Source organism: Hemicordylus capensis, chromosome 4 (assembly GCF_027244095.1).
Source record: "Hemicordylus capensis ecotype Gifberg chromosome 4, rHemCap1.1.pri, whole genome shotgun sequence".
Taxonomy (NCBI): domain Eukaryota; kingdom Metazoa; phylum Chordata; class Lepidosauria; order Squamata; family Cordylidae; genus Hemicordylus; species Hemicordylus capensis.
The window spans coordinates 258,813,220-259,288,405 of NC_069660.1; the positions used below are offsets into that span (position 1 = coordinate 258,813,220).

Here is a 475,186-nt window from a genome sequence, read left to right on the forward strand (position 1 = left end):
AGTCATAGTATTTGTCGAGGAAGGCATTCTGAATCCCCCGCCCCGCCCCGCCCACTGCAGTCAATCACCTGGCAAAAGCAGCAAGCTGTTTTTCTTCTGAAACTGGCTTGCCTCTTCAGTAAAATCTTTTTAGTCTAGCTATATGTGCATTTCTCCCCAGCAGATAATATGGCACATTGGGGGCAAAATGCATGTTGCATTAGATCCGACTTACTTAATTTTTAAATAGTCCTTATGGAGGACCTCACCTCCATCTGGATCAGAACTGCTGGGTGGGGTGAGATGTTAATCCTTTGCTTCTGTCACAGTTCTAGTACAGCTGGTGGGGAGATGGCTGTTCATCCCAGGAGAAAAGCTTCAATGGAGTGTGAGATTTTCCACAGACATCTCATTTTCAAAATATTCCCCACATTTTTCAAAGTTGAGCTGTATTTAGAAATCATGTGAACTGATTTAGGACAGAGACTGGGGAAAAAATTATTTTTGAGTAGGCTGAATATGAGGTTTAGTCGATTGATTGATTGATTAACCTTGTATATTTTTACATATGAATCAAAATAGTATTTCTGAAGAAAAATGTATATTTTCCAGCGATCCACTAGAAGCTTTTCTGTGTCAAGGGGAAGGGTGGGAGGGCTAAGATTATGCCTGCACCTTTTTACGTATTTGTGGGTGTGTGTTTTTTCTCTTTTAAAAACCTTTTTTTTTAAAGTCTGCCTGATTAATTGCTTCAATTTTTTATACATTCAAAATGTTTCTAATTAACTAATCTTATTGACTAAATGTTGCAACTTTTGGAGGGCAAAAATAAAAACTGTAGACTTTGAAAAAGGAATCTGTCCAGGGCTGGATTCTGACATGCAGAGACTCTAAACTATGTCAAGCTTAAAAGACACCATGGGATTAAATAAATAAATAAATAAAATTACTCTAACAAGAAGGACAATGAAAATAGAAATAACGCATTATTTTTGGTTAGCAAAGATGCAACAGAAAACTAATAATCGATTCTCTTTCTTGCATTAGATTTGCATTAGAAATACCTTTAAATGAAAATACATTATGTAAAACTTGATATTTAGTCATTGCTCGTATTCAGAGGCCCCTCATGATGTGAGGCCCTAAACTGTATCTTACTTAGCTTGTGCCTAAATCTGACACTGGATCTGTGGAGAACACTGCAGAGCTAGTGTAGCAACTGTGCTGTGAATTCTTACTACTTTTTCCTTTCCCATTCTGCTTCCTCCGCCCCAGGCAAGCACTATCAGCCATTGATCTGAATGGAAGATCAAGGGGAATACGAAACAGAGGTGGCATTGCTTTGACACACAAAATGTAAAACCAGAGAGCAGGCTTTGCAAATGAATGAAGAGCTCCTCAAGGAGACTGACTACTTAAAAGGGAAAAGCTAATCGAACAGAAAGTGGGAAGCTTCAGAGTGAATGTCGGTATGCAATGCATTGGAGTCCTTGCCCCTCCCCCGGGTGGTTTTCCTGCCAAGTTCCCTGACACAGTCCCAGCCTTCACAATGCAGATTGAACAGTGATAAAGAGTGTAGGTCACGGTCATGAGTAACTGTATGCACCCTGTCACATGAATGCTTATGTCCTCCCTTAACAGCTATTGTTTGTTTTTCAGTGTTGACACAGAGAGCCGAGATGTTGTGTCTTGTTACCAGCTCCCTGCAGAAATTGCCCTTTCCTTACCCTGTGCAGGCAAATATTTGTAGGGACAACCAGGTGGATCAGTGCAAAGGAGATAATCAGTGGTTATGGCAAGGTCACAGCATGGATGGCTACTAAGACCCTCAACCACTTTGGGCATAGTAGCCCCAGGGAAATGGATCTGTCCAGAGGCTCATCATGTGTGCCTGCCATTATGTATGGGATTCAGCTTTTGGCACACATGCAGGTCCCAGTAATGACCAGCGGAGCACATATAGAGAGCTGGTGCAAGGAGCATTTCTAAGCACTATAGAAGCCAGTAGTTGTGGGGATCAGTGTTCCCTCTAACAGAGATTCCCAGATGTTGTTGACTACAACTCCCAGAATCCCCAGCTGCAATGGCTTTTGCATGGGGATTGTGGGAGGTGTAGTCAACAACATCTGGGAATCCCTATTAGAGGAAACACTGATGGGGATCTGCCCTTTAACCAAGGTTTATTTTCATCATCACATTAAAGCATTTGGCATCGCTGATGTTCGCCATGACACTTTATCAACTTAATCTTCACTTGAAAACAATTTCTATAGTAGGAAAAGAGATATCTGAAATGACTCAAATGATTGGGAAATAAATATTTGGACTGTTTTCCTTGAAACACCATGGGGATTCTGGGGGAAAATATATTACCCAAGCTGAAAATCAGTTTCAACTGAGAACAAAAACTGTGGAAGCACCATATACTAGCTTTGTGCTGACCTTGAAGCTAGCACATTCCATTAGTTTTAGTGGTGCTCATTGTCATGTAAATAAGAATCATGACTCTTGGGATGGTGTTGCGGTAGCAAGCATGAAACCCTTTGCTAAGCAGGGTTTGCCTTGGGATGGGTAACTACATGTGAGCACTGTCTGCTGTAGGATAGATAAATTCCGAGAGGGGACTGGAAACATCCCTGAGGGACCAGGCCTTCACAGGCCTGCCACTCTAGGACAAAATCTACATGCATGTTTATGCATCTACAAATCTACATGCATTTTTTTTGCATGTTTATGCAGTTTTAGTTGAAAAACTAAAAATTAACAAATCACCAGGGCCAGATGGCATCCATCCAAGAGTTTGAAGGAACTCAAATGTGAAATTGCTGATCTCCTAACAAACAAATGTAACTTGTCCGTACAATCAGGCTCTGTACCAGAGGATTGGAAAGTAGCTAATGTAACTCCAATTTTCAAAAAGGGATCTGGGGGGATCTTAAGCTAACAGGCTGGTTAGCTTAACTGCTGTGCCGGGTAAATGGGGTCTTAGCTGTTAGTGACTGACCAGGAGAGAGATTTTGGGGTTGTGGGGGATAGCCCCCAAAGTGAAAGTGTCAACTCAATGCACTCCAGCTGTGAAAAAGGCAAACTCTATGCTAGGGATAATTAGGAAGCAAATTAATAATTGAATTGCTAATATTATAATGCCCTTTTACAAATCTATGGTGTGGCCAATTTGGAGCACTGCAGTTCTGGTTACCATATCTTAAGATGGACATAACAGAACTAGAAAAAGTGCAGAAGAGGGAAACCAAGATGATCAGGGGCCTGAAGAACCTTCCTTTTGAGGCATCTGGGGCTCTTTAGTTTAGAAAAGAGGTAACTATGTGGAGACATGATAGAGCTGTATAAAATTATGATGGAGTACAGAGAATCGACAGAGAAATTTTTATCCCTCTCTCACTAGAAACAGGGGTCATCCCATGAAACTGAAGGCTAGGAAATGTATTATTGACGAAAGGAAGTTCTTTTTCACATAGCACATAATTAATCCATGGAATTCTCTGCCACGGGTGATGGCCACTAGCTTGAATGGCTTTAAAAGGGGTTTGGGCAAATTCATGGAGGACAGGCCTATCAATGGCTTCTAATTAACTTGGCAAAGAAGCACCTTTTAATGTGATGATTCTCTTTATTTAGCAGGGGGAGAGTAACTGGCCCTATCCACCTCCAGCACAGTATCTCTAGTGACTCTTGCTGGTGTCTATCTTATGTTTCTTTTTAGAATGTGAGTCCTTTGGGGATAGGGAGCCATCTTATTTGTTTGTTATTTCTCTGTGTAAACCGCCCTGAGCCATTTTTGGAAGGACGGTATAGAAATTGAGTTGTTGTTGTTGTTGTTAATAGTTGGTGGCTAGATGCAGGCGAGCAACAGCAGGAGAGAGGGCATGCCCTCAGTTCTTGCCTGTGGGCTTCTCAGAGACATCTGGTGGGCCACTGTGTGAAACAGGATGCTGGACTAGATGGGCCTGATCCACCAGGGCTGTTCTTATGTTATCCTTCTTTAATGAGCCAAATTCTTTCACCTTAAAGCAGCACAGATTGCATTCTTGACTGCCATTGGTCTAATTGCTTTTAACATCATGATTAATTAGGTTCAATCCACATCTCATTCTTGTCAGTGGCAAAATATTCATTGGTTTTAATGGCATGGTACACAAGATCCTAAACATACTACGTGGTGTCACTGCTTTCAGTATAATTTATATCTGTAAAAGTTGACTCATACATGAATGTTCTATGGCTGTAACATCAAGATATAAATCCCATCTGTTAACTGGCTATCAGATCCAACATGACAGAGAAAACCTTTGTATCACCTCGAACGCAATGTTTTTCAACAGAGTTATACTATCAGCTGCAGCATCATCACGTTTGCAGTAACCAAGTGAAAAGAAATAATGTTTAACCCACCCCAAGTGTAACTGAGGGGTTACCAAACATCCAAGATTTGCCTAGCATCTCCAGGAATGAGCATCAATGAGAACGATAGGAAATAATGCTGGATATGGGATGTCACAACTGTCATTTGGGATGCACTTTAAACCATTGTGTCGTAGCTGCTGCCATGTGGTGAGTTGTTTCATATGCAGAATGTGAGTCAGATGAATGTCATCCTGCCAATTTAAACTTTTCTTTATGGCTGTTTACAACTGCATGGCGAAAATCACCCAGTTAGTATAGCAGTGCTGCACATCAATGGCTCACTGCATAATAGTAGCTGCTGCCACAAAGAATGATCTAAAGCATCTCTACACCATGCATGCTTATAATGTGGATTAGCAGGGTTCACCTTTGCCATCATAATGGGGAATATTTATATATTTATATGACATGGTTATATTTAAGTGTTGAAATGTTTTAATCTTTTTATTGGTTGTTTTTATTTTCTTGTAAACCACCCAGAGAACTTGCATTTTGGGTGGTATAAAAATATGTTAGATAGATAGATAGATAGAATTCGCTTTCGTAATGGGGAAGGTACCAAATTCAATAGAAGAGCACATGGATGCATGCATGAGGTCTCAGTACAGTTCCTGGCATCTCCGGGTAGAGCTAGGAAAGACCCTGGATAATTACTGCCAGTCTGTGTTGACAGCACTAGATAAAAGGAGATAACCAATGGTCTCCATTTAGGGCAGTTTCATTTGTTGTTTTTCAGTGTGCTATACCATGTTTCCCCGAAAGTAAGACCTACCCCGAAAGTAAGACCTAGCAGTAATTTCTGATGTGCCGCTAATATAAGCCCTCCCCCGAAAATAAGACCTAGGTGGGAGGCGGGGGTTCGCAGCCGCGCACTGGCCGCAGGGATCGAGAACGGCAGGAGACGGGGTTGAAACTTGGGGCACTACCTCAGAGTAAGTTGTTCTGTGCTTGCCTGCCGTGGCGGGGGAGGTGTGTGCAAAATAAGACCTACCTGAAAATAAGCCCTAGTGCATTTTTTGGGCCTAAAATTAATATAAGACACTGTCTTATTTTCGGGGAAACACGGGTATACAGATGTTGCTGTATTGGTCCCATAACATAGGTAACAGGAGAGATGTAAGACTGACATCTTAAGGTTGGTGTCAACTTATGTTGGTATAGGAGAATATCGATGCTTTTTTCAAATTACAAAGAGCTTTAACTTAAACTTGTAAATGTTTTAGTATCATGGGATTCATGCTCACCGTCCTCATCTATATTTATATATATATATATATATATATATATATATATATATATATATATATATTAAAATGACACTAAAATAACATCCAAGTATAAAATTAAAAATCTGCCCAGCAGGACTTTGAATGTTGTTCAAAAGCAGTCTCTCTCACACACATATACTCTTCATGGCAAACTGCATTTAAAACTCAGGGGAGCTTCCCAGGCAGTTTGTGAGAAGGCATTAGAGTCTGTTGCTGAGGAAAAATGAAATCCCACAGGACAAGCCCAGATGTTAAGGTGTACTTAAAGGCACTCTCTGTGCTGTAGTCTATATCAGACATTTTAATCCTGTACGTATCTTCAAAGAGAAAGAACACGCAGGGGTGCACCATATTTGAATTTCTTCCATAGGTTATGCCTGTGGAAGGAAACGATGTAAATTGTTTATAGAACTGTAAATTGACTGCATAGCCTATTAAATTTGGGAGAACTGACTTTCTGACACGGGTATTTTCTGTCAGACCCCAAGCAGCGTGCTTGTAGTGATGCATTCTTATTACTAAAGCCTGACAGGGAAATAAATGGCACTGTACGATAACATAGCAGAAGTTTCTCCATAATCCTGTCATCTGATCTTTTTCTCCGTTGTGACTTTAAATAGCCCCCTTATATTCCAATGTGAATACCACAAAGCCCTGCAAAGGCGGGAAGGTGGGGGGTGGGGTGGGGAAAGGGAGCAGCCCTCATAAAGAAGAAGTCATGAAGTCTGGAGCTGTAGCCAGATTTCCTTTGCAAGGTGAGGTGTGGCCAGCTCTTTGTGGGGAATTGCCTGGGAGGGATCCACACTCCCTCCCCACAGACTGGAGAACCTAATACTGGCCATAGGCCAAGCAGCCAGACGCCAGGCTCTGGGCTCTCAGCACTGGGAGAGGTCGCTCAGCCTGGTTATACAATGGTATTATCTCAGACTAACCACCGCTGCAGAAACTCTCAATGTTTCCTGTCCTTCTGGTAGCAGCACAAACTGTCCGCTTTCCAGCCACTTTCTTACACACTCACCAGCACTCGGTCGCCAGACAAGCTGAACAAATGTCTAAAGCGGCTTTTTCTCTCGGGTTCTGCAGTCTCAGCGAGCTGTAACTTATTGTATTTTATCCCCCCTCTGTCATGACGGACACAGCTATGAGTCACATGAGAAAAAGGAGTCGCTAGTCTTAGTTCAGCTTCTGCCATGCCAGGCAAATCTCTTGTTACAGTCCAATGCCTTCAGTTTCTCTAAGGACACTTTCTTAGCATTCAAGAACAGTATCCGTGATGGCCACTGCACACAAGTCATCAGAACTCCCCCTCCACTAACCTTTGGTTGGCACTGACCTTCTGGATCAGGTCTACACACATATAAATAGGATTTTTTAAACTCTTCCAGCACTTTGACACCCACTATAGAGGGCTTGACCCTCTCTGAGATATTCCAATCTCAACCTGGCATTTTCAGTTTCCATTAAAAGTGTTTGTTCCTTTACTTGTGAAATAGAAGGGGAAGTGTCCAGGGGTGTTCTGCCCCATTTTTACTAAGAAGAAAACTTGTTCCCACCTTCAGATTCTGGTGAGTGACTGCAAAGGCACTAGGATAACTGACATAAGCATAGGATCTTTGGCAGACATACAGAGCCAGGATGCACTGGTGCAGCAAGAGAGCAGTCCAACAGAACCTCCCCACCTAACTGCACCAGTGCTACAAGGAAGTGGCACGTTTTTTGACACCTTTCCTTTCCCCAAGAAGCTCCCTAAGCCAACTGAAAATATGTCCCTGAGGGTTGCTCAGTCCTCAGACATATTTCTGCAAGCAAAAGGGATGTTTGCAGAGAGGGGAGAGAAGTGAAAACTGCTTCCCCATCTCTCTCTGCCTGTACTCAGCTGCAGAATAAGCCTTCACCGCAGATACACAGCAGTTTTTATGCAAGGGCATAGCCCTTCTTCCACTCTCCAACAGCTGCAAATAATAACAATTATTATTATTATTATTATTATTATTATTATTAATTATTATTATTAATAATAATTAGCAGGTATGAAGCCAGAATTACACAACACAGGCAGAATCTCCAATTACAGTCGAATCAGAGATGTTTCTACAAAAGCATAGAAGGAGAAACTGCAAGAAACCTAGAAACACCAAATAAAGAAGAAACAGTGCAATTCTGGGGGAAATTATGGGACAATCCAATAGATTATAATAAAAAAGCAGGCTGGATGAAAGAGGTTGAAAAATGTAACCAACAAATGCAAGATCTAATAATAACACCAGAATTAATAAGTGAAAGAGCAAAGAAAATTAAAAATTGGACTGCTCCAGGCGACGATGAACTGCATGGCTTTTGGCTTAAACACCTAACAAGCCTTCATAAACAACTATCAAAACAGTTCAATCACATTTTGCAAGGAGGTGATATTGAACAATGGCTAACAACTGGGAAAACTCATCTCATCATGAAAGACCCAGCAAAAGGTGCAGTTCCAAGTAATTATAGACCGATAACCTGTCTGCCAACCATGTTCAAATTATTAACTGGAATAATAGCAGATGAAGTCATGCAACACTTATTAACTAACAAACAGCTTCCAGTTGAACAGAAAGGAAATTGCCCGAACACCAGAGGCACAAAAGACCAGCTGCTGATTGACAAAATGATTTTAGAAAATTGCAAGAGAAGAAAAACAAATCTAAGTGTCGCATGGATTGACTACAAGAAAGCCTTCGATTCATTTCCTCACACATGGATACTAAAATGTTTAGAAACAACTGGTGTCAGCAAAAACATTCAGATATTTATAAAAAAAGCAATGTGCATGTGGAGTACACAGTTAACAATCAATGGTCAGACACTTGGACAGGTTAGCATTAGAAGAGGCATTTTCCAAGAGGACTCACTATCCCCTCTGTTGTTTGTAATCGCCATGACCCCACTTTCACAAATACTAAACAAAACAGAACTTGGATACCAAACATCTAAAATATCAAGCAAAATAAACCATCTGATGTACATGGACGATCTGAAGGTGTATGGAAAGTCCCAATCAGAAATCGAATCACTGCTAAGCACTGTCCGTATATTCAGTAGCGATATAGCAATGGAGTTTGGACTAGACAAGTGTGCTGCATTAATAATGAAAAGAGGAAAAATAAGAAAAACAGAAGGAATAGAACTGCCCAATGGAAGCAAGATCAAGAACCTGGAAGAGAAAGAACCTTACAAATACTTGGGCATTCTCCAGGCTGATAACATTGCACACACTGAAGTTAAAAGAAAAATTGGAAGTGAATACATCAGGAGACTTAGAAAAATCCTCAAGTCCAAACTCAATGGTGGGAACACCATACAAGCCATAAACACCTGGGCTATACCTGTTATCAGATACACTGCAGGAATAATAGACTGGACCCAGGCAGAGCTAGAGACACTAGATCGTAAGACCAGGAAAATCATGACCATCAATCATGCTCTGCACCCCCGCAGTGATGTGGATAGGCTATACCTCCCTCGCAGCTCAGGTGGAAGAGGAATGCTGCAAGTCCATCAAACAGTAGAGGAGGAGAAAAGAGGCCTTGAAGAATATATCAAGGACAGTGAAGAAGATGCACTTCAAATGGTCAATAAAAAGAAACTATTAAATACCAATGAATACCAATAAATACCAATGCAGGCCTGCAAGAAAGAACAAGTCAAGAACTGAGCAGAAAAATGGAAAAATAAGCCACTGCATGGTCAATATTTGCGCAATATAACTGGAAAACCAAACATCACCAAGATCTGGCAATGGCTTAAGAATGGCAACTTGAAGAAAGAAACAGAGGGTTAAATACTGGCTGCACAAAAACAGGTACTAAGAACAAATGCAATAAGAGCAAAAGTCAAAAAATCAACAACAAACAGCAAGTGCTGCCTTTGTAAAGAAGCAGATGAAACCGTGGACCACCTGATCAGCTGTTGTAAAAAGATCGCACAGACTGCCTACAAACAAAGGCATAACAAGGTAGCAGGGATGATACACTGGAACATCTGCCAAAAATACAAGCTGCCTGTAGCCAAAAATTGGTGGGACCATAAAATTGAAAAAGTGGTAGAAAATGAAGATGCCAAAATATTATGGGACTTCTGACTTCAAACAGACAAACATCTGCCACACAATACACTGTAGTCGAGAAGAAAGAAGAAGTAGTTAAAATAATCGACATAGCAATACCAGGGGATAGCAGAATAGAAGAAAAAGAAATAGAAAAAATAAAATACAAAGAGCTACAAATTGAAATTGAAAGGCTGTGGCAGAAGAAGACAAAAATAATCCCAGTAGAAATTGGCACCCTAGGTGTATGGGTTATAACTTTCAAGATTAAGGCTAACAATTACATTTTGCTAGGCAAGAGGGGGGAATTTTTAATTAATTTGGCTTTTAAGTCATTGCAGTTTTTTTATCTTTAAAAAAAATCCCGACCTTTTCATTTTGTAACAGTCCAATAAAAGAGATCCTTTCACCTAATATATGGCATGTTTGGGGGAATAGGAGCCAAGAGAAATTATTCTAAACACATCAACTACAAATGTTTTTTAAAAAACCTTGTGGGTGAATCCATGTGGTGAAAGAGCTAGTAAGAACATATGAACAGGCCTGCTGGATCAGGTCCAAGATCCATCTAGTCCAGTGGTCCACCAGATGCCCTTGGGAAGCCCACAGGCAAACGGCGAGGGTATGCCCTCTCTCTTGCTGTTGCTCCCTGCAACTGGTATTTAGAAGCATCTTGCCTCGGGAGCTGGAGGTGGCCTATAGCATCAGACTAGTAGCCATTGGTAGACCTGTCCTCCATGAATTTGTCAAAGCCCCCTTTAAAGCCACCCAGGCTAGTAGCTATCACCACATCCCATCGCATAAAATTCATAGATTAACAGTTCAGTGTGTTAAAAAGTACTTCCTTTTGTCAATCATACATTTCCCGGCCTTCAGTTTCATGGGATGACCCCTAGTTCTAGTGTTGTGAGAGAGTGAGAAAAATTTCTGTGTCTACTCTCTCTACTCCATGCATAATTTTATACACCTCTATCATGTCTCCCCATAGTCGCCTCTTTTCCAAAACGAAAGCCCCAGATGCTGTAGCCTTGCCTCACAAGGAAGGTTCTCCTGGCCCCTAATCATCTTGGTTGCCCTCTTCTGCAACATTTCCAGCTCTACAATGTCCCTTTTGAGATATGGGGACTGGAACTGCACACAGTACTCCAAATGTGGCCACACCACTGATGTACTCTACCACCTCAGAAATGACAGTATGAAGCTGACTTTGTGCTTGATGGTCAACGTGATGCATAGAAATCAGAAATCATTTGGTGAAACTGCAGCAGCATGGCTTGCACAACTGCACATTCTCTAGCACTGGAGCTGTTTATGGGTCTGCAGCAGCCCCAATGTGGTTTGCAATGGCTGCTTACTGCTGTGTGTCATGTCAGCCAATATCTTTTATATTTGCACTCACCAGTTTTGTTTGGTTTCTGGTCAAGTTTCATTATCATAGAATCACAGAATGTCAGACGGAATCTTCACCTTGGAGATCTTTTAGTCCAAGGCCTCCAGCTCACTGCAGGAAACTGCTGCCTCCCTGAAAGAATGCTGTCCAGCCTCTGTTTGTAAATCTTTACTGCATGAGGCAGATTGTTCCACTGTCAAACTGCTCTTACTCTTTAGAAATTCTTCCTCATGTCTAGCCTAAATCTGCTTCCTTGTAATGTCAAGCCATTGTTTCTAAGTCCTGCCCTCTGGAGCAACAGAGAACAGGTCCACTTCTCCTGTGCGACAGCCTTTCAGATATTTGAAGACGGCAATCATATTCCTCCCTTCTCTAGGCTCCAGAGCCCCTGGTGGCGCAGTGGTAAAACTGCCGCCCTGTAACCAGAAGGTTACAAGTTTGATCCTGACCAGGGGCTCAAGGTTGACTCAGCCTTCCATCCTTCCGAGGTCGGTAAAATGAGTACCCAGAATGTTGGGGGCAATATGCTAAATCATTGTAAACCGCTTAGAGAGCTTCGGCTATAGAGCGGTATATAAATGTAAGTGCTATATTGCTATTGCTAAACATACCCAATTCCTTCCCGCATTCCTCATAGGACATGGGACCATATAGCCACTACTCTGGTGGCTATAGGCTACCTCCAACCTCAGAGGCTAGATGCCTCTAAATAACAGTTGCAGGGGAGCAACAGCAGAAGAGAGGGCATACTCTTGCCTTACCTGTGGGCTTCTCAGAGGCATCTGGTGGGCCACTGTGTGAAACAGGATGCTGGACTAGATAGGCTTTGGGCCTGATCCAACAGGGATGTTCTTATGTTCTTAAGACTTGGTTTCCAGACCCCTCACCATGTTTGCTGGCCTCCATTGAACCTGTTCCAGATTACCAATGTCATCCTTAAAATGCAAGACCTACAACTGGTCAGCATATTCCATGTGATGTCTGGCCAGTGCAGAACAGGATGGACCAATTACTTCTCATGATCTGGATTCTATGCTTTCGTTCATGCTGCCTAGGATTGCATTTGCTTTTGTAGTAGCAAGGTCACACTGCAATTCCTAGTCCTATGCACTATGATTCTGTCTGGGAATCATGACAAGCAACCACTAGAATAGGAAAATTTGCTGCTGGTTTTTATTTTAAGTGGGGGAAAACTTGTTTGTATAACCCCTATATTATGGAGCAAAGTCTGACCATGTGTTTTGTCCTTTAAAGGGGTAAGAAAACTATAATGCAATGCTTTAACCTATTCTTTTTTTTCCCTTTTATGGGTGAACAAGAGGTTTCAAGACGTCAGTGTAAACAGAGCTTCCTGTTTCAGGGAAGCTTCAGCTACTGCAGGAGCCCAGAGGTCCTTGGGGGGAAACGTGATAGGAACTTTGAGAGATGTGATCTGAGCCTAAGGAATCAGAGAGAGCCAGAACCAAGGGAAACACCTTGCAAAGTCCTTTTGTGCCTTTTTTATTCCATTGGTAATTGGGAAGAAAAATGAACTCTTTGCCTTGTGTATAAACACATCATCATCAAGACCTCTTGCTGGTGACTGGTTGTTGTAACCAGAAAACTGAGCTTATGGTAAAACACAGGGACAGTTCCACCATGAAGCAGGGAGAAGCAAGCCACTTTGAGCAACGTTTCTCAGGGCAGCATGGAAGCCCATGCAATCTCCCCCCATCTCCCCATGGATGGCCTTCAGAAGAAAGAAGGCAAAATGGCACCAATCGATTTTCCTTTTCTTTTTCCTACAGAAAAGGAAAGGAGAGGGATTTGAAAGAAGAAGGAAGAAGGAAGGAGGGAAAAGGAAGAAGAGGGAAGGAACTGGAGATGCTATTTCAATAGAAACAAAGAAATGTGATGGTCTGGAAATCATCCAATTGCCTCTTGAAATGTGAACTGATTTGTTGGGCTCCTGCAATGCCCATGCCGAAAGTTCATCAAGACTACCATTATAAGAAATGCTGAGCTTAATTTCCTTCAAGATTTGGATGAATTCCTTATTATGTTGTGAACATACATAGATAATGTGATTTGCATCGGCTGTCATGTTCCTGTGATTAGATGCAATCGTCCTTTAGACCAGGGGCTGGCAACCTATGGTATGGGTGCTAAGAGTGGCACTTGAAGTTATGTTGAGTGCTAAGCTGCACCACTGAACTGAGCAGGAGCCAGTTCTTCTGAACTAGATTATCTCTTCCCCTATGTCCAGAAAGGGACACTGGAATTCCTCCATGTCTGTATTCAGGGATAGACATTATTGGTGGGAAATTCTGCTTGTCCAGAAAGAAAGTTTAAACTGGGCATAGGTGTATTTTAAAATTGTAAACTGAGGCATCTATTTTATTTTGAATTTGTAAACTGACACTAGATAGAAGACAGATAAACAATGGAAACATACCAGTATACTAGATCACACTAAACTTTTTATCACGTCTTTTAAAGAAGTTGTTGTACACCACCCAGAGCCTCTGGATGGGGTGGTTTACAAATGTAACAAACAAACAAACAAACAAACAAAAACTGGTAAGATTTTGCATTTTAAATTTATTTTAAATTAAGCTTATTAAGCATTTTAAAAACATGATTTACTTTACATATAGCACTAATTTAATTATATATATATATAGAGAGAGAGACCTTCTATGTTAAAATGTTTTATTGGCACATGGAATCTTAAATTAAAGTGAACAGGAGGCTTGGCACACCACTTCTGAAAGGTTGCTGAGCCCTGCTTTAGACAGTCCATGTATAGCTGGCTGCAAACACTCTGCAATGTGAGGGCTACTTCATATACAGAATTAGCAAGATCTCCATATACAGATTAGCAAGTAAGGCCATGACATGTGTTATGGCATTACCTGCACAGTGTGGTGTAGTGGATAGAGTTCTGGACTAGGACCGGGGAGACCTGAGTTCAAATCCCCATTCAGCCATGATACTAGCTGGGTGACTCTGGGCCCAGTCACTTCTCTCTCAGCCTAACCTACTTCAGCGGGTTGTTGTGAGGAGAAACTTAAGTATGTAGTACTTAAGTATGAGAAACTCTGGGCTCCTTGGAGGAAGAGCGGGATATAAATGTAATAATAATAATAATAATAATAATTTTATAATCCCACAAGGCCATAGGATTTCCAACATAATAGGCAACTAAGACTTGCAAATAATTCACTTTTTTAAATGTCTTGAACATTATTGGACTGCACCTACAGAAGTTTTCCAAGCACCACTTGTTTGGATTTGGAGAAATTTCTACAGATAACCTGTTGCCTAGTGTTCTTCCCATTCAAGGGTTCTTCACAAAACACACAGAAAGAAACTAATGAGGAACTAATTTGACTACTTCATACTCATGATTAGTTCATCAGTAACATTATTATCAGTCTCTTTTGCAGCACTTAATAGATTGTGTGGCTCTTGTACATGCTTTAGGTGTGCCCCCGGACCCCCAAATGAAGACAGCACACACCTGTATGGGACAAATAGGACCACATTAATAGGTAATTAATAAAGGATATGCAACAAACGTAGCAACAATTAACTAGAGTGCGGGCTACTCCAACCCCTCTCAGGGGCATTCAGCCTCCTAGCAAGAACTGTCTACCCCCATCACTGTTGGGAGAATCAACTGGGCCTGAAAGATGCCAGCAGCAACCACTGACTAGCTTCTTCCATCCAAATAGATTACTGTGCTGAGGAAGCAACTGCCCAGATCATGCCCCCCTGAAGTCCCAGAGCTCTGAATGGGTGATCCAAGCAGCCACCTAAAAATGGTCCATTCCCAGACTGCCCGGGCCCCAGAAACTCTGAGGGGCTGTTCCATGAAGCCACGCTTCATCTAACAAAGGTGCCTCTAGTTGAACACCAATGAATCCCCTATCTTAGCTTGCGTGCACTCACCCTCTTGTGTGAACAAGCTCCTTATCAAATGACTACCACCCCTAAATTCCCTTAACATGCCTCAGTGAAGAGTAGGCAAAATATTCTACACCCCAAGCCAATTTGGGTGAAGACAAAAAATTCCTACTCGGCCCAGAAATGACCAGCTAGTCTCTCACTGACTAATCGGGTGGGTGAGAGCTGGCAACCTGGTTAAAAGTGGGGGCGAGGAGTGTGCGCCGTGTATACAAATGCGGATCTTGCTCCCCACTTGGGGCAGCACAACCATGTGGCCTCACCTCCTCACACGAGGAAGGCAGACGCACTGGTGCGTCCTATCCTCTGGAGGCGCCTGGGCAAACCTCGCCCCGCCTGACAGCCATTAGGCACCAGGCAGAATGGCATAGCACCGACAACATTGAATTTACAGTGGAGGGGGTGCACTTTCTCTGGCATATCAACAGCTTGGTTTTGCGTACAAAAAGTTTCAGAATTTGTGTCTAAATCTAGGTGTTTCCATTCTTGATCTTTTTGTGCAAATGTATTCTATGTACTTGGGGAAGTTGCTGTAAAGGGTCCTTTTCTGAAGTGGAGGAGTCTTCACATATGCTGCATATATCAGCACTGAATGGTTTAGATATTTTCTTGATTGATTCTGATGGTGCTGCAGTTAAAAAGTGCCAGAATCTTGTTTTGTTGGGAATTTCCAGTCTTATTCTATCATTGATTGTTTGTAACTATTTGCCTTCTCTTCATTAGCTAAAGAAGAAGAAAGATAATAAGAAAGCATTAAAGAGTAACAAGAAAATGACTGGATTATCAAAACATTAAGAGAAGATAACATTATGTGCTGTATGTTATACCTTAAAAACAGTTGGTGATACATCTATCTATCTATCTATCTATCTATCTATCTATCTATCTATCTATCTATCTATTTAATATCCCACTCTTCTTCCAAGGATCACAGGCAGTGTACATGCTTATATTTATGCTCACAACAACCCTGTGAAGTGGATTAGGCTGAGAGATAAGTGACTGATCCAGACTTACCTAGTGAGTTACATGGCTGAATGGGGATTTGAACTCAGGCCTCCCCGGTTGCAAGTCCAACTACTACACTACTGTTCAGGAATAAGTCGGCCTAGTAATGTTGTGTTTAGGCAAGTTGTGTTGTGCAAGAGTAAGCTTGTTGGAAACAATGGGCTTATTCTTGTGTAACATAACTTACACAAATTGTGCAAATGGAACATTACTAGCCTAGCATACTCTTATACAGTATGATGCAAGTGTATTACTCCTTTTAAAATGGGATATAATATTTATTTATTATTTTATTTATTTATTAATCACATTTGTACACCGCCCCAAACTTTAGTCTCTGGGCGATTAACAATAGCATAAAACAAGTTAAAATATATACAAAAACTTAAAACAATTTAACAATTTAAAAATCATCCACAAATTAAAACATTAAAATTTTAAAGAACTGAAAAAGCTTGGGTGAAGAGGTGGGTTTTCAAATGCTTTCTAAATTGTCAGAGATGGGGAGGATCGTATCTCAGTAGGGAGCACATTCCACAGCAAATATAGCAAATCAATAACTTTATTTTGATCATAAACCACCAATAAAAGCACAAATCACAGCAAATCCTTTAGATTATTTTAATAACTGTTTCAAGCCATTTAGAAATTCAAAATTAACCTCAGTATTTAAATCTGGCATTCAACTTGTTAGTCATGGCCACAATTTTTAAAATGGCAGTCACATGCCAAAATTAGAAAAGTCATCCCCTAGACTAAATGTAGTTCAGAGCACCTTAGTTATGAATTTGAAAACTAAAAATTTCCCTTCCAAAAATGCACGGGCTTTATGACAGGAGTAAGGGAAAAGCAAAGTGAACCTGTAAGCACAAAATGTTCTCTAAGTAGGCCCAGAGAAAGTCAGAATGTGAAATTTAAAATTGAGAAGGGCAATTTGATTGCTTTTTTTGTAAAAGGAAAAAAAAGATTTATTAGACAGCTTGATAACATTATTCACTTGAAACAAAACTTTGGGTGTGTGTGCTTGGTGAGAGACCATAGAAATCAACAGTGCTATATATAGCTCAGTCTGATTTAGTTACCAGCTGATGTTTCTCCACAGATACTTCAGCTGAAGAGAGGAAATTCTGAAAAATTCTATTTTTCCAGCATGCTAGGCTTGCTTGTTAATGAAGGCTTTTCAAGCAAACTAGCTTTGTACCCACACCAAACGAAAACACGAGGCATACTTTTTGAAACTCAAGGACCACAACTTTATATAGATTAACGGCCAATTAAACAATATGATTATTGGCTCTCCACCCCACTACAGTGTGGGAACTAAACTTTGCACCCTGACAATGGCTTTCATACAGTGCAGGGCCCTGCCAGTTCAAGAGCAAGTAGACACACACATTCCATGCCTCTGCAAATCATGACCATGCAGCTAATGGGCTCATTCCATCACTACTATGGATTGCATCATCACTGCAGCCATGTTCCTCCCATGATTCCCAATGGAAGGCTTGTTGCTGCAGTGGTGATGCAATCATTAGCAGTGACAGAGCCTTTGTGAGCCCACTAGCAGCATGGGTTGCAATTTGCATAGACCCAGAACGAGTGTGTGTGCCCTGCTTTTGGGTCTTGGTGGGGTGCTGCACTGTATGTAAGCCAGTGAGTCCCTAACCTACATTGCATTGGCTGATTACACCCTCAGAGGCATCTCCTCCCTGAGGCTGCTCCTCTTGATGCCTTGATCAAAGGTCAAGGCATGTGCAGAAAGTATCGCCCCTTGCAAGCCATGCAGTCTTTAAGGCTGGCGATGCCCCCCACAGAATAGAGGGAAGAGCCCAGTCAGAATTCCCTGAGTCATAAAGCCTCTAGTGTGCCAAAGGAAAACTTTTGAACTCTAGCTATTGCTGAACTACAACTCCCATCACCTCCAATCAATATATATAGTTCTCTAAGGTGTACCCATGGCTAATCCCATGTGTGTCTGCTCTTGTGAGAGTTCATGAACAGAAGCACCGTGATGACTGGGCAGTGGAGATTCCATATGCAGATAGGGAGGAGGAGCCTGTGGCACCATGGTGATTGGGCAGTGGGGATTCCATATGCAGATAGGGAGGAGAAGTCTATGATGTTTAAGGACAGTTGGAATGCAACTGTTACTGTTCAGAAGATGTTCTTGATTGTAGAGGAGTGGAATCTATCTATCTATCTATCTATCTATCTATCTATCTATCTAAAAGGATAGTGGGCAGGGGTCTGCAAAGAGAGGGGTCATGAGGGAGGAAAAAGCTCCTTCAGGAGAAGGAAGCTGCCACTGTGTGAATTAAATGAGGAAACGAGATGAACAAAACCTGTTAACTCAGGGAGCTAGGGAGGGATGGATGGGCAGAAAGACAGGGGGAAGAGCGAGTGGAGTAGAGAGACAGAGAGAACAAGAAGGGAGAGGAAGAGAGAAAGAAGGAAAGGCGAGGGATGGGCCCAAGCCTGTCAGCAACCTGAGGGGAATGAGCAGCCATGGTGATACTTATTGGCAGCAAGGAAGGGCCCAGTCAACCACTGCTGCTGTTTGGGGCTATTGGCGGAGGGAGGCAGGCAGACATGGCGGTGGCAGCAACGAGAATGCGCCCAGTGAACCGCTGCTGCTGCTGCTCCTGTGGGGAGGAGCAGGAGTGGGGCTCAGGTGAGGGTGAGGAGGTCTCTGGGGATAGGGGGGCTGCAGCTTGGCCAATAGTCACTAGCAAAATTGCAGCTGTGACCAGGAGAGGTGAGGGGGGCAGAGTAAAGGGATGGAGGAGTGACCAAGAGGGGTGAGGGGGGTGGAAGTAACCAGATGGAGGAGGAGGAGGAGGATTGTGGCTCAGGTGAGGGTGGAGAGATCTCTGAGGTGAGGCTGTGGCTGGGGGTGAAGGGAGCCATCAAATACTAGTGCTCAGATGCTCTATGCGGGTTAAGCTAGTTTCAATTTATTTTGTCTGGGGATAATGAAGGTTGTAATTCAATAAAGCTGGTTGCCTACCTCTACCTCTACAGACTGCCTAGGCCTCCTCTTTACACAAACATCCACCAATATGCTATCTTAGGCCGCCTCATACCTGCACTGTACCTACCATCATGACTGGGAAGGAACCTATGTAAATAGGGATTATATGAGGTATCCAGGTTGGGGTATATATGCTGCCCCCAGGACACATCTGGGTGGACAGTGGCAATCTTATTTTCCCCTTTTAAAGTGGCATGCAATTCAGGAGGGAACACAGAAAATGGTACAGATAAATATATGCATGTCTTTTTGCCATGAGTATTTGAAGCATTGTCACACATTATGTTGCATAGCCACAGTATGTGCTCTTTTTATACACAAAAGTTATTGCCATGCAGGAAAATCAGTGTTTATCAATCTAAGGAATTCTACTACTGCTGCAGATAGATGGACAAGATCCACAACTAGTATTTTCCAGCTTTCTGTTTCCTGAAAATAATGTTTTGAATTTCTATGGCGACAAGGTTGGAATTTAGGAATGACAGAAGACAGATGCCAGTGGAAGCTGGGTTCCCCCCTCTTTTGCTAGTAACCTGAAGATTATGTTCTATTTATTTTTATTACTTAAAAACAGAAGTCAAAAATCCAGATCAACATCCTAGAATTGTTAGTGAAATAAAACTAATTCTATAGCTGATGGTAAATGAACCAAAGGAATTTTACTTTGCACTTGGAACTAAACTTGGCAATTTTATTTTCATTTCCTTTGGCTAATTTGTTCTCCAGCTTAGAAACAAAACATTCCTTTTTACTTGTGTAAGGCAGGTGAGCCACAAGCACTTCCCTAACGTGTTTTGCTGTTATTGATAGAGATGCTCCAAAATCAACAGCTAATTTTCTGGTGTCAGAAGCCTTTCAGGATTCTTTTTGATACATTCCACTGCTGGATCAAAGCATGTTTGCCTAGACAACTAATCTTTTACTCGGCACTGGCTGGCTGGATCTGCCTGTAGTTTTGGTGCCAGGAATTGTGCACACAAGGGCAGATATATCAAGTTGTTCTGCTGAGCTTAAACTCCACAGAAGTTCCTTTAGAAGTGTCTGATGCTGCTGTTGTTTGGGAAGGAATGCATGGCTATGGCTTCTCCTAAAATGTTATGCTCCATACAAATGCTGTGCTAGCATACTAGACTCCATAGCCACCATGCTTGTAAATGTTGCTGTGTCCACTGGGACAATTGCTGCAGAGTCCATCTCCCCATCGTAACCTTGCAGGTAACCTTCTTATATATTGGCAATCTGGGCTGATATTGCTGAAGTGTCACCACCTGGCATCTCCTGGTCATCTGAACAAATGCTCTAGGGCAGGGTTTCTTAACCTTGGCCCAGAAGTTGTTGGACTACAACTCCCAGTAGCCTTTGTGGCTGGGGATGCTGGGGGTTGTAGTCCAACATCTGGGGACCCAAGGTTAAGAAACCCTGCTCTGGAGAATCCATATGTTTGGACACTAAAAGTTCAAGAGTCTCTCCATCTTAGAAAAGTAGTAACCTTCCATTCTACATCTGGTAGAGGCTGAAGCCCAGTACCCCCTCCATTGTGCCTGGACCTAGATCCAGCAGAGAACCCTGAAGCTGTCAGCTGCATTGCTCAGGTGACTGAAGGAAGGGGAGGCTAATCCCAGGTAAGCCTCCATAGTTTCTGAATCCAGCTCTTGCAGAGGACCCCTATCCCACTCCTAAGTAGCTTTTAGAATTCCATTTTGCAATTTGAATTGGGTTTGAATTGCTTTGCTATCTACTTTTGGGGCAACAAGTGATAAAAATATTATATCTATCTATCTATCTATCTATCTATCTATCTATCTATCTATCTATCTATCTATCTATCTATCTAAAATTTCTATACAACCCAAAACTAACATCTCTGGGTGGTTTACAATAAAAATATAATAAAAACAAAATTAAAAAGTTAAAAAAATTTAAAATGTAAGACATGTTAAAAGCTATTAAAATTATAAATTGAATTAAATGCCAGGGTGAACAGATGTGTCTTGACTGACCTTTTGAAAGTTGTCAGAGATGGGGAGCCTCTTATTTCAACAGGGAATGCATTCTAAAGCCTTGGGGCAGCAACGGAGAAGGCCCGTCCCTAAGTAGCCATGATCTTAATGGGTGGTAGGGATTATGGCGAAGAAGTTATCTCAAACAAACATGCTAGCAAGCAAGAAAACACTGATTTTTCAATACTAGGAGGCTATTTATACAGCCAAAGACTGGGTAGGACAAGTGTGGGAGACAGGAGCTGGGTAGGACAGCTTTTCCTTCTACCTTGGCCAAATGCTGGCTATGAAAGCTGGGTAGGATGGTGTAGGATGGAGACAAGACCCAGCTCCTTTCTCCCACACAATCTCTTCTCCCTCCTCCTACCTAGTTGTTTTCTCCCACGCAACTGAAAACTGAGCATACTCACAGCCCCCAAACCTGGGTAGGACACTGGTTCTACCTAGTTTTCAGTTGTGTGAACAGCCTCAGGGAGTTGAACATTACACCTAGCCCATCCTCAAACTAGCCGCTTTCACCATACTTCATTCTCTGCTCTGGAACTGATACAAATACCCACAACGATCCAAATTTTTTACTCCAATTTTGCAGTTTTGCCATGCAAATTTGTAATCCAAAATTCAAATGTTGCATTGTCAATATGATTTCTTTTTACCTTAGCATGTGCATGATTTGGACTTGCCTGCATTTTAAATTCACTTTGAGTTTGTCAAATGTGACGTTATATTTGACCATATAATAGTTCTTATAAACTCTCATAGCTATTTGTCAGGGACGAGCAGTGGGCAGCTTCCTCAAAAGGGTGCAGGGCCCAAGATCAGGACTGGGAAGGTCGGGCAGTAAGGACTTGTCAGTAAGGACTGCTTATGAATCATCTCCAAGAGCTTCAGATGAAGTTGAAAATACTCATACCTCATCACATGTAGGAGGATGGACATTTCCAGGCTCTAGGAGACTAGATTCCTCTGTGATAAGCAATTTCATCTACATAGTGGATATTGTATAATAATGTTTATATGACTTGTATATGACCTTTGGCACATTTTTGGGTTTTAAGCATTTGGATATATGAATCATAATTTATTATATTTGAAAAATACATCGTTATATATTTAGTTTACTATGCTCTGAGGTTTCATGTATGTGTGTGTGTGTGTGTATATATATATATTTCTTTTGCATTCACACGGTTTTTTGGTTGTTTTTGATTCTTTATCACACGTGTGGCCCTTTTTTCATCTGTATTTGTCAGGGCTGAGCAGTGGGCAGCTTTCTCAAAAGGGTGCAGGGCCCAAGGTCAGGACTGGGAAGGTCGGGCAGGCAATCAGTAATCGACGAGCAGGTGAGAAGGCAAGAGGCAAGGCCTGAGGTTGGTAATTAGGTGAACCGACCAGCATCACAAATCAGGTCAAGAGGTAAGCTAGAGGTCAGGAAGAGAGTGCAGGGTCAGGCCAATTAGACAAACCAGAAGCCAGGGATGAAGCAGTAATCCAGAGGTCAGGAAGAGAGAAACCAATGAGTCAAACAGACAATGCACCAGGTTCAAGATGACTCTGAAACTGAAGCAAAGCTTGCTTCAGACAAGAAGCTACGTATACCCTCCTATTTTAAGGGATGCCAGTGGTTGATCACATCTGGCAGGGCTTACTCTGGTCCCTGCAGCTCAAAAACCTGCTGTGATACATTAGACTGCCACAAGGGGCAGTGATGTGCAGAGCCTCAGCCCAGACCAAGTGGAACCCAACTATCGCATATTATTTTTCCCCAAATGCTGTCAAGGTATTAAAACCATTACATGCCAGCTACAAAATACTATGAGATATTGAACACTATTCCATGTCAGCTATCAAATGCTGATAGGTATTATATAAACCAAGTCTTAAAGCTGCGAATTAATGCTTTTTATATCCACAGAGCCTTTGATTATAGGCAAGAGTCACCATTCTTTTCAATCATTCATTTCAATGGAAGGAATCAATTCACCTGTGCAAACAACCTGTTTGTGGGGTGGTAGTGACTCTGTTAAGTATTCATGTATCACATCTGGCATATTGTACATATTATATTGTAGGAATCACTTTCATCCCCTCTCTGGTAGTGTGCGCACAGGCGTGCCGGCAACTTCCAGTCATATCCAGAAGACGAGGGCAACGGGGCGGCAAGGAGGTATGCTGCCGCTCCATTGGGCTTTTAAAAAAACTGACGCCAGTGGGGGGAAGCAGCGGGAGGGGTACGTGCACCCTCCCCCCATTCTTAAAGGGAGACCCCTGCCACATTTTAACTGCCCTGCCGTGGTTCTGTGTACTCCCTACTCTCTGGAAATGCTACTCCTTCTGCCTTAGTCATCTTCTGCTCATGATGACATCTGAAAGAAAGGAACATGATTGTTAATAAAATTTAATATATTGCTTTTCAACAAAAATATATATATGTTCAAATCAGTTTATATAACACAAGGGATATCAACACAGCCACGGGAGGGAACATTGTGCTGGGTTGAATCAGGGCAACTGGTCTCCCTCTTCTGAATATAAGGAAGCAAATACTGAAGACATGCTTCTCTGCCCAGTTAACAGGGAAGGCAAAATATATTAAAATGTGACTTACGGTTATGAAACTACATTCTGCATTCTGCAATAAATATCCAATATATTCTGTAGAAATCAATAGTTTCCATGTGCCATGAAGAAAGATATACATATAAAAATAGGAAAAGATGCATGCTAATGTATGTAATTGTACTGGTAATGTATACAGCACTAGAGTCGTCCCTATCTGCTGAATGATTAAGAGTTCAAATTGACCAGTCCACCGAAGTTTTTTGTCAAACCTGATACCTTTCTTTCAAGACCCTGAAAAGTTTTTCTCAGGACACAGAAGTGCACCCAGGAAAGTACCCATTTATAATACTTAGAAAAGGGTAGTTCTGAATGTACTTTGAGGGCACTCACTTTTGACACCCTCAGTCCTCTGCATCCCCAGTCCTCCTTTTTTACCTTTGTAGTCATAATATTTGCTTCTTCATTCTAAAGGCATTAAACTGATAGAAGCAATGCTTTCCTTGTGACATTTTAACCTAGGTTCAAAGCATCTGTGACAGAGCAACTCCCTAGGTGAAGCTTTAATGTTCCTGCTTTGATCCACTCCTAATTTGTTATTGTCCTTGATGTTTACTTGGATGAGTTTTGTTTGTTAGAGTGTGAAAACACAGCAGACTAAATTAAGCACAATCCTCTTTGCTTAAGATGCTTGCAAAGGTTTACCACCTGGGAACAGGCATATACCTGAGATAAACTTCAAGGCCAAAATCTGCATGAATACATTTCATCTTTCTGATGTGCGTACTGAAAATATGATCACAATGGTTTATTTTCAAATAAAAATACAAGTCATTGTGGGAACTGGGATGTACTAATCCATGCTGTTTTCCAGTTAGGGAGATGGGATATGCTGCATTATTTTCTGATCCCCACCCAGGTAAGCAATAGGTAATGAGCCTCTTCTCACGATTAGTGAGAAGGGCTCTCCAGAGTGGGCTGCAGGGAAGGCAGGTTATACTTACCTTCCCCACAGATGATCCATGCAGCATGGCTGGGCATGCTCCCTGCATGCCCAGACTATGCCCCACACACCCAGGCAATGGGGGAGGGTTGGGGGCCGGGATGTGTTGTCCCGCCCACCCACCCTCCCGGAAGTACCATGATGTACCGCACAAGTGTGCAGGGCATCATGGGAATCCCCACTCCCCTCCTCAGGCTCTGATTTTAAAAGATGAGGTTAAGGAAGCGCTCACTCCCTTAACCTCTTTTTAATGGGTGGCTATTTAGGCGGGTTTGCTGCTGTGTTACCACTGGGATTGGCCTAATTGCGGCGGTTCACACACGTGTGCAAAACCAGGCTGGGCTCCTTAGCCCGGTTTTGCACATGCGTGTGAATAGCCTCAATGTATTTTAAAAATAATTATAGTAGTCCTACTGGTATTGGTGGTCGGCGGAGGGCGGGGCAGGGAAGCTCAAATAATGCTTGGAAGACAGGGCTGCCAACTCTGAATGAAGCAGTTCCTTGAGATGTTATTTTCCAATATTGTTTACAATATCAAGCCATTAAAAGCTTCAGCAGTGCTTTCAACAGTCACCTGGAGATGGATGCCAATTCCTGGAGACATAACGCCAGCTCTGGAGGCTTGGCAACCCTATTGGTAGCCATGACCCCAAGTCCCAAAATTCTGGAGGCTGCCAGCACGTCTTCAGTGGTGAGAGAAGGGCACTCTGTACAACACCACAACCAATCTCTCTCTCTCTCTCTCTCATCGTTTACTTGTTACAGGGGCCTGAGACCTGGTTCAGAGGAAGCCCTCAAGCTAAACCAAAGTACATGATTTTCAAATGACTAACCTCACTGAATTCAATGCCCCTAAATTGGTTTAAAGGCAAACACTCCATTTAACTGTATTTAGTAAGAAAATAAAACAGGAACATAATTTCAAAACTTCTTTTGGTCTGCAGGACCAGTTAGGCTGTTTAGTATTCTCCTTTGAAGCAGAGAACACAGATAATAAAAGGGAGACTAGATATCAAATTAGCAGAACCAGAGATAAATGTTGAAAGGATTATGTCTGAAGAAACCCTTCAGGTCAAATTCAGGGCATTCTTACTATAGGGGTTATACAATTTGATGTTTATCCTATCTCAGAACAAGGTCCTGGGTCCAAAAGGTCTGCAGGCCTGAGAAACTCCCATCAACTCTTCCGCTTTCTTCTGCTGAAGAACTCTTCCTTTCCAAGAGAACCCAACAGCAATCAGTGGACTTATTTCACATAATATTTGCAATTTTCATGCACAATCAGCAGTCTCACGGTCACCTTCCCTTCTGTAAGAGGGCAGTGCTTTCTATGCAGAAACACTTCTTGTACATTAAACTTTCCCTGTTACAGGATAGCATTTAAAGCTGCAGTCCAAAGTCATTATGTCTGGCAAATATTTTTGGGATTGGGATATTAGTATTAGACTTTCTTTTGCCACCTCACAACAATACCACTCAAGTGTTGCTAAATGATGACGCAGCATTCTTTGCCCATCTTTACATTACCCATTGCAAAACTTGATTTTTATTTTGCCTTCCTCTGATTCTAAATTTGCCTCTCTGTCCTTCCAGGCAATAGATGATCTGCAAAGCACTGAGGTCATTCACACAATCCAAAAACGTCTTCCACCCATGTTTGGGAGCTGTGTGTGCTCCCTATTTTAAGTTGTGTGGGAGCGAGGTAAGAGGAAAACCTGGGTAGAAGTGATTGTGTGGAAGCAAGAGAGGAGGAATTCCTTCTACCTTGCTTCCACACAGAGAGGCTCTTCTCACGATCGGTGAGAAGAGCCTGGATGAGGTTTGTGAGGAGAGTGGGCTAAGCCCGCTCTCCCTGCAGACGAGCAGTCAGTCTGCACTGGGTGGCCGAACCAGCCAACCACATGACTGTTGGCTCCGTTACAGAGCCGGCAGGGGCTGGGGGGGATCAGGGGCTGTGCGGCCCCCGGAAGCTCCAGCATGCCCTGCTCGAGTGCACAGGGCATGCTGGAGAGACCCCTGAGCTGGGAGGCTGCTTTTTAGCCTCCCGGTTGGAGGTCTACTTGTGAGTTGCCGCACCGTGGAGTTGCGCTGCAGCAACTCATGATCAGAAAGCCCAGGTTAGCAAAGCGCTCTTAGAAGAAGGTTGCTTAAGTGGGTGACCCGGTTTCATGAGACCGGGCTTGGCTGCGAGCCCAGTGGTTCTCACGGTCCTGCAAAATTGGGCTAGGCTCCCTTAGCCCGATTTTGCATGACCGTGAGAATAGCCTCAATCACTTCTATCCAGGTTTTCCTCCTACCTTGCTTCCACACAACTGAAAATTGGGAGCACACACAGCTCCCAAACCTGGGTAGAACACAGTTTTTGATTGTGTGAATGACCTCATTATGTCCACAGATCTAATTTGCTCATTTGTGCATCTGAACCCCACTGAGCTTAGTTTGTGCCTTAAAGGAAGAACCTTAGATCAGTGGTAAAGAACATACTTTGCATGCCAAAAGTTCTAGGCTATATCCTTGACACCTCCAGGTACTATTATTATTCTCACTTTAGTATTTATACACAACCTGAAGACTCATTACAGCCAAAACCATCTCAAGCTGAGATTTTTTGCAGGGCTGTTCAGAGGCATTCTTATCCCTGGACTTCCAGGCCAAAGATCAGGGCCTCCACACCCTCTGGGCCACCCCCAAATCCTCTTTAGTCTGTCCTGGATGGTGTGCATGAGCTTTGCTTTAGAGACATAGCAGGGAGTGGGGAAAGAAATATGTGGGATGGGAATATATTAAGTTGCATGTTGAAATGTTTCTGCTAATGTATATTTGCATAAATATATATATTTGCATAAATGTACCTATTTAGCCTACTTTCCAGTAGGCTTATGCGATCCCCCGGCATTCTGTATGTGTGTGTTCCCCCCACCCAACTTTGCAACACCTGGACCAATATGAACCAAATCAGGTACAATTGTAGGGACACATAGGGACCCCTCAACTGTGTAGTTTGTGATTATATCCCCAATCCAAGATGGCGGATGCATAAACATTTGAGACACAAGTAGGCTAACTTATGAACTACCTAACCAATTTGAACCAAATATTCCACAGCTATAGGGACACATAGGGACAACTCAATGGTGTAGTTTGTGATGATGTCATCTACCCCAATCTAAGATGGCAGACACGTGAATGTTTGAGGTGCAAGTGGGCTAATTTGTGGACTGTCTAACTTATTTCAACCAAATTAGGTACAGTTGTAGTGAGAGACACACAGGGACACCTCAGTGGTGCAGTTTGCAATTATGTCATCCACCCTGATGCAAGATGGCAGAGCCATAAACTTTTGAGATGCAAGTGAGCTAACTTGTGAACCGCTTATGCGATTTGAACCAAATTTGCTACAGCTGTAGGGACACATAGGGACACCTCAATGGCATAGATTGTGATGATGCCATCCACTGCAATTCAAGAAATTCAAGATGGCAGACATGTAAATTTTTGAGGCACAAGTGGACAGTCTAACCAATTTGAACCAAATTTGCTACAGCTGTATGGACACATCGGGATGCCCCAGTGATGTAGTTTGTGGTGATGTCATCCACCTCGATCCAAGATGGTGGACATGTGAACTTTTGAGGCACAAGTGTGTTGGAGATGAACTTCCAGTGCATCGACCTTTTGCACCAACTGTCCTAATGACCACTAGGGGCATTGGGAGTAGAGATAGTGAGTCAGGGTCTCCCTGTCTGTCCCTACTCTGTGACCCCTGAACTGACTCTGCAGCACTTCCTGTGCTGAGTCACAATCCTTCCTTTCCTCCTAGAGAGCAGATGGAAACATATCTCTCTCTCCTTACCTATCCACTATGTAGTCCTTTAGATTAGAGATAGGTCTTTCCTATCTAAGTGTATTTAACCAATAAATATTTAGTGTTTAGTCATACAAGGATCTCCATGTGTTTTCTCTAAATAGCTGCAATATCCGAACCATCCTCTGCTACCTACTCTGTAACTGGAGTGCTCATTCATTGTGCTCATTCCTTAGTGCTCTGCTGTTTACCTATTGTAGGTAAAAATCAACAACCTCTAACAAAGTGCACTAACCTGAGGACCCTCTAACTGATTTGAACCAAATTTGGTAGAGTTGTAGTGAATGACACACAGGGACACCTCAATGGTGTAGATTCTAATAATGTCATCCACCCTGATACAAGAGGGCAGATGCATGAATATTTGAGGTACATGAGATCTAGCTTGTGGACCTCGATTTGAACCAAATATAGTCCAGTTGTAGAGACAGTGAAAGGAAAGTAGGCTGATTAGTTCTTACTAGAAAAACTTGTTTATATTCTTACATTCTTGTGATCTCAGTTGCTGTTTGTGCCCTCAAGAACCCATGTGTTAAAAATACTGCATGTCATGTGTTATGGGGTGTGTGTGTGTGTAGGGTGATGATACCTAACTTGCGGTGGGGGCCCCCTCAAAAGGCCTTTAGGTCCAGGCTCCAAAATTACCTAGGTGCACATCTGAGGCTGTTTCTAAAAGCAACTTCCCTCAGATGGAAACATTAAAAAGAGCTCTTTGGCATGCAAGGACATTTCTGTGAAATCTACCCACAGAATGTATTTGTGTTACAGATGAATGTTATCTGGCTCTTTCACATTAGAACTGTAAAATCTTAGAGACCTTCATAATGGGACAGTCATCTATTGACACAATCAAGTTGCAATTTATAAATCTACCAAGACTACCATGACAAGTGCTCTATTCATGGGCAGTGCTGGGAGGCAGGAGCACATCAGCAAAACATGTCAGCATAGGGACCGGGATTTGCCAGCACACTTCTGGGAGTGTTGTAATGCTGTGTAGTATGTGCAGCTACACAGCCATGTCACATCTAGAGAGCGTTGAGGTTTCTGAACAGCTCGGAGCAAACATTCCTCTCCACCCCAGTCAGATCCTGGCTTAGTACCGCTTCTCTCTGAAATGAATTGGGCAGCCTGACTGGTGCTCCCCTTTTGGATTTAATGGTAGTAGCCTCCATTTACTGGCCAGGTAGCTGAGCTCTCTCTAGGCCCAAACAGTCCTCATTATTAAAAAAAAGCAGATCGTTCAGGAGCAAGGTGCCAAGGATAAAAGTGTGGGGGCAGACAGCACAACAACTCATTTGCCTGATATCCCAAACCTGATCTTGGAAGGGGATGTGGAACACAGGAATCTAGGAATGAATATAGGAAATGGTTATCTGCTGAGTCAGACCATTGGTCCATCTAGCCAATTATTGTTGTCTGTTCTGCCTGACAGTGGCTGTCCAAGGCTTCAGGAAGGAGTTCTTCATAGTTCTGCCTGCAGATGCCAGAAACTGAATCTGGGACCTTCTCATGGTAAGCAGAAGCTCTGCCGCTGAGCTGCAGCCCCTTCCCCATCTGATGGAATGGAACCGGTGTATTCCATCTGGCCTCTGTTTTGCTTACACTCATTATATGTAAATCAGTGAGATCAGAATTTGTATATCATGGGCTCATGTATTAGCCACACTATATCACCTCCCTCCCTGCACAAATCACACTTAGATCTTAGAATTCCTTCTTCCTTATTGTTTCCAAAACCTTTCTCCCAAAAAAGATCTCTCACTATGTTCATGGGTGGTCACCATTTGTACATTGCTCATTTAGATAACCTATAATATTAATTTTTTAAAAAATAAACTGCTTAATACATAATCTAACTTCTTTTTTCATCTTACTTAATATATCTAGTATATTCTTGCTTCATCGCATGTACTGATTTCTCCCAAAAATGCCCCATGCCAATTTAGTAAAAGGTAAGGAGGATAGTTGCAATTGCTAAGTTCTCTGAGAAACTGTTCCTCATTAGGCAACCTATTGTTTGTATCAATACTATTAAGTCTCTACAATGGTCTTGCTAAGTATCTGCCTTTCCCTTCTGATTACAATTGCCCACTATCTTTTTTCTGCTGCTCTTGGTGGCCTCTTGGTATCCTGATCCTGTCTGTTATAATGAAGCAGATGCAACTGGGACAGAGGTACCAACAACTATTGAGGAAAGCAGATGGGACAGATGATAAGGCCAGAAGAGGAGGTCAGGACATCACACCTGGCATTTCAGCTGAGCACCTTTGATCAGTCTAGATCAACCTAGATCAACCTCAGTCTAGATCATGCAGGGAGAGGAGAGCTGGTCTTGTGGTAGCAAGCATGACTTGTCCTCATAGCTAAGCAGGGTCTGCCCTGGTTGCATATGAATGGGAGACTTGATGTGTGAGCACTGCAAGATATTCCCCTCAGGGGATGAAGCCGCTCTGGGAAGAGCAGAAGGTTTCAAGTTCCCTCCCTGGCTTCTCCAAGATAGGGCTGAGAGAGATTCCTGCCTGCAACCTTGGAGAAGCCGCTGCCAGTCTGTGAAGACAATACTGAGCTAGATAGACCAGTGGTCTGACTCAGTATATGGCAGTTTCCTATGTTCCTATGTTCCTGCGAGTTAACCTAGGGCAGTGGTTTCTAACCAGGGTTCCTCCAGATGCTGCTGAACTACAACTCCCAGCATCCCCAGCTACAATTTACATCACGTTGCAACATCTGGAAGAACCCTGGTTGAGAACCACTGACCTAGGATCATGAGCCTCGGATTGAGATGATGACCTTCTTTTGAATACCCATGGCAAAATATGTCATTGTATAAGAACCACATGAAAGTTATGGCATAAGCAGTGTTCACATACTGTATCTCTATATCTCCTCCATATCTCCTGTTTCAAGGCACAGCATATTCCACTGGCAATTTTCAATAGTTCAGTGCCTGCAAATTTGTTCTTACAAGAAACATTCTCTACTATATCATTGTGTTCACATGGTTAGCAAGTACAAGTCATGCAGTAAAGAAACTGGTAGATGTTTATTGATTCTGACTTCAAACATAACCTTGAACACTTTGTGATATTCCTTAGGAGACTGCTGAATTTGCTGCAGGTATCAATGTCCTGTATTGAATTTCTTATACTCATCCCCATAGTTGAGAGGGAGGAAATCCCTTTTATCCCTAAGAATATGTTTATCATTTTGCTAGTTGAATAAGTTCTACAAATGTTTGCTTGAAATGTTATTAATTTATAAAATTCATTGACTTCTGCTTAAACCCCCACAAAGCAGTTTACAAAGTGCTTGAAACCTATAAAACACAACCCAATGAAATAGCATAAAAACACAGCACAAAATTAATATATGTTTTTCTGGTGCTGTTACTGTTAGCAATGGAAATGGCATAAGGATAGTGCATAGTGGAGAGGGGATATCACTGAGAAGGTCCTGCTCCATCAAGCAACCATAGATTTTACTTAACCAAGGAAAGGTATTTGGAGCAAAGTTTCACCAACCAGTCTCAGGCTTTGGAAAGACACATATGTATTTTCATTAGTAAGATCCCACCTCCTGATTACATAGTTTCTGAGGCAGTTAACAAATGTAAAAATACAAAACCACAAGAAAAACCATAAAATCTCACAGTAAAATAATAAATAAATCATAGTTCAGAATTCAGAAGAGCACCACTGTCAGACTGTGTTAAAAGATGGACAGAAAATAGTATCTTTGTTGTTTTTCTAAAGGTCAGTAGCATCAAAGCTTGGTGAATATCCAGGAGGAGGCCCTTCCAAAGATATCATGATTTAAAAAAGGGCCTTTCCTTTGCTGTTACTCACCTCAGTCCAGAAGATGGGAAGATTTACTCCAGAAGGTATGCTGAGCCCAGCAGGGGTGTAGCAAGGTTGGCGTGCGTCCAGAGACAAGGTTTTAAAATGCCCCCCCTCACTGAAGCTCAGCTCATGAAGTAAAGAAATCTTAAATGAGGCTGAATAGTGGTAACAAAAAGCATAGTTATATATATATATCCCCTATAGAACATCATCCTAATTTTTTTTTAAAGGTTTTGTAAATTGTGGTCGATGCAAGTCATTTAATGGTACTAGAGAAAAACATGTTGTTCTGGTAGCTCCAGGTCTTAACACTCACATCAATTTCGGAGGATGAATACAACTGAAGGAAGTCCGGGTGGGTGCACAGCTGGGGGAGTCAGTCATGTGGGTGGACCCCAAAGCAGTGGGGCCCCAGACAACTATCTCCCCTTGCCCTATTATAGTTATGCCCCTGGAGCCCAGGTGACCACCAGCATAGAATACTGTAATATTAGAGTTGGAAGGGACCATGGAGGTCTCAGGTCTTCTAGTCCAACATTCTGCTCACTGCAGAAATCTGTTCCAGCATGCATTTATTTTATTTACTACCTTTATAACCCCTCTTCCTCCAAGGACCCCAAATCAATATGCATGGTTCTATTTATCCTCACAACCGCTACCTTATCCTCACTATCCTGTGAGGTAGGTTAGTCTGAGAGATAAGTGACTGGCCCAGAATTAACCACTGATTGGTAATGATCATTACCAATCATTACCTGATCAGTAATTCTCTCTCTCTCTCTCTCTCTCTCTCTCTCTCTCTCTCTCTCTCTCTCTCTCTCTCTCTCTCTCTCTCTCATATTTTATACCACCTGATATGTAAATCTCTAGGTAGTGAACAAATTTTAATATTAAAAACCACAACTTAAAACAATATAAAAACAATATAAAACAAATTATTAAATTTTAATTAAAAGCTTGCGAGAACAGGAAAGTCTTCAGGGTCTTCCTGAAAACAAACAGAGAAGGAGATGCTCTTATTTCAGCAGGGAGCATATTCCAAAGCCCTGGGGCAGCCACAGAGAAAGCCCGTTCCTGAGTCGCCACCAGATGAGCTAGTGGAAACTGTAATCGGACCTCTCTAGAAGATTGTAAGAGATGGGAGGGTTCATGATATACAAGGCGCTCTCTTAAATAGCCTGGACCCAAGCCGTTAAGGGTTTTATAGGTAATAAACCAGCACTTTGTATTTCACCCAGAAACATATCAGCAACCAATGTAGTTCTTTCAAAACTGGTGTTATATGGTCCCTTTGTGTTATCCCAGAGGCCAATCTGGCTGCCACATTCTGTACCAATTGTAGTTTCTAGACTATGTACAAAGGCAGCCCCACAGTAATGAGTTTCATTACTGAGAAGGGATTTGAACCTGGGTCTCCCTGGTTCAAATGGCTAGTCCAACACTCTAGCCACTACACCACACTGGCTCCATGATGGATGGCATCCAGCTTCCATTTGAAAACCTCCAGTGTAGGAGAGCCCACCACTAAGGATGTGCAAAGAACCGGGCAGGGGTGGCTCGAAGGGGTGGGGGTGGGGGGTAGGACTTTAAGGGCAGAGGAGAGTACACTTACCCCTACCCCTACATTTCCCCTGGAGTTTTATAAAATCCCTTGGGGCGGCAGCATACCTCCCTGCCACCCCTTCCCCTTTTGGGCCAGAAATGGCTGGAAGTAGCGGGCGCATGTGCAACGTGCATTAGTGTACGCCTGGAATTGTAGTTCTAGAAACTACAATTCCAGCCACTTCCGGCTGAAGAGAGGAAGGGGCCGCGGGGAGGTACGCTGCCGCCCCGAGGGATTTTACAGAACTCCAGCACCGGTGGGGGGGAGCAGGGGGAGGGGTAAGTGCACCCACCCCCACCCTTAAAGTCCTATCCCCTACCCCGCCGAATGTTCAAACCAGCCAGTGTTCGAACCTGTTCAGAGGCCCGTAAAAGGGCCTCATTATCTCTTTTTGCCTCATTATCTCTTTTTGCCTCGTTTCTGTCAGGAGGTGCATTCCATAGCAGCTACTGCCCTTTAAATAAGCAGATTTTTAAATACTCTACTTATTCTTTGGGCAGCAAGCTTCAGAATGGCCTTAGGATTTATGGTGCAAAGGGAAAGTAAAGTTTTAATTGACTGACTTGAGCTTTTGGTGGTCTGGTGCTCATCCCCCTGTCCATTAGGTGAGAGAGGCAGAAAAAGGAGCAATAGGCTGGAAAATAGTTGCCTTCTTGCTAGAATGTGCTGGATAGAGGCTGTGTGGCTTGAAGGCATGAGTCTGGTGCTGAGGCTATCTGGGATGCATTGAAAGGTCAGGGCTTATTTGGCCTGGGATTATCTGGAGAATCTAGTTGTGTGGGAAGGGCTTCTTGAAGCAGAGTAATCAGTGTGGGGAAAAGTAGGGGATGTGGAAAGGCACACACAGAAGTTGAAGCCATTCAGGGGCTGTCCTTGGATGGTCACTTGCTCTGTATGGCAGTAGCCACAAATGGAAGCAGCAGTCAGCAGAATGTCTGAGCACTGTAAGATATTCCCCTTAGAGGATGGAGCCGCTCTGGGAAGAGCAGAAGGTTCCAAGTTCCCTCCCTGGCATCTCCAAGACAGGGCCGAGATAGATTCCTACCTGCAACCTTGGAGAAGCTGCTGCCAGTCTGGGTAGACAATAGTGAGCTAGATGGACCTATGGTCTGACTCAGTATATGGCATGGCAGCTTCCTATGTTGTTCCTATGTTCAGGGGGATCCACTACTGCTACTACGGCTACTACTACGATGATGACTACTACTACTATTTATATACCACTTTTCAACAAAAGTTTCCAAAGTGGTTTACATAAAGAAAGTAAAAGTAAAAGGAAGTAGATAGATAGATAGATAGATAGATAGATAGATAGATAGATAGATAGATAGATAGGATGAATCCCTGTCCCCAATGGGCTCACAGTCTAAAAAGAAACATAAGGTAGACACCAGCAATAGCCATGGGAGGGATGCTGTGCTGGAGTTGGATATAGCTGAAGGTCACCACATTACCTAGTATCAAAACATCTCCGTAAAGCTATGTGGCACAAACCTGAAAGCATAGCTGTGTTCAGCTTCAGACATGATACTGAAATGGGAACAATCAATTCCTGAATGACTCACACATCCACCTGTCATACCTCTAGTACAGGGCCACACAACTTTGCCCCTCCAGTTGTTTTTGGTCTTCAGCTCCCATAATCCCCAGCCACAGTGGCCAGTAGACAGGGATGATGGGAGCCGTAGTCCAACATCTGCAGGAGGGTTGGAGTTGTGCAGCCCTACTCTAGTAGAAATGTGTAAATGGGTGCTCACCTCTCCTGCAGGGAGATGTGCAAGCTCCAGAGGCAGGAGCAGCTCCTGCATTTCACCCATTTTGTATGCTTGTTATTGGCTGCACAGGGGCAACTTGTGAATTTGATCACTTGGCCCAAATGACTGCGGCTTGCTAAGTGCTCACCCCTGGCCCAGTTTTTGGCCATCTTGTCCAGCCTCACAAGAACACTAGAGGTAGATCATCATCATTTCCCTCATTTTGCAATTGGAAATTCTGACACTGGGGACTTGTCCAAGACTGCACAGCAAGCCAACAGGAGAGGTGAACCTCCCAGAGACAAGTCAATTGGATTCCACAAGAATATGTTGCCTTTGTATGTTAGAATTGCTATTATATTACTGATGCCTTTAACTTGGGGCATATGTCACCGTGGGTCTCTCTCTCTCTTTGCAACAGTCTCTCTGTGTTATTGGAGGCATAGCTTGTTCACTAGAACTAGAGAACTACAGATGATAGGTGTGCACAGCTGCATTGGGGGAACAGAGTTTAGAGTAAAGTTAAGTAAAAGGTAAAGTGTACTGTCAAGTCGGTGTCGACTCCTGGTGACCACAGAGCCCTGTGGTTGTCTTTGGTAGACTACAGGAGGGGCTTACTATTGCCATCTCCTGCAGCTTCTTCCTGTATCACTGCTGTCCAATATAGGTGTTTCCCATAGTCTGGGAAACATACCAGTGGGGATTTGGACCAGCAACCTCTGGCTAGTCAAGTTATATCCCCGATGCACCATTAGGTGGCTCTAGGGTGTAGAGTAGACCTTGCAAATTGCCTGAAGGGGGCTTGCCTTCTCCCCTCCCTACTCCCCACCCCACCTCCATCTCATGGGTTTCTTTGTATTTCTCTTCTCTGTATTGTGGATCCAAGAATGAACTACTGCCTGACTCCCATCCTTTCAGCAAACAAAGGGAATTAAAGAGAGCACCTTCTTCTTCATGAACCCCACCGCCTATTAAGATTATTGGAAGAGATCCAGTTGTGGTTGCCACCAGCTCCTTTGGACCCCAAGCCATCCTTTCTCTAGGGGTGCCCCAGGGCTCTGGAACACACTCCCAAATGAAATCAGAACCTCCCCATCTCTGGTAGTTTTAAAATAACTTTTGAAAACTCACCTGTTTTATCAGGCTTTTCATTTGTGATGTTTTAAGGTTTTAAAGTTTTACTTATGGTGATTTTTATTTGTTAATATGATGTTTAGGTTGATTAGATATGATTAGATTGTAGATATATTAGAATATGATTACTACTACTGATTGATTGATTAAGTGCCATCAAGTCAGTGTCAACTTTTAGCAACCATATAGATAGATTATCTCCATGATGATCTGTCTTCAACTTGGCCTTTAAGGTCTCTCAGTGATGCATTCATTGCTGTCATAATCGAGTCCATCCACCTTGCTGCTGGTCATCCTCTTCTTCTCTTTCCTTCAACTTTTCCAAGCATGATGGACTTCTCAAGGGAGCTGAGTCTTCGCATAATGTGTCCAAAGTATGATAGTTTGAGCCTGGTCATTTGTGCTTCGAGTGAAAATTCTGGATTGATTACTACTACTGCTACTACAAATATGTATATACCTCTCTTCAACCAAAGTTCTCAAAGCAATTTACATAGGAAAATACATAAATGAGATAGTTACCTGTCTCCAAAAGGCTTACAATCTAAAAAAGAAGCAGCATAAAAGACACCAGCACCAGCCACTGGAAGGATGCTGTGCTGGAGTTGAATAGGACCAGTTGCTCTCCCCCTGATAATAGGAGAGAAGCACCACTTTAAAAGGTGTGTCTCTCTCTGCTCAATTAGAAGGGGAAAGATTGTAAACCATCCTGAGATTTTATATAGGGTGGTATATAAATACAACAAACAAACAAACAAAATAAAATTTAAAGGGAATCCTGTGTACATCTGAAAGACAATGATAATGCCAGGATCATTTCCAGATGGGGCTTTTTGCTCACTTCTCCTCTGAAATAGAGAGTGTACATGTATATATTGGCCAGATTTACTCCGAAGTCCCTGTGAGCTATCAGGGAGAATTTCACACGATTTGGGTTTTTCATTGCACATTAGGACATAGTGCGATTTATGTCCAGGTTTTTAAAAAATTCACTATTTGCATCAGGTTTGGGGCAGGCAACTCACAGTAAAGTCTGCTGACTGAAATGTCCTGGAGGCAGAATGAAAATTTTCCAATCCCAATCAATCAGACCAGAGAATCCCAACTTCAACAGATTTAAACTTCAACAACTTAGTACTTGGATCCATATAATCATTTTGTGCTGGCCTGATTTGAGGCAGAAATCAAGAGGGCTGAATCTGGAGAACTATATTCATTGCCAGGGCTCAACCCTAGAATATGCAAAGGACCAACCCTCTGGCCTTATGCAGAGTAGTTTTCTTCAGCACTGCGTAACCACATCTTATCTCACTTTTAAGATTAGAAAGTAAGCTCACAAGCTTCACTAGCTGTGTTTGTAGGCAGATTTTAGTCCTGACCCTGATCTTTTTATAGATTATCTACTGCTATGATTTTGTTAATTTGGGCAGCATTTATGATGTCATACTTCTTACTGAAGTTGTTGATTAGTCTTTGGCATGATCCAATTCACCACTGTTGCTTTTAAAAACAAGGATACTAAGAAACATGTAATTGGAGTGGGGTAAGAACATAAGAACAGCCCTGCTGGATCAGGCCCAAGGCCCATCTAGTCCAGCATCCTCATTTCACACAGTGGCCCACCAGATGCCGCTGGAAGCCTACAGGCAGGAGTTGAGGGCATGCCCTCTCTCCTGCTGTTACTCCCCTGCAACTGGTACTCAGAGGCATCCTGCCTTTGAGGCTGGAGGTGGCCCTCCAATCACTCTTTGTTAAGTTTCTCACACACTTAAAAAGTGAGGCTTCCTTCCATACCCCTGAAATTAATGGGACTCAGTTTAGTAACCAGGAATTTGTCGCATTGATTTCTATTGTGCTTAGTCATGACTAACTTTCTTAGCATATTGCCCAAAGTGAAGTTTATGGTGCTTTACATTCCCTATTACTAGCAACAGACATGATGAGGAAAACTACTCAAAGGAGTCCCATAGAAATTAAAAGGACCTAACTTGACCTTTTAATTTCAATGGAACACTTGTGAGTAATGTTCCTCATCATGTCAGCCAGTAATGTAAATAAGAGCTATTAAAATAGCTTTGCCCTTAAAATTAGAATCTCTGTTCCACTAATCAGAGGTTCAGGAAGCTAATTGGAAGAGCTAACATTAACTCAGGGATGCTGAAGAGAGCAGAGATGAGTGGAGCAGATGCTACTGATAAGGGATTTACAGTCAGGTAGGTTTGCTGTTGAGAGGAAATCAACAACTGTTGAGACAGGAGAATGAATGCTATTCTCAGATTCACAGAGGGTTGTTCCTGTACCTGTTTCCATCTGCTATCTTAGATACCTCCAAACTCGTGCCTACTCCGACCTTAGTTCTATCAAAATCTGTATCAAATTGTATCAAAGACACAAATGAAAAGGTTGCATAGTACTGTCTACACATCAAATCACTGGCTCTCAAAAAGTAGCACAGTCAATGGTTGACATGATGAGAAAAATCTCAAAGTAGTCTCATACTACGAGGAACACAGGAAGTTGCCCTATACTGAGTCAGACCACTGGTCCATCTAGCTCAGTATTGTCTACACAGACTGGCAGCAGCTTCTCCAAGGTTACAGACAGGAATCTCTCTCAGCCCTATCTGGAGATGCCAGGGGAGGAACTTGGAACCTTCTGCATACAGGCATGCAGATGCTCTTTCCCAGAGCAGCCCCATTCCCTGTAGGGAATACCTTGCAGTTCTCATGTGTAGTCTCCCATTCAGATGCAAGCCAGGGTGGACCCTGCTTAGCAAAGGGGACAATCTACAAGACCTCCTACTGAAATTAAAAGGATAATGTAGGCATTGCCTTTTGATTTCAGTGAGACTACTCTGAGTAATTTTCCTCATCCTGCTAACTACATCCAGGGCTGTAATCCTCAACTTACTTATCTGAGAGTAAAACTCCCATTGAAATCAGTCAAACTTACTTTAGAGTAAACATGGAGAAGATGGAGGAACTTGTCTCATGAACCAAGGGAACAAGACTGAAAAGTGCTTGTCTTTTGTGGGCCCAATCCACATTCAAAGTCAAACAAATAATTAAACAGATTAGGCTGTCACCCTAAGCACATTGACTTGGAAATCTCATTGAATTTACCCCCAAGGAAGTATAAGCGAAAGACTACAACCCAAAATGAGTTTAAATCCCCTTTTTGAAACTGTGGAATTGAAACAAGGCATAGTAGAAAAGTCTGTAAGTGTAAATAAAGTACTTTGATCTAAAGAGATAAGGAAAGTACACAGGTGGTGAATAATCAGTAGTCTCAATTTGCACTAGACTAAAGTAAAAATTCCCTGTCCCTGAAAGGAAGAGCTGTGGGAAGAAAAGGCAGACCTTTCACCCTGATTCTTAACATCACCTGTCCCTGCCAGGTAGCTAAAGCATCTAATAGAATAATAATTTACACAGAATTCTTATTCCGATGGAGATTCTGTGCAACTCAAAAGCTTTCTTTCTTCCAGGCCAACAGAAGACGACTCCTTCCCCCTTCCCTCTTTTCATTCTGAAACCATGTTGTGGGGCTTTCGAACATTAAATTCTGCCCGAATGCTATGGCTTCATTAGGACTTTTTTGTGACAGCGATCAACAAAGGTGGCGGGAAGGTGGGGAAGAACGCTCTGGGTCTGGATTCCACATACCAATAGCCAAAGAGATCAAAGGGGCATCAACTCTTTTCTTGAATTGTTTATCCTGGATTATTTATGCAGCACTTCTCATTTGCTAAACTGTGGGCACTATCTTTATGGTAGTTTGACGTCACAACAGCCTTGTGAGGTAGACCCCTAATATCTGTTTTACAGCCGGATAATTCAGGATGAGAGCAATTGTGTGACTTCCACGCTGGCATCCCAGTTCCGAGACTTGCCTTTCCAGTAGTGGGAAACAAGTTCTTGGGGAAATTCAGTGGCTCAGAAACCCCAGGCAGGCATTCATACTTGGGACTACATATGAACATCCTAGATAAGATCCAGCCTTGCTGGATTGGGCCCAAGGCCCATCTAGTTGAGCATCCTGTTTCACACAGTGGCCCACCAGATGCTGCTGGAAGCCTACAGGCAGGAGTTGAGGGCATGCCCTCTCTCCTGCTGTTACTCCCCTGCAACTGGTACTCAGAGGCATCCTGCCTTTGAGGCTGGAGGTGGCCATCCGACTAGTAGCGGTTGATAGACCTCTGCGATAGATCTCATCAGATCTCATCGAACTCAGCGGAACCAACTTTCTCAGTAAATGTGTACAGCCTAGAGGAAAAATATAATTAATTAATTAACTAACAACAATGAATTAATTAATTATTTAAACAAACATACTATAATTGCAGGTGGCTGACATTGGTTGAAGAACACCCTTGAAAACCTATCTATCTATCTATCTATCTATCTATCTATGCCGACTGGTTTATTATAGGTAGAAAGTCGGGAAGAGGAAGTGAAAGTGCGAGCATCATTTTGGAGATTCGAACGCATATATATATTGCCAGACAATATATTCGACGCAGTAAGCTGCAATACTGGGCGTGCATACGCAACACATTGCGTAGAAATCACGGTATCTCAGAATACTGTGTTTATATATATACAGAGACACACACGCATGTCGCTCCCCCGCCCCACAGCCATTCTTTCCTCTGGCTTGTCTTGAGAACCAGCGCTGCTTGCCGGAAGCCCTCCGGATGTTTGCCGCGTTTCATGTGGCATTTGTGGCTGGCTCTGATAACGCTGTAGCGAGAGCCACATCTATACAACAGCAGGCTTGGAAAAGAGATGGAAATAGAAAGAAAGGCGTCTCCTGCTGCTGTTGAAGGATCGCCGCCCCTCCCCCCACCACGAGTTGAAAAGGTCACGGGGTCCGAAACCTGAGCCCACTCTCGAGGCCGCCTCAACCCAGGGGAGGAGGGCAGCGAGGGCGGGGTGGTGGTGGGAAGAGACCCTAACCCATTTAAGCGAGATGAGGGGGTGGAGTTTTAAATCCACATCCTTTAGGTCTTCTTCCTTCTTCGGATGGACACTTTCATAAACCCTTTGATTGTAATCAGTGAGCTGGTCTTGGGGTAGCAAGCATGACTTGTCCCCTTTGCTAAGCAGGGTCCACCCTGGTTTGCATCTGAATGGGAGATTACATGCGAACATTGTAAGACATTCCCCTCTGGAGATGGGGCTACTCTGGGGAGAGCAGAAGGTTCCCAGTTCCCTCCCTGGCATGTCCAATATAGGGTTGAGAGAGACTCCTGCCCTCAACCTTGGATAAGCCACAGCCAGTCTGTGTAGAGACAATTCTGAGCTAGATGGACCTAGGGTCTGACTCGGTATAAGGCGGCTTCCTATGTTTTATGTTCCTATGTAATGAGAGACGCCTAACTTTATGAACGGTTACTTTAAGGCAAACCCCACTGAACGTAAGACCCATTTCCTACGAAGGATCGGGCTGTAGCTGCACGTCTCCCACTGAACGCCGTCAAGCTTATAGTTGCCTCAAAACGACATAAATGTTCAGGTAACTTGAACGGCTTGTAAGGGTCTCATCCTATATCCTGCTCCCAACCTTCTTTGCCGGGGGTCCGAAGCTCTGCGATCTCAACAGAACTTATTTTCCCATGGCCACGTTGTGTCCAAGAGCAGGGCATCACTCGCGCTTAGGACCTGAGGCGCCCTCTCGACAAGTTCAGTGGGAGTAAACCGGTTTAAGTGATCGGCTGATCTCGAAGTGCAGCGCCCACTTATGTACCTCATCCTGCCCCCTCCCCCCCCCCCCCAGCCCCATAACATCTGATCTTGGATCTCCAACTGTAAGGCTGGCTCACGGCGAGCCAGCAAATTTCGCTAGATAGCAGCCAGACCTTTTTCTTTTTCCTGGGCTGACGTTAAACAACACACACCTTCCCTTCCTTTCCTTTCCTTTCATCCCAAACCAGAGCAAAGCAATTTATCGAAATCCTACCTCGAGCACCGACGGACGGGCCTTTGCTTGATTGCATTACCTGTCTCGCTCCTTTTTGATGTGCAAACTGAAGCTGTCACCTGCCCGCCGCCCCCACCCGCTTTCGTAAAGCAGACTGCTTGGATACCTAGTCCTCCTGGGGAGTCGCTGCCCGTCAAATTTCCTGGCTCTCACTCCTCTCCCTCAGAATTGATTACATCAATGGAGATCCACTCTTCCAGGAGACAGTGGGGTGTGTGTGTGTGTGTGTACAATTGAATTTAGGGGCATTTCAAACGAGCAGCCCGATCGGCAAGGCGGTTAAGGGAAAGTCGTTTATCAAGCCCTGCTCCGTCCACTTCAATGGGCTTCCAGTTACATAATTCGTGTTGGTGGATCTCAGGGCTGGGAGTGGAAGGGTCGCTGACTGTGTAAATGTGCCACAGAGAAGCAATCTGTTTCCTCTGGAGCTGTTTCTGGAACGTGGTCTGCCCGAGGGTCAGGAATACTTCCCAAGATAGCAGCACTCCCTCGCTCTGCACTTTCCTGAGGTTGGGCACGGCTTCCCATTATCCAGTGGAATAAATATTTTGACGGGGAATCCCAAAAGAGGTTTTCTAGGAGTTGCCAAAAGCGCAGAGACGGGAAACGGAGTGTGTGTTAGGGCGGGGGCGAAGAGGGCTTCATTTTGAGCTCTTTCTTTCTTTCTTTCTTTCTTTCTTTCTTTCTCCGACATTAGGAAAAAATACTCTTTTTAAGGGGGGGGGGACATTGAACATGTCACTTGTCTCAGCACACTATCTCAAACAACCTATATACCGCACTGGAGTTCTGCAATAAAGGGGAAAACATCTCCTCTCCAAACCCTCTAGCTTAAATCCTTTAAGATCCACCTTTCCTGCCACTCATATTTTCCCTATTTATATATGTGCGGAAGGGATATCTTTGTTTCAAAACTGCTACAAGGAGACTGTCTTGTTATAGGGAGGGGTAGGAAAGGAACAACAGTTTTGGAATTTATGTCTGAGTGATACTCTGAACGTGTAACTATTTAATGCTGAAAACCAATACAATCGTATAAACTAGTTTAAGGATCGTAGCCAGATGGGAATCTTGTTTTAAATATTTTTTTCTTAGAAGTAAATGAAGCTGTGAATGTAATTAGGAACAGGTTGAGATCTAGATTAGGTCTTCCAAGAAGAAAGGAAATAGTAGTATTTTGCAGGAACCACAACTTGTACAATTGATCAGAATGAATTAAGGCAAAGGTGCCAATGGGTCCATTCATCTGAAGCTCCTTTTTTGACTGAAGCTGTCTGTCCAAAGATTTCCAACTGACACCATGACCTTAAATATACTACAAGCGAGTTAAATCCCATTATTTCAGAGAAATTTACTGCCAACCACATGTAGTTCAAAATCCAAGATAAAAGTCCAAGGGGACGGTGTGTTTACACCTACACAGCCGTATTATTTAAAGCACCGCCTAGCAATGTAAGTATCAACCTGCAGCACCTGAAGCTGGCATCCTAAATATATTGGAAGCCAATTTTCACTGAAATCCATATTGCCCGATTTCTGTTATTTAAAACCTGCGCTATATGTATTAGATTTTTTCTCTCACCCATTTTAATACCCTCACAGTGCTGAATTAACCGTAGTAACAGCAACAATGGTTTGATATGAACACATTAAAGCCCTTAGCTTATCTAAAACGGTTTGCTTTGTGAACTAATATGTATGGTTCGAAAATATTGCAATTTTAATCGTAAAATATTAGAAACCACTTAAACCGACGTACCTCTACCTGAAAAGAGATACCCTGTTCAAATAATCTCAATTAAATTAGTTAAAAGTCCAAGTACACTCTGATAAGAGGTTTATAACGCATAGCATTATGATTTGCTTGAGAAACAAAGCACCCATAAAGTCCTTACCATCATAATTATAAATATACATTAATAAAATCCACATATAAAAATCTATATATAATCCAGGAGTTATTTAGTATGTATATGTATGTGCACTAAATTGTACAAACTAAACGAATTCTACATTATGAAAGAGTATATTTATCTTTCTCGTTCTGCCACATTTGAAATAGCGTTAGATGTGCTCCATGAGTCAACTTTGAAATGACTTTTATAACAGATAAATTCGCATTTCTTACATCGGATTTACTATAACGTGTCCAGTCTAGGAAACATTCCAGCAGACAGGAAACAGACAAAATAGGTGCTATGGGTCTCTCCCCTCCGTCCCAAGCCCAGTGCTTATAGAAACAATCTGCCTAAACAGAGCCATCCCAGACATAAACACTGTTTTCCTCTCTTCCTTCTCTCTCTTATAACGAGCCTTCTCTGAGGGTCTCTCTCCCGGAGTCCAAGCACACTTACTTGAAAGTAGATCCCATTGATCTCAATGGAATTTACTTCCACGTAGCCTCAAGTCATGGAAAAATCCACTCAGGGCTGGAAAGGTTATTCCTGGCTGGCTCCTGCACAGGTGAATTGCAGATGGAACTGGTCCTCTCCTCACCCGCCGCGAGGATGTCAGGCCCCGCCCACGCAGCCCGATTGGCCACGGCTCGGTTTAAACGAAGCCGCGCGGTGACAGCTGCCAGCAGCTATTCCGGAGCCAGCTCCGACTGCCTGAGTCCCCGGCCCGTCCTCGCCGGCAGCTCTCCAGCACTTGATTCGCGGCAAGTGAGAGAGGCAGGAATCTCAGCAAGCTCCAGACCGCGACTTGCCCTCTGAGGGCGCCAGAAGCGGCGGGCGACAAGAAGCGGCCCGGTGGAGCGTGGTGGCAATGAGCAGCCCCGATGCTGGATACGCCAGCAGCGACGACCAGGCGCAAGGACGGTGCTCGACGTTCCCTCCTCCCCTCATGATGCAGTGCCAGTGGGCAGAGTCGCTGAGCCCCCTGGCAGATGGCAAGGGCAAGGGCGAGGCGGCGGCCGACCCAACGCAACAGGGCGGGTCGGGCCGGGGGGCCAAAGGCGAAGCCCGCATCCGCCGCCCCATGAACGCCTTCATGGTTTGGGCCAAGGACGAGCGCAAGCGGCTGGCGCAGCAGAACCCGGACCTGCACAACGCCGAGCTCAGCAAGATGCTCGGTAAGTCCCACTGCAGAAAGGGGTGTGTGTGTGTGTGTGTCCTGTGTGTGGAGAAAGGTCTTCCTTTACCCAGAGGATCATGGCCCTTCTGGCAAAATCCCCCGGTGTAGCCCCGTGATACAGAGGGCATCACGGACAGCATCGTATTTCTGGGGAAAGGGTGGCAGCATCGCTGGCCTGGCGCGTTATATGCATCTTAAGACGGAGGCTTCCCCCACTGCAGCATTGTTTGTCTTTAGGATGCCCCCACAGACCTCTGCTGTTGCTTACTCCAGCAGACGGGAAAAACAAGCCGTTCCTTAGAATTAAATGGGGCTCATTCCCAAGTAAGCAGCCTAAAGTGGCTACTCTTCTGGCCTCTCTCCAGAGTGGCCCTTCTAGTGGAAACTGCTTGCGGGGCTCACGTTCCGTATTCAGGTAGCTCTGCTTGCATGCCAGGACCAAGTAGTTGAGCCCTACCTGCCCCCCATTTCTGTTTCAAAAATCTATGTGGGACACAGCTTGCCCACCCATAAAAGCACTTTATCCCTTCTGTGTCCCATCTCCTTCCGGTGCTGCCACAGCTTGCAAGCGAGTTCTCCCAGAAGCCATTGCTGGCGGGGTGGGCGGAGGTGTCCGGCGTCGTTGTGGAAGTCAGGCATCAAGGGACAGGGTTACGACAAATGACGTTAGGATTAGTTAGAATAAGGGGTTTATATTTTATTTGTTATAAACGCTTTATATCCCGCCCCTCCAGTACAATACTCCGCGAGGGCGGCTCACAACAACAAAACACAGTTTAAAGTGAAAATCAAAACAATAAAACGGATAACAACTCGGTATAAAATTAATAGCCAGGAGGTTCTAAAAGTGACATACAGAATAGCAAATACGAAAGATGATCGCCATTTCAGGCTTTAATAAATAAATAAATTTCTGGCGTTTCACATTGAGAGAACTGCTGTCTGTGCATGGCCAGGCAGCACTACCCCGTTCTTCAGGTAGCGTTGCGAAGCCGCCCGCCGCAGCTACTGTCTCTAGGGGGTGTGTCGGTGTAGCAGGATGGCCACATGTTGCTCACGGCAAGAAAATGCCCCATGTCGCCGTTGCCCGAGGGCTGTGTTGTTTCTAACTAAGTTATATCTGCGGATATACCTCTGTTTATAATTCCCAATTTTAGCTTTTAAAATAGCTTTTAATTTGAAACTTATAAAACAGCAGCGGTAATTCTGATTGTAGTTTTAACTTGTTTAATTTGGTTGATTTTATTCGTTTTATATAGTATCTCTTTTATTGTTGTAAACGGCTCCCAGCAGTAGTCTACTGGAGAAGTGGGGTATAAATATTTTAAATGAAAATTTCACAAACGCAGTCAGATTAAGCGGCAGCCTCAAAGCCTCTTGTAAATCCAATCCTGAACCCCTTTATAAGGGCATAAATTTCAAGGGGTTGGAGGAAGGGGGACAGTAGGCTCTCTGATCCTGTTAGTAACTGGCGGGCAGGATCCAGATTAAATCATGACTAAGCACTATCGAAATGAACAAGGCAAGTGAAGTCCTAACTCCAGTCCAATTACCTTCAATGGGACCTGGTCTCTGGATCCTCCTCCTGCCCCTCATTACTTTGTGTTCTAAATAAAAATCCTAGAAAAGTTGGGTTTTGAAATGCTGAAGCAGCTCTTCCCGCCTCTTCTGCATGCTGCATACCGGAAAAGTGGGAGGCTAGTTTCCCCAGCTTTGCAGGAGCGGCACATGTCAGTTTCTAGGAGGGTGGCGGGGGGGGGGGGCAGGGAGCCAGATCGTGTGCAGCCTGGGAGGCAAGAAGGGCCCAAGCCAGGGAAGCTCGGACGGTGCTCAGCTAGCTGCTCCTGGCATGCCTACCAACACTCTCTTCTCGCCCTGGCAGGTCAGTCGTGGCGCGCGCTGTCGGTGGCGGAAAAGCGCCCCTTCGTGGACGAGGCGGAGCGGCTGAGGCTACAGCATATGCGGGACCACCCCAACTACAAGTACCGGCCGCGGCGCAGGAAGCAGGTGAAGCGCCTCAAACGCGGCGACGGCAGCGTGGCGGACGGAGGCGGCGGCTTTCTCCAGCCCCAGCCTCACCAGCTGGGTCTGCCTATGGAGACGGGAAGCGGAGGGGGCTGCGAGGGCCTGGGACTCCCCTACTCGGAGCAGCCGGGCTATGCAGTCGGGAGCTTCCACTACCGGGACTGCGCGCCTCTGCCGCTGCCCTCTCTAGGCGCTCACTTCGGGAGCTACAACCTGCCCACCCCTGAGCCCGACTCCCAGAGTGGCGCCTGCATAGAGTCCACCTTTTTCCCACCGCCTCAGCCAGAGGAAGGCGGCTGCCTGCTGGGCCCCTACGGTTACCCCACGCCTCCCGGGCCCGAGTATCCTTGCAACAGCGCCCCCGCCGGCGGCCACAGGAATAGCAGCAGCAACGCTAGCCTTGGCATGGGGCACTTCCGCAGCCGCTTCCCGGCGCCCTTGGCCGCCTACTCCTCGCCTGTCCAGGATCCCGGGCACCCGCAGCCCCAGCAACCACCTTGTCGACGCGGGGAGGTCAGCAGCCTGGAGCACCTGCCTCCGCACGACGTGGAGCTGCTGGCCGACGTAGACCGTGCTGAGTTCGAGCAATACCTGCCTTTCAGCTGCCGGCCCGCAGAGCTTGGACTGCCCTACCCGGGCCACGAGGGGGGCTCTGAGGCAAGCCCAGCCACTGCCTACTACTGCGCAACCGCCGGCGGAGGCGGGGCCTATCCCGAGCTGTGAGACTGTGCTGCAGGCTATTGCGGGGGCGGGGGGGGGGGAGCAGGGACCTCTTTGGTTCTATTTATTGTAATTTATTGACTGAACGTTTTTAGAGACCAGTCTTAAACTTTGAGCAGGGAAAAACGTTTCTGCGACCCGCCGGAAGGTTGCCTCTTGCTGAACTCTTTGCATTCTCAGGGTCTGGGAAGGTATCCCTGTCGACGGCCTCGCAGCTTGAAGGCGAACGTGGCAGATGACCTGACTGATTTGAACGGGACCTCCGACTTCTGGTTGTATGCAGATCCCCTTTGTACAGAATGGCTCTGGACTCTCGTTGTCTGTACACTAGTAAAATTTGACTTGGAAACAACTCGGCAATTAAATAAGGCGGTTGTGAGAATGTCTGTGTAGTAATTCAGTGTCGATCTTAGGGTGTCTTGCATGTAGAAAACAGTGCCGCCTTGTAGTGGCACCTTCTAAAGTCCTAACGAGAAAAACTGAACTGATGCTCAAACAGGTCTTTAACAAAGCTCGAAAGCAAATTTTCGCGCGCGCTCTCACACACACACACACACAGTTTACAGAAACTTTAGCTTACACACAGAAACTTTTAAGAGTTTCCTGCTTTGAGCAGGGAGTCGGACTAGAAGACCTCCAGAGTACCTTCCAACTGTAAAATTGAAAAACACAGGTTCAGGGCTTATTTGGGATTTTTAAAAAATGCACAGCAGGCTTACTCTGAAGAGCTTAAGAGTACAGTGATACTTGTTGGTTGGACAAGTCCACTTAGTCCAAAACATCCTCGTTAAATTATTCGCCCTGCTGTTTTAAGGGAAACGAGTCGGGGCACTGGTCTGCCTTCATTTTCAAATCAGCTTCCACCTACTACGTTTCTCAGCCGCAGAAGTACCTTATTTTTGCATTCATGTCATTCGGTTCAAAGTTGCCCTTAGGGTATTGTAGTGAAGCTGATTTGAAAATGAAGGCACACCAGTGTCCCAACTCTTTCCCCTTAAAATAGCAGGACGAATAATTTAACGAGGCTGTTCTGGACTAAGTGGACTTGTCCAACCAGTAAGTATCGCTGTACTCTTAAAACTGCAGTTCCAGACATACTTAATTTTGCGTAAATGCCGCCGAACACAGCGGGGCTTTCCCCCGCATGAACCAAGTGGATTGTGGGGCATTTTGTAGAGGAGGGAAATCCGAAACCTCTGAGAAGGGAAGACTGTTCCCACAACTGGATCAGGGGAACGTCAAGGAGGGGGAGAGGAGGAGAGACTTCTCTGATCGCTTTGTTATATCGATGGAACGACAAATTAGATTAACCGTGTCAAATTAAATCAGGTTGATTAGAATGTCTTTAGCTTCTCAGAGTAAGCCTGTGACTCGAGATTAGATACATGCATCTTACCCTGTTCACATCGGGAATGTCGTTTTTTAAAAAGCCGTTCCTATAGAGAATTTCTAGTCCCATCCAAGAGAAATCTTTCTTTTGAACTACGATCCAGTGCTAATGGCTTCTGTGTTCAAGGCACCATTGGTGCGCTCGTTAGTGGCAGCCAACAGCGGGGAGTGATATATACCATCAAATCCGTGTTCCTGCTGAAAAATAACCTATGTATACTGCAACTCTTTGACAGAAGTAATTCGGTGAGAGGGAGGTAGGATTGCTGTCTAAATCAGTTACGTATGAAACAAACGAATTTATTTCATTTCCAAAAGAAATTGACTGACAGGATGACGAAAATTATTCAAAGCAATCCCCTTGACGTTTAGGAAATGTCTAACTTGTCATTTAATTTGCAATGGGACTACTTTGGGCAATTTTCCTCATGTCAGCCACTGTTATTTCTTTTTAATTTAAAAAGACAGTTTATAAAACCTCGGGTTTGTAAATATCCACAACGATTTAGTTCCGAATCCGATATCCACAACGATTTCACGATCTTTCTGTCAGAGACTTTGTCATTTAATTCACACAGGCTCACATCTTTTTATTCTAAAGACCTCAGGTCTCAGAGAGATAATTATTACAGAAATCCTGGATTACTAGGATCATTCAAAGAACAAAATAAAAGCCCACTCCTTTGAATACCGTCGCTTAATGGGGCGCATCAAGATCAACTAAAACTATCAGTTCTATAAATGCCTGTTTCCACTGGTTTATAACAGAAATAGGGTAGCATGTCGTTCAAATATTCCATTGCCTCGCAAATACCCAGGAAGAATGGACTTTTCGTGTTGCGTTTGCAAAAGTTAGAGGAACAAATGGGGTTTGGGGTTTGGGGGGTTGGCTGTTCTTTAGGAATAAACGAGTGCTTCGGAAAATAATCAAGATCTGGCAGACGCAGAATGCCTTTTCAAGCCCCTTAAACTTAAGTAATCTCATTAATGTCGATATGCCCGTTCTAATAAGAAGTTCGGTTTCTTGCCGGGATACTTGAGTTTGTTTAATAAACTCCTCTGGGCGGTTTACATACTTGCAGAGGCTGAATAGAAAAAAATACTATTTTAGGACATACCATCTCTTACAGAACTCTCGATTAAGCGCCTGTACTCCAAACAGTTGGAGTTTCAACTCCGTGGAACACAAAATCTTGGATGTTATTCCCATTTCGCTCAACATCTGCATCTCGGGAAGGTGAAGATTGCTTACATTGATATGGCTGTGCTTGGTGGCCCCGTTTGAATTCCATGGGAACTATCTGACCCACTTAGCCTTCTTTGCTATTGCATGGAGGTAGGTCACATGGCGCCGAAGCCTAACCCTGTTCTTTCCCCCTCTCAGTAAAAAGCAATTGTAGGGACGTTTGGAATTTGAATGACACTGACTTATTCCCGCAGCGGGGTGGGGCAGAGATAATACTTCCAGGATAAGACAACGACTAAATCGTTAATTGTAGCACCCGTTTCGCGATTTCAAAGTCTTTCGTTTGAGGACCCTTAGACTTTCTCCTTTCACATATGTATTCTGTCTGGCTGCCAGGCTTGGAGGTTCAGGCTGGGACACGAGAATCCAACCCGCCACCTCTTGCTTAAAGCTACGGCAATCCTGAGCACACTTACTTCCTTGGGAGTAAGCCCCACAATCGGTGGGACTTAATCTTTTGAGTAAGCATACTTAGAATTGGGCTAAAAAGGAAGTAGTTTCATTTTCTATATCTACCTCCCCCCGCCCCCTTTCTATTTAAGACTAAATGTCAAGGACTCAGGGTGATGACAGTGACGTTTCTGGCAGTGAACATGATCGTATGTTCCCCATAATCCGCCTCCAGCCTAGATGTGTGGGTTAACCGAAGCTGACAAGGCATGTACTGCATAAAAGATCCTAGATTCAGTGCCTGGCATCTCCCAAGTAAGGCCGGGAAAGACCTGTCAGAAACCCTAGAGAGCCGTTGCCAGTCTGTGTAGACAATACTGAGCTAGATGGACCAATGGTCTGACTCTGTAAGGCAGCTTCCTGTGTGAAAGGAGGAATGACTATGTCAGCTATTGCTCTGAGGCACGTTGTCAAAAAATTACTTATTTACACCCCATTCTGCTTCAGAATGTGATCCTATGTGGATAGCAGTATTTGGGGAAACTCTTAAAAAGACATGTCTGGACTTGGAAGCCCGAAAGAGACTGATAATCCTGCCATGTTGCATGCAGTCGCGGCAAGCAGGTAATAATGGGGACAAACTCGGCCATCCTACTTAATGGGAAGAAAGAGATCGCGGTGTTCAGCAGGGCTTTACTACCGAGTAAACACTCATAGCCTTGAAGTATCATGGCAGCGTATCCTCCATATCAGGAAGAAAAAAGAAGGGAAAGTATGCGTGGAAACATGGAGAGTTTGGGAAGATGTTCAGATTCAAAGACCGAACTTACCAAGATAGTCGTATCTCCTAATCCAACAGATTTATTTACGCGAGATAATCACTGCCTCAGCTTCAAAACCTCATTAGCTTGTTTAAATTCCAGAGTTCTTAAATACGCCCCGACCTTTTCCACCATCACTGAATCAATTAGTGACTCATTTCTGCCACCAAATGTACCTTTGGGGGAATTTGCTTTCAGGAGAGGATTTTCACTTTCCCCTGACCCCTTTACAGCTTCCTGACAGGCAGTAGTTCAGCAGGTGAAGCCTATTTCATCATTATATTATCTATGATGGGGGAAAGCCTGAGCTCTTCCATCTCTGACATTCAACTGTGAAAGGCACAAGAGCCCACACGGGGAATGAAAGTAGCACTTATACTTCAAAGGAAACTAAAGAGAACCACCCACTCACCCACCCAAACCAGGCACAGTAAAAGCGCAAGAGGTAATCCGACTCCTTACCCATCAGGTAATGCAGGCAACACATTTTGAATTAAATGGAGCCAGTTCCTGCTCTGGGCAGCGGGTTGGACTAGAAGACCTTCAAGGTCCTTTCCGGCTCTAAATTTCATTGATTTTGTAATCCAAAATGTTGTGAATCCAATTGACATGGATTTATTTGCAAATCATACTCTCTAACTTTAAGTCTCAAAATAAGTGTGTTTGCCCATGATAAGAACTAGCCGATTATAATCTGAACCACTTCACAGGTAAGGTAAGCCACACAGCTCATACTGAAATGTAGTTTTCCAATTCATACAAATGAAAATAATGTCAGTTAAGTGATATTTTCAGACATAATTCTACGATCGGTTTTGACCAAATCTTGATCGGGAAAGAGAGCAATGCTGAGTTTCACTAAACTCTTTTTCAGCAAATCTGCCTTCCCCAGTCTACTAAATTCATTAAAAGGGTTCACTGCTCTCATCTGCTGTTTATCTTTTGGACCAGTCACAGGGCAAATGTGCACCACACTGAAATCGGCTGAATAGTCCCTCTCCCCAAGAAACCCTGCCAACCATAGTTAGGGGCAAGGACAGCTAAGGGAAATGAAATTAGGACTCCCAGGATTCTTTGCAAGAAATCCTGACTGGCAAAGTGGCATTCATTTGTGGTGGAGAGATGTCCTCTCAATAGACAAGGGAATTCTCATAGTTTGGTCCACATTGCAAGATGTCTGAACCTCTTCTGAAAGCACTAGAAGATGGTCAGTACCTGAGATCATGTTACTGTGTTAAACTCCATTAAATTCTGGTTTGTCTAAATTTAATGATATATTTAAATTTGGGGAAAATCCCTATGGAGCAAGCAATAATGAAGGAAACTTTCAATTATGAAGTGAAAATGAATTTTTAAAATGTGTCTTTATTTCTACTGCTTTAGGACTAGCTATTTGTTGAGATTACAAAACAATGTATTTACCCTGTCAGCAGAGGTGATTTTGAAGCCTGGACCTAAAGGCCTTTTGGACCACCACCCCTCCACTTGCTGCAAGTTAAGCATCATTCCCCTACACACACACACACACACACACACACACACACACACACACACACACAGTATTTTTAACAACTGAAAAGAATGTGAGAATATAAAGCAGGCATATTTAGGCAAATATGCATTAGCAGAAACATTTCAACATGCAACTTAACATATTCCCATCCCATATATTTCTTTCTCCACTCCCCCCTCTCTCTCTAAAGAAGAGGCCACTTTCAGCCACCTGCTGCAGCTCAGGCTGACGACACAACAACCACACCACCCTGGACAGACTAAAGAAGATTTTTGGAGCCCCCAGGGGGTGTGGAGGCCCTGGACCTCAGCCTGGAAGTCGAGGAGTAAGAGTGCCCCTGCCTGTCAGGGACTATATTTTAAATTATGGACTGGTTCAGATCATACCTCACCAGTCCACACAATTAGAATGTAGACATGCCAAAAGTATGCCCATTCATGATGTCCTCTCGAACATCCCAACATGTCCTTTTATCATATGGAGGGGAGGGCTGAACACCACTCTACATACACACTCCAGGATACTAGTATTTGGACAAACAACCCCCCTGTGTGATAGGGACATGCTGGGAGGATGTTGAGATGACCACAAAAGATGTCACAACAGCTCCCTCTCAGTGAGTATCGCTTTTCTAGTCAAATGGACTGGTAACGCATTGTCTGTGCCAGCCCACAGCTTACAGCAAAGTAGAAGCCTTATGTTCACTTACAAGGGAATATATCAGGAAGATAGATAGCAATAGCAATAGCACTTACATTTATATGCCGCTTTATAGCCGGAGCTCTCTAAGCAGTTTACAATGATTTAGCATATTGCCCCCAACATTCTGGATAGACAGATAGATAGATAGATAGATAAGAAAGAAAGAAACAGCAAAGAATGTTGTGGCACTTTAAAGACTAACAAATGTATTGTCACATAATCTTTCAGTTCACTTCATCAGAGGCATCAGAATACCCCTGCTAACTTGGCAAAGAGGCACCTTTTAACGTGGTGATTCTCTTTATTTAGCAGGGGGAGAGTAACTGGCTCAATCCACCCCCAGCACAGTACCTCCAGTGACTGTTGCTGGTGTCTAGCTTATGTTTCTTTTTAGATTGTGAGCCCTTTGCGGACAGGTATCCATCTTATTTATTTACTATTTCTCTGTGTAAACCACCCTGAGCCATTTTTGGAAGGGTGGTATAGAAATCAGATAAATAAATAAATAAATAAATAAATAAATAAATAAATAAATGCACGAAGCATTCTCCTCGGCTGGCAAGCATATTATGAGGTCATTCACACAAGTGAAAACTGTGTTCTACCCAGGTTTCAGAGCTGTGTGTGGTTCCAATTTTTGGTTGTGTGGGTTCAAACAACTAGGTAGGAGGAAGGAGAAGTGACTGTGTGGAAGCAAGATAGGAGGAAAGGCTACCTAGGTTCCCCACACACAGCTCCCAAACCTGGGAAGAACACAGTTTTCACTTGTGTGAATGACCCTTGTGTGAATGAAGATTGTGTGAATGGAGATTTAAAATACAAGCATAGAATAACCATATAAAATACAATATACAAAGAAGCAACAGTAGAGACAATCATATAAAAGCCTGGGTAAAAAGCCAAGTTTTAACATGCTTTCTAAAAACTGTGATGGAGACTGAGGAGCGAATTGCCACTGGGAGAGCCATTGAACAACATATACAAACAGGCACCAGCCTTCAACAACTGAACAATTCCAACTAACTCTAACTGACCATGACCAAGACAGACCTATTAACATCTCTTCATGCCTCTAGTGGCCAGAAGAGGTTACTGCAGTGCTAAGAGCAATGTGCTTTAGAATTGCTAACAGTTGCCTGCTGCGGTTAGAGTTTTGGACTAGAACTGGGGAGACCGAAGTTCAAATCCTCATTTGGCCATGAAACTCTAACACACATCCTATACATTAACACAGATTCTGCTCAACCTATGAGATGTTAAATGCCATTGATAAAGTAATTGTCTCCAATGTTGTTTAATTGGCTCCATAATGTGTCCAATGTTTTACAATAAACTGCTGGGAAAGGTCATCCAGAGATTTGGTGCAGGATGTTATCAGTATGCTGATGACACCCAAATCTATTTCTCCATGTCAACATCATCAGGAGAAGGCATAACCTCCCTAAATGCCTGCCTTGAGGCAGTGATGGACTGGATGAGGGAGACAAACTAAGATTGAATCCAGATAAGATTGAGGTGCTTATTGTGCGGGGTAAGAACCCAGGAGATACTTTTGATCTGCCTGTTCTGGATGTGGTGACACTTCCCCAGAAGGAACAGCTACACAGTCTGGGGGTGCGTCTGGATCCAAACCTCTCCGTGGTGTCCCAGGTTGAGGAAGTGGCCAGAGGTGCTCTCTATCAGCTTTGGCTGATACACCAGATGCATCCATTTCTTGAGATAAACAACCTCAGAACAGTGGTACATATGCTGGTAACCTCCAGATTTGACTACTGCAATGTGCTCTATGTGGGGCTGCTGCTGTACATAGTCCAGAAACTGCAGTTGGGAAACATCTATCTCGGGCAGCAGCGATATAGGAAGAGGCTGAAAGCCAATGGCAAACCCCTCCTATATTCTACCAAAAGACAACCACAGGGCTCTGTGGTCGCCAGGAGTCAACACTGACTCAATGGCACACTTTACCTTTAAAGAAATGCTGTGACCAGGATGGTCTCTGGGTCATCTTGGAGAGACCATATTACTCCTGTATTGAAAGAGCTACACTGGTTGCCAATAAGTTTCCAGGCAAAATACAAGGTGCTTATTATAACCTGTAAAGCTCTAAACAGTGCAGGCCCTGGGTCTTTAAGAGAACACCTTCTTTGCCATGAACCCCACCAGCCATTGAGTTCACCTGGAGATGTTCATCTGCAGTTGCTACCGGTCCGTCTGGTGGCGACTCAGGGACAGGCCTTCTCCGTTGCTGCCCTGAGGCTTTGGAATGTGCTCCCTGCTGAAATAAGTGCCTCATCTCTGACAACTTTTAAAAAAGCAGTTAAGACAAATTTGTTCACACAGGCTTTTAATTAGATGTATAGTTTTTAATAGCTTTTGACATTATGTCAAAATTTAAATTATTTTAATGTGTTAACATTTTAATTTTGTTTTAAGTCGTATTCTTTTATTGTAAACCACCCAGAGATGTAAGTTTCTGGCGGTAAACATCTGTGTTAAATAAATACATAAAATAAAATATCAATCTTACTTATCATTAGGCTCATGCACTGTTTTTAATATCTGTTGAAAAAGTTAAATATTTCCATTCCTTAGCTTATCTGAAACCATTTTCATTGTGTATCCTCTAGCATTATGTAGAAATGTATTTGCTCACCAAAAGTGTGTTAGCTCCACTTATCCCATGGGAATATATTTAGGAACCAAATAGTCTTGGGTTCTTTCCAAGGTATTGTAGAATTGCTTTACTATGTCTGGGTTACTCTAAAACTTCTTGTTGTTGCAATTTAGAAGCAAAATTTATTCTGCATCCATCCTGTTTAAAACAATTATTTTCCTGTGTTAAACAAAGATGAAAAATACTGGAATATGTTTGGGCAGTCAAAGGTTCATCCTGAATAGCTAAAAAAGTAAGCCAATATGGTCATATCTGCAAATGTGGATTAATAGTGTGAACATGAACAAGAGGTTTATTTATATTTGACTCCTTAAGAAGCTCCCACTCTGAATAGAACATCTTCCTATTGCTACTTATTGGCCCTTGTTGACAAAGCAATACATAGATGCTCAATCCATATCATCATGACCAATAAAGGCTGCTAAGTCATAGCTGTTACTCTACACTCAATAGAAGTGCTATCTGCAGAGAGGGTGGGAATTGCATTTTCCAAGCAATAACATATTAAGTACTGTTTGAGAGCTGGCAAAATGCAATTTTCCTGAAACTGGAATGAGAAAAGCTGAGAAAAGACTTTAGATTTCTGCCACAACTGCACATTTATCATTATATAATAAAACAAATATCTCAAAAGGTTCTGTGAGTATTCCTTCAGATAGAGGGAACTTGATTATATTTTCCCAAAACAAAGGTTTTACTTTAGATATTGCTGTATCTAAACAAATAGTGATCAGCTTGAGAGCATCAATGAATACCCATTTTGGATCACAGTTTAGAATGTTGGAAAAGGACAATAAAAACAAGTATGGAAATAAAACTGCTGAGCTGACAAGAATGTCAGAAGTGAAAATCATGAATAATTGGCAGAGGTTTCATGTATCCATCAACCCAATATAAGTTTATTCATAAAATTCTGCTTGATTTTTAATGTAATCCATGGAAAGTTACTCAATAAAATTATTATGAATGAATAAATAATTGGTAAGTTCAGAACCCCAGTTAAAACAGATATATTTTGGAAACTTGAAGAAGTGTGTTCCTTTTGCAGGGCAGTGGTGGGAGAGAGGATCTAATGTTGAAAACTTGGCTTTTAAACTCTCAGTCCATCCGGAAGGATGCAGTGCCATGGAACATGGTTAATCCTATGGGTACACACATACACCTGATAACCTGCTTGCTCCTCAGGCTACAGAAAGGATTTCTACCTAATTGGTGAGAAAATAGAAGAAAACACTTTTAGTCCTCAAGATTTACATCCTGTTTTCACAACTCAGAGCTCTATAATTATTGACTTTAATTTTTCAGCTCACTAGGCTATCATGTTGTTTTTCCAGTGTTGTTTTTAATAAGTCCAAACACTGCAACAATGAGCAAATCCTAACAACCAATACAGTTGATTTATGTTTTTTAAAAATATATAGCATAATATCTGATGAATTTAGCTGGGGGGGTGCAGAATCATCACTGAATGCAATGATATTTACTTCCAAGCAAACCTGTATAGAATTGTGCTGAAAGTAATGTGACTTGGAAGCAACATTTTGCATGTTTCTTTGAAACTGAGATAATATTCTGGTTTTTCAAAAATGTTTAGAGTCTGCAAACATTGGCTAACATCCAGACTAAGTTATTCAACAGTACTTCTCAGGAGTTACTCTAAAGAGCTACTTAATTTCAACAGGACATTTATCAAGTAATTTAGTCAGAATGTCAGCTGTTTTTCCTGCTGTGGATACAGGCCTGTAGACAGTCTCAAATTTTTTTTATGGGGGGTGGGGTGGGGCGGATTGCAGAAGTCAGGGGAGGCAGGTTATAAAATGTTCATTGAAAACAGTCAGTGAGGCTGGGGAAGAAAGAGAATGTTGTGTTGTGGCAGGTACACACCACGCCACCACCTGCCTACGGGCCTGTGTGGATATATTGAACCACTTTTTCCGTATAAGATACAAAACAGAATGAATGATTATAAAACTCTCAGCTGAGATTCACAAAAACAAGGCACATGTTTTGATTCATGTTCCTTGTTGTTATGAAAGATAAAAGAATGGTCTAAAGGTTTTTACATTGCATGCTTACATAATTCTATCATAATGCATAACCAATCAATATAATCTAGGTCTTTTAAAGCTCATGCTAGGTGGCTGGTTAAAACACTAAAAGCAGATGAACCAAGGTGCTTAACCATGGCAGATTTGTGACCATCTTCCCCCCGCCCCCCATTTATTTATTTTTTAAAAATCACATGTCCCTGAAAATCAGATCTCTGTAATGTATGTGCCAGTTTGGTACTCTGCACCTTACACCCTCATCCAATACGCAATAGACAAAAGTCCTGTTGACTTTACAGAGACTTAAATATCTCTCAGTCATCAAGAGTCTTCTAACTGGACTGTCCTGTTTTCCATTAATATAGTGTAAGTTGATGGCGTGGAAGTTCTTCAATTGGGACCTTCTCCAGCCTGTTCCAGCACCTTATCTTCTGCTCCACCTGTTCCCTGGCCCATCAGCAGGCCATGCAGCTTGAAACCTCAAATAAAGGGTGATCCCTAGGCTGCACCACTGGATTGAGCACTACCAATTGACTATTAGCCTGCATGTGGTCAGGTAGACTCTAAATCTAATGAGGACAAATCGGGCCTTATAAAACTCCTACCTCTGAGCCAGTTCGGCCATCAGAGCAACTTATTGCAGCAAGTAGCCATACACAATTGCCCTGCTCTTCCTCATCTTATCTGTTCTGGTATCCACCCACCAGCCTGTCCTCAATCATAGTTCCTGCCACTGGCCCTCTTCCCCTTGTATGCTTGTATGCTTTATCTGGTACCTCGCCTTGCCCTGCCCTTGACTACATCGGTGACCCCTGGTCCACTGCCCCTCATCTGTTCATGTGACGAAACCCATAGCAAGCATGGAAAGAGGAAACCTCAAGTTCTCTTCCCCTGGTAGGACTGATGAGTTACTCTATGATAGTGAGGAAGATATCTTCTGAAAAAGCCAAACCAGTTGTCCCTAAAGATGTATCCATTGACTCAAAACATGTTGGGCCAATTAACCATACTTGAGTTTTCTTCTTCATCCCCTCACCACCACAGTTTTGGACACAACTTATCTTTATTATGGAAAGTGTCTTTCATACAGGGAGATAAAATACCACTAAAATATTTGTGGCAAGCCTTGCAATGACTGTCACTCGAATAAGATTTTATTTAAGTAGTGAAGACCCCAGAACTAATTTTATTTGTATTTTTTGATGGGTGTGTGCTAAATTATGGATTCGTTTTTATGGAATCTTCTTAATCTGCCTTGACTTTGACAGGAACACAACAATAACCTAAACTTTAAATCAATAAACAAATACAATATTCTGGATATAATCCATGGCAAAGTTGGTCACCTGTAGAATGAAAAGAAGCTATGCAAAAGTGCAGAAGTGTTCTTATGCACCTCCCATGCTTTGCAACAGGATTTCCGCAAGGAAATATCTCAGTAAATCAAATCCTTTATTTTTTGCAATTTGTCATTCTGCATTATAGCTTTGATTGTTTCCCATTTATCTTATGCTTTTATTTCTTTATAGCTTAGAACACATAACAATTTTCTTATATTGTGACCCTGGAAAATACTTCCTTTGTACCAGTCCATGCCCTTGGACCTACATGGGGTTCCTGTTGGAAGAAAGAGAATGTCAAGACTGCAGATTCTTTCACATGGCCAGCCTGGACCTTTTCCTAATAGGTTAAAATGTCTTAGAGGCAATGCATCAGCTGCTATGTCATTAGAGCTGGTTTTCTTAAAATGTCATAGAAGTAACAGCTTTTTAAAAAGTCTATTAGAGGGACTGAAGAAATCCCTAAACACCACACCTGTTACTGAGGCCACCCACTGTGGCCATTTATCTGGGACATGCAAGCAGTCTTAGATTTCCTGGCAAGATCTGTGTTTGTCCAAACTAATATTGGTTGATCCTGACTCAGCAGGTGTAAATTGAGCAGCCAGTGGAGCGGTTGATAGCTCAAGGGGTTGGAGCTAAAATACTCAGAAGCTTATTGTTAGGGGTCCCTGATGGGCAGAGGATAGGCTGTCCGACCTCAGGGCATAATTATTGATAAATTATAATCAGTTTAAAACTTAGTAATAGGAAGACCCCCTTGGACAAACCTAATGTATAAAAGATGCCAAACATACACACAGAGAGAATTTAAAGTTAATTAAAAACAGCAGCAGCAGCAGCAACAACAACAACACTGAAACTATGTATTTACAGAAATGATCATTTCTGCTTGGGAGTGGAGTTGATTTAACTTCCTGAAATCTGAAACAGAGAGAGCTTTGACTCCAGATCAATATCCTGTTTAGTTCTGCAGGTCAAATAAGTACTCTTAGCATCATAAAAATCTTCTCCCATCTGAGAAAGACTGAAGTGTCATTTTTCTTGTCTTGGGTATATTCCTACTTTACTGAAGATGAAGAGCCAGCGTGGTATAGTGGTTAGAGTGCTGGACTAGGACCGGGGAGACCCGAGTTCAAATCCCCATTCAGCCATGAAACTAGCTGGGTGACTCTGGGCCAGTCACTTCTCTCTCAGCCTAACCTACTTCACAGGGTTGTTGTGAAAGAGAAACTCAGGTGTGTAGTACACCGCTCTGGGCTCCTTGGAGGAAGAGTGGGATATAAATGTAAAATAATAATAATAATAATAATAATAATAGTCTCATTAGCTCTCCAGTCCAACACACACTTGTGAACACATCAAGAAATAAACAGATGTTAGCCTTGGGGTGCCACAGGCCACAACTTTATTAACAATTTCAAATGGATCTGCAACAACACAATACTTCCTACCTAACCTAAACTTACAGATGTGGGTATGTTCTGAAGAAGGGATAGCAGGTAGCTCCCCACCCCACCCCACCCCACCGCCATATCCATCCAAGCTCCACACTGGCTTTGACCCAGAAGCAGTTGAGTTACTGCTCTTGCTTCATTGCCTCACACCAAAGTAGTATGAGGAGGGAGGCATGTCTGATTTTCTCCTCAAACCCAACCACTCTGGATGTCATGGCTCAGCCTGCCACACACCCCTCATAATAATGACTCTGAATGATGCTGAGGAGACAGGACCAATGCTAGTCCCAGCCCTGGATCATGACACCAGACTGGAACCTGACAGACCCCCAGGGCTAGAGTCCTCCGAGGAAGCTCCTTCAGGACCTGGGCTCCCTGGGGCAGCATCCCCAGAACCCAAGCCAACCACTGGCTTTCCCACATCATCACATCCCTTAATATCTGCACACCAGCAAGCTCAGCATGAACAGACACAGTGGAGGGGCAGTGCCACACTCCAGACAAAGGGTCCCACACCTTTAAGGCTTTCACTCTCTTCAGGCAGAGTAGCCTGGGCCCAGAGATACTGAAGGTCTTCCGTTAATGTTTTTGAGTCAATTTGTTCCCTTGGACCTCTCTAAGGTTGATATGGCCTCATATCATGGGTAACCAGGATGCTTTTCAGACTGCAGGAGGAAGTGGTGTAAAATCCCACAGCTTTTACCCTAATGTTTTGAAGCCACAGTAGGATTTAACACCACTTCCTCCCAGAGAGAGAGAGAGAGAGAGAGAGAGAGAGAAGAGGAGGAGGGGCAGGTGACTGATGGTTTCCCCTTGCCTCCTTTCCCTTGGTGAATTTGCGCATGGCCAACATTCGTGCCACTCTCTTCCCTTGACTATGGGGTTCACTATCTACCATGCCTCCCCGCTGCAGTCAGGCATGGCAGGGAGGTGCCCCATCACCTTGGCAGTGGCTTCCCGCAGCTGTATGACTGGGTGGACTCCTGCTTGTGCAGGACACAGCACAATTTGCATAAGAGCACTGGGTTAGGGTAAAAAAAATGGCAAAAAATAGTCTGCCTCTGTGCAATCCACACTTCTACAGCTCCTACCTATGTATTCTGACTTGGGAGGAAGCCCATTGAACTGAATCATTTACATCTGAGTAAACCCAGCAAGCCTGCAAACTCCTCTTAAAACTGAATAAGGTCCTTTTTTGTAATGCACATACAATACTTTAAGCCTGAAATGTCAAGATAACATCTGAAAACAGGCTCTGGCTGTGCGAATGGCACCTTGCTGTTTCCGTATGCAAGACAGTATAAGTTATGATCTGGAAAGCATCCAGGACTGGACACTGGGTGGGTGAGCCAGGCATGCCCCAAGAGTGTCCTCTTTTCCCAGTTTGTAGGTCTGACACCACAGAGAGTCTTGTCTAATGACCTCTTACTCTTCCATTGATGCCTCAGGTCTTCAATCTTCCCCTAAAATTCTCTCTTTGCTGGTACTTTTCTGCCAGTTGTAACCTAAAGGGAATCTATTAAACAGCACCTGTCTCTACCCGTACCTCTCCCAGGTGAACAGTGCAGAGTAAATGGGGGAAATTGAATCTCCTCTAAGGCTAAAGTGGGTCATAAAGAAAAACAATCTTGCCAAAGCTGAATACTTGGCTCAGTCCTCCTGGCACCATGTGAAGGCAACGTTTCATAACATCCAGTTCTGTACTTTGCCCGGTGCCAGTGGGGCTCCTTTAAGTGAAATGGAGCCCTCTTAAGCTCCGGCACCATCTTGGAAGGGGTGCACAGAGTGTGTGAAGCCCTTCCCAGAGCTTTCCTCCTAGAGTTCATAAGAGAAGACTCCAACGAGCCAGTGTGGTGTAGTGGCTAGGGTGCCGAACTAGGACCAGGGAGATCCAAGTTCAAATCCCCATTCAGCCATGATACTAGCTGAGTGACTCTGGGCCAGTCACTTCTCTCTCAGCCTAACCTACTTCACAGGGTAGTTGTGAGGAGAAACCAGGGGCGTAGCAAGGTTGGAGGGGGCCCAGAGACAAGATTTTAAAATGGGTGCCTCGCGGATATACACACACAAACACACTTCACAATAGATTGTGCACTCACACTCACATCCCCATTATGAATATGGTGAATATCTAGTTCACACTGAATCTAGTTTTTTTACTCTCTGCTCCTGCCGATCTCCAAGAGACTCAACATAATTCATAGGGGGTGCAACATGGGCGGGTGGGGAGTCATGTGATGTGCCTCTGGGGGGGGCCCTCGAGGCAGTGGGGCCCCAAGACAACTGCCTCCCCTTGCCTAATGGTAGTTACGCCCCTTTGAGAAACCTAAGTATGTAGTAAACTGCTCTGGGCTCCTTGGAGGAAGAGCGGGATATAAAATGTAACAACAACAACAATTATTATTATTATTATTAATGTTGCTTAACCAAAAAATATATATGAAAAATGCCAACAAGGAAATAATGCTCTGCTATTAAAAGTCTAGTCCAACTAGAAGGGGTTATTTAAAAAGAATGTACCAAATTTGGAAAGAGAAGCATCCAGAGACAGAAATCACAGAACAAAGGCTAGCAGACCAGAGAAGATTCATAATAAGAAATCAAGTATTCACAGGAGTTGAGCCGGAAGAACTGCAAAGAGCAACACAAGCTCAAGATATGGAAGAAGAATTACCACCAACTGAAGCAGTTGCTCAGGCACAGGTGGAGGAGGAGGTGTTGGAAATAGAGGATGCCACTGTTGCTGAACTGTTCCAAAATCAAAATCAGGCAACCTCCCCTTTGCCTTCACCTCAAAAACCCAAATGCCGTTTAACAGAAAAGAAACAAGAACTAAAGCAAAAAATAACTGTGCCCATGAACCAAACAACCACCAGAGTTTGACGTCCAGCACTAAAAACAGTTGCCAAAAAACAACTGGCTCAGGCATTAATAGATGTCAATGCTGCACTTGCAGAAATAACAACCAATAATTTGCAAGAAACAAACCAACCAATGTACAGTGCAGCAACAATAACAACAGAAGAGCTTGGATATAAGATCAGTGGATCTGTCAAAAAAGAAAGTAGTACATCATCTAAATGGAAGATTAGATTAGAAAATAAAGTCTCCAGGCTTAGATCAGATGCTAGTAAATTGAAAGATATGAAAGACAAAAAGCTGAAGAATGAAAACACCAAACAGTATCTGATCCAAAAATACCACCTAGATTCAAGGAAAATTAGAGAAGTCCTGGAAATAATAAAACAGCAAATAACAGCAGTGTCAAAGAAGATTAGCAGATACAAAGCCAGAATTACACAACACAGGCAGAATTTCCAATTCCAATCGAATCAGAGACGTTTCTACCAAAATATAGAAGGAGAAACTACAAGAAACATAGAAAGACCAAATAAAGAAGAAACAGTGCGATTCTGGGGGAAATTTTGGGACAATCAAATAGACCATAATAAAAAAGCAGGCTGGGTGAGAGAGGTCGAAAAATGTAACCAACAAATGCAAGATCTAATGATAACACCAGAATTAATAAATGAAAGAGCAAAGAAAATTAAAAATTGGACTGCACCAGGCGACGATGAACTGCATGGCTTTTGGCTTAAACACCTAACAAGCCTTCATAAACAACTATCAAAACAGTTCAATCACATTTTGCAAGGAGGTGATATTGAACAATGGCTAACAACTGGGAAAACTCATCTCATCATGAAAGACCCAGCAAAAGGTGCACTTCCAAGTAATTATAGACTGATAACCTGCCTGCCAACCATGTTCAAATTATTAACTGGAATAAGTGCAGATGAAGTGATGCAACACTTATTAACTAACAAACAGCTTCCAGTCAAAGAGAAAGGAAATTGTCCAAAAACCAGAGGGACAAAAGACCAGCTGCTGATTGACAAAATGATTTTAGAAAACTGCAAGAGAAAAACACACAAATCTAAGTGTTGCATGGATTCACTACAAGAAAGCCTTTGACTCATACATGGATACTAAATTTTTTAGAAACAACTGGTGTCAGCAAAAACATTCAGATATTTATTTAAAAAGCAATGAGCATGTGGAGTACACAGTTAACAATCAATGGTGAGACACTTGGACAGGTTAGCATTAGAAGAGGTATTTTCCAAGGGGGCTCATTATCCCCTCTGTTGTTTGTAATCACCACGACCCACTGTCACAAATACTAAACAAAACGGGCCTAGGATACCAAACATCTAAAGCAGGGCTGCTCAACTTTGGCCCTCCTGCAGATGTGGGCCTACAATTCCCATAATCCCTGACTATTGACCACTATGGCTGGGGATTATGGGAGTTGTAGTCCAAAAACAGCTGGGGGGCCTAAGTTGAGCAGGCCTGATCTAAAGCATCAAGTAAAATAAACCATCTGCTGTACATGGACGATCTGAAGTTGTATGGAAAGTCCCAATCAGAAATCGAATCACTGCTAAACACTGTCCGTATATTCAGTAGCAATATAGCAATGGAGTTTGGACTAGACAGGTGTGCTGCATTAATAATGAACAGAGGGAAAATAACAAAAACAGAAGGAATAGAACTGCCCAATGGAAGCAACATCAAGAACCTGGAAGAGAAAGAATATTACAAATACTTGGGCATTCTCCAGGCTGATAACATTGCACACACTGAAGTTAAAAGAAAAATAGGAAGTGAATACATCAGGAGAGTTAGAAAAATCCTCAAGTCCAAACTCAATGGCGGAAACACCATACAAGCCATAAACACCTGGGCTATACCTGTTATCAGATACACTGCAGGAATAATAGACTGGACCCAGGCAGAGCTAGAGACGCTAGATCGTAAGACCAGGAGAATCATGACCATCAATCATGCTCTGCACCCCCGCAGTGATGTAGATAGGCTATACCTCCCTGGCAGCTCAGGTGGAAGAGGAATGCTGCAAGTCCATCAAACAGTAGAGGTGGAGAAAAGAGGCCTTGAAGAATATATCAAGGACAATGAAGAAGATGCGCTTAAAATGGTCAATAACGAGAAACTATTCAACACCAATGAAAGAAAGCAGGCCTACAAGAAAGAACACGTCAAGAACCAAGCAGAAAAATGGAAAAATAAGCCACTGACTCACTGGTCAATATTTGTACAATATAACTGGAAAATCAGACATCACCAAGACCTGGCAATGGCTTAAGAATGGCAACTTGAAGAAAGAAACAGAGGGTTTAATATTGGCTGTACAAGAACAGGCACTAAGAACAAATGCAATAAGAGCAAAAGTCGAAAAATCCACAACAAACAGCAAGTGCCACTTTTGTAAAGAAGTAGATGAAACAGTGGTCCACCTAATCAGCTGTTGTAAAAAGATTGCACAGACTGACTACAAACAAAGGCATGACAAGGTAGCAGGGATGATACACTGGAACATCTGCAAAAAATATAAGCTACCTGTAGCCAAACATTGGTGGGACCATAAAATTGAAAAAGTTGAAGAAAATGAAGATGTAAAAATATTATGGGACTTCTGACTACAAACAGACAAACATCTGCCACACAATAAACCAGATATAACTGTAGCCGAGAAGAAAGAAAACAGGTTAAAATAATCGACATAGCAATACCAGGGGATAGCAGAATAGAAGTAAAAGAAATAGAAAAAATCACTAAATACAAAGATCTACAAATTGAAAATGAAAGGCTGTGGCAGAAGAAGACCAAAATAATCCCCGTGGTAATTGGTGCCCTGGGTGCAATTCCAAAACAACTTGAAGAGCACGTCAACACCATAGGGGCCACAGAAATCACCATCAGCCAATTACAAAAAGCAACTTTACTGGGAACAGCCTATATTCTGCAACAATATAATAACAGCAACAACATTGATAATAAAATTCAGTCATCCCATGTCCTTGGGAAGGACTTGATGTCTGGATTAAAAAACCAATCAATAACACCTGTCTGACTGTGTAAATAAATAGTAATAATAATATTATAATAATACCTTCCACCCAGCGTATTCTGGTGTAGAAAGTAGTGCGTTCAGCTCATTTAAGTGGCAGGATTATTTATGCATGATTTGTTATCTCTAGGTAATCCCAAAGTATGACTTTAATTTTGCACAAACAAATCCACAAATAAACATACTTTTCAAAATATATAGTAGATTACAATTCCATGAAGTATTTAAATTTCATGAAGTACTTAAAAAGCACAGATACTATTGCAACATCAGAAGCTGCAAACATGATAAAATGCACGCAATAGCCTGAAAGTTTTCATTTTAATAATGAATAAAGTATTTTATTCATCAACAACCTGAAAGATATTTAGGAAATATTTTGTACATTATGACAAGGAAAACGGTAATGATGGTTAAGACTTAGATGCTATACACCTGTTTTGTCATCCATTATAATTTTGATTTAATCCCCCTCCCCAATGAATTTTGATTTGCTATGTAAATATGTAAAACCACTGCTATGTAAAACCAAACTTCATGTTTAGTCAGCTGTCCTGTCTTGGTTTCCTAGCCTTATGACCACTGTCTGCCCTTTAGCTGACAGATAAGCTGTGTGTGAACATCCTTTATAAAAGGAAATAGTGTTCTATAAAATTCACACCATGGTTTCTAATTTAGCATCTGATCCAGGACATCCTAAAATAAAATGTTTGACAAAAATAGATCTCTGTGCATGCTGGGGGTAAACTGTCAGGGTTGAAGGCAAACAATGAATCTCCTTCAGGGTAGCTCAATCCATGAGAAAACATGGATACAAAGAAGACTTGGTAGTTTTTTTAGATGCTGTGTGTTTTGATGATAGGGAGTGCAGCAAAACAACAGTATGTTAGGTGAATCCAGTGCAATGACCCCAGACCCACTCTATAACAAAACAGGAAATTTTCCAGAGTTCCAAGAAGATTGATTGATCTTCAGAGTGGAAATATATTCAGATTATGAGGTTGAGCAATTGAAGTTTCCATATGTGGTTTCTCACCAGTGATGATTTGTGTTTGAAAAGTGTCATCTGATAGAACTTTTACACAGAATGATAATCTTTGGAAGCCTGAACAAAATGCGTGTACACTCTGTTTGACTTTTCTAATAGCATCTCAATGCCTACAATAATGGAGAGATCTATAATGCACACTTTACTTCTGTTGTTCAAGAACTGGAAAATGCTATAATTTTAAGCAATCAGGATAGCAGAATATGGACTCTTAAGAATCTCTTAGAACAATTGCTTAATATGACAAAAATTGCCAGCTGAAAATTGCTTACTTTTATGACATTCTGCTTAATGAATTGTTTGATGATGCCTCAACAGGGTGGTGCCAGGGCTGAGAACGGGGCTGTGACAGCTGCTGCAGAGTTTCATTTCCCCTGTCAGAAGTTGGTGGAATCAGTGAAAGGGAACCGCTCCTCACCCTGCTGAACCAGTTTGGCTGCATATGCCTGAGCCAGTTCGGCGCTTCTCAAATGAGTCGTTGAACTGGTTCATGCACATCCCTATTTCTGCTCCAGAAGTATAGGAGGAAATGATGAGAACGTGTTTGTAGTGACCAGGCTCAGAAGTGAACCCTTGTCTTGACTGACAGGCTGGTGACTTACAGAGATCCCCCAATTAGTCCACTGGGATGAGTGGGACCTAGAGAATGCTGGGAATTCTGGGAACAAGAAAGAAAGAATCTAGGCTGGAAGTGCACAGGAGGACATGTGGCCATGGAAGTTGTCTGCAGGAGAATAGCTCTGCAGATCCCTTGAAAGATAGGAGGGCAGGAAGCCTGAATTATAATCAGGAGTTTGGTGAGTTCAAGGCAAGGAGGCAGGGCTTATGGCTTCGGAAAGTTTAGCATAGGGAACAGTTTGGTTAGGCGTTAGGGATGTTATATTGCTTTGTGTGTATGTTTTGCATATTCTGGATACTGTTCTATTATAGTTTACCTGCAATGTAATTGAAATAAGAAACACTAGCCTATGCTCAATGCACCTAGGGCATTGCAAAAGCCTCTACAAACATTTAAGCATGCATTAAAACAATCTATTTTTGTAATCCTACTAAGTATTCTTAACTGTATCTAAAAGCTGATAAAGTCTCAGATGGAAGCAGTCTGTAATAATTGAATAAAACTGTGTTTTGAGTTCTTTTCTTTTTACAAGCCTCTCTGAGTTTTAAACTCAAGAAAAAGGAGGGGCTGAAGGGGGATTTCTCTGGTGCAAACAGGTCCTCAAACATTCAGCAGCTGTCAGTTTTCTCACCACATGTAGGCTTGCATGTGGGAAGATTTTTTTACTTGTCCAAGAGCCAAATTAAGAGTATTTTTCTGGGTTATCCCATCCCAAGCACAGAGAGTTTCTGTAGACAAAAGAGGTGCCGGCGGCAGCATTTTGAACCTACCAATAATACAGAATAGTTTTAGGAGAAGCCTAGCCAGGCAGCTCAGAAAGGATGATTCAGCATTTCTTTCCCTCATGTGAGCTTGCTCTGAGACAAAGGCAGGCACAGAGGGAGGCTGGTGGTGGCACGTGTTTGGTCACCGCCACAGACCCCTGTCCCTGTCCCCCATGCCTGATGGCAGATGCAGAGTGTTGGCTAGCCATGCCCCGCATCTGACATCAGGTATGAGAGTGTGGTCTCTCTTGCAAATGGGGCTGCACAGCCCTGTTTGGAAGGGAGATCGGTACATGTTGTATTCAGCAGCATGGGTCAGAGCAACTCTCCCTGCCTTTAAAGGCAGGGAGAACCGTTCCAGCCACACTGCCAATGCACCGCAGGCCAATCTCCCTCCCAAATGGGGCCCATTTAGGAGGAGATTGGCTGCACTGTTTTGGCAGCAAGGTCAGGAGTGGCTCTCCCTGCCTTTAAAAGGCAGGAAGAGTCTTTCTTGCCACGCCAATTTCAGTGCCAAATGGGGCTGTGCAACCCCATTTGGAAGTGAAACAATGCCCACCACATCTGATATCAGATGTGGGGGGCATGTCTGGGGCCACGAGGCATGCCCCCTGGGGACGGCAGCCCGGGTTCTTTGAACCTGTTCACTCAATGGTGGCTCTGTCCCTGGACAAAGGCTTTAATCCACTACAGTGTTCCATTCTTTCCTCTTCCTTTCCACTATGGCATGTGCAGACTTGGAAAGAGAAGATGGGGTTATGGGCTATCTTGGGGCAGATAGCATCCATAATGCCATAGGGCCACCAGGACCAGTTCTGGTCCTGGTAAGTCTGTGGCACTGTGCGGGCTATCTCTTGGGGCACTGGCAACTTCAGCACCTTTAAAAAAATTGGTGCTTCTTCATAATCAATTGGGGAGCACATAGGAAATGTAAGTATGTCACTTAATTGTGCAGCTAGTCAGATTTGCCTACATGATGATAATCATTATGATGATAATGATGATGTCATGAAGTCAAATCAGGGTGAGGGCAGGAAAAATTGCTTTTTCTCTGAATTGGCTACATGGCACTGTCAGGAAGTCTATCAATATGTGTTATAATGTGATGGCCTAGTAAAGCCAAGTCAGAATGAGGGCAATTCTTTCTGATCTTGCTTTGAATGATCGAATCATTTTATTCTATTTCATTGATCTTATTGAATAAAAATCAACATTGGGGCAGTGCACAACAGAGGATGAAGTTTTCTTGAAACAATATATGTCATGACCCAGCATCTGCTTTAGTGTAGAGGCAGAGGGAGTAGAAAATCATCATTGGTTTTTGAGCGGATGTTTACCACAGATACCATATATTGTAGATACCTTACCATATGTAAGGCTGGTGAGTGAACATAAAGTCCCACATATATTTACCTCAGGAATAGGACATGTTGCCTGTTTAGGGGATGGGGTGTGTAACCAAGTCCTTGCACTCACTGAGTGTACCTGAACACAAACTGAAGGGACTTCTGGTCCATAGGAACCAGAGCTCTGGTTCCTATATAGGTTTTGCAGCCCCTTCAGTATGCGTTCATTAAGCAAGTTGCAAACAAAACCTTAGCTGCCTCGCACAGCTTTGCAATGATTGGCTGAGCCCTACTCAGGAATGCCTGTACTATTCCAGGAAAATCTAACTGAAAAAGGGGGAGGATTCAATCTGTCTGGAGGGAAATGTAGGTTCAACAAGCAGAACTGGAAGTGCAGGCTATCTATCTATCTATCTATCTATCTATCTATCTATCTATCTATCTATGTGTGTGTACATGCACAATATTTTTTGGTTTATGTCTGCTGTTAATTTCTCTCCTCCTAAACCCAGGCCCTTATTTCTTTGTTCAAATAAACCACCCCTTTCTCTGGTAATTGCTGATCTTTGTCTGGTTTGTCTATTCTAAAACTCCCCCTGGCCTAGATGACACCACAGGTCACGGGGCTGTCAAGAAGGGGGTAGCTCTAGGACTAGCTGGTCATCCTGTCAGAAGGGCCTACAGGGTGGTGCAGCTGATTAACACCCCCTCCCCGCTCCTAGGTCTCATCTCTCTTTCTCAGAGAGGTGAAGCTGTCACAGAGCAGTAGGGCACCAATACTTTAGCCGGGGAATAGTGTAAATGTGCTCTAATACAAGGTAACTAGTACCAGACAAATATATACTAAAGAGGACTTAACAGTAGAGAGTGGCTTCTCTCCACTTTGGGTGACACCCTGACCTTAGGTTCAGTGCTGCATCACTGGCAGAAAATCCTTCCATGAACAGAAGGGGTGTTATGCTCATGCAAGGGCAGGGGCATATCTAGCATAGGGCAGGCAAGGCACGTGCCCCGGGCGCCACTTGAAGGGGGGCGCCATTTTTAAATTTTTTAAAAAAATTAAAAATGGCCACCAAAAACAAAATGGCCACTGTGCATGCTCAAATGGCCTCTGTGAGACCCTAGGCCAGGCCAGGCCTCGCAGAGGCCATTTGAGTATGCAAGGCAGCTATTTTGTTTTCAGCGGCCATTTTGGAAAAAAAAATTTTTTTAAATGGCCACTGCACATGCTCAAATGGTCCCTGCAAAGCCCTAGAGGCCAGCGAGGGGAGGGGGAACCTTTGCAGACCCACCCCACAGCCTTTAGGAAGCACCCGGAGGGGCTACAGGTGTTTTTTTTTTTTTTTTAATTAATATAATATAAGTCACTGTACACATATTCAGTTTGGCACTATGTATAGAGAATCAGGGTTTGTGAATAATGAGCTGAAACTTATGAGCTAAGATTGTATTCATTTGCTCTTACTTTGCTTCTTCTGATAAGTGAGTTAAATGTAATGTCTTAATAATATGGCTATTTAATGGTGAGTTTGTCTTTTAATCAGTGTGAAATCCTTAGTATAAAGGCCCACTGGGAGTTTCTTGCTCTCTTTCTCTCATTTTAACTATCTTTCTGAAATACTAGAATATATTCCAAGCAGTGACACAGTTTACTCTGCATATCCTTTAATTATTTTCAGAGTATCTGGGAAAAGTCAAATTCTCCATTTATTTTTAAAACTTATGTAATAGTGATGCTACAATGCATAGTAGAGAATTAGACATTAGTTTTCTAAGTACACCTCCACATAGTATTTGGGTATTTCATGAGCCCCAGGATACTGAAATTTGTAGGTTTCCAGCATTTTTTGGTCTGGCTACGTCCACTGCTAAATAGTTTTTGAAAGATTAAAAGATTAACAAGTTTTACTTGTATTTTTCAGCTGATATAATGGTAAAGTTATCTGAAAAATGGGTATCAGATATTTGGGCAGGGGGCGCAATTTCAGTGCTTGCTCTAGGCGCTATTTTCCCTAGATACGCCTCTGTGCAAGGGGCTCTTTTATGAGTGTACCAAATCCTTGGGCAAAGAGAATCTTCCTCTATTCAGAGAATAAGGTCACCAGTGGTGCACCTCTGCATGCTACCCACTGAACTGCCACTCAACAAATAGCAGCTTTCATTTGGGCATCAGAAGTTCTGGGTTTTGCTCAACTCTAGTTTTGTCTTGCCTCTCTCCATTGAGTGCCTATCTTAGGATAAGTCTTGTCTTTCATTACTGCATGAGTATAGATGATAAGAACCAGGATCTAGGTTTTTTCATTTTTATTTGCTTTGCAATTCTTAAGAGTATATGCTGCAAATAATATCTTGATTTTTGTTCAATATTTTTTTAAATTTTTTTTTAAAAAAGTACCACTGGATAATCATTTGTTAACATTTCTAACGAAATGAAAACCTTTGTGATAAATGTATGACCTTCTTATATTCTTTTAATCAGAAGGATACATATCCCACTTTATTTATTTACTTAGCATATCAAGACAGGGAAACACTGATTTCTTTTTTCTTTTTTGTCATTGTGTAGATCATAAATATTGGCTACATCTGTTTCCTGTGAAGGAAGCTTACTGCTGTCTTTGACCAGCAGGTGGAATACTTGTTGCAGTTTTGTGTAAGCTAAAAATCCTATTGCAGTGTTGTTGTTGCTGTTGTGTTTTAAAAAGTAAACATTTTAGGCAGTTTTTTAGGCAAAAAAGGCATGTATGTTTTTTAAAAAAGTTTTTCTAAGCATGTTGGTTGGAGGAGCCTATGCGAATATAGAAAAATTAATGAATAGAATATAATTTATTTATGGTCTTTGACCAGCAAAGTAAAGTACAGAGAAGGCCTGGTCCAAGTCGCCACCAAACAAGTCAGTGGCAACCATAACCAGAATTCTTCAGATGATATTAATAGATGACAGAGTTCATGACAAAGAAGGCACTAGGGCTATGCACAAACCACGGTTCAAACCACAGTTCGAGCACTTTTAGGGAAATTAGACCGGGAACTTTACAAAAAAGGAGAGTAGGTCCTTACCTCCTCTTCACTGCCCCATGCAGCTTCACCATGCTGTCCATGCAAATGGTGCTTGCTCATGTGTGGATGGCATGTGCATGCTGGCACCGCACTGGAGGTTATTGGGACGCATGCTGCCCAGCAGGAAGCTGCATGGGGTGATGGAGAGCAGGTAATGTACCTGCTCTCCTTTTCTTAATGTTCCCAGTTCCATTTTCCTAAAAGTGCTTGAATCACAGTTCAAACCATGGTTCATGCACATCCCTAGAAGGCATGCTCTTAATTTATTTAATGCTTATCAGTAAAAGTTCTCAAAGCAGTTTACACAGGGAAAAAATCAGATGGTTCCTTGTTCCCAAAGGGCTCACAGTCTAAAACAAAAACAAATAAAGGTAGACACCACACAGTGTTCTCTCCAGTTTTTAGCCTACTTTCCAGTAGGCTTATGAGATCACCTGACATTTCATGTGTCTCTGTGTGTGCGCAGTGCCTGGACCAATATGAACCAAATTGGGTACAGTTGTAGGGGCACATAGAGACACCTCAGTGATGTAGTGATGCCACCCACCCCAATTCAAGGTAGCAGACGCAAAATGTTTGAGGCACAAGTGGGCTAACCTGTGAACCACCTAACCAATTTGAACCAAATTTGCTACAGCTGAAGGGACACATAGGGATGCCCCACTGGCATAGTTTGTGATGATGTAACCCACCCCAATTCAATATGGTGGACGTGTGAATTTTTGAGGCACAAGTGGGCTAACTTGTGGGACATCTAACTGATTTGAACCAAATTAGGTCCAGTTGTAGTGAGTCACACACAGGGACACTTCAATGGAGTAGTTTGAATCCACCTCAATTCAAGATGGCAGACACGTAAAATTTTGAGGCACATGGCCTAACTTGTGAACTGACTAAATGATTTGAACCAATTTGCTACAGCTGTACATAGGGACACTTCAATGGCGTAATTTGTGATGATGTAATCTACCCCAACTAAAGATGATGGTCACATAAACATTTGAGGTGCAAGTGGGATAACTTGTGGAGTATCTAACTGATTTGAACCAAATTAGGTACAGTTGTAGTGAGTGACACACTGGGACACCTCAACGGCATAATTTGTGATGATGTCATCCACTCCAATTCAAGATGGTGAATGGGTCTCCCTGGTCCGAGTCCAACACTCTAACCACTATACCATGCTGGCTCTCACCAGATATGATTACTAGATATTATTTCAATATTAGCCCTATCCACACATTATATTCAATGCACATACAGGCTGCGTGCAATGTATGCACATACAGTTATCCGCATGTGATGCTGAACAGATGCACAACAGTACACTTCCTCTCTGTACCCTGCATTGGAGGGGCCTGTACCCAGGTTCACTTTTGAAATGAGCACAGGTACAGTAGTTCACTCAAACACATGTGTGTGGTACAGAGCAGACACCTGCATGCACATACAATATCATGTCTGAATAAGGCAAGAGCCAGCAGCAGTTTTGGCAATTAGATCAGCACTTTTCCCAGCTGCCACTGTCACTGGAGTTTCAGTCGGAGCCATGAGCAGCCTAGTTCATGCTCATGCATCCCCATGGCTGCAGGAATGTGCATGACTGAGGAAGGGCTGTAGCTGTCCATGTGTCATGGGAAATGCAGCCCTTGTTTATGCAGTGCAAATAGCCCATATTCATAACTGTGATTATGCAAGGGGCAGAGGCCATCTTAACAGCCTCTCTGAAAGGTCCTCCACACTTTCTGTGTGAAAGGTCCTCCACACTTTCTCCACACCAGGGCCTCCACACTTTCTGCTGAACTATGGATGAGGGTCTGGGAAGCAGATAGGTCATGCCAGCAGCTCTATCTATCTATCTATTCAAATTTGTAGACCATCACAAACTTCCATCTCTGGGCGGTTTACAACAGCATAAAACAGGTTAAAATGAACACCACTTTAAAACAATTCAATACAATTTAAAACCACAGTACAATAAAAAAGCTTGGGTGGGGAAAAAAAACCCTCTTTAGATACTTTAAAAAAGTTGTCAGATGGGGATGCTCTTATTTAATCAAGGAGTGCATTCCAGAGTCTAGGGGCAGCAACAGAGAAGGCCTGTCCCCAAGTAGCCACCAGATGAGCTGGTGGAAACTGAAGACTACAGGGGAATAGCAAGGTTGGAGTGTGCCCAGAGACAAGATTTTAAAATGCCCCCCACCCACTGAAGCTCAGCTCATGAAGTAAAGAAATCTTAAATGAGGCTGAATAGTGTGGACGATGCAAGTCATTTAATGGTACTAGACAAAGACATGCTGTTCTGGTAGCGCCAGGTCTTAACACTCACATCAGTTTCGGAGGATGAATACAACTGAAGGAAGCCCAGGTGGGTGTGCGGCTGGGGGAGTCAGTCATGTGACTGGCCTCTGCCCCCCCCCCAAGGCAGTGGGCCCCCAGACAACTGCCTCCCCCTGCCCTATTATAGTTATGCCCCTGGAAGACTAACCTCTCCAAATTATCTCAATGGTTGGTGGGGCTCATTCACCCATTCTTCAAATCAGGGGCATAACTACTATTAGGCAAGGGGAGGTGGCTGCCTGGGGGCCCCCATGCCTTGAGGGGGCCCCCAGAGGAAAGTCACATGACTATATATTGTGAAGTGTGTGTGTTTATATCAGTGAGGAGCCCATTTTAAAATTTTGTCTCTGGGCCCACTCCAGCCTTGTTACGCCCCTGCTTCAAATAATAAAGAAAACTTTTTAAAAAAATACCCTGGGCCTCAGCTGTTTAGGGCTTTATAGGTTATAAGAATATAAGAACAGCCCTGCTGGATCAGGCTCAAGGCCCATCCAGTCCAGTACCCTGTTTCACACAGTGGCCCACCAGATGCCTCTGGGGAGCCCACAGGCAAGAGGTATGTGCATGCTCTCTCTCCTGCTGTTGCTGCCCTGCCACTGGTATTGAGAGGCATCATGCCTTTGAGGCTGGAGTTGGCCTACAGCCATCAGACTAGTAGCCATTGATAGACCTGTCCACCATGAATCTGTCTAAGCCCCTTTTAAAGCCATCCAAGGTGGTGGTAATCACCACATCCCATGACAAAGAATTCCATAGTTATAATTTTGCCCATAAAGTTAGACCAACCTGGCTGCCACATTCTATACCAATTGCAGTTTCTGGAGTCTGGACTACATACAAAGGCAACCCCACATAGAGCACATAGCAGTAAAAGAATGTTCCATATGAACTGGGGTACATTGCATTAATCGGCCCAAAGTATTTATTTGTATATTTATTCTATTTATTTGCTTACATCCATATTCCACTCCTCCTCCAAGATGCCCAGAATGGCGAACATGGTTTTGTTTATCCTCACAACCATCTGGTGAGGTAGGCAAGGCTGAGAAAAAAGCAACTGGCCCAAAGTCACCCAGTTAGTTTCATGGCTGAATGGAGATTTGAACCCAGCTTTCCTTGTTCCTAGTTCAACACTCCAACCACTATACCATGCTGGCTCTCTGTGTCTGTGAAATCACTCAAATTGGTTGATAGTAATATTCAAGGATGAAAAGGCAATATAACTTAGTTGTTAATTAAGCACAGCTGAACAGAAGTGAAGTTATACCTAATTCTGAGGCCTTTCTTGACAGAGCCTACAGAAAGCATGATACCCAAATTAGAAGCATTTATTATGCATCAAGTGCAGGTGGAGAATTAGAGATGGATGAAACAGATGGCTGCTAAAAGATGGAAGTACTAGCAATTATTTCTATTTTAAATCTGTCTTAATTGGACACATCCTTAGGAAGCCAGTATGCATTCCTTCTAACGGTGTTTTAAAGATATTGTTTAAACAAAGTGTTGTGCGTGTGTCTAAAGATCAGCATATATTTCATCATGATTACGTGACACACCAAGAGAGTTAAAGGAATGTTTAACATGCATACTGCTATTACTATATGCTTGAAATCACTCAATCCTTAGGAGGTCTGTTAAACAAAACTTAACAAGTTAATGACAAAGTGTGCATCAGTACATTGTGTGTGTGAGTTTAGTTTCTCTGGATGAGAGAGGAAGAGAGCATTGGAGGCTTATGGTCTTTTTGTAATACAGTATTTGTTTATTAACAAATATACAGCTAGAGCAGGGTTTTTCCTTCGGGGTACTTGAATCCCTGAGGTACTTTGAAGCCTTGGATGGGTACATGGGGTCCACAGATCCCTCCTCACTCTTTGACTCACATGTATTCTACATGGTTGGCTCCCTCTGCAGGAGCATTTCAAGGTGGAGCTTTTAGCTCACTTCTCCACCAGAATTGAGGATGTGCATCCACACATTGGTTGGATTCACACCATAGTCCGTGCGAGATATTGAGGAGCACTTCACAAACAATTCAGGTTTTTCCTTGCTTATTGGAGCAGAGCCTGGGGTAAAAAAAAAAAAAAAGTCAGATTTATATCCGGGGTTAAAAAAAAACTGCCTTGGGTTTTTTGGGCAAATCCGAACTCACAGTAAAGCCTCACAGTAAACCTACAGTAAAGCCTGCTGTTTGGAAAAGGGAAAGCTCCAGGAATGAAGGGGAAGGAGTGTCAGGCAGTGGCATATCTAGGGTGGGGCAGGCAGGGCACATGCCCCGGGCGCCACTTGAAGGGGGGGTGCCATTTTTTAAAATTAATTTTTTTTAAAAAAGGCCGCTGAAAACAAAATGGCCACCCTGCATGCTCAAATGGCCTCTGTGAGGGCCTAGGCCATGCCAGGCCTCGCAGAGGCCATTTGAGCATGTGCAGTGGCCATTTTGTCTTTAGCAGCCATTTTTAAAAAATTTTTTTTAAAAAAATGGCCACCGTACATGCTTAAATGGTCCCTGCAAGGCCCTAGAGGCCAGTGGGGGTGGGGTAGGGGAATCTTAGCAGACCCCCCAATGGCCTTTAGGAAGCTTCCCAAAGGGGCTACAGGTATTTAAAAAAATTTTTAATATGAGTCACTGTACACATATTCAGTTTGGCACTATGTACAGAGAATCAGGGCTTGTGAATACCGAGCTGAAGCTTATGAGCTAGGATTGTATTCATTTGCTCTTACTTTGCTTCTTGTGATAAGTTAGTTAAATGTGATGTCTTAATAATATGGCTATTAATGGTGAATTTGTCTTTGAATCAGTGTGAAATCCTTAGTATTAAGGCCCACTGGGAGTTTCTTGCTCTCTTTCTCTCATTTTAACTATCTTTCTGAAAGACTAGAATATATTCCAAGCAGTGACACAGTTTACTCTGCATATCCTTTAATTATTTTCAGAGTATCTGGGAAAGGTCAAATTCTCCATTTATTTTTAAAACTTATGTAATGATGATGCTACAATGCATAGTAGAGAATTAGACAGGCACTTCTGTTTAGTTTTCTAATTACACCTCCAGATAGTATTTGGGTATTTCATGAGCCCCAGTATATGGAAATTTGTAGTTTTCCAGCATTTTTTGGTCTGGCTACGTCTACTGCTAAATAGTTTTTGAAATATTAAAAGATTAACAAGCTTGACTTGTATTTTTCAGCTGATATTATGGTAAAGTTATCTGAAAGATGGATGTCAGATGTTTAGACAGGGGGCACAATTTCAGTGCTTGCCCTAGGTGGTATTTCCCCTAGATACATGTCAGGCACCATTCTTCCTTCCTTTTCTCCACATGACTAGCTGTCAGTCTGACTGGCAGCAAGGAAAATGATACTCAGCATCAGCATTGCTACATGGAGTGCTGGGAAATATAACCCTTCCCTGCACTTTCCCCATAGACCTCTTAAGAGAGGGCTCTCTCTCTCTTTTAAAAATTTTTATTGGCATTATATGCAGGAGCGTAGTGAGGCTGGCGGCAGCCTGTGTGCAGCAACCACTGTGGCCCCCTGGCCCTCCCCTACATCTGACCTCAGACGTAGGGGTCCAGCTAGCCACGCTCCCATGACTGATGTCAAATGCAGGGTGTGTGGTTTCCCTCCTAAACAGGGCCACATGCTGCATCGGGCAGCATGGGCCGGAGTGACTCTTCCTGCCTTAAAGGCAGGGAGAGCTGTTCTGGCCGCACTGCCAAAGCAGTGTGGGCCGATCTCTCTCCTAAATGGGTCCATGCAGCAGGGAGAGTCACTCTGGCCCACGCTTCCCAACGCAGCGCAGGCCGATCAAGCTCACTCCCAAATGGGGCCATGCGGGCGTGTCTCACAGCCCCTGATTTGTGGCGGCCCAGGTTCTTTGAACCCATTCACCCAATGGTGGCTTCACCCCTGATTATATGGTTTGTCAACATTTTCCCCCAGAATCTCTCCTCCCCATCCCCACCTTGAGCCAGCCATCCCCACCTTAAATCTGCCTTCTTCCCCCACATCAGTTGCGGGGGGGCGGGGCGGTTGAGAAAGAGATAGAGGGAAAGCGAAAGAGAGAGAAGGATGACAGGAGAAAGGAAAAGATGATAAGGAACACAACCTTTGAATTTATAGATACAGGTAAGTAAAGATGGTTCTTATTGTATGTCTGATTCAAGAAAATTGCCCCAAAGGACTGGGTGCAGTTAGCATGGTTGAGTTAGCATGGAACCTTATCAGGGCTCTTTTTTAAAAAGCCCCCTTCCCCCCCACCCCAGGAGGTTGTACCATGAAAAATGGCACCCACACGGAAGGATGTTTGCTAAAGTATCCCCTCACTTGAAAAATAGTGACATTCACTGCATTCATTGACCTCTTCCCTTAGCTTCTTGAAGCTCTGATTATTTCCCCCCATTCCAAATACCCCAGAGATCTCTCAATATCTCCCAAAGAGATAAACTCCAAGAAAATGTCACATCACCCAGATATCTGGGGTTATTTACCAGTCATTTCTTGTGGGGGACCCAACTCACCCCCCCCCGGTGACCTGATATGGGCAAGAGCATCCTTCATAATTAGAGGTGGTGGCAGGGAACAAGCTGGGGGCAAAGGCAACCACTCCTACCAGGAATTTGAGCTTGTTATAGTTCTTTTTCCTCATCCTTCTGGGCTGGTTAGCAGCTGCAAAGAACTCTAATGGAATCTGGCTTGAGGTTCTGGGATTGTAATTGCTGTCATTAAGAAGTGGTGAGTTTTTAAAAGCTGGTTTCTTTCCAAGTCACATGTTTTATTGATTTGTTTTGTTGCTCCTTATCTGTAGTTTTAATGAGTTTCATTTATCCTTCCTACTAGTTTTCCACAACCAATATGGTTCCTTCCTACACCTTTCTCTCTGCACCAGAAAACCATGATCTAGCACAGGGTGTTTTGTAGACTACGAGATTTGCAATGGATGCATTGCAAACTGTGATGGAATAGTGTAATGGTTTCAAAATAAGAGTACAGGGTTGTTTAATGCTTCATTGTAAGCTGGTGGCCATTCATATTTTCCATCCCCTGAAATGTATTTTCCAGGCAAGAGTGTCCATATCCTCCTTGAAATGTATGTATCTGCCCCTCCTCCTGCTCCATTGGGGCCAATGGAGTCGTGGTGTATGTGTGATGTGATATATATATATATATATTTAATAATTTTGAATGCCGGAGTGAAAGAAAAACCGGTGGGGAGCCTGGAAGGGGGAAGAGAAGAACTGGTGTGCCTGGGTGAGTGTTCACTTCCATGTTGGAAGCGGCGGCCAGCAGCCCCTCAGCTCCTGGGTGTGTGGGCAGCCTCGCTGGATGGTTGCTGGCTGCCACCGCTGCTCCCACCCAGAGCCGAGGTGGGCACACAGGCAGTCTTGCAGAGAGAAGGCTGCTTGCTGCTTGCTAGCCGCTGCTCCCCCACAGAGCTGATGCGGGTGTGTGGTCAGCCTCACCAAGTGGAGCAGGCTGCTCTCTGCTCACTGGCCAGCACCACCACTCCCCCTGCCAGAGCCAAGGTGGGTGCACAGGCAGCCACGCTGAGTGGAGCAGGCTGCTCGCCACTCACTGGCTGCCACCGCTGCTCCCACCCAGAGCTGAGGTAGGCACATGGGCAGCCTCACCGAGTGGAGAAGGCTGCTTGCCACTCGCTAGCTGCCATTCCCTTCCAGAGCTGAGGCAGGCACACGGGCAGCCTCACTAAGTGGAGCAGGCTGCTTGCCGCTCAGTGGCCATCACCGCTGCCCCCCCCCACCGCCGCCGCCCCAATTTTATTATCAATGTTGTTGCTGTTGTTATAGATATCGTCGCAGAATATAGGCTGTTCCCAGTAAAGTTGCTTTTTGTAATTGACTGATGGTGATTTCTGTGGGCCCTATGGTGTTGATGTGGTGCTCTTCAAGGTCTTTTGGAACTGCACCCAGGGCGCCAGTTACCACTGGGATTATTTTGGTCTTTTTCTGCCAGAGCCTTTCAATTTCAATGTGTAGATCTTTGTATTTGGTGATTTTTTTCTATTTCTTTTCCTTCTATTCTGCTACCCCCTGGTATTGCTATGTCCATTATTTTGACTTGTTTTTCTTTCTCCTCGACTACAGTTATATCTGATGTATTGTGTGGCAGATGTTTGTCTGTCTGTAGTTGGAAGTTCCATAATATTTTGGCATCTTCATTTTCTTCAACTTTTTCAATTTGATGGTCCCACCAGTTTTTGGCTACAGGTAGCTTGTATTTTTTGCAGATGTTCCAGTGTATCATCCCTGCTACCTTGTCATGCCTTTGTTTGTAGGCAGTCTGTGCGATCTTCTTACAACAGCTGATTAGGTGGTCCACGGTTTCATCTGCTTCTTTACAAAAGCGGCACTTGCTGTTTGTGGTTGATTTTTCGACTTTTGCTCTTATTGCATTTGTTCTTAGTACCTGTTCTTGTGCAGCCAGTATTAAACCCTCTGTTTCTTTCTTCAGGTTGCCATTCTTAAGCCATTGCCAGGTCTTGGTGATGTCTGATTTTCCACTTATATTGTGCAAATATTGACCATGCAGGGGCTTATTTTTCCATTTTTCTGCTTGGTTCTTGACTTGTTCTTTTCGGTTAGGCCTGCTTTGATTCATTGGTGTTGAATAGTTTGTTGTTATTGACCATTTGAAGTGCATCTTCTTCACTGTCCTTGATATATTCTTCAAGGCCTCTTTTCTCCTTCTCTACTGTTTGATGGACTTGCAGCATTCCTCTTCCACCTGAGCTGCCAGGGAGGTATAGCCTAACTACATCACTGCGGGGGTGCAGAGCATAATTGATGGTCATGATTTTCCTGGTCTTACGATCTAGCGTCTTTAGCTCTGTCTGGGTCCAGTCTATTATTCCTGCAGTGTATCTGATAACAGGTATAGCCCAGGTGTTTATGGCTTGTATGGTGTTCCCGCCATTGAGTTTGGACTTTAGTAGGATTTTTCTAAGTTTCCTGATGTATTCACTTCCAATTTTTCTTTTAACTTCAGTGCGTGCAATGCTATCAGCCTGGAGAATGCCCAAGTATTTGTAAGGTTCTTTCTCTTCCAGGTTCTTGATGTTGCTTCCATTGGGCAGTTCTATTCCTTCTGTTTTTCTTATTTTCCCTCTGTTCATTATTAATGCAGCACACTTGTCTAGTCCAAACTCCATTGCTATATCGCTACTGAATATACGGACAGTGTTTAGCAGTGATTCGATTTCTGACTGGGACTTTCCATACAACTTCAGATCGTCCATGTACAGCAGATGGTTGATTTGACTTGATGTTTTAGATGTTTGGTATCCAAGGCCTGTTTTGTTTAGTATTTGTGAAAGTGGGGTCATGGGGATTACAAACAACAGAGGGGATAGTGAGCCCCCTTGGAAAATACCTCTTCTAATGCTAACCTGTCCAAGTGTCTCACCATTTATTGTTAACTGTGTACTCCACATGCTCATTGCCTTTTTAATGAATATCTGAATGTTTTTGCTGACACCAGTTGTTTCTAAACGTTTTATAATCCATGTATGAGTCAAAGGCTTTCTTGTAGTGAATCTATGTAACACTTAGATTTGTTTTTTTCCTCTTGCACCGTTTCTTCTTTATTTGGTGTTTCTGTGTTTCTTGCAGTTTCTCCTTCTATGCTTTGGTAGAAATGTCTCTGATTCAACTGGAATTTGAGATTCTGCCTGTGTTGTGTAATTCTGGCTTCGTATCTGCTAATCTTCTTTGACACTGCTGTTATTTGCTGTTTTATTATTTCCAGGACTTCTCTAATTTTCCTTGAATCTAGGTGATATTTTTGGATCAGATACTGTTTGGTGTTTTCATTCTTCAGCTTTTTGTCTTTCATATCTTTCAATTTACTAGCATCTGATCTAAACCTGGAGATTTTATTTTCTAATCTAATCTTCCATTTAGATGATGTACTACTTTCTTTTTTGACAGGTCCACTGATCTTATATCCGAGCTCTTGTGTTGTTATTGTTGCTGCACTGTACATTGGTTGGTTTGTTATTGCAAATTATTGGTTGTTATTTCTGCAAGTGCAGCATTGACATCTTTTAATACCTGAGCCAGTTGTTTTTTGGCAACTGTTTTTAGTGCTGGAAGTCGAACCCTGGTGGTTGTTTGGTTCATGTGCTCAGTTATTTTTTTTGCTTTAGTTCTTGTTTCTTTTCCGTTAAACGGCATTTGGGTTTTTGAGGTGAAGGCAAAGGGGAGGTTGCCTGGTTTTGATTTTGGAACAGTTCAGCAACAGTGGCATCCTCAATTTCCAACACCTCCTCCTCCACCTGCACCTGAGCAACTGCTTCAGTTGGTGGTAATTCTTCTTCCATATCTTGAGCTTGTGTTGCTCTTTGCAGTTCTTCCGGCTCAACTCCTGTGAATACTTGATTTCTTATTATGAATCTTCTCTGGTCTGCTAGCCTTTGTTCTGTGATTTCTGTCTCTGGATGCTTCTCTTTCCAAATTTGGTACATTCTTTTTAAATAACCTCTTCTAGTTGGACTAGACTTGTAATAGCAGAGCATTATTTCCTTGTTGGCATTTTTCGTATATTTTTTTCAATTAAGCGATGTTTCCTCCAGTAACTTTGCAGTCTCCAGCCCTGGTTGCTCAACTGAAGATCCTGAGTCCTGTAGCCCACTTGCCACCAGATATCCAGGGACTCCAGCACCTGGAGCAGTCCTTGTTGACCCGGGCGACGACCGATCCAGTATAGATTGATTAAAGTTACATCTCACCATATTGTTGATGGGAGAAGCACTCTTTGTCTGGCTCCTCTGGTGAGACCTGTCTAGTATGGTTGGACCTCTGGCATAGCTCTCACCTTCCTCAGAGCACGCAAGCCCCACAACCACGCCAAGGTAGTGCCTCACTGGGGGATTATTATTATTATTATTATTATTATTATTATTATTAATAAATTTACAACTTATTATTTCTTGTTTACACAGTCAGACAGGTGCTATTGACTGGCTTGTTTTATCCAGACATCGAGTCCTTCCCAAGGACCTGGGATGCCAGAATTTTATTGTCAGTGTTGTTGCTGTTGTTGTAGATATCGTCGCAGAATATAGGCTGTTCCCAGTAAAGCTGCTTTTTGTAATTGGCTGATGGTAATTTCTGTGTCCCCTATGGTGTTGAGGTGCTCTTCAAGGTCTTTTGGAACTGCACCCAGGGTGCCAATTACAACTGGGATTATTTTGGTCTTTTTCTGCCACAGCCTTTCAATTTCAATGTGTAGATCTTTGTATTTGGTGATTTTTTCTATTTCTTTTTCTTCTATTCTGCTATCCCCTGGTATTGCTATGTCGATTATTTTAACTTGTTTTTCTTTCTTCTCGATTACAGTTATATCTGGTGTATTGTGTGGCAGATGTCTGTCTGTTTGTTGTCGGAAGTCCCATAATATTTTTACATCTTCATTTTCTTCAACTTTTTCAGTTTGATCGTCCCACCAGTTTTTGGCTACAGGTAGCTTGTATTTTTTGCAGATGTTCCAATGTATCATCCCTGCTACCTTGTCACGCCTTTGTTTGTAGTCAGTCTGTGCGATCTTTTTACAACAGCTGATTAGGTGGTCCACGGTTTCATCTGCTTCTTTACAAAAGTGGCACTTGCTGTTTGTGGTTGATTTTTCGACTTTTGCTCTTATTGCATTTGTTCTTAGTGCCTGTTCTTGTGCAGCCAGTATTAAACCCTCTGTTTCTTTCTTCAAGTTGCCATTCTTAAGCCATTGCCAGGTCTTGGTGATGTCTGATTTTCCACTTATATTGTGCAAATATTGACCATGCAGTAGCTTATGTTTCCATTTTTCTGCTCGGTTCTTGACTTGTTCTTTCCTATTAGGCCTGCTTTGTTTCATTGGTGTTGAATAGTTTCGTGTTCTTGACCATTTGAAGTGCATCTTCTTCACTGTCCTTGATATATTCTTCAAGGCTTTCCTCAGAGCACGCAAGCCTCACAACCATGCCAAGGTAGGATGATGGGGGATGATGATGATGATGATGATATTAAAAAACTCTCTGATCTCCTCCCTCCCCTCTCCTTCTGTGTTGGGAGCAAGCGGAGGAGGATGGAAGAGTGGGGTGCCAAGATTTTCCCTTCCTGTTTCTCTCCCCAAGGCGAGGGGACGGAGGAAGCAAGGGGTGGGTACAAAGAACTGTCCACACTGCAAAATGCTACAATGAATAAAATGCAGGTCAAGGCTCCCTACAAAGGAAAAATAAGCTACTTTCTTGCAGCGCATGTACAACATTGTAGGGCAAAAACACATCATTACAATTCAAATTGAGGCATGGGAAATGTGAACACACTTTGCTTACAACGCAGCAACCCCAATGTGGAAACACAAGCAATATGGAGGGGTAGTTAGAGGATACAGTGTGAGTACATTCCATTGTGTAATCTGGAAAACCACAGGCTGATTCAACCTTCACGATCCTATTTTATCTTTCTCCTAAACTCTAAGCCTTCAGGTAACTGTGGGTGGGAGGCATATCCCTTAATTTTTGATGATTAATGGTGCCTGCCTAGGATAGAGACAGGCCCTAAAAAGTCATAAAGAGCCAGCATAGCACAGTGGTTAGAGTGTTGGACTAGGACCAGGAAGACCCGTGTTCAAATCCTCATTCAACCATGAAACTCACTGGGTGACTCTGAGCCAGTCACACATCTCTCAGCCTAACCTACCTCCCAGGATTGTTGTGAGGATAAAAACAACCATGTATACTGCTCCGAGCTCCTTGGAGGAAGAGCAGGATATAAGTGTAAAAATTATATTTTACACTATATATAGTGCAAAAATAAAATAAATATATTAAATAAATGACGAAGAGTGGCAGCTTTGCTTCCAGAGAAAAGGGCATACTCTTGTCACAGTTGAACTCCAGAACCATTGTTTTTTAAATAAGATTTTTTAAAGCAGTTTGTTCATTTTAGAAGAATGAATAAAAGGGTAGCTCAGAGAATGTGCAGAGTGCCTTTATTTTACCCTTAAGGAACCACATTCCAATTCCTTTCTCACAATCACCAGTACATTACCCTGAACTGTGAAATAATAAAAATCATTGTACATAGTGCCTAGAATACATTATGGGAAATGCAGGCTTCTATTGCAGAGAATGGAACCTGAATGAGATTTGAGTGCCAGCATCTGTCTATCCACAATGCAGTCTTTGGTGGACAGGGCAGCTAATAGAGAAGGGGAAAGTTACTTACCTGGCAGGTAATTTTCTGTTTCTCATAAAGAATGCTGCTGCTACTGCTGCTGCAGGGGTTGGCTGGAGGAAACTCCAGCCCCAGTCTGTACTTTCCCCAAGCCAATAATTTGACACAGAAGTAGGACAGGCAGAAATCTTAGGCACAGATACCATATATGAATATTCATAATGCATATGCAGCAGGCAGGCTGACATTTGTGATGTTCCTGGGATCATAAATAGCTTCTGATTATCAATAGACAATAGTGGTAATAGATACTGAAGAATAGATGTACAGCTCCCAGTTCTCTTGTATCTACAGGGGAGATGTCTAGATTACACTGTAGGCTGGTTCACACGATCTTTAATAGGACCCTTGTCCTACCCAAATTTGGGAGCTGTGTGTGCTCGCATTTTGTGATCATGTCCTTTTAAAGAAACAAGACAGGGTGACAGGTAGGGATGTGCATGAACCAGTTTTAGGCTCCTTTTCTGAGGCGCCGAACCGGTTCAAACATCCAGAGTTAGAGCTGGTTCAGAGAGGGGGGGTCCATTAAGGGGCAGGGAGGGTGCCCTTCCCTTCACCACTGCTTTTCTCCCGATGGCACTTTTTTCTCCCAAAAGCATTGGTGCGGGGCTGCAGTGCACCTTCTTGCAGCTCTGGTTAATGTCACCACGCAAATGGCTGATGCATGCATGCATGCCACACATGCATATGTGTGTCAGCCGTTTGCGTGGTGATGTTAACTGGGGCTGTAAGGAGGTACACTGGCGCCCCGCACCAACGCTTTGGGGGAGAGTGCCAGTGGGGGGGGGGACGACAGCAGGGCAGCTAGGGGCACCCTTCCTGCCCCTTAAAGGACTCCCCTGCCTCCCAGGAGTGCACAGATTAGTTTGTGCACATCCCTAGTGGTGGTTGTGTGGGGGAGAGATTGTCTGTGAAGCTCATGTTGGGTAGGAGGGCTCTGTCTTACCCAGGAGCTGTACTCCACTTCCCCCTTTCCTACAGCAAGGTCTTGCTTTGCTCTTGACTCACTCAGTCTTACTATGGTGTCACAGACTGGCATGGGTGTTCAAGATGGAACAGAAGAGTTGACACTGACAGTCCATGCATTTAAACAAGTTAATTTCAGTTACAGCCTCTTGCATTCATTGAAATGCACAGCATATACTTGTGTCTGGGTATGTGTGTTGATCTGTCTATATATCAGTGATTACATCCTTCTCAGTTAGACTAGGACTGAGGAGACACACGCTTGAATCCTTGCTCTGCCATGGAGCTCATGAGTGACCTTCAACCAGGGCAACACAACTTCAGTCCTCCAGCAGTGGTTTGATTACAATTCCCATAATCCCTATTGACCATTGTGGCTGGGGATGATGGGAATTGTTGTCCAAAAATAGCGGGAGGGCCAAAGTTGTTCAGGGCCAATCATTTTGTCTCAGCCTAACCTACCTCACAGAATTGTGAGAATAAAATGGCATGGGGGAAGCTTTGTGTTCTCTCCCCACCGTCCTGTCAAACTCCATGTAGGTAGGACATGATTAAAATAAATAAATAAATAAATAAATAAATAAATAAATAAAACACACTCAGCCTCTTGATGTGCAGTGTTATGGCTATGTAACACTATATCCCAGGGCTACTGTGGAGTCAGAATGCAGCTCTGACACTGGTAAGAATGGTCATTAGCACTAGCAGTGCTTCCACAGTTTCCTCCATTTTTGTCCTGAGGTGTAGTGTTATGGAGCTATAATACTGCACGTCATGTTGGCAACCATTAATAAGGAACCAGCTAAGATCAGCATAAAAGAAGACCAGCAGGCTCAACAAAATCAATAGCTAGCCAAGGAAAGCTTTTGTATATATAACTGTCTTAGGGGAAGAATCATAAATTGTAGGCAATTTATGGGTTATTAAGGGCTTTCTATCAGCTTGTTATATCAGTTGTGTCATGTGAATACCATGAAATGACATGTAGCGAACATGTTATTGTTTCGTTTAAACTGAACATTGGCCTCTAGGTGGCATCTGGGTGGCATTGTAAACCTCTACTAGGTTTCTCTCTTTAAGCTTTTCTGTCTATGAACTCTGATTATATCCATGTGGAAATAACAATTCTGTTGGAATCATTTGTTCAATATGTTTCTCATAAAACAAGACAGCAAAGATCTATCAAGAAAATTTTGCCACTGTGAATCCAAGATAGTTATAAAAATAACAAAAGGCTTGCAGCTTGAATGCTAGCCACAGAGATTCCCTCATTTTTTGGGGGGGGGGGGATATGTTTTTGATGCCTCCCTAAGGCATCAAATGTAGGAAGTTGTGACCTTAGTGAGTTGGGAGAACAGAGCAGAAAATGTGGTGGGGAATGTTTTACAAAACAAGGCTGAAAGATCAAGCAATACAAGAGTCTATGATACAGAGCAGGGATTCTCAACCTTGGGTCCCCAGATGTTGTTGGACTTCAACTCCCATCATTCCCAACCAAAGGCCATTGGGGCTGGGGATTATGGGAGCTGAAGTCCAATAACATCTGGGGACCCAAGGTTGAGAATCCCTGATACAGAGAATAAATACAAATGGGATCCAATCAAAAGTGGCCCACTCCCAACTGGTGATGAAGTAAAATAGTGTGCATACAACACCTTGAGGGACAATGATCTTTGTGTAGCAAGTTCACCACCCCCGTTGCCTACTGAGCCAAAGTCTGATTGCGTCACATTTGCAATGCATTCCTTTCTTTTCATTGGTTATTTATTTTAATCATTTTAGCTTATAGACCACCTAGAGCCATTCAAGTTGGGTGGATTATAATAATGATTAATAATTCTAAATATAATGTTGCAGCTTCACACTGTTGTCTCCCACTGAAATTTTTTTGTTGAAGTATGAAGACTTACAAGTCTGTTACAAAATGTTCAAAAAGACTGAAATGCTTCCCAACTGATTTCTTAGTGTTACCGTGCTACTGCGACCGCTGATATGCATCCACAGATTCTTTTGGGGTGAGACAGGTGTGGCCTACATAAATTGCTGGCATGTGAAGGCGCACTAATTATGTTAGAAGAGGTGCGGGTGAATGAACCCTTGGTAGTCTGACTGATGTTGTTGGGTCCTGTTGTACTGTCACCCAAGTAGCTCTGGGGACAGAACTGGCACTGGTTCCGTCTAGTTTCTGATTCTTTGTTGAGAGGGGCATTTTTGCTGGTGAATAGCTGCTTCAAGTGGCTGTCTACCGTGGTGCACCAAGGTGATTTTGGTGTCTGGACCACCCCGACCATGAGGCCCCCCCACAGCCACAAGCCTCCCTGCCACCACGAACCACCCCTGTTGCTGCCACAAGCCGCCCCACTGCTGCCACAAGCCCCGCCGCCACTGTGAGGCTTCTTTTGTCACTGCTGCAAGGCCCCACCATACCAAACAGTGGCTTTTCTGTAGTTTCAGCCACGTGTGCGGCTGGTGGGTGAGCTGAGCAGGCCTCGGTTTTGCCCCCCAAAACCGAAGCAAAAAGTGGATTTTTTTTTAACCCTGGATCTGAATCGGGCTACACTCTAACAAGCAATGACAAACATGAATCGTGTGTGAAGTGCTCCCCAATAGCTCACAGGGACTTTGGGGTAAATCTGGCCGATATGTGAATGCATACCCTCCATTTCAGAGGAGATGTGAGCTAAAAACCTCATGTGAAAAATGCCCTGGTAATCAGAACTGAGCTTCCTCTGAACACTGAGTTTTCATTTAAATTAAACAAATTGTGAGGGAAACAGTAGTTAGGCTAGAAAGAGGCTAAGACAGCAAGACTACACATAGTTACCCTGGAGTATGCTCCACTGAATGCAGTGTGACTTACTTCCACGTAAGCATTCATGTGATTGGTTTGCAATGCATGGCTAAAATGGTAAGCACAGCTGCTTCAAAGCACATTCTAGTCATGGCATCAGTAAAATCTGCTAACATGCATTAGGATCAGGGTGTAAGAAAGACTGTAGGTGCAGCATTTGTACACTATTGATTCTTCTTCTGGTGTTTAATTCATAGAGTGCGGTGAGAATAATGACTGCAGCAGTGATCAGGAAATAATACACAGCTCCTCTGTTGTTAGAAGCTTGTTTGTTGTTGCTATAGGTAATGCTGACATTCATGTTAAATCAACATCAACATACTTGCTCAGGGTGATAAGTGTCTACAATGCATCATAGCAGCACAGGTGAGCTGTAAGCAGCAGTTCGAAGTGTCTCTGGACCTTTGGGGCTTTCTCCCATAAAAATTCCTCCCTATAGTTTCTATATTGCTTCAAAGAACTTCTAACCAATAGGTGGTTCATAATTCAAGTGCATCCTGGGAATGTCAGGTAAATGCTTTACTTCTTATCTCGGTGAATTTACTGTGGCCAGTTTTTGATACTAGGGGAGCAAATTGCCCTGTGATTTATGTGCATTGTGATATTATTTTTACAGAAGTTTGCTAGTTGTTTATCCTTTGCCCTGCCCTTGATAAACATCTCTCTGCCAATCTTAGAAAGCACTGAGATATAAGCAGGCTGAAATTGGAAAGCTTAAAACAAGGCACTCCATCAGGGGCATAGCTAGGTTGGCGTGGGCTCTGGGACAAAAAGTGAAGATGGGTCTCTGCCCCACTTGCCCCCGCTTCTTCAGAGAGGCATGAGGAAAAGGAGAGCAAAGAGCAAGCTGTCACTCCAGCTGGTGGGTCCCTTTCTTAAGGGCCCAGGGACATTTGTTTCCGCCCCCGCCCCCCGCTCAGTGCACCCAATCTTGAACATGATTCTGATCTAGTAGCATGTGCAGTTGGGTCACACTGTGGATTATGAGCAGCAAGGATTCTCAAATACTCAAAGTAATTCTACACCATGTACTCAGAATTAACACTGAACCCCCCATGGTGTTCAGTGGGGCTTGCTCCACTTTAAGCATGCATGGGATTGCAGCCTAAGGCTTTCAGTAGCCCACAGTGATAAAGCTCTGTTTGTGCCTGCAATAAGAGCCTTGGCTCAAAGCCATTGGATGGTAATGCCATCCATTGATGTTCAGCACATGGTGACAGATCAAATTTTTATTTGGGTGACAATCTAGCTGGTCTGAGTTTCTGATGTGCCAAGATCTTTCAGTGTCTGTTTACATTAATAGTGGTCCTTGTGTGACCAAAAATATCTATAATCAAGATACTGGAATATCTATAGTTTCTATATCTATAATTTCAAGATTCTGGACTTTAATTTGGACAGCGATGCTGATCTACAAAATATTGCATGTACATAAGTACAGGAGGTCTTTTATTGACTGGTTATACTGCACTAGAATTGCAGTCTGACATATTAACTGCAATCTGTTTCAAAGATGTTTCAGCTGTTCCCCAAATTAACAGCAGCATTACTGTTGCTTTTTAAAAAACTTTACAGCTATGACCAGGACTAGATATTAAAACAGGCCAAGGTTATTTACAGGAAAAATAAATGTTTTAGAAATAGTTCAGTCAAACTCGGATTTGTTTCTTGATAGCTTTTATTAAATCTTATACAAATAAAACTATTTATATTCATTTTAAATAATTAAAAATATTACTTCTATAGAATTTCTTGCTGACGTGACTGCAAGATTTAATATGTGAAAAATGTTTGACAGGGAAAGGAGATACAAGCTTCATCCTTCAAATTTATTTTTTTAAAAGATTATAGTCAGATTACGTTGAGACACAAACCCTCAAAGATCCACTTGCTACTTGATGAATTAGTTCAGACCTGCTGTCTATCTGTTTTTCATTTTTCAGACACCACGTTATGTTTTCTTGCGTTCTTTCTAAGGAGTGGATCTTGAGCAAATCTGTGCACAATGGGTCTGAATTCAAGGGCAATTTGCATGTGGAAGGAAGTTTCAGTGCACACATTGCCTTGCTGGATGTTACCATCTGTGGAAGCATGCTCTATATGCAATATGAAAAAAACAAACCCTGCATCCAGCATCTAGGATTCCACAAAGAGCACTCCTCCTTGTGGTATCAGGATCATGTGTTTACCATCCAGACACGTACAGTTTAGCTCTGTGCAGACATTTATTTTGTTTGCAGATGAATGCTTGACAGGGATATCAGGATTAAACTGGCTACCACCTCTGCTCTAATAGTTGCAGGGTCCAGATCATGCAATCAGATTATGTGCTAGGATTGATATATCTCCCATGAGGCATACGAACTCCATGGGACATACATACTAGGCAAATGGAAACTTGAATTTACAGAGGCTGAAGTGAACCAGCAGGTGTGATCCTGGATACCTCATTCATTCTTCTGTACAGATATTAGGAACATAGGAAGCTGCCGTATACTGAGCCAGGCCATTGGTCTATCTAGCTCAGCATTGTCTACTCAAACTGGCAGCAGCATCTCCAAGGCTGCAGTCAGAAATCTCTCTCAGCACTATCTTGGAGAAGCCAGAGAGGGATATTGAAACCTTCTGCTCTTCCCAGAGCAGCTCCATCCCCTAAGGGGAATATCTTACAGTGCTCACATGTGGCCTCCTATTCAAATGCAACCAGGGCGGACCCTGCTTAGCTAGGGGGGCAAGTCACGCTTGCTACCACAAGATCAGCTCTCCTCTCTCTATTCAATGCCCGCGCAGGGCATTTGACAACAATCACCTGTTTGAATGGTGGTGGTGCAGGGACTCAATCCAGACATCCCATTCTATACAGGTGATCAACAATCTCAAAGTTGACAGAGCCGACTATACTTTCAGTAGGGATATCTTGTAGGCAGCAGCTTGCAAGGATTTATGGCCTCCAGAAATCATAAAAGTAATAAGAAATAAGCAACATGTGATTTGTTGCAGATGTTATGCACATCATAAACAAAATAGAATGAAAGGTGCCTGCCTTTTCTCAGGAAACTTTCATGATCTCAGTGGGATGCTACAGCAGTGTCCTGTGAGTGTGGTAAGCTGCCATCATAGTATTTCTTAAGTCATTTAGAACGTTAAAAACAGAATCTCTGTATAAATCATCTTGAGAAGGCGAGAAGTCACTCAGTATGTAATGGTGTAATTGATGGCTGTAAAATTCCTATTGGTTCTTTAGGATTCTATGCATTTTTTATAACCTAGGCAGAGGATAATGAATATCAAACATGCCATCCAGTAGTTTCCTGAGAACAATGTGCAATGCTAGTAGGACATTATGAGAAAGAAGTAGTTCTACTGTAGGATTCTGGCTATAAAGTAGAATCATTGCTAATGCGCTGAAAACAGTTGGACTGAGCTATCACTGCATCAGCAAAGCAAAGATGTTGGTGTTTGGGGGCCATACTTGGTGAGTGTACATATTAAGTGATCAATGCTATGAAAATTAAATCATTCCTATTAATATTTGTAGGAGTTGGAGTTTGCCTTTGGTCTTTCACATATCATTTTAGATATGCTTGAAACAAAGCACTATATAATCTACTGAAATTAATCTAAATTGACTATAGCCAGCAAAAGATAATATGGCACTACCGTTTTATCAATGCAATGCAAAAGTTATTAAAGTCAACATACTTGCATTTATGATTGGTCATTAAAGCTGGTTTAATGGCCAGTCCTAAAACCTGCTGAGCCTATAAACTAATGCATAGGATAAGGCATAGCACCACCTACACCAGCAACATCCCGAAGCTGTGATGAGATATAAAACAAGGCATTTCAGCAACTGCTGATATGGAAGCTATACTAGTGCAATTGTTTAGGATTGACTTTTTAGTCCCACTATAATTAGTGAAATGATTACCTTTGCATGTATGTTTGCCTTTGCTTCGATGAGTTGCTTGAAAAACAAATAGTTTGCTTAGTTTGATTTATTGATGCAGTTTGTTCATTTATGTTAGGAATACACCGCACTTCAGATTAATTCAGATTATACCCAAATGGGTATAACACACACACACACACACACATGTTTGCTTATCCAGTGAAACATTTGTGATTATTTGTTTTCCTTTACACATGGGCTTAGTTGAAATTCCTGTAGAACTTGTGTATCAATTACACCATGGCAATATCTCTTTAGATTTTGTTTATATGCCGCCTACTGCCTTGGTATCGTATCTCTTATAGAAATAACACTTAAAAATAAACAGTGTCCTTAGAAACTGTAAACTGAACATGGAATCATGGTAAGTGCTCCATTGTTTTTGATTGACTTTAGCATATTAATACACTGCAAAGGTTACTTGAACATGACTCGTTTAGTCAAGAGTTGCCAAAATTTATGATTCAGCTCAGCTTAGATAGACATTAGATTAGATATAAATGCACAGAGAGCTGATAGGAGAGATCCATTCCTTGCTATGAATGTTCAAGCAACATTCACATTGATGTTATGTTTCTTAATAAGCTAAGCAAAATAGGGCAATAGTAGATGAGTATAACATTCTGAATAGGGTGCAAGATAAATGCTGTACAAATTCGGACATAATGCAAAACCAGAGTTACATGGGGCAGAAGTTGGAACTTTGTTATGTCCGAATGTGTGCAACCACAGTTTTTCAGCAAAAGTGACCTGTAGTTTGCTTTGCCAAACTCCAATTTGAACCTTCTGTTTTCAGTAAGGTTCACTGATGAGATCAGAGGTTTGGCTGCCGAAGTGTTATGTCTGAACGCGGATGGTGCCATAACTGCAGTTCTGTTCTGTTTTTGAAACCGTAATAATGGAGATGACAGCACAGATGGGATCGTGCCTGCTCTGTGCCTGAGGCACTTCTCGCTGGCCACCTCTCCAAGCACCAGCACCACCCCTCTTGTCTCCAAAGCAACAATGCAGTTGCCTGGCAACAGGGATGCCGCCATGTCACCTCCCAAGCTTGTCAGCCTGTCAAGCAGCAAAGTCACCCAGGGCATTCCATCTTCCTACTCTGTCCCTTCCTCCCCACTCCTTGCTAGCAGGAGGGAAAGGGGGTAGGATGACAGGATGGGCACTAAGGACTTTGCTCCCCAAGAATGAAGTGACAATGATGTAAGTTCACAAGCACAAATACTCTAGGTGGCAACATAAGCAAGGCACCCCATCACATAGCTGTGATGGGCTCATATGTTAGACAGTGCCATCCAGGGATTCTTGAACAGCCAATTTCTAATTTCTGCTCAGAGATGTTGGGGAAGGGGGGCCCAGGCAATACCTGTGCCACCGCTAGGTTTTGGAGATACCTGTGCCACCCCTAGACTTACTCATGAGAAGGTCCAGGCAGCAGGATTTGCCCCAGTGAAAGGGGCGATTTAACTTATGTGATGATGGCAGATGCTGATCCCAAGTGGAACACTCATGAGAGTGTAAGGCCATGGGGACACCCCCTCACAACTCATGAGATGAACCTTCTGTGGGGACAGGGTTATTGGGCAGAATTGCTAATAATGCATGACAACAAAACAACCCCTTCTCCCATGGATCGCTCTCACATGATGGAGGTTCTGCATTGAACCAGGTTGCTCTATATCGGAAAGCCCCGGGGACAGGTATCACAGCAACTGCGCTCCCTGTCTTGGTGACTGCTGCCAGATAGCTGTCAAAGCATGCCCCCTGCCAGCCCATCCATCCATGCAGGGGAACAACAGCAGGAGAGAGGGCATGCACCTACATCTTGCTTGTGGGCTCCCCAGATGCATCTGGCAGGCCTCTGTGTGAAACGATGCTGGACTAGATGGACCTTGTGCCTGATCCAGCAGGGCTGTTCTTATGTTCATGTGGATATGCACCCTGAAATGGTGACTTCACTTTTCTGGGGTTGCTGAAAATTGGGGCTCCCCTCTCCTGCGATTCCCTGCAGTGGTCAATCTACATATGGTGCAATGCCAACCCAAACTCAGGAATCTTGAATGGGAGCAAAGATTCGTCCCTGCATCTGGTGTTCCCCTTTTCCACACACGTGGCTTGGCTCTGACACATGGAACACCACAATCTCCTTTGGGTCCATGCAAGGCTTCCAAGGGGAGGTGGGGGTTGCAGTGCAAAAGTGCTATCATTAATCAGAGAGAGTGGGGGGCCCATGCAAGTAGGGCCCCCTTTGTTGGGTTAGCTCAATTAATGGGTGTGTAGCCCGATGGAAGACTGAAGGGGTTTTACCCAGTGGATAGTACAAGTCCAACAGTAGCAAGCTGCCAGGAGAGCAGAAGTGTGGTTAGGTCTGCATTGACTGCTTTGTTGGAGTGAGCCCCCACAAGAGCATCCTAGGTCATGGTGTGACAGACACCCCAGGATCTTTTCCCTGAGTACAGGAAAATAGTGGTCCTTCCCCCAAGAACCCCCTCCCCAATCCTGCTTGTGCGGGACAGTTTTGTTGCAGGGCTCTTAGTAGGCGGGCAGTGCAATCGCGGTAAGATGAAGTGCTGGTGTAGCATTTAAAGGGTTTTAAATGCCCTTCCCCTGCCAAGGGTGCATGGACTGTTCTGAAAAGCTATGGTCATGCTCGGCATCAGGGGCATAGCTAGGGGAAAGGGGGCCCGTGTTCATCCCTCTCTCTGGCAGCCCCCCCAGAGTGAGGGACATAATGAAGATAATAGGGAGGTGTGGAGCTGGAGGGCCCTCAGGAGCTGGGAGCCCGTGTTCTTTGAACCCTTTTGCTCAATTATAGCTACACCCCTGCTCGGCATGGCCCCTTCAAGATCATGCAGCTGCTCTGGTGATGTGCTGCCGCTTTGCCCACAGTCTGGTGATGCAAGCGCAGTGGTGTTTTCTGGGACTGACCTTGGTGGACCAGGAAGAGGGAGGGGCTCCCCTCTCCTGAAACCGGAGGTTGCTGGACCACGGATGGATGAACATTTACAGTTTAAAATTGAAATCGCGGGTTTGTCAACCTCTGGTTTCACATTACCATGTTCACGGGCCAATCTCTCTCCCCCTCAGTCCTAAGACTCATCCAGTGAAGTTGGTTTGTAGTATGCTTGGCACATGTATATTTTGTGGTCTCAGTATCTTACATAAGTTTCTGTTCTTCTTCCTCAAGAAGCAGAAAATATTATACAAAATAAAACAAAATTATGCATACAGCTTTCAGAATCCAGTTTTTCTTGGATCCAAATATGGCTTTTGTTGGTACAGTTTTTTCTCTGTCTCAGCATAGACTTGTATGCATGCTTAAAGTTAATGTATGCTGATTAGCTACCCTTCAATAACCATAAGCCATCCTTCTGTACTATAATTATTAGACTTTTGACCTGCCCTTCTTTGACAGAGCTCAGAGCAGTGTATTTGGTTCATCCCATTTTTTACAACAACCTTATGAGACATGATGACCCATGAATTTGATGACTGAACAGGGACTTGAACTTATTAGTTTAAGTCCCGTATTAGTTATTATTAGTTATTAATATTAGTTAGTTATTAATAACTTATTAGTTACTAATAACTTTATTAGTTATTAGTCTTATTAGTTTTAAGGGACAAGCTAGATGTGACAATAATGCTGTTTAGTCCTGTGTGCTTGTGGTTTTTTATTCATTTATTTAAATACAGAAATAGTAGCCAAAGGGCCCCCAAACTAGATTGGAAAAATGTGTGGAAGTTTTTTTGTTTTTTGTTTTTGTTTTTTTTAAGAAATTTGTTGCCTTCCACATTCCCAATCTGCATCAAGTCCCCAGTGGTCTTTGTCTTGGGAGGAAAGGTGGTTACAATAGGAAATTCCCTCTCCAAGCAAAGGGCAGCCATGTGTAGGGGAACTGGGATTGCAGCAGGGGTGAAGCGAGCCTCCTTCCCCCATGCCATGGTCTCTGTCCAGATCAGGGTTCCCTTTAGTTGCTGTTTCCATTTTAAAAAATCAAATCAAATATCTTGATCCAAACAATGGCTAACATCCAGACTAACTTACTGAATAGTACTACACAGGAGTTCTTCGAAAGGACCTTAATTTCAGTAGGACTGCATAGCAGTAATTTAGTCTGGATGGCAGCCAACATGATCAGTGTCTCATATGGCCCAAAGTCCACCACTGTCACTACTGCATCACACTTGCAATCAGGGTGTATATAATGGATTCCTCTCTACCTCTTTTCAAGGTGTTATTTATGAATGAAGTGGAGATTCAAATACATTAATGATAATGAGCAGAGAACCAGGGGGCTACTATTATTTTGGATTAATTAGCACAGCATACAAGAGTGTGATTATGCGTGTGTGCATGTATGTGTGGTGCATTAGCTCTCAGCTTATCACAGCAGGGGCTTTCTATCCTGTCAAGTGGCAATAAAGCCTGATAAATGTCTACTATTCTTAGGGCATCCTGTTATAAAGTGTCATAGAAAGGACTAACACAACAGCATATGAAAACCAGCTCTCAGAAGCCCTCTCTTTCTCTATTACTTACAGATGGGTAATCTGTGAGATGGACTTTGGTGCGGGTTGTGTTAGATTTGTCAAAGCCACTGAAATCTTGAACTTTATTGAAATCTTGAACTAGCTGTTTGAATATGCCAGCTCACACAGCTTAAAAATAGTTTGGCTCTGAACTGGATCTCTCTCTCTTTCTTTTGGCTCCTTTGGCAGCTTTCTGTTACATAATGCTATTCTTCTTCCCATGAGAATGCTTTCAGTTCAAATCTAAATGAGCATCTACTGGTTTTTTTCTTCCTTACTCTCTTTTCAATCAGTAAATTGTTTCTAGGTGATCAAAGCATACAAGTTTCACATGGAACATTTTACCAAAATTCTGTAGAGAACACACACTTCCAAGCTGTTATGGAAGAGCCAATTTACTGCAGGCAACAATATATCTATGACTCACTTTCCAACTTATCTTGAACTCAAAATCTCCTCTTTGGGAATGTGCAAAGCTCATCCTTCAAGTAGTATAATTTAGTGCTTAAAACCAAGTCACCTGTGTCTCTTTTATTAAAACCTCCACACTTTTTTTCCCCAGGGAGGAAAGATTGAGGAAGAAACTAAGCTTGTTTCTTTCCATTCTGAAATATGAGAAATATGTTTTTGTTTTTCATTCTGTCTGGCTTAGAAAGTAATTATTTTCAAAGGAATAATTTTTTTTATCAGTCTTTCAAATCCTCTAAGCTTTAGGGAATGCTCAGTTGCACAGCAGACTTCCTGATAAACACATTTTGCAATGTGTATATATTTTATGGTATTAAACATCTAAAATAGTTTCTATTATTTGTGCAACTGGGAGATTTTTTTGTGTGTGCTTTCAGTTTTCTTGCTTATAGGCCTGCTTCTCATAGGCTTTCAAAACTGTTGCCTTTTAATATGATTATAGATATCCAAACAAATTCAGCTGCTTTTAACTGAATTTAGCAGAAATTTGAGGAAGGTTTGCATTGTAACTGGCAAAGGTTTAAGAACAAACAGAATAATTTAAAAGAATCCCACTTTGCAGGCTTGATTTTTCTTAGGCTTCTTGTCAAGCATTGCTTCCATATTCTTATGTGCTGTTTAAATGCTTTTAGAAATGGAAATGCTATTGATTAATTTTTGTTAGGCACACATTAGTAAATAAAAGAGAAATGTTGGTAGAAAGTGTTGAAGAACAGCAGAGGACCTAGGAGGGAGGGGAATGAGGGCTATACAAGTTTGAGTTCCTTCCATAAATGCTGTTTAGGAGTCTGATTCAGGTCTTGAATGTCCAGAGACACATCTTTCCATTCCTTACACAGTCATTCCTTTTCCAGGACAGTAAGCAAATGGTGAGATGCTTAGGAGAAGGTTTATTGGTTGCTTTATTTCTGGACTGTAAATAATAGCACTGGGATTTCCTTATAGCTCATGTGCGGGCCATAGGCTAAGCTCTGCGATTATTTGCATGCAGAAGATTACAGGTTGAATCCCCAGTATCTCTAGTTGAAAGGGTCTCAGCCAAATAGCTGTGCTGGGAAGGTCCTCTGACACTGTCTGAGACCTTGGAGTGCTGCTGCCTGCCAATCAAACCAGACAACACTGGGCTAAGACGACCAATCAACTGACAGCAGCTTCATAGGATCACTTCATATGCACATTTACATGATATAACCAAGAGTTTCTCTTTTGAAATTAAAAGTACTGTTAGTATTTCACTAGGTGTGAAGGATTCCAGGCAAAGAAGGCATTAATGTACCATTCAGAAAAAGCAAAGATCCACTCCACTGTAAAGTTTCTTCAGCATATGGGTTGAAGGCTTCTTCCTTCTTTCAATGGGCCAATACATGCACTTGTCTTTGTGAAGATTGTGCCTTGATTTCATCTATGGCTCCAAAGCGAAAGAAGGGAAGCCATATAAGTGTCAGAAAGGAAATTGTGCAGAGTTCATTCAAAGGTGGAACAGATCTCCTAGGAAAAGGTAGAGGAGAGAGCAAAGGTGCACTTAGGTAATTTTGGAACCTGTACCTAAAGTCCTTTGGAGCTCCCCCCACCCCGCTTGAGGCCCCTCTCCCACTGCACATTAAGCATCATCTCCCTACACACACACACACACACACACACACACACACACACACACACACACACACACACACTGACAAATACAGTATTTTTTAACAAGTGGGGTATATTTATGCAAATTTGCAGTAGCAGAAACATTTCAACACACAACTTAACATATTCCCATCTTACATATTTCTTTCCCCACGCGCCTCTGTCTCTCAAGCACCCGGCACAGGTCATAATTACACTCGACCACCTGGCACAGTGCAGGCCAGCAGCTACCATACCACATGGGACGGACTAAGGAAGATTTGGGAGCCCCCAGGGGGTGTAGAGGCCATGGGCTTCAGCCCCAAAGTCCAGGGAGAAGAGCACCACTGACTGAGGGTGGCTGTGTGTGAGTAGTTGGGAAGGAGTCACTTCAGAGCGAAGAGATGCAGAAAGGCTTAGTTAAATCAGTGTGTATGTACAGGACAGGAACTGGGGGCTAAAGTGAGGGTGTCAGGCATGGGCTGTGGTAGAACAGAAAAGCAATGCTGTCTGACTGAACAGATGGATATAGGATAGATTTAGGGCTTAGAGAAGCAGCATCATTACTGGAATATCTGTCACCTCCTTGCAGCTAACTTTAGTTTCTATGAACAAATAAATCTAGGAGCGGGTTTAGCCCGCTCTCCCCGCGGATGACCCATCAGTCAGCTGCGGGCAGCCAAAGTGTCCACTCACACGACTGCCAGCTCCATTACGGAGCCTGCGGGGGCTGGGGAGTTCGGGGGCTACGTGACCCCTGGAAGCTCCAGCATGCCCTGTGTGAGTCGGGGGTCTACTCATGAGTTGCTGTGGTGCAGAGCCACGCTGTGGCAACTCACGATCAGAAAGCCCAGGTTAGCGGAGAGCTCGCTCCGCTAACCTGGAGAGGTAGTTAAGTGGGCGACCCGCTTCCGTGAGACCGGGCTTGGCTGCGAACCCGGTGGTTCTCATGGTCTGCCAAAATCGGGCTAGGCTCCCTTAGCCTGATTTTGGCAGACCCTGAGAATAGCCTCTATATATGGACCTATCTATAGGCTGGGGGATGCTTTGGGACAAATGACAGTTTCAAACAAGTGAGATTGCCTATGAAATTAGTTTTATGCAGCTAAGAATATGTTGTTTGTGGAACAGGACTCTTCTGAAATAAAGTACATTTCCTGACATTTTAAGATAGCCTGAGGTGTGCAGACTCTGCTAAGTAAGGAAAGCGGGGGCCGTTTTAAAGGATGAGCTGTAGTACTGGAGGACAGATGGTCACTTGCACTAGAAGGAAGGAAAAAGATTGAAGGCAGAGCCTTCCTGTTGCCTCCACTAAGCTGCTGTTATTTTGTCTCCCTATCCTGTCCCCCCCTCCCCCATTGGATCAGTGTGAAGAAAACAGCTGAGATCTCTTTCTTGTTAAGATCAGGTAACATAAATCTGGCTTTTCAATCTGTCTTCTGCCCTGGGTTTGTGACTAAAACTGCCTTGGTCGTCCTGGTAGATGACCATTGCTGGGAACTAGACGGGGAATATATCCCTATTAGTTCTGCTGGACCTCTCAGCAGTGTTCTATCATCGACCATGGTATCCTTCTGGATGGCCTTTTGGGTATGGGGATCGGGGGTATTGCGTTAGAGTGGTTCTGGCCCTTTCTTGGGGGGAGGTTTCAGAAGGTGATGCTGGGGGACTTCTGCTCAACTTCTTGGCCTTTGGTGTATGGTGTCCTGCAAGGTTCAGTTTTGTGCCCCATGCTGTTTAACATCTTCATGAAACTGCTGGGAGAGATCATCAGGAAGTTGGGACTGTAGTGCCTCAATATGCAGAAGACAAACAGCTCTACCTCTCTTTGTCATCAGATCCTAGGGAGGCGGTGAATGTACTGAACCAGGGGGCTGGAAGCAGTGATGGGCTGGGTGTAGGCTAGCAAACTGAGGCGAAATTTAGACGAAATGGAGGTACTGTTAGTAAGTTGGGATGGGGGGATTCAACTGGCTCTGGATGGGGTTATACTCCCTTTGGAATAGCAAGTGTGCAGCTTGGGGATGTTGCTGGATTCAGCTCTGCTTTTGGATCCTCAGTTGGAGATGGTGGCCAGGGGTGCCTTTGCACAGCTTCAGCTAGTGCACCAGCTGTCCCCCTTTCTTGAGAAGTCTGATCTGGCCACAGTTAACCATGCCTTAGTCACGGCACAGTTGGATTACTGCAATGCACTTTATGTGGGGCTGCCCTTGAAGACTATTCAGAAACTTACATTGGTGCAGAATGCAGCGGCTAGGGTTCTATCTGGAGCTCCTGGTTTGGAACATATTACACCTATTTTGAAAGAGCTGCTTTGGCTGCCAATTTGTTTCCAGATCCAATTCAAGATGCTGTTCATTAGCTTTCAAGTTCTTAATGGTTTGGGCCCTGGATATCTGAAGGACCATCTGCTCCCCAGGGTTTCTGACCACCCAACAAGGTCATCGGAGGGGGCTCTGCTCTGTGTCCCAACAGTGAGGGAGGCTTGAGTGCCATGCATGTGGGACAGGACCTTCTGTCCCCAGAGGCTGTGGTTGACCCCAGGCTCTGGAATGCCCTCCTGGTTGTTGTCCATTTTCTAGCATCTGTAGCTGCTTTGAAGAAAGAAAGAAAAAGACTGAAAATGCTTTTATTTGTTCAGGCTTTTACCCCTTAGGAGATGCCTCTCTCCTTCTGGATGCTCTGTTTTGTTATTATTGCTGCAGGTTTTTTTGTTTTAGTTTTAGTGTTTTTATATTTTTAGGGTTTAATTGATTTTAATATTTTAATGTGATTTTATAGCATTTTATTGTATGTATTTTTGTAAACTGTCTTGGGTTTATTTTTATGAAAGGCAGTATATAAATCAAACAATGAAATAATAAGATAAAACAAGGGTTTTCCAGAGGCTGACAGACATCCCTCTGGAAAACTCTATGGGATTTTTACTCTGGAGTAAGAGTCTTTGTTATGGAGTAAGGACTCCTTGTTCTGGAGTAAGACCTTGTTCCAGAGTAAGGAAAACTATATGTCACCATTAATTCTGATAAATCAGGAACACAAGTTGAGCATCAGACAACTAAGGGGAAAGCTAGTTAAACTTTGCAACTAAAGGAAAGCTAATTAAAATCAGGGTGAAAATATCAGAGTCTCTTGAGATGTTTAGTTCTGGATTTGATTTGTTTTGTTTTTTGGAGGGGATGAAGTTTGTGGATGAAGCTAGTATGGTTAGTAGGCTCCATGGACAGTTACTGAGGAATCATGTGAGTACTTCTGAAGAAATATACACAGACTGGGCTGTAAGGGTGCCAGCTACAGAGTGATAAATGTGTTTTATATCTGTAGCTTTTGTCTTTAATGACAGATGCATTCATATTTCTGATTCCTGGCAGACAAAATCATGCTAAAATTAGAGCTGGAGTTATTAATAGAAAAAGCTAAAATTGACCAAAACTGTACTATGTTCATGTTGTACTTTGCACAGTTCAGCTGCATGTCTCTTTCTTGGCTTCCGTTTGCCAGATGGCTGTGGCCATAGATTACAAGGGAGTTTGCTCAAAGAGCCAGATTACTTCATCAGGGTCAGAGAATTCATTAGTCACCTTCCTTTTTCCAGGCAGTGAGACACACAACAGCTTGGATGATGCACAATCCTTGCCCTTTCATGCATCTTTTCCTGAAGCTGGCTAGTTTCCAAGAGCATTAGCTCTGGTCAGGCATTAGGTCTTTGAGACTGTGAGAATTAGTTTATTGCAAATGTGATATGAGCTGAATGTGCAGGAGAGTTGGGTCTGTACACCAGGAACACAGGAAGCTGCCATATACCGAGTCAAACTATTGATCCATCTAGCTCAGTATAGTCTGCAGAGAATGGCAGCGGCTTCTGCAAGGTTGCAGGCAGGAGATGCCAGGAGATCTTGGAGATGCCAGGTAGGGGTGTACACAAAACCACTTGGCCCAGTTTGGTTCGAGTTCAAACTGGACCCAAACTGGACCAAGTCAGTTTTGTCCCCCTTCTAAACCCCCCACCTGTTTGGTTTGGTTCAGGAGGGTTCATCAAACATTGTCAAAATTTTTAAAAAACTTACCCTCTCCAGGGGCGTCTCTGAGGTGGCAGGGTGTGTGTGTCCGTGGAGGTTCCCCATCCCCTGCCGGCCTTCCTTTTCATAAAATCACCCTGTTTGGGCCTTTTCTGGGCCTATTCCAAGCATGGTGGCCATTTTGGAGGCTGCTGCAACTGCACAGTGGGACTCTGTGTGGCCTGGGTCATGACCCAACCATGCAGGGTGAGGGTCTCACTGCACAGGTGCGGCAGCCTCCAAAATATCCACTGCACCAGGGAGTTGGTCCAGAAGTCTGGTCCAGACACTTCTTGTTTCAGTGAGTCTGCACAGTTTCAGTTGCTCCTGTCTGACTGCCTTTAGAAAAGCCCTTGCATATCTGCCAACATGTCCCTATTTTCCCATTTACCTGAATGGGAAATTAGGGACATGTTGGCAGGTATGCTCTTGTAGGCAGCTACCCATAGGACACTTGTCAGTTATGATGGGAGTTTTCCTAGCTGGTTTGGACAATGAGCATATTCAGAGGAGCTCTTGAAGCACTGGTAGATGGTCAGAAACTACCTTCTCCCACACACAGAGCACTGACAGTTTAATGGGTCCTTCATGAATCTGTTCAAACCTTCCTATAGCCCAAAGTCACCACCTGTATTGTTGAGGTGTGGGGAGACCTCCTCAACCACTGCTTAGCTTGGCTTAAATTTATTATTATCATTTATTCGATTTCTATACCGCCCTTCCAAAAATGGCTCAGGGCAGTTTACACAGAGAAATAACAAGCAAATAAGATGGAACCCTGTCCCCAAAGGGTTCACAATCTAAAAAGAAACACAAGATAGACATCAGCAACCATCACTGGAGGTACTGTGCTGGGGGTGGATAGGGCCAGTTACTCTCCCCCTGCTAAATCAAGAGAATCACCACATTAAAAGGTGCCTCTTTGCCAAGTTAGCAGGTGTTAAATAGCAGCTGGTAATCTCAATGACTGCTCCACCCCTTGCCTCTTTCCGGTGCGACATCAGGGGCTTGTTACCTATGGACTATGTCCCCATAGCTGTGCCATCAGAGTCATGCCAGTGTGGTGTAGTGGTGAGAGTGTTGGACTAGGACTGAGGAAACCTGAGTTTAAATCCCTGTTCAGCCATGAAATTCACTGTGTGACTCTAGGCCACTCACTTATCTCTAAACTTAACCTACCTCAACGGGTTGTTGTGAGGATAAACAGGATGAGTGGGAAATAAATGTAGTTAACAAATCCTCCCAGAGGATTCTGAGTTCTGCTCCCTGCTACCCAGTGTGTTGCCAAGGCGACCATTGCACTGTCACTGCCCTCTATCTGATGACACTCTGTGGCATCCCTCTGGTTAGCTGGGCCTGTTCTCCAAGTCTGAGTGGTATTTCAGAGAACACTTAATGTCATTAATGTTATTAATGTTAATGAGTTGGAATTAATAGAACAATACATAGAAGCTATTCTCATGAACAGCCTAACCCAGGCTAGGGAAGTCCAGCCTGGGTTAGGCTGCTCGTGTGGCACTCAAGGATTGCTCCCAGCACTTCTGCCTTACCTAACCCAACTTTTTACTCCAGGATTTGACCAAGGCTAAGATCACAAGCGTGACCTTAACATCAGTGCCAGGGTTGTGTGTATGCTCAGGCTGCTCACAGATTTAGGCGCCTAGAGCAACCGACTCAATGGGGAATCCTTAAATGTATCATGCGAGCAGCGCAGTGTATTTAGGAATTCCTGGAGGCCAGGACATATTTTCGCAGCCTCCAAGGATCCATGCTTTCAGGAACAGCATGGATTGTATGGGTGCATGAGTAGCACATCCCGCACGTAGGGCGGAATCATCTGGGGGGAAGGTAAGCTCGATCTTGCCTTCCCCTATGCCCTCCCCACCCGCAGAAAATGGTTATGTGGATGACCTTATCTATATTATTAATTCTCCAAGATGGGCCATGCGTGGGGACGTGGTAGAAAGGAGGCGATTGGCTGACAGAGTTTGCAAGCAGAAGCACCTGATTGGGCAGTGGGGATTCCATATGCAGACAGGGAGAAGCAGCCTGTGAGAGCAGAAGCACCATGGTGACTGGGCAGTGGGGATTCCCTATGCAGATAAGGAGGAGGAGCCTGTGATGGTTAAGGTCTGTTGGAATGCAACTGTTACTGGTTGGATGATGTTCTTGATTGTAGAGGAGAGGAATCTATATATCTATATCTATATTTATATCTATATATAAAAGGATAGCAGGCAGGGGTCTGCAGAAAGACAGGTTGTGAGGGAGGAAGGAGCCGCTTCAGGAAAAGGAGGATGCCATTGTGTGAATTAACCGAGGAAACAAGATGAACAAAATCTGTTTACTCAGGGAGGGAGAGAGAGAGAAAAACATGAAGGAAGGGGGAAGAAAGAGTGGGGAAGAGCGAGTAGAGGAGAGAGAAAGAGAAAAAAGAAGGGAGGGGGAAGAGAGACAGAAGAAAGGGCAAGGGATGGGCCTGAGCCTGTCAACAGCCGAGGGGAATGAGTGGCCATGGCCGCACTAGCAGCAAGGAAGGGCCCATTCAACCACTGCTGCTGTTTGGGGCTTCCAAGGCCATTGCCAGAGGGAGGCAGGCAGGCAAGGCATGGGCCTGGGCCTGTCAGCGGCCTGAGGGGAACAAGCGGCCATGGTGGTGGCAGCAGCAAGGAACGGCCCAATCAACCACTGCTGCTGCTCCTAGAGGGAAGAGCAGGAGTGGGGCTCGGGTGAGGGTGGGGAGGTCTCTGGGGATAGGGGGCTGCAGCTTGGCCAATAGGCGGCAGCAATGCTGAAGCCACGACCAAGAGGGGTGAGGGGGATGGAAGCAACAGGATGGAGGAGGAGGAGCTGGAGTGCAGCTCAGGTGAGGGTGGGAAGATCTCTGAGGTGAGGGGACCAATCAAGTACTAACGTGCAGATGCTCTAGAGCGTGCAAGTGTTCCAGCATTGAAGCAGAGAGAAATAATGGTGGCAGTCAAGATGCAGAGGTGGAGGACTGGCAGGCGAAGTCCCTCCAGTCAGAAGAGGTGGGTGGACAGCGGGCGAAGCCCTGCCAGACAGGAAGAAGAGGCGGTGGTGGGGAGGAATAATGGCAGCGGCGAGGAGGTAGGCAGTCAGTGAGTAAAGCCCTACCAGTCAGGAGGAGGAAGTGGGCGGTGGCGACGGGATGGCCTGGCCCTGGCCAGTCCAAAGGGGAGAGCTGCGGGGGGAGAGAGTGAGTGAGCTTTGGGGGGGGGGAGTGAGCGAGCGAGCTGTGGGGGGAGAGCGAGCTGTGGGGGGAGAGTGAGCGAGCTGCAGGGGAGAGAGAGAGCGAGCGAGCTGTGGGGGGGAGAGTGAGCGAGTGAGCTGCGGGGGAGAAAGTGAGCGAGTGAGCTGCGGGGGGATGGCATAGGCTCAGTGCACAACTGCACAGATGCTCTGTGTGGGGTCAACTAGTTATGTTTAAACGTAGCTACACTATATAAATTTGGATGTTTTTCTCCCTTCAGTTCAGTTCTGCACTAGCTGGGCTATCTTGTAGTATATGAATATAATTACATATTACAATGTTTTTGTTGAAGCATTAGCTGTAACTACAAAGACTTGTTTGCTGGACAACATTGTTCAGTTTGACTGTTAATGTCCATCACCAAACAGTAGAGTCCAGTCTAAGCAACTTCAAAAGTTTCCATATTCTTTACTTCAACCATGCATTTGTATTCTTTACCCAAATGTAACAATTGTATGTTTTTGTTCTTCTCCAGTAATATTTGTACCCTTTTACCCTTGTGGTGTTGTGTTTTCTTTTACACAATTTCATAAACCTGAAGGGATTGATGTGATTAAAAGTTCATGTAGCTGAAACTGCTTTGCTAACTGAATGCTCAGGAATCTTATCAGACAAAGAATGTTAATAATAGCACATTTTTAGAAACCTTTATTGGAAAGGATGTAAGTAGGTTGGGTGCATTCAGAGAAACTGAACCTAGGCCTCTGTCTCTAATGCGATAATTTCCTTTTCAAGTCTATAACCATTTCCTAGTTTTCATACCTTGGTGAATGCTCCAATTAAAAAAACAGAACAAAAAACTTCCCATGGTTTAAGAGGTTGAAAGGCCTTAGAGATGTAAAGCATACTATCTGCTTTCCCTAGGTCACAAGGCTAATCACAATAGTTTAACTGTTGTAGCAACTTAATATTTTAATAGAGTGATTCACAGATGAATGATAAAAATATTCTACTTACAATTTTCTCCTGTGGCAAATCTGAACAAAGAGTGTCATCCAGAGGGCACTGGATGGGGAAACCAGAGAATTTTGGTGCAAAAGCTCCACACATTGCTGCTTGGCTCCATCTCCACCTTGAATAATTCATCCAAAATAGATATGCAGGAAATTATTCATTGAGCCCATAACAGTGGAAGCAGAGGAAGAATCCAGAAAAGGCGAAGTGTATTTAAATCCCATTGAAAACAAAGATTTGGGTGCATAGCCTCATTTAACTTCTATATTTAAGTGGGATTACGTGAAAACTACGTGTTATGTGCTAAAATGTATATTCAATCCCAATGTCATTTTTTTTTCGTAGAAAAGGAGCTTTGGCAGGGGAAAGTTGACTGATGAAGTGGGCGGGGGGAGATGGGTGGTTACGCCTTTTGTCCTTACACATCTTCTTTGTTCCAAATTGCCTTTCAGAAACAGCATTTCTTATCCACAGGATTCAAAATATTTAAAAGCTTCATCATGGGTTCCAAACCTTTCTTAATAAGCGTACCCCCTTGGTTGCAAACCTTTAGCTCAGGTAGCCCCCTCCCCCCACCAATTTAAATGTTACAGTTATGACACAGGCTACTCTAGTCACTGGCTAAGATTCAGAATAAAATAGTAATGAGTATTTCCATGGAAATTAATGGGAGATGTTTACTTGTTCTATTAATTTCAACTAGCTAGGCCAGCTGCAGAGGTTCTGTGCCTCTAGTTCTCCCCCTGCCCTCACTGCTGCCATAACTGCTTCCTCCCCTGCTGGCCCACCAGCCTGCCACTGGCAACTTCTCCCTCCCTCTTGCTGCCAATTTCTCCCTGCCCATCCCCGTCTGGCACCACCACTTTCCTCTTCCCCTGCCAGCAGCTCTAGTGAGATCTGTCACACATGGGATTAGCAACGGTTATGCCTAAGATGTATATATATATATATATATATAGAGAGAGAGAGAGAGAGAGAGAGAGAGAGAGAGAGAGATGTGAGTACTCTGTGCTAATCTTCTGAAGTCTGTCACACAGGGTGATTGGAAAGATATGCTGAGCTTCAGCACATAACCAGCCAATCAGGAGCAGAGAGGAAGGTCTTCACTATCCTCCCTCCCCTTCTGAAACTTCACTGAGGATGCATTGATTTTCCTTAGATGGAGAACAAATGGCACAGCTGCAGCATGGGAAGGTAGGAGTACCCCCTGGGAGCCCTTCAGCTACCCTTAGGGGTACTAGTACCCCCCTGTCGGGAACTCTTGAGCTACATATTAGTTCCTGAGACACCTCCTAATTTTCTGTGGATTGTGCTCCTATCTGCAGTGCAGACAGATGTGGGTCATGGGATGGATACTGTGCAGGTTAATGTAAATCAAATTTGGGCATCTGTTGCTGACCCCAGCCCATAGTTTGGGTGCTACATATACTAGTTTAAGGTGGTTCTGATTGAAGCTTGTTTTCTCCTCATTTGACCCTCTGTCCCAGAACATTCCCAGTTGTGGGCATTTTTGTTGTTTTACCAGTACAGAAGTATGGGATTTGACAGGCTGATAATTAACATTAAACGTATCAAGCACTATTTCCCCCTCAAATTTACCTTCACATCCCAATTTGTTCACAGTGTCAGAATTGCACCCCACTCTTTGCAACACATCATTTAGGTTGTGCTCTGCATCACTGGCATGCCTGAAAATATTGCTGCTCCAAGCAACCATAGTTTGGGCCATACTTAGGAGAAATCCAAGAGAGAACACAGTGATTATGGTGGTGGCACTGACGCATGGTGAGCGTGAGGGGCATAACCAGGACCTTGATAAGGGAATCACAGGCCCAGAGGGAGGAAGAGCTTCTCTTTATGCAAGGAGTCTCATTGGCTGGAAACTTCACTTCTAGCAGTCAGTGGATTATTTACTAGGAGGTTATTCACACATGGCTTTATGACTTGGGGTATCTGAAGAGTGAAGGTGCTTTGCAGCAGATTCTCAAGGTGTTTAATTCTGGGCATTAAACGGACAATTCACACAGTGTCAGCGCCTCTCTGCAATCCCTGGAAGATCTTTTTCCTGTGTGTTCACACCTGTTCTGGGCTTTTCCTCCAACCAATCCTCACAGAGGAGGAGGCGAGAGACCTTTTGTTTTGTTTTTTAAGTTTGACAGCCTTGCGGAAGTAGAGCATGATGGGTTGCCAAGGGATCAAACAGCAGAACGCTTAACCCGAGCCTGCTGAATCTGACCCAAATCTTTGCTGATTTTTAGAATGAACGTGACTTTGTGAGTGAATGCCTTCACCTCATGTCCCCCACTCCACATCCCAGAGCAGGCAAGTTTAAAGTAGAAATCATTGCATTCTCTGTCATGCAGGAGAATCAGCTCAAAAAAAGTGGGGGGCCCCCTCAGGTTACGCAGGCTGTAGTCTCCATTTTGCATATCTAAAGTCTATGTTAAGACCCACATTTTGCAGATTGTGCTTGCATTTAACTCAGGAATTTATCCCCCCTCTTCCCCTGGACTCCCTCCACAGAATTTCACCAATCTGCTAAACACCCCCCACCCCATGCTTGCAATTGCAAATACTCAGAGCAGACCATATAGCTGTCAAACTCCCCTTCATTGAGTTTTGAAAAATGCTGAGTTTCAAAAAACACCACTCCATACATCAAGGGAAAGCAGTGGGGAATAATAGGCTTTTTTAAAAAAGCCACTGGAAATAGAGAATTATTTTAAGCTGGACATAAATCGGGCTAAGCCAGAATGTGCAGCCTCAATTTGGGGGAAAACAGAGTTCTGTCTGTACTGGTCCTTGATAGCCCAAAGGGACTTTGAAGTAAAGGCAGCTGATATGTGGACTCACATTTTCCATCCCATCCCAAAGGAGATTTGAACCAAAAGCCATGTGAGTAAAGCCTCCAGCAGGTTTTACCATGGGGTTACTGTGAGGCTTTACTGTAAGTTTGAATTTACCCCAAATAACTGATGCAAAAAGTGGATTGTTTTTTAACCTGGGACATAAAAGGGCTAGGCACATGCAATGAAAAACCTGCATTGTGTGTGAAGTGCTCCCCAATATCTTGCATGGACTTCAGCACAAATCTGGCTGATGTGCAAATGCACACCCTCCATTCTGGTAGAGAAGTGAGCTAAAAGCCCCATCTGGGAATGCACCCAGAGACTTGGTACAGGCAGTACTTGCATTTATGGTTTGATTCCAAACAGGGGGACATGTCCCACCCAAAATTCAAAGAGTTAAGCCAGCAGGCATAATGCTAAAAGGGATTATTTGTACTATATTTAAGCAACAGTGCTCAGTAGCAGAAAGAACTTTTGAACAGAGCAGACCATAAACTAAGTATATTGAACAGTACTGCCTTGGCTGTAAGCAGTACAGCTATGCTAGCGGATATGTCTTTTGGACTCTAAATTATTGCTTTAATAAACTGAGATGCAGTTTAAATGATGTAGACGTTGTAGTGAACACGATATAGGTCATATTATCATATCAGTCTTGTGTGTAGGGTGCCCAAACAGCCTGGAGCGAGGCATAGTTTTGCCATAAATACTCAGCATAAAGAATATATAATAAGCAAATTGCAGGGGATGGGGAGCCAATTAAATGTTGTAATATCTGCTGAGGAGACGCATAATGATCCTGCTCTCCAGCTAGCATGGCAGGCTTGCTGTAATCCCGATTAAGGGGAGAAGCTTAAAATCCGATTATATCTTTAATAGTAATTAGATGGAGCAGTTGCCATCTGGAGACACAGCATTTCCTTAAGAAGGAGGTCTTCATTCCACATACATAAAACATTATAACCCTTCAGTGTCTGCATGAATACTATATCAAAGTTACTGGCTTGGTTGTCAGCAGTACTGGATCAAGACTTTTATTCCTTGGATCTATAGTGGACTGGATAGTGCCTGCTAGGTACAAGAGTTGCAGGGCAAGAAGCTCTGGAATTATTTGCTATGCAGTGGTGGAGCACAGGAAATGATCTATACTGTTGACCCAGTTTACAGAAGAAGAATTTCGGATAGCACATAATTAACGGCAGAGTTGACTATTAAGAGGAAAATGTTTCTGACTTTGTTATCTAGAAGCCTGAACAATGGTCCCAAACCAAGAGTTGGAGGCTCCATTCCTGGGTATAATTCATAAGCAGAGGAAAGTAGATAATAGGATACTGAGGGCAAAAATATAGTAGTGGTGGATAGATGACCAGAATAAGAATTTATTCTTCCCACCAATGGGTCTGTGCTTCCATAGACTCCAACAACAGATTCCAACAATTTGAAGAAGGATCTTGCTGCTGTTAAGAAAATGTTGAACGCAAAAAAATAGATTTTCTTGCATCCCAAGAGGAAATGAATGAAATCTATGGAAAAACTCATGAAAATGCAAAGTACTAGCTGCTTGGCTTGCAAACAAGCCCAGTTTAGTCATTCTTAGGGCATTTAGCAGCTTGCTTCACCTGACTTTCAAGCTTCCTCAGAACAAGACCAAGAATATTAATTTCAAATAAACTATGACTTTGGGTGAGTATAAAAACCACTTACCACAGTCTAATCCATTCGAATTAGGTAGTGAACCACCTCTAGTATTGGGCAAATCTTTTATTTTATATCTAGTTCTAAAACGTTTATATATCATTTAAAAGAAGGATGTTGATTTCAAATGCTCCCCTCCCCGCAATCCTCGCAAACAGGTGTTCTGGAGTTTTTTGATTTTGTAGAAACAATGGATTATATTTTTGATTTTGTAGAAACAATGGATTGTGAACAAAGTTTTTTTTTTTTTTTTTTGAGTGGGGCGGAGATTGCTGTATGTTGGACTTTGGTATAAGCGAAGAAATCCCCATGATACATCTGGGGTCAGAAGTGATGCCTTAGTCAAAGGAATTTATTTGAATTAATTGTTAGACAAGTGCCAATGAATCAATCAGCTACTATATAATAGCCAAGAAGGTAGAAAAATCTTCCACATGTGATATATTTGTTCATAAGATGATTTAATAGTAGTCTGTATGGAACCTTGGATCATATGCTGCTGTTCTTAGAAACCATTTCTACGGGATTTATAGAGCTTTTAAATGGGTTTGCCTGAAAGCCATGCTGTGTGTTCTAGAAACCTAATCTTAAATATCTGGGTTGTACTTTCAGCAATGTCCTGTATATGCTAATAGGGATGTTCTTCATAGACTGAATTCTAGCACTAACAACACATTCTTGATGCTTTTTGACTCAAATTCAGCCTGGCTTTTAATACATAAAGTACATTCCAATTAAGATAAAAAAGTAATAAAGTTGTCCGAATATGTTGTATGCTTTGGTGTCCTACATTTTATATGTAAAGCATGTAATTTATATATGGATCACAATCCTACCAAATCTATGCAGCAAATCTATGCCGTTCTATTGAATTCAATAGAAGAGAAGCATGTTCATAAACTTCCCCCACTGAAATCAAGAAGATGAAAAATATTTAACTTTGGCCAGGAGCCCAGCAATGTTGGAATGGGCCTTGGGACAAGAAGTGAAGATGGGCCCCTTTTCCCATCTTTGACCTTCAACCTTCTTCCCCCACTTCATGTCTTTGTTGCAGAAGAACAGTAATGACATGGTGAAAAAAATCCCATTCTTGACACATCCTTTCTTTTACTTCTGTGCAAATAATATAACACACTCCCCACGCAGGAGAGAAAGGACAAGCTGTCTCCCAGTCAGTGAGCTCCACTCTCTCATCCAATTTATATAAAGCCTGAAAAAGGTGATCACTGTAGTGGAGTGCAGCAGAGGGGGCCCGAAAGATAAAATCCATGTTATGTCCATGGCAAAGCTTGCCTCTTTCTTGTGCTGGAAAGAGGTACTTCAGTCCCTCTGCACTGGGTGTTTGGACCACTGGAACCTAATAGGGGTCACTTCAAAGAATCATGCTAATAGGATAGTGTACATTTGTTCCAAAGCCTCGATGAGATGTCATGGAGGTCTCTAGCAACATTAATTTCCTCAAGATGATCCAATGTAAGAACTTGTTCGGTAAACAAGCTGGTCTTAATTGCAGGGTACATTTGCAAGTTACCTTTTAATGTCCAGAATTTTAATTAATTAATTAATTATTTTTCTAGATAAATTATGTAACTAATGAAACAGTTGCTTTCAGAATGCATCTAGCACTGTATGCTACCCCCATTTTAGATTTATTTATTCAATTTATATACTGCCCTTCTTAAAGTGGCTCAGGGCAGTTTACATTAAAATAAAAAGCACATAATAAAACAATTAAAATTAAAAAAACCCCATTTACACCAGATTAAAATTAAAACGTGTGCTGTTGAGTCAGTTTTGACTCCTGGTGACCATAGAGCCCTGCGGTTGTCTTTGGTAGAGTAGAAGAGGGGTTTACCATTGCCTTCTCCCACGCAGTATGAGATTATGCCTCTCAGCATCTTCCTATATTGCTGCTGCCCGATATAGGTGTTTCCCATAGTCTGGGAAACATACCAGCGGAGATCTGAACCAGCAACCTCTGGCTTGATAATCAAGTCATTTACCCGCTGCACCATTACTGTATATCATTAAAACCCATAAGATGGGTAGGCTCTCCTGAAGGCCTCCAAGGAAGATGTTCCTATAATTAAGTATAGACCCAACTGAGTAGAATTTGCACATGTAAGGTTGAGGAGGGGACAACTTCTGGCCAAATAATGGTGTGAATGTATAATATAGGAAAGCCAGCACATGTGAGGCATTCCTGTTCTATGGGTACATGTGTTTTCCGATACGCAGAGGAACTGGAACTGTGAACTGGAATGTGCAGGAAAATTAAAATGTAAGAAGGGGCCCTAAATTATTTCACTTCTATGAATAGTTATTGGCAAAGTTATTAATCCCCATTGCTCTTCCGTTCTCCTCTAAACGATGTGGATATCTCATATCCCTGAGTGTTACTGTAGGGAAAAATAAAGCTTAGGGGATGTTCCCTTCCCACTGATGTCGTTCAGGGAACAAAAGTGCACCCAACTTCATGCTCCATCCTACACAGAAGTCACCCCACAGAACTAGCATGTGCTGCATACACTGAACATGATCTGCAGGCCTCACCCCTAGAAGGCAGGAATCAATAGAGACCAAAGGAATTTCTATATTGGCTGTTTGAATGCGGTATGGCTTTCCAATCTGTCACAGCACTGAATCTGGTTTGGAAATATTAACTAGTACTAAATCTTCCTTCCAGAACTCCTTTTCAGTACTTACAGCTCTTATTTAGGCTTTATTATAAAATTGGGCTAATTTCAATTTGTGTAATTACAGCACTGAAAACTAACTAGATGCTCCATGCAAAAGTAATTCCAGATCCTCAGCTGATAATCTTACAATGGGACTATCTGAATTAACTTCCTAGTGTAGAAGCACTCTGTAGATTAGTAATTCACTATAGATCTTGAGAGCAACAAGGGTAAATTCATACATAGGGTACGTGCTCAGTGACAGCAACTTCAAGTGATGACCTCCATGTGGCAGTGGAGATAAAACACCATAGACCGGAATTGCTATTAATATCAACAGATGCCATCTCAACTACAGTCCTTTAAGATGAAGGCATTTTGTGTTGAGTGACTGAGTGATGTACAATTAAGCCTTGTTTGGAATCTTTCTGCTCTTATTTGGAACTGAACGAGTGTGAACTCTGAAAAACCAGGACAATTTTCATTTTTAAAGCAGGTCAGAAACTGTATAATTGCACTCTCAAAACTCAGTCCATAAAACATTTCCCAAATGTTTTTTGCAAGGCTGAGGGATGCATATCAATAATGACTAGCCTTTCCACTTTGGGTTTAGCATCTGTATCTTGAGATGTTTGCATGGTGTGGAAGCATATTTTCAGTACTCAGGACAGCAGTTTATTTACATAGCTATGCAGTCACGTTTTTCGAAAACTGTCCTTTGAAATTTAAGTCTCTGTTCTCTACATTCATATTAGGCACCTAGCTATATGACCTGCATTTCAGAACAGCTGATAATCTGCAACATCTACGCGAATTAATGAGAGCTGTGGTGCTCTGTGTCCACAAGGCCACTTACAATTGGTGCCTGCTATTGGAAATGGACATTTAAGCTGGCAAATGTGAAGAACCATGGTCTATATGATGCAAGAGGAGTATGTGCATTTCCCTCCTAGTGATAAATTTACATGGGCTATATTGTATAAGGAGCTCACTTGCTCCACCTATTTAACAAAAAATGGGAAGGGGGAGTTTCAATTACTTTCCAAGTTTCATCTTCAGTGGTATGTCTTTTCAGATGTTGGCTTTAGCCCATTAAATACACAAATGTTTCCTATGTATAAATGATATCTAGGCATTTTCCTTCCAGGTCATTGTTCTGTTTTGTCCAGTATTATTTTGTACCTGAGCAAAATGTAGTGTTCCTCCTAGTTTTCCTAGATGTGATTGTGATAGTTTTTCTGTTGTGATTGTTATATGGAATTTGATTACAGAAGTCCCATGGGCACTGAATTTCTGTTTATCGAGCCATTAGTGATGCTGACAAAACTTTCAACCCATGTTCTAATCACTCTGTGAACTGGTGTATTTTCCTTCTCGATCTTCTTAGGTTCTTGCCATCTGTGCATTCCCCTGCCATGCTAGAACACAGTAAATGTAGTGAGAGTTTACTGAGAACATTTCAAAAGTAGTATTAAAACCCTGCCCCTACTTGTCTTGCATTACCTTACAATTTTGATTACAAAAAATATTGATTTGAGGAGGTTTTTTAAAAAAATTTCATGTTGACTGTGCACATGTTAACAGTGGTATGCCTGCTCATCTTTGTCTTCCGCTTTTTATTATGTGGGAGGAGAATTTCCTGCTTAAGCATTGGGTCTAAGAATAAGTAAGTGTGTGTGTGGTGGGGGGGGGGGGGGCAAAGCCCTTAGGTGGCATATATTGTGCTTCTATGATACTAAGTTGTTAAAAAACCAACAACCCACTAATTAGATTTCTCTATTTTTGCTGATGCTGTGAAGTGAAGACATTGACCTACAGAGGAAACTTAGAGGGCAATCCCTAAATAATACTGTAGCATCCTCAAATCATCTCAATGAGGCTTATAAGAGTATCCTACATTAAGTCCCATTGATATGAATGATGACTGCAGAGCAATCATGCTTATTATTAGTAGGAGAAGGAGAAGGAGAAGGAGAAGGAGGAGAAGAATTGGCTGACATCCAGGCCAGTGTTGTCCCAAAGCACCAGGATTTTCCAATGTGTAAGGGAAGGGTGTGATTTTCAGTCATCCTCCCTTTCCACTACAGTGCCTTTGCTTCCCCAAAATATATCCCTGAAGGTCTCTCAAACCTCAGGGACATGTTTTTGGGAGGCACAGGGGTCTGTAGGGGGAAGGGGAATTGTTGGAAATCACATCCCCCACTTGCCCAAGGAAAGCCCTGGCATGTCAGTGTCTGGATGCTAGGGATGTGCCCAAACCAGTTCTGCGCCTACTTAGGGAAGCACTGAACTGGCTCAGGCACCTGCATTCAAACCAGTCTGGAGGGGTGGTTACTGGATTCTTTAAAAAGCAGATGAGCAGGTCCTTATGTGCTCCTCTACTACCCCAGCGCTTTTCCGGGAGCAGCACCTGCTTTCCAAAATGCCACATTGCTCCCAGAAACCTGCATGTGGAATCAGCATGCACATGGCTGCCATGCATGTGTGGCAGCCACATACATGCCAACACCACACACAGGCTTCTGGTATCAGCACTGCAGCCACGTGCGGCCTTTTGGGAAGTGGGCACTGCACCCCGAGAAGCGGTGGGGCAGCAGCGGAGCAGGTAAGGACCTGAATCAAGAGTATAGTAAGGGGCCGAGGTGGATTTTTATGTCACGAATTGTATTTTTGTTATTGTATTAGTTGGTTATTGTATTATGTAGATTAATAAATGCATATTGATTGAGAGGTAAGGACCTGCTTACTGCATTTTAAAAGAACCAATCCTTGACCCACCCATGGCTGCCCAAGCCGGTTCAGGCAGATCCCTACTGGATGTTATTATTATTACAAATATTTAAATACCACTTTTCAACAAAAATGGTGTGTGTGTGTGTGTGTGTGTGTGTGTGTGTGAGAGAGAGAGAGAGAGAGAGAGAGAGAGAGAGAGAGAGAGAATTGTTGCCTGTCCCACAAGAGATCATAATTTAAACACACACACGGGACTCACACAAAAGCCACTGAAGAGGAGCTGTGCTAAGATGAACAGGGAGCATTAGTCTTCATCTGCTAAAATATAAGAGAAAGGTGCCTGTTTGTCCTTGTGGTAGCAAACATGAATTATCCCCTTTGCTAAAGTAGGGCCACCCTGGGAAGTGCACCTGCCTGCTTGCATGCAGAAGGTTCCAAGTTCCCTTCCTAGCATCTCCAAGACAGGGCTTGGAGAGACTCAAGCCTGCAACTCTGGAGAAGCCGCTGAGCTAGATGGACCAGTGGTCTGACTTGGTATATAGCAGCTTCCTGTGTTCCTATGTTCAGTTAAAAACGTTGGGTTGCTGGGGGTGGGGTTTGTTCAGTTATGATAGCTTTTCCAGTATTAAGGAACTGTAACTTTTAAAAAAGGTAACATATCATACTCTCTTGTTAACATCTCACTCTGACACATACATTGACAGTTCAAAGCTTCCAACACCACATTTACTTAGAAAGTGCATGGAGATCATTATGATTGATTTATATGTATTAAATGTATTTAATTTCAGGGGGAAATTCTGCAAATGAAAAATAGCATGTCTTTTACCATTTTTAAAGTTAAAAAAACCTACAAATAGTTATATGAAAGCACACAAACTTTAGGCTGTAATGAGAATGGCTTGGGCATGCTTAACATAAGAGAAATGCAGTCATCTTTCTCAAGAGGACAGGTATCAGGAAGTGCTCATGTATTCATGTTTTATGCAAGCCTACCACAACAAACACCAAAGCCACATAACAGACTTACTACTGGCAAATAGTCTTACAGGGAAGATAGCAGAAGCAGACGTTTTCATATTGACAGAGATATGTGCAAAACTGCTGGAAGAAAAGGGTGCACAACCTGTAAGAACCGAAGTGTTATAAGGGGGGACATTCAAAGTTCCATTAGTATACAGAGGGCTGGATATAGCATACCTTGATGGTTGTCACAGGCCCATGTCCACAATTCCTAGAATAAAACAGGCACAATGTTTTAGATTGCTGTTTTCCAATCACTGCATTTAGCAGTTTTGAGTTCTAGGAAACAACAATATCCCTCCACACAAACAGTAGCACTTTTCAGGAGGGAAATGTATTCTAGTGGTTTAGTGATGAATTCCCACAACCATAGTAAAGTTCACAGAGCCTACCAGCACTCAGAGAGACCACTCCCTCCTTTTGCCACAGTATGATCTGTAAGACCATTTATGTGCAAGGTTCTCTTGACCATTTATGTGCAAGGTTCAAAGGGCAAGGGCATATAGAGAGGCATGGTTAATATTTGCCTCACAAATGTGAAACTTAATCTGAAGTTTCATCAGAGTCAACCCCTGAGCCTTTTTTGGAAGCATCATAAAACCATTTTGTTCTTGCTGTCTTTAAACTGCTGAATCTATGAACTTATGTGGCTATTTAAATCTATTTTTGCAACAATAATCAATTGGTAAAATGGAGTGTGTAAAAGCATAAGCTATAAACTCCATGTCCAGTCCTTAGGTCAGCCGCAATATCTCATCCTCAGCCCCTACATCTACAATATGGAGGTAAATGAAGTGGTTGGAACATATCAGAAAAGTGCTGCACAAATATTAAGTATGATTATCTAGTGTATTCTGTTTTAACTAGATATATCTTGCCAATTCCATGCAGAATTTTTAATATCTTGTTATCCATCTTGAGTCCAAGAGGTAGGGTGGGCTGTAAATGAAATACTATAAATAAACTATTTTAAACTATATATTCCAGCTTTCATTTAAATGAAGATACTGCATATTATGTGGTTCCACAAAGAAATCTTATAATACATTTGGTCTTCATACTGTTGTCTGGATTTACTGAGGAGAAACCCTACTAGAATCAACAGAACCACACTGATATAAAATGGATGTACATGAGACCATGGACATAGTCCAGATAAAATTTATCCTGCACAAGTCCTATTAAAATGAAAGGGCACTATGCAGTTGCATGGGAGAGGACAACTTCCATCTGGATTTTTCTGCATTTTAATCTTGGACTAGTTGACTGGGTCACACTTGGACTTATTCCTCTATATGAATGTATCTGTGATAAAGAAAAAAGCAGTGTTGCCATTACATTCACTATTAAAACAAAACCCCATCTAATTACCATTCTGATGTGACAAAGTACCACCTGCTAAGTAAAAATGTTCTGTTGTACCAAAATGATAAGATATGTGAAAATACATTGGAGAATTGGGCACATATTTGTAAGTGAAGCTTTGTTAGCTTAATCCTGCCAGTCTTTTGTGGAATATAGAGATAACAGCTTGGACCTATTTCAGTCATTGATTTTTGGCAAGATTTACTGCCGCTGCTTTTGTTAGCATCTCCTTTGTGACTTTACAGAAATGAGGACTGCATTATTGCTATGATCACAAGAGAACATTTACTTCTGCTTCCTTATTTCCAGATTGTTGTCAAAATGAGTGAAACACCTTCAACCAACTATTCAATGATTCAGCCCCACATGTCAGAGAGTGAAGAGTCTCTGTCTGCGCGCCCCTTCAATGTCACTGAACCTGTTGTGGCCAAACGTATCTGCTTTTACAAAAGTGGAGACCCACAGTTTAATGGGGTCAAAATGGTTGTTAACAGCCGATCTTTCAAATCGTTTGATGCCTTGCTTGACAACCTGTCAAAAAGAGTACCACTGCCTTTTGGGGTGAGGAATATAACAACACCTCGAGGAATACACAGTGTCACTAATCTGGAAGACCTAGAAGATGGAAAGTCATACATTTGCTCCCAACAGAGGAGAATCAAGCCCATTAACCTGGAGACGGCCAGTAAAAAGCCATTGCCATGGCAGATCAGCAGGCCTATCAGTGCTCGTCGTAGGGCTATACAATTAGCTCGAGAGGGTGAAGGCGGAGTGTTCCAGCGAGGTGGACCTGTCAGAATAAGTACCCCTAAGAAGCTGCTTGTTTTTAAAAATGGCGATGTAAGAATCCGACGCACGATTGTCTTGGGGAAAAAGAACACACAAAACTTTGAGGCCCTTCTGGACCACATCAGTGAGTTAATGCAGTATCCAGTTGTGAAATTATATGCTACTGACGGCAGAAAGGTAAGAATACAAGAATGCTATATACTATGTCTGTCTGTCTGTCTCTATATATCTACACACACACACACACACACTTCTTGGGGCTGATTCACACACGACTGCAACATCATGTAATGATATCAAATGGGCCCTCACAAATGTAATAGCACTGATGGAATGTTCAGATCACCCCAAGCTTAATGCTTTTCCGTGGAATCACTTCACACTTTTAGCTGTCGGTCATCAGATGTACAATTGGCAGTAGTCTTGTGCAAAAGTGCAAGTGTGCAAATACTTGAGGTTGTGTGCTGGCACTTACATTGTTTCCAAAATAAGTTGCACTCCCAAAGTGTGGGTGCGCAACTTTAAATATCTGTGCACTTGCATAAGATTGCCAATGCTTCCTTAAAGACCCACACAGCAGTGCGGGCTGATCAAAAACCTCATGTGTCACACTGCACAATCCTGCATTGTCCCCCAAGCTGATATGAGGCCATTGGCTTCTTTTTCCAGGCCTAATTGTAGCTTGGCTATTAGCAGCCACTTTGTCTGCTTTGGGACAGAAATTTTCATTTGTGCTTCCCTGGGCAAACAGAACTCTGTTTGGATTAGGACCATGTAAGGGAGAAAGAGTTCTAGCACCCCTGATCCCACACCAGGGCCCCAAATCTGAATTCTCTCCCCCTCCTGCAGCTGCTGTTTACCAAATTAGAAACAAACGTGCCAGGGCAAACACACTATTAATGTAAGTTGTTTGGCCCTAGAGACATGGAGGCAGAATTGGTCTATAATGAAGAAGTAGATTTCTCTTTAATCATATCTTCCTGTTTCAGTTTGTACTCTTGCTTACTAAGAAGCTTTTCTAGGTCATCCACAGGAGTGGCCTCAATCTTGTCACCCATGTAGCCATATTCTAATCCCTTGAAGTACCATGCTATGTTTAGGTTGCTCATGAGTCACAGGTCTCACTCTCTCTGCCAAGAGCTTATTATGGTCCCCAAAGGAAGAATCACAATATCTCCTCTCCACCATATTGTTTCTTTAGTGCAGCAGCAGAGCACAAAAGCAGGTCTCTTGATGGACTGGTAACTGCTGGAGTCATCTCATAATAGTGTACAGCAAGGATTCACATTATAGTTACATTCGTGTTTGTGTGTAAAATGAAACACCAACATTTTTTTCAAGGAATAGTAGCGAATTGCTCAAAATTGCCCTTTCTCAAGGCTGCTTTTCATTTAAAAATAAATGTTGGGACTCCATTACATGCACACACATACATTCACTTGAATGTAACTGTAGTTTGTGTCTACTATGAGAAAGATAGGATGGGTGGTTTAACATGGAGAAAATCAAGCAGGAGAAAAGTTAAATCCCCCCCTGCTCTTCCATTTAAAATAACCTTTTAAAAATAGATAAAGGGAAAACATTACTTGCTCAGGCGTTCAGAGAGAATGCTACTGAACATGTTTACAGGCCTGGAAGACGGTAGGAAGTCCCATTCCCAACTCACCACTCACTCCATTTAAAGCGTGAATGCCCCTATTTCCATGATCAGTAGGCTGAGGCACCCCAGTCTCTCGATCATGTGAACAGGCACAATCACGCTTACAGAACGCTGTGCTAAGCATGATGAGCAGATCAGGAGAATGAGTGACTGGCTGGGGGTGGTACTTCTGCTTCCAGCCCTTTAAGTGGGTTTGGTAACATTCTCTCTCAGTGCTTAAATAGCTTACTTCATTATTCATAAATGCATGCACTTGCCCCATATTATTTTTTAATAGTTGAGATCCCACAGTTTTTGAAACATTCTACATAGCCAACATTCCACAGGTTTTGAAATTCAAAGAGTGATATACTTTGTCAATATCTGACGAAGGAAAAAGGCTTCGGAGAAAGATATATTAGGAAGCTATGCTCTGATCAAAGCCACATTGTTGCATACCTTGAGCTGCTCCTGACACATAGACTCCCCCCATTTACTTCAATGGAGTGGGCACAGAGGTTTTTTGTCAAGTGAACTGAGTGAGGAAATCCTTGTGGGTGTGGAAGATCCATGTATACTTAAGCGTTTCAATATCACAAAGAGTTTGTGTACAGTTTGCAACATATACATTCTCAGCTAAGGATGGCTCAGGTGTCTTTTTATTTTCTATCTGAATGGCCTGTAGTAATGTTGTAGTAAATAATGTTCTGAGAATCAAAATGAATATTTTACAGTTCACTCTCAAATTGAAATGGTCACAAAACTTTGATAATCTAGCCATGAAAAAGATAAATCATTTGTTTTTTGTTTATGACAGTAAATCTTCACATAAAATAACCTTGATAGCAAAATATCTTTCTTTACTATGTCAAATATTCTCCAAAGGTATCAGTTGCTCATAGAATCACTGGCTGGTTGCCCTAGTGCAAGGCTGTTGGGTGGGCTAGCTACTTGCACTATATCTGAAGCTTGTGTTCATGTTTGCACTAGCACAAAAAGATGTGTAATTTGTTTTGCAAGGAATGTTCGTATCACAGTACAAGAGCACAATTTTGAAAATCCCCGTAATTTATTCTAGCTATGTGGACATCCAGTGCTACTGCAAGTTTGTTCACTGCGCATGTGCCGTTTCGGTCAGGATGTTGGCCACGGCTTTTAATCCAACTCCTGTGTCATAAAATTCTGATTGATTTTCCTTTATCATTGTGAAGAGCCTGGTCTGTTTTTTATTTCACAGGTCCCCAGCCTTCAGGCTCTGATACTATGCTCTGGAGCTGTTGTGGCAGCAGGAAGAGAACCTTTCAAAGCAGGGAATTACGATCCGCATAGGTATTCATTGCCTGGTAAACTCCCAGGGGTCTCTAATCGTGTATACCCCAGAACAAATGCAGAAAAGTCAGAGGGCAGAAAAAGTAAGTTCCTTTAAGATTCTCAGTTTTTAAAAAACAACTTCCCTGTTTTTGTTGATTTACAAAAAGAAAAGGGAAAGTGACATTAACAGCTCTAAAAATAATATACAGAACTTCTAGCCAGACACTCACAAGAGAGAAAAGGGAGAGAACCTGCAAGGATGTAGTAAAGATGTAGAAGAATGTATAAAAGAAATTAGAGAGAACTTTAAGCACTAGGGACTTAGTCCTTGCCACTATTCTTTTGATGGACTTCATGCATTTTTTATTATATTTTCATTTGAGATCATAAGAAGAATTCAAAAACCATATTATTGATTAATAACTCTTCATTTTAAGTTCAGATGGTATATGCTTCCTCTCAAGCTTGAGTACTTTTAGATATATAGAAGCAATAAAGTTACAGTTAGAGTGTATTTACAGTGCTCAGTACATGTCATCCTTTGTCACTATAACATTGTGATGAAAATTTACCCATGACTTGAATCTAGACAACAAATGTAATATTCCCTGCTTGTAAAACTGTATCTGTGCAAAAGTACCATCCTTACCTTATTTCAACTCTTATCTCAGCAAATGACTGCCCTGATCTTGACATAACTTTCATTAGATACATGTTTTTTTGGGTTTCTCTTTTATCCAAGACACACACAATTGAAAACTGCAGGGGTTAGGAGGAAATTTCTAGATTACACTGAATCAAAACTATCTTTGGTCTCTCAGGTTGAGGCAATGCGTTTTTTATCAGCTTCGGTTGATATGTCATTTGTGCCCATTTCTGGAGGAAATGGCTTAAAACAGTGGTACATATGCTGGTAACCTCCAGGCTTGACTACTGTAATGCTCAATACTTCTCTCCAGACCTTTTTATTGCATAAATTAAAAGGAAAAAACTGCAACAAAGAACATATGTTTCAACGTACATAAGTCAGCTTCAGTGTTCTAGAATGCTCTCTATGAGGGGCTGCCTCTGTATGTTGTCCAGAAACTACAGTTGGTGCAGAATGGTACACATTCTGCACCAACTGCAGAATGTTGGTGCAGAATGGTACTACAGTTGGTACAGTTGGTGCAGAAACTACAGTTGGTGCAGAAAGCCCTCACTGGTCTCTGGGATAACCCGAAGATACCATACAGCACCTATCTTAAAGGAACTGCACTGGCTGCCGATAAGTTTCCAAGAGAAATACAAAGTGCTGGCTATATAAAGCCCTCACTGGCTGGTACTTAAGTGAGTACCTGCTCCATCATGAACCTTCCCACCTATTAAGATCTTCTGGAGAGGTCCGTTTACAGTTGCCGCTGGCTCGTTTGGTGGTGACTCAGGACCGGGCCTTCTCTGTGGCTGCCCTGGGGCTCTGGAATGCACTCCCTGTTAAAATCAGCATTTTGTCCATCTCTGATAGTTGTTTTTTTGAAAAAGACCCCTAAGATGCACCTGTTTTATCCGGCTTTTAGTTAATTTTAATTGATTTTATATCATAATGGTTTCAATCAATCTATCCTGTTTTTATATTGTGTTTTAACTTATCCACCTGGGGATGCACGTGTCAGGTGGTATAGAATTGTGATAGATAAACCAACAAACAAATTGTAATAAGCAAATAAATAAGCCATCCAGGTTTCCACTAGCCTTCATAGGACATATTTTCTCCCTTTTCAATGTGTGATATGTCTGTATCCTGCGACTTACAACTGATCAACATATATCTGCATTCTAACCTTGAACATCCTAGCTGTAGGATTAAATAAACAACATTTATTAGTGTATGTCCAGTGCTTTGCTTCTATAGATATTACACTTAGGCATTCTGATAGGAAAGATTCCAGAGGATCAGAAGGGAATTGAGTTGTTCTGAGCAGCCATCTTCCCACTTGCTTTGGATCATATTTGCAGGCTCTGTATTCCCCTACTGAGGTGCACGGATGGTTATGAAACACAGGGCTTTCTCAGTAGTGTCACCTAGATTTTTGAAATTCCTCCAGTGGGAGACTTGTCTGAGTTTCACTAATGGGTTGCAGATGGCAAGTTAAAACTGTGCCATTTTGGAGAGTATTTGGGAGAGCAGGCAATTAATTGTAGGATTTCTATGCTTATTCAATGTCATGGTTCTATTGCTGTGGGACTGTGATTCTGCCTGTATATGTGTTATTTTTATATTGATATTAAGCTGCCTGGCAAATACTTTTGGATGGAAAGGCTAGATCTATAGATATTTTAAATATATAAAAAATTCATTAGAATGTATGGAACATACTAGCAGTGGTTTATTTATTTATTTATTTATTATTAAAATATCTTTATACCACCCAAAACTTACATCTCTGGGCGGTTTACAACAGGATAAAAACAAAGTAAAACATTCGTTAAGACAAAAATGGGGAGGGGGGAAACACACACATTACAACAATTTAAAAATTTTAAAATAATATTTTAAAACAGCATTAAAACCATTAAAACAACATTAATTAAAAGCCTGGGTGAAGAGATGTGTTTTTAAAGACTTTTTAAAAGCTGTCAGAGATGGGGAGGCTCTTATTTCATTAGGGAGCGCATTCCAAAGCCTCAGGGCAGCAGCGGAGAAGGCCCGTCCCTGAGTGGCCACCAGATGAGCCGGTGGCAGCTGCAGACGGACCTCTCTAGCAGATCTCAGTGGGCGGCGGGGTTCATACCGAAGAAGGTGTTCCCTTAAATACCCAGGGCCCAAACTGTTTAGGGCTTTATAGGTTATAACCAGCACCTTGTATTTTGCCCAGAAACACATCGGCAGCCAGTGTAGCTCCTTCAATACAGGAGTTATATGGTCTCTCTGAGATGACCCAGAGACCAGCCTGGCTGCCGCATTCTGGACCAGCTGTAGTTTCCGGACTACGTACAAGGGCAGCCCCACATAGAGCACATTACAGTAATCCAGTCTGGAGGTTACCAGCAGATGTACCACTGTTTTGAGGTTGTTCACCTCAAGAAACAGACGCAGCTGGCATATCAGCTGAAGCTGATAGAAGGCACTTCTGGCCACCGCCTCAACCTGGGGCACCAGGGAGAGGCTCGGATCCAGAAGCACCCCTAGACTGCGTACCTGTTCCTTCTGGGGAAGTGTGACCCCAACCAGAACAGGCAGATCAAAATCATCTCTCGAGTTCTGACCCCGCACAATGAGTACCTCCGTCTTAGCCGGATTCAGTCTCAGTTTGTTATCCCTCATCCAGCCCATCACCGACTCCAGGCAGGCATTTGGGGAGGTTATGCACTCTCCCGTTGATGCTGAAATGGAGAAACAGATTTGGGTGTCAGCATACTGATAGCACCCTGCACCAAATCTCCTGATGATCTCTCCCAGCGGCTTCATGTAGATATTAAACAACATTGGAGACAATATGGAGCCCTGGGGAACACCATACCAAATTTCAGATTCTGAAGAACAGCAGTCTCCAAGGGACACCATCTGGAACCTGCCCAAGAAGTAGTAGCGCAACCACTGCAAAGCAGTGCCTCCAACTCCCAACCCCCTCAGACGCTCCAGAAGGATACTATGGTCGATAGTATCAAAAGCCGCCTAGAGGTCCAGAAGGACCAACAGAGTCACACTTCCTCTGTCACTTGACAATTGGAGATCATCCATCAGGCTGACCAAGGCAGTCTCCACCCCATAGCTAGCCCGAAATCTAGTTTGAAATGGGTCAAGATAATCAGTTTCATCCAAGACTGTCTGGAGCTGGGAGGCTGCCACTTGCCCAGCCACGGAAGGTTAGAGACAGGCCTGTAGTTCAAGTCTGAGGAATCCAGGGTAGGCTTCTTCAGAAATGGTCTAATAATTTCCTCCTTAAGACAAGGAGGCATCCTACCTTCCCTCAGAGATGCATTTATAATCTCTACCAGGCCTTCTACAACAACCCCCCTGCCATATAATATAAGCCATGTCGGACAAGGGTCAAGAGAACAGGTGGTAGGCCGCACCATTCCAATCAGCTTGTCCACATCCTCAGGAGTCACAAACTGGAACTGATCTAACCTAATCACACAAGGGGAGTCATTGGACACCTCCACATCAGACACCGAGGTAATTGTAGAGACGGAGTCTAAGTCGGAGTCTAAGTTGGTTGACATCCTAACAAAGTGGGCACACTTCGAGGGACTGCAGGGACACGTTGGGAGCCTTTGTGCCTTGGTGCAGTTTCCCTCTGCATGCCCATTGTTGTGCCAGAGCCCTTAGAATCCAGAGTGCTCCACAAGATCAGAAACACATCTTGTCAGTGGCTATAACCTAGTATGAGTGGAGTTCCATTAAAAAGCAAAGTATTAACATAATTCCAAACTTTGAAAGGATACAGATGCCACCCCCACCCCCCACCAGAAGTGTTAAAAAGAAATGTCAACATAAATGAGAGTCTGATCACTTACTGGTAATGTTATATGTATTTTTCAAATCTTGATCCTACCCCCCAAATGCAATTTTGTTTGTCTATTTCTATACTGACAATTCTCTCTGTTTGTGTTTCTTTCTCTTTTCTCTTTGCTGCCTGTCTGCTGCTTGTGACTCTGGATGGTTATATATCATTATTGTCTTCTGCACTTTTCACCTCATCATATCATATGGGATATTTTCAATAAATTGCTTGAAAGCGAGTGTACAGGTAGACTCAAGCTCCAGATCACAGATTTTCTCTGCTTCTGCTTCTTCTAAAGGCTACAGTAACGATAACAACTCAGATTTTTCTTATGTACCCGAGAATGACATGGGCGTAACGGAAAATCATTCACACGTTGGTGAAGATTTATTTGTGGTGCCTCCTGAGGATGACGTTGAGAAGTCTGTTCATCTTAATCAAGATGGCAGTATGACAGTTGAAATGCGAGTCCGATTCAAGATAAAAGAAGAGGAAACCATCAAATGGACAACTACTGTTAGCCGAGCAGGACTTTCTGGTGATAGCAATGCTAATATTGGCACCTCTGCAACAGTTGAAGAAGATGAGTCATCAGAATTAAATGCTTTGACATGTACAAACAACGGAGAGGACTTCAACGGTGCTGAAGGTGATGTCGCATTGCAGCAGATCTGCACTGAAGTGACTGATCAAAACTCTGCTAGTGGAATGGAATCTAGCAATTATGACATCTGGCAGAGTCCTATGAACATAGATTTAAGCCAGGCAGATAATGATAATGTCAAGCCTTGTTTTTATAGACCTCCTACTCCTGGGCCTAGAAGAGTCAGAAAAAAGAAAGCATTGGTTCAAAGTGTAACTGTGGTCTCAGACACAGCAGTAAAAAAAAAGATGGTGGGGCAATTTTCTTACAGTGAAGAAATGGACAATGGTGAAACCAAATCTGAATATTGTGTGGTCACTCATGCTAGTAGCAAAACAACAAGTGTTACCAGTCCCAAATGTAGTGAAATATGTAACAATAATGCACTGAAACAATCTTTGGAAGACCAAACAGAGGAAGAAATGTTGAGCAGAGTAGATCACAAAGCCAGAATGGATGGCAATTCATTAGAACTGTCTAATGGGGATGGCTTATTCCAGAATGTATTTGAAAAATCAGTTGTAAAGGAAGGTTTACATGACAGTTTAACATCCAGTTCTCATATCAGTCATGCAGAATCCTCTCCAAGGAAGTGCCATCTGGGACAGGTTTTGGCTAATCAAAGTGCTACAACAGCAAGCTCCTTCAACAGCCATTCAAAATGGTCTCAGTCAAAAAGTGAGGAGATTATATGCAACCATTGTAAAGTATTACATTCTTCTCAGGCTTTCATACACCCACCTCCTGCTGAAAGTAACAATACGGCACTTCAGTGTGCTCAAATGACTCCTACTAACAATACGGCACTTCAGTGTGCTCAAATGACTCCTACAGTATCAAATTCCAATTTTATCACTGCCAAGAATGGTCGTGCTGAATGTGTTACACCAACACATCTCTCTGATGCAAGCCAAGCTGCATCTTCTAAAAGCAAGAAGAAAAAGAAGAAAAAGAAAAGAAAATCTTCTTCAGATAACAATGAGCAAGATCTGAGTTCTCAGCAGAACCTGAATGAAATATCAGTGGAAGGAACTGTTGAGAATGAAATAAAGACTTGCAAAATGCATACCACAAGGGACAGTACACAGCATTCTTCCACCCAAATCACAATTCATAAAGAAGTATTGGAATTTCCTGTTGGCAACTCAGATGGCTCAAATAAAAATGTAGGCACCAAAGAAGATGTATCTAGGCAGGTTTCAATGACTCCCCAGCAAAAATTTGGACCCAATCTAAAACAAAATCTAAATAGACAGTTGCCCAAGATAAAATCCAAACCAGACAAAAAACTTAATTTGCTGCCATCTGCCAAACTGGAAGGTCAGCTATTGATTGAAGGTTCTTCAAAAAATGAAATTGAAAGGATGAAAAAAGATGCATGTGACCCCACCAGTTTAACAGTGGAAACATCAGCTCATCTAGCTTCACTGAAGTCATTGACTGAAACAGAAAGTGGTAATAAGGCAGAAGCAGAAAAGGGAAAGAAGTCGCACAAGTCTTCAACAAAACAGAAAAAGACAAAAAAGAATAAAAAAATGGAAAGTGCTCAAATTACTAAAGTCAATGTGTCAGATGAGACCAAAACACTGAATGATTTCAGTCACGCAGACTTTACAAACGAGCTTACAGAACATTATCTTGAAAACTACGTCCAAAGCTGGTTGCAGAACGTATTTCCAAATGCTGAAACACGAGCAAAGCGTTTAGCTCCTTTACATTCAAATGACAGAAAAATGAATCAGTTATCTGTTAAGTCCTTTTCAGATAAAGAAAGACTAGGGAAGAATGTACACCTAACAGGGAACAATAAAATTAGTGAAGGTAAACTATCCAATAGAACACTAAATCATTTTGCTGAAATAGAAGCTGTTGAAGCATCAGTTAAAGAGCTGTCTGAAAGACACAGCTGCTTGACAGATGCTGAAGAAAGCTTTATAGAGGAAGCCAAGTACTTATTACAATCGGATATGCAGAACAATACAAAACTATCTATGTGTAATATAATACATGAAAATGACAGAAATAAAATTCAGTCAGAAATTGATAATCCAAACTTAAGTGATTATCAAAAGTGCAGTTCTGAGGTTGCGACCCAAGTAGATCCCAAAGCCATCACTAATATTTTTGGAACTGATGCACAGATGGATTGTGTGAGTAGTCTACTGCTGCATCAACTGAAATCAGCAAGGCTCAAAGTTGAAAATAATCCTACCGAGTGCACAGAAAAATCAAGTTGCCTGACAGACATTTCTTCTCCTGCACTTATTGGATCTTCTAAGCTCCTCCTAGCCTGGCTCCTTCTACTCAACCTCAAAGAAAGTTTGTCCAGTATGTGTAAAGATGACATGGTACAGACAACCTGTAATTCTGAAATATATTTGCTATTGCAGTATTTGAAACAAGTTGCGGTCAAAGAAGAAGCTGAAGACTTGAAGGCTGCAGTCTCAAATCTGCAGAAGTGCACAGGAAACAATTTAGTATTTTCCGTGATGCCAATAGAAAAACAGGAGCTTGCATACTGCCAAGAAAATGCTTCTCGGGTTGAAATTAAAAATACCCCAGACTTTGAAGAACAGGAAAAACCAAACAAGATTCCTAACAATAGCTTGAATTCGAAAGAAATTACAGATGCAAACAAGTTGCCTGATGCGTTAGAGAGCTCTAGTGAGGAACAGAACTGCAGTATGCCCACAGAGAAATCAAACCTAATTGATTTAAATAGTCACAGTGCACTGCAGAATCCAAGTTGTGCTCATGATAAATCAAATAACTGTGGCTTGGATTCAGTGGAGGAGCTACCCAAAGAAAATGAAGACCTTTCATTGCAAGAATCTCAGGAAAGAAATACAGATACATCATTTAATAATGAAGAATCGGGAATTTCAGAAGAACCTAACTCAACCATTCACAGCGTAACCTCTAATGATAAAGACCATACTTTTGATCTGGAAACTTCTGAATTGGATGATAAGGAATTAAAGAGCACAGAAAAGGAAAGATGTGCAGAGTCACTGTGGGGAAAAGAAAACTCAAGTGGACATTTTACTTCAGCTTCTGAGATTGCTACAAATTGTGATAGGGAAGAAAATTCTGTTCAGGAAGACCTGGAGGAAGACGGTACTTGTGAAGAAACTTCAGGGCAATTATCACCATCACCATTATCTTTTTGTTATGAATCTAAGCAAATTCCTGTGGACACATGTGAAAAAGAACCAATATCCAGAGTAAAACTGATAGTTAAGGAACTTGAATATGGCTCATATTCAAATTCTTCTGAATTAAAAAAATGCTTAAAGAGCCCTGTCACTTCTGATTTGTCAGATTATCGGCCAGAGACAGATGACAGTGATTACAACTGTAGGTCTTCCAGTGACTTGACTAATGAAAGTGCAGAGGAAGCAAGGTATGAGAGAGAATACAATACAGGGTATGTGAAAAGAACTATTGAGCGACTTTATGGTAAAGCAGAAGCTTCGCTTTGGCCCACTTCTAAGCCTGGCCCTCCATACATGGCTCAATTGTTACAAAAAGATGCAGAAGAATCCTTTCATACAGTAATGGAAGAAGCTCCTTCCTTGTGTCAAGCATATAACATCTGGTCTAATGAAAAAGTGTCTTCCCTAGCTCCACATGCAATCCCAGAAGATATAAGCAGCAATGCAGAGGGAAACGAAAAATCTACATTGCCAGCACCACAATTCAGTCTTAATGGTGAAGAAGCTTATTATATTGATGAATACACAAACCAACATTGTCAGCCTAGGACAAACATTGATGAAGTGGGGGGAGTATTGATTGATAAAGGGAAATGGCTTCTTAAGGAAAACCATTTAATAAGAAGGTCACCTCCTGAGAACTCTGGAATGTATGGGAACATAGACACAACGTCAGCCGACACAGTGTTTGACAATCATAGTGATGACATTCCATATTCGCATTTTGGGAATTTGGATCCGCAGCCTCCACTCAAAGAAATATCATCTTCCGAACTTGAAGACATGGTGAAACCTTGTGATAATCAATGCAACTACTTCAACATGCCCCATAACAGTGATTCGGAGCCCTTCCCTGATGCGTTGAGTTTAAAAAGCAAAAACAGCCAGTATGGTAGTAGTTTGCATTTTGAAGCAACGAGGAAAATATGCACCACTTCAACACCACAGAGTACAGAGGTTAACTCAAATTTCCCAGCATTTGCATCTGTAGAATTTAGATTACCTGACAATAAGGTGCATCCAGAACAGCCTTCTCATGACGAGCCTGTTCAGAGCCAGCCAACTAGCAATGCTAATTCAAACAGGAATAATCTTGAGGATCAAGATTCTTTGGATAAACTTCATGCTATTTGTGGACAACATTGTCCTATACTTACAGCCATAATACAACCAACTAATGAGGAGATCAGAGGATGTGTTTACCGAAAAGCCTCTGATATTGAGAACCAAGTGGGGCTACATTTATTGATGAATACCCCACATTTGTTGTGGCAAGGCAAAAATGTAATTAGACTTGACAAAAGCCATGCAGGCCTTAAAAAAAGCTGTTGCATTAATAAGATTGCAAATAATATTTTTAACAGACTTTATGCTGACAATACCTTAGACTTCATGTATGGCGATAATTCTAGGTTACTCATGTCAGCGGCACTGAAAGAATATCAAGGTTTAAAGAAATTACATGCCAGAGAAGATATGGATGTAAATGCACGGGAGATCAACAATCATGATAATAATACAACAAAGGGAGCAGTGAATGAGATAGCTGCAGGACAGAATAATAACTTATCTGTATTCCAGAGCTCAAGAGGCAATGTAAATCAAATTGTGGGAGAGAGAAATTCTGCTTCATTTACAGAAATAACAGAAGGTTGTAGAAGTGAAGATTTTTACCATCATGGGACTTCTTTAAATAACATTGACTGGAAAGTAACAGTGATAAATTTGGAAGATAACAATGCCCTTGGTATCAAAGAAGAAACGCTATCATATGTAATAGAAGATAAAAGTGGCAATGACCACTTAGACTCCTAAAAGTTACTTGGAATCCTACAGCATTATATATACATTTTAAAATGCAAAACTGAGGGTAATGAGGCTGACTTACTCCCCACCTTCAAGAATATATACACTCAGTCACTGCACCTCTTTTTAATTAATATTGCTTAAACTTAATACATATTTCTATAAACATTTTTGATCATTTTTCTTTCTTATTGCTTCGTATTTTTCTTATCAAATTCTGAATAAAAATACACCTAATTTTTATTCAGGGAAGTCAGCCTATATTAGTTAGAAGGAAGATTTATTACTGACTGTGTGTAAAATAAACCTTATTTCAAGAGAAGGTGAAATTAAGGTGGCAGTATTACATAACTACATGGAGATGAAGTGGAGAGAAAGAATTGTGATGGGAGGCAAAAACTGCTGTTCAGGTGTTGATTGAAAATAAAAGAGCACCAACAATAGTTGTGTTGAATTATGTATAGATTTTAGAATGAAGCAACAACCATTTGTATTCACAAAAGACCAAACTGAGAGGAAAAGAAGATAAAAGAGGAAAAACATACACATAAAGCCGTCTTCTGGAACATGATTCTCCATTAACATCTCCATTAATGTCTTCCATTATTGCTGAATAATGGTAACAACTTAAAAACCTGACCTTTAAAAAAAAATTTAAATGCATGCTCTGTGTTTTATCAACACAAAGGACTTTGTAACTTCATAACTTCCATGACTACCTCAGTTCCTTAAGTATTGGTTGCTCATTTCCTATGGCCTCCATGCCAGACTAGGTGAAGATACAGCCACTTTGTCATGCTACAGACAAGATCCGTGCTCATTCTCTGATAACTAAATGCCCGATCCATGTTTATTATTAGTAAACCTGGTCAAGTACCTGCTATGGAGATCATCCTAGCTTTATTTTCCTAGGTATGGATTATATTAATACCATTCAATATATTGTATCAGTTATCTAAATTGCAAATGCAATTACTTTAGATACAAATACTATTGAACAATTATGAATATTTAAAAATGTAAAATAATCATATTTTATAATTATGTGTACAGTATAATGTTTTTGAAAGCTTCTAGAGCATTTTTAATTTATCATTTATTTTGTATATATACTTTAACAAGATAGAACTGGAAAAAGAATAGAGTGGTCGGCATTCGGACTAACAATGTGCTTTGCAACCAACAAAGTTACGCTAGTACAAGACAGTCATGTAGCTGTGTGAAGTCACTGCGATGTTCGAAGTTGTGCATTCACTAGTGCACAAAAGTGCCCTGCAAAATATATGAGGAAGACATTTCACAGCAGGAGGTGTACCACCTTGTTGTGGAAGTGCAAACATGCTTGCACTAATGCAAGACTAGCTGGAATAGTAGCTCCTGATGTAGCACATCTAATGCAACATCTTTGTGCCAGAGCAGGGGGTCCCAACCTGTGGTACTCCAGACATTGCTGAACTTTGACTCCCATCATCCCTAGCCACAACAAATTGTACGTGGGGATGATGGGAGTTGTAGTTTATTTATTTATTATTTATTTTTACATTTATATCAGTTCAGCAACATCTGGAGTACCAGAGGTTGGAAACCTCTGTGCTAGGGCAACATCTTTATGCAAATAGAGCTTTAGTCTGGAGGTTGGCCACTGTGTACTGAAAATGACAATACTGAATATTGTAGTTATGCCAGATTCCTAAATATCATCTCAATACTTTACAGTTGTATTCTTGTATGCTGCGTACCTTAGAAAACAACACAGAGACATGTTGATAGGAAAGGCTAACACTAGTTGGAGCGTTCAGTGTCTCTGGTTCCATTTATGCATAAAGCCAAAGCGCACCCCTAGATTTCCTATCTTAAGTGCCCTCTGTCTTAATGATTCAGTTTAAAGTCTGAGATGGGCTAGTTTGCTTAGGCTGCTCTAGAATACGGGCTAGAATAAAGGAATATGATCCACTGTAAATGTTGCATATATGTAGTTTTAGACGAGACATTCTTTATAGATGTAGCTAACTTAAAAGATGTTTTCAGAAGGTCAATGGCAGCTATGTTTTTTTCATAAATACTTCACAGTTTTAAATTGTCTTAAAGCAATATTATCACTACGCATATCTATGTTCTATATATCTATGTTATGAACAATAAAATACCATGCTAAAATAACATTATTGCATTATTGGAGAATCAAACTGAGACAAAACTTGAAGATAACTTATTCTTAATTGAAGATTGAATAATCAAACTGGAGAAAAACTAAAGAATGGATAATAAAACTGAAGATCACTGTGTTCCCCAACTATGATTTAAATCAGCATAATGGATGAGAACACCAGCCTTGGCGGCATTGCAGATATATTAGGGAGCTTCATGAGCATCAGCCAAATATTAAGAGACGCTAGTCTGTAAAACATTTTTAATAACTTTTCCTCATTGGTTCTCACAACCATCCTAGAATTAGGGCATATATATTAACATTTTATGGATGGACAACTGAGTCTGAGAGAGTGTCCTGTCCAGGAGGCCTCCTAGAGGGTTCAGGACATGTATTTTGACCTCATATCTTCCCAGTCCAGGTCCAACATAATGTCCACTAGGCTTCACTGGCAATTTATCAGTAGAATAATGCTGTGTCAATGTGAATAATCATCACTGTGAATAAATTTATTGGTATGTAGTTGTTTGTGAAATCTTTATTGTGTTGGTGATCTAGGTGAGGTGGTGCTATCTAGTTGGGGCAGTGCGAAAACAAACCCACACAATTATTTTCATGACTAGCTCCACTGAAAAATAAAGGGATTAAAACATTATTAAAATGGAGTAAACATTATTACAATGAATGCAATTTCATACATCAGCCACTCCACCTGTTTGCATCACAGATTATGGTGACTTCTCTGAGGTGGTTGTATAGTTGTTGAAACTCAGCAATGGCAAGAGCTAAACATCAACACTTCTGCATAGAACTTCATTTGGGACTATTAAGGCACAACAGACAAGAACAAAAAAATCTCGATCTTGTTGTCAAGTTGAGATCCTGTTCGCAGCAGAGGTTCCTAGAGCAATTATTGCAGCAATGTATGAATAGGAAGCAAGTCAACATAATCCTATTGGGGCCATATTAGGAGAATTGCTTCAGCATGGTGCTTACAAAGATTGCCAGATGCAAATAATCCTTGTCAATGGCTCAGTTAAAAATCGTTAAAGGAAAAACTATAATATTGTTCTATCACAGCATATAATCTTTTGATGTTGTGCTCAGTCAGGAGAATCCTAATTAAGTAATTATATTCCTGAACAAGAGGAAAGGCACATCAGACAGGCTGTGGAGACACTCAGGACAAACATTAAGATAGAATGCATATGGATGAACTATTGCTGTATAATGACTGACATACCTGATTACATCATCACCATGAGGTTATACTCAGGGAAGAGAACTGGAGTCTCTAGCTCACATCCTGACTAATGAAGTGCACAACTTTTAAAGTGGTGATTCTTTTATATTTAGCAAGGGGAGAGCAACTAGCACTATCCAGCCCCAACACAGCATCCCTCCAGTGGCTGTTGCTGGTGTCTACCTTATGTTTCTTTTTAGATTGTGAGTGCTTTGGGGACAGAAGACCATCTTGTTTATGTATTATTTATTTTTCTGTGTAAACCATTTTGAGAACTTTGGATGAAGAGCAGTATAGAAATATCCCTAATAGTAGTAGTAGTAGTAGTAGTAGTAGCAATAGCACTTACTTACATTTATATACCGCTCTATAGCCAGAGCTCTCTAAGCGGTTTACAATGATTTAGCATATTGCCCCCAACATTCTGGGTACTCATTTTACCGACCTCTGAAGGATGGAAGGCTGAGTCAACCTTGAGCCCCTGGTCAGGATCGAACTTGCAACCTTCTGGTTACAGGGCAGCAGTTTTACCACTGCGCCACCAGGGGCTCTAGTAGTAGTAGTAGTAGTAGTAGTTTGGAGCACTGCCCATACTCTGTATGACTGGAAACATGTCGCTGACCTTCAGCCACATGTTTCTGACCTTACAGAGTACTTCTGGAGTGGAGACACCACTTTATTATTGATTTTACATTTATATCCTGTTCTTCCTCCAAGGAGCCCAGAGCAGTGTACGTGGTTATGTTTATCCTCATGACAACCCTGTGAGGTAGGTTAGGCTGAGAGATAAGCAGCAGGCCCAGTCACCAAGTGAGTTTTATGGCTGAGTGGGGATTTGAACTTAGGTCTCCCCAGTCCTAGTCTGTAACTTTAACCGCTACACCTCACTGGTTCACTTTGAACTCTTAAGGGCTCTTGCGCAAGAGTGTGCATGCAGGTGGACTGGAGGAGTTATGCAAGGGCTTCCAGTGTGTTCCTGCAGTCCCTCGAAGCGGGTGTGATTTGTTTCTCAGGAGGTCAGACTGAATGATTCCTTCAGAGATAGTGGATAGTGGAGAAAAACAAGGGACTGTGGTACCATTGTGAAGTCTCGAATTCTGCAGAGAAACATTGACATGGGTTAATTCAATTATTCTGAGGTCCAGATAGTCAACACTTAGGTTCCAGAGACATCAGTGAGGTACCTTCCTGTGCATGGAGCAAAGCAGCATGCTTTAACCATAGATCGATGGATGCCCAACCAGCACTCATATATCTGTGACCAATTCCCCTCCCCAGAGAGATGATTGAATGGTGTGTAAGTACACTTTCTCTCGAGTTACAGATACCATGACTCCCTTGTTATTGCCTTATTTATATTATCCCATGATGACACAGCTTAGGGTCCCAAACAAGTAATTATTTTCAAGTGCTAAGACCCAAGGGTGGGCAAGTATCTTGGGTGATGTGCAACATCAGGTAGGCTGAATGCTGAAGTGACAGTGTGGTGGCTTCCCTCAGTGACATTACCAGGGGCAGATCTAATCTGTGGTCAAAGTGGACAGCGCTCACCTTAAATTTCTCAGTCAGCCATGTTGTCTCTGTCTCCATTTTGTGTGCCTTCTGCCCCGCGATGTGGTTCCCTGCTGCTCTTGCCTGCTACTGCTTTAAGAGTTATGAGGGTGGGCGATGGTAACACAGAACAAATAAAAATCCCCAGATCTTTAAAAATTAATATTAATAAGGCAGGAGCCAATAAACATGCTCACTGGTTTTTGCAAAGTGGGTGGTCCTAGGGCTGCCCTCCATCCCAATCAGAGTGGGACTAGTCTGATCGACTCCTTAGGCTGCCAATCAGCATGAGGAAGTCTTTTTCTTTTAGCTATTCAGGATAATCCAATCACCATTTTGGTTAGAAAGCTGGCAGGCAGACTGTTGGTAAGTCTGATCTTTTGCTGGCTTCTTTGTGTTTTTTTGGAGGGGAGGAATGAAACCTCTGCTTTCTCTCTCTTGCTCTCCGATATAATCTGTATTCAAAGCATTATGGCCCATTCCAAAATGGCATTCTATACAAAACTTTAGAAGGAACAGCAAACTGTAAGACTGGACTAATTAGATTAGAAACTGGCATAAGAAGCCAGAAAGTTATTTTATTGCATATGCATGGATTTCTGAGTCCAATCTGCTTTTCAAATAATTGCAAAATTACACCACTTCCATGTGGGTGTGGTATATGTAGAGAATGAATGGATTCTGTTGGAAGGACAACAAATTTTAAAATCCATTTGCTATGCAGAGAGCTAACTAGGTTTTTCCTCTGGGTTGTAGACAGTATATGTAACATTAGTAAGTCCACTGGGGGTTATGGTTCATTGGGCAAGAATTAAAGAAGTTATATCTTTTTTTTTTTAAATGTTGCTTGCTAGAATGGAGAACACCCAGGCTAGAACACCCAGACTAAGTGGTGGGCACCCAAGGCAGGCAGAGAATAACATCCATCTGTTCAGCAGGCATGGGGTAGGGAGAGGGTGTGCTCATTCATCCTTGCTTCCCATGGTGTCCTCTCAGTTACAGGAGATGGTTCATAGCTTCAGCAAGCATCATTGAAAAATCTGTGATTTTTCTTTTATTTATATATGCATTTTTGAAACAGGCAGGCAGAGCTGCCCTTGTAACTTAGGAATGCATTTGTTCTCCACTTTTGTAACTGGTCTCTGCTTTATCTGTGGCTTATATAGATTTATTTACTTTTGCATGCATAGCCTGTGCTTCAAGAAGCCCAGCGTGGTGCACATGGTTACATTTATCTTACCAATAGTAGGGATGTGTGAACCGGTTCAAATTTGAACCAGTTAAAATTTGAGCAAGGGTGTTTCGAAGGTTCAAATTCGAACTGAACCAGCCATCAGGTTTGAGCTGCAGGTTCAAATTTGAACCAAACCAGGGGGTGGTTCGATTTGAACTGGTTCAAACTGGTTTGGACATCCAAAAATTGGTAGGATGGTAGGTGGCACCCAGGGGTACCTGCCACCCCAACCCCAAAGCAATCGGACACTCGTATGATTTTTTTATGAATTTTTGAAAATTATTTTTATTTTTCTCATAGGGTATAATGGGACTCAAACCAGCCCATTATTCCTTATTGTGGAGCACCCATGGGTTCCAAAAACAATGCAAACCCCGAAGCAATCAGAAACCCCTACGATTTTTTATGAATATTTGAAATATTTTTAATTATTTTTCTCATAGAGTATAATGGGACCCGAACCAGTCCATATCCCCTATTGTGGAGCACCTAGGGGCACAAAAGCGGGGTGGGTGGTAGACAGACAGGGGTGCTTACCACCCCCAAATCCCCAAGGCAATTGGACACTCCTCTGATTATTGGTGAATTGTTAAAGTATTTTTGAATTCCTCATAGAGAATAATTAGGATTGCAGCAAATGTATAGCTTCACTTCGGGGGGAAAGGGGTGTCATAGAGTGGAGTGTGGTGGGTGGTAGTTCCTAGGGTGGGCAAGGAAGCTATCAGAATTATTTGAAAGGAATTGGGCAAAGGGCTGATTTTTAAGTGATTTTTGAATTTTATGCGTCTTTAAGGTTTTTCTCCATAAAGAAGCATGGAGGTGTCAGCAAATGTATAGCTTCATGACAGGGGCAAAGGGGTGGCCTAGAGCAGAGTGTGGTGGGTGGTAGTGCCCAAGGGTGGCCAGGAAGCTATCAGAATTATTTGAAAGGAATTTGGCAAAGGGCTGATTTTTAAGTGACTTATGAAGTTTATGTGTCTTTAAGGTTATCAGATGAGAGTGGATTCATGGTTTGTCATTGAAAATCTTATATGCTACCAAAGAATCTACACTCAGAACACTTCAGAAACAACAAAACCCAGTACCCCATGGGTTAGCAATCCATGGGGGTGGTTGGCACCCTCGCTCTGGGCCACCCCAGCACCCCCTTATCACTTTATCACTTAAAAATCAGCCCTTTGCCCAATTCCTTTCAAATAATTCTGATAGCTTCCTGGCCACCCTTGGGCACTACCACCCACCACACTCTGCTCTAGGCCACCCCTTTCCCCCCAACGCGAAGCTAAACATTTGCTGATACCTCCATGCTTCTTTATGGAGAAAAACCTTACAGTCACATAAACTTCAAAAATCATTTAAAAATCAGCCTTTTGCCCAATTCCTTTCAAATAATTCTGATAGCTTCCTTGCCCACCTTGGGAACTACCACCCACCACACTCCACTCTAGGACACCCCTTTCTCCCTGAAGTGAAGCTATACATTTGCTGCAATCTTCATTATTATCTATGAGGAATTCCAAAATAATTTTAAAATTCACCAATAATCAGAGGAGTGTCCAATTGCCTTGGAACTTTGTGGATAGTAGGCACCCATGGTTGTATACTACCAACCCCACCTTTGTGCCCCTAGGTGCTCCACAATAGGGGATATGGGCTGTTTCGGATCCCATTATACCGTATGAGAAAAATAATTAAAATATTTCAAATATTCTTAAAAAATCATAGGGGTGTCCAATTGCTTCGGGGTTTGCATGGTTGTTGGCACCCATGGGTGCTCCACAATAAGGAATAATGGGCTGGTTCGAGTCCCATTATACCCTATGAGAAAAAATGAAAATAATTTTCAAAAATTCATTAAAAAAATCATACGAGTGTCCGATTGCTTTGTGGTTTGGGTTGCAGGTACCCCTGGGTGCCAGCTACCATCCTACCAATTTTTGGATGTCTGAACCAGTTTGAACTGGTTCGAATTTGAACTGAACCAGGGGGAGGTGCGAGCAAAACCAAAACCGAACCACCCCCTCCTGGTTCGAACCTGGTTCGAATTGGAACCGAACCGGGCAAATCAGTTTTGTGCACATCCCTATCCAACAGCCCTATGAGGAAGGTTAGGCTGAGGTTGACTGTCCCACGGTCACCCAATGAGTTTCATGGCTGAATAGGATTTGAACTTGATATCCCCAGTCTAGTCCAGCACAGTAACCACTGTACCACTATGGCTCAGCATTCTTTCTTCTTGTTGTTATTTATTATTAGTAGTATTCATTTTTAAAATAATCAGACAGACAGAGCTGCCTTGGTGACTTCAGAATTTATTTATTCTCCAAAGAAGCAGCCTTTTGTAGCTGGTCTGTGTTTAACTTGTGGCTACACTTCTTTTCCTCTCTGTGTGTGTGCTTGTGTTTTGATCCTGCTGTGTTAGATACAAATCTACACACTACTGATGTCCTGTTAAGTACTATAAAGCAACCGATGTTATCCATATTTCTGTATCTCTGCTGATGAGCAATTGGTGTGTGTGTGTGTGTGTGTGTGTGTGTGTGTGTGTGTGTGTGTGTGTTTTGATCCCACTTATTAGCTACAAATCTAATCCCTTATCCGGACATCCCAAATCCAGAACGCTCCAAAATCTGGATACCACACCATAACAACAACAACAACAACAAATGCCTCAGTTCACTCACTTGCAGATTCCCAGTTTTGCTGCTCTTAAACACGGAGTCAAGACTTACTTATTTCAGAAGGCTGCACACATCTCATCCCCCTCTTTGCCCACCCAGGATATTTCTCCCGTGGTCCTGTTGTCCCAAGCCCACTCCTGCTTTCCTCCCTTGCAATGCCTCCCCCCACCGCGGCTCTGGGGTTCCCACATACCCCACCTACATTGGCAACTGCTGAGTTATCTTCTTCGGTGGGGGGGGGGTGGCTGCAGATCCCATGGGCAGGAAAAGACACAAAGGCTCCTTTCTCGGGGGAGGGGCCAGAAGGGAAGGCACCCTTGCCAAATGTTTCTTCCCAGTAGCCTCTCTAGGAACCTGGACTCCCTCAGGTTAACCCTTAAACTGGCCTTCCCCTGGCAGGAGGCAGCAAAGGGGGCTCCTCCATCCCTGACCTGCAAGAGAGAGCAAAGAGTGCATGCTCAGTTTGGCACCTGCTCTGTTGGCGTCTGTTTTAGTGCTCTGTTGTGTCTGCTCTGTTTTTATAAAATACAGTAAACTTTCATGTTTAGACTTGGATCTCATGCCCAAGATATCTATAAATATTCCAAAATCCAGAAAAATCCAAAATCCAGAACTCTTCTGGTCCCACGCAGGGGGGTAAGGGGTACTCAAGGGGTACTCAACCTGTAGTATTATATTTTATTTTATTAAAACTATTAATGGCTGACATGTGCAGTGAAACACAGGTTGTTCTGAACTGCCTGTACTGCTATGAATGCCCACCCAACACAAAGCCAGCTGTCTTGTGCGAGAGCACTCTTCCACAAATACTTAAACTGGTGCCATCACAATTCTGTGTTACATTATTTCCAATGTAAGTAAGGCAAAGTGTGCCATTAAGTCGATTTCGACTCCTGGCACCCACAGAGCCCTGTGGTTTTCTTTGGTAGAATACAGGAGGGGTTTACCACTGCCTCCTCCCATGCAGAATGAGAGGATGCCTTTCAGCATCTTCCTATATCACTGCTGCCCAATATAGTACCAGTGGAGATTCGAACCAGCAACCTTCTGCTTGTTAGTCAAGAATTTCCCTGATGCGCCACTTAAGGCGACCTCTACTGTAAGTAATGTCACGGAAATGCAATTGCAGTTCAAGTACACATGTGTGACATCTTTTTTTTTAAAAGGTGCTCACAGTGGCCTGCTGCCTGGGAAGTCCAGAACCGCCCATGTTGTACTCTGCAACATGCTGGTCATTATTTATATACTGCTTTCCAAAACAATTATCACAGCAGTTTACCCAGAAAAAGAATAATATAATGAGATGGTTCCCAGTCCCCAAAGGGCTCAAAATCTAAAAAGAAACAAAAGGAAGACACCAGCAACAGCTACTAGAGGGACACTGTGCTGAGGATGAACAGAGACACTTGTTTTCCCCTTGCTGAATAATATAATCACCATTTTGAAAGTGTACGTATTTGACCAGTTAGCAGAGGAAAGCTATGTGAAGCTTTTCTTCTTTGTGCCTACAGTGTTGCTATGGCAGCATTACATTTACCGTGAAGCCTGGAGAATGTGGTTCTTCTGGGCACCTGAGTTCATTTATGGATATTAGGCACCCTGGAAGCTACACGTACCAGGGCTCCTTGAGGGTGAGATACACCGAACATTCCGTTTCCAAGGCATCTGATGTCCATAGCATCACCACAGACATCCTGCCAAACTGCATTTCCCAGACTTCCTGGGAGGAGACATAGAAATTGGTTATCAGTATGGAAACCTTCAAAATCCCTAAATACAATAATAGATGTGGAACTATCTGTAGTAAAATGGGTTTGCTGTGCTTAGTCTCCATGGCTGAGAAGATCATTGATCACTGAGAAATAATGGAATGAACAGTTTAACCAATAGTGATTAAAACTGGAAAACCTTATGATCCATAGGAGTTTGCAGAGAAAGACTTTGGCATGATAGAATTGCAGGATATTATGCATCACTGTTCAGTTCTCTTTCACAAGTGCATATCGCCCCATTGCTCAATGGCACAAGTTATAACAAATAAAATAATCCATTGTCATTTATCTTTTAACCTACAATTCTTAAAAAATGGTTTCTTTGCCTTTAACTCATGGATACTGCTAAATTGGATTAAACTAATGAGCATAATACTCCATTATAACTAGTGAAGAGAATGATTTAATAAAAGCAAAGCTGTGCAGGTCTTATTGGTGCTATATCATTACCATTATGTCTCATTATTGAAGCACAAATGCAGGGACTGAATAGGAAAACCTAACATGGCTACCTGTCAAGTGTTCCTGCTCATGTCATGAATAATTCATACAACTATAAGAAAGACATTCCTGGAGAAAATCAGTGCTTAAATTAAAACTAAAAGGAAGGTCGTCTCCTAGTCTGGTTTTAATAATTCCAAAAGACATCTGGGAAAGGAAGCCATGGTTGGTAGCTGTGTTAGAATAGAATGAGGAAATGAGCTTCTTCATAATCAGGACCTAAAAAGCAGACTGTCAACATATGCAGGCAGCATTCAGTTCTGAAGAAAGGCCTTGCTGGGGAGAAAGGATGGTAAGTGGACCAGAGAAGTGTGTTTGAGGTTCAAGGAAGTTGAAAGGAACAAGCTAAGAGATGCAGCCAAGATAGTGGAGAAATGGCAGGCATGGCTGGCCCCACAACTCTTTGGCACCTGAAGCAGGATGCCAAATGTTTCCCTTCATCCTTGCCACTTGCCTCCTACTTCTTTACCTGGCTGTTTCTGCTGCACCACCTCTGCTCTTTTCCACTGGGTTGGATTGAGTGAAAGGACAGAGAAGAAATGGAAGAGGAGGCAAGGAGAGGAGGACTGATTTTCACCCACAGAGCAGAGCTAGAATGGTGTTGTCCATAGAGTTGGGCTGGCTAGAGTGGCGCCAGGCGCCAGCAGTTGTGGTGCTATCGGCAGCAGAGGTAAGTGAGGTGGAGGTAGCTCCAAATCCGCCACAGTTCCAAATTCACCAACTGAAGTGATTTGCATCACCATGTTTCATGGTAGGGACAGTCCTATAGACAGGCATTGAAGATAAGAAAAAGACATGCCCGGTGGCTTCAGAAGCTGGGGCACATGTTAAAAGAAGAGCAAGATGTCAGGAAAGGCAAAGTGTGGGAAATTCATGGGGACTATTTGATGCAATCCTGTTATACAAGGAGGCTATTCTCACGATGGGGGAACACCTGGCTAAAGAAGCCCAGCCTGGTTTTCCCCATCGTAAGAACCAGCAGGCTCATGGACGAGCCTGGTGGTTCTCTGGTGGCTAGCCCACCAAAGTAGCCCCCCTCCACCACTAGCCCAGGTTAGCAGAGTGAGCACTCTGCTAACCTGGGTTTTCTGATTGTGTGCCGCCACGGTGTGACTCCATGCCATGGTGACACATGAGGAGACCCCCGCCCGGAGGCTGAAAGCAGCTTCCCAGGTTCGAAGGTCTTTCCAGGATGCCCTGTGTGCTCATGCGGGGCATCCTGGAACTTCCAGAGGGGGCGTGCGGCCCCCAATCCCCGCCACCCCTGTCAGCTCTGTGACGGAGCTGGCATTTGTGTGGGTGGCCGATAAAGCCACCCAGTTGCGAGCAGCTGCTCATCTGCAGAGAGAGCGGGCTAAGCCCGCTCTCCCCACAGAACCCCCCCCAGGTGCTCCACACAGATCATGTGAAGTGCCTCAATGAGTCCCTGTAGAAGATGACTAAGAAGATGACAGTTCATTTGCACTAAACCTAAATGCGGCACCCCCTGACTGTGCAGGTAAGCAACAAGACACAGGAAAGCCAGTTTATTGTCCCTGAGGGTGGTTTGATAAGGTCCCAAGCTAAGCTGTAGATTCTGTTTGAGACTTGGTGGGCTGGTTCACACAAAAATGCCCCCCTACATGTGATGAAGGGGCCGATGTGCCAAGAACATGCCCACCCTGACATCATTAAAGGATGTGGCAACCCATTCTCAGCATGTCCTTTAATCACGTGTGAGAGGTGATCATCCAAATTGCCCCTCAATATAACATGCACTACAAAATGCTGTTTTAACTGCAGAGGTGATCAGGGGTGCACTTAGATACTTTTGCTCTTACCCCCAGACCTGAAGGGCTTTGGAGGTCCCCCCACTGCGGCCTCCCCCGCCATGAGTTAAGAAAAAAGCATGCCTCTGCTGCCCTGCTGTGCTGAACTGCAGCAATGAAAACTTCAATAGTTCTAGCTACCATGTGCGCAGCTGGAAGGTATGGGGTGTGGGGTGTGAGCTGAGCCCATCTCCCCCATCCCATTGGTGGTGGCAGCGGTGGCAGGCAAAGCGGGAGCAGCCACTGGGCCTGACTACCGTGTTTCCCTGAAAATAAGACAGTGTCTTATATTAATTTTAGCCCCCAAAAATGCACTAGGGCAATTAGTGGTACATCAGAAATTACTGCTAGGTCTTACTTTCGGGGTAGGTCTTATTTTCGGGGAAACAGGGTATTTGGTCCAGCAGCCCTTGAGAACTGCGAGGCACGCCAACGTGCCTGCACAGTTGGAATAGAGTGTCACAAGCCCCGATGTCACGGATTTGCTACACTCTACAGGTATTCTAACTGCACAGGCTCACTGGAGAGCCTCACAGTTCTCACAGGCCACTGGGCCAAATGGTCAGGCCCCGTGGCCGCTCCCACTCCTCCTGCTGCCACCACCACAAGGGCGAGAGAGGCCTGCTTGGCTCACCCCCCACCCCCCCAGCAGCGCACATGGTGGCTAGAATTATTGAAGTTTTTGGTGCCATAGTAAAGTGCTGTGGGGCAGAAGCAGGGTGCGGTGGTGACAAGAGGCCCCCCTGGGCCACTGGAGGACCCCCTGGGCCATTGGAGGCCACAGACCTTATCCTCAAAGTCCAGGAGTAAGAGCGCCTCTGGAGGTGCTGAACATGGGGGGAGGGGACAGAGAAAACAGCTTGACAGAAAGCGTCGTAAATGTCCAGTGCTTCAGCAAAGCAAGGGTAGGGATGGGAGAGAGTGGGGTGCAGTTGGATGGAGGACGAGCAATGCCTTACCTGTCTTTAGTGAAAAGCCCTCCTACTTTCCTACACCATAACCCAACTGTCCTCACGAGCAGCCAAGACTGGGCTAGGGCAGCCAAGCCTGGGTTTGGCTGCCGGTGGGAACCTGCTGGAGCTGACTGGTTCCTGGCAGCGCCTCAGTAGCAAACATGCTGAGGGAGCTTTCCTCTCAAATTGGTACATGGTCGTGTGTCAGTGCTAGCTGCTTGTAACTGGCACTGAAGCACTGAAAGGCACCCTGATAGGCACTGATAGGCATGGCTGCGGCCTCACAGAGGGCATTTCTGCATGCGCAGCAGCCGCCAAAATGGCGGTCGCTCGCTCTTACCAAGGCCCGGAAGGGCAAAAAAGGCTTCAGTTACCCGGCTGCAGCAATGAGGAGGAGGGCCGGCGGATGGAGAGGGAACCCGTGCGGACACACACACACACCCCGCGGCTTCAGCAAGCCCCCCAAAGGGGCTAATGATACTTCCTTAACTTTTAAATTAAAAAAAAAAGTTCTCAGACCTGCCGGACTAGACCCGGCGGTCCGGTTCCGGTCCGACGGAACCAGGGGTGGTGGTGGTTTGGTTCGACCCCGAAACCCCAGACTGGACTGCTGGACCACCAGACATCCCTAACTATTGATAAGGCCCTGATTTCTACAGAACTTCATTTGGCAGAGAAACCTGGAACAATGCCTTCATGAGCTTTGAGCAAAGCTCATGAAGAGGCACACACAGGAGAAGATGCTCCTTAAGCCATACATAGCAAATACATTATAATACAAAACTTTATTTAAAATAGAATGCATAAACTGCTTTCTCTCATGAATATGAGTACAAGAGCATGTAACACTTCTGAATATTCCTTTTTGTTCAAAAGAGAAGCTCTTCTCATAACACTAATCTCAGTCCCAAGCCATTTAGGTCTTAAACAGCCAGCCATTTTAAATACATGCAGAAATATACTGACAACAGTGCAGATCAAATCATACTAATGCTCTGATCAGCTGGTTCCAACCTAACGGCATCCTTTTGCACCGCTGACGTTTTCAGACACTTTACAAGGGCAATCCCACATCACATGAATTGCTGTAGTCTGACTTTATCTAGAGAGCTATAATAGCGCCTGGCGCAGCCCTACAGATTTTTATTTTTTGTGATTTATTTTAGTTAGAAAATCAATTACATCTCTTTAATATTGTTTCTCCTGGTTTATTAGTCACTTTTGGTGGGTTTCGCATTTGTATAATTTATAAACGATTTTATAATTTTAAATATTATTTTCAAGTTGAGTTATTCAAACCAATTTGGAAAACAAATAATAAGATCAATATTTTATTACAAAAATAAAATACAAATTATATTTGTATAACAAATAATAAGACTAAAATAAAAATATATAGGGTGTGGGTGGGATAAATAGGGCCTGGCCTTCCTTTGTTCACTTTCCTCTGTGTGTGCCTGTGTGTAGGTTTCTTCATGAGGACAAGCTGAAACCAGTGTGTGGATAAAGGGTAATCAAGACACAGACCCCAATTACTTTGGATCAGCTTGTGATCCCTTGTGACTAGAACTACATCTGAAAGGAAGCTAATATCCATTAATCATATTTCTTTTGTGTCTGCAGCTGAGAAATGGAAGGTAATAGTCCTTACTAGTGACCGACCATCTGCAGGTACCAGCTCACAAGTTTATATTACATTATATGGAGACCAAAGTAATTCAGAAGCTATTTTTCTCTATGGAGAGGAGAAAAGGGTGTTTGAAAGAGGAAGCACTGACGCCTTCACTGTAAGTAATAAATATTTAAAAATATTTTTTACAACAACAGCTCACCATCCACAACACACCATACCTACAGTGAAGCATGGAGGTGGCAGCATCCTGTTGTGGGGGTGTTTCTCTGCCTCAGGGACTGGGGCTCTCGTTAGGGTAGAAGGAAAAATGGATGGGGCAAAATACCGTCAGATTCTGGAAGAAAACCTGCTACCCTCTGCCAGACAGTTGAGGATGGGCAGAAGATTCACCTTTCAACATGACAACGATCCGAAGCACACAGCAAAATTGACCACACAGTGGCTGAAGGAGAAAAAAGTGAGCGTCCTCATGTGGCCCAGTCAGAGCCCAGACCTAAATCCCATAGGAAATCTGTGGAGAGATTTGAAGATAGCAGTCCACCAACACCTACCATCCAATGTGACCGAACTTGAACAGTTCTGTATGGAGGAGTGGGCAAATATTGCTCTGTCTAGATGTGCAAGGTTGATAGAGAAGTATCCCAACAGACTCAAGGCTGTTATTAAAGCAAAAGGTGGTTCAACAAAATATTGACATTGGGGGGGGAGGGTTGATCCTTTTTCAATCTCAGTAATTCTTGTTTTTTTTTATTTCTGGCACTTTTTCTGGACTGTAATTGTGATGTTTTTCAGTTGGATGTTATAGGTTGCATTGGATAAGTACAGCTGGTGAAGGGAATTTTCTTTGTGTTTTCATTTCAGGATGTAAGGGAACCAGAATTTAAGGTCTATCAAAGGGGGTGATTCTTTCCTATACCCACTCTATCTATCTATCTATCTATCTATCTATCTATCTATCTATCTATCTATCTATCTATCTATCTATCTAATTTATATACCACCCAAACTTTCATCTCTGGGCGGTTAACATAAAACAATTAAAACAGTTCAACAATTTAAAATCAACTACAAAATTAAAATTGACAACTAGAACATGTCCTTCACTGGCCCCCTTCCCAGGATAGCAGAGGTTGTTGGTTTCATCACATTCAGCTTTCTTGATCACCATAGGGTCTCGCAAGGAGTGATGGTGGCCCTACTACCCTGTACCTATTAGGCAGTAAGTGATGGCTTGCTGGAGCAAGTAGCCGGTATTCTCATCTCTCTAGGCCAGGCTCCTCAATTACTCCTTTCACTTCCATAGTAGATAGCTGGGCACCATAGCTGGGCACCACCCACTGGGTATGGAGACATGTGGAGGTTAATGCCTCAGTCAGGTGTATCGTCTCGTGTGAGCTATTTGTTAGTGTAGAGCAGGGTTTCTTAACTTTGGGCCCCCAGGTGTTGTTGGACTACAACTCCCAGAATCTCCAGCCACAAAGGCCATGTCTGGGGATTCTGGGAGTTGTAGTCCAACAACATCTGGGGGCCCAAGGTTAAGAAACCCTGGTGTAGAGAGTGGTGTCCCTCAAATACTGGTGGATGAGTTCCCCTTTCATCTCCTCTTCTTCCTGGGGAAGACCCCAACTCCAGTCTTTTGAGGTTCACAGGTAAGACATGTTCTGTTACAGTCTCCCACCTCCAATACAATACAATACAATACAATACAATACTGTATTGTATCATTTATTGGACTTTTCCCCATCATATCATATCTGATGAAAAATTGTTTGATAAAGCTTGCATCATTTTTATTTCAGTTCTTGGCCCGATGCAATGCATGGCTCAGCTCTAGTTGATTCCAACAAATATATTTATCAAAAGTTATCAATTGCAACAGTCACATGACAATTCGAATGTGTGAAACAGCTATAACTGATAGTGTATTTTAGACATAATTTTAATGCAATTCCCATAAATGAATCCATCACTTAATAATTAAGGGGGAGAAAAAGACAGATGGTTCTCTTGGCAGTTCATACTTAGAGCCCATTCACTTGATTGTTTCAGTCATTTAAGTATAAAGAAAATAACAAAAAAACACAGAGTCTTTGTATGAGTCTTTTATCATGTAATGATAATTAAAATCTTTGTGTGGCAACTTGCCCTGACATTAATAAGCTGTCTAGTGCCCCAAGAATGAACCCTCTGTTGATCACAGCATTCTAGCCTATGATCTTCTGTTCCAGTGGGTTGTATGCTGTCACTATCTCCTAAGGTTGCAAAACCGAACTCACATATACAGCAATCCTAAGCACACTTACCTGGAAAGTCTCACTGAATTTTCTTCCAAGTAACTTAGCTTTAGTTAGAACCAGTTATCCAGTACTTCCCAAACTGAGTACTTCTCAAACATTAGAAAGCATTCTGAAATAAATGTTTATAATACTCTTAGATACCAAACTGAAGCTTTTGTTTTCATGAAGCTAGATATGTGTGCTGTGTTGTTTTAATAGATTCACACAGAAGACATAGGAGATCTCTACAAAATACGGATAGGACACAATAACTCTGGAGAAACCCCTGCCTGGCATATCAAGGAGGTGAGATAATTCACAAGTTAATAGTTACATTCCGATGTTATGTGGTATGAGTGTATAGATGTCTGTTCACTCATACATGTTTTTGTGTGAATGACTTTACCTGCATTAATGTTAAAAGTGAACCTGGATACAAGTAGGAAGTGCACTGCTGCACCTGTGTTCAACACAATGTATGAATAACAATACCTGTGTACAGATCTGTACCCTATACCCTCATTGTGTGAATGTGTGAATAGGGCTAGTGACCCTGGTTACTGTGGTGCTGGTTTTTCTTTCTGCTGCCAGTAGGCTGCCACACCCAGTTGGTGCCTCCTATTTGTGGATAGAAAATACCTTCAGGATCTAAGTTACTCTGGAACTTAAAGTTCTTGAGAGAGAGAGAGAGAGAGAGAGAGAGAGAGAGAGCAGGTCACAAGGTATCAGTTCAGACAATATTCCAGACTGATCCAATTCAATGCATAGAGGGAAACTGTAGGCAGGCACGTCTCCCTCCACCTTTTATGCAGTCACCTGGGGGCGGTTTGCCTGAATTGTGCCTCAGAACATAGTCCAAGCACTACTGCCAAACACACACGCATGCTTATATGACAATATGTTGGCATTGCAGGTTGTGGGGAGATGTTCACATAGGAACATAGGAAACTGCCATATACTGAGTCAGACCATTGGTCTATCTAGCTCAGTATTGTCTTCACAGACTGGCAGCAGCTTCTTCAAGGTTGCAGGCAGGAATCTCTCTCAGCCCAATCTTGGAGATGCCAGAGAGGAAACTCGAAACCTTCTGCTCTTCCCAGAGCGGCTCCATCCCCTGAAGGGATTATTTTACAGTGCTCACACTTCTAGTCTCCCATTCATATGCAACCAGGGTGGACCCTGCTTAGCTAAGGTGACAAGTCATGCTTGCTACCACAAGACCAGCTCTCCTCTCAATGTACCTTCTCCACAAATTGGTTGACATGATAAGGAAATTAAAAGGACAAGTTAGATACAGTATTGCCTAATTTGTCCTTTTAATTTCAATGGGACTACTTTTGAGTTATTTTTTGCATCATGTCAGCCATTGAATTGGGCTGGTTGGAATATTGTCCAAACCAGCCCATAGGGAGGCACACATTTCGCTTTTAACTACAAGTTCTAGAGTTTCTTATACAAGTTCTCTCTCTTCTTCCCTTGCCCTCCTGAAGGAAGCCCCGTGCAAGCACTGTTCAGAACGTTGCTTCTAGCAGTGTTCTAACCAGTGGTGTATGGAGGGTGGTGAGCTCTGTACAGCCTGCTGGCGGCAGCCCCCACCACCTTGGCCATTCCCCCTGCATCTGACGTCAGATGCAGGGAGCATGGCCACACTAGCAAATGGGGCCACGCACCATGTTTGGAAGGAAATTGATATGCATGGCTCCATTTTAAAGAGGTGTCAGGCAGCGCTGGGCTTCTGGCCTGGCTGGGAATGCCTCTCCCTGCTTTTACAAGCAGGGCGAAGCCATCCCAGCCATGCTGTGAAAGCAGTGCTGGCAGGAATTTCCTTCCGAACAGGCCCTGTGGCCCTGCTTGCTAGTGTGGCAACGCTCCGTGCATCTGCTGTCAGACACAGGGGGCATGACGGGGGTGCGAGTTGTTGGGAATTCTCTCTGGTAAGAGAAACCCTTTTTCATTATAGCAGAGTGCACAGAGGCACAACACAGTGGAACTTAGTTAGGCAGGCGTGTATGCTGAGGGTAAAGTAACTTGGAGCCAGTTCATAGTTTCAAATCAATATAAATGATATTTACTGGAGAACTCCATTCTAGATAGGAAAGTGAGGAGTTAGGATCTCTAATCTATCTATCTAGCTGGATGCAAGATGGATTCTGCATCTCTGCACACATGGTGCAGGGGAGAGGAGCTTGCATGTGGCAAGGTAGAAGGAACAGGAAGAGAAGAGAGGAAGGAAGTGGCTGGAAGGAAGGAAGTCCCCTGAGAGTAGCAATCTACATTCCAAAGGGATAGTGTCAGAGCAGTAGAGAAGGGATGACCAATGTGTTGACCCTCTAGCCCTCTGACTCACTAGTCTGTCCTCCACTGTCTTTGAGACAAGAGACAGCGCAAAGTCCTTCACTTCCAACACGAGACACGGTCTCTGAGTGCAGTGGCCCAGGTTCTTTCAACCTCCTCATGCAATGGTGGCTCCGTGCCTGGTTCTAGCCCTTCTTCTGATTGATTCCAGCATTACTCACAAGGAGGTTGTTCTCATGACCAAGAGGGTGGGGAGGCAAGTGGGTGGGCAGTGGGGAAGGCTGCTCAAACTTTCCTTCCATGCAGACAATTCCTGGATCCTTGCTGGGCACACTGAGTGCATGCCTAGAGAGTCACCGGCTGCCCCAGGCAGTGCAAAGGTTTGGGGGCCAGGACAACATGCTGTGGCCCCCAGAAATCCCACAATGCATGGTGCATTATAGGGATCCCCACCATGACGGGCAGGCAGCCGGTGCTGCACACAGTCAGGGAAATGTGGTGAAGGTCATGCTTGCTCCCTTAATGCCATTTAAGAGGTGTTTAGAATGTTGTCCAAACCTTAATGCCACTTAAGAGGTGGGCTCCCTAGCTGGGTCTGCTGCCAAGGTGCCACTGGGAGTTCCCACGGGCAGCCAAGCCTGGGTGTAGTTGCCCTAGCCTGGTCTTGGCTGCTCGTGAGAACAGCCTCAAGATCTTACAAAATCTGGACACTCAATATAGATACAGGGAAATAAGTTTGCATAAACGTTTTCAAGCATGCTCTATTATGTAGCCTCCTATTTTCTCATGGTAACAGGCTTGCAACCTAGACTGAGCCCCCTTGGAACTAGTAAAATGTACCCCATCACCACTCCTGTATTTCTATTTTACCTCCTATATATATCCTGCAAACTCAGGCCAAGACTGAGAAGCTATCCCATGGGCCAATAATCTATTATTTGAACTTCTACTCAGGAATCTGTTCCAGTAGCACTGACTGTAATTCTATTGGGACCTAGTTCTTTGTTATAAAGATGCCACAATAATCTGCTTGTATTTCAGTTGCAACTGCAGAACCTTGTGACTGGGGAGCAATTCACTTTCCCTGTTGACAGATGGCTGGCACAAGACCAAGATGACGGTGAAATCTGCCAGGAGCTTCCCGTTCTGCACCAGGGTCAGCCACTTCTCCCAGGTACAAAATATGAAATGACAGAGAACATATTTCACAGGATAGTTGTATTCATTAGAAAATAACCAAGAACCAATTTGGGCACAAGAAGTATAAAATATCTCTTGATCTTAGAGAGAGAGGTAGAGAGAGAGAGAGGAGGAACAGAGCGTGCATGTGCACCCGTGCGTACACACACACACACACACACACAGAGAACTTTAGAGGTAAATAATATTTTAGATAGCCAGGTGCTTGCTTGACTGTGCTCTTCATTTTAAAAATCAAAATAAATGGTTTTCTTTAGCTAAAAACCATAAACATAGCTTTATGTGTTTAGTGACATACAATATAAATGGAGGCTGTAGCTGCTCATTTTATTATTATTATTATTATTAATAATAATAATATCGCACACACTGAAGTTAAAAGAAAATTTGGAAGTGAATACATCAGGAGAGTTAGAAAAATCCTCAGGTCCAAACTCAATGGCGGAAACACCATACAAGCCGTAAACACCTGGGCTATACCTGTTATCAGATACACTGCAGGAATAATAGACTGGACCCAGGCAGAGCTAGAGACACCAGATCGTAAGACCAGGAAAATAATGACCATTAATCATGCTCTGCACCCCTGCAGTGATGTCAATAGGCTATACCTCCCTCTCAGCCCAGGTGGAAGAGGAATGCTGCTAGTCCATCAAACAGTAGAGGAGGAGAAAAGAGGCCTTGAAGAATATATCAAGGACAGTGAAGAAGATGCACTTCATATGGTCATTAACAAGAAACTATTCAACACCAATGAAAGAAAGCAGGCCTACAAGAAAGAACAAGTCAAGAACCGAGCAGAAAAATGGAAAAATAAGCCCCTGTATGGTCAATATTTGCACAATATAAGTGGAAAATCAGACATCACCAAGACCTGGCAATGGCTTAAGAATGGCAACTTGAAGAAAGAAACAGAGGGTTTAATACTGGCTGTGCAAGAACAGGCACTAAGAACAAATGCAATAAGAGCAAAAGTTGAAAAATCCACAATAAACAGCAAGTGCCGCCTTTGTAAAGAAGCAGATGAAACAGTGGACCACCTGATCAGCTGTTGTAAAAAGATTGCACAGACTGACTACAAACAAAGGCATGACAAGGTAGCAGGGATGATACACTGGAACATCTGCAAAAAATACAAGCTACCTGTAGCCAAGAATTGGTGGAACCATAAAATTGAAAAAGTTGAAGAAAATGAAGATGTAGAAATATTATGGGACTTCCGACTACAAACAGACAAACATCTGCCACACAATACACCAGATATAACTGTAGTCAAGAAGAAAGAAAAACAAATTAAAATAATCGACATAGCAATACCAGGGGATAGCAGAATAGAAGAAAAAGAAATAGAAAATACAACAAAATACAAAGATCTACAAATTGAAATTGAAAGGCTGTGGCAGAAAAAGACCAAAATAATCCCAGTGGTAATTGGCGCCCTGGGTGCAGTTCCAAAAAACCTTGAAGAGCACCTCAACACCACAGGGGTCACAGAAATCACCATCAGTCAATTACAAAAAGCAGCTTTACTGGGAACAGCCTATATTCTGTGATGATATCTATAACAATTGACAATAAAATTCAGCCATCCCAGGTCCTTGGGAAGGACTTGATGTCTGGATAAAACAAACCAGTCAATAACACCTGCCTCACTGTGTAAACAAAATAATAATAATAATAGCAGAATAGAAGAAAAAGAAATAGAAATAATCACAAAATGCAAAGATCTACAAACTGAAATTGAAAGGCTGTGGCAGAAAAAGACTAAATTATCCCCGTGGTAATTGGTGCCCTGGGTGCAGTTCCAAAAGACCTTGAAGAGCACCTCAACACCACAGGGGCCACAGAAATCACCATCAGTCAATTACAAAAAGCAACTTTACTGGGAACAGCCTATATTCTGCGACAATATCTATAACAACAGCAACAACATTATCAATAAAATTCAGCCATCCCAGGTCCTTGGGAAGGACTCGATCTCTGGATAAAACAAATCAGTCAATAACACCTGTCTGACTGTGCAAATAAATAATAATAATTTGATTTCTATACTGCCCTTCCAAAAATGGCTCAGGGTGGTTTACACAGAGAAATAATAAATAAATAAGATGGATCCCTGTCCCCAAAGGGATCACAATCTTAAAAAAAAACATGTAAGATAGACATCAGCAACAGTCACTGGAGGTACTGTGCTGGGGGTGGATTGAGCCAGTTACTCTCCCCCTGCTAAATCAAGAGAATCACCACAGTAAAAGGTGCCTCTTTGCCCAGTTAGCAGGGGTAGCAGGGGTATATGGTGCCCCTTTATTTTCCCACATACCCAAGGCCACTATTACATTTATTTGTTGTTCTCTTTCCTTCTCTCATACACTCACAATCTCCAATAAGAGGTTTAAGAGCTCAGAATAGAGCTTATCGCACAGGAGATGCTTTCCCCTGATTATACTGTTTGTGCTATTACAAAGGTTCAGGAAAGGCAAAGGCATAGATATATAGCAGGGACTCTTGCTTGCCCACAGGGAAGAATATCCTGCAGCAACTTCACTCTAGTGAGGCAGAGGGTCACTCTTTGGATCAGTTCCCTCTTCTTCAAGGGGATCATCTTCTGTCCTCTCTGAAAGTGCCTTACAGAACCATCCTGTGCATGGTTACTTGGAAATAATCCCACAGTGTTCCCAGTGAGGCTTACTTCTAAGTAAGCAGGCTAGGATTACAACCTGAAAACGATGTGATCTAGGGAGAGGAGAGGACTTGACATTTGTTTGGGGGCTCATCTGCATTCCAGGTGCCCCAGTGACTGAACAGAGGAGGGGCATAGCTAGGAGAGGGGGGGCCCGTGTTAACCCTCTCTCCGGTGGCCCTTCAGAGTGAGGGAGATAATGAAGAAAATAGGGAGGGGTGGAGCTGGAGGCCCTCTGGAGCTTGGGGGCCCAGGTTCTTTGAACCCAACTGCTCAATTGTAGCTACAGTATGCCCCTGGGGACAGGACCTATTTTCTGGCTGCTATGCTTAGTTAAAATTGAGGGTCCCTCAATGAGTAGAAGCAATCTACCAGTAACTAATAATTGCTTTCAATATTATTTTTAATGTAATAATGTACTGAATTTTAACACCACATCGTGGTTAGTTTCAGCCCACTGAGACATTTGAGTTGTGCACCCCTGATATATAGGAAGCTGCCTAGACTCAGACCTTTGGTTCCTCTACTGAATATAATCTGTTCTGACTGGCACTGACTTTACAAGGTTGCAGGCAGGAATCTTCACCAGCCCCTCCTTGAATCACCAGGGACTGGACCTGGGACTTTCTATCTACATAGTCTTCCACTGAACCACAGCCCCATCCTCCGGCAGTTTTGTTACTTCATATTTTCCATGTTTAAGTGGAGGCATTAACAAAGGTATTAACCAAGGAATGAAGCATGGTGCAAGAGTTTATTTTACCATAACTTCACAGGGAAGAAGCCAAAGTTAAATATGAAACAATTTGGTAATTGATGATATAGAATGATATATTTAAAGCCAGCTGCAGAAGATGCTGTTGTACATCAAAAGTATGTGTCTAAGAGGCTGTATTCTCTTATTTTCAGTGGTAGTGTATGAAGTGCATGTAGTAACCGGTGATCTATGGAATGCTGGGACAGATGCTGATGTCTACATGTCTGTCTATGGAGAAAAAGGTGACACAGCATCCCGACAGTTGCATAGGTCAAAGAAACCTAGGAAATATGTAAAAGGACAAGTGAGTACGTTAGCTACAGTATGTCTCTCTATAATTTCTCAACTATCTCTCTCAAATTATTGTTAATATTTTTATTGGTTTGTTAATAGTCCCAAAGAGCATGGATTAGAATGGATTTGTGATTGAATCAGATTTCCTCTAAGGAGCCTTAGTAGCTGAGTTTTACATGTTCATATGAAATTCACCCTGAGTCAGATTGTTCAATGTCTTCAAAGGGTCTCCTCAGAGATGAAGGGAAGGGGGATCCATGAAAATGGTTGCAAAACATCTATTGTTTTGTATCTACTAACAAAACATCCTTATGTGAGGGCGGTGTTGGTCTGGATACTGCCCAATAATTATATTTATTTTAAATTGGAAGTGCCTGAGTCTTGGTTCTACTATTCCTAAAATCTTTAATCACTTATTAAGGGGGAAAGTGACAATGTTATTTAATTTAAGAGGACATCTGCTGGCAGGGGACATATTGGAGGTGGGTAAAGCTATAAAATAAGGATTATCCAGAGCTGGGAAGCGTGAGGTAAAGATTTTCAGAGAGTCTAGTCCTCTATAGAGCAATAGGTTGATAATGCTTGACAGGGAAAGACCCAAATTTTTAAACACTGAATGATATGAATCCGTATTGCAAATATCTATCACAGATGTCTCTGAAATCTGATCATACTTTAATTGCTTTATTCCAGACTGATATCTTCTCACTTGAAGCTGTGCACCTTGGATGTTTGCATAAGATTGTTGTAGGACACAATGGACTTGGTTCAGGTGAGAAACCTCAGTATCTTCACAGATTCTGCAGACATGATGATGTGAACCATTAATATGACTATTGGACCAATAGAAGCTTTCTGGAAGAAATGAAATATGATCTATTCATGTCAAGCAGGTTATGTGAGGGGGGAACATGTTGAGGTTGAAAACATGTTGAGGTTGTGCACACAACATCTTTTCTCAGAGCCAGGGAGGGATGGAGGGAAGCAGGATTGCTCCTGCTCTTCCCCCACATGATCTGGGCTGAAGCCCTGTTCTCCACACTACATTCACAGATAAGCGCTGCTGTGGTGCTCCCAGTGTGACAGCACAAAGGCTCAGGGAAGGACATCTGGGCTCCGGATATCCCACAGTGCACCACACAATGAACATGGTGCATTGGAGATTCCCCCCTGTGTTCAGTGCTCTAGGTGCCCGACTCTGTGTGTGCTTGGGCTGTGTGCAGTGGCGGCCATTTGTGTGGATATCAACCATGCGCAGGGAGCATCGCATTGATAGCTGGGGGGCGTCGCAATTAAGGAAGTGGTGGTGATCAATGGAGAAGCAGATATGGACCTGCTGTCCTCCATGTTAAAGAGGATATGTAAGCCCTTTGTATTAAAGGGATGTTCTGCGATTTGGTGTCTGAATAATGTTTTGTGCACATCTCTACAGCTAACAAACAAAGAACCAGATACAAAGTACTGGATTAAAACATTGCCAGAACAACAACATTAGCATCCAATGCAATGCAATGCAATACAAGATTCATGTAGGGGTCAGGGTGGCATGTCCAATCTAACTGTAAACCCAGTAGGCTGAGATTCTCCAGCCTCAACTGTACCTGCACACCCTAAAAAGTCAAAGAGTTGTACTAGCAAACACAGAGGCATCCTGTTTGAGATTAGCAGGTCAAGGGAGTGGCACAGGACCAACCAGCAGTCACTCAACAGGCTGGTTGATCCCCAACTACTTCCCAAGGACTGATGCTCCACTCACAGGTCACCTAGGCTAATGAATCCTTCATCACACCTGCCAACCTCAGGATTCCTGCTCCTCTCCCCAAAACCTCTTGATCTCCATAAAAGATATGCCACCCTGCTTCCTGCATCAAGTTGTGACAAATAAGAGCATAACAAAGAGAAATAAAGAACAACAAACACATGACCAATTTGACCAAGGCAGAAAAATTCCTCCTTGCCCCCCATAAAAGACAAACAACGAATACCTGGGGTGCTTTCAACTAAAGGAGGGGTGGGTGGGACATGTGCCTTGCCCAGCCCTCTACAAAGTCTGCAAAGCAAGGCTGTACCTTAAGGTTCGAATATGACTACTTCTTACTGACCAGTTATATGAAATTGCAGCAACTTGTTTGTCCACTCTCATTGCCGTCTGCTTCCCCCTCCCTGAAGCTGAACATGCTGGGAGAGGGTGCCTATGTATGCGTCTATGATATGAATATGTAGTACAAATGAACAGTTTACACAGGCATATTCACCATTTGATTATTCAACATCTGATGACTAATAAATGAATCTGTGAACTGATCCTATTGAAAAGTATGGTGTTTGAGGCACCACTGGGCAATATGTAAGATCTGTTTGTCATGCTAGCTGTGTGCTGGCTCATTCACCCCTGACACTCATCCAATAATGTTGTGGAATCACCAGTTAATGTATGTACATGCACACCAAAGTTAGGAGCCAGCTATTATATGGGGTGCAACTTGGTCCTTTTCCTTCATACAAGTCTATGGATGTGGTTCAAAATGACTTCCTTAGGGCTCTACTTAGAGTACCTAGACGCATCTCCAATGTATTGTTAAGGTTTGAGTTGGGTGTTCTGAAGATCGAGGTCTGGGGCTAGTTGTCTATTTTGACCTATTGGCTTAAAGTCAGATTTTTTTCCTCGAGGATGGATCTCTCTTATCTTGGCTGATGTATTCTAGCCCACTTGGGCCCAGGCTATTCAGGACAAAATTGTGTCCTTGGGTCTGTCTATGGACTACTGGTCTTGTTAAGTTATGACCAGGCTAGGCAGATCTTGAAGCAAGACTCTTGGACTCTGAAATTCAACGAGAACTCTCCCAAATCCCTAATTCCACTAAAGGGAGGTTAGGTTTGAGCAGTTCTAGCTGGGGCCCTGCTGCCCTTTTGAATGCTCTGAGCATGATGTGCTACCAGAGGGCCTTTTTTAAGGCAAGACATGACATGCTACCTTCAGTGGTGCTCTCGAGGAGGTTTCTGGGGATCCCCAGGGAGGATAGATTATGCCGATGTGGTATGGGGGAAGTCGAATCCATCCAACATGTTCTGCTGCGCTGTCCATTATATAGAGATTTAAGATGCTCCTTATTAACTCCTCTTCTGACACCCTTCCCAGGCTGTTCAGGAGACTTTTACGTTTCTTATCTTCTTGCAGATAGAATTTTAGATGTCACCTTTAAGGTGGCAAATTTTGTTCTATTGCAGTATTGTTACAGCAGCGAGTTTTTCTTTATTAATTTTATAATTTTTTATTGATTATTATCCGTGGATACTTATGCACATATTTCCTTCTTCCAACTGTATTTTTGTATGTTATGAGATGTTTTGTTTATGTCATGTTATGCTGATCTTGGGTAATAAATAAAGAATTCTATTCTATGCATGATTAGTTATAGTTATAGGTTGATCAAAGGATGTAAAATAAGTTCATAATGAAATATTCATCATTTTTCCTAGGTAATGGTTGGTTTCTGGAGAAAATTGTGGTCAAAGATCCAGTCACAAATTCAGATTATAACTTTGTGTGCCACAGGTTTGTTGAGTTTATAATTCTGAAGGACAGTTATAACCTGTGTTTGACTTCTCATCTGTGTTTATGCAGCTGATTATCAGCCTTCCTATCCCTGTTCTCCCAATAGCTGATCATTAATGACAGGAGTTCCATTGTGCCAATCATGAGAACTTTATATATGAGATTACAGGCTGAGGTTGCTTAGTAAATGAGCCCTTTCTCACGATCATGGAGAAAGAACTCCACACGGCAGGGGAGGAAGCCTTAAAATGCTTTTCTCCCCTGAAGACTATCCTGGTTTTCTTGCTGGGCAGCAGCTCGTTCACCCAGACGTTCACTGGGTGCTCTCAGCAGCCATGGGCAGCAACCCAGAACTCCCATAATGCACTGCATGAGTGCAAGGTGCATTATGGGGAGCCTCCCAATGCCAGCTGGGAGCCCCGCAGTCTCCAGCCCCAGTGCAAGGAAAGCACTCTCTCTCTCTCAACACCGTTTAAGAGGGTAGCTGGCTTGGTGGGTTTGCTGCTGAGGTGCTGTCAGGATCAGCCATGATCCTGGTGGTTCTCACATGTGGGCAAGACTGGGCTTGGCTTTGTTCATCCAGTTTTGCCTGCACGTGAGAACAGCCTCAGTAAATGCACTCTCAGATTGTTCACTGGTACACTCATTTATTGTTGCTTCATGTGATCTACCATTGAGCCTCAGCACTGAAAGCAGATTGTCCTAAGATATATAGGGATGTAGAGATCTTCCAATACAGTTTTAATTTTAGGAGTTGCTTAGATAGTGGTCACATATTCTTGTACAGAAAGTTATATTTATCAGTAAGCATGGGCCCTTTGTTCTTCATACAGATACTGCATTCATCACTTTTATGTGGTTCAGAGTCCTTAATAGCAAATTGTTCTTTTTTACTTGAATTTTAAAAAGAGAAGCAAATAAAGTGTTGGATTCTTTTAAAACCTGGGGAAGATCTTCATTTGATGAAGCAATACGTGTCTCATATGTGATCTAAAATTGGTCAAAGTAAGAGTTGCCTGAGATAACCTTTTGACACTGAACGTTTAATTTTATTATGAGTATACTGTGGTGATTGTATTCTCATTACATACTATTTCCCCCACAAAGGTGGCTAGATCAAGGAGAAGATGATGGCAAAATTGTCAGAGAACTATATATTGTTGATGACAACACCTTTCCAGGGCGTAAGTATCCTACAGAAAAGGAAACGTTGTGATCATTCATGAGAATACATGGTGGTCCACATATGCAAAAGGTCCAGATCTAGACTCCCATAATGTCAGTTGTACCTTTACTATACAGGGCAACAGACATTACGGAAATTTCCTTTGCAATGAAGGGTTTGCAAACAAGAGTCCATGTGGTCCAATCCAGAAAAAGTAAAACATATTTAAGTTTCATTGGAACTGTATGCACAGATAAGTACTTATGTCCCATTTATTCTAACAAGGTACTTTCATGTTCCTGCATTATACCCATACCATTGTTTTCCCCCCCTACAGAACAAGAGCTGGAAATTAAGAAAGCAGAAATGGTGAACATTTATTCTTTTAAAATCTTTAATCAAATTGATTTCACTAATCTGAATCCTGTCACTGAACATTAATAAATGGGGAAAAAAATTGCATGACTATTTTATGGATGCAGCATTTATTTAATCTGGTAGGGGACATGGTTTACATGCTTGCATGCACAAATTACAATTCAGTTCTTGGCATCACCAGTAAATGGATCTCAGATTATAAAGCTGGGAAAATCCTTTGCCTAAAATTTTGGAGAGCTGCTGCCAGGCAGTTTAGGCAATATTGGTCTAACTCTGTATTAGTTAGCTTCATGGTTTGCAGTGTGTCATGATAGTCTGTCTTTATTTTTAACTAAACATCTGTTTAACCAGTGGGCTGCAGAAAAGTGGAAATTTCAGAAAGGCAACACACTTCAGTTTTACAACAAAGTGACCCGCGGCTTTATTCGCCTCAGTCCAGATGGGATGGTTGATACCCTTGGTGACAGGAAGGACAAATATGGTAATTTTGTCTTTTGTGTGTGTGTGAGTGTAAGAGTGTACCTACAATTCAATTTTGTAGATAGACTATATGGAGATAATGCTAAAAAGACAGTAAATGATTTCAATGGAATCTTTTCATATATTTGCAGCATTACTGGTTTTAGGAAGAAAAGGAAACACTGAGCCCTTTCTAATGTTCAGTGAGAAGGGCTTGAGGGCGTGTGGGGAGGAAGGCTGCTGAAGCTGACTCCTCCACCGATGACTGTTGGGTCTGTGCTGAGTGTCATCCCAGCCCCTGGAAATCCCATAATGCACTGCATGAGTGCACAGTGCATTGCGGGGATCCTCGCAGTGACGGGTGGGCATGCATCTCTGCTGCAGCACTGTCTAAAAGCAGCCAGCAATTAAAAAAAGAGGCTAAGGGAGTGCTCGCTCCCTTAGCTTTGTTTAAGAGGCTGGCTCCACAGGCGGGTTTGCTGCTGAAGAACCACCAGGATCTCACGTGCAGGAAGCCAAGGCTTGGCTGCCTTAGCCCGGTCTTGGCTGCACATGAGAACAGTCTCATTAGGTCTGTCTAACATGATGTGTTACATAACATGAGCTATAGAACCACACAGATTCCTGCATCAACTTTGTTTAGTTTCCAAAATGAGAAGTGCCAGAGCTCAAACCCATCTGGAATTTTCCCCCTTTTGATCCAAAAAGCAGCATTTAACTGGGATAGATAACCAGGTTTCAATCCTGGTTATCTATCTTGGTTAAATGCTGATTAACTTCAGTGATTTAACTACGTTAGCCCAGAAATTCCAGGTTCTCATGACATTCTTTAACCGAGATTGTGTTCCTCATGAGAATGCAGCCTTGTTTAGTTGTTCTGCAATAAGAACCACTAAGCGAATTTCAATGTCTAATCTGTTTGCTCATTCACTGGGTGAATTAAGAACATAAGAACAGCCCTGCTGGGTCAGGCCTAAGACCCATCCAGCATCTTGTTTCACATAGTGGCTCACCAGATGCCTCTGAGAAGCCTACAGTCAAGCGGTGAGGGCATGCCCTCTCTCCTGCTGTTGCTCCCCTGCACTTGTTATTTAGAGACATCTTGTCTCTGAAGCCGGAGGTGGCCTATAGCCAGTAGAATAGCAGCCATTGATAGACTGTTGATAGATCTAATTAGATTGTTGAGGGCCGATATAGAGGGATCCCCTACGGGGAGAGGCTCTGCCCATGCGGTGAGGGTCAAGTTGAAACAGTTACCCATGTGCTGTTGGAATGTCTGCTCTATAGAGACCTGCGCCGGGATCTCATACACCCTTTGACAGTCAAATGCCCAGGTCTCGATTTACCTCAGATGACTGCCAGGCTGCTGGAAGGAAGTAATTCCTGTGCCATTAGACGGGTAGCCAAATTTTGCAGTGCAGCCCTTCGCTTTCGGAAGAGCTTAAAAATGGGCAAATAAATGATGGACTTAATGCCAGAGCAATTTGTAGCCACACCTTGGCTTGTTGCAGGTGGGCATGTGGGGACAGGTATCACCTTTTTTGAGCTCAAAAGGAGCTAATTTAATGATAATATTTTATAGAGCTCCTGAATTGTATATCCCCTCCCAGTTTTGGGAGTTGAGCTGAGCTTTGAGTTGTAATAGTCCTATAAGCAGGAATATGCTGCCCCTTTTATCTTAAATTATTTTAGTAGTATTTTAGTAGTATTTCCAGTGACTTTGTGCCGAGGAGGATTTTTTGGATTTTATTGGGTGCTACTGATCCCATGGAATGCTGATTATCTTCTCTTTTATATTTGTCTTGACATCACACTGGTCTTCGACCGAAACAAAGTGTCAGATTGTGTCCTTTTTAGCTTATATGTATTTTAGCTACTCTGTTTGTGCTCTATAGCATATTTTAAACATTTTGTATTTTTTAGATTCCTCCCATCTCAGCCTTATCTGCTATATCAATCTTAATCTCCGTAATACTGTAACATTTCCCCCCCTTTTATGTAGCATTTATTGTACAGTATTACTGCTTTATAACCAGTGCTGGTCTATGACCGTAATAAAGATTGAATTAGATTGTTGAGTTACTTGCCTTTCATTCCTAGACAAGTGATCAGAGAAACAGTAGTGAGTTTGTTGCCTCTGGTGGGTCATATTTACAGTTCCATAAAGAAATATACAAAGTGACTTTGTATGCGGAAATATACAGCAGAAGCAGAGGCGTATCTAGGGAAAATAGTGCCTAGGGCAAGCACTGAAATGGCGCCCCCATCCAAACATCTGACACCCATCTTTAAGATAACTTTACCATAATATCAGCTCAAAAATACAAGTCAAGCTCCTTAATCTTTTAATATTTCAAAAACTATTTACCAGTGGACGTAGCCAGACCAAAAAATGCTGGAAAACTACCAATTTCAGTATGCTGGGGATCATGAAATACCCAAATACTATGTGGAGGTGTACTTGGAAAACTAAACAGAAGTTCCTGCCTAATTCTCTACTATGCATTGTAGCATCACTATTACATAAGTTTTAAAAATAAATGGAGAATTTGACTTTTCCCAGATACTCTGAAAATAACTAAAGGATATGCAGAGTAAACTGTGTCACTGCTTGGAATATATTCTAGTCTTTCAGAAAGATAGTTAAAATGAGAGAAAGAGAGCAAGAAACTCCCAGTGGGTCTTAATACTAAGGATTTCACACTGATTCAAAGACAAACTCACCATTAATAGTCATATTATTAAGACATCACATTTAACTCACTTATCACAAGAAGCAAAGTAGAGCAAATCAATACAATCCTAGCTCATACGCTTCAGCTCAGTATTCACAAACCCTGATTCTCTGTACATCGTGCCAAACTAAATATGTGTACAGTGACTTATATTATATTAATTTAATTTTTTTTAAATCTGTAGCCCCTTCAGGGGGCTTCCTAAAGGCTGGGGGGGTGTCTGCAAAAGATCCCCCTCCCCCGCTGGCCTCTAGAGCCTCGCAGGGACCATTTGAGCATGTGCAGTGGCCATTTTTAAAAATAATTTTCTTAAATGGCCGCTGAAAACAAAATGGCCACTGTGCATGCTCAAATGGCCTCTGTGAGGCCTGGCATGGCCTAAGGCCTCACAGAGGCCATTTTAGCATGCGTGGTGGCCATTTTGTTCTGGTGGCCATTTTTTGTTATTTTTTTAATTTTTATAAATGGCGCCCCCCCTTCAAGTGGTGCCTGGGGCACGTGTCCTGCCTGCCCCACCCCTAGATACGCCCCTGAGCAGAAGGGCAGTTACGCCACTAAAGTTGTGGTTCTGTTTACTGCTGCTAGCTGTCAGCTCTTAGAAGAGAACTTCAGTGTATTTCTTCCATGCGGTAATGCATGCTCTGTGCATATATGTAAATGAGGCAGCTCCCCAAAAGGAAGACAAATAGGTTGCCTCTTCGCAAATATGCCAACATGCAGTGGGCAGAAGAAGCATAAGTGCACCTATGCATTTCTTCCCCTCACCATATGCTGTCACATATGCCAGTTTGTCTGGCAGCAATTTGGGGGTTGAGTCTTCTCAGTAGCTTCCCCTAGTTTGTGTAACCTGCTCCCTATGGGAAGAAGAGGTTTATCATCTCAAGATAGGCCATTAAGACCTGTTTTTAAGCATTTAAATAGTATTTAAATGTGTTTAAAGGTTTTGAGTATTATGTTCCTATTTTAAATGGCTTTATTTATAATTGTGAACCACCCTAAGCTTTTTTTTGAAACACACACACATACATACATACTACTCAGTGAATGACCCAAAAGAGTTAGCAATGGACAGGAAGGAAAACCCCACAGTTCCCTGTTTTGGGAGATAAAGGTTGGTATCAGAATAAAATAACTGAGATAACATCCTTTATGTAATAATCTCTGAATACTGACTGTGGAAGCAAACAAGCAAACAAAATGGAAGCCATTTCTTGTTATATAATTGATTTACTATTTCATGCTTGACATTTTAAATCAATGAGGAGGAAAAGCTTCCCCAAATCTTTTAGTAGGCATAAACTTCATGCAGTCTTGGGTTAAGAGACGACAAAGCATCCAAAACATGTTTATTGTTTTCTCAAGTGTGTGTGCGTGTCTTTGTTTACTTCTTAAAACCAGTTGTTTCATAGCATTTGCACTAATCCATTTCTTTTCCTGATATCACTAGGTCTGTTTGATGTGACTACCAAGAAGGGAAACACGTATGTCTTTAAATGTCATCCAATGCCACATCTTGCCCTTGCTCTCGCACACGGCTCTGTCACTGGAATGGTATGAAACTGCCAAAATGTTTTTAATCTGCCTGGTTAGGTCACAATTATAATGAGTCTTAAAACAATGTCAAAGATCTGCAGTTATCGGCCTAATCCCAGGATTGATTCAGGCCATTCTTGCATCAAGCACACACACTGTTGGTCTAGAATCGTATTGAACTGATAATCAGTATCAGCTCCATGCATTGGGATGGTGAGTGGGGATAGGGGTGGGGCTTACCTTTTAATGAAGAGCTGGCTTCTCTGAAGAAATCAGCTGCTTTCTGGCCAGAGGCAGTGACAGCATTTCAAAATGCCACCTGTCCTTTCCTGGTCATGCCCTAAAATGCACCAGGAAAGGAAACAACATCAGATCTTGCATCCTTTTCCTCGTGTATTAGTGAGGAAAATTGCCATGCTTCAAGGTTACACTAATGTGGCAGGAAAAGGATGCAATGGCATAAAGTTGCTTCCTTTCCTGGCTCATTCTAGGACAAGAGCAAGTAAGGAAAGGCAGCATTGCATCACAATGGCTGCCCAGAAGGCAGCCGATTTCTTTAGAGTAGCTGCCAAGGTAAGCCCCCCACTATCCAATAATTTTCCATATCATCCCAATTTGACCCAGCATTGTATTGAATCATTTGCTGATATCGGATAAATTTTCATCAGAAGTGTTTCATTGCCTTGTATCACCTTGGATCCAATTATGGGTTCAATGTGATGCACAGCTCTAGTGGATAGCATTTTGAAGCTTTTTCTGTATTGTGAATAGTTGTGTTTAAAGCTTTAAAATAATAAAGGCCAAGCTAAATATTAAGTTGTTAACACATCATCAGTCAATTCCTTTTCTCCAGTGATGTAATTGCAAACTCAGAAGTGCAGGTGCTCTTCATGTGCAGGGGCTCCCTGCACCAAGTGTAGGCACCCCCGTGGCCATGCCCACCCCAACAGCCAGAGAAGCCAAGAAGTACTGGCACTCTATCAATCAGTGTCCCCTCCACTACACCCCTGCTTTTCTCTCTCTGTACATCGGTACGGAAGCTGGTATAGGTGGCCCTCATTATTTGCAGGGGTTCTGTTCTTGCCTATAGGTGCAAATGCGGAAACCACAAATAACAAAACCTTACTCCTATAGGAATCTAAAGGTTAAGTTCCTAAAGACACAGAAAGGCAAAAAATGGAGTAGGAGGGGCATAAATAAGAGAAATAAAGTAGTCTACCTTGCTCTTCAGGTTTATAGCAATACCCCCCAGAACCCTAATTCCTCCAATTTTCACAAACAATCACTGCAGATAAAGAAATACCCTCAGTATAATCAAAATATTATAGAAATATTAATCTATGGAATTCCCTGCCATGGGATGTGGTGATGGCCACTAACTTGGATGGCTTTAAAAGAGGCTTAGACAAATTCATGGAGGACAGGTCTATCAGTGGATACTAGTCTGGTGGCTATAGGTCACCTCCAGTCTCGGAGGCAAGATGCCTCTAAATACCAGTTGAAGCGGGGCAACAGCAAGAGAGAAGGCATGCCCGCACCTCTTGCCTGTGGGCTTCTCAAAGGCATCTGGTGGACCACTGTGTGAAACAGGATAGGCCTTGGGCCTGATCCAGCATGGCTGTTTTTAAGTTCTTATTATTGGCCCTCATATGCCCTTACATGCTTGATTTTTCTTTCTAAACAGTAGTAGCAAAAATCAAGACTGGATCAAGACCAGAAGGCAAGAGGACTTTAATCCTCTCTCCACAGTTCCAGTAGATCTCCCCCATCCCTCAGCTGCCATTTGCCCCAGGAAGGAAGTTCTTCCATTGCAGGATAAATAGCAGTTGCAGGGTGGGTAGGTGGAAATCCGAATTGGAACAGTGGAAGAGTCTAGGAGTTAAAATCTTCCTCTCCCAGATGGTGCCAGGCTGGATCTTCCCCATAATGATAAATACGTAATGAGGACATGGAGAGGGAAAATTACATGCTGGGATGGATATGACAATCCTAGGGTTTCCCTAGAAAGCCTTTTTTACTATAGACAGGTTTTCTTTGTCCTGAAGGTTATACAGACGCTTCAAAGCTCTGGACTGTAGTGCTGCATTTGAAAAATATTAGATATCAGTGCCATTACAATTTAGTTAATATTATGCTCATGCTTTTTAGCTATCAGGACTATTCATAAAATTACAGTGGTGCCTGTAATACTGTAGGATTATTCCACAGATCATATTTGCTAGTTTCCTTGTAGTAATATGTGTTTCATCTTCATAAACACAATATAAAGGGGTTTTAAATCTCACAATCGGGTACAGGTAATTTCAAGCAGAGATAGAGAACTTACAAATCTTAAATCTGAATTGAACTGCCAGCTGATTTTAGTTGCAGGGCTTGGCCTTGTAATTTTCAGCCTCCAGTGTAAACCTTTTTTTTCCTTATTAGTATTCCTATTTAGATTATTTTTCATAATAAGTGGAGAGGAGTCTAGTTTTTGAATACCAGATGTACTGAAGTATATCCTCATAGTTTATAGACACTTTTAAAATATTGATTCCATATCCTGTAGTGTGTTCATTTCCCCCTCATGTCCATATAATGACTAAGGACTTACAAATCATCGTAACCATAATTTAATATGGTATCAAAAGCTTTGGTGGAATAAAATAAGATCCCTGCTTTACAAAATATACACCATTGAACAGAGGCATATGCACTCTCTCTCTCTCTCTCTCTCTCTCTCTCTCTCTCACACACACACACACACACTGCATATGTTTATTTCTGTTATATCTGCATGAAATGTTTATCTGTTTATAGAAAGTATCCTACCTTTCAAGCAGAGCTTCCCAAGGCAGTTAACAGTGTCAAAATAAACAAAAAAATAAACAAAACTTTATAAAACAATTGCAATAAAACAAGTCACAGTGAAAACAGACTGAGCAGCATCAAACATGATCCAATAGAACACAACACATTTTTTAAAACCCTTGAAATAATATAAATGTGTTTTACCTGGCGCCAAAATGAATTCAAGCCCAACACCAGGTGTACTCCTCTAGGGTAGGCATTCTGCAATTAGGGCACCAAATAGATAATACACACCTAATTCACACATAGCCTGTCCTCCTTTCATCTGAAACATAGTTGGGGATAATTGCATGGCCATACAGAAGCCAGTAAGAGATGTCTGTGGACTGGTATCCACTGTAGGATGCAACCTTGGACAGGGGGCACAGATGTTCATGCTCCATCCTTAGATCTTCCATGTGATTGCTGATTGAATGGAGGTCATATTGCGTTATTAAGGCCTATATGCAATTATCATACATGTGAATTTATATATCTGTGATCACAGCCTCATAGACACAGTGTCAAAAACAAAACTGAGCATTGGGGCGAATTAGTGACAAAACGGTAATGCCATTAGTAGATGCCTAGAAGTAAGAAACCTGAAGATGGGCCAACTGTTGATTGTACCTTATATCTGTGATTGCTAGAAGCTGTGAGAATCAGCCGTGTGTGCCATTTTCTAGCCAAAGTGTACATACTTCAATGTCTTCTACTGATTTGTATTGTTTGATGATAAAGTACCAAAAGGTCTACCCTACAGGGATGTATTAGGAAAGAATACAGTGAAGTAGTTTTAATGCCTTAGGAGATTTATGAATAAAACTAAATATCCTTTTTTTTTTTAGTATTTATTCATTGAAAATCAAAATTGTTTTTATTTGTATGAGTTTGGGGAAATCCTGTGCCCTCGATCATCCCACCCCAAATATTCATCTCCATGTTATAGGTTTGTTATTATATTTATTATAATTATTGTTAGTTTATTCTTCAGCACATGACTTATTATTTTAAATGTATCAGTTCAGAATGATTTCCTGCAGCAATATTCAGAGTTCTACTGAAGGTTAACAAGTGTTAAAAGTGCTAAGAATAATCCACTTTAAAAAAATTAATGCAAAAGAAATTGTGCAGATGCTTAATATTCTCAAACACCACAGTCTCATCTTGCAATTCTGCAGCCAAAGAAAGAAATTTCCATAGTAGGCTGATCTTCACTGTTAATAGCAATATGCTGCTGGCACTGCAGGGTGTAAATAATAATGCAAAAGCATAAAGCCATGACCTGACATCTGTCTCGTTTTTCACCATGTCCAAGTAGTTTAAATGGCTGATTAGTCCAATCTTGCCCTTATTAGGACAGTGGTGACATCCGCTGTGAGCTGCAGGTTCATCTTCAACCAAATCGCTCTGCAATTCTGGAATCTGCCCGGAATCCAGGGCAAACTGTAACTTTCAATCTCCAAGGCAACTCCAAGGTAGTTGATGATGCCACAGGTTATGCAGGACTAACAAAGGAGTTTGTCATTCACGTTAAGGTAAGATTAGAGGAGAGAGACAATCAGGTGGCGGTGTGCCCTTAAGTTCCTGCAAAAACTGAACATGTCCCAAGCGTTGAAAGAGAGATCTCCACCCACTAGGTGGAGCTAAAGACTGCAATTGCACAAACATGGGAAATCACGTTATGTGAAAAATTGCCTTTGTTGTTCATTGCAGTCCTATATCATTCTGTCGAAGCACACAAAAGCAGTGTGCAAACACTTAGAAACAATTAGATGTCATACTTAGGACTGCTTCAGTCACATAAGGCAGGTAAGGAAATGTGCGAACACTTAGAAATTCCTAGATGTCATACTTAGGACTGCTTCAAACTTTGTGTTTTCCCCTCTGGTAAAGAGAGCAGCTTGAGTGGGAAAGAGCCACTGCTGAGACCCTGAAAGGTGAGAGAATGGCAGTGTGTGTGGGCTGAGCCTCAGGTTCGCGGGAGGTGGGAGAGATGCGGAACGTTGGGTGCAAAGAGGCGCGGGATCCTACCTGACCTCTTTCAGTCAGAACAGGTGTCTTGTTGTATAACATAGGAATTGGGAATCAGGCAGAGCTATTCTAAATTTGTAGCTAGTTGGTTGCCATGGGGAGCAAATGTATCATGGAGCTGTGAAATGGAAGGACTCAGTGCTCTGGCAAACAAATTAATACCCTGGCCCAATCCTAAATATGCTTACTCAGAAGTCCAAATGATTTCCAACGGAACTTGCATTACAATTTAGTTCTTTGAAAACGTATATCCCACTTTGTACGCTCAAGAGGCTCTTGAAGCGACTTACAAAAGCTCCTCACGACAGTAATAATGACATTAAGAACATAGGAAACTGCCTTATACCGAGTCAGACCCTTGGTCCATCTAGCTCGGTATTGTCACAGACTGGCAGCAGCTTCTCCAGGGTTGCAGGCAGGAATCTCAAAGTTGCAGGAACCAACCGGGGTGAGAGCTGAAGCTTCCCTGCTTGAATCCCCCAAATAAGCTTAGAGAACCACCTCCACTTCACATTGGGAGATTGCCCCCTTTTGATGTGCACAAGTGTTCACAATGCAGTTTAAGGGTAGGATGAGAAAGCAGCACAGAGGAGAAGAAAGAGTGCAAGCAAGAAACACACGGTTAAATGGAGCATGTGGAGGGGAGGGGAGCTATGCACATGCACTGATGGAGGGGTTTCCACCTTGCTAAACAAAGGAGCTCTCACAAGATCAGACTATTGGTCCCTCTAGCTCAGTATTGTCTGCACAGACTGGCAGTGGCTTCTCCAGTGTTACAGGCAGGAATCTCTCTCAGCCCTATCTTGGAGATGCAAGGGAGGGAACTTGGAACCGTCTGTTCTTCCCAGAGCGGCTCCATCCCCTGAGGGGAATATCTTGCAGTGCTCACACATGTAGTCACCCATTCATATGCAACCAAGGCGGACCAGCTCTCCTCTTACTCAATAATGCTCACTCCATAAACTGAGTAAACAATAAACTTGGTTCGAATTCAAAAACTAAGCATAAGCACCCCACACATTTTAAACAGTGCCCCCCACCCACCTCTTAAGCTTCAGGCTGCCATTCAAAAGGGCCCATTTAAATAAGAAAGATCCACTTTTAATTTAAGAAAAAAGGGAAAATCTGAGCAGAGATCTCATGCCATTTTTACTCTCTCCCTCCCCTAGATCCTGTCTCGGACCCCAGATCCTCCTTTCACTGGTCCTTCATGGTTTCAGAGACAGGAGGAGGAGTGGGTAAATAAATTTGTGGTGATTATCTTTATTTAGCAGGGAGAGAGCACCTGGACATATCCATCCCCAGAACAGCACTCCTGTAGTGGCTGTTGCCACTGTTGGGAAGCCGTATATAAATATACCACGAAGGGCCCATTTAGAAATTTTATCTCTGGGCCTGCTACAACCATGGTATGCCCCTGCTCAGTGGGACTCTTATCCTACTCCTAGTTCCCACCCAGTACCCCATAGCGTAGGTGCTGCTATGCCAGTGCTGAACTCCAGTGCCAGAAGCCAAATGCTCACTTGGTTGCTCAGGGCCACCATTTCAGTTTACTTGTGAGGAGTGGGAGGCCAGCCTTTGTATAGGGGTATCATGCCACCTCTGTATTGGGGCCGGCCTGCTATCCAGGAAGGTGTGGATCTCCTGGCCACTATAGAGCACCTCCATTTTGAGATAGACTTTGCTGGATCAACAGCTCCTCAATTTTGCTGCTGCCGGACCTAGGCATAGACACCTATGCACATATGAGTCAATGTACGTAGGCTCAAATTGCTCCATCTAGAGTTAGATCTTACTTACTTATGTACTTACTACAATTTTTAAAATATCACTTTTCAAATAATTCTCAAAGCTGTTTACATAGAAAAAGAATAATAAGAATCAAATAGTTCCTTGTCCTTCAAAGGGCTCACAGCCACAGCCTCTGCAGGTATGCTGTTGAATGGGGTCACTTTCTCTCCCCCTGCTAGCTATGAAGAGAATGACCACTGTGAAAGGTTCCTCTTTCTCTAGTTAGCAGGGAATTAGCAGGTCTCTGTGTGAATGGCTAGCAGCGGAGGCAAGGCAGGCAAGCTGGATGGGATTAGGTAAGGTGTGCTCTTGCTCTCAGTCCTTTCCATGTGTAGCGAGCAATCTTAGAACATGTTATCAGTACCTCAACTGGACCTCCTTTCCTTCCTCCATGCTGCCCCCACCCTCACATATGCACTCTCTCAGACGTCAGGGACAGCTTTCTTCTCTTCTCCTACCTAGTGGTTGTCCCTGGAGAAGCATAAGACACACACTCCAACTCTCTCTTGCACCATCAACAGCATTTTATCTCAGAAACAGTACAGTTTGAATACAATATTCTTTTAAAATGAGTGCTGGCAATGTATTCTTCATTTATTAAATACAGATAGAACCCCTTCAATGTACAAAGTACTTTAGCATCCTTTTCTCATTTGGTCTGTCAAGGGAGTCACTATGGTCGTCATTTCATTTTACAGGTGAGAAACTGAGGCTGAGGAGTGTGAATCTGTGGCTGAGGTTGGATTTCCCCTGCCCTAGTTTTATTTCCTGGCTTATATTGATGCTGTGGACCACTGTACTTTCTTTGTGCCATACATACAGTGTATATACGTTTTCAAAATACAGAATGACCTATATTAATGTCAAAGAACATTTGGAGATGTTTGTGAGCTTCAAGACTCACATTGGAATGACTCCTCATACCCCTGTGTGTATATCGTTAGAAAATATCAATTCATCTAGCTGAAGCAAGAGAATGTCTTCCATTTCTAGAATATTTGAATGACTTGCCAGCTTAAAAATAAGGAATTGCTGTTTTATGATTTGTTGTGGATTAGAGGGATTGCAAGGTCCAGGACCACACTGAGGCAAAAAAGAAAGAAAAATGAAATCATATTATTATTTCTTGTTTATACAATCAGACAGGTGTTATTGACTGGTTTGTTTTATCCAGACATCGAGTCCTTCCCAAGGACCTGGGATGGCTGAATTTTATTATCAATGTTGTTGCTGTTATTATAGATATTGTTGCACAATATAGGCTGTTCCCAGTAAAGTTGCTTTTTGTAATTGGCTGATGGTGATTTCTGTGGCCCCTATGGTGTTGAGGTGCTCTTCAAGGTGTTTTGGAATTCACCTAGGGCACCAATTACTACTGGGATTATTTTGGTCTTCTTCTGCCACAGCCTTTCAATTTCAATTTGTAGATCTTTGTATTTTGTTGTATTTTCCATTTCTTTTTCTTCTGTTCTGCTATCCCCTGGTATTGCTATGTCGATTATTTTGACTTGTTTTTCTTTCTTCTCGACTACAGTTATATCTGATGTGTTGTTGTTGTTATTGCTTCTCTTTGCTGATTTCCAGGGAGTGTTCCACAACAGTGCCATAATTTTGCTCACTACCAGCTACTGCCAGTCTCTCTGCCTGAGGCCTGATGGGAGCTGCAGTGGAGCAGGAAATCAATCTGACGACTCTTACTGGAGAATACATAAAGTCAGCTCTGGGGTTTGCATGTTTGAAAGTGTAAAAAACTCAAGAATGTTTCTGAGGATCAAGGATGGCCAGTGCAATGGAACAGTAAGCAATGCTTGTACATACTTTCTCTGCAATTGTGAAAGTAACTTGACATTGGAAGAAAGCAATTTAAAGCATGTACTGTAAACATAAAAGAATCTGACTGAAACTTGATGGTACATGGATTTTAATTCCCCAGTGACCTGGTCAAGTCTGTGTGATCTAGGGATGAAACAAAGTGTTTCTGATATGGAGGCTGCTGTCTGTTGTATAATACGTTCTGTGCCTATCTCATGAACCCTCCCCCGATGAAATTATATTAAAATAGTTTAATTCATAATAATTTTAAATCTCATCTTGAGGTCAGTGCTAATTGCTGATGGAAACTGGCCTGTTTTCCTATAATATGTCCAATGTATTGTATCTAAATATCAGTACATTTGTTGTAATGAGAATGCTGAAATAAATAAAAATGCTCATTATACTGCTGTAAAGTAAAGTTGTGCCATCGAGTCGGTGTCGACTGCTGGCGACCACAGAGCCATGTGGTTTCCTTTGGTAGAATACAGGAGGGGTTTTCCACTTCTAACTCCTGTGCAGAATGAGATGATGCCTTTCAGCATCTTCTTATATTGCTGCTGCCTGATATAGGTGTTTCCCATAGTCTTGGAAACATACCAGTGGGATTCGAACCAGCAATCTGTTGCTCCCTAAGCAAGTTAGTTCCCGGCTGTGCCATTAGTATTACACTGTGAATAAGATGGCAAAGTTCTCAGATTCTTAATCATGGCTTCTCCAAAACAAGACAGTGTAGAGCTCTGAATAGCCTTAATACATTCTTGCAACTGATACAATGCTTCTTAAAGGTCCGGTTCAGACAAAGAGCAGCCCATACACATGAGCATGTTAGGGCTGTTGCGAGAATACGCCTACTATGACAGTATTAAAGGATGTGCCAATATTTCCTTTAATCACGTGTAAGGGGTGGCAATCCGAATCATCCCACATGAACTGTAAAACTCTGTTTTGCAGCATAATAGAGAGGCAATCTGGATAATCACACCTTGCATCAGTATGTCCTTTAATTAAGTTGGGGCTGCTGTTTGTTTTAACTGGCCCATTGGGAGGTTGAAATAGGTTTTATGTGAAATGTGTGTTTTAAAGGTCCACTCCAAACCACTTGGAGAACCTTTGGGGCAGTTACATATTGACACATATGTTCCACAGTTTAACATTATTTCCAATATAAGTACCACTCCAAAAGTGTGGGGTGTGCTGGTTTAAGTATGTGTGCTATTGTGCAGGACCACAGAAGCCCTCAGAAGCACTGGCAACTGTAATTTAATATTTATTATTATTTATTTAAAATATTTATACCCTGCCCATCCAGTACACTACTGCTTGGGGCGCCTCACAACATTTATAAAAATAGATTCAATGTAAAATAAGACTAATATAATTAACCAAATGAAGTTAAACAAGTTAAAAATCCAAGCTAAAACCACAATCAGAATTACAGAACAGTTGTTTTTAAAGTTTCAAATTAAAAGTTATTTTAAAAGCTAACAACTGAGAATTATAAAACCTAAGTAACATACCAGCTATAAACAAAAGGTGAAACATTAAAAAGTCTCTTTTAAAAAGATGTGTTTTTAGTTGTTTTTTTAAAACACTGAGGGAGGGAGCATGGCAAAGCTCTTCAGGGAGAGTGTTCCAAAGCCAAGGGGCAACAACCGAAAAGGCCCTGTCTCTACTTCCTGCCAACTGGATCTCTGTCCGTCGTGGATCTCTGTCCATGAGCAGGGCCTGAGATATTGAGCAGAGAGCCCTGGCAGGTTCATATGAGTGAATGCGGTCCGACAGGTAGCCCAGCCCCAAACCATATAAACTGCCTGCATTAAACTGAGGACATACTGTATAAGCCAACACTTTATAATAGTTCAAGAATGCCAAATCTGGAGCATCTCCAGTCTAGGCTTCACATCTGGCTCAGTCTCTCTCTATAAGCTGGACCTGGATCAGATGGCCATGAAACATCTGGTGGGCCTCAAACTACATTTTTCCTTTTGTGCAGAGTTGTTTTAATAATCTCAGGCTTCATTTGCCTTGAACAAATGAATGTACTTCTCTGCATCTTCCTGTGTCCATGTAGAATCTTACAGGAAACAGTTGGCATGTTGTGTAGTTTTGTTCACACTTGTAACTCTTTGAAAGCCAGAAAGTTTCAGTACAGCTCTCCCAAAGTGTGGATTCCCTCATAATGTGAGTTCAACAGGTTATGTACTGAGAGACATTTCTCTTTGCACTGGAGACCTTTTTGAAAATATGGTTCTTGTTCAGATGAAATGCTCTTGTAATTCTGAGTAAAACCTTCAACACATCCATGAAATACAAGGTAATGAATAGTTTTTAAAAGACTAATAGAGGTGTCACTTTTCTCAAAACGGCACCAGTATATCTTTTTTCAATTAGAGACCAGATATGTTCACAGTTCCTGCCCTTCATGAAAAGCGAGATTTGGCTGTGAAGTAGGTTAAATGTTTCCTAACTGTTAAGTGAATCAGAATTCCTCTGACTCATGCAATATGATTCATTTACTCAGAACACTTATGATCTGTGTTAGAGATATGTTCCTCCACCGGTGAGATAAAAGCACTGCCCTAGATTGCCCTGGTGCCAGAGCAGTGAGGATAGCCTCAGAGACTGAGGCAAATCTGCCATGCCTACAAACCATGCTACCTAGGGTTGTGCATTGTGTCAGATCTGACAAACTGGCCTTCTGTCAGGAGTTTTTGGATAGCTGGAATGGTCTGGAGAGTCCCTCCTGTCATTATGAAACTCTTTGGGAGATAGGACATGTCTGTTGGCTGCCCCCAATTGCTGCAGCTGCCTCCTCCTCCTCCTCCTCCTCTATCTTTGACTGGGTGGCAGCAGGCAAAAAGCTACACATTGCTTGACCTTCACTTTGGAAGGAGCGTGTGTGCGTGCGTGCACACACACACACCCTTCTCTTAGTGTTCCCCTATTTGCTTTTATAACCCCTTTGCTTCTCTCTTCCAAGTGATTGTTCCCTAGTAACCCCAGGAGCTGGCTTGCAGTCAGACTCCTGCCAACTCTTCCAGGGTCCTGCAGCCCAATCATTTTAAATGGGATGTTCTAAGGACCGTGGCATTCCGGGCAGTTCCCCCTTCCAGTGGTTGCTAGAGGTGCCATTTGCCATATCTGACTGGTCAGCAAAATACAAATAAAGTGAGATAGATATTCTACTTTAGTCTCCTGCAATTAGCTCAGCATAGCAACATCCAGCTAATTCGATGGCGCCTAGATGAGCATCATAATGGAGATAAGGATGCACCATCTGCATCCGCACCAGCTAAATATGTGTTTAGCTGGTGCAGATGCAGATGGTGCATCCATGCAAATGGTGCATCCTTACTTTCACATCTGGATCTCCATGGCTCGACTGTGGAATAGGTGTATACAAATGAAAAGTATCTTTAATTTTTTAACATCTGAAAATATTCTTTGAGGTGTGATACACTCATGTTAATATGCTACTTCTTCACAGGGCACAGGAGACATGGACTGCCATTTTAAAGTGGAGAAGAATTTGGAAAGTGGGTCTGTAAGCCTAGAATCCATACAAAACAGAGGGATATATGTTGGCCTTCTGCCTAATGGTCAGACAAAACCAGTTGTTCATACTGGAGAAAGAAACATTTTGTTTTATCCACAGGTTATCAAATGTAGGTAAAATTCAAATTGATCATTATTTATATTTTGTAATATTTGTAGTTTCCTTATTAAAGTAAGATAAAAATAGTAGTAAAAGCACAACATTTAAGGCATAGAAACCAATTTTGAAGTATTTATTGTGTTACATTGTTGCAACATCATAATCATGACAAGTGTGTGCTTCATTAGTCTCTTGAATATTTACAGACAACTTTCATACTCCACTATACCAGATAAGAAGTTGATTGTTGCCATGTCAGTGAAGCATCTTGATAAAAATTACCAATGTGGCATATCAGTGATTCCCAAACTCTACAGGTGATCCTAGGCACATATTGGATGCTTGGTATTTCATAAATCAAATACCAAGGACAAGAATATCTTGTCCACTTCTACATGTTGTTCCCCAGTTGGCTATACAGGACATTTTTCACATGGGGCTTTTAAAGTAACTCACATCTCCTTTAACTCACATCTCCTTTAACTCACATCTCCTCCAGAATGGAGGGGTTTACACATATCGGATTTACTCTGAAGTTCACACTTCAGATTTACTCTGAAGTCCCTGTGAGTTATCAGGATGCACCTCACACACAATTCAGGGTTTTCACAGTGCATTAGAGTGTAGCCTGATTGAACTATAGGGTAAAAAAAAATAAATCCACTATTTGCGTTGGTTCTTTGGAACAACTTTGAGTTTGCAGTAAAGCCTCCCAGTAAACTTACGGTAAAGCCTGCTGTGTGTAAAAGTCCCAGGAAGTATTAAATAGCTACTAATTGCATAGCTGTAATCTGAATATAATGAAGCCTAGGCTGATTTTATCCTTGATGCAGCTGGTTGTGGATATTTGATAGGTTCATCATGAACTTAGGGCAACCCATTAAGTTGCAGACATTGGGGCTTTTCTGTTGTGTTCAGGGCATTTTCCAGACTATGAGATTTGCAATGGGTAAAGCATTGCAAAGTGTGATGGAATAGTGCAACGTTTTAAAACCAAGAGTAAAACGTAATTCAATGCTTCATTGTAGGCTGGTACCCATTCATATTTTCTGTCCATTACAACATGTTTTCAAGACAGGACTGTCCATATTCTCTTTGAAATGTGTTTATCTGCTCCTCCTCCTGCTCCATTTGGACCAATGGAGTTGCGGGGAGGAATGATGTGAATTTTTTTTTGTAACTTCTTGGCTGCCTTGCATAAATCCTCCAGCAGGGGGAAGTGCCATTCAAAAACAAAAATCTAATTTTGTCTTGCTTCATTCCAGTTTTGGGCAAGCAATAACAGGGGTGGAGGTGGGGATTAAAAAAGAAAAGAAAAGAGGAAGAGTGGGGCGCATGAGGAGATCCTTTGGAGTGACAAAACAAGGGAACTGCTTATTCGGGGGGTAGGGGGTGGGTGGGAAGGAATCCTGTGGGAATCCATGAAAGGGGAAAGGTAGGAACTGGCATGCCTCTGGAGAAATAAATACATAAATAGGGGGGAGGAGGCAGAGGGGAGGGGAGTGCTCCTCCAGTGAGGGTTGTGGGATTGCACAGAAGTAAATGAATCATGATTCAGTTCAATAGGATTTCTTTTAAGTAAGTGACTGTTCTCTCTCCCTGCTCTTTGCCTTGCAATAAGCATGTGGGATTGCATAGAAGTAAATTATTTAGTTCAATGGGTTTCCTCTTCAGTAAAAAGTGCATGTGAAGATTCAGAAATCTGTTCAGCTGCACTCCCCTCCCCTTCTGTGTTCCTCCCATATTTCCAATCAAGGCATTGGAAATATGGACGGCACCCTGCTGACAGTGCAGTAAGCGTGATGTCAAAACACTGACAATATGGAGGGGCACTTATGGGACATGTGGCAACGTGTAATCTGGAAAATACCCAGGTTTATCTATTCCCTCCCTCCACTCCTGCTTTGTTTTGTTTAATATCCAGCATGAAAAAGCATTCCAGAAAATTAGAAAATTTGTGCACTACTTTGTGATGTTCCAGTTAACTATTAAAGGATCATACACAGATGATTGTGAGCAAATTTATCATTGCGCAGCAGGGATTTCCTGCCCCCCCTGCTGCCCCCCTGCCCCCTGAACATTTGCTTTAGAAGTCTTAGAGATACCCTGATGAGCCATAGGCCGCTGTGAGGGATCGGGCTGGCACTCAGGACCCTACCCTCCTGGTTTGGCTGGTGTCAGTCCCTCCTGGCCATGCAGCCCTGGAGGCAGCTGCTTGCCCCAGCCAGGACGCATCCACCTGGTCCCCACAGGATAGCAGCGCACCATTGCTTGAAAATGGCAAGTCATCACAGGATCAGGGGCAACTCACATGAGATATCGGCCTGAGTTTGTTTGTTTATTTGTTTGTTTATTTATTATTAATTTGTTTGCTTTCTATACCGCCCTTCCAAAAATGGCTCAGGGCGGTTTACACAGAGAAATAATAAATAAATAAGATGGATCCCTGTCCCCAAAGGGCTCACAATCTAAAAGTTCTCACGAGACTTGCCCCACCTGCCAAGGATTATATAAACCAGAGCTGGCCAGTGATGAAAGGCCAGTCCAGGAGGAGAGCTGCCAAGAGAAGAAGCTCTGTGACTCTCTTGGAGACTCAGAGGCAGCAGTTCCCTGGGGCAGCCTGTGAAATGAACAGAAAGGATGGTGGAATAATGCTCCCCCAGTGGCCATAATTCTGAAGTCATCTGGAGCCCTCTTTACAGGAGGAGGTGGAACCTTACATGGAGGTTGTGGGGGTGGGGACTAAGATGGATTTGGGGGGGAAAATTGATGAAAATGAGAGGGGTGCCTTGCACAAATGGAAGTGCATTTCCCTGCTCATTCAAGGCAGTTTTGAAATGGATACAGTCCAAAGGTATGACTCTACTTTAGATGACACAGTTTTGTGTTTATCACTACAGAAACCAGTTATGCCACTGTTAACAAAGAATGAACAAAACATCTCTTGGCACCCAACAATATAAGGCACAAAATGATATACAAAGACTGCTGTATGTGTGATGATATGAAATTATTTAATAAGAGCTGCAAAATCACATAACGTGTTATAAAATAACTGGAAACACTACAAAGTTGTATGCACACAGTATTTATGAAAATCTCATGATTACAACAAAATAGCAGAAAAACCTGCAGCAACTTTCAAACCCATACACAGTAGCAATGCAAAAAACATGTGGAGGAAATACACGGCAATGCTAACATGCACACTGGCAAGCTACAGAAAAATGCACTGAAGAAGCTCACAGACATATTTTGAAATAGCTATTGGTATCTGGGAGAGTTCCTGTTCCATCCCTTCATCTTCGGGTTCTAGAAAAACAGCCAATCGCTCCTTGGATGGCTTCAAAAGCCATCCAGTTGGCTGATTGTTTCTCACAGATATAACATTACCTTTTCTCATCCAGGCAGGCAGAAATAAAGGTGTAGTGATCAGCCACCTCTCCCCTAAAGAATTAACCAGAAGTGAACCCTGTCCTGACTGACAGGCTGATGAACTCCAGAGTTCAGCCAATCAGTACATCAGGTGGGTGGGACCTAGAGAGCTGTTGCGAGAAAGAGAAGAGTTCTTTGTTAGAAGAAGCAGGCTGGGAGTGCAGGGAATAGGAGATGTGGTCATGAGAACTGGCTGCAGGAGAATGTCCTTTCTGAAGGTCCTAGGAAGCCAGGAGAAAAGGCAGCATGAATTCTCATCTAGGATTTGGTGAGTTCAAGACAAAGAAAGCCAGGACTTTGGCTTCAGGAAGTTTAGTTTAGGGAAAGTTGTTTAGTCAGATTTTGCATTAGACTTTCTGTTTCTTTTGTGTGCACTTTGTATATCCTGATGCTGGTCTATTATTGTTTATCTGCAATGTAATTAAGCTAAGAAACACGAAGCTATGCCTATCCAGCCAGGGCATTGCAAAAGATTGTAAGTTTTAATTGTGCTTTTGTATTTTCCTACATACCTGTTCCTTACATCTGGGTAACCACATTTTTTTAAAGCCCCATCTTCATCTGGGATGCTTTTTGAAGTATATTTGTAACTTACTGAATATTTTTACCTGTAACTATAAGCTGAGAAAGCCACAGATGGAAGCAGCCTGTAGCATTTAAATAAACTTGTTTTTCTTTTTGTTCTTTTCTTTTACAAGCCTGTCCGAGTGAATTTTTAACTTAGGAGGAAGGTGGACTGAAAGGGGGCTTTTCCCCACCTCTCGTGCAAACACGCCTCAGGAGTGTAGCAGCTATCAGTTTTCTCACCAAGCATGGGCTTGCACGTGGAAGATTTTTGTACATTTCCAAGAGCAAAAGAAAGAGAGTTTTCCCTGGGAATTCCACCTCAAGCCCAGGAAGCTTCAAGCTCTGTAATAGAGAGGAGTGGTGGTGGTGGCAGCCATTTTTTATTCCACCAGAAATACAGAAGAGTTTTAGGAGTAGCTTTTGCCATAAAGCTTGGCAGGGATGATTCAGCATGTCTTTCCCTCATGTAAGCTTGCTCTGAGACAAAGGCTATAATCTGCTACAAAAGGTTTGAAGGGATAACTTGTTTTAGCTGCAGATCTTTACTCCTGCCTGGTGTCATGAAGTAAAGAGAATGTTATCTATTTGCTTAGGTTTTGCAGGGAAGGCATGAGAGAAGGTTATATCCATGAGAGATAATTACATTTGGAAGCCATCCAAGGCTTCCAAGCCTGATTGTTTATCCCTACATTTCCTCTGTGTGAGTGTTTTTGCACTGCTGCTGTGTGTGGGCTGAATGTTGCAATAGGCTGTCCTGGTATTTTGCTGTAATAACAAATTGGCCAGTAGTTATCCAATATGGTGGTATCAAGTGATGATTTTGTGAGCAATCATCACCTTTGGACTACCTGGACCTTTATCACTTTAGTACACAAGCTGAGAAATAATAATAGGAAAAGGACAAGCAACTACAATAAGGACAAGCAGGTATCTGAGGTAGATTGGCTGATATTTGGTTGAATTCTAAGTAGTGAGAACACAGTGGATCTCGGGCAAGCAACCTTCTCTTCCCTCCGCTGCCTATTTCAGCTCCCTACAAAAGCTACTCCATCTCTTGGTAATGGTAGAATGTAATGGGATGTAATGCAAGGATCGGGGGAGAGGATTTTCCAAACCTGGGCGCAACACAAGGACCTTCAGATTTGTCAGGTCTTGATATGACGGGGACAGGCTGCAGTCGGGTAATCATGTGGAAGAGGACCAAAACATTTATTTAGCATGTATATGATGAATAGTTAGATTAGATTTAGATTAAAGGCAGACGAGGCCAAATACAAGTAAATCAGAAATAGAGAAACAGAAAATAAAAAAAATAAATACAGAAATAGAAGTTGTTGTCAAGATCAGTCAAGGGAAATCAGGCCAAAAGCAGATATATGATATGATATGATATGATATGATATGATATGATATGATATGATATGAACAAGACAAGGTGAAATACAGTGAGGAAATCTGTATTTCCACTTGGATGAGTTGGTTAGGCTGCTGGACTGGCTTGGATGTGAGGTTCTTGTAAGGGATAGAGGTCAGCTGGCTGTATTCAGACTGGGTCCGCTAACTGCATCCAGTCTGGCACTGCACCCTAGAGGGTGTCCTTATGACATGGCCATTTACTTGGCCTGGCTTGCTGCAGAGCCAGGATGTAGATGTCAAGTTGGTAAGGCTGCAGATAGGCACACTTTCACACACACACACACACACACACACACACACACACACACACACACACACACCTGCCAGCAGTGCCCAGTTTCCAACTATGCCACCTCCCATGCTGCATCTCATGCCCTTCCTGAGGTTCTGCCCCACAGGAACAGTTTTTCAGGAGACTAAGGGAACTGCAGTATGGTGGAAGGTGAGGGGGAATTTACATATGTGAGAACCTTTGTGCTTGTGCTACACAGGATCATCTAAACTATTGTCTTCAATGCTGAGTCAAAGACAATAAATAGAAGCAACTGCAAAAAGTCACTAGTCAAGGAATTTGAAAGATTAAAATAAATATTCTCTTCTAATTAATAATGGTATTTCTGTTATTGTAATACATATTATAATTATGTTGGTGCTCTTAAGCATCAGATGAACTTACAGGCTGCTATTTCTGGGGACACCGTGACCCCAACATTAAACCCAGAGGTACCAACCCAGAATTATATGGAATTCAGACCTGTGTCTGAATTCCATTTTATTAAGGAATCAATTAATGCCTGAACTCAAGGTGAACTGACCAGTACATGACCTGAGACCGATGGTAATTGCTCTGTGAAAGAAGAGGCAAACCAGCATTGTATTCTCAGTGCTTGTGAAATGAGTATTCAAAAGAAATACAATGGCCAGGCTTGGTCTATCCAAATGCTAAAATTCAACTTACTATCAGATAATGTCTGTGGAAGAAGCTAGAAGCTGAGCTCACATTTCCTCCTGCAAAAGGTCTATGTTAATCCTTGTTAATGATTGCTCTGCTCTGCCCAAAGGGAATACCCAATTTCTATCTATATAAATTCCACTCTAGGTAGATGCACACAAAGAAAACATCTATAGCTTTGATTCTTCTTTTATTAACACTTTTAAACACCTTCTGGGACCAGGTACCAGAAATCTGGGGACAAGAAAAGACGCCCATTTGCAGTTCAGAGATGCAGATTTGCTTTGGGCAAAATAGAACAATCTCCTCCCCAAAACAGCAGCTAACAGAAGATGGGATTCAGATCTCCCTGGACTGAGCTAATATCCAGAACTAATATCAATCATTGAAAGACAATATCAGAGGGTAACAGCAAATTGTCACCTTTTTGAGATCCAGGAAGAATAATGATATTTTGAATAGACTCTGTGGAGATCAAGGGAAGAAACAACTATGAAGAATGGAGCTCATTTAACAGAGAGCTAGCAGGCTTTGCCGACCAGCAGATCTGTGCTCAGGAGCCATCCCAGAGTTTGCTGCTAAAACTGCGGGGCTAAAAGCAGGAACTCTTTCCATGGACAGGAACTGTCTTGACTTCTGCTGCGCAGTAAGCAGTCAAAGACTACCCAGCCATGGTGCTCTCTCTCTCTGCTTTGCTCTGAGCAGCTGCCCCAGCCTGCTTGACTGCTTGAAGCTTGCACCCCAGGCTCCTGTTCTCCATTACTCCCATTTCTCCTCCATCTGAAGCCTGCATCATTTCCAAGCTCCAGTAATGAACAAATCCTTTGAAACCTTTTTCGTGAGCCTGGTGAGATGCCTATTCAATGCACAGTGCAGCCTGCTCCCTTCCCTCCTCCCTACTAATCACTGCCATCCCTCTCCTAAGCCTTCCTTTCTTCCTTCTTTCTCTGCTTCTCTCTAAACATTTTATTAGGATTTGTTAGATAGCTGTAATTACTGAGCTCACACAAATATGTTAGTTAGGCACATTACAATACACCTTGAATCGGAAACATGTTTTTAATTTGGATAACTTGTTTGAATTTTATCTGATGAGCAACTTCCTATAATAAAACCCATTGAACTTTCTGAGTATGTCTCCCTCAGAGGCGTATCTAGGGTAAATAATGCCTAGGGCAAGCACTGAAATTGTGCCCCCTGTCCAAACATCTGACACCCATCTTTCAGATAACCTTACCATAATATCAGCTCAAAAATACAAGTCAAGCTCGTTAACCTTTTAATATTTCAAAAACTATTTAACACTGGACGTAGCCAGACCAAAAAATGCTGGAAAACTACAAATTTCAGTATGCTGGGGATCATGAAATACCCAAATAATATGCGGAGGTGTACTTGGAAAACTAAACAGAAGTGCCTGTCTAATTCTCTACTATGCATTGTAGCATCACTATTACATAAGTTTTAAAAATAAATGGAGAACTTGGCTTTTCCTAGATAACTGTGAAAATAATTAAAGGATATGCAGAGTAAACTGTGTCACTACTTGGAATATATTCTAGTCTTTCAGAAAGATGGTTAAAATGAGAGAAAGAGAGCAAGAAACTCCCAGTGGGCCTTAATACTAAGGATTTCACACTGATTCAAAGCCAAACTCACCATTAATAGCCATATTATTAAGACATCACATTTAACTCACTTATCACAAGAAGCAAAGTAAGAACAAATGAATATAATCCTAGCTCATAAGCTTCAGCTCAGTATTTACAAACCCTGATTTTCTGTACTTAGTGCCAATCTGAATGTGTGTACAATAACTTATATTAATTTTTTAATTTTTTTTTAACCTGTAGCCCCTTCGGCGGGCTTCCTAAAGGCCATGGGTTTTTTTTTTTTTTTGCAAAGGTTCCCCCTCCCACCGCTGGCCTCTAGGGCCTCGCGGGGACCGTTTGAGCATGTGTGGTGGTGATTTAAAAAAAATTTTTTTTTAAATGTCCACTGAAAAAAGTGGCCACCACGCATGCTCAAATGGCCTCTGCAAAGCCTGGCATGGCCTAGGGCATCACAGAGGCCATTTGAGCATGCAGAGTGGCCATTCTGTTTTTGGCTGCCATTTTTTAATTTTAAAAAATGGCACCCCCTTCAAGTGGCACCCAGAGCACGTGCCCTGCCTGCCCCACCCTAGATACGCCCTTGGTCTCCCTCTGTCTCTGTTTGTGCGCCCAGATCCTACATGGCCACCATCTCCAAGAACCAATTCAGTTTGTGTATGATGTGACTTTGCCTCTTTCCCTCTGAGCATTTACAGAGTGCAAAACCAGGTGTACTTCACAACACTATCCTTCAGCAAGTTAATAGAATATACACAGAAGCAGTGCTTGGTGAACTCTACCCACCTTCATTTTTGTTTGAAGTAGGCTCAGCACAACATTTCTTTTTAAAGAGCAGAAAATATAGCAGGGTAAAGGGACATGGTGGAGGAATGAGCCTCAGGGACAAGATGCTTGAAGTGTCCATAAATGATAACCGGTGACTTGAATTTTCAAAGCATTAATTGGAATTTATTACCATGTCATTTTGTGTGGTGAGCTGAGTGGATGTTAAGGAGTGATGCGCCTCAGTCGGGGGGGGGGGGGAATCAAGCAAGTATACCTGTACAATTCATAAGGAGAAAAAAATGCACTCCTGCAATATTGTATTTATTGATGTTTGTTTGTTTAAAAGAAAACTGTAAGGCCTTTCTGTTGAAACCTGGAAGGTCTTTTAGCCTCTTGAATGTATTAAGGAGTTCCAGAGAAACAGAACATAATGATCTTTCATATTTCTTTTAATTGAAAATCAGTTGGCAGAGAAAAGCCTACAGGAACATCTGCAACTCCTGCTCAGCAGAAAGAAGTGATCAGAGACTCCAAACAGCAACAAGTTGGAACTCAGAGTCTGTTGTTCCACATACGACCAGATTCTCCTATTGCAAGTGAGAATTAGTGTGTTTACATGTAATCTACAATGCAATACTGATTTTTGTCTTGCTTTATTTTGGCATCTTGCTGGCACCTATCAGGCCTGCTGCTACCAACTTTACCATCACATGGGCTTCATAGTGAATTGCAGATTGAGGTCCCATGCTGTCTTAAACCCTATGCCATCTGCAAATGTAATCTACTATCTGAATTCTCTTCTTTGCAGTGCAAGGCAGTATATATTAAGCAGTTGTCAATGAGTAATTCCCAATGTGAATTCAAGTGGCAGGAGATCTCTGAGAATTTTGGGGAGCTTTTTTGTAGATAGATGCTTTCCCCACCATTCTTTTCTGTATATTAAACATTCTTTGAGGCTATTCACACTGCCCACCAAAATCAGGCCAGGTGAGCTTAGCCCAATTTCGGTGGACTGTGAGAACCACTGGGCTTGCAGGTGAGCCTGGTGTCCTCCAGGAGGTTAATTCGCCAAACTACCCCTCCCCTTAAACTGGGTTTGTGGAGTGAGCGCTCCACAAACCTGGGTTTTTTTATTGTGAGTTGCCGTGGCACGGCTCCATGCCACAGCAACTCACAAGAAGACCCCTGACTGGGAGGCTGAAAAGGCGCAGGGCATGCTGGAGCTTCCAGGGGCCACACGGCCCCCGATCTCCCCAGCCCCTGCCGGCTCCATAATGGAACCGGCAGTTTTGTGAGCTGCCAATTCGGCCGCCCAGAGCAGACAGACTGCTCGTCTGCAGGGAGAGCAAGCTTAGCCTGCTGTCCCCGCAAAACCCATCCAGGCTCTTCTCACTAATCGTGAGAAGAGCCTCTTCATGTTTTTTCTGCATATTGCTACATGTAAATTATTGTAGTCGTTTTCTTTTACCTTCCCCCCACCACCCTTGAGTGATGATGTGTTCACTTGGCCACTTTTTTGCTGACTCATCCAAGTTGATTTAAAAAGGGGGGGACCTTTTGAATTCAGGCTGATCTGGAACTAAATCGTTTATTGAACTACTCATATGTTTAGATAATATGCAGTGGATTTGAACAAATGACAGTTATATTGAATCAGACCATTGGTCCAGCCTGCCCAGAACTGATTACTCTGATTGGCACCACCTTCCCAGGTCCAGAGCTCTTTCCATCCCTGTTACCCAAGATCTTTTAACTTGGAGATGCCAGGATTGAATTGGAGACCTTCTGCATTACATTCAAAGCTTGTGATCTACTATTGATCACAATAGTCCATCTCCCAACATGTGTGCATCCAAACAGATAGAAGAAAACAATGAACAATTCCTGATGAATAATCATGTGATTGAGCCCTGAATAAAGCATTTGTGTATCATTATCCCAGATCCAGGAACAACCTCCGCCCTCCAATTAGGAGCTAAGGAGGACAGTTCAGGTAATGAGACAGGGTGTGAGGACCCCATGACCCAGACTTTGGACAACCCTGCATAACTGGGTCCCTTGAGGACCTGCTAGTCCAAGTTCTCAAGGACCTCCTTGAGGTCCTGCCAGGTGCATCAGCACCACTGGAGCCAACTCTTACAAAATTGGACAAGGCCTCTTTAAACTGCAGAGCCTTCCCCAAGGAAGTGACGGCAGTAATACATGCTACCTGGGCAGAAGCCATATAAAAACTGTCAATAACTCCAAACAAGCATCCGCTGGAGCAACATCCCTCTTTCTTTATTATGCCCAGCAATTTTGTTCTTATGCTTATAGCTATCTGAGGCCCTCACACCTTTTAGTGCTGTGCTCCCCTTGGAGCTGTCTGGTCTGTGTTGCGCCTGAAACATCTACCAATATCCCAATCCCTGGTTTGTTAGAAGACGCAGCTCCACTTTTCACCCCTGCTTGGAACAGAATGAGGCTATTCAGATGATCTCTGCATAGGACAGTTGGGGGCGGGGAGAGATAGGGTTCCACCTGCCTTCCAGGCTGAACATGCCCGGTAGCTTTAACGGCTGCATTCACAGATAATGCAGAATTACAGTTGAATAGGCCTGCAGTTCCATGGACACTACATCAGAATGCGGAGAAATGGAGTCAGGCCTGGTGATGAAACTGAGGGTTCACGATTGGGACTCCGATCAGAACCTTCAGGATGTTAAAGTTTCATTGCCACAACATGAGATTCTTGTTTCCTTGTTTCCCCTATATAAAAAGAGGAACATTCCAAACACTCTATCATATACATCACTCCCTTTAAACTACACCAACCCTCTCTCCTTTCACAAATAACACAATCATTAAGCTCACACTTCCTATCATACAATTGAGAGTCATCCAATTGTTGTTTTGACATTATTGGTGCACTGCATACTACATTAGCTTTAACTCCATCTCTCTCCAGAAGCTTCTGAGTTTGCCAGATACATTTATTAGTAAGAAATTGAATTTTCGATACTGGCAATCTTTTTGTGAATGTCACCTTCCTACTCTTCAATATAGGCAGCGTATATCCATTAGCTCTTATTAACCTTTGTGCTTTTTCTTTTGATTCTTCTCTGTATCCTACTGTATAAACCCCCACTGCCTTCTGTATCATATTCTTCACTGTTTGTTCCTTAATTATTGCTGAATGAGCCAAATTACTCTCTAATAAAATGCCATTTTTTGTCTGTTTTCTATACCATCTTGTTTCCAATTGACCCTCCTTCACCCTTATTTCAGCATCCAGAAATGGTAACCAAAAAAAGTGAAAGATTATACACATACAGGATGATGATGATGTGAATCTGATAAAGCTGAATGTTCTTGAAAACAAAGGAGCACAAGAGTTTAAGTAGGGTCTTATTAATTAGATAGCAAACCATCTGGCCCCAAGAAACAAGGCAGTGAATTTTTTTAGCAAGAAATAGCAAGCCATTTCAGCCCGGAAATGTAAAGCAACAAGCTTGGAAGGCTTCTCCTGGAATAAGATTTCATTCATTTATTTTGATCTAGGTTCATTATAACAGAGACAAAAGGAAGGAAGGTTTTGTGAAACAGCCTAACTGCTCATCTATTTAGCCTTTAGAATTTTTTTTCTTGGTCATGGTAGATTTGCCTCTTGATCCCCTCAAGTGTGACTAATCCAGGGTAACAATCAAATCCAGTTTTCAGAGTGGAACATTTTTAGCCTGTAGGAAATAAATGCCATTGGTTTACATGTCTACAAAGAGCTATTTATAGCACACAACTCGCAGGGCATTATTTGCTTATGGATTTTCAGAGGGAAGTTCATCATTGTGGCAGGGCCTGGGCATTATCTAGTTTGGTCACATTACCCATTGCCTCAGTGCTTCAAATGGAGAAGAGCACAAACTGCTTTTCCTTCCTCTTTCCCCAAGCTCTGGGTTTGTAGCCTAAATACACACATCCTTGATGGTACTCAGTTTCAATCTGGAATGTCTCACCCTTCGTTTAAGATGAATGCTCTGCATCTGTTTCTCTACGGGTTACTATGCAGTATAAGCCCAGATTGCTTAATGAGCCCAGTTCCAGAAGCAGGGTCATAGCTTTAATTGAACAAGAGGGGACAAATGCCCCTGGGCTCACAAGGCCCCCACAATCCTAGCTGGGAAACAGCAGACTCTTCTCTCCCCACTCCCACACCCCAGACTTGATGGCAAGCTACTGGTGTATGGGGAATGTACAATATTATTTGCATAGGATGGAGTGAGAAAAAGGAATGCCAATAATAACTTACTAGGTGATCTGGTGCTGAGCATCTGTGCCCCTAGTTCTCCCGGTCTGTGCTCCACATCTTCATTTCCTCCTCCCTTCAGCCCCAGTCCATTCTCCATTTGCCCCCCTCCCAGTCCGCTTTTCCTCTCCGGCCACCTGGCCAGTGCTTTCCTTCCCTGCCCGTCGGCAGGCGGGTGCTTTCCCTCTCCGGCTGTCCCACTGCTGCCATTTTCTCTCCTCATCCCCATCCCAAACTCTCGTGAGAGGTGCCATGCTTGGATTTAGTGACAGGTACATTTAAGATAATTAAATATATAGATTTTTCACTATGTCCATATATTGTTTTCTGCAACAAAGACATTATTATTTCTTGTTTACACAGTCAGACAGGTGTTATTGACTGGTTTGTTTTATCCAGACATCGAGTCCTTCCCAAGGACCTGGGATGGCTGAATTTTATTGTCAATTGTTATAGATATCATCGCAGAATATAGGCTGTTCCCAGTAAAGCTGCTTTTAAAAATATTATTATTATTATTATTATTATTACATTTATATCTCACTCTTCCTTCAAGGAGCCCAGAGCAGTGTACTACATACTTGAGTTTCTGTTTCACAACAACCCTGTGAAGTAGGTTAGGCTGAGAGAGAAGTGACTGGCCCAGAGTCACCCAGCTAGTTTCATGGCTGAATGGGGATTTGAACTCAGGTCTCCCCGGTCCTAGTCCAGCACTCTAACCACTACAGCACGCTGGCTCTGGCATGTGGGCAGTTGGGTGGGTAGAAGAAGGTGGCAAGGGGCCCATCTTCACTTCTTATCCCAGGGCCCTCTTCAGCTTTGCCACACCTTCTCCAGAAGGAAAATGGAGAATGAGGAGTTCTGTTTAACATTTTCCTTGACTTCTTACATCTGGTTAACTAGTGAGTTTTAGTCTAACTCCCCTCGCTCCTTTGTGTAGGATTCCACTGCATAGGGATACCTAATATTACAACACATTTAACACACCAGTGAAAAGCGTCTTTTTCACTGGTGTTGTGCACAAAACTGTATTACTAAAAATGGACACAAAGTTTCATTCTTGCCATCCTATGAGGTGGTGCTCTACATGGGATTTCCTGCTTGGTTTAAGAACCTAACATTAACCTTCAGTGGACTTCTGGATAAATCTGGCCGACATGTCAATGCACACCCTGTGTTCAGGAGGAGAGCGAGCTAAAAGCCCAGTCTGGAAATGTTCTGGGTGATAGTTGCAGAGCGTGGGTTTTTTCTTCCTTTGGGCTACATTTGGGCGGAATTTCCAGTGTGTGGGGCCACTGTGGTGAGGGCCCTCTCCCGAGTGACTCCACTTCCAATGGTGTTGGAATATGCAGGAGAGCCTCTCAAAAATCTGATAAGGCTGGCAGATTCATGTAAATCATCTTATGTTGCATTTATCACATGGAAGAGCAACATAATACCAGTGCATTTTAGACTGAATTTTTAATATTTCTCTGTTATACCCCCAGTTCAAGAAAATATGTTGAAAGTTCTCATAATAACTATGATGTAAATTAAGCACATTACTAAGGGGTGTTTTTTGTTTGTTCGTTTTTGCCAGTATCAAAATTTATACTGAAAGGACTGAAATCTTTTGCAGAGCAGTCAGTTTTAGACAACACAAAACTAGGGCTTCCACATCATAAATGTTAAACGGTACTTGCACATTCCCACCTTTTTTGTAGAAATAGGAAAGTGTTGATTCTAACGGTGGAAATGATATCACACATTAGGTGGAATAACACTTAAGGAGCTTTGGGCTCTCTATTTCCCCCACCCACTTTGCAATAGCACTTTTCACAAGATCACTGTCAGTTTTATTTGCTACTCTTGACACTAACAGAGTCTGAATTGGGAATTTCACACACACCCTCCTTCTTTGAGAAATAAATGATTCAAGTAATCCATAATTAGCTTGCACAGACTTTATAACAAAGAACAGTTATTTCAGTTTTACTCTCTTGCTCTGTCCTTTGTCTACTGTTCAGTTTTTCAGATGTCAAGGTTCAGATATCAGGTTTCTTCATGCACATCATGAGTCAAGTGACTGCATGCTGAACTTGAGCCTAACTGTTTCAGATCTCCATTTACGATGTCTAGAGCTATGGTTTTATTAGGGATGTGCGACCTGGCTTGAAATCAAAGGCTCACCCTCGAGCTGAAACAAAGGGTGGAGTGGGGGGGGGGCTCAGTCTGGTGGTGAGCCAAGCCTCCCTGCTTGTGAGCTGGCATGAGGGCCATACATGTAAAGGGGAATCTGCAAGGGGAATCCAGAAATCAGTCTTTTACCTTGGAAAAAGTGCCGCTGCACGGTGGGATGAGTGCGGCAGCCACAGCGGCCATGGGGAGGGCAGGTTCGTTATCAAAAAGCCCCATTATATCCAGATCAAGTTTTTGCAAGGGACCACTGGGATACTCTACTGGGGTTAAGGGGGCGGTAAAGGTATTATGCGATTTTTCAAATACAGCACAAGCCATATAGGGTGTGATTACATTTTCAATGTGCTTGTCCATACCTGGCCACCAAAACCTTTCTCTGATTCGCTTTTTGATCAAGCTCATGCTCAGTGGACCTTTGTGGGCAATTTTGATAACTTTTGCTTGTAATGAGGTTGGCATCCCCAAACAATCAGTCCTCAGCACCAGCTCATTGAGAAGATACAGCTCACTTTTTATGTCCATGCATGGTTGAAGATGTTCAGGTACCTTATTTTTCTGTGGCCATCCATTAGTTATGTAAGGTTTAAGTTCAATAAGCCCTTGATCAGCACTGAAGGCCACTTCCCATTCAGTGTTCCCTGTAAGGATTCCCAGATGTTGTTGACTACAACTCCCAGAATCCCCAGCCAAAGGCCATTGCAGCTGGGGATTCTGGGGGTTGTAGTCAACAACATCTGGGACTCCCTCTTACAAGGAACACTGTTCCCATTCAGAAGAGATGATAACTCCATTAGTGGATAAAGCTATTTGCACAATTACTACTCCTTCATCCTTGTCTTCTGGGATCTCCTCTTGGCCTCGTAGTGGAAGTCAAGATAAACAATCTGCAATTGTATTCCGAAAACCTGGCAGATATTCCACCTGGAAATCAAAACCCATAAGTCTGGTGATCTTTTTGGTTATTCTTGGGATCACTCAACTTGATCCCTGAGTAGTAATTAAAGCAGATGGAGGTTTATGGTCTTTCCGTAAAGTGAATTTTCTGCCTCATAAGTAAGTCCTGAAGTGACTCGCCACTCAGAGACATGCTAGAGCTTCTTTTTCAATGACAGAATTCATCTTCTCTGTAACTATCTTGTCCCCTTTTTGCTGGGTCAAGACAGCAGCCAGACCATATTCAGAAGCATCAGTGGTTACAATAATGTGCCTGTTGGGTTAAAAAAAAAGCGGGGGGGGGGGAGCAGGCTTTCGGCAATGGCTGATTTTATAGTCTGAAAACTAGCCTTGTGTTAGAGATCTCAGGAGGGCAGATAGTGGGGAAATGCTTGACTAACAAGCAGAAGGTTGCTGGTAGGGTTGTGCTTTTTTTTTCTGTTTTGTTTTTGGCCCAAATCCGAAACACCCTCGTTTTGTTCTTTGTTCAAAATCAGCCAATCTGAAACACCCCAAGTTTGTTCTTTGTTTGAAATTGCAAAATCCAAATCCGAAATGTTTTGGATTTGAAAAAATGGCCCCAGGGCAAAAATAGTGGGTGGGGGTGGTATTTCCCAATGGGTGGAAGCTACCACCCAAATTTCAGAGGAATTGGACAAAGGGCAGATTTTTGGTGAATTTTTGAAGTTTAAGATTTTTCCCATAGGGAATAATGGAGGTTTTAGCAAAAGTATAGCTTCACATCAGGGGGAAAGCGGTGGCCCAGAGCAGAGTAGGGTGGGTGGTAGTGCCCAGTGGGGCAAGAAAGCTGCCAGAATTATTTCAAAGGAATTGAGCAGCGGGCTGATTTTTAAAGATTTAATGGAATTTACGCGCCTTTAAGGTTCTTCCCCTTAGGGAATGATGGAGGTTTCAGCAGCCCCATAACTGCACTCGGGGGGCACTGGGGTAGCCCAGAGTGAGTGGTGGTGTAGAGCACATAGGATGTCAACCACTCTATAAGTTGCTAACTAAGATGTTTTGAGTGTAGATTCTCTGGTAGCATATGAAAGTGGATTCATGGTTTGTCATTGAAAATTTCATATGCTACCAGAGAATCTATGCTCAACACCTCAGAAACAACAGAACCCAGTACCCCATGGGCATTTTCCACCCTCCTCCATTGCTTTAACTTTATCCACGGTAAGTTTCCACTCCAGTTGCAGTCTTCCACACAGTTTGAATCAGTTCACTGATCCCTGATCCCTGATCATCAGTAAAACTGGCAAACTCAAAGGTTACACTTAATGCGCACAGTACTGCATTATACTAATCGATAGATTCACCAGGCAGTTGGGACCTAGAATAGAACTTGTAACATTCAACAATCATATTCAAAGTAGGGTTGAAATGATAAACTAAGACTTGAAGAACAGCTTCATAAGAATAGGCACCCCCTTGCAAGTTGGTAGGAAAGGGCAAATGATTATATACTCTCTGGCCTTCAGGATTCAGGCAGTGAAGCAATATAGCCTTCTGCTTTGCTGGAGTAAAACCACCTGTCTGTATGGTGAGGAGGTAATTGCAGAAATAGAACCTCCATAGTTTCTAGGGGAAAGGTTCATCTGCGGGTGCTGACCAGGGGCGGAGCCACCACTGGGCCAATGGGTTCAAAGAACCCGGGCTGCTGACCAATCAGGGGCCACGAGAGCGGCCCCGACATGCCCCCTGCGCCTGACGTCAGATGCAGGGAGGCTACTTTAGCTCCTGAGTGGGGGCCGTGCGGCCCCTTCGGGAGCTAAACAAAGGCTGGCGCTGTGTTCACAGTGCCAACCAGGAGTGGCTCTTCCCTGCAAAGGCAGGGAAGAGCCGCTCCTGGTTGAGCACTGCGAATGCAGCACCAGCCTAAGTAACTCCTGAAGGGGCTGTGTGGCCCTTTCAGGAGCTAAAAGCCTGGCGCTGCCTTTGCAACGCAGCCCAGGAGCGGCTCTTCCCTGCAGGGAAGAGCCGCTCCTGGGCTGTGCTGCGAAAGCAGTGCCAGCCTTCGTTTAACTGCCGAAAGGGCTGTGCGGCCCCTTCGGCAGTTAAAGAGCAACTGAGTCTCTCTCAGCCGAACGTAGCCTCCAGGCTCCGTTCGGCCAGACCACGCCCCTGCTTCTGATGTCAGACGCGGGGGCATGGCTAGCCCCTGCATCTGATGTCAGATGCGGGGGGCGGGGCTATCAGGGGCACCCACTGTGGCCGCACATGGGCCGCCGGCGGGCTGGCTACGCCCCTGGTGCTGACAACTCATCTGGCTGCTACTCGGGAACGGTCCTTCTCCGTTGCTTCCCTTGGACTTTGGAATGTGCTCCCTATTGAAATAAGAGCCTCCGCATCTCTGGCAACTTTTAAAAAGGCACTGAAGACACATTTATTCACCCAGGCTTTTAATAAGATTCATAGTTTAAAATTTTTTAATATTGGGTTTTAAATGTTTTAAATGTTCTTTTAAAATATATTTTACATGATTTCCATTGTAAACTGCCCAGAGTTTGGGGTGGTATAGAAATACTTTAAATAAATAAATAAATACATACATACATACATACAAGCAGGTTCTCCTGGGGTGGACAAGAAAGAAGGTGGTGGTGGGTTTTGAGCCATGTTGCAGTGGGCATCCAGTGAACAACAAAGTCCAGGACTGATAAGGAAAAAGGACCTTCAGGGGTTGTCCAGGTCAGAAAGCTAAAGTAACAATCATCATCAGCAGTGATAGTAGAAAGCCATTCAGGAATGTTGGCTCAGTAATGCAGTGAAATGAGGTTGCAGGAACATTCACAAGTTTTGCAGGATCACACGCTTAGCTGGTTCAAAATCTTTTCACCAAATGTCTTATAGCTGCTTCTCTCATACACACAAAGATGCAGATTTAACTGAAGGTTTATTTAAAGGCTTATTTATTTATGGAGAAACAGCTTTTTCATTTTCTCCATTTTCTCCTTCTCCTTTCCCTTCCTTTTCTATTCTATCTTCACACACACACACACACACACCCCACTCTCTACAGTAACAGGATCCCCACTGGGACAAACATCTTAACAACAATACATAAAAGATGACTAGACAGAATACAACAACATCCTATTATGTAACACTGCTGTCGTTATGACAGCACGGACATGAAATGGCACGGACATATAATGGCACGGACATGAAAAATGGATTCAACAAGTACACACAGGGGAGGTCTGTCACTGACTGTGATTATGTCTATGACTCACAGCCAGTGATAGACCTCTTCTGTATAGAATCTCCATCTTCACAGGCAACCACTGGGTGATTTAGGGGTCAACAGAAGGGAAGGGAATTGTCATCATGCCCTGCTTATGGGCTACACAGAGGCATCTGGCTGGCAACTGTGGGAAGAGAATGTTGCATCTGAGCCAGCTCTTCTGCTCTTTTGCAGGGAGAGAATCACCTATAATAACCACCTGGACGTGAAAAGTGGTTCCCCAGATTCTGACAATTGCCATGTGGATTATCACATGAAACCATGTGGTTTCTACTGTGAACTTATCAAATCTGTAGCTGATTGTTTCTGTAGTCAGGGAGCTATTATGTTTGCCCTACCATACACAGAAGAGCCTATCCAGTTGCATAACACTGCAGTGCTAACATGCCACAGAAAAGCAACTTTCTATCTGTGTTATGCCTCTGTGTAGCCCATAAGCAGGGCATGATGACAATTCCCTTCCCTTCTGTTGACCCCTAAATCACCCAGTGGTTGCCTGTGAAGATGGAGATTCTATACAGAAGAGGTCTATCACTGGCTGTGAGTCATAGACATAATCACAGTCAGTGACAGACCTCCCCTGTGTGTACTTGTTGAATCCATTTTTCATGTCCGTGCCATTATGTCAGAATTCAGCTCATGGCATATGCAATAGCAGGCAAGCTGGTAAAGTCCTAGCAGGTGGGTGACATGGGGCAGGGAGCAAAAAAAGTTCAACAAAATCTGCAGAAGGGACTGCAGTGCAGAGTTGGGATAGCACAGCCTGGTAGGATTGTTGCACCAGCCGTGGAAACCTGCAACTGTGGTGATTTAAGTGAGTTAAGTCGGCTCCAAAAAGGTCCCAACCTCCTCCTGGCCCTTCTCCATCTCCTTGCTTACATCTGTACTCCTCCTCCTAAGGTGCCCCTTTTGCCTTTCTGAGTCACTCTGTGAACAGCCAGGCAAGTGCTCTGCCAATGCTGCCACATGCAGAAGTGCTCTTACCCCTGAACTTCCAGGCCGAAGTACAGGGCCCCCACAACCCTTGGGGCCCCCCAAATGCTCTTTAGTCTGTCCCAGGTGGTGTGGTCACCCAGCCAAACATGATGATGCATTTGCGGGGGGGGGGGGGGCAGAGAACCTCCAAAGGCCTTTAGGTCCAGGCTCCAAAATTACTTAGGTGCACCTCTGGCCACATGGGGCCTGATTTTAGTGGGGACTGAGTTCCTGGGGTTCTGGTGCAGATGCTGGGGGTTTCTTTTTAGGGACAAGGCCAAGGGTTACAAGGGCACAGTTTCCCCAGATGCTTCTTAGAGCCTTGAATAGTCTCTAGCTCTGATTGAGGTGGGAGATGGGGGTCTGCTGATCATGGGTTCTTTCTCCAAGAGTTATTTGGGTCACAGTCAAGGGAGCCCTTGACACATTACTCACATCCTATGGCAGTGAATTCCATATATTAATTATATATTGTGTATATACACCACAGACTATTTTTTCAGCAATTTGAAGATGCTGACCAACTGGTGAACTGCTTCACATGAATGTCTCATCACATGTGACAACTGCCACATGGAGCAATGTCAAGCAACTTCCACATAGCAGCTGTAAAGTCTGCACTGGGCTTTTTCTTTTCTGAGTTCTGTTCATTCATTATGTCAGGTAGCCAGAGCACTGTGATGTGGACCAAAGACATATTGCATTTTTAATGTTTTATTTCACTTATTATCCTTATGTTCTCTGAAAGCGACCTTCAGATTCCTGATTATTCTGATCTACTATTGACATTCTGTACTTCACAGAGGAAATGAGAAATATCCAAGATGGTGAATCTCCTTTTCCTTCAGATGATAAATGGAAAGTGTCAGTCCTGACAGGAAATTCAGGAACCCAAGCAAATGTCACTCTCTGGATATATGGAGACAAAGAGATTGCTGGACCAATAAGTCTTGGCAAGGACAACAGAGAACAGCTGTTTCTACCAAGGATGGAGGACACATTTCAGGTAACTAACGAAAGCTGGGAATATTATTTTGCTGCATTCTTTTTTCAAAAGATCATTCTCTCCTGTGGTAGGGGGAAATGCCTCCCTCTATGTTTACTGCCTCAGATAAATCTGTCTAATGTCTTTAGATTCAGCATTAAATCATCTAAGTGTATATAGAAAATGGCAGAGGGAATACTCTTTTCTGGCATATCTGCGAGAACAGGGACCAACTGCAGAAGCAAATTGTTTTCTTTAAGACAATTAGTTACAGGCGATTGGTTAGAAACTAGTCTTTAAAACAATATGCCTCCGTACAAATCATAGGTAATGAAAGGAAAGTACATACCTTGTCTAATGAAAGGTATGTATCTCTTATGCAGGATTTTCGGTGTGGAAATAACATCTTGCATATACTTTTGTGAGCATTGCCATAATTTATGGATGGGTCTGTGAAGAATGATAACATGGCTGTTTTCCAGCAGGGGCTATGATAAAAGGCTTAGTTCTGTGAAGTTTATATTTTACACAAGGTATTTCTAATAGAATGTGGTGCTTTGCATATTGCATTTATAGGGTCTACTTCACTTTGAAACAGAGCAGGCCCATACAGGCGGGGCAGTAAATGAGATTCCCACTCTCTTCTCCCCACCTAGGCTGCCTCACTCTGCCTTTTTCCACCTGCCACCACTTTAACCCCGAGTGTGTGGGCTAATTATTCGTCTGCTTCCCCCACCTGCCAAAATTCAAATTGGCAACCAGATGTTTCATAGAAATCTGCTACTCAAGTTTAGAACAATAGAACTGTGAAGTGGAATTACTCCAACAGATTGTATCTGTGCCTAGTAAAGATGCACTCATCCATGGAAGATGCAGGGAGGGAGAAATAGCAAAAGCCCTTCACTGCATTGGTGCAAATGTATACACTGGTGCTATTAAATGCAAATGTATACACTGTGCCCTTGCGAACTGGGCAAAGAGGCATCTTTTTAATGTGGTGGTTCACTTTATTTAGCAGGGGGAGAGCAACTGGCCCTATCCATCCCCAGCACAGCACCCCTCCAGTGGCTGTTGCTAGTGTCTATCTTGTATTTCTTTTTTTGTGAGCCCTTTGGGGACAGGGAGACATCTTATTTATTTATTATTTCTCTATGTAAACTGCTTTGGAAACTTTTGTTGAAAAGTGGTATATAAATATTTGTTGTTGTTATAAATAATGCTATAAGTGGCAGCACAACTATTATGTTGACATCAAAGAATGAACATTACCTTCATATAAATGGGGGTAAGAATTTTTTTTGAATCTGAAGGTGTGGAATGTATTGTGTAGTTTATTCTTGGCTTCTCATAAAGAGACTTTTAATGTCATTTGTATAGCATAAGCAAACACAGTCCCAGTTGTTGGCTTTTGAGACCTGTCTAAGATCTCTGGGAGTTCCTCTCTCTTGGTTAGTGAAAAATTCAGAGCCAATGTCGGTAATAGTATATCTGCAGTACTGCCTTTCCTCAGTAGACACAGATTCCGTAAGATATGAGCCTATTGACCTGCCAAAAATCAGATACTATCTAGTATAGCTGTGTGCTGAGGATATTGATCTTATGAAAAAAGTACCTGTGCACTAGTAAACTGGACATACAAGTTCTTCACACAGATACAGTTTGGTTTGAGATCCAGTATAATAACCAGTGCCTCTATAAAATATCCCCATAAAAGAGCCATAAAAGAAAGAATTAGGATTTGCTGGCATTTCTTAAATGCATTATCTTCTGATACCTATGATTAGTATGAACATAGAAAGTGACAGAATGCTGCACTTTCTACTTATATAAACTTTGTCTGACCTTTTTTTCCTTTGAAAAGCAATATATTCTATGAATATTCTACACAAATAACTAATAGTTAGAATTTACTGCTTCCTGAATTCCTCATTCTGTGCCACCCACAATGAGCTAAAATAGGGTGAGTAGAGATTTGATATAGGCTTTTAAAATGATTGGCAGCATCATGAATAAGAACAGGGTAGCTGCCAGGGAGAAAAGTAATCAGAAGAATCAGAACCTTATAGCAGCAGCTGCTTTCCGCACACATCAACAAGTTGGTGTCCTAAATTTCCTTCACACTTGCTAAACAGCTGTCAGGATGTGAGTCTCTCTCTCTCCCCCCCCCCTCTCTCTCTCACCCAAGGGATGTTTTCTGTTACTGATGCCACTCGTTTTCTGTTACTGATGACTTCGTAAGGGTGAATAGGTATTTGAGGGCAGGCAATGGATCCTGGAGTTTGGCCCACTGTGACAAAGGATGCTCTTGGATGCACAGACTCAAGCCAAGCATTTCAGGAAACCCCAAAACAATCTTACCCCTGAGCTGGTTTGCTGCCCAGGGATTACCCCCCTCATGAGAGGGCCAGCACGCCAGAGAAAAGCAGAGGCACCATGTGCTTCAGCTCTCCATTGGACTGCACTTTCATGAGGTAGGCCATCCAACTATAGGGGGCACCACTGATGTATGGTTCCCGGTATCTCTGGTTAATAATAGAACGTATGCTCCATACCTTCCTCTCTCCACTCAAGCCTTCCAGACTTCCAAGGAGTCTGGTCTACTTCATGTGTCCAAGTGGTTTTGGGTGTACAGAGTTGGGAAAGACTGGGGAAGGCTCCTACAGTATGACTACAGCAAAACAAGCCAGTCTGCGACTGATGTTACGGAGTGTGTAGACAGAGGCGTATCTAGGGAAAATAGCGCCTAGGGCAAGCACTGAAATTGTGCCCCCTGTCCAAACTGATGTTTGTTTAAAAGCACTGAAATTGTGCCCCCTGTCCAAACCAAATATCAGCTGAAAAATATAAGTCAAGCTCATTAATCTTTTAAAATTTCAAAAACTATTTAGCAGTGGATGTAGCCAGACCAAAAAATGCTGGAAAACTACAAATATCAGTCTGCTGGGGCTCATAAAATACCCAAATACTATGTGGAGGTGTACTTGGAAAACTAAACAGAAGTGCCTATCTAATTCTTTACTATGCATTGTAGCATCACCATTACATACGTTTTAAAAATAAATGGAGAATTTGACTTTTCCCAGATACTCTGAAAATAATTAAAGGATATGCAGAGTAAACTGTGTCACTGCTTGGAATATATTCTAGTATTTCAGAAAGATAGTTAAAATGAGAGAAAGAGAGCAATAAACTCCCAGTGGGCCTTAATACTAAGGATTTCACACTGATTCAAAGACAAATTCACCATTAATAGCCATATTATTAAGACACCACATTTAACTCACTTATCATAAGAAACAAAGTAAGAGCAAATGAATACAATCTTAGCTCATAAGCTTCAGCTCTGTATTCACAAGCCCTGATTCTCTGAACATAGTGCCAATCTGAATATGCGTACAATGACTTATATTATATTAAATTATTTTTTTTTAACCTGTAGCCCCTTTGGGGCGCTTCCTATAGGCCGTGGGAGGGGGTCGTCTGCAAAGGTTACCCCTCCCATCCCTGGCCTCTAGGGCCTGGCAGAGACCATTTGAGCATGTGCAGTGGCCATTTTTTAAAATAATTTTTTTAATGGCCGCTGAAAACAAAATGGCCACCGTGCATGCTCAAATGGCATCTGTGAGGCCTGGCATGGCCTAGGGCCTCACAGAGGCCATTTGAGCATGTGCAGTGGCCATTTTGTTTTTGGTAGACTTTTTTTTTTTTTTTTAAATAATTTTAGGAATTTGCGCCCCCCTTCAAGTGGCGCCCAGGGCATGTGCCCTGCCTGCCATACACTAGATATGCCCCTGTGTGTAGATCAGATGCCGCAGGGCATCCCTGAGTAGGGCGCACATGGATTAGAGTGGTTCCTGACAAGCCAGGTGGCTGTGCAGGTCAAAAAGCCCCATTGATATGTGTCGTGGGGAGACTAGACTGTCAGAGCGAGCACTTGGACACTTGGTTCATGGCAGTCACCGGGACCGGGAAAGGTGTTGCTGGGGTACCCTTCCCCAGGGCTTGCATGGATCTAGCAAACACGCTGGGCGGCAATAGCCTTCTAGTCCACATATATGTCTCCATGACCAGGCACTCTCATGAAAGAGCAGTCCTTGGGAGAAGGGGAGAAGCAGCTATTGGACGTCTGATTTTCACATTAGGTTCTCAAGCTCATTTCCTTTGTCACATTGGATGGTTCTGCTGGTTAGGTATGGCTGAGATGGCATGCTAGCACTCCAGGGGAAGAGGCTAGGGTTCCTTCCCCTATAGACTGGTAAAAAAATTAGAACATGAGCACTGGAAAAACCAGAGGTTTTCTTTTAATCCAAATTTAAAAGAAAAATAGTCATTCATGGTAGATTTTCCTTTGATACCATGCCAGTGTGGAGTACACATGACACCCACCAGCACGGGGTACCTCTAAGCTGGGGTGGGTGGGGCAGGGCTGAGTGTGTGTGTGTGTGAATACATACAGTTGGAGGGGGGAGCACAATTCATGGGGATCTTAAAAATTCAGTCACTGTCCCAGCTTCCAGGGAAATCAATGCCCTGCTGCCCAACCGGACAGCACCTGCAACAATTTTGAAAGGATGCCTTTCTGGGCAGCCATGCTTGATCAGGTGTGTTATTAATGAAAAGGTTACTTGCACATGTGCCCCTTCTCCTTCCAGGGATGGAAGCTGTCAAAACATTATGTATGGTAATTCTAAGTAATGAATTTGCAATGTGCCCAGCTGTGCATTGCAGGTTGCTCAAGAAATCCAATCAAATGGAGAGAGACAGACACCACCAGATTGGTGGGTCTAGGTGTTCTCTCTTTATATGACTGGACCACAGGAAAGTTGCCACAGCCATAGTTTCTGTGGGTATATTTCAGATGTAGTATTGATGGGAGCCCTGCTGTGCATTGGGTTGGTACATTGGTAGTTCTTTGAAATGCCGTGGTATCACTTCCCCTATGGCCTGGCATGCGTGCCCTTTGTAGGGGGAAAACGTAGTTGTGCAATCTCTGGTGTTAATGGGGCTTCATGTGTTGGTGCACATATCTCTGTTGGAGACCTTGCAGCAAAGAGACTTTGCAGCAACAGGGCTTGCTTGCTTGGATACTAAAACACTGGATTGGTTCACATATGAACCCAAATCATGGTTTGGCATTACATGAACAAGCCTTGTGCAATTGTGTTGCCCTCTGCCTCCTGCAGAAACCAGAACTCACTGTTACATCCAAACCAGCACATTGTTCTTCTTGCAATTGTGGTTTACCCTCTTAGTTTGGAGGAATTGTACAGACCACAGCATACTCTGATTTCTACAAAAGCAGAATAACTGACTAAAACACAGCAGGTGAGGGGAGCAAGGAGAAAGCAGCAAGAGAAAGCACAAGGCCTTATATGGTTTGGTGTCACAAATGAACTAAGCGACTTTCTTAGAGTTATTCGTCTTTTATTAAGCCAGGGAGAAGGTTTTATGTGTGTATGGTAAATTAAAATATAGGATAAGTGGATGGTGTAACCATGGCCCTTCCCAGATGGTGATTTTACTTTGCTTCACCACAGGAAAGGTGGGCATACATTCAGACATCGGGCGGGGGTTGGGAATTTGTTTGTTTATTTATTTAGCATATTTTTATACTGCCCAAAACCTACGGCTCTGGGCGGTTTACAACAGTTTACATTGAAATCCATACAAGACATCAAGATGCCCTCCATACATGATTTGGATCTTTCCCTGCACATTGGAGCTTAGCCTGCATTATCTCCATTCTAAAAAGTCCCACTTTTGACGGTGCCTTTTTGGGATACTTCGATACATCCTGACAGTTCTTCTGAGATGCATGGAGGGGTCATACTGATAGAGCTCCTTTTCTTAAAGACTTGCTTTTCTTTTATTTTTTTTGTATAGATTTACTTGGTGATCTTGCGGATGATTGACTGCCTGAAGGAGGAGCAATTTACCCACTTATCTTGTCGATATTCCGCAAGATTGACTGTTTGAAGGGGGAGCAAAAAAAGACAGAAACCCAGATAAATCTATCCAAACAGAAAACCCAGCAGAAGACTGCAGTGGCGTAGGGAGGGCATAGGTGGCCTGTGTTCAGGCTGCTGGCCCCCCACCTGGCAGTGCCCCTGTGGTGCCTCTCCCCTTGTGGCAGCCCCCTGTGGTGGTTTCCAGCACGTGGGGGGCAGAGTGGTGGCGGTGGCGGCAGCAGCCTCCCTGAGGGAGCAGCCTGGGATAGACTGCCCTGCCCCACCACTCTGCCAACACCACTGCTGCTCCAGCACATGCAGTGGGAAGAGAAAGGGCACCCTGTGCACAAGGCAGAAAAAGAAGGTATATGTGTACATATGTACCAAGGAGAAGCAGTTTATGCAAGCACACCCAAGAGTCAGCAAGGGAAGAGTGTGTGCAATGGGGGCCTAGATGTGCCACTGCCCTGCCCCCAAGTGTAAGACTACATCTGAGTGGAACCTACATGTGTGAAGAGGTGGTGGTGGTGGTGGCTGCAATGGCAGCTGAGTGACAAAGGCAAGGCAACCTACCCTGGGCTACTCCCTACTCCCAGAAGGGAGGCTGCTGCTGTTGCTGCCCTTGCTGCTGCAGGGCTGGGAAGTTTGATTGCCTCTCTCTTTGCTCGAATGAGGAGGGAAGTGATGGAACTCGTTAGCACTATGCATGTTGGATACTGAGCAGGGAGGGGTGAGGGGGAGCAGCTGAAAGGGAGTGCAGGTGTGTGGTTGGAACTGGAGAGATCGCCCTGCTCACACCACCCAATAGATGGGTCTGGCCAGATTACAGCTCTGCCCCTGGAAAAGTGTCAATAGGCAGAATTTTTATCACAAGCTTTACAGCTTTACAGCAGGGGTGGAGTGGGGGGAGTGTCAGTGTGGTTGGTTTGGCAAGTCGTTGGTCTTGCGGCAGTCTCTCCAAACATAAATTTTAAAAAAGGAAATTAAATTTCCGTGGCCCCAACTGAATTTTTTTCAAGGCACACACCATGCATGGGCAGGTAGGAAAGAGTAGGAGGAGCTGCGTTCTGCCTCATCTAGGAAGCCATTGGCCCAAAGGGACCAGGGTAAGACAGTATGAATGGTGCATTGGAATAAACCAGCAAGGAACCCTATTAAAATAACACCAATGTGAAACCCCCCCCGGTTGTTCTGAATTATCTTTACTGTGCTTGTATGTGGCTAATATATGCCCTCAAAATTTACTCGACTTTACACCATTTAATCCCATGGTAAAGCCCGCCATCTGGGAAAGACCCAAGGGGATATTTAAGAGGGAGACTAAAAGGGAAGCTGTTTAAATTAGCACTTTGAGATAGAAAGTAGTAATGAGTGATTGAACTGTAATAGGAAAAGAAAGAAAACATGACAGAGGAGCCTGCCACCAGCATTTTATTCAGGAGAGCAATCATTTGAGAAATAATCTGACAGGAGATCTGCTTTTAAGTGTCTGAGAACCTCTTCTAGTAGTGCAATATACAATACATGAAATGATTTATTTTCAGTTTAAATAATGGTAGTAGTTTAGCTTCAAACACATCTGAGATAAATGGAATACAGTTGGATTAGAAAGAGTGACTTTCATACTTAAGGTATCGCAGAATGCTTTGCAGAGTAAATTCAAACTGTCTGCAATCAAAATGTTAAAGCTTCATCAGGACTATTTTTCCCTGAAGGTTTACAAAGATATCTGTGCTTAGATTGATCTTCCTTTTGTTTTTGTTTTTAAACTAATAAGATCATTTTCTAAGATTGAAGAATGCTACTTTGCTGAGCACACTTAGTGTAGCTGAGTGAAATTAAAAACGTATTACAAAATGGCTTATAATAATTTTCAGAGAACTGCTATAAGCCGGGAACTTTGCTGTTTTTCAATTTAAGCACTCACGTCATTCCTTCTGTTGTTATGGGGCTTCCAACATTGCTTTGAAAATTTAGAAATATTCAAATTTCCTGAGAGCCAAACTGTATACTACATTAAGCTTTTCTATACTAAAATTTTCTGTACTAAGTAGGAACCATGGGGAAGACCCTAACCTAGATCAGGACTGCAGCATGAGGGAAAGAAGCCTTGAGCTACTGTGATGTGGGGACATCATGCACTCTTGACCCATGCCCAGCTTTGCTAATAAAAGCTACCAGATGAGGGATGGGTGGGTGACTGGATGATGGCTAATACTTAATTGAGGGAGAGTAGGGAAGAAGAGGAAGCATCTGAATTGGGCAAGCTCTGAATCGTGACAACAACCTACCAAACTATGATTTGTTGTGTTATCTGAACCAGCCCATAGGAAAAGAGATTGTGATTGAGAAATTAGAAGGAACAGTAAAAAGGAGTTAGGGTTGCGTGATCAGAAAATGGAAAAGCGGGACTGGTAAACAATTTTTAAAAGCAATTAAGGAGCTGGTTTGATATTTGTATCCTGTCAGAAATCCAATGGAGTTACATAAGAACATCCCTGCTGGATCAAGCCCAAGGCCCATCTAGTCCAACATCCTGTTTCACACAGTGGCCTACCAGATGCCGTTGGAAGCCTACAGGCAGGAGTTTCGGGCATGCCCTCTCTCCTGCTGTTACTCTCCTGCAACTGGTGCTCAGAGGCATCCTGCCTCTGAGGCTGGAGGTGGCCTATAGCCCTCCAACTAGTAGCCGATGATAGACTTCTCCTCCATGAAGTTATCCAAACCCTTCTTAAAGCCATCCAGGTTGTTGGCTTTCACCACATCTCGTGGCAGAGAATTTCACAAGTTGATTATGCATTGTGTGAAGAAGTACTTCCATTTGTTGGTCCTAGATTTCCTGGCAATTAATTTTATGGGATGACCCCTTGTTCTAGTGTTGTGAGAGGGAGAAAAATTTCTCTCTGTCCACTTTCTCCACAACATGCATGATTTTAGAGACCTCTATCATGTCTCCCCGTAGTCATCTTTTTTCTAAACTAAAAAGCCTCTTGTGTTTTCGCCTTGCCTCATAAGGAAGGTGCTCTAGCTCCCTGATCATCTTGGTTGCCTCTTTTGCACCTTTTCCAGTTCTACAATGTCCTTTTTTAGACGTGGTGACCAGAATTGTACACAGTACTCCAGGTGTGGCCGCACCATAGTTTTGTATAAGAGCATTATAATATTAGCAGTTTTATTTTAAATCCCCTTCCTGATGATCCCTAACATGGATGGAATTGGCCTTTTTCACAGCTGCCGCACACTGAGTTGACACTTTCAACAAGCTGTCCACCATGACCCCAAGATCCCTCTCCTGGTCAGTCACTACAGCTCAGATTCCATCAGCATATATACATGTTTTAAAATTTTTAAAGTTTTAAATGATTTTAATTGTTAAGTGATTTGTTGTTTTAAATTATTCCGATTGTAAACCGCCCAGAGACACAAGCTTTGGGCAGTATAGAAATGTCATAAATAAATAAATAAATGTGAAGTTGGGGTTTTTCATCCCAATGTGCATCACTTTACACTTGCCAACATTGAACCACATTTGCCATTTTGTTGCTCACTCACCCAGTTTGGAGAGATCCTTTTGGAGCTCCTCACAATCTGTTTACGATTTCACGGCCCTAAATAGTTTGGTGTCATCTGCAAATTTGGCCACCTTGCTGCTTACCCCAACTTCTAGATCATTTATGAATAAATTAAAAATCACTGGTCCGAGTACAGATCCCTGGGGGAGTTCTACATGAAACTTCAAAGCTTTTCCAAGAGTTTATTGGGCTGAGCCCTATAATTATAGATAGTGTTAAGCTTTGCCTTGGGCAGCCTCCTGTGCCTCTAAATGACTGCATAAGATGCAGAGATTCAGTGGATGGAACTTTCCTTACTGCTCGACTTCATGCTAGGGGACGGCTGAACCCACTGAATGTCTGCATTTCACACAGCTCCCTTCACCTTATGTAACTTGTTTTCTCCTTTTCCATGTATAGGCCATGATCTTTAAAGGCACTGCAACGGAAGGGAGCCTGTTAGCTACACTCCTGTGTCCTGTGCATCTGAAAACCTAGATAACAGGTAGAAATTCAGCAGTCTTTTTCATCACTGTATCTCCATCTGTTGAATTTCTATCTGTTATGAGGCCTATAAAAAGCAATGGCAGTAAATCAAAATCAAAATCTAGCTTCCTTTGTACAGATGTGATTTCTCTGTCTGTCACCCAGGCAACAAAGCCTGGCTCCCTCCTACCTCCTCTTGTCCTACTTAGTTAATTGTTGCCCAATCTGCCCTAAGTACCATAAATACTCGGAGGGGTCAGACTGATGAGGTGATAATTGTTATCCTTCCTTCAGATATTAATTTGAATTAGCTTTCCTACTTGGCTTTTCACAGCCCTTGAAGTCTTTCTGACTTGTAAGATATTGATTGGCTTAGGTTACAAGGGGTGGGTGGAATCCTTTACCCCAAACTCAAAGTATTTTTAAAGGAGTCCATAGCAGTCTCTTCCTTCACTCATTCTGCCTGAAGACAGTTTAAGCACACATTAGCTGTCTGCATTTGAAGTAGCCTAGAAGCAGGCCATTGGAGTCATCTTGGACCTTTGAAAGGACCCGAATGAGGGGATTTGGGAACGTGCAAGTCTGTGAGGGCCTTGCTTAGTAAATCAATTTCAACCAAGCACTGAAGAAACATATTTGCCAATGTAACCCTTTCATATCTTTATACTATTATTATTATATGCTTCTTTTCTATAATATATATAAAGTGTGCCGTCAAGCTGATTTTGACTCCTGGCACCCACAGAGCCCTATGGTTTTCTTTGGTAGAATACAGGAGGGGTTTACCATTGCCTCCTCCCTCGCAGTGTGAGATGATGCCTTTCAGCATCTTCCTATTTCGCTGCTACCCAATATATTACCAGCGGGGATTCGAACCGGCAACCTTCTGCTTGTTAGTCAAGCATTTCCCCCCTGCACCATTAGGGGTGTGTGTGTGTGTAGATAGATAGATAGATAGATAGATAGATAGATAGAGTATATGTTTATGTTTATATATAGCTTATTATAAATAAGAGTTCTATCTATTACATTCACATTTTTTGAAAGAGCCTGCCTAGAGCTTTACACCATAAGGACATGAAACCTGATGTCCAGTGTTGCCTCTAACAGCGATTCTCAGATGTTCTTGACTACAATTCCCATAATCCTCAAACAAAGGCTATTGCAGCTGGGGATGCTGGGAATTGTAGTCAACAACATCTGGGAATCCCTGTTAAAGGGAACCCTGTTGATGTCCAATCTGAGATCCTGTACAGGCCTACAAAATCGTAACCATGGAAGCATAATTTGGCCAGGTCTTCCATGCTCCAGTCCACTACCTACATAGGCTAGTGGTAATGGCAAAAGCTGGGGGTTAGTGTTAGAGCAATGTTTAAGAAGAATTTGGTACTGTGTGTCTCAGAGCATGTAGTGAGTGCTGTTACCTCAGCATGCAATTGTGCTGATTTTACTAATCAGCACAATTAGTAAAAGAGAATTAATGGAGGACCTAGCCAAATCCCGCACCTTTCAAGTGCTTCTGGAATCTCAGAGGAGGTTGTGTGGTGCCCAGCGGATCTCCTTCCCTAGCCCAGCCGTTTGGTGGGAGGAACCGCTCGGCCATAAGTGAGGGAGCCACTGTGGGGACATTGTCCTCAGACTCAGCATGGAGAAAGAGAAGAAGCGAGGGTAGGCGGGAGGCAGTCCCACCCATGCTCCTGCCATGTTTGCACCCCCTTGTTCCTTTGTAGCTTTATGCCTGGTCCTGACCATGATTTGGGGCAAAGGATTAACACTCCACTCCTTCCCATGCCATGGTCCCAATCTGGATTGTGCTCCCCAATGTACGTTAAATATTTGGCAAAGGAAAACTAAGCACATTTGAGCCCTGCAATTGTTTGGTTTGGTCATCATTACCTGCAATGTACAGAGAGGGAGATTCTGGGGAGGGCATCTTTGCAGTGGGCAAAGATGATGACCAGAAGAGGGCTTTTGCCTTCAGAAAGCTGGTCAGGGGGCTTGTGGATTCCTGCCAATATCCTCTGCATTATCCTCTGCAAACCTTCACGTTCTTTGTTGTCTTGCTTTTCAGTCCCTTTTTGGAGCTGTGTTAAAATTGAAGCAAATTTTCCTAAACTGTTTGTCCACATACGCAATACATTTCTTAGTGACTAATCTTCAGTGTAATGAAACTGATCTACCTCATTGACTCTAGTCATCAATTATGTGTGTCAAATTATCAGTAATTAACAATTATTCCAATTCATCCCAACTAGTTATGTATCAATAGACAGTTGTATCAGTTGATTAACATAAAATTATCTACCCAAGATTTTTGTAAATAATCAAATTGTCTCAGATCATTAGTAATCCCTCCGTTCATTAACAATCAGTCATTTCAGTTTGGTGGTAGATGTCTCAGGTTGATAATCAATTGCTTTCACTTGATAATAAATTAATAACTTGTGAATTGGGTGTTTCAATTCATTTTAAATCAGTTGCCTCTTTTCACTCATAATCAGGATCATAATCAGCATCATTTCCATGCAGCTCACCCCAATATAGTTATAGTAGAAATCACCACTTTCCCATTTCTTCTCCTTGATATTCAAACATTCAATGTTTTCTCTGATCTCTCCCCCTTGTCCTGACTAAGTCAGCTGGTACATATATTGAAGAGAGGCAGTCTCCAACTGCGCCTTCTGAAGTGTGATGCCAAAAGGGTACCTTTTGACATCACATTTCAGCACCCGTGCAGCATGTGCCAGGTGGCATACTGGTCCCAACAGACTTGCCACATTGTTGTAGGGCTGGAACTGAATGTCCAGGCAGAGACAATGGAGCTCTTCTCACAATCAGAGAGGAGAAGAAGAAGAAGAAGAAGAAGAAGAAGAAGAAGAAGAAGAAGAAGAAGAAGATTTTGCATTTATATCCCGCTCTTCCTCCAAGGAGCCCAAAGCGGTGTACTACATACTTAAGCTTCTCCTCACAACTACTCTGTGAAGTTGGTTAGGCTGAGAGAGAAGTGACTGGCCCAGAGTCACCCAGCTAGTATCATGGCTGAATGGGGATTTGAACTCGGGTCTCCCCCAGTCCTAGTCGGGGAAGTTTGTGGAGAGAGCAGCTTACACTCACTTTCCGCACAGATGGTCATCCTTGCTGCCTTGGGTGGGCAGATAGTCTGCCCGGACAACCTGCAGCTGCCCCCATCAGATCCAAGGTCTGGGGTGCAGGGATGTGTGAACCACGCATCGCCCACCCGTGCAAGTGCACGGTGCATTACTGGGATCCCCCGAGTGTGACAGCCGTGGCTTGAAGCAGTAAATAAATGAGGTTAAGGGAGCACTCACCCTCTTAACCTCATTTTAAAGGGAGACTACTTAGGCGGGTTTGCCACTGTGTAGCTGCCGGGATCGGGCCTGATCCTGGTGGTTCACATGCATGTGCAAAACTGGGCTGGGCTCCCTTAGCCCAGTTTTGCACGCATGTGTGAATAGCCTCATTGAGTGGTGGGCTGCAACCACAACTCACTCCTGTTCCAGGAGTTCGGATGTATTATAGTGGGTGAATAGGTGGGGAGATGGTGGAACCAGCAGGCATTGTGGCATTGGAGCAGAGAGATGCACCGATTCTAGCACAGAGATCTTCCTTCAAACATTACATCTCAACAACTCCGTCCTCTGGGTTAGTGTAGTAGCTATCACTGGCACTTTGCCAGCATTCTGTCCACATGTTATCACATTTGCTCAGGTGTGTGGTTGCGATCATGCCCTGTGACTATGTGGGGGAATTAGCTTGAATCAGGTGCAAGTGTGCATACAGCAGTCGTACATTCTGAGATAGCTGGCATGAGTAAAGGCCGTTCAGACTTAGGCCCCATTCGGACATAATGCCAAACCAGAGGTAAACATGCCAGCGGTTTGAGTTTGTGATCATCCAAAAGCGTGACGCTGCAGTTTCGTCACCTAACCGTGGCTCCGTTGTTGCTCCCAAACCTAAATTTGAACCCTGGTTTGTGGTGAGTTTTGCTGCTGAAACCTGTGGTCAGAATGAAGCAGTGTCATCTGAATTCTGCCACCGCTATAACCTGGGCTTAATGTACAAGCTTCTCTGTCACCATAGAGACGCCGGCTCAGAGAAGCCCATAAATCTGTCAGTCGCTGGCTGCCTCTCAACGCTGACGCCCTGCCCTCTGCTGTCTCCTTGCTGCTCCTCCTGCTGCTTGGCAACAGGGATGCCACAAGAGGAGAGCTGGTTTTGTGGTAGCAAGCATGACTTGTCCCCTTAGCTAAGCAGGGTCCATCTTGGTTGCTTATGAATGGAAGACTTGATGTGTGAGCACGGTAAGATATTCCCCTCATTGGATGGAGCCACTCTGGGAAAAGCAGGAGGTTTCAAGTTCCTTCCCTGGCTTCTCCAAGATAGGGCTGAGAGAGATTCCTGTCTGCAACCTTGGAGAAGCTGCTGCCAGTCTGTGAAGTCAATACTGAGCTAGATAGACCAATGGTCTGACTCAGTATATGGCAGCTTCCTATGTCCCTTTGTCCCTGGAGTTCCTGCAATTAGAGGGATGGAATGGCCCTGGGAAAAGCATGCTTTAAATAAAAGGAGAAGAGACACACATGCAAGGAGCCATTTCATTGACCTAACACATGATCTAGCCCCATTCCTGGGCTCTCATATGTTAATGGTGTAGTTTCTTTCGTCTTAATGTGCACAAAGGTATGTATGTGGGGGGGAACAGACTGAGAGACATGTGTGAGAATCCTGGGGGAATACACCAGTTGCCAGACCACAGAAGGGCCAGGGCTGGTAGTCTGGTACTCCAGGAACAGATCTTATTGACTTCCTAGGAGGGAAGCTCAGAGTGATGTACATGCTTATTTTTATCTTTACAACAACCCTGTGAGGAAGGTTAGGCTCAGAGATGCACGATTGGCTCAGAGTCACCCAGTGAGTTTCATGGTTGAATGGGGATTCGAACTTGGGTCTTCCTAGTCCTAGCCCAACACTCTAATGACAGACAAAGCAAGAAAGAGAGAGCATTATCATCAATATACCTTTTCTATATTCTGGGTAGCTGGTTGGTTTCAAGATAGCTGGTCATCTTTCTCTGAGTGGAAGGAGAATAGCTTACGAGGAAGTGAAAAGTAAACTATATGTTTTGAGGAGGGCTTGAGGATTCTGGGAGTTTAGAATGCAAGTTCAGGAACGCATGCTGACCTTCATCAGGGAGATGTTGGTCTTCATGGAAGTTGTGTGTAAGGGCAAGGGGCAAAATCAGCAAGAACTATGGAAGGCAGCTTGGGACCACCAATCCTCCAGCAGAAATGGATTCAAGGGGGGAAATGCAGGAACCCTCCAAATCAAGTCTATAGCTGGACTTGGGGTGTGTGGAGGTGCCCACGAGATCAGAAAGCCCATACTTCATGCAGACTGACATGCAACCCCCTCCCAATACATTGAGGGGGAAAGGGGAATCTTTTCATAGGGATTCTTCACCTTTGGGGAAGGGCCAGCCATGTTGCCCATGTTGGAAATGACCCTCAATGACTGGAAGCAAAAGGCTTGCTTGAATTAGAGCTGGTGATACACCTTTATTCCATTCAGCTGCTTAAACAGAGAAAAGCTGGGTACTTCTTGCTCTCCTTCATTAGCTAACAAGGAGAGAGTCTCAGGCAATCATTTTGGGCCATGCTTTAGCTTCTGTCAAAGGCAAGGAGTTATGCTGACCTTAAATACTCCCCAGAAACCTATCAGCAGCAATCATTGTTGCCATATCTGGATACTCGTTAAAGCAGGGATGCTGATTCAGCATTAACACTGTTACCAGTCCAGAGTGGCTCTTGGGCTTTGTTATGGCTGTTCCTAGCCCTTTACTGTTCTCACTCTTTCTTTTTTTCTGGGGCATCAGAAATGCCAAATCACACTGATCACACCCCCTTGCTTAAAGCCAAATTATGAACTGAGTGGGAAAAGGGTAATGAGGGTTCAGGCTGGCTGCCCTTACCAACAATCCTGTGCCACAGAACCGCGACACCCAGGGGGCTTCAGGGGCAATAGAGTGGATTTAGAAGGGGGAAATGGTTCTAGTGGTCTTATGTGAGTATTCAAAAACCCATCAAAGTGGCCCTGTGTTCCCAGCATCACCACAACTTTGCAGAAGCAAATTGTACACGAAAGGGTATGTTGTGAGAGCAGGACCTGGTGGAAAAACAATTGTATCCAATGTTGTGTATCCCATGATACTTTTTACGCATGGTAGTGGTGGTTTCATTTCCCAAATCACATTCTGGACTGTAGGTTTCACCATGGCATGAAATGACTCTTAGTTATTTGTCTTTACATGTTACAATTCAGGTTGAAATTAAGAATATTGGAAAGATCTATAAAATCAGAATAGGACACGATGGAACAAGCAAACAGCCAGAATGGATGTTGGAAAAGGTAAGATTTCTGATTTGTCTGCTTTTATACTTAGTTAATGCTTAATTTCATTGGCTATTGCTTACTTTTATGCAGCTAGTGTTTGACAAAACCTTTCTTAAAGCAGTAGTACCTGTATAACACTTACCTTAAAAGAAAAAAGTAGAGATGGCTTCTTTGATGCAATAGCTGAACAGCAGCTCTTTTAAAATGGAATAGCATTAGAGGCCATATGACAAAAGATTTCCTAATTCTTGAGTGAATATAAGGTGTGCCTCATCTAGATATATCTACACTGATTTGTAGGGCTGATTTGAGGCTTTGACTGGGAGATACTGGGGAAATATTAAGGGCTGTGTCACATCAAACATTAATATCTTTGTTCATTTCAGTGCTGCTTGTACTGAGTTTAGGTAGCGTTTGAGAGGTTGGGAATTTCTTAGCCTTATTCTCTCACCTGCAATATGGAGAATCATAAAGCTCACAAGGGTATTGTAAGGATTGCAGGAATGTAATGTATGTGAAGTGCTCTGAGATTTGGAGATGAGCCATATAAAGTTTCCTTCCTCCTTGGGAAGGAGCTTCCTCTGGACCTAGGAATGCATCTCTGCCAACATGTCCCTATTTTCCCATTCACTTGAATGGGAAAAGAGGGATATGTTGGCAGGTATGGGAATGGTGGACATGACGTATGTCAGGGCTTCTCAACTTTGGGTACCCAGATGTTGTTAGACTATAAGGGTCATTGTGGCAGGGGTGTTGCGAGTTGTAGCCCATAACACCTGGGAACCCCTAGTTTACATAGTGATACCAATCCATGCTTGCCCTGATCTATGGAATACAAGCTTTTGTGTGTACTGTTTGCAGAACAGGAACAATGAGCACAAACTGAAGGTGTATCTAAATTCACATTCCAATGCAGAAGTCATCTATCTGCATCACACACATCTGGAGGCAAATCCCATTCAAAGTAATGTGGTGAGGTAGAAGGCATTTGAGTATACATGTGAATTACGGATGCACATGGACAGTTTGTGCACTGCCTGGATTGGTGCAGGGAGTGCCTTTAAGCAAGCGGGCAAGGCACTCCTTACCTGTTCACCCCTCCCTGCCACTTTACCCCCTGCCAGCATTTGATTTTGAAAGAGACGTGTGGGACTGCAGCGTTCCTTCTTGCAGCCCCAATTGGCATCAGCACATACATGGCTGGGGTGCATGTGCACCAGGCACTTGCTGACCATCCAAATGGCCAGTGTGCTAAGCACGCAAATGGCCACCGTGTGTGCACCCCAGCCATGTGCGTGCCGAGGCTGATCGGGGTTGCAGGAAGGAATGCTGCAGATCCACACATCTCTTCCAAAACCGAGCACTGGCGGGGGGGGGGGAAGCGGCAGGGAGGGGGCAAACAGTTAAGGAGTGCCTTATCTGTTTTTTAAAGGCACCCACCCACACTGCTTGTCAGGCTGGCTCAAACGCCAGCTTGTCAGGCTGGCTCAAACACCAGAAAGGGAGTGCCAAACCTGTTTGTGCACATCCCTTATGTGAATTGCTCCTGCAGTTCCCAGAGGTGCACCTAGATAATGTCGAGCCTGGACCTAAAGGCCTTCGGAGCCAGCTGCCCCCCCCGCACAAGTTAAGCATCATCCCCCTACGCGTGCACACCCACTGTGACACATACAGTATTTGTAACAAGTGGGTTCTTGAGGGCACAAGCAGCAACTGGACTCGCAAGAATGTAAGGATATAAAACAGGTATATTTATGCAAATATGCCTTATCAGAAACATTTCAACACGCAACTTTGCATATTCCCATCCTACATATTTCTTTCCCCCCTCCCCACTCTGTCTCTAAGGCTCCTGGCACAAGTCACAATCACACTCGGGTGCCAGGCGCAGTTCAGGCCAGCAGTGACCACACCACCCAGGACAGATTTGGGGGTCCCCAGGGCTGTGGAGGCCCTAGACCTTGGCCCCAAAGTCCAGGGCTAAGGGCGCCACTGGCAGTTCCTGATCTAGCAACATGTGCAGATGCTTCCTTCTGCATGTAAAACTTCTTCTCTGGATTGGTGCATCCTATGATAATGCACGGTTCCCACCTCAAAGGTCATGAAAATGCTCCCATAAGCTCCCATGAAAATGCTCCCATCTGATCTTTAAACATTATTTCCTTGTGCTTTGCTCACAGGATTAGGCAATATTACATTGTGCGATGCAGAAGAATACATTAATGTTACAATGTATTACATGATGCTCTTTTGGAGCTAGAGAAACATCTGTATTTTTTCTGATAGCCTGCTTCTGTTTTTGCGCTTTATTCTGACATTTTAGCTTACAAAGCTGAAAGTTTGAATCCTAGTATCCCATCGTAATAATAGCTTTTAATATAAGCTCAAGGATCTTAACCTGAGGAGCAGAAAACCCAGATGACAGTGGAAACATTCCAGTTCGGCTTCAGTTATTTCAGGGATTCTATTTTTCTATTTTGTTTGCCTCACTTTTCTTGAACTTTGAGTCCAAGGCTCATGAGGAGAGCTTTTGGATGTCAAAGGATGACCTTCACTCAAGGAAACAAGCAGCAAGCTGGAAAGCGGCATTTTCTGGCATTGCAGTGAATATTTATCCTTGCTGGAAATCAGCCGGGGGAGTTGTGTCAATGAACATGCAAAGTTCTTGATATTAAACCAGTGGATCAAAACTATTCTTGCAAAACAATCTCAATTAAAATATTCATTTTAAGATCCAACTAAAAAAAAAAATTATACTGAGCACTACTACCCTGCTAACTGAGCAAAGAGACACCTTACATTTTGCTGGGAGAGATCAACTGGCCCTATCCAGCCCCAGGGTAGCATCACTTCAGTGGCTCTTGCTGGTATCTGCTTTATGTTTCTTTTTAGATTGTGAGCCCTTTGGGGACAGGGGACCATTTTATTTATGTGTTATTTATTTTTCTATTGAAACCACTTTGTGAACTTTGGTTGAAGAGCAGTATATAAATATTCTTCATAGCAGTAGTACTTACTGAGTGAAAGGTTTTTTTTACAACTTGGCCACACATTATTCAGGCTATTTCCAGCAAAAAAAATTTTTTTTAAAAAGCTATGATGGTGAGTGGTTACTATGGTAATTATTGGCAATTTTGAAGTTTTTATTGATTGTACTCCAGCCCATTATGGAATTACCACACACTAACAGAAACTACAAGTACATAACATGGTTTACTATTGCTTCTTTCATAGGTGACACTACAACACATTAAGAGTGGAAAAATTCTGAATTTCCCTGCAAACAAATGGTTGTCAAGGACTCGAGGGAACGGAGATACCTTATGTGAACTTCCAGTAGTAGAAAAAGGAAGAAGCCTTTACTCAAGTAATAATATATCGTTCTTTGACCAATGCAGCATGAAGTTGGACATGGAGATGATACTATTACCCAAATTGTATATTCTATTAGAAGTTGCATTCGCAAAAATACTGGGCACAATCCAGTCAACACTAAGCACTTTTTAGCCCAACTAAATTCAATGGGACTTAACTATGGGTGGTTTATGCCCATTATGTTTCACAAGAAAATTCCTTTAAATATATTGTAAACAAAATTCATGTTGTACTTAATCATGTGCATAGAGGTTAAAAACATGAAATTGAGTTCTCTTTATATGATTTCAGATTATTTGCTTCTGTTAAAATATTGGTTGCTTTCTTCAGTTGTGAATTACCAGGTTTATGTGTACACGGGTCACTTGGAGCAAGCTGAAACAGATGCTTCAATTTATTTGTGCATCTATGGAGAAAGAGGAGATTCAGGTCTCAGACTTCTTCACAAATCTGACACATCCATGAAATTTCAGAGAGGAATGGTAAGCTTGCTGAAGGAAATGGCATATATGATTCACAGACAAATGAGAAGTAGTTTTAGTGCATGCCTTACCCTAGATCGGTTTTGTGGGGAAATGAGCTAAATATTGGACAAAAGTCTCATCATTTTATATACCACCACTTGAGTAAAGATTTTCACAGATACTCTTCAGTACGACAAGTGCTTACCTGTCTGAGAAAGAATGTCACTAAGAGGAAAGGCAGGAGGGTCCTATAAAACCTTAAAATAAAACAGATTAAAAAATATGGAGAAAAATAAAATAGAAAAACATTGGGGATGGCTGTAAAAAAGCATGTAAACAAAAGTCCGTTCATTTCTCAGAAACACTGTCCCCTCTAATTGCTTGTGTTCAGTACTTCAAAGTGTTGTTTTGCACCTTCAAGTCATTCTTGTCCTCAAGGATTTACTCATTTCTCCTGCTCTGCCAACAAACTATTTGCTTCTCTAGTCCCCACCCAGGTCTGTCTCACTCCCTCCACTCACTCTTTTTTCATACTACCATGTATGAAAAAAGGAGGGGGGAAACTGGTGGGGGGGAGAGAATTGACCCATTTTGTCCATATAAATGTATCTTCTTGTCCTTCTCTGCCATCTTCCTTACTAATAATTTCAGCTGGGTGTAGAAACGATGGTGGCAGGGGCATGGCTGAGGCAGTGCCATGGGTTTCCAGGGGCCAGCTGTTTTCTCCCCTGCACCTGGCTCTGACCCTGTCTCCACACCAGAGAACATTGCTGAGCTGCTGCAGTGACTCAAAGCAGAATGGTGACTGTAACCAAGTCCCGCAGCATGGTCCCTTTAGGGCAGGGATGTTTCAGAGCGGCCTGCCCAGAAAATGTTGCTGAGCCACCACAGAAGCTCAAAGCAGAAAGTCAGTCACAACCGAGTCCAGAGATGCAGTCCCTTTAAGGCAGGGGCAGGGCGTTCCCCTGCCCTATGCCCAGAGCAGCAGCAGTGGGGCTTCACCATCTGAGAGAGTGAGTCCTACTCTACTGGAGCACAGCCATTCCATGGGAGTGATGGAGAACTAGGCATCTAAGGCATCTGGCAATGAGGGTGGTGGCGGCAGTAGGGGGCATATTTAAACCTTGTCCCAGGTCCATCTCCAACCTTGCTATGTCCCTGATTTCAGCTGTAACAATTTGAATCATTGTTGAAAGCAGCGATGCTTTTGAAAAGTTCAACCAACACAGCTGCACAGCTGGCTCAGCAGAATGGGCAAAATGTGACAAACTCCCCTTCCAATGTAAACCTTCTGTGCCACCCTAAAATATGTCCCTGACAGTCACAAAGCCCTCAGGGACATATTTTCAGATGACACTGAGGGCTTCCATGGGAAGGGGACATTGTTGAAATTTGCCCCACCTCACACACTCATAGTAGCAGTGCAACATTAGTCTAAAACTCTTCAGAAGCACTGGTGAACCAGTGCTTCTCCCATTGCACCAGCACTTCGTTAGTCAGGATGTCAGCACTGTCTCTCAGCCTAACTATCTCACAGAGTGGTTGTGAGTATAGAAAGTGTTGGGTGGGGTGGGGGATGGGGAGAACTGCCCTGAGCTCTCTGGAGGAAAGGAAGAACAGAAATAAGGAAGAGGAAGGGAATGAGTGGCGCAGTGGTAAAAACTGCCGCCCTGTAACCAGAAGGTTACAAGTTCGATCCTGACCAGGGGCTCAAGGTTGACTCAGCCTTCCATCCTTCCAAGGTCAGTAAAATGAGTACCCAGAATGTTGGGGGGCAATATGCTAAATCATTGTAAACCGCTTAGAGAGCTCCGGCTATAGAGCGGTATATAAATGTAAGTGCTATTGCTATTGCTATTGCTAATGATAGTTAATATCACTGCATAATAACAAATTTGAAGCAGTTTTTGTTTAGAAGGTATATCAAGAGATTTTTTTAAAAAACCCTTAGCATTACTAGCAAAACGTTACTATTTGTTTGAAAGCCAATGGAAATAATTCATTTAGTTTAAGGATGGGGTTAATCAAACTATCTCAACACTGTCTACAGTAGAGGTATTTTAACACAGAGTCGGTTATTCATCACTAAGTGATCTTTGGTTATTACTATCTGCATTCAGTAACTTTTGGTTATTATTGCCACATGAGTGTGTGTATAACGTACATCTCCTCTTCTAGGTTGACATGTTTGAAATACAAGCCGTGTCTCTTGGAAATCTAAAAAAGGTGCTGTTGTGCTGCAAGGCTGATAACAAGTCACAGTATTGGTACTGTGAGAAAGTAATCATCAGAGAAGCTGAGAAAAATGTGGAATATATTTTCAGTTGTGAAAGGTTGTATTTAAATTAAAAGTCCTCTTCTAAAAGTAACTTTTCAAACAACACTTTTCTTCCTCCCTGAGTTTACAATAATATCTGCTTTAAAGGTTAGATGCTAAATATTATGAAAAAGAATAAGAATTAGAATTCTGGAATACTATTTGTTCACATTGCATACCTCTTCAATATCAATCTGTATTTTATCAGTCTCTATATATAATGGTATGCGACAGTATTTCACCTCCAAGTGTAACAATCTGATACATTAAAGAAACCAAAATGCATTATTTGCATTTATTAAAAATGCATTAAATGCAATACCTTCAGAGAAAAAAATACATTATTTCCTAATCCAAATAAGCTACTAATAAGGCATTAGATTAAATTCCTCATATTATACCCTACCCATTATAAATTTATCTAGCCTTATCTTAATTATTTCTTATCTTATTTCTCTTATTTATTGTTATAGCAAATCAATCTTTTAAACATTTTATTTTATATTCTGCATTATTGCTACGTTTTGTTTGTGAAACCGCTTTGTTGGTTTCTTTAAAAAGATATGTAAAACTGATTAATAAAAATTAAAATTAAAAAATAATGTAAGCACACGTATGCTCAAGGGTAGATCATTAAGTAACTGAACAAGAATAAAAAACCCCGTAAACCTCCTTAACCACGCCCCCCCCCAAGGATTATTTCCCTTGGCCATAGAAACAATTAAAACATGTCACCTTGATGTACATATCTACCTATATAAACATAAACTGAAGAATATCCACTAGTCCTTGAAACATTATAGTAATCTTGGTATACTCCAAGCAGGGGTGTAGCTAGGGGAAAGGGGACCTGTGTTTGCCCATCTCCTCAGTGAGTGAGGGAGATAATGAAGAAAATAGGGACCGGTTGAGCTGGGGGGTGGGTTTGGCTGAGGAGCTGTGGGCCTGGGTTCTCTGAACCCCTCTACTCATTTATAGCTACAACCCTGATTCCAAGAAAGGCAACCAAACCAGTAGGAAGTGAGCAACTGAGGGTTTTTGTTTTGTTTGCCACCACTGCTGCTATACAGAAGCTGCTCCTCCAATATCTGCAAACCTACCTATGATGTCCTACTACCCAAATTTACTTCACACTTACTCTATCAGTTGTTTTTTTTTTAATGCTGTGTGATGAACTGGGTGCTGACTAATCCTCATATCAGCAATTAAAGGATTCCAAGTACCAGGGCTTCAGTGTACCTGATTTTATTACTCACTGCCAGCCAGTACTAGCCTAGATAGACCCATGGTCTGATTCTGTATTAGGCTGCTCCATATGTACACCATGCATTCATAGGGTGAACCGTGACATATTTGTGGACTGTTTTTTGAATATTTGAACCCAACCCAGTCAGTCCCTTTGGTCCCCAGTCTTTAAAATGAAAATTATAATGACTAATCTTCTTTTTAAAGAGCTTTGGAATGAACTAAGCTCAATAGTTATTAATGATCTTTGTTGCAGTTCAGTAAAGATTTATCATGGAGTGCATTGATGGTTATTTTTTGTGTGTTTCCAAAATGATATAAATTGCTTTCTGATATCATTCTGAGAGAAGACCCTGTAGTGACAGAAAGGTAGCCACCTGCCACCAGGTAAAGAGTAAGGTCTAGAAACTAGCCTAGAAACATGGCCTAGAAACTAGCATCATGGGGTATGCCAGATAAGTCTTTTTTTTGTTTGTTTTTTTAATTGGCAGTCAGCAAAAAAATAAGAATAAAAGCAAGTCTGTACAGGTGCACTTGAAATAATAGTTGCTTTATTTTTACTCCTCTAAACAGTTAGATAGAACACTTGTAATGAAAAGGGGTTATCATAGGGCAACCCAACCACAAGGGTGTCTTTCACTGGAAGAAATGTATTGTAGAAATGCAGTGCCCTTTCATCACAGGACTTCTCCCCTACCTAACAAATGCATTCCTGTTTCCTCTCCATAGCCACCCAAATTTCTCAGAAAGCTTGACCTTTCCTAGCAGACTTGACACTATGCATTTCTCCCTTAACTAGAAGAGTGCCAATATCTTTTTCACTTCAGAAGTGCTTGTCTTATAATAACTTCTAAGCATTTAAGTTAGACATTTATTTGTTCTCTTTTATTTTTAGAAGCCAGATAAGGGTTTTTTTTTTAGTTCTGTTGTGAAAAATATGTGCATATATAATGATCTGCCCTTCACAACATCTAGTGCACAAGTAATCAGCAACTTCATATATTTGATTAGCTAGGGCCCTTTCCTGTTTGAAGCTAAGCATCTCTATCAAGATGCTGAGTCCCCTCATTTACCTGCCTAATGGTGCTCTTCCAGGCAAGATGCTTGAGTATATTAGCATTATTGAAGAAAATAAAATAAAAGTCCTACAAAGTCCTATAAAGAACAGTTAAATGAGCTGAAACATTTTATTGAGATCAATGAAGAGCTGGCACACAAACATTTGGGTAAAAGGGGGCAGAGACAAATGTCTAGCCCCAACATATTACCCAAGCTGATAACAGAGGCATCAAGTGGGGCCAAGGCAGCTGGAAGGCAGCAATAGAGGTTGTGTCTAGTTGACCTTGCCCATGGTAGCCCATCCATTCCAAGTGTGGATGATCCAACCCGGGCCTAGAATCAACCAAACTCCAGAATATGAGCTCACTAGGCCTTGGGGCATGTTTGAAATTATAAATTTATGTTAACACAATTCCAAAACTTAACTTCAACTAACAAGTGAACTGGGTTTTATTTTACTCAGACCTTCATAACTTGATTAACAAAGTTCTCCTGTACTATTCATATGATCCTGCATTCCAGCTACATACACCCCCCACAAATCAGCAAAGGAGGCCTAGTCCACATTAAGCTGATTGGCCCGCAAGGCCAATCAGAGCAAAGGGGGGAAATTCCCTCAGCCCCCCTCCCTTCAAAATGGGTACCTGGCTAAAGCCCAGGTCTAACTGCGAGGGAGGGAGGGAGGGTTGGTTGCACCCAAACTTGCTTTGAAAAGGAATGGTCCCAAATGCATGGCCGTGAGGTCATTCACACAATCAAAAACTGGGTTCTACCCAGGTTTGGGAGCTGTGTGTGCACCCAATTTCCAGTTGTGTGGAAGCAAGATAGGAGGAAAACCTGGGTAGAAGTGATTTATTTATTTTATTGTATTTATTGTTAAATTTCTATACTGCTTTTCATTAAAACAATCTCAAGGCGGTTCACACAAAAGTTAAAACAAGACTATAAAAATTACACAATTAAAATATTAAGCTAGGATATAAAAATATAGATCTGATTTAAAAGATTAAAAAACAAGCACAATATAACCATTAAAAACACTGAACAGCAGCAATAGAAACAATCATATAAAAGCCTGGGTTAAAAGCCAAGATTTCACACACTTTCTAAAAACTGTGATGGAGACTGAGGAGCAGATGGCCTGATTGTGTGTAAGCAAGGAAGGGGGGAAAGCTTCCCAGGTTTTCCTCCTATCTTGCTTCCACACAGTCTCTTCTACCAAGGTTTTCCTCCTACCTTGCTCCCAAACCCAGGTAGAACACAGTTTTTGCTTATGTGAATGACCTCCAAGACTTCTCTACCCCTCCTTCCCACCTCTCACAAAGTCTCTGGAACTAAACACCCAATACTGCCCATTCATTGGCCCAATGCAAATTATGCCCCCCACCCTCCATCCGCATCTGCAGCAGGAAGGAGTAGTTAGCCCAGAGAAGAGAAGTCAAAGCAGAGATATAAAAGCAGCTTTCAAATATCAGAAGGGCTGTCTCATAGAAAGAGGGAACTTGTTCTCTATTGCTCCTGAGGGCAGGATTAGAACCAATGGGTTAAAATTACAAGGAAGCAGATATAGGCTAGATGTTAGGAGGAATTTTCTAACTGTAAGAGCTGCAACAGTGGACCAGTCTGCCTTGTGCAGTAGTGGGCTCTCCTTCACTAGAGATTTCTGACAGAAGCTAAGGGGCAAAATCCTTTGGTATTCTCCTGGAAGTTTTTCACACAGGGCTTTTAAAGCCCTTTGGCGTGCATCTCCTCCAAAATGGAGGGTGTGCATTCACATATTGGGCAGATAACATTGGTTTTGGGGATAACTTTGAGTTCTCAGTAAAGCCTCAGAGAAAACACGTGGTAAACCCTGCTTTGTGGAGAACTCCCTGGACCTTCCTTTCAATGTATTTGACTGTTTTTGTCATCAGTTTCTCCCTTCTATATGGAAAGAGATGTATTTTGTTTCATTTTGGTCCTTGTTGGCTATGTGGGCCAGCATGAAACATCTCTGGACTGGGGATATGCTTAAACAGGGTTCCAAATCTAAAAGTCATTGCCATCTGAATAAGCCATTGGTTCCCCTATAAAACAGCTCTCTCAGACTTAAATTCTTCTTCATAGTGGGTTGCAACTTATATGACTAATCTAGCTGTCATTATGTTTAGGTTAGCTTTTTAGTTAAAATTTAGCAAATCCACTGTATTTATGTGGGTAGCAATTATAAGTAATTTGAGCAACAGATAGAGGATACTGCAGTTCAAACATGTAACATGCTCTGTTTGAGAAATTGTCTCCATTGCAGTAATGTTGTTAGCTGTTGGAAAATGTGCTTATATGCGGCTTTCTTTCTTTCTTTCTTTCTTTCTTTCTTTCTTTCTTTCTTTCTCAGGTGGTTGCCATTTGTGTCTCAAGGAAAAATTCATTCAGAAATAGAGCTCTTCCTTCAAGGTAAAGGCTATAGTTAGACTATGCAGATAAAATCAATATTTTGTGTTATTTGCAGAGAGAGAAACTACAGATATACTATCTAGCCGTGTTTTCTGAAATACTGCAATGGTGTGCACAGAATGTGGGAGACACATTCAAATGTGAAACTGCTGCTGATCATAAATATGTACGTTGTCCCTAATATTGGCCTCTGTACCAGAAGGCTGGAAGGTAGTCAATGTAAAAACTTTTTTTTTAAAGAGAGAGAATCCAAGGGGATTCTGGGAAATTACAGGCTGGTTAGCAATGTCTCTGCTAGGTAAATTCATGGAAAGCATAATTAAAGATAAATTTATTAAATATATAGAAGAAAAAGCTTGGCTGAAAGAGAATCAGTAAGGCTTCTGCAAAGGCAAGCCCTGTAAGTCCTTTGAGACTGTCAGCAAGTGTGTGAGTATAGGTGGTTAACACTGAAAATATGGAGCAGAATTCAGACTTAGTCAGTAGGGCTGTGCATGTTGGAAAAATCACTTCAGAATTCCCCCACCCTCCACCATGAGGATGCTCCCATTCATGGGGAAATTGTCCTAGGTAGGATGGTGGTGGTTTCTTTAAAAACCGCTACAGCACTGATGCAGGGAAAGCTGGGCAGCAGATGTGAATCTTGGGAGCATCCAAGGGGTGAGCGGAGAGTAATGCAAGGGAGGCTGGGCATGTGCACAGGGCACCTGGGAAGTGCAGGGATGCTGAGGGCTGTAGTTCCTCCCAGACTTTCTCCCTCGAAGCATAGGAGCCTTGTGGTGGTAGGGAATTCCACAGTGGAATTCTGATTTTTCCAGCGGTCATGCACAGCTCTATTAGTAGTCATGTCTAATTGAAATTAATCATGACTAACTTCATCTGGATCCAGTACCTGGGCTTTCAAGAAGGTTTTCAGAAGTCTGTCCCCATTGGTAAATTTAACAGTAATCAATTTTTTTAAAAAGTTCTTTTCTGGATTGACAATTGCTTAAAGAAGAGGAAGTATTGTGTAGGAATAAACAGACATATTTCACAATGGAGAGAAGTAAGAAAGGAGACCACACAACCATTTGAACTGGGACCAGTGCTTCATATGTTATTTGTATATGATCTAGTCTAGAATTAGGGGTAAAGAGCGGAGTAACCAGGTTTGCAGATGACATCTAACTATTCATAGTAGTGAAAGCCAAAGTGAATTGCAAAGAGCTTTCAAAGGATCTTTCTAAATTGGATTACTAGGCAACAAAATGGCAAATGTAAAGTGTTAAATCAAAAAATACCAGCCTCATATGCACATGGACATAGTCTCAGCCATCAGTTACTAACTGGGAAAGAGTTATTGAGATTGTGGTGGATAGCTCAATGAAAATATTGACCCAATGTATTGCCTCTGAAAAAGGAAAATGCAAATTCCATGATTTTCTTCACACAGTGCATATTGAATTGTGGAAGTTGCTGCCACACGCTCTGGTGATGAGCACTTAGATGGCTCTAAAAAGGCACTTGTCGCATTCATGGATACGTCTATCAGTGACTCTAGTCTTGATGGTTAGATGCTGTCTTCATTTTCATAGGCAGCATGCCTCTGAATACTAGTTGCAGGGAAGCAACAGCAGGAGTTTCATCTCTTGCTGATGGGCTTCCCAGAGATGTTAGGTTGGCCACTGTGGGAGACAGATGCTGGACTAGATAGATTTTGCTTAAATCCATCCAGACTTTTCTTACATTTTTGTGGATTTGGTACCAGGTATAGTGATTGACTTTTATTCTGTGTATAATCTAAAGGGCTAATAGTTTTGGTGCTTATATCCCCAGTTCTTCAACAGTACAATGCTGGTATATAAAAATATGTTTTTTCTTCAGGAGTAGAAGAGTTAATCTCACACGAGCACCTCTCCTTTCCTTCCACTTCTCATTGTAACCTGACAACTCTATTATTAACTGCTCTGCTGTTTTATTTTTGGCAGAAATGCAAATAAATCGTCAGTCAAAAATGCAAGAGGAAAAAAATGGTAAATCCTTCTGCTGCTTTTTATCTTCTAATCAAGATTTACAACTGAGCTGAAATGGGGGGTGCTTTTTTTGTGAACATCTTTGAAGCCTGTGAAGTGTTCCTTCTTTCAGTGATTTGTTTGGGAGTGGGACTGCAAACAGGGGTGGAAGTGTTCACTTGTAGTTTCCTTAAGGGGTACTACACAGTCAAATCACATTCGGAATTAGAGCAATGCTGCCTGTCATCATTTTGGATTGGTTTCATAATGTCATCATACAGCCAAATCAGATTCGTATGTGGGTGATCATAAAACCAATTCAAAGTGAAGACAGCAAGTATTTTCCTCGCTTTAAATAAGATATTTTCCTCACTTTAAATTAGGTTTTGTGTGCACAAAACTGGCTGGCCCAGTTTGGTTCGAGTCTGAGTTCTGTGCCAGTTTAGTTTTGTCCTGCATTGACCCCTCGGTTTCGTTTGCGGGGAGGGTCGTGAGTGTTTTTTGTTTACATTTTTTAAAATACTTACCCCATCTGGGGGGCTTCTCTGAGGCCACAGGCGAGTCCGCGGAGGTTCCCCCTTACCTGCTGGCCTCCATTTTGCCAAAAACAGCCCAATTTGGGTGTTCTTCAGCCCATTCCGGGCCTTTCCCCCTCATGGTGGCCATTTTGGAGGCCACCGTGCATGAGCAACGGGCCTCTGCATGGCCTGGGCCATGACCCTGCCACCCAAGGGCCCATTGCACATGTGTGGTGGCCTCCAAAATGGCCACCATGACAGGGGAAAGGCCCGGAATGGGCAGAAGAATGTCTAAACTGGGCGGGTTTTGGCAAAATGGGGGCTGGTGGTGGGAGGGGAAACCTTCACAGACCCCCTCCCATGGCCTCGGAGAAGCCCCCTGGAGGGTCTAAGTACTAATTATTAACTACAAATATAAATATTTGTATGTGTGTATACACACACACACACACACACACACACACACACACATATATATATATAACAAAAAAAGCTCATGAACCCTCCAGACGGCTGGGTATGTGTGTGTGTTTTGGTCCGGCTCAACCCCAAACTGAACTGAACCCAGCTTGACACTGAACTGGTATTAGACTTGGAACTGGTATTGAACTGGCACATCCCTAATGATATAAAGCCAATTCAGATTGTGTACAATGCTTCTGGTCATTACTCTAGCACTACATCATCATTGCATTCATGACATGATCTCTGATTGGCTGGGATCTCATTCCAAATTGCCAAAAGAATAGTTGGGGGGATCAAGCAGCCCCAAACAAGTGGTGAGTAAGGTACAGTGAGGGAAATAAGTATTTGATCCCCTGCTGATTTTGTCCGTTTGCCCTCTGACACAGAAATGACCAGGCTATAATTGGAATGGTAGGTTTATTGTAGCTGTGAGAGACAGAATAACAACAAACAAACCCTCAAAAGCCCAGTGCCCAAAAGTCAGCGATGGATTTGCATTGTAGTGAGGGAAATAAGTATTCGATCCCTTCACAAAAGATGTCTTAGTACTTGGTGACAAAACCCTTGTTGGCAATCACAGAGGTCAGACGTTTCTTGTAGTTGGCCACCAGGTTTGCACACAACCCAGGAGGGATGTTGTCCCACTCCTCTTTGCAGATCCTCTCCAAGTCAGAAAGGTTTCGAGGCTGATGTTTGGCAACCCAAACCTTCAGCAACCTCCACAGATTTTCTATGGGATTAAGGTCTGGAGACTGGCTGGGCCACTCCAGGACCTTCATGTGCTTCTTCTAGAGCCACTCCTTTGTTGCCTTGGCTGTGTGTTTTGGGTCACTGTCATGCTGGAATACCCATCCACGACCCATTCTCAATGCCCTGGCTGAGGGAAGGAGGTGCTCACCCAAGATCTGACGGTACATGGTCCCGTCCATCGTCCCTTTGATGCGGTGAAGGTGTCCTGTCCCCTTAGCAGAAAAACACCCCCAAAGCATAATGTGTCCACCTCCATGTTTGACAGTGGGGATGGTGTTCTTGGGCTCATAGGCAGCATTCCTCCTCCTCCACACACGGCGAGTTGAGTTGATGCCAAAGAACTCGATTTTGGTCTCATCTGACCACAACACTTTCGCCCAGTTCTCCTCTGGATCATTCAGATGTGCATTGGCAAACTGCAGACGGGCCTGTACATGTGCTGCCTTGAGCAGGGGGACCTTGCGGGCACTGCAAGATTTCAGTCCTTCATGGCGTAGTGTGTTACCAATAGTTTTCTTGGTGACTATGGTTCCAGCTGCCCTGAGATCATTGACAAGTTCCCCCCGTGTAGTTCTGGGCTGCTTTGTCACCGTTCTCATGATCATTGCAACTCCACGAGGTGAGATCTTGCATGGAGCCCCAGACCGAGGGAGATTGACAGTTATTTTGTGTTTCTTCCATTTGCGAGTTATCGTGCCAACTGTAGTCACCTTCTCACCAAGCTGCTTGGCGATAGTCTTGTAGCCCAGTCCAGCCTTGTGCAGGTCCCAACCTTGTCCCTGACATCCTTCGACAGCTCTTTGGTCTTGGGCATGGTGGTGAGTTTGGAAGCTGAGTGATTGCTTGCTTCTATGGACAGGTGTCTTTTATACAGGTACTGTAACAAGCTGGGATTAGGAGCACTCCCTTACAGAGGGTGTTCCTCATCTCAGCTCGTTACCTGCATATAGTGAAAAGACACCTGGGAGCCTGAAATCTTGCTGGTTGATAGGGGATCGAATACTTATTTCCCTTACTACAATGCAAATCCATCGCTGACTTTTGGGCACTGGGCTTTTGAGGGTTTGTTTGTTGTTATTCTGTCTCTCACAGCTACAATAAACCTACCATTCCAATTATAGCCTGGTCATTTCTGTGTCAGAGGGCAAACGGACAAAATCAGCAGGGGATCAAATACTTATTTCCCTCACTGTAAGTAAAAGGCAGTTTTGTAAAACATAGTTCCAAATGGCTCCCTTTTGTGCAGGAAATATTCACCTGAAAGCATTCAATGCAGCCCTAATAAATTCTCAACATCCTTTTTTGCAATTTTATTTGCTTTTGCATATTAATTACAAAACACAGTATGCATAAATGCTGTAATCCACAACTTTGCACTTAAGACTAATCAGGAAGGCACATAAAAGATGCATTTGCATAGTTTACATGATTCGTTTATCCAATTTTGTTCTTGTTAGCAGAGAATTAATAGCTTTCTGAACTATTGATCTATCTTAATATTATTTTCACCAGTTTCACTACTTACAGATTTGTTGTTTTAGAGCTTTTAATCCAAGGTTAGAGTTACTTAGAATTCTGTATTTCCCAATATTTCTGGTGATTGTTTGTTCAACTTATTTTTTCTGACTGCAGTGTATGCAATTAAGTAATAAATAATAATAAAATGCTTCTCACCACTTCGAAAGAATGCTTGCACATTGGGAGTTGGTTTAAGTGTAATGCTCCCTATCCCTTATCTATCTTAGGTTGTGAGATTGCCCTGATTAGCATTAAGCATGGTTAAAATCAATGCAGACCCCTATGGTTAAGAGTAGTAGAGGGAATTTGCATGTGAGAGAGGATGGAATGTGCAATTTAGTCTGTTCCAATCCCTTTACTGTGGTTAATGAAGTGTTATAACTGCAATAGCCCCAAACTGAACAAATATTTTAGACTGTCAAGATAAAATCCTGAAGAATTCTATTTCTAAGGTACTATTACATTCAGGATAGCCACTGAGAACCAAAGATCTTTGATTCAAGTGGAGTATCAATGATAAATTGCTAATTATAACATTTGAACCTGAATATTATGCAAAAATATATTTTAAAAGACAGCTTACTTACATAAGCTCTTGCATGTTGCTTATATAAGCGTCTACATATTACTTATATAAGCTCTACATACATTTGTAAACATTATTTTGAACAACTAGTTTTATCCATGGTACTTTTATGGCTTACTCAGAAGAGCTGGTTTTATGTCTCGGAATGAGGAGCTCCTCTTTTTGTGAACAACATCACATCTTTTAAACTAGACAGTTGGCTCACCCAAGTACACATGTGTATCCTCACTCTAGGGTTATTCACATATTATATTGTATGTATGATCAACCTGTACTCAGTATACACTGATTGTTGATCCATGCTCAGGTACAGTTATTCAAACATTATGTTCAATATACATAGAGCAATACAGACAATCTGGAGCCTACATTTGAAGGATCCAGGGACACTTTAAAAAATGCACATATGTACAGACATCTGTACAACCAAATATGACCCTCTGTGCCTCTCCCTATGTTGTCCTTTACACAGAAAGATCTGCATACTCAATGTTTTTCTCTTAGGTTCATGAATACACACATGGAGGCTTGCAGAAGCACTATCTGTGTTCCTCACATGAAGATCTAATCCATAATAATTTACAGCTGACCTGAGAACTGCTTCATTTGAAAATTATTGGGCTGTCAGATGATCTAAACATTGTATGAGGCAATTCTCATGATAGCCGGGGGTAGGCTGGGAGGGCACAGTGGGGAGGTTGCTCTTAACCTACCTTCCCCCCGCCCCCAGATGACAAAACCTTTTGTCTTCGGCGCACCTTCTGTGTGCCCACATGGGCAACCTGCTCTGTGCAGTTCCATAAGACATGGAACAGGGCAGAGGGATCCAGGGCCAGAACTTGTTCTGGCCTCCAGATATCCTGCAATGCATTGTGAAATTCGTTTGTTGCTTTGGGGATTCCCTCGTCAGATGGGCACTCTGTGTGCCCGTCTTTGTGTCTCTTCAGGCTGAACTCAGCCTGATGAGACACACGATACCCGGTAGCTAAGAGCTGTCTAACCACCAGGTTTCTTAAGAGGATTAGGCAAGCAGGGAGGCAGGTAGGAACCACCCCAGCAACAAATATAATGGTCATGTGCACAACTTTATTTTGTTCTAATTTTTTTGATACTTGAATAGCCCTTTCCCCCATGAGCTCTTAAACTTTAGCAGTGGTGGTTACATAAGAACTTAAGAACAGCCTTGCTGGATCAGGCCCAAGGTCTACCTAATCCAGCATCCTGTTTCACACAGTGGCCACCAGATGCCTCTGGGAAGCCCACAGGCAAGAGATGAGGGCATGCCCTCTCTCCTGCTCCCTTGCAACTGGTATTCAGAAGTATCCTTCCTCTGGGCCTTGAAGTAATCTATAGCCATCAAGACTAGTAGCAATTGATAGACCTGTCTTCCTTGAATTTGTCTAAGCCCCTTTTAGGCCAGTATTCTGCAGGGAGGCTGCCCCATCTCCACTACTCCACTGGCCTCCATGCATGCATGGAGGCCAGCTGAGTCATCAGCATGGTTGTGCTGATCACAGAGGCCAATTGAATGGTGGCAGGGATGTACTCAAAATGCGATTCAGTGCCCACATCGCAACACAATCCATTTAAAATTGAAAGCTTCCAACAAAGGCCCCTTTAACATGTAGGAGAGCACCATCTTCATGATGCTCCCACAAGCTATGATCTATGATACTGGTGGGGCATCTCCCAGTTGCTCCTACATGATGCTGGCACGCACATGGTCTCTGCCCATGTGCAGCGACCATTTGCTTGGTTAGCATGGTTGCATGAGCATGGAATGTACTCCAAAGCTTTGCAACATTTCTGGTCTTCAAAAGAGCTCTTAAAATTTACTGCTTTGGTTTTACCTTCCAGCATTTAAAAAACTCTTTTTAATTGTTTGAAACTGTTTTTGGCTTGTTTTAAATGGTTTTATATTGTTTGAGGTTCTGATTTTTTTGTTGATTTTAATTGACTATGTCTTTGTTTTGTTGTTGTGAACTGCCCTAAGCTGATAGATGGGGCAGTACAGAATCTTAATAATGATAGTAATAATACAAAATTTATATCAAATATTTCTGTGCTGCTTTCCCATGTCTTACAACAAAAAAGTAAACAGTTAAAATGCCACTTTTAATGAAGATAACACAATGTCCCTCAAAAAGACATAAATATGTAGTTTGGCCTTTTGTAGATGTACTGTTATGCTTAAACAGACCCATGGCACATGTATCTATGAGTGATCAGGGTAGGGACCATGGCACATGGAAAGGGGTTTGTTGTTGTGTTTCAGCCATCCATTTCTACTTCAATAGTCTCAAAGAATGCCAAAGATGCTACTATTAATTCCAGAAGAGAAGCTTCCATTTGCACCTGGAAGGCTTGGATCTTGGGGCTAATGGCAGCTGTGAGGCATGATTATGGTTGGGATCACAGTGCAGCTGGCAGTGCCAGATTTAGGCACAAGCTAAGTAAGCTACCGCTTCAGGCCTCACATTATGAGGGGCCTCTGAATACAAAAAATGATTACATTTCGAGTTTTATGTAATTGATTGAAAAATAAACGAGAAAAGAAAAAAAGACCCTAAACCAGACATTATTATTCTGATTAGAGAAAAATATACTTATATGGCCACACAATTATTTAGCATATTAAGTTTATAAATCTAAGCAAAAATAACTATGAATTATATAATAATTGTATTAGAGGGGGGCTTGGTCTAGACCAACGTGCACCATCACAGTTACAGGTAGTGTTCACCTCCTCGGATGAATGCTGCTGTAATGCAATGCAGCAAGGAGCAATTCAGTGAGGAGAGGGGGTGAATGATGCACCAGGTCTGGACTTCCATCCCATTTTGTAATGCTATTGGGCCTCTTAAGCATGACATAGCTTAGGGCCTCCACGTGTCTTAATCCGGCCCTGGCAGTGGGAAAGGCTTAAATGTGTCATCCTGTGCACTGTGCTTCCAGTCCTGATTGGAGGACTCCTATGACTGTTATTTAACTTTTAAAACAACAACTGCATGTTTAGTACAATGTGCAGTTTGTCATAGGGGCTGACATGAGGAAAATTACTCAAATTAGTCCCACTGAAATTAAAAGGGCAAGCTAGGACTATTTCAGTAATCTTCTTCACTGACGACCAATATAAAATGCTCACCAGTTTTATTTATTTTATTTAGTTTATTTATTTTATAGGCTGGCAGGTTGTCAGTCTTTGTGGTCATGGACTGGGAGATCAAATCCTGCCCTGCTCTCCCAATAAAGAAGAAAAGCACATTCAAGGGAGAGCAGAACTAGGTGAAAAGAAAAACTGCGATTCCAGACTCCATCTTCATTCACCAATTAACAAGCACAAGGACTCCCCCCTTCCTTAATATAACTGCAGTACACACTGTGACATTTATTCCTAACAAGTCTGTGGGTTGGTATTTTATTAATTGTGTTTGCTCTCTGCAGACTGAATTGTAATTGCTAAATGGAGACTTCTGCACATAAAGGCAGAAAATAGCCGAGCTGAAGTGGTAGAAGTGAATGTGATTCCTGCTTTTCAGACATAGGAATGCAGTACAAGACAGGAGTGAATTTATTTAGTTAATTATATTTTTATAACACTGCTAAAGTGTACATAATGTAAATTAAGAGAGCATATATGTGAGCATATACTGAGACACATACAGAAATGCTGGTCTTGATTAGGGGCACCTAGTCCTTTATAACATAGCAAGCAGTGATCCCAGATGTGCAGAGAGCCAGCGTGGTGTAGTGGTTAGAGTGCTGGACTAGGACCGGGGAGACCCGAGTTCAAATCCCCATTCAGCCATGATACTAGCTGGGTGACTCTGGGCGAGTCACTTCTCTCTCAGCCCAGCCTACTTCATAGGGTTGTTATGAGGAGAAACCTATGTAGTATACTGCTCTGGGCTCTTTGGAGGAAGAGAGGGATATAAATGTATAATAATAATAATAATAATAATTCCTGTCCACATCAAAAGACATACCCAGCTAATTCAACAGGGCATGGATGGACATGGAGATGCAAATCCATGCCTGCAACATGCAGGGAAGATTGCTTATGTATCCATTTCTCTCTTATTGTATTGCAAGTCCATGATATTGCATAGATGAGATGAAAAGATAAAATTGATATGAGTATGCTGCAAGCCATGCCAGATGCTTTCACCCAGAAAGTGTGAAACATTTGGGAAACATACCAGCAGGGATTCAAACCAGCAACCTTCTGCTTGTTAGTCAAGCATTTCTCTGCTGCACCACTTGAGGTGACTATCCAAAGAGTAGACTGAACTAAAACATACATGTCAAATATGGCAAGGATGTCTTCTAATTCTGCCCTTGCCTCAAAGCCCCTTACTGCAGAACCCTGTGTCAGGAGGCAGTCTATAGAATGTCATGTCACTGGGCCATTGTGTATCCTAATGTGAGCACTAGGACCTGCCTAATTTCATAGCCCTACTCAAGCATTACATTGCACATGCATTCAGGTATCTATACACATGCACATGTTTTTTGTGTGAATGACTGTACCTGCATTCATCTTAAAAGTGGATCTGGGTATAGGCTCCGTGAAATGCAGGATATAGATAGGAAGTGTGTGTTGCATAATGTGTGAATAACTGTATGTCTGTACAGATCTGAATGTGTGTTCAGTGTACACAGATTATCTGTGTGTGGAGCATAATGTGTGAACAGGGCCATTGAGTTACTATCTTTGGCTCCGTTTATATAATAAATGGAATTAATAATGCTGCCTTTTCCCGGTACCACTTCAGGTTGCCAGTGTGCGTGTGGTGGTAGGTGGTGGTGCATGTCTGGATGGAAAACACGCCCTGCTTGTAATAAAATAGCACATCAGAGAGAAGGCTAAATGAAACCATTCTCCCTGCATCATCTTTGTTCAGAGAGGGGTTTTGCCCATATGAGTGGGAGACCATTCAAACATCCAGCCTCATGTGGTTTATATAGAGACAGCTTCTCAGTTCAGCAGCTTCCAAAACTGGGCTTTAAACATGTTTATTCTCTAAGCAAGGAGTGGCTAGGAATAGGCAGAGGGTTATTTGTCACATATTTATCTTTTAACATGACTTATTTTTAAAACTTGGCTTATCTGTTTATGACTGCTTTTACCTTTTCTCTTTGCAGACTTTGCCAAGGGGTTAAAGGTTTTAATAAATAAGTATGATATAATTGAGAGAGTTAAGATATTGATATTTACCATCATGCTATTATCCATTCTGGTTTGCATTCAGAGATATAGGAAGGGTAGGATTCATGTGAAAACATACTGGGTGACATCCAGACTAACTCTGTTCTGGTGCAGCAGTGCCTGGCATCCATACTGTGCCATTACATGAGGGGAAATATTTTTACAATCTCCCCTTCCTTCTGAAGCTCACTACACATAGTGTAGTGGTTAGAGTGTTGGACTAGGACCGGGAATACCTGAGTTCCAATCCCCATTTAACCATGCAACTCACTGGGTGACTCTGGGCCAGTCATGTAGCTCTCAGCCTAACCTTCCTCACAGGGTTGTTGTGAGGATAAAAATAACCATGTACTCTGAGCTCCTCGGAGGAAGAGTGGGATATAAGTGTAAAAATAAATAAATAAATAAATAAATAAGGATTGTGCAGCCCTCAGGGATACATATTTGGGAGGCACAGTAGACTTGAGAGGAAAGGAGGGATTTCTGAAAATGCGACAGCATAGTTCAGTCCGAATCTCAGGCACTGCTGCACCAGTCTGGATGTCAGCCACCATAAATTGCTGGAAACATCTAAAAAGAATGATGTCCTTATGAGATTTACAGTGCAGATCTGAAATATTTGGAAGAACTCAAATAAGCAACATCCAACATTTTCTAAAACGTATGTGAGTGCCTAACTTTTTTTAAAAAACCCAAATCTTATGTTCCCTTTACAGATGTATTCCTGGAATATAGAAACATATGGACAAACCAATACTGCATCTCATTTGTCCAGTGGGGTTTGTTCTCAAGACAGTGTGCAGAGAATTACACCCAGGGATGATTTTAAGATGCTCATATCTCACACTAGACTTATGTCATCTAGCCCCCTTTTGTCCTCAAGCTGTAATTCCTATCTAAATAGAACCTCAATACTGTATTCCAGACTTTCCTGTTCATCCATCACAGCTCTGAGCACCACTCCCCATTTAAGTGTGCCATCGTTACTGTTCCCTAGGCTCAGTGATGCATTATTTGCAATAAAGCCAGTTCCACACAACTCTCCAGGCACATAGTAGTTACTGAGATAAAACTGCTCTGTCAGTGGCACTCATTTTCATTTTGTTTTTACCTGCAGGAGGAGATTGGAAAATCACTGTAGTCACTGGAGGTTTTGAAACAGCTGGCACAACAGCAACTGTGTCCCTTTATGTTTACGGAGAAAACAAGGCTTCTGGTCCACTTATTCTGGGATCGGGGAAACACCAGCTGTTCAACCGCAACAATATAGATACATTCAAGGTATGATACAACCTCATATAGGGTTTACTGATGCACGTTATTCAAAGGTGAATAAGTGACATACGATGATGATTTCATTGTAATGATTACAGTTCCACATTTCATTTTCTGAATTGTTCATTGGTGTGGCATGTAACATCCCTGAGAGAATGGGATAATTTTATATTTATGGCTGTAATCAAGTTAACAGTACATTGCTAAGATGATTATTAAGTTGATGATTCAGTAGGAAGATGATAAGCCATTATGGGATATCCACTTCCCCCTTCCTTTCTACAAATATATCAATTCTGCTGTGATGTATGCGTTATAAGGCAGAGATTAAAATCCTGCACACAGTTAGGCTGCTTAAATCCACTGATTTAGGACTTTAAGACTGCAGCCTGTCATAAAATATTCTTTCTGATCTCAGGGCTGACAGGTCCAACTCAGAGTATAAAGGGCAGCCAAGGGTCTTAAAGCCTAGAAAGCTGTGAAGGCAACAACTCCATGAAAATTATCCAGAGGACGTGTGTGTGTGTGTGTGTGTGTGTGTGTGTGTGTGTGTGTGTGTGTGTGTGTGTGAATTAATCAATTAACTGAAATATGTCTATAGCACTCTTCTACCTATATTGGCAATAAGGTGCTTTTCAACAAGATCTACATTACAAAGAAAGAGCAATAAATAGCACAGTCAAAATAAAACCAAAATCAAAGCAAACTGAGACAGAGCAACAAGTTCAGTGTTGCAGAACATCCCTGCTGGATCAGGCCCAAGGCCATATAGTCCAGCATCCTGTTTCAGACAGTGGCCCACCAAATGCCTCTGGGGAGCCCATAGGCAAGAGGTATGTCAATGCCCTCTCTCCTACTGTTGCTCCCCTGCAACTGGTATTGAGAGGCATCATGCCTCTGTGGCTGGAGGTGGCCCACAGCCACCAGACTAGTAGCCATTGATAGACCTGTCCTCCATAAATGTGTCTAAGCCCCTTTTAAGGTCGCCCAAGCTGGTGGCTATCACCTCATCCCATGGCAAGGAATTCCATACATAAATTAAGCACCCTGTGAAGAAATACTTCCTCTTGTTGGTCCTAAATTTCCCAACCTTCAGTTTCATGGGATGACCCCTGGTTCTGTTGTTGTGAGAGAGGGAGAAAAATTTCTCTCTGTCCATTCTCTACACTCCATGCATAATTTTGTATACCTCGATCATGTCTCCCCTTAGTAATCTCTTTTGCAAAATAAATAGCCCCAGATGCTGTAGCCTTGCTTCATAAGGAAGGTGCTCCAACCCCCTGATCATTTTGGTTGCCACCTTCTGCACCCTTTCCAGTTCTACAATATCCTTCTTAGGATACAGTGATTAAAGCTGTATGCAGTACTCCAGATGTGGCCACACCATAGAGTTGTACAAAGGCATGATAACACTAGCATTTTTATTTTTAATCCCCTTCCTAATGACTCTTAGCAAGGAATTAGCCTTTTTCACAGCTGCTGTGCACTGAGTCAACACATTCAATGAGCTGTCCACCATGACCCCAAGATCTCTCTCCTAGTCAGTCACTGGCAGCCCAGATCTCATCAGTGTATATGTGAAGTTGGGGTTTTTTGCCCCAATGTGCATCACTTTACACTTGCTTACATTGAACTGCATTTGCCATGTTTCACCCACTCCCCCAGTTTGGAGAGATCTTTTTGGAGCTCCTCACAATCTGTTGTGGATTTCACTACCCTAAACAGTATAGTGTCATCTGCAAATTTGGCCACTTCACTTCTAATCCCAACTTCTAGATCATTTATGACAAATTAAAGAGCACTGGTCCCAGTACCGATCCTTGGAAGACCCCACTTCCTACTACCTTCCACTGTCCATTTATTCCTACCCTCTGTTTGCTGTTCTTCAACCAGTTGCCGCACATGAACCTGTCCCCTTATCCCATGACTGCTACATTTACTTAAAAGCCTTTGGTGGAGAACTTTGTCAAAAGCTTTTTGGAAGTCCAAGTATACCGTGTCAACCAGATCACCTTTATCCACATGCCTGTTGACACTCTCAAAGAATTCCAAAAGGTTGGTGAGGCTTTTTGTTATACAGTGAGATCTACAAGAAATCTCTTGAACAGACTATGTTTGTTGATAGAGTTGGCGTAACAATGCCAGAAGGCTTTGATAGAGGAAGTCAGGTGGGCCCGCAGGAGAAAGTTCTACTACCTGGGCAAGGCTCTGTTCTGAGACCAACCACAGCTCACTTAGTGGAGGAACCCAGAGTAGAGCCTCCCCAGATGACCTCAGAGGGCAGGCTATCCCCTTTGGGGGGTGGAACTCAGAGGCAAGTGCTCCTTCAGATACCCTGGACTCTTTCGTGTCCAGGTTTTAAAAGTCAAATTCATGGCTTTAACGGTCAACTTTAGCGCCTTGAATTGCTCAGAAGCAAATAGAGAACAGTGCAGATTGCACAGGATTTGAATAATATACTCTGCAAAATATGCAGGCTGGCAGCTGCACTCTGCACAAGCTGCAGCATCCAAACACCTTTCAAGGGCAGAATCACGTAGAGTGTGTTGTGATAATCACGTCTGGATGTCACCAAGGAATGTGTTGCCAGAGCTGCTTTCTCCAGGAAGAGTCACAGCTGCCACACAAGCCAGTTATGAAAATGCACCCCTCTGAACACAGCCACTACTGGAGCCTGCATAAGTGAAACCAAATCTAAGTTTCCACCCAGACTGTGCACCTGGTCCTTCAAGGGTAGTGGAAACCTGTCTACAGACTTGCATCCCTCTCCCAACACTCTGTCTGGGAGGGCAGGGTGAATTTGGACTTGCATTATTAACTGTGAACCAGGGTGTGTTGTTTATTCCACTAAATATGAAGAAAAACAGTGTGCTTGTGAATGTGTTGTCATCTTTATATATTCCCTTCTTCCCCTTTCAATGTTGTAAAAAAAAAATGTAACACACACACACACACACACACACACACACACACACACACACACACACACACACTTATAAATACAATTAGTTTATTCTGACAATGAAATTTGGATTTTCCGGTTTTGAAATCAGAGTGAAAATGGTAGCAGGGAATGCTACATCCCTCTGTATGTTGATATGTTAAAAATACTTTGTTAGATGTAAGAAATGGTGACAGTGATGGATAGGTAAGTACACTTATTGCTTGCAATAGTGAAGTAAAATATAAGAAGACAGAAGGGATGCCTCTCATCACAGTACTGTGCTGACAGTAATGTTCTTAAGGTTAGTAAGTACTGACAGAATGTCTTGCATAAGCAGTGGCTGCATGGGTTTAAGCTGTCTGCCCCTTCAGAACACATCACATAACTTGGCATATATCAGCACAGTTGGCAATCTGTGCTTAAGATAGTTTGGAAGCTGAAATAGCAGGTACATTGTAGATAAAGAATGGAGTGCCTTACAAAGCTCTGCTGGAGGATGCTCAAATGTTACTGACTGCATGGAAACACCTTTGGGAAGCTGGATAGGTTAAAGATTCAGAACAGATGGTCAATGTAGATACAAGACTATAGGGGACTTGAGGGTTTGTGGCTTATTTTATTTTATTTTTAAAACTCTTCTGTACAGACAGATGGAAGCATAATATAAATACTCCTACTGGTAGTTTATGAGCAGAATAAACAGCCTTGAGTGTAAAGAAGAATGTTTCTCATTACCCAGGGAAGAAGAAATCTTTCCCATGTTTCAGAAGTAAGCTCCTTTTGAATGAAATCTGCAGTCAGCTTTGTGACATGTAGACTACTAGGGTCTCCAAACAAGACAAGGAGGTTCACCAAAACATTATAAAGGGCAATAAAAATTGCTTGTATGTACTATTTCTCCCCCGCATCCCAGCAAGATTATCGGCACTTTGGAGGGAAAAGGCATTTTGATTGGAGAACTGATGTGGGTATAATGAATTAATCACTTAATCTGCCCTCATTGTTACTCTGAGCGAATCTGGATTTCTCCCATCAGCTTAAAAAAAATGGGGCGGTGTGTGTCTGATCATTGATCTTTCATGTCACATGTTCTTTGGCCCCATGTAACTAACAAAAATCCTTACTTTCTTATTCGGCTTCTCAGATGATCTGTACTTTGATTACTCTGCCATTGATTCAGTCTGCTGCCTTTGCGGGAGAAGCTCTTTCTTCCCAGAATAGCATTGCAATGACCACTGGTTCCTTTGTTCTTGTGGCAGAGAAATTACTTACACTCCATAAGTAATTGAACAAGAAGCCAACTTTAACTGAGAAACAAGAGTTTGATATTTGTTACTAACTAAACTTAGGTTAAGAAAACAATAAACAGACTATGAGGCGCTTCACACGATTGGTGTGAAGCACCAGACAGGGTTTGTGCGGGTAGAGTGGGCTTACCCGCACACAAGCAGTTGTTCATTGCCGAGTGGCCAGATTGACCACCCAGATGAGCAGTCTGGAGCTCCATGAGGAGCTCCGGGGGTCAGGGGAATGGAAGCACCACCACACTGCACCCTGGGCCCCCGAACCCCAGGAAGGCATCACGTGAGTGCACAGTGCCTTCCTGGGGTCCCCCACCCCAGTGTGTCAGCTGCAGCTACAAGCAGCCATGGCTGACACACAATCAAATAAACAAGACTGATTTGACACACGATCAAATAAACAAGGTTAACAGAGTGCTGGCTGTCTCCCTTCCAGAGCACTGGCTGGACCCTCATTTAGGGTGAGGGGTAGTTAGGGGGGCTAGCCCCAGAGAACCACCGGATTTTCCTGTGAACCCAGTGGTTCTCACGATTGCTCGAAACTGGACTAAGGGAGGCCCAGCCCAGTTTTGCGCAATCGTGTGAATAACTTCTATGTGTCTCTTATGCAGAGAGAGGGTGTGGTCTCTCAGTGTGAATTGAAGGCAACAAATAGGGAGCAGACAAACAAAATGTGACTTCCCCCCCCCCCAGCCAGTACATAGAGAGATTCTATAGAGAGAAGCATACCCCATACAATGAACTGAGACAATGAGCCCTTTCTCATGATCAGTGAGAAAGGGCTTGGGGCAGACAGGGAGGAAGGCTGTAAAAACATATCTCCCTTGCAGACAATTGCCCTGTCTGTGCTGGGCGTGCTGACCGCATGCCCCCATGGACACTGGCTTTCCCCAGCAGCATGGAGAGTCAAGGGTCGGGATGCATAGCCCCGGCCATTCCATAAGGCACCTTGTGAGTGTGTGGTGCTTTGTGGGGATCCCCCCCGCCCCCGCCAGCACTGGCCAGGAGTCCCGCAGTCTCCCAGCCCCAGCTGCAGGCAGCCGATGCTAGCAGATAATTTTTAAAAATGTGCTTGCTCCCTTAACCCCATTTAAGAGTCTGGCCTCTTTGATGGATTTACTGCCACACTGCCAGCAGGAGCTGTGCAGCTCCTGGTGGTTCTGACGAGCAGCCAAGACCAGGCTTGGCTTTCTTTCAGGTTTGGGCTGATTTTCTTTCAGGTTTGGAACAGCCTCAATGTCTATGGCAAAATCCTGTCATCAGAAATACACAATGTATGAGCACAGAGTAGACTTCAGCCTTAATTAGGGATATTATTACAGTTTTTCTTGTCTATAATATTCCACTGACCCTCCTTTGTCATCTTTAGAGATCTCAGTGTTCAAAGCAGATTTCACTCAGGAGAAACTTACATTTGAAATGAAGGAAATATTTCTGCTTCCCTGAGTAAGGGGAAATATTCTTCTTTACACTCAAGGCTGTTTATTCTGCTCATAGAAACTACAAATATTTACATTACACTTCCATCTGTCATTACAGAAGAGGCTGTGTGTGAAAATAAACCCAATCCCAATCTATGTTGACCAGTCTGTTTTGAATCTTTGAGGCAGGTCTCACGATCAGTGAGACCCGCTTTTGCCAGGTTAGCGGGGAGAGCGGGCTAAGCCTGCTCTCTCCACTAACTAGCAGGGTGGGACCCCTGGGTGGCTGGATCAGCCACCCACACAACTGCCGGCTCCGTGACAGAGCCGGCAGGGGCTGGGAAGTTTGGGGGCCGCGTGGCCCCCAGAAGCTCCAGTATGCCCTGCGCGAGCACGCAGGGCATACTGGAGAGACCCCCAGAGCCGGAAGGCTGCTTTTCACTTCCCCTCTGGGGTCTACTCATGAGTAGCCACGGCGCGGAGCCGCACCATGGCTACTCATGATTTTGAGGGTTGTTTGGTGGCTTAACCGCCGGGAGGCAACTGGGCTCACCTGTGAGTCCGGTGGCTCCCACGATCAGCCGAAATTGGGCTAGGCTCCCCTAGCCCAATTTCGGCTGATCGTGGGAATAGCCTCTTTAACTTATTAAAAAAAATTCAGTTTGGGGCCCTAGACTATTATTCCCTTTTTCCTTGCTAAATCCATGTTACTTAGTCACTTACAGCTTCCTTCAAACAAGTTTAATCCACATCTCCATGTAAGGAAAAAACCATCTGCCCTCCAATCAGGATCAGGCCTTCCTGTCCCATACAGATCTGTAGTCGGCCCTAAATCCAGCAGCAGCAAGCTAGAATTGCCTGTTTACTTTTGGGATTTTGTCAGATGCTCTTGAAATAAATATCCCCAACCTTCTTTTTTATGACCTTTAAATGTTTCTTAAGAAAAAAGTCTTACGGATTGCATCTTAAAGAGGAATGTAAATAGAAGCCCTTAGGCTTGTGCTAGCCCCACCCACTTCCCCCTTGTTTTAAATCCAATCCAGTTGTTCAATTATATTATATATTAATTTATTATAAATGATAATTACCTTTCTTTTCAAATTCAAGGAAGCTTACAGAAAAAACATTAAGAATTGCAGTACAAATGCCACAGTACAAAAGTAGAGGCCAGATCAGTAACAGTAACATTAATCATGGGCCATAAACCACCTGTTTATGTTGGGCCATAAACCTGTTGGGCCATAAACCAGTGGCATTAGTAGAGAGACTTCAAGCTGTGGAGAAGAGAAAATGTCAGCCAAAACAAAGAAGTCTTAACAGAATGATAGAATAAGAGTCAAAGAGAGAGCTAGCTAAGCCTCCTGTCATGGAGCAGGAAGCTCCACAAGGCAGAGGATGTCTCTGAGCAGGCTCTCTCTTGTGACCATCTGCTGAGCAACTGAGGGAGCAAGCAAACATAGAAGTGCTTCTCTAAAAGTTCCATAGGGTAGGCAAGTTTATGTGGAAGAAGGTAGTCTTCCTGGGGCTATTTAGTTCAGAAAAAAACAACTGCGGGGAGACATGATAGAGGTCTATAAAATCATGCATGGTGTGGAGAAAGTGGGTGGAGAGAAATTCTTCTCCCTCTCTTGTAACACTAGAAATTCTTCTCCCTCTCTTGTAACACTAAACCAGGGATCATCCCATGAAATTGATTGCCAGGAAATCTTGGACCAACAAACAGAAGTACTTTTTCACACAACGCATCATCAACTTGTGGAATTCCTTGCCACAAGATGTGGTGACAGCCAACAACCTGGATGGCTTTAAGAGGGGTTTGGATAACTTCATGGAGGAGAGGTCTATCAATGGCTACTAGTTGGAGAGTTATAGGTCTCCTCCAGCCTCAGAGGATTCCTCTGAGCATAATTTGCAAGGGAGTAACAGCAGGAGGGAGGGCATGCCTTCATGCCCTGTAGGCCTCCAGTGGCATCTGGTGGGCCACTGTGTGAAAGAGGATGCTGGACTAGATGGGCCTTGGGCCTGATCCAGCAGGGCTGTTCTTATGTTCTTATAGTCTTTCAGGCACTCTAGCCCCAACTTATAGGTTAAAAGGTCAAAACCAGCAGCTTGAATCACACTCAGAAATGCACTGGTAACCAGTGCAGATGGAGCAGAGCAGGTGTTACATGCTCAAAGAGTCTTCTGTTGATCGAGACCCTGGGTGCTATATTCTGAACCAGCTGATATTTGCAGAGGGTCTTCAAGGCCAGCCCCACATAGAGCACATTACAGTGATCAAATCAAAATGTAACAAGGTTGTAGATAACTGTGGCCAGGTCTGAATGAGAAAGAAATGGGTGCCGCTTTCTCTAGCTATGCTATAGCTATGCTATATAAAGACCTCCTGGGTCCACAACAGATAAATGGGTATCCAGGTGTAATACTGGGTCAAGGAGAACTCCTAAGCTGTGAACGTGACACTTCAAGGGGAGCGCAATCCTGTCACAAACTGGTTGATAAGGCCAATGCCAAATCAGTAATTTTCCTGCTCAGGAAAACCTTGTTCTTGCTTGGATTTAATTTCAGCTAACAAGTCCATATGCAGCCCTTAACCCCTCCAGGCACTATTCTCAAAACATCAGATTTTTTAACCTGGAGATTTCACAGATAGATAAAGTTTCATACAGTGGTCTGGTTCACACAGTTGTTCGAATCTAGGTTTAATACTGATTACCAACATTAGAGCCACCTAATGGCACAGCAGGGAAATGACTTGCTTAGTGAGCAAGAGGTTGCTGATTCGAATTCCCAGAATATGGGAAACACCTATATCGGGCAGCAGTGATATAGGAAGATGCTGAAAAGCATCATCTCATATTGAGCAGGAGGAGGCAATGATACACTCCTCCTGTATTCTACCAAAGAAAACCACATGGCTCTGTGGCTACCAGGAGTCGACACTGACTCGAGGGCACAACTCTACTTTACCGACATTAGCCTGATAGTGTGAATCCATACCAAGGTGGTTTATGGCCCAAGAGTAATCTGAAATTTTTGCCTTGATGTGGGTTTGCTTAATTATGCTAATATTGGTAACCCTTATCAAATCAAGATTCAAACAATTGTGTGAACCAGGCCATTGTAACAGTATTATGTGAAGGAAATATTTGTAGATGTTAGTTTGCTAAAACATTTACCAAGTACAAAATCATAGTTTGTTGGATGAGCTACAAGGTGTGTGTGCACACGTGTGTGCGTGCACGCATGTGCACACACGCATTCTGTCTTTTCCTCCTCTACCCTCTCTTTTGTCCTCACCTTGTGCATCCAACTGAATTCAAAACTTCTGGTGAATAAAACCAGTTTCCTGTGATGTCTAACCAGAAAATTGTGGTTAGACATTGAAGCTATTCACACGTGCACCGAAAACCAGTCTAAGGAAGCCCAGCCCTGTTTTGGTGCATATATGTATTGCTGTGGCTCCCAGCAGTGGCAGCATGGCAGCAAGCCTGCCCCTTAGCCTGGGTTTGGGGTGTGAAGGCACCCCAAAGTGGGCTAAATGCTCATATGTCAGTGCCATGTAGCTTTGTGTGCTGCATGATGGAAGCTCTGGGGGCCTCCCAGCCCCCAAACCTCCCTGCTCCTTCCTGGCTACCACAGAAGCTGGCTACTGCAGAAGCTGACAGAAGCCCAGCAACATGGACAGAATCGTCTGCAGAGGAGGTAAGCTTTTTGTAGCTTCCTCCCCTCGCCCTGTCCGAACCCATTCTCCAATCATGAGAATAGGCTCAGTCTCTGACAAGATTGTAAACCAGTATCAAACTGTTGTTTGCAATCCTGGTTGAAGGAATCACTTAAACTACTGTTTCCTTTTTTCAGATGTGATGGGAAACAGTGATTTAGCAAACCAGAAAGCTTTTAATTCAGCCAGGTGCACAAGGTGAGGATTTAACTCACAGGACACAGAGGAATACAGCTCTGCTTTGTTGGATCAATTGAACCAGATTAGTATGATTAATAGTGTAAATGAAGACAAGAATTTCAGGTAGCAGTACTGGTCCATTACAAAACACTCAAAAGCAACAATTGCATAATACATTCAAAATAACATTCCTAACATGGCGAAAGCAAAATGATTAGTGATGCAGGCATTGTGATTGGGAGAGCTTTTTCATTTGAATCACATGCAAACTGACACATGTGTGACAGCATTCCAGTTGGCAAACAATAGCGTTTCATGAAATCCCTACTGCCGAGGTGTTAGTGTGATAGCTGATTGTCAGTAAAATACCCAGTTCCACCCCTGATTACAGCATTATATGGTCTGAATGTTAACAGTTTTTTAATGTCCTTTTAGAACTCTACTTGTTTCATGCCATTAAAATATCTGGCTGTTTCCATTTGAGAATACACAAGGATTTCTTGGCAAAGGACTGTGTTGCAATTATTTATAAATTTGGAACAAATATTAAGTCTGTTTTTAATTTGAGAACAAAATGAACTTTTCCCCGCAAATGTTTCTCCCCCCACCCACCCACCCACTTTAACAAGCTCAAGAAATATAAAGCTGCATTGGGAGCATTAGTGATTGCTGGAAGCTCTATTCTATTACTTCCAATCTGGTGGTCACATTTGATCAGACTTCTGTCTGTAGTACACAGTTTTTTAAATGTGGCCAGTGGAAACTTGTGATGGAGCCACAAATGTACAGAGGTGGAAACAGGAACAGATAAGGAGGGAAATGGTGGAGCAAAGATGCAGGACATTATAATGTAGGAATAACATGGGCAGCAGGAAGCAGCAGCAAGAAAGTGGAGCCTGAACATGCGGGAAACTATCAATGAGGGACTCACGACCAACATCCTAATGCACAAATGCTGGTGCTCCATGAGATGTGCCAGCTCTGTGGATAGGATTGATTAATTTTGCTCTAACATTCATACAGAGTGTGTGTGTGTGGGGGGGATTTTGATGGCCTCCCTTTGCTCCAGAAGCCCTCTGTGTACCCAGCAGTTTGAACCTGAGGATTGCACAGTCCTCCAGGATATATTTTCAGGTGATGCAGTGGATTTCCAGGGGAAGGGGCAGCTGTTGAAATCCCCCATCCCCTCAAATGCCACAGCTGCATTAATCTGGAATTTATCTGTAGCACCGGCCCATCTCACAGATCACTAGTGCTTCCTTAGGATGCTGACTAGTGTCTGTAGGATCAGATAGAAAATGGGCCCCTCCTACACTGATTGGTTTCTGTGATTGAAGAATTGTTCCCCTTTCTCTGTTCAGTGCAACTGAATCCAGCAGTCTCTTGGAATGAATGGTTGCTGTCAGCTGCTGACTCTAGCAGCTGTGAACATTCCCCCCTATTTCTCTCCATAATCATTCTCTCATCAAGCTCTTGATGAAAGCTTCTCTCATCAAGCTTTAATTAATGTCTACAGCAGGGCTGCACAAATACAGCCCTTCTGCAGATACTGAACTACAACTCTCATCATATCTCATACTGTGTTAGTCAATTGGACACTGTGGCTGGGGATGATGGGAGTTGTAGTCCAGAAACAGCTGGACCATCAAAATTGTGCAGCTCTGATCTACAGGGAGTAGACAGGGGTTATATATTACAGTTCCCAGGGCTGACAGCTATAGGCTGCCATGCTGTTCTTGACTCTCATATGCCAGTGCAAAACTGCAATTGGGAAACTTGCGTTTGGCAAGGAATGACTGTATTTTCATTTGAGCTGAGTGACTGTTGTTTTTCCTGCTTATGCAACAAATGCCAGAAACTGTTTATATATTACTGGACCTCTTGTTTACTCCCTGACCCTAAGTACTGTGTTTGTGCTGTGGTTGTACTAGAAGGAGAGGTAGGGAGACAAGCATGTATGTTTGGGATCATTGACAGAACAATGCCATGTTTTGCCAACACATAGGGTCCTTCCAGATGGCAATTAGAGTTACTAAAAAAAAATAATTACTATGTGAGAAACTTTTGCACAAAATCCAGACATCAGCCTATTCGCCCTCCACATATTAGTGCTGCCTTCCAGCTTCCTCCCTTGTGTGAACTCACACTCTGTTCACACACAGAGAAGGGTAGCACCACCTGCTGGCCAGCTCTTGATGTCTGGGGAGAACTGGCCCTTCATTTGTGTGTTTGTTGTTCAGTTTTTATATTGCCTTTCATAAAACCCATCTCAAGGCAGTTTACAAAAGTTAAAATACAATAAAATTCCATTAAAATTGGAACAAGCAGTTCCAGAAACAAGCAGTTCCAGAAAGAACCCTAGCCACTGCATTCTGCATCAGCTGGAGTTCATGAATATTCTTCAAGGCCAGCCTGCAACATAAAGCATGTTGCAGTAATCCAGCTGTGACATGGCTAAGGCATGGGTAGTGAGGGCCAGATCTAGCTTCTTGAGAAAGGTTCACAGCTGGAGCATTAGCTGAAGCTGTGCAAAGGCAGCCTAGGATCCCACCTCCACCTGAGCATCCTGAAGCAGTGCTGGGCCCAGCAATACCCCCAAGCTGTGCACTTGCTCTTTCAAGGGGAGCACAACCCCAACCAGAACCAGTCTAATTCCCCCAGCCTGGTTGGCTTTCCTGTTGACCAAGAACCCCTCTGTCTTGTCTGCATTTAACCAGAGTTTGCTAGGCCATATCCAGCCCATCACCACCTCCAGTCCCCAGTTGAATACACCCACTGCTCCCCTAGGCTCTGATGACAAAGAGAGGTAGAGCTGAGAATATTCATATGCATATTGATGACACTTCAGTCCAAACCTTCTGATGACCTCTTCCAGCTGTTTCATGGAGATGCAAGGACAATACTGAGCCTTGCAGGATCCCTTAGGCCAATGAACTAGAAGTCCCCTAGCACCACCTTTTGGAATCTTCCCTTAAGAAAGGACCAGAACAACTCTAATGCAGTACCCCCATTCTCGATACCCAAAAGAAGGTCCAGAAGGATACCATGGTTGGTAGTACTGAATGTCAGATACCTTTCCCCCATTCAGCAGAAGAGTACTACAGGCAGCTCTCATTACCCATGGTCTGGGCACCTGTGGTTTTGTGTATCTATGGTTAGGGACCCAGTTTCTTTATCTGTGGGGCAAAAATGGGGCTATTTGTGCCTATCCACGGTGCTTGAATCATGTGAAATTACTCCTGATGCCATTTCCTGCAACCATTTTGTAGTGCTGAGCCATTTTGTGGCTCTTTTCTACAAACAAAGAAAAAACACCCTAAAAAAGGAACAAAAATGGGAGGATTTGGATGTTTGCTGGAGGGGGGCATTGCTAGCGAGCTGAAGAGCAAGGTATTGTGCTTGTTTCTTCTCCCCTCTGCTTTTTCTTGTGATTTTCAGCACACTTCAGTGTGCTTAGGAACCTAACCCTCCCAATCCCCATAGATTTAAGGTTTCTTTATCCACAGTTTCATTATCTGAGGAAATTGGTGGGAACTGATCCGTTGCAAATTATGAGGGCTACCTGTAATCACTCTGTTCTTCTTGGAAAGCAAGAGCTGTCAGTAAGTGGTGCTAAAAATGTTGTTCTTTGTCTGAACATAGCATGATTTATGCCCTGAAGGATGGAAGCCACTGTTTGTGGGTGGAGAGTGACTAAACTCATGTTTGAATCTTGCATGAGAGCTTCTTATATAGCATTTTTATTGCCTTCTGGAATAACTCTTTGCACCCACACCCCAAGAATACATGAGACAAAAGTATATGGTGAAAAGGGCCACAATTTTATTGAATTAACTTCAAACTCAACTGCAAACAGAAACTGGGATTTGGAAGCTAAAGTCATGCCATCTAGGTGGCAGCCTTACTTAATACCCGCAAGTGATGCACCTTGGCTTCAGATAACCCCCTTGCTCTAAAGCAGAAGCTGCCCATCTTAGCCAACCTAAGGACAAATCTCTGCCTTTCCAGGAGGTGTCACCTGACAGAGTAGAGCAGGCCAGATCAGAGTTCCCTGATCTGCCATGCCTCTAGGGAGTTGACCTGCCGTTCTATCACCAAACGCTTACCCGAAAGTGCTCACCAAAACTCAGTTGTTACTCCCCACTGCACTGTACCTGCCACAGCAGGGGTTAGCCTAGCTTAACACCCCACACTGCCCACCAACCAAATAACACGGCAGCCAATCCCTTCCGTAAGTCCTCCAAAAGGATCTTGGTGCCCTGAGGTGAAAGATGGACCCCATCACCTCTGTACAATTCAAGCGAGGAAACAATATCAGCGTGTGCTAGACTCCCATCACCTAGGGACTACATGAAATGGGTCAGGTCTGTGTTGATCTTGTTGATCTTTCCCTATCAGTCCTACTTGGTTTGCTGGCCCCCCTCCACACCCTGTGCTGAAGCAGGTCAGACCGAATCACCATAAAGCTTGGGAGCCAGCATTGGAACAATCCAATGTCAGCCCAGGCCTTGCAAATAAGGGATATCCCTGCCTGTCTAACTAGATCATTCTGCCCCAAGTGCACCAAAAGAATATCCGGAGGTGGATTATCCTCCAAGCACTCCAGCAGGACTGGCAAAAATTGGGCAAGTAACATACCCCACCGACCAATCCATGAGATTGATGCCTACTCCCTCAGTTCTAGTTGTGTTCCAGGTTTAGCCCCACACACCTTCTTGTGGGCCCAGAACACAATCCAGTGCCCAAGGATGAAGACCCTAGCCTGCTCTGTCAGCAGCAATGGGAGAAGAATGCAACTAGGGACTGCACTCAAGAACTCTATTGCACCTAGCACTGGTAGACTTTTGAACACCATTGGCCAAGCTGCTGAATGGCCACTCCAGGATAACCCAAATGGGAAGCTGCGAGGCAGCACCAATCCAAAATGAGTGCAATGATAGGTGAGCTGTAGGCATCCCTGGAGCCAACAGGGCTTTATGCACAACTGCCCAAAACTGGAATTGTGAGAGTAACTGTCTATCCTCATTTACCAACAGGCACCCCCTGGCAGACCCACTCAGGGCTGCATATAACTCCAAGGCCCCCGCAAGGCACAGAACAGAGTTATTGGACCTGTTGAAACTGATAACATGCCCAATAACATTCCATTCTGTTTTGGAAAACCTTAAATGTAACTCAGTATGCCCAGATTTAAAAACTAGAACCGCTTCCCACAACTGGACCACTTCTGCCCTTGGGAAACAATTCGCCTGCGCTGAAGGCCCCGAAATAAGTAACTACTGTGGCTGCCTGGAATAGTGCTGCAGCCACTCATCTGTCTTGGCCTTCCATCATGCACCAAATCCTAAAATCCGCCATGTGATCCTGAAGACCTGTGATTTCTCAAGAAAGGCAAATGCCTCCAGATGGCCCGCCAAAGTCCCAGGAGTTAATCCCCGGGACCAAAGATGCACTAGACAGTGCATAAAATGTTCTGGGGGCATGAGCCATAACTGGTTTTTCTCTACCTGATCTCTAAACTCCTGGAATGCTCTGTACTTTTTATCATAAGCAGCCCATGTGGTCGGAATTAAAGAGATCAGGCCGAAGTGCTGCTCCCAGTACAATGCTATTCTGGGTCCCAACAGATGAGTGCATTGATTGGTACCCCTATGCCTGAGAAAATGAAGTCATAAAGAAAGTGGATGGAGGATTCAAGTCGTGCCCTGCGTGAACCACCCATTCCAACATGGAACTAAACAATTTGAATGCAGCACATTGATTGATTGATTGATTGAATGAATGAATGAATGAATGAATTTTTATACTGCCCTACTCAATTCAGCTCACATGACACCAAGCAGCCCATAGCAGTGCCTGGTCGATGTAATGTTGTCCCTGGAATGTAAATCCAGGGAGGTCAAAATCCTCAGGATGCACTGGGAGGAAGTAAAAAGTGGATTCAATATCACACTTGGTTAACAACGCCCCTTGCCCACAGGAATGGGCCATTTGGATAGCCTCATCGAATGAGGTGCTCCATACCAATTAAAGCTCAGCCGGAATCCCTTTGTTTACCAAAGCCCACTGGGGAAAAGACAGATGGTGAATTAGGCAGTATTCCCCGGGTGCCTTCTTAGACACAACTCCCAAAGGAGAGCTCCATAGTGTTGGAAGGGGGAGATAATAAAATGGGCCAAGGACCCTACCAAGTGCTAACTCCTTTTGGATCCTCCTTACCTTGCACTGACTTCAAATTCGGGATCGACTTATGTTCCCTAGGGAAAGCACAATGAATCCTAAAACCAAAACTAAAGCCAGCAAACAATTACGCAGCCTGTTCCCGATTTGGGTAGTCCCGTAGTAAGGGGGCCAACACATGGAGGTTAATTGGGTTGGGACCCTTTTCCATTACCACCACATTGTGGCACGCCATGCCCTTTCCTGCTCGCTGAGGAATGGTCCTGGAAACCACCCTTAAACCCCTTGGTATGTGGCAGTTGTTCCCAGAGTGACGCCCTCCACAGAAACTGCAGTCGTGCCTAAACTTACAAGGTGACTGCTATTGAACTCCCAACATAGCAGGGAGCTTTGAACACCCTATGCAGCTGCCTGGGAAGTTGCAGGAGCTGCAGAAGCCTTTGAAATTGTGTGTCCACCATCAGACCGGTTGCCCTGCATAGGCCTAGATGCATTCATTATCTGCAACCACAATTCCTGGTGTTGTTTATTCCAGAGAATTGTGAGATCTAAGGCTGCTCACATACGAAATGAGCGGTTGTAGCACTCTCAGTTGTTGTCCATAAAGTCCATGTACCCCATATGGATTATATCAAAGTACTTAAATAGGGTAGGGCCCTTTGCAGGCTGGACCTGCAGGACAACACCCATATAGACCGTGAAGGCCAAAAGCCAATTCATCCAGTTGTGCTCAATGGGTTTTCTCTGTTTTCTCCTGGTCCCTATTCTGATCTCCCTCCTTGGTACAGGCTCCAGCTCACGAAAAAGAAGCTGGAACACAATAACAAATTCACCCTTCCAAATGAGCTCCTTTACTGCAGGCATGAGGTGATCCCGCAAAGGCAGGGAAGTGTTGCCAGGAGGAGGATGCTCCAGAGAAGGAGCAGGCAACACCTGGGTTGTGGCCATTGCAGCAGGCCAACAAGCGTTGCTGGATGGGTTCAAACCCTGCCACACCTGGTCGCATGTTCCATATGGGGCTGGTTGGCTGAAGGAGCCCGGATACCACCCAAAGGGCCCAGTGAATGCATGCCCCATGGCCAAAAACCCCTGAGCTAACTCACCTGTGCCAGCATCCCTGGGTTCTCTGCCATCTCCTCCAGATGTATCAGGCTTAGGCATGGCTCTGTCCTTGTCATGCGTGACATCCACAGGCATTGGTCCATGCTTATCTGCCTCCAAGGCCGCCAATCTATCAGACAATGCCTGCATGAGTTTTTTGCTTTTTTGGCACCTCTGGTAAGCCTTTTGGACTCCACGGGAATGCCCGAGGGGCCCCTATGTCTTTTCCATCAGAAGGTGCACGATTCTCCCTTTCCAAGGCCTCCAAATGTGCAACGAGGGCCCTTATGGTGCCCATAGCATCATCGTCATTAGATGAGGAAGAAGATGAAGTGGTAGTTCTCCTGGGAGGCCTTATGTGTCCCCCCCCCCCGGCTTTCTTTGGTGCCATAGCTTAGACGTTTAGGTTCAATAGCGCAATATCCAGGCCCCAACCCCAATGCCAATAAATATCTCCAAGGGATAACATACGTTGCACTCATGCATGACTATCACCAATCCACAGTTGCCCCCCCCCAAGCAACCCACAGCCAGTGAGTCAGGCCAAAGGGGTAGGCCCACAGGCCTATATGCTGCCCCCCACACACACACAGAGCCCCAGAACCCCCTGAACGCTCCAAACCAGTGGGGCAGCCCCCACTGCTCCCATCCTCTTGTCGCTCCTGGGAGGCCCCAAACCGTGTCTGCCCTGCCTGATCCCTGTCACTGCTGCACATGCCCCCCCCCAAACGCCACCCCATGCTGCCACTTCGTCAATGGCTCCCCTCGGTGCGGAACAGCCTTCACCCACCTCTTGCTGAGAACAGATTGAGGGAGGAGGATGCCAATGCCATCTGTGGGCCAGAAAATCTGCCCCCTCCCACCCAGGAGCCAATGGGCTCAAACCCCAGCCTTGTGCAGGGAGCTGGGGCAAAAAGCCACACCACCCATTTGGGCAACAAGCAGCTGGATAGCCAATCATATGAGGATTTCATACATAAACTCTGCAGAGAAAAAGGGGAAATGTTGATGTGTTGGTTTCTTTCTATGTTCTGAATCTTAAGAACTGGACTTACACCAGCTCTGTTAAAGGGCTCTGCTGTGCTGTTCTAAATTGAAGGCATTTATGTCTTTTTGACGCTCTTACTGAGTATTCCTTGCCTGCAGGCACATAAAGTATGGCAAAGCTTTTTTGCTCTTTTCTTTCTGCTTGTGGCACAGTGTAATCTGCCATGATTTATTCTGTAGAGGGCTGATGTTTCAAAGATTGCCTTGAGGCAGTGGGTGGGAGTAGATGAGCTCCAGGTTCCTCGCCTTGGTGCTTTTTGCAGTGTTTCCAACACTCCCATTTTGCAATGATTAAATCCAAGTGTGATTATGTTGCCACCCTGGTCCTGCCTTCAGAAGACAAAATGCAGCTTCCATAAGGGGTATTATTTCTCCCATCTAGCTATCCAAACATGCTTTAGAATGAAATATCTCCTTCCGCAAGCATATCAGATCTTTTTTCTGGGTGTGTGTTCACTGCAATTTCTTCTCCTGTCAAGTGTTGTCATACTCCTCACTGGATATGTGAGACGTGTTTAACCCTGCTTATATATTTGGGTTACTCCTTCAACATTGCTTAGCAAACTTCTTCCACAGTTTAAGAAAAAAGTGGTTCTTATATCTGTTTGCTGTGTTCTGCAGGGTGTAAGTGTGTTTTTCTATTTAAATGTGCTGCTTTGAAATGTCAGCATTTGTAGAAACAGCTAACCCCCGGCACAACTGCTTGTTAAAATGGATGAGGCTTAAAATGAATCATGCAAAAACATATATGTTAAGATGTAGCATATATCTTACCTTTCCAATAAGAGCTGGAGGCAGGTCTCATGATCAGTGAGACCCGCTTTTTTAGAAACTGCAGGGAGAGCGGGCTAAGCCGCTCTCCCCACAGACAAGCGGGCAGGGAGCCCTGGGCGGCCAGACTGGCTGCCCACACAGTTGCCGGCTCCGTGATGGAGCAGACGGAGGGTGGGGGAGCGGGGGCTGTGTGGCCCCCGCAAGCCCCTGGCGTGCTGAGGCTTTTCGCCTCCTGGCCGGGGGTCTACTCATGAGTAGGCATGGCACGAAGGCGCACCGCGGCTACTCATGATTGTAAAAAGCAGGTTTGCGGAGCGCTCTCTCCGCAAACCTGCTTTCTACCAAGGGTTCCAGAGCAGGTTAGCCACTCCAGAACCACCAGGCTCGGCTGCGAGCCCGGTGGTTCTGACGATCAGCAAAAATCGGGCTAGCGGAGGCTAGCCCGATTTTTGCTGATTGTCAGAATAGCCCCCTGGTCTTGTGGTAGCAAGCATGACCTGTCCCCTTTGCTAAGCAGGTTCTACCCTGGTTGCATATGGATGGGAGACTAGATGTGTGAGCACTGTATGATATTCCCCTTTGGTGATGGAGCCTGAGGGAAGAGCAGAAGGTTCCAAGTTCCCTCCCTGGCTTCTCCAAAACAGGGCTGAGAGAGATTCCTGCCTGCAACCTTGGAGAAGCCGCTGACAGTCTGTGTAAACAATACTGAACTAGATGGACCTATGGTCTGACTCAGTATATGGCAGCTTCCTAAGTTCCTATCTCCCATGAATAACAAGGTTCTTGTTTGTACTTAAAGATGTTAAGGATTAAGTGAAATTTTTTGCTGCTTGATTTTCATGTTGAAATTTGCTTGCTTGATAGGACCAATGAGATGTCTTGGGTATCCCCCCACCCCCAGGATTGGGAATCTTGGAGGTGGGACCAATGAGACATCTTGGATATCCCGCCCCCATCTTGGGGAGCTTGGCTAGATTATAATGGAGAGCTTTCACACTTGGGGAGCCATTGGGACTCCAGATCTGGATCAGGGGTATGGCAGAGGCAAATGGTTAAAGCTGCCCCCCCCCCAAGATTTCCAATCTGGATCAGGCCCATCAGAGCTGCAACTTATTTTTATTTATTTTTATTTATTAATTAAATACATTTAATATACCGCCCATTCCGAAAATTCCGGGCGGTGTACAATAAGATGCAAACAGGCAACATTAAAAATTACAGTAAAATCAAACTTATAGTAAAATAAAAACAAAATGTGGAAGTGCTCTAAGCAGGTGTTTCTTATCACATAGTTTCCTGCCCATACTCTGGGGTCTTCTGAACTTTGATATATAAAATGGGGTTCCGTGACAGGAGGGAATGTGTCCACTGCAGCTAATAATGAACTAAACACTTGAAGCTGATTGAGTTCTAAAATCATCAAAATACCACCCAACTCCATATCTGTGAACCATGTGGTGAAATTGGCTGGAAGTTTTTCACACCCGTCTTTTAGATTGCATCTCCTCCAGAATGGAGGGGTTGCATTCACATTTTGGCCAAATTTACCCCAAAGTCCCTGCGAGCTATCAGGGAGCACTTAACACACAATTTGGGCTTTTAACTCCATGTTAGACTGTAGCCTGGTTTATAAAAATCAACTTTTTGTGTCAGTTTTTTTTGGGGGGGCAACTTTGAACTTGTAGTAAAGCCTCGCAGAAACCCCATGGTAAAGCCTGCTGTCTGGGAAAGCTCCTAGGGACAATTTGATTCAGCTTTAGTGAGGATATTGCTGAAGGATTACCTAATCAGTTATTGAAAATTAAATAACTTTTGTTTTAGGCTACGTCTAAAGTGAGCCAAACAGCTGGCTCAGCCCTGGCCAAGTGGTGGGAGTCTGACAAGTGAAGAGAAAGTTCTCCAAGCTTTGTTTTGTGGATCTGAGATAGAGGCCTGATAGGTGGAGATGCAGAGCTTTGGCAGAAAGGATTGGCACATTTCTTTGGCAATTCCTACAGATCCGGAAATTATTTTGATGGACTAATCAACTATAATAAGAATTCTTTCTTTGTTTTGCAGATCAATCTAAGAGACATTGGAGAAATGTATAAAATACGGATTGGCCATGACAACAGTGGACCTGATCCTAGTTGGTACATAAATCAGATTAGACTTCAAAGAATAAACTCACCATCAGAGCAAGAAATATGTTTTCCTCTAAACTGCTGGCTAGCAGAAGACCAAGGTGATGGAGACACATGGAGAGAAATACCAATCAGGAGTTCTGAAAAAGGACTTCTGCCATGTAAGCCTGGGGTATATAACTGGGTTTATTCATCTAAGATATAAAGGCAGAGGAGCCATTAAGCCTGAACCTTGGGGCACAGATCCTTGGCCTGGCAGCCTCTCTTTCCTGGAGGACCCAAGCGCTCTGCCTCCCTGTGCTGGCACCATAGGGCTGGCTATGATTGGGAGGCTTGCCTGGCATTGGAAGTCTCCCCCCATACTGGGGCAGGCTGCCGGCTATAGCTCCCCCTACCTGATTATTAGCTGTTAGGTGGGTGGACAGCGCTTCTGGTGGCCTTTCTGCCAGCCTCCCTAAAGCTCTCCAGTGTGGCCTGGCAGGCTGCCTGCAGGCAGCAGTGAAGAAAGGAGGCAGAGTGGCCAGTGCTGCCTGACCACCAGAGCACTGTGCACACTGTCTGCCCTGCCCTATCCTGCAGCCGCCACCTCCTGGTGTGCTGAGCCTGTGCCTGCCTCCTCCTCAGAGCCAGCAATGGAAGGTATGGGATTTCCCTTTTGTGGTTATTCCAATTTCCCACCCCTCTTGTATATTTATGGAATGGCTTACTATAGAGGTTTGATATTGGGCACAGATATAGGGCAGGCTGGGAATGCTCAATATATTTAATTTGAAGCAGACTGGTAAATTTGTGGATTTTTAATATTTCTAAATTTTTTCCTAAAACTATCAAAATGTCCTAGACGTGGCTTGTTTCAAGACAGAAAATTACAAAAACTTCTAAAACTGAAGCATCCCTTAATTCCACCCCATGTGGAGGAATCTGCCCTGTGCCTTCATAAAAAAGGGTAAAGCACCCCCTGGAATGGCTTGGCTTTGGTAATGAGCACAGACGTAGGGCATGGTGGGAGAGCTCTGTGTATTTGAAGCAGATTGGTCAATGCATTGATTTTTAATAATTTTTTCCCTACTACAGTAGAGCTCCTAGAAAGAGTTATTTCTATTCATAGAGAACTTCATACATAGTGAAAGTGGAGCTAACTGTAAACATCTGAATAAACAAACTTAAAAATAAATAAATAAATGTGCTATGCTCAACTTGGTTTGCAATCCAGAAGGTTTCAGTTAGAACTGTGAAGCAAGGGACTTGTGTTGTGGTTGCAACTTTCCCCCCTTACAAATGCATGATATGTCCAGGCTGGTTTGTGATCCAGGTGTATGTTTAAACTGTGGAGCAAGGGACACATGTTGTGTCCCAGATGGTTTGTGAATGGTCAATAATCAATAGGGGGTTGTGTAGTCTTTTAAACAACAACAACAACAACAACAAATACACTTTGGCCCAGACTTGTGGATTCATGGTGAATGATCAAGAACATGTGTGGATTCTTTGGGGGCTTGCATAGTCCCCCCCCCCCGTAGTCTAGCCACATCCATGGGTTTGTGATGAATGATCAAGAAGGTGTGTGTATCCTTTAGCTGTTCGGCAGGTGGAAGGAGCTGGCTGAGGCTCTGTGCGCTGCTGCTTTAGCCTATGCCTGCCTTCAGTCTGTGCCTGCCTTCCTGTTCCTGCCTGCCCACACCAATGGGAAGTTGTGTGAAACCATGGGTCGTGTGTAAGTAAAAATAAAGTTGTGCTGTCAAGTCAGTGTCAACTTCATGACCACAGAGCCATGTGGTTTTCTTTAGTAGAATACAGGAGGGGTTTACCATTGCTGTCTCCCACACAGTATGAGATGATGTCTTTCAGCATCTTTCTATATTGCTGCTGCCCGATATAGGTGTTTCCCATAGTCTGGGAAACATACCAGCAGGAATTTGAATCAGCAAACTCTTGCTCCCTAGGCAAGTTACTTCTACGCTGCGCCATTAGGTGGCATGTGTTTGTGTGTGTGTGTAGAGGATAATTATTTTGCAAGGGGGGCCCAGTGACCCACTTGGTCCAGGTTCCAAAATTACCTAGCTGCACCTACAACTTAAGCTCAGCTGCATTAGGCATCTTTATGATTCATTTTTGTGAAGGTGGTGTGAAGCCCGTGTAATGGAGATAGATCTTAAGGTGTTAGCCATTTCCATTCTCTTTTACAAAACATTCCTTGAAGGCATGGGAAGGATCCAGATTCAGTTATTTATTTTGGCAGCTTCTGCCTGGGGTTACATTTGAACAACAGTTAAAGCAGGTGAAATTGGTTCCGTTTTAGGGGAGGGTCAAAAATATTATGAATCCTTTGATGCTATATTATCCTCCTTCCAGGTTAGAGCTCACTCGTCTTGTAATTAATACTCTGCCTTTGAACAACATTATTTCATTCTAGATAGAAGCAATATTTGGAACATGTTGTGGGGGAGCAGATTAATCCATATCCTCATGAGCTTAAATTTCAGCTGAGGGGTCTGGATGTGTAATAATAGCATTATGTATGGTTTGAGAATAAAGAAGGTGCTTCCTGTCCAGATTTCTTATACTATTGGTTAGGAAAATGTTATTCAAACTAAAGTAGTATATCTGAAGGTACTGGGGTATAATAAGGTTGGAGTGGGCCCTGGGACAAAAAGTAAAGATGGGCCCGTGGGGCTCCTGGGCCCCCCTGCCAATGATATCTCACCCCAGTCCCCACCCACCCTATATCTTTGCTGCAGAAGAACAGTAAAGACATGGATGTTGTTCACACCTGGCTTTTAGTTCACATCTCCTCTGGAATGGAGGGTGTGTGTTCATATATTGGCCAAATTTACCCTGTAGTTCCTGTGAGCTATTGGGGAGTACTTCACACATACATATTGGGGTGGGGGGGCAACTTTGAACTTATAGTAAAGCCTCACACTAAACCCGGGGTAAAGCATGCTGTCTAGGAAAACTCTTGGTGAAAAGCAAAATATTTTTGGAACACTCTTTCTCTCACTCCTATGCAGATAATATCACACACTCCCCACCTGAGCAGACATTTTCACACGTGCACTTGTGTGCACATTTCCCTGCTCAGAAATATATACATCAGCTTGAAGCCAAGATTAGTCTTCCAATGAGGAGGCCAGTGCATGCCAGTGGATCAGGGAGGTAGGAAGGGGAAAACAAAGAGCAAACTGTTGCACAAGCAGTGGGATTCTCCTCCCTCAGGGGCACAGGGACATTCCCAACTAGGGATGTGCACAAAACCAGATTTGCTGAACCGGATTCGAGCCGACCTGGCCTGGCTCAGTTTTGGCCCGGTCGAACCAGACCCAGTTTGGGTTCGAACCAAGCCAGTTTAACCAGCTTGTAGCTATACTGCTAAAGCAGAATACGGTGAAGATTACCCTTTACCAGTACAGGGGCAGAGGCTGTGGCTGTGGCAGCAGCTGCAGGTGCGGCAGCAGGTCCCCCACCTCCCACCATCCTCCCCCTGAGTAGCCCAGGCCAACTGCAGTCCAGTTTGGGCCTTCTTTGGTCCAGTTCAGGCCTCTGTGTACATGTGGGGGCAATTGTAGTGACCTCTGCACATGCAAAAAGGTAACTAAAATGGTTCTTGCATGTACATAGAGGCCCGAACCGGGCTAGAGAAGGCCTGAACTGGACTACTGCTAGCCCAGGATATTCAAGGGGAGAACAGCAGGGGTGGGGGGAGCCACTTCTGCCCTGCTGCCCCTCCCCCAGTGGCTGCCGCAGCCATGGCTTCTACTTGTAAATACTGATTTACTCCTCCCCCACCCCGGCTATACTTTTGGCAGCCCCCATGGCCCTGCCTATACTAGTAAAAGGGAGTCTTCACGGCATTCCCCTTAACTAGTATAGCTCCGAACCAGCTTAGTTTGACCCTGAACCCATGAGGCTGAGCCAACTTGACATTCAGCCCAGCTTGAACTGAGCTAGCTTGCACACTGCTATTCTCAGCCCCCCAGTTAAATTATAACTAGGCCCCGGGAAGGTGTTCAGAAATTCAGAATACAGAAACTTTATGCTGGGCTTTCTGATATGCTGAACTATTTAGCATTAAATATAGACTGTAGATCTGGAAGGGAAATTAAGGCTACTCAGGGCAAAGTATTAGACCAGGGGGCTATTCCCACGATCTGCAAAAATCAGGCTAGGCTCTCCTAGCCCGATTTTTGCAGATCATAAGAACCACCGGGCTCAGCTGCGAACCTGGTGGTTCTAGAGCGGGTAACCTGCTCAAGAGCCCCTACCGCAAAACCAGGTTTGTGGAGCGAGCGCTCCACAAACCTGGTTTTCCAGATCATGAGTAGCCACGGCACAGCTTTGTGCTGTGCCTACTCATGAGGAGACCCCCAGAGGGGAGGCGAAAAGCTGCCTCCAAGCTCTGGGGGTCTCGCCAGCATGCCCTGCACGCTCATTCAGGGCATGCTGGAATTTGCAGGGACCAATCGGCCCCTGCTCTCCCCAGCCCCCGCCGGCTCCATCTTGGAGCCGGCAATTGTGTGGGCGGCCGATCCAGCCACCCAGGGCTCCCTCCCTTCCCGCTCACTGCCACAAACTGGGTCTCCCAGATCGTGAGACCCAGTCCCAGGTCATACATATTATATACTGTGCTGCAAGGAGAGAGAGTAAACCAAATACAGAAAAGATCTGCAAGGCAGGAATAAGTACAGTAAAATACATCCAGTTTTCAGTGGGGTCACTATTTCACATTGGGTGTATAATTTTTGAAAGCAGAGAGTTCAGCTTTATTAACAATAATTTTAGAATCTATCTTTACCTTTTCTGGCACATTATGTACTTTGAAATAGTTTTGATAAATAAATGGAAATGGAAACAAAATATAGATGTTGAGACACATTCTAATTTAGTAAGTTCAGGATTTCAAATTACCTATTGATTTTTGGCTCCTTTGAATTGAATTTCAGTACACCTCCTGTGCAACTAAGAACTTTTGCTTTTATTTCTTTCAATCTGAGAATGAATTTTTTTGCTGCCTACATTTCCTATCTAAATGGATAATTGCTTAAAAGATCTAAATATGCCGTAGGTTGTCATATCTTGGGAAACATATGGTATGTTATAAGCCCAAGGTGCCAGATCATTGTGCCTACAAATTTAATTACATTGTCTAGAGTCAGAGCAGTCTCTATGGAGGGCTGGGGACAACTACCCACTGCCTTGTGGGTATCAGGGAGGGAGTTGCAATGTAACCTCAGCCCTGCAACTAGTGATGACTCTTCCTCCTCCCCCTCCTCTCAGTAGCTCAATACTTTTCTCTTTCTTGCATACCCCTGGCTTCTGGGAGCAAGAAGGAGCAATAGTAGTGTTGTTTCTGTTTGTGAGGAGGTGCCTTCTGGAAAGGCGTGGTGGGGAGTAGGAGGAGCCAGCCACAGAGCCATTGCTGAGTAGATGGCTCTTCTGCCTCCTCTCCCTGGCAAACCAGCCCCCCTCCCAAGCATCCCTCATCTCAGTCACCAGCCCAAGTTCCTGCTGGCTGCCTCATCTGTGTGCATTCCTCAGGAAGCAGGGGTGGTGCAGCCTCCCACTGCCTGGATATTGAGGTCAATGACATAGGAACATAGGAAGCTGCCATATACTGAGTCAGACCATTGGTCTATCTAGCTCAGTATTGTCTTCAAAAACTGACAGGTTGCAGGCAGGAATCTCTCTCAGCCCTATCTTGGAGATCTTGGAGATGCCAGGGAGGGAACTTGGAACCTTCTGCTCCATCCCCTGACGGGAATATCTTACAGTGATATACTTCTAGTCTTCTGTTGATATGCAGCTGGGGCAGACCCTGCTTAGCTAAGGGGATGTCATGCTTGCTACTACAAGACCAGTTCTCCTCTCCTAGACATCTCCTCTCCTCGTGTCAGTAGACGCAGAGACAGAAACAGAGAAGGACAGAAACAGAGAAGGCTGAGCCTTCCTACTGCGAGTGCTGCCTTCTCCCAGGAAGCAGCAGCTGTTGCCTATTGGTCCTTTAGTGTAAGATTCTGTTTGTGAAGTAAATTCCAGTCATTCATAAATCATAGGGAAGACAATGACATCTGAAACAGTCAAGGCTGAAATATGGCTCCTAAATTTTTGGGCTGGCTCCTTATGTCCAAAGAAAATATGTCAAGGCCTGATGTATTACATGATACTTAATTGCAATCCATTAGACATTCACTTGATTTAGAAAGCTTTGATGTTGTCAACAAAAACAACTAGTATGTTTTATCAAATAAATCCAGGAGTGAATAGGTCTTTTACTAAGGCTCCAAGCTGCTGCTGAACCATATTGCTCATTTGGGTAAGATCTTGTATCTTTCTTTATCTTGCAAGTAGTTTGACATTGGCTTTATCTGTCTCTGCTGCTGTGTGATCTTTCTATCTAGCTATCTCCAGATACTGGTCATGGTTCTTTTAACATAATGTTTGGAATCCTTCCTTCATACTTTCCCACATCTCACCCTGACTGCTTCACTCTTCTTGCTTGTCTTTTTTCATGATACTAATGGGTGTAAAATGCTGACACCAAAATATTCCTTCTCTTGATACTTTGGCCCTGAATGCTACCTTTATTCAAATCTGTCACCGTTGCACTCTGTATACTTCAAGGCTTAATACTACTCTATATGCCATGGCTTCTTTTTCTTTTTTTCTCTTTTTGGGCTACCCTGTCATGCTTCATGACTGCCTGACCTCCTGTCTCCTCTTTCCACTTTCATATTCACAGACCCTTTTCTTTGTCTTTACATTCATTCATAAAACCTCTTCTAGTCATTCACATGACTGGGTTTGACTCCATACCTGCCAACATATCTCTATTTTCCCATTCACCTGAATGGGGAAATAGGGACCCTTTGGCAGATATGTGATTCTGTTTTGAGTTTGTGTGGGTTTAGACATTACAAAGAACCATGGAACCCTTTCTCATGATCCGTGAGAAGTGCTTGAAGGAGCAAGGGGAGGAAACCTTGAAAAGCTTACCTCCCCTGCAGACCACCCTCTTCTTTTTGCTGGGCAGCCAGATCACCCACCCCAGAAGATTGCTGGCTTCTGCCAGTAGCTTGGAGGGTTGGGGTGCCAGAACATGTTGCCCCACATTGGGGCAACACTCAGCCTGATCTACCTCATAGGATTGTTGTGAAGAAGCAATATGCACTGCTTTGGGCTCCTTGGAGGAAGAGAGAAATATAAATGTAAACATAACTAAATAAAGCAAGCAAGCAGGTAGGGCAGAGAAGGAATTTCTATCTCACTCGATGTTAAATATAGAGGAAATTTCTTTAATGACAGCTTCCAGTCAGAGTGCAATTGAAGAAATGCTAGCAGCCTTTAGGGTGGGATACCAATTGCCTCCTCTCACCCTGGTGACTGCTTTCCCTATCCAAAGAAAATTTAAAAAGAGAAAGTTATAGTCCAAATAAAGTAGTATTCTCATGATCAAGTGTTAGGGTGGGCAGGTGGGGAGGAAGCCTTGGAAAGCTTACCTCCCCTGCAGCTGATCATCCTGTTGGTGCTGGGTGTGCGGATCACATGCCCAGATGCTCTTCCTCTGCCCTTGGCAGCACATAGGTATGGGGCAGGGAATCCCACAATGTACCACACCAGTGTATGGCTCATTGTGGAGATCCCCCAGTGATGGGTGGGCGCCTGTCAGTGTTTCAGCTCTGGCTGAAAGCAGCCAGTGTTGACACATGACCATGGGGTCATGGGGTTAAGGGAGCACTCACTCTCTTAACCTCATATAAGAGGCGGACTCTCTGGGCAGGTTTGCCACTGAGGCACCGCTGGGAGTGGGTCAGCTCCTGGTGGTTCCCATGGGCAGCCAAGCTCAGGCTTAGCTGCCCTGGCCTGATCTTGGCTGCTTGTGAGACCAGCCTTATGCAGTCTGCGTGGTCATCTATTGTGACATTTGTTTTATTTTTTGTGTGAGGGAGGCCTTTCTTTCTGGCCTAACCTTTTCAGTTCAAGGTTTCATATTGGATGCTTCTTTTTAAAATAAAGCATGTGTTTTATTATATTCTTCACCATGTCAGCTGTTGTTTATTGAATCATGTCAGTGTGTACAGAACTGAGAGTAAAAGATTTTGAATCCTGTTCTTCTCCAAAAACTAGTGTCTAAATTATCTCAGATGATAAGTATTACAGTATATGTTCAAGATTCTAGACTGCTTTAGCCCCAAGTCTTGGGTCAGTATGGACTGAAGCAGTCTTTGGGAAGATCATGAGTTGGGTGGAAATAAATGCACATGCTTGCATGTGTGCGTGCAAACACACCCACCCAGTTCATACATTATGTTCAACAGTCGGTGTATAGCTCTATGCATGTACAGTTATTCATACATTATGTCCAATGGATGTACAGTCGTACTCTTTCCATCTATACTCCACATATGAGAAGCACCTATAACCTGTTCACTTTTAAAAGGAACACATATATAGTAACTAATACAAAAACATCTGTGCAGATACCTGCACATATGTACAGATTAATGCCTGAATAAGGCTAAACACATTACTGTTTGTTTGTTTTTTGTCAATTTCAGTAATGTCCTATCAGATCCATGTATATACTGGATCCAACTCTGGGGCAGAAACTAATTCCAGTGTTTACATCACCATCTTTGGAAGCAGAGGAGATTCTGGAAAACGAAAACTTCATAAGGCAATTAATAATAAAGTCAGTTTTCAGCGTGGTCAGGTAAAGAAAACTGTTCAGCAGCTTTGACTGCAGTTAGCAAGTAATTGACAATGCCATTTCTAAATAAATCCTTATAAGTTTCCTAAACTAATGTAATAATTGTGCATTATATTGTTAAGAGATGTTTTTGCTCAGAATTATTCACAGTGGCTAACATCTATACTAACATTACATGTACCAAATAATAACATGCAACAGGGAAGGATGGGCATGCAACAGGGAAGGATGATTTTCACCAGTTCTTCTGTAGCCCTCAGTACCACCCAAAAATATGTCCTTGAGGGTTGCACAGCTCTCAAAGATGCATTTTCAGGATACACAGAGACGTGTAGAGGGAAAGAGGAACTGGCAAAAATGGTCCCTCTCCTGTTCCATGTCTACAAAGTTATTTGGTCTATATGTTAATCTGGATCCCAGCCATGATTTATATCCCAATGTACTATATGTTAATAATCTTTGGCTCCAGACTACAAAATTATTTGTGTGGTTGGCTGTTTATTGTTCAGTTAACTACTCCAAGTATTTATTTTGATTATATGGTTTGAATTTAATACTAAGCATTTTTATTCCATGACTGGAATGGAATTGACGTATCTTATTTGCAGTACTTAATATTCAATCGTCACCCTTCCTACCTTCATGAAGTTTTCAGTAGCACTTGCATGCACAGTGCATAATTGTATAGGCCATGAATGGAACTAAACAAACCTTATAGTTAGTCTTGCATGCCCAGCTGAGCTTTGGACTTGTGTTTCTCAAATATCAGTCCTACAACCATGAAGTGTTTGAAAGGCAAACACTTTTTCATTTTCCTAAGCAGCTATTAAATGGTTGTCTGTTCTTCAGAGAAAAGCAAGTGTCATTGGGAGTTTGGTAGAAGAGCTATTGAGCTGTTGCTTTCTAGTGCACATGGGCGATTCCCCCCACCTTCCCTGGAGCTTCCTTCTGAAATAGATTTCATACCAGATCCCCAACTGCTTTCTTAGCCCACTTTCCAGTAGGCTCATGATATCACCCAGCATTCCATGTGTCTATGTGTCCCCGCCCCCCATCAACTTTGCAACACCTGGACCTATATGAACCAAATTTGCTACAGCTGTAGAGACACATAAGGATGCCCCAATGGTGAAGTCTGTAATGACGTCATCCACCCTGATCCGAGATGGTGGATGCATGAACATTGATGCTCAAGTGCACTAACTTGTGGACAGTCTAAATGATCTGAACCAAATTTCATACAGTGAGTGACACACAAGGACACCTCAATAGCATAGTTTGTGATGATGTCATCCATCCCAGTTCAAGATGGCGGACACATAAACATTTGAGGCGCAAGTGGGCTAACTTGTGGACTTTGATTTGAACCAAATTTAGTCCAATTGTAGGGATAGTGAAAGGAAAGTAGGCAAATCTATATATTTAATTCTCCTGGGTGTGCCTTGGAATGAGCGTCCCAGAGCCCAGCTGATTGGCTGGGCAGCGGAGGCACCTGATTGGCTTAGGTGCACCCAGGAGGATTGGTCGCCACCATGGCAGCGGGCCCAGCCACGGAGGCCAGAGATGGCGATGGCCAGGCCGTGGAGGCAGGCGGAGGTGGGCCCGGCCATGGAGGCAAGTGGCAGCAGGCCCGGCCGCGGAGGCAAGCGGCGGGTCTGGCCTGGCTGTGGAGGCAAGCGGCGGTGGTGGGCCCAGCCTGGCTGTGGAGGCAAAACCCAGGAGGGGCAAAGAAAGTGGGGGGGAGGGCAGAACTGGCGGTAGGGAGGAGATGCAGCTGGGCCCGGCACAGTCCGGCCATGGTCAGGAAGCAGAGACTGGGGCAGAAGGTGGGGGGAAGAGGTAACTGCTGGCCCCAAAGAGCACTCAGATGCTCTGTGTGGGGTCGGCTAGTTAGTTCTTACTAGAACAACTTGTAATCATTTTGTGGGTTTGGGGTATTAGATTTTGGGTATGATAACTAACCAGATAACCAACCTGATAACTAACCCTATAACTACCCGATTTTTTGATATCAGTATTTTGTGTATTAATGTGAATCCCATGCAGATTTAGGTATTCTAATAGAAGGGGTATGGAAGGGTATGTTTGGGAGCCATTCTTGGAAAGTATAGAAATCGATTTGATGATGATGATGATGATGTATCTCTGGGATGCTGGTCTGGGCCTTTTGCCCATTGCCTATACTATACCATACCACCTTATCTCTTTTGTTCAGAGGGGTAAAGCCTTTAAACTTCTAGCCAGTGCTGCATCCCTGTTTTGTGATATGGAGCAGGAATTTCAAATGGAAAATAAATGGGATCTCTTGGTAGAAAAGGTCCCTGTTTGCTTTATAATAACAAAATATTCCAGAAAAATGGCAAATAAATTACATGCTATTTTGAAGAAGTGTACAAAACCTCTGAATTGTCCTAAAGTTATCATGTATTGTTACAACACCCTTAAAATGTAAAATATCTGTTAAATGTGGTCATTTAATGCATTTACTCATGTGACATTTTAACAGTACTGTGGTATATTGTAATGGTTAATAAACCTGCTTTACACAATATTGTACCCTAACTCCAGTAAATAGGTACTTCATAATAAAATTCAGATTTCATGGGTCCATGTTCAGCTTTTTATCCTTTGGACTGCATTGTTTCCTTCTGAAATTCTATTTTTTGTATGTTTCTTGCAGACTGATGTGTTCTGTATAACAGCTGTATCACTTGGAGTTCTGAATAAAATTCTCATTAGCCATGATGGAAATGGTCCAGGTAGAGCTAACTTCCTACTGACAGATTGGTTTTACAATCTGTTTTAAAATGTACATCCATTTTCTTGTCTTAAAGATCTTGTCTTAAAGATCAGGTAAGAGATTTTGCTGCACAGAACATGGAGGTTATCCTTCTCAGATAACAGCACATATTTTAGAAAGATATTAAAATTCTATAGAAGATTTCCAACCAATATTGAGCCTACTCATTAGTTTTCTTTTATCTCCTGTGACATGTCCACTGTTTACCTTTTCTAATTTATTTATTTATTTATTATTTATTTATTAGATTTATATACCGCCCTTCCAAAATGGCTCAGGGTGGTTCACAGCATGATAAAAACAATTAAAACAAATTAACAATTAAAATCAAACTCTTAAAACACAATAAAATCAATAAAACGGCAAAAAGCCCTGAACATCAGGGCAACAATTTAAAACAGTTAATCATTTAAAACCCTGGAAGGCCAGGCCAAATAGGTAGATGTAAGGGCTCTCCTGAAGGATGGGAATGATCTCAAATAACGAATTTCTGCTGGGAGTGCATTCCACAGCCCAGGAGCAGCTACAGAGAAGGCCTGCCTCTGCGTCGCCACCAGATGAACCAGTGGCAACTGGAGACAGACCTCCTCAAATGATCTTAACGTGTGGTGGGGATCATGTAAAACTAATGATCATGTAATGATCATCAAGTAAGATCATGTAATGACTGACTCATAATTTATGCAAAGGCAAATTTGCTGTTTGCCATTCCCAGCGAGCATGGGAGTGTTAGAAGGTGAAGTGAACTTCTGTACAAACATGGGAATTGTTGTAGACACGCATCAAAGACCCATGATTGGCTGTGGCTTCTGACATATATGCACTATATGCTTACAGCCTGTTGAAGAAAACACCAGAAAAATTATATAGCCTTCACAAAGAGTGGAATGTACCCAGTTTATCGAGTACTGGTTCACAAGTCTCATGCGATAGAGTAATTCGTGCTTAAAATTTAAGGGAGTGATAGAAAGCTGAATTTGTGAGCAGCCAGAACTTGTATTTTTAAGATTCGATTAAAGAACCTAACATTTTTTAAAGTGAGAAAATTATTTGGTCATCGCATTATATGCATGGAATAGTATAAGTTTAGTTGAGGTTTTCTCTTTCATTCATTCTTTCTCTTCAGTGCCAAGGGCCTTTCAATGACAGCTTCTATGCAACAAATGAGAAGTTATTATTAATTTGTTGTGGAAGCAAAAGAGTTAATGGGATGGTGGGGCATTGCTGACTGAAAACCCAGGGCTATTGCTGGCCACTCCTCCTCCTCCTCTTCCTTCTTTTTACAGGGCTAGATGGCCATTTCTATTACAGTGGTGAAATCCTCAGCCCCTAAATGCAAGGGGCTAGGGCTATATGATCTTGAACCAGGACCTTCAGCAGCCATGCTGTCTCCCTGTGCCATCAGAGCTGCGCTTGGGCACAGGAAGTTAGTGGCCTTATCTTTGCTTTACTTCAGTGTCACCCAGATGATAACCACAGAAGGTACAGCCGCTCAGTTCTCAACCATACCAGATGGTGTTAGCCAGCAGGGACTGGCTGGCTCTGTATAACTGTTGTTTCAGACTTTGTTCCTCAGTCTGAGTAGCTCACCTCTAAACGTAGCTGCACAGACACCTTGTCTTGCCTCACCTCACCTCTCTCGCACCCCCAAATCTGGACTGTCAGCTATGGGAACCCAACCATGTGAATAACCTTGACGATGCCCTTTCCTATCCTCACTCCCCTCCCCAAGTCTCTGTTAACTGAACTGGACCTCAGCTTCTGCCTGACTTTACTCTCATCTGTCTCTGGAATATCAGTTAGTAGCATAGCATAGGAAGCTGCCTTATACCAAGTCAGAGCTCAGTGTTGTCTACACTGTGGCTGTGACTTTCCAAGGTTACAGGCAGGAGACTTTCCCAGCCCTACTTGGAGAAATCAGGGAGCGAACTGGGACCTTCTGCATAAAGACATTCTGATGCTCTTCCACTGAACTATGACCCCACCCCCCAAGGGAAATATCTTACAGCACTCATGTGTAATCTCCCATCCAAATGCAAGCCAAGGCAGACCCTGCTTAACAAAGGAGACAATTCATCCTTGCTACCACAAGACCAGCGATCCTCCCCTGTCTGCCCATTCTGGGACCTGACCTAAACCCTGCTCCATGTCACCAACCCTGGCTAAGGCATGACACTGAACTAGGATTTTAAAAACTTCTTAAAACTTCTTAAACGGTCAAGGTGGCACTGGGTGTTCATCAGTAGTGATGTATTTAAAGAGCTTGGAAGGGATATTTCTTTACCCCAGCTGTAGCAGAAGTGCACAGGTAAGAAGAGCACTCCTAATTAATATAATCTGGAGACATGGAGTAAAAGTTCTAAATAAAATAGTTTATTTAGGAAATCCATCAGGGAGGTAGATAAGGCCGACAGGCCTTGGTGCTAGCTACATACAGGAAATGGGAAAGGGAGAAGAAGGAAGTATCTCACTCCAGGTGAGAGAATGAAACCTGAGACTATCAGTCTAACAAAGGGGAAGTAGATAAGAGAAAGCATCATCAGAGAGGGGTTTCCCTTGTTCACTATCTCTACTCCTAATGGTCAGTAGGGTTGCTGGTACTAAGAGTTGATGCCATCACAAGCGGCATCTCCAACAATGTATCTACCACCAGTGTAGTATAATGATTAGAGTGATTAGGAGCACGAAAAACCAGGTTCAAATCCCCACTCAGCCATGAAGCTTGCTGGACCTGTCTGTCAGCCAATCTGCTTCACAGGGTTGTTGTGAGGATAAATGTGGGGAGGGAACTATTTTGTATGCTGCTTTGAGCTCATTGGAGGAAAGGTAGAAATGTAATTAAATAGCTGCAACTATATTTTAGATAGAGTTGCAGAATCATGTGGTTTGATTGCTGGAAAATCCAGTATCCATGCAACAAATGCACTTCTTTGTGCAAAGATATCTGGAGCAAATAAAAAACAACAACCCTGAGCATTTGTTGTGTAAAAACAACAGTAACCCCAATACTTGAAAAACCTCTAAAAATAAGTGTGAGTGGTAATGAAACATATTGACCTACTCCTTGAGATTATATTGCACCAAACGGACTTCACTCCCACAAGGCTAAGGATTTAATCCATTGCCCATGTGCAATATGGCACCTGAAAGAGGGATCAAAATGAGGTACAGTGTTTAGCTGTTCACATATTCTGTTCCAAAGCTGACTCAAAACAAAATATCTTAACCTTGGGCCTAACCTTTTTTTGCTTTTGAGGAAAAATAAGGTGTTGAGAGTATTAATTATTTGCTTTGCTCCAGGGAACTGTGTTAATCTCTTTGTCCTGATTAGTATGTTGATGTGCCTGGATTTAATTTTTTTCCCAATCAAGAGATTCCCCCCCCCCTCCAAAGGTGCAAGTACACTTTTTGTCATTGAATCACAGGCAGTGGATGGTTCCTTCGAAAGATCGACATCTCATTTCAAGAGGGAGAGGATGCTGAAGAAGTAATTGAGTTTCCCTGTGATAGGTATGCAGTCGCTTCTTGAACTCTAAGCCAATAGTTTGCAACATTGTTCCAGGAAACCTGAGTCCCTTAGGGATGTGCACAAAGTGTTTCATGCACATCCGAGACAGTGGAGAGCAGGCACTTTAAAGGGAGGAAGGCAGGTTTTACCTGCTCCGCCATTACACCTTCACTGACCCACACTGCCCCAGAATAGTGCTGTTTGTATTAAGTAGCCGGGCTCTCTGTTTGCCTGGATACATTTGCTTAGAAATAGGAAGTTCCCTGTTCCCAGCAGGAAATGGCATCTGAACATGTGTGGACACCATCTTGAGTGGTCAAGATAGCGTCCACACATGCTCAGATGCCATCTCCTGCTGGGAAAAGGGAACTTCCTGTTTCTAAACAAATGCAGCTGGACAGAGAGCCTGGCTGCTTAATACAAACAGCACCGCTTTTGAGTGGCATTGGGGGGGTGGACAGCGAAGGTGTAATGGAGAAGCAGGTAAGAGCTGCCTTCCTCCCTTTAAGGTGCCCGCTGGTCCTCAACCGAAATGATTCTGCTGGGGCAGCTTGAAGCATTTTGGCAGCTGGAAATAGAGGTGCCAAAACAAACACATCCCTTGGAAGTTTAGCAGGTGGCGTTTCTATCAGGATTCTAACAGAGGTGGAACCAGTGGCAGGTTTAGACATAATGGCAGCAAGTATGTAGGATAAAACTGCCAGTTCCCAGTGAGTGTGCGCTCCCAGTACTCTGCTGTGTCTGTGTCATCCAGACATGCCAGTGTTGGCACACTTCCTTTCATCAATGTCATTTTTGTGCGGTTCGGTGAGCAGAGATATAAGTTAGAAATCTCTTGAAATAGAAAATACTAAGAACCTTCACATGTCCAGATTTTCATCCAAATAAAATTGGAATCCCCCTTTTCTCCTTATCTAATCCTTGCATATCTTGATCATCTGAATTTACGGTGTGTCTCTCGTGTAACATTGATATATGTATATATCTCATGCATGTACCTCTGGGCATTTGGATAAATGAGGATGCTCCATATTTCACTTTGAAAAGCTCTGGCAAGAGTTTGACTTAAAATAACTTACTTAAGATTCCTAAACTACAGCAAAGTATTTAATTTAATTAGTAAGGCTAACAAAGAGGTTCATTTGAAAAGGAGCTGGATAGAATAATTTTCTCTTTTAACACCAGTGAGACTATGTGAAAGATATTTAACAGCTTTTCATGCTAGGTAAAGGTTAGAATCCAGAGATTCCTTGTAGATGTGAGAATTTTAAGGTAAGTACATAAGTCCTTGATGTATGTACAAGAGTTTCCACATTAATTTCCATGGAGGGACTGTTACATATATGCATTCCTCTGCTTTGACTGTTGAAACTTCTCTGTTGAAACAAGTGGCCTACAAATGCTCAGAAGTTGTCCAGGGTATCTGGGCAGTATGGAGTGGGATGATTGTGAACCTATTCCACTTTTAGCCTACTTTCCAATAGGCTTATGAGATCACCCAGCATTCTATGTGTGTGTGTGCGTTTGCCCCCCCGCCCCAACTTCGCAACACCTGGACCAATTTGAACCTAATTTGGTGCAGTTGCAGTGAGTGACACACAGGGACACCTCAATGGCATAGCCCATGATGATGTCATCCACCCCAATCTAAGATGGTGGATGCATAAACTTTTGAGGTGCAAGTGAGCTAGCTTGTGAACCCTAACCAATTTGAACCAAATTTGCTACAGCTGTAGGGGCAGATGGGGAAACCTCAATGGCATAGTTGGTGATGGTGTCATCTACCCCAAACCAAGATGGTGGATTTATGAATGTTTGAGGAGCAAGTGGGCTAACTTGTGGACTGTCTGATTCGAACCAAATTAGGTACAGTTGTAGTGAGTGACACACAGGGACACCTCAGTGGCATAGTTTATGATGATGTTATCCACCCTGATTGAAGATGGCGGACATGTGAACATTTGAGGTAAAAGAGATCTAGCTTGTGGACCTCAGTTTGAACCAAATTTAGTCCAGTTGTAGAGACAGAGAAAGGAAAGTAGGCTGATTGGTTCTTACTAGAACAACTTGGTTTTTTTAAGAGTAAAAGGATTTACAATGGGGTTGAGTGGAGTTTCTCTTTTTATAACTATGTTCCTTCCCAACCAAGGGAGAAGCTGCACAAGGGCTAAAGCACATTATTATGGGTGCATAGCACACTTTACTTTTCCATTAGGGGGTACCAGGGCAGCAGAGGGAAGAACAGATTGCAAAAATCACTCTGCCTCCCTCCCTTGTGTGATCAGAATTTCCTCTGTCCATGGAAGTACTAGGACTAGTGAATCCAGTATTCTGTTCATAAGCAGTCAATTGGAGTGGACACTCCTACTCTAGACTTGTAGCATAGAAAACATTCTAATATCTAAAGATCATTGTGCCTGAAGAATATATGTCCCTGAGAGTAACAAAGCCCTTAGGGGCATTTTTCAACAGGAACAGTGCTGAAAATACAAAATCTCAGAGCAAAAGAGAAATTGAGTAAATTTCCTCCCAGGACCAGCATGGTGTTAGAAATGTGTTAGAGCACTAGTGCTGCATTATTTGGATGCCTGCTATTAGTTCATAGTCTCCTGATGATAAAGTTCTTTGCTGGTGCAAATTCACACAATTCTTCTGAAGCAAGTAAAGCTACCCTTGTTTATATCTGCTGCAATAATATATAACGTGACAAGTGATACTTAAAAACTTTATTAAAAAGTCAAAAATAATGTGGGGTTTCAATTTACTAAGACTAATTACTAACTTGGTTCACTGTAATTACTATTTTTTTTTACAATGGAAGATGGTTAGATGAATACCAAGATGATGGGAAGACGGAGAGAGAGCTAATTGCCAGAAGTAAGTACTGAAAATAAAGATCACTTGTATTGTAATTATATCCTAGGTACCAAATTGCCAATTAAGCTTTTTGTGAATGAGAGTAAGATTATTTTTGTTTTTATTTTAGAAAATACTGGTTTTGAACCGATGACATATGCTAGAGGTAAGGAATACTCTCTATATTCTCTTGTTGTAGTGTTTACTTTGTAACCTGAATTTAAAATCCATTCTGGTCTTAAGTGGACAAATAAGAGAAACAAGTTAGTGGCTCTGCCAAGTAATCATTCATGCAAAGTGTCTGATAACATGGGAAGTGCAGACAAATTGGCTGATAACGATCTGTAGAAGGGCATGTCAAGCCATTTAGCTGAGTAAAGGAAAGGATTTCTCACTAAGTATTTTTGGTTTTCTTCCAATCTTTATTATTCTATTCTAAAATGAGTCAGACATTCCTCTGGGAGCAGATGCAAGGATTGTTTTGTTTATGCCAACATCACTGTCATTTAATAAATGGGGACAGCTCCCCCAGCAAGCAAGTGGAAAAATGCATTGTGAAGTGACAGCAAAAGCAGTTTCAAGTCAGAGTTCATCAAGCTATTCTTAGAGTATCCAGAAATAATGCAGACTTAAGCTACACAGCTACCAAAACACAACAGCTTTGTGTAGATCCCTGGTCTTTAGTAGGCATCCATAGGTTGCATCAGGTCCACTGAGCCTCTCCAAGCAGTCACATATAGCCACCTATTTGAGTTTCTTTCACTGAGCTGGGGATTGGACTTGCAGGCAGTCACCTACACCTATATGAATGGCGCATGAGTTTTCTACACTAGGCAGCAGGTCAGGAAGTAACTAAAATTGAACAAGGGGGACAAAGATCTGAGGAAAAAGGTAGAGGAGGGCAGGGGCCCATCTTCACATTTTTATCCCAGGGCCCAATCCATCCTTGCTACCTGCTTTCAGGGGGTTGAACTAGAAAACCTCCAAGATCTCTTCCAACTCTAAAATTCTATAAGTCAGGCCATGAATCCATCTAGCTCAGTGTTGTCTTGTCAGTACTGAGCAGCAGTGACGCCCCAGTATTTCAGACAGAGGTTTCTCTCATTCTTCCTGGAATTGCCACGGAATGAACCTGGGACCTTCTGCATACAAAGCATGCACTGTGCCACTAAACTGAGGCCAGGGTTGATGCTAGGTTTTGGGGGGGGGGGCTGAGGGCAGGGCTGGGAAATGGGCACTATCCTTCAGCACTATAGTGATGGTGGTGCTGAAGAAGGGATGTCCATCTGCTTCCTGATTAGCTTTCTTAAACAGCGACTGTGGGGAGTGAGTGGCCAAAGGGCATGTGGAGGAACTGCCCAGGTAGCTGACAGATGTTCCTTCTTCATCAGCACCATTGTGGGTCAACAATGTTGAAGTATTCACTGCTGATGCCCACCACTGCCAGGTGGTGCCTTGGGTGAGTAGGGCATGGGAGATCTAAAATTGCACCACCACCATCAAAAGAGGAGAGCCCTGTTCCTTGTGGTGCTCACCATCACCTTATAAACTTGATAGGGCCCAATGGGGAGGCTTACCAGGTGGTGGTGGGCAACAGCAGATGCTCTTCCAAAGAACTAGGAATTCAAGGGTCAGCCAGGGGGACCTTCTAAATCATGTGGGCCCTCATGCCTGCACCCAACCTGATGACCCCTGATGTTACCAGTGGCTAGAGATCCTCCCCATTAGAAAGGAAAATCTGCAGGTTGCTGTCTTCTCCTGGTGCCTTAAGTCTTCACCTCTACCCATTACTCTATTCCCAACAACATTCTCACCTGTTTGATTGCTAGTGCTTCCATCCAAGATGGCCTGTTTCTTTATATTTGCAGTGTAACAGAATTATATGTTGATGGCAGCTTGTTTTTGGATTGTTTCTATTATGAAGATCTGATTCTTTTGATAGTATATAGCGTCATTCTTACATTTAAAGTTCCCTTTCGTGCTTTGAGGAGGCCCTATTTGGTGCTTTCTTGTTTGTCAAGATGTGAATGAGGTCTGTTAGGGTGCCACCCCAGAGAATGCCCAAGATCTATCTGTGGAACTCTCTGCCCAGAGAAGCTCACTTGGCTAAAGCTCTTCTGAAATTTGAAAGAATAGTCAGGACTGTGTGTATAGGAAAGTATTTGGGTCACTGGAGAGAGATTGTGGAGATGGTCTACCACTGCAGTAGAGCCCCAGACACCTTTACTGAAAGCTAAAGGTTTTCCTGTCAGATGGAATATCTAAGAAAAGTCAGCTGCAAAATATATCACAGCATCAATGAGAGGAAATTCTGCTGGAGAGAATGATACTGCATGGTGCCTTCTGCCTAGTTCTGGAAAAAAAAATTAGTAGGAATACAGGGCAGAACTACGTGAGGTATAGAAGGTAAGGACAGGAATACATGCTTATCCCACCCCCTTGGGATAAAGATCTTCTACTGGAATGGTTTTGAGATTTTACACGTTGTGAAAGTAAGAATCTAGAAGAAAGGCAAGGAGATATTTGCCAGGGACCTTAGGAGGTCTCAATCTCCCACAACATTTCTGACTGCTAATCTCATCCCCAACAAGTTGTGATTCATTCCTGTGACCTGCCTAACTGTTGAGCTTTTCTATATATCTGGAAAGAGCCAGCTAGTGATAGATAGAAAAAAGTCTTACATAGTGAGGGTGGATGGACAAGGGATGCTAAACCAAGCAAAAAAGATAAAAATAAAAACCAGGGAGAAGGAAAAAAATGGGAAAAGAAAAAACTATCATGAAAAAAACACAAAATGGGGCTGAAAAACAGGAATGTTGCCTATTTTTCATTTTTAAAAAATTCAGTTGCATAAACTAAATTCCATGAGAATGTCACAGAATGTTACAAAGTACAGCACCACTCATTTTTAATGCTTTATTTATTAAAATGTTACTAAGATGCAGCTGTATAAAAGTATATATTCACAGTTTCTCTCCACCGCCTCATAGCCTTCTGTCATGTTGTTGTGGGTGATACAGTCTGAGTGAGTGTAGGAACTCCTGGCTTCAAAAATACCATGCAGACGTGCAACATTATTGAAATGTACTGTACTCACCAAAACAAAAAACAAAAAAAACCCCAGTCTTCACATTTCTCTCCTCATTGTTATAAATAGGCTTTTATATTTTATTCCATAGGACAGTGGAAAGTGCTGGTTAAAACTGCTCAAGATTCCCCAGAGCCACGAGAGTGTAAAAGGACCCTTGTGATTTATGGCTCAGAGGGCAAAAGTGATGATCTTCTCCTGTCTCCACAACACGCAGGATCTGTGTGTTTTCAACCAGGAGCCACTGATGAATTTCTTGTAAGTCACAGCCTCACAGTACTGCACAAAGATTGCAGAGACATCTTGCTCTAGCCAAAGGATATATTAGGAATCCTGCTGTGGCTGTAGCAAATGCCATCCCTGTTTATCAAGATGGGTTGATGGTGCTTGAGATTTTCTTCTTGTGCTTTCCTTGTTCTTTTTCAATCTGCAAATAATGTTAAGGATGCAGTCAGTATGGAAAGTAATGCATATTTAAAGCTATAAACAGTATGAATTATTGTATTGGTTGCAAGATTGTGCCATCCACAGCCTACAGTGAGAGATTGGTTGTTGGTGCTTTGCATCTTCCGAAGAAATGAAAAAGGCACTTTCACCATTATTAACAAACAAATAAACCCTAGGGGTTTTTTAAATGTGGAGTTGAGTGATCCCATGACATTTGTCTTTTTTCCAGCCAAGTCAAGGAAAGCAGAGGGAGCTGTGAAAAAGCCACGAGAGGTTGATGGTTAAGACTTCAGGCAGCTGAACAGCAGGCATTGCTTCCAGAGACGCTCTTACTACCCCTAGACTCTGGGCCGAATTCTGGGGCTTCCACACCCCCTGGAGCCCCCCCCCATCCTTTTAGTCTGTCCCGGGTGGTGTGGTTTCCATGCCGCTGGCCCACATCTTGCCAGGCAGCCAAGTGTGACCTTTGCTTTAGAGATGGGCAGTGGAGGGAGTGGGGAAAGAAATGTGTGGGATGGGGATATAGTAAGTTGCATGTTGAAATGTCTCTGTGTAAGCATATTTGCATAAATATACCTGCTTTATATTCTTACATTCTTGTGAGTTCAGTTGCTGTTTGGGACCTCAAGAATCCACGTGTTAAAAATACTGCATGTGTCACGGAGTGTGTGTGTGTGTAGCGGGGTGGTGCTTAACTTGCAGTGGTGGTGGGGTTCCAAAGGTCTTTAGGTCCTAGCTCCAAAATTACCTAGGTGCACCTCTGATTGCACCCAGACCCCTGAATAAGAGATAAGACATCACTGAGTGGATTAAAATACAGGCCACAATTTTATTAGTCGCATACTAATTTATATGAGCCACATCAACTAACCTAGAGTGTGAGTACAATTAAATGGCTGAGGCACAAACTGCCTATCAATGACCGCCTCCTTTGCTCCCAAGTGAGCAAACTGAGTCAAGAACAGCAGCGGTCATCTGCTCCCACACTTCATGTCACATAAGTGGTTGCATTACAGGAGGTCAGCTGCACTGCTGCTATCACCACCCCACCCCAGCCTCATAGCTCTGAGTGGACAAGTTGACAAATCCCCAAAGGGGGTCTATTCCCTGTTACTAAAACTGCCCCAGAGCACTGGTGGCTATACACTCCAAATGTGCTTTTGGCTTAGCGTGGGCAATTAGCTTGGCTAGAGGGAGCAGTTTGGTTCCAGTATCAAATTTGAGCAAGTTTGGCGTATTGGAAAAGACGAGGAGGCAGAAATACAGTTCAGAAGTTTTATCAGGGTATAAACCTTCTATCAAGGTTTAGTTAGGCAAAGCAATGAATCTTTGCTGGCATTCTAGATGGAAGTATGGCTGGCAATAATTTAGCTTGAAGCCCTAATTAGAGATCAATTGGCTTAGCTAAGGTGCTTAGACCAGAGCCTGGCTTAAGGCTTGCTGTGGAAAGTGTTTGAAAATGGGGAAGCTGAAAAGAGAGATATAGGGAAGGAGGCTTAGAGGGGCAAGAGATTAGTTTACCTATCCTTCTTGGTTAAGTTGGTGCATTCATTGCATGTTGGCAGAAGTCTCCTCGTGAGGAACAGGCAGGAAGGTGGAGAAGAGAAATGAGGAGGAAAGGGCTACAGCTCACTTGTATGAGAATCCATAGGATAGTGAGCCAAACAGATTCTGAGGCCATGTGCTTTGGCCAGAGGTAGATATACCTCAAAACCTTCCCTGAGGCAGTTTCCAAGCCATTCTACCCACCCTGAAAGTGGCAGGTTCCATACACAACAAAGAAGTTCTTTGCTGCATGGCATTTGTCACTTTGAGTGTAAATTTGTCCAACAAAGGCAAAGGTAAAATTGTGTAGATGTGTGGTGCATGTGACATAGAGCTGCACTGGACTGACAATCTCAGGAACAGGATGCCCTCCAGCTGTACAATACACATCTCTAGTTTTGGACTCATTTCCTCATCCAGTTTTGGACACATTTCCCTCAGTCCTTGCCAGCTACGTTGTTAATTCAGAAACGGTTAGGATGGAAATGTGCCGCTTATCTGTGCAGTTCCTGAGGAGTGCTCCACTGTTATACCTTGTGAAAGGGAGGATTTCTTCCCTAATTGATTCACCTTTTGAAATGGGGTCTGCTTGCTGGCTACTGCCTTTTTTCTGAAAGAGAAGGGTGGGGGCAATCCATTCAGTCTCCGCTATTCTGACCTTGGGGCACATTGGACCATACTTTGTTCATGCTGAGCAACCAGCTGTGGGTCTTGCCAAACCCAGGTAGATGAAAGGTTCACCCTAGTCTCAGGCTGAATAGCTGTCCAAACTAATATAGATATAGGGATGCTACCCTGAAATCGGACCATCTGGCAACATTCAAGATAGCCCTGCCTGGGCCACAGAGCCCTGGGAGGCTCCTCCAAGAAGGCCTCCCTTTAATATAACTGAGCCACCAGTAGCTCTCAGATGGTGATATTGTGGCAATTCCCTTGTAATGTACATTCACCTGCCATTGTGACCAGAGCTACTCTGGTTAATGCGCCCACAACTAATGATCACAATGCCTAATAAACAAAAACACAACAGTGTGGAGTATGTGAAAAACAAATCCCCACCCAAGGCAAACCAAAGTGGGGATCAAAAATTCCTACTTGGCCCAGTTGGTGACAGGCTTTTCCACAGATGGGAGGGTGCCAAGCTAAATTTGAAAGGGGGCCAGTTCAGTGAGAGGATAAGCTTATAGAGCCCTACCCAGCATTGACTCACCCAAGTATCCTCATACTGCTTCATGCAGTGCAATGTGTCCCATTCTATCGGCATTTGGTGACCCTTTCTACCCCCTCTGGCATCTTCTGGGAACCAAGGGGAAGGAGTGGCAAAGCACAAGGGATTCCTAAGCCATAGGAGCAACCGATCTATGCATTCCCTGAGTTTTTCCATGAGGACCAACCTCAGGGAACCTATCCAGCCCAAGTGAGGCAAACCTTAATTAGAATCCTCTAGGTAAGCCCTTCCCCCAGTCCATGTAACTGTGGGCAGGGCTAGAGTGGGGCTGTTATTTGTCCCATGGGTATATGAAGTATGCAAAGCCACAGTCCATCTAGTTAACATTTGACCATAGAAACAATCCAGAGAAAATTAGGCTCAACAGATCCATTTTAAATATGAGGGACTAGGTTCACCGATCAAAAGCTAAATCCTATAATTTCAATGAGAAAACACTTTTGGTATTTACATGGAGTTAGGCACCAGTCCTTAGGGCAGTTTATGTTTCAGAGGATTGTGCTCACTATATATACCTTTCTCTGGCATCCTAGGGAAGCAGAGGATGTACTGAACCGGGGGCTGGAGGCAGTGATGGGCTGGATGTGGGCTAGCTAACTGAGGTTAAATCCAGATAAGATGGTACTGATGGTTCATCGAAAAGCCAGCCGGGATGGGATGATTCAACCTGTTCTGGATGGGGTTGTACTCCCCTTGAAAGAGCAAGTGTGCAGCTTGAGGGTATTGCTGGACCCGGCTCTGCTTTGGGATGCTCAGGTGGAGGTAGTGGCCAGGGGTGCCTTTGCACAGCTTTGGCTAGAGCGACAGCTGTGCCCTATATCAAGAAGGCAGGTCTGGCCACAGTTACCCATGCCTTAGTCACATCGCAGCTGGATGACTGCAATGCACTTTACGTGGGGCTGCACATGAAGAATATTCGGAAACGTCAGTTGATGCAGAATGCGGCTGCCAGGGTTCTTTCTGGAACTGCTCACTCAGAGCATATTGCACCATTTTGAAAGAGCTGCACTTGCTGCCAGTTTATTTCTGGATCCAATTCAAGGCATTGGTTACTTTAATGCCATTCATGGTTTAAGTTCCGGATACCTGAAGAACCGTCTGCTCCCAAGGGTTTCTGCCCACCCAACAAGGTTGTCAGAGGGGCCTTTGCTCCATGTGCTGATGTTGAGGGAGGCTAAATTATCATGCATGCGGGACATGGCCTTCTCTGTTGCTGCCCCCAGGCTCTGAAACACTCTCCCAGTGAATGTCCACTCATTGACATCTGTGGCTGCTTAAAACAAACAAACAAACAAACAAACAAACAAACAAACAAACTAAAGGTTTTTTAATTTGTTCAGGCTTTTACCCCTTAGGAGCTGCCTGGTCTCCCAACTTTCCTGCTTCTGTTTGTCTTTTTGATTGCTTTTTCGTGTTTTATGGTTTTTACTGTTTAACTGATTTTAAGGTTTTACATGTGATTTTAATGGAGTTTTACTGTATTTTAACTTTTGTAATGACCTTAGGATGTTTTATGAAAGCCGGTAGAAACATAGAATGAATGCATAAAATATAGGGATTGGTGCCAGTGTTCCCTCTAACAGGGATTTCCACATGCTGTTGACTACAACCCCCAGCATCCCCAGCTGGAATAGCCTTTGCTTGGCAATTATGGGAGCTGTAGTCAACATCTGGGAATCCCTATCAGAGGCAACACTGATTGGTGCCAGGTCAGTTTTGCCATAGCTGTCTATGGGCCAGTTCAGATGATACTTCCCAGGACCATGCAATTTAAAAGGGGTGTGTGTCAAGAGCATGCCCACTGTGACATCTTTCGCAGACATCCTGATGCCTTCCCAGTGCATGCTTTCAAACTGCTTCTAGTATGTGGGTTGCATGTATATGACCCTGCCCCTATGAAATAAAAGGGATCTGCTGAGAGGGCATCAGGATATCTGTGAATGACATCATGGGAGATGCACTCTCAGTACATCCCCCTTTTTATTGCATCGGCTGGGCACACCAGTTCTATTTGTGACTTAGCTGCTAGGTTGCTTTGCTGAATAGCCATGCATCTTCTCCCTACTCAAGTATCGTTCATTCTTTCTTATTATTTGTATTGACTGCCTCACGTGTATTGGAAGAACCCTCTCTTGCATATCCTCATATTTGGGGCACTGATGTAGAAAATATAGCCTGACTTCTTACACTTGCTGGTAGATTTTTAGACAGTGAGGCAATTTAATTCAAGACCCATCTGACCTTTATAAGAGTGTAATCTATTACAGCAGGGGTCTGTTGAGGAGAATGCCTCATTTCAATAATAGAGCAATTGGCTGTTGAAAAAGCTACTTTTTCAAACACTTTGTAATTGTTTTGCCCTCAGATATACGAAAGCATGGATGTGTAGCAATCAACATAGAGGGACATTACTGTAAGTGCTTTCCAAACGACTCTGTACATTTGACTAGAGCAATAGTAGTAATACTTAGTATTTATGTAGCGCTCTTTACGGAGTGTTCCAAGCACAAATATTATCTCAGTAGGCAGGCCATTGTTAACTTTATATTACAAATTGGAACAAGGGAGCTGGGAGGGAAAGACTTGCTTGTGTGCCCTCTCCCGAATTATGCTCATAATGAGTTGAAGTGTAAACCAGGGACTTCCCAGCTCATAGTTCATGCTCTTAACTAGTACAATACAACCACTTACTGACAGAAATTGGAGAACATAGGCATGGTTGTTGTGTGATTCCTTTCACTTTGGCTACTGTAGCTTGCAGTCCTGCAGTGGTAGCCCATTCCATTAGGGCGGGGGAGGTGCAGAGAGCAAGCTGCAGGTTTGGCTTCTTCCCACGCTTCTCGGCCTGCCCTGGCAACCTCACTCTCCCTTGCCTAGCACCCCACAGTGATGATCCCAGACTTTGGGGCTGGTTATATGCCTTGGGCTCATGCCTTGGGTAGGGGGAGGTGAGGGAAAGTGAGGCAGCCAGGACGAGGCAAGAAGCCTGGGAATGAGCCACACTTGTCCATGCCCCCTGCTCCACCCAGACGTGACACCAGGGCACACCTGCAATATTTGCTGACTGCACTTCATGTGCATAGTTGTTTCATAAGAACATAGGAAGCTGCCATATACGGAGTCAGACCATTGGTCTATCTAGCTCAGTATTGCCTTCACAGATTGGCAGCGGCTTCTCCATGGTTTCAGGCAGGAATCTCTCTCAGCCCTATATTGGGAGATGCCAGGGAGGGAACTTGGAACCTGACGCTCTTCCCAGAGCGGCTCCATCCCCTGAAGGGATTATTTTACAGTGCTCAAACGTCTAGTCTCCCATTCATATGCAACAAGGGTGGACCCTGCTTAGCTAAGGGGACCAGTCATGCTTGCTACCACGAGTCATGCTTGCTACCACAAATAACCATAGATGACACTATAGGGGGACCAAACTGGGCAAGTGACCCTTCTAGACATGTACTCCCTCCCCCCACCCCCCGCCATTGCTCATCATGCTGGTGGAGCTGCACGAGAATCATTGCAGCTGCTGAATCAGCAAACAAGCTTTCTGCATTTTAACTCTAGCAGTCTGTGCATGTAAAACAGAGATCCCTCCCACCAAAACCTACATTGTCTGTTCCTTGTCCCTCCCCTCAAAATATTTCTCTCCCCCTATAGTCCCCATTGGCAGCACTATTTGATGTGTTTTATGTTTTTAAAATACTGAAGAATTATTGGTGTGGTGTGAAAGTCTTTGGGAGCCATTCTCTTCAAGAACCATTACGGGTTTGTTGCCCTCTTTATATCTTATTGCTGAGGCTGTTTAAATGATCATAAGATATTTTTTTTCATGAGTTCACCTATTCCCATTTGTGGCAGCACAACTGGTTGCCATGGGAATGGCTGTGTGATGTTTGCAATTAACAGAAGATTGCACATTCAGCAAAGCAATAAGCAGGAGCAGTGGAACAAAAAAGGTCCAGATTCTATACAATAGTAATAGTACTAATTCAAGTACAGATAATACAGCATAAAGAGATTGATTTTCTTGAAAACAATAGATCTTATTTTTATCCCAGACTTTGATTTTAAGTATTTCTATGGATATCAGGTCATGATTTCCTTACATTTTAGACAAAATAGACAAATTGTATGCCAATTATTTGCCTCAGTCAGGCAGCTGTGGCACTCACAGGAGACTCCAGTCAGTGTGCATGCACTCATCTCCCCGTGAGCAGGAGCTGTTCTGCTCTCTCCTATGAATTTGGGGATGCTCCATATGTGCAGCGAAGGTTCATATCTGCCGATGGAAGAGCATTCCCTGACACTGAAGAGGGAGAGATTCAGTGTAGATACATTCAATTGAAATAGATGGAACCTGCTTCCATGGGAGTGTGGTTAGGATTGAGGTGAAATGTGTACATATTGAAGGCAACAGTTTAAAAAAACAAGCCAATTCAGTTTAGGAAAAAACCCACTATAGCCCGAAAATACAGATACTTGGTTTTAGGCTAGTGTTCTGTACTCCCCTTGTCACTTATGATCTTGTCTATGAGAGAGATAATTCTGCCTCTGCCACTCACAGTGGCCTTTTTGAGCACACTAGAGTTCAAGCGCTGTTATTTCACTCAATAAACAAAAGCAATTCCAGAGGATGTCTCATTATGTAATCCTTTATGAGGACTGTTGCCATGTTAATACTAGACAGAGCAGCTATGATGGCATCCTTTATTGGAGCAGTCTTATCTTTAAATATATGGGGGGTTTTTGTTTCCAGGAGCTCTCCTTCACATGAAGGTTGCAATCCTATGTCCAGTGACTTGGGAGTAAACCCCACTGGACTCCTTGGGACTTACTTCTGAGTAATCATGTGATGGTTCAGCTGTAAAGCTGAGCTAAATAGAGGCAGTGCTGCTTGCTTTAGACAAAATGTAAGCATGAAGCCTGGATTAGTAGACATAATTATTAGAACCAGCCAGGAGACTTGTTCAGAGGAAGAGGGCAGTTAGAACATGATGAGGTTTTGTTGCCTGGCACAACTACAAACCAGAGCTCATGTGGAGAACTGAAAAATTGGATCGAACTGTGATCAGTTCAAAGAGTGCATGGAGTTGTTACACACTGTTTGCTCAGCTTGGTTTAGAAGGCTTTATTACATTAATCTGGGGCTAAGAGAAACCAAAGTGATAACATATTATTAGCAGATCAAGAGGAGGAGATCAAATTGGGAAATAACAGGTTGATAAATATTTGTTCCTGTTGAAAGAATTGGAGCATACAACTAAAATCTTCAGAAGCTAAATAAATAAAAGGCAACAAAATGCAAATACTTTAACTGACTTAAAAGTCTCCAAGAAGCAAAGAGTGGAGATGGTAGTAACCGTGGATGAGATTAGCAGTGAAAAAGTCAAAAGAAGTGGGAAAAATCATTTGAGAAACTCAAATTATAGCACTGGCAAAGCCACTCTGGAGCAGAGTGGGGGCGGTAGTGGGGGCGGGTCTATTCACTGGCTGAGAGGATGATGAGCTTTACTTCCTGGTTTTGACACCAGTCACTCTCTTTGCACTGGTGTTGGCACATCAACCATGGGACGTGGCTGGCATTGAAGCATGGCAGGACCATCCATTGCCCACCCCTCTCCCAGTCAGTGAGTTGTTCCTTAGCCAGCTGGATGCTTTGCTGGTATAAGCCATTGAGGGAACTACTGGCCAATTGGGAGAAGGGTGTGTGTGAAAAGCTGGCCACGCATGCTGTGTTGATGTGTTGACACTGGTGAAAAAGGTATAATCTGTATCTAAACTTGGATATCTGTTGCCTTCCCCAACAAGTAAACAGCAGGGGTGCGTGCAAAGGGCAGTGACAGGGGCTGCAATGCAGCAGCAGGGAAGGGGTCACTGCCAACCCTCCTGTGACCCTGCACTATTGTATTATAGAAGGTGCTGCTATCTACCTGCCCCTTCCCCAAACTATTCAATTCAGGCCACAAGCAGAGAATAGATGAATTGCTCAATGGCACTTATAGAATAGTAAGCAGCAGTGGTATACCAGTGCATCTGTCAACTGCTCTAGGTTTAATTAGATCTGGGCATTGAACTGGAATAATAATCACCTTCAGTTCTATATTTGCAACCACTATTGCAGATTAAAATTACTACTTTACTATTTAACAGAGATTGAAAGAATGGAAAATAATCCACCTTTTAATAATGCTTTTAGGAAATTTAGGACCAATAAAAGTACTTTTTCACACAGCATATAATGGAATACTCTGACATGGGATGTGGTAATGGCCACTAGCTTAAATGGCTTTAAAAAGGGCTTAGACAAATTCACGGAGGACAGGTCAATCAGTGGCTACTAGTCTGGTGCTATAGGCCACCTCCAGCCTCAGAGGCAAGATGCCTCTAAGTACCAGTTGCAGGGAGCAACAGTAAGGGCATGCCCTCACCTCTTGCCTGTGAGCTTCTCAGAGGCATCTGGTGGGCTGCTGTGTGAAACAGGAAGAGGTATATCTAGGGAAAATAGTGTCTAGGGCAAGCACTGAAATTGTGCCTCTGTCCAAACATCTGACACCCATCTTTCAGATAACTTTACCATAATATCAGCTCAAAAATACAAGTCCAGAAACTTTCAGGAGAAACAGGTTGTGAGCAACACACACGAATACACACATACAACCACACAAGTGGCACATATGTGCCAGTCGCCTTCCCAAGGAAATGCAGCACATCCTTGTGCTGGACATGCCTCCATAGAGCTAAGCAGTGAAAGCTCTCTTTAGCAAATGCTCTGCCACCTCAGCACACCTCACTACAGGTTGCTGCCTCCAAGAAATTCAGGGATGGGGTTTTCCCCCCTGTCCAAACAGCTTTTGCCTTAAAGGGAGATGATTGCAATGAGAAGTCCTAGGGGCCCCCAAACAATCTGAAATTATCCAGCAGCTTACAATAGGCTTGGATCCAGCAGCTTGATCAGGAAGAAGGTGGAAGTTGCAGCTCGCCACAGAACAGCAAAACAGTGTGATATTTGAATCAGAAAAATGGTTTGTGTTTGTGAGAGAGAAAGAATTTATAACAATAATCTACCCTGTACTACCGTCACCAATTTTCTGTCTCTGCCACACTGCAAAGGTTTGGTAAAAGGTTGCCCCTGCCCCATCCCCTCAAGTTCTGCCTGGCATGCAGACAGAAAAAATATTACCAGCTAAAGCAAGCTGGCTCTCCTGCAAAGTAGCTATAGGCTGAGAAAGGGGGAAGGCGCACCAAGGGAAAGGTGTTTGGCTCTGGAATGGCCAATGAAATAAATTAAAAAGAGACAAATTGCTTGACTTAGTAACCAATCAGCCAGCTTTCCCCTAAATCTGCTCCAGGTGCAAACATGGATGCAGTTTTGCCCTTGATTCAGTGTGCTTCCTGGGTCTAAAGGTAAAAACAAACAAAAAAACACAAAAACCAATTCTATTGCACACATATTCCATTTCCTCTCTGTCACTGTGACAGATGCTAAAGTAATAAGAGCATATGGCCTGTAATAGTGTATATTGGATGGAGGACACCAGCCACCTTCATAGTATTACCACCCTTTCAAAAGTAAACTCTGCCATAAATGAACCAAGTAGACACACAAATATGGTGCCTTGGATAAATGACACCTCCCTTGTTCAATACAGAGGCAGGCAACAGGCAGACTGGACAGTAAACTTTATGGCTAGTTTATCAAATGCACTGGACAATCAGAATCACAGCATGACTATTCAATGTGTCTTTTAAAAACAATTGTGTTCAAATTAAAAAGGGAGTTGCATTGATTTTTTCAAAAAGACATTCTAAAAAATAACTTTTTTTTAGAAGGAAAGGAAACTTGAGCAAATCTACTTGGGATGCACAGGCAATAAAAACTTGAGTACAACTCAGCTTAATTGAAGGGAATAATTTGCAGCACATTAACCACTTATTTCAAAAGACAAGCCATTTCTCAGTATGGTAAGACTGCACAACACAGGGATGGCAATACATTGCAAATGCAACATTTCTGGGTGTGAATTCTTACAACAGTTTTTTTTAAAGCACCACACAAGTTAAAGGCAGGCATTTTCAAAGTTTGAAATCCCACAACCCTTATAATCAGATTGCTTGACAAATATGCATATAAAGGTAGAGCTCAGTATAGAGAATTAAACAGCATGTGAGTGAATATTTCCATTTTATTCCTTGCCTCTCCCCACCAACCCTTCAGTTTTACCAGTTTACAAGGTATTAAACCAACATTGTCTTTTTAAGGGATGTTTTGTCCACTTGCTTCTTGCATTCTTCTGACTCCCTAGATCAGGGAAAAAACTAGACTAGGACCTCACAGCGGCCATTTGAGCATGCACGGTGGCCATGTTTTATTTTAAAAATGGCCACCGCACATGCCCAAGTGGTCCCTGCGAGGTCCTAGGCCTTGCCAGGCCTTGCAGAGGCCTCTTGAGCATGTGCGATGACCTCCAAAATGGCCACCGCACTGATCTTTGTAGGCCTGAATAGGCCTGAAAATCAGCCCGGGATGGGCTGTGGCGGTGATCTAAGAGGCTGGTCGGGGAAGGGGGAATCTTTCCAGACCCCCTTCCCACAACCTTTAGGAAGTCCCTGAATGGGCTACAGGTTGAAAAAAAATTGTGAATTGGGGAGGAGGTGGGAAGCAGCATGGCACTGGTGCCCCTCCCCCAAGTGGCGCCCAGGGCACGTGCCCTGGCTGACCTACCCTAGATTCGCCTATGCTGGACTAGATAGGCCTTGGGCCTGATCCAGCAGGGCTGTTCTTATGTTGTTACATTATTTAAGCACTCTGATCATATGTGCTAGGTGACTGAAGTGGTTTAAAGAATGATTGATCTGTGTAAAGTGATCTTTACTATCCACTCACAATTTCACAGATGATTTCTATCATCTTATCCTAGTTTAATGTTTGAACCTCTGTTCTTACGGCAACATTTGATGATGTAGCAACCAATCAGATCCAGTAAGAATAAACAGATGGAACACTGCCACTGTCAGTAGGAGCCGGGGGGGGGGGGGGGGAGAAGGCTATCATCAGGATAGCATGGCAAACTGGTTAATAGACTAATGGTCAAGTCCCGAAACAAGAATTTGTTCATAGCATCCTTGTGTAGGGCATTTTCCTGAAAACCTGAGAGGACATTGAGATTGTTACCTAGGATCAGGGAAAAATCAGTGATTTGCAGAAATGGAAATAGTGTGAGTAGTCTATCTTCAGCTAATACAATTTTGGGAAGGCCATTTCAGTAGATCAAAGAAAAGCTTGATATCTCTGTATTTTAGCTGCTTAGACGTCTGTAGAGCAATAGATCTAGGTAATGGAGTAGGGAAGAGAAAATATTATCCCATATTGAGGGGAAAAAATGGGGGGGGGGATTCTAAGCCAAAAACTTTGTAAAACAGACTGTTGTATTATTTGATTGAGTAGCTATTTGATATTTATGGAGTCTTGGAGTCAATATGTAGGCAGAAAAACTGTAGCCAACCATTTTACAGATTGGAAGTCTTACTGTGAAAGGGCTAAGCTAATTCCTTCATTGTGTATCGAAAAGCCACAATCTAGAAATGAAGGAGGGCAGTTTATTTTTTTCTTTAGCAGTTTAGAATAGACTCATCAATGTTAACAAGGAGATCAACACATACGTTGATGATAAAATTAGAGCAGTTAGTGCATAAAATCCCACTGAACGTGTTATGCCTACGGCACCCTAGACTGTATTTTTAAACTGTATTTGAAAAGCACAGCACTCAAGCATGGCAAATGTCACCACTTTTCGTATGAATATACACCAAGCACCATGAAATCAGAGTTACTCCAGTATGCAAAGCCTTTGGATTGTATTTGGCAAAAAAGATATTCACTCCAGGTCCACAAGGAGTGAGGCTCCACACAGTGGCAGCTCATGAATGCGCTGCTAGGGTGGTGGTGGTGGGAAGCACCTTTAAGAGTAAATGAATTCTGTGCTTACCTCTGCAGCCGCCGCACCTGAACGCTGTTCAGAGAAGTGGCATGCCACCCAGCAGCCTCTGCGGTGGGGAATTGTTGCCGCCGCCACTCACCATGCTTACACGGAGCCGAGCCCCAGCCAGTGGCCAGGTGAGTGGTGGTGGCGATTCCCCACTGCAGGGGCTGCTGGTGGGCGGCACACTGCTTCTCTGAACAGTGTTCAGGTGTGGCAGCTGCAGAGGTAAGCACAGAATTCATTTAACCTTAAAGATGCCTCCCGCGGCCGCACCCTCCCCAGCGGCTCGTTCATGGGCCACCACTGGCTGCTCATAAGAACACATGTGCATTCATCTGCAGACATGGATCATTGTGCCATTGATGTGGTAATAAAGGAAATTGTAAGCTGAGTGAACTGCTTCTATTTCGCATGTAAATAGTAAGCCTTCTTGCCACAAGGCTGTTCCTCCCCAACTTTGCATTAGTAATCCATCTTGCTCAGTATTGTCTACACTGACTGACAGCAGATCTCCAAGGTTTCAGGCAGGAGTCTCTCCCAACTCTACCTGGAGATGCCAGGGGTTGAACCTGGGACCTTCTGCATGCAAGCAAATGCTCTACCACAGAGCTACAGTCCCATCTCCTAAGGGGCGTATCTAACAGCAGACAGTGCTCACATGTAGCCACCCATCCAAATGCAAAGCAAGGCAAACCATGCTTAGCACACTACTGCAAGTTCAGCTTTCCACCCAATTCACCGGCTTCCTTATGCACAGAACCTTATGTACGAACAGAACCTACATATGACCCTACACATTTCAGCCCTCCAAAGCTTTGCTTTGGTACTTTGGCCCCTCCTCCTAGTCCTTCCATCACCCTCTAAAGGTATTTACAGGGCTGGGTGACAGGCTGCTTTTCTGTGTGTTCACTCTCAGAGGCAAGGGGTAGGCAGCATCTTCCACTACTTGCTTGCTTATTGATTGATTTATTGATTTTATTTTATTTTATTTTATTTCTATACCGCCCTTCCAAAAATGGCTCAGGGCAGTTTACACAGAGAAATAACAAATAAATAAGATGGATCCCTGTCCCCAAAGGGCTCACAGTCTAAAAAGAAACATAAGATAGGCAGCAGCAACAGTCACTGGAAGTACTGTGCTGGGTGTGGATAGGGCCAGTTACTCTCTCCCTGCTCAATAAAGAGAATCACCACATTAAAAGATACCTCTTTGCCAAGTTAGCAGGGATTGCATTTCTTTAACTGTCCTGGATTTCTGGTAATTGTGTGGTGCTCTTGGGAATTGTACTCTTCTCTGAGCCTCAGAAAAGAGTATGGTTCTAAGGAGCACTATGCCATTTCCAGGACCCCAGCAGGATTAAAGAAAAGAAGTCATTTTAAAATGCAAGCCACAGAAGACGCTGTCTGCTTCCCCTTCTGGAGCAAAGGTACAGGGGAAAGTTCTGTTTCCTGCCCCATATCTGCTCCTGTAAGTACATTTAGGGACAAGTCAAGGTGGGACAGGCCAACATGAAGCTTAATGATTTGATCCAGTTTCTTTCACTTTGTCCCTACTCCAGCCCCAACCAGACCAAAGCAAGCCAAAGAAGGGACAAAGGTGAACAGGCCCCTGAAGCTTCACACAGTTCTCGTCTTTATTCAACTCATGGAAAGCTACCAACATATTAATCAATGCCATTCCTTGCACGGAAGTATGCATTTTCTCTACTTATATTGGGAAAAAGAAATAATATTAAGGTACTGAGAGCCAGCATGGTGTAGTGGATAGAGTGTTGGCACTAGGACTCGTGAGACCTGACTTTAACTCCCCATGAAGTTTCAGCCATGAAACTGACTGGATGACTCTGGGGCCAGGCACTTATCTCTCAGCCTAACCTACCTCACAGGTGTATTATGAAGATAAACATAACCACATATAGTGCTCTGGGCTCCACGGAGGAAGAGTGGGATATGCATGTAAAAATAAATAAATATCATAGCAATAAGAAAGTGAGTGGCTTTGCCAGGAATTTAGTTTCTGCTACTTGGGAAAGTCTACATTAATTAGGAGTTCTTTTTTTATAACCTATTCTTCCACTTTCTTAACTGCAGATTGAATCTGGAGATGTTGGAGATGTGTACAAGATTCGGGTCAGCTGTGATGATTTGTCGGGCTTTGAGAGCTGGCATTTGAAGTCTTTTCAGATGGAAGAGCGAGGCACTAATCAAGAGGTGAACTTTGACTGTAGCTGCTGGTTCTCTCTCCGCAGAGAACACCAAGAACTGGTGAAAGAATTCCCTGCAGTGAATAAGAACCAGAAACCTTTACCAGGTAAAAATAGCAGAGAAGGCAGGAACAATGTGAACTAGCCTTTGTGCAGCAAAACTAACAATTTTTGTTAAATTCCTCACTGCTTCAAAAGTACAGTGATTCTGAAGCAACACTTCACATACTGAAGGCCTCTTGGTTAAATGAAAACTGTGTACAATAAGTCTTAGATTCTGTGTATAACTCTGTGTGTAGGCCAGAAAGTTATAATTACATTGGTAAAAGATGAAGCACATAATTTGGGTAGTGGAAGTAATGTTTGGTAGACTGAACACTTAATTATTTTGCTTATCTGAACTTAAATTGCTGAAGTTATTATCAGGAATGATTTCCCTGTTTAAAATACACATATTGCTTTATTTCTCGGAAGGCAATGAATGGATCTACTTGTTCAGTTACATCAATTAGCTTTGCCTGCTGTCAATAGAAATGAAGTTGTTTACTAGTTAAGTTTTACTGACTAGGTGCTAGTATAAATACTCATACTTCCTGATACATATATATCAGGAAGGATACATATATATGTGTGTGTGTTCAGGCTTGAGGGCACTACTCTATACAGTTGTGGGGGCAGGACCATCCACAGGAACCTTCAAAATACAGACACTGTCCCAGCATCTGGGAAATAAATGCCCTGATGACCAGCCAAACAGCAAATGGAACACTTCTGATGTCTTGCTGGGCAGCCACACTTCATCAGGTATGTTTTAATGACAGGGTTCCTTGCTCGTGTGCCCCTCCCCTTCCTGGGATGGAAGCTGTCAAAAATTATTGCATGGTTCCTGCATCCTGGGCGACATGCTAAAGTGTGTGTTGCAGGTTGCTAAAGGAATCAAAGGACATATACAGCCTACAGCTTTGTGGAAATAGCTTTTTGGACCCCTCCAGGACAATACTAACTGAGCAAAGAGGCACCTTTTAAAAGTGGTGATTCTCTTTATTGTCAAAATATATGTTTTCTCTGTTTTCACATTAATGGACAACTTGCAGGTTTGCACAGGTGGGGTTTCCACAGGTTACTGCACAAGGTTAGTACATTGGCATTTCAGCCAAGCAACGAGGTGTCAGTCCCCTGGCATGTATGCCCTAGGCTTGGAAACAACCAGGTCCCCCAGTTTCTGGTGTCAATGGGGCTCCATATGTATGTACACATATTTCTGCAGGCCTGAATTGCTGAAAATCTCTCTTGCTGTGCCGGTCTTATCATCCCATCCTTTCTGTGTGGATTGACGGGGGGGGGGCATAAGATACAGTGGAAAAGGGGCTTCCTGCAATGTGGTTCTCTCCCTGTCAATGCATTAAAGCTAGGGACGTGGTGTCCTTTCTGCCAGGCAATGGCAGGAGGAGTGTGTAGACAGGGGAAGGAGGAACAAGTGCTCTGAGAGGTGGCCAGTGAGAAGCCAGCCGGCATAGAGTGGATGCATTTCTGGGCAGGTCTGAGCTGCTCTCTCTGTGGTTTCGGGAGCAGCCACAGCACAAAACCCAGGTTACAGCGGCAGCAGAATTCAGATGAAAAGGTGGCCCTTTGGAACTTGAATTTTCTGCAGCAAAACTCACTTCAAACCAAAGGTTCAAATTCAGGTTTGGGGTCAAAAACAGACCCACAGTTGGGTTGCAAAACCACAGTTTCATGCATTTGGACAACCACAATCTTGAACCTCTAGCTTGTTTGCCTCCGGTTTGGTGTTATGTCCAAAGGCGGCCTTTCTTTCCCTCTGTGGGTTGTCCCTTGTTCCTGGCAAAAGGGATCCATTGCACAGGTTGCTGCTTTGTGTTTGTGATTCCAGGGAATACAAACCCTGTCTATGGGGAGCCTTGTGAATTCTGACTGCAGGTATAAACTGCCTTCCCATCTACTGTGCCATGGAGGTCTGCACAAAAAACAAAACCTGGCAGCTTCTCCTAGTTGTATCTTGTGTGTGTAAAAGCATGCCATGAACTGGGGTGGGTGACATTATGGATTTGTTCAGCCATTGCTGTGCTTTGACCGGTGCCTTCCACGTCACTCTATGAAGGGTGCCATCAGTGAGCATAATCCTGATTGCTGTGTCGTGACAGTGTTGCCAGGGCTGCTGTATGAAGATTGGTTTGTCTCATCTCCTGTTACTGCTGCTGATATTGTTTGCTTTTTCCCTTGCTGTTGGGAGGGCCTAGGATTGCAACAATGTTACATTGGGTTAACACTGACTTGGCCTTGATATAGTGGCTGCCGGTGTAGCGGAACCATAGGATTTGGGCTATTAATAGTTCATAGCACCGCCATGTCTTCAAGAGAGAGAGAAATACTGTGTAGCACAGAAAGAAAAATGGGCAGCAGGTGGCAATTTCTAATTATATTGTATGCATTGCCAGGAACTGACAGTGAAAATTTTGTGAAGCCTTTGAGTCTCTTTAAAGAAACATGGCCCTTCCCCTACTGCAGACACCATATTCAGGCATTTTCCAGGTTCAAAGCACAACCAGAGAAAAAGAGAGCAGGTGCGCCTCAAGAAATGACAAAGGACAAAAAGGAGTATACATATTGCAAATGTCTGTATTAGCAATGTGCACAGAATGGGTTTTGCGTTCTGTTCTGAGCTTGGAATGGAACACAAATGGCCAGAACATTCTGACTGAGACACCAGGGCAACCTGGTGTTTCAACAGAACAGAATTGTTCTGTTAGGAAAGTTCCGAATGTTCACTATGTTTTAAAAATTTTTTTTAAAATAGTGAGGGTGGTGCTGGCAGGTGGCAAGAGAGACACATTTGGCATATAATTAATCCAGGCTCTTACCAGCAGTACTGAGGGTGGCACTGGGGGACAGCGAGAGAGGTACCTTCAATATTACATCATCCAAATTCTCTTACCAGTGGTACCAGTACTGCAAGTCGCTGCCACTGCACTCCGGACAGCATCCTGCGTGGTGGTGGCTTGTCTCCAGAGCTCACCTGGTCTCCATAGGCCTGGTGAGCTCTGGAGATGCATGGTACATTGCCAGAGCATTTCTGCTCATGTGCAGAGGCCAGGTGAGCTACAGAGATGTGCAACCACCACGCGGGATGTTGGCCAGATTGCCTCAGTAGTAACCTGCAGTTCTAGTAACGCTGGTAAGAGAGCATGAATTATTTTAATGTTAGAGGTCTGTCTCTCACTATCCCCCAATGCTACCCATGAAGAATTATGGGGGTGAATGGACAATCCCCACTCACTATATCGTGATATAGTGTTTAGATTCATAGATGGGGTGGCCATTTTTGCAGCCTCTAAAATGGGTTGACAAGATTATTCCTCTCCCCATGCTGAATGGAGATGTTCAGGTGGGATGTGCAAAATGTTTCGGATACAAAATGTTTTGTACCCGAAATGGGCCATTTTGGTGTTTTGAAGCCAAAACGAAATGCCTGATTGCAACTTCCAAAAGTTTTGTTTACAAAACAAAACGTCCCTGTTTCGGGTACAAAATGTTTTGTTGTTTCGGAGCTCCATTTTGTGGTGATCTCTGAGTCAGTCTCCATTGTGTCTTTGACGTCTATTTGAATTTCCTGCCCTTCCAGCCTTCTGATCAGTGACCTAAACATGGGCTGACCTGCTTACAATTCCCCCCTTGTTCCCCATTGGCTCTTTTGCCTCTTGCCACTCTTTTTACTGACCCCACATTGGCCAGAGGAAGGGTCAAAGAAGGGGCAAGGGTGGGGGAAGTTCAAGGAGGGCTTTTCAATTTATTCAACAAGTTAATTACTCAGTCACTCTTCTGCCTTTCTGCCTCATTGAAGAGAGAGAGAGAGAGAGAGAGAACACTAGCTTGCATTGCATGCCTCAAGTTGCCATGATGCCATGCCATTGCCTATGCCTGCCTCTTTGCCAGCCTGCCAGCCTGCTATGGCTACTGCATGCCAGCCTGGGAATGGATTTATCTGCTCCATTGCTTTTGTGTTCCAGAAGAATATTCTTTCACCCCCTTGAGAGAATCGCTGCCTGCCTGTGCCTGCTGTGTCTGTCTGTGCCAGCCACCAGTGCCACTAGTCCCAGACCCTGTGGCCAGTGGCCAGACACCCCCTTTCCCCCAGATTTTCAAGTCTTTTGCCCCAGCCCCCCCCCAACCCTGAAGACTGAGAAGATTGAAGAAGAGTAGACTCAAAGACCAGACCACAGAAGTGGAAAACTGGACACACAACGTGGGTGAAACCCTAGACTGAGTGTACCCCCATTTACACACACACACACACACACACACACACACACACACACACCACCACCACCACCCCTCTGGAATTCTGTATTCTTGGGATTTTTTTTCCTGTTTGGAGGGAGGTTTGGGGTTACAATTGAATTTTAAAAGTTGTGTGTTGTTTATGTAATTTATTCAAATGCCTTGGATGGTTTTTCTTTGTTGTGTCTGTATTTGGAAGACCTCATGGATGGGCACAGGCAGACTCTCTCTTTCTCTGTGTGTGTGCGGACTTCTTTGCAATGAGGATTGGGCCATTTTGGGAGGGTGGTATAAAAATTGAATAAATAAAATTAAATAATAATAATAAAATTACTAAATAAATATTGTGTGTGACTTTTAGCAGCAGCATCATTTTTGTTCAAACTAGATTGCTTGCATCTACTCAATAGGTTGTGCTGCTGGTGCCACAGGCATCTGTTGCAGAAATGTAAAAGAAATGCACCAAAAAATTGTGTGCCATTGTTGTCATCATCATCACTCTTTTACTTGTGTAGGTGGGAGGGTGGCCAAACGTCGCTGTTCTACTGGCAGAATGTTGTTTGGCACCTTTCCTTATTAACCCACTTTTATGGTCAGGTGCCAGATGTAGCTGTGTCTCTTGCTTGTGGATGAAAAATTCTTGGGGGAGGGAGGGAGGGCAGGGCACATTGATGCTGTTGTTGGCCCTAGTCTGCTGCCCTAGACTGCTGCATCTGTGATATCAAAGTTGCTTGCTTGGTGTTTGCTGACTGCTGCCACTACCCTGCATTGGGAGGGGGCACGTGGGTCAGTGAGCATTTCATAGTTGTTGTTTCACACTGTTGTGTGTAGAACACTGGCATTGGGGGGGGGGTGGAAGTGTGTGACCTTTGGATACCTGCCTGGTTCTTTGCAAAGCTCTGCTGCTGTTGTTGATGTGTGATGTTCATGTTATTTGGGGCAGAATTGGGGCATAAAGGGGGCTTTGGGAGCAGAAGTGGGTCAGGTGGTAGTGCCCCAATGGGTGCCTACTGCCACCCAGATCCCAAAGGAACTGGGCAAAGGAATGATTTTTTAAAAAAATTCTTAAGTTTGCGTGTCTTTGGGGCAGATTCGGGGCAGAAAGGGGGCTTCGGGGGCAGAAGAGTGGGTCAGGTGGTAGTGCCCCAATGGGTGCTTGCCTGCCACCATCCAGATTTCAAAGGAATTGGGCAAAGCACTGATTTTTTGTGATTTGTTGAAGTTTTACACATCTTTAAGATTTTTTCCCATAGGGAATAATTGGGGATTCAGCAGCCCCATAACTGCACTTGGGGGGCACCAGGGTGGCCCAGAGTGAGTGGTGGTGTAGTGCACATAGAGTGCCAACCACTCCCATAGGTTGCTAACCCATGGGGTACAGGGCTTTGCTGTTTCTGAGATGTTCTGAGTGTAGATTCTCTGGTAGCATATGAGATTTTCAATGACAAACCACGAATCCATTCTCATTACACTCAAAATACCTCAGAAACAACAAAGCCTTGTACCCCATGAGTTAGCAACCCATCCTGGTACCCCCCAAGTAGAGTTATGGGGCTGCAGAAACCTCCATTATTCCCTATGGGAAAATTTTAAAGATGCGTAAACTTCAAAAATCATTTAAAAATCAGCCCTTTGCCCAATTCCTTTGAAATAATTCTGGTAGCTTCCTTGCCCCCATTGGGCACTACCACGCACCACACTCCGTGCTAGGCCACCCCTTTCCCCCTGACATGAAGTGATACATTTGCTGGAATCCCCATTATTCCCTATGGGAAAATTCTTAAAGATGAGTAAACTTTAAAAATTCACAAAAAATCAGCCCTTTGCCCAGTTCCTTTGACATTTGGGTGGTAGCTTCCACCCATTGGGCACTACCACCACCCCCTACTCTTTTTTGCCCTGGGGCCCTTTTAAAAAATCTGAATTGATTTGGAAAATTTGGGCACAATTTGGGCAAAATGAAACAGGGGTGATTGGGGGGGTGGGGTGTCAGATTTGGACCCAAATTGAAACATGGGTGTTTCATTTTGGGTCTGAACTGAAACACAAAAATCGTTGCGTGCACACCCCTACAGTCTCCCCCTGTGCAGTCTCCCCTTTTTTTTAAAGCACTATTCTGCAAGCATGGGTTGCAGTATTGCAGGTGCAGAAAAGGGCAACCAAGATGATTAGGGGCCTAGAGCACCTTCCTTACAAGGTAAGGCTACCACACCTTGGGGGGTTTTAGTTTAGAAAAAAGATGGCTATGGGGAGTCATACATGGTGTGTGAAATTTTTTCTCCCTCTCTCATAACGCTAGAACCAGAAGTTATCCCATTAAATCGATTGCCAAGAAATTTAGGACCGACAAAATGAAGTACTTTTTCAAACAATGCATAATCAAGCTATGGAATTCTCTGCCAAAAGATGTGGAGACAGCCAACAGCCTGGGTGGTTTTAAGAGTGGTTTAGGTAAATTCATGGAGGAGAGGTTTATCATTGGCTACTAGTCTGAGGGCTATAGACCACCTCCAGCCTAAAAGGAAAGATGACTCTATATACCAATTGCAGGGGAATAACAGTAGATGAGAGGGCATGCCCTCGACTTCTGCCTGTAGGCTTCTCAGAGGGATCTGGTGGGCCACTGTGTGAAACAGGATGCTGGACTAGATAGGCCTTGGGCCTGATCCAGCAGGGCTGTTCTTATATTCTTATGTTTGTGTCCTGAGCACACAGAATTAACCTCTTTTCAGTGAGTAATCCTTTCTCACTGCTCTGCTGTTTGGCATGGGGCTACCCTCCTGAGCAGTTATGTAAACTTATATAATTTTGTGTGGATAATTTATCTGAATGCTCACCTTGTTGCAATAGATGGTCTTTTCCTTCTCTGTGTATGATTTTATAGTGTAGAGAGCATTGTAGTATTAATGTTTACTCTTTATCTAATGTTCTTTTTATAGTGTATAAATATATCATTTCTGTGCACATTGGAGATCTCTGGGGAGCAGAAACATTCTCAAACCTCTACATAACTCTTTATGGTGAAAGAGGAGACACAGGTGTCAGAAAACTGCAACATTCCCTCATGGCAGGAGAAAAATTTCAGAGGAACAAGGTATATAAAAAATAAGAAATCCCTAACGGGAATACAATGAAATGTAAACTAATTATATACCAATAAGTTTATCAAACAGTGGTATATCAGACATCATGAACATTTGTTTGCTTAGTTTCCAGAGTCAGGGTTTTGTCCCAGAATTCTACCACTAACTCCTATTTATGGTATTAATAGATATTTTGTTCCTACATAATGAATGTTAGGAGCGGGTTTTGTCTCAGGGGCATAGACTTGCTGCTGAGAGGGTGAGAAGGAATAGCCATACTATTTTCCATAGCTCTTTTGAGAGGGCAGTAAATCGAGCTGGGTGGACATTCTAGCAATGACGTTGCACAACAAGGGTGTTGCAGAGCCAGTATGGAACATTTTTTTAAAAAATCAATCAGCATCAAAGGTTTTCTGCATTGGCCGGGCTGCAGGAAGAGAAAGCAAGTAATTTTGCTCCTTTTTAAACTTAAACAGAAGATCTGGTGCTGTGTAAGGATGACTCTGGAGGTATAATAGCACAATGAGAGGATGCACAGGCATCAAGGACTGAAAAGAAGGCAAAGTTTGCAAACTTGCAAACCCTCATGAGGAGAGGGGACTGTGTTGCTGTCACTAATGACATCATGCAGGCAATTGCCAATAAAAGCTCATGTCACTTGCTGACCACAGTTCCACAAAACAATTGTTTTTCCATTAGCAATGTAAGTATGAGCTCAGAAAGAACACCAGTTTCCCACAGATAAAAAATGAGGGTTTGAATGTTGAGATAATGTATTATGCCCACTGCAACAAACGGGTAACAATGTGGCATTTCTCATGCATAATATCAGATTTCTGGGAAGCAATTTCATTTAACATTGACAATATCACCCATTACAGCATGAAACTCTAGTCAGTATGGCCTTTTTCACAACTGCATGAGAGGGCATCAGGGAAGGCAGTGGGGAAGGCAGCAGAAGCTCGTCTTCCCTGCAGAAAATCTGGCGGCTAGGTCTGGGAGGATCAGGGTGCACAATCCCACTCGCCCAGACACTCAGCTGTTTTCCCCAACAGTGCAGAGGTATGGGAGCTGGGACACATCTCTTGGCCGCTGGAACTACCACAAAGCACTGTGCAAGTGCACAGTGCATTGTGGGGATACCCCCAGAAATGGGCAGGAGCCTGTCAGTGATGCAATGTCAGCTGAAAGCAACCGGCGCTGCACATGATCCAGAAAATGGGGCTAAGGGGGCGCTCACTCGTTTAGGAGGCAGACTCCCAAGGTGGGTTTGCTGCTGGAGTGCTGCCGGGGTTGGGTATTATCCTGGTGGTTCTCATGCACAGCCAAGGCTGGGCTGGGCTTTCTTAGCCCAGTCTTGGCTGTACATGAGAACAGCCTCAGTATCTAGCTAAGAGAGCTCAAGTTCCTGTACATTCTCTGTCTGTGGTTTCATCAGACCTCATGTAGGCTAGAAATTACAAGATAGAATGTCCCTTCTCAAAGAACACGATCCCCTCATCAGTCTCTCCTGTGTTTGCTGCATCTCTTGTTTTGCCAGTACTCATTAGCACAGTAGCAAGGCCACACAACTGTACTTTGCCAAATGCACAGATATGCACACACGCACATGCACATGCACACTTTTCGATGTTCTGAACGTCAGTAACATCTTAAGTTTTTAATCTGCAAACCACATAGAGATTTGTATATGGGGCAGTATATAAATGCAAAAAATAATAGATAAATAAAAACACCACAGACGATCTTGGACTTTGAACACCAGAATGATTTAAGCTCCACTTCGGAGACCATATGAGGGTGCCTTGGTGTCTTTAGCTGGAAACATGCTGACTACCTACTGTCACTTTCTCTACCAAGCCGTCACAGGGTGTTTCTCAGAGCAAGATACAATGCCCTACCATCATCAGTTTTATCTGGAAGGTTTTTTAAAATTCCTTTGGCCAGTCGAATTTGCCCTTGTGGCTCAGGAGAGGTCGAGTCTGTCTAGCATGTGCTGTTGTTTTGCTCTTTTTATAATGACAGTAGGCATAATCTTATTTCTCCCCTGCTATCACACTTTCCTGGCCAAACTGCTGAATTTTATGCCACACTCCTTCTTGCAGATAGGAAACCTTCTATCACCTACAATGTTGCCAAATTTTGTGCGGCTGCTGTTAAGATCTGCCTGCCGCTACAAGAGGTTTCTACGCTGGTGTACTCAGTATGACTGAATTCCTATCTGAATGTAGTATTTGTTTGTATGTACAGCTGATCAATGATCATAATAAATGTATTCATTCAATAACAACAACATTTAAAACGAATCAAAGCAAAATGAATCTACTCAAAGATTGACAGTCTGGGATATCCTAATACTCTGTCATAATAGCTCTGGAATAATTGGTGATTATACTTTGCTCATAAAAAATATTGTATTGTAATACTAACAAGATATACATTTCAACTTGATGGCCTAGAATCATATCATTTTATACTAACATTATATTTTCATATTGTCTATTATATCCTTTGCTTAAACTGTGTTGTCATTTTCCTATTTCTTTGCTGGGTTTTTTTATTTCCCTTTCCCCCTCTGAATATAGTTATTCTTTCCTAGACTCTATCCTATTCTATGTCTTCCTCTATAATCAAAATTTTCTTTTTTATGGGAATACTTTCACTCTCATTACAGCTTTATTTCTGAATTTTCCCTTTTCAAGAGAACAGTGTTTTTCATCTTCTGAGAAATTTGGAAAACGTGAAAAAATTTTCAGGAGTGATGATCTTCTTGGTGTTAGGAGCATGTTCGCATAACTGGATTACATTGTTCGTTCCACATGTGCTAGATGATTGGTAACCTTATAAATATTAGGAACATGGAAAGTAAGATAATTGTCAAATGAAATTCAATGAGAAAAGTCAATGTGTTTGAAGCGGGAATATTCCTTAATGTGATTAAAAGCTTGGTAGCTAGGCACAGAGTCTAGACTGTGTTCAGGATCTAAATCAAAAATTTCCTCAGAGCTCAGTTGTACTCGGATTTGATTAGCTTTGTTTTGCTTTGTTTTGTTTTATAAAGTAAATATTTCTTTTAGGTGGACTCTTTTGTAGTGGAGTCCGTCTCCTTAAGCCATTTGAAAAAGATAGTTGTGGGACATGATGGGGACGGCTATGGAGCTGGACTATACCTCAAGATGATAACAGTTAAGAAGTCAGAAGACTCAGATAAAGAATGGCTCTTCCCATGTTGGAAATGGCTGGATACTCATATGGGAATCTGTGGCACAGTTTGTGAGGTTAAAACAATAGGTAGGTACTTCTGAGTGCTAAGTGCCTACTTCAGCTTGTCCCATTTATTGGTAGTAAGTATTTTATTTCTGGCTTTTTGTTTAGTGTTACTATTTGACACTGTAGTAAGATATTTAGTAATCCAAAAACCTTCAGTATAAGATAAGAGATGCTTTGCATTTTCACTAGTGCTTTAAAAAGCACTATAAAAGTTAAGGTGCCCATCTTAACTTCTGCACCATGTGAACTGTAAATACTTTGTGCACTCTAGTATATGATGATGGCTTTAGAAATGAGGCTCCATGCACCCACACTTTGCCTTGATCAGAGATTCATCAGGCAGAAATTCATCAGGAGCATCTCTAGGAAGTGATTAGGGAAATTGCACCTGTTGAATGTCTGCCAGATGCATCCCTCCCCAATGTCCAACTGAAAGACCAAGGCAAAGTGTATATGTGTGTGGAGGGTACAGTGTTTTGGAAGGCCGTACCTTTGAGGTTGTGAGGGTAGGTTTCATGTCATTTTAAATTAATTCACTGATCTTCAGTTGTTCCTCATTAAGCAACAGATTACTCTACAAAGCATTTTTTTTACGATTTCATATGCCTATACATTTTTTAAAAATGAATGAACAGAGCAATTCATACTATGGTTACATTTCTGTCTGAATAACTGTAACCCACTGCAAAAGATGTGCAGATCTTTTCAGAAGTGCAATGGCATGTGGACTGTATGGTTCAACAGACCTTCTGTTCCATGCAGGTGTAAACTTCTTCAGATCTATTTAATACAACAGCTTCTATTTTTTTTAAAAAATGTTTATTTTATTAAAAAAACAAAGCATGATTACATCTCTTGCAACACAGAATAAAGTAAGACCGATAAATCAATTCGGAGATCAAGAACAAAAAAGCATTTAAGACAATAAAAAAAGTACTAAAAGAGAGAAAGATATGATTACTTCCACCTGCTGGTCTTAATGCAAACATAGTCACGATAGGTATACAACATAGATTACAAATTGAAACCAGACCTCAGGAACAAATGATGGCCTTGTCGAATATTAAAATTTATAAAAGTTTCCCAAACCAGCATACATGACTCTATTGAGGAATTGTTCATATAAGCAGTAACCTTGGAGATGGAAGCATAATCCCATTTTAAAAACCAAGATGGAATCACCAAAGAATGCCAATCAGTAGCATATAACATCCTAGCTGCTGTAATCATGTATAAGGATAACTCGGTACACTTCATGGGGATATAAAGTTCCATCATATTTAAAAGAAAAAGTTCTGGCAAAAAAGGAAATTTAATATTTTTTAGAAGTAACTGTGAGCAGGGGCGCACCAAGGTAATTTGGGTGCCCGGACTGCCCAGCTGCAAGGACCCCCCCTGTGTGTGCCAGCCCCCCCCCAACCACCTTGGGAGGCACCCTGCCAAACCTCTGCTGATTTTTTAAAATTCTTACCTTGGCCGGGTGTGGCTGCGCAGGGGGGCGGGGGACGGACAGTCCTACTCCCTTCTCCCCGCCTCCCCCACTGGCAGCGGGGACTGGAGCGATGCTGGTCCCATCCATTCAGGCCAGTGTCTTTAACAAACTGCAAGGTGCGCCTGCACAGTTGAGATCGTCACAAGCCCATGACATCAGCCTTGAAGTTTGTTAAAGACGCTGGCCCGAATGGATGGGACCAGTGTCGCTCCGGTCTCTTCAGCGCTGCTCTTCTAACTCCACCCCCTGCAGCCACCCCTTGGCTGCAGTAATAATAATATTTTTTTAAAAACAGCTGAGGTTGGGTGGGGTGGGTGCAGAGTGGGTGCCGGAGGCCCCAGGCCTCAGCCATTTGGAGGCCCCCCACACACACACACCTTGGAGGACTGGACTGGGTCCCCAAGGTCCAGGGGTTAGTGTGCCTCTGACTGTGAGCAATTCATCATGCCAGAGGGAAACACTCCCTTGTTCGAAAGGAAAAGGATTTGCAAAGATGTCTACTGGTAGGTCTGTTACATTTTTTCTGGGAGTGCATTTGTCCCTTTAACAGTTTCATCTGGTGATACTTCCCATAACTTTATGTCTGTTTCCAAAAAAAGTTTCATCTCTTGAATGTAGCCAGTGTGGTGTAGTGGTTAGAGTGCTGGACTAGGATTGGCGAAACCCGAGTTCAAATCCCCATTCAGCCATGATACTTGCTGGGTGACTCTGGGCCAGTCACTTCTCTGTCAGCCTAACCTACTTCACCGGATTGTTGTGATGAGAAATTTAAGTGTGTAGTACACCACTCTGGGGTCCTTGGAGGAAGAGCGGGATATAAAATAATTAAAATTATTATTAATAATAAAATAATAATAATAATAATAATAATGTCTGCCTTGCAAGCAGCTGATAAAGGCACAGAAACATTGCTAGAAAAAAGACATTCTTGTCAATTGTGTGCAGTATATTATCTCTTTTACTCGGGGCTGTAAAAGACTGCAAAGCTATTGGTGCAAATGTAGACACAGACATGGAATTGTTCTGAGGTTTTTCGGCAGTGTTATACAAAGATCTGGCAAATGTCTCTTGTGCAGATTTTGCTATATTATATGTTCACTTGTCAGTATCACACAACGTGTTCCTATTTATGGCCCGATTGCAAGTGTATTTCATTGAAGCCATTTGTTATCTCCACCTGTCATTATCTCTCATGCTAAAGCATGCTTGTAGATGATATAGTGGAATTTATGGGGCATTGATTGCCTCTATGAGAACAATTAATTAGGACTCTGAAGGATGCTGCCTATTCCTTAACAATTGACTTCAGGACTGAGAAGCCCAACTGGCATTTATGAGAAGAGCTCTAAGAAGAGATTTAGAACCTGAAAAAAAACACATCAAGATGTTAAATTCTTAAAGAAGAATTGCAGTAACTGTTTTGATGTGATATTATTGATGCTGTTGCCATGGTTACAGCAAAGCCTATAAACACAGCAGTGGGCACAACCCAGTCAAAGTTAAGCACTTTTTAGTCCCACTGAGTTAAGCACATGTGCTCTCCCCTGCAAACTAAGCAAAGAGGCACCTTTTTAAAATAGTGTTTCTCTTTACTGAGCAGGGAGAGCAACTGGCCCTATCCACCACCTGCACAGCATCCTTCCACTGGCTGTTGCTGGTGTCTATCTTATTTATTTATTTTTCGATTGTGAGCCCTTTGGGGACAGGGAGCCACTTTATTTATTTATTTATAAACTGCTTTGGGAACTTGTGTTGCTAAGTGGTATATAAATATCCATTGCATTCATATTCAAATATCATATTCAAATATCCGTTGCTATTGTTAACCGCCCAGAGATGAAAGTTTGGGGCGGTGTACATATTTAATAAATAAATAAATAAATATCCATAACCCTCCCATTGAATTAAATTAAACCTTAAAGTGCAGACTCACACCCTGTGTTTACTATCAAAACTGATATCTGATTGTTTATGACTTTTATTATATTATTTTGGTTTTATCTTTTATTCTTTTTAAGGTAAAAGATTGACTTCTTGTTCAAAAGATCAAATCAACACAAAGTCCTCAGGTCTATGGATAATGGATATCACTGGGTCTGACACAAGCACTGAAATTGATCCTATTCAACTTACCTTCTGCTTCTATGGAGATAATGACTGCAAAAAGTTGGCACTTCAGATTTCAGGACACGCAACACAAATCAAAGTAATTCAATGTGTGTTTTTACAAGGAAAGCCAAAATATTTAGACATATGTACAGCTGTCACCTAGAATAGATGAAGTAGTCATGGGATATTTATTTATCTTATATATGTGTATGTGTTATTTTAAAACTACAAGTCAGCCCAAAGACCACTTAACCCATTTTATATCTCTTTAGATACTTCCAAAGGCATTATAACTATTTGTATTTATTTATTTACAGTACAAGACCAAACATAACGTACATACAACAAACAGCAATAATAAAACTATCAGAAGAAGAAAAAGGAAAAGAAAAGAAAAGAATAACACATAAAACATTATAACTATACTAACTAGTGATGGGAGAATTTCAATTCACAAATGAGTTACTCATTATGAGCACTCGCAGAAAAGTCCTACAGCCAGATCCTGTGCATGTCTTTTTAAAAGTAAAATCCACTTACTTCAGTCGGATTTACTTTCAGCAGTGTATGCATAGGACTCTGGATTAACTTTGGCTTCTAAGACTTCTAAATTGAATTGTAATTTGGAACTTCATTAGATTGTTTTAAAATTTCATCTATTTTTTCTTCAGATTCTGGGCACTAATTTCAGATCAGAGCTAAGCAAGGACTCCCAAAAGCGTTCAAGGATTGGTGTGCATTGATGCTCCCATGCCTTGAGGAAAATGAAGCTGTGCAGCCATGCACTTGTCTGACCAAGCTCTGAGAAGTGTCCTAATCCAAACAGCCAACATTATGTGCACATTTATTGCTGGTTCTGCTAGTTATCCCCTAGCCTATGTTTTCATGATATATTTAGCATTATAATGAGATGAAAAAAGCCTTTCTCCTTAATGCTTGGGTGTTCAATACAAATGCTGTCTGAGCTGTAATTGATGTCCAGGATATGGACTAAAAAGAGACCTATGTTAAAAAGAATTCTCTGTGCACATGTAAAGAATTCTGATTATACACAATCTGAGCTGTAGAATAATTTTTGATAGTTTGATCCAAATATTACAAGCTAAACAAATTCATATTCTGAACCATGAATTTTGGCAACATCGTTTTGAGTCCTAGCTTTGAATCTTGTAACAATTCATTTTGGGATTTTTTTATTTTTATTTTTTAGCAAGGATCTCAGCATTTTGGCATGTGTACCCATGTGCCTTTTCAGTGAAGTTGTGTTTTTCACAACCAGTGGACATGTTTTTATAGAGACCTAGTTCCTATTAATTCGTGTAATGGCTGTACATACTTTCAACATTTCCTGGGAAGGATGCTCATTCTCTAAAAGTCTGTTTCAGATTAAAACAGCTCTGAATTCTTGCTTCTCTCACTGCAACTAGATTGTATCACATATAAACAATTTAGCAAGTGTGAAATTTGAAGGCCTCAGATAAATGGTAGATTATAAACCAAAGGATTAATATCTTTTAATTTTCCCATTGGTTAAAATGAAATCATTGCAGAGAATCCAACAAAAGATCGTGCATTTTTGTCTGAAGGCAAAGCTGGCCTAAGGACTTCTTCATGCATTATGCAAGCAAATCCAAATTTGCTACCAAGACACAAAAAATACACTCTACATTAAATGTGTAGGCTGATCCTGAGGTTTTTGGAGTTAATAGCAGTCACAGGGGAGGGAGTAGGATCAGAATGCCGATAACTGCGCATACAGTGTGGATAGTTAACTGTTTTGCACTGTGCATAATCCTGACAAAAATTGTGTCTCAAACCTGCTATTGACCTCTAAAGGGAAGCTTCCTTCAGTTCCAATGGAAGCATCCCTTCGGGACCAATACCATCTTTGGGTGTGTGTGTGTGATGTCATTGGGACTGCAGTGCAGAGAGAACAGATTAAATATATTCTCTACATGCACTACTGTTTCAATCCCCTTTGGGTCCTCCCACATCTATTATTTTACCTTTGAAAAGAGAAACATGAGGTCAAATTACATGTTTAATATAACCTGTACTTCAGCCTTGAATCTGAATGTAGCAGAGAGCTGTTGTGGCCAATCTTTACTCCTTTATGTAATACTTATTCTTGTGTAATACCTGTATCTAACACAAGTTTGTTGCAATCACATTGTCCATTTTTTAAAATAGAATTTTAATTTTCAAATTAAAAAGCAGATAAATGAGAGATACAACAAAAGTGTTCAGAAATATCAAGCAATACAAATTATGAAAAAGAAAAAGAAACAGCAAACTCTTCCCTCACTTTTCACCACCCATAGTTTGGTAACTGAATAAAGAAGCAACCTCACATTTCATAATTACAGATAAGAATGATAAAGAACCAATTCTATTAAGTAAAAAAGAATCATTTCTATAAAAATGCCAAGAAACACCCTTTTCTGCAATGTTTACCTTATGCAGTGTTTACCTTGTATAAACAAAAGATCATAAATCAAATCCTGACATTGGGAACAAGTGGAGACCTTGTTGAATGTTGTAATTTATAAAAGGCTCCCAAACAGACATAAATGACTCAGAAGACAAACCCTTCTTGTAAGGAGAGACTTTCAAAATTGATGCATAATCCCATAATTTCAAAAACCAATCGTTTAAAGAGGGCATCACAGGTACCCGCCAGTTTGTGGCAAATATAATCCTTGCTGCGGTAATCATATATAGATAGCTCATTAAATTTAGAAGAAATGTAAGGTTTTGTCATACTGAGAAGAAATATTTCTGGAAGAAAAGGAAGCTTAACCTCTAAGATGTGTTCAATTTTCTTATGAATTTGCTTCCAAAACAGTTGAGCTTTATCACAGCTCCACCACATATGATAAAATGAACCAGGATGCTAGTTACATTTCCAGCAATTCTTCAAAAAAGAGTCATCTATTTTGTTAATTGTCAAGGGAGTTATGTACCATCTAAAAAAATCTTATACCAATTTTCTCTTAAATTATTGTTCAGGGTAAATTTAATGTTCTTCTTCCACTGATATTCCCAATCAGACATATCAATCAACCTGTTAAAATTCTGCATCCATTTTATCATGCATGTTTTAATCTGTTTGGTCTCTGTGTCATATCTCAATAACAATTTGTATATTCTGCCTAACAAGTGATCCATATTTTGAGTGATGAGATCCTCATAGTCAGTTAATTCTCTCAGCTTTCCACCCTGTATCTGCAACTCTTTCCGTACTATTGAACTGATCTGGGTATGTTGAAACCAAGATGAAGAATGTGGCGGTTGTTCTGAAGATTTACTTTGGGCTAAGCGTTGGGTTAAACTATGCAGAGTATATGAATTCTCTCTCCAGGGTGGGGGCAGGGCCTAAGTGCCAAAAGGGAGCTCATTTCTTTAGCTCCACGTCTCTCAGGTTATTTATAAATAATCAACTCGAAGAAGTTGGAACGGAGGCAAGAAGCTGGTTTTCCACAACAGTGAAGATCTTCTGTATCCGTCTAACTTCTTTTTGAAGAAGTTAGGGCGGTAGGAAGCCTTCACTCTGGAATCCTTTCTTGGCATACCATCTGCTGCTGCCTGCATCTGAAAAGACGACGCTGGAAGAAGCGAAACTATGGTTACTATTCCCCCTACCCCCCTGTGCTATTTTTATTTCCTATATTCCTATATCACAGACTATTCAGACTCAGCTGACTTTACTTTCTAAGACTCACTTAAGGAAAAAGCTTTTTCCTCTTTCCCCCCCTCTATCCACTATAGCATTTTTGGAGTTGGGACAGATTAATTTTTAAGAACTGTTAAACCTTCCATTTCTTTGTTATCCTGACTTATGAGTTTCTCAGCATTTAATTAGACTAAAGTTATTTTTGTTTCCTCTTTTTTTCTTCGCCTTCAAGAAGACTCCTTAAGATATATTAACGTGTTGATAAAGGTTATCTTCAGCATAAGTTTTTCTTCTACGGGTTTCACTGTTTTATGGTTTCTCTTCCTTTTTTTCTCTTTCTTTTGAGACAGTTGGATTATAAATATTCATTTCCCCCCCAAAATATAATATACAGCTTTTTTGGGTACGCTGGCTTTACCTCCTGGACTGTTTTTCTTAGCGTAGTAATTCTCTTCTTAGGTTTTGAGTTGCTTTGGATTTGTTGTTCATTTAACAGCTCCTTATTAACTATCTATTTGGAAAATCATTTGAAGAACTAATTGGAACAATATTATCGTTTAGATTATAATTATTGGAGATTACCTGGAGACTACTTGGTAGAAGAAATCTATATTACTTTCTCTTCCCCCACCCCCCGCCTTCCTTTCCTTTGGATTGTATAAGAGTGGAGGGTTCCATTCTCCCATGACTAGGGGTGGTGGTGCTTTGAGGAAGTCCTGTGGCATAAGAAGAATTGTAACAAGGCCTTGTTACTAGTCCACTAGATGGAGCTGACGACTGGAAAGAACCATGACCTAACAGACTAAGGTTTGCTTTCATCCCCATTACAGATGCAGTGAACTCTTAAAAGAAATCATTGGACTCCAAATATTGTACTCCTATTGATTTTTCCTTACCAATTTAACCAATCTATTTTCAAATTATAATTGGTTTACAATAATACTCTTATATCTATATGTTTTATCAGTTTATTTGACCTTTTGAGCAACCAGGTTAAAAGTTTATACATTTAGATTATAATTATTAAGGTTAATGAGATAGCTTAGCATGTTCATCCCCAGTTGTTATAACTGCTAGTAGGATTGATTATTGTGAAGGGGGAAATTGCTTCATTCTATAAACCTATATAATAAGTGTAATTATTCTGACTTAATCCCTGTTTTTAAACTGCTATTACTAAACATAGTGTGAAAGGGAATTTTTGTTGTTATTGTTGTTGTTGCTTTTTTTAGGAATAATAGGTGGTGTCTTTTGTATTGCTAAGATAAAAGTGTATACACTTACCCATTGCCTTTGACATTAGGATCAATACTAATAGAAACTTTTAATCCCAGTGATTAAGTAGCAATTATTAAGAATTGTGTGAAGAGGGAAATCTATATGGATATAAGTATATGAGGGCTGTTGAGTTGAATTGGCTGAGTTGGTTTGGAAGGGATAGAATTTATTGATTACAGCTGAAACAGTTATTGGCCTGTCTATATAGATTTATGTACAGATACCTATCTGCAAAATCCATTAGAAGCATGCATAAAAGAGTGAAAGCACTGTTCAGATGAAGAATCAGATACTGATCCTCTTTCCGGCTCAACCCCTTTTGCTAAATTTCAAGAGACACTTCTTAAGGAACTCCATAGTGTTTCTTCATGAATTCAGGGCCTGGCTGCTAAATTTGACAACTTCCAGATGGAGGTCACAGCAAAACTTTCTGATGTTACTCAAAAACTTTCACAATATGATCAACTTACCTCTCAGGTTAATCAAGTCCAACAGGAACTAACAGAAGAGAAAACATCCCGAGAAGCAGATCTTAAGCGATAGAGGATCGAATTGAAATTTTGGAATCTAAACAATGCACATCCAATTTAAAGATCCGAGGATTGCCTGAGCAATTTGGAAGAGAAGACCTTCATTCCTCCCTGGAAACTTTGCTTTTGGAATATTTGGGTTCTGGAGATTCTTTAGATATTTTGGAGGCATACAGGTTGAACTCCAAATACTCCAGGGAGAGGAAAGTACCTAGAGACATTCTAGTTAAATTTTTGAGTAAAGAGACCAAGGAGTCAACCCTTCAAGCACAAAAAAGAGCTCCTCTTGAGTATAACAATATTCCTTTAAAAATCCTTCCAGATGTTCCCATTGATATTCTATGTAAACGACGAGAATTAAAATTTCTGACTACTATGCTTCAAGAAAAGAACATAAGTTACAGATGGTGGATTCCCTTCTGTCTTGAGGTTTTCTTGGATCAAGGGAAGGCACAAATGTTTAATCCAGTGGATGCTACTCATTTTTTAGAGTCTTTACATGTTTCAGAACTACCTTAGAGCAACCAGTTGACAGCCTTCCAGAGGAACAGAAAAGTGATCAGGCCTCTGCAAATTAGCACATTGTTTAACAGTAGCTCTTGGACATGGCGGATTTTCTTAGGAAACTGATTTCCATAAACATTAATGGCTTAAATACTCCATCTAAACGAAAGAAGATTTTCTTAAAATTGAAGAAACAAAAAGTGGACACAATTTGTCTTCAGGAGACACATATTAAGACAAGCAATTCCAATTTATTGACTTGCAAAGCATTGGGTCAATGTTATGTTGCCTCTGATTCTAAGAAGAAAAATTGTGTGGCAATTTACATCAAAAATTTGAACTAGTCTTTAGAGAAACAAATACAAGATGATTGTGGTCGGTTCATTATATTAAAATTTCAAACTATGCAGCAAAACAAAATTACCATTGCTTCTATTTATGCTCCAAATGATAATAAAGCCCAATTTTATATTTTTAAAATTCAGCTTTTGTTGGACACTGCGGAAGGTGAACTGTTAATCTCAGGTGATTGGAATGCTCTTCTTTCCCCATTAATGGACAAATCGGGTCAGCATAATAAGAATTCTGAAGGTTGCCTAAGAATGTTTTGGACTATATGAGAATTTTATTGATTGAAGACGCATGGAGAAATAAACACCTATTGGAGAGAGATTTTACTTTTTTTCCTCAACTTCATCAAACACACTCTAGAATTGACATGTGTATGTCTCAAAGTCATTGCTATCTAGAATATATGATGCTGAAATCGCGCCTTCAACATATGCTGACCATAACTGACTGATAGTAAAATTCCAATACTTGGGACACCGGACAGAAGAGATGGAGATTGAAAATTTTTCTTTTACAACAAGAGAAAATTTTTTTGAAATGCAATGATGAACTGTTATATTTCTTCCAAAGAAATAAGACGTGTGATGTTTCTATTTTTCCCGTTTGGGACTCCAGCAAGACTTTTATGAGCGGAATCTTCATTTCTGAATCTTCCAAAAGGAAGAAAGTATTACAAATACAAAAAGATCGGATAGTTAATGAATTATCCCGTTTAGAAGCTCTTCACAAGATTAATCATTCCCAAGTTATTTATCAAAATATTAGAGAACTTCGTAAGCAAATGGATCTCATAGAATCCAAAGAGACATTTAGGAACATGACTTATGTGAAACAGAGATATTTTGAGAAAGGTAATAAGCCAGATAAGTTGTTAGCATATAAATTAAGAAAAGAACAGGAAAAGAGAATTATAACATCGGTCTGGAATGGCAAGGAATTTGTTAGGTCAAACCAAGAAATGTCTGAACAATTTGTACAGTATTATTCCAAACTATATAAAGAAGACAAGAAAGATCCTGAGAAAATTAAACAATTTTTAGAGGAAATACAATTGAAGTCATTTTCAGAAGAACAGAGGAGCTGCTTAAATAAACCTATTTCTAGGGATGAAACCAGGGCGGCAATAAAAAATCTTAAAAATAACTCACCGGGTTCGGATGGATTATCTTCATTGTACTACAAAATGTTTCAGGACAAATTAGTTGGACCTTTAACAGAAGTAATGAATGCAATTTTATTTCATTACACTTTACTGGTTTCTTGGCAAGAAGCATTCATTTCATTAATTCATAAAGAAGGGAAAGACCCAACATGACCAGAATCATACAGACCTATATCCCTTTTAAATGTGGATTACAAAATTTTAACTTCAGTCTTAGTGGCAAGATTAAGAAATTTCCTGTCTGAAATAGTCCACACTGACCAATCCGGTTTTATCCCAAAAAGACTTATGAAAGATAATATACGATATGTTTTGAATGCAATTGACAAAGTAACCATTACTCGTACAAAAGCAGCTATGATTTTCCTAGATGCCGAAAAAGCCTTTGACAATTTGGAGTGGCCTTTCCTGTTCTCAGTGTTGGAGAAAATGAATTGTGATAAAAAATTTATCCTGGATTCGTAGCATATATCAACAGCAATCAGCAAAAATTATTGTTAATGGATCCTTGTCTTCAAAATGCATCATCAATAAAGGTACCAGACAAGGTTGTCTGCTTTCTCTGTTGCTGTTTATACTTGCTCTTGAATCTCTGGCAGCAAAAATTAGACAAGAACAGTGGATTCAAGGTATCAAAATAGGGGGCTGTGGACATAAAATAAAACTATATGCTGATGACATGTTGCTTTCTATCACGCAAGTCAAAGACTCTTTGGATACATTAATGACACAGATACATAAATATGCCTCAGTTTCTGGCTATAAGATTAACAGAGATAGAACTCAGATCATGACATGGAATCTTTCAGAAAAAGAGAGAGAATACTTTCTAAAGTTTTAAGATTACAAGTAACGAAGAAGCCAATAAAATATTTGGGGATTAATCTTACAAGGAGCAATAAAGATCTGTTTAAGAATAACTATATTCCAACTCAATTATGGCTGATCTAGCTAGATGGAAGAAGCTGACCTTATCTTGGCTTGGGAGAATTTCTGCAGTAAAAATGAACGTATTGCCTAAGATGAACTTTCTTTTTCAAATGATCCCTATAAAGATAGATGACAAGATATTGAATAAATGGCAGAGTCAGCAAAATTCATTCATTTGGAATTATAAAAAACCCAGGATTCGATTTAAGGTGATGCAAGATTCCAAAGAAAGAGGTGGTCTTGGAGTTCCTAACTTGAAACTTTACTATCATGCTAGTAGCTTGACTTGGATTTCGAATTGGATTTTATCCCCTTACGGAAGTTTTACCCGAATGGAGGAACTTGGTCTTACTAGAGGTTTGCATAATTACTTATGGATTTCTGGTTTGAGGAAAGATCTGCAGATACAACAACATACTATTCGACATAGTCTGGGATAAATACCAGAAAAGAATAAGTCCTAGATTATCACCTTTGGCCTCAATACTGAATGTTTTTTTCCATGAAGAAGAATTTTCTTCAAAGTATAACTTTTGGTGAGGCAGTCTATACTCCTTTCAAAGTTTGGCCCAATATTTAGCTCTGGACAAATCAGTTTCTTCTGGGCAAACAACTCAACAAGCAGCCTGGCTTCAACAAGCTCAGATCAGCTCAATAGTTCAGAAAGAGTTACAGTTACAGGGTGGGAAACTTAGAGATTTGACTGAATTTGAAGAATTAATCACCCAAAACACTGATCATTTATTAGGCAGAATTTATAAGCTATTACTGAAGTATGAAACTGAGACAGAGCAGATAAAAGAATGTATGATAAAATGGATGCAGAACTTTAATAGATTGATCGATCTCTCTGATTGGGAATTCCAATGGAAATAGAATGTGAAATTTACTTTGTGTACCAATCTAAGGGAAAATTGGTATAAGATGTTCTTCAGATGGTATATAACTCCTTTGACTATTAACAAAATATATGATTCTTTCTCCAAGAAATGTTGGAAGTGTAATTCACATTTAGGTTCATTCTACCATATGTGGTGGAGTTGCAATAAAGCTCAACAGTTTTGGAAACAAATTCATATGAAAATTGAACAAATCTTAGAAGTTAAAATTCCCTTTCTTCCAGAAATTTTTCTTTTAAGTATGATAAAACTTTATATTCCTGCTAAATCAAACGAATTGTGTTTATATATGATTACAGTGGCCAGGATTATATATGCATCTAATTGGCATATTTTGGAAATCCCTTCTTTAAATGATTGGTTTTTGAAAGTGTGGGATTATGCTTCAATTTCAAAAGTTTCGGTTTATGTACATGGCATGTCTACTGAATCATTCATGTCTGTTTAGGAACCTTTTATAAATTGCAATATTCATTATGGTCAAACTTTGTTCCCATTTTCTGGATTTGACTTATAGTGTTTTTGATACGTAACTTACAAGAAGCTGATCAGATTCGTTTTTACAATTCTAAGAGTCTGGATTTCTTTTGCTTTATCTTGTTCTAGATACTTTTTCTCTACTGATGTAATTAATTAGAAAAATGGTTTTTCATCATGAAAAATGAATGGTTTAAAATTGTTTTTATGGTGATTTGTCTTTGTCCTCTTTGGTCTATTACTTAATAAAAATTCTTATTTAAAAAAAAAATGAATTCTCTCTCCAAAATTTATACTTGTACGAAGATTCCTCTTCATAGAAATAAACATTCAAGATTGAGGTCAAAGGTGATAGCATTGGACTTATTTTTTTGATATTTATCCCAGACGTATAAAAGACTTTGCCTAATGGTATGATGTTGTATCACCGGATCTTTTCTTGAGCTTGTAATCCACAAATAGTTATGCAATCCTCTAGAAAGATAGAACTTTCCATTCCAGTAAGATAACCGTAGGAGGATATAATCCATTCTGAAATCCACGTCAAACAGCTGGCATGATAGTAGAGTTTTAAATTAGGAACACCTAGTCCACCTCTTTCCTTTACACCTTGCATAAGCTTAAATCGTTTTCTGGGTTTTTTATTACAGATAAATGAATTGAGCTAACTCTGCCATTTATTCAATATCCTATCTTTAATCTTTATAAGGACAATTTGAAAAAGAAAATTCATCCTAGGCCATTTTTAAGTGGACATTTAATATGTCTTCAGTGTACATTCACATTAGCTTGTGAAGAGAACCTACTTCTTTGTTATAGCTTTTTTAACCATAAAAGCCATCTCTTAATTAAAAAAAAAATCTCTTTTAAATGAGATTAAAATCTCATGTGATCAATGCAGGGTTTACCAGCAGCCTATATGAATAACTGTATCTAATGCAGAAAGGTGCACAAAGACATTGATATTTATTTTAAATATCTAGTGCCATTCAGTTATTCAATCTCATTCATACAAAAAGAGAGAAAAGAAATTATAGAACTGATATGTTGCTTTAGTGACTGAAATCATTAATACATCAAACAAAAATGTCAGGGAAATTGTGTTATTTCAGGAAGAGGCTTTTGACTTTGTTTTATTTTTATTTAGGATGAGCTGACAAACATTGGATCCCTTTACAAGATTCAGGTATCTGGTCCTCATAATCAGCTAAAAGAGCCCTGGTATTTTTCTGTGCTGCATATGAAGCATACCAGCACCAACCAAGAGATGTGGTTAGCTTTTGACTGTTGGTTCACACCAAATGAAGAGAAATACGTTGAACTTCCAGCATTCTGCGCAGACAAGGATCCTTTGCCTGGTAAGATGAATATGTTTTACTTAAGAATCTGAAGACTTAGATGCTCATGCACAGCTGATGTCGAATGTAATGCAAGCTTATATATGCACTTCCTAGATAATGATTTTGACCTTAGATTGTAAAGTGATGGAGTCCTTCCAATGAATGCATTTTTTGTCTTTAATGTAGTCTGCTGTGTGAAACTAACAGCCCAGTCCTATTCACAGTAGCACTTACTTCAAGAAAATGTGTGTAGAATTGGTATGCCAGGCACATAGCCCTTAACTGTGTAAATATTGTGTGAACACAAGCATCGAGGTTCTCCACCAGAGTTGCAGCCTTCCCCCCACTCCCCCTTGCATTTGTTCATCATTCTATGCTGGGTCCTTCAGTCTGCAGAAGTTACTCTGAGGGTAGAAAAGGCTATAGCAGAAAGTAGAATCCTAGTGGCTCAAGCAGAACTCCTCTTACAGTAATCTTGTTCTCACCCAGGGTAAGGAAAATAAAAGCAGCTAATAACTTATATACTTAATAGGAAATGAGCCCCATTTAAAACAGAAGGACTTATTCCTATGTATGTAGGCGTGTGCAAGGACCGCTGTTTGTGCACCAGTCTGAATTCGGATTGGTCCATGTCCAGTGGACTGATTCAGCTGAACCTCAAACTGGTCCGGCAATTTGGCACCTGCATGCATGGAGGCCATGTGAATGCTGGAGTGCTGTCGCACATACGTGCTGCTGCAGGGGGGAGTGCCACAGCAGCAGCAGCTGTTGCTGCCTGGAGCGGTCTGTGCACATACCTGTGTGTAAGCATGTAGGATTAGGCTGTATGTTTCATCAGCAACCTTCTAATATTTCAACCAAATTCAGTATACCTGTTCCACATTATATTTTGGTCTACTATTTCACATCAGACAAAATACAATGGCTTATATCCCACCCTATTCTTTTACTCTAAATATCTGTCACTAACAATGGAGAAATAATGCTATTGTGAGTGAAACAGTCATTAGTTCCTACCTAGAGTCAATATTGCTATGGTGACTATGCTGAATAAATGTATTATGCATCATTTAATATAGTGCATTAAGTAATTTGTCAGATGAAAGTAGAGTGGCTTTGGATGTGCATGTTGCTATTGTTTTCCTTTAGAGAGATGCACTTGCAAGAAGAGTACCCCATTCGTGGTAACATAGCTCCTCATGACACTGCTTTGTGCTCAACATGCTCTTCCTGTTTCCTTTGTTTACTATAGTGAAAAGGAATTTTATCATGAAGAAAGAAATATAATGTAGAGTATAAAACTAGTGCTAAAAGTTAGATTTGGGGTGGGGGGCTAGATGCTCAGTAGAGAAAATCCTTTATTAAATTAATAGCATATATGTTTAAGTAACATTTGAAGTTGGGATCATTTATCATTTAGCCAAAGTCCAGGATGTGTGTGAAACTTCCCATAATCTTTAGATTATGGGAAGTGTTCACAGTTGTCCTTAGTATGGAACAGGACTGCTTGCTCCAGAGTAAGGGTTCCCAGCCATGGGTCCATATGTGGTGTTGGACTGCAGCTTTCTTCACCTCCAGCCACAATGTCCAAAGGCTATGGGAGCTGTAAGGACTCCTGAGTAAGAACTCCTGTTCCTAACTGACAACTACCCTGTTTCCCCGAAAGGAAGACCTACCCCGAAAGTAAGACCTAGCAGTAATTTCTGATGTACCGCTAATTGCCCTAGTGCATTTTTGGGGGCTAAAATTAATATAAGACACTGTCTTATTTTCGGGGAAACACGGTATGAATGCTATCCTGTAGATAGCCGGTTTGATTCAAACCATGGTTGAAACCATGGTTTGATTCAAACCATGGTTTGAATCAAGCCAGCCCAGTTGAGCTGGTCTGTGTTTGAATCAGACCGGCCCCCCAAAGAGGGTTGCTGGCCTGAGTTCGAACCAGACTGGCCCCTATTCTAAGAACCACTTAACAGGCCAGTTTGGGGATACTTGTAAAGAGGAATCCTTGAGGATTCCCCTTTACAAGTAAAGAGGGCATCACTAAACCCTGTCCTAAAGGTGCTGGGGATGTGGTGAGAGAAAAGGACCTCCATATCTTTAGCAGAGGCTGTAAGGCAGTGGTGGAGACATCAGGGGTGGTGGTGGGGGCTCCTCCAAGCCCCTCGCTGGCCTCCTGAATGACAGCCCAGGCTGGCTGTGGCCCAGTTTGGGCCTCCACACATGCACAGAGGCCATTTCTGTGACCTCCGTGCTTATGCGTAGGCCCAAACCAGGCTGCAGCCAGCCCAGGCTATCATTCAGAAGGCCAGCAGGAAGCTTGGAGGAGCTCGCGCCTTCTGCCACCTCCGATGTCTCCACTACTGCCTCCACTAAAGATACAGAGGCCACATTCTCTCACTACCTCCCAGCACCTTTAGGATCGGGATTAGGGATACCCCCTTTACTTGTAAAGGGGAATCCTCAAGGCTTCTTTACAAGTATCCCCAAACTGGCTCATTAACCGGTTCTTAGAACCAGGGCAATCTGGTTCAAACTCAGGCCAGCAACCCTCTTTGGGGGGCTGCTCTGATCCAAACACAGACCAGCTGAACTGGGCTGGCTTGATTCAAATTGGTTTGGCCCAGTTCTGCCAAAGCCAGACTGCACTGGGTGAGTTTGAATCTGGTCCAGATTCTAACTGATCTGGACAAACAGCTGTCTCACACACCCCTACTATCCTATGACAGAATGCAATCTTTTATGAAGATATTAGGATTTTCTTTAGTGAAGAACTTACTCTTTGACAACACTTAGAAAAAGGAAAAAGAAATTCCTATATGTGTTTTTGGAATCTGAGATTCCTTAGAACAGAAGTAAAGAACAGTTCTAGGACTGTCAGATTTAAACTGGAGAGTGGGCCTCACCAAAACTCCATGCATCTCTCCTTGCTTTATTTGTATTGCACAGTTAAAGAGAGGTTGCAACATAGCCGAGGAGGCTAGAATGGAAATATAGTCGTTAAATTCTTAGAAACAACTAGATTTTTTAAAAATTGCTTGGTATTACGATGGAGAAAAGATTAGATATACAAAATAAAACTTTAGCAACATGCGGGATCACCCTTTGGCTAACCTCTACAAAAAAGGCATTAACCATCTGGCCAACAATAATGTGGTTCCAGTAAAAACAGTGGAGATGCATGTTTTTTGGGGGGAAAATCTGTAGTTCCTGGCACTGCTGTCAAATTCAAGGACCTCAGAGGGAAATAAAGCCCTGAACATACCATATATCATTATTGAGAAATGAACTTATGAGTGCTTTGTCTTATACACAAACCTGCTCTACTGGAAGTGTCACATAATTTCAGTGACTCAGGGCAAAATGGAGGGAAAAGTCACGGAATAAGCAAAGTCATAGCTCAGTGAAAAGGAAGAACAATTTGTAAGATCTGTCTCTCTATATACACCATTGATTCTCCGGTAATCCTTCCAATATTCTCCTCTAAAATAAAGGAACTGAAAGCAAGGTAACGATAGTGAACCGAAATGTTCTTTCTTGGTGCACATGATTATTAATGGTATGGATAGACCTAGCCTCTCGCATATGCCAGACTCTCTCATATTTTAATTTTGCAGTCTCAGTACAAAATTGGCCTTTAAAATCCTTCAGTGATATGATCTTCTTTATAATTTAGACTTAATAAAGAAGTGACTGCATGAAATGCCAGAATATTTGAATTCATCCTTTTTATTATAAAGCATTCAATAAGAATAGCACTGTTACCCATGTTTTGTTATATTGCTCTTTGTATCAAGGTGTTAGAGAAGAACTTTTTTCCCCCCTGTTAGATTTCCTGGAAGGTGTGAGCTTTTTTATACACAATATTGCCTTGTGGATTCAAGCTGTGAGATCACAAAAGTGGTGGCCAAATTTTTTTATATTGCTATGAGATTAAGTTCTCAATTTTACGAGTTGTTTTACTGTTTTTAAAGTAATCTATCCTGGATGCTTGTATACTGTTTTATTGTGTGTAATTATCAGTCACTATCTGTATATATTAGTTATATTTGTTATTCTTATTTTTTCTTGGCTGGCCAACAGCTGTAATAAAAACTGATGAATAAGAATAGCAGAAGCTTGTAAAAAGAGCTATAGGAAAATCTTTTTTAAAAAATTGACAACTTTAACCACCCCGCCCCCACATCATCTATATATGAGAATGACAACAGATGACCATATAACTAGCTTCTTAATTTCCCCCAAGGTCTTTTCTATAATCAGTCTTACAGAGCAATCCTAGTCACTCAGAAATACATTCCTTTAAATTGGTTGAAATTACTCAATAGCAGATTAGGGCTATAATCTTAAACAGCCATACCATTTATTCTGCATTTTCTCCCTAGCATTTATATAATCCATATTTCATAGTTACTGCATGTCAGCACTTTTGCCCCACAGGTCACATTCTTTTCTCTGTACTATGTCTGTCTGTGTCTCTCCCCTTCCCCCATGCATGCATGCGCGCGCGCACACCCACACACCCACACACCCACACACCATTGCCAAATGAATATAATGCTTCATGCATCAGATGAAGTTGAGTCTTTTGACTGTCTTTTAGATAGTGTCAGTTGTCAACTTCCATGTGCCAACTACACCCCACTCCCACCCACAAGGCAGTGAGGTACTACTCAGTTTAAGATAAGTGCCTAATGGGTGGAGGCTACCACCCAAATTGCAGAGGGATTGGCCAAAGGGCTGGATTTTGGTGAATTGTTGAAGTTTTCCATAGGAAATCATGTAGGTTTCAGCAACCCCATAACTGCACTTGGGGGGTGCTGGGGTGGCCCAGAGTGAGTGGTGGTGTAGTGAACAGAGGGTGCCAGCCACCCCCATGGGTTTCTAGCCCATGGGTTTCAGGGTTCTGTTGTTTCTGAGGTGTTCTGAGAGTAGAATCTCTGGTAGCAAATGAGATTTTCAGTACAAACCATGAATCCACTCTCATTTGCTACCATAGAATCTACACTCAGACCACCTCAGAAACAACAGAACCCTGTACCACATGGGTTAGCAACCCCATGGGAATGGCTGGCACCCTATGTGCACTACACCACCACTCACTCTGGGCCACCCCAGCGCCCTCCAAGTGCACTTATGGGGCTGCTGAAACCTCCATTGTAACTTATAGGGAAAAACCTTAAAGATGAGTAAACTTCAACTATTCACCAAAAGCCAGCCCTTTGCCCAATCCCTCTGCAATTTGGGTGGTAGCCTCCACCCATTAGGCACTACAACCTCACCACACTCTTCCACCCCAGATCCCACTTTATGCCCCAAATCTGCCTCAAAGACACTAAAGCTTCAACAATTCACCAAAAACTTGCCCTTTGCCCAATCCCTCTGCAATTTGGGTGGTAGCCTCTACCCATTAGGCACTTAACTTAAACTGAGTAGTACCTCACTGCCTTGTGGGTGGGAGTGGGGTGTAGTTGGCACATGGCAGTTGACAATTGGCACTGTCTAAAAGACAATCAAAATGAATAGAAGAAATGAAGGTGTGTAATTAATCCTCATAAGAATTCATTGAGTGAAAGTTATTATACACCAAAGAATCTGAACACTTGAAAATTAGTGACCACACATTTTGCTCCATAACTCCACTTCTCTAAAGGCTAGAGCTTAGCTTTTTTTAAAAAAAATGAAAGCTGGGAATCTGGAGAAATTAATAGGACAGATCCAAAACCTGAATCGATTCGATTCGGATCAGCCGCGATTCGGATCAGAATCTAATTCAGGGTGATTCGGATGGGTCAGCTTCAGATCCAAATCGAATCAGGGTTATTTTGATTCAGTTACAAATCGAAACACAGAAAATCTGAATTGCACACCCCTACTAGTTTAGAGAAGTTTGTGCTACAGTAAAATTGCTATCCTTTAAATGCCACAAGACTCCTGGTTTTGCTGTAGCAGAGTATCACAACACCCCTCTGGACAATATTCAAAATTGCTTTTACTGGCTGACATCCTGACAAACACTGTGTGCATGTGTCTTCAGTCCTCGTACTTGCAAAGTGTGGGCACTCTTATGACTATTTTCAATGCTCTCCCCATGCTCTGGAAGAGCTGTTACAGCAGAAACACATCTCTGAGGGAGGGGCAAAGGTGTGTTCCTGCTGTAAGAGAATGCTCCCAAAGTGCAGGAAGTGCACAAAAACAGATGTGCTTGTGCACAAGAGCTACTGCTAGAGGAGAGTGAGCCCATGTTTGCCCCTTTCTCCGGCAGCTCCTCTGAGTGAGGGAGATAATGAAGAAAATAGGGAGGGTGGAGCTGGGGGACCCTCAGGGGCTGGGCCCCCCAGGTTCTTTGAACCTATCTGCTCAATTATAGCTACACCCCAGAGTTCAGGGACTAGTGTGGGGCTAGCATTGCATGCACGCTGTTGTTAGAAGCATGCATGCAGTGTTTGTCAGGATGTCAGGCACTATAGGTATATATTTTAAATGCATAACTTCCCCCCCACAAACACACTGAAAAAAGGCCATTGGTTATATAACACAAAAGAAAGTTTCTGTTCATTCTGTTCTGCACTGGGATACACACTCAGTTTCCTGCTTTTCTGCAGTCTGCCAAAAATGAATATGACAGGAGGAGTGGAGGATGGAATTTTAACATCAGTCCTTTAAAACTGAGCAAGAGCTGGTGACAAATCTGAAGTTGCATGCCTATATATCTACCCATCCATATACCCAGTTGCAAATAAATACTTTGATGAAAGCACACACTGAAATTTGGCATTGGATTTATAGAAAGGCTTTTAATATTCTGTTCATGTAAATCTTTCTAAAATGTGTGCTCCAGCATGCCTGTGTAGAATCAGAACTATTGAGCTTCACATTATCTGCTTTTTCCTGGTAAATGGAATGGAAATGCTTCCTTTGCTCAGGTATTTGGGCCTCTGCAAGAAAATTGGACATTTCCAGTTGTCCAATTTCTAGTTGTCCAGGTGTGATCCAATCGGAACTTATTTGTATGCAGTCCCTGATGAAATGAATAGGAGTCACACAGAAGTACACCCATATACTGTACAAATTTGCTATAACAATCTATCCTGGTGGGTGGTTTTGTCAAAAATAACAGCAGGAACACTAATTTTTTCTAAGGAAGTAAAAAGAGTACTTCTGACAAAAGGCATTTTTACACATGATGCTTAATTCAGCTTTTTTTTTTTTTAATGGTTTATAATGCAAGTGTAAAACCTCAATCGGCAACAAGTTACATTTGATTTCGCTTTCACAATCTATCCCATCTTAACATCATTCATGTGTAACACGAGAGAGATTCAGAGGGCCAGGTACAATTTAATAGCTTGTGTGAAAAACTCATATGGCAAATCTATAAATATTTACTCCCACTGGCTGACATCCTGGTTAATGAAGCACACAGGTAAATAGGGTGTGCAGGCAAGAAGCAGCAGCCTCCGCACAGCTTCTCATGTGCTCACAGTGTTGCACAAGAGGGTTAAGAGTCCACAGTGCTCTCAGTGCTCCAGAAACTCTTATTAGGATTGGAAACACATCACTGACCTTCAGTGATATGTTAGATCAGACTGACCAGGCTTGTTCCACCCCCTGCAGTGAATAATTGTGGCAGCTCCCAGTGGTGGCTGGGCAGTGATGGAAGCTGATAACTTTACAATTTTTTTTTAAAAAATTATTTATTTATTTATTTATTTATTTATTTATTATTTCTCTGTGTAAACCGCCCTGAGCCATTTTTGGAAGGGCGGTATAGAAATTGAAATAAATGAATAAATTCATCATCATCATCATCATCATCATCATCATCGCCATGACTCCACTTTCACAAATATTAAACAAAACAGGCCTTGGATACCAAACATCTAAAGCATCAAGTAAAATAAACCACCTGCTGTACATGGACGATCTGAAGTTGTATGGAAAATCCCAGTCAGAAATCAACATAGCAATACTAGGGGATAGCAGAAAAAGAAATAGAAAAAATCACAAAATACAAAGATCTACAAATTGGAATTGAATCACTGCTAAACACTGTCCGTATATTCAGTAGCGATATAGCAATGGAGTTTGGACTAGACAAGTGTGCTGCATTAATAATGAACAGAGGGAAAATAAGAAAAATAGAAGGAATAGAACTGCCCAATGGAAGCAAAATCAAGAACCTGGAAGAGAAAGAACATTACAAATACTTGGGCATTCTCCAGGCTGATAACATCACACACGCTGAAGTTAAAAGAAAAATTGGAAGTGAATACATCAGGAGAGTTAGAAAAATCCTCAAGTCCAAACTCAATCGCGGGAACACCATACAAGCCATCAACACCTGGGCTATACCTGTTATCAGATACACTCCAGGAATAATAGACTGGACCCAGGCAGAGCCTGAGACACTAGATCGTAAGACCAGGAAAATAATGACCATCAATCATGCTCTGCACCCCCGCAGTGATGTAGATAGGCTATACCTCCCTCGCAGCTCAGGTGGAAGAGGAATGCTGCAAGTCCATCAAACAGTAGAGGAGGAGAAAAGAGGCCTTGAAGAATATAGCAAGGACAGTGAAGAAGATGCACTTCAAATGGTCTATAACGAGAAACTATTCAACACCAATGAAACAAAGCAGGCCTACAAGAAAGAACAAGTCAAGAACCGAGCAGAAAAATGGAAAAATAAGCCACTGCATGGTCAATATTTGCACAATATAAGTGGAAATCAGACATCACCAAGACCTGGCAATGGCTTAAGAATGGCAACTTGAAGAAAGAAACAGAGGGTTTAATACTGGCTACACAAGAACAGGCACTAAGAACAAATGCAATAAGAGCAAAAGTCGAAAAATCCACCACAAACAGCAAGTGCTGCCTTTGTAAAGAAGCAGATGAAACTGTGGACCACCTAATCAGCTGTTGTAAGAAGATCGCACAGACTGACTACAAACAAAGGCATGACAAGGTAGCAGGGATGATACACTGGAACATCTGCAAAAAATACAAGCTACCTTTAGCCAAACATTGGTGGGACCATAAAATTGAAAAAGTTGTCGAAAATGAAGATGTAAAAATATTATGGGACTTCTGACTACAAACAGACAAACATCTGCCACACAATACACCAGATATAACTGTAGTCGAGAAGAAAGAAGAACAAGTTGAAATAATCGACATAGCAATACCAGGGGATAGCAGAAAAAGAAATAGAAAAAATCACAAAATACAAAAATCTACAAATTGGAATTGAAAGGCTGTAGCAGAAAAAGACCAAAATAATCCCAGTGGTCATTGGCGCCCTGGGTGCAGTTCCAAAAGACCTTGAAGAGCACCTCAACACCATAGGGGCCACAGAAATCACCATGAGCCAGTTACAAAAAGCAACTTTACTGGGAACAGCCTATATTCTGCAACGATATCTATAATAACAGCAACAACACTGATAATAAAATTCAGCTATCCCAGGTACTTGGGAAGGACTTGATGTCTGTATAAAACAAACCAGTCAATAACACCTGTCTGACTGTGTAAATAAATAAATAATAAAATAATAATAACTAAAATGTCCTCTCCCCCCGCCCCCGTGCTGCGGCCTTGTGTGGAGTGCACCTGCATTGTCTGCCTCAGCCCTGCCACTCAGTTGGCTGATGTGTGCATCCACAGCAGAGGGGACAGCCTTGTAAAATAAACTTTGCCAGACTGACCTCCTCAAATTGCATGAGAAGCTGCCACCTGAGCTGCAGGGACAGTCTTTGTGGAGAGCTGGGCAGCAGCATTGGTAGCAGTGGAAAGGCATCTTAGGAATTTTTAAAGGTATAATCTGCTTCCTCACCACCCTCCCTGCCCCAGCCAATGATAGCAGGCAAGTATGGCTTTGGCACCCCTGAAAAATTCCATACAGTACAGAAAATCATTTCAACAGAATGAGAGGGGCACCAAAGTCACATTTTGCTAGGGTGCCAAAAACTAACCCCAAGCAGCCTGGGAGAGCACCTTCTTCTGCATGATCCCCATTGCACATTACAGTCATCAAGAGATGTCCATCTCTGGCTGCCTCCAGCTTGTCTGGGAGTGACTCAGGATCAGGCCTTCTCAGTAGCTGAATGTGCTCCCTATAGATATCTGAGGCTTAAGATCTTTACCAGCCTTTTAAAAGAGCCCTAAAAACACACATCTTTAGCCTGCCCTATAATGATTTTTAAATGGTATAAGATTGTTTTAATTTTTAATTGTTTTTATTTGGTAATCTTGTTTTTATTTGTTTTTATTTATATTTATGGGAACCAGTTAGCCAGTTAGAGCCATCAGGGTGAGGCAGTATAAAAATCTAATAAACCCCAGGGGCGGCCTGTGAGTGGACTATACCCAGATGGACAGACTAAGGAAGGGATTTGTGTCTTCCCTTCCAATTACCTTCTTTTGTTTGAGCAAGGTTTTCTTGATTTTAAGGAAGCTTCACATGAGAAAGTCAATCACATATTTTATGCAAATTTAATTAGGTTTTTTTTTTTAAACTAGAGCTGCTAATTAGCAAAATAGCTTCAGGGCATTAAGGCATCAGTCTGTAAATACATTAGTGAAGTTTTATGCAGAGAGAATAAATGTGTGGAGAAGAACGCACTAGATGATAACTCTTTTAACTGGGACAAGCAAACATTAAATAAATATGCACTGTAGTAACTGTATTGACTGATACACCTTATCTTCTGGGTCCACAGCAGGGCCTCTCCAAATATAACTTGTTCTGCTAATGTGCAGGGTAAATCTGCACTTGGTGCAGTAATATTTACACTTATAAACTAGTTTAGGCATTAAAAAGTAGGGTTCAAGGAGAGAAGTTTCTATGTAATTCCAAATATCTCACTTGCTGCTTCATCCAAGTATGAGTGTTTCTCACAGTTTTGCTGAATGTGGGATCATGCTGGTTCCTGAGCTACATTATGTAGGTGAGCAGGCATCTCGCAGAACCAATTGTGTGAATGTACATTTTGTATTCATTTCTGAACATGCAAAAGTAGTTGACAGGCTTGCTCATATGTAATGGGGATAACAAAAAAAAACCACAAAAAACCTCCCCTTACTTTCTCTTCTTTTATGTTGGAAGTTTTGGGAAGTGGCACAGTCTTATACGTTAGTATTTGATTTTTATAGGACCTAAGAATTAAAGATCCAGCCTGAATGCTGACTAGAAATACTGAATAATTATAACAAAAATAACTGAGTATTTGTAACAGAAAGAGGCTTCACGTACCTGGAATGACAGCATACTTACAGTATATGCTAGCAGATCCTTAGATATGATTTGTCCCTTCCTTAGTTAATTATGTATGTCGATGTGTAGCGGCTCATCTATAAAACTGTGCAACAACTGAGCAGCCTGGAAAGTAATCCTACTTTATAACCAATGACAAATTGTCTCAAGATTTCTCTCATGGTGATATATATTTCTTGTATTTATTTCAGTGGTGGAATATTCCATTCATGTACACACTGGAGACAGAAAGAAGGCTGATACCAGTGGAGAGGCTTATCTTTGCATTCAAGGAGACAGGGGTGACTCTGGGAAACAATGGCTTCCTGATTCAAAAGGGGGCCCAGTCTCTTTTGGGCGAGGACAGGTAAAAAGAGGAAGAAAAAGATAGCAATTGCATCACATGTCTTATGTTGTGCATAACTCTCCTTATACATTTATTTTTAATTTTTAGGGAAAATGCACTATAAAACATAGGAACTCCCTGTTACAAAATGAACAATGCCTCAGAGGCAAGATGCCTCTAAATACCAGTTGCAGGGGAGCAACAGCAAGATGCTTTCCGGACTGTGAGCTTGAGCGAGGAAGGACGTGGTATAAAATCCCACCCTAAACCTAAACTTCAAAATGATAAACCGATTGTGACCTGAGCTGTCTGGGGGTTTGAGGGAAGAGAATGAGAGAAAGGAGGAGGAGAGGAAACAACCCCCAAACGTGAAGCAAATTGGGGAGGGAGATTGCTGGCAAAGCTGAGGAGTTGCAGTGGGGTGGCGGGGAGAAGAAGTGAACAAGAGAGAGAGAAGAGGAGGATGGAGCAGGTAACACGATGGCTTTCCCTCCCCTCCTTTTTAATATTTAACTCTCCATAAATTTGCACGAGAGGCTCCCTCCCTGCCTCCCCGGCTACTGCCACCCATCTCCTGAAAAAGGCATCCATCCTAGAATCAGGGATGGCCCCTTCCTCTGCTGTCCCTTTGGCGAGTTCATGGCTGGACTCGGGCAGAAGAAGGTGGTTCAGCAGCAGCAGTTGGGTAGTATCCAGAGAGTATTGGGGAGCAGGTGGAGGAAGAGCAAGAGAGAGGCAAGGACCAAGAGAAAAGGACACACACACACACACACACACACACACACACACACACACACTGCACAAGGAGGGAGAGGGCATGTGGGGAAGCTGAGAGGCAGAGATCAGGGGGAAATTGAGCTAGCCTGCAAAGAAACAGCTAGTAGTTTCTCACACACATACATTTTAAACCTGAAACGTCAAGATAATATCCAAATCAGGCTGTGGCTGTGTGAATGTTTCTGTATGCAAGACAGTGTCAAAACCCAGAAAGTATGAACACCCTCCAAGCCTATATGTTGTGAAGCATTTTTAAGCCATGGTCTGGAAAGCACCCAGGAGAGAGGACATGCCCTCATCTCTTACCTGGGGGCTTTTCAAAGGCATCTGGTGGGCCACTGTGGCAAAGAGAATGGTGGACTAGATGGGCCTTGGGCCTAAGCCAGCAGGGCTGCTCTTATGTTCTTATTATCCAGCCAAAGTTAAGTAGTTAAGTAATCTCATTGGTTTCAGTGGGAGAGAGATAAACAGTTGCTAATTCTTTCATTGAAATCTGCAGCTGACATCCAGATTAAGGAAGTGCTATGTCAGAAGCAATGGTGCACAGGGGGCTGAAGTTTGACATCATCTTCCCCCAGAAGCACTCTGTGTAACACAAAAATATGTTCCTGAGTGCTATGCTAAAAGGATGAGCAAACGGTTCAAATTCGAACTGGTCCAAATTCGAACCGGTGTGGTTCGATGGTTCGAAATTGAACCGAACCAGCCATCAGCTTCGAGCTGCAGGTTCGAATTCAAACCAAACTGTGGGGGGGTGATTCAAACCGGTTCAAACCAGTTTGAACCTCCAAAAGTGGGTGGGGTGGTAGTTGGCACCCATGGGTACCTACCACCCAACCCCTGAAGCAATCGGACACTCGTACGATTTTTTAAATAATTTTTTGAAATTTATTTTTATTTTTTTCTCATAAGGTATAATGGGACTTGAACCAGCTCATTATTCCCTATTGTGGAGCACCCATGGGAGCCAACTACCACCCAAACCCTAAAGCAATTGGACACTCCTATGATTTTTATGAATATTTGAAATATTTTTAATTATTTTTCTCATAGGATATAATGGGGCTTGAACCAGCCCATTATACCTTATTGTGGAGCACCTAGGGGCACAAAAGTGAGGTGAGCAGTAGGCACCCAGGGGTGCCTACCCAGGGGTGCCTACCACCCACGAAACCCCAAGGCAATCAGACACTCCTCCGATTATTGGTGAATTTTAAAAGTATTTTTTAATTCCTTGTTGGGAATAATGAGGATTCCAGCAAATGTATCACTTCACATCAGGGGGAAAGGGGTGGCCTAGAGCGGAGTGTGGTGGGTGGTAGTTCCCCAGGGGGGCAAGGAAGCTACCAGAATTATTTGAAAGGAATTGGGCAAAGGGCTGATTTTTAAGTGATTTTTGAAGTTTACACATCTTTAAGGTTTTTCTCCATAAGGAAGAGTTGAGGTTTTGGCATCCCCATAACTGCACTTAGGGGGTGCTGGGGTAGCCCAGAGAGAGTGGTGGTGTTCTGAATGTAGATTATCTGGTAGAAAATGAGATTTGCAATGACAAACCATGAATCCACTCTCATTTGCAACCAGAGAATCTACACGCAGAACAAATCAGAAACAACAAAACCCTGTACCCCATGGGTTAGCATCCCATGGAGGTGGTTGGTACCCTCTGTGCACTACACCACCACTCGCGGGACAGACATCCTGCCATGGTCTTTTATAGGTTTGATTTTATGATAGTTTTAGTTTTATTTGTATGCATACTGTTATATTTATTGTAATTCTGAATGGCTGTGTTATTGTCACTTCTGCTTCTGTTTGGCCTATGGCTGCAATAAAAGAACTACTACAGTGAAATGATAGTTGTATGAACAAAACATTATAAAGGTCTGTATATGCTTCATGAGCCAATCCTTGGCTGCATCTGTGACATGAAAAATTAAACTTCATGGATGGCTTCTCTCTGGTATCTCTGTCACATATTTTGTAAACCACAATGGATATCTGAGATTTAGTCATTCTAACTCTATCAGTCAGTAAGGATGTGCACAAAACCGGTTTGCCTGGTTTGGTTTGAATTAAAACCGGGTTTGAACCGGGTTGGGGAGGTTTGGTTTTGGTTTTGCTTGAACCCCGCTTTGGTTTGGTTTGAATTCAAACCTTGTTCAAACTGGTTCGAACCAGTTTGAACTAGTTTTAGCCTCCAAAAGTTGGTTGGGTGGTAGGCACCCATGGGTGCCAACAAACAACCAAACTCCAAAGCAATCGGACAATACTACAATTTATAATGAATTTTTGAAATTTTTTATTATTGCTCATTATTCCCTATGTGGAGTACCTAGGGGCAAAAAACTGGGGTGGGTGGTAGGCACCCAGGGCAGCCTACCACACACCAAACCCCAAGGGAATTGGACACTTATCTGATTATTGGTGAATTGTTGAAGTATTTTTCCATTTTTGTATTCCTCACATAGGGATTAATGGAGATTTGAGGATGCCCCATTCTCCACCTTCTCCAGTGCTCTGGGGGCACTGCAGGGCTGGCTTCAACTTCCCCCAGGCACCAAGTTGATAGGAATTATTGTTCTTCATTTATGATTTTTTAAAGAATTACTTTTTGGCTCCCTAGAAATGCATTGGCTCAATAGGAAACCATTGCCTGAGCCTTTCATTCAGAAAGAACACTATGTTCACTTTCACCTTAATAGCTTAATTGCTTTGACCGGAACTCAGAGTTCAGAGCAATAAGCAATTAAGATCAGTAGGTCAAAATGCAAAATCATAAATGAAGAACAATAATTCCTATCAACTTGGGATGCCTGGGGGGAGTTGAGGCCAGCCCTTCTGTGTCCCCAGACCCACAGTAACCAAGCTCTGACTGTGGCCAACTTGAGATGCTTCAGAAGAAAGGCAAGGTCACTTGTGTAGTAACCATAATTCATCTGATTTTATTTATTTTATTCTACAAGTTCTATTACAAATGAGCAGCTTACTGGAACTTTAAACCACTCCAGGAAATACTGCACTTCTAAATAATGTGATATTTTAATGTTTGCAATAAAGTCATACTAGTCACTGACACTTAAAACGTCAGCTATATTGCACAACTTTTTATTATGAAATCAGTAAATGATATATCTTTATTTACACTAACATTTTCATTTATGCAGAGAAACATTCCAAAGTAAGATTTTTTCATGTTTAAATTTCAGTTATTGCTGGAGGTTAATGGCAGATGTGTCTTACTTACCTCAATATTATCTCTTTTCAAATTACAGGTGGATGTTTTCAGAATCAAAGCAGTGCACCTTGGGAAGCTGAACCAAGTTCTTGTAGGATTTAAAAGTTTGAAAAAAGGTATTTGTAAAGAAAATTTATACCTAGTTTTTTGGGGTTGTATTTTGTTTGTTCTCTGATTATTAACTTTGGTTCCTTAATTATTAACTTAAGTTCAGCAGAACCTCAAATGTGTGTTGGTCCTGGAGAATGCTATCCTATAAGTATTTTGATGTACCAGTTTGGAGTTCTTATTCCCATTATTTTTATTTTATTAACTTTCATACCAACCCAAAACCAATTTGCAAAAATCCCCAAAGAGATTTTTCATTATAGCTGCATTAAAAGGAAAGTATCTCTCATTACTGAAATTAGAGAGGGGAAAGAGTCCTAGAATGGAGGAATGCTTATCTTGTTGGAGATGCAGTTCCTGATGGCATTGACCCTTAGCACCAGCACCCCTATTCACCACTAGAGGCATTAAAGGTAGAGACAGCCAGTAAGGGCATTGCCTCTCTGATTACGCTTTCTCTACTCTAATTCCCTTTGTTAGACTGATAGTCTCGGGTGTGTTAGATTGATAGTCTCTGGAGAGACATCCTTCCTCTTCCTCCCCTTCTCCTGTATGTAGCTAGCAGCAAGGCATGTAGGCCTTATCTATCTCCCTGATGGATTTCCCAAATAAATTACTCTATTTAGAACTTTAACTCCATCTGTCCAGACAATATTAATTACCTGTGCACTTCCACTAAAGCTGGGGCAGATTAAGAAATCCAAGCTCTCTAACATATCTGATAGGAGAGTGCACAAAATCGAAAAACTCGGTTCAGTTCGAGTAGAACCAGACTCGAACCAAATTGGGCCCAGTCCGATTTTGTGCATACTAGTGCCGGGCCTTGTCCAGCTCAAGTCCAAACTGGTCTGGGCCTGGCTTGGAGTAGGATACAGAAGGGAAAAAAAGACAAAAATATTGTGAACTTCACCATTGCGGGGTCTCAGGGTGTGTTTCCATGGCCATGGGGGTCTCCTAAAGTTCCTCCTCCCCCAGCAAACCTCCCCCAGGATCAAATGGCCCAGGGTGATGGTCTCAAATGGCCCAGGGTCTCAGATGGCCAGTGTACATGTGCGGCAGCCTCCCAAATGGCCACTGCCAGTGCAAAGAGGCCCGGAACAGGCCGTTTGAAACCGGGGAGGGAAGGCCAGCAGGCGGAGGTCGAAGTGGGGAGGTCATACTTATGATAAGTATGCCATTTCTTTAATCTAAAAAACCCTGAACCAGCCCCGGCCAAGCTAGGCCAAGGGGGTTCAGTTCGACCTCAAGCTGAATCGGGCCAGGTCTGGTTCAAGGGCAAGCCCTCAAGCCAGGCCAGTTCAAGTGCGAGCCGGCTCAACCTCAAGCCAGCTTGCATATCCCTAATATCTGACATGTCAACATGCCAGATATGAGAAGTCTATTATTTACTCATAGGGTAAAAAGTGCAGATGAAACCAGACAACAGCAATCCTTTGCTAAACTGGGTTCTATCTGCACAATAATGAGACTGTTCACTTGAGCTGCCCTACCCAGGTTTGGGCAGCATTACCTGGGTAGTGCTGCTCGTGTGAAATGATGGGATTTTAGCCAATCCCTGCACTACATCACTGGGTAGACTGGGAATTACCGGAGGTAGCCCGGGTAGACTACCTCACTGGGTAGCCAAGCCATGGGCTTTTACCAGGGTAACAGGGCATGAGCGCTCCCTTTTACCCAGGTCTCCAGTTGTGTATCTTCTTGGGGTACAGGCAGACCAAGCAGACACAGAGCAGAGTGCCTAGAGTGCCTGGCCTAAGAGGAAATCTCTCAATGCACCACACTCTTGAGCGGTGCATTTAGGGATACTTGGAGGCCGGGCTGTGTTTTCCCAGCCTCCAAGAAATCTGCACTGCCCAGAGCAATGCAGATTATGTGGGCGCATGAGCCGCATATGCCACACAAGGCTCCTAGTCGTCTGGGATGGGGGAGACAAGATCAATCTTTTCTTGCCCCACACCCTCCCCACCAGGCTACAATGGCTGTGAGAATGACCTTAATGTATGGTACATGAAGCTGCCCAGTTATATTTTTGCATCCAACAATTGAGTTTACATGTGTAGAACTTGATGTTGGACTGGTAACCATTCACTGAGCGACCAACACATATGCTGGTTCACACATAGCAGTGAACCTTAAGTTCTCACAACCCAAGATATAGAGGGAACTTGAAGTTGGCACTGCAGACAGTCACATATCTCACCTTGTTGGAAGTAGCCAAGTTGAGCAAGAGGTACGCTCCCATCCTTGCCTCCCAGTGAGGCCCTGGATACTATACCAGCCTAACTTGCACTATGCTTCCCTGCTTCAGCAATTGATCCTTTGAAAATTGTTGTTTCAGACATAGTATGAACTTCAGAGTGGGCAGCACTTGGATTGGCAAGCTGTTTGTGGACCTCAGGTTCCTGCCTTGGTGTGGGTTCAGATAATCACACTTTGCATGTACATTCCACACTATATGCGATCCTGGCCATAGTCAGTGCCCCTTTTGGCATATGTGATGTGTGTCAGCACTGTAGGGTATGAACTGGAATATGCCTCCCCATCCATACGGTGATCACATGAGAATGTGAATTCCCATTCACTATCTGCGGTCAATGTGTATGGTTCTTGTAGGCATGTTACTGATCACATGGAACACCTTGTTGCAAGCAACAATCTTTGTTTAGAAATTCAAGTGAATTCTTGCTCTTATAAAGATCAGGGAATTTAGACCAGTAAGTAGGGAGGGGAGGGTTGAAAGAGAACTTTATCCCTTTCCTATGCTCAGGGTTTATGGGGCAGGAGTGACGCCTTGTTACCCATTCCCTCACTGTAAACATCAATAATCTTTTGCTAAATAACAGCAGACTAGTATTACTACTGTCTCTCAATTTCTATAGCATTTTCTGTGCACAAAGTGCTTTACAGTTATTTAGGCAGACCACTAAACAGTGAATAAATGATAATACAGCATATTTCCTTCTTTTTCCTTCTAGATGACTGGTTCCTAGAAAAGATTGTCATAAAGGAAGAATGTTATCCTTTTACCACATATACCTTTGTTTACAACAATTGGATCAATAAACATTCAAAGAAAGATTTTACAGAACTTGTAATTCCACTGCAAGGTAATTCAGTTTATACTTCATAAATTCATGTTATATAATTTACTCAGAAATTAGCCTACAAAGTTTCTCAAGAAACTGTGCAAAGGACTGCGATCCAAGATTTGGAATTTTCCAGAATTCCATTTTGGAATTTATACTTGCCTTTAATATGCATTATTCTGGAGATATATTTATTTTTTTATATAGAAATAACAGCAATCACTGGTCTAATGGAAGATTTTGATGCTAGAAGCCAAGGACAATGGAGAATGTGGATGGATTGTGCCAATGTTCCAGAAAAAAATCCTGATATTAATGTGCTTGTGTATGGAACCAATGGGATGTCGCTTTCACAGAGAGTACAAAATATAAACAATGAACCATTTATGGTGGGTTTGTAATTTTCACTGCTTTTATCATTGGGTAGCACACACTGGCTGACATCCAGTGCAGCATTAAGAGGGTGGAGCTGGAGCTGTACCCTCACAGAGAGGGTGCTTCAGAGCTCAGCCACAGTATTGCTGAGCAGGAGAACATATGCCGAGCGGGAGGGGGAGAAATTTTCTTCTCTCCCCTTCTTCGGAAAGTATTCTTCGTCTTCCAAGAATGTGTCTTTGAGGGTTCCACAATCCTCAACGATATATTTCTGGAACTTTAAAAAAAAATGCTCCTCCCTGTGCATACTCTGCTGCTCAGCAGCACTCTGATTGAGCTCTGAAGAAGCCTCTCTGTGAGGGCACAGCACTTTCTCTACTTTCCCAACGTGCTGGATGTCAGCCCCTGTCTTTCCTCCATTGAATTTCTATGTTTTGTTTCAGCATATTTGTCAAATGTAACTCCTATTAAAAAGAATTGTTGTGTTGCAGATTTCTATTCTACAATTATATAAAAAATGAATGCGAGCATTGGAATGGAGAATATTTAGTCCCAAGTTTTCATTAAGATACAAAATAACATTGAATTTATTAGCCACCACTTGCAATATCACACTGTTCAAAACTGATATCTAAAACCTATTTTAAAAATCATATCTCCTTTTCCATTCTGGAAAAAGAAAATGGGGACAGAAGAACCACCATTGAAACAAAAGGAGGAAACCCTCAGATGCCTCACTGAATTCTTAATTGAGCCTGATGCATTTTGGATATATTATCCTTTTTCAAGGGCACTTTCAGGACTTAAAAATCAAACATTTTAAATAGAGGCTAACCAAAAAAACCTCACCACAAATCTGCTACTGTACAGTTTAGCAGCAGAGCTATGATGGGATCATTTTGTTTTAGTCTTTTTTTAAACAAAAGTTTTATTTTCAAGTCAGTCTTGAAAGTGCCCTTTTGAAAATGGTAATTTATCCAAAATACATCGGACTCAATAAAGAATTCAGTGAGGCACCTCTCATATCCAAAGGATTTCTTCTTTTTTCCATTCTGAACACCATAACACTCTTTTGCTTGTACTCTTGCGCATCCAATAGATATAATCAGTATTTAAGGATAAATTAAGATATAAGTGCTGTAGTAATGACTGAAGAGCACTGAGTTTGAGAAGGAAAACTGACAAAGGGAGTTTTGCCAGGATTTTGAGTTACTGTTGTCTTTTCCCCAGGCCTTGATTTAATGGTTTGAATAGTTGGGATTTATTATTTTGCCAACTTTTTTTCATGCTAACAAAATATCAATGTTATGCAGTAGTTCCGCATTTTAACCTCTATCTAAGCAATCTTATTTAGGGCTGTTTAAGATTTGAAGGTGGCAAAATAAAAAATAAAATAAAATGATGATATTGTTTAATCATAATGGATATATGGCATGTACAGTTCAGCTAACAATATTTTATTTTCCTAAACAGTTGAGTGTCGGTGATATTGGCAAAATAATAAAGGTTTCCTTTATGTTATCCAGCCAAAGTTTGAATAGCGGGATCAAACTTCTCAAGGTACTATATAGATATAGTATATAGTTTCACATGAATGTATATTACCCTGCAGACTATAGTTGGTTCATCAGTGGCATGAAATCTGGAAATACAATGTTTTCTATTTTATATCATATTTCAGGTGCCTGAAAAGTGGCTTGCAATTTAATTATTTTTATTTTTTGAAATTTATAGTTACCCTAGATTTCAGAGACTAAGACCAAGTGATAAGCTTATAAATTAAAACATAAAGTCAAATAACAATCTAAAACAGTATAATTAAAAATATATTAGTAGAATTACTCTTTATTTTTTTATCACTAAACGTTTCCTCAGGTGGAAGGTTTTATTAAGTTTCCAGGAGATGCTCAAGCTTGAACTTTGGCAAATGTGTAGAAATAGAATGTCAGAAAAGAGGTGTAATGAAGGAAGATATATCTTTTTATGCCTTAATTGTTCCAATTTGTCACAAAGATGGTATGCTTAAGAAGGTGCTCCATAGTTGAACTAAGAGATAATGGAGGAACACAGTGGCTGGATTTGCATGTAATGCGAAACTGCAGTTAAACGAGGCAGAGGTTGGAACTCGGTTGTGTCTGAATGCGTACAACCACAGTTTTGCAGCAAAAGTAACTTGAGGTTTGCCTCATCAAACTCCAGTTTTAACCTTTGGTTTTTAGTGAGTTTAACCACCATAACCTGAAGTTTTTTGGCAGCAGCATTATGTCCGAGTCGTAATCACAGAGACAACAGCACAGACCTGCCTGGCATTGCACCTGCTCCATTCCTGTAGTGCTTCTCGCTCACCATGTCTCTGAGCACTTGCCCTGTCCCCCCATTTCCAATCCAACAAAGCAGTTGCCAGGTAGCAGGGATGTTGCAACATCATATCCCAAGCTTGTTGGCCAGTCAAACAGGAAAGTCACACAGGGGCATGCCCTCTTTGCACTCTGTCCCTTGTCCCCCCCTCCTGGCAATCAGGAGAGAAAGAGGGCAGGATGGTAAGACGGGCACTACATACTTTGCTCTCTGAAAATGAAGCAACAAATATGTATGTTCACAAGCACATACACTAGAGGTGGCAACATAAGCAGGACAGCCCTATTAAAGTGCTGGGAGAGTTTAACAGGCAGCCCCAACCAGGAATTCTTGAATTACTAAGGAATATTTTTTGCTACAATGATGGGGGGCGGGGTGCCCAGCCCTTTCCCGTTGGGGAACGTATGTGGTCCCTAGGCTTACTAATGAGTAGGGCCAGGCAGCAGGGCAGCATTGCCAACACTGACAGGGGAGTTTCCTCATCTGTGATGACATAGATGCTGTTCCTGAGCAGACCACTCACTCATGAGAGTGTAAGGCAATGGGGATACCTGTTCACAACTCATAAGGAGAACAATCTGTGGGGACAGGAGTGTTGGACAGAATTGCTAATAATGTGTGACAAGATCCCCTTCTCCCATGGATTGCTCTCTCATGAGAGTGTCAGGCCATGGGAGCTGGATGGCAGATGCCACCCAGCCAGGTTGCTCTATGCAAGCAAGCTGTGGGGACAGGTACCACAGCAACAATTTTCTCTGTCTTAGTGATTGCTGTGAAGAAGCTGTCAAAGTGTTCCCTCTGTCAGCCCATCAGCCCATTTGAACATGTCCATTTTTCGTTTTGCCTGGAATGGCAACTCCACTCTTCTGGAGTTGCAGGAAATGGGGGCTCCCCTCTCCTGTGATTCCCTGCAATGGCAGATATGCATACAATGCAACACTGGTCCAAACCCAGGAAATATGAATGAGAGTAAAGATCTGCCCGTGATCCCAGTGTTTTCCCAATCTGCCCACCCGGCTACACCTGGACACATGAAGTGTCAAAATCTCCTTTGGGTGTTTGAAAGGCCTCCCTGGAGAGGAGTGGGTCACTGTGAAAATGTTCTATCATTAACAAGAGAGAGTGGGGTGGGGTGGGGGTAAATGTAAGCAGTCCAATGAAAGACTGAAGGTTTTTGCGAGCCTAAAGTCCTCCTCAGTAGACTGGCCCACTCACAAGAGTGCTAGTCTGGAGGCAGCAAGCCACCACGGGGGCAGGAGTGTGGTTTGGTCTCCATGGACTGCTTTACCAGGCTGAGCCCTTGCAAGAAAGAGGGGTTTGCCAGCTTGTTCATATCATATATACTTACAAAGTAATAAATTATTTGGACCCTGGATATGTTTGGAGATTACCTCTTACTCTGGCCACATTCACACAGTGAAAGCTTGTGAGGTAGGTTAGACTGAGAGCTAAATGACTGGTCCAGAGTCATCCAGTGAGTTTCATTGCTGAAAATAAATTTGAATTCAGGTCTCCCTGATCCTAGTCCACTATATAACAGTATGGTATGAAATACAGTCTTTCAATATGAAAGATGTCATCCATAGAATTGGTAAAAGTACTCCTTTTATGCACTACTAGAACTTGAACACTGCAGTAGAGAACTGGATTCAAGCCCCACCTCAAAATCATAAAACAAATAAGGCTGTTCTCAATCAAATGGCTTTAAAAGGGGCTTAGACAGATTCATGGTGGACAGGTCTATCAATGGCTACTAGTCTGGTGGTTGTGGGCCATCTCCAACCTCAGAGGCATGATGCCTCTCAATACAAGTTGTAGGGGAGCAACAGCAGGAGAGAAGGCATGCACGTGCCTTTTGCCTGTGGGCTCCCCAGAGGCATCTGGTGGGCCACTGTGTGGACTAGATGGGCCTTATGCCTAATCCAGCAGGGCTTTTCTTATGTTCTTATGTTCAAATAAGAGTTCTTATCTCCTCTTTCCAAGTCATACAACCTCCCTGTCATCCTTATTTCAATCTTCTCTGAGTTCAGCTTCATTTGACTTGCTTATCCAATACCCCAATGTGACTTGATACAAAGTAAGTATAGCTTTCAGAATCTGGATCAGAAGAAAAGGACAGAATCAGATGTACTTAAGAAACTGAGGCCACCAAACTACTTGTTTCTGCCTAATCTTATCCAACAACACCATACAGATTGTACAGTAGAGGGTCCAAGAGATACTCTTGGAGAACCCCTCAGGGAATGGCCTCTGGGTCTTGACGAATCAGCCATCACAATCCTATGTCCCTGCTAAGAATAAATGGAGTCACGCAAGTGGAGTTCCATGAATGCCTGGTTCTGCACATATTGGTTGTTTTGCTCAAACCATCAAACACCCTCTCTTCTTTCAAACTAACTTTTAAATTTCTCTCTGTCTGTGGCTCCTCTTCTCTAAAGCCAGGGAGGAAGTGGGAGTTGTCCTTAGCTTGTTCCTGGTTCTTCTCCAAAAGCATAACATAATCAGCTGGCACTAGTGCTTCTTTTAATATTGCTACACCCATGACCATGACACCTTATGGCCAATGCATCAAAGGTCAGAGAATGGGAGCAAAAACAACAGAAAGGCAAACAGTACTTATAGCTCAGAGACAGGGGCATAGCGAGAATCCCTGGGGCCTGGGGACAAAAAGCAGGAAGGGGCCCCCTATCGTACATGCAAAGTGCATGCACCCCAAGCCATACCCCCTGCAAGGTAAGGTATGCAAGGGGCAGGTCATCCTACCTAACCCCCCCAATCCACCTTGCCCCCCGTAGATTTTTTTTTTTTGAAGATACCTCGCCCCTTCCATAGTCAATCTGCTCAGGCGCACAGGAGAGGACCACCAGCTGCATTGCCTGTTGCCGCCATGGAGGTGAGTGGCCTGCTCTGCTAGGCTCACCCCCCACCCCCAGCGGTGAAGATGAGAAATATCAGCAGGGCTGCAGTCAGTGGTGGTGCAACAGCGGCGGCAGGGCAGCCCCCCAGATCACTAGGAGGCCCCCCAGGAGGCCCCTGCCTGTGGGCCCCTTGTGGGGCCCCTGACCCTCCAGGCCCAGGGACATTCCCCCTCCTTGTCCAATGGACGCTACACCTATGTTCAGAGAGTCACATATACTGTTGTGTATGTTACTTTGAAGTACTGAAAAACGTGAAGATTTTTGGACATGAGATCAAGGATATGGTCTACTAGTGAGTTATTAGAAATGAAAACAAAGGCATGTGGGTCAAAGTATGCATGTTGTTGGTATTTTTGTTCCAATAAAGAGCAGCTAGGGAGGGAGGAAAACCGAGATTGAGATCATAGCAAAGGGAACAGGGGTTAAGCTTTTGTCCAATGCTGAAATTGCAATGAAAATCGCCCTCACAATTTGTCTTGTGTCTTGCTACAAAGGTGTGCCTCATTCCTTAAATATTGTCTTTTCATCACAGTTGGAAAATATACAGATCCATCTGTGTTGCTCATACATATTCTGTTTTTGTTCTGTAGCTGTATATAAGAATCTGCTCTCTATAACTGTCAATCAGAGCTTTATATAAGCCCTGCTTTTACAACGTAAAAATAGCCTCCCCCCCTCCCAATGTAGATTGGGTAGTATTTTCTCTGCAGTGGTTATTCTCTCATTATAGCACAATATCTTTTTTAATTAACCAAGTATTAAAAAGACACTGGAAATACTAAGTTCTTCCTGAAAGGTTAGTATAGTCTTTATAGTAAATATAGCATTGGAATGTTATATTCGCCATAAGGACTTGTTTGTACTCAAAAAAAAAAGTCATTTATTTAGGAAAGCAATTAATTTCCCTCAAAGTAAAGTTAACCATTTCAGCTTCCAAAAAATACAAGGCCTATTCAAAAACCTTTCTTTTCCCATTGTAGATTCATCATGGCAAAATTAGAAATAAACTAATTCTAGACTCTTCCCCCTCCATGCAGTTATGTCTAAAAATCCAAACACTGTGAGTCCTAGTTCAAATAGGGATGTGCGAATCGGCTCAAGGTTGGGCCATTTTGCTATTGAACAGGTCCGGCTCGAGGGCTTGCCCTCAAGCTGGACTGGGCCCAGTTTGGCTCGACCTCGAGCTGAACCCCCTGGACCAACTCAGAGCCAGTTTGGGGGTTCTAATGTATAAATTAAAAAAATGAACAAGAAATGTCTGCTTTTTTTGGCCTCCAAAATTCACATGTCAAAGAAGAACTCATTCATTCTATGTCAGATTCTCCCCAGTAATGAAGTATGTAAAACACGCTTGGAAACCAGAATATGCTTAGTGTCTGCTAGCTTCTTAAATGCATGTCTAGGATACCATTTCTTTCAGGATTCCTTTAATGTACACTATCCTGTATAATCCTGAAGAATGATATTCTGTCACAGTGCTGTAAAAAGTTAAGATAGAAACCATGTAGGTGTGACCAATTGTATTGTTCCTTTCCATCCAAATGTTTTCTTTCCTTTGGAAATACTTGAAGGTGGTATGATAAAACAATTGTCTCTTTCATACAGACTTCCTTTTTATATCTTACTCTGATCTATAAAGTAAATCAGGCTTTTCAGGCTTTAAAGCACTACAGAAAACTTGCCAAACTTATTTGTTCAGAGATCATATGAACTCTGCTGGATTAGGCCAAGGGACAATCTTGGATTCAGTCTGATCCAGCAGTGTTCTTCTCATCTTGTCGCCAGCAGTGGCCAGCCATATGCTTCTGAAAAGTCTGCAAGTAGGATGTGAAGACAATAGTCCTCACATGTAGTTTGTCACCCAGCAATTTGGTATTCACAAATCGCCTCAGAACCTGAATTTCATTGAGGTATTATGGCTAATAGCCTTTGATAGGCTTATCATCCTTGGATTTGTGTGATCCCCTTTTAAAACCATCTAAGCCAGCAGATGGTTTTTATTCCAGCACATTTTGTGACACAATTCCATAAGTTAATTGGATATTGTGTGGGAAAGTTGTAGTTTCTGTTGTAGATCCAGAATTTTCAGACAACCTTGCGTTCCAGTTAGTTAGTTAGTTAGTTTATTTAACTTATATACCACCCAAACTTTCATCTCTGGGTGGTTAACAATGACATAAAAACAATTAAAACAAATATAAAAGGTTAAAACAGTTTAACAATTTAAAAACAGCATACAATTAAAACCTACAAATTTAAAAAGCTGAAAAAGCTTGAGTGAAGAGATGGGTCTTCAGATGTTTTTTAAAAAGTAGTCAGAGAAGGGGAGGATCGTATCTCAGCAGGGAGCGCATTCCACAATCTCGGGGCAGCGACCGAGAAGGCACATATCTGTGTAGCCACCAAATGAGCTGGCGGTAACTGGAGACGGACTTCCTCAAGTGACCGCAATGGTCGGTGGGGCACATAGCGAAGAAGACATTCTCTTAAATACCCAAGGCCTAAGCGAAATTTCAGTTGGTTCCAAATGCGGCAGCCAGGTTGGTCTCCGGGTCATCTCGGAGGGACCACATTACTTTCTTGTTGATGGAGCTACACTGGCTGCCAATGGCTGCCAATAGGTTTCTGGGCAGAATACAAAGTGCTAGTTAGTTGGGACTCAAACTAGTCCCACTCAAGATGGCCACCCCATATATGGCCCAGTTTCCCACCTTTTACAATTTTTCTCTGTCAAGAGTGCTACATCTTGACCTCACCCAATCATGTGTCTCCCAGTACCTTGATGCAAAATCCCACCTCCCAGCAATTGTTGAGATGACCCTGTTCTCTCTGAATTATAGGGTTCTCCCAAGGAAAAACTAAAATTCTCTTCAAATATTAAATTTCCTTCCAAGGAGAAATTTGAGAGAATTTTCTCTGACAGTTTCTCAACATTCTATCTTGATGCACTGTTTATGACAACAATCAGAATTATATTTAAATAGCTTATAGAAATGCTTTTGTGTATTATTTGACAATTGAATATTTAATCTGAAAAATGATTTGGTTCTTTTCTCCCTCTTGCAGCTCCGGATGAAAGATTGTGATACAAAAGAAGAGCTGGGCTTTCACCCTATAAACCAATGGCTCTTTGAAAAAGATGGGTCAGAGACTGTGGCAGAGCTAGCTGCAGTCAGACCAAATGAAGCCCCACTTAAGGGTATGTTGCCAAACCACAAAACAAGTGACTAGAAATCATGCTCTCTGCTAGAAATTGCCAGTGTAGAAAACTTGACAAAAAGGGTAATTTTTGTATTCTGGAGGAAACAACATTGTCAGAAATAGACATTTTTTTGTTTAAGCCCTTTGTGTAAGACTCAGATATAATTAACTTAATTTTGTTTCAGACAGTTTGTACATATTTATTTATTTTAATTATCTATTTGATTTGTATACCGCCCTTCCAAAACGGCTCAGGGCGGTTTACAATTAAAACACACCACTAAAAGAGTAAAGACCTGAAACAAAAAATAACATAATTAACAATTTAAAAACATTTTAACACAACAATTAAACAATTACAGTAATTAAAAACCCCAAAATTGGGTTTAAACCAGAAATTAAAACCCCCACAATTTAAGAAGCTGAGAAAGCCTGGGTTTTCAGGTGTTTTCAGGTGTTTTCTGAAAATTGCCAGAGATGGGGAGGATCGTATCTCATCAGGGAGTGCATTCCACAATCTTGGGGCAGCGACTGAGAAGGCCCGTCTTTGTGTAGCCACCAAACGAGTTGGCGGTAACTGGAGACGGACCTCCTCAGATGAACTCAATGGGTGGTGGGGCTCATAACGAAGAAGACGCTCTCTTAGGTACCCAGGGCCTAAGCTGTTTAGGGCTTTGTAAGTTAAACGGGTGCAGCTGGCGTATCAGCCAGAGCTTATAGAAAGCACCCCTGGCTACTGCCTCAACCTGAGAAACCAGGGAGAGGTGTGAATCCAGAAGTACTCCCAGACTGCGAACCTGTTCCTTTTGGGGAAGTGTGAGCCCATCTAGAACAGGCAGATCAAAATTGTCTCTAGAGTTCTGACCCCGCACAATAAGTACCTCCGTCTTATCTGGATTCAGCTTCAGTTTATTCTCCTTCCTCCAGCCCATTACTGCTTCCAGACAGGCATTTAGGGAGGATATGCCAGCTCCTGAAGAGGTTGACATGGAGAAGTAGATCTGGGTGTCATCAGCATACTGGTAACACTTAGTTCCAAATCCCCCGATGATTTCTCCCAGCGGTTTCATGTAGATGTTAAAAGAGATTGGAGAAAGTACGGAGCCTTGAGAGACACCATATTTAAGCTCAGATTTTGAAGAGCAACAGTCTCCAATCGACACCATCTGGAATCTATCCGTGAGGTAGGAGTGGAGCCACTGTAAAACAGTGCCTCCCACCCCCAACACCCTCAGACATTCCAGAAGGATACTATGGTCAATAGTATCGAAAGCTGCCAAGAGATCCAAAAGGACCAACAGAGTAACACTTCCTCTGTCAATTGCCAATTGGAGATCATTCATCAGGCCGACCAAGGCAGTCTCCACCCCATAGCCCGCCCGAAAACCAGTTTGAAATGGATCTAGATAATGAGTTTCCTCCAAGACCACCTGGAGCTGAGAGGCTACCACCCTCTCAGTTACCTTGCCCAGACATGGGAGGTTGGAAACAGGCATAACATTGCTCAGCTCTGAGGGATCTAATGCAGGCTTCCTTAAAAGAGGTCTAATGATTGCATCCTTAAGAGAAGGAGGCATCCTGCCCTCCCTCAGAGAAGCATTTATGATATCCACCAGGCTGTTTACAACAACCTCCCTGCTAGATTGAACAGGCCATGTTGGACAAGGGTCAAGAGAACAAGTGGTAGGCCTCACTGCTTCAAGCAGCTTGTCCACATCCTCAGGAGTCACAAACTGAAACCGATCCAGTCGAATCACATAAGAGGAGTCGTTGGGCACCTCCAGCTCAGAAATCAAATTAATTGTGGAGTCTCCATCTAGGTCGGCCCAAATCCGAGAGATTTTCTCTGCAAAAAACTCTTTAAACACATCACAGTGGGTTACTGATGACTCCAAATTCTGGTCCGGGGGGGGGGGGAGAGATACTAATCCCTTCACAACCCTGAACAACTCTGCTGGATGTGAATTCAGAGAGGCAATATGGGCAGAAAAGAACCGCCTCTTTGCCGCATGTATTGCCTGAGCATAGATCATTAGATGCGCTCTATGTCACAATCTGTCAGATTCGAGTCAAGTCTTCCTCCACTTGAGCTCCAGTCGCCTACCTTGCCGCTTCAGCCCCCATAGATCTTCCGTATACCATGGGGCCAAATTTAAAGTGGGTCGCAGGGAAAAGCTGTGTGGGTTGTTGGCAGTGCTTCCTGAGGTCAGAGAGCTGGCAGGACAGCTGGAAGGGGAGACCGCTATTTAATTTCTGACTACCCTTCCCCTGGAACGGCCCGCTGACCTGCGAACATTACTTCTTCTATTCCCCACCACCACCGGGATGGCTGCCGCATAGTCAATGAAGGCACCCCCTGTCTACCCATCTTCAGATGAACCCAAACACATTACAGCAATTTCAACCCAAGTATAAAACAGCTTAAAACTAATTAAACAGAAGCCCTCTAGCCTTCACCCTCGTTCTCCCCTGAAGTGGCTCCCCCGAAGTGGCTCCCCTGAAGTGGCTCCCCCTGCCGCCACAAGGAGCCTTCCTATAAAGCCCAAAACTGAGCAGGTGACCCGAGGAACAGCTGAATCACTCAGGGGCTGGTCCCAGTCCTGCCCACACTTCCCACACATGTTAACCTGAGGCTGCAGCCCCACAGGGGAAGCAAAAGCAGGCAGGCAACAGCAGAAGGAACCCCAACACCCACCTGGTCTCTCACTCCAGGCAGCACTGGGTGGGAGATGGATGGACTCTCAAAGTGGGTTAAAATGGTAAAATAAAATGCCCCACCATGCTCTGTGGGTCTCCAGTGATGCAGCAATGCCCCCTCTGAAGTCAGGAATCATCCTTTTTTAAAGCTCTTTTCCATGATTTTTCATGGGCGAGGGGGGTTCGAGCCATAAAATGCCTCCCACACTCAAAATGGCAGCCGGAAATGACGCCCCAAGGTCATTGCCGTGGATACATGAATTTAACCCCTTTTTGCCACCACTACCCCGTGTATACCGAGTTTGAGTGTGCATGGCTGGACCACAGATATGCAAAACAGTGGATGCTGGATCCACAAATATTGAGGTTCTCCTGATGATATATTTTTGTGTGTTTTCCTCAAATTTCTATTTATTATTTATTTATTATATTAATATACTGCATGATATGTATATCCCTAGGCAGTGTACACATTTAAAACACAACAAATATAAAACAAATTTAAAACGTTTTAACAGAATAAAAACAGATAAAACTATTTCACAAGATTAAAAAAAACAATTAAACAGTTTAAAATTTCTAGATAGTGTGTCTACAAAGAATGGCCAGATAGTTTGGGCCACTTCAGCATAATGAGTTGAAAGGTCAAGTTGACCCAAGTCATTGTACAGCTGGAAGAGTGTGGGTCATCACAATAAGTATGATCACTGCTGGATGTGGCATAGCAGCATGATACAAAACTCTCATTGGACATACAGATGAATGTGAGTAGAGTATGGCAAGGGTAGAAGTGGATATACTACAGGTGGCCCTTGTCACCCATGGTGTTGACACCTCTGGTTCTGTATATCCACAGTCTGGCAATGGAGACCCAACCTCAGTATACACGCTTCAAAAATTGTAGGAATTCATTGTCCCACAGTTTCAGGGTAGCCGGAAATGACCACTGAGACCATTTCCAGCCACTGTTTTGCTAAAAGGAGCCTTTTTGTGGCTCTTTGTTTCTTTTAAAAGAAATCTCCATGATTTTTCACATAAAATTGGCCAGATTGAGGTTTCGGGGGGTGGGGGGGGGAGGTATTGCATGATGGACAGCTGTAGACCTGCAGAGTATGGCACGGTATTTTATTTCTCAAATTTCTGCCTTTTTATTGCCTTTTTGCCCTTTTTTGCCCTCTAGGAACTGAACCCCTCAATTGCCATTGACTTAAGGTCATCCACAGAATTTGGCAGGAACTGAACCCCCGCAGATAATGAGGGTTACCTCTACTCTTACATGTCATTCTCCTGCAAAACTTTACAGGCATCATGGAACCATATGTGTTAGCTTTGATGCAGCCCACAAGCCCATGGGCCATTATTGGAAAATGGATACTAGAGTAGATGCACTCTGGTCTAATCCAGAAGGACTCTTCTTATTTCCTAAATCTATAGAAATAATCTGCTATAATGAATGGTTATACTGTGTAACAGCCACTTAAATACATCTAGCATGGTACTCTAACTACATGGTGAGAAGGTTGTTGCAGGGTGATGGTAATGTTTGTTCATCATGTGGCTGGAACACTCCACATGATGACTGGCACTCCACATGATTCCAGCCAAAACATGTTTAGGCAATCATCACAGAGTTAGTAATTGCTACAATTGTAAGGCAGTATTTTTGCTATGAAGATTTGAATTACTTGTTTTATGCTTATATCACAAGTGACAAGTAACATAACAAGATGGACTCCCTTTTTAATTACTTTGTGCAAATAGGGTTATCAGCACTCCAGGACTAGCCTCCAGGAACTGGCATCAATTTCAGCAATCCTGGATATTTTAATGGCTTGATTTTGTGAAAAATATTGGAAACAATACTGGAAAAGAAATCTTGAAAAATAGCTTCAGTCAGAGTTGACAAACCTATGTACATACAAGCCTCTCTTAGGTACAAACAACATGTGTCTTTTACAGTCTTGATTGATTTAGGATTTTTTAGTCAGTATTAGCAAAATTGGGCCCCCTGGTTGGAGATTGCAGTATGGCAGCGGGGAAGATGGGGTTAAAGCTCACCCTGCCATGGTCTTAGTTCATGGGAGGCTCAGTTTAGTTGCTGTTGACTAAAGAAAAACTGCACCCATAAGGGCCAATAAGGTTTATGCCATGTGTAGTTTGGTTCGGTTTGGCTTCAGACATAACAAAGAAGTGAGCAAAGAAGTACAACTCTCAAGGACTTCCCGATCCCCCACCTCTTTGTCAAGTCTGAAGCTGCTGTCCCTGTGTTGTTACAGCTATGTGTAACGTTTGTATTGAGTTTGACACTTTTTACAAAATTGCAATTGAGCCTCAGTATAATAATAATAATAATGCACCCCCACAGTGATGTAGATAGGCTCTACCTCCCTCGCAGCTCAGGTGGAAGAGGAATGCTGCAAGTCCATCAAACAGTAGAGGAGAAGAAAAGAGGCCTTGAAGAATATATCAAGGACAGTGAAGAAGATGCACTTAAAATGGTCAATAACGAGAAACTATTCAACACCAATGAAACAAAGCAGGCCTACAAGAAAGAACAAGTCAAGAACCGAGCAGAAAAATGGAGAAATAAGCCCCTGCATGGTCAATATTTACACAATATAAGTGGAAAATCAGACATCACCAAGACCTGGCAATGGCTTAAGAATGGCAACTTGAAGAAAGAAACAGAGGGTTTAATACTGGCTGCACAAGAACAGGCACTAAGAACAAATGCAATAAGAGCCAATGCAAATGTTGAAAAATCCACAACAAACAGCAAGTGCCGCCTTTGTAAAGAAGCAGATGAAACTGTGGACCACCTGATCAGCTGTTGTAAGAAGATCACACAGACTGACCACAAACAAAGGCATGACAAGGTAGCAGGGATGATACACTGGAACATCTGCAAAAAATACAAGCTACCTGTAGCCAAGAATTGGTGGGACCATAAAATTGAAAAAGTTGAAGAAAATGAAGATGTAAAAATATTATGGGACTTCCGACTACAAACAGACAAACATCTGCCACACAATACACCAGATATCACTGTAGTCGAGAAGAAAGAAAAACAAGTCAAAATAATCGACATAGCAATACCAGGGGATAGCAGAATAGAAGAAAAAGAAATAGAAAAAATCACCAAATACAAAGATCTACAAATTGAAATTGAAAGACTGTGGCAGAAAAAGACCAAAATAATCCCAGTGGTCATTGGCGCCCTGGGTGCAGTTCCAAAAGACCTTGAACAGCACCTCAACACCATAGGGGCCACAGAAATCACCATCAGCCAATTACAAAAAGCAGCTTTACTGGGAACAGCCTATATTCTGCGACGATATCTATAACCATTGACAATAAAATTCAGCCATCCCAGGTCCTTGGGAAGGACTCGATGTCTGGATAAAACAAACCAGTCAATAACACCTGTCTGACTGTGTAAACAAGAAATTTGATTTCTATACCACCCTTCCAAAAATGGCTCAAGGCGGTTTACACAGACAAATAAATAAATAAGATGAATCCCTGTCCCCAAAGGGCTCACAGTCTAAAAGAAATACAATATAGACACCAGGAACAGTCACTGGAGGTACTGTACTGGGGGTGGAGAGGGCCAGTTACTTTCCCCCCACTAAATAAAGAGAATCACCACATTAAAAGTTGTCTCTTTGCCAAGTTAGCAGGGGTATAGACCTTTATCACATTTCGCACAACCAGATTTTGTATAACTCCATTGATATCGCTTAGGGAGAGGAGGGGCAAGATGGCAACTGGCTAATAGCCTAATTTCCAACTCTTCCCTATACTTGGACATCCCCCCACCCCAAGCATGCCATCCAAGGGGCTGACCCCACCCAGGGGGAGAAAAAAGATTACAGAAGAGTCCCAACAGCAGGAGCCCCCCCCCCCCGAGGAAGGAGGGGGGAGAACAAAGAAGAAGCAGCAGCTAAAGATTGAAAACTTCCTCCTCCCAACTGAGGCAGCTTTGGGTGACTTGTTTGCTGTGAGTACCAAGAGCAGATTCACAGCCCTGGCCATGGAAGCCCCCCCGCCCCCCGCCCCGGCAAGCTGGCTCCCCAGGAGACAGATATCAAACTATCCAGCTTAAAATTGTCTCATCAGAGGAATGAGGAGGGAAACTCCTTGAGACAAGGGGTCCGAAGGCTCTATAGCTGGACAAGTATCTCACTCCCAGTCTGACCTTGATAAGGCGACGCTTGCCTTATCTCAGCAGAAAGCCTGATTTTAATTTTAGGGTATATGAACCAAATTGGAGCACAAATAGAGAGTTTAACACAGGCTTTTGCCCATTTATCAGCTAGGACCCAGCAAAGGGTTAACAGCTCAGCTGACATCAACAGCTCCCAGCCGGCCCCCCCTTCTTCCTTGGCATCTGACTATTGGCTTCTGACTCACTGCACTAGGTATACCCAGAAGCAGCTAGAAATAACAGGGAAAAACTGCAAAGAATCTTGCAAAGCCATCAGACTCTTATTCACTTTTTCCAGGAAGGATTCATATTTATGGGCAAGCAAACAACAACAAAAGATATTCACCTTCCTTTCAGAGTTCTTAAACCAACAAATCTCCCCTTCAGAGATGGAGCACTTTCACTTTCTGCTGACACAGCTGGACTATAAAAGGCTATTCATAACTTTTAAGTCAGCAAGGGTGCCCACACAGTAAGGATGCCCACACAGTTAATACATGCAGCCCAGCTCTTGAGACAATTCCACATTACATTGCACTGTGTTTTTAAGGATCTCGGCTCCAGATTAGTAATTAAGGGCCCCTTAAACAATTCTGACTTTTACATTAACAATAAACTGCCCCCTCTGAGGCGTAGCAGTGCCTCACTAGCTGAGGCTCAGAATGCTCAACCAAGGACACAAATCCAAAACAAGCCTTCCAGCTAAGATAAACCACAGCCAATTCTCTCTACAGAGTTTACTGACTCCCAACCCTGCAGACAAGATGACCTGCTACAATTAAAGAGTACACTTGCTGCACTTTTGAAGAGATTGAGCCCCAAAAGACACAGAGCTGGATCTGGTTCGAGATCCGTCGATGTCCATAAGAATGGGTTCTGCGCCTGCACAGGAACCCCACGGTATCCATGCCTGAGCTCGTTGAAGCGCCCAAGCCACACCCCCACGCTGCTGCGTGCTATATAAGGTGCGGCTGAGGCGCGTAGTCCCTCAGTTCTTTTCCGACCACCTTGTGTCCTAGACCTGCGGTCCGTGCCTCTTCATCTTTACTAGTTCCTCGGTTGTTCATCTATCCTCTTGACTCGGACTGGAAATATCGGAATTCTCTGGCTCTACTTACGGAACGGCTTTCGGAAATCTCTGGCTCTCGTTTTGGACTGGCTTCGGTGACTTCTGGCGAACGGACGCGGAACGGCTTCGACCTTGATATGGCTGATGGAAAAAAATCTTTCAAATGGTGTGAAGGCTGCAGGGCTAAGTTACCCTCCAAAGACCTTCATGACCTCTGCCTTTTGTGCCTTGGTGAGGAGCATAACGTCTCCTCCTGTAAAATCTGTCTGTCTTTCTCGAAACAGACTCGGAAGAATCGGGCTCTTCGCCTCCGTGCGGCGATTTACGATGAAGTTTTGAGCCCGTCTACACCAGGCACTCCTCGACCGTCGACATCTAAAGCTCCAAAGCCTTCTTCGACGTCGAGCAGAGAAAAAACCTCTGACATGATTCCCACCAAAACGTCGTCTATGTCGAAAAGCGCCTCGACTTCAGATAGACGCTCGACACTCGAAAAGACATCATCAAAGAGCTCAAGCTCTTCTACCTCGAAGCCCTCACATCACTCCAAAGACTGTGAGAAGGCTTCCAAACATCGTCATGATGACCTCTGGACTCTGACTGACTCCAAACGTCGAAAGACTCGCGAGAGCCCGCGGGGACACACACCATCTCCCTCTACGACGCAGTCATCAGAATTGAGGTCGAAGCCATTGACGTCGACTGACTCCGCAGTACAGACGGTGATTCTGGAGGATCTACCCGTTTCCTCGACACCGATAGTTATTGACGTGGATGCCCCTTTGACGCATTCTCCCATTACCGACATGTCAACGTTGAGAGTGCTCGATGCCGAACCACCTCAACTGACTACATCGGACCCTGTTTCCTCCTTCGACGCCGGACGAGTTTTGCCCGATGACGAACGGGCTTCGAACCTTCAGCGATCTCCGCGAGCTTCGATACCGACAACAAGAACTCTCTCACCAGCTCCAACATCTTTGGCTTCGTCTGCCTCTCCATCGACACCACAAGCCTTGGCCTTTGCGCCGTCCACCTTGCACACTCCAGTCCTGTCAACATCGATGCAAGTAACCCCTCGATATCGACCCTCGATACCGACTTTCCAGATGGTGGATGTCGATGCCGAAGAATCTCTCCCAGCAGCAACCTGATCTCTTCTGTCTCTCCTGGACTCGACATCGAGTGGCCGCTTGACCTTTACCTGCTTCCCTTCAGTGGGCGTTGAAGCTGAGGGAGGAACGCCTACCTTGTCTCATCCTCCAGCTCCATCATCCTCCAACAACTTGCCACACACTCCTTGGCATTCCTGTGGTTATAGACACCCTTCCTTAGGAGTCTCTTCTCCAGCTGGTCCCTACAGAGATGGCGTTAACCTACCCTGGAGACCAGTGACACCTGCTCATCCCTTTGCGACTTTTACGACAATTGCAACCCAAACGTGTGGCTCCATGAAGAACCATTGCGCCACACAGACTTCACCACTCCACCTTAAGTCTACATCTACACAGACAAGTCTCCTAAAACTACAAAGCAATTCAGCCACGCAAACGGATCCTCACCGTGCTGAGGACGCTCAGCTGCAGCCTGCCTCTCCTTCAGAACACTACGGCTCCTCTGACTTTGAGTCCGACCCTGAAGATGCCAGTTCCATTGTGGAACCACCTACGGTTGTGGCACCGGTAACTTATGTTTCACCAAATAATGAAATGAAAGCATACCACAAACAGATTCGGGCCATGGCTGATGCTCTTGGTCTAGATATCCAGTCGCAGTTGGCAACTATCGACGACCCAGTATATAAATGTATGTTGAAGACTCAAATGACAGCCCCAGTTGCCCTTCCAATGTTACCAGTAATTACAAGGGCTGCGAAATGCGCTTGGGAAGTCCTCCACACTTCCACCCCGACGTCAAAGAAATTGGAAAATCTCTATAGAATTCAAGATAAGGACAATGACTATCTGCTCAAGCACCCGGTGCCTAACTCTCTAGTAATAGATTGTGCCGCGGCGTCTAAGTCTGGCAAGAGGTACACAGTCCCTCCTGACAAGGAAGGTAGGAAACTGGACCTATTGGGAAGGAAGATCTATTCGACCTCTTGCCTTTCTATTAAGGTAGCAAACTATGCGGCCTGCACTACAATGTACACTCATGGTCTCTGGGAACAGTTGGAGAAAGATTTGGACTGCCTATCCTTAGAAGACTTTAAAGCTAAATTCCACCAAGTCTTAGAGAACTCTGGAGACCTAACACGCAGACAGCTCAGCATTGCCAAACATCTAGCTGAGAGCGAATCTCGGGCAATGGCGGCAGAGATAACCCTGAGAAGACACGCTTGGCTGAGGTCTACGGGACTCCAAATGGATATGAGAGAAAGAATAGAAGGATTGCCATTTGATGGTACTGGCCTTTTCAGTGAAACAACTGACTTCACTATGGAGCAGTTAAAGAAATAAAAATTCACTGCAAAAACTTTCAGCTCGCATCCCTCGACCTCTTCCTCAGCATCAGCGTACAGGAACAACTATGGAAAATTCAGACCTTCCTACAGGTCACAAGACAGGCGTGACTTTAGGAAGCCCTACTCGTCTTACCAGCGTCACCCGTTCTATAATATGAAAAAGGCTCCTCAATCACAGCGAGCGAAGCCACAGGAACCCCAAAAGCGTCTTTGAAACTGTGGACTGCCCATCGACACCAACCGCCCTACCGTCTCCATACACCCCCCCTTCCCTGCCAGCGGGGGCTTCTCCACCAGCACTGACGGATCTCTCCATCCTTCCGTCCCAGCCAACGATCAAACTGGCAAGCCATGCCCCCGCATGGCACAGCATAACATCGGACCGGTGGGTCCTGAAGATTATAACGTATGGTTACGCAATAGAATTCAGGACTCTTCCATGCTTCACGGGGGTGAGATGCACTCCCTCCTCGAGGCTGCTTCTGCAGGAGGTGAAGGAACTTCTGGAAAAGGGGGCTGTTGCCCCGGTGTCATGGGCAGACATGCTAACGGGGTTCTATTCACACTATTTTCAGATCCCCAAGAGGGATGGGGGGATCCGTCCCATCATGGACCTCCGTTGCCAGAACAAGTTTATCCACGTCAAAAAGTTCCGTATGATGGTGTTGCAACAGATCCTCCCACTACTCCAGGGGGGAAAGTGGCTTGCGACGCTGGATCTCAGGGACGCCTATTTTCATATCAATATACGTCCGGACCACCGCAAATATCTACGTTTCACTGTCGGCGACAAAGTGTTTCAATACAATGTATTGTCCTTCGGACTGTCCACCGCTCCGAGGGTTTTTACAAAATGTATGGCAGCAGTGATTGCCCATCTAAGAACCAGGGGTGTATCGGTCTACCCTTACCTGGACGACTGGCTCCTGACTGCAAAAGTCAAAGACGAGTTAGTTTTGCACATCCAGTATGTAGTGAACCTACTTCACGATTTGGGCATTGAGATAAACTGGAAGAAATCGCTTCTGGAACCATCACCTATAATCTCCTACATAGGGGCAATCCTAGACACAACACAACAAAGAGCTTTTCTCCCGGAGGAGAGATTCAACTGCATCCTGAACCAAATCTCCGAGTTTCAAGATCATCCCCTACAGCCAGCCTGTATGATTCAACTTCTGTTGGGCCTAATGTCAGCTTGCAATACAGTAATCTATTATGCAAGACTCAAAATGAGAAAGCTCCAACTCTGGTTTCATTCAGTATTTCGTCCAATCAGAGACAGTCAATCAAAGCGCCTTCTACTTCCCCCGGAAGTACTCCGGTCGCTCTCCTGGTGGACCAAGCGGAAGAACCTACTCGAGGGAGTACCCTTTCGATCCCCCTCCCCTTCGGTTTGGATGGCGACGGATGCCTCGCTCCAGGGCTGGGGGGCCCATTGTGACAACCACAAAATTCAAGGGAAGTGGTCCCCTCAACGTGCCAAGTTGCACATCAACTTCCTAGAGCTTCTAGCTGTTTTTCAAGCACTACAGTCATTCCTACCTGTCCTTCAAGAGAAAATCATTCAGATCCACCTCGACAACACAACCGCCCAGGCATATATAAACCGCCAGGGAGGGACGGTCTCCCGGAGTCTGTGTGCTCTCAGTGTTCAGATGTGGCACTGGTGTATTCTACACCACATTTACCCCAAAGCTGTTCACATCAAAGGCCTGGACAACACCCTAGCAGACGACCTGAGCAGAGTCTTCTTGCAGGACCGTCAGCACGAATGGGAACTCCGGACGGATGTGATAACTCCCTTCTTCAACCGGTGGATGAGGCCTTCAGTGGACCTCTTTGCTTGCTCAGAGAACACGAAATGCGATCGCTTCTGTTCAAGGGTGGGCCATGACATTCTGTCTCTCGGAGATGCTTTTCAGTTGGATTGGTCCCTAGAGACACCTTACATGTTTCCCCCCCCTGCCATTAATACACAGAGTGGTAGCTTGTCTTCTCTGCAATCCGACCAACTGCATCCTAGTGACTCCGTGGTGGCCAAGGCAACCTTGGTTTCCGCAGGTACGCAGACTGGCAAAGAACTGCTACAAGCACCTACCTTACTATCCGGATCTCCTCACTCAAGACAGAGGTCTCGTCCTGCACCCAGACGTCCAAACCCTCCATCTAACAGTGTGGAAGATAGTCTAATGACTCATATCCTACTCAACCAGTGCAAAGAATCTACGCACCGCAACTACAAGTGCAAGTGGGACCGTTTTAGGTCATATGCACGCTCCAAGGGATTCCTTCCTAAATGGGCCTCAGTCCGGGAGGTTCTACGATACCTTACATCTTTGAAAGCAAAAGGCCTGGCTAACGTGTCTTTGAGAGTCCATCTATGTGCCTTGTCCGCATACCATCCGGGCAGTGACGGCTCTACACTGTTCTCGCACCCATTGAGCAAGGCCTTCCTGAAAGGCCTGTCAAATGTGTACCCTACAATCAGAACACCAGTAGATCCATGGAGTTTATTGCTGGTTCTTTCATCACTGACTCAGGCTCCTTTTGAGCCCATGGCTACGTCCTCCCTTAAACACCTTTCTTGGAAGACGAGTTTCCTGGTTGCTATCACAACAGCAAGACGCGTGAGCAAACTGGCGGCTCTCAGGGTGGACCCCCCTTATACTTTATTTCAACCTGACAAAGTCCACATGCGTTTAGACCCTACTTTCCTACCAAAAGTTATATCCGACTTCCACTTGAACCAGGATATCATCTTACCTACATTCTTTGGGAACCCTACTTCTGTTCTGGAGCGCTCGTTACATGCTCTAGACGTGCGCCGTGCACTCCTATACTACATGGACCGCACAAAACCCTTTAGGCTCTCTACTCGTCTATTCATATCGTATAAAGGGCCAAGGAAAGGATCCCCAATTTCGAGACAAAGATTGTCCAGATGGCTGGTAGAGCTTATTCTCCTTACATATCATCTACAAGGCAAATCACCTCCAGAAGCCATTAAAGCCCACTCCACCAGGGCTGAAGCTTCCTCCGCTGCACACCTCTCTGGGGTCTCGTTCAGGGATATCTGTAAGGCCGCAACTTGGTCTTCGGAGTCTCCCTTTATTAAGCACTACGCCATAGATGTACGCTCTGTGGCAGAGGCCACCTTTGGGAGAAGTGTTTTGAAACAGGTGTTGTTTTGACTACTGCTCCCCCCTCCTACTGGAGCTTGCTAAACACCCATTCTTATGGACATCGACAGATCTCGAACCAGATAAACAGGTTGCTCACCTGTAACTGATGATCTGGTAGAGATCCGTCGATATCCATAAGACCCTCCCAACTTTCCCCTCTGCAGTAGTGCTACTTCTATGTGCGTACAGCTGTGTGGCTTCTATCCTCTTCAGGATATTCCCCCTTTTTCATAGATGAACTTACCTAATTTTTTTTTTAAAAAAGACTTTAGATGATTGTCCTCCACGGCGGTCGTCCAAGAACTGAGGGACTACGCGCCTCAGCCGCGCCTTATATAGCACGCAGCAGCGTGGGGGTGTGGCTTGGGCGCTTCGACGAACTCAGGCATGGATACCGTGGGGTTCCTGCGCAGGCGCAGAACCCATTCTTATGGATATCGACGGATCTCTACCAGATCATCAGTTACAGGTGAGCAACCTGTTTTTACTCAGCCACAGACCCTACCACAGACTCTGAAACCAATCAGGAATTATCAATGGAAGTCCAGCTAAAATCACCCCCCAAAAGACTTTTAAAAGTAAATGCATATGATCTTGCAGCTGAATAAGGAATTGAAACAGATCTGGAAAGTGACTGTGACCAAGATCAATCCCCCAGGCTTCTCCCTATCTCTAACGAATATCCTAGGATATTCAGAGCAGAGGTCCCAGAAACAACTGACATATGCCCAGGAGTGATACTAGCCACACTTTGATAGTGTCACTGCCCTCCTCGCCCCAGACAGGCTGCTTATGCCACGGACTTCCCAGGTCCTTCTTGCAATGCCTTCTCTTGAAACTGGGGATTTGGCCTCGGAGATGGAAGCCTTGATCTCCACAAATATCTTGGCAACCAATGAGAGAGAGAGACAGAGCTTCCTAGCATTACCCTCACTCACAGAGCCGTCATATTACCCCTCTGCTAATTCAAGGGATGCATCACCCAACGTACAAGAGCTGGGAACTGACATGCTTTTGTCCAGTGATGTCCAATTGAAAACTGTGGACATGTTAGACAACCCCCAAGAACCAACATGTACCCAGGTTCCCTACTGCTGTGCTCCCAGTTATGAGATCCCAGACTATCTCGGAAGTCCCAGAGATAGAGATAGAGATAGAGATAGAGATAGAGATAGAGATATAGACACACACACACACACACACACACACACACACACACACACAGATATATATATATATATATATATATATATATATATATATATATATATATATATATATATATAGGATATAGGGCCAGGAACCTCCTCTGACAATGCTGAGCTGAATACCCAAGATAGCCCACCAGAGTTTGGGAGTTCGCTGGACTCTCCTACCAGCCTGCCTGGACTGGACTCAGGCCAACTGATCAAAGGGGAGAAAGTGATAGACAAACTGAAGGCAACACCAGGGTCACTGGTAATAGATGAACATTGCCTGGAAGACACCCCCCCCCCCGGTCTTCTCCCTCAGAGCCTCTCTTCACACCCTATAGCCCCATGACATCCAGAAGACCAGCATAAGGCAAAATTACTGAGCTGGAATGTGGCTGGGTGGTGATCATCATTAAGACGTGAACCAAAGGCAACGATGGACATGCTGCAGAAGAAGAGGCATTACAAATAACTAGTGGCACATAAGAGAAAAGAAGCCATGAAAGACAACTGGTCATGATTCATCCAGGCAGCCCATTCCAACGACTCAGCTACCTTCTGGCACATCACCACGTGCAACTATAGCAACAGCTCGAATCTACTAGATTGCCATATTTCCCCCAGGAACTGGGAAAAACATTTCCAGCAGTTCTATGAGGACTTCTCTGCATTAAATGGACACCCTGGGAAAGATATAAAGGACACGGCCACATGGACACCAGTGACAACAACTGCGATCAAGAATCTGGTCGACTAACTGAGAGCCAGGAAGGCCCCCGGGGAGGACCTGATTCTACCTGAGACCATTAAAAATGACCTGGAATGGTGGGCCCCCATTCTGGCCTTACTATTTACCTTCATTAATACACATAGCCGCATCCCCAAGGACTGGGGGGCCGCAATAATTGTCCCAATCTTTAAAAAGGGCAGCAAAACTGTTACCCAGCCAACTACAGGTCTATTAGCCTGCTCAACACAATCAGCAAACTTTATGCAAGACACCTGCACTAGATTTACGGGACTGGCTGGAGCAAGAAAATCTGCTGGCAGAGAAGCAGGCTGGCTTCCATGAGGGCCGGTCTACTATAGACTTGTGCCGAGTACTCCAGCACCTTGCTGAAAAGTACTCGTCCTCCAACAAATCCTCCCTGTATGTAGCCTTCATGGACTTTAAGGCAGCTTTTGACTCCACCCGGAGTTAAATTATGGGAGAAGCTAGAGGCCTCCTTGATCGACCGGCGATTGTTATACTTAATAGATATGCTACATACTGACACATCACTCAAGGTAAGGTGCAACCAGCAGGGACTTCTCATTAGTTCCATCATTACACGAAAGGGTGTAAAACAAGGCTGCACTCTGGCACTGTTACTATTCAACTTCTACATCAATGCAATGGTGGGGCAAATTAGCAACTTAGACTTCCATTCCCCTAAACTTGCAGGAGCCCACATCTCCACTCTATTATATGCAAATGATGCAGCAATACTCTCAAGGACCCCAATTGGCCTCAAACGAGCACTGAAGGTATTTGCCCAGTATTGCAAGGAAGATCTGCTGGAGCTTAATTACCACAAAACCAAAATCATGGCCTTTGCCAAAAGGCCCTAAAATCGCTCCTGGTTTATAGTTGAGCACAAGATAGAACAGGTCCCTTCCTTTAAATATCAGGAGATAGTCCTGTATTCTTCCGGCTCTGGAAGACACATGGGGAGTATGCAGCACTAAATGCACAGAAGAGCTCCTCCGCTATTCTTAAGTTCCTCTGAACAAGAGGTGGCCACTATATATCCGCAGCACTAAAACTGTATGAAGCCAAACCAATAGCACAGTTACTCTACGGTGCCCAGCTCAGTCCCTTCCCCAACTTTTCCATGCTGGAACGTGCGCAATCAAAGTTCCTAAGAGCAGTTCTTCAAGTACCAAGATGTGTATCTAATGCTATCCTGAGACTAGAGACAGACCTAATGAAAGTGGAGGCAAGGATATGGATAACCATACTGAACTACTGGCTAAAGCTCTCCCTTTCCCCTCAGGCCTAGCCCCACTAACATTATGTGATGACTTCCAATCCAGTTGGAAATAGACAGCTATGAATAAAATAAAGTCCTTGGGCCTATCCCTGGGGTACGACCCGGCCAAGGCACTTATCAAACAACGTATTACGGATATAGAGTGCCAATCTGACATATGCAAGGCACCTAACTTCCCTGTAAGTGAAGGACTCAGGTATGTCAGAGCCCCTTGCCATACATAACCTAACTGGAGGTCCCAAAGCATAGGGGGGCTGTTACACTGGCTCTCTGCCATGTGCTTCCCTCAGCCGTGCTTGAAGGTCGCTATATGAAGATCCCAATCTCAGAGCACAAGTGCCCCTGTGACTCAGGGCAGGTAGAAACAGCAGGACAGATTCTTCTGCAGTGCCTGTTCTACAGGGACATCCGTGCCTCCCTCATCTTACCACTATTACATGGCTATCTTGGGCAAACAGACCAGTTTTACACCTCTTTGCTGCTCTTCAATAGCAACCCTGCTGCCACCTACAATATCGCCAGGTTCTGTGCGGCAGCAATTAATATCTGGCAGACAATGATCACGCATGCCCAGAGCTCACCTCTATGAACTGGAGGACAGCCATGATACTGCCTTAGTGTGGCAACCCAACAACCTATAGACCTGCAACTTCCTGGCTACTATTTTACTGGCTTATATGATATGATATCTTTTTAATGTGTATTAGCTCTTATTATTGTAAATGATGACTGTCATGATTTTATATGTTTTAAATCTTTTAAAACCTTTTCTTACTTTCTTACTTTATAAGCATGCAAAGCAATCTAGGGTACTGATACATGGTTTATTCCTATGCTTCTTATTGCAGCCATAGTTAAATCAAAATGTAGCCCAGAGTCTACTATGTCTCTTATTAGATCCATAGCTAGATTTTTAGTGACACATGCAAAAATAGGCAGACACATGCCTATTTTTTTATATTTTAAATCATTTTATGTTAGTAATGTATTTTAGCATCTTTTATATCTCTTATTGTATATTTTAAATCATCTTATGATAGTCTTAGAGTGTAAAATCTATTGCTACTTAGGTTATAAAATGTACTTTATGCTGGTCTGTGACCGTAATAAAGTTTGATTTATTGATTGGTATCGCTTGAATGTAGGCAGCCTAAACTTCCTGGAAATGTGTTTATTAATTTAGTATTTTTTTACCACCCCAAATTCACATCTCTGAGTGGTTAATAACAAATATAACTTATTAAAACAGGAATTAAAACATTAAACCAGTTTAAAACAAATCCACAGTTCTACAAATCTAGTTAAATGCTTTGATGAATACATGCGACCCTCACAGAGATGTGGAGGCTCTTATTTTGGCAGAAAGCATGTTTGAAAGCCTTGGGGTGGCAACTAAGAAGGCCCTTCTGAGTAGCCACCAAATGGGTTGGTGGCAAGACTAGATGGACCTCCCCAGATGATTTCTGTAGATGGATTTACTTCTAAATGAACATGTTTAGGATTAATTTACATAAAGGAAATCGGGTTTAACTATATCCTGGATGGGGCTACAAATTGTACTGTACACTTTTTCAAAAAAATGGGCATAATCTAGGGAAAGGCCTGCTTAAGTATTGTAAATAAAAACATTTTAAACAAATAAATAAGTCACACTGAATTCAGTAGGACTTAAAACACACAGTTAAAGAATTAAGACCCATGGATCTTGCTTTAAGTACCTCTAACTTGCTTTGTAGCCACCTAATGGTACAGCAGGGAAATAACTTGACTAGCAAGCCAGAGGGTTGCCGGTTCAAATCCCCGCTGGGGATTTGATATATTGGGCAGCAGCAATATAGGAAGATGCTGAAAGGCATCACCTCATATTGCATGGGAGATGACAATGGTAAACCTCTTCTGTATTCTACCAAAGACAACCACAGGGCTCTGTGGTCACCAGGAGTCATCACTGACCCAACGGAACATTTTGCCTTTACCTAACTTGCTCTTTGTTATATCCTTTGAAATGGAAACTTATATAGATGTTCAAAAACTAAAAGTGGCTTCCTTAAGATTCCTGCTCAGAACTGGGATAGATTAGCATAGCTGGTGGCCTAGTGCTTTGTTCTGCATAGAGTAAACATAGCCACAGTGGCATAGGTAGGGTGTAGGGTTCCTGTGTTCGCACCTCTCCCCGGTGGCCCCTTGGAGTGAGGGATATAATGAAGAAAATAGGGAGGAGTGATGCTGGGGGGCCCTCAGGAGCTGGGGCCCCCGGGTTCTTTGAACCCATCTGCTCAATTATAGCTATGTCCCTGCATAGCCACAGTTCTTTTTTAAAAAGTTCTGTCATGCTGCCTAAACGAGTAGGCATTACAGAACTATGTGTTGTCATCCAAACATCATGCTAGATTATGATTACTGTCTGCAGTGAATAATATTAATGCAGATAGATGTGAAGCATTGAGCCACTTCCTCTTACCACTTTAATTGGTAGTGGCAGCAATTATCTAACTGGCAGGCTCAAGGGGAAAGCAGCTGATCTGGAACAAACAGCAGGGCTTCTGCACTGCTAATTTTGCCATTTCTTTTCCTACATGAAGATCAGCTGCAATGGCGAGATGCTAACTGAAGTTAAGTTGTGCCATAAATATAAAGAAAATGAGGATGTTCTCACAAGCTCAGGCGTAGGCATGGATCCTGGTGGTGCCACAGCACACAGCACCAAACCCAGCACCGAAGCCCGGCTTTTAGCCTGGGTTAACGGACAGAGTGCATCTCTAACCCAGGCTCCAGGATCGTGTGTCAGCGTGGGCTGCTTGCAACCCGCACTGACACAGAGACAGTCTCCTAGAGTGCCAGTCTCCCAGGAGAACCCCCCAATGCACCGTGCTTGTTGTGTGGTGCATTGTGGGATTGTCCCAGCCTCCAGAATGCTGAACTGATCACTGCAGTATGTGGCAGCACAGTACAGCTGGAGCTAGTCTGCATCATCTACGGGGAAGATAGGCTTAACCCTGCCTTCCCTCTGCCTGCCTGCCTGTGTAATCATGTGAAAGGCCCCAATACATTTGTTTCTCTTGGTTTCTGAAAGAATCCAAGCTTTTTTAATTGCACTCTTGGGTCATTCTGATATGGTTTCATGAACAAAGTTTTGTGGAGACGGATGCCAACATTGATCTGACTCTGTTCATATCTGAACTTGTCTCTAAACTTGTAACTCAAGAGGTTATTGGAAGAATATCTAGGAGTGGGCATGGTGAACTTGAGGAGAGAGTAGTGAAAACTGAACAACTGGTTATGTTTTGCACATTTTTCCCACACTGTCTCTTGAAAACAGGTGTGGGGGTTGAGCTGTGTTGAAACTACAGCTGTGGGATTGTATCCTCAAAGCAAATTTCATTTTGCTTTTTCAGTACTCAAAGTAAATACTATGTGACAAACAAACAGAATGCCAAATGGGCAAGATAAACCAAAGACTTTCTTCACTTGGCCAAAGCATGGACATTTCTCTATTTAAAGAGATATGTAGTATTTTTCATGTAAGTTTATATTTAGATTGTGGGTCAAACTCTACATTATATTGCAGCCATATTAACATTAACCTAAGGTCTTCTTATCCATTTCAAAATGTTATCAGGAGATGTTTAGCAACATGTATCAGCAACATGAATAAAGAAACATATATTGATATTTGTTTTCTTTCTTATTTCTTCATATTAATTTTCTGCTCGGCACAGGTAATTTTCTTACATTTGCTTTCATTGATCTTTCCTCACAGAAGTTACCTACTCTGTCAGTGTCCACACGGGAACATTACCAGCATCAGCAACAGATGCTGACATCTTTATTACAATATTTGGGGAGAATGGAGATTGTTCCAAAAGAAAACTTAGGCATTCCAAGTCATGTGCCCACCTTGAAAAGGGCGAGGTGAGTCTGGAATTTGTTTATGAATTGCTTCAGGGACTTTGTTGGAAATGTACAGTGGGCTGGAGCCACAACTCAGCTACTTTGTTAAAAAGAAAACTTACAGTAGCCTAAACTCTCCATTTGCTGACATTATTATTCAAAAGCACTAATCATCTATGAAGAAGCGTAATATAGTGCTTCATATATGTGCCCTCCTGATACATGGTTTGCAAAAGGAAAAAAATAGTAGCTGCCCCATCCAAAACACACATGCGAACCCATGTTTAAGTGTTGATAGAAATCAGCACAATACTAGTATTGTAGAAAGTAGCAGCCAATATACTGCTGACTGCTTATGGAGCATGTGGATAGGCATAGAGACCTCACAAGATTCTAATTAAGGAGGGCTCCTATATTGGGTAGCAGTGATATAGGAAGCTGCTGAAAGGCATCATCTCATACTGCACGGGAGATGGCAATGGTAGACCTCTCAGGTATTCTACCAAGAAAATCACATGGCTCTGTGGTCACTAGGAGTCGACACCGAGCGAAAGCACAACCTTTCCTTTCCTTTTTCTAAAGGAGAAAAAAGAACTGGCAAACCAAGTGCTTGCCAGCTGGAAGGGTGATGGGTGGTGCATCTTTGTCACAGTGCTGGCCATATCCCCTGCATCAGTGTGCCTCTAATGCGGGTGCAAGGGACATGGCTGGCATTGGAAAACAGGTATGACACCCATCACCCTCTTTCCAGCAGCGTGTTGCATTCACTTGTAGGGAGTGAGGAGTCCTCAGGTGGTCCCTGGACACTGGCATCAGGGGACATTTGTCACCCATGTTCAGTGGTGGCTCTGCCTCTGCAGAAAGTGGAGAGAAGTGAAAATTGCATCGCTATGTTCTTCCCCACACACTGCCCTATAGGACAAGCCCATGGGAGTAGCATCCATTGGACAAGGGGGGGACAAATGTCCCCAGGCCCAGAGGGTCAGGGGGCTCACAAGGGGGCCACAAGACTTGGGGTGTGCCCTGCCACCACACTTACCATGCCAGGTGCTGCTGCCCTGCAGCTGAAGTGCATGGTGCTTTGTGCCCATGCGATGGAAAGAAGCGTGCTGAGGCTTCCGTACATGTCCTCCTCCCAGGAGACCACCCCTCACCACTGCTCTGCCCCGTGGCCACCATGTGGAGGGGCTGCCTGGCCCTGATCCGCTGCCATCCCCCAGCAGAGGAGGATGGCAACCCCTGGCAGCCCCACACTGAGCCCGGCTCCATACCGCCGAGCTGACACTTCTGCTGGCCATGGTGGTGGCCACCCTCCCACATCAAAAGGTAAGTTGCCCTGCCACCTTGCATCTGACATGAGATGCAGGGAGCGTGGCTTGGGGCTCTGGGGTGTGGCATGCTTCGCACACACGATAAGAGGCCTCCTGGCTGAACTTTGTCCTCCAACTGCTAGGAACCTTGCTAAGCCCCTGGACAAGCCTGCAGGTTTGCCTGCTCCTTGTGAGAGCAGAGCTCTTAAAATGCATACTATACTAACACTGAAATCAACCCATGAAGCTCCACTACAGGATGCAACCTCCATTAATTTAATGGAAGACATGTCCTTTTGAAATAGAGAAGGTTGCACAGCAATGCTTGGTGAGCATTAGATACAGTATGTGCCTACAGTTCTGAAATCAGGGTAGAAGGTTGGCAAGAATCATACAAGTGATAGTCAGCACCAACCAATATTTACACCCAAAGGAGTTACCAATTGCTATGAAGAATGGGATGAACACCCTAGAATTAGTCTGTCTCGATCTGAAATTCAACAAAGTCAAATTTAGAATTACATATTAGAGAAAGGATCTAAATGTGTGCTTTCAAAATAAGGAAATGCTAATTAAATTCAAATTCTGCTGAGAACTAGGAGATTCAGACTATTATAACACAAATATGTGACACCATAATATGAAAAGCAAACATCGTTCTGTACCACATAAGCAAAAGCTCTCTGTACTAGACGGTCAGAGTCTAGCATGAGTACACCAGACAGTAGTCAGTAGTCAGGTTCCACAGAAGAAAGATGATGTTCTGAAACACCAGAGGCAGTTGGCATGCTCTAAGATGATCTAAGGGTCGGGTTATGGTACAGACAAAAAGAAATCCAAGGGCCAAAGGTAGCTGATGTGATCAAAAATGGTCTGGTGTTTAGGTTCCAGAGAACACAGGCATGAAGATGAGTCAAGGCAAGTCTGTTAGCATCTTTTACATTACATTTACATTTTTTATATCCCGCTCTACCTCCAAGGAGCCCAGAGTGGTGTACTGCATACTTAGGTTTCTTCTCACAACAACAACCCTGTGAAGTAGGTTAGGCTGAGAGAGAGTGACTGGCCCAGAGTCACCCAGCTAGTTTCATGGCTGAATAGGGATTTGAACTCGGGTCTCCCCGGTCCTAGTCCAGCATTCTAGCCACTATACCACGCTGGGGACCCAAGCCCAGAAGAGTTCTTGTATATGGCCGGCAGGGACCCTGTTGTCTCCCCTGCTCATATGATCCTCTTAGACTTGTTGGCTGCAATTTCCTACTGTCAAGGGGCACTTTACAGCAACAAGGTTCAGGTCAGCCAATTCTTCTTTCTGCAAGTTGTCTTGGTGGTACAGAAAGTAAGGTAAGCACCATCTGCTAAATGGACAAAGGGGAACCTTTTAAAGTGGTGCCTCTGTCATATTTAGGAAAGGGGAAAAAATTATCATGATTGATCTCAGCATAGCACCCACAATCGGGGCATCACAAGGTTGGAGTGGGCCCAGAGACAAGATTTTAAAATGCCCCCCACTCACTGAAGCTCAGCTCATGAAGTAAAGAAATCTTAAATGAGGCTGAATAGTGATAACAAAAAGCATAGTAAAAATTACACACACACACACACACACACACACACACACACACACACACACACACACTCAACACCCAAAGGAATTGGGCAAAGGGGTGAAAAACCAACCAGAGTGGCAGAGAAGCCTGGAGGGCTTATGTATGTATGTATGTATTTATTTATTCAATTTCTATACCGCCCTTCCAAAAATGGCTCAGGGCAGTTTACACAGAGAAGCAACAAATAAATAAGATGGCTCCCTGTCCCCAAAGGGCTCACAACCTAAAAAGAAACAAAAGACAGACACCAGCAACCGTCACTGGGGGTGTGTGTGCTGTGCTGGGGGTAGAGAGAGCCAGTTACTCTCCCCCTGCTAAATAAAGAGAATCACCATGTTAAAAAGGTGCCTCTTTGCCCAGTTAGCAGGGGACAATTAATCTGAGGTCAAATCTAGGGTGATTCAATTTGACCTAGAGTCTCATCAGTGTCCCAAAAAGTGACTCGCTTTGATGTCGAATCACTCGAATTGATCAGATTTGAGTTGAATCAATTTGGTAATAAATTGAACCATACATCCCTAGATCTAGTACTGCATCTCATGTAGCTTGGCAGTTCACTTGATAACCATGAGCATAGGTGAGCAATTTTACCGAGAAGTTGTAGATACTGTAGATGTGATGAGATGTGATGAGCCTCTGTTAGGATAGGGAATTCTGCTGCTGCAGGAGTTTTACTGCATGACTCGTGAGATATCTTCTAATATTGGGATTCTGCAATTCAGCAGAATAATAACATACATCCATTGAATTCACTACTGGTAACTATATGCGGTCACATCTCTGATATGAGAAGTTGAAACAATTCAATTAAACCACAGTGAATGAAGCTGGATTACATTGCTTAGGTAATTATCTTTCTAGCTAACTGCTCTCATTGGTTTAATGGGTTAAATGAGTAGGAAATTGTCATTTTGCTTAGCTAAAGCAGAATCTAAATCAGGCAAGCCAATTTAAATAAAACAGCTTTGGTTTTCATCAATTATGCTTCCAGTGAAGTGTTTGTATCTTTACACAAAGGAAGAAATAACAGAACAAAAATACATTTTGGCTAACAGTAAAAGGACTATGTAATTTAATGCATCATGAAGCGAATTCATTGATAACAATGGGGTGATTTTGACCACAGTTTTCTGAGGACTGTGATTTATTGTTATATGGAATGGGACTAATGATCAATCTCATACTGAAAAGTGCTGACAAGAAAGAAAGATGAATGCTGATACTATGAGCTATTGTGAGTAAGTTAAGGATTACATAAAAGCCAGGGCCATTACAATAAGATCTGAAATTTGAATAACAAAATCAAAAGTGGTGCAATGTTCCAAAAGTTATTTGCAACACATTCTTCTTGACTATTTGGGGCCTTTTTATGCTTACCATTAAGAGCTGTACTTTGCCATGGTAACTGTTTTGTAAAATCATAAATACTTGACAGTAAAAATGTCAGCAGTTCTGGTTTTTGAGTAGACATAATATGCTTAATGTTACTTTTCCTAAACATGTTGTAGACCTTATTCCTATCAAGACAAAAAGATAGATGTAACAACCTGATTTTTAAAACTGTAAAACTGCTTTCTTCTGATTTCTTTCCCCTGAGTTTTATTTCATGTTTCTTTGTGTCTAGTGGTATAGTAATTGTCAACAAGTGAAATTATAGCTTCTGTTCCTGCCATCCATCTGGCCTTCTTATTGCTACCCACATGTGCCCACACTTCCACCCACCCGCATATTCTGTCTCAAACAGGCAAACATTCATTTTCTAACATAATTTATTCATCCCAACATGCAACTCTGCAGCTGCTACCACACTATTGTTTGTTGGAAGACATAGTACTGTTTAAAGATGTGTTCATGTGCACCAAGAACAATGCATCTTATTTACATAATCCTGATGCATGCTGATGCACACAGACATGCTGATGCACACAGAACTGTCGACTTACTGTGGTTGGTACTATTGACCTTTGTGGTGTCGTCATCACTCAAGATCAGTGTTCTCCATTGCAAAGGGTCTAGATAAATGAATTATCTAGACCCATTTCAAACTGGCTTTAGAGCTGGCTATGGGTTGAAAGAGCTTTGGTCAGCCTACTGGATGACCTTTACTGGGGAATTGACAAAGGGAGTGTGACTCTGTTGGTTCTTTTGGATCTCTCGACAGTGTTCTATACCATCGGCCATGGTATCCTTCTGGATTGCCTGGGGGAGTTGGGGATAGGGGGCACTGCTTTGCAGTGGTTCTGCTCCTATCTCTCAGGTAGATTCCAGATGGTGGAGCTTGGTGACAGCTGCTCCTCAAAAAAAGAATGGTTACAAGGAGTCCCTCAGGGTTCAATTCTGTCACCAATGCTTTTTAATACCTACATGAAACTACTGGGTGAGGTCATCAGGAGATATGGTGCTGGGTGTTATCAGTATGCTGATGACACCCAAATCTACTTCTCCTTTCCATCTTCATCATCAGGAAATGGCACTCATTCTCTAAATGCCTGCCTACAGGCAGTAATGGGCTAGATGAAGGATAACGAAGCTGAATCCAGGCAAGATGGAGGTGCTTATTGTAGGGGCTCAGAATCTGAGAGATGAGTTAATTCCTGTACTGGATGTGGTTACACACCCCTGGAAGGAACAGGTATGCCGCTTGGAAGTACTCCTGGACCCAGGCCTCACCTTGGTATCTCAGGTGGAGGCCATGGCCAGGAGTGGTTTCTATCCACTTAGGCTGATTTGACAGCTACACCCATACCTTGAAGAGGATGACCTAAAAACAGTGATGCATCATCTGGTAACCTCCAGGCTTGACTACTGCAATGCGCTCTACATGGCACTACCTTTGTACATAGTTCGGAAACTTCAGTTAGTTCAGAATGCGGCAGCCAGACTGGTCTCTGGAGCAACCCAGAGAGACCATTTTATGCTTGTTTTGAAACAGTTACACTGTCTGCCGATATGTTTCCAGGCAAAATACAAAGTCTTGGTTATTACCTTTAAAGCCCCGAATGGCTTAGGTCCGAGTTATCTTAGAGAGCACCTTCTTCTACATGATCCCTACCATGTGTTAAGGTCAACTGAGGAGGTCTGCCTCCAGTTACCACCAGTTTGTCTGGTGGCAACTCAGAGGCAGGCCTTCTCTGTAGCTGCCTTGGGGCTGTGGAATGCACTCCCAGCAGATGTTCATAATCTGAGTTCATTGTTTGCCTTCAGGAGAGCCCTTAAAACCTATCTGTTTGGTTTCGCCTTCCAGCGTTTTTAATTTGTTGTACGTTGTTTTTAACTTCTGTAAAAATTCGGCCTGGTTCTCCAGGGTTTTTAACTGTTTAAATGTTTTAACTATTAATTAGGTTTATGCTGATTTTATAGTTTTGATTTTAATTGTTTTTTTTTACTTTGATGTAAACTGCCCTGAGCCATTTTTGGAAGGGTGGTATATCAATCAAATAAATGGATGGATGGATGGATAAAGCCTGCAAGCCAGTGTAGGCTACCATTGATCATAAGTGTGGCTCTCTGAATAATTGTTTATCCAGCCTTTTAAAACTTTGGACAAAGCTTAATATTTCACACAGCTCACCTAGCACTGAGTGGAGGTGATCATAGCACAGTGCTTCACTTTACCCAGTGCAGGTGGGGCTTCCTTTAAGGGAAATGGTGCCCCATTCAAACCTCAGCAGCATCTTGAAAGGTACCCACAGAGTACTGGAGATGTAGTTCTTCCCAGTGCTTTCCCCATACATCTGGAAAGCACTGCACTTCCCAGCACTTCATGATGCCTTCCAAAATTATTCTGGCACTCATCAGGACTCCATTTCTCTTCCTTTCCCCTGGCTCTGGAAAAAGTACAGCATTGCACAGAGGTCAGATTGGTGAGAAATGGCTCTCACATGGAAAGGTTTTTTGCCCAAATGAGCTCTAAACTATAAGACCTCTTCACATGAGTAATTATCTAACACCATTTAGCCATTTCTTCTAACTACCAACAAACAGAACTACTGAACAGGAAATCAAATCTCTTTTTCTAATAGTAACATTTTCATTGAGTAACCTTTTATAATAAAGATACTCTTGGACCTCTTTTATTTCCCCTCCCCACAATAGGTGAGTTCCTTCAGAGTCCGAGCTATAGATCTAGGGACATTAAACAAAGTGCTTGTGGAACATAACAGATTTGGTTATGGAGCTGGCTGGTATCTTGACCGAATCATTATACAAGAATCAGAGAAGGCTGATGGCTGCTACATATTCTCATGCCAGAACTGGTTGGACAGTGGAGTTGATGATGGAAAGGTAAAGCAAGAACTGCAACTTCTTGGAAAAGTCAGGAAAGAGAGGCTGACAGAAAACATTCATGGTAAGATGAAAAATAATGAAAAATGCATGCAAAACTTATATTTTGATGTGTTTTATCTTTGTCTTTACAGGGTGGGTCTACTGAAACTAAAAATACAATCCAAATATAATACAGCTTTATCCTGAATAACATCTTTCATGCAAACTGTATCCCCTTTGTGCTTTGCAAAGCTGGATAATACAGTTATAATGTTTAAAGAAAAAATATTAGCACACACAGAAAGATACAGAGATTAAGAAGCATCAGCAATTTTTTAAAATGAGATTTGTGGATTGGATGTAGCAGTGAAAAAGCTTTTTTTGATTTATTTTATTTAAAAAGCAGATTTCTCCAAGTACCAGAAACTGCATACACGGAAACTCTTGAATTTAAAGCTGTTTCTAAAATTTATGTTCTGCTCTAGCCATGTTGTTTTCATGTGTTTTTCCCATTATACTCACATCTAGGAATGTTGCTTCAAATTGTGATGCTCTAAAATGTACACATTTACTTTCCCAAATCAAGGATAGAATAATTTATACACACACACCGCTCAAAAAGAAAAAAGAAAAAAAGGTCACTTGATGGCTTAACTGGTTTATGCTGTAAAAACAAATACAATGTTTCATCAGTCACTTCCCCCACTAAATTATTGGAGTAGAAAAATATCTCCCCTCATTTGGAAACCAGCCTTTTCTCTAAGTCTTTTTCTGTTGGCAGCTAATACATTATTTGTTTTCATTTTTAAGGGGATAACTGCAAGGACTTTGTGACGCTTCAGGGGCCTATTTGGGTTTGGCACAGTTTGATTTGCTTGATTCCCTTTGGCCCAAAGCAAAGTGCCATCTGGTGGGGGCTGAAGTGCAGTTGAAATGAAGCACACTCAATCTGAACCCTTCCCCCCTCCCCCGGCAAAACCCACTACTTACCGGGACCAGCAGGAACAGGAGAAAACTCTCTATTCTTCCTCTTCACTCCCCACTGCTAGGGAGCAAGCAGCCACCTTCCTCAACTTGACTTTTAAAAGGATTGCTTTTCCTTTTTTCCATGGAGTCCAAGGGATGGTGTGGCTGCTTCTGGGATTTGCAGTCTTTTCAGAGGACGCAGCCATTACCTCCTGTTAAGAAACATTTTTATTTACATAAATAACATTTTACCCAACCTTGCAATTATATTTATTATTTACATTTACAGTGGGAAGAGTGAGACTGGGGGTCAATCAGTTTCCAAAGGCTGTACAGTCCTATAACTGAGTTTGGCTTTGAACCAAGATCTTTCCAGTCAGTTATTAGTACTCCAGGTATAGTTTTAACTTATAAAAGCACAGTGAATATAGAAGCTATTAAGTAACCTATAGACAGAGGCAGGAAAATACATTAGCATGAATGAAAGAGAGAATGCACAAAGTACATAGTTTACATTGTTTACAAAGCAATTATGCGTAATTAAGCAAAGCCTGCTGACAAAGAGCACAATCCAGCCCAAACAGTTATCATTAGTTTCAGCAAGAAAATGAAGCAAGTTCTTAATTCCGTCTCATTATGGTCAGTGGGATTAGCTTTGGCTGGATTGTGCCCATAATACTTTGTGGCTTCTTGAATTTGTTCTGATATATGAGATGTCCAATCTGGACATTTGGATTCATTACTTTAGTGCCGCTGCTCACACATGCTGCCATGCTGCCCCAGGAAATGTTGCCAAGGAGCACAAGGGACCACAACTCTCATGCCTTGTATGCAGAAGGCCCCCAGGCTCAATCCTCAGCATCTCTAGCCAAATGGAGAGGCAGCAGATGGTGGGAAAGAATTGTGCCTGAGACCCTAGAAAGCTGCTGCCAGTCAAAGTACACAATTCTGGGCTAGCTGATCCAGTGGTCTGACTCATTCATTATAAGTCAGCTTCATATAATCATCTTTTCACCTGTAGCACAGGCAACTCAGAATGGCAGCCCTGTTACTGCATAGACATCTCCACCCTATAATTGCTGTTGCTGCCCATATTAGCCAACCTAATGTCAAGCTGCAAAACCCTTAAGGCCGGTGATTCCATAGCAGGTTGGAGTAAATCCCAAACCAGCATCCCCTGAGCTTCCAAGCCTCTAGGAAAAGGCAAGGAATCCTCCACATGCCAAACACATGCTTAAAGGTGTTCACTAACCCTACATTATCCCACAGAAAAACTGCACTGTACCTGCCACAAGACGGGGCTAGCCTAGTTTGGCTGCTTCTCCACCCACCGCCCTTCTAACACTGCTGCCAATCCTCCTTTCAGATTGTCCCCCAAAAAGTCTGAACTGATGGGAGACAAATGCACACCATCAGCCCTAAATAATTCAGGGCAGGTGAACACAATGTCAGGATGAGGAACATCCCCTCTCCACACACACACAAAAGCTAGAGAAATCCTGGTTAACCTTTTTAGGCACTCTGTCAATCTTACCTGGCTGCTCAATGCCATATCATACATGGTGCTGGAACAAGTCAGACCAAAGTATGAGAACCCACAGTACCCAACTTTGAATAATTTCAAGAATAATTTCAAGATTGCTAATAGCCTGACAGGACACAGCCAGCTCTGCATCTTAAGTCATTCTCCTCCCGGAGAATATCTGGAGGTGGATTGCTCTCCAGAAATTCCCATACTGCAGGCAGTCCTCCTCAAATGAAATTGATGCATGTTGACTGATGCATGGTTCATGAGATTAATGTATGTTGGCTCAACCTGAGCTGTGACCCAAAGCTGGTTCCTCTCACGCGCTTGTGAGCCCAAAACACAATTGAATGTCCCACAATCAGCACCCTGGCTCACTGGGGAGACAGACCAGGATCTACCAAAAGAAAACAAACAGAATTAGCCACAATTCCACTCATTGCACATTTCATTTGTAAGTTTTGGAATGCCAACACCCAATTCTCTTAATGTCTTGTTCAGAAAAGCCAAGCTACATGGCTGCTAAAGCTGCCTCAATCCTGAAGGAGTACCAGGAGAAGGCCCCAGCCAGCCAACCCTTGTCTAGGGGTGTGCACGGAACCAGCTGGTCCAGTTAGGTTCGAGTCTGGACTGGACCCAGACCGGACCGGGCCAGTTCAGTCCGGCACTGCCTCGAACCACCCCCCGTGGTTCAGTCTGGTTTGTGAACATTTTTATTAAGGGAGGCCGGTGAGGGGACCTCCACAGACACCCACCCCCCCGCCTCCAACAACTCCGCTGAAGTGGAGCAAAAAAAAAAAAAAAAAGTCCATGAACCCTCCAAACAGTCAGTTTGCACATCCCTACTACCCTTGTCCTGCAAAGCACACTACATGATCAACTGAAAGTGGTATTGGGTCAGCGGGATCATCCTCATGGTAAAAAAGACACCCCAGAAAGGGCTCTGCCACAGAAAGATAATGGTCCATAGCCCAAACATGGCATGAGACTAAACCCTCAGCCCTACAGAATGTAATAAGGTGACCCTAACCTTTCTGGTCCATTTTAGAAAAACGAAGCATAATAGACACCTGGTGAGGTTGAAACCAAATGTCCGGCCTCTGCACTCAGGTGTAATTAGTCACTGAGAAGCAATTTGTGGCAGGTACTCAGCTCTCAACCATCATCTGCACCCTAAAATCTGATGCAGAGTCCTCCAAACCCTTGAAATAAAGAATGCCAAAGCAGCCAGAAAGCTCAGTGAAGATCAACCAGGTGTTTCATCAAGTAATCCACTAGAGCAGGCCAAACCTCAGCCAACCCTACCTGGACTCTAAGACTGAAAAGCCCTAACCTTCCTATGATAAGCTGCCCTGGTGTTCAGAGGAAGTGATGCCCATACTTCTTTTTCAATGGCTCCAAATCCATGCTGGCATTCTGTCTGGTTCTTGTCTTGCCACTAGGGCCAGCGGGCAAAAATACTCCTGCAAATGAGACAGCAAATCTGCAATACCATTCTGCAGCCCCAGAACATGCCTAGCCACAAATAAAATATTGTGGCACAAACAATGCAAAAGAAACGCCTACACAAGCACCATGACCCTGCCTGACTTTGAAGTCTGAGAATTAATAACCTGCACCATGACCTCATTATCACACCAAAATTTAACAATGGAATTCCACCCATATGTGGATAGATACAACTGTGGGGGGAAATTCAGGAAAAGTGAGATCCCTGCTGAGCCCATGGGCAATCCAGTACGGATATGTGAACTGGCTCAAGATGGAACCAGTTCGCCATTGAACTGGGCTGTTTGATAGCTTGCCCTTGAGCCAAACAGGGCCCAGTTCGGTTTGGCAGCCTCTGGGAGATTATTTTTTTAAAATTTGTGGTCAGGTCTGGCAGCTTCTGGGGAGTGTTGCCACAACTGTGGGGTAGGAGAAGTCATTCCCCCTCCCCCGCCGAATGGCCAGTATAGGCATGAAGGGAGGCCTGGTCTTGGCAGCCATTTTGAAGGTCATTGTGTATGCACACTGGTCATTTATGTGCGCAGGTCAAAATCCAAAATGCTTCACCAGGGCTGGACCCCTAACTCGCTGCACCTGCATATCTACTCCCATATAGATAGTGAATGTGGAGATCCAGTTGGTCCAGTTGCATTCAGTAGGTTTACGTTTACTTTTCTCCTGGTCCCTCACCAGTTCACTTTCCTTGGGCACGGGCTCAGGTTCCCTAAAAAGGAGCTGCAATACGTCCATAAACTCACCACTCCAGATACATGCTTTGGTGGCTGGGAGAAGGTGATCTCCCAATGGCAGAGACACCACCATATGGGTAGTCCTCTGATGCAGAAGCTGCAGGTAGCACAGTTGCACTGCTGGGCACAGTGCCAGGCCAAGCAACCTGACCAGGCAAACCCAAGCCCAGACATGATTGCAAGTCCCCCAGGGAGAAAATTGCTGTCCCACAACCCTGGCTGGCCAAGATTTCTGTCCAGCAAGTACCCCTTGCTGCCCACAGGTACACCTGGATAAGCCTGCAGGTAAAGCCCATACTGGCACATGGGCCAAGATAACACCCCAACAGGCATCTCACCTGCTCCAGAATCTGAAGTTGCTCCTCCCACAGAAACTAGGACTGGCGCAGGTACCTGGAGGCTGTTGTTCTGTGTGAGATCCACAGGTTCTTTTAAACCTTGGACTGAAGGGGACTAGAACACAGTCTCAGCCACAGCCATGGGTGTAGCAGCCAATGGACAAACTGAGACAAATGTCTCTGAGCCCAGAGGGCCAGGGGAACCACAAGGGGCCCCCAGGCAGACCCCTCCTGCCCTGCTCTGTCGCCACTGCTGCCCTGCCACCACTGCTCCTGCCTCACCGCCAGACAGTCTGGGGGTGGGTGAGCCGGGTGGTGGTGTGTGCTATAGCTGGCCAGCTGGCCTCTCCGGCTGAACTGGCAGTGGCCACAGTGGGTGTTGTAGCTAGCTAGCTGGCTGGCCAGCCTCTCCGGTGTTCTCTCTGGGTATGGACATAGCATGCCCGTGACATCACTAGCATAAGACATCCATATCCAAACTGCGCAGATGTGCAGTTCAGCCAGAGAGACCACTGGAGAGGCTGGCCAGCTACAGCACCCACCACCAGCTACAGCACCCCCACCTCCAGTTCGGCTGGAGAGGCTGCCAGAGAGTCCTGCCACTAGAGAAGCCATGCCTGCTGGCCAGCTGAACTCCACACCACCACTAGGCTTACTGTCCGCCCCCCGGAGGCACATCCCATAAACAGGTGTTGTCCTGTATGTATAAAAATTAAAATGGACCTTTAATATGGGGATTAATAAAGAAGATTGAGCCTTTTTACTAGCTCAGAAGTAGTGTGGTCCAGTGAGTACAGAATAAGATCAAGGAATTTTGAAAAGTCCCACCATTACCATGGAATCATTTTGTGGCCAATGAACTCCTCTCTTTGAACCACACTTTTCTCTGTAAAATGTAAATAATAATGCCCTACCTGTACTGTTATTGTGAATATAACCACCATAAGATTGTAAAATAAATGCAGACGATAAACTAAAATGTTGATGCCTTTGCTGGCATCAAAATATCAAACATTTGTTATGCACTTTGTGGTTAGAAAACTTTCAAATTGTGTATAACAAATCACATGAATGGTCAGAAAATACTATCTGCCTTTTGTAGCATCCCAGGCAATTTGTTACTTCTTGTATATTTGCTTTTCTAGGGATTTGGGATGTCATTGTTATGTCCAGGGACATTTCAAGCAATGGCATGAACCCTAAGCTGACTGTGGTGGCTTGTGATGACAAAGGTGCATCAGCTTTAGTCTGCATCCCCAAAGGATCATTTAAGAGGACTGAAGCTTATCAGGCATCATTGGAGCTGGATAAGAAGTTTAGTATGATATGTAAAGTTCGCTTGGAAGTGGAAGACACAGATGGGGAAGCCTGGCACTGCCGTGAGGTAGAATCTAATGGTGCATTTGCACATCCTTTTGAAAAATGTCCTTTGCATAACCTCACTTCCAGAAATAACTGCTTGGTGTACTTTACAATCTTATAATTCATGTAATATTCAGCTCTGTTAATAATGATAATATTGTGGCTTCCACGGTGTGCCAAAAACATGTATTTTATAGCTGTACAAAATTATGAATGATGTAGAGAGATAATGGGGCTATTCTCATGATCAGGCAAAATCGGGCTAGGGGACCCTAGCCTGATTTTGCCTGATTGTGTAAGCCACCGGGCTCGCAGGTGAGCCCAGTGGTTTACAAGCGGCTAGCCCACTTTAGTAGCCCTCCCCTTAGCCCAGGTCTGCAGAGCAAGTGCTCCGCAAACCCAGGCTGCCTGATCGCTCACGCAGGGCATACTGGAGCTTCCAGGGGGGGGGGGCACGTGGACCCACTCTCCCCAGCCCCCACCAGCTCCATCACAGAGCCAGCAATCATGTGGGCAGCCAATCCGGCCACCCAGGGCTCCCACCGCAATCATCTGCAGGGAGAGTGGGCTTAGCCCGCTCTCCCCGCAATAGTGGCAAAAGCAGGTCTCACTGATTGTGAGACCCGCTTCAATTTCTTTCTCCCAGAGTCAGTCTTGAAGTCATTGCCAGAGTTCAGGATAGATTACCTTATGGCAGAGGTTTTCAAAATTGGGTCCCCAATATTGTTAGACTAAAACTCCCATCATCCCCAGCCACAATAGCTTTTGGGTGGCTATTTGGGGTGGTGGAAGTTGTAGGCCAACAACATCTGGTGACCCAAGTTTGATAACCCCTGCCTTATCATGCCTCTGAATACCAATTGCAAGGGAACAACAGCAGGAGAGGGTGCATATCTTCATCTCCTGCTTGTGGGCTCCTCAGAGGCATCTTGTGGGAAATCAGATGTTGGACTAGACAGGTATTGCACCTGCCCTCGCCGCCACTACTTCTGTAATCCAATCCATCCATCCAGCAAGGCTTTTCCTGTGTTCTTATGGATTTCACTGTGACACTGAGTGATGATGGCCACTTGTTTCGGTGGATTGCAAAGATTACACAAAACCATGCACTTTAATTCAGTCAGTGGTTATTACTTGGGATAGTTAATGGAATCTCAAATTAAGAGAGAATTTGCCTCACATTAAGGGACAATTTGCCTCTTGATCCCAAACAGCAGATACTTGGGATAGACAAGAGGGCATGGCCATCATCTTCTTGTTTCTGAACTTCCCAGAGACCTGTCTGGCCAGGTCAGAAATAGAGGCCTGGATTGGAAGATACTGTATACAAATGGAACTCTCTTTATACAATGGGGCTTTCTCAACCCCTCCTCTCTAGAGACCCACTAGAACAACAGGGGATGGGTGGGGATGGGACTGCAGTGGAAGGGGAAAATTCACTTTTTCCCAAGCTGAATTGCCTTCTGCTCGTGAAGAACATTTCTGAATCCAAGCCAGAATGCTGGACCTAGGCTTCATCCAGTAAGACCATCTTTCTTTCTTACATAGACATGTCAGAGCAGCAAAGTTCTTATGCATTTCTTCAGGTCAGTTGCATCAAAGTGCTATTGTAGACAATGTGTTCAGCATTTTCAATATTCTCTTTGCCCTTGGCAAATGGCTGTATCTACATAATTCCAAACTGGGCATTCAATTTTGAACCTGTAGCCCCAACACTGCTAACAAAAGGAGACAGTGAAAATGTCTTGACAAAAAGATCTGCCACATAAGCTGACATTTTTGGGAAAGAAATGGAGAGCCAAAGCGACAGGCTCTCCTCTGATGTCTAAGATGCTGAAGCTAAAATCATAGATTGCATTGAAATAGTTGTGGCACAGAACCTGCATGAAAGCCATGGTGGCAAAATAAAAGTAAAAATGTTACTCAGGTGTATCTTTTAATCCATAAATGGTATTTGTACTTACATGTTAAGGTTTTGTATTACTCCCAAAGTATGTTCAGCCTTTGCTAGACCTGTGGATGAAGAAAGCCTGAGAGCTGAAAGGCAACCACCAAGTATGGCTGTCTAATGGGGTTCTAGATTCCAAAGAAAACAGATTTCTTGCACAGGACTTTTTTAAAAATGTGGAACCAGACACAAAACGTGCAATTTATGGACAGATATAAAAGAAGAAAAATTGTGTTACTTGAATTTTTAAATTCAATTCATGTAAAAAAAATTGTGTTATGTTAGATAATGTAAGGTGTGACTGTCGACAACGAGAAAAGCAAAGTAAGTAGTTGAATATCTTCTAGTAGTAGTGAGTAGCCTGGATCCTTTCTCCTCTACCTGCCAAAGACTCTTCCTCAGATTCCTCTGCTACTCTCCACACAGTCTTCACCAATGAATATAACACTCTTCTGCAAGAGTGTTCTTAGATCAGAGGATTTTCTCCCACTCTGTGTAGGCTTCTGAATGTCATGGTATGTGATTCTAGAGAACAGTGTATGTGTGCACAGACAAGGAAAATATGTAGGTGTGTGTTGTAGTGGCACATAGGAACATAGGGAGCTGCCATATATGGAGACAGACCATTGGTCTATCTAGCCCAGTATTGTCTTCACAAACTGGCAGTGGCTTCTCCAAGGTTGCAGGCAGGAATCTCTCTCAGCCCTGTCTTGGAGAAGCCAGAGAGGGAACTTGGAACCTAGATGCTCTTCCCAGAGTGGCTTCATTCCTTGAGGGGAATATCTTGCAGCGCTCACACACACCAAGTCTCCCATTCAGATGCAACCAGGGCAGACCCTGCTTCACTAAGGGGACAAGTCATGCTTGCTACCACAAGATCAGCTCTCCTCTTATGTGTAATCTACATGCTAGACTGTGGATTACACTCATGTTGTGCAGTTCTGGATTTCCCTTTTTAAAAGCCCTGCTCCCAGTAGTGGCTCACCTTAACAAGCCGAGGGGGGTGCCGAATCAGATGCAGCTGCCTCTGGTGCTCAGCAGCCCTGTCGTACCTCTCTCTCCCATTCTACCCACCCTGGCATTTATGAGAGCTGGGCTGCCTGCAGACTGGCCCTTCATCAGGTAGAACTGCATGACCAGCCTGCACAGCACGACCTGACGAATGGCCAAGCTGCAAGCAGCACAGCTCTTATTAACAGCAGAGTGGGCTGGAGTGGACAGAAAGAGGCACAACTGGGCTGCAGGGGAGTAGAGGCCACAGCTTTGGCTTGTTAAGGTGAACTTCTACTGCCTGCTCCACTACTGCATTATACTAACTCAGTCCATTTCACTCAGTATCATCATGGATGGCAGTTGCTCTCCAAAGACTCAGCCCTGGGATGAGGATCTAGGATCTGCTACATGCAAAGCATGTGCTGTAGCACTTAGCTATGTCTCTCCATAATTGAGTGTATGGAAGGGACAATTTTGAAAAGTGCAGCTTGTCATGCAGGATGAACTGAAGCTGCACAACTATTTAAGGTGCACAGGAGTTCTGCCTTCCCTTGTGTCTGGACACTGAAATTTCACTCTTCCCATTTGACATACTGAATGGACTGCCAAGAGTCTTTTGTTGGCTGGCCATAGCAATTCCCATCTCTAGCAGGTTTTAAAAGAGCACCCAAGACACATTTATTTCACCAAGGCTTTGACTAGCTGTAAGTAGGTGCTTATTGTTGTTCTGCTGTTTAAAATTGTTTTAAAATTTCTACAACTGGTTTAATTTGGTTTTAATTCTGGTTTTATTGTTTTGTAAATCCCCACAAGACTTGGGTCTCTGGTGGTATAAAAATGTAATAAATAAATTGTACTGAGACAAAAGGAAGGATAATACTCACAGTCCGAAGAAGCAAAAGACTAGTCCACACATCCCAGCAAGCTTTTCAATTTCCTTTTTAAAAAACAATAGCTGCCCTTCCCCTCCCTCCTTTGCACAATGTGCAGTTAGGGAAGTTTCAAAATGAGCTTCTAATGTGGCATGAATGGGCTGCTGCTCAAACTAAAGCATTAGAGAGAAAAACCCCAGCTGCTGGCCATGTCTAAAAGATATTTCTGGATTGGGACCAAGGAGTAATTAGCCACACAATCACTCTAGTGCTACATTTTGCATTCTGTAAAGAAACTAAGGAAATAAAAGATCCCTAACAAATGTGGGCTTGTAAGACAGCACAGAAGAAAAGTGCTTTCCACAGCTTTCCACAGCTGTTACCTTTTCTCTGTTTTCTGTCATGTTGTATCTATTGCACATTGCTTACGCACACATGCATGTGCGCACACACACACACACACACACACACACACACACACACACACCAGATACTGGGGACAAGAAATCGGGGTTAGCTACTATCTTCATTTCCAGGCATCTCTTTGTCACAGGTTGTGGACTGCATGGATCTTGATCTGATCTACTGATCTATACCTCATTTTCCCCATATGTATAGGTGAAGCTTCAGCACAGGAAAAGTAAAGAAATCCTAGAATTCCCGTGTCTTCAAGATTTCCCAGATGCCGAAGGATGCATGATGGCTGAATTTCCAATTCTTATGGATGGCTGCAGGTTTTTAACAGGTTTGTTGTTTGCCAAAAGGATTTCATCAAACCTCAGGCATCGTGAAGTCACAGATGTGCATATATATCCATTTTTTGTGAAAAGTGTGTGCTAAAGTCACCAGTTTTAGAAAACAATCATCCCAGTTAATCCTCAGCACACTGGTAGCAACATTGCAAGCCCATTAAAGGATCACTTTTTGTACTGCAGTGCCACTGGCATTAAAGGATCATGTGTATGCTTTGTCATGGATCTAAATTGGAAAAAAGGAGTTGTGTTCAGTAGTAATGTGGAGCAGCCATCAGTATTCAGGAGTGCTACTCATTCCCCATTCCTGCATTGTGGGTGGGAAGGCAGAATGGCTTTGTACCCTGTTGCAGAAGAAGAAACATTATGTCCAGCCTCACCATCCTCGTGTGGTCAAGCCAGTGGAAGATGGCTTGTGGTAGGGTGCATAAGGCTAGAAACCCACCCCCCTATGTCAGTTTATCAAAACCCAGCATCTGAACAGCCTCCTTGTCTACAGTCTAGAAATAAAAGTACAAGTCTCATTAATTATATCTATTTAATGACTGAGGTTTACTACTTCTTTCTTTTTCTTCAGTTAAACAGTATGTTCTATACATCTCAACGGATTCATCCCCGGAATCAGGAACAGATGCAGATGTGTACATCACTTTGAGAGGATCAATGGGAGACACGGGCAGAAGGAAATTAGCTAGAAATCGGGAGGACATTTTCACCAAAGGGAAGGTAAGCTGCCATATAGCTCCTACGTGCAACTTTAGTTGTCAACTTGCCATATTATAATATTTATATTCAGTATATTCATATACAGTAGTGCTGCTTGCTATGCATTTGGCTGTTTGCTGCCCACTACCGAAAACAATGCATAATTGTGCTTTTCTTGAAAATTCCATGAAAATATGACCATCCAAAGTTTAACCATTTAACACAGTTAATGCATTTATTTTAAAATCAATAATAAACAAATTCGGCCATTTAGTGTTAAAACTAGAGAATTTCAGTACTGTTTTATGCAAACAACGTTAGTTTTTGTTATAGCAGTAGCAAAGTTTAAATGTGTTTAAATAATGTTTTAGTTAATGAGGCAGTAGTTGCTGGACAGAACCAAGTAACTGATCAGCTACCAGACCTAATTAAAAAAAATGATGCTATATATACCCAGACTTGTTAACTTTTGGTAATTAATGTTAATCCTTCATGTACAGCACTATGCAGTAAATACACTTCTAGATTGGGGGCCAGTTGTGATGAGAAAGTTCTGTGGTCAGGATCTCAGGAGGTTTTAAAACATTTATTAATTGGAGCTATAGCATTAGTGGTGTGTGTGTGAGAGAGAGAGAGGGGGGGGGCGCTCTTCATATATTCAAAGGGATTGTGATGAAGGTTCAAATGGGGGTCGTGGAGGAAGATTCAGAGCAGGGTGAGCAGGGTGAGACTCCGGTTGACTTAGCAGAGCTGGAGCTGACAGGCTTGCAGGCCCCTCTGCCTCCTTCCCTTCTTCATTTTGATAAAGCCTCTGAGGCGCCCGAAATCGAGGTGCCTGTCCCACATCCCAGGCAGTGACATTTGGCCAGAGTACAGGCTCAAAGAGAGGAACACTGCAGGTCGGAAAGGCTGGCCAGAAGGAACAGGTGTTCCAGCTCTGACCTGGCTGCATCTCCCTGACAAGGCTCAGCTGAAGTGATTGGCAGGACTCTCAGAACACAGCCTGTTTAGAGCAGCCTGAGAGCTGGATCTGTGCTGGAAACAACATCCATGGTGACCAGCCCTGACCATGAGCAACCTTGACTTTGGAATTGAGCCTGTTTGTTTCAACTGACTATGATTGTGTTCCCCCCTGATTCTGGTGTCTGTTGAATTCCCGGTGCTGACTTTTGGTGACATTTTTGGACTACGCTCTGTCTCTGTTCCTGTCAGACTGTGTCTGGTGGCTCCCCCTTCCCCTCTGAAGAGAGTGGTTCCCAGCTGCTGTGCAGCCGGCCAGCAGGTCATTACAGGGATGCACATAGCACTCTAAGAATACACTGGCAAACCCTGCTCAGAGCTGATGTGCCAAGAAGCCTCATGCCACTGTGCTCGCAATGCTTACAGTATTTATCTGAAGAAGGAAACACCATAAGCATGAGGGCAGTCACTTCTGTGATCATAAGCAACGCCCAGGGATAAATAAAGGGTCCCATTTTTGCATTGGGGCTGAGGAAAGAGGGTTGTTTGTTTGTTTGTTTGTTTGTTTGTTTTAAACACTCTTCCCAGAATTCAATCAGAACATTCTCCCCCTGCAGCTGCTATTAATTCTTTAGATAGATAGATAGACAGATAGATAGATCTACTACACCACATTTGTTTTAGATTTAAAATATTAATTGAAGTGTAGTAGTTTTTCCCCCAACAAGGTAGTTGTCTAGGTAATTGTACCAGAACTTTAACATGCAGTAATATATTATTATCTTTATACCACCTGTTCTCTGGATCCTTGCCCGACCTGGCTGCTTCAATCTAGCAGAGAGATTGTTGGAGGTGGCCTAGTTAATTTCATAAATGCATTGCTGAGGGAGGGTAGGGTGCCCCCCTGTCTGAAGGAGGCAATGGTTAGACCACTCTTAAAGAAGCCTTCCCTGGACGCCTTAGTGATGGACAGTTACAGGACAATCTCCAATCTCCCTTGGTTTGGCAAGGTGATTGAGAGGGTGGTGGCCGACCAGCTCCAGGCAGTCTTGGAGGAAACTGATTATCTAGACCCATTTCAAACTGGCTTTAGAGCTGGCTATGGGGTTGAGAAAGCCTTGGTTGGCCTGATGGATTACCTTTACCAGGGAATCAACAGAGGGAGTGTGACTCTGCTGGTTCTTCTGGATCTTTTGGCAGTGTTCGATACCATTGAGCATGGTATCCTTCTGGATCGCCTGGGGGAGTTGGGGATAGGGGGCACTGCCTTGCAGTGGTTCTTTTCCTATCTCTTGGGTAAATTCCAGATGGTGGAGCGTGGTGACAGTTGCTCCTCAAAACAGGAGCTGTTATATGGAGTCCCTCAGGGCTCCATTCTGTCACCAATGCTTATTAACATCTACATGAAACCGCTGGGTGAGGTCATCAGGAGGTTTGGTGCTGGGTGTTATCAGTATGCTGATGACACCCAAATCTACTTCTCCTTTCCATCTTCATCATCAGCAAATGGCACTCATTCTCTAAATGCCTGCCTACAGGCAGTAATGGGCTGGATGAGGGATAACAAATTGAAGTTGAATCAAAGCAAGACGGAGGTGCTCATTGTGGGGCTCAGAATCTGAGGGGCGAGTTAGATCTCCCTGTGCTGGATGGGGTTACACTCCCCAAGAAGGAACAGGTGCGCAGCTTGGGAGTACTTCTGGACCCAGGCCTCACCCTGGTATCTCAGGTGGAGGCCATGGCCAGGAGTGCTTTCTATCAGCTTCGGCTGATTCAACAGCTGTGCCCATTCCTTGAAGAGGACGACCTCAAAACAGTGGTGCATCAGTTTCTAAACTCCCGGCTTGACTATTGAAATGCGCTCTACATGGGGCTGTCATGTAGTCCGGAAACACGTAGTCCGGAACTATGTAGTCCGGAAACTTGTGTTAGTTCAGAATGCAGCAGCCAGATTGGTCTCCGGGGCAACCCAGAGAGACCATATTATGCCTTTTTTGAAACAGTTACACTGGCTGCCAATATGTTTCTGGGCAAAATACAAAGTGCTGGTTATTACCTTTAAAGCACTAAATGGCTTGGGTCTGAGATATCCAAGAGTGCCTTCTTTTACATGATCCCCACTGCATGGTGTCATCTGAGGAGGTCCATCTCCAGTTACCACCGGTTCGTTTGGTGGTGACTCAGAGGCGGGCCTTCTCTGTAGCTGCTCCTGGGCTGTGGAATGCATTCCCAACAGAAATTTGCAATCTTAAGTCCTTACTAACCTTCAAGAGAACCCTTAAAACCCATCTGTTTGGCTAGGACTGCCGGGGTTTATAAATAGTTTTAATTGTTTTAATGCTAACCTGGTTTTCAGGGTTTTAAATTTTCTGATAGTTTAATTGTTTTTAAGATGTTTTTTAATTGGTGTTCATATTTATATTTCTGTTTTAATTGTTATTGGTTTCTGTTTTTAAGGGCGGTATACAAATCGAATAATAAATAAATAAATAAATAAATTTATTGCACACACTTTTGTTTTCATTTCCTTCTGCTATCTTTGTGCTTCAAAAAGATTTAGCTCCACTCCAAGGTTGCTAACTTGAAAAATAATTTACATATACATGCAGTGCAAATCAGTATGAAATTACTGGTGTTTCCTGCAAAGTTGCAAGAGTTTCCACTAGGATACTTTTGTCAAATTATTCCTGCTTCTCAAGACATACCAGTGATGGATGGGTTATTACCTCCTGAATACACAAATCTTTCCTTCTGCTGTCCCTGTCAAGGTATTAAACTAGTTAGCTTGTCTACACCCAGAGACTTTTGAAACCCATTTGATTACAGAAATCTCTAGGCTATATTACCACTGATCTTTACAAAAGCACTCTCATTGCCCTTGTTGATCTATAGAACAGGAGACTGACTAGGACCATTAACATAGTGGTTCTCAGGCATTATGTCTAATGGACAGATTTAGGTCATGGACCAGAGTGCTCTATTAGGCATGCACAAGACTCTGTGCACATCCAGTGAAGATTCTGACTTTTAAAATCAGAAGCCTCCTATCTTCATTTTGCCACTGCTTGGCAAACTGCTTTTGAAACTCCCTTAAGCATAAAAAGCATCTTTTCCTGTGGTGTAGGGGTGGTGGCAGAGTGCATTTGTCTTGAAAGAAAGCCAAAAGTTCCAGAGCTAACTGTGATATGGCCCTAGAGTTGGAAAACCTGGACTACTGCATATCAGGTTAGACATACGCAAACTGTAAGATTGTTCACATGACCGATATACCTGGTGCTGGGGAGGGTGGGTGGGGAGGCAAGCTCCCATCTGCCTCCTGCACATGATCACCGCTACTCCTAAAGCTCTGCTGCTCACACGACACATGAGTGGTGTCTGGGTGAGTGGCAGAGCTGGGAGCCAAAAAAGGAAGTCCTCCACCATCCCACAATGCACTACACCAGGAGCACAGTGCACTGGGGGATTTCCCCACTGCAGGGTGCTCTTTGTAGATGCTGCAGGCAACATGAGCATTCACATGACCGGGGAGTAGGGTAGAAGGGTGCATTAATGCCCTTCTACCTCACTATTGGTCTGGGTTAAAAAAAAACTGGGCTATGTGGCTGAGGAGCACTGGGATCAGTCCCAATCTCAGCATTTCTCACAGGCAGCTCTACTGGGTAGGGCTGCTCTAGCCCTGGTAGAGCTGATCATGTGAATGACCTCTGTGTTTCAGTGGAAGGCCATGACTTTTACAGTGTCCTCTTGCAGCAGAGAAAACACTGCTTATGTAGTGATTTAGTATTTTAAGTGCCTCTTTTACTACCAGAGGAAAGAAACATGCACTGTTAATTTCATTATTTGATATGGCATTGCACAGATACTGTGAGCTGATTGATATATCATTTTATAGCAACTTCTAAAGACTTGGCTGTGGTCTGAAGGCACATGAAGCAGAAACTCTGATGCAATGAAGCAGATCTGATGGTCAGTCAGTGCCAGGATGGGAGACCTTTGGTAAGCCTATGGCTGCCTTTGGACATAATGTGAAACCACAGGCAACCATGCCAGAGGTTGGAGTTTGTGGTCGTCTGCGTGCGGAAACCCTTGGTTCAATTCCAAAAGTGACCTTAGGTTTCTGGCCACAAACTTGAATATGCACCCTTGGTTGCTCTTCAGTTTTGCGGGCACTAACTGTAGTTAGAAAGCAGTGCTGGGTCATTCAAAGGCTGTTGCTGCTTGGAACCAGAGTTCAGGGTAGAAAGCTACTCCCTCTTTCCTTCCCCGATTGTCTGGCACAACTGTCCTTCATGAGAAGGAGAAATCCCGCACTGTTAGTCCCCCTAGTCTCCCAGACTCCAGATTGGATTGTCTGGGAGTGCAGCCGGGGGGAGGGGATGGGAATGGGGAAAACCACAGGTCTGTTGGACCCCTGGTTTCCCATTATGTGCAGCCTCTGTATGCCACTTTGAGGCCTGTTGCAGAAGGTGGGATAATAAATACATACTATGTTAATGCATTCCTTATTAATCATGGTAAATTGTAGCTTTACAGTTCCTACACAATTTTCTTGACAGATAATTGTGGTTGCCTATACAAATGTTTTATTCTCCTGATACAGTTCTATTAAAAACTCACTTGTTTGGCCTGGACTTCCAAGGTTTGTAAATTGTTTTTTGTTTTTTTTTAAGTATTTTAATTAGTTTTAAATGGTTTTGTTTTTGAATTGTTTTTATATTGTTTTTAGCACTGTGTTTTAAATGGTGTGTTTTTTAATGTCTTTTTAAATTTGTTGTACACTGCCCAGAGCCTTTGGATCAGCAGTTTATAAATGTAATAAATAAATAAATAAAATTAGCATTACGGACAATGCTAAACATCAGTCCTTTAATTGTGATCGGATAAATGGATTTTTGCCTTAGCAGTGATGTTTTCTTCTATGCTTACTTTTGGAAATTATATGTATGTTATGTATGCTTTCTTCCCTGCATAAATAAACTCCCCCAAAGAGACTCTAATACAATATGCTGCTTATTAGGCAAGCAAATATGCACCTTGAGTTATTCCCTTTCCTCCTTTACAACCAGAGAGCCTAGATACAGTGAAGTGAAGGATTTCAGAGTATCTCAGGCATGGAATTTGCATGCTTCACCTTAACAGTTGTTGTGACATTTCAAAATGTGCTTTGCCTAGCAATAATTTCCCCCCTGATTCAATGGTAACTGCCACTTAGTGGAACTGAGTTCCTGTTTAATATTATGTCAAAATATGGCATTAGCCTCATACAAATGTCAGGACTGTTATAAGAGCAGATTAATGATGGAGAAATACATCAGGAAGTTTGAAATAGTCAAAAGTATTTCTACAAAAAAAAAAGGACACCCCTGTGCTAGATCTCACATGGACTGGTTGGCACCATCCATAGCTGGCTTGACAAAGAGGAATTTGATTACCTTTTACATTTTTAAAATAACAGGGCCACCTTCCTAAGCCTATCAAGCATATGATCAATTACAAAAAATGATGTAAATATTTACAACCAATTTGTTTGCCATCAGCTGTCTTGCTTGCCTGAGAAAAACCAAAAACTGCTTGGTCATGGAGTCAATTTCTGATTATTCATTCATTCATTCATTCATTCATTCATTCAATTTTTATACCACCCTTCCAAAATTGGCTCAGGGTGGTTTAAAAATAAAACAAAAACTGTTAAAATAAATCAACAAATAAAACAAAGATTTTAAAATACCATAAAACAATCAGTTAAACAATAAAACAATTTTAAAACCCTGAAAAACCAAGTACATTAAAACCCCTTGCAACAATTTTAAAACCCTGGAAGGCCAGGCCAAACAAATAGGTCTTAAGGGCTCTCCTTAAGGCCAATAAAGAGTTCAAATTACGGATCTCTGCAGGGAGCTCATTCCACAGTCCAGGAGCGGCTACAGAGAAGGCCTGCCTCCATGTCACCACCAGTCGTACCAGTGGTAACTGGAGACGGACCTCCTCAGATGACCTTAATGTGCGGTGAGGATCATGCAGAAGAAGGTGCTCTCTAAGGTAACCTGGACCTAAGCCATTTAGGGCTTTAATGATAATAACCAGCACTTCGTACTTTGTCCAGAAACATATCGGCAGCCAGTACAATTGTTTCAAAACAGGCATAATATGGTCTCTCCTAGTTGCCCCGGAGACCATTCTGGCTGCCACATTTTGAACTAAGTGAAGTTTCTGAACTACATACAAAGGCAGCCCCACGTAGACCGCATTGCAGTAGTCGAGCCTGGAGATTACCAGCTGATGCACCACAGTTTTGAGGTCGTCTTTTCAAGGAATGGACGCAGCTGTTGAATCAGCCAAAGCTGATAGAAAGTACTCCTAGCCATGGCCTCCACCTGAGATACCAGGGTGGGGCCTGGGTCCAGGAGTACTCCTAAGCTGTGTACCTGCTCCTCCCAGGGGAGTGTAACCCCATCCAGCACAGGGAGATCTAACTCATCCCTCAGATTCTGAGCCCCCACAATGAGCACCTCCGTCTTGCTTTGATTCAGCTTCAATTTGTTATTCCTCATCCAGCCCATTACTGCCTGTAGGCAGGCATTTAGAGAATGAGTGCCATTTGCTGAAGACGAACAGGAGAAGTAGATTTGGGTGTCATCAGCATACTGATAACACCCAGCACCAAATCTCCTGATGACCTCACCCAGCAGTTTCATGTAGATGTTAAAAAGCATTGGTGACAGAATGGAGCCCTGAGGGACTCCATGTAACAGCTCCTGCTTTGAGCAGCAGGTGTCACCAAGCTCCACCATCTGGAATATACCAGAAATAGGACTGGAACCACTGCAAAGCATTGCCTCCTATCCACAACTACCTCAGGTGTCCCAGAAGGATACCATGGTCGATGGTATCGAACGCTGCTGAGAGATCCAAAAAAACCAACAGAATCACACTCCTTCTGTCGATTCCCCGGTAAAGGTCATCCATTAGGCCGACCATGGCTGTCTTAACCCCATAGCCAGCCCTAAAGCCAGTTTGAAATGGGTCTAGATAATCAGTTTCCTCCAAAACCGCCTGGAGCTGGTTCACCATCACCCTCTCGATCACCTTGCTCAACCAAGGGAGATTGGAGATTGGCCTATAACTATCCATCGCTGAGGGATCCAGAGAAGTCTTCTTAAGAAGAGGTCTAACTATTGCCTCCTTCAAACATGGAGGCACCCTACCCTCCCTCAGGAATGCATTTATGATATTAACTAGGCCACCTCCAACAATCTCCCTGCTAGATTAAAGCAGCCAGGTCGGGCAAGCATCCAGAGAAGAAGTGGTAGGCTACATTGCCCCAAGCTGCTTGTCCACATCATAAGGAGTCACAGATTGAAACTGATCAAATCTAACACTGCAAGAGGGATCGTGGGACACTTCCTTCATAGACCTTGCAGAAATAGTGGAGTCCAAGTCGGCCTGAATATAGGAGATTTTGTCCATAAAGAACCCCCTAAAAGCATCACAGAAGAGCGTCTCCGGGAACTGATTTGAAATTGAAGGAGCTGAAATTATACTCCTCATGACCTGGGATAGCTCTGCCGAACGTGAACCCACAGATGCAAAGCGTGCTGACCAAAATCCCCTTTTTGCCACATGCACCACTATTGCATAATCCTTCAAATGGGTCCTATGCTGCATCCTGTCAGATTCGAGCCTAATTCTCCTCCACTTGTGTTCCAGTTGCCTACCCAGCCGCTTCATCCCTCGCAGCTCCTCAGTATACCAGGGGGCCATTTTTGAAGCAGGTCTGGAGGGATGCTTAGGAGCAATCATGTCCACTGTCCTGGTGAGTTCCTTATTCCAGGTTCCCACCAGGGCATCGACAGAATCACCAGCCGCACCAGCATCAAAACCCTCCAAGGCCTTTTGCAAACCTACTGGGTCCAGCAGCCTTTTGGGGCAGACCATTCTAATAGGTCCATCACCCCTGCAGAGATGGGTTGTGGCTGTGATACCAAGCTTAACCAGGCAGTGGTCCATCCATGACAATGGGGAAACTACTGGATCCCCCACCCACAGAACACCCCCCTGATCCGAACAGAAGACCGAATCGACTGTGTGGCTGGTGACATGAGTTGGTTCCGAAACTAATTGGGATAGGCCCATAGTTGTCATGGCTACTATTAACTCCTGAGCTGCACCAGACAAGCCAGCCCCAAAGTGGATATTGAAGTCCCCCAGCACCAAAAGCCTGGGAGACTCCAACACCAGCTCTGTGACTAGCTCCATCAGCTCAGTTAGGGAGAAGCTGAGCCCACACTGGACCAGTCGCCTCCCCCAACCAGGTCTCAGTTATACATGCCAGTGCAGCTCCCTCATCCATGATCAAATCATGGACAATTTCGATCTTATTCTGAACTGACCTGGCATTACAAAGGAGCAAGACTAGGCTCTGAGGGTCACTGGAGCTGCTCCCCGGGGCCTGAGAGTTGACAGAGCAGTTGGAAGTGGAAACAGTTACTAAATTACTAGTTTCCCTTCCCCTATAATGGCCAGCTGCTCTGCCAGCACCAATTCTTCTATTCCCTTTCTATTCTATTCCAACAGCTGCCCCAGAACTTCTGGATGCACCCCCCACACCATCCCACTCAAGAGAGCCCAAACACATATCTGCAAACAGATGTAGCACAACTCAGTACAAGAAAAACAACCCTCTAGCCCAAACCACAACCCACCTATGCCATAACCTCCCCCTAGTCCTCAGTCCCACCCCAAAGGACTAGCCGCAAAGGCTGGCACCCTTTGGTGGCCGGCTTTGGCGGCCACCTACAGGCATACCACTGGCCACACCTCAGGCATGCCTTCAGTGATTTATAAGCCTCTGGCAACCAAGCAGCCCCTCTTGCCACAAGAGACTGCTGGGCTAGCAACAGGTGTTAGATACCAAGCACTCCTGAAGGCAGCAGCTGGAATCCATGGCTGGAACAACGCAGCAAGCTGACAGGCAGCTCCTTGTCCAGGGTGAAATATGGAAAATACAGCCCAGAGCAGACCAGATGTAAAGTCCAGGCAAGGCAGTGGGGGGGGTGAAAGTCAAGCCCTCTAACCTGCTCCTCCCTTAGATATCTCTAATATTTCTCCTTTTAATATCTCTGAAGGTAAAGCGTGCCGTCAAGTCGATTTCAACCCCTGGCGCCCACAGAGCCCTGTGATTTTCTTTGGTAGAATATAGGAGGGGTTTATCATTGCCATCTCCCTACCAGTGGGGATTCAAACCAGCAACCTTCTGCTTGTTAGTCAAGCATTTCCCTGCTGCACCACTTAAGGTGACTTAATAATATATCTAGGTCACCATTATTTTCTCTTAAAGACATATGATCTTGTAAGCAGTCATGTTAAAGGGTTGCCCATGAAATCTAATTGATATTAGTTGGTCACTGACTGTATTGTACCCAAGTATTGTCACTACTATATCGTTCATGACAATGGAGGCAACACCGTTCTGTCTTTGTTTTTCATGTCCTGAGTAGTAAACAGTATGATTTTCTGACTGAGAGTGTCCAATTCCAGTCCATTTTAATCTGCTGATGTCCAAGATGGCAATCTGTAATAGATTCATTTCATCTTTCACTATGCCAAGCTTTCCCATATTCATATTTCCCATATTTATGCACATTCCACATACCGACTGTAATTCTGTCTTTGCAGCTTTGGATTTTCTTTCCCCGCATGGCAAAATCAGCAGCTAGATATCCAAAATGCTTTAAACCAACCAAGTCATAAACACCATCAGTACTCTGAAAGATCCTCAGCTCTTCCTCAGAAGCATGTTGAGTACCATCCAACCTGAGGGGTCCATCATCCAGCACTTCATCGACAATCATTCTATCTTGTCTATCCATGTGGTTTTCCTGGTAAAATATAGGAGTGTTATACCATTGCCTTTTTCTGCGCAGTATGAAATGATGCCTTTGTCATTTTCACTAAAGTGAACATCTGCCTCCAGCACCGTCCTATATCGCTGCTGCCCGATATAGGTGCCTCTTTGCTTTAGTTGGGCACCTGGGATGACCTTCATGCCTTGGGTGACCCTACTGGGAATATACATCCCAGCGTACTTCATTCACCCCTCCCAGGAACACTCCCCCATCACAATGAGGCAGCACAGCAGGGCTTGGGGGGGTGGTTTCTATGCCCCAATGGCTGATGCAGAAGAGGAAGTTGATGAGTTTTATTGCTCAAGTTCAGTCTGAAATTGACAGAACATGCAAGCAAGATGTGCTGGTGGTGGTTGGAGACTGGAATGCCACAGTTAGAAATGGAAAACACAGTCAGACTGTATGGCCTAGGAAACAGAAATGAAACAGGAGAATGACTATTAGTTTCTGCCAATCGAATGATCTCTTCATTGCTAACACATTCTTCAAACAACCAAAGTGGCGGGTATATGCATGGACATCACCAGATGGAGTACACAGAAATCAAATTGATTACATTACTGGTGCAAGGAAGTAGAAGAGCTCTTTTATAACAGCAAAGATGTGGCTGGGGGCCAATTGTGGAACAGATCACAAACTGCTCATGTCCAAGTCAAGCTAAAGCAGAAAAACAAAGCTATCCAGTTTCCACAATATGATCTTGAGAATGTACCCACCATTTTCAAGGAGAACATCAGGAACTGCTTTGAAGTCCTGAACCTCATTGAGATAGGGAACCAGAGGAACTGTGGAATGAAATCAAAGAAGTTGTTAAGGACGAATGCAAACAGAAATTGTCAAAAACCAAGAAACAGAAGAAAGCAAAATGGATTTCAGAACAGATGGTGGAAATTGCCCAGAAGAGGAGAGAAGCCAGAGTAAAGAAAGATAAAGACCTCAGGAAGGAACTTAATAGGGAATTTCAGAGGAGCAGTACTACAACATCATCTAAAAAGAAACTGAAGATGGAAATAGACACAGAAATACAAGGAAAGTTTTCCAAAAGATTTCTGAACTCAGAAGGAGGTTCCAACCTCGAATTGGTATGTTAAAGGATGACAAAGGACAGATAGTAACTGATTCAGAGAAGATCAAACAGAGATGGAAGGAGTATACTGAAAATCTGTACAGCAGGGGCATCAACATCCAAGATACTCTATAAGATATCCCCTACTTGCAAAAACCTCTAGTACGAGAAGATGAAATTAGATCACCATAATGGTCATTACCATGTTGGAAGGCTACAGGAATTGATGGAATAGCTACAGAAATATGGCAGGCAACAGAAGAAGAATCAGTCAAGGCTCTAATTAAACTATGCCAGCAAATCTGGAGAATGACACAGTGGCCAACTTAAAAACAGCCCTGCTGGATCACGCCCAAAGCCCATCTAATCCAGCATCCTATTTCACACAGTGGTCCACCAGATGCCACTGGAAGACTACAGGCTGGAGTTGAGGGCATGCACTCTCTCCTGCTATTACCGCCCTGCAACTGGTACTTAGAGGCATCCTGCCTTTGAGGCTGGAGGTGGCCTATGGCTTCCAACTCCTCCATCAAGTAATCCAAACCCCTCTTAAAGCCAACTAGGTTGTTGGCTGTCACCACATCTTGTGGCAAAGAATTCCAGAAGTTGATGATGTGTTGTGTTAAAAAATACTTCCGTTTGGTGGTCCTAGATTTCCTGGCAATCAATTTCATGGGATGAACCCTGATTCTAGTGTTATGTGAGAGGAAGAAGAATTTCTCTCTATCCACTTTCTCCACAACATGCATGATTTTATAGACCTACAGTATATCATGTCTCCCCACAGTCATCCTTTTTCTCAACTAAATAGCCCCAAGTGTTGCAGCCCTGCCTCATAAGAAAGGTGCTCTGGGCCCCTAATCATCTTGGTTGCCCTCTTCTCCACCTTTTCCAGTTCTACAATGTCCTTTTTTAGATGTGGTGACCAGAATTGTATGCAGTACTCCAGGTGTGGCCGAACCATAGTTTTGTATAAGGGCATTATAATATTAGCAGTTTTATTTTCAACCCCCTTCCTAGCATGGGATTGGCCTTTTTCACATTGAGTCGACACTTTCAATGAGCTGTCCACCACGACCCCAAGATCCCTCTCCTGGTTAGTCACCGACAGCTCAGATCCCATCAACGTATACTTGAAGTTGGGGTTTTTTGTCCCAATGTGCATCACTTTATACTTACCAACATTGAACCACATTTGCCACTTTGTTGCTCACACACCCAGTTTGGAGAGATCCTTTTGAAGCTCCCTACAATCTGTTTTGGATTTCACTATCCAAAGAGTTTGGTATCATCTGTAAATCTGGCCACCTCGCTGCTTACCCCTACTTCTAGATCATTTATGAATACATTAAAAAGCACTGGTCCCAGTACAGATCCCTGGGGGACCCCACTTCTTATTTCTCTCCATTGTGAAAACTCTCCATTTATCCCTACCCTCTGTTTCCTGTCCTTCAACCAGTTAGCAATCCACACATGTACTTACCCGAGGTCAGTATACATAACAATACCAAAGAAAGGAGACTTAACAGATTGTGCAAACCATTGCACAATTTCCTTAATTTCACATGCTAGCAAAATATGCTCAGGATCATCCAACGCAGATTACAGCCCTATGTAGAAAGGGAAATGCAAGATGTTCAAGCTGGTTTCAGAAAAGGCCAGGGAACAAGAGGCATTATTGCTGATACACACTGGATAATTGAGAAAGCAAAAAAAAAAAAAAAACCCCAAAAGAAGCCAATGGAACGATTCTCACACTGTAAGACTGTAAGAACCACCAGGCTCGCAGCCAAGCCAAGGGTAACCCGCTCGAAAACTCCTGGTAAAAAGCAGGTTTGCGGAGCTAGCGCTCCAGCAAACTTGCTTTTTATGATCGTGAGTAGCCACGGCGCACCTTCGTGCCATGCCTACTCATGAGTAGACCCCCGGCCGGGAGGTGAAAAGCCGCGTCCCGGCTCCGGGGGTTTCCCCAGTATGCCCTGCACGCTCGCGCAGGGCATACTGGGGCTTGCGAGGGCCGCACGGCTCCCACTCCCCCAACCCCCCGCCAGCTCCATCTTGGAGCTGGCCATCGTGTGGGCAGCCAATCCGGCCACCCAGGGCTCCCTGCCCGCTCATGAGCAGGGAGAGTCGGCTTAGCCCACTCTTCCCGCTCACCCGAGGAAACCGGGTCTCACTGATCATGAGACCCGGTCCAATATGTGCTTCATTGACTACAGAAAAGTATTCAATTGCATCAACCATGTCAAGTTGTGGAATATCCTTAGGAAAATGGGCATCCCTGAAGATCTCATTGTTCTCATGAGAAACCTATACAGAGACGGAACATGATGAAACAGACTGGTTCCAGATTGGCCAAGGAATAAGACAAGGCTGTATATTTTCTCCTTATTTATTCAGCTTATATGCTGAACATATACTGAAGAAGATGTGCGCAGTTTTAAAGTTGGAGGAAGAAACATCAATTACCTGTGCTACGCTTATGACACTACTCTGATAGCTGAGAATGCAGATGATCTGCAAGCTCTAGTAGTGGAAGTCAGGGAGCACAGTGAAAAAATGGAACTGCAACTAAATGTAAAGAAGACTAAAGTAATGACAACAGGTACAGCAATGAGCCTTGGAACTGATAGTGAAGACTTTGGAGTGGTGGGTAGCTTTTGGATCGACCATCAACAGTAAAGGATCCAGCAGTCAAGAAATACACTGCAGACAAGCACTTGGTAGGGTTGCAATGAAGACTTTTGAAAGGATATTTAGATGTTGTGATGTGTCTTTACCTACAAAGATTAGAATCATTTGGACCACGGTTTTTCTCATGACACTCTATAGATGTGAAAGCTGGACTTTGAAGAAGCGAGATAGAAAAAGTATTGAGGCTTTTAAACTTTGGTTCACCCATGAGTCCATGACTAGTGAATAAAAAGAACAAGGACACTGGTTCAAAACTTCCACTACCCTCTGGTGATCAGATATAAAAGAAAGAGAAGGCTTTGTGTTATCTGTACACTTGCCAGCATCCTAACAAAAGCTGAGACCATGCAGCCGAAAAAGTCATGTGCACAGCAATAGCATCTCCACTTCTTGAGCACGTGGACTCACAAGTGGAAAGGCAAGTTTTGCCAATTTTCCCTTACCGCAGAAGTGCTCTGTACAATGCAAAATTATGTCCCTGAATTTTTGTGAATATATAATTAACAGTGGTAGTACTAGCTTCTCTTGTAGGACTCCATTTTAAATCGTTGTGACAATGTCCCTGCTAACTGGACAAAGAGGCATTTGGTGATCCTCTTATATTTAAGAGCGAAAGAGCAACTAGCCCTATTCAGCACCATCTTTCCAGTGGCTGTTGTGGATGTCTACTTTTTGTGAGCCCTCTGAAGATAGGGAACCATATCATCATCAACATGATCAATATTTATTTATCCATTCAACACATTTTTCTACTTCCCCATATGCAAGACCCTGGATGGTTCTAAATCTAAAACCACCACAGCAATTAAAACATAACACGATTACAACAGTTTAAAATGCAGATGATAATTCTAAAGTTTAAAACATTTAAACTATAAACAAAAGCCTGACTAAACAGGTATGTTTTCAGTCCTTCTTTAAAACATCCAGAGAAGGGGAGGCTCTACTTTCACTAGGAAGCACATTCCAAAGTCCCAGGGCAACCCTAGAAAAGGCCTGGTTTTGAGTCACCACTAACGGGCTGGTGACAACCGCAACCGGACCTCTCCCCATGAACTTAATAGGCAGTGGGGTTCATGAAGAAGAAGGCATTCTCTTAAATATCTTGGACCCAAGCCATTCAGGGCTTTATAGGTAATAATGAGCACTTTGTATTTCACCTGGAAACTTATTGGCAGCCAGTGTAGTTCTTTTAAAATGGCTGTAATATGATCTCTTTGGGTAATCCCAGAAATCAACCTGTCTGCTGCATTCTGTACCAGCTGCAGCTTGCAGACTACGTACAAAGGCAGCACAATGTAGATCGCATTGCAGTAGTCAAGTCTGGATGTTACCAACATATACACCACTGTTTTAGGATCATTTATCTCCACAAATGGACGAAGATGGTGTATCAGCCAAAGCAGATAGAAAGCCCTCCTGGCCACTGCCTCAACCTAAGAAACCAGGTAGAGGTTTTGGTCCAGAAGTACTCCAAGACTCTTTCTGCTCTTTCTGTGGGAGTGCTCTTTCTGGGTGAGTGTAACTCTATCCAGAATAGGCAGATCTAAGCCACTTCCTAAGTTCCAACCTCCCTCAATGAATAGTAGTAGAGTAGTAGTAAATAATAATATGATTAGTATTATATTTCTTTGTAGACTACTTTGAGAACATTTTTAATTGAAAAGTGGGATGTTGATGATGTGAATAATTTCCTTATGTTATGCATATCATCCCACAGTGTTCTCTAAAACAATATTTTTCTTGCAAGCAAAATCTAGTTTTGTCCTGTCCTGTCCTGTACAAGAGCACACAGGTCAGCAAAGCAAGGGAATGCAATAGAGATGTGCAGAATGTTTTGATGTTGAAATATTTAAACTCAAAACAGGCTCTTTCTAGTGTTTCAATCTTGAAACAAAACTCCCTCTAAATAAAGGGCCTGTTTCGATCTCGGAACAAAACAAATCCATTTCGAGTTGAAATGTTTTGACATTTCAAGCACCATTTTGGAGGCCTGTTTTTCTCTTGCTGATTGGTTTTCTGGTACTGGCATCCAATTGGCTTGCTATCCAATTGGCTTGCCTTGCTTCTTGGTAGAGGTGTGTGGACTGGTTTGAGTTCAAACCAGGTTGAATTCAAAACAGCCTGGTTTGACTGGTTCAAACTTGAACTGGCCTGGCCCTCCAAATAGCAAGGGGACAGTGTGAGCTGAAACAGGCCCAGTTCAGATCAAACCAGTTCAGTCCGTTCCCACCAGTTCTAGTACTTGTGTAGTGAATAGTGGATTTAAGCCCAGTCTTTGTCTCAGAGCAAGCCCATGTGGATGAAAGAAAAATGCTGATTTATTCCCTCCATGTTTGCTCAACAAAAGCTGGTCCTTTAAACTTAAACTGGTAGAAAATACCTGCCACCACACCCTAATTACAGAGCTTAACCCTTCCCTGGATTTGGGTGATTGTCTAGGGAGACTCTAATTCTCTTTACCAAATGGAAAAGAACAGAAAACCTTACACTGCTGCCTACTCATGAAGAGCAAACTACCAGTTGCATGGGAGTTACAGCAGGAGAGAGGGCAGGCCCTCAACTCCTGCCTGTAGGCTTCCAGCAGCATCTGGTGGGCCACTTTTTGAAACAGGATGCTGAATTAGATGGGCCTTGGGCCTGATCCAGCAGGGCTTTTCTTATGTTCTTATGTAAACTTGGCAGTGTGAGTTGCTGAGCAATCAACATTGAGGCATGTTTGCACCCAAGTAAAGCCCCCTTTCCTGAGTTAAAAATCCACTCAGAGACAGGTAAAATGCAAAGAACAAAAATAAAAAAAACTTTATTCAAAATATTACATACTGCTTCAGTCTGAGGCTCTCTGAGCTTTGAGTTACAGGTAAAAATAAATATTCAGTGATATTCAGAAAAATAAGTATTCAGAAAATAAATATTCAGAATCAAGAAGATTCTTCCAAAGATCACTCCAGCTAGTGTTCAGAGTGGCACACTTTAAAACTGTGGTTACCCAGTTGCAAGGATAATTCAAAAAGCACACCCCCTGCAGGTGCAAGAAACCTTTAAAAGCACCTTTACAGGGTACAGAGACTTCTACAGAGGCTCAGTTCCTCTTTGTTACGTTACAGATAAAAACACATTAAAGCTATTGTAAGGATTTGCAAAAGCACAAAATCAAAAGAAATCTAACGCAGGCTACCTAACACATGGTTCCCTGGCTAAACCTTTCCCCAAAGCCAAAGCCCTTGGCTTCCTTTTCCCTTGAACTCACCCCAAACTTCAGGAGATAATTCAAGTTTCCTGCAAACCTGTCCCTCAAGGATCTGCAGATGTCCTTCCATGAGAGAAATCTCCAAGCTGGCTGTTGGCCATGAAGCAGCCAGACTTTATGGCTGGTACTCACAAAGCCTGCTCCCCATCTTCTCTCATCACCCTCTTGGCTCCTTCTGAGAACCAAGAACCCTCTTCACTTCCTGCTGCAAGACCCTCCAGGTCCCGGCCACTGTGTGCTGAGTGGCTGATTCTCAGAGGTCACTGCCTGTCAGTCAGGATAAGATTCACTTCCGGTTCCCTCTTTACAGGAAAGGAAAAGCTTATATTGCTTGATCATTACAGCTTGCAAATGAGAATCTGATCAGGATTCCGCTCTAGAAGCATCAGGGGAACTCTATGGGGTTGGAAAAGGGTTGCTGGGGGTTGGGGAAGTTTAGTTTACATGCCACAGTGTTGGTGGGGCTCTGTGGTGGGCTGGCAGTGGCTCCCCTAGGCCCCGTCGGTGCTTCCACCCACATCAGCGAAGGCCAGCAGAGACCCAGTGCAGAGGTCACTCTAATGGCCTCCATGCTTGTGCAGAAGCATGAACTGGCCCCTGCCAGCCTGCACTAATGGAAGGAGTGCCAACAGGGCCTAGGGGAGCTGCCGCCACCCCATCACCAGCGAGGAGCCACACTACTGCAATGTGTAAGGTAATCTTCCTCCCACCCAACCCCCCCCCACCCTTTTTCAATCCCATAGGGTTCCCCTGATGCTTGTAAAAGGAAACCCTTACTGATTCTCCTTTGCAAGCACTAGAACCGGGTACAGCCTGTTCAGCCCATTTCCAGGCATGAACCGAACTGGCTCGTGGACAAGGCTGTTTGTTCAGTGCACACCCCTACTACTTGCTTGGCTTGGTATGATACAAATCAAGTGTTGTCATGGGCAACTGTATCACCATTGGCTGGTGGGAGGGAGGAGTGAGGAGGGAGGGGGAGGCCAAAAAGAGGGAATTCCAAAATGTATTCAGCAGGACTGTGAGGCAGAGAGTGCCCTTATACTGTGCATGCTTCTCTTGAAAAGGATACATCAGGGTGGAAGGTAGGTAGATTTGATTTTGTGTTGCGTCCCCCGCCCCCAAGCACTGAGTATAATATGCTATGCTATTGCTACTGTAACTATTTGGTTTTGCTGGATCTAAAAATTGACAAAAGCAGAACTTGGGTGTCCTCTTTCCTTGAGTTGTTGTTTGGTTTGTTGGTGAGATAGTGTTGTGATGAGAAATGGGCATTGGCAGCCCCACCCACCCCTCTCATATCTCTTGGTGATTCCTGTGCTGACCTCCATGTCTGGCCCTAAGACTAACATATGGCTGAGTTGTCAGCAGTATGCAGATGACACTCAGCTATATCTCTCCATGTCACCTGATGCTAGGGGGGCAGTAGATGTCCTGAATTAGGGGCTGGAGGCAGTGATGGGTTGGATGGAGGCTAACAATCTGAGACAGAATCTGGGCAAGACAGAGGTACTGTTGGTCAGTAGGTGAGCCAATCCGGATGAGGAAATTCTACTGGCTCTGGATAGGGTTGCACTCCTCTTGAAAGTGCAAGTGTGCAGCTTGGGGGTACTGCTGGACCCAGCTCTGCTTTTGGAAGGTCAGGTGGAGAACAGTGGCCAGGGGTGCCTTTGCACGGCTTAAGCTAGTGCACCAGCTACATTCCTTTCTCAGGAAGGCAGATCTGGCCACTGTAACCAAGCCTTAGTCACATCACAGCTGGATTATTGTAATGAGCTCTACATGGGCTGGCACTGAAGAATATTCAGAAACTGCAGCTAGTAGCAGCTAGGATGTTATTCAGAGCTGCCCACTGGGACCATATTACCCCCATTTTGAAAGAGCTACATTGGCTGCCAATCTGTTTTCAGGTCCAATTCAAGGTGCTAGTTTTTACCTTTAACGCCCTAAATGGTTTGGGCCCTGGATACCTTGGGTTCCGCCTGAGGGACCCAAGTTTCTGCTCACTCGACTAAGTCATCAGAGGGGGCCCTGCTCATGTGCCGACAATGAGGGAGGCTCGCCTGTCGTGTATGCAGGACACGGCCTTCTCAGTCATTGCCCCCAGACTTTGGAATGCTCTCCTGGTGGGCCTCCACTCCCCAGTCTCCATCACAGTTTTTAGAAAGCAAGTAAAATCTTGGCTCTTCACCCAGGCTTTTAAATGAATGCTTTGTTTGCTGCTGCTTTGTATCTTATGGTTATATTTTATGTTTTTTAAAAGTTTAAATAGATTTGTATTTGTACATTCCATTTTAATTCTTATTGTGTAGTTTTTTATGGTTTCATATTGTTAAATGGTTTGTAAACCGCCTTAAGATTATTTTAATGAAAGAAAGAATAAAATTAACAATCAATCAATCAATCAATCAATCAATTGTGCTTCACTCACTGCTCTGGTCTGCTCTGCAATCTACATTGCAAGGTTTACTCAGTCAAAATGTGGCTGAAATTGCTCTAGGTGAGTTTATGGCTATGCTTGCTGCTAAGGATGCTGCTGTGGCAACTGTTCCAATGCTAGGAAGTATCAATCAATCAATCAATCAATCAATCTTTGTTATGGTCTTTGACCAGCATAAAGTAGAGTACATTTAAAAAGCAATGAAGCAGCATTGAAACAGGCTATGCCTGGAACTGGGAAGACAGCAGAAAAGATAAAAGCTATACAGCTACTGTTAAGCTATGGTAAGCTATCTAAAAACTACAGATAGTTTCAAGTTATGTTTAGTCAAAACAACTGGGTCAACCTCTGTTTCAATGAAATGTTTCAGCTGTTTGTGTTTCATTTCAAGCCCAAAATGCTTCATGCATATCCCTAGAATGCAAGGCAAGTTTCAGTACCACAGATAGCACCAAGGGACAAGTTGCTCTGACAGTAGTCAGAGTTAGACTGAGCTCTTAATACCTCTGAGTTCAGACTACCCCTCCTTGATTCCACCTACCAGAAAGTGGAAGTCTTAAAAGGGGCAGCTTTCAGGTCTGGAGTCTGATGGTACTTCTCTCTGTCTGATCCTGTCCAGTGTGTAGTTGGTGCTGATGTGCATCTATCAGGGAGTACAATGGTGTGAGAAAGGCCAGATCTTCCACAAACTTGAGTTTTGAGGATGTCATTTTGGGGAGCTGAGGGTGCTGTTTCAGAGTATTCCGTTCTAGAGCTCTTTCAGGTTTTGCCCCATGTTCTTGTTGGCCACCTCTCCAAGCACCAGCCCCACCCCCTCCTGTCAGCTATCCAGCAATGCAGTTGTTCCACAACAGAGACGTCCCATCCCAAGTTTGTCAGCCAAGTTTGTCAGCAAGACTGGATCTAGTGCTGTTTCTGCCTCCTCAAGGTCAGATTCAGTCACTACTCAGGGCAGAGGTTGGTAGGGATCATGACAAGTTTTTAAAGTAGATTTTGTACCACCTGAATAAAGGTGCAAATTCTTATTTTTTTTCCTATTAAATTATCATTATTTAAAATTTGTTTAAACATATATGACATTTTATGGTAACAGGTTTTTGGCTTTCTGGAAGCTGCTCTGTATATTGTGGATGAAGTGCATTTTAAAACGTTTGTGTCTTTTCAGCTTTCTCTAATGTTAATGTGGATGTGAGAAGGTTAAAAAGCAGATCATAGAGAAGAAAAATATACTCAAAATATAGCTTGAGATAATTTGCATAAAGAAATGATTGGCAAGAACTAGATATTTGTGGGCTCCATCGTCCTTTACAGCTATTTCTATTCATAGATGTCCCAGTTTTAAATTTAAGAAGAATATTCTTTATGCCTCTTCCACTAGGCTCCATCTCTGTAATTCTATTTTCAGCAATGAATTATCTCCAAAAGAGAGAAGAGAATAATGAGGCCACAAACTGAGATTCATGAATCTCAGTGTTTTTTGTTTTTTAAAAAAGTTTCAGTCCTGGTTAAAACAGCTTTTTCTAGTTTCTAGTAAAACGTATTTTAAAATAAAGGAGGGAATTTTGAGAAATGAGTAGAAATTAAAGAGTGTAGTAAAGCAATTGACATTCAGAACTTGAAGGATATGGTGTGCCTTGATTCACCATTTCAATTTCTGCTGGGAATATTTTTGCTAACCAACCATCAAGTCTGGACTACTGAGGTTATATGATTGATGTTTATGCAGAGAGACTGTTTATTCGAAATCTGCTGCTGCTACTACTACAGCTATTGCTGCCACAAAGGGAAAAAGAAAGCTTTCAGATCTGACATTGATGATAAGGATAAAGCCAACTTAGGTTCAAAAAAGTCAATAGGAGTTCTCAGAACATGGATCTTGGGAAGCACTGCAGTACCTAAAGGTGACCTGCCAAGAATTTCACACAAATATGGAGCTTATAGTTTTTGTTACTGGTTTATAGAGGATAAGGAATGTACAAAAGGGCTTGCTGTGGTTTTAAGTGGAGCTGGCTTGCTTTTTATGCCAGAAACATCAGAAATGTCATTGCAGGGCTTTGAGTTTTCTTGGTCTCAAATAATGGCTGAATAAAGACATAACCCAAAACTGGAGTTAACCGGGGCAGGGGTTGAAACTCCATTATGTCCAAATTTGTGCAACTGAAGTTTTGAGCTGAAAGCGACCTGCGGTTTGGCTTGCCAAATTCCAATTTGAACCTTCAGTTTGCACAACGTTTCACCGCCGAGACCTGGCTGCCAAAGCATTATGTCTGAAGCCATAACTGCGGTTTTGTACCAATTTTGGAACCACAATCATAGAGGTGTGGCACAGACACAGCTGGGATTGCACCCCCTCCATGCCTGAGGTATTTCTTGTTGGCCGCCTCTCCAAGGACCAGCCCCACCCCCTCCTGTCAGCTATCCAGCAATGCAGTTGTTCCACAACAGAGACGTCCCATCCCAAGTTTGTCAGCCTCTGATACATGCAACAGTGGCCACACTCTGACACATGGAACATCAAAATCTCCTTTGGGTGTGTGCAAGGCTTCCCAGGGGAGGAGGGGGTTGTAGTGCAAAAGTTCTGTCTTTTACCATTGAGCGTGGGGGGCCCACAAAAGCGAGGCCTCCTTTGTTTGGTTCAAAAAATGCATGATGACGCTTAGCCGCTTCAAGATCGTGGCCAATCAGGACCACTCTGCTGATATCCTTGCTGGGATCAGCCTTGACAGCTGAGCAGCAGGGAGGGGTTCCCCTCTCCTGCAACTGGAGGTTGCAGAACTATGGCTGGACAAACATTTGCAGTGCAATTTACAGTTTAAAATTGAAACTGTAGGTTCATCAACCTTCAGTTTAATGTTACATCTGAATGTGACCAATGTATGTTTTCCTGCTGTACAGCCTTCATCAGAGAGGCCACCATGCAAAATTTATTTTAATTAAAAGTATCTTTCTCTTTTTGCGTATAAATTGGTGAGCCTTTTATACTTGGCAGGAGGACAGCGACTACTCCTATTCATCTTGGCATGGCCTTCCTCCAAGTGACTTCCATGTTACTTTTTTAAGATAATGAACTATTTTGGGTCAGAGAACCAATTGCTCATATATATATATATATATATATATATATATATATATATATATATATATATATACACACACACACACACACATACCTCTTTGAGAGCTGCTGCTGCTGTTGTTGTTGTTGTAAAGCATTATATAAATACTTAATTTATTTAAATACTTTGCACTTGCCTTTTCATCTCAATAGACTCCAAGGTGGCTTCCAACATTTAAAATAATAAAATAATAATAATAATGCACTAAATTATTATTAATGCACTAAAATATGAAAAAGATAAAAGCAGTGATAAACAGTGGAAGAAACATCATCCTCATTTGCTAAATGTCTCTAGGCAAATCAAACTGTTTTAATTTACTTTCTAAAAGACAAATTGGTGCCAAACATTACAAATTGGAGAAGCGAGAGCAAACGAGAAAGAGAGAGGAGTGGGGAGAGAGAATCCTATAATCATGTGCAGAAGGTCCTATGCCCACTTGCCCCATGCCTATTCTCTGAAGATGGAGGCAAATGGTGCAGCCCTTCAGTAAAGATCTCAACAAATCAGTGGTTTGTATGGGAAAGCAGTCCTTCTGATCTTGTGTTTTCAGGCTGTTTAGAGCACTTTAAACTGAAAAAAAACCTGGAATCAGTGAAGATCTTTTAATAGTGGGAAATATTTCATTTGATGGATCCTATCTAATAACACAGCTGCTGCATTTTGAATCCATAGATGTTTCTAAATCATCTTCAAAGGCAGCCCCAAATATAACAACACATTAGAATAATTCAACTTGGATATTACCTAACCATGGATACTGTGTCAAGATCAGCATTTTGCAGGAGGGGTTGCAGCTGGCATACTAACCAAATCCAGAGAAAGGTGCTTTGAGCCACTGATATTATCTAGTCATCTACAGTCAACTCCCCATCTAGAACAGGCCAAATGTCTACTGAGCCATCTACCAACAGTACTCCAGCATCTCTAGACGGAGCTTCAGTTTATCATCATCATCATCTGCCCATTACTATTTCTAATGCATTAATTGATGCTAAATTATTGGATAATGATGTTATATTATTAGGGATGTGCACAAAAACAGTTTGCCTGGTTCAGTTTGAATTCGAACCAGGTTCGAACCAGGAGGGGGTGGTTCGGTTTTGGTTTTGCTCGAACCTCCCCCTGGTTCGGTTTAAATTTGAACCGGTATGAACCGATTTGAACCAGTTTGAACTAGTTCAAACAGGCTCAGACACCCAAAAATTGGTAGGATGGTAGCTGGCACCCAGGGGTACCTGCCACCCAAACCCCAAAGCAATCGGACACTCATACGATTTTTTATGAATTTTTGAAAATTATTTCTATTTTTTCTCATAGGATATAATGGGACTCCAACCAGCCCATTATTCCTTATTGTGGAGCACCCATGGGTTCCAAAAACAATGCAAACCCCGAAGCAATCAGAAACCCCTATGATTTTTTATGAATATTTGAAATATTTTAATTATTTTTCTCATAGAGTATAATAGGACCCGCACCAGCCCATATCCCCTATTGTGGAGCACAAAGGGGCACAAAGGTGGGGTAGGTGGTAGACACCCAGGGGTGCCTACTATACACAAAGTTCCAAGGCAATCGGACACTCCTCTGATTATTGGTGAATTTTAAAATTATTTTGGAATTCCTCATAGAGAATGAGGATTGCAGCAAATGTATAGCTTCATGTCAGGGAGAAAGGGGTGTCCTAGAGTGGAGTGTGGTGGGTGGTAGTTCCCAAGGTGGGCAAGGAAGCTATCAGAATTATTCGAAAGGAATGGGGCAAAAGGCTGGTTTTTAAGTGATTTTTGAAATTTACGCGACTTTAAGGTTTTTCTCCATAAAGAAGCATGGAGGTGTCAGCAAATGTCTAACTTCACATCGGGAGCAAAGGGGTGGCCTAGAGCAGAGTGTGGTGGGTGGAGTGCCCAAGGTGGGCCAGGAAGCTATCAGAATTATTTGAAAGGAATTGGGCAAAGGGCTGATTTTTAAGTGATTTTTGAAGTTTATGTGTCTTTAAGGTTAGCAGATGAGAGTGGATTCATAGTTTGTCATTGAAAATCTTATATGCTACCAAAGAATCTACACTCAGAACACTTCAGAAACAACAAAACCCAGTACCCCATGGATTAGCAACCCATGGAGGTGGTCGGCACCCTCGCTCTGGGCCACCCCAGCACCCCCCAAGTGCGATTATGGGGCTGCTGAAACCTCCATTCTTCCCTATGGAGAAAAACCTTAAAGCCACTTGTGGGGTTCTGGAGTGGCCCAGAGTGAGTGGTAGTCTAGTGCAAAGAGGGTGCCATGATCATAATCATTGCCCTGTGTACCCTTGTCTCCCAGAGGCCAGGCACAACCCCACCTCCTGCCTAACCATGCTTGTGCAGGGCGGGGAGTGGCATCTTAACATGTATATTGGTCCTCAGTTGAGTGATACCTTCATATCTAAATTTGTGTACAGCTTAACATTACACTCCTGTGTGTGCAAGTGCTTATCTTTTCCCCCATGTTTTGCGCACACACATATATGCATGGGGAGAGAGAGAGAGAGAGAGAGAGAGAGAGAGAGAGTTTTCATTGCATGATTTGTTTGTAGATCAAGGTAATATAATGTAATCTGGTTCTGTGCTTGATTGGGGTTTCTCAATCTTTCTTATCGATATTTGTGAAATATGAGAAAAATGTGGAACATCACTTTGCTCCTACTTTTAGTTGCTTGATAGTTTTGTTTCACGATATTCCATCTGTTGATGAAGCCCATTGCATGTTGATTGTGACTCTTCCAGGTGGATGTTTTTCAAGTGAAAGCAGTAGATATCGGAACTCTGCATGAGCTTGTTGTGGAAAAAGGAAAAGGCTTGGATTGGCACCTTGAGAAGATTATTGTGAAAGAGCCAAAGTTTGCTGGAAGGGAGATACTGTTTATGGCTCAAACATGGCTAAGAGACAGAACTGATAGGAAAAGAAGTGCCTCAGTAACTCTGAATGTTACAGGTCAGTATTATTTGAGACATTACTTATTTGCTGAGAATCTCCTTCAGAACTGCAGAACATGCCACTTTTTCTATTTATTATAAGCCTGTTGTAACAGAAAGCACACCATGCAGAATCTCTGCTTACTGCAGCAAGAGCAACAGCCAGCTTTGCAGTTAGCATAAAGATATTAATAAATGGTTGCAACCAAATGGAATACAATTTTATGGAAGTTTTCTGTCACCGTCTGCTTATCATTTGCCTGCAAGCAACCCCATATCCTAAAATGCTGGCTGAATTGCTGTAATGTCATGGAACATTCACAAACATTCCAGCTTCTGAGGGGTGCAGATCTTTGTTGCAAATGTATTGTGTAGGGACCCATAACTAGCCCAAAGGATAGTGACTGATATTTGCCAATGTATGAAATAGGAAGACATTATTGTTAGAGTTGGTGATTCAGCAAGCATTACTCACACCATCAGTCTAGTACAGTTGCTCTCTCAGATTTGCCTAGACAACCTTCGGCTTCCATAGCATTCTTTTACACCTTAGTCCAGTTTCTTTGCACCCAGTAATCACTGAAAAAAGGTTTGGCAGACAGTTAAATTTGGTCCTTGAGAATGGCTAGTAGTGTTCTATACTTGTATAGCTAGGTGAGCTCCTTGCCCTTTTCCTGCCACAGAGCAACAAACTAGACATTAAGTTGGAAATCCATGATCATATGTCTTGAAATCTTTTTCTTTGCTTAAAAGCAGAACTGGACGGGCAAATTCAGGTAAGGCCAGAGTACTGGGTGTTTTTTAGTCCTTTTGCCGCCTCATGCCATTTCCTTTATTAACCCCCTGCTAGTGGTCATTAATTATAAGAACAGAAGAAGAGCCTTACTGGATAAGATCCAAGGCTTATCTAGATCAGCACCCTGTTTACCATAGCAGCCCACCAGATGCCTTGGGAACCTCATATCGAGGAGATGAAGACATGCTCCCCATCTTTCTGTTGCTTCCCTGTGACTAGTATGTAGTGGATTTTGCTTTGATTCAGCTAGCAACTAGATAAGTGAATTAACTGACTGAGCCAGTATTACCAGCCCTTCAGCAATCAGCTCACAAGGCTAGACTATCAAGTATGAGTCATCCCTCTGAGTGCTCTGGTTGTTAAAAATCTTTAACTTTCCAAAAGCCTGGAAAGAAAAAGAAGAAATTCTGGTAACTCAAAAGTTCTGGTAGTTTAATCTCACTGCCACCAAGTCACCCTCTAAAAGTCTTTCCTAAGAGGGCTTGGGTGACTCAAAATCTCCATTTCACTTTGCTTCCCCCTTGCTAACAGGCAAGGATATAAAACAACTGATTCTTAGGCATTTGCTTGCACGTGGAGCTAATGTTAATTGGCCGAGCTCCTCTTGAGATGCGTTTTACACCAGAGAAATCCCCCTTCTGCCCCCGCTTCCCCTGCTGGGTTAAGAAACAACCCTGGGAGGCTTGTAAGAAAAAAAGAACAAAAACTGTTTATTCAGTTGCTGCAAACTAGTCCATCTGAGGCTTAAGCTTTTTAGATGTACTTAAAAATGCTTTGGTGCTGGAGAAGACCTTTGTGGATACCATGGAGAGCCAGGAAAACAAACAAATGGATCATAGAAGAAATCAATCCAGAATTCTCACTCAAGGCACAAATGACCAGGCTCAAACTATCATACTTTGGACACATTATGCGAAGACGTAGCTCCATTCAGAAGTCCATAATGCTGGGGAAAGTTGAAGGAAAGAGAAGAAGAGGACGACCAGCAGTGAAGTGTATGGACCCGATTACTACAGCAATGAATGCACCACTGAGAGACCTTAAAGACCACGTTGAAGACAGATCATCCTGGAGACAATCTATCTATTTGGTCTCTAAAGGTCAACTTGACTTGACGGCACTTAATCAATCAATAAGAACATAAGAACTGCCCTGCTGGATCAGGCCCAAGGCCCATCTAATCCATCATCCTGTTTTGCACATTGGCCCACCAGATCTCACTGGAAGCCACAGGCAGGAGTTGAGGGCATGCCCTCTTTCCTGCTGTTACTCCCCCACAACTGTTACTTAGAGGCATGCTGCCTTTGAGGCTGGGGGTGGCCTTTAGCCCTCTAACTAGTAGCCAATGATAGACCTCTCCTCCATGAAGTTATCAAAACCCCTCTTAAAGCCATCCAGGTTGTTGGCTGTCACCACATCTTGTGGCAGAGAATTCCACAAGTTGATTATGCGTTGTGTGAAAAAGTACCTCCATTTGTTGGTCCTAAATTTCCTGGCAATCCATTTCATGGGATGACCCCTGGTTCTAGTGTTATGTGAGAGGGAGAAGAATTTCTCTCTATCCACTTTCCACATTCTCTATACTATGCATGATTTTATAGACCTCTTTCATGTCTCCCTGCAGTCATCTTTTTTCTAAACTAAAAAGTCCCAGGTGTTGTAGTCTTGCCTCATAAGAAAGGTGCTCTAGGCCCCTGATCATCTTGGTTGCCCTCTTCTGCACCTTTTCCAGATCTACAATGTCCTTTTTTAGATGTGGTGACCAGAATTGTACGCAGTACTCCAGGTGTGGCTGCACCATTGTTTTGTATAAGGGCATTATAATATTAGCCATTTTATTTTCAATCCCCTTCCTAATGAACCCTAGCATGGAATTGGCCTTTTTCACAGCTGCCACACATTGAGTCGACACTTTCAATGAGTTGTCCACAACGACCCCAAGATCCCTCTCCTGGTCAGTCACCGAGAGCTCAGACGCCATCAGCGTATACTTGAAATTGGGGTTTTTTGTCCCAATGTGCATCACTTTACACTTGCCAATGTTGAACCGCATTTGCCACTTTGTCGCCCACTCCCCCTGTTTGGAGAGATCCTTTTGGAGCTCCTCACAATCCATTTTGGATTTAACTGTCCAAAAGAGTTTGGTATCATCTGCAAATTTGGCCACCTCTCTGCTTACCCCTGCTTCTAGATCATTTATGAATAAATTAAAAAGCACCGGTCCCAGTACAGATCCCTGGGGGACCCCACTTCTTATTTCTCTCCATTGTGAAAACTCTCCATTTATCCCTACCCTCTGTTTCCTGTCCTTCAACCAGTTAGCAATCCACACCTGTACTTGTCCCCTTATCCTGTGACCACTAAGTTTCCTCAGGAGTCTTTGATGAGGAACTTTGTCAAAAAAAAATTGGAAGTCCAGGTATACTATGTCAACTGGATCTCCTTGATCCACACACTTGTTGACACTCTCAAAGAACTCCAAAAGATTAGTCAGGCAAGATTTACCTTTGTGGAAGCCATGCTGGTTCACTCCCAGCAGGGCCTGTTCTTCTATGTGCTTTACAATTTTATCCTTGAGGATGCTTTCCATCAATTTGGCTGGAACGGATGTTAAGCTAACCGGCCTGTAATTTCCTGGATCGTCCCTGGATCCCTTTTTGAAAATCAGTGTTACATTTGCTACTTTCCAGTCCTCTGGTACAGAGCCCGATTGCCGGGATAAGTTTTATATTTTAGCAAGGAGGTTGGCAATTTCACATTTGAGTCTTTTGAGGACTCTTGGATGGATGCCATCTGGTGATTTGTTAGTTTTCAGTTTTTCCAGACAGTTTAGAACATCATCTCTTGTCACTTCTATCTGACTCAGTTCTTTAGCCTCCATCCCTAAAAGCCTAGTTCTGGAACAGGTATATGCTCAGTATCCTCTGCCGTGAAGACAGACACAAAGAACTCATTTATTTTCTCTGCAACCTCCATATCCTCCTTGATAATCCCTTTCACTCCCTCATTGTCTAATGGTCCAACCACCTCCCTGGCAGGTTTCCTGCTTCTGGTGTATTTAAAGAATTTTTTGTTATTCCCCTTGAAACTTTTGGCTACATGTTCCTCAAACTCTCTTTTTGCCTCCCTTATTGTCACCTTGCATTTCTTTTGCCAGAGTTTGTGTTCAATCAATCAAAAATGGTTTCAAGAATACTTCAAAGCACCCAGTTCTTTCGTAGGCAATATGTAATGGGACTTAGTTACTCAGTTACAAAAAACAGATATTCAGAAATATGCAAAGCAACACACACAAAGAAAAAGAAATTCTAACACAAGTTCTTACTAAACACTTTCTCCTAGCTAAACTTCAGAAAGCCACTAACCTTGGCTTCCTTTCCTTGAGGCTTAACCAAAACCCTGGGAAGCTCAAGTGCCTGCAATCTTGTCCCCCAAGAGTTGAGACTCACCATGAGGTGATTCAGTCAAACGCCATTCTCCCCTCTCTCCTAGGTCACACCCTCCTCCTTCTCTGCTGCCACCAGGAGACCCCTTTGACTGGCCTAGCCTCCATCCGATTGGGTCATGACCTAGGGTCACCAGTCTTTCAATCAGGATCACTTGTTCTCTCAATTAACTCCATCAGTGCTTGCTGGCTGCTCACTACATAGTATTAAGAGGTATCCTGCTTCTCTTATAGCTATCATGACTAGTAGCCATTGATAGACTCATTCTCTGTTAATTTGTCTAAGCCCCATGTTAATGGAACTGGCCCTGCGGTGTTTGGTCAGCACCCCAATGCTCAGGTTTTGTGGGGGATTTAGCTTTTAAAAGGGGGTCAGCTCCACCAGTTTTAATTTGTGCAAATGTTTGGACTCAATAAATGACTGGATTGAGACACTGTTATCATTTCAAAATTAAAAAGAATAATTTATTTGAGGGAGTGGGGGTACAGGAAGAGAATTGTATGATTAAGCAATAAAAATATTTTACCAAGCAAATTAACTATTATGAGGTTTTCCTAACTTGAAGAGCAACAAAGTCCGTTTCTAAATAATCCAACTGCAATGAGGTGTTTTAGCTTAAAGTCTAATTGTGTGAGATTCCAGGTGGGCAAGAGAAAGAGGCTGGAGAGAGAGATATGGAGTTGGATTTAAGGAAGAGATAGATGAGGTCCCAAAAGAGAGACAAGCATTTACCTTGACCTGATCTGGACAATGGGACTTCTGAACTGCAGAATCTCACTCCTCAGCATGGCGGGGAAGCAGGAGAGTTGTGAAAATTAGTAGGGGGAGAGGTGCCCACAAGAAGGGTTTCTCCTTGGGTTCGGCTCCCATGGGTGTGAGACAAGCTGGATGGATCAGCAAATGGACTGATCTGGGTGATGGCACGAAGAACTGAGCACCCCAATGGCTATGGTGAGTGGACAGTAGATCACCCAAGCTGGTAATGATTTCAAGCTCTTTTCTGGTACAAGATAGCACAGGATGGAGTCCCAAGTATAGCATATGAGGGGGACATGAAGATTGCTTTCTGAGGCTCTTGTTGGAATCTCCAGTGTATAGCACAAGAGAGTACTTGTAGTGTTGGTTGGAGTCCCGAGTGAGAGGCCCAAGGGAGCTACCTGGGTCATGGGATTGGGGATACTTATATCCCAAAACGTGCCTTGGAGGCACATTCCTGCTATTGTACTTTACTGATTAGAAGGGTCAGGATGGGCCTGCATGGAATGCATTGTGTCTAATCATTCTTCCTGAGTGTGACAATGTGGGGATTACGTTTTGTGTGCAAGGCTGATTGTTTCTTCTTCTTCTGCAAAATGATTTTATTAGAATAAAATTTATAGTGCAGAACAAAATTAATCCAAACAGAAAATGCAAAACATCATATGACAAACCCCGATTCATCAGTCCATCCACATTCTAATATTATCTGGGGTAAGAAGACAACCATAATTCTCCCAATTCATATAAAGAAGGCTGATTGTGAGGAAAATCAGAGTATGCAGGTGTGCAAAAGGGTGTCTGTGATGGGACGGGCTCTCCAGTAGTCCTATCAATAATTTCAATAAAATACACCTCTAGGTCTACGTCATTGACTCATGCCTTTTGTGATGGAGGGCTGTTGCTACACTTCCTGATCTACTTTTCTTCCTGCTTAGCATAATCAGCTCATTAGTACAATGTTAGTACTCTTGAGAGGATGAGTTCACTCTGCATTCAGAGTGGCCTTGGATAGCAGATAACTCGCAATAGTTAATTCTGGAGTCTGCTTAGTTGGGGCTCCCACATAGGGAGAGGGGATGCATCTTATCACCATTCCAATTTGCTTTGTTTGTAGCCAAATTAGGGCCGACTAGCCCTCTACCAACTAAGTGACCTGTCCCCATGTATACCATAAACTGAGAGCTCATGTTGCTGTGAAGCTCCTGAGCATATCCAAAGTGAAATCTCCAAGTCTGGAGATGCAACTGCAAACAGGGAGGCTCCTGGGAGCCAGGCAGAATAAGCACAGCTGACAACACCCACTTACAGTCATCCAACCTGGTTGCAATCACCACATCCTATGGCAGAGAATTCTATAGATTAATTATAAGAACATAACTGCAGAAGGAGGGGAAGGTAGGTATGGGTGAATTCTAATTTGCTCATGTTTTTCAATTTTTCTTTGAAAAAGTCTGCAACAAATAATTTTGTCTTTCAAGTCAGTATGGGGTTTAGAAAAGCTTATCCACTTCCCACCAGCCCTCCAAATGCACATTTTACTCATTCTTCCAGCAATGATGGTGGGTGGCAAATAGTGAGTGGTGAGTAGATGGGCTCTTCTCCTCTTTCTCCCACCCCAGTTGCCCTTCAAGTACTCACAAAAGCTCAATGGCATTTACAAGTGAAAATACACACACACACACATGCTCACAAAACCTGTCAACAATTTTTGGAGCTGGTTAGTTTTGGAGCTTTTTGTCTTACCAACTGTGTTTGGAGTTGTAGGGTCTTTTAACTGACTATTCAAATTAATTGAGATTATCAATTTGTGTCTCAAGTGGTTGAGACAATAGGTAAAGCTGAACCCTGCAGGTTAAATTGACTGGTGCAGAGGTGAGGGGGAATCAGTCCCCTGCTGAAGAAACTTTTCTCACAGGTCAATTGGAGGCATTAATTTGAATCAGAAGAATCAGACCCTCCAGATCCGAAAATGGTAACTGCTGTAAGGAGGGAAAGCAACCCATTATTGTAGATCCTTGGAGCAAAACTGTTTTCAGTGCTGGGGTGACATTTTCCTTGAACCAGCCATTTTGGAGGTTCATGCTTGACATGCTGAGGTCACGAGCTCTATCAGCATCTATGTTTTCAGGCTGCAGAAGGCAACCAGCTCCATGCAGCTTTGGGAAGGAGAGACTGACCAGGAGTGGGTTGCAAACAGAATCAAGGTGACAATCTTTCAAACACAGAGGTCTTTGCACATTCAAGCACCTCTGTTTTGAAAGCCTGCTTCATCTTTATGATGGGAACTAAGTGGACCCTTTCACAGCCAAAGCAGATTTCACTGAGTTTCCTCCAAGTATCCCCCCCCCCCCACCGCTGCAATTTGTAAGGAGAAGATGAAATACAAACATTTTGAAAAAAATGATGTATGCATGTTTACCACACAGACATCCATGGTCATCTAGGCATTCTATTACAAAAACATCAATTCATTCTGTCACAAAAAACATTAATGTGTTTTCCCATCTTGTTTTAATTAGAAATACAGGAAAGCAAAAGCACAGCTGCTAAACTGCTACAAAATCAGGAAATGAAATCAGGTAACTTTAAGCTGTTTCAGGCAATTCTGTGGCATCTTTTCCTAACAAAAATGTATTATATTTACTATGGTTGGCAATATTGTATTTGCTCAATGATGTGTAAATATATAGACTGACATAATTGGATACAAACCAGTTTAAGAGACCTTTTAAAACCCAATATTAACACTTAAGAAAATATAATTTCTAAGTGTCCTTTCAAGTGAACTGAATTATTGCATCCATTTAATTCATGCTACACCAAAATTTATTGGATCTTGCTTCCTACAGTGCTCTTTTGTTTTGTTTGTTCAGAAGGTTCATGGAAGCTTTATTTCACTAAATGTCATGAAGATTCATCAAAACAATTTGAGAAGTCTTGGAAAAACATTTCTAAACTGATCATGGTATTTTATGGAAATAATGGAAAATCAGAACCAATTTCCTTGGACAATAAATTACAAGATCAAGCTGAGGATCACGCAATTTACAATGTAAGATAACACAGATCCATTATTATCTTTTTCATCCACAGTTAACATGCTTTTTGCAGAGATAGCTGATATACTTAGTTGCTGCTTACTTTAGCCATCAGTTCTTCTCTCTTTCATGAACTGGTTGTTTACATTATTTAACCTTATCTGATATCTCTGTTGGAATGTATTTTTTCAATGATCAAGTGCAGAGGGGAACTTACCAACAAATAACCATGTGTGTCCTCATCATTACATAGCCAGTTTAGCTGATAAGGAAAAAAAAGTAAAGGCAGTGCTGAGAGCTCTAACAATGGAATTTCTAGAGCTTTCTGTATTAGCTAGTTGAGCACCCTCTGAGTTCAGCAAGAAAGTAGAGTGCTTAAGAAAATGTAATTTCAAAGTGTCCTTTCATGCCAGCCGAACTATTGTATAGATCAACTTGTCTTGTTTCCTCCTAGGTACATTTCCCATCTGATCTGGGAATGCTCTATAAAGTGAAGTTTGGGCTTCATCACTTGGGAGAAAGCATATCCCAGTTGTTTCATCACTGTAAAATGCAGAACACTGTAACCCTGGATACCTTTAGTCTCTCTATCAATAAAACACTTCCTCTTCTTAATGGAGACCGATGGATTGAGCTCCCTATAGAGTGGCCATTAAGGGAAGCACTTTCTGGTAAGTATAAATTGGCATTAGACCCTAGAATACCTCTGATACTACAACTAATACCCATATTAAGTCAAGTTGTTATAATTGTTCTTGATTAAGTATGTCATAAAATGATACCGCTTCAATACATATTTATTTCTGCTATAGAAGCATAAAGTATGCCTTCCATTTTATGTGCATGACATGTATGACTATTCACACATAATGGCAAACTGGAGTTAAACGTGGCCAAGGTTTTAGTTGGTAACTCCAAATTGCACTGCAGACATTCGCCAAACTCTCCTGCAACTGGAGTTTGAATAGTCATACATGTCATGCAAGCTCCATGGCCAGACTGTGGGAAAAGTGTCACCACATCAGCAGGGCAGCTGCAATTGGCCACAGTCTTGAAGGGGGTGTACCGAGCATGATTGTACATTTTTTGAGTGCTCCACCAGCCCTCGGCATTGAAAAGGCATTTAAATCCATTTAAATGCCCTGCCATGTCATGCCATGGCAGCGCTTCTTCTGCAAGCAATGGCACCATTGCTGCCCAAGTAGCCCTGCACCCTGATAGTCCAACACAAACATGAATTCTCAACAGGTTTGGGATCTGGGCGGGGGGTGTTATTCCACTTTAAGTGGGAGGAGGGGATCATGGAGACTTCCTAGGAAGGGATGTGTAGATGAGGGAGGGCAAAGGATGCTAAGGGATGCTCCGAGCTATGTCCCACCATAACCTTGGATGAGGTCAGGAGGGGTGACCCCGGAAATGCAGTCCATGCAGACCCAACTGAAATCTCTAGAACAGGTCCCCATAATCTCCCTGCCCTCATTTCCCTGTGGAGACTTTCATGCACCCAAAGGACAGCTAGATGCAACATGTGCCATGGCCCAGATCTGTGTGTGGAGGGGAGTGGGGAGACACTGGTATGGACCTTAAAACATTCAGAATCCAAGGTCTTGCTCCAGCATTGTGTTGTATGCAGATCTGCAGGCACGGGGACTCAAGGGAGGGGGAAACCCCTGTTCTCTGGCGACCCTGACAGCCATTCCAGGGTGCTGGCAAGGGCGCACATGTCAACATGGCAGGACGCACATTTCCACGGCAGTTTGGACCCAATATCTAAGATGAAGAAAGTGGTCTTTGGAGTACCACTCCCCATGGCTTCACTCCACACAGCATTCTTGCTCTATTTAGAGCCCCCGATGGCCTGACACCATGGAAGAAGGGGATGTTTCGCTGTCAGGCATCATGTCTGAATTGTAGCTGGGGATGATGAATAATTGATCATGAATAAATTGTAGCTGGGGTGGGAGTTGTAGTTCAGCAACATCTGGTGAACCACTGTCTGGGAACCCCTGGATTAGAGAATGAAATTAATCAAATAGATAATTGAATAAAATCCTCATGAAGAGCACTTCATCTTTATTTTCATGTTAAATATAATATGCCTATCTTATGTGCTATGCCATTTGTCTTTTCTTCTTAGTTGGTTTTATAGTTACTGTTCAACACCATATCTATCATTAGCAATACTGAAATATAATACCACTCTGTTCCACTATTCAGTGGAATCCAGGGGCAGATTCATCCTTCTGCAGATGGTTATGTACTATCCCCCAGATAAAAATCAAAACCTGCACAATTTAATCAAACCTGCACAATGAATTATAACCCTTCATTGATTTCTATGTTTGGATCCTCCTCATAACCCTTAATGATTGACATTTTAAAATCCTTACAAATAATCATAAATAAAAATAATTTCCTTCATTAAAAGTTTATAAATTCTGTCCTATAATAATATAAAAAAGTCCAAATGGATATTTCTTCCAAGATTTCCAGTAAACGTGAACAGGGTTAAAATAATGTCCCTAATGAAACTGTTTCATTAAGGACATTATAGTGTTTCCATCCATCTTTAGATATACTACAACCTTTTTCTTTGGTGAATCTATAAGAATCTTCTGAACCAAAAATTATAGAAAATTTTTGTTTTCAAGAAAAAAAATATTAGTATTATGCTATTTACACACAGTCTACTAGATGCTATTGACTGGATTTGGTCCTTTTATTTTCAGGCCTTTTCCAGGTGTCTAGGATAACTAAAGAATTAAAGATATCATCATACTATTCGTTCTATCCTGAGTAGCGTGGCCTTCTGTAGTTGGTGTGTTATAATTTTATTGATGCCCCAGGGGTCAAGATGACGTTCAAGTTCTTTTGGTGGTGCACCAACATCTATTGGCACCACTATTGTTTTCTTTTTCCAGAGCTGCTCAATTTCAATCTGAACGTCCTTGTATTTAGATATTTCTCCAATTGTTTTTCATTGACTCATCTATCCCTTGGGATTGCAATATCAGTTATCAGAACCTGATTCTTCTCTATGACTGTCAGATCAGGTGTATTGTGTAGGGATGTGCACAAAACCGGTTTGGTTCAAATTTGAACCAGGTTCGAACCAGGAGGGGGTGGTTCGGTTTTGGTTTTGCTCGAACCTCCCCCTGGTTCAGTTTGAATTTGAACCATTTAGAACCATTTAGAACTGCTTTGGACTTGTTTGGACATCCAAAAATGGGTAGGGTGGTAGCTGGCACCCAGGGATCCCTGACACCCAAACCACAAAGCAATCGGACACTCGTACGATTTTTTAATGAATTTTAGAATTTTATTTTTATTTTTTCTCATATGGTATAATGGAACTTGAACCAGACCATTATTCTCTATTGTGGAGCACCCATGGGTGCCAACAACCATGCAAACCCCAAAGCAATCAGACACCCCTATAATTTTTAATTATTTTTTAATTATTTTTCTCATAGGGTATAATGGGACCCGTACAAGCCCATATCCCCTATTGTGGAGCACCTAGGGGCACAAAAATGGGGTGGGTGGTAGACACCCAGGGGTTCCTACCACCCACAAAGTTCCAAGGCAATTGTATACTCTGATTTTTGGTGAATTTTTAAATTATTTTGGAATTCCTCATAGGGAATAATGATGATTGCAGCAAATGTATAGCTTCACGTCGGGGGGAAAGCGGTGTCCTAGAGTGGAGTGTGGTGGGTGGTAGTTCCCAAGGGAGCCAAGGAAGCTATCAGAATTATTTGAAAGGAATTGGGCAAAAGTCTGACTTTTAAGTGATTTTTGAAATTTATGCGACTTTAAGGTTTTTCTCCATAAAGAAGCATGGAGGTGTCAGCAAATGTATAGCTTCATGTCGGGGGGAAACGGGTGTCCAAGAGCAGAGTGTGGTGGGTGGTAGTGCCCAAGGTGGGCCAGGAAGCTATCAGAATTATTTGAAAGGAATTGGGCAAAGGGATGGTTTTTAAGTGATTTTTGAAGTTTATGTGTCTTTAAGGTTAGCAATGAGAGTGGATTCATGGTTTGTCATTGAAAATCTAATATGCTACCAAAGAATCTACACTCAGAACACTTCAGAAACAACAAAACCCAGTACCCCATCAGTTAGCAACCCATGTGGGTGGTTGTCACCCTCGCTCTGGGCCACCCCAGCACCCCCCAAGTGCAGTTATGGGGCTGCTGAAATCTCCATTCTTCCCTATGGAGAAAAACCTTAAAGCCACTTGAACCTCCAAACTACCCTGGGTTGAATTTGAACTGGTTCAAATTCGAACTGGTTCGCACATCCCTAGTATTGTGCGCTAAATGCCTATCAGTTTGTATTCAAAGATCCCAAAGGATTTTTGCCTCTTCTTTTTCTGTGACCTTCTCAATTGGATGATTTCACCAATTCGTGCTTGTTGGCAATTTGTAATTCTTGCAAAAGTTCCTGTGGATCATTACAGCAACTTTGTTGTATCTTTCCTTATAATAAGTCTGCATGATTTTCTTACAACATACAAGGTGCTCAACCGCTTCATCTGCTTCCTTGCATAATCAACACTTACTGTCTTTCTGGGTCTTATCAATTTTTGTTTTTATAACATTTGTTCATAGTGATTGTTCCTGGGCTGCAAAACAAGACCATCCTCCCCCCACCCCATGTCCCCTTCTTTAACCACTGCCATGTTGTGCTCTTGTTGACTTTTGATTGTTTGTCATTATTATTATTAGAAGTAGTAGTAGCAGCAGATAGGAATTAGGATACATTACAATTTAAGAAGAGAAGCTCATTTTGTAATGATAGTGAATAAGAAATTTTCAGTTAAAATAAGTGCAAATAACACATTCTGTGAGCCAAATATTATATATTTTCACATAAATGTCTAATTGTCTAAATGTCTAAATGTCTAATCACATAAATGTCTAAATTGTCTAAAGTATACAACAGGATGCATATAACTCTTCAGAAAAATTGAATCAGTGTTTACATGTTAGGTTTCTTTTTCTTGGTATCATCACTGATGCTAAATATAACACATCTCAGAAATGCATATTATATGCTGAATATTAACAGCCTGGTGCACAACCTAGTTTAGTCAAAATACTTTAGCCAATTCCATTTCACTGAAGTCAGTGAAACCAAATCAGCTTAAAATCTTTAAAATGATTAGTTGGCAAATTTGACTGCCTGTCACTCTTAACCCTGCAATAGATCTGAGTATCCAGCTCTAGCTAATCAGCCATCTGCCGTTCAGGTTTTCTAACACCCACATCCAGATGTTAGCAAGATTGGTTGTTAAGAAACAAATCAGTTCATTGTTACTAGTACTGCAGAGACAGTTTGAGTGGATACTGAAGTGCAGCTGAATGGGCCTAAAGATCAATTCTTCTGATCAACATGAGACTGTGAGATGAATTTAATGGATCCACTTGACTGAGGGCATGTGGTGCAGTAACATTGTAACTATGTGATCAGTTCTAGATTTTTCAATGCACCCTCAGACTTGACTTGTTTCTACAGATACTTCCAAAAGCTATTGGTGGTGGCACAGTGAAATAAGAATTCATGGTGATAAATTTGGGTCTGCAACTATGATAAGCAGTCTTCACCATGGATCTTAAGGGACTCATATTCATTTAAACAGCATCTCATCACATTCAATGCACTTTGGGTCAGCTTTAGTTTCCCGTGTGCAATAAAAAGGAATTAATGACCTGCTCCAAAATGTTTCTACAAGAATGAAGGTCAGGATCTAGAGACTCATACTTGCTGACCTTCTTCTCTTCTAGGAAAAAGAAAAGTGTGCTGAAAGAAACATCTGCATGCTTAAGAATGTGACGACTATTACTACTTTTATGATGAATATTTATATACCATTTTTCAACCAAAGTTTACACAGTGGTTTACATAGAAAAATAAATAATACACAAATAAGATGGTCCCCTGTCCCCAAAGGGCTAACAATCTAAAAATAAACATAAGGCAGATACCAGCAACAACCACTGGAGCGGTGCTGTGCTAGGGTTGGATAGGGCCAGTTGCTCTCCCCCTGCTAAATATAATCACAACTTTAAAAAGTGTCCTCTTGCTCAGTCAGCAGGGGTGACCAACATCCAGATTAATAGTGTATGTGCAGCAAAGGAAGTGCACATGCATCATGCTGCATTCCAGACTAAAGCAGCACAGATGCTCTCATGGGAGAGGGAGCAATTTTTGCTGATCTCTCCTTCTCTCTGAATCCCTGTGCCTCCTGAAAATATGTCCCTGAGGGTCACACAGCCTTCGGGGCCATATTTTCAGGTGGCACCGAGGGCCTCAGAGAAGGGGAGATGAGTAAAAATTGCCCCCCATGAGAGCACCTGTACTGCTTTATTCTGGAACTCAGCATGTTGCACATGTGCTTCATTAGTCTAGATGCCATCCTATGTATTTAAGCGTGCATGAGCTTGCCATATATACATTGAACCGAAACAGATCCAATGATAACTTACTGATCAGGGACAAGCCCAGATTAAATGAGCCCTTAGTCCTTTACCTGCTCACATACTGTATACATTTAATGGAAATTATTTCTAATGATCAGAAGTTGAGGATGATTCACTTCTAAGCAGCTTATAAAGCTAACTCATAAAAATAACTCAGTCCATCATGCAATTCCGAAAAAAGTGAGCATCCATACAAAATATCTGTACAGGTTTTTTTCCTTATGGCCTTTGTCATTAGTGGTTGTGAAATAGTTAATTCATGTGTTTTGTTTCTGGTTTTCTGCAGGCTTTGATGCCAAGGAAACTGAGTAAGGAAGGATTACTTTTTTGACCTTTACTTCATGTATACAATATTAGACAACCATCTAGAAGTAATACAAATGCAGTATAGTACAGGTTGAACTGCATGGAAGATATTAAATCTTATTTGAATCATGCATATGAGCATTTATAACTAGGGATGTGCACACAACCATTCAGTGCTCCATTCTAGGAGCCCAAAACTGGTTCTGTCAACCAGCTTTCGAGCTGGTTCGGAGGGTGGGGGGTTCTTTAAGGGGCAGGGGAGGCACTTCCTACCTGCCAGTCCCCGCCCTGCCACTTTCCCCCTGAAGGCGCTCTTGCAAAAACTGGGCATGCAGAGCTCCAGCATGCTTCCCTGAAGCCCTGGTCAGCATGCGCATGTGTGTTGGCCATTTGCATGGTGATGCTGACCGGGGCTGCAGGGAGGCACACTGCAGCCCTGCACGCCTGCTTTTTATGAGAGCACTGGTGGGGGGAAAGCAGCAAGGCAGGGGGTGGCAAGTAGGCAGCTTCTCCCCTTCCCCTTAAAGAACCCACCACCCTCTCGGGAGTGCACGTAACCAGTTCCATGTGCATTTCTAACTAGGACTGCATAATGAGAATAGCATTATGTTCTTTATTTCAAGAACACACATTTGATCATTCCATTGGTAAGACCACAATCTTTCTATGCATTTTATTTCAAGAACACTCATCTGATCATTCCCTTGGTGAGACCACAATCTTTCTATGCCTTACATAATGCATCTCAAGGCATTTTAAAGGTAAAGTGTGTCATCAAGTCAGTTTAGACTCCTGGCGCCCACAGAGCTCTGTGGGTTTCTTTGGTAGAATTCAGGAGGGGTTTACTACTGCCTCCTCCCACACAATATGAGACAATGCTTTTCAGCATCTTCCTGTATCGCTGCTGCCCAATATATTAGCTGCGGAGATTTGAACCGGCAACCTTCTGCTTGTTAGTCAAGCATTTCCCCGCTGCTTTGGACCAAGATGGTCCAAGGCATTTTACAAAAGTTGAAATACAATAAAAATCCATAAAAGTTACATTTAAAACCTTAAAACCAGTGAAACAGTAAAAACCATATAACCCAAAACAACAACAACCATAAAAAAGTAAAACAGAATCAGGAGAGCTGAGAGACCTGGCAACCTCTAAGGGATAAAAGCCTGAACAAATAAAAGGGTCTTTAGTTATTGTTTGTAAACAGGCACAGATGTCAAGGAGCAGACATTCACTGGGAGAGCATTCCAGAGCCTGGGGGCTACAACAGAGAAGGCCCTGACCCAGCCTATTCTCCTCAGTGTATGTTTCTGAACACTGGTTGGGATCCTGACTATCAGTGCACATATCTAGCCAAAATAAGAATGTGTGCAGCACTAGTGGCCCTGCATCTGAAGCACAGATGCTTTTGCAGAGGCGGTATTTTCTCTGATCCACCCCTCTCTACAGGAGTGCTCTGTGCAAGCCAAGAGTAGGTCCTGAGGGTTGCACATTCCTTAGGGACTTACTTCCAGGTTGTATGGAGCACTTCTGGGGAGAGGGAGAATTGGCAAAAATCCCCAAATGACCATCCACGCTTTAGAAGTGGGACTGCTAGTGCTTTGTTCATGCTTTTTCTCTGTGTGCAGTTTTTTTCTATCTGTACATATTCACCATTAGTCAGGATGTTGGCTGCTACCAAGAGAGTAGTTATATCTTTAGTATGATCACACTCAGAGAACCAAGAATGCATTTCAAGTCTATCACTCAATGTCCAGAAATTGTTAAGTAACACTAAAGCAGGTGGCACACACAGAGTTCGAAGTGATCCTGATTACATAAAGTTACTGTATTTATTTGGATCCAAGACTAGGTTTTTTCCAAGTTTTTTGATATTAGAAATCAGGAGGTAGACAAAAGGTATTGTGTATAAAACAACTTTGCCTACCACTCTTAAAAATATATTTATGTAAAATGCTTTATTTTAAAAATTACAAATAGAGTGAAAGCAGTAGGGGAGCTGCTACATCCAACTGGCTTAAAATGAGCATATAGTCTGCCCAATTATCTACTTTGCTTTTGTATTACCTATTAATTTAAATTTACTGTCTTCAAGCAAAGAAAATCCCCATAGTGCTTTTTATCAATAAAATTCCTCAGTTTTCCTATTATTTACCTTTTCAGGATGACAAAACTGAGTATTACCACAACCTGAGCATTATATTATAATATTTATAGAATGATTATAGAATTTTAGAGATGAAAGGGACCTTGGGGATTTTCTAGTCCAAATCCTTTCTCAGTGCCGGAGTTTTCTACACCATCCCTATAACACGTACTTTATTAAACAAATTTAAGGACTAAGATCCCAGTCTAATGTATTTCTGGCAGAACATTTTACTTGCATTTGAACACCCAGTTGACTTGATGGATTGCTGAGTAGTTGGGGAACATGTATATATTTTGGACTTCCAATCAGCAAATTGATCCAGCTCCTGCAGTAGAAACCACACTAATCTACCAGGAGATGGTGTAGATGTGGCTGACCCTGCCCTTCCCAGCAACAACAAGCCAGTTGCAAACTCTGTTGGCTGTGCTCAGTTTATGGGGCTTGGTTCCTATTCAGGCTCCTATTCTGGGTGCTTTCCTGATTAGCTGCCTAACAGCAGGAAAATGTTCCCGTTCAGGCAAATTGCATTCAAAACATAAACAGCTGGGGGAGCAGTCTCGTGGTAACGAAGAACTGCCCCCAAACAGCAACTTCCTTATGCCATATACACAACATCCTAGCTCTATATCACAGTGATTAAATTCAAAACAAGGCATTGGAAATGTGAATGACACCCTGCTGTCCACATAGGGACTGCGGTGTCACAATACATGAAGTGTGGAAGCACACCTCAGAGATACGACATGACTCCATTGCAGGGTCTAATCTTGAAAGCGCCCAGGAGGAACTTTTGTAGAGGTTCAGTGAAACACTGGAGGCTAGTAGTTTGTGGGAAGCAGTTTAGTATACTGATACAACTCTGATGGCAGTAACTTGATGATTACCAGTAAGTGTAATGAACTAATAGTGACCATTACTGGCCAAAAATTGGGGTTTCCTCCAAGATAACTACTTTATCAAAGCACTGGAGACATGAGATCTGCAATAATCAAAATCAGTTCATTTAATATAACTACATAAACAGTATTATGTTTTTGAGGATATATGTAAAGATGTAGTGAGCACTAAAATTCCAGGACATTGATATGTAATCCATGAGCCATCAACAAACCTGTTAAGATGTGTAACTGGTTTTAAGTCACTTTTGTCTTGTTAATTTCAGCTGAAATTAAAAAAAAAGTCAATCCAAATTTTTCCACTTAACCAGTTTATGGCTGAATGTAGGAACATATGTGCATATTTCCAATGATCTCAAGTAAGTCAAAGATATATCAGATGGTAAAAGGTAAAGTGTGCCATCAACCACAGAGCCCTGGTGGTTTTCTTTGGTAGAATACAGAAGGACTAAGATGAAAAATTGATTGCCAGCATTCTGATTAAAGAAATGAGAAGTATTCTTATTCTAGTATATGCTATGGTTGCTTTATATTCTTTTAACCCCTTTCTATGACTATTTGTGTCATAAACATTTGGTGGAACCTTAATCTGCCCCTTGTCTCACTACAGTCTAACCAGAATAAGAGACCATGATGGCTTTGCCTAATGGATAAGGCACCCATTTTCCATCTACTACATTGGTTATTGTACATATATTTATTTATTAATTTTTATTTATCATATTTCTATACTGCCTGATATATGCATCTCTAGCTGGTGTACAAAGTAAAACACACACAAAATAAGAACACACACAGAACAAGTTAAAATTCACAATATAAATAAAGCAATCTCAGAAGATAAAACACATTAAAAGTATTAAAATTCAATTAAAAGCCTGGGGAAATAGGTATGTCTTGAGGGTCTTCCTAAAACAAAACAAAACAGCGAAGTAGATGCTAACATAGGACACATTCTAGAGCCCTGGGACAGCTACAGAGAAGGCCCAGTCCCAGATTCCCACCAAACAAGCTGGCAGCAACCATAACTGGACCTCTCCAGTCAGATTATCTTAGTAGGTGACAGGGTTCGTGACAAAGAAGGCTCTCTCTTAAGTACCCTGGACCTAAGTTATTGAGGGCTTTATAGGTAATAACCAGCACTTTGTCTTTTGTTAGGAAACATATTGGCAGCCAGTGCAACTCTTTCAAATTAGTTGTATGTGCTGGGAGTGTATGTGCTGGGAGTGCGCCCAGCGTTTCTGGGGCAGCTATTACTGTTGTGGTGGGGAATAGAAGAATTGGTGCTGGCAGGGCAGCTGACCATTACAGGGGAAGGGAAATTAGTAATTTAGTAACTGTTTCCACTTCCAACTGCTCTGTCAACTCTCAGGCCTCAGGGAGCAGCCCAAATGACCCACAGAATCTGGCCTTGCTCCTCTGTAATGCCAGGTCAGTTCAGGATAAGACCGAAATTGTCCATGATTTGATCGTGGATGAGGGAACTAACCTGGCATGTATAACCGAGACCTGGTTGGGGGAGGCGAGTGGTCCTTTGTGGGCTCAGCTTCTCTCACCAGGTTATTCTGTCGTGGAGCAGGCTAGAGAATGTGGGTGGGGTGGGGTGCGGTGGAGTGGCTGTGGTCCATAAGAGTAGCATTTCCCTTACTAGGGCCCCTGTGAGACAGCTGACATATCGAGTGCATATTTTTGTGGCTGGGAACTAGGAATAGATTGGGGATTCTGTTGGTGTACTGTCCACCCTGCTGCCCAACTGACTCCCTAACTGAGCTGACGGAGCTGGTCGCAGAGTTGGTGTTGGAGTCTCCTAGACTTTTAGTGCTGGGGGACTTCAATATCCACTTTGGGACTGGCTTGTCTGGTGCGGCTCAGGAGTTCATAGAGGCCATGACAACTATGGGCCTATCCCAATTACAGGTGAAACTCGGAAAATTAGAATAACCTGCAAAAGTCCATTAATTTCAGTAATGCAAATTAAAAGGTGAAACTGATATATGAGACAGATGCATTACATGCAAAGCGAGATAAGTCAAGCCTTAATTTGTTATAATTGTGATGATCATGGCGTACAGCTCATGAAAACCCCAAATCCACAATCTCAGAAAACTAGAATATTACATGGAACCAATAAGACAAGGATTGAAGAATAGAACAATATCGGACCTCTGAAAAGTATAAGCATGCATATGTATTCAGTACTTGGTTTGGGCCCCTTTTGCAGCAATTACTGCCTCAATGCGGCGTGGCATGGATGCTATCAGCCTGTGGCACTGATGAGGTATTATGGAAGACCAGGTTGCTTCATTAGCGGCCTTCAGAAATTCTGCACTGTTTGGTCTCATGTCTCTCATCCTTATCTTGGCAATGCCCCATAGATTCTCTATGGGGTCAGGTCAGGTGAGTTTGCTGGCCAGTCAAGCACAGTACACTGTATACTTTTCAGAGGTCCGATATTGTTCTATTCTTCAATCCTTGTCTTCTTGGTTCCATGTAATATTCTAATTTTCTGAGATTGTGGATTTGGGGTTTTCATGAGCTGTACGCCATGATCATCACAATTACAACAAATTAAGGCTTGACTTATCTCGCTCTGCATGTAATGCGTCTGTCTCATATATCAGTTTCACCTTTTAATTTGCATTACTGAAATTAATGGACTTTTGCACGATATTCTAATTTTCCGAGTTTCACCTGTAGTTTCTGAACCAACTCATGTTGCCAGCCACACACGTTATTTGGTCTTTTGTTCGGATGAAGGTGTTCCATGGGTGGGGGATCCTGTCATTTCCCCATTGTCATGGATGGACCACTACCTGGTTAAGGTTGGTCTCACAGCCACAATCTACCCCTGAAGGGGTGGTGGACCTATTAGGATGGTCCATCCAAAAAGGCTGCTGGACCCAGTGGGATTTCAAAAGTCCTTGGAGGATTTTGACGCTGGTGCGGCCAGTGATTCTGTCGATGCCCTGGTGGGAACCTGGAACAGGGAACTCATCAGGGCAGTAGACATGATTGCTCCATAAGAAAACAGTGGTGTTGGTGAGAGGGGATTAAAAAACATTCATGTGACAACCTGCTCCAGTAGAAAAAACTAGTACTCACATCAGATCAACGTCTTTCCCCAAACTCTAGAATATTGTTCACATGACCTGTGAGCCGGGGGCGGGGGAGACAGGCTCTTACCTACCTTCTCCCCAAATGATCATCGTGCTGCTCGTGCACACACACGAGCTGCGCTGCTCTAAGCAGTGCGGCCATCTAGAGGCTAGGGAAATGGAGCGGAGCCTCCAGAAATCCCTCAGTGCACCACATGAGGAGTGCAGTGCATTGGGGGATTTCCCTTCAAACTGGGTGCTCTAGATGCCCGGCTCTACATCTGCTTGGGCTGCCTGCAGCCAAAGCAGACATATGACCAGGGACTGAGATAAGGTGGTGTGCACTCAAAAACCCAGAGATAAAAACCAGCCTACCCGCTAAGGCTGTGATGGGATCAGCCCCAATCCCAGCACTTCACATGTGCAGCCCTACCCCACTAGGGCTGCCAAAGCCCGGGTAGGGTTGCTCATGTGAACAGCTTTTAGATGTATTTGCAGGAACAGTGGAATTTCTCAGCAGCACATTACTGCTGAATGTGGCCACACTTACATAATGATCCATGAAATCATTATATTATGACATAAATCAAAGGCAATTTTGAGTTTTTAGTAGGAGCTCTGAAGCATGGATGCCCATCAGACCCATGCTTTTTGTCTAAAACTACAAAAGTTCATCTGTTGCTAGTTTGAAAATTTGTCTTACCCAGTGTGCAAACTGTCATAAGCTATTCGAACAAACACAGCCTACAAATTTATTTTGTTCATGTTGTGCAAACTAGTAGTGTTGTGAGCCAAGCCTGATTTGTATACTAGATATGCTCTGGAACTAGCATGTGAGCATTTGAACTCGGGTCTCTGGAGCATTTGAACTCAGGTCTCCCTGGTCCTAGTCCAGCACTCTAGCCACTACACCATGCTACAGAGCCAGCGTGGGGTAGTGGCTAGAGTGCCGGACTAGGACCAGGGAGACCAGAGTTCAAATCCCCATTCAGCCATGAGACTTGCTGGGTGACTCTGGGCCAATCACTTCTCTCTCAGCCTAACCTACTTCATGAGAAGAAACTTAAGTATGTAGTACACCGCTCTGGGCTCCTTGGAGGAAGAGTGGAATATAAAATGTAAATAACAACAACAACAACAATAAATATGAAATTAGGCTTGTTTCACTAGTGTCACTAAGTGACCAGTTCTTTATACAGTGACCATGTATAGTCTGGGCACGAAAGTAGAGAGAAGACCAAAATACTCTCAAACAATTCAATGGGTTTTATTGAGTATAAAACAGCAACAGCACCAGGCTAACTGAGCAGGAAACAGAACAATCAACCAGAACTATCAGAACTGCCAGTAATATTTCAATTGTCGCTAGTAATAACATCAACCCAGTGTTCCTAACTATCACATGTGTGTGGATGAATGTAAGGTCAGGATTAAATCTTCCTAAAATCTAACATAATTCAGATATAGATGGAAAGAGGGAGGTGAGAGGTAATGAAGGCACAGGAATGGGATGGTTGGGAATCAGGAGTTAGTAGAGGGAGGAGGGAGGAGGGGGAAGGGAAAATGGAAACTAAGGATGTAGAAGCAGCATATTTACCAGGGTCCGACGTGGGACAGCAAGTGTACACCACTTGGATATGAGGCTTGGGAACGATGCGGCTTCTGATGGAAAAAGCTAGTGCTGGATTTCACAGAGTCAGCCCTTGATTCTTTGCCCCGTGGCAAGAATCACTGAGCAGTCTCTTGTCTGCAGGTTTCAGGACTCTGTTCGCTCTGCAGCTAGACAGCAGGCACTTGGGATGCACACATGAGCGAAGATCTGCTGGTTAGGCAAAGCTTGCTGACTCTCTGTCCGGTGAGCTCCCTTCTTATAGTTGTTCCATCATTTGATCTCCATAGAGTCCATTCAAAATATCATCATCCTTCCAAAAGGTGTCAATTGCTCTTACCCTCTAGATCCTGTCTTCTAACTATTGATCAGTTCAGGATATTAGGTCAGTCCAGGGTAAACAGGATCTGGGTTCTATCTCCTATTAACTGTTGTTGGGAAGAATATTGTTCTATTGACATTCCCAAAGCAAATCTGCATCTCTGAGCTTATAAATGAGCATCTTCTCTTGTCCCCAGATTTCCTGGTGCCTGGTCTTCAAGAATGTTAAAAGTAAAAGGTGTTAGGAAAGAAGAATCATAGCTATATGTGTGAGACAGCAATTAAATCATTTTCTTTTTTGTACATCTACCTAGGCTGTAGTTCTGAAAACAGCAAGAGGATATAAACGATGCTTCTAATTCTACATTGCAAATATCTCCTCAGAGAAAGACAGGATTATCCCCTGTCTTTTCAAGGCAATTCACCGGATAGCAAAGCGATGACCATTGACTAGTGTAAACTTTCTGTAAGAGGAAATACGAGCTCAGCTCCTAGCTTCCCCCAGAGACATTATCTGAGAGCTAGTTCCATACAATTTTAGGAGTTTAATCATTAACTCCATTGAACTCCTGCTGCAAGTAGGGATGTGCACGGAACCGCGGAGCTGCAGTCCAACTCTGGTGGGTGTGGCTCTTTAAGGGCGGGGAAGGGTGCACTTACCCCTCCTGCCACTTTTCTCACACATGTGCGCCTGCTGTGCACATGCGACAGTGGGCGCACGTGCACACGGTACTTCCTTATTTCCAGCCAACAATGGGGGGAAGGGGCGGCAGGGAATTGCACTGCCACCCCATGGATTTTGGGAACTTAACGGAGTGCCAGCAGGGGGAAAGTGGCAGGAGTCATAAGTGCACCCTCCCCTGCCCTTAAAGAGCACCCCCACTGGCGTCGGACCAGCGGAACTACCGGTTCCGTGCATATCTCTAGCTGCAAGGAGTTCAGTGGTGCTGGCAAAGATACAGGTCTCAGCCTGGCTCACTGGACTATGAGTTCTGGTCCAGCATGAATGATCTGGACAACAACATATCCAAATTGCTAGTGTGTGTAAATCTTCCTAACATGCATCTGTAAAGGCATTCCACAGTGATAGCATTTGGATATGTGTGAGACAGGAAAGCAAGCCTGGCCATCGTGTCTCTTTATTACACATTTCACAAACATTGAGAAACTATGCTGGATTGCCCCTACCTTCACAAAGTAATTACCAACTTTCCCAAAGGCAAATCATGAGACCTGGGTGTCATGTCCTGGTCAGTTCATCTGAGTTCAGTCATTAAGTGATTTTTTATTTATTAATTTTTTTACAAAGTGGAATCAGACACAGGCCTGGATTTCATATAATTTTGGACTGGTAACTCTGGGTCTAATGTGGTAGTCAGGCTGGCCACAACAGTAGTGTTTATCATACTTATTCCCAAGTCAGCACATTCATATTTTTCTGTTACTTGGTGACTTACACTAAATGAAATGTTATAACTCTAGTTTCATATGAATAAGTGTTAAGTAGGGATTCTTCAGGAAGATATCCTCTGTACCATTCATAGATGCTTTATATATAGGCTTATGAATGCAGCCAAATAGCTACTGAAGTTTGTATAAAGGGCTTATGCTAGCCCAGAATAGGGGTTGTTGTTGTTTTTACTCTTTTTCTTTGAACACATGACTCTTCTTTAATTTGAAATTCCAAGTCTAGCATGTGGAACATAGTAGAAAACAAATTTAATGTAATGTATTATGAATTAGTTATATGTGATGTTGTCATGGGTTAATTTTCCTTTATCTTTCAGTGGTTACATATAATGTAAAAGTTGTCTCCAGTGATATTTTGAGCATAAGAGACTTAGTATATCTGTCTTTGTGCATATATGGAAGCAATGGAGACACTGAAGACAGACCCCTTTTGTTGTCATTGCCTTCTGTGATCGAGCAAGGAGAAGACAAGGAGGTATTTAATTTCTTCGTAATCATTTGAGGGGGGGAAATTTTGAAATTTTTTACTTTTTGTCAGTCTGGGAGTCTCCCTGCTGGGCCCCTTTAAGCTTGCATCCTACTGGGGTCAGAGACAGAAAAGGGAGTTTGATTCACCTGCTTCCTCCTTTTGCTAGCAGCACTCACAAGGTTGTTCTCTCTCCAAAAAACTACAACCCTCCTGCACACACCACTCTGCCCGCACCACAGGCCTGCCCATTCTTAAAGACCACTGTACAGACCAGACATCCCGTTCCCCTTAGCCCTGCCCCCCTTGCCTTTAGTCCTGCACCTGATCTCCTTCCCCTCTTTCCCTGTCCCACCCAACTGTCCACCCCTCACTTCCATCCTCTCTGCCCCATCATCTGATGTTGTCAGTTGCCTGACATCATTGTCACATGCCAGCCATCCCGTCCTGTTGCACAGGGCAGTCTGGTCAACCTGAGACATGGGACCATCCCAGGTCGGGCATGGCAGCAGTTTGGGGAACAGTTGGCTGCTCCAGCACCAAATGTTGACGCTGGCTACAGCCTCGCGCTGGGGCTGGGGTGAGTGCTGCATCCAGGCCAACTGGACACTATTGAATTCCAAATTAGCCATTCACAAATAGATATAACAGTTAATAAATCATATCCAAATCATCACTGGATATTTTTAGTCGTGTACAGGTCAGATAGATGCTGTGGATCTGGGAGAACTGCACAAAGTTACACTTCTCATTGGAAGCAAATCATGTAAGTTTATTTTACTACAATGACACCTCTCAATGTCCTTGTTTATAACAGGCAGTTACATCAGGATTTATATTGAATCAAACTCTGTTGCTTTTTATTAAATAACTATCATTCAGGTTTTTGCACTCTACTGTTAAGCATATTTAACTAAAGATAAATACTGTTGATCTCCCTGGCATTTGGGAAGATCAACTTCCTAATGGAAGTTGATTAGAATGGTAGTTTGGCAAAATGAAAGCCTAGTTTTTGCATAGCTGAGTTCCAAGACCACAGAAGTCAGACAGTACAATGCTTTTCTATATTTTCATGTCATTAAGCTATAGAAGAATAATTCAGCCAAGCTTTTAATAATGGGCAGCATTCAGCCTCATCCTATGGGATCTTGATCCAAACACTCATGTAATTATTTCTGCACAATGTGCTCAGACATGTAGACTAGGTCTCAAGGACAGGAGGAGGTGATAAGGTATGGAGGTGGAGCCAGGATCCTGAGCAGTTTATTTCCCCAGCTTGCAGTCCCAACTCTATTCCTTACAAACTGACTGGGAAAAACTGGGGCTGACAATCCAGACTAAATTACTCATGAAATTAATTTTAATTGAAATTAATTTTAATGGGACTACTCATGCAAACTTTAGTCTCGACATCAGCCTCTGTATTTAAACCTGATAGGTCCCTTGAAATCAATGAGATGGAATGGTCTCAAAACTTCAGTCATAATAGGACAATTCCAAGGGTTATGGAATCAGGCATGTTACCGCTTTTTCAATGACTGTAGCCATAAGCAATTGTCCAAGTTAATATTGTATATACCCAGTGGCAATAGAACCTACTCTAAGGCCATATTTTATAAAACCCTTAAATATTATAGATAGTGTCTGGAACATGCAAAATATATCAGTAACAAAATCAGAATATTTGGACATTGTTTCTGATTCTGTTGGATTCTGTTGCCAATGTATGTTATGCATTTCAGACACTATGATGATGATCTCACGAGCAGCCAAGCCCATGCTGACAGTTGCATTGATGAATATATTTCTTACAAAGGATAAACTTCTAATTGTTTCAATTTATACATTCAAATAGTACCGGATTCAGACAAATCTTTGATGTGAAGCCAAATATTTTCATTTTTGCCTCTTCTACTGTAGCCTGCAAACTGATTTTAAAAGCATTACACTTGAAAGAAGCTCCAAAGCAAGAGCCTGTCTACATATTTGAAGTGAATGAGTAAGTATGATATATAGAAATATGAATTATCCAAGGACTTTGTTTTGTTTGCATGTTATGAACATGTTAGCCATGTCATAAATTTTTGTGGGGTTAAATTCGATGTTAGATTCTTTCTATAGCATTCAGCTGGGTTTTGGTTTTTCTTATTATCATTTTGCATATATATAGATATATAATCATATATATAATTTTGCATTCTGAGCATCAGTATGTGATGAATCTTTTTGTAGAACATTCCTTTTGGATGCCAATGAACCTGAGATAAGGAAAGAAATCCCTCTATCTCTGATTTCCAAGGAAGATGGTGGACTGGGGAATCTGGTAGAACATATTATTAAAGTATACACAGGTGACAAGAGAGGAGCAGGAACTGATGCCAATGTGCATATAACTTTGTATGGAGAGAAGTATTCATCTCAATTAATTCAACTCAATCAATCTCTTGATCATCGAGATCCCTTTGAAAGAGGAAAGGTAAACATTGTGATGTCCATGTTATCTGATTTTTCAGTCTTATTTATTTATTTGATTTCTATACCACCCTTCCAGAAATGGCTCGGGGCAGTTTACATGGTCTTAGGGCCACATCACACATTATACTTTTTTAGTATAATATGTGAATGAAGCAAACATGTTATCCTGTAGCTTTCCCATCAATTATGCTACAACTCCCTATTGAATATAAACTCAGTGCAAAACCTGACTTTCTGCCATGTGATATGTGCACTGTCTTTTAAAGATTATCAAAACATTGATGCACTCCTAAGCTGCAAACTTGTACTAATTCAGGATGTCCACAAGCATACCAAAAAAATGACTACGTGCAGGAAGGAGCCTGAATTTGTATTGTGATATATTCTAACTACAAAAATCAACACTGAAACCTCTGAGCTGTAAGAGAGAACTTCACCCTTTTAAAAACATCTGGCATAAACCTTCTTCACTGCTGTTTCCAAGTCTTACAGTGCTTGTGTAGCAACTTCTATGTGCAGATGAAAGAAGCATTTGTGTTGGGGGGGAAAAGTGGGATGCTTATTTTCTCACACAAATTTAGTTCCACTATTAGACTATGAGTTAAGAGGCTTTGTTAACCAACTAGGGCAATGAAGGCTCATTATGATTTTTGGTAAGCTTTCTGTCCTTAGAAATAGGACATAACAGTGCATAAGACTGTGGCTTTATTTTGTTGTTATCACATTTTCAATCATAACTCTACATCTGCCAGTAGCTAAAACTCTACAGTTGTGTCCACTGGTTTCTAAATCTTCTAGAAAATCTACATTTCTTAAGACATGGTGTCAAGTGTCTGTATGTACTAGCGTAACAAAGAAGGTTCAGTTATCATTATTTGTTTGCCTTTCCAGATGCGTAGTCTTTTGCAATATATACAACAAAGTGATTTTTGGCTACCTTACTCCTGTGACAACATTACTCTGGCAGTTATTTTTAAAAAGTGCTTGCAATGGTTCTTTCTGGAATATTTAACTGATGCTATAATGCAAAAGAAGCCGTTCAAAGGGGAGGCTCCCCTCCAACATTTATAGCTCTTTTGTATTAATAACTGTAAGGGCAGTTATTAGCAATACTGGTTGGACATGGAGTTTTATACTCATAGCTAGAAGAAAATAACTGTCTAGTGAGGCCGGCTGTCCTTACCTCCAAGGACGGGGTGATGAGGGGGCCCATGGTGACAGGGATGGGTGGCGGCAGGGGAGAAACGGAGGGAAGACTGCCAACAGGCAGGGACCCAGCTCCAGTGGAGAAGGAGCAAAGCCCTGAAAAGGCTGCAGGGAAGGCGTGAGAGGATAACATCAGCAACACGCCTCCTGAAGGGAGGGGTTCTGAGCAAGAGGAGGGAGAAGGTGGAGAGGCATGAGCAACAGCTGTAGGGTAGTCAATTACAGGGAATAAAGAGGGGCATTGGCCCTGTAACTGGGAGAAGGTGATGAACAGCCTGCGAGGAGGCATATAAGGAACCAGTTGGGGATGAGAGGCTTGCTGGTGGAGAGTGTTAGGGGCCCCTGAAGAGGGGCAGACACAAGGAGCAAGCAGGCTGGGATGGAGGAGTCACAGGGTGATGCTCAACCCCCTCCTCGTCCCTGCTCTGAGGCCGGACCCTATAAGCCTGTCCAGGCTTGATAAAGGGGACAGGGACATGTAGCCGGACAATAACATAACCTTAACACATGTCCTTTTGGCATACAAAAGGGAGCTTTAAACTCACTGTAAATTACGTGTCAGAGTAGAGTAAGACAACCTATTGGAAAAGTGACTCAATAATATTAATTATATCAGTTTTATTTAGGATATAGAAGAAAACCAACGTAGAAAGCAAATCATGAAGTTTTAGTTTAGTTCAATCATTTTGTTTTAGTTTCCAGCTGTTGTTAGACTACAACCCTCTCATGGATGTTCTGCAGAGAGAGAAAAGAAAAAATGCCACCAACTGCTTCTCCTCTTTCCATCCTATTTGAAAAGAAGGAAGGAGTGATATTTGAAAAAAGAAAGACATTGATTTTAATAGAGGGAAGAGAGTGGGAGGACAGCTGGCCAAAAAATTATAATAAGACTTTTTCTCTTACAACTCACCTTGCCAGTGGTAATGACAGCCAAATTTTGAGGTCCTGGCTCACAGACTATAAGCAGCTGCTAACATTTGTTGAATCATGAAAACAGAAGTATAGAAACTCTTTAAGAAAGCCTCCTGAACATAGTCGTTTGTGGTGGGTTTCTTTTGCGGAGTTATATCAGCAGTACCCATTATATGATTCTTCTTCCAACACCATAAATAAACTATATTTTGAACCAAATTGTGGAACACTAAAGAGATTTGACAGTAACGAGAGTCAAATGACTTATCTTTATGTCTTCAAAGACATAGGTAGCTTTGTATATCATAAACAAAAGGTAAATTTAAAAATGAAAATAAAAGGTGCTATTTCTTCAACTGGCTGGCAATTTTGTAATACACATAGTACACATAGCAAAGAAAAAACATCTCTTGGGTGCTGAAACCAATAAAATTGCAAAAATCCTTCAAACATAACTTGGTAGAAGTATTTATTTTAATGTTTTAAGGAAAGAACTAAAGATTAGCAACAAAGAACTTTGCCAAATATATTCGTAATAATAATGAACACTTCATATCATCAATGTAATATTTTTCTGTACAGCTTTATTTAAATTCGTTCCCAAACTAAGCTGGGGAAACATAAAATTTTCCAAAGGTGCAGAGCATTTCTAAACACATTTACTCAGAAGTTCCATTTTGCTCAAGAGAACTTACTCCCTAGTAATTTGCATAGAATTACAGTCTTAGATTTCTTAAATTTTGCTAGCTCCTTCTCTTTCCATTTTAAAGACTGACACATTCAGAATTGAGACAAAGGAACTTGGAAGGCTGCAGAAAATTGAAATTGGACATGATGGGAAAGGTTTTGGTAAGTATGTCTATATGTATATTACATGTCTTCATTGTGTTTTGTACATATGGAAATCACCACCTAAAATTTCAGATTATCTTAAAGACCATTCAGATTTAGGGCACATTATTCACCTGATATAAATCTAGAATATAAAACAGATTATGGCAATTGCATCCCCAGTAATAACATGGCAATCACATAGCACTTGTTTTAAAGAAGTGTTGTGTACCTCAGATACAGAATTATTATTCATTTATTTAACGGATTTATACCCTGCCTTTCCTCACTGAAATCACCCCAGAGTTTGCATGTATGTGTGTATATATATATATATATATATATATATATATATATATATATATACATACACACACACCATATATATATACACACACACACACACACACACACACACACACACACACACACACCATATATATATATTTGTAAATCCATAAAACAATCCCAAAAAGCATGAAAAATTCCCTAAAATAACCAAAAGAGCAAATAAAAGTCAGCCATAATTTATCTGATAAAATATTCATTTATAAGGGTAAGTGGGATTAAAACATTTTCCACTTCCATTTCCAATGGAGAAAGAGAGAACCAGGCAAATATTTCAAGGTAGGGCATTCCAAAGTCATGGAGCTGCCACCAGAAAATTCCTATCTCTAGTGTTCATCAACTAGTAAGGGTGTGCACAAAACCGGCTGGCCTGGTTCAGTTTTAGTCCAAACTGGACCCATACAGGACTGGGCCAGTTTGGTTTTGTCCCCCATCGAACACCCCCCCCCCACACACACACACACGCAAACGGGTTTGGATTGGCATGGGGCGTCCATAAGTAATTTTTTTAAAAATAAAATGTAGTACTTGCTCCTTCTGGGAGACTTCTATGAAGCCATGGGGAAGGGGGTCTGTGGAGGTCCCCCCTCCTCCCCGCCAGCCTTCCTCATGCAAAAATCACCAGGTTCAGGTGTTCTTTAGCTCTTTCCAGGTCACTCCACCTTGTAGTGGCCATTTTGGGGGCTGCCGCACATGCACAATGGGCCTATGCGTGGCCTGAATCATGACTCATGAACCTCCTGAAGTGGAGGGAGATTCTATCTGGGGTCAGACTGAATAATGAACTGGGTCATTACTTGTGAACCTCCCGAACAGGGGTGGTGGTAATGTCCGGTTTCAAACCGAACAGGGGGTGGTTCGGTTTGACCAGACTAGTTCAATGTCCAACACATTTGATGTTGAACTTGTTTGCACATCCATATCAACCAGATCTGTCCCAGAAATGGAAGTCCTCAGAAAAGAATCTCAGGACCTTGGCTGGCATGTTCATATGGGAGCAGGTGGTCCCTGAAGTAAATTAGGCTGATTGGCTGGTCTATGACTGTAATAAACTTTATCTATCTATCTAAATTAGGCCAAGACGATTGATGGCTCTAATGGTCAAAGCCAGCAGTTTAAATTGAGCCTGGAAGACCAGCCAGTGTAGATGGTCTTTCTGTTATAGGTTTTTATGAGTAATCTTGTTCACGTGGTAGCAGTCTTAGGCACAAAGAATGTCATCTTCTGCATGCATGCATTCTACATTCTGTTCAGAAAAGAGTTTTTCATATGAAATCTGAAGTACAGCCATGACAGAAGGCCTCTAGTCCCTTTGAAACAAGCAGTCCTTCATACATATGTTCACATTAAAGTATGGCAGCAGTCACAATGGAGAACTATGCCATTAACCTGGAACTCTATGTATTTGTGCACATATGTGCCTAGAATGTTGAACTGCAATATCTGCAGAGTTAATAAAGTTGTGGTTTGTGGCACTTTGCTGGTACAACAGTAGGAACTGTCCATATAAAGCATGTATTTACTGCCCTAAATTTAGGATTGGATTGTGAACTGAAAACTTAAAAATAATTGCTAGTTTGTGGATTGTATTATTTGCCTTGATTTGTATAGAACAAATATGCAAGCCAAACATTAAAGGTATGCTTAGTTAGATCCAAAGTAAGTACATTTTATTTAATTGGGGCATAGATGTAATGCCAAGAAATATATTTTAATCTACACAAGTCTAAATAATATAATTGAGAGTAAATTTGTTTTTGTTTTTTGCTAAGAGTATTGTATTTCCTTAAGAAAATATCTTCTCTTTACTTATCTAGTCCAGGAGTTTTTGTATTGCTTTGGAAAACACTAAAAAATAAAATTCATTTACAGTAGTTGCATGTTTCTATTTTATTAGATAACATTTCAAATTAGAGGAAAAGAGCAGAAACAGATTTCCACTGATTTACTCTTACTGCTTTATTCTTTGCTTCATTTAACTTAGTAACTAGTCTAACCAGTTTTGGCAAAAATAGAATTAATCACAAGTTTGTATTGTATTTTACTCCCCCCCCCCCCATAACTGTTTGAGAATGTTGAAAGTAAGCTTTGGGAGACAATAATGCTCAACATATATCAGTACATCTCAAGAACCATTAGCCTTCTCCAGCAAATGACCTACCTTCACCCCGATTTGATTCCATTATTTGCTGGTATAGTCAGTGTTTACCAGGACAGAATAAGCAATGTACAGAATTATGAAAAAAATAAGTTGTTTTTCAGATATTTTTATTTTTTTACATATGTGTGTATATGTAATACATACATATGCATTTTTACATATGATTTTTGAAATGATGTTTTGCAGCTATAACAAATGAACATAAGAACAGCCCTGCTGGATTAGGCCCAAGGCCCATCTAGTCCAGCATCATGTTTCGCACAGTGGCCCACCAGATGCCACTGGAAGCCACAGGCAGAAGCTGAGGGCATGCCCTCTCACCTGCTGTTACTCCCCTGCAACTGGTACTGCCTTTGAGGCTGGAGGTGGCCTTTAGCCCTCCAAGTAGTAGCCGATGATAGACCTCTCCTCCATGAAGTTATCCAAACCCTTCTTAAAGCCATCCAGTTTGCTGGCTGTCACCACATCTCGTGGCAGAGAATTCCACAAGTTGATTATGTGTTGTGTGAAAAAGTACTTCTGTTTGTTGGTCCTAGACTTCCTGGCAATCAATTTCATGGGTCGACCCCTGGTTCTAGTGTTATGTGAGAGAGAGAAGAATTTTTCTCTATCCACTTTCTCCACACCATGCATGATTTTATAGACCTCTACCATATCTCTCTGCATTCGTCCCAGGTGTTGTAGCCTTGCCCCATAAGAAAGGTGCTCTAAGCCCCTGATCATCTTAGTTGCCCTCTTCTGCACCTTTTCCAGTTCTACTATGTCCTTTTTTAGATGTGGTGACCAGAATTGTACGCAGTTCTCCAGGTGTAGCCGCACCATAGTTTTGTATAAGGGCATTATAATATTAGCAGTTTTATTTTTAATCCCCTTCCTAATGATCCCTTATAATGTACCAGTATAATGCTATTGCAGGAATGTTTATTCCTTTACACAAACTTCAGCTCAGCAAGTGTAATGCAGCAGACACATATTTGTAGGTGCATGCCATCCTGCTGCTGAGAATGAGAAGTTTTGATCTTCCATAGACAGAATTACTTGCAAATAGGTTTGTTAGCTTTCTGTTTCAAGCACAGGTTGATGCATCCACGTGAAATAAGCTCTGCTCAATATAGGCACCCAACCTGTTATTTTGTGGCAGGCTCGAAAGTAAGCACCTGAGCCTTCCATTTCATGCAGTAAACTGCCGTGCCTACCTGCAAATTGGTCTAGTAGTGACTAAGTACCGCAGCCTGCAATATTTTCTCATCTTCCCTTTACTACTACTAGTATTGTACTGGTTGATGGCACAGCTTTACTCTACTAGTAAATGATAGAAATCAGTGAAATAGTAAGGTTGTTCCCATGGGCAGCCTAACCCAGCTAGTGCAACCCAGCCTGCATTAGGCTGCTCGTGTGCAGCTCTGGGATCCAGATGGATCCTGGCGCTGTCTGCCCACCTGACCCAGCTTTCTTACCCAGCCTTTTTTCAAAGTTAAGGGCACAAGCACACCCTTAACCCCAACACCAGGCTGCTTGCCACCTGAGCATGCACAGAGATAGGTGCCTAGAGTGCCCATCTCATGGGAGTGTCCCCCAATGCATGGTGTGTGGAGCACTGGGAGATACGTGGAGGCTGGGATGCATCATCCAAGCCTATGGAGATCCTCATTGCATGCAGCAGCGTGGATCATCTGGAAGCAGAGTCCCTGCTTCCAGCAGCTTCACCTGGATTGTCTGGCGGGGTGGTAAGTTATGTGCAACCTTCCTCTGCCTCCCAGTCGCGTGAATAGCCTTAGTATCTTTAGTTGAAGGAAGTTAGTCAAGAGTTGACTGTGAAGCCCATAGGGCTTATTTTGAATGTTTATCAAGTCTAAATGATAAATATCTTCCCTCAATAAGCAATGAAAAGAAACTTATTTTACCATTAGACATTTTGATGGGCTTTAGTAAATATCAGAATTGTCTAACGGTTACCACTGCCTTCCAAAGATCTTACCAGTAAATGTTAGCATTTGCTGAATTTGACATTTATTGTAACATATATATTTCTTTGTTTTATGTCTTATCTAAATATTCCCATGATACTAGAGTACAGTAATAATTGAAAAAGAAAATTAGAGTTAGCTTTCTTGAGATTATCTGATTCTCAGTAACTGCACATATTTATCCCCCCACACACGTTATTTTTAAAAAACTTCTTCTTCTTCTTTTACAGCAAGTGGTTGGTTTCTGGAAAAAGTAGAAATCACAGATGTGTCTACAAGCGAACAGTATTGCTTCAGTTGCAACCGGTTTGTTTTCCAATTTTAAACTCAATTAATGCTATGGCATACTTACATGGCTGTGTTCACTTATACTGTTGCAACTTTCTAAACATTTAATATTGGTATATTGCAGGCCTGCTCAACTTTGGCCCCCAACTGTTTTTGGACTACAACTCCCATAATTCCCAGCCACAATGGCCAATAGCCAGGGATTGTGGGAGTTGTAGGCCAACATCTGCAGGAGGGCTGAAGCTGAGCAGCCCTGGTATACTGATATTATGCAGATAACTTTTAGAAAATAATATTTTAATATTGTTTTAAATCTTTAAATATTGTTTCCCCCTGCAACTCCTGCTTTCACATGAAGGTTGTATTTTTCCTGCATGTGTCTGTATAGCTTCTTCTTCATAGCTGCCCACATTTTGATTAAGGCAAAACGAGACAGACAGCAATTAGTGATGGGTGGCAAACCTACCCTGTAGAGTTTGAAAAAAAGCTCAGTTTGTTGATTTAGATAAGGAAAACATGGTCAAAAGCTCTCCTTTATTCTTGACTTTAGAGTCATTCTCATGTTTTAGTCCACACACGTTCTTGAAGAGCACATTGGCAACTTGCATATTTTAGCTGTTTTCAAAGCAAGGACACAGTGTTACTTTTCCTTCCCATGTCTCATAATGTCCTATATCCTAACACATCAGTGTATGATTGGGAACTGTCACATGTCTTTGTTTGCTTGCTTGTTTACAACACTGTTATAAATATGGAGGCGGAGATGGCAGTGCGGGGAAAGGCAGCAGAAACAGCAGCCAATTGGAAGGAGGTGCATCTCTGAATGCAGGAAGAGCAATCCTCATAAATGACAGCAGGAGTTTCCGGGGGAGGGGGGGAAGAGAGCCATTGCCTTTATTCAAATAAGCCCCTTTAGCCCAAACCCAATCACCAATGCCATCCTTTCCAGTTCCCCAAGCACAGTCAGTTAAGTTGAGGGTTCTCAAACTTGGGTTCCCAGGTGTTGTTGAACTACAACTTCCACCATCCTTAGCTACAATGGCTTTCAGCAATGTCTGGGGATTCAAATTTGAGAATCCCTGAGTTAAGTAGCAACATTAAATGTGCTACCTTATGCCCTGTAGCATGATCCTATGCATGATTTGTTGGGGGGTAATTACTTATATAGTGGAATATTTCACTCCCATTACAGCAGAAGTTAACAGAGTCTCAGGGGCAACAGTTTGTAAATGAGAAGCATGGTGCTCAGAGAGAAAGCTAGAAGCATTCTTGGAAAAAGAAGAAGGAAATCACTCCCAGGAAGTTCCTGAGTACATTCTATCCATGGGGGTGGGGGAGGTCATAGAGGCAGATGTAAACAGGAAAGAGAAGGAGACCCTAACTATCTATCTCTACTCCCAGTGCCCCAGTGGTCATTAGGTTACTGGTGCAAAAGGTAGATTCCTTCTGGAGCTGGATCTCCAACACCCCATCTCATTGTCTGTCACACAAGTTCACGACTCCCATCTTCTCATGAAGCATCTGGAAGCGATCTCTTGGTAGTGGCTTGGTCAGTCGATCTGCCACCATCTCTTCAGTTGGGCAGTACTTCAACTTGACTAGCCCCTTCTCTTGTGCATCTCAAACATAATGGTGCTTTGTGTCAACGTGCTTTGTTCAAGACTTGAATTTCTCCATTAGTGAGATCTGAATACAACTTTGGTTGTTTTCAAATATCTCTTTGGTTCTTCAGTCCCAAAGTCCAGCAGTAACTTGTGTATCCACACAGCTTCCCTGCACACTTCAGTGCCTAATATGTATTCTGCTTCTGTGGTTGAGAGTGCAACAAGTAACTGCTTCCAGCTAGTCTAACTTACCATCTCCATAGAAAGACAGGTGTCCACTAGTGGACTTGCGATCAGCTTTGTCTTCAGCCCAATCTGCGTCCATGTATCCTACTAGACTGGGGTTGCTGCTTGCTGGAATCTCTAATGTGCATTGTGTGGTACCCTTCAGGTATCTCTCCAGCCTTTTGACCGCAGTCCAGTCATTCTTGGTTGGTGCACTTACTTTTTTGCTTAGGATTCCCACTGCAATATCTGGCCTTGTCGCTGTGGCTATATAAAGAAGCTTGCCAATTGCTTTTCTGTATTGGTTGTTGGTTGGTAAAAGTTCACCATCTCCATCTTGCTTCAGGAAATTTGTATCCATTAGTCTACTGACTACATTGGCATCTCTCAGTCTCAGGCATTCTAGAAAATCCTTTATTTTCTGCTTCTGGTTGAAAAGGAATATCCCACCCCCTTCTCTTTCTATTTGAATGCCAAAGTAGTAGGAGGTGCTTCCAAGTTCCTTTACCTCTTTCGTTGTTCAGGTGCTGTACAACCTTGGCTTGTGGCTGTCTTGCTTTTCCTCATATGCAATAATCAAGTCATCAACATAAGTCAGGATGTAAGTCCATTTATTGTCTCTGAATCTTGAGTACAGGCCGGGGTCAGCTTGTCCTTCTGTGAACCCCTCTTTGAGTAGCAGTTGGTTTAGCTTTTCATTCCATACTCTAGCAGCTTGCTTTAAGCTCTTTTTAAGTTTGTACATAAGCCTCTCTTTTCCAGGTTCTTCAAAGCCTGGTGGTTGCTGCATATAGATGTCTTCCTCAATTTCTCCATGTAGGAAGGCAGTCTTTACATCCAAATAGTTAATGTGCATCTTTCTGGCTGCTGCTATGCTGAGTAGTGTCCTGATGGAAGTGTGTTTCATGACTGGTGCAAATGTCTCATCGTAGTCTTCCATCATATTTGGGAGTATCCTTTGGCTATTAGCCTTGCCTTGTAGCACTGTACACCCCCTTCTGCATCTTAATGCAGTTTGATTTTAAAGACCCATTTGCATCCTATAGTCTTTCTTCTAGCAGGAAGTTCCACAAATGTCCATGTCTTGTTCTTGTGCAGAGATTCAATTTCTTCTCCTGCAGCTTTCCTCCATTTCTCAGCTTTGTGGGTTGGCATTTTTTCAACATCTTGCCATGTGCAGGGTTCCTATAACTCTTCACTTCTGGTCATGAGTGAGAGTCTTTGGGGTGGAATCCTTTTGTTGGGCCTCTGTGTGAGCACCTCAGTTCTGGTTCAGGCTATGCAACTCCTTCTGAATCTGGTTTGGGTTCACTGCCTGGCATGAGGTGTATGAAAGTCTGCTGTCCTGGTTCCATCTCATCTGGATCCTTGGCCCAGCTTCTGGTACTGCACCTTTGATTGGCCTTTGTCTCTCATCAAAGAACATAACACTGCAAATTTCAATATCACCAGTTTCAACATTAATGATTCTGTATCCTTTCCCACCTAGTACATATCCACAGGGTACTCCTTTCTTACTTCTTCAATTCAGCTTGTTTCTATTTGTTTTTTGTACATATGCATATATTTCACATCCAAATACTTTGATATGCTTGAGGCTAGGCTTGTATCCAAACCACATTTCAAATGGTGTCTTTTCTATTGCTTTGGTTGGCAATCTGTTCTGTAAATAGCTGCTTCTCCCCCAAACATATTTGCCAAACCTGCATCTTGCAACATGCATCTGGCTATTTTTAATAAAGAGTGATGTTTCCTCTCTGCCACACCATTCAGTTCTGGTGTGTATGTGGGTGTTGTCTCATGTTAAATCCCCTGTTCCTTCAAGAATGTGTTCATGTCATTTGACATGTACTCGCCTCCATTATTCAACCTTAGTCTCTGAGGCTTTCTTCCAAATTTGTTACGGACCAGTGCAACATACTCTTTAAACTTCTGAAACACTTGACTCTTCTCTCTCAGAGTATAAACATAAGCAAATCTTGTAAAATCATCAATAAATGTGAGTATGTAATGATTAAAACCTCTGCTTTCTTCCAACGGACCACAAACATCACTGTGAATCAACTGTAGGGGGCGCTATGATTCTTTCTCCTCTCTCTTATGAAAGGTAGGCTTCACAGCTTTAGCACAAAGGCAACAGTCACATCTGGATGCAACCTCTCTGCATGTACCTTAAAGTCTTTAATTAATTCCCTTTTCTCAAGCTACATGAATCACTTTTATATCATGACTGCAAGGCGCCAGTGTCAAAATCACATGACTTGTGAATGCACCCTGCTGCTAGACTTGCTCTTTCATTTATAGAGTCCAATACAAACAATCCACTCTCTCTTAGAGTTGCAGCCATAATTTATTTATTTAATTTATTCATTCAATTTCTATGATCAAATCATTTCCTTTTGTAATATATCAATGCTTATCATTGAACTCAACTCAGCATCCTTTTTCAACTCCATATTGCACAGAAATCAAATTATTCTCCAATGATGGCACAAATAATGCATCCTTAATAGTAACAGCCACACATTGTCCATCTGGTAGCTTACAATGCACTGTTGCAACATTTCTCCCCTCAGCAGAAAGGGACCTGCCATCTGCGAGATAAATCGGGACTTTGTCATCCTTATCCAAGTCTGTAAACAGTTTAATATCTTTCAAAAGATTCTCTGTTGCTGCAGAATCAATACAGAATACATTTTTATTGGTCTCAATCGTGGTATTATAACTTTTAAGCTTGCGTTTGCCCTTTATGGACTTCACATTATGAGAATCTCTTCCTGGTATGTAATTCTGATGGCTTTTAGCATCATAAATCTTAACCATCTCTGTCTCTCCTTTTGTCTTGTTTATGCGAGCAGCAGCTTTCCTGGGCTTATCAGAGCAATTAGTAGGGATGTGCACGGAACTGCGGCAGGGAGGCTTGAAAGCGGTGGGGGTCTCCCTTTAAGATCAGGGGAGGATGCACTTACCCCTCCCACTGCTTTCCCCCCACCGGCATCCGTGTTTATTAATGCTCATCAGGGAGGCAGCGTACCTCCCTTCCGCCCCGTTACCCTCATCTTCTGGATATGACTGGAAGTCACCGATGTGCCTGTGCACACCAGCATGGGCGCACATGTGCGTGATGTGAACACGCCCATGCCGGCATGCGTAGGTGCATCGGTGACTTCCAGTCATATCCGGAAGATGAGGGCAACGGGGCGACAGGGAAGTATGCTGCTGCCCCGATGGGCATTAATAAACACAGACGCTGGTGGGGGGGAAGCAGCAGGAGGGGTAATTGCACCCTCCCCCGCTCTTAAAGAGAGACCCCCACTGCCTTCAAACCAGTTTGGAGCCTATAAAGGGCTTCTGAACCAGTTCTGTGCACATCTCTAGCAATTAGCATATAAATGGTCTTCACCTTTACACTGAAAACAACTTTGTTCTGTGTTCTCTGAGTGAGACACTGTGACATGATATCCAGGCAAGCTATTTCTTGCTTTCTATGAAAATGTACTTAAAATATAGAGATATATTTTAAGTTTAAAGATGCATCTGAAATGTCAATCACCGGTTCTAAAAATTGACAACTTTCAGGCAATAAGTTCAAAATGAACCCCACAATTGCAGCCTCAATGAGGTGTGTCCCAACGTCTTTAAGCTGTTTCCCCAGATCCTGGATTTCGCTTATGTGTTGAGTGGGATTTTGTCTCTCGTTTAGCTTCAAGTTGCAGAGTGTTTGAAAGAGAAAGACTGTATCACAGGGGCTCTTGCGATTATGAAGCTCATCCAGCCTTCTCCAAACTTCACTGGCCAATTCCACACCCATAAAATGAGTATATAATTTTTGACTTACATGCATCTCAGGGATTCCAATTGATGGCACCCACTCTTGTCCCTTTTCCAAAGAAAAGCAGATCCATGGAAAAGAAAATGCTGAACTGTGGCATGCCTGCATCTTTGGTTATGAACAAACATAGATTTTCCTCATTGGCCCTCAGTATTTTCAGTCAACTCAGTTGGAGAAACATAGGGGCTATTCACACGATTGAAGAAAATTGGGCTAGCCTCCGCTAGCCCAATGTTCTTCAGTCATAAGAACCACTGGGCTTGCAGCCGAGCCTGGTGGTTCTTGAGCAGCTAACCTGCTACTGTAGCCCGCCCCTTAGCCCAGGTTTGTGGAGCAAGCACTCTGCAAACCCAGGCTATCTGCTCATGAGTAGCTGCGCCACAGCTCTGCGCTGAGGCCACTCTTGAGTAGACCCCTGACTAGGAGGTGAAAAGCCGCCTCCCGGCTCTAGGGGTCTCCCCAGTATGCCCTGTGTGCTTGCACACAGGGCATACTGGGGCTTCCGGGGGCCGCATGGTCCCCGAGCTCCCCAGCCCCCACCGGCTCTGTCTCAGAGCCAGCAATTGTGTGGGTGGCCAATCTGGCCACCCAGGGCTCCCTCCCCACTTGTGAGCAGGGAAAGCAGGCTTAGCCCCCTCTTCCCTCTCACAGCCCCAAACCAGGTCTCACGGGTCATGAGACCCGGTTCATAGTCATCTTCATTTCAGATATAGGGAGAAGTAATCCACTGCCTGGCCTACTTCAGCACACTGGAGTGAGAAATTATATTAGTTTCTTTTAGTGCTAACATATAGATCTTAACATATCTGATGTTCTTGACAATCATGCTTCTATGCTCTTAGCTAACAGCACATGTGCAGTTAGCTTTTAGTGGAGTAAGTGCTCTCTCTCTCTCTCTCTCTCTCTCTCTCTCTCTCTCTCTCTCATGCACGCAGTGTATGTGTTTGTGGTATACTTTCTTGCCCAACAAATATTGTTTTATATTTTCTTCATCAGGTGGCTGGCTGAAGATGAAAATGATGGTCGTACTGTGGTGCAGCTTTATGCATAATTATGCTTTTAGGAAATCCTACTTAAACATGCTTCTGCCTCAACACCAAGCTGATCTGATTTATTTGTATGTCTTCACTAATTGTCAAAGAACTATATTAATCATGAAGAAATATCAAAAGGATATATCACTTTTAAAAACTCAAACAAGATTATTAGCTATGAATTCTGAATGCCTTTATAAAAACATAGAATAAAGCCGAGATTGAGTGTGACAACATGGCTTTGTGAATGCTATTTGAACTTCCATGATATTTTAAATTTGGAAACTTTTTTTAATCTAAGAAAGGATAATTTTTGATGAATGGTGATTTTGTTGTTTTACTGGAGGAAATTTTTATTTTGTAAACAAATGTAAACACCTTCAAAGTATTGTCATATGTTTGCCCAGTTACATTGCTGCTTTGTTGGGCATGCAAATTTATCTTCTTGATAGCTATAAAGATCTCCCTGTAGCCACTCTTCTGCTGCTTCTTAATATAATTTGTTTCTTATGAAAAATACTTTCCACCACATCAAAGCAACAAATCTTGACTGGAATCCTAGAGGTAAATTTCCATCTATGTTCCAATAGTGACAGCAATGAGATTTTTGTTTCCTCTGTTGCTGAAGAGTTTGCTAGGGATAGATGAGTAGTTCTGCCTTGTAGGCATGGATATAAGTTAATGACCTGCTGTTAGTCATTTTTGGTTCTGTGATATCCCCTACTTTTTCACTACTGTAAACAGAGCGGAACTCTTTGCAACAATTTGCTGTGAGATAATATGCACATAGCACATACTACAAACTCAGATACAAAATCATTTGCAAAACCACAATTTTTTAAAATCACTTTCAAGGCTGTGCTGTCGAGTTGGTGCCAACTCCTGGTGACCACAGAGCCATGTGGTTTTCATGGCAGAATACAGGAGGAGATTACCATTGCCTTCTCCCTTGCTGTATAAGTTGCTGCCTTTCAGCACCTTCCTATATCGCTGCTGCCCGATATAGGAGTTTCCCATATTTTGGGAAAGACACCAGCGGGGATTCAAAGCAACAGCCTCCTGCTCTCTAGGCAGTTTGCTTCCCCGCTGTGCCATTAGGTGGCATATCACTTTCAAATAGAATGTTAAAGCCAAGTGGTAAGATTAATCACCTCAGCATTGCAGCTCTCAAAGTTAGAGTCCAACTTTGTTACTTAATTAATGTAAGAAGCAACTGAGCCATTTTTGGAAGGGCAGAATGGAAATTAATTAATTAATTAAATAATAAAAGCCCACTCCCAAAACATATTTGATGGACATTCCCATTCTTTGTGCAGGCTGAAGTACAACTGAGGAACCTAAGCTTTTTTTTTTTAAGCTTTTTTTCAAAATGCTAGTAAATGATATAAATGAAACTATCAAGTGGTTTCTTTTTAGATTGTCTAAAAATAAATAGTTTAGAAAGGTATTCATTAATGGCTATGGTGGTTGGAAACAAATTCAAAAATAAATGTTTTTATGGAGGAGGAATCTGCTCTTTGTAGATAAGTAGTGTGTGTGTGTGTGTGTTAAAGAAATTTGCTTCATAGGTCTTTAGCTATAAGACCTAGTACTGTATAATTTCTGATTGAGTGAGGGAACGGGGTTAATTTAGTTTTCCTAAAGGTTCTCTTTGTGCTTACATTGCTAGGGTACATACTGAAATGAATTTACAATTGTATCCCCAGAGTGCACAAATGAGTTCAGTCAGTATCAGTATTCATTACACAGAATCACTTTGCTGTGATCTATTATGTGATTTGTTTCATTTAATGTGTCTTTCATTAATAGTTTGTAATATTAACTCACCCTGATACAATTTCTAGTTTATCAAGTGTAAATAATGCCTTCTTAATTTGTTTGCCTCTAATGTGAATGCCATCTTTTAACACTTATTTGCTTATTTTGTGCCTCTTGTGCTGTTTTAAATAAGAAACTACATTCACCTCCACAAGGAATGTGGAATATAGTTTTGAATGACTCCAGTGAAAGTGGGACAAAAGGAGTAGGCAACCGCAAAGAGTGATGAATAAAGAGACGAGACAACAAGAATGGAAAGGGACACTCCTTTGTTAGCTATTTACTCATTTAAACTGGATCTCAACAAAAATGTCCTGCCTAACATATAGCTTACCGTGCAGATAGCTCTGTGCAGTAGAACACAGAAAATGACCTATCCCCCCCCCCCGCAGCCCACCTCTGGGAAAGTTCCACCTTGTTCTGAAGAGGAAGCAGTTATTCTCCCCCCCCTCCGATTTCCTCCTCACCTCACACCTAATGGTGAGATTAAGGAGGCCATGCCTGAGGCCCACCCCCACCCAAGCTGACTGAGTCAAGCATACCCAAAGGCCACTTCTCAGCTGCAGAGAATACTGGCACTCCTCCTGCATCCTTTCTTTAATGCCTCTGGACACTCACCACAATTCTTCTAAGTGGTCTAATTACCCAAAGGGTCCCTGCTACTTGTGACTTGGGGGGAAAAGGAGCCCATTGAAGGGCACCCTCCCTTACTTTCACCACTTCTAGGACTGCAGTGCAGAGTAAGTGAAAAACAATCCCAAATCCAATGTAGTTTAGTGGAGAAACATTTCTACTCAGGCTAGAAGTGACTGGCAAACCTGTCCTATGGGAGTTGAATTTTTAATCTGAGAGGGAGTTGAATTTTTAAATGGAGTCAAGGAGACTGACTGACTGGCTATATGCAGGTCCAACACTGCCTCCCATTGACTGTTAAAAGCTGCAGAGATGTGGCAACTGCCCCACTTTCTCCTGCCTGCCCACACAACTGATCTCCAGACCAGCCAGTTCATTTTGCTGGCCATTAGCATGGACTTACACAGTTAATGTCTATTTTCATCCTCAGTCCCATAATTTATTGCTTTCTCAGTTCACTTTAATCTACAACCATCTTACTCAAAGCAGCCACTATGTGGTGGCTGCTTTAAATGGCTCCACATGGCAAGTCTTGTCATGTGCTGAGCTATTCATGAAGAGCTACTCACCATACAGATAGGGAAATTCGTTCTCTGTGCTAGCATGACCACCACCCCCGGCCACTTACATTTGTACCAGTGTGGGTAAAATTATTCCAACTGTTCAGTAAGCCAGCCCACTTGAATGCCTTGTGATAACAGCCACCATGCAAAGTGATTTAAATTGCCCTGTATATTGTGGCCATAATCTGTATGCAAGTCCCTAGTTCCATGTGTTATCCTACCTGTTGTTTTGCTCACAGTCACTCTGCATTATTGCTTGTGCAGTAAAAGCTGTAGTCATATTCCCTCTTACATGAGAATAAATGTATTGAATTCAGTACATGGCAAAGGCTGTTTCTGAATAACAGCATAGGTTTGGATTTCATGATTGGTCAAACAGCTGTTTTTGTGCATGCACACTACTACATCCTAGGTTCTGAACCTTTAAGGATTTTTTGAAGCAGGAGTCAAATTTGCTAGAGTCAAGGCTATTCAATTCGAATCCAGTTTTCTTAAAATATAAATTTTGGCAGCAATATTTAACAAGAAGTGTCATCTTCAAACTGTGGTAGATTCACCAATCCCTGCTCATTAGGGGAAATTACATGTTGTTAGGATAAAGTTGTGCCATCGAGTTGGTGACAACACCTGGCGACCACAGAGCCATGTAGTTTTATTTGGTTTACCATTGCCACCTCCCACACAGTACGAGATGATGCCTTTCAGCATCTTCCTATATCGCTGCTGCCTGATATAGGTGTTTCCCATAGTCTGGGAAACATGATCTGGGAAACATACCAGTGGGGATTTGAACCAGCAACCTCTTGCTCCCTAGGCAAGTTACTTACCACTCTTAGGATACCCTCATATTTATTCACAAGAATAAATAGATAGATAGATAGATAGATAAGAATGTATATATTAACTAAACCGTTTGCTTGCAGCACTTGTTTAAAATAAAACAGCACTTGTGTATTTCACAAATACAAGTGTATTTCATTTGTATTTGTGAAATACACTTGTGCTGTTTTTCACAAATTGGAGTATACTTGGTTTTTCTATGTACTCATTATCGGCAAGACTTTGCTAACTTGCACGTGTTTGTAGATATGTTAATGGCTCTGATTTTAACCAGCTATTGCTTTCATCTTTATTACAGTAAAAGACCTGTCAAAAGATTACTCTACACATATCCAATAGCAGTAACAATTCAGTAACAATAACAACAGTAGCAAAACTAGCTATTGGACCTAGAATACTAAGGGTTAGTAGAACTGTTTCTGTAAATTTATCTGTTCTTATGGTCTTTAGCACTTATTCTTTGTTTACTTGCTAGGGTTTTTTGTTTGTTTGTTTTTGCTAAAACAATTTAACAGATATGATTAAAAAGAAGAAGGGATGGGAAGAAATGAGAAAAATAAGCAAATTGAGGCACCAAGGCACTGCATGAGACAGTTCTGGAGCATGGAAAATTAATACAAGCTACGCAAAGGAGGTAGAGCACTTCTAGGTGAAACATTTAAGACCTTCCTGATACAGATTTACTTGGAAATAAACTCCTTTGACATTAATAAGATTTCCAAATAAATTCATTCGGGATTGCAGTTAGCTATTAATAATGGGGGAAATTTTAAAAAATTGAAAACACCTTTCCTTGCTAAAATTTCAACTAGTCAATCACAACAGAAATCTCTTTTTAGTTTACTTTAGCATGAGAGAAGAGAACTACTAAAAAGGTCTAAAGTCTAGTCTTCAGCCAGTTTCTATAGAGACAGTGGTGGGTTTTTTTAAATTTAAAAACCCAATGTTTATCTCCAGCCATAAATAACATAGACAATGCTATGCAGAAATGGTACTTAGCTATAGTTTCCACATCATTTAAAGCAGACTGCATTCCTGAGCTGCTGATCAGGTGAAACAGGATTCACTCAGCATTTTATGCAGTTTTATTATAGTAGTACAACAGAAGCAGTATGTGTCCACTAACTATAACATTGTAACACTTTTTCACATTGGAAATATCCATCTACCTCTGACACAGAACAGAGTGTTCTGTTATTATCCTTTGGCAAATGTTTTCATAGCTCTTGTACTATATTAAAATGAACTGTATTATGTGTAGATGGGAACCATATGTGCATATTACAGGCAGGCTGAGAAGGGAAATGGGTAAAAGAATTATTTGGTATGACTTCATGAGTTCAAGGGATGCAATCAGTTGTTTTGAGAGTTCAGAAAGGCCCTGCAAGTCTTTTCCTACAATCTTGTTTCAGGATGCTTAGAACATTGCCCTTATTATATGCACTATGCAACTCTTTTGCATGTCCCAGAGTCCCCATTTATCAGAAGAACCCTGCTTGATCCAGCATCCCGTTACCAGCAGTGGCAAGCCAAATCCTTCCCAAAAGACCAGACGTAGGGCATGAAGGCAAAATGGTCTTGAACACTTCTTCCTCAGCACCTGGCATTCAGAGGCACAGTGCTTCTAAACACATTAGTTCCATTGAGCTATTAAGAGACCTGCCCTCTATGAATTTGTCTAATCCCCTTTAAACTTGTCTTAAATTTATCTAAGCCAGTAGCCACTACCAAACAATGTAGCAAGGAATTCCATTAATTAACATTATATTCTTTGAAGAAACCATTTTTATTGCTCTGTCCTGTATCTACTGCCACTCAATTTCCTTTGGTGACTCCAAGGATTAGTGTTTTATGAGAGGGGAAACACATTTTTCTCTATCTACTACTGCTGCATCATCCAATTTTCTATCATATTCCCTCTTAGTAACATTTTTTCTAAGCTAAAGGGCCCCCAGCAGCTTTTCCTTGTAGAATAGGTGGTCCAGCTCACTGATTTTAGTTACCTTTTTTGCAGCTTTCCCAGCTGTACAATATTTTGTTTGTTATGGGATGACCAGAACTCTAAACAATATTTCAAAAGCAGCAGCAGCGGTTTATATGCTGGCCATTTTACTTTCAATTCTATTCTTGATCATTTCTTAATGGATTTTGCCTTTTGCATTGACACTGTACACTGAGCTGATATTTTCACTAGGATAGTAACCACAATCCCAAGAACTACTTCCTAAAAGTCACAGATGGATTATTGATATAGACAGTTGCCTATCAGTGGGTGACACTCAAAGGTTGCACAACATCAGTCCTCCAGCTGTTTTTGGATTACAACTCTCATCACCCTCAGGCACTAGGAATGTGTATGGAACTGGTTCGGAGGCCCTTTATGGGCCTCCGAACCATTTCAAATGGCAGGGTGTGTGTATGTGCAGCTTCAAGAGTGGGGGAGGATGCTCCCCCCCACAGCTGCATTTCCCCCTCTGGCACTCGGTTTCTGAAACATCCATCGAGGCATCAGCGTATCTCCCTGCCACCCCCTTCACTTCATTTTCCGGAAGTACCCCAAAGTAGTGAGCACCAGTGGGGGACACGCAGTGGAGGGGTGGGGAGTACATCCTCCATCACTCCTAAATCTGTATCCTGCCACCATTGAACTGGCCCCCGCTGGTTCTGTGCACATCCCTATCAGACACAGTAGCCAATAGTCAGGAATGATGGGAGTCCAGTATCTGCAGGAGGACTGAAGTTCTGCAGCCCTGCTTTAGAGAAATGAACCTTTGGGTGCCACCCAGTGTGTATGTTAGGTTGGGGTTTTTTGGTGCACCAACACTTTAAATGTTCTTACATTGAAACTTTCATTGAAACTCACTGAATATTTACACAGGGCAGGTTCACACCTAACAGTGGTAAGTAAGTAGGGAACAACCACCATTTCCTACCAGGCATGCATGCTCTCTCCTGGTGCTAGTTCTATGTTGTGAGAACTCAGAAGTGTTGGATAGAGAATGCTGGTAACCAACTTCAGTCTGGCATTTTCAAGCCCCTTCAAATGTTAATTAAGAATGTCAGGTGAAAGTTGGGCCGAATCTGATTACCAGCATTCTCCAGCTGACATTTCTGGGTTTGCCCAACACAGAAACAGCAGCTGCAGCAGAAGCACACACCTGTACTTACTTGCCACTGTTAGGTGTGAACCTGGCTGCAGAATCTTCAGTGGAGAGGGGCAATGCAAATCTTTAAGTGAAATAAATAGAGATACCATTCTAGGGAGGAAAGCTATAATCATGCACTAGAGCTCTACACCTAGACAACACCTTGCTCATCTGCCTGGGACACTGCTATTGAGGTAGTCTGTACCCATAACTGGTACAAATTTATACTTATGTATAGTATATACTATACTTAACAACTTTATACTTATGTTGGCCAATATTACCAGTATATATGTATTTATTTCAACTTCCCATTATCCAGTCTTTGCTGCTGCCACCAATCTCCTCCTGCTTGGAGAGACCCCTGCCTGTAACCTTGGAGAAGCCACTGCCAGTCTGTGTAGACAATGCTGAGCTAGATGGATCAATGGTCTGACTTGGTATAAGACAGTTTCCTATGTTCCTGGAAATTAGTTCTGTTGAACGCACTGCTACTTCCCCATAAGTGATTTTTAGGAAAGAAACACAATTCCTGTGCTTGTTCTTCATTAACCTGAAACCATTCCCATTTCCTCATACTTGCAAGCCAATATCCATGGAAAATGTTCATATGAAAAGGATTTCCATTCATATGGAAAGCTAGATTGTGAAGCATAATTGGAATCAAGCTACTATTCAAAAACTAATTATAGTGGGATCCTCTGCCCGGAAGTAATCCCACTGAGTTCAATTGAATTCCCAGGTGAGTGTACATAGGACTGCTGTCCAAGTCTCAAATGATAATTCCTTGGTCCTAATTGTGCAGAGTGAACAAACAATTAAAAGGTAAACATAATGTTCAGACATGATGAACCATGCAGGAAAGATGGCTTCTGAGAAATTGAGGATGCTTTAAAAAAAACCTTTAAAAAGGAGGCACTTGTTAGAAAATTAGATCAAAATGGAGGCTTTTGACTTGAATTGGTTAGATCAACATTCAGAGAAAAGCACAGGAATTAAACAGATGCTTTCCAAATAAAGATAATTGGGAAAACAGATGAAACAAGGAGAGCTGATAAAATAGAACAAAGCAAAAACAAAACAAAAAACCACCCACACAAAACAAAAACATTGCAATGCACCTGTGAAAATAAAGCACTGGGAGAGAAATAGAAAAACAAGATTCCTCATCTCACCTGGTCTTACTGCTTGTATTATTCTATGTATTGTAGTATCATAAGTCAATTGAAGTCTAAGGTCGTATGAAGTACCTTTGGTGTAGTCCCTGCAGATATAACACAGGCTTCTACCCAGGGACACATATGAAGCATCCACCAGAGAGGCAGATGGCACTGTGCAGAATCCCTGCTTCTCTTTCATGGAGAGCAACAGAGAATGAAAAGCAATGTAACTTTGTAATATGTTCTGGTTCTTAACTATACTGACTATACATTTTATTTTAAATGTATATTATGTATTTTATTTCAAGTTATACTCAGCTATTAATTGAATATAACATAGAACATTGTTGTCATTTTGTTATTGACTAGGATCTCTGGAAAACAAACATTAAAAATGGCCAAGATCAAACCTAATTTCCATTGAAATTTATGGGACTTAAGTTAGTTGCCTGATTAACTTGTCACATTTATTTCAATGGTGTTTGGTCTGGATCCTGCCTGTTGTATGCAATCACGTTACAAAATTTTTCTCACATATTTAAATTACAGTTTAATTACAATGTGTTAGAATAAAACTACCTACTTGCTAACTATTAAAACTCCACTGAAGGCATTCCAGATGGGGAAGTCATATGCATGTACCAGAATTCCTATACCTGGAAGAATCACTGGACTGAGATGTTAGGGTATATTTGCAACTTTTAAATTATTTTTCTTTGGCTTGAAAAGGACAAAATAAATAGTAAATTGATTTTAAAAGAAATATATTCTAGCCCATCTGTATGACAAACTTGCCTTTTGTTACACTGATGTGTAAGTAATCCTCAAATCTTACACCAGAGTTGCCCCTGGGATGTCAGAGTGATTTCATGGAAGCTGCTGTAGAATAAATAGACTGTGAATTGTAGGCAGATCTCCTGAATGAAGAGTTGTGCAAAATATTTAACAAATCTGAGTCAAAGATACAATTAGCTTTGTAATAATAATAATTCAATGAGTGGGGATTTGTAAGAATTAATAAAAATTGTAATCAGTGTTCTCATTTTTAAATTGAAACTAATACAGGACAAATATAGTGTGCTTAGAATAATTTTTTGGACACAGTTTAGTATGATCCTTGAACAAACCATTGTGCTTTACATACTACAGCTTTAATTCACAGTGACATTATCCCAGAGTATTATTGCAAACTAAATGTGAAATGCTGCCCCTTATATACTACCCCTTCTACAAACAAATACAGGGCCACCTTTCTCTCTTCTCAGATCTGAAACTCCATTTTTTAAAAATCAATTTCCCATGAAGCCTATGGCTTAAGCCTCTTCCATCTTCTATGCTTATTAAAACTTAAACCTTAGGTATATTTACTCACATTAATCCTTTATTAACCGTTGTTCCTCCTTTTCTTTTCCTTTCTCCCCTCTGTTGTCTCCCCCATCAAAATTTAGTTTGTATGTTCCTCTGGGCAGGAATTTGTTTTCTTCTTCTTTAAATTACTCTGCAAAGCTCCATAAGCAGCAGTGATTGGTGACAGATTTTTTTTTTAAATGTAAATTTCTGACAGCCCAGTATTTTGTAGCACACAGTCAAAGGACCAGATGAGAGTGTAGCTCCTTCAGGAAAAGTGATGGTGGAAAGTGTGTCCAAGGAAGAGGCATAGCTTATTTGAGGAGAACTGGATGGAGGAAGAAATAGGAAGCCTGAGGAGGATGAGTGGTCATTAAATGATCAGACTGGGAGAGATTATGGGAGGCATATGATATCTCAAGCAAAGTTTGGTTTATTGATTTGTCTATAGACATCTAGAGTCAAGTTATACTATTTACAGTAGGTGTTGATCTCCTGAAAAGGATTGTGGGCAGGAGCATAACTATAATAGGGCAAGGGGAGACAGTTGTCTGGGGGCCCACTGCCTTGCCCCCCCAAGGCAAGTCACATGACTGACTCCCCCAGCCGCTCACCCACCCAGGCTTCCTTCAGTTGTATTCATCCTCCAAAACTGATGTGAGTGTTAAGACCTGGAGCTACCAGAACAGCATGTCTTTGTCTAGTACCATTAAATGACTTGCATTGTCCACAATTTACAAAATCTTTTAAAAAATGATTTAGGATGATGTTCTATTGTGGCACATAGAATGGATATGCTTTTTGTTACCACTATTCAGCCTCATTTAAGATTTCTTTACTTCATGAGCTGAGCTTCGGGGGGGGGGCATTTTAAAATCTTGTCTCTGAGCCCACTCCAATCTTGCGACGTCCCTGATTGTGGGGTTGAGTTGGTGGTGCTTCTGCTCCCCCCACCCAAGACTTCTCTTTTCAGGCTTCTCTTTTCACAAGACCAGGCTTCTCTTTTCACAAATAACCCTAACAATGCCTTTCAGCTAGCCAAGTTGTCAATGATACTGCAAAGGACTGTATTGGTGTTCCTTCAAATATTATTCTAGTTGTGTTCATCCCAAGGCCCTGATTCCATTCTAAGTGATGGTATTTCCACATAAGTACCCTGTTTTACACAGCTGCTTTGTTGGGTAATAAATGCACATGTATGTGGCAAATATGCAAAGGTGAATGCCTTAAAAAGATGGGGGGGGGGTATTGGGGATCAAGCTGTTTGGAAGCCTGGACCTGGAAATCTTGCTACCTAATCCCGGATGTCTGACAACAGTTTGTGGTTCCAGCTTCCCAGTGATGTGAAAAAAGGCAGTTTGCACATGCTCAGAAACAGGGTACGTTTTTTCTCCTTCCAGAACAGAGTCCTAATACACAAATCGGGTTCCAGGACTAAACCCTAACTCCGATTAAGCCCGGTAAACTGGTGCAGTGAAGGGAGCACACACTCATGGTCAATTCCTCTACCAGAGCTCAGTGGCGATATTGCTGGAGACAGACAACAATGAAGAATCCAAGAGTACAAGGAAACCGATAATAAACTGTATTATTCAAGGTGATTTTTCTCCTCGGACATACGTTTGGTTTCCTCGCCTGAGTGAAGCAAGGCGTGAGTCATAGCATAATTGGCGCATGACAGCCAGCCTTGCCTCTTGCATTTGCCCAAGTTAACGGATCCAAAACAAAGTGCTGTTCCCTGCGAGGAGGAGGATTCTGTTTCGTGTGCTTCGCCTGCCCAAGAGCGACGCTCCTCGCAAGGAACTAATCCTCTGTAGCCTTGCTTGTCAGCAGCGCTGTAGTCCTGAGCGACATCATCATGCTAATGTGCCTGTCTCCAATCCCTAGTAAATGGCTTCGGGCGGGGATTGCTCACTTGGCTTTGTGGAAGAGGGGATAAGGACGTCTATTGTGCGGAGGCACTTCCAGCTACAGCATTGCCCAGCAACTCTCTTCTGCTGCTCTCCAGCTTCCGCAGGCCCACCAGTCACTTGATTCCAGCGCGCGCGACGCCCCCTGTCACTCACCCTCCCGATCCCCGCCAGTGCGGAGCTGGCACCTGGCTAAGAAAGGCTTTCCAGAGCCCGCCCCTCCCTCGTGGCACACATACATAACGCACTCTGGTCAGAGAAGCGGGTCTCTCTCTCTCTCTCCTATGGCATCGCCCGTTTCCAGCGGTGCGCCTCCCTGTCCCCACCCCTACCTCTTGTACCACCAGCTGCGAAAGACTCTTCTCCTTCCCCTCCCCGCCAAGAGGCCT

The 475,186-nt window shown here is 42.8% G+C and overlaps 2 protein-coding genes across 2 annotated transcripts; both read left to right on the plus strand.

Moving 5' to 3' along the window:
- Positions 1 to 45,470: 45,470 nt before the first annotated feature.
- Positions 45,471 to 49,077, plus strand: SOX17 (SRY-box transcription factor 17). The gene is made up of 2 exons (XM_053247992.1): positions 45,471 to 45,948; positions 47,833 to 49,077. Exons 1-2 carry the CDS (start codon positions 45,642 to 45,644, stop codon positions 48,696 to 48,698), a joined length of 1,173 nt encoding a protein of 390 aa, XP_053103967.1. The 5' UTR covers positions 45,471 to 45,641; the 3' UTR covers positions 48,699 to 49,077.
- Positions 49,078 to 123,940: 74,863 nt separating this feature from the next.
- RP1 (RP1 axonemal microtubule associated) lies at positions 123,941 to 463,604 on the plus strand. Its single transcript, XM_053242771.1, has 60 exons — positions 123,941 to 124,594; positions 127,294 to 127,468; positions 153,034 to 153,197; positions 155,539 to 155,625; positions 158,656 to 158,788; positions 162,404 to 162,555; positions 163,239 to 163,317; positions 166,026 to 166,101; positions 167,209 to 167,285; positions 167,604 to 167,635; positions 167,996 to 168,125; positions 172,286 to 172,389; positions 176,559 to 176,738; positions 180,610 to 180,822; positions 184,328 to 184,505; positions 193,708 to 193,787; positions 197,893 to 197,898; positions 205,670 to 205,870; positions 222,174 to 222,260; positions 225,480 to 225,612; positions 225,951 to 226,102; positions 228,263 to 228,417; positions 233,080 to 233,138; positions 235,106 to 235,150; positions 245,293 to 245,456; positions 266,181 to 266,406; positions 274,798 to 274,952; positions 277,630 to 277,708; positions 281,175 to 281,259; positions 284,079 to 284,138; positions 284,382 to 284,388; positions 286,331 to 286,352; positions 287,293 to 287,459; positions 302,490 to 302,709; positions 309,838 to 309,992; positions 313,059 to 313,272; positions 316,762 to 316,949; positions 327,804 to 328,014; positions 339,466 to 339,620; positions 343,649 to 343,727; positions 346,695 to 346,826; positions 347,013 to 347,194; positions 348,654 to 348,740; positions 355,523 to 355,655; positions 376,266 to 376,417; positions 383,412 to 383,664; positions 389,794 to 390,032; positions 394,442 to 394,568; positions 395,153 to 395,301; positions 421,477 to 421,684; positions 429,186 to 429,245; positions 429,540 to 429,718; positions 430,159 to 430,375; positions 446,349 to 446,506; positions 447,188 to 447,263; positions 448,418 to 448,496; positions 448,730 to 448,973; positions 451,861 to 451,943; positions 456,632 to 456,703; positions 463,343 to 463,604. The coding sequence occupies exons 1-60, from the start codon at positions 123,950 to 123,952 to the stop codon at positions 463,395 to 463,397; spliced, it is 8,415 nt and encodes a 2,804-aa protein (XP_053098746.1). The 5' UTR covers positions 123,941 to 123,949; the 3' UTR covers positions 463,398 to 463,604.
- Positions 463,605 to 475,186: the final 11,582 nt, after the last annotated feature.

Coding starts and splice junctions, on each gene's coding strand:
- RP1 (XM_053242771.1), top strand. CDS start 123,950: ATGAGTGAAACACCTTCAACCAACTATTCAATGATTCAGCCCCACATG. Junction 355,656..376,265: donor AAATGAAGCCCCACTTAAGG/GTATGTTGCCAA, acceptor CTTTCCTCACAG/AAGTTACCTACTCTGTCAGT. Junction 394,569..395,152: donor TGGCTGCAGGTTTTTAACAG/GTTTGTTGTTTG, acceptor CTTTTTCTTCAG/TTAAACAGTATGTTCTATAC.
- SOX17 (XM_053247992.1), top strand. CDS start 45,642: ATGAGCAGCCCCGATGCTGGATACGCCAGCAGCGACGACCAGGCGCAA. Junction 45,949..47,832: donor CGAGCTCAGCAAGATGCTCG/GTAAGTCCCACT, acceptor TCGCCCTGGCAG/GTCAGTCGTGGCGCGCGCTG.